At 37.6% G+C, this 576716-nt stretch overlaps 5 protein-coding genes, 1 long non-coding RNA gene and 2 pseudogenes across 9 annotated transcripts; 2 read left to right on the top strand and 6 right to left on the bottom strand.

Moving 5' to 3' along the window:
* The first annotated feature begins 111083 nt into the window (after positions 1-111083).
* MOCS2 (molybdenum cofactor synthesis 2) lies at positions 111084-119250 on the top strand. Of its 2 annotated transcripts, XR_198385.3 has the most exons (7): positions 111084-111205; positions 112484-112628; positions 115204-115331; positions 116089-116239; positions 117102-117225; positions 117875-117971; positions 119125-119250. XR_198385.3 is itself a non-coding variant. In XM_004737899.3 (6 exons), exons 2-6 carry the CDS (start codon positions 112531-112533, stop codon positions 119191-119193), a joined length of 570 nt encoding a protein of 189 aa, XP_004737956.1. In that variant the 5' UTR covers positions 111084-111205; positions 112484-112530; the 3' UTR covers positions 119194-119250. The 2 variants fall into 2 exon arrangements, 1 of the variants encoding a protein (XP_004737956.1); XM_004737899.3 differs by lacking the exon at positions 117875-117971.
* Positions 119251-124199: 4949 nt separating this feature from the next.
* ITGA2 (integrin subunit alpha 2) lies at positions 124200-230733 on the bottom strand. Of its 2 annotated transcripts, XM_004737902.3 has the most exons (30): positions 230418-230733; positions 203659-203776; positions 188947-189056; positions 186235-186326; positions 182935-183049; positions 182645-182772; positions 179630-179778; positions 175192-175342; positions 174740-174905; positions 172692-172768; positions 170100-170238; positions 168163-168308; positions 165802-165945; positions 152118-152321; positions 151272-151408; positions 149588-149727; positions 146211-146362; positions 144357-144467; positions 143703-143785; positions 143139-143280; positions 141731-141823; positions 141057-141133; positions 140886-140969; positions 136913-137015; positions 134714-134824; positions 133688-133792; positions 131733-131846; positions 128631-128720; positions 126024-126140; positions 124200-125503 (listed from the first exon to the last, which is right to left on the bottom strand). In XM_004737902.3, the coding sequence occupies exons 1-30, from the start codon at positions 230473-230475 to the stop codon at positions 125423-125425; spliced, it is 3537 nt and encodes a 1178-aa protein (XP_004737959.1). In that variant the 5' UTR covers positions 230476-230733; the 3' UTR covers positions 124200-125422. The 2 variants fall into 2 exon arrangements, with proteins under 2 accessions (XP_004737959.1, XP_044935482.1); XM_045079547.1 differs by lacking the exons at positions 188947-189056; positions 230418-230733 and having other exon boundaries at positions 203659-203752.
* Positions 230734-232624: 1891 nt separating this feature from the next.
* On the bottom strand, positions 232625-238928 carry LOC123391907 (annotated as a pseudogene).
* Positions 238929-242199: 3271 nt separating this feature from the next.
* LOC123391927 lies at positions 242200-248144 on the top strand. Its single transcript, XR_006606609.1, has 3 exons — positions 242200-242421; positions 243096-243160; positions 245404-248144. It is a non-coding gene; the product is annotated as an uncharacterized LOC123391927 (long non-coding RNA).
* Positions 248145-251640: 3496 nt separating this feature from the next.
* Positions 251641-427256, bottom strand: ITGA1 (integrin subunit alpha 1). Of its 2 annotated transcripts, none has more exons than XM_004737905.3 (29): positions 426516-427256; positions 372401-372521; positions 346672-346784; positions 343747-343835; positions 343528-343639; positions 342572-342699; positions 327068-327216; positions 323595-323745; positions 308885-309050; positions 304450-304523; positions 303623-303767; positions 297540-297682; positions 293914-294057; positions 292186-292443; positions 289855-289985; positions 286564-286730; positions 285049-285185; positions 282965-283075; positions 280777-280986; positions 278941-279021; positions 273714-273790; positions 270998-271087; positions 269501-269603; positions 266152-266265; positions 263797-263901; positions 263530-263634; positions 262260-262352; positions 260031-260147; positions 251641-255561 (listed from the first exon to the last, which is right to left on the bottom strand). In XM_004737905.3, exons 1-29 carry the CDS (start codon positions 426574-426576, stop codon positions 255517-255519), a joined length of 3540 nt encoding a protein of 1179 aa, XP_004737962.1. In that variant the 5' UTR covers positions 426577-427256; the 3' UTR covers positions 251641-255516. The 2 variants fall into 2 exon arrangements, with proteins under 2 accessions (XP_004737962.1, XP_012906775.1); XM_013051321.2 differs by lacking the exon at positions 426516-427256 and adding an exon at positions 417222-417575.
* On the bottom strand, positions 318945-320362 carry LOC101677503 (annotated as a pseudogene).
* Positions 412519-417222, bottom strand: PELO (pelota mRNA surveillance and ribosome rescue factor). Its single transcript, XM_004737903.3, has 2 exons — positions 416314-417222; positions 412519-416024 (listed from the first exon to the last, which is right to left on the bottom strand). The coding sequence occupies exons 1-2, from the start codon at positions 417037-417039 to the stop codon at positions 415593-415595; spliced, it is 1158 nt and encodes a 385-aa protein (XP_004737960.1). The 5' UTR covers positions 417040-417222; the 3' UTR covers positions 412519-415592.
* An 82870-nt stretch (positions 427257-510126) lies between the features above and the next one.
* LOC101678595 (heterogeneous nuclear ribonucleoprotein A1-like) lies at positions 510127-511243 on the bottom strand. Its single transcript, XM_013053449.2, has one exon. The coding sequence runs from the start codon at positions 511226-511228 to the stop codon at positions 510263-510265; it is 966 nt and encodes a 321-aa protein (XP_012908903.2). The 5' UTR covers positions 511229-511243; the 3' UTR covers positions 510127-510262.
* Positions 511244-576716: the final 65473 nt, after the last annotated feature.

Here is a 576716-nt window from a genome sequence, read left to right as displayed (position 1 = left end):
AACATAATTTTAAATGTTTCATAAATTTTAATTTTGCTATGCATGTTTTATTTTAAATGAAAATCAGGAGAGAACTTGATTCATTTATGAACAATTTTCCTTATAGCAAACTTTGTTAGAATGTTTATTAAACTCTTCTAAATGAAAAAAAGAAATGCCAGTTATGAATGCTATGGTTTAAAATTGAATGGCATTTTTGGAGACTGCCAAGAGATTGCTATGAACTCCATTACCATCAAACAAAGGAATCTGATCACGAAAGAAAAAAAGCACAAGAGAAAGAATGTAGATGTTGTCTCTGTTTGAATATTGAATAGGGAAGGGCAAAAATGTCTTGTGCTTATGAGTTTTGGGTAAAAATCTTGGTCAAAGAATACTTTTGTAGGAAGAATGATAGATGCTAGCATAAGTATAAAAAAATATTTTGGGTGGAAAATAGTGATATACAGTGTATGTTGAAAGTGGTTCTCCTGTGGGAGGATTAGGAAATTTTTATCCTGTGTGTGAAGTCTTTCTTTAATAATAGAATTTTGAGAATTCATAACTGTTTCTCTAAATAACAAACCTTAATTTAGGCACAGAGACCTGAATCAGACTATGCACTATGTCAGTTCTGCAAGATATTGAGCAAAGTGTTTTAAAAATCTGTTATAGTTAAGGAAATAGTTAAGTAAAGTGTCAAAGGGAAGTTTTAAGACATAAAGTCCATTTGAGAGAATTCAGAAGTGGTAACTACAGACTTCTAGATAGACAGATAGAAAGGTAGTTACTAGGATTTTGTTTGCGACATGGACATATCATCATGCCCTTTACTCTAATCTCCTTTCCTGATTATTCAAACTCTCTCATAACTATTTTCATACTTAACACTGGTTTTACTACATCTTTGGAATGGAAGGGGAGATGGAGACAGGAAGGAGGAGTATTAACTGAGAGAGAAAGCATTCTTCAAGGCAGGCCATGATCTGCAGAAATATCTCAGAGGTATCTCTCTAAGGCACTTCTGTTCTTAATTTTTGTTGAAACCATGAACACCTCTTTGATGTACTGGGTGTAGTAATACACACCTTCTTCCTTTCCAGTCAGCCATATGAATTTATTTACATCACAAGCTTCTGCCAGAGGCCAGGAAAGAGATCTGTGTAGTAATTCCAAACACAGTAAACAAAGGAAGTGCTCTGTAGTTTTCATAAAAATCAATGACACCTATCAAATGGCATTAGAAATATTTAGGAAGGACTATTCACAATTGCCTCAAACTGACATGATAGTACCTGTCTCAAATAAAATTGCACATCACTGGATGGTCTTGTAAAGATTCATCCAAAGTCGTACAGTCAGCAAGACAGTTTTAGCTGCCCAGAAAAACAGATGTTAACTGGTGATTGTGCTTTGAAATAGAAGTGAAGTCAAGGGTCTTCTACTGCTTTTGAGTATCTAAAAAGAAAAACAATTAAAATGAAAACATTCTTTTATATTGCAGTTTTTTATGCATCACTCACATTGTGTTGTCTGTGTGTACAGTTTTATCAATTTTTATAATTAGGAGAAAACTCTAAAAGCAGTTTCTACATAAGAATTGCTAGTAAAATCAGCTGTAGGCCTCTACTCACCTTACTGTATTAGAAGTAAGCTGTTAATTATAAAAACATCTGTATTCTGGGTAGGCAAGCATTAGATGATCAGCTCCTCAATTTTTAGATTAAACAGCAATAAATGTGCCATAATCCATCATACATTGATATGTATTTTTTAAATTTTTTAAAAACGAAGTTGTCTTTTTTATCTAAAAGGTTTTTGTTTGTTTGTTTCTCAATATAACATTCTCCTTTCTAATTTCATCACTAATTCTTCTGTACTGAATTCAGACATGCTCAATAATACCAGGTAGCATTTATTTTTGCTCAGTTGCATTCTTTTAGCAAGTCTTACGGTATAAACCTTTAAAAAGAAATTTGTTCTCATAATCTATGCCTCTGCAATATTTCAATCCAGCAACTCGGAGAGTCTTCCAGTCATTCTTTCTTGTGTGAATCACCCTCAGGCCTTCCTAAATGAGAACAGAAGGCTCACTCAGCATTCTTTCCCCACTTTCGTGTAACACTGACCTTTCCTCATTGCTTGAGGGCAGCCTAAACTCATGATTAAGATGAGATGCACTAAGATTGTAGGACTGATGTCTTGTTGTTCAAGCACTGGGTACTTAAGGGAATTTGGCCAACTCCTGTGTGTATGTGGACGTTTTATGCATGCATACATATCATATATATGTATTGTATCTTTAGAAGAGCAATATATATTTATATAACACACTGATTTTAAAGGACCAATTAATCTTTAGATAGTAATGAAGATATATCCTTGAGTATACAAATTTCTGAGGTACAATTTAGTGTTGTTTTGGCATACAAAATGCTGACAGCCAAAATTGTGTTTATTAAATCTTAAGCTGCTGTTTCAGTGTTTCAAACAATACTCCATATTTAAAAAAATGTATTAGGACTATATTAATAAGATTTTCTAAAATTTGAAAACAAAAATTTAAAATAATCAGCTGAATATATTTAAATACCCATATTTTTTTGCATTTGCACTATATATTAAAACACCTTGATATTTTTGTAGAGAACTCTTATCCTAATGTTTGAAGTCCAGTAGGTATGATCTATGTCAACTATGAAAATAAGCATTCGTCCCCAAATTGTCTTGACTTTGACCAAAACTTTGTCCAGCATATGCTTAAAGGAATTAGGCAGTGCAATTAATGAAAATCAGGTGTTATGCCTTAAACACATAAAGTAGATTCTTCAGGGATTTTATGTTTGAAAGAGACAAAAACTACTATTGTTACCAATAGATACTATTATTTTCTTGGTCTAAGTTCCATTAAGTGGTAAATATATGATGACTTGTCTTTTTTCCTTTTTTTAACAACTCACTCTTTTTTTTTTTTTTTAAGATTTTATTTATTTATTTGTCAGAGAGAGAGAGAGAGAGAGCGAGCACAGGCAGACAGAGTGGCAGGCAGAGTCAGAGGGAGAAGCAGGCTCCCTGCGGAGCAAGGAGCCTGATGCAGGACTTGATCCCAGGATGCTGGGATCATGACCTGAGCCGAAGGCAGCTGCTCAACCAACTGAGCCACCTAGGCGTCCCAAAACTCACTCTTTTTATTACACTTGCCTTCCTCCCTTTGTATCTCCCCTTAATCAAGTTTCATTGGATATATCTGCTTTTTTCTATCATCCAGACTTAGAGAAACAATCATGATTTATTTTCTCAGGTTCCAAATCTAGGCTCTTAAAGAACCTAAACTGGTACATACAGATGGATAACAGACACATGAAAAGATGCTCAGCATCACTTATCATCAGGGAAATACAAATTAAAACTATGAGATATCACTTCACACCAGTCAAAATGGCTAAAATGAACAACAGGAAAACACAAATGGTGGCAAGGATGCAGAGAAAGAGGAACCCTCTTACACTGTTTTTGGGATTGCAAACTGGTGAAGAAACTCTAGGAAACAGTATGGAGGTTCCTCAAAAAATTAAAAATAGAGCTACAATCCAGCAATTATACTACTAGATACCTATCCAAAGGATACAAAAATACTGATTCAGAGGGTTACATACACACCAGTGTTTATAGAAGCATTATCAACAATAACCAAATTATGGAAAGGGCCCAAATGTTCACTGATTGATTAATGGATAAGGAAGAGGTGGTATATATACAGTGGAATATTACTCAGCCATCAAAAAGAATGAAATCTTTCCATTTGCAATATGAATGGAACTATAGAGTTATTATGCTAAGTGAAATAAGTCAGAGTAAGACAAATACCCCATGATTTCATTCATAATAGAATTTCAGAAATTTAACAGATGAACATAGGGGGAAAAAAAGAGAGGCAAACCATAAAACAGACTCTTAACCATGGAGAATGAACTGAGGGTTGTTGGAGAGGAGGCTGGTGGGGGAATGGATTAAATGAGTGATGGGTATTAAGGAGGGCCCTTGTGATGTGCACTGGGTGTTGTATGTAAGTGATGAATCACTCAGTTCTACACCTGAGACTAATACTACACTGTATGTTAACTAACTGTAATTTAAATAAAAACTTGGGGGGGGAGAACTTAAGTTGATTACCCACATTAATCAACATGAGTATATTGGTATGATACCCTTTCCAGTTAAGCTCTTTGCAAAATTTTATTTTTAAAGATTTTATTTATTTGTCAGAGAGAGAGAGTGCACAAGCAGGGGGAGAGAGAGAGAGTGCACAAGCAGGCAGAGGAAGAAGCAGGCTCCCCACTGAGCAAGGAGCCTGATGTGGGACTTGATCCCAGGATCCTGGGGTTGTGACCTGAGCCGAAGGCAGGCATTTAACAGATTGAGCCATCCGGGCGTCCCAGCTCTTTGCAAAATTTTAGTAGAGAGGATCATCATTTCCAGACTGGTTATGTAATAGAACTGAAAGGAATATAGTATTTGTAGTGAAAATATTTAGGTCAAATATTTCTCTACTTTAGGCAGTGAACCTTCCAGAACTTTCATTTTTCATCTATAAAATAGAAACATGAAGAAAATCTTGCAATATGTCACAACATGGATGAGCCTGGAGGGCATTATGTTAGGTGAAATTAACCAGTAACAGGACAAATACCAAATGGTTCCACTTATATGAGGTACCTAAAATATTCAGACTCATAGAGTGGAGGGTGGAGTGGTAGTTGCCAGAGGCTAAGAGAGAGTGAAATGGGAGGTTGCTAAAAACAGGTATAATGTTTCACTTATGCAAAATGAATAAGTTCTAGAGATCTGTTTTACCACATAGTGCCTGTAGATAACAATACTGTATAGTACGCTTAAAACCCTGTTAAGAGAATAGATGTCATGGTAAGTGTTCCTAGCACAATAAAATAAAAATTGAATTTTGAAAAAGCCAGTACACCTCTACTTGCCTCAGACATAATGGATACATTTGGGGGTTATCTGTTTAACTTATTGCAAACCAGTTGCTCTGAAATTTCCTATTGCCCACAGGCAGGCCATGGCAGCCATGTTTACAGTACCTGGCCCCAATCTACTGACCAAAGAATATTGGACCAAGAAAGGATATCTTTTAAACTAGACTGATTAGAGCTATACTCTCCTGGGAACTTGGAATTGATACTGAGTAATTATAATTCAGCTGGGCTGGTCATTTGATTAGAGGAGGAATAAACTGGGAGTCTTGATGGTCAGGTTGGATATAATGTACAGAGAGAAACAGAGCCAGAGATGTAGACTGCAACTCTCAGGTTCTCCTGGCCTTCCCAGGCCCCAGTTCCAGCCATTTGTGAGGCTGGTTGCATGATAATGATGATGATGATGAAGGTGGTGATTTTTTTCCTTAATGTTTGACATTGTTTTTTTTTTATTTGCTACAAAAAGGCTTGACTAAGCCATCATAGATGTGCTATAAGGACCAAATCATAATATTTGGGAGACTTTGTAAAACCATGTTGATCTATATAAATATATTTTTAAAATATTATTTATTTCTTTAGAGAGCAATCAGGGGGAGGGGCATAGTCAAAGGGAGAGAGAGAGTCTCAAGCAGATTCCATGCTGAGCACAGATCCTAATTCAGGGCTCCATTTCATGACCCTAAGATCACGACCTGAGCCAAAATCAAGAGTTGGTGGCTCAACCAGCTGAGCCACCCAGGTGCCCTGAACTACATAAATATTATCTATGATTATTATTAGAAAATATCCTAATATTTGGGGTAGTGAATATTAGGACAGTGTGGGAGGTACTCACAGGGAGACAGTATCCTTAGTTAGAACCTTTTCAACGTGTAGATAGCTATTACTCTACTACTTCCAGTCAATTTTGTTTTTAGTCTAGTGATAAAGTGAGATGTAAGAACAAATCTGGGCTAGAATTGGAGAAAAGTAGCCCTGAAAAATTTTGGAATTGCCTAATTTAACATATTTTAAAGATTTTATTTATTTATTTAAGAGAGAGAGAGAGCGTAAGCAAGGGGAGGGACAGAGGGAAAAGTAGACTGCCTGCTGAACAGGGAGCCTTACTGGGGGCTCAGTCCCAGAATTCCAGTCCCAGAATTCCATGACCTGAGCTGAAGGCAGAGCTTAACTGTCTGAGCCACTCAGGCACCTCAATTTAAACTTTTCAAGCCAAATAATTTTTGTCATCTAAATATTTTTGAAAGTTATTGGGAAAACTTTAGTAATATAATAATCTGAGAAAATTATTGGAGATTCCAAATTTTCATAGATAAAAATAGATCAGCCAATGGAACGGAAATTAGTGATTGAGAAATGGAAGCATAATAGCAGTTGTTAACAAATATACTTTTTTCTTATGCTTTTCCTTATTTTTGTTTGTGACTTACAAATATAAATTTTGTGTTCGTTGTTTCCAACCTGAGGGCCAAGGATGCCTGGCCTGAAGACATGGGAGTTCAGAGTAGATTTAGAGAAAATGACCTTTGAATTCTTATATCCAACAGGCATTATCCATAAATGTGATAAATACTTTACTTTGTATTAAAAATGGCTAACATTTATTAAATGATTACCTAATGGATTATATAATTTAATTCTCACAACAACCTAGATTTTAGCCCCATCTTATAAATGAGGTATATGAGACCTAAGGTGATTTGGTAGTGTCAAACAGTTAGTGGGTAGAACTGATTTGCACCCAGTCAGCATGACTACTCTTAACTACCATAATCCATTACTTTCAGTATAAACATTATTAGGTTGAACCATATTAAATTGACATTTGTATAGGCTGAGAACATGCAAATATTAGCAATTTCATGATTCAGCATTATTATTTTCTACTGGCTTATGTAAAGCACTAATTCATTTGGAAACATCATTGAATCTAATGCAGTTTAGCAACATATATTTTCCCATAATGCAGAAATTGAAAACACAGCTAATGTCTTATGAACATTGATGTCTTTGGTTTAACTGGGAGGTGACATCTTAGAATAACAAGAGTAAGGGGAAAAGGAGAAGTGAAGCAGGGAAGAAAGGGAAGCAAATACTAGATTGTAATTCTGAGCTGGCTACAGTTTATTAACACATGCACAGATTCATGTGCATGCACAGGCATGTATGCAGAGCTAGTTACTCAGGTACATGGGGCTTCTTTTTGTGCACACTGTACCCAGAACAGTTTGTGAGGGACATGAAGACATAGGTGTTCATCTGCTGGTCACTTCTTATTTCCCAGCTCTTGCTGAGGTACGTAAAACTCAAAGTTCAGCCTTTCCAGGTTAAGTTATCTGGTCTGTTTGGGCAGATCTTTTTCTCATCTCAATCTGGAAATTGTGAAAAGCCAGAACCCATCAAGGGTTTGGTCTGACAGCCCTGTATCTGCTATTGGTTCTGACACAGTAGGTTGACTGAAGGTGGTACTGACACCTAGTTCTCCTTTGGGGGAACCCTGAGACAGCATTAGACTATAAGGCCAGGTCAGCAGCTGCTGAGGCACTCCATTCAGTAAGCACTTGAGGCCCAGAGGACTGGGGTGAGCCAGGCAATTCTGGGCAAGCTCATAAACTAGATCTAGTATAAGAGAACCTCAATTTTATTTGAAGCTTTGAAGAATTCCTGGTAATCTAAAGGGCTGAAAATCACAGAAAAATATAGCATTTTTCCTCTGTTAATAGGCTGATTGTTTTCTATTTTTTCCCCTTGGATATCCCTATAATCAGTTATTCCTAATAAAACCACAAAGTTTTAATATCATGCTTTTAGAAATAATAAAAGGTGACCCCTCACCCCCCAAAATGATATCAAACAAACAAATAAACTAGTGTGCAATCTAGGATAGATTAAGACCACTTATCTGGTACAAAAAAAGAATTACATCATTCGTAAATATTCAGCTCTCATCTCTATTTGAGAAAAGATGTTTGCAATTAAAGCCCTCCAGTGACCATGACTTTGCCTTTTTTTTTCCAGTGACTACAAAATAAGTTTTATTGGAATTTAGTCATGCTTATTTGCTTACATGCCATTTTAGCTTTTGTGCCACAAAGAAGAATTAAGTACTTTCAACAGAAACCATATAACCTACAAGGTCTAAAATATTTCCTATCTGTCTCTTTACAAGAAAAGTTCACCGACTTGTGCTTTAGGTTGCTATCTGTATTCTGAGATTCCCCAAGGATTCCTCTGGACACAATTTTATATAAATACGACTTGCTGTCAGTTGCCCAAAATAATTTTAGAGTTTAGCTAAGATGCAAGAACATTACTAATTACCTGTTCTTAAAACTAGACATATTTGACTTTCTGAAAAGGAACTGGGATATGCAGACAAAATGCACACATGTATTCTTCTATCTGAAACAACTTAAAACTAGTTGAAGAATTTGGACATGTGTTTCTTCCCACAGATAATTTAGAGCAGTTCAGAGTGAATCCTCTCAATTGGACATGAAGTCCTGAACACCTTCAGAATAAAGACAGTGTGTACTATTGGCCAGTTGAGAAGAGTTGTTTTTTTTTGTTTTTTTTTTTTGCCCTGACAAGTTGTCCCACCTCTGGCTTCAAAGGCGTGTCTGAGTCCGCCACCTTTTCTCTAATTTCTTTTCCTAGACTATTCCTGCCCCTCAAGACCAAACCTGTTTCTCAGATAATTTCACAAGCTCAGCAACAGTCACTGTGCATAAGGGTGGGAAGGAAAGCAAGCACTTAAAACATGACTTTGCCTTTTATTCTCATTGGAAAGACAGCACCCTTCATGACACAGTGCCCCCAAACACTGCTATATTGAAATGGATCCTGAGAAGTATTTAATTCCTCCAGACAGTACTTGATCACATTTCTATTGTTGTTGGATAAGTCCCATTTCAGTATTGGCCAGAACTGACCTTTCATACAACTATCCATTCTGAACAGCCCTTAGCTTGAGGTGTTAAGATGTCAGCCAAATTGAAAGAAATATAATCCGAGAATAAAGTATATTGATATTTTTTTCTCTTTGGATAGGTTTTCAAGAAGAACCTAGGGAGGGGAAAGCTAAGAGGGGAGGAAGAGACAAGAGAAGAGAGTAAAAGGCATTTTCCATAATCCTGTGTTATGAATGTTGCCATTATAGTAGCAGTCATATGATGGCTGTCACTAGCTTTGTCCCTACTGCCCTGCCCAATGATATTACAGCAATCCTTTCTGGTGAACAAATGACAAGATGATGTGCTTGCCTGCCTGAGTATGGAGCCTTCATGTGAACACAATAGAGTTTCTCACTTTTACAAAAATCTTGGTTGTTCTTTTCTTTCATGAACAAAAATGTTTTCCCTACCTAAGACCTGCCACAGAGGACAGATATGATAGAAAATGTTCCCACATGGGGGACTTTGGGTATCTGGAAACCTCATTTACTTGGCATATACTTTTCAAAACTACCATGTTTTCTAGTTTTAAGACTATTTATTAACTTTAATTACAATTCATTGTGAAGCTGGCTAAAATAGCTAAAAGGGCTAAAATTCAATAACTGAAAGGTCAAAATACAATTACATAAGGAGTGGGCAAACTAGACCAGTTTGGAATTGGCTTAGGTTTTCATCTTATCCTTTCATGGTCTCAGATTTGAGTATTTCTTAAAGTTTAGAGCAGAAAATTTAAAAACTATATACATAGGAGGAAAACAAGATTAGTTCCCAGTATTGTGTGGTGAGATGACAAGTGACAGCATGATTTTTAAAAATTCAAAAAATTCATAGTAAGAACTTGAGCAATATATTATTTCATATGCAATTTTCCCCCTCCCCCAGAATTGCACTATTTTTTGAAGCTATTTTGGTTCCTCTATATCAATTCATTTTTGAAATATTAGGATATGAAAATAGTCACACGGGAAATAATGGAGGCAGGTTGAAAGAAAAGACTGAAATGTGAACATCTGGCTATGGTTTATTGATTAGCCTATGACACAAATTAAGTCCTCGAAATAGCTTGGATCAGAGTACTGGGGGTTTAAAATAAAATGCCAAATGCTTGGCATCAGCTAACTCAATTCAACACGATTTTCATTTTTTTAAACACTTAATGCCTGGCCAGTGATTGAAGAGAAGGTATCCAACTCTGTCATTGCCCTTGAATAAAGTAAGACACAGGAGATAATTAAGGACACTTACAAGGCAAAATGGGATGTTGTACATTTCCAAAGCAGTTCATACTTTTCCAAGACTCTCATTTCATGACAAGTAAGATATAGATGGGTCATGTGTTATTTTTAAAATTTTACAGATAAGAAAACTAAAATTCCAAGGGAATATTTGATTTGCCCAAGATTATGCAAGAATAAATGGTGTATTGTGAGTTAAATAAGGTAACATTTTTCATTGTGGGATTTCAGTGGTAATGGACACAAATATTATGAGTCAAAGGGCAGGACATGACCACTTAGACAAAGCTACGCATTAAAAAAAGAGGTTAAAGGCAGCTGTCTATGAATTCTCTTCAGTGAGTTGTTCCCTCTCCTGAAGCTAGAACTCTCAGCTGGTGCTCCAAAGTTCTGTCATGTCCACTGCTAAAAAGAAGCATGAAAATAGGAACAGATAATTCATGTATTTTGTGTGTGTGTGTGTATACACGTGTGTGTGTATGTATATATGTGTGTATATATATGTATATAAATATATGTACATATTCAATAAACCCATACATAGATTTTTGTACCTTATTAATGATCTACTTTGTGCCAGTCATTGTTCTTGGTGCCAGGAGTATAGCACTAAACAGTAACACAATAATAATAATAATAATAACAAACAATAAAATACATATTAAATTCATAATAGGATACAATTATTTTTTGTTTCTGATTGGCAAAAGAAGTTTGAGGTTATAATTTTTCAAAGATTTATTTATTTATTTGTCGGAGAGAGAGGTAGAAAGAGAGAGAGTGAGAGCACATGCAGGGAGAGTAGCAGGCATAGGGAGAAGCAGGCTTTCCACTGAGCAGGGAGTCCAATGTGGGACTCAATCCCAGGACCCAGGATTGTGACCTGAGCTGAAGACAGATGTTTAACTGACTGAGCCACCCAGACATCCCCATATTATTTACAAAATCATAATAAACACTCATATACCATTCATGAAAATAAAGTATCAATTTTTAGAAAGAATTTTGATAGTATATCTCTAAAGCATTCAAATGATAGCTTTAGAATGGGCAGTTCAATTTCTAGGAATCCATCCTAAGTACATAAGGATGTACCCAAATACTGTATATTTGGAAGTCGTTTAGGTGAATAGATTTTAAAAGTTATTTTCACAAGAAAAAAAAATCGGTAACTGTCTGTAGTTTATTAACTAACTTATTGTGTTGGTCATTTCACAATATATATACATATATCAAATCATTATGTTGTACACCTGAAATAATACAATTATATCTCAGTAAAATTTAAAAAATGTCTGTGGACCAGATCAAGAATTGCATATTGGTAGCCTCAGGGATACTTGAAGCCCACAGATGTGTTTTGTTTAGACTGCATGTTTGTTTTGGTTTAGTTTTTTGGGGCACTGGGTTGTCTTAAATTTGAATTTCTTTAAGGTGGCCAGTTTAGACACTGGCCCCGTGACTCCTTATTGTCTTAAACAAGTCTGAATCGCAAAATTATGTACTTGTTTAGTCCCTTGTAGGCTTTTGAGATTGCAAATTGGGGATTACGTTGTCTCTGAGACCAAAGTCAATTGTGTTTATTTTTTCCTGGAATCTCTGAGGGAAAAAAAAAGTGCTCACCACTTAACTTCTTGGAAGTTTATTATAACATTGGTTTACAAGAGAGGTACACTGGGGCGCCTGGGTGGCTCAGTGGGTTAAGCCTCTGCCTTCAGCTTGGGTCATGATCTCAGGGTTCTGGGATCAAGACCTGCATCGGGCTCTCTTCAGCGGGGAGTCTGCTTTCCCCTCTTTCTTTGCCTGCCTCTCTGCCTACTTGTGATCTCTCTCTCTCTCTTTCTCAAATAAATAAATAAAATCTTAAAAAAAAAAGAGAGGAACACTATAAATGTGTATGTCTAACGATAATAGTAATAACAAGGGTAATGATAATGAGAATTACCATATCATACTTATGTGTTAACACTGTTTTAAGTACTTTAAATATGTTAATGCACTTAATTCTTACTATTCCAACACCCTCAAATAAAACAATAAAAAGAGGAAAATTTGGGTGCATCCTGAGGGAATTTGAGCAGAGCTGATTTGAGCTATATGCTACTTCCTGTACCTAACCATCTGTAAGACTAGATCCTATACCAGACAGCTCAAAGCATGGGCATGCCACTCTCCAGTGGTGACATAGAGTGTTACTCTCTATATCACCACTGGAGAGTGACAATCTTCTATTGTTCTTGAAAGCCAAACAGCCAAGTATGACCTTTCCCTGAACTTCTGTATTTGTTATATGCCCAAACTATTTTTTGGAAGATCACAGCAATGGTCAGTGTGTCAATGCAGAGTTTGATGATTCCCAAGGCAATTGGTGCTTGCAGGAGAACCACTTACTGAGTTTGACAGCTTTGGTTTTGCTTGCACTGGGTTCTTCTGTGCTTAAGCAGAAATATCCTGAAAAGTTTCACTTGGTTTACTGGAATACCAAATATATGGGAATTTTGGCAAAGCTGTAAAACATCTTGATACACTGGCTATTGTTGATAATTTGAGAAGGCTCTATATAAAACCAAACCTTCAGAAAATTAGTATTGCTCTGGAGTCTGTTAGACAAATGGCAAGTTCCCCGAATTTACTAATTTGGAGGGTCATGACCTTTTTTTCTGAAATCTTTGGGTGTTGGATATACTCAGGCCCATTTTTCCAGAAACATGTGACCTATATTGTGTACAATGAACCCATTGGTGTTAGCAGCAAATGGATGTCCAAAACCAACTTCAGTAAGGAAGATGAACTGAAGGGACTAACAGAAAGCAATTATTATCCCTCTTAGTTACTGAAAACCACACAAATTAAAGTGACCGTTAAATAAGATCATCTCAAAGCTGGTGTGCATATATTAATACCCCAGGGGAGTTCTGTTCTAGCTAAGTACAAATCAGCCTTGGAAATCTGGCACTGGCAGTGTTTCATCTTACTTTCTATTTCCTTTATCTCTAAACCTGAGATAGTTACTAGTGAAGTGTGAAAGGCTCTAGACAAAGTTCAGTGTTCTTACATAGAGGGTACATTGTAATCTATGTGTCACGCTTGATAAAATTGTGATGATGGGTGCTTTGACTATGGTAGTAATTTTCTTGTAGCAGATATTATAATCAAAAGATAAAGGAATATGAGTAGTGGCATTTCCTTCTTAGGATGTATACCTTTAGTTATTCACTTAAATGCTATTTTTAAAACAGAAAAGCAGAATGGTTAAGAACAAATTACATTAGTTAGGTAAATTGCATTATGCAAGGAGAATTAGGTAAAATGATTAGTCCCAAGATGAGGGAAACTGAAGTATCAACTTGAAATTTAAAAAAAAAAAATTAATTAAACCTAAGAATTTTGCTATAATTCATTCACTTTTGAATTTCAGAGTTATAAATGAAGTATTTGCTATAAAGAGTACTGCAATTGGATACAGGAAATATTTACTTTTAGATAATATATCACAATAATAACAATCTAAGTGTTCACTGAATGAATGAATCCAATGAATCCATCCATTCACTGAATGATGAATGGATAAGAAATGTATAATATGTAAATATATAGACAGTGAAATATTATTCAGTCATAAAAAGAATAAAAATACTGCCTCTGTGACAATGCGGATGAACCTTGAAAGACTTATGCTAATTGAACTAAATCAGAGAAAAACAAATACTGTAATACCTCATTTATATGTGGAATCTAAAAAAAGCCAAACTCATATAAATAGTAGAATGGTGGTTGTCAGGGACTGGAGAGGGTGGGAGAATGGAGAGATATTGGTCAAAGGTCAAAGGTCAACATCTAGTTATAAGATAAATAAGTTCTGGGGATCTAATGTACAACATGATAACTATTGTTAACCATACTGTATTAAATAGTTGAAAGTTACTAGAATAATAGATCTTAAATGTTCTTACCACAAAAAAGAAAGGTAATCATGTGAGGTGACTGAGGTATTAATTAACCTTATTGTGGTAGTTATTTTATGATATATACTTGTATCAGACCATCACATTATACACCTAAACTTACACAGTTATATGTCAACTATATATTAATAAAGCCAGAGAAACAATAACAAATATTGTATTTTAGACAGTTAATAAGAAAGCAAGCATTAAAACGGAGAGAATTATATCCAAAAGAGGCAGAACTTGATAAATCACATATAAAGTTTTTATATTGAGAAATATATATTAAAAATTGGAAATTAAAATGTGTGCTTTTGGATAAACTGACTCAGTTACTTTGAAATGCTCAAAAGTTAGCAAAGCAGAAAATGATACATAAAATGCAAACATTTTATAGACTTTGGGAACTACTGTAATGGCAACAAGTATTTTTTAAACTATGAATTTGGCATAAACATTTATAACTGACATGATCTGAGTCACAAACTCGGGTACCATTAGGTGGTACAATAGTTATTTGTCCTTTGAGCAGGAAGCCCAGTCTTTCCTGCTTCCAAATGCCAGGTGAATTAAGTTTATGCCTGCCATTACTGCTTAACTCCATGTGCTGCCACTGTTTCTTCAAAGATTGCCAGAGGCTTGTTATCTTACAGTGATGTCTCAAGCATAAAGCACCTTACAACTAGAAGTGTCTCAGCCTAGTGGGAGCATCACTGCAATATTACAAGTTTTTTTTTTTTCCCTGCTGTCCTGGTGAATTGTTAATAGTACTCCTTTTCCATTTAAAAGCATCATGGTTTAAAAAGGAATCACACGGCCTCTTTAGTTTTAAGGTTAGGGTACTATCTGTTACACGGTACCTATTTCTCCTCAAATTATACTCAATTAACTAGAGTTGTTCTTTTCAGAGAGCTTCCAGCATTAACTACATTACTTCTGAAACTTAGACATTTGCTTGATCCTGTATCACAAGCTTAGACTTTTCCCTTCCTAAGGATAATATTATTTCAGAGATCTCCTTGCTCCTTTTGTCTCTACTGGCCCGGAGGTCTTGATCTACCCCAGTTGGTCTCTTGAGCTTTAAAACCAGGTTTGGAGCCTCTACCTTAAAAACCTCTGGACTCACTATGGAAATGGATCTATCACAACCTCTGCAGCTAACTTCTAACACCAGCTCTCCTACATGATGTCACAGGTTTGACAAAGCCCCAAAAAATTTTGTAATAGCTAATCCTGGAGCAGTAAATCTCTTGTTCTTAAGAACAATAAGCAAGAGGGCCATCCACTCATGTGACCCTTCATGGGACAATAAAATACCAGCTTTTTTCATTTAAAATAATACACTACTTAACAATGAAAAGATAAATAACCCAATTTAAAAATTGGCAAAGGATTTGAGTAAACATTTCTCCAAAGATGTATGAATGGCCAATAAGCATTATGAAAAGATGCTCGACATCATTAGTCATTATGTACATAAAAATCAAAACCACAGCAAAATGCTACTCATACCCATTAGGATGGCAATAATAATAATAATAACAATATCCAGACAAATGTTGTAAGGATGTGAGGAAAATTGGAACCCTTATACATTAATGGTGGGATGTAAAATGGTGTAGCCAGTTTGGAGAAAATTTGACAGTTTCCCAAAAAGTTCAACTTAGAATTACTATATGGCCTAGTAACACCCAAGAAAAATATCAGTTCATGCCCACACAAAAACATGTATACAAATGTTCATAGAAGATTATTAGTAATAGCCAAATGTAGAAATAACCCAAATAGCCATCATCTTATGAGTGGATAAATAAAATGTAGAATACCTATACAATGGAATATTATCCAGTTATAAATAAGAATGATGTACTGATCAGGACACTTGGGTGGCTCAGTTGGTTAAGCTACTGCCTTCGGCTTGGGCCATGATCCCAGGGTCCTGGGATCGAGTCCCACATCGGGCTCCTTGCCCTGCAGGGAGCCTGCTTCTCTCTCTGCCTCTGCCTACCACTCTGCCTGCTTATGTGTGCTCTCTCTCTCTCTGACAAATAAAAAAAAATCTTTAAAAAAATGATGTACTGATATATGCTACAACATGGATGAACATTGAAAACATTGTGCTAAGTGAAAGAAGCCAGACAGGAATGGACAAATATTGTTATGATTTCACTTATGTGAAATGTGCATAATAAGCAAATATATAGAGATGGAAAGTAATTTAGTTATTTCCAGGGGCTGGGAGGAGAGGAAATGGGGAGTGACTGCTAATAAGCATATTTTTTTTGGGAAGTGATGAAATTTTCTGGAATTAGATAGTGGTGATGGTTGCACAACTTTACGAATATACAAAAACCACTGAACTGTACACTTTTACAGGGTGAATTTTATGATATGTGAATGATATCTCAATTTTAAAAATATGTTGCTTTGAGTCATTGGATAATTTGGATTTTGTTCAAGACTGATGAGTTATTATTAATGAGTTCTTAGAGATGACGTTAAACCTAAAACTAGAGAGTGAGAGAAATGTTCTGTATAAGGCAAACTTCTTTTGCTAAATATTCCTTTTCTCCCCTCCATACACCTATGCAGATTTTGTATGGTATTTCCATTACATGTAATGTAATTCTTTTCAGATTGGTCTATCCAACTAATCCCATTATAACATAAATACTTTTTCTTTGAAAAAAAAGATTATTAAAATAGGTAAACCTTTATGATTACTTATCGTTTTTTATTTTTCACAGGGTTCCCATTAAATAGTGAGAGTCTTATAATTTAACATATGATATTCAAAAAAATTGACTTGATATACCTTAAGAGATATATGAGAAAAAGGTCATCACTATATTAAAATCAGTCTTCTGAAAGGAGTTGCAAACTGGCAGCTCCAGATCAACATCTGGCCTGCAAAGATGTCATAGATTTATTTCAACTCCCTGATTCTATAGGCATTTGAGTTTATTTATTTATTTATTATTGACATATAATAATGTATTATTGGTTTCGGGGTACAGGTCTATGATTCATCAGTCTTACACAATTCACTGAACTCACATGAGTTCTTTTGAAAATTTGAGTTTATCAGAATCATTGGTACTGCCTTTTTTTCCCCTTCCATTTGTCTTTCATTCCTTTATTCCCTCCTTTCCATTCTTCACTTTTTCTTTCCTTTCATTTCCTTTGTGCTCGCAGACTTGTGTCTGTCACATAATTAGCTCAAATTCAGAGAGTGGATTAAGGATCATTAATCCCTTATTTTTAGGGTCAGTGTAGCCCAACTTGGGTAAGTTCATACATACAGAAATTCCCAGTATAGCTTTCCATACAGATCATGGAGATTCATTCCTTTCTGTATTATATCAAAATACTTAAAACTCTTATTATGGTGGTAGTGACAGAGGTATCTCCATTTCCTCTTCCACTTTAAGTCGATTACGGTAATGACTTTTTCTGTTATATTACTCAAGCAGAAGCACAAAATAGAGGCACTGGGAGCTTGGAGTGGCTGATGAGTTTAAGAATATTACAATTTTCATAGATAAGATGGTCGATCCTTAAGAGGTACATTTTTCACATTCTCTGGTTGAGTTATACAAAGGGCACTTAAATGTGAATCTAACATGGTCACACATTGTTTTTCTGGAAGGAGACTCTGAGACTGAGTTTAGTGTGTGTCATATTTACTGAGGTGTGACCTGAGGGATGAACACTTGGGGAAGTCAAACTGTGATACACGCCTAAGGACAGCCATGGCTGACTGCACAGGAGTTCTGCAATGAGAATGGTCCTTCAGAGTTGTCGCCCATTAGGCCAAGATGGCCAATCCTTTATAGTCCCACATCAATGAATTATTAGATGTCAGTTGTCCCAGTTAACCTTGGGTAAGGAGATTTTCTGTAGCTGAGACAGTCCCTGAAGAGACTGACAGCTATAGGCATCTGCTGATGGAAATCCCAGCAGCAGCAGCCATAGGTCCTTCATTGAAAGACTATCTGGATGGTACATTACAGTCACCATCACAAATCACATGTAGATTATTGCTAACAGTGTCAGGCAATTAATGAATCAATTAGTAGCTGGTTTATGCACAAAATAGATATTTAAAGAAATGAACTTCATTTTGTTTTCAGTCTCTTGATGATTAAATTTTTTTTTAATTTTTTATTTTTTATAAACATATATTTTTATCCCCAGGGGTACAGGTCTGTGAATTACCAGGTTTACACACTTCACAGCACTCACCAAAGCACATACCCTCCCCAATGTCCATAATCCCACCCCGTTCTCCCAAACCCCCTCCCCCCAGCAACCCTCAGTTTGTTTTGTGAGATTAAGAGTCACTTATGGTTTGTCTCCCTCCCAATCCCATCTTGTTTCATTGATTCTTCTCCTACCCACTTAAGCCCCCATGTTGCATCACCACTTCCTCATATCAGGGAGATCATATGATAGTTGTCTTTCTCTGCTTGACTTATTTCACTAAGCATGATACACTCTAGTTCCATCCATGTTGTCGCAAATGGCAAGATTTCATTTCTTTTGATGGCTGCATAGTATTCCATTGTGTATATATACCACATCTTCTTGATCCATTCATCTGTTGATGGACATCTAGGTTCTTTCCACAGTTTGGATATTGTGGACATTGCTGCTATAAACATTCGGGTGCATGTGTCCCTTTGGATCACTACATTTGTATCTTTAGGGTAAATACCCAATAGTGCAATTGCTGGGTCATAGGGCAGTTCTATTTTCAACATTTTGAGGAACCTCCATGTTGTTTTCCAGAGTGGCTGCACCAGCTTGCATTCCCACCAACAGTGTAGGAGGGTTCCCCTTTCTCCACATCCTCGCCAGCATCTGTCATTTCCTGACTTGTTGATTTTAGCCATTCTGATTGGTGTGAGGTGATATCTCATTGTGGTTTTGATTTGTATTTCCCTGATGCCGAGTGATATGGAGCACTTTTTCATGTGTCTGTTGGCCATCTGGATGTCTTCTTTGCAGAAATGTCTGTTCATGTCCTCTGCCCATTTCTTGATTGGATTATTTGTTCTTTGGGTGTTGAGTTTGCTAAGTTCTTTATAGATTCTGGACACTAGTCCTTTATCTGATATGTCGTTTGCAAATATCTTCTCCCATTCTGTCAGTTGTCTTTTGATTTTGTTAACTGTTTCCTTTGCTGTGCAAAAGCTTTTGATCTTGATGAAATCCCAATAGTTCATTTTTTCCCTTGCTTCCCTTGCCTTTTGCGTTGTTCCTAGGAAGATGTTGCTGCGGCAGAGGTCGAAGAGGTTGCTGCCCGTGTTCTCCTCAAGGATTTTGATGGATTCCTTTCGCACATTGAGGTCCTTCATCCATTTTGAGTCTATTTTTGTGTGTGGGTGTAAGGAAATGGTCCAATTTCATTTTTCTGCATGTGGCTGTCCAATTTTCCCAGCACCATTTATTGAAGAGGCTGTCTTTTTTCCATTGGACATTCTTTCCTGCTTTGTCGAAGATTAGTTGACCATAGATTTGAGGGTCTATTTCTGGGCTCTCTATTCTGTTCCATTGATCTATGTGTCTGTTTTTGTGCCAGTACCATGCTGTCTTGATGATGACAGCTTTGTAATAGAGCTTGAAGTCCGGAATTGTGATGCCACCAACGTTGGCTTTCTTTTTCAATATCCCTTTGGCTATTCGAGGTCTTTTCTGGTTCCATATAAATTTTAGCATTATTTGTTCCATTTCTTTGAAAAAGATGGATGGTACTTTGATAGGAATTGCATTAAATGTGTAGATTGCTTTAGGTAGCATAGACATTTTCACAATATTTGTTCTTCCAATCCAGGAGCATGGAACATTGTTCCATTTCTTTGTGTCTTCCTCAATTTCTTTCATGAGTACTTTATAGTTTTCTGAGTATAGATTCTGTGTCTCTTTGGTTAGGTTTATTACTAGGTATCTTATGGTTTTGGATGCAATTGTAAATGGGATTGACTCCTTAATATCTCTTTCTTCTGTCTTGCTGTTGGTGTAGAGAAATGCAACTGATTTCTGTGCATTGATTTTATATCCTGACACTTTACTGAATTCCTGTATATTCCTGTTTCAATCTCCTTACTGGTTATGGGTCTGTTCAGGCTTTCTATTTCTTCCTGGTTCAGTTGTGGTAGTTTATATGTTTCTAGGAATGCATCCATTTCTTCCAGATTGTCAAATTTATTGCTGTAGAGTTGCTCATAGTATGTTCTTATAATAGTTTGTATTTCTTTGGTGTTAGTTGTGATCTCTCCTCTTTCATTCATGATTTTATTTATTTGGGTCCTTTCTTTTTTCTTTTTGATAAGTCGGGCCAGGGGTTTATCAATTTTATTAATTCTTTCAAAGAACCAGCTCCTAGTTTCGTTGATTTGTTCTATTGTTTTTTTGGTTTCTATTTCATTGATTTCTGCTCTGATCTTTATGATTTCTCTTCTCCTGCTGGGCTTAGGGTTTCTTTCTTGTTCTTTCTCCAGCTCCTTTAGGTGTAGGGTTAGGTTGTGTACCTGAGACCTTTCTTGTTTCTTGAGAAAGGCTTGTACCGCTATATATTTTCCTCTCAGGACTGCCTTTGTTGTGTCCCACAGATTTTGAACCATTGTATTTTCATTACCATTTGTTTCCATGATTTTTTTCAATTCTTCTTTAATTTCCCGGTTGACCCATTCATTCTTTAGAAGGATACTGTTTAGTCTCCATGTATTTGGGTTCTTTCCAAACTTCCTTTTGTGGTTGAGTTCTAGCTTTAGAGCATTGTGGTCTGAAAATATGCAGGGAATGATCCCAATCTTTTGATACCGGTTGAGTCCTGATTTAGGACCGAGGATGTGATCTATTCTGGAGAATGTTCCATGTGCACTAGAGAAGAATGTGTATTCTGTTGCTTTGGGATGAAATATTCTGAATATATCTGTGATGTCCATCTGGTCCAGTGTGTCGTTTAAGGCCTTTATTTCCTTGCTGATCTTTTGCTTGGATGACCTGTCCATTTCAGTGAGGGGAGTTTTAAAGTCCCCTACTATTATTGTATTATTGTTGATGTGTTTCTTTGATTTTGTTATTAATTGGTTTATATAGTTGGCTGCTCCCACGTTGGGGGCATAGATATTTAAAATTGTTAGATCTTCTTGTTGGACAGACCCTTTGAGTATGATATAGTGTCCTTCCTCATCTCTTATTATAGTCTTTGGCTTAAAATCTAATTGATCTGATATAAGGATTGCCACTCCTGCTTTCTTCTGATGTCCATTAGCATGGTAAATTCTTTTCCACCCCCTCACTTTAAATCTGGAGGTGTCTTCGGGCTTAAAATGAGTTTCTTGGAGGCAACATATAGATGGGTTTTGTTTTTTTATCCATTCTGATACCCTGTGTCTTTTGACAGGGGCATTTAGCCCATTCACATTCAGGGTAACTATTGAGAGATATGAATTTAGTGCCACTGTATTGCCTGTAAGGTGACTGTTACTGTATATAGTCTCTGTTCCTTTCTGATTTACCACTTGTAGGCTCTCTCTTTGCTTAGAGGACCCCTTTCAATATTTCCTGTAGAGCTGGTTTGGTATTTGCAAATTCTTTCAGTTGTTGTTTGTCCTGGAAGCTTTTAATCTCTCCTTCTATTTTCAATGATAGCCTAGCTGGATATAGTATTCTTGGCTGCATGTTTTTCTCGTTTAGTGCTCTGAAAATATCATGCCAGCTCTTTCTGGCCTGCCAGGTCTCTGTGGATAAGTCAGCTGCCAATCTAATATTTTTACCATTGTATGTTACAGACTTCTTTTCCCGGGCTGCTTTCAGGATTTTCTCTTTGTCACTGAGACTTGTAAATTTTACTATTAGGTGACGGGGTGTGGGCCTATTCTTATTGATTTTGAGGGGCGTTCTCTGAACCTCCTGAATTTTGATGCTCATTCCCTTTGCCATATTGGGGAAATTCTCCCCAATAATTCTTTCCAGTATACCTTCTGCTCCCCTCTCTCTTTCTTCTTCTTCTGGAATCCCAATTATTCTAATGTTGTTTCGTCTTATGGTGTCACTTATCTCTCGAATTCTCCCCTCGTGGTCCAGTAGCTGTTTGTCCCTCTTTTGCTCAGCTTCTTTATTCTCTGTCATTTGGTCTTCTATATCACTAATTCTTTCTTCTGCCTCATTTATCCTAGCAGTGAGAGCCTCCATTTTTGATTGCACCTCATTAATAGCTTTTTTGATTTCAACTTGGTTAGATTTTAGTTCTTTTATTTCTCCAGAAAGGGCTTTTATATTTCTCGAGAGGGTTTCTCTAATATCTTCCATGCCTTTTTCGAGCCCGGCTAGAACCTTGAGAATTGTCATTCTGAACTCTAGATCTGACATATTACCAATGTCTGTATTGATTAGGTCCCTAGCCTTTGGTACTGCCTCTTGTTCTTTTTTTTTGTGTTGAATTTTTACGTCTTGTCACTTTGTCCAGATAAGAGTAAATGAAGGGGCAAGTAAAATACTAAAAGGGTGGCAACAACCCCAGGAAAATATGCTTTAACCAAATTAGAAGAGATCCAAAATCGTGAGTGGGGAGAAAGGGGATAAAAAGAGGTTCAAAAAGGAAGAAAGAAAAAAGAAAAGAAAAAAGAAAAAAAAAGAAAAGAAAAGAATTTTTTAAAAAAGAAAACACCTAAGAAAAATGTAAAAAAGAAAAAATATATATATTAGATAAACTAGTAAAAAATCGTTAAAAAAGAAAAAGGTAACAGTTAAAAAAAAATTTTACCCGAAGGCGAGAATAAAAAAAAAAAAAAATGAAAAAGAAAAAATTAAGTTAACTGCAAGACTAAAAAAAAATCACAGTAAAAAAGCCATGAGTTCCATGCTTGGCTTTCTCCTCCTCTGGAATTCTGCTGCTCTCCTTGGTATTGAAACCGCACTCCTTGGTAGGTGAACATGGTCTTGGCTGGATTTCTTGTTGATCTTCTGGTGGAGGGGCCTGTTGTAGTGATTCTCAAGTGTCTTTGCCCCAGGCGGAATTACACCGCCCTCACCCGGGGCCGGGGTGAGTAATCTGCTCGGGTTTGCTTTCAGGAGCTTTTGTTCCCTGAGCGCTTTCCGTAGAGTTCCGGAGGACGGGAATACAAATGGCGGCCTCCTGGTCTCCGGCCTGGAGGAGCCGAGAGCCCAGGGCCCCACTCCTCAGTGCGCCCTCAGAGAACAGCGCCCAGTTACTCCCGTCTGCCTGACCTCCGGCCGCGCTCCGAGCTCACCGAGCCTGCGACCGGTTCAAGGTAACACTGAGCTGTGAGCTTACTGTCGGCTCTGTCTCTGCAGCCGGCTTTCCCGTTCCAATACCCGCAAGCTCTGCTTCACTCAGACACCCCCGATCCTTCTGTGACCCTGCGGGACCTGAGGCCATGCTGACCCCACGTGGGCTTCACCCCGGTTTAGCCTCTGGAGCGATGTCCCTCAGCAAAACAGACTTTTAAAAGTCCTGATTTTGTGCGCGGTTGCTCCGCCGCTTGCCGGGAGCCGGCCCCTCCCCCCGGGGTCTATCTTCCCGTCGCTTTGGATTCCCTTCTCCGCCGGTACTACCTTTCAGAAAGTGGTTGTTTTTCTGTTTCCAGAATTGCTGTTCTTCTTCTCTTCGATCTGCCGATGGATTTTCAGGTGTTTGCAATCTTTAGATAAGCTATCTAGCTGATCTCCGGCTAGCTGAAGCAGTCTCAGCTTGCTACTTCTCCGCCATCTTGACTCCTCCCCCCTTTGATGATTGAATTTTAAGTCTTTTTCCCTCTCTACTTTTTGTTTTTAAGCTGGGAAATCAGTGTGGACTGCAATGCTGATAACATACACTTCAACTCTTTAGAAATCGTAATTATCTTGTCCAGGAATCCTCTCACCTAAATATCAATATCCTTTTTAGGAAGGAAAGCAAAATGAAGCCAATAAGAGCTGTTCTGGGAATATTCCTGATCCCAGGAAGTATGAGCTCTTCAGGATGTGTCTCAGTCATGATATATCTGCTTGAGGTGTTCAGTAACTGAGCCCTTCTGAATTTGAGTGAAACTGTGACAGGCAACAACTCTTCTGGGTCTGGCCTAGATTCACTGATACACAAAAGGGTTGATGAGTTGGCTGGGAGAGGAACACTTTTTTGCTCTTTTTGTCTTTTTCTCCCTCTTCTCATTTTCTTCAGCCTTCCCAACAGTATGTTGTATTTGAAAAACTAAAACAATAACTCACAAATTCTGATTTGTGTCGTCTCCACAGTACCTTAAAAAAAAAAAATCCTTGGGCAATGCCAAACTAAATACATTTTTTCCCCTTCTGTGCTTCATTTGAAATAATTTATGCAGAGTCTCCTTCAATAGTAATCTTTATGTTTCAAAGACTGAAATACTTGCTTTGGTTTTGAAATAGTCTCACAATGTTTGTCTTCAGAACTATACTTAATGTCTTTGCAAATGTCAAATCTTTTATATGACTTTCCCTTCTTTTATTAAATATGTATGCATGAGTAAAAATTTCATACTACACTTTGAAGTTCTTAGGCTTCCTAAAATTTATTTTAAACATATTCTGGGGGTGTCTGGGTGGCTCATTGGGTTAAACCTCTGCCTTTGGCTTAGGTCATGATCTCTGGATCATGGGACTGAGCCCTGCATCAGGATCTCTGCTCAGCGGGAAGCCTGCCTCCCCCATTTGTCTGTCTTTGTATTTCTATTACCTCTGCAATCCAGGCTACTTATAAACTTTTATCAACCAGCAGTCCTAAATTAATATTAAGTTAAAATATTCCAAAAGTTAGAAATAATGAATCAGTTTGGAGTATATATTCCTCTCTCTGCTTGGGTTGACAAAGTATACTTAACGATAGTTTATCCTCTATAAACTTAGTTCTGTTCATCTAGTTACAATACATATAGTTGTTATAATCATTAATCCTTATCAAGACAAAGAGAATGAAATGTTATATTGATTAAATACAGAACAAAGCTATAGATTAAATGCCAAATCAAAAATCAAAATTTTGGGATGCCTGGGTGGCTCAGTCGGTTAAGCATCTGCCTTTAGGGACACCTGGGTGGCTGAGTGGCTTAAGCCTCTGCCTTCAGCTCAGGTCATGGTCTCAGGGTCCTGGGATCAAGCCCCACATCAGGCTCTCTGCTCAGTAGGGAGTCTGTCTCCCCCCTCTCTCTGCCTGCCTCTCTGCCTATTTATGATTTCCCTCTGTCTGTCAAATAAATATATAAATAAAATCTTAAAAAAAAAAAAAGCATCTGCTTTCAGCTAAGGTCATGATTCCAGAGTTCTGAGATCAAGCCCCACAACAGGCTCCTTGCTCAGCAGGGAGCCTGCTTCTTCCTCTGCTCACTGCTCCCCCCACTTGTCTTCTCTCTCTCTCCCTCATCCTGACAAATAAATAATAAAAATCAAAAGCTTACATGCCATAAGGCATCGGGAGATGACATTTGTTTAAGTATTTGACTTAATACTTAAAGTACTTGACACAAGTATTTAAGTATTTGTCATTAATTTGAATTGTAATGGGACTATAGCGGGGCAGGGAAACATTGTTAGAGAATAGTTTCAGAATAGAGAAAATGAATGACAAATAGAAATCACTTGCCTATGAAGTTTTATCAGTTGCAAGGGCAACATTTAAAATTATATAACTTTTTTACATCTGCTAAGTTAGAATAATTTATTTCTTTACGGGAGGTTGCGGTACCATATCTGTGTCATTACCCACTCTCCCACCTTTTTTTTTTTTGCATGCAGGGAAATGCCAGATAAGTTGGAAGAAGTGAGCCTCCTAACTTCCATAATCAGTATCTGTTGGGGGAAAGAGGAAAAAAAAGGTTTACTGATGAGCATAATTTCACTACCAAATCACTGAGAAAATATTTCATTTCCAAGAACACTAGCATAAAAAGAGAGCAAACTCATATATTGTGGATGATTCAGTGTTGGCAAGGAAGACTACAAAGGCTTTTTCTAATAATGAATCATGGTAATATCGTATCAGGTGGCAATAACTTAATTACTCTTAATAATTTACAATTCTAGTGGTCAGCTTTTATGTTGCAGATGTGAGATACATTAAAAACACATTTCATATTATCGCACAGCATTTTGATTTGCTTTTTCCATAAAACCTGAATACGTTTCTTTGTCTTCTGTGCATTGGAGTTGAGTAAAAATGTCCACTACTTCTCTAATACTCTGTCTTCAATCCCTGTCTTAGTCTGCTTGTGCTGCTACAGCAAAAATACCACAAACTGGAGGGGCTTAACCAACAAACATTTATTTCTCATAGTTCTGGAGGCTGGGAAGTCCGAGATCAGGGTGTAGACAGATTTCATGTCTGATGAGTCCTCTTCCTGGTGGTTCTCTTCTTGCTGTGTCCTCATAAGGGAGTTCTCTAGGGTCTCTTTTATAAGGTCACTAATCCTACTCATGAGAGCTTCAACCTAATCACCTCCCAATGGCCTTATCTTCAAATAACATTGCGTTGGGGATTAGGTTTCAACATGTGAACTTGGAGGAACACAAATATTTAGTCAATAGCAGTTTCTTTTCTTATGTCCACTTTTTCTTCACTCTTTACCAGAGAATATTTCAAACAACAAATTAAGATTGTTATTTTTTGAGGCACTCTCTGTAGATTTGTGTTTGCAAATCTGTTAGACACTAAGAAAATATGGTAGAATTAAAACACATGTTTCCTATTGGGTTTGCCTGTAGCTTATAAAGATTCTTTGTGCAAATTTGAAAAAGATGCCCTTTCCCCTGGCAGCAACAGCACTGCACCAGGACCCAAGGCTGGAGGGCAGAACATAGGACAGATTGCAGCCCCTGCTCTGCCTTCAGCTGGGTGCCTGTTTGGCATGACCTGAACAGCGATATACAGGGCCTTGTTTCTACTTCCTTTCAGGAGTGTTCAGTGAAGTTGGGGAGAGTGATAGGTGGACAATAGGTAGAACACTATGTTACTCTGCACATTTAGTAAGTATGGGTTAATGTGGGGTTTGTATGAACTTGGGGTAGGAATCCAGAGAAGATGAAAAACACAGTAGAGGGGAAGACTGAGTTAGTACTCTAAGTAAGAACCTTTGACTTTATTTCAAAACATGTAAGTCCACTTGGGTCTTGCTAAGCAGAGTTCAAGATAACCCTGCCTACCATTTGTTGAGAAGCAGAGGTTTCTTTTTTTTTTTTTAATTTATTTATTTTCAGCATAACAGTATTCATTATTTTTTCACCATACCCAGTGCTCCATGCAATCCATGCCCTCTATAATACCCACCACCTGGTGCCCCAACCTCCCACCCCCACCCCCCGCTTCTTTCTAAAGTCTATGAGCTCCTGAGTTTCATCTCCAAGAGAGAAGGAGGGGACTTTCCAAATGACTGTTATCAGACTTTCCAACACATGTTGGCAGATGGAGGTTAAGCCAGTTCTAATTAAGTCTGAGAAAATCAAGAAATGCCAGACATTATGCTAAGAATTGCTCAAACGATCCTCAAAACACCCTGTGAGGGGGGCGCCTGGGTGGCTTATTAGTTATTAAGCGTCTGCCTTTGGCTCAGGTTATGATCCCAGGGTTTTGGGATCTCCTGGGATCGAGCCCTACATTGGGCTCTCTGCTCAGCAGGAAGCCTGCTTCTCCCTCTCCCACTCCACCTGTTGTGTTCCCTCTTACTGTCTCTCTCTCTGTCAAACAAATAAATAAATAACCTTAAAAACACACACACACACACACACACACACATACCCTGTGAGGAAATTGCTTTTCATGTTATCCTCATTTTACAGATGGTGAAATTGAAATTTGAAAGAGCAGTAATATACTCAAGGTACAGCTGGTAAATCGTATAGCCTAAATTTAAGCTGAGGCAGTGATCATAGGTATCACCACCTGGCTACATTGCCTGAATTTATCAGGTCTGATACCACGAGTCTTAGACTTTATAGTATGCATACAGGCTTGGCAAGCAACTCCATGACCCAGCAGTTCTAGCACAGATCAGAAGGACTTACATTAAAATACTGGTATTATGAACAGAGTAAAAATAGCAATATGTCAATATCAATCATGTGCTTGTTATTTCTTGAAGTGGACAGATACTAAACCGGGTTTATTTATGGTATACGATGCAAGGTAAGCTATGCATACGTGGCAGATGTGTAGGATATCATCAACACATCTATAAAAAGCAGCTCAAATGTTTTTCAAAGCTCTTAAGGGTTTCCCTGATCCTGTTTGTTAATTGGTGACCTTTTTAGTTAACATGTATTTTATGCCTTTTTCACAGGTACTTGCCATTCATGCCTAATATCCACACCTTCCTTCTTCTCTAAGCAGGAAGAAGGCATGGGTATAGTGGTCTGGGTAAGAATTAGGTATTAAGTTTGAAGCCTAGGCAACCTGCACAAGAGCCAATAGTAGGCGATACTCAGCCTGGTTGAAGGATCTTGCTGGTGTAGGTAGAGAGCCTGAGGTGGGGGCTCTTAGATTTAAACCCATGGAGTTCTAGAAGTGTACAGGCAGGGGAAGGAGGCTTCTCAAATGATTGGTATTGGACTCCACACCAATTTCTGACAGATTTAGTTTCAAGTTGGTTTTAATTATATCAAAGAAGGAAAATGAAGGAATGTGAAATTACCTCTATCTTGAATATCATAGGAAGGGAGACCACAGAATTTATAATCCAAGCTGAGATTCTTTTGAAGATAAAAGGTCATTCTATTACTATCAGCCTGAACTCCATGTGTCCCAAGCAAATTAGGAGTCCCGAGCACATCTGCCATATACATAGTTGTTTATCTTTGTGCAGTATTTGAGAGTTTGGTAGCATATCCATTACCATATATAGAATATAAAACCCGTTTCACTATATGCATTTGTACAACTTATAAAAATAATTCCCTGAACATTAACCATCAAAGGGTCATTTGAACAGCCATCTCCTTCTTGCTGGGTCATCGTTAAAAATATTTCTATTTGAAGATTATCAAGAGTCCCTCAACTTCAGCAACATGTGCTTTGTCTTATGTGTTTTATAAATTGGGTTATCCAAAAATCTGGGTCAGAAAGTTAAAAATTAAAGGAAAAGCTGATCAGTGAAGTCAAGTATAATACAAAGCTCTCCCAAATGAACTCCTTAAATGCACACTACTCAGCTGGGTCTTCAAAGCCCTTGATAATGTATCTATCTAGCCAGTATTCCTCTTGCTTCTCTGTTCTCTTGACTCCTCTTTATTCAAAGTGATTTATTTGAATTAACATTTTACTGTATCATCCTGAAATCACTGAAAACAGTGGCTTACACAGAACCAAATTAGAATATCCAGAAACTTCTCTAAAGCTTTGTCTGGGTCCCTGAACTTTGCGGCAACACTGGTACCATCTCTACCACCATGCTAAGCACATTCTGTCAGTGCTCAGAATGCAATGTGAATCATTAGCAAAATCAAAAAGAAAAATGTGAAGAACATTATAAAGTTCACACAGTAAGGTCTTTGAAATGGTTTTCTTTACACAAGGTTTATAAAAGCAGCAAACACTGAAAAAGTGCCATCAGAAGTTTGTATTATCTATTGTGCGGTGAAGCAGAGCATTTTCCGTGGTGAATGAAGGCTGAAACCAGATTCTTGGCAATGTATATCACTGCATTCTCTGTTACTGGTCCTGCTGGCTGCAAGCCATGCATCTACCAGAGTAAGACAAGTATTTGGAAAACTTATAAATAAATCTAGGCAATAAATCATTATCAATGTAGTTTTAACTATGCCTTTACCACACTTAACCTTAATCTGCCTACTAACCTCCAAAATATCCTATTCACTTCTACATAGACCTTTGATCAGACTAAGAGGTACTAGAATGCCCTTTACTCCAAACCTCATCTGCCTAATACCTGCGTATCAGAACACTATAAGTCCCAGTTCAAATAATCAAATTCTTCTAGTAGGATTATCTTCTTCCCCAGTGCCATGTTTCTATGTTATCCTATACTATTTATCATAGACTGTTTTCTCTCTAGTCTATGAGTACCCATGTAATTTATTATGCAGATCAGGATACTTTTGAAAGTGAAGTTATGTGCTGAAAAAATTAATAGGTGTTAACTGATGGATAATAGGCAAGAAACAAGTGAGATGTCTCGTCAACCAATTGAAGATTTTTAGATGTGTGCCTATCTGCTCCCACTAGAATGTGAACTCCCAAAGGCAAGTATATTGGTCAGGATTGGTCAAATTTATGCTTCAGTAACAAACAACTCCAAAATTTCAGTGGCTTAATTAAAAAAAAATCACACTTTATGTCCAGCATGAGGCAGTGGGAAGAACTAGTTCATATAGTTACTCAGAATTCCAGCTGGTAGAGGCTCTATTATTGTGGCACTATAGCATCTCAGATAGCTTTCTTGATTGTCAAGGAAGGAGAAGAGCAACCAGGAAAGTAATGAGTCAACTCTTCCTGTGCTTTGGCCTTTCTTTTACGCACAGATAATTGGTAGAACAAGCCACGTGGTCTTGTCTAATTCCAAGAGGGCTGAGAAATGCAGGAAAGCAGATCAAATGTTTCATGGGCACCATTACCTCTCTCAAAGAAAAGATCCTAAGGGCTATATTTTATGTATTTATATCCCTACAGTGCCACGCATAGTGCTCTATATGTAGAAAACACCCAGTAAAGTCTGTCATGTTGACTTTGTTGAGTTTTGACTTGACCCATTTTACTTTCCTTTTGTATATTGTTTACCTACTTTAAGAGGAAACCTGAATTTTTGAAAGTGAGGTTTATGTCTGGAAAACTTAGCTCTGTAAGATGAGGAAAGGTTGGGAACTGGTTCTTACCATGAGACACTGCCACTCAGAAGCATAAGGAGGCTCTTCTCTTTGCCAAAACATCTGTTTGCTATTTTGTAGGCATGGCCTCCCCCAATGTGATCTATATTTAAAAGTATGTTATTACATATTGATCTATGGCTAAAGGTCACATGTGGAATCTTGTGAACTTTACTATGGCTTTATCACTGTGAGGTAGAACACAAAATTCATTCAGGTAACTCTCAAGCTGAATTTTGAGATTGTGTGCAAAGAGCCAGAGACAGAAACACATATTTGTTCTACACACATAGGCAGAAGTATTTCATGTGACGTGCAGGACTTTTGGAGCATCTAACTGCGAGAGGACTTTCGCTATGCCCACTCTGTATGGGACTGACATGGGAAGTGGAAGGGAATTAGGGAAGAAATAATCTTTGATACTGTTGATAGCTCTTAACCCCTAGGTCTTTGAATTTATTACTGTTTTTTCTTCTGTGATTCTCCTTCCTGCTTCTCTTCTTACCTCGCTAACTACTTTTCCTCTTTTTTTTTTTTTAAAGATTTTATTTACCTGAGAGAGAGCACAGTGGGGGGGAAGTGAAAAGGGAGAGGGAGAAGCAGATTCCCTGCTAAGCAGGGAGCTGGACATGGGACTTGATCCCAGGACACTGGGACTATAACCAGAGCCAAGGGAAGCTGCTTAATTGACTCAGCCACCCAGGCGCCCCATTTTTCCTCTTTCTTTTCCTAGTTCCTCTTCCTTCAACTTCCCATTTAATATAGTCCCCAAGGGAAGTTATCAGTTTACATGGTTTTATGTGTTGCCTTTCTGCAACAGATCAAATATATATTTACAAGTGATAAGTGAAAAATTTCAGTTTCCTAGTGCTCAGAGCTTAGGAGATGTCAGCATAAATTTCAGAAGGCGTAAGTCTGGTTCTGGTCTTGTAATTATCTCCCAACATGGACTTGGGACAAATTATATATCATCTCCATGTTGTTTCTTTTTATGTAAACTGGAAATAAAAATTTCAGTGCTCACTTTTGCTGAACTGTAGTGCATGTAAAACACAAAAATGGTGATAAAGTACTTTGTTCAATGTACAGAACTATTAAAAACATCACTCTAAATATTAACAAGAAAAATAAATATAAAACTATAAACCTGACTACTCTAGCACCAACTCTGAATTTGCATCTGTTTGCTGAACATTTATCTCCACATGCTTGTCTTCCAGGCACCTCAAATTCAACATTTTCTGAAACAAATTTTTTGTTTTCTTCCCAGGGGATTTTCCTTCTCCTTGTTCTCTGCCTCCTGCATTTCCTATTAGTTCAGGCATCACCATCTTTCCATTTTTCTCAATTGCAAGCCTCAAGGACATCTCTAATTCATCTCTCTCCTGAACCTTCATACTTGCTTCTCCAATCAGTTTATATATCTTGTAGATTCCTCCTCTAAAATGCCTCTTGAATACACTCACCATTTCCTTCAGACTGCTGCCAGTCTTTTGCCCTATTCAGATTCTGATTTTTCCTTCTGCCTTTGTTCAGTCTATCAGCAGTGTTTTACCTCTAGACCAATTACAGCTTGTTATGGGAGAAGACCAGTGCTTCCTTTTGGTAATGCCTGTAGAGACAATCTGTGCAATATAAGATAGACCTGAAATTTCAGTTCTTTCTGATGTACCTCAGAGTCTGCAGTCATGATGTATTTCAGCCAACTGAAATATATTCTCTCAAATAATTACAGAGGTATCCTTGATGCCCTGGTCCAGGGGATCTGATGTATGGTGAATCTTCTGCTGATACATTCCCTTAGTGCAACGAAGGGAAAATCTTACCTGCAACGAGGACAAACAGTTGTGGGATAGCAGAACCCTACTGGTGTCACTTATTTCCAATACTGATGTCCATGAGTTACAAGAGACTTCTGGTTACTTAAGTTCAGGCAATGGTCCCTACATCTTATATATCAAGCTGTGTATCTTTGTACCCTGAAATATGTATTCATGACCAAAAAAAAAAAAAAAAATGCGTGTTTACTTTGTGAGACCAGAAACAGAAGAAGATAAAACAAAACCAGCCTCAAAACTTTTTACTGTTTATTTTTCATCTGTGTGTCTCCTAAAACCCTCATTTTTCACTTAATATATAAAAACTTGTGAATCAATTAAAAACGTCAAGTCTCACATGCAAACAGAAGAGTTGGTCTTTCTTCTCCACGTGTTTCAAATTAGTTCTCTTTGTTCATCGGTGAGAAATAAAACAGTAGACTGAGTTCCTGGCAGATGCTAATCTAGATATATGGAAGTATTGAAAGACTAACACAACATTAAGACTCAGAATACAACATTAAGACCCAGAGTTGGTAAATTTCTTTTCCTGGAATTCATTTGAGATCTTCCACAGTGGTGCATCTTAGTATCTCTGAAATGCTATTTCTTCTACTTTCTGTTCAAGCGAAAGATTATACTGAAGGAAGGCACTGACTTTCCCAGTTTTATATTACTGAGGATATTGAGCTAAGAATTAATCTCAGAGTTAAATTCATAATCTTGAGATTGGTTTTGTTTTCTAGCAAATCACAAAATTATAAAAATTAGTTATAGCTTTAAAACTTAGACCATTTATTCATTTACTTTCAAAAAAGCTTCCCATTTAGAAGAGAATACTTTAGGGGGCACCTGGGTGGCTCAGTGGGTTAAAGCCTCTGCCTTCGGCTCGGGTCATGATCTCGGGGTCCTGGGATTGAGCCCCGCATCGGGCTCTCTGCTCGGCAGGGAGCCTGCTTCTTCCCTCTCCGTCTGCCTCTCTGCCTACTTGTGATCTCTCTCTATCAAATAAATAAATAAAATATTTTTTTAAAAAAGAGAATACTTTAACATAGCTCTGACTCTGTGACAGTCATTGTTCTAAGCCCTTTACGTATGTTAACTCATTTAATAGTCACACCAACTGTATAAAGTAGACATCATTATTTTACCCAATTAGTTATGAGGAAACTGAGGTAGCATAAAGAAACGGAAAAATGAATCCCTATCTTCCATCTCACCTTGTTCCAACACGAAACTCCAAAGACCCTCAGACTTACTGTACTTATTTACTCCTGTGTTAACTTAGGAGTTGTGACATCATTCATTCATCCCACAAATATTTTTAAGCACAGACTGTGAGCCAGATGCCAAATAGACCTGGAGAACAAAGGTGTGAGAAGACAGACAAGGATGACTGCATGAGTGAAACCAGAGTGAAAGTATAATGGGACCCTCAAACCAGGGGTGGGGGTCAGGAAAAACAGTAGAGTGTCCTGTGTCCTTGAGATCAAGTACGGGAGGACATCTGGTCCAAGGAGCAGACTGCACACAGCTTGGAGATGGGAAAAGGCATTTGAGTAGATCTGTGTGGCTGGAGTATAGGGCATGAGAAAAGATCTTGAGCTTTGGAATTCAACTGAACTTAACTCTTCTACCACTTATTTGACAGCTAACTTTGGACACTTATTCTGACCCTCAATTTCCTTATCTATAAAATAGGGATAATTACTATCTCAGAAAGTTATGAGGATTTAAAGAGATAACACATGTATACTTACTTCCTATGGCTGTTGTAAAATGTTACCAAAAATTTAATGGCTTAGAACAACAGGTATTTGTTCCTTCATGGTTCTTGGAGGCCAGTAGTTGGAAATAAGTATCACTGGACTAAAATGTAGGGATCATCAGGTCTGTACTTCTTTCAGAGGCTCTAGAACAGAATCCATTCCTTGTCTCTTCTAGCTCTTGGAACTGCTGACATTTATTGGCCTTTGGCCACATCACTTTAATCTCTACTTCCAAGGCCATATTTTTTCTCATTTTCTGTATTATTTCCCTCTGCCTCTGTCTTATGAGGACACTTATGATTGCATTTAAGGCTCTTCTGGATCATCCAGGATAATCTCCCCATCTCAAGATCATTAATGTAATTTCATCTGAAAACACTCCTATTTAATGTAAGGTAACATTTACATGTTTCAGGTATTAGAGTCTGATATCTTTAGATGGTCATTATTCAGACTACTACAATATGTAAAAGATACTGGCACATCAGAGGCCCTCAATGCATACTAATTCCTACCACCCCTATATTATGCTTTAGCTGGGTCCATGATGAGTCCTAGCCTATTGTACCTGCTGGCCTTTCTATTTATAAGTGATGTTTAGGCAACTTTTATATCCCAGACAAGCCTGTCACTATACAGATAAAAGGAACACAAAGATTAATAGCTTTGTGTTAATGCAGGAAATAATTCTTATTTTGCTAATGCAATCCAAACCATTAAGATTATTATGTTGAGGACCCAGTGGTACATTTCAGAGAGGGCTTTTCTTCCATGTTTCATTTGCCAGGCATGGCAATGGGCTTTGTATATGATTAGAGTAGATATATATTGATCTTTTTTTCTCTAAGCATTACTCATTCTTCTTTGCCCATCAGAGTATGGGAAGAATAATCACTGAAGAGGTCAGTTAGCACTTAGGAACAATTTAAGAGTCAAAGTACTAGGCTATGAACTTTGGGTAATGCTCAACTTTACACAGACTCATCAATTCTTACATTTATTTTGACAAAGACAAATATTTTCATAACTCACCAACTCTAAGTCAAGAGGGTAAACCACAAGGATTTGAGATAAATATTTATTGCCCTGAAAAAGTAGAAGTTTGAATTACTTACAAAATTACTGATAATGGAATAATGAAGCAATTGGGTATCTGAAACAAAAAATGACTAAAAGGATATATATATATAGTGTCAGGGATGTGATCCACTTAAGGTTCCAAAGTTTGGCTGACTTGAAATTCTTTTACTTTGACCACTGGACCTAACTTTCCACATTAGCACTTTAAGAGTCATCTCTTTACTCAAAACTGTGCCCTCAAATAAATTTACTGACTGTTTATTTGTTCCATATTGGTAGTCATCTTCATCAGTCTTTTTTTTTTTTAACTCAGATTATATCAATAAATATGTCTTGGGCAACTTCATGTGTTAGAGACATTAAGCTTGCCTCCAAGGAACTTTTTTTTAGTCTTAACCTGAGTTTCCCCTAAAGAGCAGAAGCTAGGGTAAGGACTTGAGAACAAGTAGTTTATTTGAACAATTGATCCCAAGGAACAGGAGTGTTGTATTGAGAAGTTAGAGTAGGAACTGAGGAAAAGCCAGTCCAAGAATTGTGATCAAGCTAGTTATTGCTGTGGGCAATTGAGGCTGAATTTCCTTGGGACTCACTGAGAATTCATGTAAAATGTGCCTTGGAAATTTTGGCTCAGGAGACGGCAAAAGGGAATATTTATTCATTGGTTCCTTTCCCCATTGGTCAAGGGTTCTTTGTACTTCCATGTTTGTTCATACTTCAGAATGCCTGAGTGACTCTCTGCAGCAGGGATCCCAAGTGATGGTGGTACAAGGGCACTGGGACAAAAAATGAGAGAGTTAGTTCTTTTAGCTGATATGGATGAGGTACTTGCATGTTACACTGGCCATAGGTGATGGCTGCACCAGTGTCTGGACTGAAATGATAGGCCATGAAAATATGAGGCTGGGCATTATGCCCAGTACCTACATAGAAAGTTACGAGTGCGAAGTTTGAACAGTAGTTTATAATAGGTAGGTACACAATATTATAGGCTATACAGAAGTCATTACCAAAGGAGTAATAGAGACAGAAAGTATATTTGGGGTTTATTGTACAGATTTTCAGGACTGGATGTTCAAAGAAGTTTAACCAAAAAGGCTGGGTTTCAATCTAGGACTTGAAGGAAGAATAACATAGTGGACATCATTTGTGTTTTCCACTCAGTGTCCACTTGTCCTTCTTTTGATAACCAAATTAAATTCTCTTTAAAGAATGACTCTTCCTTTTCCCTTAGCCCATGTGCTATGACTTCCTCCAGCCCAGAGGTAGAAAAGACAGGAGGGAGCCTGTGCAAATCAGAGCATGGTGTTCCTTGGCCACTAGGATTGAATATGAGAACAGTTACAATGAAATGAGACTTTCCCTAAAATTTCTGGGCAAAAGATTTGCCCTTATTTGCTGGATTTAAAGCCAAGATGATGCAAGGTGTAGATTTGCTATAATTAACCTATTCCTTTGAGGGTGAAGCTGCCTGAGGAGGAGGATTTGAGAAACAGGGAAACGAAGACCCAGATATGATGTTTGAGCCCCTGCCTCAAGTATTACTTGAAGCCAGAATTTCCTCTGGATTTTTCGTCTGTGAACCAGTAATCTCCTTTTTATGTTTAAGTCAGGTTTAGATGGATTTTCAGTTGCCTCCACCACAAAAACAGCAAAAATCTTATAACTCAGGTAACTATTAGGCACTTTTTTCTTCTCTGTAATTTTTTCAATTTTTTAAACTTTAATTACAGCGAGTCCAGTGTATTCTTCTTCAACCTTTTCACTTGAGAATGAAAAAAGAGAGGAGAATGACTATTTTCAAAACACAAAGAATCAAAATAGGGTAGAAGTAGGTAAAGTGTCACTGGGAATTTTGATTATATAATGTGGCAGATAGATCTGTGTGCATGTCATATTTATAAGATATCTTGTAGTTCTGTCATGTGGAAGAAAAGTACACAAAATTTTAGTATATTTCTCCATATGCCTGCACTGACCCTATAAATTTGTTATTTTGTTATTGGCTTTATAGGAAAACTGTGAAGGTTGCAATATCAATCAAGAGTCTAAACCAGACTGTCTCTGAGTGACCTGCAGTTTCAAGCAGGACACAAGAAAGGTGAAGATGAATTGGCAGAAAAAAAAAATTACCCTAATACCTGAAAAATCTCTCGAAAATGAGGTGGTTACTTACTTATTATATTTATTTTCCCATCACTTACTAGCTTCTAACACAGTTGTGCATTAAAAATCTATCAGGTTGAATGGTCATGTCTGACATTATAACTCAGCCTGTAGTAAACATAAAAAGTAAGCTTGAAATGCAAATAGCATTTAAAATAAAACCAAATAGAAACTCTAGGAAGGAAATTTGCCATGGCCATGCTGATATAGGATGCTCAGTGGAAGGCAGCCCCATCAAGCTCACTATAATTTCAGGTTCTTAATATGAACTGGAAATGCAGCTACCTTTGTATTCAGACATTATTTTTTTTCATTCAGGTTGTCTAAACAGCTAGCAAACCATGACCAGTCTACACAATCCTGGCCTTTGTTCTCTATAATAGACTTTACTCTTAATATATTAGGAATGATTGAAATCTCATGAGTAGCCATTTGTGCTGATCACATTTAAAGCTTTATCTTATGGAAAACCCATTCTGGATGGTCATTATTCTTGCCAGAAGTCGTATTAGAAGCATGACTATTACATTTATATATCTATAGAATTAAAGTTAAATTAGAAGGTTGAAGTTATATTATCTTGGACCCACAGCCTTGCAACAATCTGGTTTAAAGGTCTCCACTGTCCAAATCAATCTCTATCCATCTTTTTTTTTTTTAAACCCCATATTGGGTTTTTTTGTACACACTTAGAACTTAATACACGTATCTGAACTAAATTAATGTTACAAAATGTGAACCTTCTTTCAGTAGCAGAATTTGATATTGTGTCTGGGACTTGAGTAAAACACTTAACATTTAATTTCTGTTATATTTTAAAATTGGATGAAAAAGAAGCTATTTTAGAGATATTATCTTTAAACCTCAAATCTCATATACAGTCATCTAATATATCTCCAGTTATACCAATATGAGCAGGAAATGATTCTGAAACAGAGTAAAATTTTATTTTTAAAAAAGGAATGCTATGCAGTATTTGGCGTAAAAATGGAAGAAATTCATGTAATCAAATAACATGCCTCCCTCTAAGAGAACAAAGAATCATTGCTTTGAACTAATGAGGAGGTGGCTTGGTTAAACAAAAATATTTATTTTGGCTTGGTTTAGTTCTCAGAAATAACATATTAACATAGGGAATCATTTTGAAGATGATTTGGGTATTTTAACATTGCTCACTGAATAACTGGAATCTCTTCTGGTGGGACATTTCACTAATCTGAGATAACACTTGATTTTGTTAAACTCCTGAGTCCCATGTTTGGCCACATTAACCTGAGAGCATGATTAAAGTTAGAAAAGCAACTCTGTAAAAGCTGTCACCTTCCTAGTGAACCATATCTGCAACTCCCCATGTGTCTCTGGATCACATCTGTTTACTGACAGAGGTCCAACTAATGTCCTCATTCACTCACACGGAACATCAGTGAGGGTTGCGTGTATGTTCTGACAATACATGTTGGCCCCAAACACAAGATGTACTACTGTTAGCCCTGAAGTCCATACAAAAGGGACCTGGATTTTATCTACTCAACTCTGTACATTAAAATAACTCCAACCAAGTTCCTACACTTGCAGCTTCATGGTGGTGAAAAGAACCAAAAAACCAAAAAAACAAAACAAAACAAAACAAAAAAAAACCCCAAATACTGTGTTACAATTTGATTTTCAGATCTCAGATAGGGCTGTTTTAAGCTCACTGAAATATTAAAGTTTGTATTTCTAGCAAAGTAAGCTGCTTTGGTAGAGAAGTTAAAATTTACTGGGAAAAATTAAAGTTGCTTTCTCTGATGTGTATAAAGGTGCATTTCTCCGTATTTCTCCCCTACCAACCCTTAAGACCACAAATAGAGTTAATTTTTTTTTCAAAGAGCAGCTTATGGAGTTAAAAAAATAAGTGTGAGAAATTGCCTCAGATAATTTCAGCATATTTTATAGGGAAGGAATATAGAGTGCTTGATGATAAATACAGAATCCTACCCTTATTTTCAAACAAAAAGTTTCATTTAATGTACTTTTCTTTATGATAGCTAAGAATAAGATTATGCCTTTTCCTTTTAAGACTGGCATAGATTTTCTCTGCTTTGGTAGCTTTTTATAGTTTTAAGAAAGAATATCAACACGTAACTATGTAACTTTACTTTTACTTAAAGCATATTCCTGTAGAACAGCAGTGGATACATAATGATCAACATTATGGTGACCTAGTTTGAGCCAAATTCTTTCTGCTTATGAGGAAGAGAGAGGTATGCAAATCACCAGACCCAGGGGGAGCAAATGTAAGTAGAAGTCAAATGACAGCTTGTGATTGCACCCAGGACACTGTCACACACCAGTCTTTGCAAACACATTTATTTATATGGGAAATAAAATAGAAGCATCTATTTTAAACATAGTATTTTTAAGCTAGAAATGATGTGCTACACAACTGGTAAATAAATGGATGAGTAAACTCAAGAATTTTGTTAGATGATGGAGCAATTTTACTTTTCTTTGATTATATACTGGTTTCTCAAAGAAAATATGGACTTCTTAAGGCTACATACCATGTTGACTCATCATCTGGTGTGCAGATTACTATTTAAGAAATTATAACCCATGCATTCATTCAATGTATTTATTGAGAATCTATTATGTACTAGGCAATATGTTAAATGATGGATATAGGGTAGTGAATGAGGGAGATGAAGAAGAAGAGATCCCTACCCTAGGCAATAAGGTTGTAATCCATTTTGTAAATTTAGAAGAAAGAAACAGGCATAGCCAACTGAATGCTTCCTTCTATTTGGAGTCATCCTTCTGACAGAGAGCATGTTTTATGATCAGCCTTTCGCCAGGAGCTAATAGGGCCTTTACCTGTAGAAGGAGGTCTAAAGTTTCCCACCTAATCACTGGATGAGTAAAATTCCTGATTTTGGAATGAAGTATCAGCATGCGTCTTTGATCTTCTGCCCAAGATATTTTTCTCCCAAATATTCTCATCACTCAAAAAGTCAATTCTTTTTCTGCCTGACTTCTATCTCTTTCTAACTGGGTTCTAAATTTGAGTGGATAATAGAAGGGTAGTAATATTGACTTCTTAAAACACCAAGATAGGCATATCTCTGTCACTAAATAGCAGGATGACCCATGTCAAATTACTTAACTTCTGAATTTCTTTATCTGAAAATAAGACTAGGAAGTGATTTCTAAATTCCATGCCTCCACACATATTCTTTGATTCTATGATTATTTAGTAAAAACTGCTTTAAAGTGTAATTGACTGTAACTATTTTTTATTATTGAGAGTTTAGAAGATTTTTAGCTTTAAAACTTGTTATTGGTTGTACAGTGCAAGTACTTAAGACTATGGTCAAATTTTGGAAAATACCTGTCACAGTTCCTTTTACATATGAACTGTTCCATATATACTTTCTTTTTGTTTCATTGCTATAAGTTGTGCCTTATAAACATAGGAATTCTGGGAAATTTTATTTTACATGATTTCTGTCAAAAATTTTTTAAGTATGACACATATATCACTGTATCTGCTCTATTATTTAATGTATTTCTAAAAGAAGAACTTCCCTTTTGTTAAGGCACTCATAAGAACCAAATCCTCTTTTTTATATATACAATGATTAGAAAAAATTTCCACAGGCTATCTTCTTGATCCTTCTCCATTATCCATATATTTCAACTGCTATTGGAAGTATATGAAATTGACCTAGCTGTGAATAGAGGAGGATAAACATGTAAGATGAGAGGCTTAAATTTATTTGTTCAATATAAATATTTTTACCCTAAAAGAATACTCACATGAAAAACTCATATTATCATAGTCTTTGGTGTGGACCTTCCTATTATGACTTCAAGTGGTTGGAATATTTCTGGAAGCCCTTCCTATACTAAGATAAGGAGAAATAATTTAACTACATACAAGTAATTATTTTTTTACAAAATATTTTTATGTACTTTGCTTTTTTAAAAAATTTAAATTTAACTAATTAACACATAGTATATTACTGGTTTCAGAGATAGAGTTCAGTGATTCATCAGTCTTATTTAATAACTAGTACTCATTACTTCATGTGCTTTCCTTAATGTTCATCACCTAGTTAATCTCCCAACCCCCCGTAAGCAACTCTAATAGGCAGTAAACCCTAGTTTGTTTCCTATGATTAAGAGTCTTATGGTTTGTCTCCTTCTCTGATTTTGTCTTGTTTTATTTTTCCCTACTTTCCCTTATGATCCTCTCATACAAGTAATTATTAACTACATAAATAAATACCACTAAACCCAAACTAAGTATATCTTCAAGTTGGGTTCCCCTTAGTTAGATCTCAAGTATGCCCAGAACCACTGCACCTTCATACAACACAAGGACAAGTGTGACAGAAGGTGTCATGGACTGAATTGTGTCTCTTCAAATTTTGTATATTGAAGCCATAACACCCAATGTGATGACTGTACTTGAAAATATAAGGTTTATAAAGAGGTAATTAAGATTAAATAAGGCCATAAGGGTAGGGTCCCAATCCATTAGGACTGATGTCCTTATAAGAAGAGGAAGAGACACTAGGGATACTTGTGTATACATAAAAGAAAGGCCCTGTAGAACATGAGAAAGTGGTCATCAACAAGCCAGGGAGAGAGGAGTTAGGAGGAACCAAACCTGCCAACACCTTGATCTTGGGTTTCCAGGCTCTAGAATTGGAGAAAATAAATTCCTATCATTTAAGCCACCCAGTCAGTAATATTTTGTTACAGCAGCCCTAGCAGACCAAGTCAGAGGGGAAAGTTAAGTGGAAAGAGTCCATGATCTTAATTGATTTTGATTAAAATATCTTAATTCTGAAAGTTTTGCAAAAATATATGACTCAAGTTCTGTTTCCACTCAGGATGTAGCAAGATACAAGAGAACATTGACTCCACCCTAACAATGAGAACAATCTGTACTGTCTATAAACTCACAACTTTTCTTCAGCTTATCAGAGAGTGAGATTGCAAGACAACTAGGTGGATTGAATTCCAAAGGGTGACAAGCCCCCCTGTGAAAGATGGAGATAGGAAATATTTCACCTTTGACAGAACATTGGAGGAAGAGACAGCCACCATAAAAGAGGGTCAGAAGAAAACAGCTGAAAATTCAACAAATTCCCAATGGCAGACTCCAAGTTAACTTGACAGTTTGGAGCAGGGGTCAACAAACCTTAGCCCATGAGCCAAATCCAGCTTTCTGCTTACTTTTTATATTTTAAATCACTGGAAAGCACTCAAAAGAGTAATATTTTGTGACATGTGAAAATTATATGAAATTAAAATTTTAATATTTATAAATAATTTTTGGAAGCACAGCCACCTCATTGTTTACTTATTGTCTACATCTTCTCTTTCTACTACAATGGCAGAGTTCATTAGTTGCAACTGAATGCATGTTCTGCAAGCCTGACCTCAATGTTTTTTAACTCCTGATTTAGAGCCCTGTGAGTCCAGGACACAGAGAAGTTGAACTTACCTGCCAGCTCTTTTCTGTGCCAGATCTCCACCTTGTTCTTATAAGAAAGACTGGGGCAGAGCAGTAGAACAGAAAAATTCCCGGGTGATACATAGACATAAAACTATTTCCTCCTCCCCAGAACTTTCTCTCATATGAGGCAAAAGCTGCAAGTGCCAGAGGAGTGCCAAGAAATCCTTCCACTCTCTAGGCCAGGAAAAGAGTTAGTCCTCTGAGGGAAGAGAAGAAGTAAAAGCTTCTGACACCAGGGGAGTTGTGGGAAACTCTTCTACTCTCCCAGTCTCTGGTCCTCACCGAGGAAGAGGTAGAGGCAAAAAGCCTCTGTTGCTTTGGAGAGTAAGGAAATACTCTCATGCCCTGGATTTTGTGTTTAAACAAAATAGAGATCTAGTACCACTGGGTAAAGACTAATAAATTCCTCTTGCATAATACCTCTCAGATATATAAGATCTGTTATATTGCAATAGGGGAAAGGGGCAGAAATGCTGAGAAAGTCCCTCTTCTAAGATCCAGATGTACAGAGCCTGCCTAGACTGAGGCTGGATTAGAACAATAGAGAACTATGCCTACCTACCATAAGCCTTGTACTAAGTAACCATCAGTAGTGATCTACTAGTTGGGGAAAGACAACTACCTATGAAGAACCACTCTGTGTAATGTAGGTGTACAGGACTTGCTGAAAGGCATTGGTTGATCAGGAACATGGAAAAAGTAAAATCCTCCAACACTGCAGGTCATGAATTAGGTATAATATACAGCTGACCACTAATGGAGAAATCTGAAGTCTGTGGTACATTGAAAATAACTCAATTAGTGGAAAACCCAAACTCAATTCAAGTATTGAGTAAATTGACTTAACTTCCTATACTAATAGTGATGCAGAAGAGATCTGTCCTGTTCCAACTATAAGTGGTACTTATAGTTGAAAACTTTAAGAAAATTAAATGGAAGTCCTATTATTAATTCAAATATTAAAGTTGACTAAGTCCTTTGGCAGGTTTTGTTTGTTTGTTTGTTTGTTTTTACACAAAATATTCAAAGAACTACAGAAAATTATGAGATATATTTAAATAACAAGAAAAAGGAAACTTGACCACTTTTCAAGAAAAAAAGTAGTCATTAGAATCAGATGAACAGATGACTTACATGTTAGAACTACCAAAAACTTTAAAGTAATTGTAATCACTATGTTAAAAGCCTTATGGAAAAGATGAATAAAATGAAATACAACATATAAGAAGTTGTAGCAAAGAGATGAAAACTTTAAGAAAATTAAATGGAAGTCCTATTATTAATTCAAATATTAAAGTTGACTAAGTCCTTTGGCAGGTTAGTTAGCAGACCAGACACAGCAGGAAAAAAAAAAAATCAAGCATAGTCAATAGAAATTATCTGAATTGAAACATAAAGAGAAAAAAAAAAGGTAGAACAGTTCATCAAAGAGCTCTTGCTCACCATCAAATGGGCTAACATGTGTAAATGGAATCCCAGGAGAAGATTTGAGAGAGTGAGGAGAAAGAAATATTAGAAGAGTTAATGGCAAGAATTTCCTCAGATTAATGAAGACAACAAACCACAGATTCATGAAACTCAAAAAAAACCCACAGAGGATACATACAAAGAAAAACACAACCAAGCACATCTTAGTCAAACTGCTGTGAACCAAAAATAAAAGAGAACATCTTAAAGGTAATTCAGTGAATGAAAGAATTCACTGCATGTAGACAACAAGCTAAGAATAATAGTAAACTTCTTATCAGTAATTATGTATATCAGAAGACAGTATTATCTTTTAAGTACTGAAAGGGGGGAATGCTCAAGCTACAGAAGACACAAATTATAAATTATGAGAGAGAAGTCATTGGTATTGATAATATACACATTAAAAGGATAATAAGAAACTAATTTTTATCTTCTCCATTTCTACTTCATGTACATAGGTTTGAAACCTTAGATGAAAAGGACAAATTCCCAAGCCCTTGCAAGAAAAAATATGGATAATTTGAATAGCCCTGTACCTCTTAAATACATTGAATTCATATTTTAAAAACTTGCTTATTGGTGTATTTTGCTAAACATTTAAGGAAGAAATAACACCAACTTTGTAAAAAATCTTTTAGAACATGAAAGAGGGAACCCTTCCTATCACATTTTGTGAGGTCAGCATTACTCTGACACCAAAACTAGAGAGCAATATTCCTTATGCACAAAGAAATAAAAATCTTCAAAATATTAGTAAACCAAATTGTACTGTATATATAATGATGAGATGAGTTTATCCCAGGTTTATAAAGTTGATTCTAATTAAATGATCAATCAGTATAATTTACTGTCTCCATATATTCATAAGAAAAATCATATGTTCATCTCCATAGATGCAGGAAAACATTTGACTAAGTTGAACAACCAGCAGTGATAGAGTCACTGGAATATAAGAAAACTTCCATAGTCTGACAAATGGCATTTATAAGCACCTGCAGATAACATCATATTAAATCATGAAAGAACGAATGCTTTCCCTCTAAGATAGGAAACAAAGCAAGGATTTCCATAAAGGCATACAGGTAGGAAAGAAAGAAAAAGAGTCTTTATATAAATATGACTTCATTAACTGTGTGGAAAATCTAAGGAATTTGTGAAAAAAATAGAACTAATAAGTGACATTAGCAAGGTCAGCATGCAGTTGTGCAAAAGAATGAAGTCTAAGGAACTTTGCTACCTGATTTTAAGATTTAATATAAAGCTATAGTAATAAAAACAGTATGATATTAGAGAAAGAATATAGATCAAATGAACGTAATAGAGAATCCAGATTTACTAAGTCAGAATCTGCATCTTAGTAAGATTCACAGTTAATTCATTTATACATTCAATTTTGAGAAGCATTAGGCTAGAATAAGAGGAATGAATGTTGTTAATCTACAATAGAAATGATCTCTAATTAGTTCGCATCTCTTAAAATGAACTTACACTGACTAGGTCCTCAAATCTCTAACTTAGGTGTTTTCCTTTATTTTTTTTCCTGTTCTTCACCCCTTCCTCCAAAATCATAACCATCTGCATGTTGTGTTGGTTCGTACCTCCTGATCAGGTCTCAATCCATCAAAGTCCCCATTCCATGGCCACCCTATTCCAAGACATCATTTTCTCTCCTATATTACTGTGGCCTCCTGATTTCTTTACTTCGTTTTTCCCCCTACAGAGAAGTTACAAAACAGCCAGAGTGATTTTCATGGAGCTTGTGTTCTAGTGGAGAAGATAAAATAAACACATAAGTAAATAAACTTAAATAATCATTATTAACTGTAATAAATGCAATGAAAGGCATCAGTGCTGTGATATGATAGAGAGGAGGCTACTTGCCTCCTGTAGATGAAGACTATTTAAGTAAACTTGGGTTGTCCTAACAAAATACCATGGACTGGGTGGCATGAGCAACAAAAATTTATTTTCTCACAGTTCTGGAGGCTGAAGTCTAAGATCAGGGTAATCTCAGGGTTAGTTCCTGGTTAAACCTCTCTTCTATCTTATAGAGAAGGAGGTACTTTTTTGCTATATTCTTACCCCACCTTTCTTCTGAGCCCGTACAGGGTGTGAGGGCATGGAGCATACTTTTGTGTCTCTTCTTCTTCTTCTTATAAAGACACTAGACCTATCAGATTAGGTCCCTTATGACCATTTAACCTTAATTACCTTTCTACAGATCCTATCACCAACTGTGATATTGGGGTTAAGGCTTCCAAGCATGAAATTGCTTGGGTTGAAATACAATTCAATCCAAAACAGGGAGTTTGGGAAGGCTCCTCTGAAGATGACATCCGAGGATCTAAGGTTTGAGGTGGAGCCAACCATGTGAAAAAATAAGGAAAAAAGCATAATGGGTAGAGGGAAGCCATGGACATGAGACACCTTCAAGTATTGGAGTTTTGTTATCAAGAGAAAAAGTAAATCCAGCTGTTTCCATCCTGATCAGAGGTGAGACTTTACAATCAGACCTGACATCTTCATATTTCTATTCAAAAGTCACTTGACCAGCATTTGAAAAAGGCATTTGGACGAGGACAGAAAGAATACAAGAAGAAACCTATTACAGACAGGTGGGAATTGCAGCTTTTTTTTTCTTTAATTGTGAGAGCAGTTTAATGCAAAACAAATAATAAGGCATGGCAAATGTAATAAGGGACTGATGGTATTAAAGAACTCAAAAGAAATAGTATTATATGTATAGCAATCTCTCTGCAAACAGATGCCACTTATTTTTGGGTGGTTTTTTAAATGGTAGTGAAGCGTGTACAATTTTAAAAAAATAATTATTTTTATTGCTTTCCCTTTCTGTACTTGCCTTTTTCCTTAGTTCAATTTCCCTTTTATTTTTTAAATTAACATATAATATATTATTTGTCTGTAAGTCATCAGTCTTATACAATTCACAGCACACACCATAGCACATACCCTCACCAGTGTCCATCACCCAGCCATCTCATCCCTCCCACCCCACTCCACTTCAGCAACTCTCCATTTGTTTCCCGAGATCAAGAATCTCTTATGGTTGGTCTCCCTCTCTGGTTTTGTCTTGTTTCATTTTTCCCTCAAGTCTGCTATGATCCTGTCTTGTTTCTCAAATTCCTCATATCAGTGAGATCATATGATGATTGTCTCTCTCTAATTGGCTTATTTCGCTTAGCACAATACCCTATAGTTTCATTCATGTTGTTGCAAATGGCAAGATTTTGGTTTTTAATGGCTGCCTAATATATATATATATACACCACATCTTCTTTATCCATTCATCTGTTGACAGACTTCTGCACTCCTTCTGTAGTTTGGGTATTGTGGGCATTGCTGCTGTAAACATTGGGGTGCACATGCCCCTTCAGATCACTACATTTGTATATTTAAGGTAAATACTCAGTATTGCAATTGCTGGGTTGTAGGGTAGATCTATTTTCAACTCTTTGAGAATTTCATACTGTTTTCCAGAGTGGCTGCACCAGCTTGCATTCCCACCAACAGTATAGGAAGGTTCCCCTTTCTCTGCATCCTTGCCAACACCTATCATTTCCTGACTTGTTAACATTTTAGCCATTCTGACTGGTGTGAGGTGGTATCTCATTGTGGTTTTGATGTGTATTTCCCTGATGCCAAGTGACGTTGAAAACTTTTTCATGCATCTATTGGCCATTTGGATATCTTCTTTATAAAAATGTCTGTTCATGTCTTCTGACCATTTCTTTTTTTTTTTTTAAGATTTTATTTTATTTATTTGACACAGAGAGACACAGCGAGAGAGAGAGACTACAAGCAGGGGGAGTGGAGAGGGAGAAGCAAGCCTCCTGCCCAGCAGGGAGCCCGATGCAGTGCTCAATCCCAGGACCTTGGGATCATGACCTGAGCCAAAGGCAGATACTTAACAACTGAGCCACATAGGTACCCATTCTGCCCATTTCTTGATTGGATTATTTGTTCTTTGGGTGTTGAGTTTGATAAGTTCTTTGTAGATTTTGGATACTAGCCCTTTATCTGATATGTTATTTGCAAATATCTTCTCCCATTCTGTTGTCTTTTGGTTTTGTTGACTCTTTCCTTTGCTGTGCAGAAGCTTTTGATCTTGATGAAGTCCCAATAGTTCATTTTCGCCCTTGCTTCCCTTGCCTTTGGTGATATTTCTAGGAAGAAGCTGCTGTGGCTGAGGTCAAAGAGGTTGCTGCCTGTGTTCTCCTCATGGATTTTGATGGATTCCTGTCTCACATTGAGGTCTTTCATCCATTTTGAGTCTATTTTCATGTGTGGTGTAAGAAAATGGTCCAGTTTCATTCTTCTGCATATGGCTGTCCAATTTTCCTGACACCATTTGTTGAAGAGACTGTCTTTTTTTCCATTGCACGTTCTTTCCTGCTTTGCTGACCATTGATTAGTTGACCATAGAGTTAAGGGTCTATTTCTGGGCTCCATTCTGTTCCATTGATCTATGTGTCTGTTTTTGTACCATACTGTCTTGATGATTACAACTTTGTAATACAGCTTCATTTCTAATCCAGAACTAACACCTCTCTCCCTGAGACTAGCTCACTTAACAGCCATCTCAATAAAGGATGACTTCTTGGGACATCTTATTAAGTATTCAGTGGCTATATGCCTATTCCACTGATCGTGATTTAAAAGCATTACCATGCAAGAAGATTTGTTTGACAGTTCTAAAGTTCTCATTGGCTGATGTACCTGGAAATTCTTAATCTCAGACTAAGTCAACTGAAAAATATTTGATATCACATGTTAGTAAAAACTTCTTACAGGTGCTGCCTGCAGCTCTTCACTTTTACCCAAGCAGCAGCACCCAGAGAACTGTGGTTGAGATGTGCTCCAAGGCAGGAATGGGGAATGTGCAACACTGAAATTTTTCCACATTTCTTCAACCACACCCCATTTTCATTATCCCCATGCAGAGAGGTGAATAGAGAGAACTACTAAATACCACAGTAATCATGTTTTATGCTTGAATCATTCTTTCCCCACTCAGTGTGATCGTCTATAACATTGCACTGATACAAACGGGTATTTTGCTGAGTTCATGCCCAAGGAAGGGTTGCTTTCATGGCAGGTCTTTAAGGGATTGAAGTCTTAACTTACTCAGACTCTCCATATGTTTTCCTAGTGTTATTTTTTAGCAATCATCTGACCAAAAATCATATTTTAAAAAATTATCTTAAACATTATTATAGTGCATAGATCCTAGTGTTTATGAAAAAGAAATATACAAAAACAGTACACACTGTTTGTTCCATTGCCAATGAATAAGTTGTATTCTTTGATAGATTCTATGTTATACTGCTTTGAGATGTAATATCATTGGTTGGTTTTCTAAAGCAATGGTCAGGAAAAATTAAAATTTATCTTTACATTGCATTTGGTGCTGAATCTGCTTGTATAAATGATAAGTAGAATAGGACTATGTTTCTTATCTATTTTTTGGTGGTTTAATTTGTACTTAACTGGACAAAATTGGAAAAGGCTTTTTATTAGGTAAAGTGCTAGTATCCAAAACCTATAAAGAACTTATCAAACTCAACACCCAACAACAAACAAACAAACAAACAAAAATCCAGTCAAGACATGGACAGAAGACCTGAACAGACATTTCTCCAAAGGAGACGTACAAATGGCTAATAGACACATGAAAAAATGCTCAATATCACTCGACATCAGGGAAATACAAATCAAAACCACCTCACACCAATCAGAATGGCTAAAATTAACAGCTCAGGAAACAACAGATGTTGGTGAAAATGCAGGGAAAGGGGAAGGTTCTCACACAGTTGGTGGGAATGCAAACTGGTGCAGCCCCTCTGGAAGATAGTATGAAGTTTCCTCAGAAAGTTGAAAATAGAACTATCCTATAACCCAGCAGTTGTACTACTGGGTATTTATCCAAAAGATACAAAAATAGTGATTTGAAGGGACACTTGCACCTCTTTGTCTATAGCAACAATGTCCACAATAGCTAAAATATGGAAAGAACCCAGATGTCCTTCAACAGATGAATGGATAATGAAGAGTATAGATAAAAAAGACATATATATATATATATATATGAATGAATATTGTTCTGTCACAAAAAGAATGGAATGAAATCTTGCCATTTGCAATGAGGTAGATGGAACTGGAATGATTATTATGCTAAGCAATATAAGGAAAAGAAAAGTACCATATGATTTCACTCATATGTGGAATTTAAGAAACAGAACAGATGACCATAGGGGAAGGGAAGGAAAACTAAAGTAAGGTAAAAACAGAGAGGGAGACAAACCATAGGAGACTCTAAACTATAGGGAACAATTATAGCGTTGTTGGAGGGAGGTGGGTGGGGGTAATGGGGTAATTGGGTGATGAACATTAAGGAGGTCACTTGATATAATGAGCTTTGGGTGATATATGCAACTGATGAATCACTAAATTCTGCCCCTGAAACTAGTAATACACTATATGTTAACTAAATTGAATTTAAATAAAAAATTTAAAAATAAAAATAATGGGAAAAAACCTCTGAAAATCATTTGATAATAACTATTAAAATCAAACAGAATCTTATATTTAAGATTAAGTGATATGTAAAAACATCTTGTTACCCATGAGCCTGGAGTAACCAAACTTCAAACTTTTGAAGTTTGAGTATGTATGTTAAAATAATATACATGTTTATTTCAATTCAGCTGCTTTTTAGTGAATGCAGTTTTTCTGTGTCTATTAAAATCATTAAGAATCATTTAAGCAATTAAATAGTGAAACAGATTACCTTAAAACTAATACTGTGGTTTGGTCAATTTTAGATGACACTTATTTAGTTAAAAAATCCACTTGTTGGGGCACCTGGGTGGCTCAGTGGGTTAAAACCTCTGCCTTCGGCTCAGGTCATGATCCCAGGGTCCTGGGATCGAGCCCCACATTGGGCTCTCTGCTCAGCAGGAAGCCTGCTTCTTTCTCTCTCTCTCTCTCTCTCTGCCTGCCTCTCTGCCTACTTATGATCTCTCTCTGTCAAATAAATAAATAAAATCTTTTTAAAAAATCCACTTGTTATTTCTGTTTTCAACAAAACCTATATATTCTTCTTGGTTTTCTCCAAGGACCAATTTGGGGATCTTTTTCTGTTTGGGGTTTGTACTAATAATCTTTTTTTCTTATAAATAATTTGAAGTTTACTTTATTACAGATGGTTATTTGTCTATAGCCAAAAATACTTTCCAAGATGCACCCTAGCTCAATAGACTAGTTTAAAAAGCATCTTTAGTGAAAACAACCAGTCAAAACAGATGAACAAGAATCAAAACCCCTTAAGAACATTATAACTGGCTATTTGTACCTTACTAATCCTAGTTTTTTAAAAAATTAATCTAGAATACAAATGGGTAAGAAATAGAAAATGAATGGTGTAAACTACATACATGATTTAATGGGAGATGGTAACTTGAAGGGCTGCCACCTGTTAAAAACACGATTTTGCACACCAGTCTAAACACCAGTTAACACTGATCACTGAGTTTAATACAGTCTAGATTACCAAGTATGGAGCAGTTTTGGCTAAAACCTTGGACAGTTTGTTGAATAGGCAGAAATACTAATTTTTCTACCCTCATAACTTTATCTGAGATTTTTGTATTAGCATGAAGCCATTTAAAGAAAATATCCTGAGTGTCCACTACTTATAAGGCACTGAACTAGATATCAGGGAACAAAATACATTTGACATATTATGTGTTACATAAATGTATATTGCATGTATCATGTGATATTTATTATATATTTTTACAAATATTATCACTGATAATATGTATCAGTGAATAAAATACAGATTATCTACAATCATTAATTAAAATATAAAAAACATCTGAAAGGTAGTTTCATTCTGATCTTTATCAATTAAATGGGCAATGAATTGCCTACATGAAAAGATTGGTTTTTTATTTTTTGGATTGTTATTAGAATTTAAGAAAATGAAATAAAAATTCCATTTCAAAAGTAATGTGTTATACTAGCAGTATTAGGCGGTTCTGAACATGTACTGCCACCCAATGGAGATATGCCCCAATGGCACCAGCATGTAGTTTTGGAGACCATATATCCTTTTGTGGAAATAATACAATGTGCAAATCATTCAGTGTAGTAGGCTTTTTGGTTTAGAATGCACTAGATTGCCTTGGGGAGGGAGGAATGGCAAATTTTAGGTAAAAATATTTTCTTCTGTAAACCCAGAGGGGAAAAAACTTTATCCAAAATCTGATCTGAGGTGACTATAGTGAAAGAGTGAAATTGCCTATAAATATTTTCCGTGGTATCAAGTGACAATGACTATCTCATGGAAATATTACCAACATGCTAATAATAACCTTTTCGTGTTATGGAGAAGTTGTATCATGAAGAATTGAGGCTGGGAAAAAATACTGGAATAAACCAGAGGTCTTCCAGGCTGCAGTCTCTAAATTTTCAGCCTGATGCTTTTGTCCTGTTTTTGTTTGTTTGTTCTGTTTTTGTTTTTTCATAGGATCAACTGGTTTTTATGTATCAAGGATAGCTTGTAAAGAGTTCTGACTGCTCAAGAGGAGGAATATGATTAGAATGTCCCTCAGGATCTCTTCCACCTTCATGATTACATTTTTCAAGCCTCTGGCAAAAAGTATCTAAGGAGGGAAAAAAAGTAATTCACCTCCAAAGTTCTTAAAATGACTTACGTTAGGTGCTTTTTAAAAGAGGTTGAATAGGCATTTTCACATTTTTATTGACCCAGAACTTGAGATAACAGCATATTGTCCCATGGCAAGTTTTTAAATAAAAAGGTGCGCTGATGCAGAGCGTTGCTTTGTTTGGGAAATCTGTCATTCAGTAAATGTTAATTTCCAGCTCAATGATAATGTTGCTGTGGAGTCTCTTTATGTTCAAAATGCGACTTCCATTTTTCACATACACCAAAGTAACAGAGGGGTTGGGGTATTGGCTGGGACCCCAGCACACTGGAACCAAAGCTTTTTTTTTTTTTTTTTTTTTAACTTTAGCTGTTAAAAAGGTCTTGAGCTTAGTAGTATCATTTTAGGTATGCTGCAACATTCTCTAAGGCAACAACTGCATTACTGAATTTGTCATTTGATTACCTTAACACCCTAGTTGCCAAAGAGAATAATTACCTAATAATGCATATGATGTGACTATTTAAGTTACAGTATGAAATGTGTTAAGAAAGATTAAATTGGTTAAATGAAAAATGTTATGGTAAATTTCTTGTATAGATTTCCTGAACAAGTGATTGAAGTTATGCTTTGCATAAACTTTGCAGAGTTTTCCTGTTTCTTTAAGTGTCAGAAAGTGACAAATATGGAGGCAAAACTGATGGAAAATTACATCAAATGATCATCAAGTGAATGTACATTGTTGCTATAATTGAAAATTGCTGTTCCATTAAAAAATAACTATTATATTTTTTACAAAAATTAGGCCAAGGATAGCATCTTTTAGCCAGAAGAAAGTTTCCATGATCAAATCAGATTACTTTAATAATGATAAGGTACTCTACTAAAAAAGTTATAAACGTTATATGTATGTAAGATCCGTAGTGATACTTTAATGACTGACCACATGGGAATGCAGTTGCTCTGCTGGATTCTCATTAATAAAATTTGTATCAAAGGAAGTTGCTAAAGGACCACAGGGCGATCTAGTTGTCCAAAATAAGGGGTCTTGTGTCTCACTTGCAATTCACTGGGATTGAGAATCACTGGAGTTGTGCATGTAAATCTTGATCATGCTTTTGACTTGCTCAAGTCACAAAAGGGTCTGTTTCACCCCCTTTTTATCTTAACTCCTGGCCAGATTCTCCAAATGCAGAAATCGCTTCCATTTTAATTCTTATGAGCTCCTGAGGGTGCCAGTTAAAAAATTGGCTTTTACATTAATAGCTCTCAAATGACCTTGGTGTTGAAAACTTTCTAAAATTGCCCCACTGACTCCCAGAGAGTAATTTATGAACAGAAAGTTACTGGTTTTGATTTCTGTGGGGCATACTCTGCAGATCAGAAGGTGAGTGGACTAATAAACATCTTCATAGACTATTCATATTTTGGATGTTCATGGACTGTTCATGTTTACAGAATTAGAGTTAATTCAATTTGCCTGTTTTTTCATATTTATCTCTAACTTTGACTCCATCATTAATAACATCAATTATACATCCACTGTTTGTAGAACCCTCTGTCTTCCTTCTAGATTTCTAACCCCTTTTAAGGGAGATATTTTGTTTTCTTTCAACAAAATTTATATCTGTTCTTCTCCCTTCCAGTGGACTGAGAAAACAAAGTGTTCTATGGAGGAGAAATATTTAATGTGAAAAGATCTCTATTCTGTGACCCCATCTGGACTTTCTAATTTGGACAGTATATAATAAAATTGATTATTTGGGAGGATAGAAAAGAATGCTTGGATTCTTTTAATGAATCAGTCCTTTATGAATGGGCAAAACAACACAACTAGTTAATGAAGGAATAGCAGGTATTTCAAAAATTATGTCGTGTGCTTTGGTGAGTGCTGTGAAGTGTGTAAACCTGGTGATTCACAGACCTGTACCCCTGGGGATAAAAATATATGTTTATAAAAAATAAAAAATTAATTAAAAAAATTATGTCGTACTTTATATTTACTTTTAATAACAAAATGAAAACATTTAGAATATCTTTCTCCAGAGCCACGCTTATCTTCCACTCCCCACAGATGCACTCATAAAAATAACCTTATCTTTCTTTGATTCTGAGACTTTTTTTTCCTGTATCTTTAAGGCCATGTAATGTTTCTTGTTTGTCTGTTCCTTTCCATGGTCATTGCCCAATGACACCAGGTCCAGCCAACTTCCATCCACAAGGATCTGGGTTTGCCCATAGCTTATGTCTTCCAACTGTCCCTGATTTCTGTTCTAAATTCTGTGTTCTGTGTCCTCAGCTGCAGCTTGTCCCTGGAACTATTCCCAGTTTTCTGAACTAGCCAAGAGAAGCTGACCCACAAGAGAAAAAGAAGAGAGATTTCCTCAGGTCTCTCCAATTCTTTGGATCTGTGGCTGTCATGGTAGGTAGTAGGAGCATGTCAAGTTCTAGCAATGCCATTCCACTCTCATTATGGGCATTAGTCCCTTGAATCTTCACAATTCCATAAAGTGGATAATAATTCTTTTATACATAAAGAAAATGAGATTTCAAGAGGTTAAATCTCACACTTACAATGGCATAACTACTAAGAGAGCCAGGATTTGAACCCAGTTGCACCTGACTCCAGGAATTATACTCTTTTTTTTTTTTTTAAAGATTTTATTCATTCACTTGTCCGACAGAGATCACAGGTAGGCAGAGAAGCAGGCAAAGAGAAGAGGAAGCAGAGGAAGCAGGCTCCCTGCTGAGCAGAGAGCCCTATGCAGGGCTTGATCCCCAGACCCTGGGATCATGACCTGAGCTGAAGGCAGAGGCTTTAATCCACTGAGCCACCCAGGTACCCCCAGGCATCATATTCTTAATCACTATAGGTCACTGCATTCTAGACATCCAGCTGTATAAACAGCACCTATGACATTAATTTTTACTAGCTAAGCAAGTGAGATGCAATACAAATGACCTATTCAATTATATTTTGTTTAATGTATTTGGAGTTTATAGCTTCCTGAATTTAATGTATGAATATATAGTAGCTCATAGTTTTGTGTAGTTATTGTGTACTAGGCAAGGTATTTTACATATATTTTCTTCATTTATCTTTCATAACTACCATGTAGAAAGGCAGGTACTATTATTTTTTCCACTGAAAAAAAATGAAAACAAAGGCACAATATGCTTAAGTAATTTGCCCCAAATTGGAGAGCTGGGAAGAACTGAGAGTTGAATTAAGTATTTCTTACTGTGTTTGCCACTTCAGACAGAATTTTATGGCTTCTATTATAAATGCTTCCCTATGAGTAGATATTGTGCAAAATGTTGTTTATGTATTATCCATTGAGTTTTCATATAAACCTAGAGAGGTAGTACTATTATCTACCTTTTATAGCTGAAGAAAACAAGGATAAGAGACTTTAAGTGATGCAATAATAGGAAATAGTAGAACTAGGATTTGAACCTACATCCGATTGATTCAAAATTGATGCTTATGGGAAGTAATCTGGAAAATAAGAGAACAGTGCAAAATGGTGGCATAGACAGACCCTGAATTCACCTCTTCCCATGGACACATCAAATCTATACCTATATATAAAGCAATTCCTCCTGAAGAAGAGCTGAGGGTTGATTAAACAGCTTGTGCACAATAAACAATAAAGGTATCACATAGAAAAGGATAGGAGAGATGGAGACATGGTAACAGTGGGAACCCCACCTGTAAGGGGCACCTGGCTGGCTCAGTGGGTTAAAGCCTCTGCCTTCTGCTCAGGTCGTGATCCCCAGGGTCCTGGGATCACAGCTCTCTGCTCAGCAGGGAGCCTGCCTCCCTCCCTCTCTCTGCCTGCCTTTCTGCCTACTTGTGATCTCTGTCTGTCAAATAAATAAATAAAATCTTTAAAAAAATACTGTAACAAAGGACAATAAAGGGCATTACATAATGATAAGGAAAATCCAACAAAGGGATATAATATTCCCAAATATTTATGCACCCAATATAAGCACCCAAATATATAAAGCAAATAATAAGAGATACAAAAGGAAAAATTGCCAGTAGTCCCATAATAGGAGGGGACTTTAATACACCATTTATATCAATGGATAGATCATCCAGTCAGAAAATCAATAAGAGAATATTGGCCTCAAATGGTACATTAGACCAAATGGACTTAATAGATATATACAGAACATTATATCCAAAAATTGCAGAACACACCTTCTTTTTAAGTGTACATGGAGCATTCTTCAGGATAGGTTACATATTAGGCCACAAAAAAAAATCTCAATAAATTCAAGAAGATTGGAAACATATTAGGCATCCTTTTGACCACAATAGTATAAAAGTAGAAATCAGTTACTAGAAGAAACTAAAAAAACCACAAACACATGGAGACTAAACAACATGATACTAAACAACCAGTGGGTCAAGGAAGGAATTAAAGAAGAAATAAAAAAATAACTTTGAAAAAAAATAACTTTGGACAAATAAAAATGAAAACTCAAAATGTTGAAAATAGAACTGCCCTATGACCCAGCAATTGCACTATTGGGTATTTACCCTAAAGATACAAATGTAGTGATCCAAAGGGACACATGCACCCGAATGTTTATAGCAGCAATGTCCACAATAGCCAAACTATGGAAAGAACCTAGATGTCCATCAACAGATGAATGGATCAAGAAGATGTGGTATATATACACAATGGAATACTATGCAGCCATCAAAAGAAATGAAATCTTGCCATTTGCGACAACATGGATGGAACTAGAGCGTATCATGCTTAGCGAAATAAGTCAAGCAGAGAAAGACAACTATCATATGATCTCCCTGATATGAGGAAGTGGTGATGCAACATGGAGGCTTAAGTGGGTAGAAGAATAAATGAAACAAGATGGGATTGGGAGGGAGACAAACCATAAGTGACTCTTAATCTCACAAAACAAACTGAGGGTTGCCGGGGGGAGGGGGTTTGGGAGAAGGGGGTGGGATTATGGACATTGGGGAGGGTATGTGATTTGGTGAGTGCTGTGAAGTGTGTAAACCTGGTGATTCACAGACCTGTACCCCTGGGGATAAAAATATATGTTTATAAAAAATAAAAAATTAAAAAAAAAAAATGAAAACACAACAGTCTCAAATTTTGGGGATACAGCAAAAGCAGTTCTAAGGGGGAAGTTCATAGCAATACAGGCCTACCCCAAGAAACAAAAATTCCAAATAATTTCTTATTTAATCTCAATCTAATGTTACATCTAAAAGAATTAGAAAAAGAAGAGTAAACAAAGCCCAAGGTGAATAGATGGAAGGCATTAGTAAAGAAAGACCAGAGCAGACATAAATAAAATAGAGGGGGAAAAAGCCATAGAAAAGATTAACAAAACTAAAAGCTGGTTCTTTGAGAAGACAAACAAAATCAATCAACCTGTAGCCAGATCCATGGAGAAAAAAAGTGAAAGCCTCCCCAAATAAAATCAGAAGTGAAAGAAGTTACAATGGACACCACAGAAATACAGAGAGGATCAGAAGAGACCACTACTAACAATTATATGCTAACAAATAGGAAAACCTAGAAGAAAGGGGTAAATTCCTAGAAACATACAACCTAGAAAGACTGCATCATGAAGAAATAGAAAACAGAAAGACTGCATCATGAAGAAATAGAAAATCTGAATGGACCAATTACAAGTATGAAATTGAATCAGTAATTTAAACCCTCCAAAATAAAAGTCCAAGACCAGACAGCTTCCCAGGTAAATTCTCCCCAAATTCGAAGAATTAGTACCTATCTTTCTTGAATTATTCTAAAAATTGAAGAGAAAGGAATGCTTCCAAATGCATTTTCTGAGACAAGCATTACCTTGATACCAAAACCAGGCAGATACTGCAAAATAAGAAAAGTATAGGCTAATACCCCTGATGAACATAGTTGCAAAAATCCTTCACAACATATCAGCAAACTAAACTCAACAATACATTATAAGGATCATACACTATAATCCACTGGGACTTATTCTAGGGATGCAGGTATGGTTCAACATCTGCCAATCAATGCGATATATCACATAACAAAATGAAGGATAAAAATTATGTGATCACTGGGTGTGGTGCATAAACAATGAATTTTGGAGCACTGAAAATGAAATAAAATTCAAAAAAATTATGTGATCACCTGAATAGAAGCAGAAAGAGCATTTGAGAAAATTAACATCTATTTATGACAAAAACTCTCAAAGTACATATAGAAGGAATATACCTCAACATAATAAAGGCCATATGTACCTCAACATAATAAAGGCCATATGGAGACGCCTGGGTGGCTCAGTTGGTTGGACAACTGCCTTCGGCTCAGGTCATGATCTCGGAGTCCCGGGATCGAGTCCCGCATCGGGCTCCCAGCTCCAGGGGGAGTCTGCTTCTCTCTCTGCCCTTCTCCTCGCTCATGCTCTCTCTCCCTGTCTCTCTCTCAAATAAATAAATAAAATCTTTAAAAAAAAATAAAAGCCATATGTGACAAAACTATAGCTAATATTATACTCAATGGCAAAAAAGCTGAGAACTTTTTTCTAAGATCAGAAACAATACAAGGTTGCCCACTCTCACCACTTTTATTTAACACAATTTAGGAAGTCCTTCTTGTCATAGCAATTGGGCAAGAAAAAGAAATAAAAGGGATCTAAATTGGAAAGGAAGAAGTAAAATTGTCACTATTTAGAGATGACATAATATAGAAAATCCTGAAGATTCTACCAAAAAGATTATTAGAACTAAGACATGAATTCAGTAAAGTCTCAGGACACAAAGTTAATGTACAAAAATTAATTGCATTTTATTTTTTTTTAATATAATTTTTTATTTTTTATAAACATATATTTTTATCCCCAGGGGTACAGGTCTGTGAATCGCCAGGTTTACACACTTCACAGCACTCACCAAAACACATACCCTCCCCAATGTCCATAATACCACCCCCTTCTCCCAAAACCCCTCCCCCCAGCAACCCTCAGTTTGTTTTGTGAGATTAAGAGTCACTTATGGTTTGTCTCCCTCCCAATCCCATCTTCTTTCATTGATTCTTCTCCTACCCACTTAAGCCCCCATGTTGCATCACCACTTCCTCATATCAGGGAGATCATATGATAGTTGTCTTTCTCCACTTGACTTATTTCGCTAAGCATGATACGCTCTAGTTCCATCCATGTTGTCGCAAATGGCAAGATTTCATTTCTTTTGATGGCTGCATAGTATTCCATTGTGTATATATACCACATCTTCTTGATCCATTCATCTGTTGATGGACATCTAGGTTCTTTCCATAGTTTGGCTATTGTGGACATTGCTGCTATAAACATTCGAGTACACGTGCCCCTTTGGATCACTACGTTTGTATCTTTAGGGTAAATGCCCAATAGTGCAATTGCTGGGTCATAGGGCAGTTCTATTTTCAACATTTTGAGGAACCTCCATGCTGTTTTCCAGAGAGGTTGCACCAGCTTGCATTCCCACCAACAGTGTAGGAGGGTTCCCCTTTCTCCGCATCCTCGCCAGCATCTGTCATTTCCTGACTTGTTGATTTTAGCCATTCTGACTGGTGTGAGGTGATATCGCATCGTGGTTTTGATTTGTATTTCCCTGATGCCGAGTGATATGGAGCACTTTTTCATATGTCTGTTGGCCATCTGTGGGACACAACAAAGGCAGTCCTGAGAGGAAAATATATAGCGGTACAAGCCTTTCTCAAGAAACAAGAAAGGTCTCAGGTACACAATCTAACCCTACACCTAAAGGAGCTGGAGAAAGAACAAGAAAGAAACCCTAAGCCTAGCAGGAGAAGAGAAATCATAAAGATCAGAGCAGAAATCAATGAAATAGAAACCAAAAAAACAATAGAACAAATCAACGAAAGTAGGAGCTGGTTCTTTGAAAGAATTAATAAAATTGATAAACCCCTGGCCAGACTTATCAAAAAGAAAAGAGAAAGGGCCCAAATAAATAAAATCATGAATGAAAGAGGAGAGATCACAACTAACACCATAGAAATACAAACTATTATAAGAACATACTATGAGCAACTCTACGGCAATAAATTTGACAATCTGGAAGAAATGGATGCATTCCTAGAAACATATAAACTACCACAACTGAACCAGGAAGAAATAGAAAGCCTGAACAGACCCATAACCAGTAAGGAGATTGAAACAGTCATTAAAAATCTCCAAACAAACAAAAGCCCAGGGCCAGACGGCTTCCCGGGGGAATTCTACCAAACATTTAAAGAAGAACTAATTCCTATTCTCCTAAAACTGTTCCAAAAAATAGAAAATGGAAGGAAAACTTCCAAACTCATTTTATGAGGCCAGCATCACCTTGATCCCAAAACCAGACAAGGATCCCACCAAAAAAGAGAGCTATAGACCAATATCCTTGATGAACACAGATGCGAAAATACTCAACAAAATACTAGCCAATAGGATTCAACAGTACATTAAAAAGATTATTCACCACGACCAAGTGGGATTTATTCCAGGGCTGCAAGGTTGGTTCAACATCCGTAAATCAGTCAATGTGATACAACACATCAATAAAAGTAAGAACAAGAACCATATGATACTCTCAATAGATGCTGAAAAAGCATTTGACAAAGTACAGCATCCCTTCCTGATGAAAACTCTTCAAAGTGTAGGGATAGAGGGCACATACCTCAATATCATCAAAGCCATCTATGAAAAAACCACCACAAATATCATTCTCAATGGAGAAAAACTGAAAGCTTTTCCGCTAAGGTCAGGAACACGGCAGGGATGTCCATTATCACCACTGCTATTCAACATAGTACTAGAGGTCCTAGCCTCAGCAATCAGACAACAAAAGGAAATTAAAGGCATCCAAATCGGCAAAGAAGAAGTCAAATTATCACTCTTCGCAGATGATATGATACTATATGTGGAAAACCCAAAAGACTCCACTCCAAAACTGTTAGAACTTATACAGGAATTCAGTAAAGTGTCAGGATATAAAATCAATGCACAGAAATCAGTTGCATTTCTCTACACCAACAGCAAGACAGAAGAAAGGGAAATTAAGGAGTCAATCCCATTTACAATTGCACCCAAAACCATAAGATACCTAGGAATAAACCTAACCAAAGAGGCAAGAATCTATACTCAGAAAACTATAAAGTACTCATGAAAGAAATTGAGGAAGACACAAAGAAATGGAAAAATGTTCCATGCTCCTGGATTGGAAGAATAAATATTGTGAAAATGTCTATGCTACCTAAAGCAATCTACACATTTAATGCAATTCCTATGAAAGTACCATCCATCTTTTTCAAAGAAATGGAACAAATAATTCTAAAATTTATATGGAACCAGAAAAGACCTCGAATAGCTAAAGGGATATTGAAAAAGAAAGCCAACGTTGGTGGCATCACAATTCCGGACTTCAAGCTCTATTACAAAGCTGTCATCATCAAGACAGCATGGTACTGGCACAAAAACAGACCCATAGATCAATGGAACAGAATAGAGAGCCCAGAAATAGACTCTCAACTCTATGGTCAACTAATCTTCGACAAAGCAGGAAAGAATGTCCAATGGAAAAAAGACAGCCTCTTCAACAAATGGTGCTGGGAAAATTGGACAGCCACATGCAGAAAAATGAAATTGGACCATTTCCTTACACCACACACGAAAATTGCATTTTATATAATAATAACAACTTATCAGAAAAAGAAACTAAGAAAACAATCCCACATCTTATTGCATCAAAAAGAATTAAACAGCTAAGAATAAATTTAACCAAGGAGGTGAAATACCTATATACTGAAAACTATAAGATATTGATGAAAGAAATTAAAGATAACACAAATAAATGGAAACATATTTGTGATCATGGATTGGAAAAATTAATATTGTCAAAATGTCCATATTCCCCAAATTAATCTACAAATTTAGTGCAATCTCTGCCAAAATACCAAGAACGTTCTTCACAGAGTTGGGACAAAGAAACCTAAAATCTGTATGGAATCACAAAAGACCCTGAAATGCCACAGGACTCTTGATAAAGAACAAAGCTGGAATTATCTATCACTTTCTCTGATTTCAAACTAAATTATGAAGATGTAGTAAATAAAAAGCAATATGGTACCAGAATGAATACAGACATGTACATCAATGAAACAGACTAGAGAACCCAGAAATAAGATATTTCTTATTTTATCTTGGCCACATATATGGCCAATTAATCTAAGACAATGGAGGTGAAAATATACAATGGGGAAAAGGTCTCTTCAATGAATGATGATGGGAAAACTGGACAGCTACATGGAAAAGAATGAAACTGGACCACTGTGTTACATCATATACAAAAATGATTTCAAAATGGATTAAAGACTTGAATGTAAGACCTGAAACTATAAAAATTCCAGAAGAAAACATAGGCAATAAACTCTTTGACATCAGTCTTGGCCATATATGTGTGTGTGTGTGTGTGTGTGTGTGTGTGTATCTATATATATATAGATATATATATATCTATATATATATAGATACACACACACATATATATATATATGGATATATATATATAAATATATATATATAACCAGTTTCCTCAGGCAAGGGCAACAAAAAATAAAATAAACAAATGGGATTACATCAGTCTATTGAATGTGAAAAGACATTTGCAAATCATACCTCCCATAAAGGATTAAGATCCGAAATTAAAACGGACTTACACAATTTGATATTACAAAAAAACCTCAACAACTCAATTAAAACATGGCCAGAGGGCTTCAGTAGAAATTTTTCTAAAGAAGATATACAGATGGCTGACAGGAACATGAAAGATTCTCAACATCACTAATCATCAGAGAAAAGCACATCAAAACCACAATGAGCTATCACCTCACTCCTGTCAGATTGGCTATCCATACAGCCTTGAAAAGGTGGAGTCTCCCTTGCAAAGCATGAAGGAATGATAGATACACAGAGATAATTGTCTCCCAACACATATAAGCAGTCCTGTTGTTTACAAGGGGGAAAAAAGACAAAAAATAACAAGTGTTTACAAGGGGGAAAAAAAGACAAAAAATAACAAGTGTTGGTGATGTGGAGAAAAGAGAATTGAGCATTGTTAGTAGGAATGTAAATTGGTTCAATGACTTTGGAAAACAGTATGGAGGTTGCTCAAAAAATTAAAAATAGGACCACCACAAAATCCAGCAATTCCACTTATGAGTATATATCTGAAGAAAACAAAAACACAAATTTGAGGAGATGTATGCACCCCTATGTTCATTGTAGCATTATTTACAATAGCCAAGATATGGAAGCTACCTAAGTGTCCATCAAAAGATAAATGAATAGCAAAGATATGGTATATAACATGATGGACTATTTCCCAGCCATAAAAAAGCATAAAATACTGCCATTGGCAACAGCATGTATAGAATTGGAGGGTATTATATTAAGCTAAATAAGTTAGAGAAAGACAAATACCTTGTGATTTTACTTGTATGTAGAATCTAAAAAAACAAAACAAACAAATAAACAAAACTAAGCAGAAACGTCTCATAGATACAAGAAACAAACTATTGGTTACCAGAGAGGAGAGAGTTTAGGGGGTGGGTGAAAGAGGGTGAAGGGAATTAAAAGGCGCAAACTTCCAATTATAAAATGCATAAGTCATGAGGGTGTGATGTAGAGCACAGGGAAAATAGTTAATAACATTGTGATAAATTTGTATGCTGACAGATGGTAGATTTATTGTGGGGATCATTTTGTAATGTATAAAAATATTGAGTCACTCTGATATACACCTGAAACTAATAGATATTGTATGCCAATTATACTTCAATAAAAAGTAATCAGTCAGTCCATCCCCCGAAATAATTCCTGAAGAGGAGATTCCAAAAAGACCTCCTTCATTCTCTGGCAAGTCCATTCATCTTGGTTTTCACTTGAGTTTCACTTGGGTTTCACATAGCTTCTTCTCATGAGCAGTACAATTTGGAATAAGTAGTGTTTGAATCATAAGAAAATATTTATTGGAATGGTTTCTACCTATTGGTCATAGTTTAACAGTCATGGCATTAGCATTTTATTTTTACCTTCTTTTGAGGGTTTATATTCTTCATTTTAATGCTTTGAGTCTTAATTGCACACAGGTTGACTATCACGGACAGACCATTAAAATGTGTGTCACCTTCCACCCTCTTAATCTTCCTAGAGTCCAAAAACCTCTCAGCTGTGAGTGGTGTCTAGTCACCTGAAGCCATTTAATAGATCTGTTAATGCAATTCTTCTGGCTTTTCTGGAAGTTCCACTAGCTCATTCCATGGTGCTATTAGAGTGGCCTTAGGTGATTATTGACCTGATGTGCCTTTCTGTGGTTTCATTACTACCCTCTCAGCTACATACTCTGGCTTTATGATATTTGCAAATAAGTAAAGTTTTAATCTCCACTCTTGGAAGTGACAGATCTTATTTGGGAATGAAAAGCACTGTTGAGGTTTGTTACTTGCTCTTTTTTTTTTTTCTCTCTCTTTAGGCCAGATTTTGGACCCTTTTCCTGTTTCATATTATAATTCCCAGTTGTATTGACATTCATATTCCAAGTTGAATTTCATTTCACAATTTTTTTGCCGTATTTCTAGCCCCTCTTTTTCATGGTGCATTATATTTTCTATAGTTACAATTTTAAATAGCTGCCAACTTAACACATTTATCAGACTAGCAGAGAATATGGTTTACTCCCTGCCCTTAACCAGACCATGAATAAAGATATTAAAATAACTTGGTTCCACACCAATACTATAGAGACCTTACTGGACACCTTCCCCTGTCCAGGGATGGCCATTTATCACTGTTTTTGGATGTGGTATTCTGGCTTGTTTTCAGCCCATCTGACAGGGCTTCCATATGAATATATCTACTGCAAGAGAGACTTTTGTGTTGCAATATATTAGCTGTGATATTGCAGATAGGCTCTATTAGGTCTACTGAATTCTTTCCTTCACACTGATCTTGGTAATTCACTTAAAAGATAGATTAAGTGTGCCTGGCATTATGCACACTGCATTTTGTTTAGTGTTCCATTATTACAGATTTTCAGAATAAGCAGCTATGTGTGTACTTTTGATGAGAAAAGCAAAATACTCCCAGGCACCACATTGTGTGTACATAAATGTCAGAAGTGGTTGCTGACTATAAGTATATATGTATTTATGTACATATTCACATATATGAATTTATATATGTATAATCATATATGTTCCCCGAGACAGCATATGGTGGCATGTGAAGCAGAACTATGAAAGAGGGAAAACATTAACCAGGTTGTCAAGAGATATTTCTTCCACTTTAGGTTCTGACACTATATAGTTATTTGACCCAATTTAACCCACTGAGCCACGTAGGCGCCCATTTGACCCAATTTAAGACAACGATCTTATAAAAAGTCTCACTTTCTTCATATGTGAAATGTCTAGGTGGGTCATAATTATTTCTAATGTCCAATGTGGCATCTAAATATATTGTTGCATATCCTTTTTCTTTTTATCTTCAATTCTAGTACCAGGGCAAATAACCGTCCTTTGAGGTAGCCTGGGCAAACTGATGTGCTACATCTGAGTCTGTGTCTTTCCTCCACACCCCCAGCATTAGGGGATTCAGGATTTCTTGGCATATTAGCAGAAAATATTTGACTCTGGAACTAAACTATAGTGGGAAGAAGTGGGGGGAGTTGCCGGTACCATTAATGGTAGAACAGATGAACTACATTCCATACTCTGGGCTGGAAGATTCATTTTTAAGTTTGCTCCTAAGAGTTCCTGAAAATAAAATGAAAACTTCCTTGCTTTGCAGAGCTTCTGCCTTAGAAACTCACAGAGTTTTAGATCTGGGAGTATATTTGTATACTTATAAGTTGACTTATAAGTATATAAGTCAACTATCTAGGCCTTCATTTTAGGAGACCTAACTTCTTACAACTCCTAGTGTAGGGCTCTTTCCCTCTACATGCAAGAGAAGAAGAATCAAGAGTTTATCGCCAAAGGGTGATCTCACCTTAAAGTTTCACTTGGAGCAGGAGCTGGGGACCTGCCACCTACAGTTGGTAATCAAGAGGCACAGGGAGATGCCTCAGACACTCTCTGAGAGGGAGTAGGGAAGAATGACAGGGTCAAACACCTTTCCCCCTGACCCAAAACCAGAGCAGAGGGCTTTGTCCTTAGATTTTCATGAAAGCTTAATTCACAATTTAAAAACAAGTGGCCATGACTTCTCACCCTGGTATTTCTCTCAGAGTTTACAGTTCAGTGGAAACAAAGGTGAAGCAAACACGGAGGAGGCATGCTTACCCTCCATCTCCAACCAAAGTGCAAGAGTTACAAGGTTATTTACTCATAAAAGCACTAAAACCAAAGGAGAGTCTGTACTTTATTTAATCAAATGAATGTTATTTTGAAAGCCAAGTTTCCCAGAGTAAATTATGTCCATTTCTATTATGAGTGAAATTTCTGTATTCTTTAATTAAGTCATCTGCAACACATGAAGTAATGAGATTCTGAATATTTCAGAAATTATACAAATACTTTGCAATCACTTGATCTTAAAAACAGTTTCATAAACTATCGAATATACTAACTAAAAAAAGAAATAATCACCCTCTTTTATTTAAAAAAATGTATAATTGCATAGGAAGGTTACTGGGAGAATGCTCACCAAAATATAAAGTGTTTATCTCAGATTTTTAAAGTTTTGGATAATTTTTACTTTCTTTTTAAACTTTTCATATATTGTTTAAAGGGCATAAATAAAAATTATTTTTTGACTCTATGAAGACAAAGCTCATATCTTTCATAATTACTAATATAGTATTAGCTTCCAGGTGCCTACAGAATTTTTACCTTGTGGTTCATGATGGATACTTCTATTTCCCATCCACTCAATCTCTTCTTAAACCTCCATTATTTTTTCCTCTTCAACCCAACTCAATGAAACTCTTTTTCGAATGTTACCAATGATTTGCCCTTTTAAAAGACCTGATGTTATTTTTTGTATCTTAATTCCCTGAATTTTCTGTAGTCCAGGAACCAGCTGGCTATATATTCCTTGAACACTTCTTCCCATAATTTTTAATGACACTGAAATTTTCTCCTCCTTCTTCATCCTATGTGAACATCCCTTCTCTATGCTATCACTGAACTGTAGCTGTATTTTCCCTCCTCTCGTCACTCACATCTTTGGTGAGCTCATCAGCCCCAATGGTTCTAACGCCTCAGGATTCTACCACATGGAAATTGATAGCCACTAGATGCCAGACATTGTGCTATGTGATGAGGAGTCCATCACAGATAAGGCACAGTATCCTCAAAGAATTCACAAAAATGGGAGAATATTAGATTATGCAGCTTGCTTATTTTAAAGCTGGTATCAGACAGGGATATCCAAGGAAGGAGTACTTAGCCCAGCCTAGAAAGTGAGGAGAGAAAGCCTTCCTTAAAGAAATGGTCAGTCATTTTAGAAATAGAATGCAGTTTAAGCAAAGAAACAAAGACATGGGATAGCACAATGTACATGCTGAGCTATAAGCAGTCTGGTGTTGATGAGCCTGCAAGGCAGGGATGCCCACAGAGAGCAGACAGTGGAGGCCCTTGTGTGATGTGCTAGTGCTGTGGACTGAATTGTGTTTCCCTAACATTCATATGTTGAAGCCCTTACTCCCAATGTGACTGTATTTGAAAATGGGGCCTTTATGGAAGTAATTTTATTTTAGATGCAGTTATAAGGATAGGGCCCCGATCTGATAGGATTTGTGCCCTTTGAGAAGAAACACCAGAAAAATTGCCGTCTTTTTCTCTGTACCATGTGAGGACACAGTGAGATGGTAGCCATTTGTAAGCCAGAGGAATATACTCACCAAAACCTGAATATGCTGGCACCTTGATCTCAGACTTCCACCTTCCTGAACTGTGAGAAAATAAATTCCTGTTCCTTAAGTTCTCCCACTCTCTGGTATTTTGTTATAGCAGCCTGAGATAAGACAGCTAGGAAGTTTGGACTTCATCCTGCAGAGCAGGAATTCTTCACAAAGAGGTATGGCTTCCAGAGGCATTTTGGAAATTGGAGAGAGAGTGTTATTTTTTTGGTTGTCACAATGATTGCCAAGTGTTACTGGCATTTACTGGGTAGAGGCCAATGTTGCTAGATACATTTTACCTCATGGAGCATTTCCATGCGATGAAGAAATGTCTCGTATCCAAGAAACATTGATGTAGGTGAAAAACCTATTTATCATTATCTGGATCCAGAACCAGTCTTCATTTTACCTAGAAGTCCCAAGTGTTTTTATGTAATTTAACATACACTGAACTTTTCAGGAAAGTCGCTACCCTGTAAATTGAGAAAAACATATATTTTTTTTTTCAAAAGAATTATGTTTATTCTTTTTTTTTTTTCCAAGTAAATCTTCCCTTTATAAACATATATTTTTATCCCCAGGGGTACAGGTCTGTGAATCACCAGGTTTACATATTTTTAAAATGTGCAAACATTATGTACAATTGCAGAAAAACATGTTGCCATAAGAAAGCCATTCTTGGTATTTGTCTTTCCAGTTTGTATACCTATAGAAGCCAGCATTTGTAATTGTCATGTGTGTGGTGTTTCAACATATAGGTGTAAACATATATCTAGTTTATCAGGTCTTTTAGTGGTTTTGTGTCTAAGCATTTATTATTGAAAGATATTTTATTATGTTACTTTTAAAAATTTCTCCTTCATAATACAGCTAGAAAAAAATTCTAGTTTTTTTGCTTCATTTTGTTCTAAATTTACACAGGAAGATTGTACTTTTATGTAAATTATATATGAGGATAATAAAAAGGACATAGAAAATATTTGTTATAAAATGGGAGGATTAAGATCTGTTGCTCTAGGGACGCCTGGGTGGCTCAGTGGGTTAGGCAGCTGCCTTCAGCTCAGGTCATGATCCCAGCGCCCTGGGATCGAGTCCCACATCGGGCTCCTTGCTCAGCAGGGAGCCTGCTTCTCCCTCTGCCTCTGCCTGCCTCTCTGTCTGCCTGTGCTCGCTCTCTCCCCCTCTCTCTCTCTCTGATAAATAAATAAAAAAAAAAATCTTTAAAAAAAAAAAAAAAAAAGATCTGTTGCTCTAGAAGATGGGGTTCTTGTGAAGAATTTTAAGACAAAGATTTATATAAATTTTATAATTATATAAATTATATAAATCTCTTCAGAGCCTTTTACTTTTTCTTCTTTTTCCGAGAAAGAGTTCAGAGGTAGGAAGGACACAAAAGTCCTCTTATTACCTACTTCCCACCCCCTGAGTACTTCTTTATTACCTGCTTCCCACCCCTAAGTACTGTTAGCATTAAGAAATCTTTTCAAGCTCCCAATTTGAAAGTTAGATTGAGGAAAGAAAGGATTGAGCCTTAGGCTTGACTATTAGTGGCATAGACCAAATGTAGGAAGAAGCTGACACTCATTTCAATATTACTTTAGCCAACCTCATCAAAACCCTGCTGCTGGTTACTGTCAATCTCAGGGGATCGTGATAACCCAAAGAACCTTCTGTCCCTTCTCTTGAAGATGCACTTGTTTCAGGATGTACCAAATTCTGCACTCATAGTAACCTTGGTTTTGTGCTCAGCATCTCATAGCACTCTTGATTTTGTGCTCAGCAAGGGCAACAAAGTGATCAGTGTGTCTGAAGCCACACTAAGTCACATGTCAACAGCTCTGTGAGTTGGATATCAATACCATGTATGGGTCTTGAGGAGGTCAACTCACAGTTTTACGCTGCATAATTTAGCTTCTTTGCCCAGGCCTAGTTCTATGACTGCTGCTCTGGAAAAATCTTAGGATAGTTCCATGCAATGAATGCATAACAAAAACTGAAACACTACTTCTACAGGCTGGTGGACTTTGCCTTGATGTCAGATATGAAGCTGGCAGAAGAATCACATTTCACTTGTCATCTCTCCCCATTCCTACCAAGAGGTGGAGTGGGTCTTGATACTGGTGATTCTTGCACACCCTGTCTCTCATTGTTCCTCAATTCTAAAGCTGGAGCCAATTGTGTTGCATGTTAAGGCTCAGATCCCTGCAGGGGGAGTTAGAATTCTAGTGGATTTCCTGAAGGTGGGCATTTGCTCTAGATTGTGACAATAATAGATTCATTGGCATGGGCATGGTTAGTAGACCAGAGTCACTATCTACCCTAAGGCTCTAGCATTTGAGATGTACAAGAATATCTTCACTACTTTTTGGGTTAGTGACCTAGGGGACCAAATTCACTGAGAGAGATATAGGGAAAATCCTGAGATGCTAGGGCCATTGATCATGGGCTCCCCATATCATACTTCAGTCTTTACCTTATGGCTAGAAGCTCCTAACTTGTTTTTCTTGTAAATGAGCTATACCTTCTGCTTTACTTCAGAATTCTCCTGTTAGCATTGTCTATGTTCTCCTACAAAGCCCTATGTAATCCTTGTGCCATAGGTTCCGAAGAAATACATAAGTAAATTTATAAGGAAGGAAGTAACTTATAAGGAAGCATATCTCCCGATTATGGTCTCCTTGCCCTTACTTCCACATAAGTAAAATTTTATGATTGACCTAGGGTCCATCTTCAAGGCAAGAAGATAACACAACATCTTTTAACCAACCTCTTATAAGCTTTTGCAATTTTATTGACAGAAATTTAAGACAGAATTTATGGGTCTACAATTGTGAGAGACAGTATCTTCTATGAAGAAAAAGTTTGTGAAGCTCTTTTCTGGAAATAGACTATGACTTAAACATGATCATACTCTTTTAACTGGTATCAATTTACCTGATTACTAAGCCCTTGGATCAGATCATCAGATGCCCTCCAGAGATTTTTCAACCTTATCTAATTTTAGAAAGATGATAAATGGAAGAAGGTCTTGCAGACATGTCTTGTCTAGTATGAATATGTTCTAACACTGTGTGCAGATTACCCCTCAGGAATGAAGGATTTATTACCCTAGCGGCTGGATGTGCTATCAAATATAGTTTTGGCTGTCAACCTTCCTCAGGTTTTGCCTCAGTGAAGAGAATAGGCTTACTCAATGTCATAACCCCTTTCTGGGGTGGCCAATATTCCATGTGAGGAAGTTATAAAGACTTTGTCCCTTCTCCCCAACTTGGGACCTCTAAAGGATTATCCACCTTCAGAATAACCCAGAGGATTAGCTGAGACTTCAGTTGATGCTGTATCCCAAATTGGCTTTTTCCTTTGACTGATCTTGCTTCTCCCTTTCCTTTCCACAGGTCTTGATCCCAAGAGCACTATTAACATCCTTTATGCCAGTCTTTGTCTCAGAGTCTGCTTTCCAGGGAGTATGAACTTCAGTAGTTGGTTCCAGGAATGCTCTGAGAAAGCAGAAGTTGTGATTTTGGGACTGGGTCACCCACCATTATTCTGAGCTGGGAGAGTATGCATTTGACGGAATGCTGAGGATACTGATCAAGAGAGAAGGAGCATATATTGAAATGAAGAAGTTATAAATTTGGTACCACATTCTTAGGATACAGCACCTAACACTCTGGAGATGGTGCACACTAGTTATTAGGAGGACCCCCAAAAGTGTGAGAAAATCATGGCCCACTCTAAGTGAGGTAGAAGTGCCAAAATGGTATGGCTGGTGGGAAAGAAGAGTTTGGAAGCCTCAGAGAGGTGGGCATGCTGGAGTGGATATACCATAAGGCAGAAAACCCACTAAGACTGTGTTGCACTGGAGTGCTTGGAGGATATACCACTTACTCAAGCAGTAAAGCATGTACTGGTGAGCAGAGTACTACCACCACTCAGAAGCTCCACTGATGGCAGGGGCGGGTGATAAGAGATGCTGTTACAGAACTGAGCTCAAAATATTAATGTACATGATAAGTCTGGGAAAGAATAGAGGCCAGGTGGCACCACTTTACCAAGACACTCCTAAGTGCATGCAATGACTATAATGAGTGATAAGGAGGTAGGGGGGTGGCTAACCCACAGAGAGTTATGGATAGGTTTAAGAGAACATGGTGTCCCTAATGGCAAAAGAAATCAAGGACAGGTTATCAAGAAACTGGACAATTTACCAGCTTTCAGATCTGAAACATTTTTTAGGGGTAGAATCTAGTCCTTCCCAAAGGGACCTGCAGCCATTTACTCAAGTAAATATACTCTGGGGTAAGAGAATTACACATATATTTTGAGGACTTTTGGATACAGGGTCTGAGTTGACACTGGTATCTAGTATCCCAAAGTATCTTCATGGGCCCATGTTAGGTGGAAGAATATAAGGGTTAGGTCATAAATGGAGTCTTCATATGGCTCCCATTGGGTCTACTGGATCCATAGACTATCCGGTTGCCATTCTCTGGTCTCAAATAACCTAATTGGTACTTGTGACAACCTGTATTGGTTGTCATATAGGTGACCTCCTATCTGGAGTAAAAGCAGTCATAGTGGGAAAGGTCAAGTGGAGCCTCTGAAACTATCTCTACTTAAGTCAAGAGAGTAAACCAAAACCAAAATCATATCTGGGGATTAGACCAAAGCCATCTTTAAAGACCCAAAAGGTGCAGGGTTAGTGGTACCCATCATATATCTGATTAATTCAGGAATCAGTTTCCTGCAGAACTCAGATCAAGAGGATAACAATAGATTACTGTGAAATCTACAAGACAGTAGTCCCTGCAAGATTCTTTGTCAGATATTGTACCTTTTGCTGGATCAGATGAACACAAATCCAAGAATGTGGTAATTTGCCATTCACTTGCTTTTTATCCTTATCAGAAAAGAGATTCAAGATCAGTTTGCCTTATTTGGACCAAGACACAATATATACCTTCAGTCTTGCCTCAGAGCTATATCAATTCTCCTGGCTTTTGAAATCATCAGTCTAAAAAGATCTGAGCTTACTAGACATCCTTCAGAATATTGCATCTATGGTATCATATTAATCAGACCACATGAATACATAGTTTAAGTACATTTGAAAGCCTGGTAAGATACAAACACTTCAGAGGGTGAGAGTTAAAACTTATAGAAATTCAGGGTCCCACCACCATTTTAGGTACCTGGTTGTCTAAGGCATGCTGGAATATCCCCTTCAAAGTCAAAGCTGCATTTATTGCTTTTGTATCTCCCACACCAGTAGCAATTCCACTCCTACTAATATCACTCCAGCTAATATGGTGTGTGACACAAACACTGCCAGGTTTGAAAGGGGTCCAGAGCAATAAAAGTCTTGGCATTAGTTCCAACTTGCAGTGCAAACAGATCTACTGCACTGACCATATGATCTGTAAGACACTATGTTATTAGAAGACTAGCTGGTGAGAAAAGACAATGTATGGAGTTTATTGCAAGCTTCAGTGGGGAAAATCATAATGTAGATGTCTTCGGTTCAGCCATGCCATCTGTAGTATGAAATTACACACCTTTCAAAAAATAGCTTCAGAGGGTGCCTGTGTGGCTCAGTGGGTTAAAGCCTCTGCCTCGGCTCAGGTCATGCTCTCAGGGTCCTAGGATCGAGCCCCACATCGGGCTTTCTGCTCAGAAGGGAGCCTCCTTCCTCTCTCTCTGCCTGCCTTTCTCCCTACTTGTGATCTCTGTATGTCAAATAAATAAAATCTTAAAAAGAAAATAGCTTCAGGTGTGCTGTTGGGCCCTGGTGGAGACAGAATACCTCAACATGGGACATCAAGTGACCACAGTGCCAGAACTATTCTCATGAGTATTATCAAACCTACAAAACGCAAAATTCAAGTGGGCCCAGTGTCAATAAATCTTAAGATGGAAGTGGTACCTTCAAGAAGAAGCACAAGTAGGACCAGTAGAGGAGAAGCAGGTGCGTGAGGTGGTAACCCAGACTTCCATGTCATCCACCACTGTTGCACCTGTGCTGTCGTCCTCAGCTTACATCTATGGTGGAACCATTTTTGACCACAGAATGAAGGAAGAAAAAAAAGTCCAAACTTGGTTTGCAGATAGGTCATGTTAGGAATTTGAATGCAAATAAAAAATGGATGGTGATTGTGCTACATCCTCACTCAAGTGTGACTTTAAAAGTTAATGGTAAAGGAAAATCTTCATAATGGACAGAGCTTCAGGCAGCAGACCTGGTTATTTACCTTATCTATAAAGATAAGAAGCCTGTGGTTAGAATATACATAGTATACACAGACTTGAGTGGCAGTGCCAAATGTTTTGGCTCCATCTTCAGAAACTTGGAAATGAGCAAGTTTCAAGCTGTAGTAAGTGGACCTATGGGAGTGGACATAAAGTGTGAATATCTTCATATCTTATGTTATCCACCAAAGAGAACAGAAGAAGCACTAAATATCAGTTAATCAAAATGACTTGACAGTAAATATCAGCTAGACTGTGCCATTGGCTCCCCGATGCTGTCATAATGGACATGTGAATGGAGTAGCAATGTTGGCGATGATGAAGGGTATGTGCAGACCCAACAATATGAGCTTTTGAGGCTGAGCCAACTATTGCTAATAATAAAGACCAGTGCTGAATTGCCAATGGATTGTTAGATATACGTGTCTGGAACCTAGGAAAAAAGGGTAGGATGGTGGTATACATTCGGTACTTTACTAGTATCGGATTAGTATGTTATAGGCTCTGACCAAGGGGAAGATGGTAAAATGTAGGAAATAACAATAGTTCTTTATCGTTATAAATCAGGCAAAAGAAGAAACATTTTAAAGGGAGGCTGAGAAGGAGCTGTTAGAAGAAAAATCAAGAGCGAAGGGAGGAGAGCTTCATATAGAAAGAAGTACAAACAGATTAACTAAGATGTGGATTAGAAATTATCCATTAGTTTTAGCAACAAAGAGAACATAAAAAAATTTGGGCTGGAGCAATTTCAAAGGAAACTACAGAAAATATAGCCACTGGAAATGTAACTGGGAACTGAAGAAAGGAATGTAATGAGTGTTGCTTCAGTTTTCAAAGCAAGGTACTAGTGTGGGAGAAGAGCAAACAGGGTACGTGAAGAGGAAAGTAGTGAAAGTCTGAAATAGCTGCTAGAGAAAAAGGAGCTGGCCAACCATCTACACCAATAAAGATAGTCAAGCAATGCTAAAGCCAAGCCAAAATTCAAGTCCACAAATCTGCATTGGTACCAATCAGTTTGATCTTTGTGCTTTTTCACTGGTGCTTGGCTTCTACAGGTTGGGTCCACAAGGTTGGATTGATTTAGGAATTGGTATAAAGGTAAAAGTTTTGTGCAGTGGGTATTGTGGGGGGGGGAGGGATGGGCCACAATGTTCAGGACTCTGGCAGGTAAATTATAGTATGATTCATCATGTTTGGGTGGGGGGGGGTGGTGAGAAGGGAAACCATAAGGAGGTGATGGTCTAAGAAACATAGAATCCAGATGTCTAAGACCAAGAATTCTGGAAGCTAGGGGGTGAAAGAGATAGAGGAATGAGAGGTTATGGGAAGATGTGATATACTGGGGTTTATGCTTTCATAGGTTATTCTGTTCCAGCTGATGGTAGTGTCTACCTTGAGACAACAATATACCTTGAAGTAGATACTTTGATGGATCACCAGCCCGGGTAGCCAATGGCTAAAGTGCAATGAATTTGAAAACTTTGAAGTAAGGAAGTCAATAGAAGTTGAATATGTCTTCAACATAGATTCTGAGGACATTCAGAATAATGACAGTAATTAACTTTGAACATCCCAACAGCTAAGGCATAATAGAGATCCATTATCTTATTTAGTTCTTATGTTCTTAAAGAAGCTATCATATTGGTCTGAAGAGGTGTTAAATTCTAGAAAGAATTTATTTGGTGAACAATTTTACCAAACTAGGGTTAGGGTTAGGGTTAGGGTTGAGTATGACTCAAATGAATATGATATTCAAATGAAGTATGATATTGTTCCAGGAGCAACAACTGAGTTCTGTTAACAGGCTGGGAGAGTACCACTACTGCTCCTACTACGTCCAGCCACTAGAAATGCTCTATATTCCTTTCTAATTAGTTAAACTGTAAAATTGCTGTTTTATTTCAGTCCCCAAAATATAATACTAGGGATGTGCAGCTAGGATGACAACATGTGGCTAAGGTGTCTTCTAAGACTTTCCCTGCTGCTTACACCACAAATTCCATGGTCTGTGGGAATTCAGAGACTTCCCAAGAGTGTCTTCTGATTCTGCAGGTGGTTTCTGTTTTCTTAGCTTCTCCCAGCTCTTAGATTTATCACTCACCTACATCATTTTGACCCCAAAGTAAAATTCAGTCTTTTCTGCAGTTTTTGCTAGTAAGACAACCACAAAGAATTTTCTCAAGTCAACTGTTTTTTTCTGAGTTAAAACACAATTTACAGCATGCAATAGGTGGAAAACAAAGAGATAGCACATAGAATGCCACCTCAAGAGAGCCAAGCCACAGTCTAAATAAAGTTTTGCTTGTCAACTCTAAAATTTCATGTTTCTTGAATCATGGAACACTACATCCAACCTAATGATATACTGTATAGTGAATAACATATCATAAAAAATAATGAAAAAAGAAAGAAATCTGTGATCAAAAAACAAAATAAAATCTTGTATTTCTAAACTCTAAACTCAGAATTCATCTCAGATGAAGTCACGAAATCTAAAGAAGTTGATTTCAACTTAATGCTGAGGACACCAGCATAATGGTAGCAATTAACGTTGAACATCCCAGCAGCTAAGGCACAATATTTAGTTCTTATCTTCTTAGAGAAAGTATCAAATTGGTCACTTCGTATTTCTTATTTCAAGGCAAATGATTCTTTCAGTTTTATAACAGGAATGATAACCATTATAGCCCCACTAGAGAGTGTTTGCAGAGTGCACGTGTGCTTAGGAATTTTGTACCTATTGCTTGAAGGCATAGATATATATCATTTTGTTACTAACAGAGAAGTTTATAGGTCAGCCTATTTATAGGCCAGACTATTTTCCTATCTAGCCTGAATAAACAGGAGAGGGGCAAACTGAAGATGCTATGTGTTGGCATAATAAAAATTTGCTAGGGGGCAAGAGGAACTGCACTACAGAAAGTAATTATAGCTACAATCCTTTGAGAAACTGGCAGGGAGAAAATGATTCTTCAGTTTTACAACAAGAACAATCTTCTTAGGGACTACCCATTGGAGCCATTCTTGATACTGTTTGCAGAATGCACATGTGCTTAGAGAGTGGTTGTGTTCCCTCATAGGTATTAGGATAGATAAGATGGATGCTGTGATGAAGAGAAAATCCACCTATTAGCCAAATGCACATTGCTTCCAACTTTTGTCCTAATCAGATTCTCCCCAAACTAATCAGTGGTACTTTTATTAACTTACGTAGGTGGATGCTATTTGGTAAATTATGAAACAGTTTGTTATACTTTTTTAAAAGTTAATAAGACAACATCTGATTCCTGTTAACATGTTTCTTTCCTTGAATATTTTCATTACTTTTGACCATGGACTTATAACCAGTTGTTATTTCCATTGACTAACCCAACTTTTCTAGTTTCTGGTTCCATGTAACTGGAGCCCAATAGATTTAATCACATTTAAAGATGACTTAAGTAGCTGAACTTTGCCTTAGCTTGAAGCTGTGAGTTCAACTGTGCCTTGATATGCATTAGCTGCCTAATCAATCACTCTGCTGGCTACACATTGTACTGTAGGAGAGTTTGTCTGTGTGTTCATGTGAAAAATAATGGATCTGGTCCAGAAGAATACCCAACAGACTTTCAAATCATTAATTTTTGGATTAGGGCTTTACTTTGGCAACATGTGTACAAATAAACAAGCATGACTGAAATTAATTTATTGCATTCAAGAGACATCTGTAATTCTGCAGTTACTCGGTGAGAAAGAATTAAACAATTTCAGCTTTGACCATTTCCCTTTTTATTCCAGCAAAACAAACCTTGCTTTCCTAAATTACTCAGATCCTCTCTTCCAGCTGATAGGAAAACAAAGGGCCTCAAAAATGAGCCTTTCTTTGTATTTGTAAATTTTAATACACATGAAAACACAAGGATGACATTAAAGTGTCCTGAAAGACCAATTTAGAGACAAATTAAAGACTAATGCTCTTTGCTTCAAGTGGATCTTGGGCATCTGTGCCAAAGTATTGCAGCACATGCTATGTGAGAGAGCAGGATCTGAGCTCATCCCTTTACAGTTCTAAAATATGAAGGCTGGTATACACATTACCTCTGAATATCTTGTGGATCTTGGAAAGTTATATTCAATAGGACCTTATTTCAGATTTCTCCCCCCATTTTAATTTACTTCCTTTAAAAAAAGGAGGGGGGAAACTTGGAGAAAGGTGAAAGATGCAGTTTGTAAGATTATCATAGTGCCCTCTTATCTTATTAGGAACACCCTCACCGAAACTGCCAGCTGGCTAAGCATTGGGTTGGCCTCTTCTGACCCAGGACAAGTAGCCTAAGGCTAAAGGGTAATTAGAAATACATCGGGATAAATGACAGTCCTATTCCAATCATTGACAACTTAATGCTCCAGGGTATTTGAGATTACTGCCAAGGTTAGGAAAATTTTAATCCCAGGTGGCTAACTGGGAAGATGTCCACAGGTACCAATATGTGTTATTGGAAGGCCTACAGGAAGTAGGGAGAGGAGGGAAAGAAGATAAATCCAGGCGGAAGGATAATGGAAAAGGAGGAGAGGGGAGCCATTTAGTAATAATGGAAGAAAGCCCTCACCCTATGAAGAGGCAGTTTATAGAATGGGAAAAAATATTTGCAAACCCTGTATCTGATATATCCAAAATGTATAAAGAACTCGTACAACTCAATGGCAAAAACATACATAATCTAATTTTAAAATGAGCAAAGTACCTGACTAAACGTTTTTCCAAAGAAGACATACGAATGGCGAACAGATATATGAAAAGGTGCTCAATATCACTAAGCATCAGGGAAATGCAAATAAAAACCACAATGAGATATGACTTCATGCCTGTCAGGCTGACTACTATCACTTATTTACTCTGGTTGGGGTGGGGGGCATTAAGATGGAAAGATAGTTAAAATGCATTTTTTCCCTTATTACATACGAATTTTTGTTGTCATTTCATATTGTTTTGAGAGCTTTGTGGAAGTGCATTGAGTGGAATAAGTTCCACTCGTTGAATATCCACTATGGATTTGCTCTTACAACATCATCATAAGGGGTTTTATCTAGATTTATCTGGGTTTATAAGGAAATTAAACCTCCAAGAAGTTAATGCATTAAGAGATTGGCTGAAGTCAAACATATTGGAAGGAAAGTTGGGCTTGATTGACCCTGGATCTGGTTTCAAAGTCTGAATACCTTATAGTGCCCCCTCTAAAGTGCCAACTTCCCTGACTGCAAATTAAAATCTCTGCATTAGGTATTTAATTGTTCAAGCAGATTATCTTTCTTTAAGTAAGGTATTACTTTCATTATATCAAAATGTCATCTTCTTCTTCTTTTTTTTTTTTTTCAAGGTACGCTCCATGCCTAGTGTAAGAGACCATTACAGGGTTTGAACTCATGACCCTGAGATCAAGACCTGAGCTGAGATCAAGAGTCGGATGCTCAGCTGACAGAGACACCCAGGTGCTCCCCAAAATGTCATCTTCTTCTTAATGTGGGTTCTAGTCTATAGAATATTATTTTGTAGATTCATTTAGGACTTGGGTGACAACAAAAAGTGTTGTGGAAGGCAGACATAGAGCCAGAAAATCCACTTAGCATTGGCTGGATGATTTCATGGTACATAAGTTGTGTTTTTATTTCATTTTAGCTTATAGAGTTAAAAATATGAATGATTATTGATTTACAAAGTTCAAAATAATTGCAACCCACCTTGTTCTAGAAAGGATTTCAGTTGACTTCAATAGTTAGTTAAGTATTTCTTTACTCCTTCGTCTCTCCACTAGGTAGTTTCAGTCTTTGAGGCCAGAGAGTATCGTAGCCATCTTTATTTCTCCAGCAGTACATAGTAGTTCCTTATACGGTAAGGGACCAACATTTGTTGAATTTATTCTTGCTGAGATGGCTTGACAATGGAGTATACAAACAAGAAGGACTTTTGTACAAAAGAACTGTACTGATTGTCTCTCAAAAGAAATAGAATATTTTAGAATCATGGCTAGATGGAATGATTGAAGTTTGATACTCTTTACAGATTAGTAGATGACTCTTTTGAGTCTTCAAAATCAGTAATTCACATTGAATGAAGAACATTTCTATATTTAAATCGATCATTTTATGAATACTTTCCAGGCCAGCAACAATCGTTCTACACTGAAATTGTAATAGATATTGTTATTTCTGCTCTTTTATAAGGGAACAAAAGAGACAGGTGCACTGAGGAGCAAGCATGTAAATTGTATTTATCTCTGGGTTCTGCTTTTATCTATTGACAACTTTATGGATGTTATTGGCTGCCTTCTACTTGTATTCTTTTTGCTTTTTATGTGTTGGCAGATCTTCATTACACTTTGAGGAAATAAAAACGGTACCTGACAGACTTTGGTTTTACTTTATTCTTACATCAATTTTTACTAGCACAATATGAGTGCTATAATTAAAATGGCAATTAAAATTCAATGCTACCATACTATAGACTCTGGGAATCAAACTGAGAGTTTTAGAGGGGAGGGACATCAGGGGATGGGTGACTCTGGTGATGGGGATTAAGGAGGGCATGTATTGCATGGAGCACTGGGTGTTATACACAAACAATGAAACATGGAACACTACATCAAAAACTAATGATATACTGTATGGTGACTAATATAACATGATAAAAATTATTTAAAAAATAAAATTCAATATTACATTATATATATTTAATGCTATGTTACCTGTGACAGTGAAAAATTAATAAGTGATGATAGATTAAGAGTTCACTTGCTGTTAACTTTGGGTGAGTTGTATCTCCCCACCAGATTTCAATTTTAGCATCTGAAAAATGCAGAGATTAAAGCAACTAATGTACAAGGACCATTGAAACCTTAGCATTCTATGAATGACTACACAGTATAGATTAGTTCATTACCTTTGTTTTTACACTAGGAGAGTCCAGTTACTTGTAGGTTTATGGGGTGGATGAGTTGAGAATACAGCTTTACCATTTCTGCTTTTCTTAACCAGAGACCAACTTCAGGGCAAATTATATTAAGGTGTTTTTTGTAGTAACATAAATACTCTTCCTTCAACCACTTAGGGTAGGCCTAGAAAGATTCTTTTTGCCATGTCATTCCACTAGTGTCATTCTACTAATTTCAGAAATATTACTACTTTTACTGATATTCAAGTTACTCTCTTAAAAAAAAACTTTTTTAGCCTCCCAAAACTTCCCAGTAAGGAGAAGAAATAGCCAGAATCAATCTGACTTTAGATGAAATCATACACGAATCCAAATACAAGTTAACTTGGAAGAAATTAAATATCTTCACAGTGAACTTCTAGACAAAGTCTGTGAAAGTAGTTGCTATTTTTTCATAAGGGTATTGGGTGGGGAGGCTACCTAGCTACAAATTGTACTATAAGAGCTAGTGAGTCCATAAATTATTTCTAAAAGATTATTGGTGATACTCTTTTGTTATGCAGAACAAATTTCCAGAAAGAAAATTATCAAGATTGATAGCTGATATCCAAGCCAGTTAAAAACAAAACAAAACAAAATAAAAAAACAGGAAACTTATTACAAGTGCCAATAAAATACTCACAAATTTCCCCTTCTTTAAACGTGATTTCTTTTACTTTTTTCTTTTATGGTCTTCACTTTTCTGATGCTAGCGATATGTGATAAAAAAAATGTAATATGCTCCAAAGATGGAGATGAATTGCAAAAGCCATCCAGGGAATTTATTTTAATACTTTAGACTACCCAGAGGATTAGAAAATATATCTTAGGTTTCTAGGGATTCTGGAATAAATTTGGATTATGCTGCTAGCATTGAGTAACAAATACTTTGTGTACACTACTAATATTTACTGTATTTTAACTGAGATGGAGAAATATCTTTAAGTAGACCCTCATATATGTTTGCTCCAGAACACTCATTTTTCTTTCTTCAATTAACAATAAAAGAGTTCTAATCATTGGCAGAAGGCACTAATCAACTCTGTAAATATGTTCTAAATTCAGTTGAATTTTATATGGGAATCAGTGTTTTGAGTTATGTCCCTTCTATCCCAAATGTGAAAACCCAACTTTGAAATTAATGTTTAAATATATGCTTATGTATTAATATTTTTTAAAAGAAAAATCTACAGATAGTTTAAGTAAAAATGTCTCATGAATGGATAAATGAATTGCTGTTTATATTTTTTTATTTTTTAATATTTTATTTATTTATTTGACAGAGAAAGAGCTCACAAGAAGGGGAAATGGCAGGCAGAGAGAGAGAGGGAGAAGCAGGTTCCCCGCTGAGCAGGGAGCCCAGTGCAGGACTCCATCACAAGCCTCTAGGTTCATTACCTGGGCCAAAGGCAGATAATTAACCAACTGAGCCACCCAGGCACTCCTGTTTATATCTTATTTTAAAAAGTTGTGCCGTAGTCTTATAATATGCTCCAGTATTGTGTGCTACTATTGAAAGAGAACAGTGAGTATTCAGAAATGTCATTGCCTTCCCCAGACAGGCTGACTTTTGGGGATTTTTTGTTCTTGAAGGTTATATATAATTCTGGTACTTCATCCCATGAGAAGGTCATGGCCTTTGCAGCCTCTCAAAAACAAATAAAATAAAGACTGCTTTCTAAACTGTGGTCACAGAAAGATTTGCAACCACTGGAGTCTGAAGGGCAGTTTAAATTAATGTGCCATTGATTAGCAGACTCTTACTACTCTGAGTTTAGCAGATAGCCCATACTGACCTTGACTCAAAGAGCAGAAGGGTGACCAACATTTACAATGTAATTTTGATGTCAGTGGATCATTTTAGTGTGCAAAACATTGGAACTTGGTAGAGAAAATGGAGAAAGATTGGTAGATAGGTAAAGAGACATATAGATGGACAGATATCGCCAGGAATTATTTTTTGTGACATTGATTTAATTCACCACAGTGAGAAATACTTATTTTTAAAAATATCTTCTCCAGCCAATCTGTAGTTTCTGGTTTGGGGTAGAAATATTAGGTGCCTGGGACTTTTCTATGCCCTAATGGATGTCAGATGTTAGGAAAATCTTGCACCTGAGTGAATTTGGCAGGAGATCTACACCAGGAATTCTTGTCTCCACAGAACACTGCCCAGGTTTGGTTGGTACCTGTAGTACTGTCATCAAGTTATACTTGACTTTTAAGTGCTAGTTTGATTGAAGGCATGGCTTCTTCTGTTTGTAGTGATCCTTGTGACTACAGAAAAGTCATGATTGAATGTTATGTTGCATGCATCTGCTTTATATAAATGCTTTATTTCACTTGGAAAAAGTTCAAATTTTTGAGCAACCACAACTTTTGAGTATTATAGACAGACAAATGAGGCTCTGGAACTTCAAGAGATAATAAGGAAATGTTTAGTTTTTCAGGGATAACTGAAAAACGTCCCTTTATTTACATAAGATGTGGTTATCTTAGAGGGCACACATTGTTTGCTTTCTCTCTACTTTGAGCCAACATACACATCACTCTGATTTCCTGGAGTTTCTTCACTCCTCCTTCTGCCAAATTACATCCCAGTCTCCTTTCAAAACTATTTGTAAAACACACATCCTTCAGGGAGCCTTCTGGACTAACCCCACCAAGTTCCAGTCACTCTCATAATATTCCTGTTGAGTTTTATTTTTATTTTTAAAGACTCAATCATTCATTCATTGATTCATGTAACATGTGCACCAAATCTATGCTAGGCATAGTTCTAGGCCCTTGAGGTATATTAGTGGACAAAAAAAGATTTCATTCTTCTAGAAACTTATATTTCACTTAAAGAGAGTGTGGTGGTTAATTTTATCTGTTACTTTGGGTAGGCCACGACACCCAGATATTTGGCTAAACCCAGTCTAGATGTTACTGTGAAGGTATTTTTGTAATGAGATTATTCAGACTTATTCAGAGTAAAGCAAATTAACTTCCCTATTTGGGTGGGACCCATCCAATATTTGTAGGCCTTAAAAAGACTGAGATCTCCTGAAGAAGGAAATCTATCTCCAAACTGCCTTTGGACATCAGCTAAAGCATCAACTCTTCCCTGCATCTCTAAACTGTTGGGCTGCATCAGTGCAAAATTCAAACTTGCCAGTCCCCACAATCAGGTAAGCAAGTTCTTTAAAATAAGTGTGTCTCTCTTTTTACACACACACACACACACACACACACCTCACACACACACACATACATGTGCACTGCACACTCAGTTGGTTTTGCTTCTTTGAAGAGCCTTGAATAATTCAGAGATACATACAACAAATAATTAAGTAAATTACATAATATACATACAACAAATAATTAAGTAAATTACATAATATATTAGAAAATGGTCAATGTGAAAGAAAAACATGGTAAAAAGTAGAGCAAGATAGTAGAGCAAGAGAATTGAATGACACATTGGACCAGATGGGCCTCACAGATATATACAGAACATTCCACCCTAACACAACAGAATACTCATTATTCTCAAGTGCACATGGAACCTTCTCCAGAATAGACCACATACTGGGTCACAAATTGGACTCAACCAATACCGAAAGATTGAGATTATTCCCTTCATATTTTCAGATCACAATGCTTTGAAACTGGAGCTCAATCACAAGGAAAAGTTTGGAAGGAACTCAAACACCTGGAAGCTAAAGACCACCTTGTTTAAGAATGCTTGGATCAACCAGGAGATCAAAGAAGAACTTAAAAAGTTTTTCTTGTCTGCTGTCCTAAGAATAGACATTAGAGGCCAAGAGTAGCAGAAGAGGCATGTGTTAGGAAGCTGTATCCATCAGCTATTGCTTAGTGGAAGCCACCCCATATTTTAATGGCTGAAAAAAAGAACCATTATTTAGCTCACAATTATATGGATTGGCAAACGAGGCTGGGCTGAAGTGGGCAGTTTTACTGGTCTTGCCTGCAGTTGGCTACAGGTCAGTTGGGTGGCTCTGCCTCAGGGAACTGCCTAGCAGTTGGCTTGGCCCATAGGGAACACTGGGCCCCATGCTTATTCACATAATGGCAGCAGGGTTTCAAGAGAATATGCAGGAGTGTGCAAGATCTCTTGAAGCCTAGGATCAAAACAGGCATGTCATCACTTGGGGGTTATATTATATTAGCTGAAGCAAGTCATGGAGGTTTACACAGATTGAAGAATTAGAGGAATAAATTCCACATCTTGATAGAGAAGCTCTGAAGCCAGATTATGAAGGGATATGCTATAGCAAGGGGAATAATTGTGGCTATTTTTTTTTTTTGGCAACAATCTATTTTGGATGTTATGGAGGCTATTTTGGATGTCCAGGTGAAAGATGATGGTTGCTTAGGCTAGGATGATAGCAGTTGAACTAGTGTGAACTAGTCAGAGCCATATCTGTTTTCAACTTTGAGGCAACATGATTTCTTGATGGATGGTAGAGAGGAGGAAAGGAGAAGAGTCAAGGGTGAGTCTGAACTTTTCAGCCTGAATGACTGGAATGATGGAATTGTCTTAAACAGAAATAGAGGAGATTGTATGTGGGACATATTTCTGAGAGAAGATCAGGACTTTTGTTCTGGCCATATTATTTAAAATGTCTATTAGACAGCTAAGTAGAAATGTGAAACAGACAATTTGATAATAAGACTGACACTTGAGAGATAGGATTTAGCTGGTGTCCTCAGCACATAGCTAATATTTAAAACCTTAGGACTGAACAATATAACTTCAGGAATGACTAAAGATAAAAGGAAAGGTCCACGGATTGAGTTCCAGAACTAATACACTAATTCTAGTACAATACTGATGCTAATGCTAATATGGTACTCCTAATAGTTAGGAGTTCAAGAAGAACAGCAAGAACTGATAATGGAGGCTGAGAAGGAACAGACAGTGACATGGAAAAAAACATACTAAAAGAGGGAATTATCCTAGAAATCAAGAGAAGACAGTGAGTGAATTGAGTTTAAAATGATTATGTCAAATGCTGCAGACAGATCACCTGAGATCATTGCCAGCAAGATCATTTGAGGATCTTTGCAAGACCAAGCTTTGGGAATTTTATGTTATATTTCTATAAAAAAAAATATTCTACATAGGCTATTACAAGAGTGGCAGTGGTAGTAGTACCAGTAATACTAGTAATGTAGTACTTGTGGTAGTAGTTAGTTGTGGTAGTAGTTGCTGTAGTAATGTTGTAGTAGTAATGTAATAGTAGTAGCAACAGCAGCAGTAGTAGTGTAATAATAGCAGCAACAGCAGGGCAATGGTTGTATAGTAGCGGTAGTACAAGTAGTAGTAATGGTAGTAGCAGTAGAATAGTGTAGCAGCAGCAGTAGTAGTATAGTATAATATAGCATAGTTGAGTACAGCATAGTGTAAGAGTAGTAGTAATAGCCACAGCGGCAGCAGTGGTATGCTCCAGTCACTGTTCCACATGCCTCATGTGGATTATCATTGAAGCTTCACAATAATCCTTTTCTTTATGGATGAGGAGACTAAGTCACAGAAAGGAAACTCACATTTCCAGAGTCACACAAACAGTATGTGATGACTCCAGAAGTCACATGCAGACATTAGGATTCCAGAGCCTTTCCCCTCACCACTCTGCTATACTGACACTTGGAAAGTAGGAGCAGTGGGCCTCCTTAGGGCTGGGGTTATAACATATTACATTTTAGGCATCAGATTCAATCATCATTTATTATGAAAGCCAGGCTCCTGGGCCTGTAACCATTCTTCTAGCATATCTTGTTCTTATTTATTTACTTATTTCCACTTCAACCTAAAACCAATTTGAAGCAGGTTGTACCAAATTATCTAGCATAACTAAAGAATAACTGATGGGCTAGTGCAGGCATCTTGCTTCCATAGGTCATTCTAATACCTGACATACTTCTGAAAGGGAAATGATAGCTTTTATTGCCTCAAAATTTGCTTGCCAACCAGATAAAGAAGGTAATATGTGAATTTTGTTAAACTCTTCCATAATTGTCAATTTTTTTCATAGAATAAGTGGTAAATGTCCTATATCATTAATTATAAGCATGTTATTTCTTCCACTTGAAATTCTTTTTTTTGTATTCTCCCACCAACTCCTCCCTTCTTTGTCTGTAGTCTTGCTATATAGTTTTAGATGTCTAGCTTACTAGACATCAAAGTAAGCTAGCTTACTTTGCTGTGAAAACCATCATCATCTTTCTGGAGATGATAGCTCCTTTCTTTAAATTCCTATGGAAGTTGACTATATATAACAAAGATCCTATCAAACTCCAGAATATAGTGACGTATGTACATGTCATCTCATCTTCTAAATTATAATCTTTGACTAAAATTTGACCCATATGTCATTATTTCCCCTGGGGTGGGAAGCATTAAAGTTCAGTGTTCATTTTTTTTTTCCTAAATGAGTTGATGGATGAATAAAGGAAATGGATTAAAAGTCTCTAAAATATAAAGTAGTGTGGAGTGACAGAATTCAAAAGTGGTAATGTTGAGAGGACTCCCTAGATAAAGCCAAAGAATAGTCTCTCATTCCAGAGGCCACAAAAAGTTCCATCAATTATGGGACAACCTAAGTGAGGTTTTGGTCAATTGCAAGAAATGAAGCAACTCTGGTCTTAAGTCATATTTTGACTATTGGGTGGTTGTGCTTTTCTGCATCGTTTTTGTTACATTTAATGAGAATTTGGCACATAATTCTATATGTTCTACAAGGGAAACTGGGCCCATAAAATATTCTAATTAAAAATTGTATTCTTTGTGGTTTTCTTCACATGTTTTCTTTGTATTATAACCTAATATACTTGCTTAGGAAAACACATTTCATTGTTTTTGAGTCATTTCTCCATCTTGAGTTTATTAAGCTTGAATTAAAATTATTCTAAAAACAAAGCTCTGTTTTCTACACTGGAACTTGAAAAACTTTTGAAACTAAATAAAGTTAAAATTCAAAACACTAAGCAAATATAAGTCTTAAAAATGCTAAGGCCTTCCTTGCCCATCTCAAGTACAGGCATTTATTACAGTAACATGGGAGTCATTTAGTTCCTTAGTCTTTTCCAGTCGAGGCTGATTAATGTGATGTTAAATCCCTAATATTAGATAATGAATTAAGTTACTCATACTGTGCCTAGTCTTCCCACGCACTTGTAGCAACAAAGGGTGGTTGAAGATAAACAATATGTGAGTGGAAATAAATATACTTACACATATGTACAGACAGACATATCCATGGCCTTGAAGAAAGAAAGAGAAAGAGAAAAGCTTTGAGGGGAAAAATAGTCCTTCAAACATTTTCTTTTTTCTCCCCATCATGTTTCATAAATATGTATAATAGAAGAAATAAAAATGCTTAGCAAATAAGGAAAGCCTGTTAGTACTCCCTAAGGACTGCCGTCACTACTAGATCTTGACTGCCAGCATTCTGAAGAAATATATCTAAATCATGGACTTCTATTTTTTAAGTTAAGAAATCCAGAAAAGTCATAGGCCCTGATTACAGATTCGGTCATGAGCTCAGTAAAAGTTTTTAGACATAGTGTCCTCTCAGTTGTAAACCCACATATGGGTACTTTACTGGCCACTTCAGAACCAGTTTCTTCATGCAGGCCTGGAACTCTGTCTACTCCTTTTGGATCTTCCAACAGTTTTCAAGGAGTCATCTTCCTTCTTTCCAAAAAGAAACCACCCATTCTTTCAACTTCATGTCACTAAAATTATTCATCACAGAGAAGGAATAGACAAGGGTAATCATATATTTTTTTAAATTTTGGAAATAGCCCAAAGTTTCCAAATTTCTTTCAAAATGATCTCAGTAGCTCCCCATTTTGTGATTGTCATTTTTTCAGAGGCTATTGGAAGTTTTTTTTTACTTTGTTCATTCATTCATTCATTCATTCACTTCTTTATTCACCAAATATTTATCAAGCACCTCCTGTACAGTGGGCACTGTTCTGGACTCTGAGAATACATCAGGGGACAAAATCCTAATGGAGATTGCATTCTAATAGGAAGAGATGATCATAAGCAAATAAACAAAAACCCAATATACTAGGCAATGATAAGAAATACAAGAAAAACAAGCAGAGTTATGGACAAAGAGAAAGCTGGGTGGGAGTACTACTATTTGCATTGTGTGGTCAGGAAAGGACGCTCTGGTAATGTGCACCAAGCTGGAAATGATTCAATGCAGATATCTGGGAGAAGAACCCTTCTGGCAGGGCGAACAGGAAGTGCAAAGATCCTGAATGTGGCATTGTGTTCAGGGAATGGCTGGAGGCCAGCATGGCTAGAGCAGACTGGGCAAGATGTGTGGGGTTGGAGAAAATGACATTAGATATGACATAGCAGAGGCTAGATCTAGGCCTCATCATCCATTTTAAGGATTTTGGCATCTACTCCAAGCAAGATAGGAAGTCATGAAAAAATTTTTAGGAGAGGAGTGATAGGATCAGGGTTAAGTCTTAAAAGGATTACTTTGTTGAGAATGGACTGTAGGGATCAAGTTCAGAACCAAGGCGACCAGTTAGAAGACTACTACAATTATTCAAATGCTAGATGAGTTTTTGTCTTAGAAATTTATATATCCAGACTGTCTGCATTAGATTTTTAACCAAGATGCTCACCTCATAGCCAACTTATGGTTGTGGTATTTCTTCAGAATCATTAATAACCTGCTCTGATCTCATTTCTGTACATGGACAAACATCTTTTTAATGTACCTACATTCAAGTCAGCCCTATGATACTATCCTAGGAAAGGAAGACATTCATCTTTTTGACTCTCAAAATTTCTCCCTCTAGGCCTTAAATGTTTTTGAAGGAACCTTGCATTTATATATTTCTCCTCTTTCCAAGTATCTCTGATACCTACAGTTTTGATACCTCTTCCATCCTTTGGTCCATTTTTTAAAAATCCTCTTGGGTCTTACCCATAGCACATTCAACTATATGTTCTAAAGCAGGTTCTGGCTTTAGTCAATTTCAGTCTTTTTACTTGTTCTCAGTGGTGCCTGAAATGAGTCTTTCTGAGCTGATGTGTCCTGTGGCAAGCAACATCATCCTAGGGGCACCAGTGCCTCATTCTTCAGCATTAGCAGAATTTTTCCTGCTTCCTTCACCCCTCAGACTTCCTACAAGGTTCCTGTTTCCAGTCTAAAAGATGCCTCTGGTCCAGAACTCATTTTAGGAGCAACAGTGATTGACAGGCCCCTAGCCTTCATTCCACTTTTCAGTTCCGACCACCTTCTCCCATTACTTATGCCAGAGGTTGCTGGCAACCCACCAGCCATATCAGCTCACAGATGTGTTTCATTTGGCCTCTACAGTGCTGTTTAAAAATTTTGAATAATTGCCAACACAGAAATGATGAGACTTATATAAAAACCTGAATTTTTCATTTCTCTTGAAAATTGGAAGACTTGGCTAAACTAGATATGCACACTCACATAACAACAGTAAACTGGAATTGAGTAGCAGCTGTGTCATTTGACGAGGCATGTACCATGCAGTTCTCCTCCACCCCACCCAACTCATTTCACAGGTTACAATCCCTGCCTCTAGATAAATTTGAGTGCAAAGCTTCTCATTCTCCCATACCCCACTAGCCTTTCAAAAAGTATTTCTAGAGGTCTCCAATGTCCTTGAAGAATTTTTTTTTAAAGATTTTATTTATTTATTTGACAGAGAGAGAGATTGCAAGTAGGCTGAGAGTCAGGGGGAAGCAGGCTCCCTGCTGAGCAGAGAGCCCAATGTGGGGCTCTATCCCAAGACCCTGAGATCATGACCTGAGCCGAAGGCAACAGCTTAATCTACTGAGCCACCCAGGCGCCCCGCCCTTGAAGAATTTTTAAGGATGATAGTAATCATTTAAAATTATACCTTAAGGGGCATCTGGGTGGCTTAGTTGGTTAAGTGTCTGAATCTTGATTTTGGCTCAGGTCATGATCTCAGGGTTACGAGATCGAGACCCACTTTGGGTTCCACAATGGACATGGAGCCTGCTTGAGATTCTCTTTCTCTCCCCCCTCTCTCCCTCTCCCTCTACCCATCTAAATAAATAAGATAAAAAAATAAAATTATACCTTAAAATAAAATTGACAGCACCTCCCACCATATAGAAAAAATAAGAGCTATAATTTCACATAGCAAAGTGACTAGTTTCTTATATCTTCTCAAAATAAGAATCTAAATTGATAACTGGCTTAGTGTTGAGTTTAATGCAACTTGTATAACCACTGGACATGCACCTTGACCTTCCCTTCAGCCCTGCCGTTCTCTGCCCCATTCCAGCAAAGTCTCCTGAAATAGGATTTATAGAAAGATCGACAGTGCAATGCAACTGTGGACAGAGATACTGGTTCTGGGTTTGCTATTGTTACTTCTGGCCTAATGCCAAAGTTTTTATTGCCCCTTGATCCATTTTCAGGTGTCTGTATGGTGAAGGAGGAGTTCTCCAATATCCCACTAGAATTACTGAGCAGTCTCAACTCAATGGGGGGTATAAATATATAAAGGTTTTATTTCTTCCAGTCACTGCCTTCAGACATGCCTCATTCATTTTCCATTTCTTGTCACTGAATACCATCTGGGATAGATCCCATAAATTTCCAGTCACTTTGAGCCATTAAAACTCAGTTATTTTAAAGTATCAATCTCAAATTTGATTTAAATCCCTTCCTTCCTTTGTGAGCTTTCTTGTGTGGTCCATGTATACGTCCTTCGGAGGGCCCTACAGGACCCATCCACTCTGTAGTTCCCTGACCAGGAGAGCCAGCTTGAACTGCACCTCTTCCACCTCCCATCTGGTTGTACCATCACCCTATAGCTTTTTGTTACTGGAGTCCCTTTGTCAGGAGACCACCACTGTGGGCATGGCCAGATGCCTAAACCTGCCACTTTCTATAGCATCCATTTGACCCACAGTCAACTCACTCATCACTCATCTTTGCCACCCAACAATAGTAGAGGAAATGGATCCTTCTCTCCCTTCTGTTCTTTCTCTTTAGACGCTTTCTTCCCAGCCAAATAGGCACAAGGACAAATCAGCCAGTTCGCTGCCTAAGCAGACATGACATCAGGGCATCCATCCATTTGGCCCCAGGTTCTGAGCTGTTTTCTTGGAGACTCCCAGTGACTTACCGTGGTGACAGGAGCACCGTTGTCTTCTCCCTGGTGAAGGAGAAGTGAATCATCTATCATCTAGACCCTAGAGTTTCCCTGAGTGGAAGGAATCCATTGGCTCTCACTCTATACTCTTCCCATCAGACTGGAGGAGGGAGACAGTCACATGTGGGGTGGGTCAGTTCTGCAGACTTTGTAAGCCCAGAGGGAGGTGTCTGGCTGCTCTCTCCAGAATGCAGGGACTTCATGATTTCACATGTGTTGTTCTCTGTTCTGAGACTTGCTGCCAAGTTAGGGAAAGCCTGCTCAATATCCTGCTACACTGTTGTATTTGAGCTGGCTGAATCAGCTAGGATACCTCCAGTTAAGGGTGACCAAGAACTTGACACAAAATGGCCTTGCCAGTAGGAAGTATATTGCCTCATGTAACTAAAAATGTCAAGTAGAAAGACCTGGCTCCAGGCCTTATTGATTCCTGGCCCCACTGCTCTCCCCAGGGTCCCTATCTCTGCTCTGTTTTCTCTGGATAATAAATGGTGGGAGGAAGAGTCTCAGAGTTTTTATGGAGGCCCACTCAAGGCTTATGCCATCACACATCAGCAGAGGAGAGTCCGCTTTCCCAGTCACTCATAAAAATCCTGAAATGTGCCTTGGGTCATGTGCCTATCCCTGATCTAATCACAGTCTTCTGAGATGGTTGATGACACTTTGAGAGTCAGTTAAAATTTGGAAATAATTTTCCTTTATCTCCCCCACTTCCTATGTTATCCATCAAAGGAGACCATGGATTTCTCAGATCCACACTTGTCCAAACATAACTAAATACATTCTAGGACCTGATTCCAAAGTGTAAGCCTGGTAAGATCATGGAGTTATCACTGGATTTCAGAGAGTCATGAAGAGGAGTGGTTAATAGTTTGGGGCCTTGGAATAAGATAGACCTTCATCCAAATCCTTGCCCTCAGAGGGCAAGAAACCTTGGGGAAGTACTTAAGTTCTCTGCAGCTCAGTTTTCTCAACTATAAAATGGGAGTATTGGTAATACCTAAGTTACTGCATGTTAAAAGGAGAAAATAAAATGTGCATGGTACAATTATTATTGTATAATGCCTGGGACAATTAGGTGCTCAATAAATACAATTTTTATTGCTAAACATTTCCTCCTTTGTGCATAGAGACCAACACTATGGAAAAACATGTTAAATTATGAAAGTCTTCTACAGTTCCTAGAAAGGACCAATTTGATACTGTTATCCCAGGGGGTAAACAAAATTTCCACCAATTCTTCTATTATTCTTTGCACATAGCAAGTGGAAGTCTAGTGTGAAAGATGAAGTGTGGAGGAGACCTAAGTATGTAAAATGTCTTAAGTATTGAGAATGTATGTGTGTGTGTGCATATGAATGGGTTGTGTGTGTGTGGGAAGCTCATGCTAGGATTAAACTAGCAGAGATTTACTGATCATTTCCAAAGAGCAACATGGGACACATTGGAGCATCTGCCAAACTTAATCCACCTATGAATTTAGCAACACCCCCAAGACACTGCTGAGGCCTTCTACTCTCAGATTTATCCCCATAAAAAGGGGGGGATTGAGGCATTTTTCTTTTGTCATTTAAAGCAAAGAAATATTGCCAGTTTTATATTTGAAGTAAATATGCAAAACACTGATAGCATGAATTCATTTTTCCGAAATGCATTTTAGTATTTATTTAAAAAAGTTAAACAATACTCGACTTCAATGTGAAAGATTTCTTTTTTCTATGGACTAGGAATGACCTTCGTGAAACTTAAAATGTTATTTTCTTGAGAGATAGTAACAATGAAGGTGATCTTCCCAAGTATACTATGTGAATTATGTTGAAATATTTAGTGTAATTATAGAAGTATAAAATGTAACAACAGCCCATTATTTCAAAGTGGCCTTCCATTTATTGAGAATAAGATATCGGTTGGTGCCCTCTTGTGGAAATGATTATGTTAAGCGTTAGAAAGGAAAATCTATAGAATATTGTGTTATACCTGTCCTAGATGTGTTTTTTTCTCCTCCGGCACTTTCTATGACTTCAAATTAATATGTAGTTTTGTTTACATGTGAAGTTCAGGAGTAGATTTTAACATGTAGCATAATTATGGTCTTCACAGATTTACACTGTAAGACTTTTTTTCTTGAGTAGATCTTGATCTGTCATCTGATTCAACTGTTCTAAGAACTTTAATCAGAGCTCATTTATGTACAGTTACATTTTACCTCAAAAAGTTGAACCAAATAAGGATATTAAAATGCAAATAAATATACTTTTCACAAGTTTTTAACTCTCTTGTGCCTCCATCAGAATTTTTTCCTCTAGCATCTGCCCTGCCAAAGCTTCTCTTGATGGTTTTCCTCCAGGGAGAGCTGGAATAGCTGACCCAGCTCCTGAAAAACTTCTGATCAAGTGGGAAAGCGTCTACCAACTTCATGGCCATGTCCACCTCCATCTCCTTAGTGGCTGGTCATCCTGGCTATGTGTCATGCAAAGAAGAACAGTTAGGCTGGTCCAAAACTGAAAGTGATTCCTGAGCTATAGAATTCTCTGGTATTGAAGGAGTAGCTGGCTAGCTGCTGAGTAGACATATGGCAGAATGCATTCAAGCTTGGTTATTTGGACTCAGTGATCTTCATGGTCTCTTTCAACTCTGAAATTCTAAAGCTCCTTCGAATAAACTAACCACTTTAGTGACTCCTGATCAGCATGAATCCAGGATGGCTACGCAGACTTGAACCTGCTCCTCACAGCATTGGTCTGTACATTCCTTTGGAATTGCTCTATCAGGTAAACCTTCAGAAATTTTAAAGGGCCAATCAGAGTGTATGTTAATCAGGACAGTGGATCATAATAGAGATATGAAGCCCTTTCACCATTATTTTTAAAGTTATAAATAATCAAGCATGTATAAATTATCTCTAGCAGACAATTGTCAGGCATAATTATAGGTGGGATGCTGACTCATCAGGCAACATAGAAAGTGTAGGTATACATACTCTAAGGGGTGAGGTTGATGTGATGCACAAAGGACCCAGATGCAAACCCTAGCTCTGTTACTTATTAGATGAATGATACTAGGTAAATGTCCGAGTTTCATTAATCTGTAAAATAATGAGTATACTTACCTTGAAGGCTTGTGGTAAGAATTAAATAACATAAAAATGCAAAACACAGAGCATGGTATTTATCACTTAGAAGGCTCTTGAAAAATGCTAGCTTTTCTTATTAAGGGGAAGAAATAATATAGAAAGTAAAGTCATGGCCAGAAAGGGTCTGTTAAGGCCTTCATAGGCATGGAGAAATAACACTAAATAAATGTTTATTGTATGTAATTAAATTATGCTCACTGAAGATCTCTAATAGGCTTACCTTGTGAATCAGCAGACTCTCTCTCCATCTTCCCAAATATTTTATCTCTGATTATTGACTGGGGCACATTTGAATCTCTCAGCATTTGAATTCACACAGTGTAGGCACTCTTAGCTGACTCAGAACCATACATCTGTACAAGCAGCACACTGTGATTTGTACCTCACTTGGGTTTTCATTAGTGCATCTCTGAAACCTGACAACAAAACGTTTAGGAAATTCCCTATAGTGAGAGATACATATTTAGAACCTTGATGATGAGTTCTGACTATTCTTTAGTTCAAAATCCAAACTATAAGATTGGTCAGGTCTATAAATTGGTGATTACATTTTAGTCAATAGAAGATAATTTCTCTATACTTAGTAGCCTTCAAAGGATACAGAACTGGAGAAAAATTCTATCAGAGGAGGATATTTGTAATTACTAGCTAAAATAGTGCCATCATGTGGCAAGAGCAAAAATAGCATGCACTCAGCCAATTCTGAAAATAGCAATTCTTGATTGGTTTTTAATTAATTGATTTTGATAATTAGATTAATTGATTTTAACTAATATTAATTTAAAATAATTTATTTCTAGGGTGCCTGGGTGGCTCAGTGGGTTAAGCGTCTGACTCTCGGTGTTGGTTCAGGTCATGATCTCAGGGTGGAGAGATGGGGCCCAATGTCCAGATCCATGCTCAGCACAGCGTCTGCTTCTCTTCCTCTTTCTGCCCCTCCCCCTGCTCATTCTCTCTTTCTCTCTGTCTCTCAAACAAATAGGTAAATCTTTAAAAAATAAAATAAGAATGTATTTCAAATGCTATACAAAATAAAACCTTATTGTTTTGGGGGGATGACTTTAAATACACATAATTCAAATGTGCATAAAATGGAAAAGTCTTTTAATTTAGTTTCTAAACCTAATGTAGACAATGAGTGATAAATTTGACTCGAAGCTAAGTGAAGCATGAATTCTGGACTTGAATAATGTTAAATAAATATACAATTGCTTTGCTTTGCTGAAAACTCTATGAAATAGTTTGATTGATTCCCTGAGCAAAAATTAATATTTGGAATGCTAAGATAATTGACTGGCATTAAAAATATAAAGACCAGGTTTCAGTGTGGTAGGCTGAGTGCTAAAATTGATGAAATTTCAACAGGATATATCCTCAATGAGAAGGAGAGATAGCGAGAGAGAGAATGAATGAGGTATCAGTGAATACCTGGGAGAAAAAGTACAGTTGGAGGACTTGTAACTAATGAGGACAGAGGGAGTTGTAACCATCTACATGTTTAAGGAGAAGGATAACCATCTAGACTGTCTAAGGAGAAGGACACAACTGAGAACTTTTAAATTAGACCTCAGAAACCTGGAGCTGGAGAAAAAGCCCAGTGGTTTGTGGAAATGAGAATACATAGCAAAACCAAGATTTTTAAATTAAAATCTATATTTTGAAAAGTTGACCCCTAAATTCCCTGGCACCACCCTCTCTGTATGTACAGAACTCCAGGAAGCCAGACACTTACACCCCTCAGAAACAGATTAGAATGTATCTTTTTGGCTTCTATTTCAAAATGCTATGGAAAAAGCCTCTTCTGGTTAAGATGAGTGATATGGACAACATTTATCCTCTCAATTGAAACAACTAAAAAAATGGACAAATATATGAAACAAGTTTTTAGGATATTGAGAAAACTTTTAAAAAATGACAGAGGTTGGGGGGAAAGCCACAGTAGGTGTAGGGAAACAAAGATAAAGTAATAGAAGGGAAATAAAAACTATATTATGGAGAAAAAGTTTCAAAGTACCCAAAGAAAAAAACTCAACCTGGAATTATGCAGTTGTTGGATATAGTGTTCTATATGTCAGTGAGATCAAGTTAATTAATTGTTGTATCCAAATCTTCTCTATTCCTACTGACTTTTGTCTGCTTGTTTGTCTTTCAGTTGATAGATGTGTATTGATAAAATCCCCAACTGATTGTGGCTTTATCTACCTTTGCTTTTAGTTCTGTCAATATTAGCTTTATGTATTTAAAAGCATGTTATATGGTATATAATAATTAGGAATGTCATACCTTCCTATTGAATTAGCTTTTTGGGGGGGGAGGGGCAAAGGGAGAGAGAGAGAGAGAGAATCTTAAGCGGACTTCTCACCCAGAGTGGAGTCTGACTTGGGGCTTAATCTCATGATCCTGAGATCATGACCTGAGCTGAAATCGGAGCCACCCAGATGCCCCTTGAATTGACCTTTTAATTATGACGTGATATCCTTCTTTAACTCTCACACTTCGTACTTTAAAATCTATTTTATTCTTTGTGAATATAGTCATACCAGTGTTTTGTTGTTGTTAGTGTTTGCACAGTATATCTTGTCTTCACTCTTTTCTTTACAGTCTCCCTTCTCTCTGCTTGGGGTCTATATCCCTATGCCAAGTTTTAGAAAATACGCTAAAGGAGAAAGCTGGAATAGAGGTGAGTCTTACCACATGTGCTTTCCTTCCCTCAATGCCCCTAGCTCTTGCAATCCACTGTGTATAGACATTTGTTTAATATATCTTTCTAGATTTTAATTTTTTGTGAGAAGGTAAGCTCAATCCAGCTACTCAATCATGATCATAACTGCAAATGTCCCATGTACTATCTAGCTTCCAACACTTTTCTTTTGCTGTCTTTCCTAGTCTCCTCATCCTTGTGGGTTTGTACCTTTTCTCCCCCTCCTTTTACCATACTTTTTTAGAGGGAGAAGAAGTAAATATACATGTTCAAACTGCCAAGTTTCATAAGACACTCTCATCTATGTTACGCTGAAGTTTTGCCTGAAATTGGCTCCCTGCACACTTGCTTGCTTGCTTCCCCATCCTTACTTTCTGCCACTTGCTAACCAATAGTTTCCTAGGATCATTTCCTTAATAAATATATGTGTATTTAAATTCTCATTTCAGCTTGTGCTTCTGGGGAACCAGGCCTAAGGTATCTTATTATATGGTAGTATTTACCTCTTAAAATGTATTTATACTTTTTGACCATAGTTCCCATGATTACTCAGGTTTGATTAAATATTTCCACGATTTAAAGTCTGCCACCAATCTTTTTTCACAATGGCTTTTGTTTTAGTTCTTCTTTGGTCAGATTTTGAGGAAGGTTTATAATATGGCACAATGTGTAATATATTTCTCAAATTCTTTCAATTTTATCTGTTTTCTTTGTGCTTGAATAACAATATGTCTGAATGTGAAACATTCAGTTTCTTTCCTTCACAGTGGTCCATGTCTTTTCAAACTACTAAATGCTAAATGTTATTGGGAAGAAATCAAAAGACAGCTCAATTTTCTTCCACTTCTAAATAACTTAAAAAAAAATCTTCTTGAACAAGAAAATTCTCAAATACACAACCTAACCCTACACCTAAAGGAGCTGGAGAAAGAACAAGAAAGAAAGCCTAAACCCAGCACGTGAAGAGTAATAATAAAGATCAGAGCAGGAATCAATGAAATAGAAACCAAAAAAACAATAGAACAAATCAACAAAACTAGGAGCTGGTTCTTTTAAAGAATTAATAAGACTGATAAACCCCTGGCCAGACTTATCAAAAAGAAAAGAGAAAAGACCCAAATAAATAAAATCATGAATAAAAGAGGAGAGATCACAACCAACACCAAAGAAGTACAAACAATTATAAGAACATACTATGGGCAACTCTACGCCAACAAATTTGACAATCTGGAAGAAATGGATGCATTCCTAGAGATATATAAACTGCCACAACTGAACCAAGAAGAAATAGAAAACCTGAACAGACCCATAACCAGTAAGGAGATTGAAACAGTCATCCAAAATCTCCAAACAAACAAAAGCCCAGGGCCAGATGGCTTCTGAGGGGAATTCTACCAAGCATTTAAAGAACAACTAATTCTTATTCTCCTGAAACTGTTCCAAAAAATAGAAATGGAAGGAAAACCTCCAAACTCATTTTATGAGGCCAGCATCACCTTGATCCCAAAACCAGACAAGGATCCCATCAAAAAAGAGAATTACAGACCAATATCCTTGATGAACACAGATGCGAAAATTCTCACCAAAATACAAGCCAGTAGGATCCAACAGTACATTAAAAGGATTACTCACCACGACCAAGTGGGATTTATTCTAGGGCTGCAAGGTTGGTTCAACATCCGCAAATCAATCAATGTGATACAATACATTAATAAAAGAAAGAAGGAGAACCATATGATACTCTCAGTAGATGCTGAAAAAGCATTTGACAAAGTACAGCATCCCTCTCTGATCAAACTCTTCAAAGTGTAGGGATAGAGGGCACATACCTCAATGTTATCAAAGCCATCTATGAAAAAACCACCACAAATATCATTCTCAATGGAGAAAAACTGAAAGCGTTTCCGCTAAGGTTAGGAACACGGCAGGGATGTCCATTATCACCACTGCTATTCAACATAGTACTAGAAGTCCTAGCCTCAGCAATCAGACAACAAAAAGAAATTAAAGGCATCCAAATTGGCAAAGAAGAAGTCAAACTATCACTCTTGGCAGATGATATGATACTATATGTGGAAAACCCAAAAACTCCACTCCAAAACTGTTAGAACTTGTATAGGAATTCAGTAAAGTGTCAGAATATAAAATCAATGAACAGAAAGCAGTTGCATTTTTTTACACCAACAACAAGACAGAAGAAAGAGAAATTAAGGAGTCAATCCCATTTACAATTGCACCCAAAACCATAAGATACCTAGGAATAAACCTAAGCAAAGAGGCAAAGAATCTATACTCAGAAAACTATAAAGTACTCATGAAAAAAATTGAGGAAGTCACAAAGAAGTGGAAAAATGTTCCATGCTCATGGGTTGGAAGAACAAATATTGTGAAAATGTCTATGCTACCTAAAGCAATCTATACATTTAATGCAATCCCTATTAAAATCCCATCCATTTTTTAAAAGAAATGGAACAAAGAATCCTAAAATTTATATGGAACCAGAAAAGACCTTGAATAGCCAAAGGAATATTGAAAAAGAAAGCCAAAGTTGGTGGCATCACAATTCCGGACTTCAAGCTCTATTACAAAGCTGTCATCATCAAGACAGCATGGTACTGGCACAAAAACAGACACATAGATTAATGGAACAGAATAGAGAGCCCAGAAATAGACCCTCAACTCTATGGTCAACTAATCTTTGACAAAGCAGGAAAGAATGTCCACTGGAAAAAAGACAGCCTCTTCAACAAATGGTGTTGGGAATATTGGACAACCACATGCAGAAAAATGAAATTGGGCCATTTCCTTACACCACACATGAAAATAGACTTAAAATAGATGAAGCACCTCAATGTGAGAAAGGAATCCATCAAAATTCTTAAGGAGTACATAGGCAGCAACCTCTTTGACTTCAGCCACAGCAATTTCTTCCTAGGAACATTGCCAAAGGCAAAGGAAGCAAGGGCAAAAATGAACTATTGGGATTTCATCAAGATCAAAAGCTTTTGCACAGCAAAGGAAACAGTTAACAAAACCAAAAGACAACTGACAGAATGGGAGAAGATATTTGCAAACGACATATCAGATAAAGGGCTAGTATCCAAGATCTATAAAGAGCTTAGCAAACTCAACACCAAAGAACAAGTAATCCAATCAAGAAATGGGCAGAGGACATGAACAGACATTTCTGCAAAGAAGACATCCAGACGGCCAACAGATACATGAAAAAATGCTTCCACATCACTTGGCATCAGGAAAATACAAATCAAAACCACAATGAGATACCACCTCACACCAGTCAGAATGGCTAAAATCAACAAGTCAGGAAATGACAGATGCTGGCGAGGATGCGGAGAAAAGGGAACCCTCCTACACTGTTGGTGGGAATGCAAGCTGGTGCAGCCACTCTGGAAAACAGCATGGAGGTTCCTCAAAATGTTGAAAATAGAGCTACCCTATGACCCAGCAATTGCACTACTGGGTATTTACCCTAAAGATACAAATGTAGCGATCTGAAGGGGCACGTGCCACCCAAATGTTTATAGCAGCAATGTCCACTATAGCCAAACTATGGAAAGAACCTAGATGTCCATCAGCAGATGAGTGGATAAAGAAGAGGTGGTATACACACACACACACACACACACACAACACACACACACTGGAATACTACGCAGCCATCAAAAGAAATGAAATCTTGCCATTTGCGACGATGTGGATGGAACTAGAGGGTATTATGCTTAGCGAAATAAGTCAATTGGAGAAAGACAACTATCATATGATCTCCCTGCTGTGAGGAAGTGGAGATGCAATGTGGGGGGCTTGGGGGGTAGGAAAAGAATAAATGAAACAAGATGGGATCAGGAGGGAGGCAAACCATAAGAGACTCTTAATCTCATAAAACAAACTGAGGGTTCCTGGGGGGAGGGGGGGAGGGAGAGGGTGGTGGGGTTATGGACATTGGGGAGGGTATATGCTATGGTGAGTGCTGTGAAGTGTGTAAACTTGGTGATTCACAGACTTGTACCCCTGGGGCTAATAAAACATTATATTTTATAAAAAATTAAAAAAAATTAATAAAAACATCTTCTTGAATACCTGAAGAAATTTTTTCCTGAAAATTCAATAAAGACTAGGAAATCTTTTATTGTCTACAGTGATGTTTCAGAATTTTATTAAAATGTTATTAATATACACTGTGCCCTCCTGCATTTGGGAAGATTATCTTCTATTATGATTTAAAATTCATGTCATGTTCCATTTGCTTAGACTTTTCATTCAGGACATAGCTTGTCTCTATGTTCTGTGGTCCCTATAACTATTTTATGCTTATTATGTTTGCTGGAACCATTTAATTTCTTTTTTCCTCTGTGTTCATTGTAAAATTCTCCAGAGTTTCCTCTAGACCTATACTTCCATAGATAGCTACTGGCCATATGTGGCCATTGAATCAAAATTAATTAAAAACTTTTAATGTAAACTTTAATTCCTTGATTGTAGTAACTACATTTTAAATGTTCAGTAGTTATTGTGGCTACTCTATTGGCTAGCACAGTTATAGATCATTCCAATTATTGCAGAAAGTTCTACTGAGCAGTGCTACTCTATACTAATAATTGAGTCTCTGCTGCTTATTGTATTTATCTTCTTATATATTTATTCTTTGTTCTGTGCTGGTCAAAGTTAGTCATAGGTTAGTCCATAGTTAGTGATATTTCCATATAACCTTTATTTCTATTTTGTATTTTTAACTTATCCTTGAAGTCTTATACAAATTTGTGTCCTTATAAATTCTTTCATAAAGTATTCTGGGGGAAGGTGCAGGAGGCTTGTTTTCTACTATAAGATATTTTTTCATCTATCATTTGCATACTATATTTTTCATATTAGTTTTTTTTAATTAATTTTTTATTTTTTATAAACATATATTTTTATCCCCAGGGGTACAGGTCTGTGAATCACCACGTTTACACACTTCACAGCACTCACCAAAGCACATACCCTCCCCAATGTCCATAATCCCACCCCCCTTCTATATTAGCTTTAATCAATTTTTGCTGGAATATATTTTCCCTGGTTTTTTATACTTTGTTTTCTGCCTCTCAAGTTACTGATACTTAACACGGAGAAATTTGTCTAAACGTATTTATGCTGATTACAATGTGGCTAAATCCCCTTTCCTCCACTTCCATTCTTTTCCCTCATTTTATGAGTGACACTGCAAAGGTCAGAAAATATGGTGTGTTACTGCAAATTGGCCCATCTCTTAGTTTTGTAAGTAATTATATTGAAACAGAGACATACTTCTTCATGTACTAGTGTCACTGGCTGCTTTCACTGTGCCATAACAGAGCTGGGGAGCTGTGACAGAGATCACGTGACTTGGGATGTTTAAATATTTACTGTCTGGCACGTTACAGAAGAGGTTTGCTGACCCCTGAGGTACCGAGAAGGAAGCATCTATAGCCTGAGGGCATGGGGTGGGCTGAGGAAAGTATTGGAAGAGAATTTTCTCAGTTAGGCCTGTGTGCAGCTTCTGTTGGCCAAAGTAGGCTCTGTTCTCTCTTGCACTTTTATTAAAGGTCTTCATCTGGGTTAACTTCATAATGTCTGGGATATCTCTTTACATCCACGGATAAACTTGGGCTTCAGATCCTCCTCAATTTCTAGTTAGATTTGGGCATCTTGAACTTTTGCCATTTCTAAAGAGAGGCAGTAATACAAGAGGTTTCACCTTGTATTCAGGCATCAGTTGTTTCTACTTTAAAATTGGTGACAGGTATGTGATAGGTGGGGTTCACTCCCTTCTTCAGCACCTTTAGGACAAGGAGAACTTTTCCTGGGCTGTCCCTAAGGATACTGGGCTCAGCTTCAGTCTGCTCCTGCAACTGCCTCAAATGAGTTTTTTATGTCTGAAGGGATGGGTTTCCTATTTTTATAAAGATTTCTGTGTCACCAACTCTCCTTTGGTAATATTTTTCAGGTTTTTGTTTTCCTCAGTTTTCCCTCTGCAAGAGTACTAAGAAAGTCAATAATAGGTGCTTTCTAGAGCCCACAGCATGTTCCTTGAAAGAGCCTTTGTTTTTTCCCTTGGCTAACAACCCCTGTGTGGTGTATTTTTTTTCTTTAACTTATTTGTTGTGCATATATTAGATTATGAAATCTGGTTTTCCTCTGCCATCTAAAACTGGAAGATTGTATATTGGCTTTAGAATGCCATCAGTGAAAAGCTGACCATTTGCAAAAAACTTTTTTGTATTTACTTTCCACTTAACAAGGTGAAGGTCTGCAAGGGGAATAGCTAGGCACAAGGAGGCATATTTCTTTTGACTTTCATTTCTTTGAATAAACTAATGTATATAGTGTATACAGTTTTTATGTTTTCATTGAAAATGACCAATCAATAAAATTACACAAGAAGAATCCGTTTTTTGTTTTTAACTTTTTTGTTAAATAACTTCATTCAATTGCAAAACTACTTCAACAGTAGTTTGTATACTTACTCTGGTAAGCTGTTTATTAGTTGGGTAACCTGTTAAAACAAGTAATTAGAGATGAGTTGATGTTGAACTAGTCTTTCAAAAAATAACTATTGCCTCATCCATTTTTTAAATGAGAAGTTCAAATACCATCAAAAATATATTAAAGATATTAGTCAAGTGTTTACAGATCTCACACCACACAATTGAAATTTCCTCAGAGATATTTTCACTTTTTACAAGTCCAGCTACATTTAATAAGACCCTGCATATGGGCTGTGACTTGAAAATATATTCCTTCTTTTTAAAAAGCCTTTCAGAATCACAGTATTTTATTTTAAAGATTACACTCATTTGAGAGCGAGAGAGTGAGAGAGAGCATGAGCAGAGGTAGGGGCAAGGTGAGAAGTAGATTCCTCACTGCGCAGGGAGCCCCATACAGGACTCAATCCCAGGACCCCAAAATCACTAGATGACTAGACGCTCAACCCACTGAGCCACCCAGGCACCCCTCTTCCTTCTATTTTTTAACTTAGTACATGAGTATACTCTTCAACTTGTCTGAAGTCACTGAAGTAAGTAGCATTTCATGAAGAGTTCCTGATAATGGGGAAAAATATATGACCAGATACCTAGGACTAGATACTATTTAATAGCTGAAAATTATGGCAGAAAATATTTAGGAAAAATAAGGAATTTATTATCTCACATAATTAAAAAAATCCATGGATAAGTCTTCATTGGCTTTCTTTTTAGACTTATTTGTCCTCAGACTCCTCAAAATGGCTCAGAGCTGATACAGAATCATATCTTTAAAAGTGTGTGTGTGTATGTGTGTGTGTGTGTCTTTGTATGTGGCTTTCCACTGAAAGTAAAAAGCCACACTGGCTTTCAGGACCCCCCAGAATCTATACATCAAGTTCCCTTTATTCTCTCCAAAATCATCTCACGAGCCTTGCTCTATTGTGCACACGCTCTCTCTCTCTCTCTCTCTCCTTTTTTTCTTTTTTTGTAGTTGTTGTTTTTACATTTCAGCCACACTGGCCTCTTTTATCCTTCAAACATATGGAGTCTTTCCTACCCAGGTTTGCCTCTTCCCCCAGCACTGCACAAGGGTGGCTTCTCTCTCATCCTTCACATGTCATCTCAGGTCAGGCAATGTTCATTCCCACCCCTCCGCCATCCTAACAAACCTGCATCCTGCTACTTCCCTACTCATTTCCTTCTAAGCATTCATCACTAACTGTCCTTATTTTTAATTTTAAATATATATATTTAAATATATATACATATATATGTATATATACATATATATGTATATATATTTACATATAGTGTCTTCCTAACTAGAATGTAAGCCCTATGAGGCAAGAATCTTACTTTTAAGTTCACAGATGTGTCCCTGGTGCTTAAATAACAATGAGCACTCAATAAATATTTATAGAATAAGAAAATTACTTCCAAAATCAAGCAACACAGAAACTTTCAAAGAAGAAAGGAAAAGTATTTTTTAAACCATCCATAATTCCATTACCCAGATACAGGAACTATCATCCTTTGGTGAATGTTATTCAGTCCCTTTTCTCTGGCCATTAAAATTACATAGATACAATTTTTAAATGCAAGTATACTTTGTACTATTTTTCTTTTTTCGATTTTTATTTTTACTTGAATTTAACAACAAAGTAGGGAATTAAAAATGAGCAGGTTATTATTTATTCACAAGATATAGCTGCCCCTAAAGGAGCTTTCTAAAATTAAGAAACAAGATTATGAAAAATAAGAGTCTTGAATTGTATTTTGTAACTACATGTTCCAATTTGGGGGCAGTTTCTATAACTTTTTAATTATTTCAATGTTATTTACATTTTATTCCATAATCATAACCCTAAATTTATATATTTTATAACATTTTATTTATTTATTTGAGAGAGAACAGAGTGGGGAAGAGAGTGAGGAAATAGGCTCCCTGCTCAGCAAGACTCGGTCCCACGACTCTGGGATCATGACCTGAACCAAAGGCAGATGTTTAACTGACTGAGACATCCAGGTGCTCTGATATCTTAGTTTTATAAAAATTTAAGTGGATTAAAATCATGTTCAATTGCTTTGTTTTGCCATTAACTTCTTTATTACTGTTTTTTAAAATTTATTTGTTTATTTAAATTCTATTAGCCAACTTACAGTACATCATTAGTTTTATTTTTTATAATTAAAAAAATTAACGTATAATGTATTATTAGGCCCAAGGGTACAGCTCTGTGAATCATCAGGCTTACACACTTCCCAGCATTCACCATAGCACATACCCTCCCCAATGTCCATAACCCAACCACCCTCTCCCTACCCCCCTTCCCCCAGCAACCCTCATTTTGTTTTGTGAGATTAAGAGTCTCTTATAGTTTTTCTCCCTCCCAATCTCATCTTGTTTCATTTTTTCCTTCCCTACCCCCCAAATCCCCCACTTTGCCTCTCAAATTCCTCATATCAGGGAGATCATATGATAATTGTCTTTCTCTGATTGACTTATTTCGCTAAATATAATACCCTCTAGTTCCATCCACATCACTGCAAATGGCAAGATTTCATTTCTTTTGATGGCTGCATAGTATTCCATTGTATATATATACACCACATCTTCTTTATCTGTTCCTCTGTTGATGGACATCTAGGTTCTTTCCACAGTTTGGCTATTGTGGACATTGCTGCTTTTATTGGTTTATAATTGCTCTCTTGATTGGATTTTTGTCAGAGGAGAATTTATAAGAAGGGCTCTTGGATATTTTCTTTTTTGAGGTTTTGCAGATTTAGGAGTATTAGGCTATGCCCTTTTGCAACACCCATTCGGCTGTACATTTCATTTTAGGTCATGCTTTTGTTCTTAGCCTCTTTTAGATACTGGCACCATCTTCTGGCATTAGATCTCAGGGAGAAGTCTAAGGTATTGTCATCATTACCCTGTTTTCCTATTTTTGTGAATGTAATTCTTTATCCTTGATGTTTAACAACTCTATAGGCATATATGTTGCTGTTAGTCAGTTCTACCCTCACTCTAACATTGCTGCTACTTATTCTAGCAGACTTAGCTCAAGCCTCTGTGAAGCCTTCCTGTACTCCTCAGGTGACCAGCCCCTTCTCCTTACAACCCCCATGAAGTGTAACATGTACCTCCAGTATTGCATTTGTTACACTGACTTACCATTAATGGTTTATGGCTGTCTTACATCCAGCCCTGTGAATTCCAAGGGGACCAGCGCCTAGCTTACATCAACAAGACTGTGTAAGCAATTCAAAACAGAGTTCTTGGGACGCCTGGGTGGCTCAGTTGGTTGGACGACTGCCTTCGGCTCAGGTCATGATCCTGGAGTCCCAGGATGGAGTCCCGCATCGGACACCCAGCTCCATGGGGAGTCTGCTTCTCTCTCTGACCTTCTCCTCGTTCATGCTCTCTCTCACTGTCTCTCTCTCAAATAAATAAATAAAATCTTTAAAAAAAAAAAACAGAGTTCTTGCTGATGGAAAGTTGGAAATGTTGAATGGATAGATAGCAACTGGACTAATTACTGAGCAGTTACTAAACCGGGAAAGTGTAAATATGACACAATTCGAATACTATGATAAACTGAATGCTCTGCCTTTAACGGACATTAATCATAAGCCGGATGTAGGGGTAATAAGAAATGTCAAAGGCAAGCCTACAAGTGGGAAAGCCGAACTTCGGTGACGCAGGTGAGAACTGTCCAGTAAAGACCGGTGTCTGCTCTCCCACACCTCGGCTTCTCATCTAAGAAGACAGGCATGAACGGCCAGCCCTTCCTGCATTTCGTGATACCTGTAGCTGAAGCTCACCACCGCCACCAGCAGCAAGTGAAAATTGAGCTTTTCACGGAGTCGTCTGCAGCTGGAACTCGGCTGGGCGAGCGGCGGGGCGGAGCGGCGGGGCGGAGCGGCGGGGCGGAGCTAGCTTTGCGCAGGCCCCGTGTGGGCGGAAAGAGCCGTAAGACTGCGCCTGCGCTCTCAGTCGACCTGCTCCGCTTCCTCGGCGGGGACTGGACGGGATGGTGGTGCAATGTCAGGTAAGGGTGGGGCGCCCTCACAGGTGCATCTGACCCCTTTTCTTCCTCCCTCCACCGGTCCGGCCCTGCTCAGCCGGATCCTCATTGTTGCCACCTTAGTGGGACCGAGTCTTACTCCCGGTGCTGCGCCCACTACCACTGGTGTTGCCCCTCCGGGCTGCGGACGCTTTCACTTCTGCTGCCCGAACCAAGGTCAGGTCCTCTCCGCTAACCCCTGGTCTCCGGGGTGACGGCGTCAAAGGTTTCTAAAGGCACCCGCGTCGTCGCCCCTTGCTTCCATGATTATTCGATTTGGCAAAGACAGTTTTCAAGTTCATGCATTTAACTGAGAGTTCTTGTGAAAAAAGGTGCTTCCTATATGCATTTGCAAACCCTCGATTATTTGCAAACCTGTGATTATTTCGTAGAGAATAATTTGCACACTGGGACAGGTGGGTTATTTAATTGGCCAGATTTCTTAGATACCAGGCTGACGGTATAGGTTTGTCCCAGGAAATACCAGTTTAACCTGTGTGTCAAACCCACCAGCCTTTACAAACGTGAGGGTATGTTGCATAACTTAATCCTTGGCAGCTAGGTTCGATGTAATGTGGACTGAATCAAGGGTCATATGATAACCGTGAGAGACGAGTCTCAGTTTTCTAGTTTTTTACTTTATTTGTGTAATTTATCTCTTGACTGAGACATCAGTTTACTGCTTAAGTGTTTATAAAAGGTGCTGTAATTTATGTCAAATGAAGAACGACTTAACCTCATGGTTAACTTGTAATTAACTTGTAATTATACTAACTTTTTGGGGGGTGATTTAATGATCTCTAACTCATAAAATTTGTCTTTGGTTAAAATAATTGGAAAGAAAGCAAGCCCACCGAGACAGAAAAGGACTATTACTGTTACGTTAAAGGCATTTCTTCTCCTTTGCAGGTTGAAGTGTTGTATTTTGCCAAAAGTGCTGAGATAACAGGAATTCGCTCAGAGACCATTTCTGTGCCACAAGAAATAAGAGCGTTGCAGCTGTGGAATGAGATAGAAGGCCGACATCCTGGGTAGTTAAACCTTTGTAGAATACATATGATTAATACTTTTTAACATTGAAAAATATGTAAATAATTAGAGAAAAACACTAATTTTTATCCGTGCTTAATGTCAAAAAAGTCAGGTGTATTTTTTTTTGCAATTACTAATAAATTCTAGTATCTAAAAATGCATGATTTCTTAAAGCTAAAGATATTTTACTAAAAAAAAAAAAGTATAATGAACTGGAATACTGCCAAAGGGCCATGAATATACTTGCTTTTATAATTTATGAAATACTGAAAATGTGGGTTCTGCATTTAATAACATTAAATAGAATTGTTACAAATTCAGTCAAAAACTTGTGTTTTATATTTTTTGTCTTTTCCTTTCTTTAGAGAACTCAAAGTAGAAATTTCTAAGATAAAAAGAAAAGTGAAAGCTCAGAAATCTTAGCTGCTGCTGAATCGAGTTTTCATATTTGATTTTTTTTTCTGGTTCTTGAAAATCTAATTTACTGCTCTTACTCCTACCTCAAGTCCTTTCTGCAACAAAGTATGAATATGGCTTATTTGAAGGAGTTCCAAGCTTGATCTCACGATCCCAAGATCAGGACCTGAGTAGAAATCAAAAGTTGGGTGCTTAACTGGCCAAGCCACCCAGGTGCCCCTTTAAGCCGCTCTTAAAGTGCCAAAGTGCCCTGATAATCAATGAAATGAGGTGGAGCCTCTGTCATGCTTTATCTTTAGCCTTATACCTGTTGGGAGACACTTGGTCTTAAATGTTGTGTAGTCTTCTTCTTTTTTTTTTTTCTTCTATTTTTGAGAAGGGGGAGATGATTGTTTAAATCCCTGAGACAACACTCATTAAAGAGTTGTTAGCAGTTTACTGTGTTCATTGTGGTGAATAAGTATGTTCTTCAAGGGATATGTACTTTCTCCGCAGAATATGAATTGGTTTAATTAGTAACTTTACAGGTGGTGCTTCATGAAGTAATATTTATTTATTTATTTATTTATTTTTAAAGATTTTATTTATTTATTTGACAGACAGAGATCACAAGTAGGCAGAGAGGCAGGCAGAGAGAGAGAGAGAGAGAGAAGCAGGCTTCCTGCTGAGCAGAGAGCCCGATGCGGGGCTCGATCCCAGGACCCTGAGATCATGACCCAAGCCGAAGGCAGCAGCCCAAACCACTGAGCCACCCAGGCGCCCCATGAAGTAATATTTAATGTGGTATTTTTAGTTGCAGCTGAGGAGATTGGAGGTCTACTACAACACTGATACTTCTAATTATACTTTTTTCCCTTCAGATTGGCTGATGTCAGGAATCAGGTGATATTTGCTGTCCGTCAAGAATATGTCGAGCTTGGAGATCAACTCCTCCAGCTTCAATCAGGAGACGAAATTGCCATCATCCCCCCCATTAGTGGAGGGTAGTGCTTGTGAGCCACTTGGGTGTGTGGGACATGTTTTTCTTAACCAGTTTTGTGGAAGAGGATTACATAGATGATAACTTGTATAAGATTTGCTTTAAGTATATACTTATACTTGTAAATCTGTCTGCACCAGTAGAGTTCGTGCTGTAGACGGACTTATATGTGTCTTTGTATCATCTCTACATCTGTTCTCTTGTAAGCAGTTCAATTTTATGTCAGTTTGACATGTTCATTCTCTCCACTTAAAATGGTTTATTGAAATTTTATTATGTGTCAGGCATAGTGCTGGATGCTGGAGTATTAATATTCCTATTGTGCGGGAAGGAAAACTGAAATTCAGAGAAGTTAAAAACTTGTCTATGATCACATAGCTAGTAAGTGGCGGAGCCAACATTTGAATTCAGATTATTGGATTCTCTGTACTTTTTCACAAATTCGTTTATTAATACAGGGTAATAGCTCTCCTTGGTACAGAGGAATGTCAAAAAATTGCATAGTCAGGAAGTAAAAAGATCACTGTGCCTAACAAGAAAGCTTATCATTTTCCAGGTGTAAAGAAACAGCTTTATTACGATAGCTGTGTTGCAGGTGGCCCTAGGACCCAATGCAGCTTCCCAAAAAACACAGTCTTTATCTAAGTAGGATGATGCATAAGAATATCTCTTAGTATAGTCTGGAGAGACAGAATGAGACTTAATTTATTGTCAACTGAAGAGCAAATAGTGTAGAAATGAAAGATCATCCCTAATTAAAAATTTTTCTTATGTTAGGAATGAAGGAAAACTTTCTTACTGTGATATGGGCTTTTCTCCAAAGTCAACAGTAAATACAATACCCAATGGTAAAACCTTGGTTTCATAAAGCAAAGGAACATACTAAGGATGCCAATTTATTTTTTTCACCTATTTTTTTTCTCCACTCTGCTGGAGGGCAGTGCCCCCAAAAGTGAAGAATATATATTGCAAAGCAAATTGCCCATCAAACTAATAAAGACTGGATCTTTCTTAGTTCTACTATTTGGAAATAATAGAATTTTTTGTTAGATATGTGTTAGATATGTGTCTCAGTTTCACTGGGAAACTGGTCACCATAATTTTAGAAAAAATGCCAATTTTTTTGTGTTTGGAATTTATTCAGAAACTAGTGTGCTGCGTTAAGGTGTTTCTGTGTGTGTGTGTGTGAAAGAGAGAGGATTAAAGGTGTTCTTTGGAAAGATTAGGAAGATTACTTAAACAGCATTATGTATCATTTGAAGGTGTTTGGGTTTGTATCATGTGGTTTTAGAAGCCATGTCATTATAGAATCAAGTTGTAGGAATTTGGTATGGTTCCAAGTTCACAGAGCATAGACCATGTTTGGGTTACCTGTAAGTTCTTCTAACAATCTCAGGTGGCATGTACGGAAGGTTGAAACATCTTAGAATCCAGTGGAATGTGATTATTTGTGCTTTTCTTTTCAGTAGCTGGAAGAATAGGGAAAAGAGTGTTGGATTTCGTGAGATTCCCTGATTGGAATCACCTTGAATGAGTCCTTAACTCCTCTGAGCCTTCTTTCCCAATGTAAATAAAATCCCTCGGGATTTATGATTCTATCCAGACAACTCCTCCTGCAAAGTCTGACTTGCATGCCCATTCTCAGTCCCTCTGTTCTTTCCTTTGAACCCTGGATTCCGGCCTCCCCTTAGGTTCTGGAGAACACCCTGGCCTTTCTTGTTCTAGAGGCTTTGCGTTTGCCGTTCCTTCCAGTCTCCGCCTGGGGGTCTGTTCCCTTGTTTCTTTCCAGGACTGCTTGCTTATGTTTCAGGTTTCACTTCTAAATCCTGCCTCTTGAGAAAGAAGAGCATTCCCTGATGCTCTTACACAGCCGCACTTCCCCAGCACCCATGCTCTGTCTCAGAACCCTGTTTATTTTTGTGTTACTCCCATATATAATTTTTCTTTATTGCTTTGTTTCTCTATTCCTGTGTAGGTGCCTCGAGGGCAGGAGCCGGGTTTTTTGTTCCCTGGTCCTTGTCTAATGTACGAGGTTGGTCTCTTAGTGAGTATGTAATAGATGCTTGATGAATGAAATGAGAAGTGAGTGGCAGAGGGCTTTGTACGACATCTGGTGATAGGCACGCAGTTCATTTCCTTATTTCCTCAGTTACTTAACTGGATTATTTCTGGTTATGAAATGAGCCCAGTTCCTGTGGATTCAGCATTGCTTCTGTTCTTCCTGTCTTCTTTTTGGATGAGGAAAAAGCCAGCTTAGGTGTGGTACACGGACATATAGTGGTTAGAGGTAACATATGTGTGGATGGAGGTGTCGATGTCTGACCTATACCATGAAGGAAGATAAGAGCAGCAATTCCAGAATTTGGAATAGAGTGGCATATGAGATAGATTACATTTTAAGTGATCACGTTAATGGTAAATTCCTTTTTATATCCTGCTTGATTGATTAGGGACATTTATAAACATGCTGAGTTTTGCTAAAATTTTACACCGTATTTTTATCATTCTATCACATCTAGCATATGAAAAATATTTGTTGAAAAACTGTAAGTGGGTGTTTTGCCTCTCGTACCCATGTTAAGGTTTATTACTCTCTTCTAGGGAAGATCTGAATGAAGTTGAAGAGAACTCTAAAGATATAATAAAATTCACTTCTGAGAAGCTGTCCATAGATGAAGTCTCACAGTTGGTGATTTCTCCACTCTGTGGTGCAGTATCCCTCTTTGTAGGTGAGTTGTCATTTTCACAGTTTTTGTTAGGCTGCGTAAGATGAGAAATTAGCAAGTGTTTCCCATGTTCAGGGTTAATAGAGGATTTTAAGGTCCTAAGAGCCGTAAGCCAAGATTAGCCATGGTGGTGGGTAGAAATTTTTTTGGTTCTTCTTTTGTTTTAGTAATTTTCAGATTAACCTATGTTAAAGGCATTAAAGGAGTAGGATAAAAGTCATTATTAATAGGGAGAATTCTGTATTTTCCAAATATTGAGGGGGAAAAAATGGTGATGATACTAACTTCATGATAATCCTTGGAACATGTTTCCCATCTTGGTTTGTCCTATAAGTATTTTTAGTCATGCTTGCCTCGTCAGTGTCATTTTATTTATCTTTTTGATAATTCTTTTTTCTTTTTTTTTTCCCCCAAAGATTTTATTTATTTATTTGACAGAGCTCACAAGCAAGGGGAGTGGTAGGCAGAGTGGGGGAGGGAGAAGCAGGCTCACCACTGAGCAGAGAGCCCAATGTGGGGCTCAGTCTCAAGACCCAAGGATCATGATCTGAGCTGAAGGCAGACTTAACATCCAGACGTCTCTATTTTTTGTTTTTCTAACCAAGTCCTTGTTTTTAGAAAATTTGAAAGCATTTTTTAGACAAATTGGTATATGCTGCCTGTCTACTAAAAGATAATCCTCTTTTCTATTAATGTGTTATTTCTCTTGTAAGGAAAAACCTTATTTTAATATTATTCTTTTTTTTCTCTTTTCTTTTAGGGACCACAAGAAATAACTTTGAAGGGAAAAAAGTCATTAGCTTAGAATATGAAGCATATCTCCCAATGGCAGAAAATGAAATCCGAAAGATCTGTAGCGACATTAGGCAGAAATGGCCAGTCAAACACATAGCAGTGTTTCATAGACTTGGGTATGATTTCCTTTAGCAATTTAAAAGTTAATTGCAGTTGTTTTCCATCTTTGTACCAATTCTGATTCTGGAATCTTCCATAGGAATCCTGTGTTACCATGAGAAGAAGGTTTGTGTATGATTCTGGCAGACAGAGTGGAGACACTCTGGGTGTTACATTGTAACATTTGGAGAGTGGCTGATGCCGTAACAAAGTCCAATGTGCCAAAACTGGAAGGCCCAGCACAGATGGCCTGTGCTAATGTGTGCTAAAGTCCTTAAGGCCTTTTAAGAATTGTTTCATAGTTTGCACTCAGTTTGTATGACAAGTCTGTTAATAGATTTTTTTTTTATGTAAATGCCTTTGAAGGTCACTAAATTAGTTTGCCTTTTCATACCACTTAGAAGAGTGGAGTTCCACGCTTTAAATAGAACCTAGCAATAGGGACTCCATTCTGTGATATTCCATTAGTTATTTTATTATTAACAATTATAATTTTATTAATAATTTTGTCCATTCTGTATTTATTTCTGTTTAATATTTTAAACTCTACATTATACTCATGCAGTAAGTTTGTGTCTCTAGGCATTACCTGGCACTGTACCTTATCCAAACCAGAAACAGTGAAAGGTCTTTTTCTCAGTGCCCTTCAGACAGGTTTAATGGATCGATACTAACAAATTAGCCCAGTCTCAGCATCCCCTCTGCTGAATGCAGTTGGGATCAATTACTGTTTTTTTAACTAATGTGGAGGTTTATGAAAAACAGAACTGGATGTTTAGTTGTAAGAATGCTTTACTGGAATTTTTTTTCCATCTGTTTAGTAGCTTCTTTAACTAGATTCAGAAGAAATGGCATTTTTTTTCTTTCATTTTGTCAAAGCTCAGTTCCAGTGTCAGAAGCAAGCATTATCATCGCTGTGTCCTCAGCCCATAGGGCTGAATCCCTCCAAGCTGTGAGCTATGCCATCGATACTTTAAAAGCCAAGGTGCCCATATGGAAAAAGGTAAGAAAATATCTATTTTTGCCATTTGGACATGATTTTTCTTACAGATTTTTAAAAAGCTAATGAGATGTCATAAAGAGCCTCTATTCATGGGTCTTCCCTGGCTCTTTAGAGTCATGCGTTCTTTATCTGTGAACTAGGGTGTTTATGTAGTGTTTCCTTCTGAAGGTTTGTTAAACATGAAAAGGACATGCTCCAAAGAATGCGTGGCTCAGATTAGGCCTCAGTAGATGGTAACAGCTAGAATTCCTAGTTGGGACTGCTCCATTGGTTCGTATATGAATTCATTTTCTTTGGATTAGAATTCCCTTGAATTTCTTTTGGAGAGTGGGAATAATGCATGGCTATTTAGGCAATAGCTAAAATAGATTTCTGAAGGCAAAAGAGCAAAGAACTCTAGAATTTCTTCTTAGGAAAATGAAAGGGTGGGGTATTGCCTCTTTGGAGAAAATGCATAGTGAGTAGATTTTTAAAATAGAGTTAGGAAATTCTAGCTCATTTTATGTCAACATATCAAACCAATCAAGAAGAGTAAACGTCTGGTCAAAAAAGACATTCTGAAGGGATGAAAAGACCCAAGTCCCTAATTTCTTCCCTGGTGTAGTAACAACAGTGGGATTATTCTGAATTCTCAAACTTGTAATTGCAGTTAAGAGTCTAGAAATGCCTGCAGCATTTTGGCTGGTAGCAAAGCTGAGGAATGAATTAACTGCTCAGATCAGAAAGCCAGACCAGAGGACCAGAGGGTGAGTCTTTCCTAGGAGCCTACCATCTCAGATAGTTGTGGAGATGAGCAAATGGGTCTCTGACACAGGGCCTATGAAATTCAGTACCATATTTTCTGAATAAAAACTGAAACCCGTTCTTATAAGGGGATGCTAGTGAAGCTCAGATAGATGGTGGCTTTGCTATGAACAAAGCTGCCACAATTTTGATGGACTACCTGAGCTTGTTTCCTGAATAGAGTGAGGTAGGAAGAGCATTCTACACTGAATTGTGAGCCTGGGTGGCAGAGATAGTTTTCTTTACAAGGGAGAAGGAAGGGACAGCCCGCTGATAGAAGGTAAATGAGAGGGTAGGCCCCCAGAATAAGAGAGTGGGCAGGAGTTGGGGCATCCTGTCCTTTTATACCTTACCTTGAGGACTAACTGAGCTTTCTATTTGCTTTTCTGTCTGTGGAGGGTGAGAAGGGTATACAGGTATTCAGAGGAAAGTCAGATTTGGATTTCTGTCCCTTAGGAATAGAATTTGGCAGGAGAGTGAGAATAGTGATACATTCTTGTTCCACTCCCTTCCAAGAAGTACCTAAATTCTTGTGGGGTTCTAGTCCCACCTGTGCTGTGATGTCATTGGTGATCTAGGCAACAGGTAGGCAGGTAGGTGGGGCACACACTCACAGTCGTCAATAAAGTGCAGCCCAATCTACTTAGAAACTAACGTGGGTGGTCACTTAATTTCACCCCTAATGCAAATACCCCTTTTGCCTACAGAAAAGCATTTAGAAATGTTGAAGTAGTAGATATGTTTGGAAAGAAAAAAAAATGTTTAAAACCAACCATCTTTCATTTTCCCTGCATGATCTGCTCAGGTGGTCTCCTGACGTGGCCCCAAATGGAATTGTTAATTCCATTTTGTGGTTGCACCTTGTCTTGTTAGGTTTTCTTGTGTATTGTTGTGTAAGGACTTGTGTTAGGACACCCACTGGATTGGGAGTCCTTAAATGTAGGGAACATGTTTATTCATTTTTCTACACTTAGTGCCTTATGCAAATGTTTGTTGGATTGTTAGAAGAGTAGCAGATTTAAATAGATGTAATTTTTATTTCCCTGAATTATTCATATGTAGTTTAATTTATTAAGCCACTCTGTTTTGTATATCTGTTGTGGTTCTTTTTTTCAGGAAATGTATGAAGAATCATCATCATCCTGGAAAAAAAACAAAGAATGCTTTTGGGCAACTGGTGATTAAGTCACACATTTTTTTTAAGAGTACTAAAATTAAATTTGGTAAACCTCTGTCTTTAAACACATTTTTATTTTTTTCTCCAGAAGCTAAGACAGTTTAATGAAGTACAGACTCTCATGTCATACCAGTAACATGTGACAAAAGGGAGACAAAAAATAAGTGGGTGTTCAGGATGAGGGCTTAGGAGGAACCAGAGATAGAGGAAAGGTGGGAGAGTCATTGAAAGGTGAGGAAAGATGCCTGTGGTAGACATACTGTTCCATGAAGTAGGAAGTTCAGTTTACTTATGTTTTAGTATTTTTCAATGAGAACTAAAAAGAAAAGGATTTTGTTTTCTTTGGCAGTAATAGTAGATGGTCAGTGAGTGATTTTATGTGATTTTATGGATGGCTTTGTCCTTTGGTTATGATATTAGAGTCACAATATATTTCAGTTTGTTTTGAGAAATAGTGGTCAAGAAGCCAGTACTTTGAGTCTTGATCTTCAATCCCTGAATGAACCTACTGGAGAATTTAAAAAAGAGTTCCTGAATGTCTGACTCCAGCTGTTCCTGTGTTTTCCACTGCTACATCTGTCAACCATGCCAGCTCTCCATTTCTCTTGGACTGCTGCTGTGGCCTGCTGACAGTCCCCTGACAGTCCCCTGCTGCCATTCTTCTGCCTCCCACTGAGTCAGTCCCTCAGAAGCTCCTGAGAGCCAATCCCGTTCTAGAACCCCACAGCCCTCACTGTGGCCTATAGTCTGTGATTGGACACCTGCCTGCCCCTCACTCGCCCCACCCCCGCCCTGCCCCCGCTTTTGCTGTGGCTTATTTTGTCGCAGGGCCCTTACTCGTTCCTTTTTCTAGAATGCTCTTCCTCCAGGTATTCCCACAGTGTGCTTCCTCATTTATTTCAATCCCTGGTTACATGTTACCTCCTCAGAGAACCTTCTCTGACTATCCTATTTCAAACTAGAGTCCTGTTCCTTTACTCTCCCTTCCATCTTATGGCCCTCAGTGCTACCTGATGGACTATATCTCGTGGTTTTCTCCATCACTAGACCCTAGACTTGTTGAGGACAGGGAGTCCTGTCAAATTCCTGAGCCCTCCCATGCACTGAGAAGTGCTGTTGGTGTTAAGTATTATGCCCTAGATTAAACACACTGGACATATGTGTAGCTGTCGCACTTAGAGTTGTGTGAGGGTGTCTGGCTGAATGCATGAGTGGGTTTCCCCTCCTCCCCTGCTCCCATACTGTGACATCCAGCATAGTCCCTTCTCTGCATGGAGGTTGTGAGAGGTCTCTGAAGGTGGGAGTGGTCTGTGATGCAGTTAGTAGCTGACCCGCCAGAGGGCAGTAGAGCCAGGGCTGCAATAAGAGCAGCTTGAGTCCGATGTTTATAGTCTGTTCCTTTTCTTTTGCATAGAACCGCAATTTCAACTTAGCCTTTTAAGTTAGGAGTGGTTCTTAGATGACAGCTTTTAATAGGTACCTGAGTTTAAAATATTGAGGGATTATGATAGGATGAGGATGGAATTTTTTAAAATGCTGTTTATAGTTTTTAAAAAGTGACATAGAGTAAGTAAAAGGAATTACTTTAAAAAAAATGAGTAAATATACAATTTTCCAATTTGGGACAAATTGGTAGCCTTAATATTTAGATCTGTTCTGTGATAAAACTAATGTTCTTTTTCTTCATAGTTCTATTTTAATGTACGATGCATACCCACTCACGGGTGGTGGTTCCCCGGTAAGCGGCCCTGACAGCTTGGCTCACCAGAGCTGAGATGGGCAGAGTTAAGGGGAAGGCGTTTGACAGATCACCCGATCTGGGATGGGAGACATTTGTGCATCGATGTAGATGGAAGCACGTGCCACCCAAGCTTTGCATTCATGTGCCATCTGTGCAGTGAGGGCCAGTTGGTAAGCTTGCTCTGTATCTTTCGTAACACGTCATAACTTCAGCATATTTAATCCTTAAAATAATTAAACCCTCCTGCTTACTCAAACCTAAACAACAACAGCAAACAAAAGAAACCTTCACATGACTCCTTTGGCAAGTTGCAACAGTTTGCCCAACCTTTTTTTCCCTCTCTATTCCAAGCAACATTTTATTTCAAGAGAGAAGTTGTACTTCAGAGCAGGGCTTCTCTCAAACTTTAGTGTGTAATATAATGGGAGTCATCTCGGGATCCTGTTAAACTTCCCACTGGCATTCGGTAGTTCTGGATGGCACCAGAGATACGCATTTTGTAACAGGCTCTGGTGATGCAACGCTGCCTATCTGTGGACACACGTTTAGAGGCAAAGTTTTACACCTAGTCCCTAAACCATGAAGGTACTTTAAAGGTTCTTACAGAACATCCTTTGGTCATTGCTAGTAACTTAAGAGATTAGATAACAGCTTCACTCTTTGCTTACTTTGCTTCAGAACTGATTCAAGACTCCATGGGGGTGTGCAAGATAAATACAGTGGAAATATACAAGCCGCAAAATTAAAAGTCCAAAGTAAGATCACTTTATTTTCAGAACAATTTTAATTATAATTCAGTAATGTGGTATGAAGATTGGTTTACAGTTAAATAACATTTTTCTTGATTCTCATACTTAAAGAGTTTTTCTCATACTAATGTTGATCTTTCAATTTGATTTCTCAGAAATGAATTATATAATTTGAACATGCATACATTTTTATATTTTTGGTGGGGAGAAAAAAGGCAAAACCAGTTAATAAAAAAAAAATTAACTGTACTTATCACATCTTAAAGATTCATACTTTACAGGAAGGAAAATATCAAAGACAACTTCTCTTTAAAAAATACATAATTCTAACGTAGCTGTGCAGTATATACATTTTTATTTTGACTTTATCTGCCAAAATCCAGTACAGATGAAACCATCATTTTATATTTACATATGGCTATATTTTCATTATTTAAGGTTCAAAGATGGAGTTAACATTTTTATTTCAAATTTTACCCTCATGTTTATCTTTTACCTCTGGATGTTTAGTCTTTCAAATTGTTTAAAATGTGTATGGTTAATGTACATGAAGGGCATAATCCTGCAAAGTTATGAAAGGGGATATTTTCTGTGTGCAAACTGAAATAGCAAAGATGGGCCAGGGTGCTCAGTTTGAGGGATCCCCTTTCTGTTTAACGTCTTAATTGATGAGATTTTTTTAATATATTAACTTATAGCTGTATATCAGAATAGATAAATACATTATGAAATTACACTTTTTATAATAGCTTTTAGTATAATCACTTGTGTGATTATGATAAATTGGTTTTAGTTTTCTTTTCACAGTTAATAACTTCTGTTTTATAAGAAGAACTGCACCAGCTAGGAAAAATTTCTTTCCAGTTGAGAGTTCTCCTTTTGCTCCTAAAATGAATGATGTACAATTTCAAGTCTCAAGGCAGCTTCCTCACAAACTACTATTTTATAAATGGCTTGTGGGAGCTGTGCATGAAGCAACTGTTTTTAATCACATTCTATAGATCTTAATCTATATACCATTTATGAAATGGAAACTTTAAGATGGTAACTTATAAGCCCCATATTATACTTTTAAAACAAAAGTAGGGCTGAATAGGAATACATAACTTTTTTTCATGCAATGGGCTTTTTCTTTTTCTTTAATTTCTTGGATAAATACTCGCCTTTGCTTAAAAGTGCTTGAGAAATACGCAGTAGAGCCACCACCTCAAGTTTTGATCTGATAACAGAAGTTGTGTATTTAGGCCACTTGCTCTTGGTGTAGTGGGGTTCTCAGTGGGGGGGATTCTGCTTCCTAGAAGGTGTGATCCAATGTCTGGAGGTATTTTTTGATTGTCACAATGTCTGGTGGATACCAGGGCTGCAGAAGGTCCTACAACACCCAGGACTGTCTCCTGCAAGAATGGATTACCCAGCCCCTCGCATCAGTAGCACCCAGGCTGAGAAACCTTGCCCTAAGGTAATAAATGGTACAGAGACAAGTGGCTAAGTTTTTAGTTTGGAGTAACCCAGCTACTTCATGGAGACAATGCTGACAAGGTAGATTACCTAAGCCATGGCTTGGCCAAAGCTCTCAAACTCGCCATGGGTATGTGACCTCAGGTTAGTGCTTCTGTGAGAAAAGTGGGGCAGAGTGAAATGGAAGGAATGACCTGCTAGAAGTCTTTGTGTAGCACCCTGAAGAACTAGCATGTATGTGTCCAGTAGTTACATGGTTTATTAAATACTCTATCAAGTTAGTGATGTTTCTCCTCTGCTCTTTTAAAGAAGTTTTGGACTCAAAGTCCACACGGCTGTTAATGAGAACTGGGTCCTAGCACATCTGGAGAATACCATGTTTTTGCCATAAACCCCTGACATTTTGTGGCTAATTTTGCCCCCTAGTTTTGCTTTGTCAAATACAAAAATAAATCACTGAAGATAAATCACTGAAGATAGCTTTAGGTAGCTCACCGTGGAGTTGGGCCAGGAGGGAGGTCAGGACCAGGTGCACCAAGGCGTATACCTGTTTTCAAAGTCTGGTTTTTGGAGGATTGTAATTACAAGAAATTGAGGTCATAGACTTTTAAAGCTAAAAGCATTGCTGCTGAATTACAACCTGGGCTTCCCATTTTCTAATGAGGACACTGAAGTATAAAGAGGCAGAGTGACTTGTCTAAAGCTTTAGATTTTTATGTCAGTTTCTGTCATAAAATAGTCTCTCTGCCTCTCTCCCAGTCCCTCCTGGAGAATGTGTGGGCTCAGAAATGGAAAAGGAAGTGCAGAAGGAGAAATGGGTGGTGCATCCCCAAGATAGTTTATTTACATCAGTGACTGGGATGCTTGTTAAAAAAGCAGACTAGTGGCATTTATCCCTGTTGAACCAAATAAATGTCTCAAGGGTTGGGACCTAATCTAGCTAGGGAGCAATCTTGCCTAGGTGGCAGTCATTCTTCTGGAAGTTTAAGTCCTCCAGCAACACACAAACACAGAGGATGAAACCTGCTAATTAGGTGGTTGCCATTATCTCCTTGTAGTTCCTTGCAAATTCTTGAGGTGTTTTTTTTTTTTTTTTTAAACTACCTTCTTTATGCTGCTTGAAATTCCAACAATTAGAAATTTACCCTGGCTTATTTTTCTAACCTGTTTACCAATAAGTGAAAATAGCTTCCTGGAGTTAAGGGGATTATTCATGTAAGTATGTGAGATGATTTTTCTTCCTCATACCTGGTGCAGAGCAGCTGCCCCCAATGAATGGGGTAGCTGGTCAAGGGCCAAGGGAACGTGGTTAGCTCCGGATCACTGGAGAGGAAGGCATGCCTCGGGGGGCTTCTAGAAGATGGGGACACCCGGAGTGGGAAAAGTGGTTTCGTATGGAAAATGGAAGGATACCAAAAGGCAAAGAAATTACTCCTCTCCCCAAAATTCAAGCTAGGTCCCTTCCAGCCAGCCAGGTTAGCCAGCCCGGTATCCTGAAGGAGAAAGAAAACTTCCTACTTCCTGGAGCGTAGGCTGGGCCTCTAGCAGATAGGATTATACCGTAAATGTTGTGATACTACAGATTTTAGACACAGTTTTATGCTTTGGCCTCTATACTACTACCCCTCTCCACACTTAAATGGAAGTTTTTTCTCCAGAAAGCATACTCCCAGCTCCTACCGGGTATCCAGGCATGTTTTGGTAAGTACCTCCTGGCAAACAAGGGACTGAGAAGGCAGCTGCAGGCCAGTAGCGAATTTTACCCTACTTTCTTAAGAAACTTATCACTTAAAATAACCTCTATGGCAGCTTTGGATGAGCAGCAGATGAAAACCTGTGTTGTTTTTCCCCCATCAACATCAGTATCCAAGCTAATTCTGTATCTGTGCCAACCAAGTCCTTCCACTTTGGTCATTACGGTTTAGAAACCATTTTTAATGGTTGGGGTACCTCGCCCCCCCCCAACGGAGAAAGGTTATATTTTTCTTTAAGACGTCTCATGATGGTAAGCATTTCATGTTTCTGACACAACACATGTTACAATGTAAACTCTGGACCAGCCAGTGGAAAGATCACTTTTCCCACGTATAAAATAAGTCTTACCCTTTATACTCCTAGCCACCCCACCCCCCAATTTCTTCTTTCCAAACTGACCTGCAGTTTTCGTAAAATATCAGGCTAGTTTACCTATTACACAAAAAACACTGGGATTTTAAAAAAAGAATCCATTCATGCAAATTGCAAACCCAGGGTGCAACACTGTCCATAGACTGCGGAGTCGGGGGGAGCTCAGCTGTTGAGTTCTGTGGTCTCGTCAATCTCATCCGCATTTTTGGACATTTTTTCATATTTTCTTTTGAAGAAACCAAGCTGTAAGATGATGATAGAAAAATGTTACCACCTATGGGCTATTTTGTTACAGCATCTCCCCCTCCCCCGGTTGGCCCAGAGGTGCCCACCGGAGCACCTCTGGGAATCTCTGGGCTCTGGAGAGAGCTTTTCAGAGAGGAAATCATTCCCAGGTAGTTGAACTGAATTCTGAATCGCATAAAGTTAAAATTTTCCAGGGTCTACTTATTTGCAGCTGAACAAAACATTCAGGGGTCAGGATGTAAGGCAGGCTTAAAAAAAAAGTACATGTATATGTGTATATATACATACATATGTGTGTGTACACACACACAGACACACACATACCCAAGACCGGAGATATAAAATCCTTACTGATTGTTTTCAAGGACAGAAGGGAGAATTTGCAAATGAATTTGCATTTTCTTTTCTCTTAGGATGGAGGAGGTACTATATAAAACTTAAGGCTACTGTTTGATAAGGAAATTCAAGACAGATGTCTTTAGGAGCCCAATGTTTTCAAATATGAAAATTTTCTTACCTTCCATAAGACCGCAACCAGAGCTAATAGCAAAAGGATTCCAGCAATTACACTCCCTACTATAACTCCAGTTGGAACTTCAGCTTTCTCATGGGGTTTCATTATCATGATGGGAATCTGTAAATGTATATATGCAATAGTTAAGTAATTGTAGCACCGAGAAAAAGTGAGATGGTCTAGTCAATTTCTCTAATTCTATAAATGGTGGTTCAGAAAGGTGACATGACTCACGCATGATCACATTCCTCAGCTAAACGTTGTGCAATATAATTTCTAGAGAAAATGCTTCTTCACAGTACAGGCAAGGAATACAAATTTTCTAGTTTCCTCTCTTTTTGTGTCTGTATTTAGTGGGTATGTCACCTCTGACAACCTCAGATGCTTTATTTATGAAATAGGAACTTCGGTTTCTGGCATAGTCTCATCGCCAAGTGACAGCATTTGGAGTCCGTCTTGGAGAGGGGAGTCGAAGACCAAACAAATTAACAACCCCAGATCCCTTGTGACTAAGCAACAGCAGCTTTGTACTAGGATCCTAAGTATTCCTTTCACTTAACTCACTCAAGTTATTTGATATGGATTGTTAAAAAGTGGAAGTAACAGCTCAGGCTGACCTTTTTCAGTGATAAACTGTCCTTGAGGCTACTTATGATTCATGTCTGCTTTCTGGGAATCTTTGTGACTTTGTAATAGAATGGCTGCTCTAAGAGTTCTAATGGTAAAATTGTATCATCCATATATAAATCTCTCTCTCTCTCACACACACATATATAATATATTTTATGTATCTTTTTTTAATTGCAGAAAGAATCACTGCCATTTCCTCCACAATTAAGAATATTAAGAGCTGCATTTTGGGGAAAACAAGTTGACAAAACCCAATTTATTGATTGATTTAACACTGTTACAGTGGCAGATATGCTGCTTCTTGTCACAGAATTTATGAGTTGGCTGAACTTTGTCTTGACTTTTGGTAATTATTTTTCTTTTCATTTATATTTTCGAGAGCTAAAATAAGGTTTTACAATTTAGGAATAAAGTAACTGAATTTGTACTTTACTGCTTAATGGCAGTCATACCTTTACTGTCCATTCCAGAATTTCCCAGGGTGGGGTCCATGGATTCAAAGGGATCCACAAGTATAAAAATTTTTGTTTCAGATTTTTAAATGGACTGGGATTCAAATAAATTTAAGAATCACTCATCCATCTATAGGCATATGCCAGTTTATTATCTGGATTCCAAGTATTATTCAAAAAATTACCCAGATTATTTGGATTCCAAATATATTTTCATAGACAAGTGATAGTTGGTCTTTGGTATTTATCAGTATTGATAAGAGAAAACCAAGAAAAGATCCAAAGTGTTTATTTTAATTGTTAGATAAGTTAACTAAAAATTGAAATTAATAGTATTTTCTAAAAAAAAAATAAAGACCTCAGCAGATGTTCAAGTCTGAACACTACATTTTTCTAAAATGAACTTTTAAAATATCTATAGTACTGCTAAGTTCATAGTATTTTGAATTTGAAGTCCACATTTCCTTTGGCTCCATTTCTAATTTTTCCATGCCCTAGCCTCTGAAGAGAGGGTGCGGCCCTTTCCTCAGGGTGGTGCGCCAGGAGCTGAACAGGATCCTTTCTCTTGGAATCCTTTCTCCTGGGACTGGGGTGGGACACCAGTGCTGAGAGTCCTACTCTCAAGGATTGAGAGAGGTCCAGAGTTCAGAGGCCATTGGCTTTTTAATGGCTACAACAGTGGACTGAGGCCAGCTACCAGGCTGGTCTTGGGGCAGAGTCTTAAACTGGGGCTTCCAACTGTTAACAAAAGCATTGGGAGGAAAATGCTCAGGGCTCTGCCAGCAGATTCGCTGAGCTTGGAAATCCCACTATATCTAAATATGGCCTATTCCAACCAGAGTTTCAGTGCAAAGGAAAGTTGTCCTGTGCCAGCCCTTGGAACAGTGAGCCTTTGTTTTCTCTGAAAGTACATTTCTTTGCAAGACTTTTTTTCTTTTTCTTTTTTTAATCAAGGGGAACATTTATAGTTTTCTAGACTATAAGAACTAATGAATGGACACTTCACACAGTGCCAGTGTCTAGCTATAAGGAATACAAAAAAAAAAAAAAATCCCCAAACCCTCTAATAAATGCTTTATTTATTAGGCATACTTAAGCACTTCTATTCAAACAATAAAATGTGATTCGAATAAGCATGACTTGAATGTCCTGGCCTAAGATGGAGACTGTGCCATGAGAGCAAGAAGAGAGAGGAAGAGCTAGCAGGCTGGTTGAAGCCTGGATTAGGGAGCCACAAACAGTAGGAACCCCCTCTGTTGGGCCTCGCAGTGGACTGTCCCTTCTGATCCAGCTTCACCGGGGCGGGGGGCAGGGGGCGGGCGGGGAGTGTGGAGGGCACATACATCACTGAACTTTTGAGTAGCAAACGACTTTGCCAACTAAGCCTAATGTAATAAACCTCAGGTTTTTAGAGTTTCACTAAGAAACTCCTACAGATACATAGGTGAGAAGAACCACTACTCTTAAAGTTTCCAGAAATAAAGGCCTGTCCGAGACTAGTCCTGCTGGGGTGACAGGATGTGCTTACCATGACTGTATTTTCTTCGATCACGTATATCTGAGGGTTATAGGTGTCAATTTCTGCAGATGCTGTCAGCTGTACCGTCTGGAAAGTTGACTGGAACATACAAATAGATTTTATCCTCACAGAAGTTAACACACGAAACTTTGGCATGTTTATTATTTATTTCCCTTCGGAAAATGACAAGAGCAAAAGGCACCTATGAAGAAGCCCCAAGAATCTGTGTTCCTAAATCGGTGATCTGTGTGGGACTGCACATGGGAAGCAGCTGGGGAACTGAAAACATGTGGATTTGGGGGCCATTAATAGCAGATTAAACCAAATCTTGGGTGGGTGAAGTTAAGGCATCAGCAGATAAAAATCACTCTCCAGGTGATTCTAACTTGAAAATGGCTGAAAAACAGGATTTAGAAATGAAGTTTTTAATTGGAAAAGATCATGGTTCAGATTTTTAAAAACTTTGTGAAGTTTGCATTGTGAGGGAAAATGGCAGGCTTGAGGTCTTATATATTTCCCTGAGTAAGTCAAATAATGGAAGCTAAGATTAAAAACAGTAAAAGTACACTTGACCATGCATGACACCCTGCACCTTCTGTCAAGCTACATAATGAGTAATAATTTCAGGTTTCCTGCTCTAAGTGTTTCTATAAAATACTGGATTTGGGGCCAGCATATAGGAAGGACACATTTTATACTGTTACTGGTAACCATGTAATATGAAATAGCTTTACATGTATTCCTGGATCTAGTTACAGAAAAGGGATTTTTCAGTGGATACATTATTGATGTGTATTTTGTTTTTTTCTGTAATGCAAATGTTGGGACAGATGTTTACTTTGAAATAGCATACAATGGCCAGGTTTGAGAACTGCCTTTCTATGCTCTGGCTACTAGGATTCAGTTTTTCTGGTTACTAAGGCACATGTTTCAACATACTCCATGAGGTAATCTGCTAAATGGTATCTGGGAGGCAGAAAGAGAAGGCATATCCAAAAAGTGAGCAATTTATTTCCTTTCCCCGTGCTCAGTGTGATTAGTTTTAATTTTCTCAAGATGGAAGATTGCATCAGAAGTTAAGCCTGAACCCTTGTGTCTTAAGCACATATTGTTGGGGAAACATTCACAGTATTGATAATGGTTTCCTTTCAAAAGAAAAGTAGCCGTTGAGTGATGCTAGTGTCACAGCCCCAGTAGACTAAAAAGAATTTCTGCACAACACGGATCTATCTGCCCTCTCAAGCCTGCCCGTTCGCACAGCTGTGCACATGGTATCCTGCAGGGTGAACAGTGGTAGTGACCCCACGCGGACCTGGGAGAGTGGAGGAACACACCTGCTCGAACTCTCGAAGCTTTGCCTTCCAAACAACGGCCGACCATGCTGTTCATGTGGAGGCCTGAGCAATCACTTTATGACAAAATTATGGAAATGTTCACTTGCCGGGTGGAAGGCACTATGCTAATGGACTCTAATACAGGAAATGAGATTTGTATTTCAGACGGGATCTCCTGGGTGGCCTAAGAACATCCATTTGACTGTTGAAATAGCTGAAAACAAGGTGGGAATAAACATTTGACCTTTCGTGGAGGAGGAAGATGTGTGGGACTCGACAGGGACTCTCATGGGGGTTTTTCAGCTCATCCATAACCACTGAAAAAGCATAAATATGCTTCTTCAGGAATTTGCTCCTAGAAATGAAAATTTGCTCCTGACAACTTTTGGGAAGGTACTTTTAAAAGTCGTACAGTTAAAATAGTGTAGTTTTAAACTCAAGAAAACCAAATGCTTTTTACAGAGCCAGCATGATTGCATTTTGATTTGCAGCAGTCAGTTTTCCTTCCCAGCTGGCAGAGGTTGCTAGGAAAACATTTGTTCCTCAAATCCAAGGAGACAAGAACCAGTTGGTGAAGTCTGGCACGAAACTACATCAGCTGGGACAGTGGTGTAACTCGCCGCATGCTTCCCATCTAACAGGGTTTAGGGGGGTCCGAAAGGCTTGCAAGCGAGTATACCCAACAGCAAAATAAAAGCAAGCAGGAGGAAAACCCAGTTCCTCTCTGCTACACTCTCCCACTTCTCTCTTCCTCTCCCTGCCTTTCACTGTTCCTCTCTCTATTAGGTCTTTATCCAAGAATATTGCTCATATTTTGGTTCCAGGGACAAGTTTGGAGGGAACTTAGTTCTCTAATCCTAAAATCCCATAGCAGGGAGAATGGGGTTGTTGGAGAGCTCATGAAATGGTTAGAAAATAGGGACTAGAGTATGGTTAGGAAACACCTTGAAGATTCATTATTTAAAAAAATCCACAAGAACTAAGAGGACCCCTGGAGGTTTCAGACTTTTTTTTTTTTTTTTTTTTTTTTGCTGCCTTGATCAGAGCCAGTGTTGAGAAAATGAATAGCTAGCTACTTACGCAGTCAGCTTTAAGGAGCCCTGTCTATCCTATTTTTCTTGCCAGACTGAGATTTTGGCTACTAAAATCTCAGCTAAAGGCAGATATTACTCCTGCAGAGTCACACCTGCCAAATGGAAAAAACACATTGTTTTGACACTTTCTTCAAACTTTTCATGAGATGGCAAGGACTTAAAGATGTATGTACACTGGACCTTCACCAGACAAAGGGTAAGACAGGAGAGCAGAGAGTTCCCATGGCAAGATTCATCTACGTGGTGGGCTGAGACCAGTCAGCCGCAAGCTCAAGGAAGGAGACAGACAGGAGTACTTTAATTTGCACGTGTTAGAAGTGACTAGGAAGGCAGAAATGTCAAGGGCACGAGGACGAAGACAAACTAGATGGCTCACTGTGCCCCAGGACAGCACAGGGGATCCTGACAACATCTCAGACATTCTGATGTAGTAGGGAGGCATAGAGTCTATGAAGCTGATGCTTTACAAGCAGCCCAGGTGATGCCGAGGCACAACCAGGTTGGGCAAGCTTTGGAAAGGGAGCAGAAGCCTCTTGCCTTCCAGAGTAAAATTGCTCTGAGTCATCTGGGCATTGCTGATATCAGCCAGAATACTGCTTTTGTCAAAGGGTATGAACTGACTGAGAATGAAACTTTATGTATCCTTGCTATTGATAAGCCCAACACATAAAGCTTATACTTACTGCTGCAAAAGTCCCGTTCCAAATTCTGGTCGATACGTTGAGGAAGTACTCTCCTTTGACCTGAAGGTCTTTCAGCCAGCAGGTAACATTACTGCACGAAGCCGTTCTGCAGTTCTTTCAGGGTAGAGTCAAAGGTGAAAGGAAAGAGTTAGTACGGGCTTAACAAAGTAAATGCTAAAATTTTACGGCGATAGATAAAACTTAGTGCTGAGAAGGATCTAGGAAAACAGTCTCCTGAACCTTCTAACCCTTCTTCAGGAAGTTGTGACCCTAGGCTCTAAAGGTAAAAAGGGCACACTCTTTGGCCCAGCCATTTTCCGTCTGTATGGCTGTTACCAGAAATGTGTGGACAAGAGTACGTCAAGCCTACTTGTGGCATTACTATTTCTGAGAGTAAAAGCACCCCAGCCCCCCATGAAATTATTTGTGTTTATCCATAAGGTACTAGTTAGGTAAATTACTCAATGTACATGCACAAAACGCAGTGCAATTTAGTCATTAAACATAATTGATAAAGATGTATTTTTTAGATGAAAAAAGAAGTTGACAGTAAATAATTATGGTTGCTAAGGGTTAGGGAGGAGGGAAGGATGAATAGATGGAGTGCAGAGTTGTTTTAAGGCAGTGAAACAATTCTGTATTATACTCTAATTGTGGATACACGTTATACACTTGTGAAAACCCATAGAATGTCTGACCTCCGAGAGTGGACGCTAATGTAAACTATGGGCTTGGGGTGATTATGATGCAACAGCGTAGGTTCATCAGCTGGACCACTCTGATGTGGGAGGTGATTTGGAGAGCGGGAGGCTGTCCACATGGGGGGGCAAAAGGTAGTTGGGAAATTTCTGTACATTCCACTCAGTTGTGCTGTGAATCTAAATCTGCTCTAAAAAATTAAGTCTATTAAAAAAAAAAGTCAATGCTATATTGACATATTTTTTTAATTTTTTATTTTTTTATAAACATATATATATTGACATATTTTTTTAAAAAAAGGTAGCAGGGTTCATTTATGTAACAGGATAGGTTTATCTAGAAGTGGATTAATACTTAGAGGTATAGAGGTTGATGTTCATTGAATACTGAGTGGTCGGTGATTAGATTTCTTAGAGGACTTTAGTTTCTTTGTTGTTTTGTGTTTTATGCTGTTCACAGTGAGCAGCTGCCATCTTTACAAAATCAAAACATTTTCATAAAAATAAGGAAAATGCTCAGAAGTATATTTTGGCATACCCTGACATGAGTTTCTCCTGGGCATTTTTACATACTACTGTTTAGATTTAAGCCCTATTTACACCGTAATTACACTATAAAAAAGAAACGATTTCATTCTATTTTCCCACACCCCTACCCACCTCTGTCATAAAATAAAGCAATTTAAATAAGTAAAAACCAGAGTTTCGATGTCATTCTTAGAGGAGAACTACAGTTTGCTTAAGTATGCTGTTTGCTAAAGGTTTACTATTGGAGTTCTTAATACGTGCCAAGCACCATAACAGATGCTAGACTAGCCTCTTTCTCAAGGAAAGGCACATCGCTCTGGAGCGGGAGATAGTAAAATATTGGAAAACTGAGAAGGATGGCCAGAGAGGCATTCTGGTGGCGAAATAACCCCGGTGATCATGTGGAAGGGAGACGAAAGGAACTTCACCTTCCAAGCACGTGTGCAGTTCCCTCATAGCCCCTCGCAATGCTTCCAGAATGCCTGCTACCATAGTTTCACACAGAACTCTCTTGACTTCATGAAATTTTATATTACTGGCATAAGGAATAATCCCAGTAATCTAGATTTGAGAGTGTATTTTCTAAATCTTGATTCGTACCGACCATCAAAGCCAAAATGAGAAAATTCTGTAACATGGCGTGATAGGAGAAAAGAAGTGCATTGATTTCCAGTTAGAACCAACAGTGAATCACCCAAAGAAATAGTCACCCCATTAACCTGTCCTCACCAGTTCTTTTATGTGCCGGAAATTTTCATTCTTGAAAGACACAGAAGGAGATGTGTGTCCTATTTTCAGTGGATTTATTTCAGCATTACAACTGATGTCGCCAGCCTATAAGGAAGGACCTCAAATCAGTATGAGGAAGCAAAATCATTTCTGATGTTCCTTTTGACATGTTAGGAAAACCCGTGGTCACATGTTGCGGCCAGGGAGGGACTGTGGGCTTCTCTCTCATCACCAGCCCTGCCACACTTCCTGTAATCATTCACGGAAACCTGGAAGTATTCACATCCTCCTAATGCAACTCCATGGGCAGCGCTGGTTCTTACACGGTATGTGTGATAGGTAATAAGACCATTTGCGATAATAGTAGACAGACGGACTGAATCCAGGGCTCTCTGTGGACCATTTTAAGACTTTGATTTCCTGTTGTCACCCGTGCGCACCACAGGAAGAACACCTCTGGAGAGCTAGCTCTGAGTGCCAGACTAAGGCCGAGCCGATGGCCAGGGGATTGGCTCCACAGTGCTGCTCAGCCTGGGCTGTGTGTGAGAACTACCAGGGAGTGGGGCCATTTAAGGAATCTTTGGTGCTAGAGCCTTAGCCCTGAAGATTCTGATTTAATTGGCTGGGGGTGGACCTGAGGTTGGGCAGGAAACCCAGCCGATAAAAACGAGAAGCCAGGTGAAAGTCCAGGCTGGCATCTTAAAGACCAGCTAGTCTCCCACAGTGGCAGGCAACCAACTTCTTACAGATAGGACGCTGACAACGTCAGATCTTCACCTGGCCAAAACAGAGCTTTGGGAATATTTTCTGCCATCTGTAACTGTTTCCTTATAACAATAACCTGCTTCTAATAAGAAACTGAGAAGAGAAATTCCATGCAATTAACTTGCTAGTTAATTGGCACTCAGGATGCATGCAATTTATCTTCTCGGTTTCCATCCATACATCAGGCATGATCACCCTAATCTCAGGGGGTATTTCCGTATCGAAAATTCACGCTTTTATAGGCAGTTCCGTTGCCTTTACCTGATCTGTGTGCACCCCAGTCAGGTACATCAGCGGGTTCTGTCCTTTGGTGTCCCGAGGGATGTGGATGGTTACAGATGCCATGCTCACGGGAACACTCCCCGTCGTCACCTGCACAGAGTGAAGAAAGCATCTGGTTTTGCTACGTCACACACATGCTGCGGAGAAAACGATCAGTGACCTCTGCTTGGGTGGAGGGCAACTATTAAGTGGTACCACTGAGTCCATTGGGAAGTAAACCTTGTTACTTCAGAGTCATGCTCGGGTGTCTGTCTCTCACTTCTTCATGGAGAATCTCAGCCCCTCCAGTGTGAACTGCTAAGTAATTCGAGACTTCGGAGTTGGTTAAAAACATTCCCTGTCACGTTGGGCTCCCAGGGCTGAAGTCTCACTCTGGCCCTGATGAGCAGCGTGGATTGGGCAAGACACCGGACGTCTGTTTGCCTCAGTTTTCCTCATTCATAAAATAAAAAAGAATAAGCAACTTAATGGGTATGTGCAGATACAGGATTTGTTCTTATTAGTGGGAAGTCTGTTCTACTAGGCCAGTTCTCATGTCCTACAGGTTGTTAAATACTTTTTAAGATTTTGTCAGAGATAGTGTGCTCACGAGCACGAGTGAGGAGCAGCAGCAGAGGGAGAAGCAGGCTTCCCCCTGGGCAGGGAACCGCTGTGGAACTCTGTCCCAGGACGCTGGGATCATGACCTGAGCTGAAGGCAGATGCTTCACCTACTGAGCCACCCAGGTGTCCTTATTAAACATTTTGTATAAAAAATTTTTATGTTGACCACCATACAGTGCATCATTATTTTTTGTTTGTTTTTAAAGATTTTTTTTTTTTTTAATTTGGAAGAGAGAGAATGAGAGAGACAACATGAGATGGGGGAGGGTCAGAGGGAGAAGCAGACTTCCTGCTGAGCAGGGAGCCCGATGCGGGACTCGATCCCAGGACCCCAGGATCATGACTGAGCCGAAGGCAGTTTCTTAACCAACTGAGCCACCTAGGTGCCCTGTCATTAGTTTTTGATGCAGTGTTCCATGATTTATTGTTTGCATATAATACTCAGTGCTCCAATACATGCCCTCCTTGAACCCTATTAAACATTTTAAATAACAACCCTGGGGGGTACCTGGCTGGCTCAGGACAGCAAGCAACTCTGGATCTTGGGGTTGTGCGTTTGACTTCCACACTAGGTATAGAAATTACTCAAAAATAAAATCTTAAAATAACCATAGGAATAATAATCCTACCAATCTTATAACTAACCTGGAAATTAAATGGGTCAATATACATAATGTATTTGATACAAAGTGCTGATACTTATTACACCCTATGAATAATGTTACTTTATTGTCACTAATAATTGATTAAATATCCTGTTAAATAATTGCCAAATACTAGTCACATGTTATAAATCCCAGTATTTGGATCATATATCAGGACTTTAAAAGATTTTTTTTTTTTAATTACCAAATCACAGGGTTCTAACCATGTAACTGACTAGTAGGAAATGTAAAACAATAAAATGGTATTCATTTAAGGTAGTGGATGGATTTTTTTTACTTTTCAAATTTTCTATAATTTATTATAAAATTGCAATTTTCCACAAATTTCTCTTTATATAATTGGTAACAACCTTTAGATTATAATTGCTTATAAATGCCAATGTAAACTGACTGAAGATATTTGTATGTAAAGGGTTAACTTCTCAAATAGAAGTGGTCTCCAAGGATAAACTGGCATTTTAATTATATTCCAGAGACTTTTGCCCATAGTAATGCCATTATATTAATTATATTAATACTTAATTAATATTGAACATTTGCTTTCAAAATATATCTATTTTTTACCCATAGCTTTCAAAATATATCTATTTTTTACCCATAGCTATGCACAAAGCCCAGCTGTTTACTTATGCAGAGTCCTAGTTCTCAAAGTTCTCAAAGTACAGCAGTGGGATCAGCAGCAGCAGCAACACCTGGGGACTTGTTAGAAACTCACATTTTTAGGCTCGCCACAGACCTACTGAATCAGAAACTCGGAGGATGGATCCTATGACATGTGTCTTAACTTTTCTCCAGGTGATTCTAACGATGGTCAAGTTTGAGAACCACTGGTCTATTTCCACTTTTTACTTCTCTTCCTGGTCTCATTCCCCCCCCCCTTCCTCCTGATTTAGTATTCTAAGCTTACCCACCTTAATGGAGAAGATGAATTTTGGACCAATATCTTCAAAACTGTGCACGACGGAAGGAACATTCCCATCTGAGGAGACTTCATAAAAATTGATGTTGGTGGATCTGTTGAATAATGTTTGTTAAAGTCAAATTTTTTAGTTTTGTTTTTGTTCTCGCACCTTAATACCTCTTTTATTTAAATATTTTCTAGCTTATATTACAAGTCAAGGTTTATATTTAGGTATCAAGACATAATGAAAACAAATGCTACTTATAGGCTGATGTTTCCAAGGCTAAAACAAATTCCTTTAAAAACCTATCCCTTCATGATCTCTCCATAAGATTCTTTGTGTTCTGTGTCTACCAGTTGTATGGTTTCTAAAAGAAGTACAAATGTATTACTTTAGAACTGCTAGAACTCAAGATTGCTATTGCACTGACTGGGGTGCTAATGCAGTGCACACTTAGTCCTGGTTTATTGGATGGATTGACAAACCCGAGGATTTTCCGCTTGGGTGGCTGAAATGCAATGATAGGGTATTGGGTTTTAGCTCCTGCAATATTTCGTACTGCATGATTGTAAAATAGGGCATACATTTACCTTGTTATTCCTTCTCCCTATCCTCCTCTAGTTCCAAACCAACTCTAATGCTTTTGGTCTGAATTGAGGTTGGTCAGTCTGTTTCCATGACTAGTGTAGAGACCATGTTTATGAAGGCTGACCCGGAGGTTTTATCAGACTAAACTTAGAGTTATCAGATGACCTGATCTCTCTCCTTGGGCGGGGGGTGGGGGTTGTCAAGTAAGGTTTGCAGGTGAAGTGGGGACCAGGTTAGAGGAACCCCCACAGGACACTTAGACGGGAGCATAACTGGATACCCTTCCCTTTCCTCCTCACTCATTTCTGGGTCTAAGGCTGGGTTCCAACTGGGACAACTTTATTGGGAGTTCCAAATTCATTGGGACTGTGTGCGGTGTGGGGGAGAAGGTAACAGACATAGGAGTCTAAAAAGCAGGTTTCTTCCCCCTGGACAATGTATCATAATTCTAGGATGCTAACTATTTCCTTAAAATAAATGAACAGGGGGCACCTGGGTGGCTCAGTGGGTTAAGCCTCTGCCTTTAGCTCAGGTCATGATCTCAGGGTCCTGAGATCGAGCCCCGCATCAGGCTCTCTGCTCGGCCTGCTTCCTCCCCTCTCTCTCTGCCTGCCTCTCTGCCTACTTGTGATCTCTCTCTGTGAAATAAATAAAATCTTAAAAAAAAATGAACAGGACATTTTCTGAGATACTTTTTTGGGCTTCTTACAGAACTCCTATCTTTTTTTAATGCTAAACAAAACAACAACAAAAAAACCAAAAACACAACTTTTCCAAATGCTCAAAAGGAAAATATGCCCTAGGAGACTCAAATAGATGTAGCATTTGTCAAGGTTATGTAGAAGAGAGGAAACAATTATCTGTCAGCCTTACATGGAAAATGGGAATACTGACTAGAATTTGAAACAGAAAGCCTGGTTGTATTTGCATGAATTATTCCCTTTACCTTCTAGAAGTCCTTTGTGTGAGCCCCTAAAAAGAGTTAGTTTCTAAATTAGTATGTTCTGATTTTGCATTTTAAAGTGATCTGACATTTTTTCCATTTGTTACTTAAGTTTTCCTTAAGTTACTTAAGTGTGGATGATCAATTATTTATAAGCAGTTAGTTATGCTTGGGGGGGGCTCCTGCTTAGAAATAATTCTATCATGATTTCCACCCATAATGTTTGCATAATATAACTGCACATTTATCAAAGTGGTTGCTAAGGGATACATTCCATGACTGGAGAGGACTTTTTCAAAAAATTTTCAAGAAAAAAAATTTTTTATAGTACTTGCGATGGTTAAAATAAATCTGCAATATCTTATTAAATATCTTACTAGTTGTGAACTGGTTACATAAATTATGATCTAGTCAGGAATAGGATAAGTTAGTTCTGTATGTCCTGATATAAAAGCTTCTCTAAGATTATATAAAAAGAAAGGTTGGAGAAGGATTTTGTCATTCCATTCAGGTAAGAGTGTGTGTGTGTGTGTGTGTGTCCACGCACATGCACGCACTCACGTGAGCACGTAGTGTGTGTGTGTGTCACACATATATCCTGGTAGACAGACAAATCTCGCATCTGGAAGGTATTCTGAAAAATAGCTGAGTCATCTATGCAATGGCCAGAGGGGGTGGGAGGGATAACTTCACTTTTCATTTATTTTTCTGTAGTGTTTAGAGTTTTGGTTTCTTTAAAAAAAAAAAATCAAGAGGAATTATCTGGGTGGTGAGATTAGGAGCCATTTTAGTGTTTACACATCATAATTCTCCATATCAACTTTTTAAAAAACTTTTTGGTGTATTTTAAAGAATACCCGAGGGTCTTAAAGTCCAGTTTACCATCACAAAAACTACAGAGCTAAGAGGTTACTGAAAGTGAAGTCCCCTTTCAATCTTATATTTATTTCATGTTAAACCATGTGGAAAAATTGGCTGTGGTGCGAGAGTAGAATCCTATTAAGGCTGTGTTAAGAAAAAGCATTTAGGGGGCACCTGGGTGGCTCAGTGGGTTAAAGCCTCTGCTCAGATCATGATCTCGGGGTCCTGGGATCTCTGCTCAGCAGGGAGCCTGCTTCCCTTCTCTCTCTGCCTGCCTCTCTACCTACTCGTGATCTCTGTCTGTCAAATGGATAAATAAAATTAAAAAAAAAAAAAAAAAACGGCATTTAGGGTAAGAATCAATGTAGGTAGAAAGAAAAAAAAATCAGGTAATGTGGTAATAAGAATCTCTCTGGATGCCCTGGTCTTCCATTCTTTTAGTACTGTGGGTCCTTCTGCAATCTGCAGTTGCTGATTAATTTTTCAGGGATGGTAGACTTGGGCTGTACTTTGTTCTGCTTTTGCTGTTTGCAGCTCACTCAGTATAGAAGCATTCTTTCATCTTTGCTCATGTGTCTCATGCTCTAGACATAATGACACATTTTCCTTTTTCTTTTGCTCAGTGACCTACTGCACAGTCTATGTGTTCCATGCTTTTAGGGGTTGGGGCGATGTGGCATGTCAGAGAAAGCCACTGTCCCTAAACACTATTGGGCTCCTTGGCAATACAGTGCAGTGCACTGGTGCATGCTAGGAAGCTGCCCTCGTGCCTCCCCAGGTGGAGAGTCCTGGTTCCCAAGCTGGGAGGTGGGCGTCACCTTCAGCCTGTGTTCCTGCATAGCTGTGGTTCAGTGTGTCAGCACCCATGAACCTGCTCCCTTCTTGGTAGGAGGCAAGGTGATACGACACCCTATTCCTGCTTTGGTGTTCCACATGTTCGCCACTTCTCAAGACACCTGTCCCTCCGAGCAATTCAAGGTAGCTGGTACCAACCAGCATCATTCTGCTTGCTCGGGTCAGGCAAGAAGGGGAATACAGCACTGATTCATAGACAACCTCCTTTGGAAAATGCCTTGTTTCCTCTTGGTTGGAAGAAACCCTTAATATATTACGTCAGGAATTTTCCACCCAGAAACTAATTTTCCATGACAAGATTTCCTATTTGTGGTAGACCTACTATGTGCAAAGTATATGCGTGGGGCTTCAGTGTTTAGGGATGAGGCTACTGCTTGTGAGCTCATAGGGATGATAGGGAGCAGGTGTGGAGAAGGGGGTGGTGGCAGTTGCTCGGGGCCCAGAGAGTTCTGTGACCCCTTGGGAAAGTGTGAAGCTCATCTGAGGGCCCACAGAGGTCTTTCCCTGCAGCACGTGGCAGAGGGGCTGCCCCTCTGGCTTTTTTTTGGTTGGTCCCAGTCCATAAACTCAAAGTTTTCCTAAGGACTGACCTATCCGGGACTTCCATTTTAGTTGACAAGGGGGACATATGTACTTCAAAATTTCCAGTTAAGAATTAACCTCCTTAGTCACGAGCCAAATGTGTTATACACCGAGTGCTATCAGTGGCCAGAGGCTACTCAGCATTTAACCTACCTTGTTATGTGAATATCGGCATCATACCGCAGAGGAATTTTGAAGTTGACCAAATTATCTGCTTTGCTTTCTTCCTGGCTTTCGCTATTGAAACAAACATTAGGAAACTACTTAAAGAGAAATATTATTAAAGCCCATCTACCATCAATTCATGACTTCATTATGTTTTACCTTAAGGCTTGGAAACTGACAGATGCCTGATTCTGAAGGTTTTGAAGATTGAAGTCAAAGTTAATAGTGAAAGTCACCTATGCACAAAATTAAAACTCATTAATCTGGGAGGATTCATACTCAGGGACTAATTAGAAAAAAAGTTCCCCCAAAAAGCAAACTTCCCCCAATTTCATTCTGAATTATATATGCCTTGAGTTTTCAAACTTGTAGGCTATCTGTTCATCTACCTTTCTGTTTTAGCATGCCTTGCTTTCAGAATTAGAGGGCCTATCTTTCGAGTCAAGTGTACAGATCATCACATCACAGGCATATCTCCTTGTCAGAATTTGAAAGCTCTGTGCTGATGTGAAAATCTGCTCACCAGGGGTTAACATGGGATAGCTATGACTCTCTACAGTACTCTGATCGGTGTTGTTCAATGTAGTCAGGGAAAAAAAGAACTCTCCCTCTTCTATATGCTTTTGAAATGAATTGCATGGGGGAAAACCCCACTTTTATTACTAACTTGAAACATTCAGATATTTTCAAAACTCCCTCGCAATATGCAGCTGGTTAGTTTGTGACACCTGTCAAATCACGTTACCTAACAACAACGAAGACGGAATGGTGGCGAGTGACACTAGTGCTGAGGAGGGGCTAGTGTGGACTTGAGGAAGAAGTGCAAGTTGTACCTGTTGCTCCCTCTTTAAAGCTGGGTAGCCAACATCACAGGTAACAGTCTTCTGAGATGAAGCAATCTGGCATGTTACTTCTGTCCCATCAACCTGGAGACCAAAGAAACAACGATCAATTAATATGTAGAGTGCATGTGCACATATGTGCTGAAGGATGTATGAACCACAGGGCATTTTAGCAGTAATGCTAGTTCACAATGAATTTATTGTCCCTGATATTAAAAATCTCATATTGGAGGCACCTGGGTGGCTCAGTGGGGTAAGTCTCTGCCTTCAGCTCAGGTCATGATCTCAGGGTCCAGGGATCTGGTCCCACATCGGGCTCTCTGCTCAGCGGGGAGGCTGTTTCCTCCTCTCTCTCTGCCTGCCTCTCTGCCTACTTGTGATTTTTCTCTCTGTGTGTCAAATAAATAAAAATCTTTAAAAAAAAAACACCAAAACCTCATATTGTCCAGGTAGTTAGTATACTATTTTTACTGCTAAGCAGGACACCCAATAAGCCAAAAGTGAGGTCAAATACTGGAATTTTCCTCCAGAAGTAAATCATAGTTCTTATATTTCAGAAGCAAAAATAACTTTAATCCAGTATTTTAAAATGTTGACTTTAATACATACCTTTCTCTCAATAATAATTGAAATTTGTACTTTCAAGAGAAGAAAACAAATCATACGTTGGTGCTTATATTTTAAATACTTTAAAGGATCTTTTTTCGTTCTTTTTTTTTTTTTTTCTCTTTAAAATAAGAAGTTCCCATTTGGCACAGGAAAGTGAAACATCAAAGTCAGAATAGATTTAGAACACTAAATCTGTTAAGTTCGTGATGACTTTAACTTGGATGAAGCCATTTGTGATCCTTTTATCAAGTAGTGAATTTGGGAAATCTCAGCTTGTCGCTCCTCTCCCTTTCGTTGCTTGGTGGCAGCGGAGGGGCCAGAGGACCCTCATGGCCAAGTGTGTTCCTGGTATAGTGATCAAGTCAACATGATTAACTGACCTCGCTGGAATGCAGCATCTTGGCAGGAGTAAGACTTGTGGTTACAAAGCTTGGCCTGGGCTATAGGACTCTAACTTCTCCGAGCAAGTGCAGCTCAGAGCATCTGTGCAGCGGCACAGCAGCCTCATCCCACAGCTGGCTGGAGAAGAGTCATGGTTGTGTCTGGCCAAGTCTTAGGGCAGAGGAAAAATTGACCAAGCTGTGAAGCAGAACTGGTCTAGATACAGAGCCGGGCTACGCTCACGTGTGGTTTAACTAGTTGGGAGCCCCAAAGTTAGGACTGATCATACTTAGGAGTAAGGCACTTCCTCAGACAGCATATGGGACATGGGGATGTGAGTGTGAGCTAGATGGGTATTAGTATCAGGCAGGAAACACAAGAGTAGGGAGCCCGGAGTGTCATCACCTACCGGCATGGACCAGGAAGCAAAAAACAAGTTTTCTGAAAAATCAACAACAATTCTAGTGTTGTATGCACTTTCCCTTTTGTTTTTCAGTGTTACTGAAAATGTTAACCTTCTGTTTTGGTTGCTGATGATAAAGAGTTGATCTCTGTTAAAAGAAAAAAGGGAAAAAAAAAGGTTAAAAAGGCTGGTATTCAAATACTTCACTCATTTTAAAAATAAGAAGATAAAACTCTTTAGATTTGGAGGACTAAGAAAGTTGTTTAATAAGCCATCTTCATAGTAAAATGACTCAGACGACAAATAAGTCAAGGCTATTACATTTGCTCCTTCATTGATTTTAACTTAAACACTGCAGGGAGAGGAACCATCCAAATACAAATGGTTTGAGATTTCTTACCGTTTTACTCCTTTATGGATGGTAGAAATTGAAATTCAGATTTTAAAGGTCTTTATTAGTTATTGGTTTTTTTTGTGTGCATGTAGGAAAAAAATCTCCATAAACATTCATTTGAATAAAACGTCTAATGTCTTATTTCTACATTTTACCCTGAACTCAAACAGACTTACTGAGCAGCTGACAGTTGTTGGACATCTAGAACTAGATCCGAGATACAAACTCCATCATCCCCACAGTCCTTGTAGAAAGGGATCTACAAAAAAGGAAAAACAATCGCACACATTTGCTCAAGTTAAAAACCAGACTGTGGAAGAGTACATGTAGAATTATTCTATTTATATAAAGCTCAAAACCATAAAAAGCCAAACAACATTTTAGGAATATGTATATGTTTAGTGACATAGGAAGAAAAGCAACAATAAAGACCAAATTCAAGGTGATGATTTGCTTGGGGGAGCGAGATGGACGTGGATGTGATGGAGGAAGAGAGGGACACAGAGAACATAGGTTCTGGTGACATTTTTTTACGTGGGTGGTGAACACAAGGTGTTTGACTTTATGGTTATTTATTTCTTCAACAAATATTTATTGAACACCTATGGTGGGCCAGGCACTGCTCAAAGGGCTGAGAATAGTGCAGTGAAGAAGACAAAAGTCCCTGTCCTTCACGGATCTTGCATGCTGATAAGCTTTGAACATAAAAATATTTCACGTAGAAGACAAGTATTTGGAAAGTTATGTCCTATGGACTTTCGAACATGACTGCAGCAACCATGAAGCTTTCTTAGCCAGTCTGAATTCTAGGAAGGGCAAACCGCACTTACACTGAAGACCTTGGCCTTCTCAGAGTAGGCTTCAAGGGCAGGGCTGGTGCCAGGGTTCTCCAGACTGATGTTCACACACAGATCCAAAGAGCTGACAACGTCAGAGGGCTTCTACACACACAAACAGTGAGGCAGTTTACTAGGGCACAGCAGCTTCAAAACAATTAAGGACACAGTTCTCTCTCTATAATGGAGAATATCCTTGTTTTGGATTTTTCAGACTCTTGCTTCTCTTCTGTCTTAATTCTGCCCTTAGCCTCTCCACTACCAAAACGCTTAGAGACTTGGATTCAGTAAAAATCTGAAGCAGCAATTCTTAGTTAAGCTCACCAGTAATCTTGTTATTCATACATAATCTATAAACATTTAGAGGCTATGCCCAGTTTTAATACTTAGAAGTCATAACAATACACAGCTCTTGGGTTGTCGGCTATGGTCTTTCCAGGCCCTACTGCCAAGACTTAGGAGTCCTTCGGTATCCTGACCAAGTCTCTGGGAGGGCATATGCCTGACATGGGAAGGTGCTCAGGGCTGGCTATCAGGCAGTGACAAGAGAACTCCCTTCCTTAGTCAGAACTTAACTCTGCTCTACAAAACCGGATAAAGGGTCGGGGGCGCTCAGCTGGCTGTAAGCCTAGCCCACAGGATGGGCTTGGGATTGATATCCAGTATGGTGTGTTAACTGAAGCAAAATCTCTTGCACTGACCCAAATCACACACATCATCTTAAAAACTTCACAAGTACACATCAGCATGAACAAGATATATGTGTGAACAACAGCTCAGCTGACTTCATTCCCCCAGAATGGACTACAGGTTTCATTTGATCTATGACTTAGCACAAAAACAGGAGGGAATGAGAGCTGGCTTTTAGCCCTTTAAAGAATGTGTGTAATTGGCTTCTTAACAAAAAAAGGTCCAGGCCTTCATAAACAAGACGCCTTTAACATGAACAAGAAATTAAACAATGCAATTGATTTTAATTCCTCTATTAACAGAATTAATATTTTCAGAGTAATATTTAGTAGTTTTTGATATGTGATCTCTGTATCATTCATCTATATCAAAAATATCTGGGAGTACTCCTTCAATCTGTATATACCTTGGACCTTCAAACCCAAATTTCTGGTGGTGGAAACCCAGAACATGCATCTTATAAGTTCTCTTGGCATTCTTACACATCTTGAACTCTGAGAACCATGTTCTATGAAAGTTCTTAAGCAGCTCTTTTAAAGATGAGCTTTTAAAAATCTTTTTAAAAAGGTTTCCTGAGGAAATCACACTTTGAAACACCATTTCATGGTTCTGGAGGGAAATAGTCATGTAATTGATAAAATCAGTTTTCTGTTGGAAATCCTGAGAAGCATTTTTCCTACTTGTGAGATTTTCAAAATTCATGTCAACTCTCATAACTATGGGATATGATTGGAGCAAATAATTTTTACCTCATCCTTCCCTATATTTAAAACCAATAGTGGAAATCACAATTGGAATTGTCCTTTTCAGCAGCTTAAAAATAAAAATTTTCCCTGATAGGAAAATACTAGAATAAAATTTGCAGTCTACTAAAAGTTTTACCTGTTAAATGTTAAAGAAAACACCATGTTTGATTTCTTTAAGAACCTTATTTTTAGCCTTTCGGTTGCAATCCCAAATAAAATTTCACGCCAGTAACATATTAGTAGAAGGAACCATGTACTAGCATCAAGAATAGGATTTCCTACTCATGCAATTAGACATGAAGAGGATTAATTAGAAGGACGGGCATTTTCTAATTCCTAAGCTCCCTTTTTAGACATTGACCGTTCATTAGTCATTCAGAGGAAAAGATGAGCTCGAGGACGGAGGCCTCACCTGTATGTGGATGGTGTACTCAGTGCAGCTCTGTGCTTGACTCACCAGCATATTCTTCTGCAAGCACCTTTCATTGTTTTCTTTAAATAAGCCCCTGGAGGTTACTCTGGATGAGTACAGGTTTGCATCAATTGTGATGTTGTATACAATAGCTATGACAAAAATCACAAATGTTATTGCAAATAAACCTTTACCAAAAAACCATCCCTACCTTACTGTGTTTTACTGGGTGAAGTCAAGGACTTCAAGAAAATATAAAAATAATCTTTCCATGGATGGACTGTGAGCCATGGACAGCCACGGCATTTACAATTCAGGCTCTGGTGTGAGGTAGGGACTCTGGTTCGAGAGAGAGGCGATTCAAAGAAGCATAGCTTGAAGAGGGGAGAGCAAAATGGACTTGCCCCCAGGAAATCTGAGGGAATTTGGTCAAATTACTTCCTTAAGCATCAATTTCATCATCCCTAATATGGTGAAACGAAAAAGAGGCAGTTACTGAGTGCCTGCCATTGAATATGTTCTCATATTGTACACGTTTTACTATCAGTCAACCTGGAAAGTGGATAGATCTCATATTTCACATAACAAACAGAATAAAAGAGGTAAAATGAACCAGCTCCATTCACACAGTGAGGGCACACTCAGAAATAAAACCGGGGTAATTTTGAAATCAGGGCTCATGTTGTTTTAGCTTCCAGGCAATTGTGAGGATTAAATGTTATTTGAGATAAACTCTGAGGGAACACTCTAAATGCTTATTTGGGGGTGGGGGGGGGAAGGCATGCAACTCCTCAGTAATAAGTTTGGAGTCAGACAGACTTGGTTTGAATTCTAATTCCATTGTTTATGAGCTCTAGGACTGTAGGCAATTTGTGTAACATCTTTCCCAGGTATTTCTGTTTTTCCCTAGTATTTCTGTTTTGTAGATGAGGAAATGGAGGTTGATTCCATTTCCTCATCTACAAAACAGAAATACTACTATTAAACCAGGGAAATGAAAATGAAAAAAAAAAAGCAATAAAAACAGAGGTCAGGGGGATGCCTGGGTGGCTCAGTTGGTTAAGTGGCTGCCTTCAGCTCAGGTCATGATCCCAGGGTCCTGGGATCGAGCCCTGTATTGGGCTCCTCACTCAGCTGGGAGCCTGCTTCTCCCTCTGCCTGCTCTGCCTGCTGTTCCCCTTGCTTGTGCTCGCTCGCTCTCTCTCTGTCAAATAAATAAATAAATAAATACAATCTTTAGGGGGAAAAACAGAGGTCAGTAGCCAATATACAAAGTATCAGAGACTTCAGAGTCCACTGTCCAAAACTGAAAAAGAAGATCTGATGATATTCAAAGCATCAGCTGACTAATCTGGGGTTACTCCATTTTATTCTACTATTTTCAGTATTTTAAAGGTTGAATAGACTTCCAAAATACATTAATTCTACTGGTTACCTTTAAAGTATCTATTAGAGATGTTGGATCATTTTTCTTACTCCACTGACTTAATGAAGTTAACAACGATAGATAAAATGTAAGTGAATCAAATGAACTAAAAACAAGCAGTGAAAATAATACAAAGGAAAAACAATGCCAGGGAGGTGAGTGTAGCCAGGACAGAGTTAGTTCATATGGTAATACTAGCTCATTTTTCTCAAGTAGCCTGGTGAAAAGGATAGCCTCATAGGCAATATATCTTTTTTTTTTTCCTTAGGTTATTAACTTTAAACTGCAGTGAGCACCTGATATAATAGAGACCACATGCTTTAAAAATTTACTTTTCAAAGTTGTGAAGATGGGATTCTGGTCTTACATACAATTATTGCCAGACAGTTAAGTGACAAATGATCATGACTGGCTTGTCTGAGTGGACCTGAAGACATTCAGGAAAAGGTGCCCAATGGGAAGAAAGCCCAGGGAAGGACATTCTCTGAAGGCAGAAAGCTGCTTTCGAGTTACAGCAACAGAAGGGGGGAGAAGCCCCATCAAAAAGAGGAAGATTTAGGAGACAAATCCATGCTTTCAGGCCAGAAAAGCTAACCAGCCAGCCATTTCTGCCAACTAATAGATTTCCCAAATTAATGTTATAGGCAGACTAGCCACTTAATGTCCCCCCCACCCCCAGCTTTGTTGAGATGTAATGGAGATACAATATTGTATCAATTTCAGGTATACAATGTAGTTTTTTTGCATATGTAAATACTGGAAAATGATTACAATAAGATTCATTAACAGATCATCACCTCACACAGTTGCAATTTGGAGTGTGTGTGTGGTGAGAACTTTCAAAATCTCTCTTAGCAACCTCCAAATAGGCAACACAGAGTTACCGGCTCTAGTCACCATGCTGTGCATTGCATCTAGCCACTTAGTGTTTATACAGGGATGGTTTTTGACTCAATGATGCTGGCTACTCACAGGGCAGGCCTGTGAGATGTGCTATTCAGAGTTGGGTCAGTGTTTGAATGCCTGAAAGGCAAAATGCCAGACACAAATGAGAAGCAGGAAAATAAAGAAAGCATGGCAAGGTTTGAATCTAACTTCTGCTTTATGTTTTTAACCTATGTATTTCTTGGTTATGAATCATGACAAAGACTGAAAATAGAGTGGTTTGTTAACCACTTAATAGAACACTTGTAGGAACTACGGGTGGCTGAAGGTTAGAGCCAAAATCTGAAGGAAGGGGGATGAGAACCTGTGAAAAAGCCGCATGAGAAAAAAAGGCAGAGTTTAATCACGTTCAAACTCCATGGCCATGCCCTGTGAGTGCAGGACAGAGGATAGTAAGGGGCAGTGGGTATGAGGGATTCGGCCAGTCCCAGAGAAATGACATTTCCTGTTGACATCTGTCCAGTTATCCTCACTCCCGCTGACAGGACACAGATTTTTATCCACTTCTCCAGATTATTTAGAGCATTTAAAACACTGGGCACAAACTGCATCTTGTTTATATTTTCTCATTATTTCACGCCTACTATTTCCTCAAGAATAGGAATATTTGGTACTTGCGCTGAACATGCTATGTCTAGATCATGTCTCAGCTGAAATATGGCATAAAATATGGGCAGAACATCAGTGTAATCTTCATGTGCCCAAGGTTTAAGGTAAGGAACCCCTGGGTAAAAGACACTTCGATGAAGTTAGGAGAGCCCAGGACGAGGTCACAGAGAGAGTAAATTTCTGTGGCAGAGTGTTACCTTCCGGAGACAAGAGAGGAAGATCTAACCGCATCTTCCATACATAATTAACCATTCTCAGGCACTTCAAATGTGCAGCAATGTAATGTCTGCAGGACCCGTATTGCCTTTGGCCCATAACCACAAAGTGCAGGTTATATTCAGAACTAAAACTCTACAAGCAAACCTATCTCCACACAGATTATTTCAGGTCAACCCACCCACTTGATCATTTTGCTTAGGAGGTCTAAACTTGGCACTGAAACAGAGTGTGAGTTTTATGTCAGCATTCTTGTTGAACAAAGTAATTTTTTCCGGTGTGAATGAAGCATCCACAGACACATCAGCAATACTTTGGGACCTGAAAGACATAAATGGAAACAGGTAGGTTACTGCCAAGTGCACGTTATGACCTTTACCTAGAGAACCCGGGACCAGCATTAGCAAATTATTCTCAGCACAGTCTAAGCACTCGAGCACTATTTCATGTTTGAAAGCTCTAAAATGGTAGGTAAGAACAATATCTTTTGTGTTTGTGACTGACTGTATTGTGAGCCAAATCCACATTAAATATTTTTTGTTTGTTTGTTTGATACATGCATAAGCATGGGATGTGAGTCTGTAAACTCTTTGCAAATGAAGTACAAAGTCATGATCTCTGTTGTGTTTTGTCAGCTACAAACAGTGATGTTTGCTCTTCCCACAAAGGGAGGGGAGAGAGCAGGGACAAGGTGAGAGGTGTGGCCGAGGAGTGTGGCTGTGGCCGAAGAGCGTGCCCATGGCCCTGTTGCCTCCCTCAATGGCTGGCAGCACTTCTTTGATGTGTGGCATAGGACCATAGTGGCGGCAACTAGCCTGGTACTAGAAAATGGCTGGGGAGTCTCTCAGGCAGAGTGCAAAAGACTTCTGACTCTGGCACAGCCCTTTAGATATCTAGAAAGCTTTCCCATACACATGGGCTCATCTGCTCCTTTAAGACTCCTGTGAAATAGAACAAATATTGTCCCCTTTTTATTAATGAGAAAGTCTGAAACAAAAAACATTTAGTAACTTATGAGTTTACTGAGTAATAGTTAGCAAGTGAGGAGCAAGAGCTCATGATCTAGTTTCTCTGCCATTAAAATGCGGCTTAGCCCACTGAGCCACCCAGGTGCCCCTGCATTTCATTTTTTAAAAGCACATGTGAAATATTGTGAATAGTTTAATGAAACTCAGAAACAACACATCAATATGTGATGTTTTCTGCTCTTGAAGTATTTGGACATTTAAAGCAAATGAATGGAATATATTTTTGGGGGGAGGAGACTCTTGATAGAATTCTCAATTTTTTTATGATTCTAATCCCTGACCAGCACAATATATTTATTTTTGTCCTTGTATCACACAGCCGTTGAATCCCATATTGCTGCTCCCTGCTCTTCAACTCCTACTGAGGTCAATGAGAGGTCAGCGAAACCTAAATAATAGCTTCTTGTTTATGACTAATAATTTCAAAAGTTACTTCATAACCACATGAGAAGTTATACTTAATTTGTGTGGTCTGAGTGTTCAGTATTTTTAGAGCATTCTCATGAGGCTTCCTTTCTGTGAGCTGAGGTAAGGTTGTTTATAAGATAATATACAGCAATATCCTGAATACCATTTTAAAGGCTCTGTCTATTCTGTGTCCTTTGTCTGCTCAACATATAGAGAAGAGGAACTTGATGGCTATGTTAAGCAAATATTTTTCTTCTCCCATTAAGGAAAAACACATTTCTTCCATTGACACATAAACTATGACACATAATTGTCCTGGAGTCTTCTAGAATGCATGTGGCATTTCTACAATTTCAGCACAGCTATCTGTTCTACTTAGCAGGTTATTTTTTAGTTAGCTAGTTTGTGTCTGATTCTCAGCTGACTCACCAGAGCTGAACCACTTGCCCAAAGGCTCCAATGGACACGTCGGTGATGGAATCGCCATTTAAATCACCATAACCATCCAGAGATCTCCCAAAATACTGGAGCTGGCTCCTAAAGGCTCCATCAGATCCCAAGATTTTCTGAAAGAGCAAGTATGACATGAAATTACAATGTGGAACAACTGAAATAGAAAAAAAGGGAGCTTCTGCACTGCACTGTTAGATTTTTCTAAATAGCCACTTCTCAGGTTGTTTTATTTGCCACAAAATTCCATTGATTTTTTTCAATCACAGTGTTTCTCATCTGTTTATCATGCTTGCAGCCACAGAGAAACAGAATGAATCTTTTCACATAAAAATCACAAAGAAAAAAGAAAAAGTAGCAGATCTGGGACTGAGCAGGATTTGAAACAAGCTGAAATGTGATTGTCTCCTAGTCCACATCTTTTAGGACTTCCCTGGAAAGTTGCCTGATCAATGAAGCCCCTTTGGGCACCCTTTAAGTTACCTAATAACTCCCACTCTTGAACATTTAAAAAAGTTTTTTAATGTCTTATCATTTATTATGATCTGGAACACTTTATCTCACTTACCTTATTTTCCCTCTGTCTCCTCCACAAAAAATGCAAGAGCTGCAAAGAGCAGAGTTTTATCTGTCCTGTTCTTTACAGTATCTCCAGCACCCAGGACGGTGCCTGACACATAGTAGGAGATACACTAAATGTTTGCTTAATGAACAAATAAAATTCTAAAAATAAGTGGGATGGATCAGATTATCTGCACGGCACTTGGCAGCTCTAACATAAGGATACTCACATGTAAATACATCACCATGGAACTCACGGATTACCTGGGAATACCTTGTGCGAATGGTGCCCTCATGACCGTTGTAGATGTACACAGCTCCAGAGTTCTGATTTTCCAAAGGGGAACCAACTATGACATCATTGAAGCCATCCATGTTGATATCTGAAAGAGCTGCAATCGCTGAACCAAACCGAGCATTTTCAACACCCTTGGGGCCTTCAAGAAACTGGTGCCAATTCAAAACACCCTGGCAGAAAGGAAAAGAGGGATGAATAAAGCAAACCTTCCAACGTTTATCATTAAAATTCACAGCAAACGATGTCCGAGCCAATTTGTAAACTGTTAAAAGTAGACAGGATTTTGAAAACTAGATTTCAAAATTTTCTACGAAGACAATTATAAAATGAGAATTTTAGCAAGTCAGCTCATAGGATATGTGCTCATAAACCGAGGTGAAAGGAGTGAATTCTCTTTACTGTGTCTGCACAACCTGTATTAACACTACCCATGTCTTTCCCTCCTTTTCCCCCATAATACTAAAATCTTTACCTGTTTCCAAAACTTTCCATTTAAGATTTGCTGATGAAAATCTACTAACATCTTGAATAAAATTAAGATGGAGACACACAAAAAACAATGCTTTATTTTAGACCTTTTCTTAAAAATTATAATGGTACAGGTAGTAGAAAACGAGACCGTTAGTTTCCAGTTCAAGAAAGCAACCCTGAACTCACCCCTTCCCTGGAACCCATCAAATTATACCTATTAATAGGACAATTCTTCTTGGGGAAAAAACTAAACCGAGGGCTGACTAAACAGCTACTGGACAACTGAAGATAGACAAAATGGTAAGAGAACACAAAGAGATGGAGACACAGTATTAAAGGGAAACTGAAGCAGTGGGGATGCAGAGTACTGAGAGGGCAGGAACAGATTTCTCTGATCGTGGGCACAGAAAAGAAGTCACAGTTTAAAAGGGCAATTAAGGGGTGCCTGACTGGCTCAATTGATTGGACAACTGCCTTCAGCTCAGGTCATGATCCTGGAGTCCCAGGATCGACTCCCACATCAGGCTCCCAGCTCCATGGGGAGTCTGCTTCTCTCTCTGACCTTCTCCTTGCTCATGCTCTCTCTCACTGTCTCTCTCTCAAATAAATGAATAAGATCTTTAAAAAAAATAAAATAAAAGGGCAATTGACATCAAAAAGAGACAACACTAGAACTCTACCACATGGTGGAGGAGTTGCAGGCTAAGCTCTCAAGTCAGAGGGACTGGAAAATGATGGTTTACATTATTACCATTCCACCTTAAAACCTCAGTCAGAGCATGGTCTGCCCAGCAGATGGGCAGTTCTGGTGGTCTCCGAGCTCTCGACCTCACCAACCTCAATAAGTCTAAGGTTCTCAAGCCCACACCAGTCTCAGTCTTTTTCTGCTGGGACAGAAAAAAAAGCTACAGTTTAAAAGGGCCAAGGAGTGGTGGGAACACTCCCCCTCCACATTTAAAACCCAGACTGGAGCAGGGTCCAAATACAATAACCAGTGGGTTTAAGTGACAGAAAATGCAGGTCCCAACCCTGTAAATGGCAGGGTTCAGTCATCAGAGAGGGCTCACAACATCAGTAAGCCCAGAGTCTGTAAGCCCATAGCAGCCCCTGTGAAGCCAGGGCATGGAAAATAAGCTGAATTTTAATTTTTAAAAAAAATTTTGTTTAAAAATTTTTAATCAAAACAGGTTTTTATTTTTAAATTTAAAGATATATCTTTTGTTTTACTTCCTCCTGATTTTTTCTTTCAAATTTTATTATTTTCTTCTTTCTGCAAAAATCCAAAGTTTAAACAAGTAACTAACAATACAGCCACAGCTCCAGCCACCAGAAGAGTCACCAAGAACACACGGTTTGCAAAGGGACACCATCCTTCAAGTTTAGGAGCAGTAGCTGTTCTGCCTAATCCACAGAAACAAACACAGGAAGTCAAGCAAAATGTAGAGATAGAGGAATATACTCCAAAAGAAAGGGAAAAAAAACACCTCACAGAAAGAACTAAATGAAATAGAGATAAGCAACATGCCTGAGACAGAATTTAACAATTGTGGGTGGTGGGAGGAGCAAGATGGCGGAGGAGTAGGAGACCTAAATATCGTCAGGTCCCAAAAGTTCACCTAGATAGCTATCAAACCATTCTGAACACCTACAGACTCAACAGGAGATCGAAGAGAAGAAAAGCAGCAATTCTAGGAACAGATAAAGGACCACTTTCCAGAAGGTAGGATGTGCAGAGAAGTGAATCCGAGGGGATAAATGGGAAAACAGACCTTGAGGAGAGGGGCCGGCTCCGAGCAAGTGACACAGCAGCAGAGCACAAAACTGAAACATTTAGAAGTTTGGTGCACTCCAAAGGCGAAGTGTGTGTGTGGGGGGTGGAGCCTTCACAGGGACAGTGGGCTCTCAGGACCCACAGGGTCATACAAAGAAAAGGGGTATCTGAGGATGGCAGAGCTCCCAGATATTGATCGGAGCATGGGAGCTGGCTGCAGGGACAGAGCCAAGGGGTGGGCTCTCAGCTTGGGGTTACCTTAGACCATGATCCATGGCACAGTTGGCCCACTGTACATTGAGCAGGGACACCACATGTGGCAGATCTGTGGAGACCCTCCTACTCTGGGAGGAATGGCATGGAAGCATGCTGCAGGAATCATCTGGAGACTCCAAATGGGGCTATAAGCCAAAGACAGAAATGCTTTGTCACAGGCTGCGTGAGCAAGGAGTGTGGCCGGAGACCAGGGAGACAGAAGGGATTGACTGTTTTTCTCTGGGGGCACACTGAGGAGTGGGGCTCAAGCTCTCAGCTCCTAAGGGGCCAGAGATTGGGAAGTCACCATTTTCACTCTCATCCTCCAAAGCTACACAGAAAGCATTCAGGAAACAAAAGCTATGAGAGCCAACCCAAGCAGATGGCTCAGCCTGGCCCCTGGCAAGAGTGGTGCAACTCCACCTTGGGCAAAGACATTTGAGAATCACTGCAACAGGCCCCTCCCCCAGAAGATCAGCAAGAACATCGAGCCAAGACCAAGTTTACCGATCAATGAGAACTGCAAAACTTCAGAGCTATGGGAATACAGCACATAGAATTCATGGCTTTTTCACCAAGATTCTTTAGTCTTTCAAAGAGAAATTTTCTAGATTTTTTTCTTACTCTATTTTTTAAAAATATCTCAATGTTTTAAAGTTTTTTTAAAAACTATTTTCTGTTATCAATACCTTTTTAGAAATCTTTAATTTTCATTGTTATAGCCCTATTCCATCCCTTTATTGTATTTAACCTTATTTTTATGTATACATATAGGTGTTTCTTACTTTAAAATTTCAGTATATAATTTCTTCAAACAGATCAAAAATGCCCTAAATCTAGCACATGTCTTTTTTCTGGTCTTCAGCCTGATCACATTCTTTCCTCTTTTTTTGTTTCTTTTTTCAACCAACTTCTTATCAATTCCTTTTTTAGAATCTTTTTAAATTTTCATCTTTGCACTCATATTCCATCCCTTCATTATCTTTACCTGTGTGTGTGTGTGTGTGTGTGTATGTGTACACCCAAAATCAAGTGTGCAGCTGGTTCTATTCACCAGTCTAATATATATGTATATGTGTATATACATTTATATTTATAAAAAATAAATATATATAAAAATACATATACATATAAAAATACATATACATATTTTTTTCTTTCTCCTTTATTCTCCCCCCAGTTTTGGGTCTCTTTCGATTTGGTTAGTGTATATTTTTCTGGGGTTGTTGCTACCCTTTTAGTATTTTGTTCTCTCATTCATCTAGTCTTATCTGGATAAAATGACAATGAAGAAAGACTCTCCTAAAAAACAAAACAAAACAAAACAAAAAACCCAAGAGGCAGTAATGATGGCTAGGGTCTAAATCAATATGGACACTAGTAAGATGTCAAAACTAGAGTTCAGAATGACGATTATCAAGGTGCTAGCTGGGGTCAAAAAAAGCATGGAAGATACTAGAGAATCCCTTTCTAAAGAAATAAAATACCTTTCTGGAGAAATAAGAGAACAAAAATCTAACCAAGTTGAAATTAAAAAAGCTGAAATGAAGTGCAATAAAAAAAATGGAGGCTCCTATTGCTAGGATAAATAAGGCAGAAGAGAGAATTAGTGATAGAAAAGGACAAATTATGGAAAAGAAGCTGAGAAAAAGAGAAAGAAACAACTACTGTACCACAAGGGGAGAATTCAAGAGATAAGTGATATCATAAGACAAAACAATATTAGAATAATTGGGATTCCAGAAGAAGAAGGGGGGGCAGAAGGTATTTAGAGAAAATTATAGCAGAGAATTTCCCTAATTTGGCAAAGGGAACAAGCATCAAAATCCAGGAGGCACAGAGAAACCCCATCAAAAACATAAAAATAGGTCTGTACCCTGTCATCTAGTAGTAAAACTTACAAATCTCAGTGACAAAGAGAAAATCAATCCTGAAAGTAGCTTGGGATGAGAGCTCTGTAACATACAGTGGTAGAAATATTAGATTGGCAGAAGACTTGTCCACAGAGAACTGGCAGGCCAGAAAGAACTGGCATGATATATATTCAGAGCAATGAACAAGAAAAACATGCAGCCAAGAATACTATATCCAGCTGAGCTGTCATTGAAAATAGAAGATGAAAGAAAAAGCTTCCAAGACAAACAAAAATTAAAAGAATTTGCAAATACCAAACCAGCCCTAGGGAAAATATTGAAAGGGGTCCTCTAAGCAAAAAGGCAGTCTAAAAGTAATAGACCAAAAAGAAACAGAGACAATATACAATTAACAGTCACCTTGCAGGGAATATAATGACACTAAATTCATACCTTTCAGTAGTTACCCTAAATGTAAATGGGCTAAATGCCCCAATCAAAAGACATAGGGTATCAGAATGGATAAAGAAAATAAGACCCATTGATATGCTGTTTACAAGAAACCCATTTTAGATGTAAAGTCACCTTCAGATTTAAAGTGAGGGGGTGAAAAACAATTTATCAAGCTAATGGACATCAAAAGAGAGCTGGGGTGGCAATCCTTATATCAGACTCATTAGATTTTAAACCAAAGACTACCATAAGAGATGAGGAAGGACACTATAACGTACTTGAAGGGTCTATCCAACAAGAAGATCTAACAATTTTAAATATCTATGCCCCTGACATGGGAGCAGTCAATTATATAAACCAATTCATAACAAAATGAAAGAAACACATCAACAATAATACAATAATAGTAGGGGAATTTAACACCCCCCCTAAATGAAATGGACAGATCATCTAAGCAAAAGATCAACAAGTAAATAAAGGTTTTAAATGACACACTGGACAAAATGGACATCACAGATATCTTCAGAACATTCCATCCCAAAGCAACAGAATACATATTCTTCTCTAGTGCATATGGAACCATCTCCAGAAGAGATTACATCCTGGGTCACAAATCAGGTCTCAACTGATACCAAAAGTTTGGGATCATTCCCTGCATATTTTCAGAACACAATGCTCTGAAACCAGAAATCAACCACAGGAGGAAAGTTGGAAAGAACTCAAATACATGGAGACTAAACAGCATCCTAGTAAAGAATGAATGGGTCAACCAGGAAATTAAAGAAGAATTTAAAAAATTCATGGAAACAAATGAAAACACAACTGTTCAAAATCTTTGGGATAGAGCAAAGGCAGTCCTGAGAGGAAAGGATATAGCAATACAAGCCTTTCTCAAGAAACAAGAAAGTCTCAAGTACACAACCTAACCCTACACCTAAAGGAGCTGGAGAAAGAACAGCAAAGAAAGCCTAAACCCAGCAGGAGAAGAGAAATAATAAAGATCAGAGCACAAATCAATAAAATAGAAACAAACAAACAAACAAAAAAACCAGTAGAACAAATCTACAAAACTAGAAGCTGGTTCTTTGAAAGAATTGGTAAGATTGATAAACCCCTGGCCAGACATATCAAAAACAAAAGAGAAAGGACCCAAATTAATAAAATCATGAATGAAAGAGAAGAGATCACAACCAACACTAAAGAAATACAAACCATTATAAGAACATATTATGAGAAACTATACACCAGCAAATTAGACTATCTGGATGAAATGGATGCATTCCTAGAGATGTATAAACTACCAAACTGAAATAGGAAAAAAGAGAAAACCAGGAAAGACCTATAACCAGCAAGGAAATTGAAACAGTAATCAAAAATCTCCCAAGAAACAAGATCCTAGGACCAGATGAACTCCCAAGGAAATTCTACCAGCCATTTAAAAAAGAATTAAAACCTATTCTCCTGAAACTGTTCCAAAAACTAAAAATGGGAGGAAAACTTTCAAACTCATTTTATGAGGTCAGCATTACCTTGATACCAAACCAAAGATGCCATCAAAAAGGAGAATTACAGAGCAATATATCCCTGATGAACATGAATGCAAAAATTCTCACCAAAATACTAGCCAATAGGATCCAACAGTACCTTAAAAGGATTATTCACCATTACCAAGTGGAATTTATTCCTGGGCTGCAAGGTTGTTTCAACAACTCAAGTCAATCAATGTGAACAATACATCAATAAAAGAAAGAACAATAAACATATGATACTCTCAATAGATGCAGAAAAAGCATTTCAAAAGGTACAGCATCTTTCTTGATCAAAAGTCTTCACAGTGTAGGGATAGAGGGTACATACCTCAATATTATAAAAGCCACCTATGAAAAATCCATAGAAAATATCATTCTCAATGGGAAAAACTGAGAGCTTTTGCCCTAAAGTAAGGAACATGGCAGGGATATCCACTCTTACCACTGCTCATCAACATACTGGAGTCTTAGTCTCAGACAACAAAAATAAATAGAAAGCATCCAAATTGGCAAAGAAGAAGTCAAACTCTCACTCTTTGCTGAAGATATGATATGGAAAACCCAAAAGACTCCACCCCAAAACTCCTAGAACTCACACAGGAATTCAGTAAAGTCTCAGGATATAAAAATCAATGCCTAGAAAGCAGATGCATTTCTAGATACCAACAGCAAGACAGAAGAAAGAGAAATTAAGGAGTCAATCCCATTTACAATTGCACCCAAAACCATAAAATACCTAGGAATAAACCTAAACAAAGAGGTAAAGAATCTGTACTCAGAAAACTATAAAGTACTCATGAAAGAAACTGAGGAAGACACAAAGAAAAGGAAAAATGTTCCATGCTCATGGATTGGAAGAACAAATATTGTGAAAATGTCTATGCTACCTAAAGCAATCCCTATCAAAATACCATCAATTTTTTCAAAGAAATGGAACAAATAATCCTAAAATTTACATGGAACCAGAAAAGACCCCAAGTAGCCAGAAGAATGTTGAAAAAGAAGATCAAAGTTGGCAGCATCACAATTCCAGACTTCAAGCTCTATTACAAAGCTGTAATCATCAAGACAGTATGGTATTGGTGCAAAAACAGACACATAGATCAATCAAGCAGAATAGAGAGCCCAGAAATGGACCCTCAACTCTATGGTCAACTAATCTTTGAAAAAGCAGGAAAGAATGTGCAATGGAAAAAAGACATTCTCTTCAACAAATGGTGTTGGGAAAATTGGACAGCCACATGCGGAAGAATGAAACTGGACCGTTTTCTTACACCACAAACAAAAATGGACTCAAAAATGGATGAAAGACCTCAACATGAGATAGGAATCCATCAAAATCCTTGAGAAGAACAACCTCTTCAACCTCAGCTGCACTGACTTTGTCCTAGAAACATCACCAAAGGCAAGGGAAGCAAGGGGCAAAAATGAACTATTGGGACTTCAGCAAGATCAAAAGCCTTTTCACAGCAAAAGAAATAGTTAACAAAACCAAAAGACAACTGACAGCATGGGTTAAGATATTTGCAAAGGACATATGAGATAAAGTGCTACTATCAAAAATCTATAAAGAACTTATCACACTCAACCCCCAAAGAACAAATAATCCAATCAAGAAATAGGCAGAGGACATGAACAGACATTTCTACAAAGAAGACATCCAAATGACCAACATTTGACACATGAAAAGGTGCTCAACATCACTCGCCATCAGGGAAGTACAAATCAAAACCACAGTGAGATACCACCTCACATCACTCAGAATGGCTAAAATTAACAGGTCAGGAAATGACAGCTGTTGGCAAGGATGTGGAGAAAGGGGAATCCCCCTACACTGTTGGTGGGAATGCAAGCTGGTGCAGCCACTCTGGAAAACAGCATGGAGGTTCCTCCAAAAATTGAAAATAGAGCTACCTTATGACCCAGCAATTGTAGTACTGGGTATTTACCCCAAAGATACAAATGTAGTGGTCCAACAGGACACATGCACCCAAATGTTTATAGCAGCAATATCCACAATAGCCAAACTATGGATAGAACCTGGATGTCCATCAACAGATGAATGGATAAAGACAATGTGGTATATATACAATGGAATAGTATGCAGCCAACAAAAGAAATGAAATATTGCCATTTGCAATGACGTGGATAGAACTAGAGCATATTATGCTGAGTGAAATAAGTCAGAGAAAGACAATTATCATATGGTCTCTCTGATATGAGGAATTTGAAAGGCAAGAGGTTTGGGGGGTAGGGAAGGAACAAAAGGAACAAGAGGGGATCGTGAAGGAGACAAACTATAAGAGACTCTTAACCTCATGAAAAAACGTTGCGTTGCTAGGGGCTTGGGGGAGGAGGGATATGGTGGCTGGGTTAAGGACACTGGGGAGGTATGTGCTATGGTGAGTGCTGTGAATTTTAAGACTGATGATTCACAGACCTGTACCCCTGAAGTAAACAATACATTATATGTTAATTAAAAAAATAATGATTGTGAGGATACTGGGCTGGAGAAAAAAGTGGAAGATTTCACTGAGACTTTCAATAAAGACACAGAAAATATTAAAAAGAACCAATCAGGGTTAAAGAATACAATAACTGAAATAACAAAATCAACAGTAGCTTAGAGGATGGAGAAGAACATACCAGCAACCTGGATGACAGGGTAATGGAGAGCAACACAAGCTGAACAGCAAAGAGAGAAAAGAATTAAAAAAAAAAAAAAGAAGATAGATTAAGAGATCTCATGGACAATATAAACAAATATTTGCATTACAGGAGTCCCAGAAAAAGAGAGAAAAGTGTAGAAAACTTATTTGAAGAAATAATAACTGAAAACTTCCCTAATCTTGGGAAAGAAATAAACATCTAAGTCCAGTAAGCATAGAGAGTTGCAAGCAAGATGAACCCGAGGAGGTCCACAAAATTGCACATAATAATTAAAATGTCAAAGTTTAAAGATAAAGAGAATCCTAAAAGCAGAAAGAAAGGAACAAAAGATTACTTAGAAGGGAAAATCTATAAGGCTATCAGCTAGTTTTTCAGCAGAAACTTTTGAGTATCTCCTGCCACATTCTTCTGGCTTGCAAAGTGCTGAAAGGAAAAAGGCTACAGCCAAAAATACTCTGCCAGACAAGATTATCATTCAGACTTGATGGAGAGATGAAGTGTTTCCCAGACAAATGAAAGATAAAGGAATTCATCACCACTAAACCAGACTTACAAGAAATATTAAAGGGACTTCTTTAAGTGGAAAAGAAATGACCATAACGAGACATAAGAAAATTATGAATCAAAGATGTAAAATATGACAACAAATGTGGAGAAGGGGAGTAAAAAAAGGAAGATAAGGGGGGAAAGACCCCCTTCTTCTGAACTTAAATGACCATCAAATTAATAGGTTGCTATTTACTTGGAATGTTGTATGTGAACTTAGTGATAACCACAAGCCCAAAACATGATAGAAATACAAAGAAAGCAAAAGAAAGCTAAATATAACACTATAGAAATTCACCAATCACAAAGAATGAGAAGATGGGGACACCTGGGTAGCTGAGTGGGTTAAGCCTCTGCCTTAGGCTCAGGTCATGATCTCAGGGTCCTGGGATTGAGCCCCGCATCGGGCTCTCTGTTCAGTGGGGAGTCTCCTTCTGCCCCCCCCACCTGCCTCTATGCCTACTTGTGATCTCTCTCTGTCAAATAAATGAGTAAAATCTTAAAACACACACACACACACACAAAGAATGAGAAAAAAAAAAGGAACAATAAAACAACAAGAAAACAAATTTTTAAAATGGCAAAAAGTATATATCTATCAATAATCACTTTAAATGTAAATGGCCTAAATGCTCCAAGCAAAAAACACAGGGTAACAGAGAAGATAAAAAAATAAGACCTATCTATACACGGCCTACAAGAAGCTCATACCTCAGGCATATACAGACTGAAAGTGAAGGGACTGAGAAACATTCACCATGCAAATGGAAGTGAAAAAAAGCTGGGGTAGTAATACTTTATTATAGACTTTAAAACAAAGACTAATAACAATTATTACATAATGATAAAAGGATCAGTCCTACAAGAGGATATAACCATTATAAATATCTATATACCCAACACTGGGCTACCTAAATACATAAAGCAAACGTTAAGTGGACAGAAAGAGAGAAATCTGCGGTAATACAGTAGTAGTATGGGACTTTACACCCCACTTACAATAACCGATGGATTATCCAGACAAAAAAAAAATCAATAAGGAAATAATGTCTTTGAGCATCTTTGAACCAGATAGACAGAAAATATACATATGGAATACTCCATCTGAAAACAGAATACTCATTCTTTTGTTGTTGTTGTTGTTAAGATTTTATTTATTTATTTGACACAGAGAGACACTGAGAGAGAGAACACAAGCAGGGGGCATGGGAGAGGGAGAAGCAGGCTTCCCACCAAGCAGGGAGTCCAATGTAGGGCTTGATCCCAGGACCCTGGGCTCATGACCCCAGCTGAAGACAGACGCCTAACGACTGAACCACCCACGTGCCCCCAGAATACTCATTCTTTTCAAGTGCACAAGAAACATATATGAATAGATCATATACCAGGCTATGAAACAAGCCTCAATAAATTTAAGAAGACTGAAATCATACCATGCAGCTTTTCTGATCACAACAATATGAAGCTAAAAATCACAAGAAAAAAAGGAAAAAACACAAACACACAGAGACTACACTCCATGATACCAAACAACCAATAGGTCAGTGAAGCCATCAAAGAAAAAATAAAATGCATGGAGATGAATGAAGATGAAAATACAATGGTCCAAAGTCTTTGGGATGCAGCAAAAGCAGTTCTAAGAGAGAAGTATACAGTACAGAGTGATACAGGCCTACCTTAAGAAATAAGAAAAAGCTCAAATAAACAATCCAAACGTATACCTAAAGGAACGAGAGAAATAACAAATGAAACCAAAGGAAACAAAGATCAGAGCAGAAATCAATGACCTAGGAAAGTCCCCAGTGCCCCCCCCCCCCCCCCCCCGCAAAAAGAAAGAATCAGTGAAACTGAGTTGGTCCTTTGAAAGACAAACAGGGGCACACCTGGGTGGCTCAGTGGGTTAAGCCTCTGCCTTCAGTTCACGTCATGATCTCGGGGTCCTGGGATCAAGCCCTGCATTAGGCTCTCTGCTCAGCAGGAAGTCTGCTTCTCCCTTGCCCTCTGTCTGCCTCTCTGTCTACTTGTGATCTCTCTCTCTCTGTTAAATAAATAAAATCTTAAAAAAAAAAAAAAAAGGACAGTGGACCTATACAGACATTTTTCCAAAGAAAACACACAGTCAACACATGAAAAGAAGCTCAATGTCACTCAGAGAAATACAAATCAAACCACAATGAGGTATTATCTGACAGTAGTTAGAATGGCTAAAATCAAAATGACAAGAAATAGCATGTTTTGGCAAGGATGTGGACAAAAAGGAATCCTTGTGCACTGTGGAAAATAGTGTGTAGGTTCCTCCAAAAATTAAAAATAAAAATACCATATGATCCAATAATTTCACTATTGGGTATTTGCCCACAGAAAGAAAAAATACTAATTTGAAAAGATATATGCACCCCTGTGTTTATTGCAGCATTACTTACAATAGCCAAGATATGAGGACAACCTAAGTGGCCATCAATAGACAAATGGAGAAGGAAAATGTGTATACACACACACACACACACACACACACACATTAAAGAGGAGGAGATTGTGCCATTTGAGATAACATGGATGGAACCAGAAGGTATTAGGCAAAGTGAAATAGGTCAGAGAAAAAAAATACTACACAATTCCACTCATAAGATTGTTAGCTACATTTGTAATGAACATAGCCTGATGTATAAATTTGTCAAATCACCTTGTAGTATACCTCGTACACCTTGTTGTAAACTAACATAGTGTGTATCAACTATACTAAAAAAAAAAAAAAAATAAAGGGAGACTGTTAATGTCACATTATAAAAAATAAATAATTCTGTCCAAAGAAAAAACATTTTCTTGTTTCTTTTTTTTTCCTTCCAGATTTTGAAATCAGGAATGGAAATATTTTGTGACTTCACAAGAAAGCGATGCTCCTCAAATATGAAACTAGGTCAGTGTTGATTCTTCTCTATAATAATCTTAAGGAAATCACTTTGTAACTGAGACTGACAAAGTATCAGGAGATCTCATCTTCCACACTTGATGATAATTCAGAATACTTGAGAAGTAACAAACATTTAAGAAATGAGACATTTGTTAAAATTTTTAAACAGGCATTTATGCTCCTCCCTTACTGAACACTCAATTATACACTCTTTATATACTTTAGAATTTTTTAAAGGGGGAGGAAGAGAAAGAAAGTGTGCAAGCATGCTGAGTGGGGGGTGGGGGGGGAGAAGGAGAGAGAGAATCTTAAGTAGGCTCCACACTCAGGAAGGGTCCCAACTCAAGGCTCAATCTAATGACCCTGAGATCATGACTTGAGCCAAAAATCGAGAGAATCATTTAAATAAATAAGGTAGGACAAACTACTACAATAGCATAACATTATAACATGTAACAATATTTACTATATTAATATTTACTATATTAATATCAGCCACCTTTTTTTCCCCTTCTTTTCTCCAGTTTCCTATGTCAACTTGTGCCTTTATTTCTGGTTTTCTTTTCAACTCCAAGTTCCTTATACTATGGACATGGATTTAGACAGCTCAGTCTAGTTACAGTCTGCTAAGTTTTATGTGCAAAGACCAAAATTTCATATACACATATCTAATATATATTTCTATATATTTCATATATACATATCTAACTATTATACTAAGCAACAGATTTCTTAATATAGAAAGCATCCAGGATTAAACAAAAATTTGCAAAATTCCGGGTACAATTTGTCTTTTTCACTGTAAAATGTTAATAAGATAGTTTATTCTGTTATCATGATTTCTTTACAGTGAAGAAGAATAATTGAAGGAATAAGTGCGAACTACACCGATGTTTGCATGCACACACATTTCAAAAATGACAGTACTTTTTGGGATATATATTATATATTCGAAGACCTTTCATGGAAAACAGCAGTGCACTATACATTAAGCTCTTTCTCTAAGGGTTATGCTTTTTAATGTGATTTTTAAAGTTATAAATTAATGGTTACATTCTCAAAATAATGCAATATAAACCAAACTACATATGAAAATCATTCAATAAGTCTTCATTCTGCAAAAATGTAGATTAACTTTGTTTACCAATACTGAAGCAAATTAAACTAGGTCGGTTTAATGCTTTTTCTTACCCTTGTGATGGTAAACAAGTAAACTCTCCCTTCCTCTTTCTTTAGGTCATTCATGTACATTGGTGCACCCACCAAGAGCACGTCTGTAATGGTGTCTTTATTCACATCGACCGAACATAGCACGCTGCCAAAATAGGAGCCTATCTGGAATGAGAAAGCATATTAACCTTAGGATTTGTAGGACACATATACTTTGTTTTTTTTTCAAGATTTTATTTATTTGACAGAAATAGAGATCCCAAGTAGGCAGAGAAGCAGGCAGAAAGAGAGGAGGAAGCAGACTCCCTGCTGAGCAGAGAGCCCAATGCAGGGCTCAATCCCAGGACCCTGAGATGGTGACCTGAGCCAAAGGCAGAGGCTCAACCCAAGGACGCATATACTCCTAATGGTACACTGAACTTTCATTTACTCATTCAATAAACAAAAATCGAGTGTTTACTACCTATAAAGTGCTAGAAACATTAAGATGGACAACCTAGTCCCCTTTCTCAGGTTGTATAGAGCACTTGGTGGCTAAACCTTAGTGTGCACACAAATCACCAAGAACAGGTATTTATTTATTTATTTAAATTTTCAAAAGATTTTATTTATTTATTTGACACAGAGAGTAAGAGCACCAGCAGGAGTAGCAGGCAGAGGGAGAGGGGGAAGCAGGCTCCGCAAGGAGTAGGAAGCCCAACGCGGGAGCCCATCCCAGGACTCCGGGATCATGACCTGAGCCAAAGGCAGTTGCTTAACCAACTGAGCCACCCAGGCGCCCCAAGAACGGGTCTTTAAAATACAGATTCTGGAGACTATTTCCAGAAACTCCGACTGCATGCCATCCCCCAAACAGTATTTTAAATAAGCACTCGAGGTGTCCCGAGGCTGGGGGGAGTCAAAGACCACATTTTAAAGAGAAACACTTGAAGGTCTGTGAGGTGTGCTGTACAGAAAGGCAGGAAGGAAGAGGGAAGTGGGACAAGTGCCCATGCTGTGTGGTGAGGGACGTTCTCCAGAGGCAAGGGCCAGCTGCTGCCTGAGCAGAGTGCGGAGTAGCCAGGAGGGCTCAGAAAGATTAAACATCCTTTAAATGGCATCTTAAAAATCAAGGAGTTTTCTAGGTGGAGAAGAGCAGGCAAGCACGTGTAATGGAACTGTCTGTGACGAGATCTTGGACAGGAGGGAAGTTCTCAGATAGTGGAACACAACACCGGGAGGAGAGCCAGTGAAAGAAGAGAGGCCAGCCACCTGAACGCTTCACGCACGCCTACGTGAATACCTCTGCGGGATTCAGAAACAGGTAAGAGAGGATTCGATCTAGAACACGATCATCTTTTTTCTCAAAATAAAAGCACCCTTCCTTAAAAGAGTAAAGAGGAGAGAAAAATATGTGACCGTAGCTGGCTTGCGGTCAAGGAAGTCAAAGACTCATGTCTTCTTACTCCTGGAAAAGCCATAGAGATGGGAGCCTCGCACTTAATCCCAGAGAAGGGAAATCTAAATGGTTGGTTTCTCGGACTCAAGGAAGGAAAATTTCTGATTGTCAGAGACCGGGGTTGCCCATTTCAAATAGGCACCAAGCCCATGGGTCAAAACTGCTTAGTAAGGAAATCGGAATCTGTCGGCTGGCCTCTGCTCTAGCGGGCCGCGACTGGGAGTCATCAGTGGTTCTGACTACTGAATGGTCATGCTGAGAAGGAAGTGGCAGAAAAGTGAGTTGCTTTAATTTTAGAAACCTCAAAGCCACAGGACCCCTGTGCAGGCCCAGATGTAGCAGCTCAGTCTTAACAATGCTGTACTTCTGCCTTGCATCTGTCTTCCAGATCACCGGCTCCTAGAAGGAGCTCACCAATAAAGCCATGGGCAGGTGCCTATCGTTAGGATTAAATAACACCCATGTTCTATTAAACTGGGGAGTCAAAAACTTGCAGTTGGATATAGCCAAACAGAACAGGCTTTGAGGTTACACAGGACTGGGTTTTTAATGACAACTCAACCCCATGAAATCTATTTGACCTTAGGAAGGTAAACTCTCAGTAGCCTGTTGGAAGAAGACAGCAGATCTCAGTATTGTGAGGATTTAAGGAATATTTTTCAAGTTTTATAGAGGATCAATTAATAAATAGTGTATTATTATTTTCAGAGGTAGAGTTCAGTGGTTCATCAGTTGTATGTAACACCCGGTGCTCATCACATGTCCTCCTTAGTGCCGGTCACCCAGATGATTTAAGGAATATTCAAGTAAATACAGATCACAGAACCAGCCACAGGGTCGGTCGGCACTCAATAAATGCTGGTTCCCGTTTCTACCAACTTCCACTCCTCATCTGCCCCAGTTGTCACTATGATTAATTCCACCTGCTACACAGTGGCATTTACCTGGTCACCTCGGTGAGCCTGAATAACTGTGACATTGCCATTCTCATCAACACTGTAGAGCACTATCTGGCCAGTATAATTTGCCCGAGGAGCACCGGCAACAAAGTGGATGTCTTTTCCAGTAGAAATCGCAGCCACAGAGTAACCTAGGAGAGAAGTTACAGAGCAGGTACTATTGAAGAGCTCAGCCAGAGAAGCTTGCAAAGTTGGCAGAGAGGACCAGAGGTCCCTGTGTGTGTGTGTGTGTGTGTGTGTGTGTGTGTGTGTAGGGGTATTAGAAGGTGTTAGAAGGACGGTCAGTAATGTATCCTCCAGACTGAGCAGGTATTTTAATGCTGAAACCAAAGCAGTCCACTCCCTATTGTTTGCAGAGTTTTTTTCGGGGTAAATTACTGACAAGGGCAATCCGGCAGGCAGGCAGTCACAGACAAGCGAACAGATGATCCAAAACGCTATGCAAGCCCTACTCAGCCCTTCATTTCCAGCCTCCAGCTTTTATGGAGTAATGGGCACAGTGGTGAGGTCACAGGGTAGTCATCTAAAGTGGCGCCCCCTGTGCCAGAGGGTTCTCTGTTGTTTATCTAAAGTGGTGGCATCTGTGCGCCAGAGAGGAGATCTACACAGAAGGCCAATGACGGGGTCAGTGTTGTGAGCTCTCCTTCACGGGGATGCACAGTTCCTCGTGGGCCCGGGCATATCACTGCGGGCACATCTTCCTTTTTCCTAAGATGAACTGCTCCTCCCCTCTGATGGGCAGCACTGCCCTGCAGAGGGGGAAACCTACCTATAAAACATCCCTAGTTTGGGGGTTGGCCCATCCGCCACTCATGAACCTGGCACTGAACAAGTATTTCTTGAAATGAGTAATTACATGAATTTAAAAGGTAATTGTCATGCAGTGACAATTTGAAGTCAGATGGTCCCAAGTTCAAATTGTGGATTTGCCACTAAGCTGTTTACCTTTGGGAAAGTGATTAACCTTGCCGGCTCCCAAAGGTAAAATGGGGATATTACTTTCTTCAAAGGGTTTTAGGAGGATTTTTTTTTTTTCTTAAGCAGGCTCCATGCCCAGTGTGGGGCCCAACATGGGGCTTGAACTCATGACCCTGAGATCAAGACCTGAACTGAGATAGAGTCAGACACTCAGCCAACGGATGAGGCATCCAGGCATCCCTGGAAGGATTAAAAAGTTTATGTAGCTAGAACTGCCAGCTTGGGAACTGTCCCATAGTCAGTGCTCAAAATCAGTGGCTGTTTATTATAGGGACAAAAAGACTAGGAACTCTAAAGTAACATAAATCAAGCAGAGAGAGTCAATTATCATATGGTTTCACTTATTTGTGGAGCATAACAAATACCATGGAGGACAAGGGGTGTTAGAGAGGAGAAGGGAGTTGGGGTAAATTGGAAGGGGAGGTGAATCACGAGAGACTACGGACTCTGAAAAACAATCTGAGGGGTCTGAAGTGGCGGGGGGTGGGAGGTTGGGGTACCAGGTCGGGGGTATTATAGAGGGCACAGATTGCATGGAGCACTGGGTGTGGTGAAAAAATAATGAATACTGTTTTTCAGAAAATAAATAAATTGAAAAAATTAAAAATAAATAAATAAATTATAAGCAAAAAAAAAAAATAAAATAAATAAAGTAATATAAAACTACCACTTACTATATTGGCTTTTAGGAACTATTTCCATTTTAGGGAAGCACAATCACAGTGGCTTGAAGAGCCCGAAGAGACCGACAAGTGAAACACAGTGTGTCATTGAAGAGTTTTAGGATAAGGCCCCATTTGCAAAGAGGCAAGGTAAATGTGTGCAATAATTATAATAATTAGATGACACTTCAGGGCTTTGCTGAACGGATCCTGAAATTCAGCAAGGGGTTTGTTTAAAAAAGGGAACTTAAATTTGCTGAGTCAAATGCTGCTATGTCTTACCTAGATACGAACTGTGATTTTTATCTTGTAGAATTTGGTCAAAGGCTTGGTTAGGAAAGATCAGATGTCCATGAGATGTCTGCTGGACAACAGTCCCACTCCAGGCATAGGCGCCTACCGCACCCAGCATCAGAACATCCTAAAATAATTGAAAAATGAAGATCATGAGAACAAACTACCTTTAAAGCACAAGAATGCAATATGGGCAAAGCACTGAAATAAACGACCTAGATTTAAAGAGAAAATGATGAAGTAAAATGTATATCAACGTATGTTGATATAAGTCCATTATATCATAAATATCCATATATGTCATATATCCAATACATTAATATAAGTTTTAATGTGTTTTGTGCTGGAAAGCAAGCCTTCTCCCAGACCATGTCACTTTGATACATTCTATAGATAAATCTCTACTACACTATAGGAAGAGCAAATGGCCTTCTTTCAATTTCCACTCAAAGTTACACATGTGCAAATGACAAACATTTGTGAGCCTCCGGTCCCACCACCCTCCATGAGAAAAGCTTAGGGTGGGATGTGAGGTATGCTTGAGGAGGAGAGATGGGGCCCCGGGGTGGCAGCGGGGGAGGCCCTCTTCTGACCTCTTCTCAGGCCCTCTTTAATCTATTTTCAATGCTCTTCTTCTTTCCATTTGACTCCTTCTCAAAGGTTCCTCCATCTTCTATAACCTAGTCCATCTATTGGAAGATGGCACACCTACAAAAGGTAACTACAGAGTGACATTCCATCTGCTTGGAGGAAGATAGCCATTGGTCTGCCCCAGGACAGAGTTCTCCGGACTGACTCAAAATCCAACCTGAATCGTCAAAGTTGTAAGTCATGGTAGGAGGCAGGGGTTGTCCGGATGGGATTTATTACTTTTAAGTTTTTGATTTTAGATCTCAGAAAACATCAAAGATATGGATTTTGGATTGGAAAATATAAGCCACTAAAAATAAAGCAAATAGGAAAATGTGTCCCATTTTGAGGACAAGAGACCATGAAATTGTGTGAAAGACTGTCATAAATTTGGGATTCCACAGTTTGGCTAGATGTCCATCAACAGATGAATGGATAAAGAAGATGTGGTAGATATACCCCATGGAATACTATGCAGCCATCAAAAGAAATGAAATCTTGCCATTTGAGACAACATGGATGGAACTAGAGCGTATCACGCTTAGCGAAATAAGTCAAGCAGAGAAAGACAACTATCATATGATCTCCCTGATATGAGGAAGTGGTGATGCAACATGGGGGCTTAAGTGGGTAGAAGAAGAATCAATGAAACAAGATGGGACTGGGAGGGAGACAAACCATAAGTGACTCAATCTCACAAAACAATCTGAGGGTTGCTGGGGGGAGGAGGGTTGGGAGAAGGAGGGTGAGGTTATGGACATTGGGGAGGATATGTGCTATGGTGAGTGCTGTGAAGTGTGTAAACCTGGCGATTCACAGACCTGTACCCCTGGGGATAAAAATATAGGTTTATAAGAAATAAAAAATTAAAAAAAATTGGGGATTCCACATCAGGGGTACAAGGAGGGACTTCAGGAAGAGTACAAAAACTCAGGAAGTTGTGTGCAAAATCCTCTGAGTGTGGTTTCATTTACACTCTTTCTGAGGGAAAAATCCATAATTTTTATAAGCACTCCAAATGATTGGTGATTCAAAGTTAGCTCCTTTACTTCTAGAGAAAAAAAACAAGCCATTCCTGTTCCTTCAATCAAGTCCCTTGAGTTCATACTCTTCCCTAAGCTTTTTCAGTGCCATCTCTGTGTCCTCTGCTACTCCACTGGAACCCTGAGCAGAGTTGGAACCAGAGCCCGGGGAGGTCGATGTTTATGAGAAGGAAGAATGGATTTTCTGAGCTAAGAAATCTTCCCATCTCACATGTTTCCTAACTCCTCACTTTTTTCACCTATCTTCTGTCTCTGCTCTTAGAAAAGAGATACTCTGGCACCTCAGAATTCAACAGTGGCAGTGATGACAAGAGTTTGTGTTTTGTTTTTTGTAGACACTTATTTATTTATTTATTTATTTATTTGAGAGAGAGCGAGAGTGCATGTGCACGTATGTGCACAAGCTGGAGAAGGGGGAGAGGGAGAGAGAGAATCTCAAGCGGACGCCCTGCTTAGCAAGAGGCAGGCTCAACCCCAAGCCCCTGAGATCATGACCTGAGATCATGAATCAAGAGTCAGACCCTTAAACGACTGAAGCACCCAGGTACCCCAAGAGTTTGTGTTTTTAATAAATTTTTCCAGCAGTTAATTGATTTAAAGGAAATTCCTGCAATGATAATCCTTTGAATTAATATAGTGCCTGGGCCTTGAAGCACTCATACACTTTCTTGCATATTAACATTTTTTTTTTCCATAAAATATCCCCGTAAAAAGGGAAGGGAAGGCATTATTATCCTTCATCTTTTGAATGACAAATCAGCAACACAAAGAAACTGAATGACTATGACTAGGAATCAGAACTGTTGATCACTAGATGGCTGTTTTTTGTATTCTATATATAAAGCTACTGTGCCCTGAAGTGTTCAGTCAAATGACAGCATGGCCAGAATTTATCTGATATACACACATTTTGAGGAGAGTAATCAGCACTGAATCCCACTTGTGACATTTCCATCTGGAAGTTGTCTCCTCCTTGAACAGTACCTGGGAGATAGTAATTTCAAGAGTTACATCACTGCCAACTTTTAAATCAAGTTTTCAAGCACATGTGAATTCACTTATACACATGAAAACATGTGCACATGTACATATACAGACATACACACACTCACACACCCATAATGTTCTGATGTTCACTCAAAAATACAGAGCTGGCAAATTCTGGGAGGGAGAAATCACTAAGGAAGTGTTCTAACAACACCCACAAGACTTCCAAGGTAGTGTTTGAAGTTGGGGTTAATCTTGATTACACATTAATGTATTTATTTGTATGCATATAATGTTCCTGATATAAAAACACTGAAGGTGTGGGATGAGGTAAAATAAAAACTGAAGGGATGGCCTTTTTAAAAAATTATTACTAGCTAAGAAACTAACTGAATTTTTGCTTTTAAATATTGGTACTAATAAGTACACACACATCTCAGTGTAGTTGGAAGATGTGCAGTGAAAACCAAACAGAGATATTCGTGTTAGTCTTCAGGATCCGGGACTCAAGACTGAGTAGGAATTTTATCAATTGGGAAGTTTGTCCTATTTCTACATATGTGCTTGCCTCTGACACTGAAATCGTAGAATTCGATTAGTATTCTCTTTCCATACTGTGTGGTCAAAATGGTTACATTTCATTATTTTTCACAAAAAGGAATAAATTCCTGACTACCACTTGGATATAGAGAGTGATACAGATAATGTATACCATAGAACATAGTCACTTTTTAGAAGATATAATAATTTATACAGGATGAGTAGAGATAATTTTTTTAAAGATTTTATTTTTAAGTAATCTCTATATCCAACATGGGGCTCGAACTCAACCCCAAGATCAAGAGTTGCATGCTCTACTGACCAAGCCAGCCAGGTGCCCCAAGATAATTTTTAATAAAGTAGATCAGTGCTTCTCTAAAAGCCAAAATAGCAAATAAAGCACAAAATCATTTTAAATTAGCATTTAGGTTGCATTGTGATTACTCATGTCCATGCCACTACAAGCAAGCATAAGTCATACCATAAAAAGCCAAATAATTTTATATTATCTCAGGGCACATTAGATTTTGATAATGATTTCAACAACTTAGAGGTACCATCAGATGTTTAAAGAAGAAGTAATATTTTTTTTGGGTAGAAGTTGCCAGTAGATAATCAGGAGGTGAAGATAAGACTAAGGTATGAATGCTTAATTTATGCAATGTCCTTGGACCCAGCTTCTGAAAGAGCACCTGACCTATGGTGGGTACTCAATAAATCAGGCTCTTTATTACTGAGAGTTATTTCAGTTAACCACTAGGAACCAAAATTTGGGTTATGTGGGACTTTTTCCTAACTGGAGAGTGTGTTCCATATAGTGAGTTCTTGAACATGTGGTATTTCTACACTTCCAAGACCATTAAAGTAAATTATTGTAGATCTGGTAAATAACATGTTTCCTTGAAATCCAAACTATTAAAATTCCTCACTATGTTTTTTTAATTTTAAAAGTATACATGTTTGTTGTAAATGAATTCAAGAATTTCAGAAATTCTGTAACAGTATAAAAAGGTAAAACTTTTATGATTATAAAAACTATGTGGGGTAAAAATGTAAAACTGTACATCTATAATAGATATTACTAACTTGCCTTCCCCCCAAAACTATATAATTTATAATCTTATCAATAGTGTATAAACTTCTTTGCTTCCCCATAATATCTCCAAGATTATATATTACTAATCTTCACTATCTTTTAGGCACAAATTAACATTAACTTATAATTTAAAATAATTACTGAAATAGGGAATATTTACTTATGTTTATTATTACATGAATGAACAACTCATTCATGTTCTCTATTTTTCTTACTGATTCATAGGAGTTCTTTTCATATAAAGTATATAAGTTAACAAGAATAAGCAATAAAATAAGCAATAAAATAAAAAAATTCTTGAAAAAAGTTTTTGAAAGATGGTGTTCTTTTACCTTCAATGCTAAAAATTTGTTCTCCTAGTGTCCCAGCCTTTTCTAGTAGAGCTGCTTCATCAGACACGTTGAAAAAATATCTTTCTGTTGGAATACTGGCAATTGCTTTGATTTCTTTTATTAAATTTTTAGTATCAAGTGCATTTCTGTTTAAGTACCCAAGAACCTTAAAAATAGAGGAGGAGAGTAAAATAGTCATTACAGCTGCACTCCAATATTCCTACTAGCACTTTCTAATATTTATTTCTGAACACAACGGTACCTCTGGAGAAGTAAACCCAAACCCCTTTAGTCAACAGGACTAAAAATCAGCAAGAAGTGAGACATGGTCAAAATTTTTTCTATAAAGCTGTGAGCACCAAATGAGAAAGAAAGTGCAGTCTTGGGAAGTGATGTTATAAAGGAGCACGTACCCATGAACTGAAAGACAACTAAAAAGAAAAGCTACTTACTGCTATGCCAAATCTCAGTATATTGTCTTTGTTGCATTGATCAATCACAGCTTTCAACATTGAGCCATCATGTGATTCGCCATCAGTTACAACCACCATGACTTTGGTAGCCCCTGGTCGTCCTCCCGCAGTGGCCGCATAAGCAGAATCTCTGTGGCAGATGAGATTAAAGACTCACTATCAAAAGATGAAGCTAATATGTGGGCCTCTGGTTCGAAATATAAATGTGAAGCTAACTTCTTTGAGCATGACCTACTGGGACTTAGAATTTCTCTCTATGTCAGGTCTGTTGACATATTTACCTGCATTCTCTTTGCAGCTTATAGGGAAATATATATAAATTTTGCTTAGCATTAACAATAATTTCCGTAGTTTCTATGGCGTGCGTGTGTGTGTGTTTGTGTATGTGTGTGTGTGTGTGCGTGTGTACTGACATCAAGAATCCTTAGAATTCTCTTCTGATAACAAAATTCAGTTCATTAATACTAATCAACAGAGCAAAGATAGTCCTGTCACCAGCTTTACTGCATTTACTGTCTCAATATGAAACTGTTTTTTTTTTTTTTTTTAAATAGTAAATATATTTGGTCAAAGAATTTCAAAGCATTTGGAAAGGCCAAGGCACTTTGGCCAAGGCCAAAGGTAACTACCTGTATCTGTTTATGTTTCCTTATAGAAAACATTTTATTGAGATGTATATGCATAATCTACTCCTCAAATATTCATGTAAATGGGGCCATAGTCTGTACAGTTGTTTTTCATTTTTTTAAACACTTTATTCAACTGAGAGAGAGAGAGAGAGAGAGAGCATAAGCAGGGGGAGCAGTAGGGGGAGAGGGAGAAGTGGGGCTCCTGCTGAGCAAGGAGCCTGATGCAGGACTGGATTCCAGGACCCTGGGATCAGGACCTGAACCGAAGGCAGACATTTAAATGACAGAGCCACCCTGGTGCCCTTATAGAGTTATTTCTCATTTGATGGAGATCTTTCCACATAGGCATATACAAAGTGCTCTTTCTCTCTCTCTTTAAAGGTTTTTATTTATTTATTTGAGAGAAAGAGCAATAGAGAGTGTACAGAGAGGTGGGAGGGGGCAGAGGGAAAAGGAGAAGCAGACATCCCAGTAAGCAGGGAGCCTGATCCCAGGGTCTTGAGATCCTGACCTGACTGAGCCACCCAGGTGCCCCCAAAGCTCTCCTTTTTAATGGCTGCATAATATTTCATCATATGGGGATAGCCATTGTTTAACCAATTCTCCATTATTGTGCATTTAGGCCATTTTGAATTTTACAAGTAATGCTGTAATAAATGTCCTTGTCCATATATCTTGGCATACTTTTCCAAATGTATCAGTAGGATAAAATCTTAGTAGTGAAATTACTGGGACAAAAATTTACACATTTCAAACTTTGAAAGATATTATAAAATTGGACTCTAAATATTTGTATTTCCATAATGTAAAAGAATGCAAGTTTCTCCATCTTCTTTCCTTAACAATGAGGACTACTAAACTTTTAAATTGGAGACATTCTGATAAGTGAGAATACATAACTATCTTAATATGCATTTTTTTCATTATTAAGAAATAATGAACATTTTATGTTTATTAGCCATTTGTATTTTTCTCTAAGAACTCTTGATTTTTCTTTGTCTTTGCCCATTTTTCTTTGTATTGTTCATTATTTTCTAATTAATAAGAGCTCTTTGTTAATTAAGAAAATGATCTTTTGTCATATATGTCACAAATATTTTCCTCAGTTCATTGATCTTTTAAATTTTAGTGGTATTACCTCTGTATATAAATTGTATATTTTGACATCAATTTTATTAGTTTTTTATGTGTGTCTTTTATCTTTGACATGGTATTTTAAAAGGACTTATCTCTAGACTTGTTTCTTTGATCATCCAAGTTTCTCATACTCCCTTAATAATTCTACTTTCTTAGATTTACATTTTTGGTACAGTTGAAATTTGTTTTGATTCAAGGAGTGAGTCAGGAGTTCAGCTTTATTTTGTTTCTAGATGGGTACCCAGTTGTCCAACAACTTTTTTCCTGTCCATGGGATTCTCCTGTTGCACATTCTTTCTGGGGAATGCCCTCTACTCCTTTGGAATACCTACCACTAATATGATGACACCTTAAAGTCTACATCTATTTCCATTCATCTCTCCCATTTCAAATTTACATATTCAATGCCTGCTGAATATTTTCACCAGAATGTGTAAGGGACAGTTTAATTTCAACATGTTTAAAACTGAGAATATAATTTTATTCCCTAAAACTTTCCTACATAGCAGAATGCAGAAGTGTAGAAAAATATATCGTATTTTTCACCCAGACAAATTAGAATACAATACTTCCATGAAATACTTGTTGAGTGAATTATACTCTTTATGACACATGGTAGAATTCATGTATTTTTATAAGATTTCTGAGGGTAGAAACTGTGTCCCATTTGTTCTGATTACCTTCAGGTCTTAGAATAATGAATCACAACCACAGGCAGTCAATGAAATAAGGTAAATGGAAAATGGCAATATTTACTAAAAGAGTAAATTCTATTTGATATTGTAAAGAAACAGACAAAAAAAAAGAAAAGAAAAAAAAGGTAATTAACTTCTGGAAGGTGTGAGTAAGAAGTTAGGTGATTCTCTTAACAACAGAAAGGCTTCTATTAGCTTGGGAAATAGTGGTAAGAGTGAGATGATGGCACAGGAGAGAAAACCAAAGTTCTGAAAAGATGATAAAACCAAAAAAGTCCCATCATAACAGACAGTGGCTCTTCTTCTTGAGAGGAGATCTTACCAGCCAGGCCCCTGAGCTTCCTCACATCATATCCATACTTCCTGCTGAAAACATAGGTCCTCTACCATTTGTAACTCCTTCCAGGCCATTTTCTATGTCAACCTACTCTTCCTCTGAGTTTAATTTACTAGGCCATAAAGAGCACTTTGCCAGATGGCAACTGACCTATTGACTGGCCACAGCCTGTGAGAGGGTGTGGCCCAAAAAAAATCTCAATAGGGACAATAAAGATTAACTAAACCAATCCACTTGTGGGAAATCCACTTTTGAAACATATAGGAAAAGTCACCAATTGATAGAAACAGCAACTAGAATATACACCCAGATAAGAGGAGGACCAGATACAAAAGGAAATGCAGAAGTAGAAAAAAACAGGATGTGGTGACTGACCAGATGTGTGCTACTAAGGAAGAACAAAAATAATAAAGAAAACCATCAAGTGCTTACTTTGAATGACTGGGGGAAAAAGGAAATAGCATGAATCAAAATGGAAAAGTTGTGAGCTTGGGTAGGGAAAAGACTAAGGCTGTTTTAGGATGTATTGAATTTGATAAGTGAGCCAACACTCCAAATTAAAAATATCCAGCATCAGCTGGATGCCTGTGTGAATTTTGTTTCGAGTTCAGAGATGGCCACATAGTAATGCGGTGACCCACACAGGGCTAATGGAGATGCCATGAGAGTGGAGAAAATGCCCAAGAGTAAAGGGAGATTTAAAAAAAAAAAAAAAATAGAAGGCTCTGTTTAGTGAAGAAAAAATAGGGAAAGGAGCCAATGAACAGGCAAAATTGTTGACAAAAAGTTGGCAGGGATTCCAAAAGTCTGTGATATCATTGCAACCGGGGTTGAAATAGCAGTGTGTGCTCATCAGCAGCAAATGGTTGGGGAAGCTTAAGGGGATGAGGTCTGAGGCAGGACCACTGGGTTGCTGGCTGATGAAGAGGCCCACATTTACTTGGTGGCAAGCCAAGTTCTCAAGGAAATGGAGGGAGGGAGTAAAGAAAAATTTTCAGGGAGTATGGTAGTGGAAGGAAGAAGTGCACACCATGACAAAGAATAGGAGAGTTTTAGCATTTTTTGTAAAAGTGTGTGATTAAAACAGAGTAAAGAGGAATGCAGGAGCACTGAGAAAATAAAGAAACTGAGCTACAAATTAAGAGTGTTATATAGTTGTAACACTCACGTTGCCCATGGTAATACACATAGTGAACCCATTCCACTCAACGCAGACTCCTAGGTCATTAGCATTTAAGATTCTATGACCCTTCTCAATATGCACGAAGTAGTCCATTAGTTCAAGTCATCTGTGGCCTTGGTAAATATTAACAAATAATTGCAGATTGCTTCATTTCCTACTTAACCTAAGGTCTTTTAATGCCATTTCATCTACTTCATACAAAATCTTTTTTAAAAATCATGGAATATCTTATAAAAGTCCTAGAAATCAAAGATTTTAAAATTTCATTTCCTATTGCCTTCTCGAAGTGTTCACGTGAGAGAATGTTTGGACTTTTCTTACTACTTCTGACTTAAGTGTAAGTACCAGGTACATTATTTTTGTCTTTTTTTCTTCTTTCTCACTTACAAGCACTTCTATTTTATCAAAATATTGGGCTCTTAGGATCATTACTTACTTCGCATATTGAATTGCTTTGAATGTATTTGTTAGGTCTCCACCATATTGGTATGTCTGGGATGTTGCTTCAATCATTTCAGCTTTGGTTTTGAAAGTGTTCAGGTTAAATACAACTCTTGGTTCATTGGCATACTGAATTAACCCCACCTTCAAGAAAGCAGAAGTTCATTAAAGGTTTGCCATTAGGTTCTAGGTAATTTCTAATTAACCACTATAATCAAAATCAAAAAGTGCATCTGGATATGGATAGTATAAGGGAATCATTTCCAATTTTGTTCTTAAGAAGAGTTATTTTTCTTCCAATGGAATGACTTCTTTGTTAGAGGCTATCAGTATAGAGCAGTAGTACTTGTTGATAAGCAAGATGATGTCCTATCTGGCATAATTTGGTTCTCAAGAGTAATAATTACAGATTTTCAACTATACATCTATCTATATCTTATAGATTATAGATTATCTAGTAACAGATTTTAAAGCACTGTCTTATATTTTAATGTGGATAATATTCAAGTTCACAAGATTAAAATGATATAACCTTTCTACTTTACAATGGATATAAGCATGTAAACAATTATAAGCAGTCACAGATGGAAGATAACGATCATCAACTGAGAATACTTGCATATCAAACACAGAATTAGACTTGAATACAAAAAAAAAAAAAGAAAAATGAGTGAGCTAATCAACACGGTCAATTTGGATGTATTTATTGTTCTGGATTTCCTCTAATCACAGACTTCAGCAACTTTGGAAACAAATATGGAAGTTTCTGGCCTTCAGAGAAAATGCCATTAGAGAGAATCTTATTTGAGACATCTGACAGACAGAACAACTTCTGAACAAGATGCTGAGGCACATTTCCTAATCCTTTAAATCAAGAAGGCCAAACACTTCTATTAGCATCCTTGTTCTCAGTGCTGAAATCATTCTCTATGCCTAGGAGTTGGGGGCTTTCAGAACAGGAAGTGGCTATAGGAGATCAGTGGTAAAAAGGTCTCTAAAATAGAGGTCAGTACATAAGGAAGGGCAAGGCCTGGATTTCTGAGTTCAATCAGCTACTCTTGTTAGGAAGCAATCAAGTAGGCACTGAGAAAATGTGAAAAATATGACATTGCTGAAGTCCTCTTTTTAGGATAGGATGTAAGACTTGGGAGAGAGGATGGATCAAAAATAATTTTAAGGATTTAAAAGCCTAAAATGAGAAGAAGATGTCAGTAACTGCCATAACAGCCCCAGAAATTCTGTGTGAGAAAGAGGAATGATGACCAGAAGACTTAAAGGAATGTAGTATTTTAGGACTTACAGAAAGGCCAAATTTAGAATAGAAGAAAAAGAGACTTTGTAAAGTGCCTCTAGAGATTAAGACAATGCATTGGGGGAGACAGATGAGAAGAGGAAGACCATAAATTCTGTTCAAGAGACCATTAAATACAGTAAATTTAGATATGGGGGTAATCCATTTAGAGACAGATATTTATGAAAATTTCTCTTCTAATGGGCCTTAACATGATGCTATACAGAAATCAGTGCTATACATAGTCTTTTTTTTTTTTTTAAAGATTTTATTCATTTCCTCACACTCACGCGTGAGAGAGAGACCATGAGCTGGGGGAGGGGCAAAGGGAGAGGGATAAGGAGACTCCCTGCTGAGCATGGAGCTTGCTGTGGGGCTTGATGGGGGGGGGGGCTCGATCCCAGGACCATAAGATCATGACCTGAGCTGAAGTCAGACACTTAACTGAGTCATCCAGATGCCCCCAGACCTAGTCTTTTTTATAGAATTTTCTGGCAAAAGCCCACAGTGAAACTGCCAAAGTTTCAGTGGACATTAGTGTCCTTTTGGTACTGAGAAGCAATGTCAATGGAAAAAATATATAAAGATATTTTGTAATACTGTACAGGAAGTCAGAAAATCAAATTTCAATATATTTAACTGCAAAGCATTGAGGGGAAAATGTTCCAACAATTGTTACTAGATGTTGGACACTAAGGCATCAGATGACAGGAACAACCCAAGAACTTCCACAGGTTACTGTGAACTGGTCCTTGTTGATGTTGGTTCAGTGTGCTTCTACAACCAGAATGAGCCATGAAATGGCAAATCCAATAAAAAAGAAAGAAAAAAAAGACCCAGAACTTTAACAATAAATGCTATTCAGTTTTATTAAAGCAGGAAGCTTCTGTTCCTGTGGATATCTATCTCAAGAAGATAGAAAGGCAAATTAAAGACTTGTTAAAACACAGATAGCTACACAAAACTACTGAAAGACTTGTCCTGCATAAAAAAGGAAGGACAGACTAAAATATGATAAAAGACTAAAAAATAATAAAAGATAGGATTATACTATCTATGGACTTCTTTATAAAAATCCAAGAATTCAAGGACAATTGTCAATTGCTAGCAAACAATACACAAAAGAAATTAATAATTAGTCTAAGTAGCTGTCAAGAAAAAAATACATAACTGGATTTCAAAATCTATTAATAAATTCATGAGTTATAAGAGGGAAAAATAAGCAACTAAAGAGAATTAAAATGCTATATCCCAGGGGCACCTGACTGTCTCAGTCAGTTAAGCATCTGACTCTTGGTTTCAGCTCAGGTCATGATCTCTCAGGGTTGTGAGATCTAGCTCCACGTCAGGCTTTGTGCTGGGTGTGGAGCCTGCTTGAGATTCTCTATCTCCCCCTCTGTTCCTCCCCTCACTACTCTCTCTCTCTCTCTCTCTCACACACACACACACACACGCACACACACACACACTGCTATATCCTGCATCCAAGGCTTACATTAGAAAAAGAAATCTAAAATCTCAAAGACCAGCATGGCACAAAGTCATAGACAGAACAACTCAATGTTTCAACTGAGAACAAGTTTCAATTAACAGTCAAGATGACCATTAAATGCATTTAATATAGGGATCTGACAAATGCAAAAATGAAGACCTCAAATCTAATCATATTTTCTCAGAAAGAAAGCTGTGGGTTAGTGTATGTATTATTCAAATCCATACCTGTGTTTTTTTGGGGCCTATATCCAGGCCTTGGACAAATTTTTCTAAAAAATTCTTTACTGCTTCCCAGGGATAAATACTGTTTGATTCATCACATACAACCACAACATCTATGAGGGAAGGGCAGGCTACAGAGGAAAAGAGGAAAGAAACATTTCCATTGGTAATTCAGTCTTCACACTCATATGCAAATGGAACAAAGTAATCAAGTACTTGAGGGTACTTGATAAATCCCACCTTCCCCCTTCACGTAAGGTATTTCTCAGACCCACTGCACATTCATCACTTACTCTGAACTGCAGGTGCAAAGCTGGTCAAGAGCTGAAAATCGGGACTGACGTCAGAACAAACCCCTGTTGTGTAATATTGACTTCCACACTGCTGTGCCCACAGGGGACCACACGTCTTCAAAGAAATGAGGGCAACGACAAAACATAGGGAAAACATGAGTCCTCTACGTCTCCATCTGTGAAACTCCGAGATCATTTCTATGGCTTTATAGGACACCAGGAATTGTCAACTCTTATAACTAACAGGTCAAACAAAGCCTTTCAGAGAAAGTGTCTCAGAAAGAAAGAACAACCAGAAGTAAGGGAGAAAGAAGGTAGAAGGTGGGCTGGGAGGCAGGTGTTGGGGGTGCAGGGAGAAGACCCTCAGGTCACCTCCAACCCCCAAGCTAGGGAAAGAGCTTTGGTCTCTCATCTTTGGTCTCTCAGTTACCTGGGCCTTGGGAGCTGAATCTGTAAATGAGGATAATCATACCTATTATCTTTTTAGGTTGCTGTAAAGATTAAGTGGGTCTGTAGATATAAAACATGTAGGACAGCATGGGGTAAATAGCAAATGGTCATAATTATGAGCCAGCATCACTGCTATTGTTATTCTTGAACACATATTATACTATTCATCTATACCACTACACTCTCAATATACTACCATTTGTACTATTCTGCAGAAGCCATAAGCCCACAAGCTCCAGGGCCAGGCAGGAACCTAGGAGTGTTGTGGGCTGGTATAGACCCCATGATGCATGAAGAACCCAGGCCTCAGACACAGGGACAGGCCACCATGGTGCCTGCCCATCGCCAGCCTTGCGAGATCTTTCCCATTTTCAAGGAGAGCCCAAGAGGACATATTTTTTGTGAAAATCCAGATTAAAAAAAAAAAAAAACCACTCTATGGTCTAAACAAACACAGTGAGATTCCTGAACTGCCAGTTTTTAACTTTGTTCTGAAGTATTTCTTGGAGGACTTCTGATCCCTCTAATTCTACGACCTAAAACCTTCAGTCATCCAAACTGGCACTTGACTCCCTGCCCACACCAGACATTACCATTCTTCATATTCCCATCAACCCAGCCCCAAATCTCTTTTTCAGCAGCCTTTGCATGCCAAGAACTCCTGCTTCAATTGTGATTAAACCACATGGGAAACATTATATTAAATAATATTAAAATTTCTAGATGTAAAAGGACAAAAATGGGAACGAGAAATCTAGTCAAGATCTTAAAGAGCATCTTTACTTAAAGCTTTAAGTCAAAAGCTTTACTTTTTTACTTTAACTTTACTTAAAGCTGTGGATCAATTATTAAAACTTAACAAAAAAGTGTGAACTTGCAAAAAGCAGTTGAAAGAATAAAAGGGAATTTATTGGACCCAGTTTAATTGTTGGTCGCTCAAAGGAAAAACAGCTGTGGTCATCTTTCATGTTCAAGGAATAAGCCATTGTTGATCCTCCTATAAAACTGTTTCATTTTATCACAGAACACGACATCAAAAACTAATGATGTACTGTATGGTGACTAACATAACATAATAAAAAAATTAAAAACTGATTCATTTTGCCAATCAGTTAGGAGACAATCACAACTGATGCCTGTGGTTAGTTTACCAATTACCAATTACCAATTGGTTAGATACCAATTACTGATTCCTAGATCCCTATCCCCAGTTGTTCTTTTAAAAATCACCTCGAAAAACAATAGCTCATGAAGTATTCAAGATTTTTTTTTTGTTTTAAAAGCAATGGAAAACAGCATTTAGAAGCTGAAATTAGAATATGCCAACTGTTAATGCCAGAACGACATTCCTGCTTTAAGCCCAGAACTTAGGAAGTTTCAAAAAAATGTGATGATTGTAAGTCTTTTCCACATAATTCTTAAGAGTATCTTAAGATTTTGACCTTTTAGGTATGTAAAGGAAGCTTTGGCTTTTATTTTTTTCTTTTTTTCCTCTCTCTCCTTCCCTTGCTCCCTCTTCCATCCTTCTCTGCTTGCTACATAGGTCGTTAATCTCTGAAATTCTCTAGCAATTTTAATTTACTTTATCTGAAGTTACACATTAAAAATTCTGAAGCACATCCTATAATTTTTATATTTTAATGTTTTAATATTTTTAAAATTAAATTTTATTATATTTTAATATTTTCCTCTTCCTGACTTTATTCAACCTTAAAAACAAATAAGCAAACAAAAAAAAAAAAAGAGGAAGACAACCTTATAAACACTCTGGAATATCATAAACCATGAAGATCATTGCAATATTCATTTATGCTTTGAATTACACAAATTATAAGCAATACCTGATGTCTAAATACCAATGTCAGAATACTAGTGTCTATTAATAAAAGTAGAATGAAATTGGTAACAATTGATTATATTTTTAGAATAATTTGGTTATACACATAGGCTTTTAGGTAAGCATGTCAATGACATAGAAATAACTAATGTAAAGTCAAACTATTAAGCATTCTATGGCTATTTTAACAGGGTAATATAACTAGTATCATCTATGAGCTGATGAAAATGCCTAATAAGTTTGGGTTTTTATTTGCCTTCAAAATTTTTCTTGGTATGTGATGGTTTTAATTTTTTAATATAGTCAAATCTTTTCAACAATTTCCTATATTATTTCTTCTGTTAGTTCTAAGATCAGAAACTCCTCCCTCTTTCAGAAAATTTCCATTTTCTTCCAGTTTTTAGTATTAACTCTTTAATTCACTTGTAAGTATATTTGGATATACAAGTTACTAACCAATTAATTGTCCCCAGACCACTTGTTAAAGAAGGTATTTTATCGCACTGATTTGTGATGTCTTTTCACAGCATTCTAGAAAATAAATGAGAGTAAACACTAACATGAAATAGGAAGAAACCCAGTCATGACTTAGATGATATCATATTTGCCAACAGTTATAGCAAAGGATTAAAGGCAGAAATACTCTTCAGGTTTGAAATGTACTCTCTGACTTAGCAGAACCTATCTTGAATGTTCCTATGGGAAGGAGAAATGAAACCTGGAATTCTGCTATTATCAACAAATGCTAAGCATACTCTCCAAGGGCAAAGAATTGGTATTCCTTGTGCTGTTTTTTTCTAAGATGTTTTGTGGCATTGGTTTTGCTGAATATCTGAAGAAGTCTACACATCAAAAGAAGGGCATTTCATGTTGGATATCCACATTGCACGATTTATCCAAAAGCAAACTCGAACATTTAAGTATCGAGATTTGATTTGATAGATGGGATGGCAAGAAGACCCTAACTTCATACTTTCTTGAAATGGATGAGAATTTGAAAGGTAAACACTCACGAGAAATCCTCCGGTTCCCATGTTCCTTGTGAGTGTCAAGCCGAGGCTCATGTTGGTTTTCATTTCAGTAACATTGGGAATGCTTGTGGAAGCTTTCAAAGGGAAAAAGATTTTAAAAAGTGAATAAAACTTCATTTATTTAAACTTGTTAAAAAACAAACAAACAAACCACATGCTGATGTTTATGTGTAGCATGTATGAATTTAGTGTCCCATATCCAGGTACTCACATTATATAATCATAGGCAAAGAAATGAGGGTCCCTCACTCATCTGGCAGCTTGTGCACTTAAATGTGTGAGGTTACAGAATGTCAGATATTAGGGGCTGGTGGGTGGAAAGGGTATGACTTCTAGGCATTTAAATTTAAATTTTTTAAAAACAAAGTGCTGGCCAAACAAAACATATCTGAGGACAGTATTTGGTCTCCAATTTGCTAACATACTCTTTTCAAGGTCACGACTGCTCCATCTAATGTTTTATGATGGATCAGAAAAAAAAAAAAAGTCCTTAAAGTGTCATCAAAAAAAAAAAAAAAGAAAGAAAGAAAGAAAAGAAAATGCCATACAGTAGAATCTAGAGCAAAGCACCAATGAGTGAATTTTAAAAGGAAATAGTGAGATTAACCATGTAAAATAATAAATACACCTCCCCAACCTTCTCTCTCCCACTGAACTAGAGTATCATCCACTGTAGCCATTCTTGAGCTATGGAGCATTGCAATTCTTTTCAATAGTATTATTTACTCAAGTTCTCTAATCTCTGCCAAGCCAACACTGCCACTTTCATTTATCCCCCTTGATCCAGGGTGATTGTTTTATTATCTTTATTTAAAGGTCATTCTTGGAACTTCCTCCTTGTTCTCTCTTTCCCTTGTGTCTTTGAGAAGGGAGAAATCTTTCTAAGAATAATTTTCGCACAGAGCAGTGATGTTAATTCCAACCACTTAATTCAATTCTTGACTAATGGTTACTCCCTTTTATCACTTCCTTCTATTCTTCCTATACACAAGATCATCTCCTTTCCATTAAGAAAATCTTCACTCAACCCTGCTACTCCATGGAAATACTTTCCCAAGTCTTCACTCTGTAACTTCTAGAAATAAAGGTCTACCTTTAGTTGTAGAACTTGCTCATACCTCACAGGCTCCTAAATTCACTGTGACTTATTTCTCCCCTCAACACTACTAGATTGATACTCTAGGCAAGAAAGTTGCAAAGTGTGATCTGCTGGAGTGCAGAAAGAAAATAATGAAACTGCTATGTGTATGTTTTTATTCTTTTAAATTTATTTTTTTAAACCTTATTTATTTGTTTGTTTGTTTCAAGAGTAGAATTTAGTGATTTATTGCTTACATATAACGCCTCATGCTTATTCTTTTTTTAAAAAAAATACTTTATTTATTTATTTGACAGAGATCACAAGAAGGCAGAGAGGCAGGCAGAGAGAGAGAGAGGAAGCTCTCTCCCTGTGGGGCAGAGAGCCCAATGAGGGACTCGATCCCAGAACTCTGGGATCGTGACCTGAGCCAAAGGCAGAGGCTTTAACCCACTGAGCCACCTAGGAGCCCCCCTTGTGCTTATTCTTATAAATTCTTTTATAATATTAAAAAATAGAAAATATATACATTGGGATGTGTTCAAAAGTTAGAGGTGATATGATACATTGGGGTGATATAATAAAATGTTTGAACTATGTAATAAACCTTTGAGCATTCCCCATTAATGTGTATATTTTTATTATTTTTAGAAACATTATGTATTACTTATGTTTTATATAGATGAGTGTTCAAAATGTTTGGAGATCATTGATCTAGCTCACTCATTATCTCCTTGTATAAGCTGACGATTGTACTCAGTCTTCACACCGTTCAACCCCTATAGCATTTGACAGCACTGATATTCCTTCCATCCCATGTTTATTGAGCTCCTATTATATGCCATAAATGATACTAGTAATTAGGTACACATAAATGTGCAAGAAACATGCCCTTACTTCTAAGTAATCACTGTTTTTGAATCTCTACTTTCCCTTGATTCCTTTACACTGTATTTTCCTAATCCAGGCTTTAGTTCTTTAGAACCCTAAGCCTCCTCAGTGCTGTTTTGTTGTTGTTGTTTTGTTTTGTTTTTATATGATGATGATGATTTAATTGAGTAATTTTTTAGATGCACCAGGAAACATTGCATGGAAACATGACTTGTTTAGCTTTTTAGTCTTGCAACTTTAATAACTTTTGCATTAACAGAAATCATCTGAGATATGGATAATTAAAATAGCAGTTCCAAACAATTCCAAAGTATTCCAAATAGTGACCAGAAACAAGTGTTTCTCTGCATCTCCAAATGCAATATTAGTATTGACAGGTCTATACCTAATGAATTGTTTTGAGGTGGGAGAGAGCTATGGAGAGACTTTGATATCTGCAAATAATCAGCAAAATAATCCTAAACATTGATGGAAACTGGTCCATAGTCTGGGGGTAAATGGGGGTAGATGCACATTTCTCATGCATCTTATTAAATCAGGTCTTTAAGCTATGTTGGAAATTTGGATCCAACTAGACCTATATAACTAAAGATATAAAGGCAAAAAAGCTGTCTATATTCTTTAAGACAGACTATGATTGATTTTGTTTGTTTTTTTTTTTTGCTAGAGTTATAACAAATGAGATCTTGTCATCTCTTAAAAAAATATTGCCAATTACCACTTACTTTCTAAATTCAGTTTTTCGCATGTAGCAGTGGACAAATCAACAGGACATTTATACACATCTCCCATTCGGTTCTCAGGAAAGCCACTCCAAGGGGAACCAACCAGTAACCTAGAAACAGGAATTTTTTTTTTTCATTAGATGTAAAATATTAGTATAGTTTCTTAAAGGCTAAAACTGGCCACAAAACAATGGCCACATTTAGCTCCAATTTTTAACAAGAAAGTAGTTTATATTTGTTCAGCTATAATTTGTTCTTTTTCCTTTTCTCTTAGCTGATCAAGTTTCTTAATGAATATCTGCAATACAATATAGAAACATCTTGCAGGCCACAAATGTGACCTGCATACGTAATTTAAGATTTTCTAGTAGTCACACGAATACAATAAAAAGCAAAGGTAACGTTCACTTAAATAACACATTTTATCTAACTTGATATATCCAAACTAGTATGCAATCATTATAAATAAAAATTATTAATGAGATATGTGACATTCTTTTTTCCATACTAAGTTTTTGAAATTTAGTATTTTGTACTCAGAGCACAAAGCAGTCCAGAGAGCACAAATCAATATGGAAAAGGAACATTTCAAGTGCTCAGTAGCCACGCGTGGCTAGTGGCTGCCGTACTGGTCAGCACAACTTAAAAGAATGAAGCAATATTAAAACCAAAAGCAAAAACTAACATTTTTTGAGTGCTTTTCTTGTCCTAAGTATTTTCATATGTTACTTTACTTGGGGAGCGGATGAGTTATCTAAGTGGTTTTCCTATTTCTTGTCTATATAAGAGGATTCTTAGCAAAAACACAGAGCAAACATAAGATGGAGCTTTCCTTAGGTGTAACATGTTTGTAACCAGGACACAGGATGCAGCGGTTGGAGACTGGAGTTCACATCCTCCTTTTGGTTAGTTTAATTTCCTACAGAGCTTCTCCACTAAAGACTAAGTGTTTCCCCATGGAGCCACTCACCTAACATTTCTGTTCACAGAAGAATAGACAGAAAGAGTCCATGTAAACAGTCTGATCTTCAGAATCTATAGTAGGTGAATTACTCAGTAGTATTCAGTTACTAAGGAAGATATTTGATTCAATGTATTTTTTTTCCTTGTCACGGTTGGAATATTAGATGAAACCTAAATTCTTTCATGAGCCTTCTATATAAATATTTAATCATTGTTGATTAAACAACATGTGCCTCACATTGAGGTTACCAAAAGTCTAAGGTGCACACCTGTCTACTAAATCTAGTAAAATTGTTTAAGATGCATGACAAGTAAAACAATAACAATACAAGTGAACAGAAAGATATAAAATAAGTTCATCTCTGGAACAAACATTAAAATGGTCCAAGGATGCAAAAATGGATACTGAAGGATGTAGGAGGCAGTCATCATTCTCAGCAGAAGGAAGAGTGTGAATAATTACGGAAAGAGGAAAATACAGTTTACTTTGAAAGACAGTTAATGATTCACACAGTTAGTGAGAGCTAAGTGTAACTGATTCTGAAGTCCAATCTCTTAACCCTTAACTTATTCTCCTTCCTGTTATCTGCACCAAGGCCTGCCATAGGGCCCAGATTGGGAAAACTATCTGGACTAATGGGCTGGGTTCCAGAACAATCAAGGAGTAGATCTGGAATCTGATGGTCAGGCCACGCCTATTGCGAGGGTGTGGCTGCATGGTGTGTTAGGAGGCTGGGGTCTAGGAGGACACCAGCCAACGTGATCTTGTAGGAGCACATCCACACTGTGGGCCCGGGCTGTACTGTTCATAATGTAGGTAAGGGCAGATTATGTTCAAATAGCACTAAATGTGGCAATTTGGGCAACTTTTATTATACACATATTCCATCCATCCTCACCAGCCCAGGGGCAGGCAAGAATAAAAGTAAAGTGTTTCTCACTAAAATTTAACAATTTGTTCTTCAGAGCCTTCAGCAGCAAAGCACCATCAGCTACCTACTTCTCACTGAGAAAGCTCAAAAGCTCTTGGTGTTTCCTCTTGACTAAGTGTTCCCTGGACACCCCTTCCTGCCTCACTTCCTTCAACCTCACCAAAGGATTTGGGATTTGATAATCTCACATGCAGGAGGGGGTATGACATCTCCACTACTGCTGTGAGAGCTATGGCCTCCTACATGAATCCAATGGGAAGAAGAGAGGAAAAGAAGCACCTGCATAACTCTATGCCTCTTAACTCAAAGGATGTGAAAATACTTGTAAATCTCTCAAAGAATCTCTGACAGTATGATGCCATGTTAACCTCATAACATAACAGATACCAGTGGAAAACCAGATCATTTTGGTGACTGGTAAAGAACCAGGGTGTCCTCATCATATAGGACTCATTCTTTCAGTATAGCGAACCACATTAGTAAGTAGCCTCCAGGTCATACTAGTAACTACGTTACTAGAGAACGTTTCAAAGACCATTGTCAACTCCTTTATTGGCAACATTTCCAGTAGACTTTCGTCATTTCTACCAGCAGGCTTCAGTGAAATCCTGGTTCCTGACGATTCATCCTTCTAAGGAAAGGTTATGACATCACCAGTGGCTACTCCAAGGAAATTGTGACACTCCTGCATTACTCAGACAGGAAGATGAGGGAGGCTGGTATATTTATCTATAAAATCTTATGTAATCAGCCGTAACAGGAAGCAACATGCCAGGAGAAAATGTTACCAAGGTAGAGAATAGGATAGGTGAATGAGTAAACCCTGCTGAAATATGGCAAAACATCTTTGAAGGAATGGATCTAACTTTGAAACCAGACACAAGAGATGTATGAACAGTCATGTGTGCTGATTCTCAAAACAAAACAAAATCCCAAGATATAAACTCTCTTTCCTACAGTGAAACTGGGAATTCTTCCAAGATGACTTAAAATAACACTTACTGTTCAATTATCTTGTGGGGAAATAGTGATTATGTAGAGTTCCAAAACACAGTCAATTTGCCCACCTCCAGTGAAATTCAAAATACTTTGTTTAGTTAGTAAACAGTATTTATGGAGGTGTAGGTAGTTTTAAACCCACAATCCAGGGGCTGTTATAAATATCTTCCTTTGGTCTGTGAGTCTATAAACTCTCCAAGTGTTCCTTTAATACTAGCGATTTTTCTAGAGATTATTGACAGAGGTGTACTTAAAATACTAGGGCAAAACATGTTTTCTTTGATTCAACAAAGATTTTTTTAAAAATCCTGTGGCGCTGAAATTTTGCACAACTCCAAGGTATACCATTTCCATATAAATAGAGTGCTCTGACCTTGTTAAGTATGCAACCTGTGCAGCTATATATGGTGGCCAAACCTACTATGTGCCAGACCTGATTCTAGGCACTGGGGATACATCAGTGAATAAATCAGTCAAGCATTTCTGATCTCATGGAGCTTACATTCTAGTGGGGAAAAACAGACAATAAATTTAATAAGCATATAAAACATATCATGATGGTGATCAGTGGGAAAAAGGAACAAGACGGAAGTGTGGCATGGAGGGTGTGGTATAATCTTTATTAGAATAGTCACAAAAGGCCTCACTGAGAAGGTGCCATTTAAGCAAAGACTTGAAGGAAGTGAAGGAGTAAACCATAAGACTCTGGAAGATTACTAGGCTGTGGGAACAGCAAGTGCAAAAGCCCTGTGGTTGGACCACAGTGTATGAGGAAGAATGTGGGAGGAGATGCGGTCAGATTGGTAATGAGGCCAGGTCCCATAAGATTGGTATGAAATTCTAAGAACATGGCTTTGCCTCTGAGTGACATGAGAAAGCCATTGGAGGGTTTTTAGCACAGTGGTGATGTGATCTGACATTTTTAGAAGGATTGTGAAGGCTGCCTTGTTGAGAATTACTGCACTAGGCAAAGGTGAAGCTGGTGAAACACTTCAGAGGCAAATGCAAAATCCAGACAAGAGGTGATGAGGGTCTCCTACAGGGCTGGTGAGAAGTGATCTTATTTTAGATATATTCTGAAGGTGGGGCTAGCAGAATTTCTCAAGAGATTAGTTTTTAAATACACACACCCACACACACGCACATACACACACAGTCAAGGATGACTCCAAGTTTTCTCTGCTGAGAATCTAGAAGGAACCAAGTGGTCAAGATCAGATAAGGGGGATACCTTAGAGCAAGATTTTGAGATAGGGTGAGCTCAAGAGCTCAGGATGAGGTATTTTTTTTTTTTAAGATTTTATTTATTTATTTGAGAGAGAGACAGTGAGAGAGAGCATGAGCAAGGAGAAGATCAGAGGGAGAAGCAGACTCTGCATGGAGCTGGGAGCCCGATGTGGGACTCGATCCCAGGACTCCGGGATCATGACCTGAGCCGAAGGCAGTCGTCCAACCAACTGAGCCACCCAGGCATCCCAGCATGAGGTATTTTAACTTGAGATACCTACAGACATCCAAGGGGATATTTTACTTAGGATTATAAACCTATTGTATATAGTACATTATTACAAGAAATTTCTAAGTCTATAGTATATTAAGTGTAAATATTATTTCTTACATTGGTTAGTTCCAAGCCACTGATGACACAAGGGGTCTGGTGAGTTCTATACAGCTACGTGCTTCCTGCTTGTAATGTAAAAGGAGTTTATGATGCAAAGAAATCACCTGCAAAGACTTCAAGTCTCCAGGAAGGAGGAAGACAGGTAAAGAGAGTGCATTTTTAGCTCCCGGTTGGGAAATACTGTTGTTATAAATTTAAAAGTTAAACCCTCTGGCATGTGTTGAAAGGCAATTTTAGTTTCTAAACTTCATTATGCTACCTCAGACTCCTTTGGCTGCCAGACTACTTCCTTAAATAGGAGATGGCTAAACCCTCAAAGTCTTTCAGTTCCCTGATGTGGAGTCTACCAACCTCATTATTGCTAAAACATCTTAAGCCTATTGTTCTGTTTCATAAAAAGCCTGGAAATTAGCTTTTGCACTGGAAGCAAATGAATCAAATAAAAGCTGATTCTGTTATGCTGACTCATCTAACATGCGGCTTTTCTAAAGTTAAAATCAAAAGCTGATATATTCAATTTAAAGCCTCATGATGACATAAATCCCACATTCATTGAAGGGCAGGAAGGATTTTTAAGACCACCACATTTTTGTAAATCAAAGCCCATGAGATAGTACTTCCATCAACATACTTTGGCAGATGGTTGTTTTATCAATGATAGAATTTGGAAAAGCAACATTTATATACTGCTTTATAGTTTATAAAGTACTTTTTATGTACAGTTTTCTTTAATCCTTATAAATAAAGATCAGGTGTTTTAATTATTCCTGTTTTCCTATTTTAAAAAAACCAAGTCTAAGTGTCTAATTGGCAACAAAGTCTAGATCTGCACCTGTGTCCTTTCATTTCAAACCCCTGATTCTTTCTATCACAGTTAAGTTCTTCTTAGAACTCTTGTAGAGGACTAGTACTCATTGTTTGCCCATCTTATTGGCCATAAACAAATTAACAAACAGTTTCCACCTGTGCCACTTTGTATTCCCCAAATCCCTCTTTGGATGGAGTTAGACTAATGGAAAAGTTTCATACAACTGGTCACCAGGAAGGTGTGCATGTGTAAGCCCCATTCATTTTTGTAAATGAACTTTGTTCCAGGAACAGACATTCAGGCGTTAACACAGTGGAAAGCTTTAAATTATAAGACAAGCTAGCGAGGCATGGAGAATATTTACAGATCACTGAAGGTCTCCAGACATTAGGGAGTAGAGGATCTATCCCTTATGAAAGTCACAAAAGATATGTGTGTGTGTGTGCGCGTGTGTGTGTGTGTGTGTGTGTGTAGGTATATATACAAATTTGTGTCCAGAGTGGGGGAAGGGAGAAACAAATCAGAGCAAGGATATTTAAAGTGCTTTTCTGCTACAGATTTTTTACTTATGATAAATAACAGAAAACATGGAACCAATTTAGCCATAAAGATTATTTAAACTTGTGGAAAAGAAATGAACAACTATGGTATAATAAATGTAGGTGCATCAACACCAGAGTGGTCCATGGGGTTCTAAAAGGTCCTTGGTTCACTATTCTGCCCCTCCTGCCTGCCTAGAGAAGATCTTTGTTTATAGGAGACATGCCATTTTGCACATCTGTATTAAAAGTGTTGAGTGGTGGTTTAATTATATGGCAATAACATAATAATTATTTATAACATATTAAGTTTTTAAGCTTAAAAGTTTAAGACTATTATAGTCAGACTTCTAATGCCTTTCCAGAATAAAAAATTGGACTAATTTCAAGTTAGTAAAAATAAAATATAATGAAAGAACAAAAAGGAATACATATCTATGTCATGTGTTTAAAATAAAAGCAAACTCTGAGAATAAACAAAGTAAGCACAGTAAATGGTACTGCCAAGACACCCTAATGGCAAGAGAATTTTATCTTTGGAAAAAGACATAAAGGATGATATTGGCTAATATTTAAAGGCCATAGACATGATTATTTTGGAAAAGGGATCAGAATAGCATTCTTGGCCAAGAAGAAGAAGAAATGGACTGAAGCTAATCCAATATGCATGGAAGCTAATCGATGACAGATGAGAAATGGCTGAGAAACATGCAGTGGAGAGAGGTAGGAAGGAACTGATTTTCAAGAAATCCTGATTTTCTTCCTATGTATTTTTACACAATGCTAAGGAGAGCACTTTACATATGCACAGTGACTTAGTTTTTTTTTTAAACAGTGGATATAATTTATTTCTTTTTTTTAAACAGTGATATCGTTTATTTCTGTTTTTTTTTTACGTTTTTATTTTAATTCCAGTTAGTTAACACAATAATGTTAGTGGCAGGTGTACCATCTAGTGATTCAGCACTTCCATATGTACCCCTGTGCTCATCACCAGTGCCCTCCTTCATCCCCAACACAAGTTTCACCCATTCTCCCACCCCCACGTCTCCTCTTGTAACCATCAGTTTGCTCTCCATAATTAAGAGTCTGTTTTTGGACTTTCTCTCTCTCTCTCTTTTTCCTTTTGTTTATTTGTTTTGTTTCTTAAATTCCACATAATTGTGAAATCATAGTATTTGTCTTTCTCCAAGTTATTTCACTTAGCATTATACTCTCTACATCCATCTATGCTATTGCAAATGGTAAGATTTCATTATTTTCTATGGCTGAATAATATTTCCACATTCTATATCCATTCATCAAAAGATGGACACTTGGGCTGCTTCCATACCTTGGCTCTTGTAAATAACACTGCTATAAACACAGAAGTGCATATATCCCTTTGAATTAGTGTTTTTGTATTCTTTGGGTAAATACCGGTAGTGCAAATACTAGATTGTGGGACAGTTCTATTTTTAACTTTTTCCTCAAAAAACTCTAAACTGTTTTCCACAGTGGCTGCACCAGTATGCATTCCCACCAACAGTGCAAGAAGGTTTCCCTTTCTCCACATTCTTGCCAACATCTGTTTTCTTGTGTTTTGATCTTACTTATTTGGACAGGTGTGAAGTGATATATCATAATAGACTTGATTTGCATTTCCCTGATGATAAGTGATTATGAACAGCTTTTCATGTGCTTGCTGGCCATCTGTATGCCTTCTCTGGAGAAACGTCTATTCATGTCTTTTGCCCATTTTAAAAAAAAAATAGGATTTATTTATCTATTTATTTTTTGGTTGTTGAGTTCCACAAGTTCTTTTTTTTTTCTTTTTTTCAGGTCCCATGCCTAGCATGGAGCCCAATGTGGGGTTTGAACTCATAACCCTGAGATCAAGAGCTGAGCTGAAATCGAGTCAGATGCTTAAGTGACTGAGCCACCAGGTGTTACAAGTCCCATAAGTTCTTTATATATTTTGCATACTAACCCTTTATCAGATATGTCATTTGCAAATGTCTTCTCCCATTCAGTAAGTTGCCTTTTGATTTTTTTGATTGTTTCCTTCACTATGCAGAAGTTTTTTATGTTGATGTAGTCCCAACAGTTTTGTTTCCCTTCCCTCAGGAGGCATCTCAAGAAAAAAAATGCTATGGCTGATGTCAAATAGTTCTACTGCCTGTGTTCTCATCTAAAATTTTGATGGTCTCTTGTCTCTTCAGGTCTTTAGGCTTCTTTAAGTCTTTAATGGTTTCTTTAGGTCTTTAAACCCATTTTGAATTTATTTTTGTATATGGTATAAGAAAGTTATTTCCTCTTTCATGTAGCTGTCCAGTTTCTCCAACATCATTTGTTGAAGAGACTGCCTTTTTCCTGCTTTACTGAAGATTAAGTGACTGTAGAGGTGTGGGCTTATTTCTGGTTTTCTCTTCTGTTTCACTATTTTTGTACCAGTACCTTACTGTTTTGATCACTACAGTGTTATAACTAGAAGTCTAGAATTGTAATGCCTCCAGCTTTGCTCTGGCAATTCAGGGCCTTTTGGGGTTCCATACAAATTTTAGGATTGTGTATTCTAGCTCGAAAAATGCTGTAGGTATTTTGATAGGGATTCCACTAAATGTGTAGACTGCTTTGGGTCGTATAGAAATTTTAACAGTATTTGTTCTTCTAATCCATGAGCATGGAATATCTTCCCATTTCTTTGAGTCATCTTCAATTTCTTTCATTAGTGTTTTACAGTTTTCTGAGTATAGAAAACTGTACTCTTTGGTTAGATTTATTCCTAAAGTGGTTTGGTTTTTGAAGTGATTTACTTTCTTCTTCTTCTTCTGTTTTTTTTTTTTTTTTAACTAAGCTACAGATTTTATTTGGATTTCACCAGTGAAGTTCTTTACTTTTATACTCTCACAAGGTGCTCAAAACATTCCAGTTTGGTAGGAATGGCCCTCTCTTTTGTGCTCCAGAGAGGGTGTGTGCCTTTTTCAAAGTCACCCAGCTAGGGGTGGGGAAACTAAGGGTAAAACCCTTGTGCTCTGGCTCCTGACTTACATGACAAACTTCTGTCCACGAGAGAATGAAAAGACAGATGGGAACTGTCATCGCTGTTCAGGCAACGCTGTTTTGTAACAGAAATTTTAATTCAAAATACTGAATGAAGTTGATCTTACTTTATCAAGTTTACATGACAATAGAATTAAATATTTTTTATAAATGCCAATTACCTTTTACCACTCTCTTTTTTGGATACTTAAAAAAATATGTACACTTGGAACATATTATCTCTGTTTTGCATTAATCTACCATCTGCACATTACTTCTTAGCTCTGTAATCTTAGGCAAACTACTTAACATTTCTAAGTTTCAGTCCCCTCATTTGTAAAAGGAGTGATAATAGAGCCATTGTGAGTATTACATGTTCAGCAAAGAAAGAGTACTCAGTACTTTTAAATATTACAAATATCAGTAAATAACAAGTACTGTTATTCCCAACCTACATATGGCATAATCTTTGGTATGTGTTATAAAACTGAGTATTTCTTATTCATCTAAAATTCTCTCCCATATCTCTTATAGACAAGCTGTTATAACACACATAGAGTTTTATTCATATTTTTCTTAGTTAAAAAAGTCAGAACTATAATATAAGCTCATACATAATGGAATTTTTTATTGGCCATCACCCATGGTCATTATATTTCTCTTTTTTTCTTTAGGAACAAGTATGCACCAGTCCTTGCTGACCTAAGAAACTACATCTCTCCCACTGGAAATACCCCTTGTTTCCAGACAGTTTCTGTTACACAAGTGACTGTTCTAAGGTTTTTGAGTCATATAATGAGCTCAGACTGTTCATGCGGCAGGCCTTTGGATTAGACAAACAGAGACAGTACATATCACCACAAGCTTCCAGGAAATGACTTTAAACATATCTCAATCCTTTGTATAATTGCTTCTGATAAGAATTGCCTCATCTACATTTGTATATCCTGTGTATACAATGGGGGCTTCAAAGTGACACAGAAGGGGGAGCAGACCACAGCTTTACTTACAGGCAGAGGGGTGTTCTGTTGCACTGCTTGGGAGGTAATCTTGCATTTAAAATTATGGAGCTTGTTTGAGACTGTTAAAAAAACACTAGCATTCTTAAAGCCAATCCGCATTATTTCTAGAGTAAAAGTCCACAGTGTAATAAAAGTTTAGTAAATAAAACAAGCAAAAGCATCAAGATCATTTTGTGAAAATCTTGTCTATCCCAATGTAAACCACACCTTGTTTCTAAGAAACAAGGGACATATGGCACAGCTGAAGTTGTACTTGGAAAATAAGGAGCGTGGTTTAAGAAAACTCAGGTAGAGGGGCGCCTGGGTGGCTCAGTGGGTTGGGCCTCTGCCTTTGGCTCAGGTCATGATCTCAGGGTCCTGGGATTGAGTCCCGCATTGGGCTCTCTGCTCGGCGGGGAGCCTGCCTCCCCCCGCCCCGCCACCTGCCTCTCTGCCTACTTGTGATCTCTTTCTCTCTGTCAAATAAATTAAATCTTTAAAAAAAGAAAACTCAGGTAGAGCCACAGGCGAGATGTTAGAAGGGAGGAAAGGGCTGAGAGAGAGAGTTGGGGCTCAACAATGCAGACTGTACAGAAAGTCAAAGAGAGCAGCGGAAAAGCTATCCAAACAGCAGCTTCAGGACAAGCAGTAAGAGAGTAAGAAAATAAAAGGGTGTGTATGTGTGTATGTGTGAGTGTGTTATTTAAGTCCAAGAGAAAAAGACTCACAGTTATTAAAGGAATTCACAGTAATCCCGCTTTCTGTGCCCAAAGTTAACTTGATTAGTATCAGGAGGAAAGTTAATGTTTAAACAGCCCTTCCCACATCTGCTACTTCCATAATGTCTGTGCAGTTGTCATAAATTAGGAGTGGAGAAGGGCACGGTGCCAATCGTCAAAACAAATAGGCAATTCTGGATTCCAAGTTTCATATTATTTTCCTTGAGCCTGAGAGCTGTGAGGGCTGCCTGTCCTCGCTGTGGCCCACCCCAGCCCTGCAGTGGGACACGCCATCGCTGGATCCTGCCACAGCCCTGTCCTCTGAGGCAAGGCACCTTGGCAGGGCCAGGCTGACAAGAGAGGGACCAGGAGGAAATCTTGTCCCTCGAGTGTCCCACGCTTTGGGAGGAGAGAATGAGCTCCTAACAGGAAGATAATACAGTTATGACCCTGAAAGAACAGCAACACTAGTCACCACGTGGGGTTGGCTTTTACTCTATCTCTGGTATTTCTTCTCATGGCTGCCGGCTCTGCCTATCCATCTTCCGCTTTGACACTACTCCACACTCCTTAAAAGGTCAGTCGATGTTTTCTATTTTGCACCTCACACAGGGTCCAGCCTGTAGGGGATCATGTCCACGACACAGCCTCTTCTGCTTCTTTGCTTTCAGAAAGCCAGCACAGTGAAAGGACAGACTGGAATGCCACGCCTGCTTTGGCTATCTTTCCTCGCAGCTCTGCACTGCCACAGGACTCAGCCTCTCGGGGAACACACGTACTCTCCCTTCTCCTCAGCTTGTGTGCTGGGGTGTGCTCTTATAAACAGGCTTGAGGGAAGTAAGGCTAACATTATACCTTACCAGAATGCTCTACACTGGAGTTAAAAGCACCAGCCCAGCCAATAATAGAGTGGTGCCTTGTTCCCCACAAGTCACTGTCCTGTGTTTATACATCTTTCTGGAATGTCATGAGAAGGACACGGTAGGACTTAGGAATGTCTACTTTCCTTGATCTGGACATAACCTGATCAGCACCAGAATCTCATCATCAAGTTGCCGATACACTCATCTTTAAAGAATGCTTTGCATCTTCCGAGAGAATCATGGAGACAGAAAGGATATATGGCTGCCTCTCCCATTCCCAGGACTCTGCCTGCTAGATTCCTGTCAACATTTTGTCCCTGTTGGTCTTACTCAACTTCAACCTGCAGCGTGGCCAGTAGTTGAGCTGCCTTCCAATCCTGGGTAGGCTTGCTGTCTCTGACAGCATCTCCTCCTGATGGTGGCTCTTTCTCTCAGAATGACCTTTCCTCAGAAAGAACAACCTTTACCTTGTCACTTGAAAAGAACGACCTCAAGCTTGATGGCAGATTGTCCTCAGCAAGGTCACACTTAGGAAGCAGGCCATCAGAGTCCTTCCAAAGGTCTTGTTCAGGTCACACTTAAGTCAACTACTATAATTCACTTTGTAGAGTACCTGAGGTGATTCATTTGGAAATAGGACTTTCATTCACTCATTCAGTAAATAATCACTGATCCCCTACTTGGTGCCACATAGCACTCTGTTTCTGAGTACACAGCATTGGAAAAAAATAATGTGCCTCTATTCAGAGACAGGGCATAAGATAGACAATGAGCATATAAACAAATGACGGTGACTTTAGATGCTAAGAACTATTATGCAGAAAATAAATCTACACGGAAGGTAGGAGAGTGGCTGGGAGGTGTGTTGCGATCTCATTTTGGCAGACATGAATGCTCTGGAAGGTTTCTATGAAGAGGAGACACGTGAGCTGAGACTGAAAAATGGGAACCTAGCAGCCAAGTGAAGATCCTGGGAAGATTGCTCCTTATAGGAGAAAAGCAGGTGCAGAAGCTTTGACGTAGTAATGAGCTTCGTATGTTCAAGGGACAGACAGAAGACACAATTCATGGAGCACAGGGGCGAGGGGATAAATCATGAGATGGGTCAGGCAGACTGATATCAGATCACAGAAGACCCTTTGTGGAATTTTAATGTATTCTAATAGCAGTAGGAAGCCACAGAGGGTTTTCGTCTAGGCAGTGACATTATTTGAATCATGTATTTAAGAGTTCACAAGATTGGGGGGGCCTGGGTGGCTCAGTGGGTTTAAAGCCTCCTGCTCGGGTCATGATCCTGGGGTCCTGGGATCGAGTCCTGTGTCAGGCTCTCTGCTCTGCAGGAAGCCTGCTTCCTCCTCTCTCTCTGCCTGTTTCTCTGCCTACTTGTGATCTCTGTCTGTCAAATAAATAAATAAAATCTTAAAAAAAAAAAAAAAGAGTTCACAAGATTGCCCTGAGGGGTAAGAAGGGAAACAGGAGATGGACTGAGAAGTGGCTGCAGCAGTACCCCCAAGGGCTCATGCTGGCTTTGAGCAGGGGCTGCACGGAAGACAGGGGAAACCCAGTGACTGTTATCACATGTATTTTGGTGGTGGTGCCAACAGGACTGGCAAGTGGATGAGATATGGGGGAGGTGACAGAAAGAGAGGAGTTGAGAACTTTTGGTCTCATTAGCTAGTGCAGAAAATCAGATATTTGTTTAAGTTTGATATGTTAATCTTTTATGTCTAGTAGGCATTAACATAGTGATGGTTCTTATGGGTATCTACAGTTCAGGAAAGAATTGGGGCTGGACATATAAAATTGTGGGTCATCTGCTAGATTCCAAGGTCAAACTATACCAACCATAACATCCTTCTAGCTTTCTGACTACAGTTTATGGTTATCAAAGCCTAATAAGATAATAGTTAGAGAGGTCCTCTCACATCCCAAATGATGTCAATAATTGCTACTCTTTGGGTTTTCAACCAGATTTTATCCTTCCAGATGACTGGCAAACTCCAGCATCCCTTACTTTCCAAGTCTCCTCATTTTAGTTAATGCTTCTCTCCTGCCTATTCATCTCCTCCCTTTAAGACCCACCTCATGATTCACCTCTTTCAAGATGCCTTCTTAGACCCTTAGACGTACCTCTCGAGTGATAATTTCATTTTGTTTCTTTATCACACGGATAGGCCTCCTCCAAAATGTGAATAATTTGGATTTTAAATGTGTCTATGAAATTAATTCTTTGAGCATCAAACATAAGGTCTCACAGAAAAAAAGAGAATTAATTATAGCTCTTACTTGATAAGCCAACAATAGCTCATTCAATCTTTGGAAGGAGCTCTGAAGGATCCGATTGGAAGCTCCAGAGTGAGTCTGGAACCTTCTGTGGCAATGGGGAGTTAAGTTTCCAATGGCAGGACTCCTGTGACCAGTGCACATCAACACTAACAAGAGAGGAGCTACAGTTCTACCTAAAGACAACTTTCAGAATCATCTGAACTCCCTTGCATTGATTTTCATTATTTTTGTGGGAAATCTAAACCAGCAATGGGAGTATATATTTCCATATCCGGGTGGGTAGTATATATAAATGTAACCATGGTTTAAATGTAACCATTAGACGGCATGAAAAAACTGGGGGCACTTTCATGCAAAAGCAGAGGATGCAAAGGCACTAGGGAAAGGTAACTAAATTCTGCTCAAATGCTTGCGAGTGTCTTATGGGAGGGATGGTTGACTTAGAATAAAGCCAGTGGATAAAGACTTGCTGAAGGAAAAAATTTAGGGAAAAATTCTATCATCTAGAACTGGCATAGCCAGCATGATCTAGCTGACCATTTACAAAGCTCAATGGTGGATACAGTTTACAGAATAAGAAATGAATACCACTGTATGTATGTATGTATGTATGTATGTATATCCATCTGATCCACCCACCTACCTATCCCTTTCTTCCTCCTTCTCTTCCTCTTTCCCTCCCTCCCTGACCATTAATTAAATGGTCAAAACTGCTACTGTGAATTGACTATGGAATATTTCGGGAAAATTTTCTATCTAGGTTTTTAAAAAGTGCCATTATACCGTCTCATTAATTATCAACCTGAAAGTTACCGACTCTCAAGGACAGATCCTTCATTTAAGGGTGTTTGAGGGATATCCATTAACAATACATTCATGTACCAACTTGAACAAGCTATTAGAGTTAAATATTAAATTTATTTAGTATTTTTATTGAAATCATAAAAAGAATATTCTTACCAATTGCCATCTGGATTTACAAACTGCTGCACTGCATAGCCAAACTGTTCGCTTGAAGGACCGGAAAATACCTTTGCTCCTAGGAGACCAACATTGTACGCCATACAATTCAAAATGCCTATTAAGAAAAATGAAAACATGGTCCATATTTACAATTTGTGAATAAGTTTTGTACTATAATTCTCAAAGGCCACTTAAAAGACTTGTTTTATATAATCATTATTCTCCTTTTTAGCGTTTGCCAAGAAATAATAGCTACTGCTTTTTAAGTACTTATTTGCAGCTCGGGTACCAGGGTAAATACTTTATATGCATAATTCATTACCTCGTTCATCCTCATAGCATCTCTAGGAGATGATTGTTAACATTGTATTTGTTTTGCAGATATTTTTCAGGTTCCTGGAGATAAGTTTGTCTCGTAGGTGGGAAGTAATAAGGGTAAGGGCAGGATTTGAACACATGGCTAGCTGAGTCACTAGCTTGGATTCTTTTTCTTTTTTTAAAAAAATTTTATTCATTTATCTGACAGAAATCACAAGTAGGCAGAGAGAGAGGAAGGGAAGCAGGCTCCCCGCTGAGCAGAGAGCCCAATGTGGGGCTCCATCCCAGGACTCTGGGATCATGACCTGAGCTTTAACCCATTGAGCCACCCAGGTGCCCCAATAGCTTGGATTCTTAAGCCACAGATTATCTCTAGGAACTCAATCCTGTTTGCCCTTCTTAACACAGCAAGACTCCAAGCTGCCCAAAGGCAGAAGATAAAGGCTGTCAACTTCTCCCGCTAACTTCCTCTGAAGATTTTAACACGGACTCTCTATGAAGTATCTGTTGGAAAGCACGAGTAACTAGATCAAAGGAGGAAGAAAAATCACAGCTCCTTGAAAACTCTATCATTTTCCTTCAGAAGAGATCACTTTTGAGGATGAAAATCTAGGGGATGGTGTCCCATCACTTTTATTCCACTGAGAACTGTCAAAAGTGGTTTTGGTTTTTGATGCTTCTTTCTGAATGCTCAAGAAATGAAAATCATTTTCAAAAACAACAAAGACTTTGATAAGATAAGGCCCTAATAGACTTATTTGAAAAATCTTATTTGTGTTGGAAAGGGAATAAGGCAAAGAGTAAGGCTGATGGCTGTCAGTCCTTCATTCTGGAGAAAGAAACCTGTGTGGCTATAAGTGCCATCTGTGGGGACGGGCATACACTTGATGCTGAGATCAGTGTTTATTTTTACAGAGACTTAAGACAGAGTGGGTTCTTCTTTTTTTTTTTTTTAACATTTTATTTACTTACTTGAGAGAGAGTGAGAGAGAGTGCATGAGATGGGAGAGGGTCAGAGGGAGAAGCGGACCCCCGCTGAGCATGGAGCCCGATGTGGGACTTGATACCCGGACTCGGGATCATGACCTGAGCCAAGGCAGTGGGTTAACTAACTGAGCCATCCAGGTGCCCCTAGAGTGGGTTCTTTAAAACTGACATCCAAGTTCTATTAATACATGTTTTCATGTTTTCATTCTGGGCAGCAATGAAAGTACAGAGTATTTCGTAAATCTATTGTTTCATGCACAGAAAGGCTGGGTGAGAAGGGCCTGTTCCTCCATGGGGCCTGCGTACGTCTCGGAGCTGATTCCACGCAGTGCACTAAAGGAATTATGAAGTCAGTGATAAAGTTTTGGGGACTAAAAGTAGATAACGTGCTTCTCTACGTGCCAAAGTCCTTCCGCCACGATCTGTTCATTCAAGACAGCTCAGCTCATTATTTCTTAGAAATGTGGTCAGACAGGAAGAGAAGGACAAACAGTAATTTTGAAATACTCTGTGGCAAAATCTACATAGCTTTACATTTGCAAATTTTCTTCTTAACATCTATTTTTCACATGTACCATTTCTCTTTCCTATTTTTCAGGAAATAAAATGCAGAAGAAAGTAACATAGCAAATTAATCATGGAACCAGAACTGACACTCAGAATACTGGTGTTTTCAACCAACAGTTTAACTTCAATGCCATTTAATTATGTTACCAATTATCTAACATACTAGTAAAAGCTTAGGGAGCTGATGTCAAATGCTCCTACTTTTCTAATATCTAATGCTGGAAAGGCCACATAGGACTGTAATGACATCATTTAATTAATTATACCTATTAATTAGACCTCAGCAGATCATGTACTGACACAAAATCAAGTTGGAATTCATTTTACCATCTCCCAATTATATTTCAATTTATATATATTATATACAAATATGTATTTATATATTATATTAATGTATAAATATATATACATATATAATATGTTTGTGTGTATATACATTTTTAAATAAAAATAATAAAATAAATAATCATCTTATTAAATAATTAAATATTTTATTAAATAATAATTTATAATAATAAATATATACAAATATAAATAAATAATAATAAATATAATAGGTAAATAATATTTACAATTGTTAATTTTTAAATTTTTATTTGGTTTTGACTTTTTAAATTTTCAGGTCGAACATTTTATATTGCACTTATTTGTCAAAATAGAATCTCACATGTATATATAAAAATGTGTGTACATATATGTACATGTATATATGTAAATACATATATACAAATACACATATACCACATCTTCTTTATCCATTCTTCTCTTGAAGGACACATGAGTTGCTTTCATATCTTGGCTATTGTAAATAATACTGCAATAAACACTAGGGTACATGTATCTTTTCCAATTTGTGTTTCTGTATTCCTTGGGTAAATACCAGTAGTGGAATTACTGGTAATTCCACTTTATTGAATGGAATGGAATGGAATGGTAACTCTATTTTTAATTTTTTGAGGAATCTCCATACTGTTTTCCACAGTGGCTGCACAAAATTACATTCCCACAACAGTACATGAGGGTTCCTTTTTCTCCACATCCTAGCCAACCCTTGTTGTTTCTAGTGTTTTTTATTTTAGCCATTCTGACAGGTGTGAGGTGGTACCTCACTGTGGTTTTGATTTGCCTTTACTTGATGATGAGTGATGTTGGGCATCTTTTCATGTTTGTTGGCCATCTGTATGTCATCTTTGGAGAAATGCATGTTCATGTCTTCTGTCCATTTTTAATTGGTATTTGTGTGTGTGTGTGTGTGTGTGTGGACATTGGATATATCACTTCCAAATATCTTCTTCTATTCAGTGGGCTGTCTTTGTTGTTGTTGTTTTTGATGGTTTCTTTCATTGTGCAGAAACATTTTATTTTGGTGTAGTCCCAACAGTTTAATTTTGCCTTTTATTTCCTTTCCCAGATGAAACATATCTGGGATGTGATGTCAAACAAATTATTGCCTATTTTTCTTCTAGGAATTTTACTGTTTCAGGTTTCATATTTAGGACTTTAATCCACCTGAAGTTTATTTTTCTGTACTGTGTAAGAAAACGGTCCAGTTTCCTTCTTGTACATGTACTGTGTAGTTTTTCCAACATTATCTGTTGAAGAGATTGTCTTTTTCCTATTATATGTTCTTGCCTCCTTTGTCATAGAAATATCCCAATGTCTATCAGTATACTGAGACAATTTTCTTACCATGGTTTCAAAGATCATTCATGATGTGACCTTGTGTATCTGGTGACTTCACTTTCACCACCCTCCTTCCTCACTATGTTTCAGCCACGCTGGCTTTCCTTCTGTTCTTCGAGCACAAGTAGCTCATTCTGCTTATGGCCTTTGCAGCTGCTTGACCCACTGCCTACAACATTTTCTTCCCAGCTCAGCATCCATGTCTTGGCATCCATTCATTATTTAGGTCTCTACTATCCTCACAGAGACTTCCCCCGATTCCTCTATCTAGCAGCAACACTCTACTCCATCAATACACCACAACACAGCACTAATTATCTGAAATTATCTTATGTATCTGCATTATTTCGTGTCTGTTTCTGCCTACTAAGACCTAAACTCCTTGCGAGCTCAGATTTTATTCCTTTTATTCACTCTTATTTTCTTAGCATCTAGTATAGTTCATTTGTTGAATGAAATGAATTTTTAATTAACATATGTTCTTCAAAGATAATCTGGAATATAGAGAATTTAGGGGAAGAAAGATCACTCATACTCATGTTATTTTAATGCAAGTGCAGTGAATTTAGATATATTTCCCTCCAATATTTTTTCCTCTTATTTAAACCATAAACTTTTATCATACTAATTGAGTATTCATGCCCACCCACCTATCTCAGAATCATTCTGACTCATTCGATCCTCCATGAAACCATGAGAAAAAGCAAAATGTAGCTATTATTACCAGTGTGTATCTAAGGACATTAGATACCATTCTGGTTGTTCAGTGTCACACAATTGGTGGCTAAGCTCTGAGTCTGGGTCTGGCTCATTTCCTCAACCTTACTGTCCAAAGCTTCCTTCATAAATGGTCTGTTCGTTTCCTCACAAAATACGTCATTTTCCCTTGTCATTCCTCATTCCATGGATCCTAAATACCTTCTTGCCTGCTAATTCAATCCTCCCATCAAGACCACGCCTCTTTTGATAACCTGGATAATCTCAGTTCACGACACTTATTTCTCTTCAAATATATATTTCCAACTCACTACGTCATCATTTCACACTTAGCCTATGATAGCCAAATCATTTATGTTAAGTTTATATATATATATATATATATATATATATTTTTTTTTTTTTTAAGATTTTATTCATTCACTGAGAGGGAGGGAGACAGAGGGAGCACAAGCAGGGGAAAAGGCAGAGGGAGAGGGAGACACAGACTCCTCACTGAGCTGGGAATCCGACGTAGGGCTCTATCCCAGGCCCTGGAGATCATGACCTGAGCTGAAGGCAGATGCTTCACCATCTGAGCCACCCAGGTGCCCCTAGCTTATGTAAATTTAATGTAAGTATTCTATCTAATTCACTGTCTATTCTTCGTTACAGTCCCATTGTGTATGAAAATACCTTTCTATATCTGTTCTTATAACTTAACTGGATAGTAAGGATAATAACGGCCATTTTCGGTTCATTGTGTTCCCTTCCACCAGACCCCTATGTCTGTACCCACTAATAAATGGCTCATTGGAAACATATTCATCTAGATTTTTTGTGCCAGACATTTTCTAGTTCCTGGGGATATAGCAATGAATAAAACAGACAAGACCCCTGCTGTCTTCGAGCTTCTTTCTGGTAATTTGAATAAAAAACAAGTAATTATTCATAATGGGATGAGTATTAAATTTCAGAGAACTACATTCTATCTAAGGTTGAAGGCTTCAAGGGAGAGGTGGCGATCATCTGGACCTTGGAGGATGAGCTGAAATTCACGACATAAAGAGGAAGGCAGAGGTCATTCCAGGCGTAAGGAACATCCTGCTCGGCAGTGCAGAGATGTGAAAGAGAAGAGTATCGGATAAAAAAAAAAAAAAAATTGGCACCAAAAGTCATAGGTTGTTTCCTTAATTTAGACATTTCCAGTTCTATGTTAGATACAGTGAGTTTCAAGGTGACTTGACTTTGCCCTGCCAGGGACATATCATTACCCAAAGTGCAAATCTTCCCTCCTTGTCCTTGTGTGAATGCCTATGAATGCAATAATAGTGCAGCAAACTCAAAGTATTTATCAAAGGTGACTTCGTTGTGCCTTTATCAACAGTACTGAAGTCCCAGTATTCCAGCGAATCTCACTAAAACTTACTGCAAATATAAACACTATATCCCTTGAAAATCTAACTTATTTCCTCTATGTTCACAGTCCTCGTTGATTATAACCTGGCTTATTGCCATGTTAACATTCATAGGCAAACCAAATAGAGAAGCACACCTTGACTACTGTAGAATTCATTTTTCTTCTATTCATTTAAAAAAATTTTAAAGAACTACCTGCCCTGAGAATTCCTGCCCATCTCTGAAATAAGTGTTTGGGGGGAGCCTTAGTAATTTGAGAACTAGTTTCAGAAAACATGAAATTCATTCTCCCACTTCATTCTGGAACTCAATTTTAAGTTATAAGATAATTAAAAAGAGAAATTCATGTTTGAGGATTAGATCAGTTAACCCAGTTTTGTTCTCAAAATGCAGTGAAGCTTAGATAAGAAAAAACATCTTTTGAAAACCAGAGCAGAAATAAATGTATAAAGCAAAATAGGCCATTCTATATTCAACAACAAAAGTTTGGCAGAGGAAGTTTATTGACTTCCAAAATATCATTGTAAGAAATTAATGGCACATATTTGTAGTAAGAGACGGCAGAAGGAGGGTCTAACTTGTGCAGTCGGTGCAAAATTTGAACATGTCTACATATATTGAAGGGCTGGTGGGGCAGGCTTTCCATGGAAGGCTTCATTTGAAAAAAGGTGCAGGGAAATATAAGGGAAGAAATTCATGAGGAGAAGAGACTCAAGGCCAAAAGCAAAAGGTAGATTAGGGAAGAGTGTGGTGCTTTTAACTGGGTACTCAGGTTGCACTCTTGCCTGTTCCTGCAGATGTATGCTGGCATTTTACAGGAGACATATCTCTGTTAACTAGTAAACAAAAACAAACTCTTCCAGTGATAAAATAAAGAAGTCCTGGAGATGTTATGTACAGCATGGTGAGTACAGTTAAAAAGACTGTATTGCATATTTGACAGCTACTAAGAAGGTAAATCTTGAAAATTCTTATCATAAGAAAAAACTCTGTAATTATCTGTGGTGATGGATATGAACTAGACTTATTGTGGAGATCATTTCACAATACATATATACAGAACCATATGTTGTACACCTCAAAGTAATATATATGTCAATTCATCTCAATAAAAGATAAAATCTAAATTAATCACATACAGATAGATATAGATCTATAAATTTGTCCTCATCAGAGGCTGCAGAGGGTCGGCAAGAGCAGGGGCAGCGAGCCAGGCACTGCAGGGAAAGCAGGAAGGTCTAGAAGTCACCAAGCCACAGGGGAACACTCTTAAGGGACAGCAATGATAAGAGTCCTAAATTAGGGACAGGTGAGACTCCAAGTGTGGGTCTGTCCTGGGGCAAAATTTCTCTCCATCTGTGGGTCTATGAGCCTTGAAAACAAGTTGTCTGCTTCTAAAATATAGTGGTGTGACAGGTATGTGACAGACATTTCCATTTCAAAAGGGAGAAATGAGAAGGAATGAAGGGTCACAGGTACCAAGAAAGTTTAACCCAGCAGGTCAAATTTCATTAGGTTTCAAGGCCTGAGAATTATACCCTGCTACTCAAGGCTCTGTCGCTTGGGCCCACAACAGCTCTACTGGCCTCTGCTTCTCCGTCCCTTTCAGTCCCAGGTGGCAGCATTTCTGCTGAAACAATATTCCTAAAAGCTTGGAGGTCTCCTGTGTGCATCACAGGGTTCTAATCCATTATACAAGAGAGCTCTCCACAGACCTTTCTTGGCTAACTCCATCTCTATCTCTGGCCTCTGCCAAGATGGTTGAAAGGATCCATGGATCACATGCCTAATCTGTTCTGCAAAACGTTCCAACCACACCCTTGGCCTTTTCTTCAGAGCAACACTTTCTTAACAACGAGTCTCCTAATATTAACTTTTGTTTCTGCAGTCTCATATCATTAAGTATTGTTCTGTTTCGTTGAACAGTTTCTTTCTCAATTTTCTCTCTTTCGTCTTACATTCAGCAAGGAAAAAGTGGGCTGCACCTTCAACATTTTGTGGGAAAACTCCTCAGCCAAGCTTCTGTGTTCACTGCTTGAAAGCTCTGCTTTCCACACAACCTCAGGGCACAATTAGCCCAAATTTTCTGCCATGATATAACAAGGATTACCTTCCCTCCAGTTCCCAATAGCGTGTGCCTCATTTCCTTCTCGAGAACTTCACCAGAAGCAGCTTCAACCTTCATGTTTCTACTAATGGTCTCCACAAGGCAATCTTCAAAGACCCTCTCTCCAAATGAAGTAGTATACACAGATTTTGGGAGCAAGGATGTAGCCATATCTTTTGGGGGGCACTATTCAACATCATAAAATGGGTATGCCAAGAATGTTAAGATCCTGACTGCTGTTTACCTCAGCCATTTCTCGGGGTGATGTTTACAGTGGGCAGCCTTGATGGATGAGGTAAGATCTCCCTCCAGGACCAAGAACAGGCTTGCTGACTTCTTGCTGTAAAACAGCAGGTTCCTATCTTGTAATGCAGCCTAGTGTGTGTGCAGGAGTCCATTTGAAACCCTTTACATAGTCCCCAGGAGACTTCATGGAGAAGCAAAAGGGTTCCTGATATAAACACGCTCGTGTGCATGCTGCTTGTTGTGCGGTTATAAAGTCCTTTGTTTCTGACACAGAAATCTCGTGTCATCCGTCAGCATCAGTGAAACAGTAACACGCTAATGTATTAAATTGTACATAGGACACAATCAAATAGTAGACCTCACACAGAGTGGAGAGTAAAAACTCCACAGTCAGAAGTTGGAGACTGAATGACAATGAAAATGGGTAACTCCTGGGAGTTCAGAGAGCTCTTGGGAGAGCATTGTATTTTCCTATACGGTGGAATAGGAATCTGAAGGAGTCTTATCTCAATTTTAAGAAGCAGAGAGACTCTGGTTGACATCTGGGTAATAACCCCCTGCTTCATGGTTCATGTCTACCTTTAAAGAAAAACCCAATTTATGCATGTATCATTTATTTAACAATTACTCTGTGTTCATATTAAAGAAATGTGTGCATCATTTCCATGGTCAGAGATAAATCCATTAATATATTATTAACATTATTAATATATTATTAACATATTTAATTAATATCAATATGCATTATTAACATATTATTAAGTTAATATTATTGTTAATATATTATTAAGGCTACAGAGGTGTTATGGATAAACTGTATCCCTCCAAATTCCTCTGTTGAAACCCTAAGTCCTAATGGGACTGCATTTAAAGCTATGGCCTTTAAGGAGGTAATTAAGGTAAAAAGAGGCCATAAGGGTAGGACCCTAATCTGATAGGTCTGGTATCCATATAAGAAGAGGAAAAGTACCAGAAAGTTCTCTCCCCATGTGATCACTGAGGTAAGGCCGTGTGAGAACACAGCAAGAAGACAGCAGTCCACAAGAAAGACAGGTCTCACCACAAACCAACCCTGGTGGCCCCTTGGTCTTGGATGATCAATCTCCAAAACTATATATAACAGAAGATAAATTTCTGTTGTTAAAGCCACACAGTCTGTGATATTTTGTTAAGCGTAGCCCTAGCAGATTAAGACAAGGGAAAATCAGGTTATATCAGAAAATTTTAATTTACTATTCTGAGTTTCAAAGATAACTCTGCCAATCCATATATGTGCATATATAAATACAGGGGAGTTATATATAATTCCACTTATGTCATTTAAAGTTCATATTTTGTGTGGAAAAAAGATCCAAGTTTTTTCTTGACAGAGTAACTGCATCAAGTCTTGGGCTGCTGTGACACGTAGTTGGATGATTTTGAGGTTCTTTCACATTTTTTGATCTTACAGGCAATGAACATCTCCAAATTCTCCTTACATTCATGTATGACTTTGTGCCTCCTGATAACTCAATAGATTCTATTTTATTTTGTTTTTTCATAAAGATGCCATCTGGCAGACTCACGGTCTCCTAGTGGCCAAGAGGATTGGGAATACCCACTCATCAATTCCCTTCTTATTTTCACACTTCATTCCTAAATTCCTTCTGCATGAAAGGAGAAATTCTCCTTCTCTCTCTCTCATTCTCTCTCTCACAGAATAGCATTTTTGTGCATTTAGCAAGTCAATGCCTGCTAAATAACTTGCTCAGTAACAAGATATGCCTTATATCCTGTGGCAATGTATGGAAGGAACAGGCATAACTGAAGTGAATATTTCCTCTATTAAATCTCTGTTCACAGGCTGCTTCTCTATAAACTTTGGCTCTGGTCTTCCCCTACCATTAACCTGCATACACCCTTCTTCTAACTCCCCTGATACTCGCCATTCGCATCCCTCACTGTGGCGTACTGACGTGAAATGTTACTCCACTGTTCTTCATGTGAGTTCTTCCTGGAGAGCTATGTATGCCATCACTCCCTCCCCTGCTTGTCTGATCTCACATCCTGCCCTATCCCCTTATCCCACTCAACTGGACTCTGGCTCTTCCTTAAATACCCTCTGACCTCCGGCCTTCTGCATTCGGGCCCTCGAGCATGGAATATTCTTTTCCCAGAAAGTATCACCTTCACTCTTGTTGCCCTTCTGTTTGCATCAAACATCGATTCATCAGGGCTGTCTTTCCTCACTACCTGTGGTGGTCAGAGGGCTCCCAGTGAACCCCATCTCTTGTTATTCTTGCCTTTGTGTGACCCTCTCCCCTGTGACTTCAAACCAATAGACCTGAAGATTCAAAACATAGAATCGAAGTCTACAATAGATCACTTCTGTGATTATCTTACACAAGACTGTCATTTGTCTTGCTAGCAGATGCCCTCTCTCTGTTTGTCTTTGAGGAAGCAATGAGGTCCACAGGGCAAGGAACTCAGGGCAGCCTTCAGTGAGAGCCAGAGAGGAACTAAGGTCCTCTGTCCAACAGCCCTAGAGAAAATCAATCCCGCCAACAATCAAAGTGAGCAGAAGTCAGCGGAAAGAGCTGGGCATTCAGATGAGGCCCCAGCTCTGGCCCATACCTTGAGTGCAGCCTTAAGAGACACCCTGGCATAGAGGACTCTAGTGTAGCCAGGCCCAAATTCCTGACCCACAAAAGTTGTAAGATAATAAGTGTCTATTATTTTAAGTCATTGCCTGTGTGTTAATTTGTGATGTAGTCATAGGTAACTAATACATAAACCCATGTAAGATGACACCTGCCCATTTCCCACCCACTGTCTAGCATTCTCTATCTCCCTTACTCTGCTGTGTTTTGAATAATGCATCACTACCTCACAAGTTATACATCTATCTCTTATCTATCTGCCTCCTTCATTAGAATCTCTACAGGGACATCTAAGTTTTGTTGGAATTGAACCTTCTACAATTTGGGGCAGAGTGACCCTTTAAGGAAAGAAAATTACAAAACTGTGAAATAAAATTCAGGTATTAAATACTTAATTAGGATGAGAAAAGCAATCCTAGCAAATTACATATTTTTAAAAGCTAAAAAATCTGAAAAAACAATATACATATTATTGATCACCTAATACACTTCTGTAATATCCTTTTCCTACAGTTTTTTGCCTCTGTATCTTTTAATCACCTCTTCACTTGACAATTTATAAAATCATATTTTCTAAAAGGTATTCAATATTTTTTGGCATGGTAAGTTGAATCTTAAGAAATGTTTATTATTTATAGTTAAGGGAAGTTCCTTTCATTTTCATAACTCCTATTTGTAATGTCATGTGAATGTTTAGGACTGTTTTCCAATATCATACATGAGCTATAATATTTCAAGTTCCCTCAAGTTTTCTTTACAGGGATTAATCCAAAAAATCTTTCAGTTGGTGACCATTCTCAACCAGTTTGTTGTTAACATCTTTGTTGAATATGTTAGGGTGCAAAAGAGACAGTGACCTCAACTTTTGCATGTCAGGTTGTGCAAACACTTGGGAAGAGGCCTGAAGAGTGAGGGTCCTTGAAACTTAAGCTTCTCATGTTTTATGGTTAATCTGTCTTTGTCCCTAAGGGAATCGGACTATTGTCTTTACTGCTGTCCCCAGCATTCAGAAGAGTGCCCAGCTCATGGTTGTGGATCAATAATAATCAACTGAATTGACAAAGTGCTGATTGTTTCACCTTTCTATCTAACAATAACATGTAAGGGGAAATCAGTATCTAACAATAACATATATTAATGCGAGATCAATAAAGACCGGTTTAGTTAATAAATATGAGCTCTGGACTGGTTCGAAGGAAAATGCTTGACTGCAGACTACTGAGAAGATACAGACAGATGGAGGCAAAGTTAGATTAGTAAACATGGATACGTGCATAGACATATGGATGGACAGACATATGTACAGACAAATATACAGACACATTTTATTTTCTATTTAGAGTTTTAGATAACATTTAACTTCATTTTTTATCTAACTATAGATGAACCCCCAAAAGATGCATTATTTGTGGGGGAAGTATACCAGTGTTAGAAGTCTAAGGATTTTTTTTTTTAACTGAAAAACCTACATACTGGGAAAGACCCACAGTATCTCATGGTGCCTAAGAGCTTAGGGTCTGAATAGCTCTGTGACCTTGGGCAAGCTCCTCATCCTTTGCCACCACTTTTTCACCTGTGAAATAGATATAACACACAAATCTGCCTCATTGTGATCAGACAATGCGTTTTAAATTCCCAACCCAGTGCCTAGCAAATGATGAGCACTTAGTGAAGACACCTGGTTTTGTTGGTTTTGTTTTGTTTTCACTATTAATATCCTTGTACGTTACACAGGTTAGCACGGTTTTTGTGACGTTTACCAAGCATCCCAGTTTTGACCCCACCTTCACCTCTACCATGAAAAGCATATTCTAAATGATTTTCTATTTAAGTTTCTGAGAACTGGTGTGTAATGCGTGGGAGGAAGACACATTGCTGCATTTTGTTGAGGCATACTCTAAGGATACCACGAAAGCCAAGAAAACATTATCAGTTGGTGGATCCTTCAGGAAGTCACACAATCAGGAAGTGGGGTTACTCAGATCCTGACTTTAAACTTTGAACACAGACTTCAAACTCCAAAGTGTAGCTAATCATTACTTAGAATATTTATGACAATGACAAACAGTCATAGGTCACATAAGATCATTTGAACACATACACAACCACAGGAAATCATTTTCAATGGCATTGTCTTCATGCTAAAAGGACGAAAATGCAGAATAATGTAGAAAGCCCTCTCCTGCTCTTAAAAACACACACACACACACACACACACACACACACACAAAGCAAGTAAATTTAGAAATAATAGGCCCTCTAGAAATGACCGTATATTGTATACAGACTTAAGCTCTATGATGATGGCTGACTTATAGCTATAGTGCTTTTAAAACAAAAAAGGTAGTGCAAAATCCAAAAGCATAAGATGACCTTTACAATGGCTTTTGGACTATAGTGGCATAATGTTTTCCTGCCTTCATTAAGAAAAATACGATTTCTCTTTAAATGACTTTGTTTTCAGTGTTTAATTTTATACTCAGTAAGGATCTAGGTGCTACCCTTTTCCTCCAGAGGTGATGTTAAAAATGAAAAGCAGAGCTCCTGAGGGTCTACCCTGAATCTTCCTATTCCCCCAGGGTCTGACACAGCTGCCGTTGGATAGGACTACATAAAGCTTCCTTAAACAGATCTCTTCAATAAATTAATGATGATAAAAATAGATGAAAACCAAGTATATGGATTTTTTATTTTTTAAAAAAATACTTTATTTATTTATTTGACAGAAGGAGAGACACAGCGAGAGAGGGAACACAGGCAGGGGGAGTGGGAGAGAAAGAAGCAGACTCCCTGCTGAGCCGGGAGCCCAATGTGGGGCTCCATTCCTGGATCCCGGGATCATGACCTGAGCTGAAGGCAGAGGCTTAACGACTGAGCCATCCAGGCGCCCCAAGTATATGGATTTTTAAAAAAATAACATCATATATGCTTTTCTAGTTTGCAAAATACTTTGCTATTCATAATCCCCTTTGGTCTTCCCATTGACCCAGAAAGGTAGGGAACAGCTCTCCTGTGACACGCAAAGTCACCTGGAAAAGTGGTATTTCTTTTATTCCCCAGAGCTAGAACTCTTTCCACAAGGCCATGAACAGTACAGGTGCCTAATACTGGCACACTTTGTTGTATTGTACTTCACTTTACTGAACTTTATTTGTCTTTTTTACCAACTGAAGGACTGCGGCAACCCTGTGTCTGGCAAGTCTATTGGTCACATTTTTTTCCAACAGCATTTGCTCACTTCAGGTCTGTGTGTCATATTTTGGTATTTCTTGCCCTATTTCAAACTTTTCCATTATTATTATATTTGTTATGGTGATCTTTGATCAGTGATTATGACTTGCTGAAAGCTCAGAGGATGATGAGGACTTTTTAGCCATAAAGTATTTGAAAATTAAGGCATGTACTGTTGGGGGACATAATGCTTCATACACTTAACAGATGACAGTATAGCCTCAACATAAATTTTTTGTTTAATATTTTATTTATTTGACAGAGAAAAATCACAACTAGGCAGAGAGGCAGGCAGAGAGAGAGGAGGAAGCAGGCTCCCTGCAGAGCAGAGAGCCCGATGCGCGGCTCAATCCCAGGACCCTGGGATCATGACCTGAGCTGAAGGCAGAGGCTTTAACCCACTGAGCCACCCAGGTGCCCCTCAGCATAACTTTTGTACACACTGGGAAACCAGAAATTACTTAACTCACTTTACTGCAATATTTGCTTTATTGTGGTGGTCTAGAACTGAAGTCCCATTATCTCTGAGGTACATCTGTACTTGTTTGTTTAGTGTAACGGTTCTCAGCTGGGAGAATTTTGTTCCTCGGGGGCATTTTGCAATGTCTGGACATATTTTCGGTTGCAGCACTGGGGGTGTGGGGTGGGTATTTACTAGCATTTAGTCAGTGAAGGCCAGTGATGCTCTTCAACATCCTACAGCGAATGCAGAGGACAGCCCCTCCACCCGACCCCACCTGCCCGGCAGGAATTATCTGGCCCTAATGTCAATAATGCCCATCTTGAGCAATTCTGATGTAAACAACGAACTGTCTTGTAAGCACCCTTAAGTTGATTAAATTACTGTGGTGGCTTTAAAAATCTGTCTGGGAATTACTGGACACTCTTCCCATCAAGAGAGTATGTCTCCTCCCTCAGAATCTAGGCAAGACTTTATGACTGCTTTGATGAACAGAGGCAGTTGCATGATTTTTGAGTCTATGTTAGAAACAGCCATGCAGTTTCTACCAGTTTGGGGAGGAGGAAACACACGCCTTTGGATTCCTGAGTCATCCCGCAGGAAGTCAGGCTATCACAGGGTGCCATGATGATCAGGCCCTGTCTTTATGCTAAAAGGCTGAAAATGCAGGAATATTGTGGCCCATAATAGGGCCACACAAAGAGAGCTGCCCACCCTCTGAAAGTAACCACATGGGAAACTTCAGGCTAGAACTGCCCAGTCAAGCTATTCCCAAAGTCCTACTCAAGAAACCATGAGAGATATCAAAGTTCGGTTGTCATTTTAAGCCACTAAGTTTTAGGGTAAGGGCTTACATTGCAAAAGCTAAAAAGAACAATCTCCAGATTCGGTTACTTGAAGTCAAGTGCTCTGGCAGACAGAATGTCCCCTCTCTCCCCCTAAACAGGTCTGACCCGTGGAAGCATAGAAATCTTAACTAGAGGCCTGCCATACCCCAAGTGAAATGGATTTTAATGAGTCTATGGGAAATAGGTCACCAAAGGGGGTTTGTCAAAGAAATTCTGAAGAGCATTTTGAAATGATGGACAGCACACTGAACATTGGAGTTTTGGGCTTTAGTCATTTCAAAAACTGATTATTATAAAACTGAGGCATTTACTAGATGATCTCTTGATGTTTTTCTAGGACTAAATTCCAGAATATCCTAATCTCCACATATCTTCCTAAAGATAGACAGTTTTAAATTATAACTTTAAAAGTACACCCTAATGAATATAAAGAATGAGGATTTAAAATAAATATGAAGGATCACTTTACATCTACCAAACTACAAAAAGATAGAAAAGAAAAACTACAAAAGGTAAACTAAAACCTCATGTGGGTGAAATCTGCAAATTCACACATTATTGAGGCCTACACTGTTCAATACGCAATAAGAGCTACAAAATACACAGAATCTTTGACCCAGTAATGCCTCTGCTGGAGACTGTCCAAAAGGAAAAAGAAAGAAAAATCTTCTTGCACAATGATATTTATAGACACATTATTTACAGTAGGGGAAAAAGCCCACAGGAAACAACCTAAATATCCAACAATGAAACAATAGTTAGCCATGATATGGCAGGATACATTAAGGCAAATCTGCAGAGACGAAGCCCATATGGAAAAGTTTGCACAAAAGATACCAAGTGAAAAAAAAGTATATATATATATTTTTTACCATTTTCATATTTATGGTAAGTATATCTATAAAAAGTTACTTTCACACTTATAAATATCAAAAGAGAAATACAAACACTTTTTCTGTTAAGATGGCTATTTTAGTATGTGCTATTATTTTAGTTATTAGTTATTTAGTTATTATTTTAGTATGTGTATTATTTTTCTATATTAAATATTCTGCTTTAATGTTCTGAAACTATTAATCAAGTTAGTATTTCAAGAGACATATAAGCACCTTAAGTTATCTGAATTCTTGTTTTTTATTAATTATGTAAAGATTTTTATTTATTTATTGGTCAGAGAGAAAGAGAGAGAGCACAAGCACAGGGAGTGACAGGCAGAGGGAGAAGCAGGCTGTTCACTGAGCAAGGAGGCCAACGCGGGACTTGATCGCAGGAGCCCGGGATCATGACCTGAGCTGAAGGCAGACAATCAACTGACTAAGCCACCCAGGAGTCAGCTTCAAGTTTATTTAAAAAAAATTTTTTATCGATCATTTTTTGGAGCACTTACTACATGTGCCAGGGCCTGTGAATACCGTAATAAATAGGATTGAAGATGATTTTAGAGAATGTATTCAGTCGGAGAGAGAGTCCAGCTGAAGCTGAATTATGGGTGCTGCTTTATGAGAACAGAATAGGGATATGGGACAGCACTTTGGGGACAAAAGGATGTCTGCACCAGGCTTGTGCTTTGCTTCATCTTGTTACTTGTTGATAGAGCCTAATTGGACATTTCAAGGCAAAGAAGAGACATTCTAAAAGCTCTGCCAAAGAAGTGAAAAAAAAAATGATGAAAGAAATATTTTAGCCAATTCAGATAAATCTGCACAGAGGTTTTTTTTTGTTTTTGTTTTTCATATTCTAATTGGAAAGAACAATGAAGTTTTTAGCTCAGCCTTCGTTCAGAAGTGGGTTCTCCATGCTACAGGAGCTGACATACATGTCTCCAACTGTCATCACTCAGTCACCAGAATTCAACTGGGCCCCAGTGAAAAGGACATAGGCCCTATCTTCTCAGGGTTTGCAGCTGATGGGGGTGAGAGCTAAGTAAATGGCTTTGTGAAGTAGAAAGTGACAAGGGCAAGGAACATGTGGAGAACACCTAAATTGGATTGGGGTTGAGGAAGTTTCCTGGGGTGCATGAGCCTCAATGAAATTGACACATTAATGACTGCAGAAGATGGACTGCAGGATGGAGAGTATTTCAGGAATAGAGAACATGGACAAAGGTAAGAGTCTGTGGGACTGTACTCTCTCTCTCTCATTTTTTTTTTAAAGATTTTATTTATTTATTTGACAGAGAGAGAGAGAGATCAAAGTAGGCAGAGCAGCAGGTGGTGGTGGGGGTGGCCAGAAACAGGCTCCCTGCTGAGCAGAGAGCCCGATGTGGGGCTCGATCCCAGGACCCTGAGATTATGACCTGGGCCGAGGAGGAGGCTTAACCCACTGAGCCACCCAGGAGCCCGGGACTGTACTCTTAATAGGGGTTAAGTTCATATCTCACTTAGACCATAACAAAAAAGTAATGATAAAATGATGCCCAATAATTTTGGGACAAAAATTAAATACTGTAATAATAAAGGGGTTTCTTCGTTACCACGTGTTATGGTCTGAATGCTTGTGTTCCCCTTCCCCACCCCAACTTCCTATATTGAAATCCTAATGTCCCAAGATGATGGTGATAGGGAGTGGGCTTTTGAGAGGTAGGCTTAGGCTTCACCCTCGTGAATGGGATTGATGCCTTATAAAAGAGGCTGCAGAGAGACTCCAGCTCCTTCCACCAGCTATCAACCAGGAGGAGGCCTCTTGCCAGAACGTGACCATGCTGGCACCTCAATCTTGGATTTCCAGCCTCTAGAATCATGAGCAACAAATCTCTGTTGTTTATAAGTCACCCAGTCTGTGGTATTTCGTTACAGCAATCCAGATGGACTAAGACACTATGACATTTACATAAATTATTTATTTAATCATCTCTCAATTTTTCAGTAAGGCCCTTTTATTCAGGGTATCTATTACATTTTTTAGGCTGAAAAGTAAATAAAGATCACATATAAGTATCCCAGTTTCCAAGGTTAAGTTATTCTTTTTTTCCCCTGAACAATGTTAATAAGTACATAGAAAAACTAGGTCAATTGTTCTGAAAGATCTATTTACATGCCAGCATTTGGAATATGGCTTTGGAAAGGTTATAAAATCCAAAAGATTCAGTGTCCGTATTCTAACAAGCACCCATGAAGCTATTTGGTTAAGGACCTGAAGGTAACTGGTAAACAATCTGGAATAGAGTTATCTGACTGAGCTGACCAGAAGCCAGCTTGCATTCAGTCTGCATTTTTACACAGTATCCATGGGAATGAGATCAGGCGTGCACAAAGACAAACAAAGGCCACCTTCAAATGAATGAGAGGGAATGACAACTGCCAATGTTCAAGGCATCCATGGGCGCTAGAGCTTTGCTCATGCTTTTCAAAACACAATGAAATCATCTCTTGCGCTGACAATACAGTGTCCATCACTGCTTTATTTCCATGGCTCTGTTTAAACATTAACCTCATTTTTATACAGAAAGCCTTTCAGTGATCAGGAGTTATGTATGGCTTCTGTAGTAAAAACTTTCTCTAGTCACTTTCAACTACTAAAAGGAAGAACTGTACTTAATCTTTCAGAATGCAGAATAATAACGCGGGAAACTTCACTGATAAAATTGCACAGTTGCCGTGAACTGTTTGGACAACACAACGGACAACTCTTTCAAAGGAAGAACAATATATTTGAAAACTATTAACAGTCCCAGTACCTGACATTAGCAAAATATGCAGTTCAAGTTTATACTGGTTAGTAAACGTAATTTTATATGTACAAGTGTCAGCAGGAACAGACTAGAAAAAAAATACTTGAATGTAAGCCCTTTGAACTAATTATAACGTTAACAAAATTAAGAAATTGATGTTGATTTCTTTTCTAATTCTTATGATGAAATGAAAATGTTTCAAAGCACTTTGAAAACACCACTGAGTCACACAGAATAAAAGGCTTTAACATTTCACTAATAGAACCTTTCAAAGCCAACTCTAATTCTCTGGGTTCTATGGGACTATGACTTCTGAAAAGATGACTTTGAAAATTTTATTAAACAGGATAGAAATAAAGAACTAAAAGCCTAACTGGAGAAACTTACCTATAGTTCTAAAAAAAAAAACTGTTTTTTAGGAAATCTGACTAAAGCACAGATATTAATTCTGCAACCAGAATTTGAACCCTGTTATATATGACACACCCCCAAAACAATGCAAAGTTTATTAATTACAGCTATTTTAGCGTGGTAAGTCTGTTCTGAAAGAGAAATATTTACAAAGGCTTCCTCATCAATCTAAGCGGCCACACTGGAGGGTGGGGGGTGCCCACTCCCATGGCGGGGCTATCTCCCTCTGTGCTCCTCAAATTCATCAACTTTATCTTTGTCTCTTCAGCTCATGTCTTCTCCATTTCAGACCCCAGAACCCACTCTGCCTTCCTTCCTATGGTCATCTGTAGCTTCAAAGCTGTTGTCAGAGCTGCTACTCTGGCAGTCCCCACCACGTTCTCTACGAGGACCCCTTTGCCATGGACATCAGCACTCCTCCTGTGCTGCCGTCTCTACCCCATTAGGGACTCCTGCCATACATACAGATACCTCAGTGCAGTTCTCAAAAATCACAAGTAGACCATGTAATAACATAAGTAATAGAGGTAAAAAAAAAATCTCATTACAATAATTTTTATGCATGTTTGTAGGTTTGTTTATACAAGTCTCCCCCATCCTGTCCCTCCGCCACGCCCTCTCCTCTTTTACTACCTAACTTCCGGATTCTGCCTGCATTTCCTCACAGTGACTGACTCCTCAGCCCACTCCACTCCGGCTTCTTCTGCTTTTCACCCCGTGGAGAAGGCCCTCGTCAACGCTGTCCGACATGTTTGACTTCCGTGAAGAAGCTGATCCTACTGACCAACTCTTCCCTCTCAAAATATTTGTGTGGCGCCCTACTTCCTGCCATCTTCTCTCTGCTTACTGCTCCCTCTACTCCTGTTACCTGGTGTCTCCCCTTCCTCACCTGAATCTCTCAGGTAATCCCTCCTGTGGCGGCCAAAGCTGTCTTCTGGTCTCTGCCTCACTCTTCAATGGCACGTCTTCAATGACTCTAATTGCCTCTGACTCCTAAATCTCTGTCTCCTGTTGTTCTCTCTCCTACTTCTAATCCCGCTCTGTATATAACTATCTACCTACTAGACATGTGCACCTGGATGGACAAGAAACATAGAACTGATTATCTTTTTCATCTAAGTTGCCTTTTTTCCTTGCCTCCCCGTCTCAGCAGTAGCAGTCAGTAGCTCATTGAGTTGTCTACAGCCAAAACCTAGGCCTCAGTCTTGTCTTCTCCCTCACTTGCTGCCACCGTAGTAAATCCTTCATCAAATCCTGTCCATTCTCCCTAACGACTTTTCAAATCTGCCTTCTGTGATCTTTCTCTGCTGCTACTGTTTTAGCACCATCATCTCCCGATTGTGTGCGAACCTACAACCAAGACTAGAACCAGTTTTCCTAAGTGCTTTTGGAGCCTTCAGTCTGGCCTCCTCCCTGCCTCCAGAGTGATCTACCTAAGAAGCCAATCTGATATGTCACTCCCCTGCTTAAGACCTTTCAAAACCTTCCTGTTGTCCTCAAAAATCCATGCTTACCACAGTTTACAAGGCCATTTAGGGCCAGGTGCCGACTAACTCTCACCTTCTCAACCTTTCACCCTCTATGAAAACCTTGAACAGTGTGTTCTGGATATAACGACCTTCTCCTTCCCGATGCAAGCATCTAAAACATCTGGTCTAGGAATTAGGAGACTTGGGCCCATTCCTGGTTATGTTACTCTTTGTCTTATATTATTATCACCAACAGCCATTTTAAAGGGCAAGAACTGGGGTTCTCTGACCTCTGAGATCCTTCACAGTAGATGTGAATTGTAAAGACTCTTTCCTTTCTCCATAAAGGCTTGTAGGAGGCTTGACACTTAAATGCAGCACAGTGACATTTCTAAACCATCCTCTGAACTCAACCTTAAGTTCTGTACCACCCATTTAGCAATTAATTATATGTAACCAAATGGTATCTATTACATTATAGAAATTTATGTTACATATTTCTGTTACAAGCATAGACAACAAGACAATATGATGAAAACAACATAACCAAGTTTTAAATTATATGGACATTTTTTTAGGCACAACAGGATGGCTCTGAACTTCAATAATTCAGAAACTCAAAGACAGTATCAAGGACCTGCTTTCTGTCTTTCCCCTGGGCCAGTACTGGCTTTACCCTCAAGCTAGCCAATGTCATGGCTGTCAGATGGCTGCAGCTGTCCCAAGCTTCACTAGACCCGACAGTATGTTTCTTAACCAGTGTCTCTCCTAAGAATGAAAAATTCTTTCCCAAATGTCTCCAAGTGTATCTGCCTCCTTATCTCATTGCAGTCACATGGCCATGTCTAAAGCAGACACTGGAGAGAAGCATGAGACCCAGGAATGGCCCAGTGCAATCCCCCTTGAAGTCCCCCGCTCTCCTAGCTGCACTGGGTAGGAGACAGTCTCGTAACCGCACTTCTGTCAGGAGGAAGGATGGCAGGGCCTGAAATGGGTTAGGTCCCTCTCAGGGGCTGAGACAGTGTCCTTCCCTCAGGTTTGGACTTGTTTCCAAATAAACCGTAAACTCTCTGGACCACGTTTCAAGTTTCCTCTGGCTGGTCCGAGCACACTGCCTCCCATGAAACAGTCATGCATAAAAATATGTTCAAATGCTAGTTTTATGGAATTCACCACAGCCAGATGAACAAAGCACCTATGGGTCATCTGAAGGGCATCACAGGAACCATGTTCTCATACAGAATCTCTTGTTATTTCAGGGTTCGTGGTATTAAGAGTCTTCTCTTTGGAGAGACATTCTTCTGTGTGCTCAAGTAAATCATTAGTCACCATCACAAATGAAAACAGCAACAACAAAACAAAACACCTACAAAACCCCTCCTATCTTTGACTTGCCGTTTACAATGACCGCCTTCTGTGGTTCTTTCTCTTTTATGCTGTGCTGAACAGGTCAGTAACATCCCAAGCTAATCAAGGCTGATGGTCCCGACCAAAGCTTTTTTTTTTTTTCCTCTCAAAGATTTTATTTATTTATGTGACAGACAAGAGATCACAAGTAGGTAGAGAAGCAGGCAGAGCGGGGGAAGCAGGCTGCCCACCCAGCAGAGAGTCCGATGTGGAGCTCGATCCCAGGACCCTGGGATCATGACCTGAGCCGAAGGCAGAGGCTTTAACCCACTGAGCACCCAGGTGCCCCCAGACCAAAGCTTTGACCTCAGTGGGAACATTCACATGACATCAGGATGACATTTTTTGGTCCCCAATGTTTTTCCCCATTCTTCCTGAAATACTTTATTTTTGACATACTGCCTTGAATGTGTATCTTTATTTTGCTGAATGTCTAAAATTCCACGATCAGAAGCTCATCTCTTTACACTCACAGGCTTCTCCCTTTTACAAGGCCCACGGCTATTAGCACATTGAGACAGGAACAGTCATCACCCACTGCAGAGGGGAATTCATTTGAACTGACGCGTTCACTGACTCTTGGTGTTGAAACCTACCTGTCTTGGTGGTCGTCTCACAACAAGGTGGTACAGGCAATGCTGGAATTTTAATCTGTTAGGAAAGATGAGGTACAGCCCTAATATTTAAGCAATTACTTTGATATCTGGCTGTACGTCAGAAATGTATGAATAATTATTCTTAAATACTGATCCTGAGCCCCAGTGCATGAATTTAAACCAAACAGAGGCTCACGAGCCAGGGCTTAAGAGAGCAAAGCATAGTTGTAGTTGGGCCGGGATAGCTGGAGAGCCATGGGGTTGGGGAGTTACTCTGTCAGATGGTGATTTGCGGCTATGGGGTGCTAAGGATAAGAAGGTAGAGGCAGTGTAGGGTCAGTGCCAGAAATGAGAGATGACCTTGAACTTCCCTTTTAGTCATAAAAGAAAAACCTTCCCTACTGTATAATTCTGCTTGGGGTTGTCTTGGGACAATGGTGAGTTGCAAAGGGATAAAAGGAAAGCAGAAAAGGCATCTAGGCAGTGAAGGCAAATGCAATAGTCTGGAAAATAACATAAAATATGGTCTAATCATGTGCAGTCAGACACAGGTGTGTATAGGTGTGTCTATAACGCTCTGGGGCATGGGTGTCCTGTCCGTGCCTGTGCGCCGTGTGTACTAGTATTACGTGTGTGCATGAGGAGGGCAGCAGAGAAAAGCTGGAACTGGCAGGCCAGCCTGCAGCCAGAGGGCAGAGGACTTTTTAGGCCAGGCCAAGAAATCTGGACTTTACTCCGACAGGGGAGCTACCACACGTTTGAACCAGGGATTGACTGGATACAAATAAGTGTTTAGAAAGATAACGCTGGTGACCACGAGAAGAATGGGTCAGAGGGATAAGAGATGAAAACAGGAAAACCAGTTTACATTTGTCCAGACACAGTGAAGGAAAGGGCCTGAATTGGGCGGTGGCAGAAGTTGTATAAGGAGGAGAGGGCGGACAGAACTTGGAGATGGGCTTGAGGTTGAATCAAGGGAGAAGATCCCTGGGTTTCCTGCATGTGAATGCTGCTGCCGGTTTACAAGAGTAGACAATACAGGAGAGAAGTCTGGAGGGCAGGTGTTGACTTCGGTTGAGGACCCGTTGAGTCCATGCTTGTTTGACATCCGGGTGGAGATGCGGGCAGATGGAAAGACTGATCCGGAACCAGAACAAGAGTCCGGCTGCAGATCCTGACTCAAGTGGGGAACTGGCCCAGGAAGAACTGGGAGAGCGAAGACAAGGCTCCAGGATGGAAGTCTGAACACCAAGGACTGGGCCAAACAGATGAGCCTGTGACACAGAGGAAGGAAGAGCTTCTGGGAAAACAGGAGAAAAACATGGAGAAGACAAGACAGAGGTAGTGTGGAGGACAGAGTTCCCAAATGACATATTAAAAGAAGAATTTACTTGTTCTGAGAGAAATTAGAATACTTACAGCTTGAGGGGAATGAGGGAGAGGTTCTGAAGGTATTTTGCAAAGAGGGGGTGACTCTGGGGTAGGGTCCCGGAGACAGGGTGAGAAGATAAGGATTATCTGTGGTCTGGCAGCACAATGGAGAAAGTGTCACTATGCACTGTGCACTTTAAAATTACACTTTCCTGGGCACCTGGGTGGCTCAGTGGGTTAAGCCTCAGCTTAACCTTAACCTTAACCTGACCTTTGGCTCAGGTCATGATCTCAAGGTCCTGGGATGGAGCCCCGCACCAGGCTCTCTGCTCAGCAGGGGGCCTGCTTCTCCCTCCCCCTTTGCCTGCCTCTCTGCCTACCTGTGATCTCACTCTCTCTCTCTCTCTGTCAAATAAATACATAAAATCTTAAAAAAATAATTTAAAAAAGTACATTTTCCTTTCCCCTATGGACCTATTATGAATAGGTCCTAGATTATGAATGATCTGGGCCCCTTATGGCCTTCCTCTTCCATCCTTCATCTGCCAGTTACCATTTCAATGACTGCAAGCACTTAAACAAAGGAGTGATCAATGCAAGGTGATAAATAGGAAACTAAACATTGAGCATTGCTTTTCCTTAAATACCCATGAGAAGGTTTACAGAAAGCAAATTTGACTCTAAGTGTTAAAATGAAATTTGTGGGTTTTAAGTTTCTACAGTGGTTGCCATGTTTGCTGGAGAGGATGTGAGATATATAAACACACATACATACACACATGCTTTTTACATTCTCATTGTTGGTATGTATTTACCTTACACAGCTGTACATGTATATAGTTTACAAACATCTATAAAAGCACGTGTATAGTAATGATGAATACTCAGAAGTTTTACATACCTAGGATAATATCAAAAAATGTCAGCTATCACTGACCTAGAGATTTAATTATTCATGTTAATTTGGGATATTCACGGTATCAAAAAAGGATGTTGCTTCCCTAGAAACCTGGATTGATCTCACAGATGATCAAGCCTGCTTATGATCATCTGGAATTAAAAGAAAACCTGTTTCTTGAGTATGCAAATAACTGGAAGAGAAGAAAGGAATAAATGTTAAAAAATCATCTGTACAGATGTCATATTTAATCACCTCTGCCTGCTTTGTCCTTATTAATTACCGCCAGGTTAGAAATCTCTATCCCTGACTTCAAGCCTTGCAGCAACACATTCCACTGAAGTATTTCTCACTGCTCTTTAAAAAACAAGCCTCAAAGATAAGAAAATGATGTTATGTTTCCATAGCTTCTGTTAATAATGGGTAATTAAAGAGAGATGAGGAGCTTGGATTTAAACGTCTGTTAGTTCTTGGGAAGGTTGTGGTGTTCCAGGGACTGCTATTCAGTGTGAATCCAAAGTGACCTGAAACCACTAGATTAGGGTAGATGGTCCCTCAGAACACTCTTTGGGTACCAACACACAATATCCACAAAGCACCCGACAAAGAGTTAGACAGAAAACCTAACGATGCCTGGTTTCTGCTGTGGGTGGGGGATAGTGGTACTCCCCGTCTATTCTCTCTGACTGGAAGAAAATGCTACAGAGTTATCTGGATTAAGTTTTTTCCATAATAAAGAATACCCTGGCTAAATGCCTCAAAGGAGGATAAGAAATATTTGTATGTATTAGGAAATATTCATATTCTTTGTAAAAACACTTGAAAACCAGAGACCATTCTTTTGTTTTGATAGTTTTTCAAACTACAAAATACAAGTGACCTGCTTCCTCCTAGTAAACTACAGTCCTTACAGTAAGCACACAGGAGGCTCTGGAAAGGTCTGGAGACCCTAGATGGATAGGGTCGCTCAGCTTGGTGCAAAAGGCGGTGGGTGGGCTCACTCTCACCGCCCTGCCCTTGGCGCTCCGGATTTAGTTAATTCTCTTGTTGGCAGCCGCTAAGATCAAGAAAGTAAAAAGAACTTTTCCTGGCCTAAGTTTATATTAAGTTGAACAGAAACTTTACAACAATTAGAGGAAGGCAGAAGGGAAGGAAGAATTCCCCTCTGCCAAGTACTTAAGAAGCGCTGGGTTAGAAACAACCGTGCTACAGCCTGAAGACGTGGGAGCATAATTCACACCCTCGGTTTGAAAAACAAGCATTTCGGGCTCCCAGTCTCCTGCAAAGCCACCAGGCATCGCGCCGAGCTAGTGCATGCTGCCTCCCAGAACCGCTTTCCCGGGACCCAAGAACCCTGTGGGGCGCGTCCCCGGCGGCACCTGCTGTTGAAGCCGGTCTGCAGGACTCTCCATCTTCAGGACACCCCTTAGTCTCCACTCCCTCTGTGCATTTGAGTGCGTGCGCGTGTGTCTAAAACCAAAGCGCGCGGGGAGCTGACTTTGAAGGGTGCTTCACAAACAGGGTGAGACATGCCTTATGGGGACATCAGGCGGGGGAGAGAGGGAATGGGGAGTCTCTCTTTATCCAGCTCCGGGTGGAGCCTGGGTCCAAATGGAATCCGAGCAGAGGGGCGCGCTGCCTGCGCCTCCGTCCCGCAAAACTCCTTCCTCTTCCCCGGGGGACCCGGGCAGGTTCCCCCGCGGCCGCTGATGGAGAGCGAACTCCTCGCTTACCTTGACTGAGCACTAAGAGCAGCCGCAACGGCGCGCCCCCTGTCCGTGCTGGCCGCATTCTGACCCTGCCGGGGGACAGTAGCTGCTCTCGGTTTGCAGAGGGACTCCGGAACGCGCACTCCAGAAGCTGTCCCGAGAGCTTCTCTCGCCCTCCGGGCTGAGGGCAGGGAAAAGTTGCCTGGCAGCTTTTGGGACTCCAAGGCCCGCCCCAACCCGCCCCTCCGCTGCGGCGGCGGCGGCTGCAAACACCGGATCTGCCCGGCCCGGCCCCGCCCCACCTAGGCCAGTCCCTGAGGCCCCGCGGGCACCTGCGCTCCACCACACCCCTGCAAACCGCACCTTAACTTCCCCGCGCGGTCCCGCCCTGGCCCGGGGGATCCAGGAGGCCCCCGCGCTCCAGTCCGCGCGCTTGGCCCTTTTCCCAACCCCGCACCGGACTGGCCCCACACATCCGACGGGCGGGAACCGGCCTGCCACTACCCCGCCCCTGACGGCCTGCCACCCGCGCGCAGCCCCCGGCCCCCCGGAGAACCTTGGCCCTTCTGCTGCCCTTTGCGGCTCCAGGCTCCAGGCAGAGGTGGGAAGCAAGGGCGGGGGGCGGGGGCGTCCAAAGCCACGCTTTTATGGGTGGTGCGGTGCGTGGCTTTCTCTGCTTTTCTCAAGTGGGTGGAGAAAGGACAAAAATAAGTGCAGAATGACCAGGTTAGGAACTAACTCAACGGGAAAGAAGATCTGCTCACAAGTTATGATTATCCGAGTTATATTTAAGCAAGACCTGTTGCAAGAGAACTGTGTGTGTGTGTGTGTGTGTGTGTGTGTGTGTGATAAATCCTCATTCATTCCTTTCCTCCAAGATAATAAGCAGCTGATTTGATTACTAAGTTGAAGCGATTTACTTCAAGACACAGAGACGAGTGAGAACCCATATAGGAACTTGTGACTCTTCCTTTGTCTGTAATACACCATGATCATTTTATTCCATTATTTTAGTCTCAGATCTGGAAAAAGGACGTTCTGTAGCCATATCTGTGGTTTTTCTTAGGATATTAACTTTTCTTTAAATCTGATTTTTCCTCCAAAAGCTCACCCACAAATTCCCAGCACATTGTTGAAATGAGAATTCTTCCAGTGACCACTTTTGTGAAATGATCAAATGTCTTAATAAATTAAACTTAAGGAATTATTAGACTAATCATTATTATTATGACCATCCCAAATCCTCATGGAGCAGCTAGTATGACCACTAATGGAGTAATATGGGATACCGCCACTCAGAAGTGAAGTGGTTCAGGGCAGAAGGACTAATTAGTTGGTAAAAATCAAAGGCTCTCCTTTACCATAGCCGGAGCTGGAATCTTAAAGCACTAAATTGGTATTCATCAGGTGTTACTGCTTTTCATCATGGCTATAAACTCCATACCTTTGAATTCAAAATATATCGCTCCTGGTTCTTTCCTGTTTTCTTATCTGTCACTTACTAATTCTACTTACTAATCCTGACAAACACTTGAAGGCATTTTTTTTTTCCTGACCTGTTCATGGTTCTCACTGCTTACTAAGACTCCAGACATTACCTGAGAGCTCTTAGTTGGCTGTTCACTAACTCTGACACCAACCTTGCCTCTCACAGACTTCTTGCAGGAGGAAGTCAGCCAGGTTTCAGGGAGATGAATATCTGTTTCCTTCTGACTCACTGAAATGTGAGTAAGTGTTTGGAACGTACCCTTGTTTGGGAGGCAGTATAGTTCCCTTCATGTGAGACAGGAATCTGTGCTTTGTCTCTGGGTGCTGGAGAGGAAAATGCACCCTTTTTTTGCTTTTGTGCTCCCAACTGGACAAGTGAACATTATGCTGGCATGAGGTATAGAATAAATCAGAGGCTGTATTTTTCCAGAGCAGGCAAAAATTTTAAAGTTCAAGAAAAAGATTCAACTCCTGCCCCACATTAATTTTAAAAGCATAAACGGTTCTCGAAGCAAAATAGTTTTGAGAACTCATTCCTTACTCTTCCTAGGAGTTATTCTGCCTAGGTGCAGCTGGACACCACATTCTGAGGAAATAAGATTAAGGCAGGGCTTTTAAAACTCTTTGGTCTCAAGGGGCCCTTTACACTTAAAATTATTGAGAAGCTCTCAGATGAATGGATAAAAAGAATGGTGAAATACTGTATATATTTTCTAACGTTTCTGAAGCCCTTTATTGGGCCAACAAGGCTGGGAGCTGTCCCAGTGTGCAGTCTCCAGGTCTATGGCGCCTCTGCCTCTGTTCGTGACTGGGGCAGGTGGCCTCCTCCATTGGTTTGCCCCTTCAGGTATCCCCAGCTCTCCTTGGAGTACTCCTGGGTCTTGGAGGGGGCCAATGAGAGAAAAAACATCAGCATAATGATGCCTGAATTCCAGGACTTGTGGATGTGAGAGATAAACTTTGGAGAGACTGGGAGCCAGGGTATCTTCAGGCTGGTCTGCTCACACAAGTACTGGCTGAAGTGGTCCATGGCTGGGGGAGGGGCAGTGGACTATCCCCTCAGACTTCTGAAGGGCATTCTGGCTCTTGTCACTAGGTCCTCGCAGCTCCTGGTCATAACACCAGTTAGATGGTGCCCCTGTCACACTGCCCTTGATGAGGAACTTCCTCAGTGACCATGTTCGGGCACCATGGTCACTCAGCTCTGTGTGCAAGGACCAAGGTGATGGAATATTATTCAGTCATATAAAAGAAGGGAGTCTTGCCATTTGCAATGACATGGATGAACCTGGAGGACATGATGCTAAGTGAAATAAGCCAGGCAGAGACAGACAAATACTGTGTGATCTCACTTACATGTGGGATCTAAAAAAGCCAACTCATAGTACAGACACTAGAATGGTGGCTACCGGGTGCCGAAGGTGAGGAAAATGGGGAGCTGTTGGTCAAAGGGCCCAAACTTTTAGTTATAAGATGAATAAATCCTGGATGTTTAGTGTACAGCATGGTGACTATAGTTAATAATGTTGTGTTGTATATTTGACATTTGCTAAGAGAGGTCTTAAGTGTTCTCACAACAAAAACAAAAAATGATAACTGTATGAAGTGATGGATATGTTAATTATCTTGATTTTGATAATCAGATCACAATGTATATGTATATCAAAATCTAATGATGTATACCTTATATATATACAAATTGTAATTGTCAATTATACCTTATTAAAGCAGGAAAAAATATGGAGGATCCCAAAGAAGTTTTGTTTATGTGGATTATTTCTACCCCTGTTTATCATGTAAGAAACTAAAATAGATACATTTTCTAATATTTATATATTAATTCAACAATAAGGCTTTTAGGAGTTAACATAAATAATGTATTTTACAAAGAATAGCTCTATTTCCCTAAAGAAAGAAAATCATGAGAAGAATGGCATTGTCTTACAATTTTGCCAATCTTTTTAATGTCTAACTTTAAAAAACTTGATTTTTTATATCTGCTCCTGCATCTAATCTGTTGTGATAGGTAGTTTCAGTGAAATATTAATTTGGAATTAATCTGGCATCACACAGATGTAGTTAAAAACAGGACATAATTGTGGATATTCCTGATACTGCCCCCAAACTCAAAAAGTGGTAGTTTCTTCAAGACTAGTTCCAATGTGGAATCTGAAACCACATCAATAAACTTTCCTACCCTAGTGTTGATTTGTAACCTGAGGAGTTCCTGGGGTTGAAATCTGAAAGTGGCCTCCATACATGGAAGGCAAGGAGAGATAAGAGAAAGAGGCAGACCTCTTTCGATTAGGGGGTTGCAGTTTTAGTAAGCAAGGGAACTTACATGCTAGGTTTGTTTGGTGTGGCTACAAGATGAGTGAATTTCAACCCAGCTACCAGACTCTCAAGTTTGTGGAGAGCCCTTAACAGGCAGGGTTCAGTCATACATACAGTTCAGACAGTCTCAGTAACACAGTACTTTCTCAAAGCTCTGTCCCTGAACTGGCTCCGAGTGTGGGAACAGTAGGTAGAGCCTATATTTCGAGGACAGGTGAGGGGATAAGGAGCCTCCAATTATCTGGGTCCAACTTAAGGTCAACCAGCAATCACATCCTCCTGTTGACCTTCTCCAACAAGTTGCGCATTAAAATACTTTGGTCAATTGAGCACTTTGAATAGATATTTTACCCATGCAAAGTTTTGTCCCATCATATATTGGTCATTTGGAAAACATTGGTTCACTGGGTTATGCAGATTTTCTAATTATTGACACATTTCAGTACACAACACCAAAAAAATCATATCGTCAACTCTTTCATCAGAAAAGTCTTTACCGGGGCGCCTGGGTGGCTCAGTGGGTTAAGCCGCTGCCTTCGGTTCAGGTCATGATCTCAGGGTCCTGGGATGGAGCCCCACATCAGGCTCTCTGCTCAGCAGGAAGCCTGCTTCCTCCTCTCTCTCTCTCTGCCTGCCTCTCTGCCTACTTGTGATCTCTCTCTGTTAAATAAATAAATAAAATCTTTAAAAAAAAAAAAAAAAAAAAGAAAAAAAGTCTTTACCTATTGGGGAACTGTCAAACTCATGCTGGCACATACACATTTTCCAAAATTTAATTTTCATTTGAAAGCTTGAATTTTATCATTGGCAGCACATACTATCAGTTGTTCTATGAGAAATGAAAGGCCCACTTCGTTCATTTTTAATAAATGTCTATCCAATACCCAAATCTAAATAATAATAGTTTGTCTATCAGTTGTTCTTTCAAGTAAAACTGGTGTTCCATGAAAAATGTGGCTAGGTCATTTTACAGATCCTTCAGACAACCATCTTATTTCAGTGTGCAACACAAGTGCTCTATGTGTATTACCAGGTTTATGCATGCAAAATAGTTAAAAGACATGTAGTCAAGAGTTGAGATTTAATGAAGGTAGCTAATTTTTACTGTTTTGTCAAGGACATTCTTTCTTCTCCTCCTCCTCCTCTTCCTCCTTCTTTCTTCCTTCTTCTTCTTCTTCTTCTTCTTCTTCTTCTTCTTCTTCTTCTTCTTCTTCTTCTTCTTCTTCTTCTTCTTCTTCTTCTTCTTCAGAGATTTTTACAGAGAGAGAGCAAGTGCATGAAAGCACAAGCGGGAGAGGCTGGGGTCAGGGCAGAGGGAGAAGGAGAGCCAGAATCCCAAGCAGGCTCTGAGCACTCATGGACCCCAATGAGGGGCTCAATCTCACAACCCTGAGATCATGACCATGCTTAACTGACTGAGCCACCCAGGTGCCATGTCAGGGACATTCTTAGGTGAAACTAGCTCTCTCTATCCTTCCTCCCTCCCTCCTTCTCTCTCTCTTTCTTTCCTCCTTCCTGGTTTCTTCTCTCCCTTGCTCCCCCCTCCTCCTCTGTCCTCTTCTCCCGTACTTCCTCTTTCCTTTCTCTCTATTGCTCCCCTTGTCCCCTCCCTTTCATGTTTCCTCTGTGAGTGTCCAGTGTGAAGAATGCAATGATTACTCTTACTGATCATTGTTGTTGCACCATAAGGCAGAGATGAACACAATGAAAAATGCAAATAATGACTCAGTATTAGTATGAACATATTTTTGACCGACCTACCATCAAAAGCGTCTTGAGACACCCACGGGCCACGTTCTGAGAATTGCCAAGGGATGGAGCGAGACCTCTCTACTCTTTTCTTTCCAACTCTAGGCTGGAGTGTTTCAGGGAGGAGGCTCCGATGAATTTTTCCTTGAGTTCTCTCTGACCTCTCTGTAGCTTCCAATTTGGCTCTTTGTTTATCTCATTCCCCCATGGACACCCACCTAAACTAGAGGCCTCTGCTTCCCATCCTCAGGGCTACCACAGGCCTCCCTGCCACCATACTTTATCAATCCTGTCCTTAGCCTTAATGTACTTTCTGTGTGCATTGCTACTCTCTTTAGTTACAAGCTCTTTTGATCTTTCCTCACAATGTCTCCTATGCAATCTCTCTGTGCTTCCTCCTCTCCTGTCTCTGACCCACTCTATACTATCATCACATTTCTCTTTCCAAAATGCAGAATTGATTTGCTGAAAATCTTTGGAAATTTACATAATGAAATTCAAGCACTTCAGTGTTCAAGCTTCCAGTTGCCCTTCAACCTGCCTCTGCGTCTCTCTTACAAAACGCTTTCTTTTGTATGTATCATCAGGATATGGCTTAAATTTAGTGACGTGTGAATACTTCACCTTCTCACTTAAATACTGGATCTCCGAAATCTTACATGTTTACATCACAAGTGTCTAGTCCTGTACCTGGCAAATAGTTCCTAAAAATAATTACTAAATTGAATTTCTGAAGAGTTTTACCTTCTTCACCCTAGACCTGAGAAAGGGTAGGAAATGTGAAATTCTATGTTTCTCCTGGACAATTTGCGGCGCAATAACCAATGACTCCTCAAATGTTACCCAGTAAATCTATGACAAGACTGAGTAAAGCTCAGAATCCATTGCATTTGACTTACCTACGTGTCTCCCGACACCTGTTGAGTCGCATGATGTCTAGACATTTCCGACTTAAAAACAAAACAAGTAAACAAAACTAGAATAATTCAGTGTTCCTCAGGTCCCTGGAACCATCAGTTCATCTATGCATTTTATTCATACTTCTGTTCTAGGTCTACTAGGATTAGCTGTCCTCATTTGTTTTCATGTGTGGCAGATATGCAGAGCAATCAGTTGTTCTTGGAGTTTGCCATGGAGTTGGCTTGGAGCTGACTTCCCTCTGGGGGTCACCCTGCCTCCTAGTATATGGAGAGCCACCTGACCCTAACTGGATTGATTAGATTTTCTCCTCGAGAGCTGTATTCAGGGTACGAAGATTCTAGAAGGTCTTTGATGAGCACATGGACTAGGAATTCATGTTCACTTGGGGCAGCAATTTTTTAATGAGCCTAGAAAAAACCAATTAACAGCTATTCCTAGAAAACAGAAAGGAGAGACCAAGACACTGAGGCATGAATAAATTGGAGAGAGACAGAGAGAGAGAGAGAGAGAGAGAGAGAAGGTAATAGAGAGATTGCTTTAGTTCATTTTCTCTTTCTGTTTTCAGTTTTGAGTCATTTGAGAGATCGGAGTTCCCATTCCATGAAATTCCCTGGTGTCCTCCTAATATTTTCATTTTTCCTGTTGGACATCCTTGAGGACAGTGACCATGTCTCATTTACTTTACTCACAGTCCCCAAAATAGGGCCTGATACATAGCTGGTAGTCAGTAAATGCTTCTTCCATTAATGAATAAACACAATTATTAAACTAACATCTAATTATTAAGATGAGCCAGAGAAAAGGAGAAGTTAGGAAATTTATCTCTTAGAACATGGAAAAGCTCAACAAATGGAAAATATTGTTCGCATGTACTTCAGGATGTTTTTGAACTTTGTCTTTTGTTGCTGTTGCTTTCTTTTTTTTTCCTTTTTTTAAAAGAAATGTGTTATATGATGGATCAAGCCAGGTATTTGTTATTGGTGACTCTGCTGTCTCTGGAAAACTTTGATGTTTCAGTTAGAGATAATAGATAGAAATGACTGTATTTTTCAAGGAGGAAAAAGCAATCCTACACTATTTATTTATTTATTTATTTTAATTGTAAATAGTTTATTTGCTCATATGTCATGAGAAGACCAGAAAAGTAACATGAATTGCTTTTTTATAAAACATTTCTAATATTGCTAAGAAGGCAAGCTCATTAATAAACAGAAAAGAATATGCCAACATTATTGTCTATTTTTTGATTAATAAATAGGCAATTATTTTAATATATGCTTTTTAGTATTAAGCTTTGGAAAGTAGCCACCTGTCATAAAGGGCCGACTACTTGTGTTGTATCATGGTCAAATTGTTTTTTTCATCAAATCAATGTTAACAGACAAAATCTTGGCATGTTCTTTTTAAAGTACACATTTATGAAAATGTGCTAGCAGGTGGCAGTTTTGTAAATAGGTAAGCTAAAGTGAAATGTGAAATGTGATAACTGATCCCTAAACTGTCAAAGAATTGAAAGAATATGAGGAAATTTCAAAGAACCCAAAGGTGTGAATTAATTACAGCGTGGTTTCAGGGATCTAAAGTGGAGACTGGAAAAAGCAAAAGCACAGGGGGGCGCCTGGGTGGCTCAGTGGGTTAGTCCGCTGCCTTCGGCTCGGGTCATGATCTCAGGGCCCTGGGATCGAGTCCCGCATCGGGCTCTCTGCGCAGTAGGGAGCCTGCTTCCCTCTCTCTGCGCAGTAGGGAGCCTGCTTCCCTCTCTCTCTGCGCAGTAGGGAGCCTGCTTCCCTCTCTCTCTCTCTCTCTGCCTGCCTCTCCGACTACTTGTGATTTCTCTCTGTCAAATGAATAAATAAAATCTTAAAAAAAAAAAAAAAAGCAAAAGCACAGACCATTTTATACAACTTAGAGCAAGAGTAGGAGTTGGCTTTGCCTCCCTGCTTATACCTGTTCCATGCTCTACCTGGGGACTTACTTCCTCTTTAACTTCTCATCACTTCCACGGCCTTCTATTTTCAAACAGCAAGTGTCTTTAGTTTCCATGGCACGTCTCTAGTCTTGATTAATGTGAGACTTATTATTTTTTTAAGATTTTATTTATTTATTTGACAGAGAGAGAGAGAGAGAGATTACAAGTACGCAGAGAGGCAGGCAGAGAGAGGGGGAAGCAGGCTCACTGCTGAGCAGAGAGCCTGATGTAGGGCTTGATCCCAGGACCCTGAGATCATGACCTGATCCGAAGGCAGAGGCTTAACCCACTGAGCCACCCAGGCACCCCTATGAGACCTAATTTTAACTCAGTACATGATCTTCAGTTTGACACACTCATAAGACCACTCACAATGACAGGTTTTTTTTTTTCTTAAGTCCTCTGCCAAGAATACACAATCTTTGATTCTGCAGGTAGCGTTTTACTCTTTTCTGAAGCCAAGACCCCTACTTTCTGATCCATTTTGCAATTTAACTTTTAGTGCTTCCTGTGAATCACAGTAATTCTTATTTGAAGTAATTTTGACTGTGCCAGTTAGATTGGAGTCTGTCCTTTTAGATGGAAACACATTTCAAATGTATAAAACCAAAGTCAGACGGAGCCAATTTTGCCATTAGGATTTATTTGACTGGCAGGTCAATGAGCTTTGTTTATACATCAAAAGAATGAAATCAGTGAAGATGGGAGAGCCTCGAAAGATTAGGAACTTAGGTTTTGGCAGGAAGCTCAGTCTTAACCGTTAAATCTGTTCGGTTTCTATGTCCTCTATTACGCTATATGAGAAAGCAAAACTTGTATCCCTGGCTCACAAAATTTGATCCGTCTTACGGTCTTTTATTTGTCTTTAAGTTCTCCATATAATTCTCCTCCAGACTTCTTAACTCTCTTGCCCGCTTACATTTTTATAATTAACATGATCCTTCACTTGAATTAAGAATCTTGCAAAATGATCACTGTTTTCATTTATTCATTTATTTAACACATACCTACCATGTGTAAAGTAATAGCCCTAGCCCTGTGGTGGGAACCAACATGTTACCCGGCTGTCCTCTATGATCTTGAAATCTCATTATCAGATATTATTTACAGAGTCTTGCTATAGATGAAATAGTATGAGCTATGTAAGCAGAGAATATGGAAGTTTGGTCTGGCTTATACCATTTAGTGGAATGAAAGGACATTTAGGCACAGTTTCTTTAGATTTGGTATGAACCTTTTTAAAAGTACAGTTAGGTAGAAAGTGGTTTCTTCTATCAAAAACCTCTAGATCTAAAGGTAAGTGAAGATGTTTCAAGGCTTAAATTCATGGAGGCCTAACATTTTTAAGTCTATAAAATCATACAAATTTCACATGGTATGGTATGGTAACATAGTTCATTTTCGTCTTGGAGTTTTGGCCCATGACATATATACAGAGGTAGTGGCTTTCACACAGTTATAAACTGAAACTCATCAGCCTTGCCAGCCAGTCTCTGAGTGCAGATGAGATCCCATTCAAGCAAATGCCCAAGTGCCCTCCTTTCACTGTTCCCACTTATAAGTAGGGCCCTCAACCCATGAACTATTTCTTATGTCTGTGGGTTATGACTTCCACACATGCACTGGGAGATCAGGGCTAGTTGCTGCTGGCCCCTGCTGCTTGAGGCCTATGCTCTCCCTTACCACTAAATGGGCATCGATCCTTTTCCATTTCAACAACTTATGATGACTTCAGTCTTCATGTTGCCAGGTTTGCTTGGGACTCTGCCTTAAAATGAGGAGGCCGCTACCCCCCCTCCCCTTAGACTACGGTTCTCCTAGAGGGAATTCCCAGAAGGTTTGCTCATGCCCCAGTGCGTTACAAGGTCCTGTCAGATTTACCTGTGGCCATTCTTCCTTCCCCAGTCCTCCCCAGGATGCATAGCTGGGTCCAGAGTAGCGGGGTCACCAAGTGTTCAAACGAGTTACTACATTTATCCAGGAACACTATTTCCCCTTGACCTTTGGCTCTGTTTTTGAGTCTGACTCAGAAATTTTTTCCACCATATTTCCTTGCAATTTGGCTTCTGTTCTTTTCCATTCTCTGCTTTCTCCTTCCCCAGCTACATAATTCCACATGACATATATGACTAAAACTCAGCTCCAGCCCTAGCACAAATTCTTTCAATATGTTTATGTATATATTTTTAAGTATAAGATTGTAATAGTGATTATAATTGTATTTTCTTTAATAGGTGCATTGATGTATGACTGACATACAATAACTGCACATGTTTAAGTTGTTCTGTTGGATAAGTCTTAACATTACATATTTCTATCTTAGTACATTTTAAAAATAATCTTGAAAGATTTAAAAAAAAAACATGCAGTTGTGTAGGGGTGTATGTGTACTTTTGTATGCATGCATATTTGTGTGTCCTTCAACTAGAGGGCACAGAGGAGGCACTCATAGAAGGCAAGGTAACTTGAGAACCCAGACAGAAATTGGAGGGTTAGTCTGGCAGAACCATTTGAGCTACGAGACTTCCAGGGAAGGAACTACCCCTAGGAGAGAGTAAGGCATAAAACATTGATCCAAGAAGCAAGAGGTTTCCAAGGGGCAAGATTATGAGATGTCAGTTCAAAATCCTGGAGTGTGTGTGTGTGTGTGTGTGGGGGGGTGTGGATAGTAAAAGGATTACAAAGCAAAGTGGCACTAATGTTCCAGTGATAGAGTAAAAGATAGTGATGCATTTTTGGCTAGGTTTTAACAAAAACGGAGTGTAAATATTCTCATTTCAATAGAAACATTACTGGATCATGAACCAGAGGAGGGAATGACCATAAGTTAGAAGCCACTGAAAGGGTTCAGAGTGCATCACCCCAATTTGACATAAGGATTATTTTGAGCTGAAGGCATAGAGAATAAGCAGACGCAAGAAAATCTCTCTGCCTTTTCCTTTCTACCAGGAAGGGCAGGATAATACTTAGTCACCAGGGACAACTCTAAACTCTTACCAGCCTGGATAGGGCAACAGAAAAATCTGCCTAAGAACCTTTATGCATGCACAAGCTCTTAACTTTCATGAGTTTCTCCATATATTTATCTTTCCATTATTTGCTAAACCTAAAAGCCTAAACCCTAAAAGCTAAACCACTTTTATTTGCTAAACCCTAAAAGCCTAAACCACTTTTCCATTGCCTCGTCATTTGTCTACAAAATTGTTGTTCTTTATTAAGATGCTATATAATCTCCAAGTTCTAACCACCCCTTTGAGTTACCATCACTGAGTTTCCCATGTATACACTTGATAAACATGCTAATAAACTTGTTTTGTTTTTCTTGTTAATCTGTTCTTTGTCTATCTAATTCACAGGGCCCTAGCAATAGCACCTAGGAGAGTAGAGGGAAAAGTCTTTTTCTTCCCCAAACCACCAAGCACGTACAAGTGAGCAACACCAAGAGCTGGAGAAGATGATAATGACCAGGGCACCATGCCATGCAGTCCAAGTTGAATGTTGGGACCATCATGGTAGTTAGAGGAGCCAAGGAAAAGTATGACAGGAGAACAGTGCTGCTGCTAATTGGTAGGTGTGAGCTATACGTTCTATTAACCCACAGAAGATCAGAAGGAAAGAGTTAGGCCTGAGGTTCCTACACATCTCTAAGCAAGATTTGAGTCAGAGAAATGTTATTGTAATGCTATAGGCTAACCACTGCATGCCTCAGGGTGAGAATCCAAGATATAAACACATCTGCTCAGTACGTTGTATCACTGTGTATAAGTTGCCTTTTATTTTTTATTATAGTCGATTTTCCATCCCACCTCTCAAATCAGGGTTACCTTATATGCTCCTCTTATTGACTCTCTGTACCTGTAGCAAAGCAGCAGAACTTCCTGTATTTATCATCTTTGGGTTGTAGATTACAGAGATGAATAAGTGGATGAAGAAGATAAGTGACAAACATCAAGGCTGATCAGAAAAGATAAGGTCAACCCGTTCCGGAGTCAGTTTCTATGCATTAATATATAACTTAACTTGAAACCAAACAAACTCCAGCTGTTGCTGTTTTACATGGTTAGCATACAGATGTATGTTCTCTCAACTGGGGCACAAAAAAAATGTGCATATGTTTGACTAAAAAACAATCACTTATTGTCATCCACAGGGAGAATTACAACAAAGCATTTAAAATAGTTTAAATATGTTATTTTGAATTTAAAAGAAAAACCTTACATTGTTGCCCTAAATTATTACAGAAATGAAAAAGCCATGTGTACCAAAGTGACTACTCGGGAGAGGGAGCTGAGAGGAGGAGAGTGAGGTAACTCTTTACTGTCTACCAAGTGCTGAGCATGCCACGTGTTTTATTATTCCACTTTTTTTTTTTTTTTTTAAATTCTGGCTTTTCATCACAACTTATGGGCCGGTGTTATGTTCTCTACTGTGTGAGTGAAGAAGCTCATTCTTAGAAAGCCAAGGTTAGGACACTTACCCAAGCAAGTGCAGCTAGTCATGACAGAGTGTGCCTATGGACCCAAGTTTCCCTGATTCCAAAGTTCAATTTTCCTTCCACTATATTAGGTGGCCAAATTATACTTTGGATACAGTATTTTAAAACTGCTTTATAAGGAAAGGAATCACATATATTTATCAGGTTGTTCATGCAGCATGTAAAATCTGAGTACTGTTCAGCTTAGGCAATACAAGGCATGCAATTATGTTGAGTACTAAGCATGGTTGCCTTTCAAGGCCATATTGTCTCATAGGAAAAACAAAAAAAAATAGCCAACTCTAATATAATCACAATCTCCCCCCACCCCGTCACCACCCTATAAGTTTCAAAGACAATAAAAACTAACTAATAAATATATCATAATCATAAAATACATCCATACAATGGAATACTCTTCAGCAGTAAAAAGGAACACACTGATACAGAAGCAACATGGCCACATCACAAACAAGTTATACTGAATGAGAAAAGGCAGATACTAAAGGCAGATCCTTTATAAATCCTCTGATATGACCTTTTGGAAAAAGCAAAACTAAACGGATAGGAATCAGCTCCATTGAGGAGGCTGGGGATGAGGAGAGGAAGTGACTAAAAAGAAGCTTGTGGAAACGTTTAGGGCAACAGAAACCTTATATATCTTGATTATGGTGATGGTTACATGCTTTTGTACATTTTTCGCAACCTGCAGAGCTACTGATTTGAAATGGATAAACTGCTGTGTGTAAATATCAGAATCATCATGATTTAAAACTTTGACAATCCAAAATAAAAACAGAATATGTTTATAGAAAGGGAGATGGGTGGGGTAAAATCTGAGCTACAGAAACACCATACGGGGGAAGAGCTCTGGGGGAAGCAAACTTAGGATATGAGTTAAGAAATAAAATGTGAATGTTTATGCCACAATGTTTAGGAAAGGAAAGAAGAGAGACTAATTCTTCATATTTAATTACATCTTTAAAAGGCATTTTCAGTGTAAGCACATTTGTTTGATTTGACTAAAAATTGATTGAGGAGAATGGATATTTCCTTTCATAGTCAGTAGAAGTAAAGACAGTCTGCACTGTCATATGTTGTCTTGATTTTTAAAATAGTTTATCATATAGTAATGATCTTAATATCCTAATATCCAATTTTTTCAGTTTTTTAAAAAATTTTTTGTTTAAGTTAAAATAGTCATCTGAGAGTCCTGAAAGTTGGTAGAAGGAAAATAATTGACAGACATTAACTTGAGAGCCAATTTTAGATATTAAAATAATATGGAGACAGAAAAATTAAACTCTCATTTTGGACAAGAAGTAGTAAGTTTGTGGGACTTAATATGCTAAGATACCATTAATAGGTTAAGGAAGATTTAGATAAAAGAACTAACACTTTGGTTAATACAGAGTTAATATTAGAATTCGAGATATAAGGGCATGCTTTCAAACAATTACTGCTTCTCGAAAGCAGAGCAAGGTTTTTAGCTGGAGTAGTGAAAACCTCACTCTTGGAAGAGCCTGAAATAGGTTGGGACATACTATCAGGGACATTGTGGAGAAATTTCCATTACTGGATGACTTTTAAATTGCCTTCAAATCTATGAGTCTATGATTAGTGACCATACTATATGTTCATGGTTCTCCTCCCAAAGAGATATAATACCTAGATAAATAAAACATTACTCAGATTATCAATTCTTGCATTCATTCAATAATAAATATTTTCTGAGTACCTACTATGTGCCAACTACTACAAAGATCGATGTGTGTTCTCTTCCATCTCCATGTTTTCATTTCTCTTCCCATGACTTCTGAAATCCTTGCTCTTGGAGGAAATGACCTTGGAACCAGATAGAACTTGGTTTTTATTTTAGCATCACCACTTATGAGCTTTATAACCTTGAAGCAGCCCCTTAATTCCTGTGAGTCTCAGTTACATCACCTGTAAAACAAATATAATAATAGGATCACCACGGTGTTAGTGATGAGATAATATACAAGAAAATTGCCTGGCATGTGGGCTGTAGGCAATAAACGGTGCTTTTCTTCCTCTTTGTTTTCTGCTTCTAGAAAAACAGGAGACTTCACCCGGCCCCATCAGTTCCGTTCAAAACTACCTGCTTCACAAGCGCCAATTCTTACAGCTCTTATAGAATACAAATGACTCTTCATTTAAACATACAATCTACATTCATGAAGATATGGTCCATCTTAGAAGGTGAAAAGCTGCCGTGCTGTCAAATAATACACTAATTGGAATCTTTGCAGAATTCCCCACCTTATAATGATGAGGTATGCAGGGTGGGTAGGAATGAAAAAAAAAAAGCGTTTGAAAAGTGAATGAAAAGGAATAGCAGATGGTACTTGGGTGCTAGTAGAATATAAAAGTCTGAGAGTAAAGGACAGAAGAAAATAGAAAACGAGAGATTCAGCATGTGAAACTAAAGAGCCCTGGGCATTTCATCGAGGACTGTTAAGAGTCTCCAGCATGGCTAATTTCCAGCTCCACTAATTATAGTCTGATGACCAATTCCGGGTACTATTCTTTATTTACCAGGTTGAGGCATTTCCACTCTTACTTTTGGAATGCCATTCGGGATTGTGGTATCTTCTGAATTACTGCCACACGTGCTCGGTTGAAAGATACTACAAAAACAGAAAAATAGCTGAGCAAAGTGGAAGCTAAAGATGGAACCTGCAGATGTTTCAATGCTGCTTTTATTAATTCAAGCCAGTTCTTGCCAGTCAAATACGAACTGGAGCATTGGCACATGACCAACCTGCATTCATGTGTGAAGGGGCTGGCAGCCTGGGTGCCACTGGCAGACAGTGGTGCTTGCCCTATTATTCCCGCCATAGGGAGGAATTGGACCATTGTAACTGGAATTTGCGCAGGTCAAGGACCCTACACACCGATTTAAGACTCAACTCTCGGAGTGGAACGACTCCATGATTCTGCTCTAATCCACCAGAAAGTTTCATTTCAGCCACCAATGAGTCCTGGAAAATCTGTAAGACATCAGATTCAACTCAAGTATAAATCTGGATTTCTGTATCCTGAAGAATTCCAGGGATCTCCTTTCTCACAAGATTATACTCTTTCCACATCTTAATGTTCATTTTGTTTGATATTCATACAGCTGTCTCCAGCTTTCTTATGGTACCTGTTGGCATGACGTATTTTTTTCCCCATCATTTCCCTTTCAACTGATTTGTGCCTTTGAATCTGAAGTCTGTCTCTTCTAGAGGGACCTTATTCTCTTATAAGGCTGACAATCTCTGCTTTTTGGTTTGAGTGTTTAGACCATTCACTTTTAGCATAATTTTTGATATGGTTTGGAGTAACATTTGCTATGTTGCTATGTGTTTTCTATATCCCTCGTGTTTTGTTTGTTCCTCTGTTTCCCCTTCACTGTCTTCATTTGTTTGTAATGATTTTAATGTAATGATGACAGCTCTTGTTTCTGGCAAAAATTCTTTCTTTTTCAAGCATTGTTAATAAAATAACCCAGTTGATTTTGCATAATCAGTGGGGCCACACTTGCTATTATTTTTTTTAAAGTAAATTAATTTTTTTTCAGTGTTCCAAAATTCATTGTTTGTGCACCACACCCAGTGCTCCATGCAATACATACCATCCACAGTACTCGCCACCAGGCTCACCGCACCCCCCACCCCCAGAAAACCCCCCCTCAGTTTGTCTCTAAAGTCCACAGTCTCTCATGGCTTGCTTTTATTCTTAGCGAATTCTTTCTCATCTTTTTGTATCCACTCCTCGCTGTTTGGCCCATCCCACCCCTGCTTGAAGAAGTAGGTAAAAAAAGTCATTATTTGACATCTGGACTATGGAGAATTCTACCATGGCATATATATGTGTGTATAATGATTATTAACTTAGAGGGAAGGTGAGAGGGGATATATATATTTTTTTATTGTCAGCTCCAGAGTGAAGGAAAGAATTTGATGGCTATCACCATTTTAAAACCAAAGAAAAATTGAAAATAGAATGTAACATTTTTAGAAGTCACAGGGTACCATGTTCTCTGTGGTATTAAGCATATCAAAATAGAAATATGTAAAAAAATAAGCATGTATGCCCATAAAAAGGACAATTTGATGTTAGAAATATCTGGTATTATGGCTGTTTTAAAATTATTCCTCTGTTTTTCAGATTTCCTACAATGTGCACATATTCCCTTTTACCTTAATTCTTTACTGATTTAAAAATTGATACTCGTTTGTTTAAAAACAGGTCAAATAGTATAACTATTGTAAAGAAGAAAATAGAACTTACCACCAGTCATTGATCACTTCTGTTGGGTGAACATTATTCCTGACTTCTGCCTGCAGATTATTACATTAATTTTATAAAAGTAAAAAAAGACACCACAAGGATAGGAAAGTGAAGTATGTGCCTATGCTATAAGCCTTACAAATAATAAATTCTGATGTATGCCATTTATTTTATAGTGAATATATCCAGATTTTTTCTTAGTACCTCCACTGTGTATTCTCATCCTAGGCAAAAGGTGAACTGGCAGAAAAACTACTTCTCACAGTGGAGAGAAAAAACAGGGCATTGGAAACGTGCTGGCAAGAATTAGTACAAGATCTTGTAAATAATCTTCTCATAAGTCTGCCTGTTTCTTCTGTAAAAGTACCTCAGTCATCCTACAGTGTGCTTTGAGGATGAAAACATTTGCAAGATGAACATGTGTGATTACTACTAAAACTCCTTCTTATATCTTCTTCTAGCCCTTTCTTAGGCTAGAAGGAAAATTAAAATATAATTAAAAATTATATTTCTTTGAATTATAGGTTAAATAAAGAAATTAACTTTTTTTTCATTTAGGATTTTTTTTTTTGTTTCTTTCCATGTGGTCTAATCTATTGTTACAACAGATTATTTATTTTTAAAACATCCCATTAGAAGAAGATATGTGGTAATACGGATTCTGTGGCTTTTGTGTCAAGTTTGCAAAAGACTAATAACATTGCTATATTGTATACAGGAAACACCACAGACACACTTTATTTGCTTTTGTTTTTTCCTTTTAGGCCATCAAAGTGAAAACCTACCAAGGAGCTAAAAAAAAAGTTGGACCTTTGGAAGAAATACTAATCTTGGATAAAATTTATGTACTTAAATCACAGCAATCCCATTCTTCTTTGAATCATTAGAAAAAAATTCATAGATAAGACAGGATGCTCCTTTACCTTGACGTAAATACACAGCTGATGCACAAGATAAGAAAGAATTATACGCAAAATACCAAACCTCTGACCTCAAATCAGTGTACAGGATATACCATATATTGGGTATTCAAAATATTCTTTTATTCTCTCAGCTATTCCTAACTCTATCACTTTAATGATTGTTGCCTGAAAACAGCTTTTTAAAACATGGGTTTAAGTTAGACATCTAATAAATTAATAGAGTCAACAAAGGTGTTTGCTCTGAAGGAGAGGAAAACACTTTTGTCTAATGAGTTTGTCCAATAAAAGTCTTACAGAAATGCACATCCCCTCAAGTTATTCATTTTAATAGGTTTATTCTGAGGTAAATAAAAAAAATACACAATGCAATATACCTTATGTCAGGCCATGCTGAAAACTTTATTCGAGTGATAGAAGAATTGTTTCAGGGCAGTAGTTATTATATACAATATTTTTCTTTTTAATCAAATGGATACGATTCTTCACACCGTTAACAATTTTACACCCTCACAGTAGTAATACACAATAGACTATTCTCTTCACAGGCCGATGTTTCCTGGTGAAGAAAGCAGAGAGAGAGCGAGCTGTTGCATCCTGCAATAAGGCCAAGAGGTGTCGGAATTAAATGGAAGTATCAGGATGTCCTGTGCGAAATGATTCCAGTATGAAGAAGATCTGTGTGTTGCTGCCTCAAAGGATTGTTTTTACTTGAGACAAAGTGTACTAAACTTTAGCAAATTAGCCCTAGTTAATAAGCAAGTAAGAATATGTTTTTATTTAATCAACAATTTACTCGTGCAAAGTACATGTGTTAATATGGTGTGTGGGTACAATGTGGTCTAAGGAAGCTTGTGGTATTTTGAGGAGGAAGGATGTATATATAAAAGATAAATAGCTTCATTTCCTCTCCCCCACCATTTTTTTTATTTTTCCTGTCTCTCAAGATGCAAGATGCCTGAGGGGGGCATGACAGGAAGACTGCCTGCCATCTGGCACAGGACCTACCATGCTACAGTGTCTCAGAAAGCCATGATCAGTTTCTGTGTGGGGGTGTGTCTTCCCTTCTGCTTGGCTACAACTTTGTGGAGGAACAATGATGTTTAGTTTTCCTCATTCAATCTCTTGCTTTAAAAATGGGGGTGGGAACAAGTAATGGCAACAGGGAATTGTTCAAGAGGACACCTGGCTTTCATTCTGTGTTACTTGGAAGATTTCTCTTTAAAATTTTGTCCTCCATCTATATGCACAGATCATGCTGAAATAAAAGATTTCAGCATTGAGTCTCTGTCTTCTGCAGAAGAGCTTCTAAAATTCCTAGTCTTTTTTTTTTTTTTTTTCCCATAAAGATGTGACTTGAAGTATGGTGAAATCAAATATCATCATAGTTGGGAATGTCACTGGTCCCTAGTGTACTGCCAGGGTTTCCGTGATGTGTCAGATAATTAAAGGATTTCCAAGTCTCAACTCATCAGAAGAAAACATGCAACCATGCAAGGTCCTGCAAGGGGCACGAGGCTTGTAATGGCCTTGCCAAGAAGTTCCAGATCAAAACAAAACATCCCCAGTGTGCACTTGAGAATAGAAGAGACCGACTGGAGGGCAGCAGGCGGAAAGATACTGCAAATGGGCTCTGACTCCTGCCGCCCGTCCTCATAGCATGGATATTCTCCAGCCAGTAGCAGGAGGCAAATGCAAGGAAGTCTTAGGTAAAGTTCTGCACTCATTAGTTATGGGGGAAAGGTTTTGATATATTTAAAAAGGCAAAAAAAAAAAAAAAAAGACGCTGACCTCAAAGCAGAGTACGTCTAAAATGATAACTCACCTTGCATTGTATTTTTCAGTATGGCCAATTTTCAGCAAGAAGTGCTTATGTGTATATCTGATATGAGGTGAGGCCAGGCTGATCTGGGGTACCATGAATTTGGGGGTTAAGCTCAGGCCTTTCATAGAGGCAGAAGTATGTATCCATCCCCATCAGTTACGACCTGGACCTCCAGGTGCCAGATGTCGCAGGGGACAATGCAGTTGGGGCTTAGGAGCTGACACAGGCTTCTTCATATTTCCTCAAGGTAGATGGCTAAAGGCTGCTAGTTGGAATTTTAAAATTCAAGGTTAAATTTTAATATGAGGGTCAAGGGGGATGCCTGAGTGGCTCAGTCAGTTAAGTGTCTGCCTTTGGCTCAGGTCATGATCCCAGGGTCCTGGGATTGAGTCCCGCATCCGGCTCCTTGCTCAGCAGAGAGCCTTGCTCAGCAGAGAGCCTGCTTCTCTCTCTCCCTCTGCCTGCCACTCTGCCTGCTTGTGTTCTCTCTCTCTCCCCCTGTGTCAAAAAAATAAATAAAAATCTTAAAAAAAGAAAATGAGGACCAAGGATATGGACTTGTTCACCAGATCACAATGTTAGGTGTTAGCTCTATTTTTATTGTTTTACATAAGATATTGCACAATAGCGCTTCCATTTGGGAAACAGAAGAATTGAGCCCTTTTGTAATGCACGGCAGAGTTAACATCAGAAGTCCTGTGCAGGAGAGGTTTAGGGACAGCAGTTTGGTATGAAAGGGGTTGCCGAGTGGACTCGTCTTGAAGCTATGTTTGCATTAAAAAAATCTGCTGTTTACAGTTAAATCACGTTAAAAAACAGCTTCAATCTGAAGATTTTAGAGCCCTCCTTTAATTTTTTTGGATTATTGTGTCCATGGGTGAGGATGGAGATTGCGGGGTGCTGATGGCTACATCCTACAAACCCTTCCTTCAACTCTTGGCATAGATGCTGACAGCGTCCCACAAAGGTTAGTAAATTTAAAGATATTCCTTCTCTGAAGTACAAGGCATTTTGTCCCTGTTACATTATGCCTATATCATGTCATGCCTTTATAGTGTCACAGAAGACCTGAGGCCTGAAATTCTGTATAAAGGATCAGTTCACTGAAGCTGGTATTCACAGCAAACAGAGAGGACATGTAAACGGGTTTTTCTCCAATAGTCTTCTGGAAAATCTCCCTTGGTGGTGGGGTGGGGGGAGATGACTAATGTAGAGGTCTTGAGAAGCGCTGAAACTAAATGAAGGATGCAAAGGATATTATTTTGTTTAAAAAAAAAAAAAAAAAAGGAGCTGCCCAAAGCCTCTTTAGTTAACAATAACGTGACCGCACCAAGCACATGAATCATGCTTGGAGCCTGGGTCTTCCCTAGTTTTCTCAGTGTTATGCCAAGGAAGACAGTTAATTTTCATGGAGCAGATTACCACATGTTTGACAAAGACATCTTCTATGAAAGCACACTGCCGGGAGCTGGAGGGGTGGCTGTTCCCCTTATAAGCCCCTTGCAGGGGCTGCCTGGGGAGAATGTGAGCACAGCTTCCCACGACAGCTACAACCCAGCTTTGGTCAAATATTGTGCAACCACATTTGCTTTTGGAGCAGATATTTGTTTTCCAATTGAGTCTAGATATTGGTTTTGTAAAAGGAAAAGAGAATATACGTATCTATAGGTATTTACAGGTATTTGCTTGTGTAGGTACATTTATTATGGTTGAGGAAGCATCAAATTTTGCAAAAACATCTTCCCGTACAAGCCTCATTTCAAGCATACTGATGACATGGAAATATTTAGAGATTAAATTGCCTATGACTTTAAGGCTCAGAGAAAATAACTGAATAAATGGAACCACTGAATTTCAAATTAGATCACAGAAATTATAAATATTTGCAAAGGATGAACCTTCACAGTATTGTTTCAGGACTCTGGATTCCTAGAGAAAGTAAAAATTTCTTTGTGGCTGTCAAAGTTTGATTTTCATGGTGTCACCCTTTATATTTTCTTGCTTTCAACTCCTTGCTTCTCCTGAAAGTTTTTTTTTTTATCATTTTATTAAGATTAAAGGAAGGCTATAATTCTAGAAATTGAAATTGAAGAATGAGGGATAGAATTATGTCTGCTGGGCTTGAGATGAGCATTTAAAGCATAATTTGAAAGATGATTATATTGTGTATAGTTATGCATTATATATACCTAACATGTTATATCTCTATATCATTGTATTTCTGTATCTACCTATCTATCTGTTTATCTATCATCTATTATTGTCATCTAATCTATTTCAATGGTGTGCTGAAGCCAGCTAATACTGGTTCGTGGGAGCTGACAGATCAATTTTTAGGGGTTTTGCAAGCTGGTTAGGGTTATATTGGTAGCTTGAAAATGGCCATGGCAAGACTATTTAAATCATGGAAATTGGCAAATTATACAAATCAGGGATTTTCTTTCCTCCTGGAGAGCTAGTTGTTGAATAATTTACCAATATACCATTCTAAGTTCCGAAAAGGGACTTCATACATATTTTAGTTCACAATGGAAGAAATAATCAATTTTATAAAATACCAATGCAAAAAAAAGTTTTTGGCATAAACCCATAGTCCTAAATAGCACTCACTTCTCTTATTAAGTGCTTTAAAATAAAATGATTAGAGTTTGGTATATTTCTTAATCACTAACTATGTTTTAGAACACTCGTACTGTTGATTTATTATTTTAGTCAAAACTTCCACGTTTACTTCTTTTGTTGCAGAACTGTGCCCTAAAGTTAAATATTAATGAAAATGAATGAATGAATTAATTAAAATGGATGAATCAAACTTTTCTTGTTGGTGTAGCTTTTGTGTTTATTTTTTTGTCATTTTGTCAAACCCGGCCATTTGATATGACCGAGGTATTTTGTATTTGATTTGTGTCCTTTCGTGTGTGTGTGTGTGTGTGCGCACACGTGTACATGTGTATTTACACATTACACATACAGATGCTCACACACATACACACATAAAGCCCAACAAATAATAGCACTAGGGAAAAGGGATATCTGGTTCATTATACGTTGTTTGAAAACTGGGAACGACTTCTGTTAAAAACTGTGCCAGGCTTATATGTAGCTATTTGATCTGTCCCAGTGGTTCCTCCTCTCTTTTCTAACAAGTTCGAAATGCCATTGTTTCCATCTTTCCCTTCCGGGTTACCATCGTATTTGGTTGAAATGTGCACATTCCTGTAACATCGTATTTGGTTGAAATGTGCACATTCACTGAAACAGGATGCTTGACAGTCCTAGAGGCCAAGTGTGAATTTAAGTTTACCTGTTTGATTTATTCTAAGAATGTGCTGACTTTGGTGCTGAGCTGCCAATAGGCTTGCAATGCGGTGGCTCAGAGTAAGAGAGACCTGAGTTCTGTCGGGCAAGGAAAGAACAGGTAGGAAGAATGATTTCCAGACCTGGAGATAGGCTGTGGGAAGGAGATTCCCGAAGTGGACATTTCAGAACAACGACCGGCAAGAGGATATCACATCTCTGGAAGCACTGAGCCTTTCTTCTAGTATTGATGACCAGGGCACTCCCCAGGTGCATGATTTTGGTCATCAGGATCTTAGACGTAGATGCAGACAGGCACGAGGGAGCGGACTCTGAGTCCTTAGAGAATTCCTTGGAAATTAGTTTAAAAAATGATACCTATGGCATTTAATTTCTCCCTTGATTTGATGCTTTGGAGAAAAGTAGAGTCTAGGACTTTCTGTGTAAGGTGCTGGGCAGGTGCTGGTCTTGTGATGGTCAGCCAGGTGGAGAGATGGAGTTGTTGCAGGAATATCAGCAAATTTTACAGCAGTAGTTCACACATGCAGCCGTGATACATTCATCCATTGTTACTTTCCTAAGAAACGGAGCAACCTACGAGCTTGTGCTTCAGTAGAGTCCGATGCACCATAATGATTACTTCAGGAGCAAAGAAGCTCATACAAAGGTGTGATATCTTTCTCTTGGTGCAAGGTTTCAAACCTAAGATTCTTTAAAATACACTTCTGGAGTTCTATTTAAATATTGATATGCCACACTAAAAAAAGTGGCTTATTGGTAAAAATGCAATACTATAATAGAATGCTGCCTTTCATAAAAATAAGAAATGTGTTTGGAAAATTAAATACCTTTAAAAAATTAAAAATAAACATACTCTCACAGCTTGAGGGTTTCAGTGAACCACTTGCCAAGGAGTTGAGAAAACTCCTACTTCTGGTTACATCCTGGACCCATAATGTTCAAAAGCTGCCCAGCAAAGATGAGGTGGGCGTTTCTGTGGCATCTGCTGTCACGTTCCATTCAGAAACCATCTCAGCATATCCCACACACAAGAGGGCTTTTCATTACAAATCACTGTTCTGCCCCACAAAACTGCTGTGAAGTGCTGTTTTCAGCATGAAAGTTTTGAGTTTTAGGGCTCCTGTCAAAATTAAGCATGTTCTGTGAAAGCTTAATCCATTCCGTGAGCTGTCTTTAAACAAGTCTATCTTCATTTTCCATCAGCTCAATTGTTTCCAAACACTTTGGGAGAAAAACAAACAAGCAAACAAACAAACAAAAAGCTTTCCAAGTACAGAACCCAACACAAAGATGTTGAATGTATTCTGTATGACTTAATTCTATTTTCAGTCCATATTTTATATATAGTCTCTCGAGGAAAATTGTCTCATTTGAATAGAGAGAAGTGATCTTTTTCGGTTAATTCCTCTCTTGTCATTTACAAATGTTGACTATCATGCTGAACGTGGATATCCATCAGGAATCAATGGAAAAAGCTCAATTTATCAATGATCATAAAAATCTTTTTATGCATTTCTTAAATACTCTGGATGCTGATTTAATATATAAACATATTTGTACAAGTTATTCTTCATCTTCAAAACACTTTGTAATTTTACTTAAATAACACAAAGAGTAATTATTTAAAAATATTTTTCATCATTTTATAAAATATATCTTTATGGTATTATTTTTGGATCTTCCTTGATTTGTCATTTTCCAAGTGATTAATCCCTGATGGAGTACATAAAGTTATGTGACTATGTCTTAAATTTCTTGTCACATATTTGAGGCAAACCTGAGGATAGATAATCGAATAACTGTATTTTTTTCTCCTGTAAAATACGTCATTTCTCCATTTTCTTCTTTAGTGGTCTTTTGAAGAATCCAATCTGTTGAAAAAAATACCAAGCATAACACAATTAATTATTTGAATTTAGGTAATAAATAGTAATTTCCTTAGATAAAATTTAATACTATGTCAGTGCTTCTGGGCATACAGATAATGAATATAATTGAGATTTTTTTTCACTGACCTCTTAAGTAATACTGAATGTCAAGAAATGATATTTAATTAAATTGCTTCATTTTAAACTTTTTTGTTGGTGAAATATACATGTCTCCTAGTAAAAACTAGTACACGTGGTGAACTAACTTAGAGGTTCTGGGAAAATATTTGGGAAGACATACAAACTAGAGTTAGCTAGCACTGAATGGCACTTTGTCATTACATTTTTCTCAGGGATGTGGCAGAGAAATTCCATCAGTTAAATGATGATCAAAAATTGAGGTCATTGGAGGTGGGGGAATCTGGCACATGCACCATGGATGAGGGGTGGGGGAGACAGGAGTTGTCTGGATTAATTTTAAATGTGTTAGAATATCTGCCTTTATAGGCTTGACAGGAAGTGCCTCTTGACAACATGCTGTATTATTTGGAGATGAAAAGGAACTCACTGATCATAGAAGAAATTTCACATAGGGGTGAATGTGGGTGATTTTTTAATTATACTGTTTAATTTGGATCATTATAAAATTATAAGTGTTATACTTATTTCCTATTATACATTATAATAAAAATAAGTACAGGCACTGAAAGGGACCTTTGTAATAATCTCATCTAAAATGTATTTTAAATAAAAGGAAATTAAGGGTCCTAGAGAAGTGTATTTTTAAAGTCTATATATTTTTTTAAAGTTTCAGAGCAGATTATAATAGTTCAGGCAGTGAGTTAATTCTTTGAAGGTATGGTACCTCCATATCATTTTAATAATGAAGTTATGGTGAATTTCACAAGGGAACGGTATACTTTAAAAAATCATTATTGAATAATTGAGGGCTTATATGGGATAAATGGTCAAAAATGCAGTTTTCAAAAAATTTTTATCATTTTTTATTATGTTATGTTAGTCACATACAGTACGTCATTAGTTTTTGATGTAGTGTTCCAAGATTCGTTGTTAACGTATCATACCCAGTGCTCCATGTAATCTATCCCCTCCTTAACACCCACCACCAGGCCAACCCATCCCCCCATCCCCCTCCCCTCAAAAATGCAGTTTTAAATTAAAGAAGGTAACTTCTTTATGTCTTCCACCATGACACAGCTTTATGTCTTCCAATATGTCAGACTCTAGTTGGCGGTACATGAGGAAAAGGGGAAACAGGTAAATGAACATGAAAAAACACAATAAATGTATCCTCTTCCAATGGCAGTTCTCTGTGTCTCAGGGTTTCTTCCTTTGAGCCAAAAATAAAAGTTCTGGATTCACAAACTATCAGGCCACTTACCTTGCGCCTGCAGGTTCTGAGCCGAAAATAAATCAGACCAGGCTGTCACAGGAACAGGTGGTGGGTATAAGACTTTCCTCTCCTTTGTCCCTCCCTGCTCTCTCGCTGGCTCTCTCTTGTCCTTTCCCTCTCAAGTCTTTTGGCATCTTTTCAACCTTCCTTTGCTTTCATATACTAAATGCTCTATTTTATTTTATTTTTTATTTTTGAGATTTATTTATTTATTTGAGAGAGAGAGAGAGAGAGAGCGCCAGTGGGGGTTGAGAAGAGGGGCAGAGGGTAGGAGAGAGAGAGAATCCCAAGCAGACTCCCTGCTGAGCACAGAGCCCCATGCACCGGCTCCATCTCAAAACCCTGCGATCATGACCCAAGCTGGAATCAAGAGTTGGATGCACAACCGACTGAGCCACTCAGGCACCCCGAAGTGTCCTATTTTAAAACTTAATTGTGGGGGTGCCTGGGTGGCTCAGTGGGTTAGGCCGTTGCCTTCAACTCAGGTCATGATTTCAGGTTCCTGGGATCGAGCCCCACATTGGGCTCTCTGATCGGCTGGGAGCCTGCTTCTCTCTCTCTCTCTCTGCCTGTCTCTCTGCCTACTTGTGATCTCTGCCAAATAAATAAACAAACTCTTTAAAAAAAAAAAAAACTTAATTGTGTTATCTGAACTTTTCCACTCAGCTAATTCTATTAACCTGGGTTGTTAGTGAAGTTGGGTCGTAAGACTGGAGACTAGGTGAATACGGGACATAGCTTCAAACTGGCTAGAGCCAATACTGGACAAAATTAAAAACAAGCTAAGTTTGTTTTCAGTGCCCAGACTTACAACTTTCACTTTCCTTCTCTGTCTTTCCATATTTACTTATCAGTAAAGGCTAGATCTTATTTATGCTTATCCCTGGGTTCAAAACCCTATGGCAAAGGGTCAGATTCAACAGTACCTGGTAGAAATGACGTGCTTACTGACTATAATATGGAATAAATGTTGAGTGAACCAATTGAACTAATATATAAAAAACAGAAAAATGGTGGTACTATTTCCCATCCACAGTTGCCAAGAATATGTATATTGGATAAGGAATACACCTTCAGGGTTAGTAAATAAATCATTAGTGATGAACTTCAGGCATCAGTATGAAATCAAGTTAAGAAGGAAAAAGGTTCTGCTTTCTTAGGGCTTCTCTGTGGGCTGAGTCTCATTTCATTCTGTTGGTCATATTGGCCTGACTGGGCTTCTCCCTCAGTGTGTGGTACTATATTCCAGAAGGTGTTTCTCTATTTAAACCTGTGTCTCCTCAAAGCCTTCTCTCTTCAATATTAACTATAGCAAGCTACCATTAAGATTTTGAAAAACTTTAATTTCTACCATGTGTCCTGCAAGGACAAATTATATAAAGACAGCGCTTTTTGAAATAAAGTCACAGATCCAGGAAGAATCTTTGGCCTGTTCCCTGTATGGAGCCTGGGGGTTTCAATGAACTTCCAGAGTCAGATTTGGAAGAAGGAGGAAGAAGGGATAATCCTAAGGTTTCAGCTCAGGGTCTATTGAGTGTAAAAAGATCCCTGTCAGCTGTGTCCTAAACTACACGGGCAAGTACAGTGCTCAGAATAGAAAAGCACACCGAAAGAAATCAACAGTAAGATGCTCTCTGGAATAGAGGTGCACAGAAGGGAAGAGTGAGTCTTTGTTTCAAGCACAACCTCGACATCACTAAGCCAGGTCTTGGGTACCACGGTGTGGTAAAGCCAGGTATTACAGACGGAACACTGGTAACTCTGGAGTAGGAGGAGAAGCTGGAGGTTTGAGAAAGAAAGGAATTCTGTCTTAATGAGACTTTGCTGGAGAAAAGCTGCAGTTTCTGTTCACTAAACTAAATGCTACTGATCTACACCTTTAACATGGCTTTGTTTATCATCCACCCTGGGTGTAATCCCCCCAAAAGAAGAAGTTAGGCATTGTAAGCCAGTCAAAAAGGGTAGCAACCTTTGGCACTTTGTGGGACAAAAATTTATTATTTAAACTATTTGATCAAAAGAGAATTCTGCTGCTCAGGTATTAGGAAAATGAATATGTAACCACAACCTGTGTTTTTAACAGAGTTTAGTTATTTAATAAAACAATTTGGTAAAATATAGGGTGGTATGATGTTAGAATGAATACCAATTTGATGTTTCATTGGAAAAAACATTAAATTCAACTTTTTGATAGGACTTTACTCTCTACTAAATTTGTGTAAATACTATCATCTTAGTTCTGCTTAATTTGAAAAGGATACAGCTAGGAGTTTGAAAAATCTCACACATCTCAGTATAAGCAAAATATCTACATAAATATATGGATTTACCGAATAGAAATAGTTTTATGAGAGGATTTGAAATAGGAGTCAGTGAAACAGTAAGATTTCTCTTTCATCAACTGACTAATGAACTTACCTTCTCTCACTCAGACACACAGCTATTACATAGAACGTGGCACATTTCTTCATATATTAAAGAAGTCTTAGTTTTTAAGATAGATATATGTATTTGGATAAGGCTCATCTTAACCATTCTATTATTTATATACTCTTAAACTGACATAAGAGCTCATTTTATTCTTTTTTTTTCATAAAAGAGAGTTTTCATTCTTTACTTATAAAAGTAATGCATACTTAATTTACAAATATTTCAGTGTGATAGACATATAAAGGTCTATATATATAGACATATAAAGACATATAAAGAGAGGCAGAGGGCACAGGGAGAGGGAGAATTTTTTAAATTAATTAATTAATTACTTAGACAGACAGAGATCACAAGTAGGCAGAGAGGCAGGCAGAGAGAGAGAGGAAGGGAAGCAGGCTCCCTGCTGAGCAGAGAGCTGGATGCGGGGCTCCATCCTAGGATGCTGGGACCATGACCAGAACCAAAGGCAGAGACTTCAACCCATTTTTTTTCTTTTGTCTTGGTTATCATCTCAATATTTTTAATGGCTGTGTAATACCATATTACACAGCATGGATAAATGATCATTTATTTCACCAATTTGCTGTTGATAGTTGAAATAGAAAGTCAAAGGAACTCTGGTGCTTACCTTCCACAGGGCTAATATGAGCAGCATTAATAGCAATAGTCCAGCAAAAGCACTCAACAGGATGACCCATAACGGCACTCTGCCCGGCAGTCCATCTTTGGATATTTGAATACCGAACTGAAATTTATTTAAAAAGAGTGTTAACATTGATAAACATCTACTATATGTCCTGGTACATTGAGTTCTTGCAGGCTATAATTTTCTACCAAACAATGTACTTAATCTGATTACTACCTACAGAGAAAACCTTGAGTTTACATTTATAAACGCCCTTCATCTATTCAAAATCTCTAAGCATGTCAAATTTGTTATTACCCCAAATATGTATAATCATATGCTTTAGAAATGCATACATAAAGAGCAAACTGTCTATGAATCAGAGTGCTTGGGAGTAGAGGTGCACTTAACTCACTGAGAACCCAAAGTATTATATATTTTGAAGATTTATTGATGGACTTTAGTACATTATCATGACCGTAAAGGTTTAGGCTGGAGTGTTACCCACAGTTTGCTGACATAAAAAAAAACCTGAGCAGGTCTTCTTCTAATTCTAGTTTTCATGTGCTTTATTTTTTGTCTACAAATTTATATAAAAATTTCCTACAGTAAAATGTACAAATCTCAAGTGTACAGGTAACATAAATTTTTGCACATATATGCAGCCCTATGTGCTTTTTATTAGAAGGCATTGTCTCTGCCAGTCAACTGATCTTCAATTTATACATTAGGTCTTAACTGAAGGAGAACTTTGAGGTAAAAAGCTCGTAGTTAGGTTAAAGCAGCTGCTCCATGTGTCCCCCAAATCATGGTGAGATTTGTCTGCCCTGGGTCTCATCCCTAGGTTTCTAAGAAAAAAGACTAATTCAGGGTAGATCTCACGATGAACAACAGTTCAAGTTTCTATGTTGGCTTGTCACAGGGACCTTCTCAATTCCTAACGCTAGAGGGAAGACTGGAGGTAAAAAAGGGAATGGGGAGATATTTACATATATTGGATACTGATACAAGCTATTCAGATGGCTCCGTGTGGGTCACTGCTGATGCTTTGGGAATGCAGAGCTGGCACGCATGTATATATACAAAAAATAAGATCTTTTAGGACAGGTTTTAAATACGTCTAAAACAATTCCCTGAACTGACAGATGCAGAAGCTGAAGTCTGATGGGATCAGGGACTTCTCTAAGATCACACAATGACAAAATGATCACTTTTAGTAATTTTAACAATGTAGGTATAATTTTCTTTTAGGATAAAATGTTGAATGATAGTTCCAAGGGGAGTTTTAAACTAACATTTAGGGGAAATAGAGCTAATTATAAAATTTCAATGAAACATATCTAGGAATCAAAAGTACTCTTTTACAATATTATTCATACTCATTTTGGGGGTGGTGTTTACTGGTAAAATTTTGGCTTCTCTGCATGTGGAACAACTTTGCATTTATCAGTATTCTTTATAATGTAAGTAAATATATGCTTATATTCTTTTACCAGGGGTCATTGACATTGGAACTACTTGAGATAAGTATTAATTTGAAATAAGAAAATTTTTAAACAATATCTGAATGTCAGATAGCTTCCAAATAAAATTAAATGACTCATACTATCCACATGGGATATTTAAACTCCCCCATGAAAAGAGGAGAAATGTTTACATATCCACATCAGTAACAAGTATTCTGGCCTTATTTTATAATGAAGCAGGAGGGAGAAAACCTCAAACCATTTTGTTTTTCCCAAGGACTGAAGTGTGAATTTGTACGAGGGAATAACATTTCATTTTTGCTTCTGACTTCCCAATGACTACATGAAGAAAACCTTTCAAAATTTACATTTATTTCTGAAGTGTAGAGTCACTTTCTATAAAGTGTTTTACAAGTCTGCTCTTCAGATATCAACTGCATTTTATAATGTCAGTTTTTAAGGAGGAAAATTACGAATGCATCTTTTGTTATCAAGGTGAAAGTAAAAACACCAATTTATTGTGATAGTTACAAGCAGTAAAGTCAAACATGGCATGTTAATTGTAAATATCATGGTTTTTCCCAGTTTCTTACAAAGAAGACTGAAATCACACTTGAAGTTAATTAAGTACAATTTGAAGCAAAAATGTCTGTTACTTAGTGACTAGCTAGTCACAGCTTTAGGTTCTATAAGCAATTATAAAACATTATGTCACAAAATTCAGAGTGAAATGTATAATGTTTTCAAGACTTAGAGTTCCTCTTACCTCTCTTTTTTGATTCCCAGTACTTAAAATCAGTGATGTATTTTCACTCTGAAGGTCTGCCCTTACAGTAAGATTTAAGCTAGAAAAACGTGTCTGAAAAGCAAATAGAATTTATATTCAATATATTATGCTAATCATAGTAAGAGCTAGTCATGTTTGAGCAGTGCAATTTTTAAAATGGAGATTTTCCTGAGAGGTTTAAAAACACTGGTTTTATTAACATCCAAATGAACAGGTTGTTTCAAACGACGACCCGTCCCTCTTCTCTCCACTCAAATTGTCACTTAGGTCCTTGTTATAGAATGCAACAATTTTCGAAATCATTTTCTTCAGATTTATCCTTAGTAAAAACAAACCCCAAACCCTGCCCCCTTTCATACAGCTAGATATGAAATAGCTACACTCTGGTAATGAAGTTTATATAGGAGCTTGTGTAGGATAAAACACAAAATTGCCAATATCCAACAGTTTGTGACTTACAAAAATTGCAACTTAATATTTTTAACTTATGAAAATTGCAACTTAGGTTATGATCAAATCCTAAAAATGGGAATTTCATATAATTAACCAAACACTTCTATGAGAGAAAGAAACCATACAAAATACAAATGGATTAAGTTTTAAAGTAGCTTGTTGTCAGACAGATATGACTATTAGAAGTTAAAAAATATCCTTCTATTTTATATATATATATAGTATATGTAGTATATATAAATGTGTGTGCATATATCTTATACATAAATTATGTATTATATAGTATATATAAATGTGTGTATATATAGTATAAATTGTGTATATATATAGTATACATAAATGTGTGTACATATATATGTATATATATGTAAAGTCTGATCTAATACAATAAATCCACAATATGTGTTAGCTCTATTTGTTGTTAATGGTGTCAAGGAGTCAAGCGCTGTCTCTCTATAATTCTTTGTCCCTTAACTGGGTTCTATTATGTTAAGATAAATGCAAACTTTGATACAGTATAGGTGTTTATTTCTAGAGGTACAAAAAAAATTGTAAAAGAGACTGAAAACAAAAGTATATATCTGGAAGGGCACTTTGGAGATAACTTAGTTACGAATAAACAAGGAAAATGAGACCCATTTGATTGGTTAAGTAGAGCCAGGTTTGAACCACATATTTTTACACTTCCAGTTCTTTCTACAGAAGCACTATACTTGGTATATACTAAGTAATGAACAAACACTGGTTAACATAATTTGATAATTAAATAATTGCAGAGAACGATGCAATCACTTACTTTTATAAAAGTTGGTTTCCATACGATAAGTGAAACATTCACTTGGGTCATGTCAGAAGGAATCAAATTACATGTAATGGTAGCAAATTTACACGTACTGCAGTCCTGTTTAAACAATCAGAGGTACATATTAGTACCTTTGTCATTTGACAAAAAGATACCATATGAAGACATGCTACAAGGTAGCTATTTTTAGGCTGATATTGAATTTATTCACTTAAAAGGCATGAGATAAAACTAGTACTTGTCTTGGTTATCGGTATTTACCGGAATTGTGCCTCTTTTGAGAACTTCAGGTTTGGATATAATTGTTTTCTTCCCAGAGTTGACGCCAAGAGGGTCCTGAAGGCTACTGGGTCTGCAGTTCGCATTCTAAGAAGTGAAAATATTTCTTTTATCAGACAATGCCAGATGTCAGAGGGAAAAGTGACCTGGTATAATAACGTGAAGCATCTGAGAGACAGCCATTGTCACAGATGAAAGATCCATCTTCAGGAGTGTGCAATATGGAAGAAGCTATTCTGTAGTAGCCATATTCACCGACTCCCAGGTAATAATGACTGTTAGCGTGCTACATTTGAATTGTAATAGATATCAGGGAGATTGTTATCAAAAAGGAAGGGTGCTAGTGGAACTTACTACTGTGTAACATGCTCATTAATTTATTGTTTTCATCACATTTTAGTTGTAAATTCCCATAATACAGAGAGAGAAAAGAAATTAAAACTATGGTGGGAAACAAAAGGGTTGGCATTTGTTATTCAATATGATGGCTCATACGATGGTTTGTGAAACAAACAAAAAAAGAGATGAGCTTTCATCTGTATTTGTGTATTCATCCAATAATATTTCAGGAGTCTCTAAACACCAAGGGTAAGATACTTGGTCTATGTGGGAAGAAAATGTACGTCAGCAGCCCTATAAATGTTGAGATGCCATGTTTATAGGACAGCTAGTTCTTAGATTGTTTTTCTAGACTTAACTCTAATAAACATTTTGTTCATCAAAACTCTCCACAGCCTTGATAAAAGATAATAAGGTTAAAGTTCATAAGTAATAGGAAAAGTACAATTTTAGTCTTTCTACATCCTCACTAACTTGCTTTTTTGGATTAGAGAGAAATGGTAGAGATTTTTAAAAATTTTTATTTATTTATTTGTCAGAGAGAGAGAGAGAGCGCGCAAGTGCACAAAAAGGCAGAGTGGCAGGCAGAGGTGGAGAGAGAAGCAGGCTCCCTGTTGAGCAAGGGACCCGATGCAGGGCTGGATCCCAGGACCCTGGGATCATGACCTGAGCCTAAGGCAGCGGCTTAACCGACTGAGCCACCCAGGCATCCCAGAAATGGTAGAGATTTAATTTTTCCTTGTTTTTAGGGAAACATTTGAAGATCATAATCCAACTATCACTGTTTTTACTTCTTGATTTCTGAGAGTATTTTAAGTAAAAAAAAAAGTCTCTGAAGTGAAGACAGATTGTCAAATGCTGATAATATGCATGCATTGCTTCAACATTCATTGTGATTTTTTATGTCTTAGAGACTGAACCAACACAATTTACCACATTGACTTATTCAAAGCTATAGGTACAAAATGGGTGCGATACCACTATTACTTGGGATAAGTGAGTAAAAAAGTGCTTTACTGTTTTACGTGCAGCTCTTAAATTGCTTAGGAGCATTTAGGAAGTCTCTTTTTTGAGATGTTTGATGACCTCAAAAATATTAAAGCTTTAACAAACATGTTAAGGCACAAGTAAACAAGTAGTTACCTAAAATCCACTCCAGTGGATTGAGTAGTATTCCAAAAAGACATGCCCAAGTCCTAGCACCTGGAATCTGGGAACATGACCTTATTTGGAAAAAGGGTCATTTGGAGGCACCTGGGTGACTCAGTTGGCTAAGCTTCTGCCTTCAGCTTAGGTCATGATCTCCAGGTCCTGGGATCGAGCCCAGCTTAGGGCTCCCTGCCTACAGGTAGTCTGGTTCTCCCTCTGACCCTGTGCCTGCTCCTGTGCTCATTCTCTCCCTCCCTCTCAGATAAATAAACAAAATCTTAAAAAAAGAAAGAAAGAAAGAAAGAAACAGGTTTATTGCAGTTGTAATTAAGGATCTCCAGATGAGGTCTTTCCATTTAGGATGGGCTCTAAATTCACTGATGACTGTGCTGTAAGAGACCGAAGAGGCAAAGACACAGAAACTCAAGGAAGATGGGCACGTGAAGACAGAGGCAGAGACTGCAATTACGCTCCCACAAGCTCAGGCATGCAAGGGGTGACAGCAGCCCCCAGAAGCTAGGAGAGAGGCATCCCTGTGAGCCTCCAGGGGGACCAAACATTGTTGGCAACTTGATCGCAGACTCTGGCCTCCAGCACCGAGTAAGAATAAATTTCTGTTGTTTCTAGCTACCCACTTGGGTTAACTTGTTACCACAGCAGTTGTAGGAAACTAATGCATCTACTAAGTATCCAGTGGAAGTTATTATTATTATTTAAAATTTTCTAAATTATTTTCCAGGTCACTTTGGTAAAGTTCTTTATCACAAGTGGCATGCAGAACAAAAGGCTTTAAATACAAATTGAAGAAGATAATAATTACGATGTCATTCCAAGGCACATATGACTTACATTAGAAGACGACCATCCACTTGGGTATAGCATAGGATAACCATCTGATGTCAAGTTGGGAAATGAAATCGACAGCTTAAGTTCTGGCATTGGAAAATGTCCACTCTTTCTAATCTACGGGAAAAAAAAATAAAAATTAATCCTCTCTTCCTCTTCCAACAGCACCCTTTCTGCCTTAGGTAGGATATTTGTCCTTAACTGATTTAAGTTGTATAATATTTTGAATCTGAAAGTGAATGCAGGCAGCTTATTGCACTGGACAGAGAGCTGGCATGATTAAACAAGAATAAAATAGGGATGCTTCATAGTGCCATATGTATCAGCGATAATGTATATTGGTCCTTCATCTTCCCAGTCCCAAAATAGGACTGGGATTAAGAAAAGTCAGAATTAAATTTCTTTATGCTCATCGTCTTTTTGGATCCACTAGTCTTTTGGAGGTGGGAAGGAAGGAGAACATTTACTCGACCCACTCAGCACAGGTGAGCCTATTTTGTTTGCCTCAACCAGTCTGCTGTAACCCCTGAGGCCCACAAATCATTTCTCAGCCCAGCCACATGGCATCTGCCACCACTGCACAGGCAAACCAGATAGCCATCTGCTTCCTTTCACTATCCTATCTCCAGCTAGGGCTACTGTGTCAATAACGACTGATAATCCAGTTGGATGAGAGTCACATTGATTCTTTTCTCACTGCCTATATGTTTTTATCTACTAAACTACAATTCCCACTGAATATCACATCATGCCACCAGTGGTGAGTGTAGCACATAGGGAAGGAAAGCCAGGCAGGATGAAATTCATCAGGAAGTTGAATTTACTATTCAAAAGTCCTCACAGGTTGAATTGGAGCAACCAGGTGCTATGGGTCTCCCTTCTTCCACTCAGGCATAATTTTCAGGACCTCCACCTTCTTTACACCTTCCCTAGGCTGAATTCCTAGGTGAGTAGGGAGCTCCTTAATCTAGATGCCAGAAAATCCAAAGGATCTATCTAACTGAGCCTTCTGGACTGGGAGTTACACAGATCTGAAACAATTCCCTGTGGTTGCATCCCTTAATCTTGGAATTCTAGGAATTCCTGACCAGCTGTGCGGGGCCTCTTAAGCATGCTCCTTGACTTTTGTCCCTTCTTATTGTAATACGCCTTAAACTTGCCTGCCATGGTCTCCCACTCTAATTCCATCTGCTTTCTGGTAAGTAATAAAAAAAAATCATGTAATCTGCAATTAACTCTTATTTTCTTCTGATTAAAAACAATGTTATTTACAGAAACAATGAAAATATTGAAAATAAATGGGAAGTTTTCTACAATTCTCCTACACTGGTAACACTTTAGTGTACAATTTACCTATCATTTGCATATATGTATACATTATAAAATTTGTATCATATAAAATACAAGATTTGGCACCCCATTTATAAAATGTATTTCATGGTCTTTTCTAATAAACTTAGAGATTCTTTGAGAATATGACTTTTATTAGCTGCTTAATATTAACCATGATATCAATATTTTTTTGTTTTCTTTTTGATATCAATATTTGTTTATGTTCAATATTCACTTATATTCCAGACACTATGCTAATTCTCTTATTTGCATTAGTGCCTTTAACCCTGTTAACAACGGTATGGGGTAGATTCTCTTAATATCCCTATTTTACCTATAAGAAGACAAGGTTAAATTGGGAACAAAGAACTTTCAAGGTCACAGAGCTAGTAAATAGCGAATTAAGTTTTTTTTTTAATCTAAAATATGTCCTCTTTAGCTGTCTCTCCCTTGAATAACTATCTGATAATTTACTTAAGCAATTTTATGTGGTTAAACTTTTATATTGTTCCCAGGTTTCAATTTTTAAACTGCTATAAATGACACTGGTAACAGTATTTTCCAGGGGTGCCTGGCTGGTTCAGTCGGGAAAGATGTGACTCTTGATCTTGGGGTTGTGTGTATGAGCCCCATGTTGGGTGTTGAGATTACTTACAAATAAGTAAACAAAGAAACAAACAAATAAATAAACCAATAAAATTAAAAAAAGAGTATCTCTGAGAATAAATCTTTGTATCACCAATCATTTTCTGTGGTACATTTCTAGTAGTAAATTCATTCACGGCTCTCACCTAAGAAAATGTTCCCATATATTCTTTTTTCAATTCCATTACTCCAGCTTTAAGTTTTATCCCAGCAAAATAATGAGATAAAAAAAATTATGGTCAGGGATATCCTTAACAATGTTATTTATATCAGCATTATTTATAATAGCTGAAGAGTACCTGTTTCCAGTTTGGACCCTAGTAAACCATACGAAGATCTATAATATTCAAAATTCATTCCTCCCTCCCTCCCTTCCTCCCTTTGTTCCTTCCTTGTGTTTTTGTTGAATTCTTTAATCTAGGAAAAGCAAATAGGGCTAGAAGAACTTGGCAGCCGAAATTTCAAAAAATAATCTCAGTAATAAGGTGATTGTCATTCATGCTAATTTCCGCCAAAATCTTGTCATAGAAATTTTAACAAAGAGCCCAGATAAAAACAATAGAATGAATCTTGAGAGGATACATTTATTTTACGTGTAAGAGAACTTCCTTTTCCACTGTGGGCAATTCCCAAAGAAATTGAGACCATTTTCACAGATAATAATGTTGTATTATGTCATACTTCTGAATACATATTTAAATCCATCATTTGAATTGGACCCTCTTTTACTTGAGTAAGATTAACTCTAGTCTGTCTGTAAGTAGGCATTACCTAAAATGAAAGTCTGGTTCAGGTCCATAATTGCTTGCTATAATGGTTAGGAAAAATTCATTATGAGGAATTCAAAGATAAAAATAATTGTTGTAATAGAAAACATCACTTAAGGATTTGGTAGGAGGAACATAAATTATGTATGATACCTATGGAAGGCAGCAATGAGGAGAAAGAGATATGTATTTATTTGTTGAGTAAAGTAAAATATTACCAAGATATCTGAAATAATCAATTTCTGAAATAGTCATAATTATTTTTTATAAGTGCATTTCTCACTCATACTGAAAAAATAATGTAAATAAACTCTATAGGTTTATAGATAGTGTCTCTTTGGTTTTATAAATTTATTTTTTCTAGGAAGTCAACTAAAGCATGTGTTAAGAGGAAATCTGTGCCTTAGTTTTTAAAATTGCTTCAAAATATAATTATGAATAATTCTTTGAGTAAAAGTACTTCAAAATAGTAAAATTATAAAAAAATTCTGGAATACAGAGTTTAACTTTTGAATCAACATGTTTCTATGTGTCTGTTAATACTTTCATTTAATTTATAAGCTTATAAATTACTCCTTGACAATACTAATTTAGAGGTAGATTCTTACCAAGTAGAAGATATTAATTTCATCTCCAATGTCCTCAGTAGAATTAATAACTTCAGGAACAGTCTCATTGGCCGCAATTGAAATATGGTATTCACTTGCAGAGCTTAGAATTAATTGGAAGAAGAAAAACAAAACACAATGAAGCTTAACTTTTATGACCTCACTCTTTTTCTTTCTTTATACCACGTAATCCCACAGAAAGTACTCGTAGAGATTACAAGTAAGAGGTAAATTCTTTTACCCTGAAACCTACAATTACTTCTTTGAGGAGGGTGAGAATGAGAAAGACTATATAATTTAGTTCAGTAAGTCACTGAAGCCAATTTGGCCTTAAAATGTGAAAATATATACAACTTTAAAATAAAAGTTTCATTGTTACCAAGTGAAAGTTTCTATTAATTCACTAACATCATTTATATTTTGTGAATAATGAGGCTAAAACTTAATATTTTTAGTAGTGCTGAATTTTAAATAGATTTAAAAAAATGTTAAGCTTTTCATATTAAAGGCCTATATTTACTGCTAAATTTAAAAATTCATTCTTTTCCATACAAGTTCTCCATGTTCTTTGGATGAACTTGGTGGAATGAAGTATAATAAAAATATTATAGGTGTTTGCCAAAATTTTAATAAAATGAAAAATTCTTGGAAAAAATCATTGTACCAAGAGAAGTGGATAACAGCAGATAGAAAACAGCAAATAGAATTCAGAGGCTAAATAATATATACAAAATCTATTTTTATATAAACCCTATGATCCTCTCATTTTTGTTGTTATCAAAAAAAGGCAAAGTACCATAGAAAATAAAGTAATAAAATAAGACTTTTAGACTAAACTTGCCTCTTATACTTTTTATATACTTTTTATATACTTTTTATATACATTGCACATATATATATATATATATTTTTTTTTTAGCAAAAGCTTGGAGTCTTGCTTAAGCAAGGGAATAAGTAGTGGGAAACATTGCCAATATGATTTGTGTTTGGATAGATTGAAAGTTCTTAGGGGAAAGGACAATTTATGAATTATGCAAGAAGTAAACAGCCCTCATCAATAAGAAAGATTTAATCTAGTGTGTCCAGAATGGCCAGGCTGATCAGATCCCTCACAACGAGAAATTAGGGCTAAGAAATATGCTGGTGACCTCCAAGAACACTAGCATTTGTAAATTACGTCTTCTAGGTCTTCAGAGTTTAGACTGGACTGGTAATGAGTTTAGAGTGGACTGCTAATGCCATCCAGGATCATTAGCACCTCACATATAAGATTATTTAGCATGCTGGGACTTTAGAGGACATGAAAATTTTCCAGAGGGCTTGTTTAACACAGATTTCTGGGCCCCAGAGTACTGAATCAGATTCAGTAGATTGGGGGTGGGGCCAAGAATTTGCCTAAGTTCCCAGGTGTTCCTGATGCCCTTGGCCAAGGACCACACTTTGAGAACCACTGGGTTTGTAGAAAAGCATCAACGTAAAAATGCAGTTTCCTCCTACCTGTAAAACTGAAGTCCAACTTCATATTTTACCGGGATAGAAATGTTTACTTCATTATCAGAAAGGGCTTCAGGAGGTTCTTCGCTGTCACTAGGAAATACATAGCATGTTCAGACGAATCATGAAACTACGGACTATTTAGAGACATTTCTGAGCATTTGAAAGGCAAGCTTATCTTGGCAACTAAACAAAAGCATAAGAGTAGAATTCTTGTTTTTGCGTTTTTGTTTTGTTGTTGTTCAGTCAGGGTGGGGAGGGAGGTCAAAAATGGGTATTATTAAATTTCCCAAGTTGATTCTGAATTGTAGCTAGGGTTGAAAGCCAGAATGATTTCTCAAACTTCTATGAAGATTATGGATAAGTAACTCTGGCTCAGTCATTAAATACACAGATTACTAGGCTTTGCTCCTTGAAATACAGATTTAGTAGGTAGGTTTGAGGTGGGACCTAGGAATTTGTGTTTTTAACAAAGATCACAAAGTGATTCTTTTTTTTTTTTTAGATTTTTTATAAACATATATTTTTATCCCCAGGGGTACAGGTCTGTGAATCGCCAGGTTTACACACTCCACAGCACTCACCAAAGCACATACCCTCCCCAATGTCCATAACCCCACCCCCCTTCTGCCCACCCCCCTCCCCCCAGCAACCCTCAGTTTGTTTTGTGAGATTAAGAGTCACTTATGGTTTGTCTCCCTCCCAATCCCATCTTGTTTCATTTATTCTTCTCACAAAGTGATTCTTATTTATTCCTCACCGATGAGGACCTCACAAAGAGACATGACTAGGTTTACATGGTGGAAAGTCAATATAAAATCTTTCATCTTCTTGTTTTAATAGTCCTTCCATGCTTATTATTTGATGCTTATGTTATTTGTTCAAGATTTATTCCCTTAAGTTGTCATTTCAATTATACATTAGGTAAAGGCATGCATATTTACACATGCATATGCATATCTCATACTCCCATGCATTTAAAAAAAAGCACAGTGAGGGGTATAACAGTTACCAACACTGGCTCTGGGGCCAGCATGCATGGTATTGTTATTTAATTTCTCTTTGCCTTGGTTTCTTCATCTATAAAATGGGGATTTATCATAAGTGATAAATAAATGATGATTATAGTACATGTAAAGTGCTCAACATTGTGCCTAGATGTAGGAAATAAAAAATACTAGCTTTCATTATTTTTATCACACATACCCTCTCCACCAAGTGACCAAGCACCTAGCATTTGGTCTCGCAGAATGGACAATGAGGACCTCTCAATGGCTTTGCCATACCTAAGTGTGCTAAGTGGCTTGGTGTGAGCTAGAGTAGAGCAAAAGCAGAACCCTACTTTGGGTTATAGATATTTGTGGGACAGGGCTTTTGCTATGACTGGTCCCATCTTCTCCTACCTGTTCCCTACTGTGGCCAAATTAGTCTTCCTAAGAACCAGCTAGCTCTGTATATAAACTTCACCCCTCAAGAACTTTTCTGGCTCCTTATGGTTTGCTTAGTTAAGTAAACATGCCCTATTCTTACATTCAATACTCACCATAACATGGTGGGATGCACACTCCCTGTTTATCTTCTGTTACTTCTTTTTGTATTCTCTATATTTGAGCTAAAATGGATTACCTGATATTCCCTCAGTAGGTCTAGTGGTTCACTATTGAGTTTTTGCTCAAGCTGTATACTTTTCCTAAAATGCTCTACTTAATTCCATTTACTAACCTATGCATTGCTCCCCAACCTTTAAGGTCCTTCTCCTTGATAAAGGTTTCTTGGGGTCTCATTGTCAAGTGGATATAACTTAACCTCTATTATGTCTCTGATACACAGTTTTTATTTCTCTAATGAATTTTCCTTGTTGTACCCTATATTATAATAATTTATATATTAGTCTTTGCCTCCTATTTAATGTTTACTCCATGAAGTTTAAACCCTTATTAATTTTTATATTCCCTATAGTGACAAATTCAATATCTTGTCTGTAGTAGATGTCAAATAAATATTTCTTGAGCTGGATTAAATTGAGCATACAGAATTCATTTACCCATTAATTTATTTTCTCATTTATTCATTCATTCTATATTTACTCAGCAATTATTGGATGTGAGGCACCATGCTAGATACCGGGGAATAAAGCAACAAAAGATAGAATTTTATTTCAAGGAGTTTTTGGTCCCGTGGGTGATTATACTTAGAAGAAAGCTAAGACACTATTTTAGTTTCCTTATTAGCCTTTTGTTATTTGTTACTTGTTATATGGGTATTGGGTGATATCTTTCAGAAGATCTGACTGATTTGGATAAAATGTATTAAACTACAAAAGGGCATCATAAAACTTTAAATCCATTTAATGATCCAGTTGAACTTGATGGGCTGCCAGTACAAGTTAAAATAGCAATCCTGTAAAAATTTTTAAATAAATTTAAATGCAATTTGATAGATATAAGTAATATGTGATTACAACGTGTTTTACAGCTCATAGAATCAATGGTTTAATATTGGTAGGTGCATTAATATTGGCATTAATTCTAAATTTCTTATTTAAGTTAATCATATGGATGTTTTTGTGAAGTAAGGGGGTTCACACCTTTTACTTTTACTGGTCTCTCATAAAAGCTGTAAGAAGTTCTAGTGAGTCTATAAAGCAAAATATTCTAAATAATGAAATTACATACTTATACATTTACATACATACACTCATGCACACATATCAACCAACCTTGTTGCACTTAAGTGAATGATCACATTTTCCATGAGATAAGATGTGTTAAACTGAAATAATACTTTAAAAGTAACCTATGAAATAAAAATATTTTTAGTCTAGTAACAGATAAAGTAGTAAAATATTTACATCGATCAAAATATTTAATTACAGTAATGATATTTCCTAGACTGAAACTGCAAAGTTATTTAAGAAATATTACCTAAGAAAATAAAACCTAATCACATCTCAAAAACAGAACAAGATATACATATACTTTTGGATGTAAGTATGAAATATGCTTTGTATATTAATATGAATTTAAACACTTTATTCAAATCACATTAATAAATATATATATATATATATATATATATATATATATATATATAAACTATTACCATGAAGGTACATTCTATGTATTACATTACCATTTTCTACCAGATCACAACCATAAGCAATGTAATTATGAAATAGTCATAGTTAAACTTTAATATGTAAACTTCTACCATCTATATATGTTCATTATAAAATAGGGGAAAACTATGTGGGTCCATTAATTTGAATAGTACAAAAAGTTTTGGGCTTTTAAGGAATAAAAATAAAATGAAAAAATAAAAGACTTATTTATAATAAACTATAATAATAACAATAATGTAGTAAGTTTTGCTTACAAATTGGATAGTTAAAATAATACCTAAGAAAAACTAACACCTAATACCTAAGAAAAACTAACACCTAATACCTAAGAAAAACTAATACCTAAAAAATAATACCTAAGGAAAACATTTTTGTTATACCAACATTCTGGTACAGGTTAACTTATTTTTAAAAACGATGCCTGAGCATAGAAACTATATAATTAGGACTCTTCATAAACACTGACAGACAGGCCAGAAACTGGATTACTTATTTGAAGACACAGGTTCTCAGCAAAGTTCTAGTCCAAGACCCCTCATGATAATCTTCATTAAGCTATTTTCTATTCTGAAAACTAATCTTGGTTTGCGCTAACTAGAGTGTTTTGGAATTTGGCCAGCCAAAAAGATGGCTCAAAGTGCATAATTAATAGAGACTTTTAAAATTTTACTTTTGTGATTAAGTGCCAGACAGGGCAGAGTTTGGTATTGAAAGCTCTCTTAATCAATTTAGGCCCATTCACAGGATTAGAATTCATGTGTCATGAGATTTGCATGGTTGTACTGTATTATGTGTGGAGTTTTCTTTTGTATTTTCTTTCCACATATATTTTGGGTTACACTAAAAAAAAATCTTTTCTTAAGAATCTGCAGATCTGCAGTATGCTTCTTGCATTGAAATAATAATCATAATTCTAATAGGAGATTACTGGGTGGGTTTGAACTATAATACTTCACAAAGGGTCCAATTGCCAAATTGCCTCTCAGTGAGCTCCTTTTTTCCTGCCTTCATTAGACCCCTGACTGGCCTGAACATTTAAGTCTTGGCATTTCTGATGAGTCTTCAGACTTTGGGAAGATACTAGCAGAGAAGTAGGGTTGAAGAAGGTGCCTATTCTCTATTGACATGATCCTGAAATGTTTAAACCATAAATTTAGATCTTGAAGTCAAAGTATATCCTAAGTGTAAAGCCCATGCAAAAATCCCTTGCAAATTATTTTCCCATCTCTATATTGATGGCATGAGATGCTTTGATTTAAGCTTTTGCTCTAAGCAGCAAGGAATTGTTAAAGAAAGAAAAAGTGATTGAAAAGTAATTAAGATTGCAATTAATATCTCTAAATGCTGAAATGTAATACAGGCTCTATTATTATTCTTAAAGAAATGGAGATAGTTCCATGGTTAATTATAGTGGTCAGAGGAAGAAGTAGAAATGAGTTGAAATTCACTATTTCTATGTCAAAATAGAGGAATCATGGGTATATTTTTTCAAATAGGATATATGTTTTATAGATTTTTAGGGAAGAAACGTAATTTCACAATAAATTTCATTTGAGATAGTCAAGAAATGGGCTCGATAATGAGGTTCCTAAATTAAAGTGGTACACCTAGTTATTTTCATAGCTAAAATGGTTTATTGAATTCAGTGATAATTACTGTCATTAGTAGTTTTTTCAGTCCTTAGTAGCTATGCCGTATGTGTGAAGGGAAAAGACCTTTCTGAATTCTCATTTGCAAAAAGAGGAGCTAAAAGACTTCATTATAGATATGACTCTGTCATTTCCAGATGTCTAACTCAGTGTTTGTCATCTTTTTAGGATATGTGATAAAGGTGACAATGATCTATTTTGAAGTTTTATATTAAAAAATGTTATAATGTGAAGAAGTTGAAATTGGGATGGTATTTCTATCTTTTTTTTTAAAGACTTAAGTCAAGTAAGTAAAATATCTTCTTATCTCATCACTTTGATTCAATATTTCCCTCATTAACTCAATATGAATGGAGGAGCAAATATACTGAAAAGTAACCTTCAATGAAAATATATGCAAATATGTTGTTTATCATTCAAGACGATAACTATTCTGTTTTTCATGGAAACAAATATTGTTTTCAAAAAGACATGAAAGCACTCTCTCACTTCTGTTCAACTACTACTGTAGGTTTTAGCCAGGGTATGTAGGCAAGAAAAAGAAATAAAAGGTACTGGCTTGGGAAGGATGCCTCTATTTGCAGATGACATGATCTTATATATAGAATATCCTAAGGAATCCTCTAAAGAACTATTAGAACTAATAATTTCAGCAAGGTTTCAAGACAAAAGATCAATATTAAAAAATCATTTGTATTTCTATACATGAGGAATAAACAATCTGAAAATAAATTTAAGAAAAGAATTTCATCTAAAATAGCATTAAAGGGGGTGCCTAGGTGGCTCAGTGGTTTAAGCATCTGCCTCTTGATTTCAGCTCAGATTATGATCTCAGGGCCATGAGATCAAGCACCATGCTGGGCTCTGTGCTGAGTGTGGAGTCTGTCTAAGATTCTCTCCCTCCCATCTGCCCATCTCTACCACTTTCTCTCTCTTTAAAAAAAAAGAAAAAAGAAAGAAACAAAAATAAAATAGCATTAAAAGAGAATAAATGCTTAGGAATACATTTAACAAAGGATGTGTAAAACTTGTATTCTGAAGAATATAAAACATTTTTGAAAGTAATTAAAATAGAAGATCTAAATAAATAGGAAGACATCCCATAGTCACAGACCAAAGACTTAATATCTTGAAGATGGTAATACTCCCCAAACTAATCTGCAGATTCAGTGTACTCCCTATCAAACTTCCAGCTGGCCTTTTTCGCAGAAAATGATGAGCTGACCCTAAAGTGAAGATGAAAATACAAGGGACCTGGAAGAGCTAAACAACTTTGAAAAGGGAAACATAGCTGAAAGACTTACATTTTCAGATTGCAAAGATTGCAAAAGAGTTCAGTAATTAAAACAGTGTACTGACATAAAGACAGACATCTAGATCAATGGAATACAATTAAGAATCAAGAAATAAACCCATATGTTTATGGTCAAGTCACTTTCAATAAAAGAGCCACAACAATTCAATGGAAGAATGAATGACATTTTCAACCGATGGTGTGGGGCAACTGGATATCCACATGCCAAGAATGAAGTTGGACCCTCTCCTTCTTACACAATATACAAAAGTTCATCAAAATGAGTAGAGACCCAAATGTAACAGCTAAAACTATACAGCTCTTGGAAGGAAACATAGGAGTAGATCTTTGTGATCTTGGGTTAGCAAAGCATGAGGGACAAAAGGATAAATAGATTAGTTAGACTTCATCAAAGTAAACATCTTTGTGTTTCAAAGGGCATCATCAAGAAAGTGAAAAGACAAGGGCGTCTGGGTGGCCAGTTGGTTAAGCATCTGCCTTCGGCTCAGGTCATGATCCCAGGGTCTCAGGATAGAGCCCCACATTGGGCTCTTTGCTCAGAAGGGAGCTTGCTTCTCTCCCCACCTCTGCCTGCTGCTCCCCCTGCTTGTGCTCTCTCTCTGTGTCAAATAAATAAATAACATCTTTGAAAAAAAGAAAGTGAAAAGACAATGGGAGAAAATATTTACAAATCATTTATCTGATAAGTGACTTGAAAGCAGAATATATGAAGAACTCTCACAACTCAATAATAAAAAAAAAAGACATTCCAATTAAAAAATAGTAAAGGATCTGAATAGACATTTCTCCAAAGAAGATATACACATGGTCAGTAAGCACAGGAAAGGATGTCCAACATCATTAGCTATTAAGGAAACACAAATCAAAATCACAGGCAGTAACAATGTGAAGAAAGACATATATTGATGGTAGGAATGGAAGATGGGGCAGTCACTTTGGAAAACAGTTTTTCAGTTTCCTAAAATGTTGCACATAGTTATCACCTAACCAAGGAATTCCACCCTCAGAGAATGGACAACATCCCCATATTAAAACCTGTACACAGATACTCGGATATTCGTAGTATTACGCATAGTAGCCAAAAAGCAAAAACAATACAAATGATAGATGAATAAATAAAATCCGTTACATCCACAAAATGGAATTGTATTTGGAAATAAAAAGGAACTGCTGATACATGGATGGACCTTGAAAACATTATGGTAAATGAAAAAAGTCAGCTATAAAAGATCACAGATTGTATGATTCCATTTATATGATATGTCTGGAATAGGTAGACCCATAAAGAAAGAAAGTAGATTAGTGGTTGCCTGAGGTTGGGGGAGGGACTGGAGGAGAAAAAAGAGAAGTAACTGGTAATGTGTACAGAGTTTCTTTTGGGGATACAAAAATGTTCTAAGATTGATTGTGGTGATGGCTGCAGAATTCACCATTTGGTGAATATACAAAAGCTCACTTAACTGTACAGTTTAAATAAGTGAATTTTATGGTATGTGAATTATATATCAATGAGGATATTATTTAAAAGAGAGAGAGAAATGAAAAAAAGAGTTTCTATACTAAAGAGTTTCTATTCTAAAGTTCTAAAAGATTCTAAAAAATTGAAAGATTTGTTTTGTCTACAGGCCAGAAAAGCCCACTACTATTGGATAAAATATCAAGTATAATTTTAAATTTTGTCTTAGCGCTTGAGTTTGACTCATGCACTAATTGGTTCTTGATTCCAATGTCTCAAAATCTTGAACTCAACCTTCTTCATCTGCATCATCCTAGAATACCATTAGAGGGATTTATACATTTAACTTTGAGCACGGCATTTTTCATATCCGGTTGCCATATGTATGTTTTATAATCTGCTTACCTCTTCTCCTCTTCTCAGGAAAGGATAGCCAACCTTACATGTGAGATTATGATTGGATTCACAACTGTCTTTTTGGATAGCCTTGGAAGAAAAAGTAAGCAGAATTAGAACAGACACACAGGTGAAATGCTTGGGTTTGGTTTTTCCAGATTTTTCCCAGCTGTGCCTTGGACTCTGCCTTACTAAGATTTGTCTCTCAGTTTAGTTGGGAAAGTCACAGCATTATGGGATCACCTGTCTCACCAACCATGGGAAATCTGAAAACATTACTTGAGGGAGACTGTAAGGCAAAGCACATCACATATCTTGTCTAGGTGTCCCACTGCACAATGGACGTATTAACAGCATGTGCCACATAGGATAGATGAAATAATCCACACATATCAGACTGCCACGTGGAAGCCCACAGTGAGTGGCTGGCTGTCGTGAGAAGAGTTTCACTCAGTGGTAAGAGCACAGGTTCGGACCTGAGACCACCAGGAGTTCAATTCTGACTCCATCACTATTAGCTTTCTCCTTGTCAAGGAGAAAGGCTCACTTCTCTGAGCCTGATTTTCTGTTAAGTGAGGTCAGTCATACTCAATTTTATCTAACTGTAAATGCCACTGAATAGTAGGAGACTTGCCAGTATTTTGTGTACGAATAAGAGGAGGGGAAATGCTGCCAGGTAAGTAAATATATCAACTGTAAAATGCGGTTACAGTAAAGTTAAAATGTAACCGAAAGGGTTTATCTTAGAATCTCTGTAGTACAAAAATACCTAACTACTTAATGAGAATTGAGTAAATGGAATGCTTAGAACAGTGCCTGGAACATAATATGACTCAGGAAAAGGCTGTCATTATTATTACTGTTTTTATTGTTAATAGAAGTAGGGGAGACACGTTGTTTATTTTTATAGTCCTCCCTCTCTTCCAAAGCCATGAAGTTAGTTGAAGAGGATACTGGCAATGATTTTTAATATAGTCCACATTCCAGAGAAAAATTCAGTGGTAACATTTTTCTAGCATCACTTTGCACAGTTGGATTTACAATTAACATTCTTTACTGAATCTAAAATATGAGGTAGTAATGGAGGTCATTTTTTAAGCCTCTGTTAGTCATCATGTCCTTAAGTGGTATCCTAATAAATAGAGAGTAATATCAGTGAAAGTCTGAATTTACAGAAACTGGACAATAGAGTTCTAATATTGTATTAATCATACATATTACTAATTCATATACATATAGACAGAATTGTAAATAAGGGGAATTCATTCAGAGATCAGAATTAAAAGCAAAATTCAAATGTGAAAGTACTAATTATTGCTGATATAGCATCTTATGCAGCTGTCTGTTATTGCCAAGATGAAAAAGAATTGTTATGACAATGACATGTTATATAATATCTCTCTTTCCAATGTAAGGATTTTACATAGAAAATGAGAAGTGGTACCTTTATTTTTCTTCATGTAAATATTTTTTTATTCCATACGTACATTCCTTTCTCTGTACCTCTGTTTAACTGTCTTGACTCTGTTATGTGTATATTTTTCTTTGGGTTTGTCTCAATTTCAGCTATGTAATGCCTCTATAAAATGTATGATTTTGATACATCAGTGATCCTATCCTCATACTGAACCTAAGAAAAGTCATAGATCTCTAAAGACATTCATCAAAAAAAAAAAACAACTTTAAAAAAAAGTTTCATACTTTCACCATTAGTGAGTACTAATAATTTGTCCAAAATGCTCTCTATTCTTCTAAACCCAATAAAAACAATTAGTTCAGTAGCAGGAAAAGTCGGCTCAATAAATGATTATTACAAGAATAAACAAATATAAACTAAAACTTTACCTCAATTCCTGAAAAAATTAGATTTGGAGAATAGTGCATTATGGTTCTGGTGTTATAGGCACTGTCCTTTTTATTTTTGACTGTGAGACTAACATTGAACTTATCATTATGAGACCTGACAATAAGCAGGTCCTTTTCTGCAGTGGATACTTTCAGGGCGAGGTCCGAGATACATTTATCCTTGTTTCCACAGTCTTTGGCGAAAGGAATCTGAAAATGGTCACAGGAAAGTGTTTTTCAACATTTAGTTAAGCATGATTGAAAATTACTTATTAACCTGCTTGGTGAAGTGACACATTGCCAAACTAAGTTAAGCAACTTATAAAGAGAACAGACTCCGCTGCAGAAGTCATGAGGAATTTTAAGTTTATTCCTATAATTTATAGGGAAAAAGAATAAACTTCTGAATATAAATTCTTTCAGTCCCTTAGAGACCGCACAGTTTTCACACATGTTTTTTGCTGGCTTTAGTCTGCCAGAGTAGAATAGTTTCAAAAAAATCAAGTCAAGGGGCACCAGGGTCGCTCAGTGGGTTAGAGCCTCTGCCTTCGGCTCGGGTCATGATCTTGGGGTCCTGGGATTGAGCTCTGCGTCAGGCTCTCTCCTTGGCAGGGAGCCTGCTTCCCCCTCTCTCTCTGCCTACTTGTGATCTCTCTTTCTGTCAAATAAATAAATAAATAAATAAATAAATAAAATCTTTAAAAAAATCAAGTCAAGTACTCTAAGATCTAAATCTATGAGAGAACACTTCAACACTCAACTCCCGTTATGAGATTTTCTATGGAAAAGAATAAAAACCTTAGAAATGCAATAGGGCTCAGAGGTAACAAATGGTCAAACCACGTAGCTAGAGTTTCCTTGACTGGTCTTCCCATTAAGCCCCACCCTCTTGTCTAAACCTTCACTAAGAGCCCTCCATTCTACCTCTCTTCTAAGCATCTCCCAACTCTCATTGCCACCATCACCTCTAGCCTAGCCATCCTTATTTTTCCCCGAACGAATGCAACCGATGCCTAAGTGGTCTCCCGCACCCACTCTTGCTCCAACCACGGTTCCTCCAATCACTCTCCACGCTGCAGGTGGAGTAATCCTTAAAAAGATATAAATCCAGTGCTATCACTGAAACAATTAAAACTACCAACAGCATCCCATTGCTTCAAGATAATCTGTGCAGTAGCATGAAGCCCAGAACAACCTGGTTCCTTCCTATGCCTCCCTCCCTATCCCACGTCACCTTCCCACCTCGCTCTTCAGCTTCAGCCACATTAGAGAGTTTAGTGCAGTTCCTTTATGCCTCAGACCTTTTACACACGTTTCTGTGAATAAAACACTGCTCCCTCCACTCCTATGAAGAGGATGGAAAATCCTCCTAGGCTTCAGGTCTCCACTTAAGTGTCACAACTTCTGTCTGCTGAGGCGGAAGTTCCCATCAAACAATTAAATTCTCCTCCAGACCACGTGCTTTAATCCAATAAAACCTGTTTCCTAGGTTAGATTGTAAACTCTGAAGCTTGGTACATATAAGACACCCAATCACTATTCTTGAAAGGAAGAAAGTGAAAGTGAAAGATACGGGTGTAGAGAAAACGAATTCCCCACCCCGAATGTTTCCTCCACCGGTGCCACCCCATCTTCTACTTGCTCGCTCACTCTTTCTCAGGGGCAAGACAATGGACTCTGTGGATTTGGAAGCAGGAGCGGGGGGAGTACAGCTCTTCCCACCTCTTCTGCTCTTGTGCCCATGGGAGCCATACATTCTTGCTCTCTATTTCCATTCTGCAAGTTTTATGAGGTGGGCCCCCTTGAAAGAGGCCTGAGATTGAGGAGCACTGCTGATGAATGCACTTGGTTATCTGTGGTCTATGCCTTGTTCAGCAGGAGGACATCCAATATGCCTAAGCCATACCCGAACCCGGTGTTTATTAGTAATAAAGGGAATTCCTGTAGGCTAATCCATGTCCTTCTTTCAATTGGTCCTAAATTTAGGGGAGATAAAAATAGGTGCTATTTGTAAGTTCCTCCAACAATAGGAAGCCGAAGAGTTGAGAAAAGTCTAGAAGAGTCTCATTCCTTTTTTAAAAAAAATGAGTTAGGGTTGTATGTGTGTGTCTATGTGTTTTAGGGTTTTTTTTCCCCCCAATATGTTCACATGCAGGCATTCTGAATTTAAAACAAAAATCCGACTTACATATTCATGTACTGAATTTGGTAGGGAATCATCAAGAACAGGCCCATTTTCTGGATCAGTGAGATTAAAATCCAAAGTTATCCTTACAGAGTCCCGAAAGTCATGCTTGTCCTACAGATCGAAACAGAACATATTTTATCATTGGTATCATATTTGCTGCATGTTCTGACCTTGTTATGTGATTCCTTCTTCTGCCCCTGTAGGTCAGGGCTACTGGAACATTTTTGTGCACCTGATCTGACACGACGCCATCAGGTTTTTGCTTCATTGGAGAGAAGCTGCCTTCTACCATGATAAGGGACACTGCTGAATGCAAAGGCTTCAGGATGACCAGTTGAGTCACCCGGCTTCTCAGCAGTCCTGCTGTAGTAATAGGATGTGCCATCCTTCGCCATGGCAGCATATAGCACCCGGGCTCCTTGCATAGGAATATCTTTTCTCTTGAGATCTTGAGCTAAAAACTGCCATGTAATACTTCCAACTTCAAATGAGCAAAGTTGCTTTAAATTGAGTTGGATTTCATTAGTATAATATATGCCTTGAGTTGCAAGAATTTTATAATGTCAAATGATATGTAAGTAATATGAATGCAATCAATGTTGTTTTATAATATCATGAGTAACAGCCATCATTTATGGCGTGTCTGGGATTATGAGCTTTACACACATTATTGAGAAGTATTTCAACAGAGCTCCGAGATGAATAACTATTATAGTCATTATTTTACAAATGAAAACAACTTGGTCAAAATCACTTGGAATGTGGGGAAGCTTTAAGACAAATTCCATCCTGGCTGACTGACTCCAGAACAAATGTCCGTGTATCTATTAAAATCTAAAAGAATTTTAGAAATTTTGAAACTAGATCATTCCTTTTCCTACCAAGTGCCTACACATAGCTAGATTCTTCATTTTAGACAAATATACACTAAGTGATTTCTAGCAGGTTGAAGGCAGGGGCACGTCTGGTTTCACACCCTTTCAAATTTTATACCAGTTCTAATTCCTAAATGCTCAGTTCTGATGAAATAAATAGGAGGATAACTCCAGTTTTTTTTCTTTCTGATTATAGATTGATCTTAGTGTTGACAGATAGGTTAATTTTGATATATATTATGGGGAAAATTGACTTGAAAATCACTGAAGAAAAATACAGAACACTAATAGGTATGTTTCCTATCACTTTCCTCCCCTGACTATACATATGAATACATCAAGAATATAGAAATAAATCAGATGTGGGGGGAAATCGGCCTGTTTTCCTGTAAAGTTCCAGGATCATGTATAAATCTCAAGTCTGTCTCAGTCACTAAAATCAGTATTTTGTCATTACATCCACTCTTCCCTCTTTTTTTTTTAAGTATCATGTGCATTATAAGAAAGTGTTAAAAAAACTCCTGCCCTTATTGGGAACATTCTCTCTCTCTATATAATGACTCAATAAAATGTATTTAAATGGTTCAAACTGGCTTCCTAGCCATCTTTGGGGATTAATAATTTGCTTCCCAAGCCTCCCTTATTAGTGTAATGGAAAGAAACTTAGGTAGCACAAAGTCTATGGATGATAGAAAATAGCAGATTTTTTTTTTCTCTTCGATTTAAAGTCAAAGAGTGAAACATATAGTTCAGTGGACAAGAAAGGACCCCCAAAAGAATATGGCCCAACAGTTTCTCCTCAGGGCATGTAAGCACTTATATCAAATGTGATACACATTTGACAGATGAGGCCCACAAAAGTTAAATGATGTTTTCAATTTGAAAGAATAAGTGAATGAATGCAAAAAATGAATGAATGAATGAATGAATGAATGCAGGTTTCTTATCAACTAGTCCCGTGTGCCTTCTACTATTCCATAATATACGGATAACTGATAACACACGCAGGGAAGATGAAAGATGGTTTTATGAAATGCATCTGGAAATTAGAAGATCAGGCCTGTGATTTTCTGATAAAGTGACCAAATAAATGAAGTTTACTTCATCATGTGCACTTTGAAATAAAAATCATAAGATTGGCTTGAAACAAGACATTTATGCTTTATTCTTGATTTGGAATAAAGCAGTTATAACATATGATTTACTTGCCAACATGTAGAAGGAGAGCTTAGTGCATTCTGTTTCTTCAACTGTGATGTTTCTTTGAATCTTTCTTTCTTGAGTTCCAGAGAAAAAACTTCGTGATATTTGTCTTAGTGAATCTAGTGTGACGCGGTACTGCATATCTGGAAACAAAATGGCAGAAATATTTGCCTGGGGTGATTTTCATATGGTTCAGTTCATTAAATTAGCTTTATAGCAAAATCTCTTGAGCAAACAGTCAACAGAAAGTTTCTATTACTCAGCTTGTCTACACTACTGTAGTACAATGGTAGTTCCAGTGATGACGATAACCTTCAGAACTACTTTCTGTGTGTGTGTGTGTGCATGTGTACATATGCATACCCACATACTCATACAACATGTACACCAACAAAGAAACTAAATTTCTGATTATGCATGTGTTTATTGGGTTTTCACTTAATTTTTTTTTTTAGTTTAGCAATGTTGAAGCCTTGTTTAGAATATTGATTTTATTTCAATAGACGGAAAAATATGCACTAATGAATTCTTATCTGTTTTATGAAAAAGTCACTTCAGACTCTTCAAAGCATGTAATAAAAGAAGCTTACCAAATACATTTCATAAAATAGGAGTACCAAAATAAAAAACAAGTTAAACCTATACTTTCTAAAAAGGCAATCATTCTACTTATTTGATCGCTGATTTTATAAAAATAAATGAGACTGAAATAGTGCTGTATGTAGAAATGTAAATCATATTATATGTTTCTATACCTAAAACTAGTCAGAGGGCTATTGGCGAGCATAATTATACACATGAAGAGCAAACTAAGAAAAACAGACCTTAAGGATTAATGATTTTTCATATTCTATTTACATTTGGTTTATAGAGTAAATTACTATTTTGCAGCCAATGACCTCCACAGTTTTGACTCCAACATATTTCAGTATCATTATAAAAACACGCCAGGAAGTGTATGTGTAGGGAGGAGGACATTCCTAGACTGTGCCTGAGAACACACACACACACAATATGTCTGACGCTCAAAAACCAGGATCACGTTCTGAGTGGAGCAAAGAGATCTCAGAGAGTGGGCTGGCAAAGCATTCATGCCCTTTGCAATAGCAGTCCTAGTAAAGAGAGGGCAGGAGAAGGAAGACAGGGTTTGTGCAAACCCACAGGAAGGACAACTGGGCTCCTGGAGTGCCCAACGTCCAAACTCTACTTCTGAGCTGGTATTATTCTTATTGTTTTTAGCACATTGTAGTTTGTGGTAAATGGGAGAGCCAGAGGGGAACCATGGACTGTGGAGACCATTGCATATAAGCATATAGTTTCTGCTCCAGATTTTATTGGTTCTGTAACATATTCTCTCTTCAGTAGATTTTTTTTTTCAAGATTCAACATGTTCACAGAGCAAATCTGATATGCAGATCCCTATCATCAGGGAAAAATACAATATCTTACTGGAAGTCCTCAGGTGGGAGCAAATGTATTGTTCTCTTGCCCCAAAGTACTTGGTACACATAAGACACTTACCAGCTACAAAAATTGTGTCTTCTTTGGACTTTAATTTCACATCGAAACACACGGTAGCATTTATGCATACTGTTTCCTTTCCTTCCACACGGCAGTTTTTCTTTTGGATATTCACTTTATTGGGTTCAAAATTCATGGTCACTTTAACTACAGCCACATCTCGGGACCTACAAACAGAAACAATGACGATTACTCCCCAATCTTCATATTTCATCAACGCCATCATTATGGGAGTGCAGTGCGAATGCACTGATGGGGATTCTTTTTTGTGTATAGTTGGGCTCGCAGGATTCACGTTCTTTGGTGATTTTTAAAAAAGATTTATTGTTTTAATTATTTTTAACAATTTTATTTATTTATTTGAGAGAGCGAGTGAGAGTGCGAGAAAACATGTGCATGAGCAGAGCGCAGTGTTTTCTCTCCCCAGGGAGGCCTACATACCTTCTTCCCTTCCTCTAGTAAGACGGTATTTAAGTCCGAATTCTAAGCCACCTCAAAGAATTACTCATTTTTCTCTGGCTATCTCCCATGTATACATGGGGTGTGCATGTTAATAAACTTGTTTGTTTTTCTCTTGTTAATCTGTCTTTTGTTATGGGTTGTCAGCCAAGAGCTCAAAAGGCTAGAAGGAAAATTATTTTTCATTCCTTACAGTTCATAAGCCAAAAATCTGTTTTGCCTTTGATGGAAGGAAGATGGAACCACGTGCTCAGGTGCAACCTCAGAATCAAAACGGTATTTTGGGAATCTTTGAGTTTGTTCCCAATCTGGAAAGAGTCCCAAGGCCTGTGGACAACTCTTGTGCACTGTAATACCTGTACAGGCAAGTACAGGTACTAGGGATACGTATCTCGTGAATACATAAGTCTTTGATTTGCTTTTGCATTAATTAAAAATTTTTAATTATTTTTATTTTAAACATTTTAGCCATAGAAGACAGGGAAACATAAAAAAAGGAAACAAGAAAAACAGAAATCATTTGTAATTCTACCACTCAGCAATAATCACCATTAATATTTGATGTGCTTCTTTTTCTCTGCAGAATGTATCTCTATATGTATAGATGTGTGTGTGTGCACACGCGTGTGTATAGAGAGATACACACATCCATATACATCCATACATACTTTTAAAGCATCATAATATAATGAACAGATTTCCAATATCTGTATTTTTCTGGGAACATTAGTTTTAATGGCAAGATACTATTCCAACATATGCACGTGTTGTAATCTATTTATTCGGTCCTTCCTTAATTTATTTAAAAAAATATAGTTCCTACCACAGTGCTGTGATGACTCTAAAGATTATATATCTTCGATGTAGATTAAATCTTTAAAAATTTTTAGGAAGCAAATTCCTTGTTAAAAAGTATGAATAATCTAAGGCTCTTTAACACTTGTTGGCAAATAAGTGAATAGAATAGAAATACCTTCTAATGCATTTTAACCAGTTTGCTCTTTCACCAGCAATGAACTAGCATATCTACTTCCCTGCTCATAGTTTGGATCCTTCAGGAATGAGGCTGCCTTGACCACTTTCCACCGCACGTTCCTCTGCCCCAACAAAGTCTTTAAAGGGGTTATGGTGCAATTTATTCCACAAAATGGGGCTCTCCATATCTGCTCCTGAAAGTCCTCAATTGGGGTGGGCTTCTGTTTATTGCCTGCCACCTATATTCACTCTCAATCCCTCCTTTGGCATTGTAAATCTTGGTCTTCGTGTCTGTTGGTCTGGTCCCTTCTGCTGGGTAATGACAGGGTACAACTCTGTCATTTTGGCCCATCAGTGATAAAGCACTGGCTGGGGATAAAAGAAGATAAGTCTTCAGAGCTTTTTAAGAAATCTTTGAAACAAAACTGGAGAGTAAAAATTGCCCTTATAATGTATGTGTGTGTGTGTGTGTATGTGTGTGTGTAGTGTATATATATATATATACATATTTTTAAAAGATTTTTTAAATGTATTTGACAGACAGAGATCACAAGTAGGCAGAGAGGCAGGCAGAGAGGGGGGGGGAGGCAGACTCCCTGCTGAGCAGAGAGCCTGATGTGGGCCTCGATCCCAGGACCCTGGGATCATGACCTGAGCCGAAGGCAGAGGCTTAACCCACTGAGCCACCCAGGCTCATGATGTATATATTTTTAATAGGAGAGTGACTACACTAAATATTTTTTGAGTTAAGGTTATCATAATACATTAAGCCAGGATTAACAGTTTAAACTGTATCCTTTGTTGCTGACACTGGTGACTTCTGGTTTGGAGCCCTGCTTCTGGGTGAGCCCTCCCCAAAGTCATAGCTACTTGCTGCCCAGCACTCTCCTTTCTTAGGCACCACATTACAGTTTTCTTTTCCCCCTACTGTACAGTTAAGACATTTTTAACATAATGGTTATTATCTGTGTATAGTTTAGTGTACCATTTTTATTTGACCATAAGTTTTTAAACATTATCTCTATTTTTAGTTAGAATTTTTTTTTTCAAATTTTAAAGTTGAACTAGAGTATATAATATTATATTAGTTTCAGGTTTGTAACATAGTGATTCAATAATTATATTCATTATGCTATGTTCACCACAATAAGTGCAGTTACCATCTATGAATGGTATGGTAAAAATATTATATATATATAAAATATATATTGCACATGTTATATATATACACATTTATAATAAAAACACAGACAATGATGCACAATTATCTAATTATACATATTAGGTAAATGAGTGAAGAGTCAATTACCCTAAAAAGTTTGTGAACTACTCTGGGTCGCCTGGGTGGCTCAGTGGGTTAAAGCCTCTGCCTTTGGCTCAGGTCATGATCCCAGGGTCTTGGGTCCTGGGATCAAGCCCTGCATGGGAATCTCTGTTCAGTGGGGAGCCTGTTTCTCTCTCTCTGTGTGTGCCTTTCTGCCTACTTGTGATCTCTGTCAAATAAATAAATAAAATCTTTTAAAAAGTTTGTGAACTGCTCAAAGTTAGGCATGTTTTCTTGTTTATTTAATTCTCTATGAAGCCCTCTTCTTTCCTAAAACAGAATATCTACCTTAGCGCCAAGCACATAATAAATACCCCAAATTAAGAGGTGGTTCTACTTATTCCTTTCATATGGTTTCTCCATTTTAAGATCTGATGACTCCTTCAGCTTCTTTAACTACATAACTTTTATCTAAATAATGGGGTACAAAAGAAAACAGGTATTTGGTATGACAGGAAATCCAATCATATTCTGAGCTATGAAGCTATTTGTGAAGTATTACCTGATGAATTGGCTGTTATTAAAATACATACCAGAAGAGGGCAGCACCACCAAGGCCTCCAATAGTCACATCAGTCAGACCATCTCCATTTAAATCCATTTCTCCATGGATAGACTGGCCAAAAAATTTTAGTGTCTTGCCGTCTCCACCTGATGGAATACGCTGTGAAAGTCCCAACAGAGAGTTTTTATGCCAGAAGTGTCTCTTCAAAAACAGTTTCAAATAAATCTGAGAACTTGGATTGGGCAACAAAAAACAAAAATTAAAGATCTTTTGGAAACCCGCCTAAGAAGCCCCTCATGTGGTGACAAGCTGAATTACTCAGTTGTTACCAAAGGTTATTCTTTTTATAGTGCAGACAAAATAATCCAGGGTTACTGACACCAGAGAGAGGGGAAAAAAATTTTATAACGTCATCTTGTCTAATGCTCAAGGAAAACATTGTGAGTCATTGGCTCTCCTTTCTAGTTCCCACTCAGTTCCATAGCGCAGAGATATTTAAAGATACTGGAACCTTGAAAACACATCACACATGCAAGAGAGGGAGCAGAAGTTTGTCACAGGGGTCATTTTGGGGTTTACTGAATTTGGGGGGGTAGCTATAAATAGCACATGCCATCAAAAACATTTCCCAGTATATGATCTTCTTTGCTAAAAGTCAAGGGCGCTATAAGCTTAATAGGTACAAATGAATATGGAGTTCTTGATGTATGATTTGTCACATACCCGTACAGAATGTGTTTAATATTCGTACTTCCTGACTTAGCTTTGGTTCAAACTGATAATACTTTAATAGAACCTGATGGCAAGGAGACAGGACTGACAGACCCTCCCTAAACTTGAGGTCTTCTTGAAAACCATAAATTAAGAAGCCAAATAAGGCAAACCAAATGGACACATTTTTCATGCTGAAAGGTTTGCGGCTCATTGGGAAGTATTTCCTTATTTTCAGCAAACGAACCAGAAACATCTGCCTCATTGGTCTTGGAGGAGCTCATTCAGTTTGATTCTGGATTATCGCATACACAAACAGCACCTCTGGTTACTATGGAAACAAGCGAGCACATCCTCACCTATCCTTGGGAAAGCATTTTGCCAATAATTAAGCAAACTCAGCTGTAATATTCTTTTTTGTTGTTATTTAAAGCTGCACTTCGAGTAGCCACCATTTTACAAAATAATTTTTTTACGACAATCTATCCTCTTATTAATGATTTAAACATCTTCTTTTTTTCTACTGCAAACACCATTTCAGTAAGTTTTCAGGATTAATAGTGAAGGAATAAAGTGGCCGAACACAAGAAAGAAATGCCTCCCTGCAGTTCCTCCTTCCGTCATGTTCCCGTGGTTAACCTTGCCTGTTTTCAGTTAAGTAATGAAGACTTTTGAATTTTTTGAGAACAGATAATTTACTAAGTGGATGAAAGTTTGTTACTGAAATATGCCCTTTAGTTTATTGTCTCACTAATGTCATTATGACTTTCTGAAAAATAAAGTACAACTTCACTTGAATGGATTTTGAGAATTCTGTTGACGATAGTACAAAAAGAACAACTATAAAAAAGAAATAATTGATGTTCTGATTTTCTTTTCATGTTATATAAGTAGTTCAATGCCTAATTACTTATGGTTACTTAAAAACAGACAATTACATTAGAAGAATTCCTTTAAACTCTCCTACTTTTATAGTGCATTAAATGCTTCTGCAAATTGGTATTTTTCTTATGCAGGAAAAAATTGCATTTATGGATTAGAACCATTAACTGATAATAAATTTAAAACCAGAACAACAAAAATCCCCTGCAAGTTAAGCTTATTCAGATTTTTTCCCAAGAGGGATTATTTGTGAGGAAATTATAAACCTTCAGGAATCCAAATTCAGTTCATAAAAACATACCAATTTAATTCATAAACATAAATGTTGTGCAATTTTGTTAAAACACAGATATTGAATATAAAAACAATAACCTCATCTTCTTTATTCGCTAAATCATATCATTATTATTCTCTTATTTAGAAAGTGGTATCCTCTTTTTAGGATCGGGCACACTGCAACTGTTAAATCATATCGTTAACAAGTGTTCATTTTTTTGGTTCGTGTTTGACTATTCTGAGAGTTCAGATCATGGAGATGCGGCAAATAACAACAGAAAAAAAAGACCACAAAAACCAAAACGAGATAAAAGGATAAAATACATAATAATGCTCCTGTAAAGGAACCTTAAAAGAGAATTAAATCTAGTTTCCCAATAAAGTCAGAAGAAAAAATAATCAAATAACTCATGAAGCAAGACAAGAAGCAAGCCTAGCATTGAACGCACTTATCGTTTAAGGGTGGGAATGTGTAGGTTTAACTTCTTACTTGTGCGTACTCCTTCCTGATAGTTTTGCCACTCCCATGATAAATGTACACGGCTCCCCCATGATCATCTTCCAGGGGTGCTCCTATCACAATGTCATCAAACCCATCAAGATTGAGGTCTCTCACTGCAACGATCGCTGTTCCGAAACGAGCCCCGCATGGCTCATTTTTGTTTTCTTTTGTGCATGAATTGTGCTTCAGAGATGAGCAGCAAGTCTGCTTAATGGGCTCCAGGCTCATTTGATATTCAAACCTTGTCTGGAAGAAACATAAACAGGATACTTATGGATTTCTATCATTACTACAGCACAGTGAAATTTTTAAGTACGTGCTAAATCACCACTGTTAAAAACCATTTGTACATCAACAGGAAAGTTTGTAAAATTTCTTAAAAAGGGTGCTTATCTAAGAGTCAAGTTAAATATTTTAAAGAACAGACTGTAGAAGTGGGGAAGAAGGCATATTGAGGATTATAATGGATTCTCTTTTTAATGGAACTGGGTGAGTAGAGGACTCCCAGAATGTTTTTAAAGCCAAAGAACTGAATGTTTAAAATCCTTAGTTCAGATCTTTATTCTTCCTTCATCCCAAATCTGCTTCTTTGAAAAGTCTCTATATAGTCTCCTTTATAGGGCAAAAAGGAAATTACTCTATCCAAAAACCAAATTTTTCTCAAAGCTATCGAGAGCAAAAAAACAAAAACAAAAACAAAAAAAACCCACAAAGAAACCCCCAAAAGCCCAACAAACTCAGTAAAGACAGGGCTAGTAATGATGGACAGGAACACAGGTTCTAGGAAAAAAGGAAAAAAACAGCATAGGACCAAAAAAATTGATAAGAGGAAGCAAACAACATGATAGGATGAAAGATATAATTTATGAATTAAAAAATTAGTTGGAGAGACTCTAAGAATTTAAAAAGCTAAATAGATGAATACTGACTTTGCTATAGACAACGAAACAAAACAAAAAATGCTTCTAATGAAGAAATCAAGAATTATTTCACCTAACATGTGATGTCCAAAGTCAGGAGCGGCAAACAAAATCTCACTCCAGCCCACCGAAGTATTCCAAAGACTATAGAAGTTTGCTGAAACTGGTGTCACAGCCTTAAAACACACAACTCCATAGTCTCCTTACCTCCCCTACTTTAACTGTTTTGACAGCTCATGCAGTTTTTTTTTATTTTTAATTTTTTATTAACATATAATATATTATTTGCTCCATGGGTACAGGTCTGTGAATCGTCAGGCTTACACTCTTCACAGCACTAACCATAGCACATACCCTCCCCAATGTCCATAACCCCACCACCCTCTCCCTACCCAACTCCCTCCAGCAACCCTCAGTTTGTGAGATTAAGAGTCTCTCATGTACCTAATGCAGTCTTAACTGTTAATGTTCCCAACAGCTCCAGGCCAGAGCGATAAATGGCTGCCCTGTGAGTTTATTTAGCAGTTTAATGAAACTTATCTTTATTTTATATTTTCTGCTAAAAAAGAATAGCTCACATCTCCAAGCGGAAAATACCTAACGGTTTAAACTACCTTACTAGAATTCTAAAATGTTCATTAAAAAACTGAGGAGTTGGTGCGGGTAAAGGAGCCCTGAAAAATTCTTGGCTCCTTTTTCCAAAGTGAGCACAAAATTGGAACTGCGTTACTTATTTGAAATGGGAAGAAAGGGAGAGCTATTCCTGAAATCCGACCACACTCAGAGCTACCATTACCTGATTCAGAGCGTACACGTACACTTTCCCTTGTTCCTCTTTCTCTGTTCCCATGTACATGGGAGCTCCAACCAGAAGAATGTCCGTATTAGAATCTTTATCAATGTCAACCGTCGTTAACACACTGCCGAAGTAGGAACCAATCTAGGGTACAAAACAAAACAAAATAGTCTGATGAACACTGGAAATTCTCAAGATAGCTAAAAGCCTGCACTTCTTTTACTTATCCTAATCTAGGAGAGTATTTGAGATTCAGACAGACATAGAAATAAAAATAAAATATAGAAATGGACTCTACCTGAGAGCTCTTTATTAGCTCTTGTGGCGGGGAGTGGGGGGGGGCGGTAGGGGGTGGGGGGTGGGGGAGGGGCTAGTAAACAGGCAGACCCACCCTTGAGGGTAAACAGCTGTCATAGATTGTGCAGCCTCAGTGTAAGAAAAACGGCTTCCTTTAGATTTCATCCTAGCATTTCTTTTTTTCCCAAAAAGTAGAAAAGATAAGTAATGCCACCATGATTTTTTTTAAGGAAATAAAATGAGAGTAAGCAATAAAAGGTATTCTAGGATGGCTTCAGTATAATGTTTATATGTATAATACATGTATTTATATGTATTTATGAAATAGATACATATATGTATATATGTATGAAAAATAGGAAATAAAATACAATAGGAAGAACTGATTTGTCTTGGGATACTAGTGCAAGGAATTTCACCTTGTCGACTTCGAAGATTGTTTACTCATGCACCTGATAAATTATTGAACACTGCATCTGAAACTAATGATGTGCTATAAATTGGCTTATTGAATCTAAATTAAAAAAAAAAAAGACTGGAGCACTTGCGTGGCTCAGTCGGTGAAGCCTCTGCCTTCAGCTCAGGTCACAATCTCAGGGTCCTGGGATCGAGCCTCCCATTGGGCTCCCTGCTCCGCTCAGTGGAGAGCCAGCTTCCCTCCTCTCACTCTCCTCTTCTGCCACAATACTCTCTCTTGCTCTCTCTCTCTCAAATAAATACATATTTTTAAAGCATTGTTTACTCAACAGATGGCTAAGTCTTGTCCTAGCACTTGTGGAAGATAGAAAAATATAAAAGGGGACCATCCCCTTGCAGCAACGTTTTGTTTTTTAAAGATATGGATGTATTTTGGGGAAATGCGGGAGACTTACACTTCATTATCTAAATGCAATAACCTTTCCAAATTTTGATCTGTGTTTAATATTTGATGCTCTTGATAACTGTCTTATTGAAACTTCCTGTTTTGGCTTCCATGGTTTTAATTTTGCTCTCTTGATTCTGCCATAATATCACAAGCCACCCTTTGTTTTCATCTTTGCTGGTTCCTTTTCCTCCTCCCGTGCCCCAGGTTTTGGTGTCCCCTAAGCTAAGATCTGCACTTCCCCCCATTCTCTTTTCTAGAAGGCCAATCCTTCCAAACATTTCTATTACTGAAAATTGCAAATTTCATTCTATTTTCCTCTCAAGGCTCCAGGTCTTCATTCTTAGACATTGCTAGACACTCAGACAACTGCTAGAGCTTGGCTTTTGAATGTCCTCTCCTCATAGGATATAAAGGATTTAAAAGGTTTTTTTTTTTTTTTAATTTTCCCATAAAGTTGAATTAATTACAAACATAAATAAAATACTGTAAGATGTAGCAACCTCAGGGCTTCATTCCCCCCTGACAATAGCCATCTGGAGCCGAGTGGGAGCCAAATGTTTAGATGGCTCATGAGTTGTCCAGACCATGGTTCCCACCACTTCCTGCCGTCTTCTGTGTAGTAGCTTTATTTATTTACTTTACATTCCTGACACCCATAACGATTTGAATTTGAGCTCACTGTTACAGGAAATTGTAAAACCAAATACCATTTAAAAAACGTATCTACACTGCTTGAGTTGCTGACATTCTAATAATGGTGCCACCTTTCTCTCCGATTCCCAGGCTTGAAACTTAAATCATTTATAATTTAAATCATTAACTTTCATGAGCAATTTTTCACAAAATTTTCACTTCCTGTCTTGTGGACAATTAACAGAGTGATATCAGACCCAAAATGTCATACAAAATGCTTCGTTTTACAACCCTGTCAGTTCCTCATTTATGTCTACTACACTCCTTCCTTTTCCGTTTTTATTGGTGATACATCATTTTAGGCTCTCCTCACCTTAGCCTTTTTTAGATGGTTGATGCACTTTCTGATTATGAATGTGGGCAAAGGGCTAACAAAACCCTTTCACCAAGTTTTATTATTTTATACATATGAGAATCTTTATATATGAGACTCTTACTTTTGGTTCACTTTAACTCTGTTCTCCTGGACATCTGTGGCAGAAAGGAGTTCAATTATATTACGAAGCAATATTGAGAGGGGTAAAAATAATCTCTGGTTGGGACATTGCATTTAAGGCTGTGGGGATTTACAGATACCTGATGGAGCTAACATAGGTTGGGCTTCCCAGGGTAACTCTGAAAACCGCACGCCCTTAGCAGAAGCCCTGGCAGCTATGTCTTTGGTGTCATTATGAAAGATACTGGCTCCTGTGGGGCATTATAGAGAGGACAGCTCTGTCCTTGCCTGATGTGCCTGTCTCCTCTCACCGAAGCGGTTCTGCGCTGGGCAGCTGTGGGTACACCTGCAGGGGAGGAAGGCTGCTGCTGCCCTGCCTCGTGGAGTAGGTGGTGATGGGAGGAGGGTATAGGGCTAGTCTGGTGAGCTGGGATATTTAGTGAAGCCCAAATGACTGCAATGCAATACTAACCAACATCATAGATGTTTCAGTTAAAAAATATTTACATATATTTATGTTTGCATATTGGATGCATTTCTCAAACTACTTTTATTATTCAATATCACCTAATGAGAATTTTTAAAGTTTACATAACTTCCCATTACTTCCAGGAGAAAATCCAAATTCTTTAGTTTGCCAGCCATTCAAAATCTTACACAGCTGGGGTCTGAGTTATCTTTTTAACTGGCTCTTCTGCTCTTTCTACCTATCTACAGTCTAGTAGAAATCTTCTAGACTAGTAGAAATCCTATCTCGTATTAAGATTTTGGCACCAATCCTAGCTTGAAACAATCTTTCCACCTTCTGCATTTACTGTCTATGCCATTGGCATTTTCCTGCTTCTTAATGTTTTAGATCTTTTTCTTTATATGTATATATTTGTACATCTGTATCTAAATCATCATCCATCCATCTTACCTCCATATCCATGCAACTGATTAGGTCCTGAGGCCAAAGATGTAGGTATATTAGTCTCTGCAAGGAAGTTAACACTGGGCCCTGTTTAAGGTTGATGTTGACTACGAAAGTATTTTTTCTTTTTTAAAGATTTTATTTATTCATTTGATAGAGAGAGAGAGAGAGAGAGAGCACAACCAGGGGGAGCAGCAGAGGGAGAGGGAGAAGCAGACTCCCCGCTGAGCAGGGAGCCCGGTGTTGGCCTGGATCCTAGGACTCTGGGACCATGACCTGACCCGAAGATGGGTGCTCAACTGACTGAGCCATCCAGGTGTCCCAGTACTTTCTCTTTTTTAAAATTTAGGACAATTGAGGGTTAATTTAAATTTACATAGAGTATACACGGATTAAATTAAAACAATAATTTTCAAGTTTACCTGTTCTCCACTGAGTGTCTGGAGAATCTTGATGTCTCCATTTTCCATCCTGTAGATGACAACCTGGCCCGTATGATTATACCTTGGCTGTCCAGCAATGTACAGCACATCTCCAGAAACAGTTGCAGAGTTCACTGTGTAACCTGACGAAAGAGAAATGCCAGATATCAGATATACTGTTTGACCCCTTAACATCTGCACAGAATAAATTAAGATCCACTTTAAATGGCTGGGAGAATCATTTTTATATGTTTATATAGATTTCTCTTTTTTGGAAATACTTATTTTTTATTGAAGGGAAGTTTGTCTCTGTAGAAGCTTTTAGCATGCTCTCTGATTATCTACTGTGACTGCTTTGTCCACCCCCCAACCTTGGTTTTTCATTGTTTAAAGGCACAAATGATGTAACAATGATGACAGAAGAAAAAAAAAACCCCACCAAAAATCCCTCATAATCCCAATTCACCACTTTGTAATAAATCAGTTGTACTTTACCTGGACATATTTTATAGAACCTAATAATTATAATAATTATTAATTTTATTTTATTATTTTATGTATTATTTATTTTATAAAATTAGTAATTTTATGCATTTGGCATCATAGCAAATGTAAGCCTTTTCTGTGTTGCTGCTGTAAATTTTTATTTCTTTTTATTTATTTTGTTTTTTAAAGAGAGTGTGTGTATGCACGAGCACACGAGGGAGGTGGAAAAGAAGCAGAGGGAGAGGGAGAGAATCTTAAGTGGGCTCCATGGCCATTGCAGAACCTTAGGCAAGGTTCTATCTCAGGACTCTGAGATCATGACCTGAGCTGAAATCAAGAATGATGTATTTTACCAACTGAGCCACCCATGTACCCCTGCTGTGGTAGATTTTTAAGTAGTAATTTTAAGTAGTTGATGTTTATTTCTCTGAGTTAAGGTATCAAGGGATTACCTTTCTACCACAAGACCACTCCTACCTAGTAGGAAATGGTAGAATTTTTAGGTGGTTTTTAATTTTTTGATATTATGCTTCAGGATACAAAGCATCCTTAACATTTAATTTTTTTCTTTTGGATTTTTTGGTGATAAATTTCAAGGAATAGATTACTGGATCAAATTTTCAATTCTTTCAATGTCTGGCAAATTTTTTTCCAGAACATTTGCACTAATTTATTCCATGAACAGCCAAAGTACAGACTAGTTTTATCAACTCCCCCCCAAACCTTAGGTCTCAATACTATTATTTAAATTTGTGAATGTTCTAATAGATGTTGAACATAATCTAACAATAATACTTTGTTGTGATTTCAATTTGCATTTCTTTGATTAAAAGGAGGTGTATGGGGGGATGGTTGAAATAGGTGATGGGGATTAAGGCATGCACCTGCTGTGAGGAGCACAGGGTGATGTATGGAAATGCTCAATCACTATATTGTACACCTGAAACTAATATTACACCGTTAACTAACTGGAATTTAAATTTAAAAAGTGAGATTTGACATTTTTCTTTTTAACTGGGCTTTCATTTTTTGTGTGTCTTTGAGGCAGATTATTAATTTCTGAGTGAAGAATTAAATTTATTCTTTGTGTCTATAGAGAACAGAGCTAAATCAATAATAAAAATTACTCTGTGCACATTTCAACTCTACAGAAGAAAGAAATGTTCTAATAACCAAATCTGCCCATCAGCAGAGGAGCAGAGGGCAGATTATTTTTCCAAATTCCACAGAATAGCATTTCTTACTAAGAAAAGGGTTATATGGAAAATTTATTTTCCAAGTGTTTTACTATAGGATAATAGTTTCACTTTCTTATGACATTTTTGTAAAGGAACAGAGGTTTTTTTATATTAAAACATGTTTAATCTCACAAGTACTAAAGGAACACATTCCTCAGGCATTTTTCCTTCATGAATATTTTTCTTACATTCTCATTTCTTTATCTTTCTTTGAGCTCCTAAAAAAATTATACATAATAAATTGTAAACCATTCTTTTTTAAAGAAATGTTACTAAACAAGTACTTACATTACTAACCACAATATTGCTTAAAAATAAAAACTTTAAGGTCATGTTTATACATAAATAAAATAGAAAAGAAGAATGTGCAAAACAGAAGCTGTTTTATTTCATGTCACTTTACTAAGAAATATTAAGAAAGGATTGGCCTAAGGGTGTTAGTATACTTTGATTTTTTTTTTTCATTTACAGAGCTATAAATGCCAACTGATAAATGAACCTTTAAGAAAAAGTTAAAAATTCTGTTTGAGGCTTGGGGTTGTGTGACTATTTGGTTAATTAAGTTTGACAATTTGCACTTGATAGGTACATCTATTAACTGAAGTCTGCACAAGGACAGTATCTACTGGTTAGGTGGCTACTGATGGACGCTCAGGTGTCTAAAGACAAGGAGGGAGAGTGAAGTTTAATTTTCTTGAAAGGAAAATAATTATAAACATCTAAGTTTAATGTTGCTTTATGAAGAAGAAAAAAGTACAAAATTGAAGAGAAAAGAAAATTCATAGCACAGCCTGCTGCATGGATCTATAAAGAAATAGATCCTGTCAGCTCTCATAATTCACTCCTTGGGCAAAGTGCTCGGAGCTGTTGAGGTAATGGGAAACAGGTATAGTTCTGCTTTGACTTCATGCATTTGCCTCATATCTTTACTTTTTCTCTTGAATTTGTCTGGCATGATTAGAAAGGGGCAGACCGTGAGTGGGTGGAGGAGGCAGGGAATGAGATTTCCGTGGTGTCCTCACCATCAAAATCACTTGCTAATTGCATATTGTCCTAAGGCAGTTCCTGGGTGGTTAAGTGAGTGATTATACCCTGAGAGGTTCAACAATTTCTGTTCCTACTTTTTTCTGGTCATTATTGATTAGTTTGAGGGTTTTTTGTTTTGTTTTGTTCTTTTTTTTTTGGTAATAGAGCATTTACCCATCACTTTGTTTCCTCCGTAAGATTTTCCACAGCCTAACAACTTGCAATCCACACAGATTTCAAACTAACACATTCAGACTCTTCTTAATTTGTAACCCACACAAGCAGACATTTTGAAAACTCCATTTCAGAATGAGAATAATATTTGGGGTACAAAGCTATTTTTCTTCCCTGTCCCCTTTCTGGGTGCTTTTCTATTTTAAAAGAAATCTTATTATCTTAAATTTTATGTTGGTAAAATATCTTAATGTGTTAACTTGTGATTAAGCTAATGAAATAGTTTCTAAAATATAGAAGCACATTGTGGACAACATACCCCCAAATTTCCTTTTTTGGGCAGAAAGGAATCATATGTCATAAATACTGTGGTTGCAAATGAAGGTTCTCTTAGTTTTTTTCTTGCTCACAGTGATATCTGTAAGTCTTGAATTCTCTAAGCTTGCTTTAAGCAAACTTGAATCTAAGCTTTCAGGGAATAACAGATTTAGGATTTTTTTTTTTTAATGTTTTTATTTATTTGACAGAGAGAGATCACAAGTAGGCAGAGGCAGGCAGAGAGAGAGGAAGTGAAGCAGGCTCCCCACCAAGGAAAGAGCCCGATGTGGGACTCGATCCCAGGACTCTGGGATCATGACCCGAGCTGAAAGCAGAGGCTTTAAACCACTGAGCCACCCAGGCGCCCCCAGATTTAGGATTCTTAAGACTCTTTGGTTTTAAGGAATTTTATCACATAACAATAATTCAGAATATCAAAAAAACTATAGTATTATTAAAATGTGTGAGCTTTTTTATTTTTTTTTTTTAAGATTTTATTTATTTATTTGACAGAGAGAGACAGAGATCACAAGTTGCAGAGAGGCAGAGAGAGGGAGGGGAAAGCAGACTCCCTGCTGAGCAAAGAGCCCGATGTGGGGCTCGGGGCTGGATTCCAGGACTCTGGGATCATGACCGGAGCCTAAGGCAGGCGCTTAACCGACTGAGCCACCCAGGCACCTCAAAATGGGTGAGCTTTTTAAAAAGAGTTTATTTATTTTAGAGAGAGCCGGGAGGGGCAAGAGGGGAATGGGAGGGAAAATCTGAAGCAGACTTTCCAGAACTGTGAGATCATGATCTGAGTTGAAACCAAGAGTCAGATGCTTAACCAATGGAGCCACCCAGTCGCCCCAAAACGTATGAACTTCTTCTTCTTCTTTCTCTTCCTTTTTTTTTTTTTTAAGATTTTATTTATTTATTTGACACAGAGAGAAGGAACACAAGCACGGGAGAGCTGGAGAGAGAGAAGCAGGTTCTCTGCTGAGCAGGGAGCCCAGTGTGCGGCTCAGAGGAAGGCAGACGCTTTAATGACTGAACCACCCAGGTGCCCCAATGTGTGAACGTTTTAAGATGTCACACACATCTCTGTGGACTTCATATCATATCTTTAATTTTGTAAATGTTTTAAATTTGAAATGAGCACTGAAATGAGAATCAAGGGACCTAGATTCTAGTTCAGATCTGTCATAGGGAGCTGCGACCTCATTCTTCTATTTTCTTAATATCTTAATTTGGAAAGTTGGATGTTTACCACATGCTAAGATTTCTTTTAATGTATATGAATATTGAGTCTAACCTCTGTGTGTTATAGCAAAATCAAACACTGTTATAGCAGTGTTTCTAACCATCAACTTCTTCAAATTATGTAGGGGGTGGGGAAGGACAGAAAGGAATTGTCTCTAGGTCAGTATCCTTTAGATAATCTTTTATCAGCACAACCTAGTTTGGTATTTTCTTTTGTAATGTGTAATGTCTGACCAGGGCAGAGTGGAATAGGACTTCTATGAGAAATAAACTAGACTTTCATGAATGCAGTTCAACATGTGTTAAGGGGTTTGAGCACTCACATTATATTTGCTGCTTACTGCCATTTTTTAACTATCTTAAACCCTCAGGCCTTTCATTTTTTCTTAAGTCTTGTTGTCTCTACAGTTTTTTTTTAAAGATTTTATTTATTTATTTGACAGACAGAGAACACAAGTAGGCAGAGAGGCAGGCAGAGAGGCAGGTGCAGAGAGAGAGAGAGAGGAGCAGGCTCCCCACTGAGCAGAGAGCCCGATGCAGGGCTCCATCCCAGGACCCTGGGATCATGACCTGAGCCAAAGGCAGAGGCTTTAACCCACTGAGCCACCCGGGCGCCCCTGCCTCTACAGTTTTAAGATGTCTCCTTGAATAAGGAGATGTATGAACTTACCAGTAAAGGCCCCATCCTTGTAAAATAGAAAGAAACTGGAATAGAGAGAGAAAAAGAGTTGCCTCCAGGACAGAAAGATCCCAGAGAGGAATGCTAACATAGTAAAATATGAACAGTGAATTGTATTTGTTTTCTTTACCACTGAACCCCCAGCACTGAGAACAATGCCTGGGGCAAAATAGGTATACTGGTCAAATATTTGTTGAATGAGTAATGAGTTGGGAAATCATACCCTGAGGATTTTTTTCATCCTAGTCCCTCCTAATGGTTTACTGAGATCATTTAGTGATAGACTAGTTCCCTGGTATCTCCTAGACAGCTCGGTACAGATCTAGAACAAGGTGATACCAGACATATGCCTCTTTATTCCAGACAAGTCTTTGAAAAACAAGATGGTATTACATCTCAACATTTGTCTGACTTAATAGAATATTAAAGAAGAAGCTATATATCAAGACAAATTAACATTTTTTCCCCCAAAATGAGTACCCTTAGAAAGAAACCAATGATATAGGATATATCAGAGAAAACAGGAATCTGATCTTCAGGCTATTAGCTGAATCAAGGTTTCTCTTTTTTAATCGTAATTTCTTATCCACCAAGTGCAAAGCTCTTCTTGACATTAATGAGAATACCAGACACACAGGGAGACCTCAAAAAGAACACATATCAGCCTAAATCATTTCTGTACTAGAGAGACTTTCTTAGAGAGATGACCTCCATGTTCTATTATTCTGACCACTGCTCAGAAACTAAGGCTGCTTTGGAACTTTCATGAGTCCTATAAAATGTCTAAATCTTGAAGTGATATGTCTTATGCGATTATAAGTAAGCCTATATAAATATAAGCAAATAATGCTAAAAATAAAATAAAAACAAAACAAAAAATAAAACATAATAATTTTCTATTGATTACATCCAAACTTTACCTAAATAAGAAGCAAGAGGCTCATTCTTTTTGGTAGACTCAACGTTAAAGGTCGTATTTTGAGGGATTATGATTTGATTAGCTTTCTGCATGACGACTGTACCATTCCAGTCATAGGCTCCTACTGCTCCAAGCATGACCCAGTCCTTATATCCAAATAGAGAAGACAAATGATATTTAACAAAATAGTAAGAACACAGCATTAACAATGAGATAGGTTCCAGTCAAAGTGCTTTACATAATTAACTCATAATTTTCATAATAACACAATAGTAACTTAACAGAGTAAGTAACTTGCCCTAAGTTATACAGTACAATTTGCCCACCGAAATGTCAATATTCCTTTGCATGGACTCTGATGCATTTTTCTTTCATCAACCACAAATGATATATTTCCTAATCTTGCCTGTCTGCTTAATTCTAGGTGCCAAGAACCCTAGGTCTTGATCATGGAATTTTAGTAAGATCTTTGAATACACTGAAACTGAGAAAAAGATATATTTCATATCATTAGCAACTATTTTTTTAGCCAGATGGATAATTACATAAGGCAGACGTCAAAATGTTTTATTCAAAATTATTAGTACAGTGTAATGAACTGTGTGAAATAACTTGTTTTCCTAGTAAGTTTGTGAAATGTCATTTTCCCATTTGGATTAGGAACATCATCACGGTAGGAATAACTGTTCAAGCCATGAACTACTAGTTGCACTTATAACGCTGATGCCTGGGCACTGCTTTTGGAAGTGGAAACCTTAAAAAACAAACAAACAAACAAACAAACAAACAAACAAACAAACTTTGTTTTCTACCAAGTGGTCAATGTACCTGTGAATAATGAGCACTGAAGCCAGTCTGAGACATTTCCATTTCAAATGAAGCTGCTGACTGGTCAGCTGTAGCTATAACAGAAAGATAAACACCTGTTAGTACAGTGTTGATTTGAAGAAGACAGAGGTCAATTACAATCTGGGCTCTTTACCAACCAGAACTTCCAACATCTTCTGGGTATGTTCAGCCACACATTTCTCAACCCAAAATTCCTAGGTAGGGCTGGGTGGAGGACAGAGAAGGTTAGCAGAAGGGCCATGTCTAAATTCTTGACTGATGGCTTCCCCACCCTTGCTGGAGAAGTTGAGAAAAATCCATTCATGCTTCTGTTCTTACACTGTAGATGCCTGGGGATGATAAGGCACTTTGGACTCAGGGGGTTAAAGGTGAAAGCACTGAAGTTGAAAACCTCTGTCTGTCCCTGACACTATGAGGATTCTGCTCGGACATTAGGCTAAACTCATCTGCTGTGTTACAGGGCTGAAATAATTTTATTCACATATCTAAAGAGGTCTCTTGACTCTACCATCCCCACCTGTATTTCCAGCAACAAATCCTCTTAGAATTCCATTATTTGATAAAGGGTGAAGAGTTCTGGGTTTGTATTTGCTCTAAATTCTGGTGGTAGATATCACTCACAAATTGGGAGGAACTTTTTGATGAGCTCTAGGCTGCATGATGTACAATCACGTATTTTTTTTAAGAGTCTGTACCTATTTTATTTTATTTTATTTTTTTAGTCAATGGTCTGTATGAGGTTCAGTAGCAAGCATTAGATCTTTTTAGCTTTCTAAGAGCTCCCTGAATCTGAAAAGTTTTTAATGAGGATTTCTATGGGCAAGATTCTATACCCATTTTTAGGCTCTTTATTGAGATACAGAGATAATCAGAGCATTCCATGGAAAATGTGCTACTCTCAAAATATTCACCAACCCAAAGCCACAACCTCCTAAGGGGATTGCGGGAATGTTGATTCATTTACTTTTAGTAGGGAGTTACTGATTTATCTGGCTTTGCAAATAAGTTAAAAATAGTGCATAATTGTAACAGCCAGTCTGCCTTTTCATTGAGGCATGAGAATAATTAAATTTGTGAAATAAAACTTATTTACTTGCTATCTGCTATCATAAATCTGTTAACAAATACATCAGTGATTGCCTTTTTTAAGGACTAGGTTAAATGGGGATATCAATCTAGAATTCAAATGTATCGTTTTAATTTCATGTATGAATTATCCTCTAATTTAAATGACTGAAGGGCATTTTAAGTTTTTAAGTCCATAATGCTTTATGGTGTCTTTTTTTTTTTTTTTAGATTTTATTTGTTTATTTGTTTATTTGACAGAGATCACAAGTAGACAGAGAGGTAGGGAGAGAGAGAGAGAGAGAGAGAGGGAAGCAGGCTCCTCGCTGAGCAGAGAGCCCGATGCGGAACTTGATCCCAGGACCCTGAGACCATGACCTGAGCCGAAGGCAGCGGCTTAACTCACTGAGCCACCCAGGTGCCCTTTATGGTGTCTTTTTATTTATCTTGCAAGGCCAACTGCAAGAGAGCAGCAGCAAACACCTACATATTTCCAGTACCTCCTCCTGATGCTGTTCTGCTTACAGCTGAGAACAGAGAGAGGGGAGCTGTGTGACGTTTTGCCTGCTGCACTGTCCTCATGGTAATAGCATCTCGCACATCTCTAAACTTCTTGCTGTCAACTCCTCCAAGGATTGTTCATGAGTACTGAGATAACCACTCGCCCCACTGCTCAGCATGTGCTTAGGAATTTCAGCAATTTCCCCAACTTTTGCTGGGAAAGGGAGACAGACCATTTTCTGGTTTTGATTGGTCAGGTTGGTGGCCTGTTCTCATCACTAGGTGGCGCTGTCTGTGGCAAGCAGGAATTTCATAATCCCTGCTATTTACCACCTAAAGATAAATGTTGATAGGAAGTGGACACTTCTCAAGTAACAAGGAACTGAAATCCTTTCTGCTGTCCTTATGAAGAAAATCCGAAACAGGCTAGTCAAAACACTGCATTTGGTTAGGCCTGAAAGTGCAGCAGTAAAGATGTGGGAGACATTTTAATCTGAGGGCATTTAAAAAATAATTTTGCTTCTAAATATACAGACTTCTTACAGTTTCCGGGCATTCCAACATGTAATCTTTAACTCATGGTGTGGTTAGTTTAGAAGCAACACAAAAATGTAATTTAAGGAGAATTGGGCTCCTCTTCCCACAACTGCTGATGTAGGCTTCATCTCTACAAGTTCTATAAGGTTATATTTATTTGCTTACTTAAGATGAGGTTTAAAATGGAAACTGTATTATGTTTAACTATCTAATGTAACAATCATTTTCATTTAAATAGTCTTTATGGACTGTTTCTTTCCTATCATGTATCACATTATTGACTTATCAGATCGCACTATTAAAAATAAAAAAGTACACAATGATTTGGAAAACTTTGTATATGTCCCTGAGACCATCAAAGCTTATGGTCTGGCCTATTAGTAAATGACACTGGGATAGCTACTGTGAGACCAAAGCCACTTAAAAGTGACTTGTGCAAAGAATGCAGGACAGCCAAGTAATTTAAAAGCAGCTGCGACTTCAGATGGATAAGTAATTCAAGTGCTCTGTTTCCAAGGGTACAGGAGAAAAGCAGACAGGGCAAAAGGGAAGCAGAGAAATGAAATCTGCATGGGCTGTAGCTGCTCATCAAATCTAAACCAAATCTGTCACTTATGGGTCATGTTCCAGTCATGAAATCAGCAGGGCGAGTCATCACCAGCATTTTTTTAATTGAAAGAGAAGAGAGAATGAAAATGAGAAACTATCAGAGTGCTTTGTACATAATAAGAGTGGTTTTGTGAAATTCTGTTTTATTCTTCTACTTATATGTATGTGCACTAGATCATGCAGAAGTGGAAAAATTTTCCCTTCCTCCATTACAGGTTTCTTGGCCGGTTTAATAATTAACTTGACCTAAAACAGACTAGGCGAACAAAAATAAATTTATTTTCATATGGGACCCCCCAAAATATGAGATGGAAGGGCAAGTGGGGTCAATTGACTCTTATATGCCCTCCTGACCTAAGGCCTGGGATAGGTACCAGGGGACCTCAAAGGGAGGAGGGCAGTTGACAGGACATAAGAAGCACAGATGTTTAGTAATTAGAAGTTTGCCCTGCCACGCAGGCAGGTCTTTCCAAGCAAAAAGTTGTCCTTGGTTATAGCTCTTTTTCTGAGCCAGGGCACTTATGTAAATTATTTTAGGTAGTTAAGGAAGAGGTTAAAGTTTTTCCCCAGTCCGCTGGGTCTTGATTACCTTCAGCTCAAAATAATCTACGTGTTAAAGTGACATAGTTTGGGGTGGCCTACTTTACTCCCCTTTAGTGACCCATGATAATAAATACACTACGCCTTGTGACTCTTTCCTTTCCATACATTTTAATATGCTGTCATTGGTCAGTTTTTTGCATTTTCCTGGTCATTTGATGCTCAATCAAAGTGGTCTACCTTGTTTTACTTAATGCCTTTCTCATTTTATCTTTCTGTTCCCCATTATCAGGTCATATCAGGATGACTGACAATGTGGTTTTGAATTTCTGTGTTGAAGATGAAAGCAACAGTAGTTCCATCTGTCCTCACAAGGACAGGGTCCACTGAATTCGGATGAGGCATAAGAGTAGAATTCTCTGGAAAAAGGGAAAGAAGCATGTTCTTTTAGTCTCCACTTATCAGAGAATATGAAAAAGAGGCTTTTTTTTTTTCCAGTTTTCCCGGCATAACAATTCCAGACTTATTTTTTTTTGTCAGGCAAGGGCTAGTTTCAAAGTAATTTGTTACTTGACATCTACCAAAGGCAGAGGAAGGAATGCCATGACTCATTATCCTCAGTAGCCAATCGTCATTGCAAAAATCAAAGAAAAAAATCTATAAAAAAGAATTATGACTTAGACAAATATAGTGAAGCAATGTTTTGCTGTTGTGGGAGTTGAGACAGAGTTCCATAAAGACCTTTAAAATAGGGAAGAAGCAAAACAGGAGAAAATAAATGAACAACGAAGTTACTGCAAACAAGAAACAGTTCCACAGAAGCCCAGAATAACACAAACATATGAAAAAAGAAAACTTGAGCTAGTGCCCCCATTTTCTAAACCTGTGTCCCAGAAAAGGACTAACACATGCAGGCACATTTTTGTTCTGGTGAATCTACACTGACCATTGCCTCCCTTCAGCCGGCTTACAAAGAGAGCTGCCGACAGACACGGTGCTGTGTGAGATAGCCATCTCAGGGAAGGATTTACATAAAAGGCACTATTCCATGCTGGCTGGAATAGTGCATGAGCCATATAGTAGTAGGAATAAATACTAAAACCCCATTACACTGAGTTTACACTGTAGAGAGAACATGTAGAATTATAAGAACTAGTCATACCTTCCAAGGCAAATATTCTTTCTCCCAGAGCTTCCACAATGGTAACTAGAGCCAGTTCATCAGAGACGTTGAAGAAATGCTTCTCGGTGGGTTCACTTGCAATTGATTTGATTTCTTCCACAAATTTTTCAGTGCTTAAATTTCCTCTGTTATAGCTCCCAAGAATCTAAGACACGACAAAATGGCAAGAATGTATTTTAAATTCTATGTGTTAAATAAGGATCCCAAGCATTTCGTCAATAAACAAGAGAGTGTGTAGTACCTTAATGTAATGCGGTCTTTATGTACTTCCACATTCCTGGAAGAACAATCTTCAGGATATGTAGATTCCTTAATATTAATTGTTATATACTATGATTCATGTAGGAAAATATAAAGGGCAATCTTGTATGTTTGTGGAAGTTTCTTCTCTTGCATTTCTGTGTCCCTGTTTAGGAAAAGCTCTATCTTTTTTTTTTTTTAATTTAATTTAAAAAATATTTTTATAAACATATAATGTATTATTATCCCCAGGGGTACAGGTCTGTGAATCGCTAGGTTTACACACTTCACAGCACTCACCATAGCACACACCTTCCCCAATGTCCATAACCCTACCACCCTCTCCCGACCCCCCTCCCCCCAGCAACTCTCAGTTTGTCTTGTGAGATTGAAGAGTCTTTTATGGTTTGTCTCCCTCCCGATCCCATCTTGTTTCATTTATTCTTTTCCTACACCTCAAAACCCCCACGTTGCATCTCCACTTCCTCATATCAGGGAGATCATATAAGTCAATCAGAGAAAGACAACCATCATTGATTGATTGACTTTCTCTGATTGACTTATTTCACTAAGCATGATACCCTCTAGGAACAGCTCTATCTTTAAAGTCTGACAATTCAAAAGTAAGTTACGGTTTCTGAATGTCTCTGGTATTATTCCAGCCCATGCCTCCGCCATTTGCTGGCAAAATCAATTAGCAAGTGAGTTACTTGATCTTGAAGAGGCAGTTCTTCCCGATAATCTTACCGAGAGGCAGTCCCACACATATATTTTTTAAACAGATGATAAAATAGATAGTAATCTAACTTGGCAATCTAGAAAATAAACAATCAGGAGATTCCTGTTTGAAACCAAATGCTCAAGACAGGGACACCCCTCCACACCCCCCACCCTTTTTTATAGAGAAGAAAGGCAGGAGTTATCTGTTATAGTTCACTGTAATTATTTAGATGTCTCAGCAGGTTTTCTCAAACACCTATTTTATTTTTTAAGTAAGGTTTACTGAAATATATACAGTAAAACTCACCCTTTTTAGTTATACAATTCTGAGTTTTGACAAACCCACACAGTTGTGTTACTACCACTTCAAGAGGTAAAACATTTTTCTTTTTTTTTTTTAAAAAGATTTTATTTATTTGACAGAGAGAGAGATCACAAGTAGGTAGAGAGGCAGGCAGAGAGAGAGGAGGAAGCAGGCTCCCCGCTATGCAGAAAGCCTGATGCGGGGCTCGACCCCAGGACCCTGAGACCCTGACCTGAACTGAAGGCAAAGGCTTTAACCCACTGAGTCACCCAGGCACCCCAAGATGTAGAACATTTCTATCAGTGTCCCCTCTTGCCCCTTTGCAGTCAATCTCTTCCAACCCCTAACTCTTACAAACCTCAATATATTTTCTGTCCCTAAGACTTTGCTTTTTCCAGAATGTTATATTTATGGATTCATATAGCATGTAGTCTTTTGTGCCTGACTCCTTTTATTTGCAGAATGCTTCTGAGAATCATTCATGTTGTCCCATGTATAAGAAGTTCAGGATTTTTTTATTGCTAGTAGGGTTCCATTGGGTAGATGCACCCAAATTGGAAACAAACCAAATGTCCATATAAAGTATGGGACAAATTGTGGTAGATTAATACAATGTATATTAAAAAAATGAATGACTGATGCACAATATATCATGGGCAATCATTATGTTGGGTGAAAAGTTAAACACAAAAGAGTATATACTATATGATTTCATTTACATAAAATAGAATAGGCTACTTAAGCTGTGGCGGTCTAAGTCACACCAGTGGTTACTACAGAAGTGAGTATTGAAAATATGGAAGTATAGGGAACTTTCTGGGGGGTGATGGAAATGTTCTGTATCTTGATTGAGGTATCAGTCACATGGGTGTATGCAATTATCTAAACTCATTAATTTGTTTACTTTGTACATAATTTTCACATTGAAATTCTGCATTTCATTGTATGTGTTAATTAAAAAAACAAATGAACTTTGATGGCTTATAATAATATGGATGAATCTTAGCAATATTAAATTTTAAATGTCTTAAAATACTATATGCAATATGACACACTTTTTATAAAGTTAAAAAAAGGAAGACTTGGAATTTTTTTTTAACTATGTATAGATACCAAGAGATTAGAAAAGCAAAACAAGAGATGAGTACAGTATTTGGGCTGATGGTTATCAGGTAGAGGATGCCAGGTGGTGAATGTAGTCAGGCCCATAGACAGTTATTATACTGGATACTTAAAATATGTATGCAGGTATAATAATAAACATGGAAACCTATGAAGTGGGCCATGCTTTCACAAATGATGAGGTCTCCTAAACCAAGGATCATGATTAATTCAATTCTGTGCTCCTGGAATCCAAAAAACAAAGATAAGATCTTCAACTTTGTACTATTGCTTATTTTTAGAATAATCTACTCCTTGGGGACAAGAAAAGTCATGACCTCCAGCGACCATGAAGCTACTGGAAATTTCTAGCTTCACTTTCCATTTTTAAATCATGACATAGATTTGTCTAGCATCGTTAAACTGAGACTCTAGGGTGCCTTCAAAGTCCCACTGCAACACAGACCTGCAGTAGTCCCCAAACACAGTTCAGCATTATGGACTGGGTGGATCCTGGACACAAGGCGGGGCTGGCACAGGTGGAGGCAGCAGTCAGTCCTGGTCCTCACTGGGTCCCCCTCCCACCGACACCTGCCTCTCTCCTCTGAGAACCCTTTTCCCCCCCGACCTGCCACTGTCCTTAAGCTGCTTGTTCTAGGCATCTGCATGGATAAATGTCAGATTCAAAGTGGTAGATTTTAAAACTGGTATTTTTACTTAGAAGAACTGGTATTTTTATTTAGAAGGATACAACTTTTCACTTATAGTTAGAAAAAAGCTAAAATTACTGTTTTAGGTGTTGCAATTTATGATCTACCACATACTTGTTTTTTTGAATCATAAAATGTATGAGGATTTAGATTCATAACTGAATCATTAAAATGTACCCTAAATGTTAAAATGTGAGCACAAGAGTTGTGTGCCAGGTAGTAAGGCCGGAATTCAGAGAGTAGCTCTGGATTTGTCCTTAGTGAGAAAGTGCTGGGGGATTTATTCTTGGCTTCTCCCCCTGGCTTGACTCACACCCTCACCCCATTCCCACGGAATACTCGAGAGGAGTCTCGAGCAATACCGCCTATCAGCACACACAGGTTTTCACTGAGGCCCTTGTCTGTTCTTTAGTTCCACATCTACCTGTAAAATGCGTTCATGAGGCACAATGTGAAGAACTTTGTGCTACTTTGAAAAAGTGGGCAATTTAGGAAAACTGGAGCTGGCTCTAAGGAAATCAGTACACTATTTGGGTAACTTTTGATTTTGAACCTAACTCTATACTCCTTGTCCAGGTTTAGGTAGAAAGGTCAAGGTCAGGAGTCTGAAAAATGGCACCAAAACACAAAAACTCAGACCCTGTCTACTTGGCTAGAAAGCAAATGACAACCATCAGAAATGGTTATATTTGAACGGAGACCACTGGTGCTTTTCCCATGTTAGCTACTTGGGAGAGAGTTAATGGAAATGAATGTAGAGAATTGTCCAGATTAGGGAGGGAAAACTCAAGGTCCACTTGCTCTTATTACATTGAACAAATTCTCTCTTATACTTAAAAACAATTAAGATGGTTGCCTTATAGTTGAGGATTTCCCCACATCTAGATGGACATGCCCCAGGGAAAGCACGGAAAAGGCAGGAAACAGTCTCCAGCCTCCAGAGCCTCCATCACACCTATGTGTCCATTTCAGGATCACTGGGTTCTTGCCCAACACCTCACTCAACACCCTGTATTCTCACATACTGTTAGGTTCCTCTTTTGTCAGCAGCTTTGCTATGCATGGATTTCTTTTAGATTCATACAAATTCAACCTCATGTGAAGCTCTCTGGGTACCCATTGTTTCACTTAATTTATCTTAGAAGTTTTTGACATCCTGGGCTGGAAAGTCACCATCTTTCCCCCTTAGTCCCTGTTGAACATATTCTAGATTCACTGTCACATTGACAAGTAAACTTCCATTTCACTTATGAAGTGACGCATTTGAAAATACACATAAAAATTGTAAAGATGTTTGGTCCATGCATGGTTGAGATTCTTAATTGTGATGTAAATGTTATCAGACACTTAGTGCTCTATGTGAACTTGGATAAAGTTCAATGGGAAAAATGCCCAAGTGACATTCTTAAATAATAAAACATAAATGGAGCATGAGAGTATGTATTTTGAAGGAGATATAAGAGGAAAATGTTCCTAGGAAGTGCTGTGACTTGCATCCAGTTTGAACTATTTTGTATTACAGAATAAGAAACGAAAACGGAAATGTATTTTGATCCTTCACCCAAGGATCCAGTGTTTGCAGAAACATTATTTTCTGTGAATGAGAAGAATACAAAATAATACTTACAAATCACTTCTGTTTCACTTTGTACAAATATGTCAAGCCCCGGCATTTGGTATTCTGTTAATATTTACCTCAGGTAGACATTCAGAATTGAAGTTCCCTTGAGGCAGATGTGTCAAATGTAAAGTGTGTAATACATTTACATGTACTACTGTGTCTTTTGTGTGCAAATGAATGCAATGCTAAAATACTTTCTAACTTCTCTTATTTTCATGTGAATGCTGTAAATGATCACATTTCAGAGTCATTATAATCCCAGCCATTATCATCTAAGAATAGAATATGAATGTAAAACAGTTTCCTGCTGGCAATGTCTAGTATCCTCAGGTAACAGAATACAGACCATGTAGAATACATACCAGTTTAGGACCCTCACCAAATCTGAGAGTTTAATGGGTCATGTTTGCAGTCTTATCATAGAGTGCTTAAATTTTCAACAGTCAATTATTTTGGGGTATTGTCTCCCCAAAACACACCTTTGTGGTGTTCAGGATCAAATGGTAAGTTAAAAAAAAATTGAGTAGGAAGAACAGCCCAGGTGATAATAGGAGCAGACCCCCAGGTATATTTGATCCACGTGAAGCATGAACGTAGCTTCAGAAATGCCTAAAACCTTTCTGTGTGAATGCACAAGGAGAGAAAATAAAATAACTGTCTTATTTCCTAGTTTGACACAAACTAAAAAATACAAGTTTCACCAGGGAAAAGAAACATGAATTGGGAAAATAACAGTTCTTGCTGAAGTGAAATTTTCCTATACATTATTTATAAAATATTAAAGAGCAATGTAACAATAATTCATTGATTAAAACAGGAAAAGAAGCCAGGATATTATGATTCTCTAGGAAAATCAATGCAATTATGAGAATGCTTTTTGGCCAGATGGGAGGCAAAGTATGAATTATCAACTAGGGATCCAACCAAGGGAACACAGTGACTTAAGGACAAAAAATACTGTATATGTAGCCAGACACCCTGTAAAAGTGATATAAGTTTCACTTAAAATTAAGTCATTCATTGATAGGTACAGTATCTGCTTTCCAGTGAATTTTTTTTTTAATGTTGTCAATGCTGCTGATGGTTTATTCAAATCATTGCCTGCTACAGTGGTACCTGGAAAGCCAGACTATATTCTTTGGGAGGAAGCTGAACAAATGATAGAACTTCTGATATCCAGTTGTCTGGGATAAACTGGGCATACACTTTTGCACACTGAAAAGACTAGCCATAGACTCTCTGGCCAGTATCACTGAGTGAAGCCTGGACCTATGGAATTATCTCAATCACAGAAGAGATCAAAATAGTTATAGCAATTATTATAGTAAGGAGAGGTACTAATGGATCGATAGTAATTGGCAAAAGATAATTTATAGTAACAACAAGGGGAAAAAGAAACAATTAAGTATTTTAATTTTTCACATCTGTATCCCAAATAAAAAAGAACATTGTTGGAAATTTGGGCTCGCTCCATAGTTTGGCTACGGTTGATAATGTTGCTATAAACATCAGGGTACAGGTACCACTTGGCACCTGTATTTTTGTATCCTTTGGGTAAATACCCAGTAGTGCATGCTGGATTATAGAGAAGTTCCATTTTTAACTTTTTGAGGAACCTCCATACTGTTCTCCAGAGTGGCTGTACCAGTTTGCATTCCCACCAAGAGTGAGGGGGGTTCCTCTTTCTCCACATCCTCACCAACACATGATGTTTCTTGTGTTGTTCATTTTAGCCATTCTGACTGGTGTGAGGTGGTATCTCACTATGGTTTTGATTTGTATTTCCCTGATGATGAGTGATGTTGAGCGTCGTTTCAACATTGATGTCTTCTTTGGAGAAGTGTCTATTTGTGTCTTCTACCCATTTCTTAACTAGATTATTTGTGTTTTGGTGTTGATTTTGATAAGTTCTTTATAGATTTTAGATATAACACTATCAAAATGGATAAAGAAGATGAGATACACACACATATATATATACGCACACATATATAGACACACAATGGAATATTACTCAGCCATCAGAAGATGAAATCTTGGGGCACCTGGGTGGCTCCGTGGGTTAAAACCTCTGCCTTTGGCTCAGGTCATGATCCCAGGGTCCTGGGATTGAGCCCCATATTGGGCTCTCTGCTCAGCAGGGAGCCTGCTCCTCCCCTCCCCCACTCTCTGCCTGCCTCTCTGCCTGCCTGTGATCTCTGCCTGTCAAATAAATAAATAGAATCTTAAAAAAAAAAAAGAAAAGAAAATGAAATCTTGCCATTTGCAACAACATGGATGAGGCTAGAGTGTATTATGCTGAGTTAAATAAGTCAGATAGGGAAAGACAAACATGATTTCCCTCATATGTGGAATTTTAGAAACAAAACAGAGGAACGTATGGGAAGGGGGAAAAGAGGAAAACAAATCACAAGAGACTTTTAAAGATAAAGAACAATTGGAGGGTGATACAGAGAGATGGGAGGAGAATGGGTTAATGGGTAATGGGGATTAAGGAGGGCACTTTGGGATGAACACTGGTTGTTATATGTAAGTGATAAATCACTGAATTCTACTCCTAAAACCAATATTGCATTTGTACATTAACTAACTAGAATTTAAATAAAAAATTGAAAAGAAAAAAAAAAGAATATTTTTGCAATCAGAAGTTGCCTTATTTATAATCAAGTCATCTTGGTTATAAAATAAATACAGTCACCTTGTCCCTGGGAGTCAGTGAGTCAATTTTGTGTTCTGGGAGTTTGTCAGGGATGAATCACTCTTCTTCTTCCCTTCCTACAGTGGGGCAGGATGTCTTTCACTGATCATACTTTTGAAAGGAAAGGAGGAAATCTCACTGATGAAATGCTGGAAAACCATAATGTGTAATAGCTGATTCTTACAGTAAATACAAAAGATTTTGTTGAAAAACAACTTCGGTTAAACTCTTATAGTTCTGAAATTTTTTTCTTCCTGGGCTATTTAAAAAATCAATTTATATTAAGAAGACCCTCTCCTCCTAGGCTGAGGGCATGTGCTATGGAACTGAGAGCAAAAGGAAGGTTGTACACAGTTGTTAGTGAAGCTGAGATAAGGTTTGGGAGTCCATGGGGGAATCTCTGAAGGTTTCTGTGCAAGGGCACGACACAGTTTATCTCTAGCACCATGATTTTATTATTTCATGGTTGTAAACTCCTCTAGTTGAAGATCGTTAAGAAAAACAATATTTATTGGTTGCATAGCTTGCCATTGTGCTAGATGTTTTCAGTCATTATCTCACTGATTCTTTATCTGAGAGAGAGAAGAACAATACTTACCATTTATCTTTACAGATAAAGAAGATGAAGTTTGGAGTATTAAGTGACTTATCCACTGTCACAAAGGCAAAAAGGGAGCAAAGTTCTTTCTAGCTCCTAAATATACTCTTCTCTACTCTCCCCGCCTTCTTCTTATTTTAGAAAATGTCCATGGGTCTGTTGTTGTTTAAGGTTATAACACTATGGGGCAGGCTTAGTGTCTCTATGTTAGGTCTTATTGCTCACGTACAAGGGCTGGAGAAGACTGAGGTGCTCTTTGGTAGTCTGGAGAAGTGAGTAAAAACAGTTAGGACAGTCCTGCCCCTTCCAGATATCTGCGGCGGCAAGAAAGAGAGATTGGGGGCTGGGGAAGAATAGCCCAGGGCAGTGGTACATGTGGTAAGTCAAGGGGCATCTAGAGTCTTGGTCATGTAGCCTACAGCCACGAAACCTAATGTCCCTTGGTTTTCTCATTCATAAAATGGGAAAAGGAAAGTTTCCCTGCTCTCTTTGGGGTGCCATGAAGGATGAAGAAATGTATCTAGGACACAGAAAAAAAAAACCCAAAAACTATTCTAGGTTACATATGCATGATAATTTATTTTCCATATTTCCTTTTGAAAGGTAGAATTCTTACTTCTCTTTTTCTAAATGTCCCTCTTCATGGGGTGGCAACATGAAATTGAGCCATCTCAGTTCATGGAACTACTAAAAGTTGATTTAGAAAAAAAATCACTATTAAGAGGTAAAAAGCACTTTATCGCCTTTTTATTTTTTCCATCTTTGTGACACTAATATTAATAATAATAGATTGTTTTTATATTGATACAGAGCTGCTCACAAAGAGCTACAGTACTTGTATGTAATATCTTCTACATTATCAATTGCAGGCTAGGCTTTTCCTTGGAATTAAATGAAATTTGTTCTCTGATCCTTTCCCCCTTCTTGTCCAGCTTAAACGAAATTACAGAGAACATTTTAGAGCTGCTGGCTCCTTCACTTTGGCTGCACAGTTAGGGACTATGAAGTAGGGAGGAAATGGAAAGTTCGGCTTTGTAATGCCACCTGCTTTGGTTTTCTTTTTGACATTCCTCTGGCTATTTGGAGTCTTTTCTGGTTCCGTACAAGTTTTAGGATTATTTGTTCCAGCTCTGTGAAAAATGTCAATGGCATTTTGGTAGGGATTGCACTGAATGTGTACATTCCTCTGGGTAGCATAGACATTTTAGTAGTATTTATTCTTCCAATCCATGAGCATGGAATGGAATGTTTTTCCATTTCTTTGTGTCTTCTTCAATTTCTTTCATGAGTATTCTGCAGTTTTCTGAGTAAGGTCCTTTGTCTCTTTGGTTAGATTTATTCCTAGGTATCTTATGTTTTTCGATGCAATTGTAAAAGGGATCAACTCCTTCATTTCTCTTTCTTCTTTCTCATTGTTAGTGTATAGAAATGCAACCGATTTCTATGCATTGATTTTACATCCTGCCACTTTGCTGAATTCCTGTATGTGTTCTAGAGTTTTGGGGTGGAGTCCTTTGGGTTTTCCACATAGAGTATGATGTCATCTGTGAAGAGTGAGAGTTTGACTTCTTTGCAGATTTGGAAGACTTTTATTTCTTTTTGTTGTCTGATTGCTGGGGCTAGGATTTCTAGTACAATGTTGAACAACAGTGATAATAGTAGACATCCCTGCCAAGTTTTTGACCTTAGGGAAAGTTCTCAGTTTTTCCCCATTGAGAATAACATTTGCTGTGGTTTTTTAGTATATGTATTTTATGATACTGAGGCATGTTCCCACTATCCCTACACTGTGAAAAGTTTTAATCAAGAAAGGATATATACTTTGTCAAATGCTCTTTCTGCATCTATTGAGAAGATCATATGGCTCTTGTCCTTTTGTAATGTAGTGTATCATGTTGATTGATTTGCAGATGTTGAACCACCCTTATGGCCCAGGAATAAATCCCACTTGGTCATGGTGTATAATCCTTTTAATGTACTGTTGAACCCTATTGGCTAGTATCCAGGTTAGAGTTTTGGCATCTATGTCCCTCGGGGATATTGGTCTGTAATCCCCCCCCTTTTTTTTTCAGAGCTTTTATATTTGAGTTTATTCTTCATTTAACTTTCAAAACACTACTATAGTTGAATATTAAAACAAAAACAATAGTAAGTAGTGAGCTATGATTATAGTCCTTCACTCATTCACTACTGCACATAAAATGCCAGCAGTGTTATTCACTGGCCCCATTAAGAGGTCTGACACTGAACACCACCCCTGGGATGATGTTCATCATCCTCATATGCTTCCCCATTGTAATGGCACCGTCTTTCCTGATTTGGATCAAAGTCCACCAGTTCTACCTGGTCCATTTCATCAGTCTCTTCTACTTCCTTCCTCTCAGGTAGGAGTTTTTCCAGCAAAGAGAGTTTATCAGGAGACAGAAAGCCATTCTCAGGAAAATTTACCTTAAACTTGATGATGAGGCGACCCTTCTCATATGGCCTATGGTAAATTGGCATGCCTTCATTTAGCACACACTTGATATCTCCATGCTTGACAATTTGACCTGGATGAGAGGTGATGACAATGGTTCGGTTGTCAAGAGTAGATATTGGCTTTTGAAAACCGCACAGTGCTTCAACCAGCTGTATGTCCATACACATGAAAAGGTCTTCTCCTCGTCGAGTAAAACCAGCATGGTCCTTCTGATCTAAAACAATGATAATATCTCCTGGTTCCAGTCTTGGTTCTTGGTCTCCCTCACCATGGAATGTTATCTTCTGGCCATCTTTCATGCCTTTGTCAATATGAACTAGAATCTTCTTCTCTCGAACTATCTTCCTTCCATTGCAGCTTTTACATCTATCTTTAGGACTAATCCGTTCCCCATGGCCCTGGCACTCCATGCACACAGACTGAATTTGCTGAACCATTCCAGGTCCTATCTGATGAATTCTTATTTGCATTTCAGTACCTCGGCAATTGGGACAACACTCAACTGCTCCTTTCTTACCACCTCAGCCTTCACATTTATCGCAAATCACATTCTTTTGCAGAGCTAGTTTTCTTGTTGCACCATTATATAAATCTTCTAAGGTTACTGAGAGCTGATGCACAACATTTTTACCTCTCCTTTCTCTCTGCATTTTTCCTCCTCCTCCAAAAAACATATCAAAGATGTCCATGGGGGAGCCAAAACCACCACCAGTTCCACCTTCTTTAATTGCCTGTTCACTTCCTTTGTCATATAATTCCCTTTTCTTTGCATCAGAGAGTACTTCATAAGCTTGAGAAATCTGTTTAAATTTCTCTCCTTCATTTGGATTCTTATCAGGGTGGTACTTCAAAGCCAGTTTCCTGTAGGCCTTTTTCAGTTCTTCTTGGGTGGCATTGGGTTTGACCCCCAAAACATCATAATAAGTGGTTTCTTTCACCATTTTCTACAGCCAGTGAGAGGGCCGAGGCCAATGTGGGGGAGCGGGAAGGAGCACGTTGCTGGGCGCAGCTCGGGTAGCCACCGCTCCTCCGCGTCTCACCGAGCGTTCTGGAAAGTTCCGCTGTAATTCCCTTTTTTGATGGGGTCTTTGTCTGGTTTGGGGATAAAGGTAATCCTGGTCTCATAGAAAGAGTTTGGAAGTTTCTCCTCCATTTCTATTTTTTGAAACAGCTTCAGAACAGGTATTAATTCTTTAAACGTTTGGTAGAATTCCCCTGGGAAGCCATCCGGCCCTGGGCTCTTGTTTATTGGGAGATTTTTGATTACTGCTTTAACTTTCTTCCTGGTTATGGGTCTGTTCAGGTTTTCTCTTTCTTCCTGTTTCAGTTTTAGTAGTTTATATGTCTGTAGGAATGTACCTATTTCTTCCAGATTGCCTAAATTGTTGGCATATAATTTCTCATAATATGTTCTTGTGATTTTTTGTATTTCTTCAGTGTTGGTTGTGATCTCTTCTCTTTCATTCATGCTTTTATTTATTTGGGTCCTCTTTTTTTTTCTTTTTGATAAGCCTGGCCAGAGGTTTATCAATCTTACTAATTCTTTTAAAGAACCAGCTCCTAATTTTGTTGATGTGATCTGTTCTGCTGTTCTTTTGGTTTCTATTTCATTGACTTCTGCTCTAATCTTTAATAAGTCTCTTCTCTTCCTGTTTTTAAGCTTCATTTGTTGTTCTTTTTCTAGCTCCCTTAGGTGTAAGGTTAGGTTATATATTCAAGACCTTTCTTGTTTCTTGAGAAAGGCTTGCATTGTTATACACTTCCCTCTTAGGACTGCCTTTGCTGCAACCCAAAGGTTTTGAACAGTTGTGTTTTCATTTTCCTTTGTTTCCATTTTTAAAAAATTCTTGTTAATTTCCCAGTTGACCCATTCATTCTTTAGTAGGATGCTCTCTAACCTCCTTGTATTTGAGTTATTTCCAAATTTCCTCTGTGATTGAGTTCTGGTTTCAGAGCATTGCAGTCTGAGAATATGCAGAGAATGATCCCAATCTTTTGGTAACAGTTGAGACCTGATTTATGACTCAGTATAGGATCTATTCAGGAGAATGTTCCATGTGCATTCAAAAGCAATGTCTATTCTGTCGCTTTAGGATGGAAAGCTCAGAATACATCAGTAAAGTTCATCTGGTCTGGTGTGTCATTCAAAGCCCTTGTTTCCTTTTCTGCTGAGATGATCTGTCTATTGCAGTGAGTGGGGTGTTAAAGTCCCCTACTATTATTGTATTATTATTGATGTGCTTCTTTAATTTTCTTATTAATTGGTTTATATAGATGGCTGCTCCCATGTTAGGGGCATAAGTATTTACAACTGTTAGATCTTCTTGTTGCATAGGCACTTTAATTATGATATAGTATCCTTTCTCATCTTTTATTACAGTCTTTGGTTTAAAATCTAATTTGTCTGATATAAAGATTATCACCCAGCTTTCTTTTAATGTCCATTAGCATGCTAAATCCCTCACTTTCCATTCCCTCACTTTCAGTCTGGAGGAGTCTTTGGGTCTAAAATGGGTCTCTTACAGATAGCATATAGATAGGTCTTGTTTTTTTTTAATCCAATCAGATACCCTGTGTCCTTTGATTGGGGCATTTAGCTTATTTACTTTCAGAGTAACTATTGAAAGATATGAATTTAGTGCCACTGTATTACCTGTAAAGTCCTTGTTTCTGAAGATTGTCTCTGTTTCTATAGATTGTTGCTGTTTCCTTTCTGTCTGTTACTTTTGGGCTCTCTCTCTTTGCTTAAAGGATCCCCTTTACTATCACTTGCAGGGTTGGTTTGGTGACCACAAATCCCTTTATTTTCTGTTTGTCCCGGAAGCTTTTTATCTTTCCTATTTTGAATGATAGCCTAGCTGGATACAGTATTCTTGGCTGCATATTTTTTTCATTTAGCAACTTGAATATATCATGCTAGTCCCCTCTGGTGTGCCAGGTCTTTGTGGATAGGTATGCTACCAACAAAATGTTTCTACCTTTGTTGGTTATGACATTTTTGTCCCTGAGCTGCTTTCAGGATTTTCTCTCTGTCTCTGAGATTTGCAAGTTTCACTATTACGTATCATGGTGTTGACCTATTTTTATTGATTTTTAAATGGGGTTCTCTATACCTCTTGGACTTGAATGCCTGTTTCCTTCCCCAGATTAGGGAAATTTTCTGCTATAATTTGTGTAAATATACCTTCTGTCCCCCCCTCCACTCTCTTTCCTCTTCTTCTGGGATCCCAATTATTCACGTGTCGTTTCATTTTATGATATCACTTATCTCTCAGATTCTCCCCTTGTGATATAGTAATTGTTTATCTCTCTTTTTCTCAGCTTTTTTATTCTCCATCATTTTGTCTTCTATATCACTAATTCTCTCTTCAGCTCATTTATCCTAGCAGTTAGAGCCTCCATTTTTTATTGCATCTCATTAATAAACTTTTTGATTCTGACTTGATTATAGTTCTTTTATTTCTCCAGAAAGGGATTCTCTAGGGTCTTGTATGCTTTTTTTCAAGCTCAACTAATATCTTTATAGTCATTATTCTGAACTCTAGTTCTTGACATCTTATTTATATCCATACTGATTAAGTACCTGGTAGTCAATACTGCCTCTTGTTCTCTTTTTTGAGGTGATTTTTTCATCTTGTATTTCCTCCAGAAAGTGGTCACTTTTCTATTTGTAGAGTTGCAGCTATTTTTTTCTTAGATATCTGGTTGAGTTTGTTTGTGTTCAGAATGACTTAATAGCTATCTAGCTGATTCTTGGGACCAGATGAAACTAAGGTCTCCTATACCTCCACCATCTTTGATTATTCTGCAGACAATGTATTTATTACATTGTCTGCAGAATTCTCAATTTCCTCCTTTCTTTCCTCCCTTCCTTTTTCTTCCTCCCTTCCACTTTCTCCTTTCCTTCCTCCCTCTTTTCTGCCCTTCCTCCATTCCTCCCTCCATCCTTCCAGTATTCTTTCCCATGATGAGGGTCCTTTTCTCCTTTCCTGCACTTCTTTTTCCTTTCCTATTTCTGTCTCTTTCTTCCTCTTGTCCTTCCTTCCCTAGGACACAAAGGGAGCAAGACCCAATCCTGCCCCCACAGAGTGTACCTTCAAATGGAGAAGATTCTCCTTTACAACCTTGTTTGTGTAACTTTCATAAAATAATCATGATATGTACACACCTCTTATCTTCACACCAGAGTTTGAAAGCCATCTCTAGCCATATACTTACAGCTATGGAAAACCGCTGAATGTTTTCATCCTCACAGTCTTGGATGACCTTATTTAGTTGATGGTTGTCATGGGACTCCCCATCGGTCACAATTACCATGACTTTTTTAACTCCCCTTCTGGCACCCCGAGCTTCAGTGAAAGCCTCCTTCCTGAAGTGAACACAGAGGAAAGAGAAGCAAATAAAACACCATCCCAAGGTTAGGCAAATGGTAAATGAAAGAAAAACACTGACAACTCTAGTTAGAACAGTGCTGTCCCTCCAAGATCAACATTCACAACCATTATTCAAGCTGGGAGGCATGATGATTGTTATTTGTAATAGTTTTAGATTTCTCCCAGATGATGAAGAGGTCACCATTTTACTAATCATCACATATCCCATATACAAAGGGCAGCAGTATTTCATTCTTTGGAAACTTCTCAGGGAAGGTATGACTAGAGTACACATCAGATCTGGAGAAGTTCAGATCTTAAATACTTGCTCAGCCACTCTTTTCTCTATAAACACTCATCTTTTATTCTGCTTTTGGCAGAAGTTTTTGCTTTGTCTTCACTTCCACCACATCTACTCTGATGTTTATAGAACAATATGGAAATCCTCTGTGCTGAGTTGACAAGATGGGAGAAAAAAGAATTTTGTATGGCTGTGAATGCTTGAGAGTTTTCTTGGATATGGAGGAAAATTGGACATAGCAATGAAAGACTGCTGATGGCTGTGGTATGAGTCAGTGATAGAGGAGGGCTGTGGGGCACAAGAGTGGATGGAGTACCTATGAAAGTTGTGGTCTGAACTAGGTTTTAGGACACTGGTTGCTGGGTGTGGGGTGGAAGAAAGTGGAACAAAAAGAAAATGAAAATGCTATAACCTAACTGCAAAAACAGAATTTTTTATTTAATTCAAAAAGCATTTATGGAAAGAGATGGAAGAGAAGTGAAATTAACAATTTTTGTTGTCTTGTGCTTCTACACACACACACACACGGGCATATTTTTTTCTATTTTCTTTTACTCACTCACATTCCTTTCTGGAGTCAAGTATATTTTACTTAGGAATGAAATAATGAAAAGATTTCATATAATATTTTTTAGATCTTTGTATAAAATGCAGCAATCATTATGCTGAATGATCCCTTTCAATATTTTTCCTTGGTCATGAGGACAAACAGCTGCAGTTTTTGATATGCCCCAAAAACACTTCTCTTAAACTAACCTTCCAAAGGGTTTGCACAATATACATTAGTTTTACTGTAGATACACAGTAAATATACACAACAGTAGGTAATTTGTGAGCAGGCTAAAAGATCTTGGTGATGTGGGCAAAGGGATTTTATCTCTGGTTATTTTCCTTTGAAAGGCTTGAATGTAAATGTGAGAAGTTGTTAACAATTGTTGATTTGTTTGGTCAATACATAGGATTTTGTTATACTATTTTTTACATTTTTAAATTTTTGTTATAATTTTCAAAATAAAGAAGCTATTTTTAAAAAAGTAGGCCATTAGGGAAATACATATCTCTGCCCTCTACACTATAAAGATAGATTTTCTGACCTCTTTATATGTACAAACAAAGGTGAAAACAGATGTTAAAGTCCAGTCTTTAAATGAAATCCAGATATGGATATCATATAAGATTCAATCCTTTTTGCAGTCCTAACTCCTTAGAGGATCATCAAAACTTCCTAATTCTCTTAAAGATCCAGGCCATTACTGAAGGAACCTCAACCAGTGGAGATAATTAAAAGACATTTCTTAAAGAAAACCTGGTAGATCTAAACAAGGGTTGGTTTTATATAACGTAAGAGTAGCCACTGGCAGAACTCCTGCGTACACTCTCTCTGTTTCAAATATCTTCAGCAAATTGCCATTTACCCCCCAATACTAACACCCAATGAAAATAGAAGTTAAGCATTCTAACAAATTAAAAATACTGTTTGTAACTGGCCCTGCCAAAAGAACAATTAAAAATATGCTTCAATGTGAAAAACTAATATACAAGAAAGATACTTAGTAATACCATTATAGAGTTTTATTTATATAGAAAACTCAATAAACTATGTGTCCTACAGCTAGACCCTTTGTGAAACATGTAGGCAAAAACCATATAGGGTCATGGTATTTAGAGTGTATTTATGCAGAAGCAAAGCAGCCAGAATATTTCTTCAGTTAGTTTTCAAAGATGAATATTCATTCTTAAGTGGTTGCCTCTGGAAAATACACAGCTCCCTACAGGCTCAGAGCTTTTAAAGAACACTTTGATTTACTTTGAATGTGCAGTCACATTTAGTCAATTATTTAAGAGGGTGCATTTAGTACACCTCAACATGTGCACTCTTCGTGCATGCAAACTGGTGATCCTACAGGCAGGTAAATGTAAAATTACCCCATCTGTTTGTGGTTATTTTCTCTTGAGCTCCATGTAAGTAGAACCACATGCTTCTTTAACACTTACCAGTTCAATGCTGCATGTAAAATTTTAAATTTTTGAATATCCAACTCATTCTTTAGAATATCCATATTAACTATTTTAACCCCCTTAAAATACTGATCTTAGCAGGCAGGTGAAATGAAAGTGTGGCTAATTAGCTCTTTAAAACCAGAAGAGAGTCCAAAAGTTGAAGACACTTAACAGAAGGATCCTTAATATTAGTCAAACTTTATTAGATTTCCTGTGATTTTGGTATTGTTTAGTTTTTGTTCAGAACCTTACTAGCTTTAAAGGCAAATCAGGAAAAAAAATAGCAAGAGATGAAAGAGTTGAATGCAGTTGGCAAAAATACAGAAAAAAATGTTTTACATTGTAATCGAAGTAGAGTTCTGTAGCTTCTCATAGAATGAAGTTCAACCAGAGTGGACATGTGCTTTCCACGGACGGTAGGAGGAAGAAAGGGATGTAAAGTAGAGGGGATTTGGAGAAAGGAAGAAAGTGTGCATGAATGATGAAGTTCTTACAACTCCTTTTAATCTTTGCACTGAAAATATTGTCAATTACAGGAATATTGAACTTGACCTCTTAAAAACTGTTACTTGAGAGTTCAATAGCCCTACACCAGGTACTGTAAAATTATGGACATATTAGGACATAAATACTGTGGAGTAGAAGTGGATGAATATTATCCTTTTTTTAAAAAAAATGAGATTCCTAGAAACTGTAAACAAAGAACGAAGGGAAAAGATATTCACTAATATTATGTCTTAGTACCCAAGAACATGATGCAGCAGACTATAGCAATTTTTGTGACTGAATTTTCCATCATTCAACCTTCAGAATAAGAGGAAAGATATGAAGGGTGGGGAGACTATATCATAGAAAAACTTGGTCCTAAACCTGTTAGCTAATCAATGGGATCTAGTTTTTAAAAAGATGGCTTTAGATCTTGTCAAGGTAAATACTCAATCAACACTTCAAAGGGGTTGATTGTGAGTAGTTATTTTTGCAGTCTTTTACTTTGATTTATTTTTTAGTCCACATACCTGGCTGTGTCTATTCCAAGGGCTGTCATAGTCTGGCGGCCACCTCTCTGGATTATTTTATTTGCTGCAACAAGTACCTCTTCCGTTGAGGAGTACTTATTGAGGTTGAACTCATGGGTTACATTTTCTCCATACTGTACAATTCCAACCTGAAATACCAAGCCCACTGTGAGTTAGCCACCTAGCAATGTTCCATTATCAATTTTCTTTCTTTATTTAAAGATGTGGATCAAATATACATTTTTGTCTTTCAGTTTAAAAATTCATCAGTTTCATGAGTTTAAAATCATGAAAATGATTTTATCGTTTATCATAAAATCAGTTTAAAATTCATCAATTCATGAGTTTAAAAATTCATCAGTACACAAATCCTTCTCTTTTGACAGCAATAACCATTGCTACATGTGGATAGTTACAGCCCAGAGAACAAGAATGATAGTGCTGTTATTAAACTTCTCAAACAATTGGTTTATTTCTTCAGTAGTTTCTACTGAGTGGGTCTGGCAGGCCTTGGGGGTGGGTGTAGAAGGTGCTGTATGCTGACCTGCTCTCTGCCTTCATGGAGCTTCTAAACTAGACAGAGACATAGAGTTTCAACCCATGATCATTCCAATGCATGTTCAACTGTGGAGAGGGCTGTATTGGAAAAGCTGCTTAGCAAGGAGAACCTAAGGTCCTACTTCAGAAGAGGCTCAGGGAAAGCCTCTTAGAAGTGATATTCAAGTTAAGACTGAAAGGTACAAGGAGGGTGGAAACCTACTCTGGATGGAGGCTGAGTGGGAGGATGGGGTCCACACAAGGGGAATCTGTAGGTCCAGAAGAGGAGATGAGCAAAAAGCAGGGATGTCCTGAGAACCAAAAGGAAGTCAATAAGCCTGGACCAGGCTGTGAGGGGAAGTGAAACAAGATGAGTCTGGATGAGTAATAAGTGGGGCATGTATCTGGGGAGGGCTCATACGTGCTTCAGGCTTTATCTAGCTCAGATGTAGTTTCATTTCTCTCCTGCCATCCCTTCTCACCACCATCCCGTTTCATGTTCTCTGTCTTCCCTTTCTTTGTCTTGCCTCCCTCCTTTCACTCTGTCTTTTGCATAGACTGGATAATGTGGGCAGCTAACTGCAGAGCCACCGTAGAGTAAAATGATACAGAGGGTAAAGTGTCCTGATTTGATTTCTCTTGCTCCTTATTCTTCTCCTCTCCCCTAGAGATGCCCATTTTTCTTATTCATTTTTAATACCTTTCTTTAAATGTTGATGTGAACCAATAGACGAATCTACATCAAGAATTGTGACTGAAGATAACTTTTTATTTAATTTTCTTTCCCCAAAATTCAAGATTCAGAGGATTCTACACCCAAAGGAGTGTCTTTTTTTTTTTTTTTTAAAAGATTTTATTTATTTATTTGACTGACAGAGATCATGAGTAGGCAGAGAGACGGGCAGAGAGAGAGGGGGAAGGAGGCTCCCTGCTGAGCAGAGAGCCCGATGCGGGGCTCGATCCCAGGACCCTGGGATCATGACCTGAGCTGAAGGCAGAGGCTTCACTGAGCCACCCAGGTGCCCCCCAAAGGAATGTCTTAATGAAGAAATTCTGGGCACTACATTTCTTGGGTTGGGGAAGCTATTTGAGACAGGCTATTTTCTTTCCCAGGCAATTGTGTAGTTTGTTCATTGATAAAGTTGCCTCTTGCTTGCTTCAAACCCATCCTATTTCCAAGTCTGATCCTATTTCCAAGTGTCAGGGGGATCGACATCTACTTTCCAGCTTCCTTTGCAGATGTCACTGTTGTCAGAAATTTTCAGGCTTAATTACATGTTTGATTAAAAGGTACATTTCCACTACTGTGTCTTCTTGTAAGCCAGATGTATACTCTGGCATTTTCAGAAACCAATAAGAGAACCTTCCAATTTAAAATAATTTTTATTATCTTTGAGCTACCTTCTAGAGTACATTAGACATCTTGGAGCAATTAAGGCCACCATACTTAAATAAGAGTAGTATCCTATATTTTTAATGCTTTTAAAAACCTTTTTCCTAATTTATTCAGATTATAGTAACAGAAATTAGTACCATATTTTATAAATGAGGAATTTAGGTTTAGAATGCTCTTCATGGCAGAGAAGGGTTTAGTCTAAGATGAGAATTCCTTATCCCTGGGCTTTTTCTATCACTCAACCTCCTCTCTACCAACACACACCTCCCTAAAGCCCTCACATTCTCTGTCACCTCAACCTGCTAGTTTCCACTAAAAGCTGCTACCTCCATCTGTAGTACCTCCAGGTGTACTAAATACTAAGTACTAAATACTGCAGCACCTCCATCTCAATTTCAAGTGTTCTTCTGTCTGGCCATTAACTTAAACTCATTTACATAGTATATCTAATTCATCAATTCCTTCACCACATCAAGACTTCTAATTAATTCAGAGATCCTACTTTTTTTTTAAACTTAGCCTAGATTCCATGGTCCATCACCATAATCATTTACTTGCAGACTTTAACTCCTTTAACCTTTTTCCCCTCCATTAATTCACTTGGCTAACTTCCAACTCTGGTTAAGTCCAAATATCTCCTTTTCTTTGCATGCTTCTGTGACACTAAATGTTTCAACACAGAAATCACACAACTTGTCGACTGGTCTCACTTTAAAGTTATGGCCATGGATCTCTAATGTGGTTGCACATAACACCGCCCAACAGTCCGACTCCTTTGTACTAATGAATGCACTTTGCTCCATTTATTGAGTTCCATCAAATTCTAGTCCTAAGATTTAACTGTTCAGGAAAAAGAGAGTATCACACTGATACATGGGGAGGAGGTCACATGAAAAGAGGCAAACAGGTTGTTTTATGCCATAATATTTGACATTTGGAACACATTTTACATATCCTATAAAACTTTCTATGAACAATTGGATTACTGGACACCAGGAATAGCAGAAAAATTTTAGCTCCTTGGTAAATCAGAAATCAGTGCTTTATATCTCCTCTCTCTCTTTCTCTACCTACTTAACATATATCTCAGTTTTGTAAGTTTATTCTTTAGAGACTTTTTAACTGCCAGTTGCCTCACCCTTTCTTTCACTTTGTTTCTAACAACTCTACCTGACAGTCTCTTCAAATGACTGACTGCCCTTGGACTGCTAGAGTTGCTTTGCTCCAGAGGCTCAAAGAACCAGAAGTGCCTGGAAATTTTCTCCCTCCTCTCCACAGGCAATGTCTGAACCCAGGCAGCAAAAGACCGGTCCCTTGACTCAACTTGGAGCTTCCCTTCCAGATCAGCTTGAGGTCTTGATTTCACCTGAAATCACACCCTTGATGGTCCTCAGTTGCTACTGTTTTGCTCTGCCAAATATCTTACCATTTTCTTTTAAAAGCCCCTTAGTAAATCACTGTCACTTGGCTCATTTTCTTAGAGTTTGTGTCTGGGAAACCAGACCTAAAGGAGGGAGAGAGGAGATATAAAACACCGATTTCTGACTTAACAAAAGACTAAAATTTTTCTGTTATTCTTGGTGTCCAGATAATCCAATAGTTCATAGAAGGTTTTATAAGATATGTAAAGTATGTTGCAAATGTCAAATATTATGCCACAAACAGCCTTGTTTAATTTCCGTATAGTCTACCTCTTTTCATGTGATCCATTATCTCTGTTTCTGAATTTCTTCATCGGCCCAGGCTAGACCTCACTGCCTTGAACTTAGATTGTGTCAATATTTGGTCTCTCCACTCTCGCTTTCCCTCCAATTCCATTCTCCTCAGCTCCTTCTACATATTCATGGAAGACTAAATGTCTTGAAATTCTGCTTTTATCACATAACTTCCTTGTTCAAAAATCTCTAATAATTCTCCATGGCCTACTACACCAATACACTTGAAAGATACACTTTGAAATACACTTTGAAGGAGGATTTTTATTCTGCGTACAATAGAAAACAGATAAAACTTCAAGGTGCTCCTTGAAATACTAGACCTGTAGGATAAAATTCAGTTTTCTTTCCCTGACCTGCAGTCACTCAACAGCTTGACCGCACCTTCTTTGTTCTCCCTCAACTTTAGGATTCCCCAGACCCAGGGGCTGTCCCTATCCTTTCTCATCCCTCTAACAAAACTAAATTTTTGCTACCCATTCTGGAAGATCCAATTCAAGCTTCACCTTCTCTGCAAAACTTTCCCCACCTAGTCACCAATCTAGTTCATACTGTTGTGGCTCTTCTCTAAGCCCTGAGGCAAACTTATCTGTTTTGCTCCCGTGAATACAGCATTCTTCTCAACTGCTTTGTATGCGTGCTTTATCTCCCAAACTACATTGTATGTTCTAGAGGGGCAAAGAGGGGCAAAGAGCATGGACTATGTCATAGCTTTTGGTATCTCTTATCCCACACCACTGCTTTGCTTTGCTTACAGTTGACCCGCATAAATTCTTACTAGATGACTGTAACATTTCACATAAGCAAGTAGAAAATTGAGATAGCAGGGAAATAATGATAAGCAGAAAAAGGGAGACAAAAATAAGTGTGGGAAATGAGAAGACTGAACAGTGGAAACTCAAATCTCGGAAATGACATAGTGTGGGACCCTGGCTGATACTGGGCTGCATATTTCCTTAGAAAACAGGCCGAATAAGGCCTGCTCTGTCTTCCCCATAAAAAGGGTGCCATTTATTGATTTTCATCACATGAAAATGGTAAAATCACACACAAAAATATAAGTAATGCTTGCTGAGTATTGATGAGACTCAGTGAATAAAAACGGTTTCAGTTCCAGCTTAGTGTATAATTTAAGGCAGGTAAAAACAGATTCATACTAGCACACTGTGTATAGGCACATATGCAACAGAATCAAATAAAGGTGATGTAAATAGCAAGATAAAAAGTGAGCCAAGTGAGGAATACACATTGTAAGGAGACTGGAGGAGAGAAGTACAAGCATAGTTACTGTCTCACATTGAAAGGCTTCATGGAGGGAAGACAACGTAGCCTCCTGAGTGACATACCCAGGTAAAGAACACACAGTAGGTTATGAATGTAGAATGGGAGAAAGCAAAGCTGTCTGGAGCTTGGAAAATATGTAAAAAATGATGAGGAATTGAAATCATTCTAGGAATTGAGAAAAATAAAAACAGCCAATAATCATCATATTCAACTTGAAGCAGCCGGTTGCTTCAGTTGTTGGAATGATACAAAAACCAGAGGGTAGAAGCTAAGTAGAACACTGTTGAGTATTGGAGATAGAAAGATTCTAGGCATGTTTGCTGAATGGAAATAAGTAAGCAGGGATGGCAGCTAAAAGAAGCAAGAGGTTCGATGTAGAGAAAGTGGAAAAACAGTAGCTTATGACATCAGTAAGAGTACGGGAAGATAGTAAAAACACTGATAAGGAGTGGGTGAATCACAAGTAGCACAGTTCCTTTTCAGAGACACCTGGAAGGGAGGCCTTTACTTCCTAGGGAGATACAGTTTGATCTTCCTGATTAAGTAAACAAAAGATACAAGTATATAATTATAGTCTAAGTCCAAAGAGAACTAAGATTCAGGCTAGAGCATAACTCAGACACACAACTGGCTGAGGATTCTGTTACAGGAACCAGAGGTTTCTAACACTGACTCAAACCTTCCATTTAAACGTGAGATTTAATCCTTCTTCTGCTAAGCCACAGACTAATATTCCCTTACTCCTTTCCTAGGGAGTATTAGCATCCTTTTGTATGTTACTAGGTATGATTTTTAAGGAGTGCCATGGCCAAGAAATCTTGGAAAACAATGGGTAACACAAAGTTAATATGTATCTTTACAGCAAGACCCCCTTCTACAACCTCTCTGTCTCTCCTCCTTTAGCTCTTTTGTCTGCCTTTCTTTCTCCTTCTGCTATTTATATTGACTTAAGTTAAAAAAAAAGCCACAAATTTCAAATGCAAAAGACCAAGGCTTTCCTCTTACTCCTGTCCCCAGTTGCTCTACTCTGACTCATAAGCAAATTCTTTTGAAAGTGCTCTGGGGGGGGGGGGCTGTGCGTCCCAGACTCTTGGTTTCAAGCGGGGTCCTGATCTCGAGATTGTGAGATTGAGTCCTGCATTGGGCTACATGCTTAGTGGAAGTCTGCTTGTGATTTTCTCCCTCTGGCCCTCCCCTCCTCTCTAAAATAATAAATAAATATTTAGAAAAAATGAAAGTGCTCTTAGAATCTTTAATATGAAAACATGAATCGTGAATCATGAATTGGAAGACTTGATACAATTTATTGTTATTTAACAGAACATTCTTTGCGAGGAACATATTCAACACCTTAAGCAACACAGTTTGGAAAACATTTTTTTAATTAAAACATTAATTGATCTTGCAAAGATCAATTAATTGTTCTGCCTCACTTACCTTTGTTATAGTCATGATATAATATCATGTACTGTAGTTGCCCAAATATAAGATTTTATCTCATTTCTAAGTTGGAAGTGTTTTGGGTTCAGGGACAGAGTTCATTCATTCATTCATTTTTCAAACTGCCCATGGCATCTAGCATAATATTCAATCAGTAAGATACTTCATATATATCTGCTGAATTACAATGAATTAATTATCTAAGAGGCTTTGTTTCTTTTGGGGGGGTCGAGAAGAAAGAGGAGGAAAGTGAATGTGAGAAATATAAAAGAAATCACTGAAAGGAGGGCCTTCTCATTTTTCTCTCATGAAGCTTCAAGTCACAGCAGAATGACAAAGAAGTTTAAGAAAGAGAAGTGTACAAAATAGCTATTAAGTGTATTAAGTCGAAGAGCTATGAAGGAATGGAATTATTTCTCATTTAGAGTTATATTATTACTTTGTATTGTTAAGTCGCTGTTATAACAGCAGTGCCCAAATTTTTATTTCTAGCACAAACTAAGTTTCTGGGCTTTCATTCAACAATTAACATTACCAACTCAATGGCTTCTTTAGGGAAATAATGATAGGGTAAAAATAATGAAGTTTTCTCTGTAAGATGCACAATTGTTTAACATGAAAAGAGCTCAGCCTTTGTGTCTGACCAATTTTCTCTTTCCTTTTACCAAACTATGGTACAAAAGCCCTGCCCTGTAATATGCTTCTAATGTAATTAAGTCAGAGTATGATGTGGTAATAATACAGACGGCAGTCCAAGTGAACCATCAGCACAGGCCATTCTGAGGCTACATTAGCTGAAACCATGCTTAACCTCTTGTCACTATGGAGAGGGACATAAATGGGACTGGTTTCCAAGGAGATGAAATGAGTCCTCAGAAACATAAAATTGATAGATGATAGATATAAGTCCTAGGAAAAGGGTGTCTTTAGCTGTCCTCTTGGATGCTGCCACAATGAAACGCATTCAAATTCAAAAACGCAAAGAGAGAGTAAAAGTAAGGTTCTGAGGAGACAGGAGACTGTGGCAGAAATCAGAATGAGAGGTGAATGGGGCTAGGGATGGAACATCTGCAGAGAAAAACCTGAGATCTAATGTAAAGGGGTGTTGGTGGGGACAGTCTCCACAAACAAGTACTTCTAGCTCAATGACTTCATGAAATAGAATGAGAGAAGGAGGTCATTACAACAATGATTTTTAACACAAAGAGAAAAATCCCAGCAATGAAATTTTCCCAACCCAAATGATTTACCTCCTATGTGTTGGGCAACACCTAACACTCTATTGTATGTCATAAATAAAAGAATTAAGGCCCCATGCTGTCAAAGCGGAATTCATAGTCTGCCAGGAGAGACAGACACATGAAGCAAAGAGTAGTGCTACCAACTGATGAGAACAATAAATGAAGGGTGAGCATAGGATACAGGAACATGGGAGGAGAAAGAATTGTTCATGGGAAGCAGGGGTAGAAAGTGACAGAGCAAGTGACATAGGAAATGAGTCTATGAAGTTTACCTGGTACCTAGGGCCTGGGGTAGAGAAAGTCTCTCTGGACAGAGGGACTCATGTGGACCCGGATGACGTGTTCAGGGAGGGCCAGAGAGGGGTGGCTGCAGAGCAAGAAGGGAGGCCACAAGGCACCAGGGAGGCAGGGGGCAGTGGCAATGATTGGTGCCAGGTAACAGACGCCGTATAATCCAGGGGAGAGCTTGGATATTATTCAGCAGGTAGAGATACATTTTTTTATCTAGGGAAATGTTATGATCTGAACTTTACCTTGGAAAGACAACGCAGGTGACTTATGCATGGAAGTAGGGGAAAATGGAGACTGGGTGGTTAGTGATCAAGAAGATTCTCCTCATTCATAGCACCACTGTCAGAAACTATAGCCTGATTGACAAGGATACGATTGCAAGGCGCAGTCAGGGTTCTTTTCAGACTTCAAAACAATGAATCAGACCTCATATTTAAGGCTTCTAGGGAAATGGCCATAAAATGTGCAGTAAAAAGAAAGATAAATAATATTCCTAAAATTTAATTAATTTCTCTCTTTCATTTTGCCTGGTTTAATGTTATGCTACACTCTTGATAGCAACAATCTAGACATTGTTCCATTAGTATATTTCACTTTTATATCAAGCCTCACAATTTACTGGGTTTATTTAGGGTAATGCACTCGTATTTGGCATATTTATATCATTCTCATTTATTATTAAAAGCAATGTTATGTTTAGGTATTGAGGATCAATAAGGCCTCCATAATGTTTACACCATCATATCTTTTATGGCAAGCTCAGAGTGTTTCAGGTTTGTTTTTATAGGTGGTTTTTTTTTTAAAAGGCAATTTTATAGCCTTTACTCTGTCTTGGGTAAAAAACTGGTTTACAAAATTTCCTTCAGTATCTTTCAAAACTCTTAATGGGGCCACACCGAAACATGGAAGAAATTTTGAGTAACTCTTTGGAGTTGATCTTTTTGTCATCATGTTGCAATTTCCTAATATATACTAATTGTCATATGGACATTTTATTTTTTTAAGTTTTTTAAATTTTAATTCCACTTAGTTAATATGCAGTGTTATATTAGTTTTGGGTGTACAATATGGTGTGATTCAACATTTCCACACATTATTCTGTGCTCATCACAACAAGTGCACTCCTTAATGTAAGCTTTTTTATTTGTTTTCCATCCTTCTCCCTTTTTTCCTTTTTTTGTTTTTTTTCATTGTGTTGACAACTACTTTCACATCTTTGCAACTACCTTTCAGGACATGCAGTTACTAAGTGACAAATCTATGACTGCAGAGAATAGGTTATTATATTTCATCTTTACATGTTGTACTGAGTGCATGACTATATCAATATAATAAACAAGGACTCATGAGGTATAGTCAGAATGTAAAATTTAAAATATATGTTTAAAAAAATAAAAACCTATATAATTTGACCCTTAAGGAACACAGGTTTGAACAGTGTGGGTCCACGGATACATGACTTTTTTTTTTTTTTTGTAAATACAGTATAGTACTGTAAATGTGTTTTCTCTTCCTTATGATTTTTTAATAACATTTTCTTTTCTCTACCTTATTTTATTGTAAGAATATAGTATATAATATGTATAACATATACAATATGTTCATCCATTACTTCTGTTATTGGTTAGGGCTTCCAATATTATGAACTAATAATATAGATTCCAATAATATGGACTATTAATAAGTTCTCAGGCAATCAAAGGCTATATGCAGATTTTTAACAATGCAGAGAGTCAGTGCCCCTAATCTTCACATTGTTCTAGGTCAACTGTATTTTAATTTAGTTGTACCACATGAAATTGCTATATTTCTAGGTTAAAAAAAAAGATCAAATAACAATAATTTCATATAGTTCAACCTAAATTAAAACAAACTCAAGAAGATAAAATATCAAAGTTGATTTGTAGTTAATTTTTCTCTGCTCCCTTTACTTACTTACTTACTTAGAGTGGGTGAGAAGCATGTAGTTGGCAAAGGGGCACAACTGGCTGTTTCTTTGTTTCTTTACTCACCTTCCCTTAGATCGTTAGCTGTAGTTTCTGACCTCTCCAGGAACAAGGGTGGGGGAGATGAATAAAGGATACAGGAATTCTTACTTGACTGGTGCTATCAAGACATTTGCAAATGACAGTACAGACAAAAGGTTGATATCCAGAATCTATAATGAACTCCTCAAACTCAACACACACAAAACAATCATATCAAAAAATGCGCAGAAGATATGGACAGACACTTCTCCAATGAAGACATACAAATGGCTATCAGACACATGAAAAAATGTTCATCATCACTAGCCATCAGGGAGATTCAAATTAAAACTACATTGAGATATCACCTTACACCAGTTAGAATGGCCAAAATTAGCAAGACAGGAAACAACATGTGTTGGAGGGGATGTAGAGAAAGGGGAACCTTCTTCCACTGTTGGTGGGAATGCAAGTTGGTACAGCCTCTTTGGAGAACAGTGTGGAGATTCGTCAAGAAATTAAAAATAGAACTTCCCTATGACCCTGCCATTGCACTCCTGAGTATTTACCCCAAAGATACAGATGTAGTGAAAAGAAGGGCCATCTGTACCCCAATGTTTATAGCAGCAATGGCCATGATCGCCATACTGTGGAAAGAACATAGATGCCCTTCAACGGATGAATGGATAAGGAAGATGTGGTCCATATACACTATGGAGTATTATGCCTCCATCAGAAAGGACGAATACCCAACTTTTGTAGCAACATGGATGGGACTGGAAGAGATTATGCTGAGTGAAAAAAGTCAAGCAGAGAGAGTCAATTATCATATGGTTTCACTTATTTGTGGAGCATCACAAAAAGCATGGAGGACATGGGGAGTTAGAGAGAAGGGGGTTGGGGTAAATTGGAAGGGGAGGTGAATCATGAGAGACTATGGACTCTGAAAAACAATCTGAGGGGTTTGAAGTGGCAGGGGGGTGGGAGGTCGGGGTACTAGGTGGTGGGTTTATAGAGGGCACGGATGGCATGGAGTACTGGTGTGGTGAAAAAATAATGATACTGTTATGCTGAAAATAAATAAATGAAAAAAAAGAGACATGGATCAGATGCTATAAGGTATTAGCAGCCTTCATGTGGGTTCTCTGCAGATTTCCCTTTATTTACATCCTTGTCTGAGTGAATATATTTCACTACTGCAGTCCCTAGACATCAGGGATGTCCTCTGCTTTTGTTTGCAGAAGGCTCTGCTCACCTCCGGAAGAGTCTATGAACAGGACCTAGCCTGATTCCACAATGATTCATAAACACACACTTCTTTGTACTCATGGATCCTGCACCTGCAGGCCAATTCAACCGCAGCTACCTCTCATCTGATTGCCTGTCAGGAGCTGGTCGGCTGCTGTCTCACCCCTTAGGTATTTCAGGCAGGGATCAGGCACTAGTCAACTGTGTGTCCCAACTTTAGTGGACACATTGGGCTCACTGCTTGATCCCACTGAAGCCTTTCTCACCAGGCTCTTTTTAGAGAGAAATCTTCACAAATCCCCTCAACTCTCTTTTAATTCCTTTATACCCTTGAGGTGGGTGAGGAGTCTAAGAATTCACCATGCAGCTCTTAGCTTTCTATCTATCTGTAGCCTCTCTCACAATTTATTTTTATATCTTCCCCTTTCAGGAATGAAGGCAGGGAGGATAAGTAATTGGTCTCTGCCGTTTCCAACCTGGGCAGGTTCATTCCTCCTTAGGCAACCTGGTGGTCCCCCTGCTCCTGGGAGGTCGCCTTATTGATGATGAACTTAGTGCGCACACCCGACTGGCATAGCACGCTACAGTCCAGAACTCCTAGGCCCAAGCAATCCTCCTGCCTCAGCCCGTCGAGTAGCTGGGACTACAGGTGCACGCCATCACGCCCTGCAGTGGTGTACTTGGGAGGAAAAATTCCAGAAGCAAATTCTGCTGATCTTAAAGCAGAACTGGGTTCTTTAATTGAAACAAAAACAAAAACAAAAGACAAAACAACCCAAACTTAATTAAATTATGTTATAATGAGTCAGGGGAAAAAATGGTTGTTTAAAATAAATTATGTTTTTGGAGAGAATTACTATAAGACTACATGAAAGATATCCACACTTTTTAGTACACGTTTCTTTGAAAAGGAAGTATTTTTCCAAAATTTCTACAAACAAGTAGAAAAACTTGTTTCTACAAACAAGTAGAAAAACTTGTTTCTACAAACAAGTTTCTACTCTGAAGAAGAAACATTCCCTCTGAAGGAAGGTCAAACCTTAAAGGGAGTTTAAATGTGTTATACTTAAAACCCTATTAAATACAGATTAGCAAATCGATGGCTTAGTAAATATATTCTTTTCAATCTGTTTCATTTAGATAATTACTTACAAATCATAAATACAACTGAAGCCAAAACAGAAAAAGATTAGAAAATACTGAAGTATAAACATTAAAGCCTGAAGTATAAAGTAATATCCTTAAAATAATATTATAATGCCAGTTACAGAAAGAGTGTCTCATTAAATGTCCACCTATCAGAGAAAAATTTTTAAAAGCATTAATTATGATATATACATTTATTCAACAGAGTCTCATTAAGGGCCCACTATATCACAGCAAAGCACTGGCTGGTCACTAAAAAGGATTAAAAGATGATATAAAGTCTGTATCTAGAGAGGCACCAGATGCACATACACATCAATATGTAACAATGCATTCGTCTTGTATTTTTCAAACTTTACCATGTTTAAGAATCACGTAGCTTGCTTACTTAAAACGCAGGCTCCATAGCCCCACTCTGAGAGACTCTGATTCTAAAAATGTGGGGGATAGCCCAAGCACCTCAAGGATTTGAAAAAAGAAATTCTACAAGCCACTTTTGGAGAAACACCACATTGTACAGAAGCCCTATGAGGGCGGTGGCGGTGTCTGTCTTATTTTCCATGATTATCCAAGCTCTAGTACAGAGCCTGGTACACTGTAAATCCTCAGGAAAAACATTCAAGTAAATGAATGAAGGAGTATGGCTAAACTCCACAATGAATTATATAAGCAAAATGTGACATAAAAATTCAGCCATTTAAGAAGCTCCTTTCGCCTTGGGAAGAAGGTTTCCTTGGTGACATTGGCAGATATCACAAATGACTCAGTGTACAGGATTGCATTCTGAAATACCCCCTCTGTGGAATGGGGTCCCAGAACTGAGTAAATGTGACCAGAGTCTTCTGTCTTGGAGTACGTTCATTTTCCTCCCATTCGCTGTAGCATCTGAACCCTTAAGGGCTGGCCCCTATGCCTCTGAATAGAGTGATTGTTCCGCCTTACAAAGACATAGGACTCTATAAAGCCCACACCAGCAGGCTAGAATTCCACTGGTAGCTGGCAGAACAGCTCCTCTATTAGGACTTTCACTATAGAAATATAAAATTAATTACAGTCTTAGTGGAACAGAAACATCAAAATTGCAGCAGAATGGCTTGGCATGTAAGCAATTGATTGTTACCTATTTCTTTACAAAACTGAGTCATTGGCACAGATACCCACTGAGGCAGTGATTATTTTTCTAAGAGAGCCTTGTAGATTTCCTTCTTGAAGTTGTGGAGCAACTTCAAACATGTCACTGCTGCACTAATGTCCACAAATAGCTACAGATAAATAATTTTTTACGGTGAAAGAGATAGATGGATTTAAAAGAAAATAAAATTTCCGGATGACTAAAATTTACTAGAAATTAAAAACTATTCCAAGACGACTCTTCAATTTGGAAAGAAAGGACTGGATAAGGAAGCAAATGGGGTGGGCAAAACAGGTGGAAGGGAAGAAAGTACATCATGGGGAAGGTAGTGAGAGAGGACAGAGCTGTGGTGCAGCCACCTCCTGGCGGGTGTGTCCTGCCAGGGAAGACCGTGCCATGGGGCTGGCTGTGGAAGGACAGGGACAGTCATGATGAAATGAAAAGAACTAGAGACCTAATATTTAGGACAACTCTGAAACTTCTCCAGAAGCAGAGGTCTCAGCGAGGACAGAGAGCTTGACTGCAGTTGGGAAGCTATGGTTTCTGATCTGTCATCAATAAGCAGGAAACCATAAACAAGTTACTCAGCCTCTCCCGCCCCCTCCATAAATTGAGATTTGGGACTAAATGACCTCTACAATTCTGCCATGCTTTAATTTTATGGCTCTATGAAATCTTATTGACCAAGGATAGAAAGGATAAGGGAAGAGAAGAAAGAGGGGAGAGAGAGGTCCTCAGAAGGGGGGCGGGGAATGGACCAGATGGAGGAGCAAGTCTCAATTCTGGAGTGGTCTTTTAAAGGACACGGGCTGCCTTTTGCCCTGAAGCAAGAGGAGATACAATATCCTCTCCAAACCTCTGGTAATTCACTTGGGAAGATTAATTGTAAATGAGAAACTTGCATCCAGGAAAATTACATTTTGTGATGCATAAAGGTACATTTTTAAAAATTAATTTTATACTGATTTCAAGATGTTCTTTATTGTAGTAGGTTATACAAAGTCTTGCCCCTCACCTAGCTCTTACTTCACCAGCCTTGAATTTCACTTTGAGGTCTGCATCAAATTTGCAATCTTCAACTACCTCCTTTTGGGAAAATTCATTTTATATATATGTGTATATATATATTTATATTTATAAGTATACATATACAGAAACATATACAAGCATATCATATATATATACACACACATACACACATATCTGTGTATCTGTCCTGCACTATGTGTGGATGTGGCAAACATTAAAGCAATCAGACCACTTTTTCAGTGCCTCAGAATTTCTCCAAAAGTAGAGCTCTAAGAGACCAAAGGAAAGACATTGGTCTGCATGTGCAGTGCTAAAGTGTCCTGTGCTCTCCTGCAGTCTCCAAACCATGCAACAACCATTTTGACTCTGACTCCTGTGCTAATTTCTGCTCTCAAGGCACTGACTTCACTCTGACATTTAATTTGCCTGTTATCCACTGTCATCTCCATATTTTCAGGCCATAAATGTTTAATTAACATTAGATTAGTTAAACCCAAACTCAGTGTCTAAAGTGGAAGAGTCACACAAGAACTTTCATTTCATTTAATGGCAATAAAAGGAATGTGTTTAGAAATAGATATTCATGAGGAGAAAAAAAAGGCAAACCAACTATTTAACTGAACTGTGCCTAAAACATGGAGCATGTGTTTTTTGCTTAAGAAAAGACATTATTAAATATGAGAAAAAATGGACCTTAAGTGATATCTTGTGGTCACTTATGAACTTACTTATATAATATGAAAAAGGAGATTGTAATATAATGTGTTCATTGGGATGTTAAATTAGTTTCCACATATTCTGAAACCTTTTTGTGATACTACCAAAGGTGGTTACATTATATAATTAAGATTTTACAGATATTTATAGGGAATATTTTCCAAGAGCATTAAAATAGCAGCTTTCATAATATTTTCTGTTTAGAAAATAGCAGGGTCTTCCAGTTCAGAGATATAGAATATAAAATTCATCCTGAATATTAGCTTTATTGATTAATTTATTTTCAGAGTATTTTGTATTATTAAAAATCTGTGCATTTTTATCTTTAGAACAATAGAAGTCAAAATGCATAGTCACATACCTGTGTCTGTTTAGGACCAATATCCATTCTTTCAAGAAGGTCATTTAAAAAAGCTGTAACACTCTCCCAGGGGTAAATACTGTTGGAGCCATCCAGGACTATGACTATGTCTAGTTGGGTGCTGCATTCTGTAACAAAAGGAGTCAACTGTGTAAATTTGGAGTTTGTCTTTTTAGATAGTATGAAGGTGTATGGAGTGTTTTCACAGCTGAAATAAGCTCATTTAAAAAAATAAGCCGATAGGGTGCCTGGGTGACTCAGTGGGTTAAGCCGCTGCCTTCGGCTCAGGTCATGATCTCAGGGTCCTGGGATCGAGTCCTGCATCGGGCTCTCTGCTCAGCAGGGAGCCTGCTTCCATCTCTCTCTCTCTCTCTCTGCCTGCCTCTCCATCTACTTGTGATCTCTGTCTATCAAATAAATAAATAAAATCTTTAAAAAAAAGCAAGCCGATAGTCTACATAGTGGACGCATTGCTTTTATAATCAGAAAAATTAGTTTTAGGAAAATAAAGCTGGGAAATACTACTGCACTCAATAGCAATTGGTTTGTGATTCCTACCAAGTAAAACTCATCTCTACTTAATTTTAATCAACACTGTATAAGTTATCTTTGGAAATTTTCTCAATATGAATTTTATATAACTGCTCTCATTCTGAGTGTATTTCAAATGAGATTACTTTCTTCAAAGAGACTCACTCTTTAAATAAAAACAATGTGACAGCTTTAGCTATGATGTTTAAACAAGACTCTGTTAAAGGTTATTTACACTAATAATCGGCTCCAAAAATAGCAGTGGGGTTTGGTTATATATTGGCAAAGCAAAACATTTACCTAAATTGGTAATGCTGGTAGCTGAGAAAATACTTCAGGCTGTTTGGTATGCTCCTCTGTATACACATGTCTCATTCACTGCTTAGACTTTTCAAACATGTAAGAACATTGCATAAAATGCGTACCTCGTACGGGAGCAATGGAGTTCATGACTTGAAATGTGGGGCTGACGTCGGAACAGATTCCAGTTGTGTAATGCAAATGTCCACATCTATAGGCATATAAAGGGCCACATGCCTTTTAAAAATTAAAAACCATAAGATTAAAAATTATATAACAGGTTTTTATAAAGACTTAACAATGACAGCATTCCTGGTTCATTAACTAACTCTTTGCTTTCTTACCAGAAACCCTCCGTTTGGGTTGGTGACTAAAGTTGATCCAAATGTCATGTTCTCCTTGACTTCCGTGACATTGGGAATTGATGTATTAACTAAAAATAGAATAACATTTTATGAGGGTGGAAAATAGTATAATTAAGTGTCTTTTCATTAAGACATCCTATTTGTTTTGCTCATATCATAGCACATTCTTGTTCTGATTCAACTAAATAGTCTTCAAAGTATTATTAAGGAATATAATGAAAAAGCTAAGGCTAAAAACCTGGCTTATATCCCAGAAACTTTGTCTGGATAACTGTCTCAAATAGTTTTGTTGAACTGGAAAAGAATGCAGAACGATTGGGGTAATGAGAGAATGTGGGATAGCCTTTCACACATTTTTGCTAATTAAAACAAATAAAATACTTAATCTCATAATATTATAGGTATAATGTAAACTTACATACCTCTCTTGCATCTTATGTCTATATGTTTATAAATAACTAATGATAAAACGTGATTTCTGACGAGGGAAAGTGAGTAGTAGAGGAGGAAAAAACCCTTCAAATATAAGTTTATGACCATTAATTTCACCATCATAGAGACATCATGAGGGTAACAAAGAAAACTGGAGCAAGAATGGACAGTGGTCAGGACATCTGGACAGAAGAAAGACAATGAAGGGACCCCATTTGACATTCAAGATAAGAACACTGGATCTTGAAGCATGCCAACCTGGGGCGCCTGGGTGTCTCAGTGGGTTAGGCCGCTGCCTTCGGCTCAGGTCATGATCTCAGGGTCCTGGGATCGAGTCCTGCGTCGGGCTCTCTGCTCAGCAGGGAGCCTGCTTCCCTATCTCTCTCTCTCTGCCTGCCTCTCCATCTCCTTGTGATTTCTCTCTGTCAAATTAATAAATAAAACCTTTAAAAAAATTAAAAATAAAAAAAGAAGCATGCCAACCTGGCAAAATTGGCAAGAATTTCCAGTTATTCATATTGAAAAAAGAAAAAAAAAAAAAAACTTTGGACGGGACACCTGGGTGGCTCAGTTGGTTAAAGGGCTGCCTTAGGCTCGGGTCATGATCCCAGCGTCCTGGGATAGAGTCCCACATCGGGTTGCTCAGCAGAGAGCCTGCTTCTGCCTCTGCCTCTGCCTGCCACTCTGTCTGCCTGTGCTCACTCTCTCTGACAAAACAAAACAAAACAAAACAAAACAAAACAACAACTTTGGACAGGAAAATCAAAATCTTCTAAATCCTGCTTAGCAGAATGTTGAAATATTTGAAAGTGGTAAAACTCAGGTTCAAGAAAGATTTATTTCACTGGTCATGCCGAGAAGTCTTTCCTACCTAAAACTATATATAATTTCAAGTGGGGAATGGAAGCAGAGATTCTCGAATGGTCACATTGTCTTCCTACTCTGACAATGGTCTTTGTCCCAGAGTTTAGTCTGGTTTGCCTTGAAAGCACCTGGAACTGGCCAATTGTCTCCACTGGTCTTAAATAATCTGGATTAGAGTTTTTTATACTAGAGTAGACCCAGGATGAAGATTCTTGGGACGATAGGGACTATAGCAGGAACTTCTCCACTGTTGTTGGTGTAGTTAAAATCTCCATGCTAATGTTAAAACTCTATTACAGTTTCCAGTAATGAAAGTGTAGCTCCTATCAGAACAAGTCTTTTGCAAATAACAACTATAACTCTAGGAAAAGGAGAAAAAAAGTAAAACCATCTGAAGGCATTGGAAAGCAACCAAAAGCAGACAGAAACTGGAGGCAAGTATGTACTTGTAAGAAAAGATTAGCACTGGGTGAGTTTCCTGTTTATATTTTTGTTTTCCCCGAAGAGAAGACCCTCATCAGTGGCTAAACCACAAATAAAATTCAATGTCTTAATGTTTTGAAGAAACAGAGGACAGAAATTAGAGTAATGATAGCAACTGCCAAGTGAGGGGGATTTATGTTGGAAAGTAGAACCACAAAAAGAGAACTCCAACATATACATGTATGTTCTGTCCAAATATGTGAAGGACTTGAACTGTGCATGTTCAGGGTAAACTTCAGACAGCTCTGCTACAGTTAGAAGACTTGAATAGAGATTTTGACTGCTTCTCACTACAGTTTGGAAATTGGGTTCAGCCAAGTAAACTGTCTGCTAAACCAAAAAGTTAAGAGTATTCAAAGACACTTAAAAGATCTAAAATCTCCACACTTCTAACTCAAAAGTATAATCCAGGATACAATTCAAAATTATTAAACACAAGACAAAACAGGAAAATATGACTCAGCCTCAAGAGAAAGGTAAAAAATGGAAAGTGATATTGAGACATTCCAAATGTTATAATTACCAGGCAAGGATATTAAAACAGTTATTATAACTATGTTCATGAATATAAAGGAAAAATATTCATAATAAACAAATAGGAAATTGAAAAAAAGAAAACCAAAAAATGCAATATTTGAAATTAAACTTGTACAATATATATTAATTTAATGGTTTTAACACTGTATAGAACACTGATGGGATTCTAATTCTTGGATAGTTCTAGAAGGAATTTTTTAGTCATGTTCTAATTATAGTGATATTTCTATCCAATATATCTATTTCTATGTAAATTTGCTTTGTGTTATTCTCTTTAAAAGAATTTATATATTACAATTCCTGTTCTATTTTCTTTAAAAAAAGAAGCAATTCAGTTTTTTGGAGGCAATGTAATGGGTGGGGTTATTTGGAAAGTTCTCTTATTTCTAAATCTATGGATATTTTATCATGAATTCTAAAGCAAATGAAGGGCAGACAGAATCAAAATGTCATTTTATGTGAATCTGAAAGATAAGAAATGAAGAATGTTTACAGATTCTTGCAATCTTTTCTTGAGTTAAATTTTATTTTTAATGAGAATACTGGGTATAATTTAGGATCAGACTTTAGCGTTTTAACTTTACATACCTGGTAGATCCAACTTTATGCAAGGTAAGGGTTTGCCTCTCCCAACTGGACACTTGTAGACATCACCAGTTCTGTTCTTGGGTTGACCAACTAAAGGAGAACCAATAAGCACCCTGGAAGTTAAATAACTCAATTAACATTTTCAAATAAAAGGAAACATTTTATTTTATTTTATGATGAGTTCTATGACAATGACAGTAATTCTCATAGACATAATCAGATTTTTACCCTCTGTTATTAATGTAATGTTATTAAAAATAAGCTGAGTATCTTCAAATTGCAGGTTGATTTGTATTAAAAAACCTTAAGAGGAGTGCCTGGGTGGCTCAGTGGGTTAAAGCCTCTGCCTTCGGCTCAGATCATGATCCCAGGGTCCTGGGATCGAGCCCCACATCGGGCTCTCTGCTTTGCAGGGAGCCTGCTTCCTCCTCTCTCTCTGCCTGCCTCTCTGCCTACTTGTGATCTCTGTCTGTCAAACAAATAAATAAAATCTTTAAAAAAAATGTTTAAAAAACCTTAAGATATATAGAGGAGAGATTTCAGTATGTTTTATTTATTGTATTATATATTACTTTATTATATATTTTAATTGGGGGCTAAAATAGTAATTACTTTTAAGCCTGCTGCTGTGTTAGTTTAGAAAACATACATGGAAGTATAAATGACTTTTCCTATGAACTGATAATTCATAGAGAAATTAGCAAATATAAACATTTGATTACCATAAGATTTAATATCAGTATATACTAGTTTGTAAGCACTTAGAAAATAAGGATAGTTGTGGGCCCAGGTTAAAATCATTTACTGTCTTTTTGGACAGAATTATAGAGTCATTTTAATAATAATTAATGAAGAAATATAGTCATGATTTATTTCAGTACAAGGAAGCGATTTAACAAAGTTTCCTGTGATATCTTCAGGAATAGGGTAGATGAATGTGGTTGAGTGTTAAGGCACTAGGGTCGATTCACAGCTGCTGATTGACTGCTGGCTCAGAAGCTATATACAAATGCTGATTACTATCAACCAAAGGACTTTAATTATGTGCCATAAGAATGTACTTGAGATTGTCTTAGCCTGTATCTTTGTTTATGACTTTTGTGACGATACGGAAGGCATAAGGTTATGCATCAAGTAAATCAATATATCTATTTGGGCAGTCAGAAGTTTCTCAACATTCTGGAATAAGAAACTTAATAAACTAGTTAAAACTTAATATGAAACTATGTAAATAACTTCACTTAGCTGCGTACTATTATCTACATGAATACAGGATATGGGCAACCTGATTTAATAGGAGTTCATGTAAAAAAGACATGGGGGACTTGTCCATAACAAGTAAACATGAGCCAACAGTGTATTTTAGTATCAAAAATGCTAATGTGACCTCAGACTGCATTGCTGGAAATAAGATGCCCTGGTCAAGGAAAGTGATCACCCCTCTATGCTTTGCACTGTCAGACCATGTCTGTAATCTCCAAATTAAGGGGGATATAGGCACAATGGGATGTATTTAGAAGTTATGACTCAGATGGCTAAGTGTCTGGTAATTTTGTCAGACCAGAGATACTTGAGGGAAAGTTGGGGATGCTTAGCATAAATATATATGTATATAATCTGAAGGAAAGTTGAGAGGTTCCACAGGAGTGTAGGTGTTGAAGGCATGTATTTAAAAAGAAGTCTAGGGGCACCTGGGTGGCTCAGTGGGTTAAGTCTCTGCCTTTGGCTCAGGTCATGATCTCAGGGTCCTGGGATGGAGGCCTGCATAGGACTCTCTGCTCAGCAGGGAGCCTGCTTCCCCTCTCTCTCTGCCTGCCTCTTTGCCTACTTGTGATCTCTCTCTCTGTCAAATAAATGAATAAAATCTTTAAAAAAAAAAAAAAAGAAACCTAAATATTTGAAAGTCTCTTATGATGAAAAGAAATGGGATTTTTTGGTGCAAATTCTTTGGGTAAAGGAAGTAGTAATGAAAATGTTTTATAACATGCAAATATTGAATTGTTGAACAGGATCCTTAAAATATAGCTATGATATAATGCTTTTGTAAAGCCATTTTGATATCATAAATAACCATAAAAATGCTTAAATCTTTTAATGCATAATTCTTACTTCTGGAAATCTATCCTAAAAAAGTGGCCTAAATTAAGAGAAAAAGCTTAATGTATAAAAATAATGCTCATAGTGTTATATATAATATAAAAAATAAAAAATATATAATCAACAGCAAGAACTAAGTATCACAGGGCTATTCTATAGAGTACTGCAATCATTAAAAATAATAGTTAATGAGATTGTGTGGTGATATTAAAATCATTTATGATCTAATTCAAAGTAAAAGTCTGCCTCATTTAGTGAAAACCTGTGACAATTCGAAGAGAATGATACCAAATTACATTGAATGTACTCCTCACAATAGCAATGACAACAACAGCTAGCACTTAATTAAATCTATACCTTCTCCCATATACTGTATAAGTGCTTTCCATATAAGTAATTTAATCCTCTCCATTAAACACAGCATGACCTTTGGTGCCAGACTTCATGCATTCAAATCATGGCTTTGTCACTTACTCAGCTATATGATTTAGGACAAGTCACTTACCCTCTGTGCCTTAGTTTCTTCATCTGTAAGATGGAACTACTATATCTATGTAAAACATAGATTAAGAGGGAGTTCATAAAAAAATTATATTAAGGAAATTATGGTTAGTGTTCTTTCCCCAATATTTTCAAAGCTTTTTATAATGTGATTGATTAAATTAAATTAATAGTTAAGAGAGTTTAGAGAAAAGTAGTGAGCCCACTATTATGAAAAATATTTAAGTTGAGGCTAGTCAGATTGAAAAATGTTTATTAAGAACATTTTGCAGGCCCAGCATGTACACTAGGTCCTAGGGATACGAATTAATAGAATTTTCCTAGGTTGCTTAAAACCTAGGGGGGAAGCAGAACTATAAATGGACTATTACAATACTGGATAGGTAAAAACTTGGTGCAACATCTGCAAGATCTTAGGAGCAGGAAGAAACAGCTCCTTTGGTGAGTTCAAGTAGCTCAGCATAGCTGGAGTAGAAGTAGAGCCTGTCAAGCCAAACAGTGTCCAGATCATGAACATTCCTAGAGTCTGGTTTGAGAACTTTGGGTTTATCACATGGAGGGGAGAGTTGGGAATCATGCATGCTTTTAATGATCAAAAGCTGTGTGGAGTTTATCAGCTTGCAGTGCTATGAATCAACAGGGAAAGGGGCAAACTAGACTCAGAGCGTGAAGGTGAGAGTTTCTAGATCTAGACAAGAAAACAGGACCTGAATTTAGGAAGTGGAGAAGAAGGGAGAACCAATTCTATAAGTAGAATATAAGCTGTCTTACTTTGAGTACTCTCAAAAGCAAAGACTTCAGTGTAGGTAGATTTTGGGGAGGCAATTCTAAGCCCACACAAAGGTGAGGGTGGGGAAAAAGGTAGAGAGAAGAGAAGCCAGTAGAGTGCATTGATAATAGGTTCTTTCTTTCTTTCTTTCTTTCTTTCTTTCTTTCTTTCTTTCCTTCTTTTTTACTATACCTAGTCTTTATTTTTTTATTTTTAAAATTTATTTTTATTTTTTTTATAAACATATAATGTATTATTAGCTCCAGGCGTACAGGTCTGTGAAAGGCCAGGTTTACACACTTCACAACATTCACCATAGCACATACCTTCCCCAATGTCCATAACCTCACCACCCTCTTCCGATCCCCCTCCCCCAGCAACCCTCAGTTTGTTTTGTGAGATTAAGAGTCTTTTATGGTTCGTCTCCTTCCCAATCCCATTTTGTTTCATTTATTCTTTTCCTATCCCCCCAAACCCCCCACGTTGCATCTCCACTTCCTCATATCAGGGAGATCATATGATAGTTGTCTTTCTCTGATTGACTTATTTCCCTAAGCATAATATCCTCTAGTTCCATCCATGTCATCGCAAATGGCAAGATTTCATTTCTTTTGATGGCTGCATAGTATTCCATTGTATATATATACCACCTCTTCTTTATCCATTCATCTGTTGATGGACATCTAGGTTCTACCCATAGTTTGGCTATTGTGGACATTGCTGCTATAAACATTCGGGTGCACATGCCCCTTTGGATCACTCCATTTGTATCTGTAGGGTAAATACCCAGTAGTGCAATTGCTGGATCATAGGGTAGCTCTATTTTCAACTTTTTGAGGAACCTCCATGCTGTTTTCCAGAGTGGCTGCACCAGCTTGCATTCCCACCAACAGTGTATGAGGGTCCCCCTTTCTCCACATCCTCGCCAGCATCTGTCATTTCCTGACTTGCTAATTTTAGCCAGATAATATGCTATTTCTACCGGCCTCTGGGCTCAGTCTTGCTGGTGGCCATCTCAGAAAGCACGTGGAACATATCTGAGCATGGTTGAGGCCCCAAGCATAAATAATACCACCTTCGGAGAGTACACAGTAAAAACAGAGTTATAGGGGAAAAAAAAAAAAAACACAAGATTTTAATGAGCAAAGGAAGAAAATTGATAGGAGTGTCCAGAGAAGGAGAGAGAGAATCAGGAAACAGTGGTATCACAAAAGCCAAAGCAGAAAGAATATAAAAAATGGGAGCCATGAGTAAAGGGCAGACATTTTCAAGACGTTTGGCTAAAAATGAGGGAGATGGGCCATGTCAACATTTGTGGGCTTTTTTTCCCCCGCAGGCAAACCATCAAGTGTTTGAAGTGAGTTTAATGTTATTATAGAAGGCATGCATACATTGAAAAATGATGTTGAGAAAGAACTAGTAATATAAGAAAGGCTATTACAGAAGAGAGGGCAGAGCCCCTGAGCTGGTAGAAGGGGTGAATCCAGAAGGAAAAATTTGTCTTAGACACGAGGAAAGGTCACTGATTCCCTAGGCAGGGATCTGGGTGCCTCAATATTCAGAGGTTTGAAACCAGTGTAGATGACTTGGAAATTTTTCATATTCTTTATAATATGACATTGTCCTTCACTGTCCTTCCCTAAGACAGAATCTGTATTTCCTACTGTCAAACAGGGACTTACTTGATAAATAGAAGGCAGCAGAAATGGCGATGTGACTCCTGAGGCTTGAGTAATGTATAGAATTGTCAAATCAATACATTGTACACCTGAAGTTAATGTAACATTGTATGTCAACTCTACTTCAATAATTTAAAAAAAATGCATTACAGATTCCACTTCACTCTTTTGGAAATCTGAGAGTATATGCTGTGAAGAAACCCAGTCTAGACTAACGAAGGATGAGAGGCCACATGGGGAGAAGCAGTGCTTGTGTCAACAGCATGAAATGCCAGGCATGTGAGTTAAACCATCTTAGACCCTCCAGTCCCAACTGAGGTACCAGATGAGCATTCATGCAGTTCCCCAGTTAACAGGGGAACACCTAGGCAATCCTCAAATTCTTGAGAAATAATAAGCAGTATTGTTTGAGCTCACTAAGTTCTGAGATGATTTGTTATATACCAAGAGCTACCTGAAACAGGAAGGGATGATAAAGTTTTAATCTAGGGCCCCTCCCCCCCTTCTTTCCTTAACTTCCTTCCTTCCTTCTCTGAAAATAGTAGCAATTGCCATCTCATGAGATTTAGGGAGAGAGGGAGTCAGCTGGTGGGCTTGGGGAGATTTAATTTAGATTTAAACTGACAGGGCCTATGTGAACCAATCAGACAGCCCCTCGGGCAAAATGGAGGTCAGGGATGTTTTGAAAGTTGTTTCCACTGCAGATGCAACATAGGCCTCCAAAGACCCTTCATCCAAATAGACAAGTTATAAGTGTGTGGAAGAGTACTGATTTGTTTAGAGCACATTAACGAGGGAAAAACTCAGATAATTGATGGAAAACGAGTTCTGGGTGGCATGTTATTGGTAAAGTTGTTGTGAATTGTGAACAGGAGAGGAGAGAGATCGTGGGCAGCCCAGGCAAAGTGGAAAGTAGGAGAGCAAGTGCTGAAAACAAGGGTGAAGAGAAGGCCCGGGTGGTGGGAACACAGTGTAGATCTTCTGTATACACTGGAGCAAGAAGTTTGAGAGTGGCACGCAGCTGACTTTAAAGGAAAGGCTCTGTAGTTTATATTCGATTTCTAGGGCAACAGAAAGCCCCTATAGTATGGCTCTCACTGGAAAGAACCTGAAATAGAAACTGGAGTCATGGCCCATTGTGTAGTCTGGATAAGCAAGCACTGAGGTGTGAGAGCTCAGAATATGGTAGGGGAGTAGGCCAGGCTCGAGACAGGGAGCACAAGAGCTGGAATGAGTGGTAAAAAATGGGTTTTCGGGAATAGGATCTAAAATGATTTTATGTGTTTTCCTAGGAGCAATTTTTCTGACATCAAGCTTGCAGCTCTGAAAAGTACATATATTTACTACTTAATCTGAAGTAAGTCTCACTTTTCCCCAGATTCATAAAAATAATAAGATCTTAGAAGAGTATCAGCATAGTCTTTATGGAATTTCAGGAATCTTCAGAATTCTATCAATCCCTTTTTTTTTCTCATATCCTTATCACATTCTGACTAATGATATAACCTACCTGTTTATTGCATTTATTATTCATGTTTTTGTTCCCTTCTTCCCCAGTAGAATATAACCTTCACAATAGCCGGAATTTTTATCTATTTTGTTCGCTCATATACCCTTAAGGCCTATAACAGTGCCCGAAACAAAAGAGGTATTCAGTAAGCATTTACTAAGTGAATGAATTAATGATTATATCAAATGCCCTAAGAATCTGAATAAGAACTGGGAATTTATGACTCCTGTGACCAACTAAGAGGTCCTAATTGTGAAGTTTTCTTTTCCATTTTAGAGGTGGAATGTTTTGCTTTAGAAGAACGCCATATATGCCTTTGGTATGAAACAGGTGGCATTTCCACAGGTCATGGTACCAGAGAGTCCTTGTTGTTACAGGACAGAATTGGCTGAAAGTCAGAAGGCTGGTGTTCCATGTCCTGGCCCTGACACATACTTGCTATATTGAACTCTTGGCAGTTCATTCTCTGAGTCCCAGTTTCCGGTCTAGAAAATGAGGATGGTAACAATGATATCTGCTCAAACCCATATGGTCACTGTGAAGACCCAAGACACATTGTGGTCATGATTTATTTCAGTCCAAGGAAGCCATTTAACAAAGTTTCCTGTGATATTCAGGAATAGGGTAGATGAATGTGGTTGAGTGTTAAGGCACTAGGGTCGATTCACAGCTGCTGATTGACTGCTGGCTCAAAAGCTATATACAAATGCTGATTACTATCAACCAAAGGACTTTAATTATGTGCCATAAGAATGTACTTGAGATTGTCTTAGCCTGTATCTTTGTTTATGACTTTTGTGACGATACGGAAGGCATAAGGTTATGCATCAAGTAAATCAATATATCTATTTGGGCAGTCAGAAGTTTCTCAACATTCTGGAATAAGAAACTTAATAAACTAGTTAAAACTTAATATGAAACTATGTAAATAACTTCACTTAGCTGCGTACTATTATCTACATGAATACAGGATGTGGGCAACCTGATTTAATAGGAGTTCATGTAAAAAAAAGACATGGGGGACTTGTCCATAACAAGTAAACATGAGCCAACAGTGTATTTTAGTATCAAAAATGCTAATGTGACCTCAGACTGCATTGCTGGAAATAGATGCCCTTGTCAGGAAAGTGATCACCCCTCTGTGCTTTGCACTGTCAGACCATGTCTGTAATCTCCAAATTAAGGGGGACATAGGCACAATGGGATGTATTTAGAAGTTATGACTCAGATGGCTAAGTGTCTGGTAATTTTGTCAGACCAGAGATACTTGAGGGAAAGTTGGGGATGCTTAGCATAAATATATATGTATATAATCTGAAGGAAAGTTGAGAGGTTCCACAGGAGTGTAGGTGTTGAAGGCATGTATTTAAAAAGAAGTCTAGGGGCACCTGGGTGGCTCAGTGGGTTAAGTCTCTGCCTTTGGCTCAGGTCATGATCTCAGGGTCCTGGGATGGAGGCCTGCATAGGACTCTCTGCTCAGCGGGGAGCCTGCTTCCCCTCTCTCTCTGCCTGCCTCTCTGCCTACTGTAATCTCTCTCTCTGTCAAATAAATGAATAAAATCTTAAAAAAAAGAAATCTAAATATTTGAAAGTCTCTTATAATGAAAAGAAATGGGATTTTTTGGTGCAAATTCTTTGGGTAAAGGAAGTAGTAATGAAAATGTTTTATAACATGCAAATATTGAATTGTTGAACAGGATCCTTAAAATATAGCTATGATATAATGCTTTTGTAAAGCCATCTTTGATATGCATAAATAACCATAAAAATGTTTAAACCTTTTAATGCATAATTCTTACTTCTGGAAATCTATCCTAAAAAAGTGGCCTAAATTAAGAGAAAAAGCTTAATGTATAAAAATAATGCTCATAGTGTTATATATAATATAAAAAATAAAAAATATATAATCAACAGCAAGACTAAGTATCACAGGGCTATTCTATAGAGTATTGCAATCATTAAAAATAATAGTTAATGAGATTGTGTGGTGATATTAAAATCATTTATGATCTAATTCAAAGTAAAAGTCTGCCTCATTTAGTGAAAACCTGTGACAATTCGAAGAGAATGATACCAAATTACATTGAAGGTACTCCTCACAATAGCAATGACAACAACAGCTAGCACTTAATTAAATCTATACCTTCTCCCATATACTGTTCTAAGCGCTTTCCATATAAGTAATTTAATCCTCTCCATTAAACACAGCATGACCTTTGGTGCCAGACTTCATGCATTCAAATCATGGCTTTGTCACTTACTCAGCTATATGATTTAGGACAAGTCACTTACCCTCTGTGCCTTAGTTTCTTCATCTGTAAGATGGAACTACTATATCTATGTAAAACATAGATTAAGAGGGAGTTCATAAAAGAATTATATTAAGGAAATTATGGTTAGTGTTCTTTCCCCAATATTTTCAAAGCTTTTTATAATGTGATTGATTAAATTAATAGTTAAGAGAGTTTAGAGAAAAGTAGTGAGCCCACTATTATGAAAAATATTTAAATTGAGGCTAGTCAGATTGCAAAATGTTTATTAAGAACATTTTGCAGGCCCAGCATGTACACTAGGTCCTAGGGATACGAATTAAAAGAATTTTTCTAGGTAACTTAAAACCTAGGGGGGGAAGCAGAACTATAAATGGACCATTACAATACTGGATAGGTCAAAACTTGGTGCAATATCTGCAAGATCTTAGGAGCAGGAAGAAACAGCTCCTTTGGTGAGTTCAAGTAGCTCAGCATAGCTGGAGTAGAAGTAGAGCCTGTCAAGCCAAACAGTGTCCAGATCATGAACATTCCTAGAGTCTGGTTTGAGAACTTTGGGTTTATCATATGGAGGGGAGCCTTGGGAATCACGCATGCTTTTAATGATCAAAACCTTTGTGGAGCTTATCTGCTTGCTGTGCTGTGAATAAACTGGGAAAGGGGCAAACTAGACTCAGAGAGTGAAGGTGAGAGTTTCTAGACCCAGACAAGAAAACAGGACCTGAATTTAGGAAGTGGAGAAGGGAGAACCAATTCTATAAGTAGAATATAAGCTGTCTTACTTTGAGTTCTCTCAAAAGCAGACTTCGGTGTAGGTAGATTTTGGGGAGGCAATTCTAAGCCCACAGAAAGGTGGGGGTGGGGAAAATGATAGAGAGAAGAGAAGCCAGTAGAGTGCATTGATAATAGATTCTTTCTTTCTTTCTTTCTTTCTTTCTTTCTTTCTTTCTTTCTTTCTTTCTTCCTTTCTTTCTTTATTTCTTTCCTTCTTTTTTACTATATCTAGTCTTTATTTTTTTATTTTTAAAATTTATTTTTATTTTTTTATAAACATATAATGTATTATTAGCCCCAGGGGTACAGGTCTGTGAATCGCCAGGTTTACAGACTTCACAGCACTCACCATAACACATACCTTCCCCAATGTCCATAACCTCACCACCCTCTTCCGATCCCCCTCCCGCAGCAACCCTCAGTTTGTTTTGTGAGATTAAGAGTCTTTTATGGTTCGTCTCCTTCCCAATCCCATTTTGTTTCATTTATTCTTTTCCTATCCCCCCAAACCCCCCACGTTGCATCTCCACTTCCTCATATCAGGGAGATCATATGATAGTTGTCTTTCTCTGATTGACTTATTTCCCTAAGCATAATATCCTCTAGTTCCATCCATGTCATCGCAAATGGCAAGATTTCATTTCTTTTGATGGCTGCATAGTATTCCATTGTATATATATACCACCTCTTCTTTATCCATTCATCTGTTGATGGACATCTAGGTTCTTCCCATAGTTTGGCTATTGTGGACATTGCTGCTATAAACATTCGGGCGCACTTGCTCCTTTGGATCACTCCATTTGTATCTGTAGGGTAAATACCCAGTAGTGCAATTGCTGGATCATAGGGTAGCTCTGTTTTCAACTTTCTGAGGAAACTCCATGCTGTTTTCCAGAGTGGTTGCATCAGTTTGCATTCCCACCAACAGTGTATGAGGGCCCCCCTTTCTCCGCATCCTCCTCGCCAGCATCTGTCATTTCCTGACTTGTTGATTTTAGCCAGATAATATGTTATTTCTACCGGCCTCTGGGCTCAGTCTTGCTGGTGGCCATCTCAGAAAGCACGTGGAACATATTTGAGTATGGTTGAGGCCCCAAGCATAAGTACTACCGCCTTAGGAGAGTACACAGTAAAAAGAGTTTTAGGAAAAAAAAACACACAAGATTTTAATGAGCAAAAAAAGAAAAACTGATAGGAGTGTCCAGAGAAGGAGAGAGAGAATCAGGAGGAAACAGTGGTATCACAAAAGCCAAAGCAGAAAAAATATAAAAAATGGGACCCATGAGTAAAGGGCAGACTTTATTTCAAGATGTTTGGCTAAAAATGAGGGAGATGGGCCATGTCAATATGTGTGGGCTTTTTTCCCCCCCAGGCAAACCATCAAGTGTTTGAAGTGAGTTTAATGTTATTATAGAAGGCATGCATACATTGAAAAATGATGTTGAGAAAGAACTAGTAATATAAGAAAGGCTATTACAGAAGAGAGGGCAGAGCCCCTGAGCTGGTAGAAGGGGTGAATCCAGAAGGAAAAATTTGTCTTAGACACGAGGAAAGGTCACTGATTCCCTAGGCAGGGATCTGGGTGCCTCAATATTCAGAGGTTTGAAACCAGTGTAGATGACTTGGAAATTTTTCATATTCTTTATAATATGACATTGTCCTTCACTGTCCTTCCCTAAGACAGAATCTGTATTTCCTACTGTCAAACAGGGACTTACTTGATAAATAGAAGGCAGCAGAAATGGCGATGTGACTCCTGAGGCTTGAGTAATGTATAGAATTGTCAAATCAATACATTGTACACCTGAAGTTAATGTAACATTGTATGTCAACTCTACTTCAATAATTTAAAAAAATGCATTACAGATTCCACTTCACTCTTTTGGAAATCTGAGAGTATATGCTGTGAAGAAACCCAGTCTAGACTAACGAAGGATGAGAGGCCACATGGGGAGAAGCAGTGCTTGTGTCAACAGCATGAAATGCCAGGCATGTGAGTTAAACCATCTTAGACCCTCCAGTCCCAACTGAGGTACCAGATGAGCATTCATGCAGTTCCCCAGTTAACAGGGGAACACCTAGGCAATCCTCAAATTCTTGAGAAATAATAAGCAGTATTGTTTGAGCTCACTAAGTTCTGAGATGATTTGTTATATACCAAGAGCTACCTGAAACAGGAAGGGATGATAAAGTTTTAATCTAGGGCCCCTCCCCCCCTTCTTTCCTTAACTTCCTTCCTTCCTTCTCTGAAAATAGTAGCAATTGCCATCTCATGAGATTTAGGGAGAGAGGGAGTCAGCTGGTGGGCTTGGGGAGATTTAATTTAGATTTAAACTGACAGGGCCTATGTGAACCAATCAGACAGCCCCTCGGGCAAAATGGAGGTCAGGGATGTTTTGAAAGTTGTTTCCACTGCAGATGCAACATAGGCCTCCAAAGACCCTTCATCCAAATAGACAAGTTATAAGTGTGTGGAAGAGTACTGATTTGTTTAGAGCACATTAACGAGGGAAAAAAACTCAGATAATTGATGGAAAACGAGTTCTGGGTGGCATGTTATTGGTAAAGTTGTTGTGAATTGTGAACAGGAGAGGAGAGAGATCGTGGGCAGCCCAGGCAAAGTGGAAAGTAGGAGAGCAAGTGCTGAAAACAAGGGTGAAGAGAAGGCCCGGGTGGTGGGAACACAGTGTAGATCTTCTGTATACACTGGAGCAAGAAGTTTTTGAGAGTGGCACGCAGCTGACTTTAAAGGAAAGGCTCTGTAGTTTATATTCGATTTCTAGGGCAACAGAAAGCCCCTATAGTATGGCTCTCACTGGAAAGAACCTGAAATAGAAACTGGAGTCATGGCCCATTGTGTAGTCTGGATAAGCAAGCACTGAGGTGTGAGAGCTCAGAATATGGTAGGGGAGTAGGCCAGGCTCGAGACAGGGAGCACAAGAGCTGGAATGAGTGGTAAAAAATGGGTTTTCGGGGATAGGATCTAAAATGATTTTATGTGTTTTCCTAGGAGCAATTTTTCTGACATCAAGCTTGCAGCTCTGAAAAGTACATATATTTACTACTTAATCTGAAGTAAGTCTCACTTTTCCCCAGATTCATAAAAATAATAAGATCTTAGAAGAGTATCAGCATAGTCTTTATGGAATTTCAGGAATCTTCAGAATTCTATCAATCCCTTTTTTTTTCTCATATCCTTATCACATTCTGACTAATGATATAACCTACCTGTTTATTGCATTTATTATTCATGTTTTTGTTCCCTTCTTCCCCAGTAGAATATAACCTTCACAATAGCCGGAATTTTTATCTATTTTGTTCGCTCATATACCCTTAAGGCCTATAACAGTGCCCGAAACAAAAGAGGTATTCAGTAAGCATTTACTAAGTGAATGAATTAATGATTATATCAAATGCCCTAAGAATCTGAATAAGAACTGGGAATTTATGACTCCTGTGACCAACTAAGAGGTCCTAATTGTGAAGTTTTCTTTTCCATTTTAGAGGTGGAATGTTTTGCTTTAGAAGAACGCCATATATGCCTTTGGTATGAAACAGGTGGCATTTCCACAGGTCATGGTACCAGAGAGTCCTTGTTGTTACAGGACAGAATTGGCTGAAAGTCAGAAGGCTGGTGTTCCATGTCCTGGCCCTGACACATACTTGCTATATTGAACTCTTGGCAGTTCATTCTCTGAGTCCCAGTTTCCGGTCTAGAAAATGAGGATGGTAACAATGATATCTGCTCAAACCCATATGGTCACTGTGAAGACCCAAGACACATTGTGGTCATGATTTATTTCAGTCCAAGGAAGCCATTTAACAAAGTTTCCTGTGATATTCAGGAATAGGGTAGATGAATGTGGTTGAGTGTTAAGGCACTAGGGTCGATTCACAGCTGCTGATTGACTGCTGGCTCAAAAGCTATATACAAATGCTGATTACTATCAACCAAAGGACTTTAATTATGTGCCATAAGAATGTACTTGAGATTGTCTTAGCCTGTATCTTTGTTTATGACTTTTGTGACGATACGGAAGGCATAAGGTTATGCATCAAGTAAATCAATATATCTATTTGGGCAGTCAGAAGTTTCTCAACATTCTGGAATAAGAAACTTAATAAACTAGTTAAAACTTAATATGAAACTATGTAAATAACTTCACTTAGCTGCGTACTATTATCTACATGAATACAGGATGTGGGCAACCTGATTTAATAGGAGTTCATGTAAAAAAGACATGGGGGACTTGTCCATAACAAGTAAACATGAGCCAACAGTGTATTTTAGTATCAAAAATGCTAATGTGACCTCAGACTGCATTGCTGGAAATAGATGCCCTTGTCAGGAAAGTGATCACCCCTCTGTGCTTTGCACTGTCAGACCATGTCTGTAATCTCCAAATTAAGGGGGACATAGGCACAATGGGATGTATTTAGAAGTTATGACTCAGATGGCTAAGTGTCTGGTAATTTTGTCAGACCAGAGATACTTGAGGGAAAGTTGGGGATGCTTAGCATAAATATATATGTATATAATCTGAAGGAAAGTTGAGAGGTTCCACAGGAGTGTAGGTGTTGAAGGCATGTATTTAAAAAGAAGTCTAGGGGCACCTGGGTGGCTCAGTGGGTTAAGTCTCTGCCTTTGGCTCAGGTCATGATCTCAGGGTCCTGGGATGGAGGCCTGCATAGGACTCTCTGCTCAGCGGGGAGCCTGCTTCCCCTCTCTCTCTCTGCCTGCCTCTCTGCCTACTGTAATCTCTCTCTCTGTCAAATAAATGAATAAAATCTTAAAAAAAAGAAATCTAAATATTTGAAAGTCTCTTATAATGAAAAGAAATGGGATTTTTTGGTGCAAATTCTTTGGGTAAAGGAAGTAGTAATGAAAATGTTTTATAACATGCAAATATTGAATTGTTGAACAGGATCCTTAAAATATAGCTATGATATAATGCTTTTGTAAAGCCATCTTTGATATGCATAAATAACCATAAAAATGTTTAAACCTTTTAATGCATAATTCTTACTTCTGGAAATCTATCCTAAAAAAGTGGCCTAAATTAAGAGAAAAAGCTTAATGTATAAAAATAATGCTCATAGTGTTATATATAATATAAAAAATAAAAAATATATAATCAACAGCAAGACTAAGTATCACAGGGCTATTCTATAGAGTATTGCAATCATTAAAAATAATAGTTAATGAGATTGTGTGGTGATATTAAAATCATTTATGATCTAATTCAAAGTAAAAGTCTGCCTCATTTAGTGAAAACCTGTGACAATTCGAAGAGAATGATACCAAATTACATTGAAGGTACTCCTCACAATAGCAATGACAACAACAGCTAGCACTTAATTAAATCTATACCTTCTCCCATATACTGTTCTAAGCGCTTTCCATATAAGTAATTTAATCCTCTCCATTAAACACAGCATGACCTTTGGTGCCAGACTTCATGCATTCAAATCATGGCTTTGTCACTTACTCAGCTATATGATTTAGGACAAGTCACTTACCCTCTGTGCCTTAGTTTCTTCATCTGTAAGATGGAACTACTATATCTATGTAAAACATAGATTAAGAGGGAGTTCATAAAAGAATTATATTAAGGAAATTATGGTTAGTGTTCTTTCCCCAATATTTTCAAAGCTTTTTATAATGTGATTGATTAAATTAATAGTTAAGAGAGTTTAGAGAAAAGTAGTGAGCCCACTATTATGAAAAATATTTAAATTGAGGCTAGTCAGATTGCAAAATGTTTATTAAGAACATTTTGCAGGCCCAGCATGTACACTAGGTCCTAGGGATACGAATTAAAAGAATTTTTCTAGGTAACTTAAAACCTAGGGGGGGAAGCAGAACTATAAATGGACCATTACAATACTGGATAGGTCAAAACTTGGTGCAATATCTGCAAGATCTTAGGAGCAGGAAGAAACAGCTCCTTTGGTGAGTTCAAGTAGCTCAGCATAGCTGGAGTAGAAGTAGAGCCTGTCAAGCCAAACAGTGTCCAGATCATGAACATTCCTAGAGTCTGGTTTGAGAACTTTGGGTTTATCATATGGAGGGGAGCCTTGGGAATCACGCATGCTTTTAATGATCAAAACCTTTGTGGAGCTTATCTGCTTGCTGTGCTGTGAATAAACTGGGAAAGGGGCAAACTAGACTCAGAGAGTGAAGGTGAGAGTTTCTAGACCCAGACAAGAAAACAGGACCTGAATTTAGGAAGTGGAGAAGGGAGAACCAATTCTATAAGTAGAATATAAGCTGTCTTACTTTGAGTTCTCTCAAAAGCAGACTTCGGTGTAGGTAGATTTTGGGGAGGCAATTCTAAGCCCACAGAAAGGTGGGGGTGGGGAAAATGATAGAGAGAAGAGAAGCCAGTAGAGTGCATTGATAATAGATTCTTTTTCTTTCTTTCTTTCTTTCTTTCTTTCTTTCTTCTTTCTTTCTTTCTTCTTTTCTTTCTTTATTTTCTTTCCTTCTTTTTTTACTATATCTAGTCTTTATTTTTTTATTTTTAAAATTTATTTTTATTTTTTTATAAACATATAATGTATTATTAGCCCCAGGGGTACAGGTCTGTGAATCGCCAGGTTTACAGACTTCACAGCACTCACCATAACACATACCTTCCCCAATGTCCATAACCTCACCACCCTCTTCCGATCCCCCTCCCGCAGCAACCCTCAGTTTGTTTTGTGAGATTAAGAGTCTTTTATGGTTCGTCTCCTTCCCAATCCCATTTTGTTTCATTTATTCTTTTCCTATCCCCCCAAACCCCCCACGTTGCATCTCCACTTCCTCATATCAGGGAGATCATATGATAGTTGTCTTTCTCTGATTGACTTATTTCCCTAAGCATAATATCCTCTAGTTCCATCCATGTCATCGCAAATGGCAAGATTTCATTTCTTTTGATGGCTGCATAGTATTCCATTGTATATATATACCACCTCTTCTTTATCCATTCATCTGTTGATGGACATCTAGGTTCTTCCCATAGTTTGGCTATTGTGGACATTGCTGCTATAAACATTCGGGCGCACTTGCTCCTTTGGATCACTCCATTTGTATCTGTAGGGTAAATACCCAGTAGTGCAATTGCTGGATCATAGGGTAGCTCTGTTTTCAACTTTCTGAGGAAACTCCATGCTGTTTTCCAGAGTGGTTGCATCAGTTTGCATTCCCACCAACAGTGTATGAGGGCCCCCCTTTCTCCGCATCCTCGCCAGCATCTGTCATTTCCTGACTTGTTGATTTTAGCCAGATAATATGTTATTTCTACCGGCCTCTGGGCTCAGTCTTGCTGGTGGCCATCTCAGAAAGCACGTGGAACATATTTGAGTATGGTTGAGGCCCCAAGCATAAGTACTACCGCCTTAGGAGAGTACACAGTAAAAAGAGTTTTAGGAAAAAAAACACACAAGATTTTAATGAGCAAAAAAAGAAAACTGATAGGAGTGTCCAGAGAAGGAGAGAGAGAATCAGGAAACAGTGGTATCACAAAAGCCAAAGCAGAAAAAATATAAAAAATGGGACCCATGAGTAAAGGGCAGACTTTATTTCAAGATGTTTGGCTAAAAATGAGGGAGATGGGCCATGTCAATATGTGTGGGCTTTTTTCCCCCCCAGGCAAACCATCAAGTGTTTGAAGTGAGTTTAATGTTATTATAGAAGGCATGCATACATTGAAAAATGATGTTGAGAAAGAACTAGTAATATAAGAAAGGCTATTACAGAAGAGAGGGCAGAGCCCCTGAGCTGGTAGAAGGGGTGAATCCAGAAGGAAAAATTTGTCTTAGACACGAGGAAAGGTCACTGATTCCCTAGGCAGGGATCTGGGTGCCTCAATATTCAGAGGTTTGAAACCAGTGTAGATGACTTGGAAATTTTTCATATTCTTTGTAATACGACATTGTCCTGCACTGTCCTTCCCTAAGACAGAATCTGTATTTCCTACTGTCAAACAGGGACTTACTTGATAAATAGAAGGCAGCAGAAATGGCGCTGTGACTCCTGAGGCTTGAGTAATGTATAGAATTGTCAAATCAATACATTGTACACCTGAAGTTAATGTAACATTGTATGTCAACTCTACTTCAATAATTTAAAAAAATGCATTACAGATTCCACTTCACTCTTTCGGAAATCTGAGAGTATATGCTGTGAAGAAACCCAGTCTAGACTAACGAAGGATGAGAGGCCACATGGGGAGAAGCAGTGCTTGTGTCAACAGCATGAAATGCCAGGCATGTGAGTTAAACCATCTTAGACCCTCCAGTCCCAACTGAGGGTACCAGATGAGCATTCATGCAGTTCCCCAGTTAACAGGGGAACACCTAGGCAATCCTCAAATTCTTGAGAAATAATAAGCAGTATTGTTTGAGCTCACTAAGTTCTGAGATGATTTGTTATATACCAAGAGCTACCTGAAACAGGAAGGGATGATAAAGTTTTAATCTAGGGCCCCTCCCCCCCTTCTTTCCTTAACTTCCTTCCTTCCTTCTCTGAAAATAGTAGCAATTGCCATCTCATGAGATTTAGGGAGAGAGGGAGTCAGCTGGTGGGCTTGGGGAGATTTAATTTAGATTTAAACTGACAGGGCCTATGTGAACCAATCAGACAGCCCCTCAGGCAAAATGGAGGTCAGGGATGTTTTGAAAGTTGTTTCCACTGCAGATGCAACATAGGCCTCCAAAGACCCTTCATCCAAATAGACAAGTTATAAGTGTGTGGAAGAGTACTGATTTGTTTAGAGCACATTAACGAGGGAAAAACTCAGATAATTGATGGAAAACGAGTTCTGGGTGGCATGTTATTGGTAAAGTTGTTGTGAATTGTGAACAGGAGAGGAGAGAGATCGTGGGCAGCCCAGGCAAAGTGGAAAGTAGGAGAGCAAGTGCTGAAAACAAGGGTGAAGAGAAGGCCCGGGTGGTGGGAACACAGTGTAGATCTTCTGTATACACTGGAGCAAGAAGTTTGAGAGTGGCACGCAGCTGACTTTAAAGGAAAGGCTCTGTAGTTTATATTCGATTTCTAGGGCAACAGAAAGCCCCTATAGTATGGCGCTCACTGGAAAGAACCTGAAATAGAAACTGGAGTCATGGCCTATTGTGTATTCTGGATAAACAAGTACTGGGGTGTGAGAGCTTAGAATATGGTAGGGGAGTAGGCCAGGCTCGAGACAGGGAGCACGAGAGCTGGAATGAGTGGTAAAAAATGGGTTTTTGGGAATAGGATCTAAAATGATTTTATGTGTTTTCCTAGGAGCTATTTTTCTGACATCAAGCTTGCAGCTCTGAAAAGTACATATATTTACTACTTAATCTGAAGTAAGTCTCACTTTTCCCCAGATTCATAAAAATAATAAGATCTTAGAAGAGTATCAGCATAGTCTTTATGGAATTTCAGGAATCTTCAGAATTCTATCAATCCCTTTTTTTTTCTCATATCCTTATCACATTCTGACTAATGATATAACCTACCTGTTTATTGCATTTATTATTCATGTTTTTGTTCCCTTCTTCCCCAGTAGAATATAACCTTCACAATAGCCGGAATTTTTATCTATTTTGTTCGCTCATATACCCTTAAGGCCTATAACAGTGCCCGAAACAAAAGAGGTATTCAGTAAGCATTTACTAAGTGAATGAATTAATGATTATATCAAATGCCCTAAGAATCTGAATAAGAACTGGGAATTTATGACTCCTGTGACCAACTAAGTGGTCCTAATTGTGAAGTTTTCTTTTCCATTTTAGAGGTTGAATGTTTTGCTTTAGAAGAATGCCATATATGCCTTTGGTATGAAACAGGTGGCATTTCCACAGGTCATGGTACCAGAGAGTCCTTGTTACAGGACAGAATTGGCTGAAAGTCAGAAGGCTGGTGTTCCATGTCCTGGCCCTGACACATACTTGCTATATTGAACTCTTGGCAGTTCATTCTCTGAGTCCCAGTTTCCGGTCTAGAAAATGAGGATGGTAACAATGATATCTGCTCAAACCCATATGGTCACTGTGAAGTCCCAAGACACTTTGTGTCATGAAATATGGAAAACTATTATTTCAAATTTTAGTGCAAGTTTGCTTTAGCTCATTGCATTTTATCTCTATTCAATTTTTGCTTTTTCTATGGCACTATTGCAATGATCTGTGTGCAGAGTATGAGGATTAAAGAATGTTCTGGATTTCATTATTGATCTCTAGAGAAACACCTGATTAACTCAAAGATCATTAAAGTGAGAGAAATAATTTTTACTACACCCATTCTAAAGTGACTAATTCTGATTCTTATTCACTTATTTTAAAAGTTCATGCTATACTCTGTTCTCATGAAAAAACTCTAGTTATAATAGAATTTAGTAACCTGAGAAAAGTTTGCCGTTCATAATAGTCATTCTTGTCATCATAACCATTATTTTACTTATTTGAGGAAAATATTCTTATGTTTTTTTCCTCTGAAAAATGTAGTTTTCTAGAGATTATTGTCTCATATTTATACTATTTCACGAACACTCTTTTCACCTAACTCTTTTTTTCATGTCCACGCCAAAATCACTATCAGAGCGCCAAACACCCCTGCTAGCCAGCCTTTTTTTTTTTTTTTTTTTTTTTTCCTTAATGAATGGAGTGTTTGGTCATTTTGGAGAATGAGGTTACATAGTGGCCTCATTAGTTGTATTACTTTCAGTCGTGAAAGGTTTAGGGGTGAAAATGAGGTGCACCAAAGAAAGGACAAGTGTAGCAAGAATGAAATTTCAACTTCAAAAGATATTATAAACAATGGAAAATAAATATTATATTAAAATTATAAGAGAAAATGTGATAGAACATTTGAAAATCTTTTTACCCCAAGCTTGAATAGGCCTTACTTAAAACACGCATACATTGGAAAGTGATCATCAGTCACATTAGTTCACTGATAAACCTTACTTGGCATAAAGCAGGGTCCTCTAGGGGAAAGGCCAGGAAGCCAACATATTTTGAAATATATTGGGCAGAGGATTGACTAGGAAGGTATCTGCATCATGAAAACCTACCTTGAGAGGCAGGCCCACTGAAGTCACTGAATGAATGGCTGCTGGAACAGCAGTTAAAAGGGTTGATGCACATATTAAAGGAGTGAAGCAAAGGAGCCACAGAGTGGAAAGCTCCGAGACAACAACGCGTATTTTCCCACTTGGTGGACAGTTTGCCGTACTGGTGATTACCACTAGATCTGGAAAGCTTGTGCAATGCTGAGCACATTTAAGTTTCTTCTCTTCAAAGCAAAATTATTAAACTAATTGTGTTCTTTGTGAATTTTTCTGAACCACATTGCAGTTACTTGGATGTTTCAGTTCATGCTAGTCATAACGAACAACGGCTGATCTTAATCAGAGGTATAATGTGTTCTGATACTGAGAAAACATGTGGTTTCTGAGCCAAGTATATAAAGTAAATTACACTTCCTAGTAAACTTTTGAAAGGTAAAGGGGACAAAAGGCTGACTTTTTTGGTTAACTTTTAATTATTTCCAAAGAATTAAAGTAATGTTTTTCAAATGCACAGACTACACTTGTAACGGACCAAGTGTAGTCTTGCCTCCTTCTTGAGGCAAACTTCAGCCAAGATGTAATATGGGTCAGGTTGATTTTTTTTTTTTAAAAATCTGAGGTTGATGAGCTTCCAAAACCTGAGCAGTAAATATGATTTATAAAGGTACCCACCTCTGGAGAAAAACTGAGTAACAAAATCCATGTTCTCTCAAGTATGTCAATTATTCCATAGTCCATTTCTTAAAGTAAGTCTGCATCCTATCTGATTTTATAAACACTTACAGAATATCCAAACATGTTTCTAAAGTTTATTTTGCATCACCAGTGGCTGGATCTCTTTAGAACAATATGCTGCTACCAAACCATCCTTAAGCATTTGGACATTTAGATTTTTGTGGTTTGTTTACTTTTAAATTCACTTTTGTTGTTCTGATTTTTCACACTTATTATATAAAATCATTTTAAATATGGAATGCCAGAATGGAATTAAATTATCTGACCTCCTTATACATTCAAATGTTCACAAATTCTCACATGTATATTAACATGAAAAGTATAAAACTGCAAAGAGTAATTATTGGCATTTACTTCTTAATATAGTTCTAATTAAAAAAAAAAAAAAAAAAAAAGCACCAGACTGGGAGTGGAGAGACATGAGATCTAGTTTCAGCTCTGGCCCTAAGTAGTTACAGTTCCCTGTGGAAGTCACTATAAAAAAGCAAAAGCAAAAGCAAAACCAAATACTTTATTGAAATATGATTGACATATTAAGAGTTGTACATACTTAATGTATACAGTTTGATGAGTTTGGAGACAAGTATACCACAGTCTATGTTAAAGCATCACCACAGTCTATGCCATAAACATATATATTGCTTCCACAGGTTTCCTCCAACCCTCTTTAGTTATTATTATTATTTCAGGATAAGAACACTTAACATAAGACCTACCTTCTTTTTTAAAATACTTCTGATTTTAGTTAATTATAATAGGATACAAATTAAGATGAGTTCCCCAAAAGAGACCCTAGTATAAGGTCTGGGAGGATCCTGAATGTGAAATTTCTGTGTCCTCGGGACACAACATTCTTCCAGATCACCAGTGTGGAGGAAGTTCACTCAAGCCTCAGTGTCTGGAGTTTTTAGTAAGGCTTTATTAGATAGGCATAATTACTTGAATAAGATCTACCTTATTAGTAAATTTTCAAGTATACAATATAGTATTGTTAACTACAGGCAGTATGCTGTATAGTAAATCTCTAGTACTTGCATAACTAAAACTTTATCCTATTGACTAATACTTTCTTATTTTCCCTCCTCCCAGCTCCTGGTAGCTACCATTCTGCACGCTGCTTCTATGAGTTTGACTATTTTAGACTCCTTATATAAGTGAGATCATATAGTATTTCTCCTGTGTCTGGCTAATCTCACTTAGCAAAATGTACTCCAGGTTCTTCCATGTTGTCTCAGAAGGCAAGATTTCCTTCTTTTCTTCAGGCTCCATAATATTCAACTGGATGAATATGACACATTTTTAAAATCTAGTCATCAGTCAATGGACATTTAGATTCCTCTCAAATCCTGGTTGTTGCAAATAATGTTGTAGTCAATATGGGGGTGCAGGTACCTTTTCAAGATCCTGATTCCAATTATTTTGAATATTAACCAGACATGGGATGCTGGATCATATGGTGGTTCTATTTTTAATTTTCTGAGGAACCTCTAGACTTTTTCCATAGTGACTGCACCAATTTTCATTCCCACCAACAGTGCACAAACGTTTCCTTTTTTCCACATTCTCGCCAACACTTATCTTTTGTGTTTTTGATAACAGTCATAGGAGAGCCATTTTTAAAATTACTTGTGTGTGTGTGATTGTTTTTTCAATAATGATAACAGGGAGTTAAATTAGATTCACTTATGTTCAGCCAACAAATAATCACTGAACATGTATTATGTTTAAGGCCCGGTGTTAAATGTTGGACAATGCACAGGATTGCAAGTGGGAACCAAAACCAGTCTTTGCCCTCTAAATATCTCCACTAATATATTAACTTCTCCCTCTTAGCTGTATTCCATTTAGGGTTTCCAACTATCCAGACATTACTCAAGCTGTTTAAAGCCATATTTACCAACTTCGTGAAAAAACTTATTTTTCTTTCCTATGTATTTCTCTCTGAATGGCTACCTATTTTCCAATGATCCAGTGTAAAAATTCTGGACTATGTTTGACTCCTCCTACATCTCCATTTGACATTTCCAAACTTCCACCAAGCCTTAATGACTCATCTAAATTTATCTTGGATGCACTTTTCTTTTATTCCAGTTCTCTCTAATCTAGCCTGGGATCTCATCTCTTAAGCAACAGATTACTAGTTTTGCTTTCCTTTAGATTCCCCAGATTTCAGGCACTTTTTTCTCCAATCCCATCTCTATGTAATTTCCACACCTACAGTGGTTCTCAATGCCCTCTACTTAGGTCCAAGTTCCTTTGTCTGGCTTCTCAGGTCTGCCATTACCCTTTGTCCTCTATCTTCCCTATGTCAGTCTTGTTTGCTTACCAACACACTCACTTCTCAAATCTATGCCCTTGCTTATGTGGCTTCCCAGATTGGAGCAGCATTACTTTTTTTCTTATTAAAAATTAAGTCATCTTTCAAGACTCAGTTCAAGCATCGAGTCAATTCCTCCTTCTTTTAATTCCTATTAAATTTATAGTCTATGTTATACTGATTAGCACTTTTTGTAATATTTCAAGTTCTAATTTAAATTTAATTAGTTAACATATAGCATAATGTTAGTTTCAGGGGCAGAATTGAGTTATTCATCACTTATATATAACACCTAGAGCTCATCAAATCGTTCTCCTTAATGCCTACCACACATTTAGCCCATTCCTTGCCCACTTCCCCTTCAGCAACCCTCAGTTTGTTTGCTATAGTTAAGAGGCTCTTATGGTTTGCCCACTTCCCTCTTTTTTTTTTTTTAATTTCACTTATGTTCATCTGTTTTGTTTCTTAAATTCCATATATGAGTGAAATCATATGGTATTTGTCTTTCTCTGACTTATTTCACTTAACATAATATACTCTAGATCTCTCCGTTGTTGCAAATGGCAAGATTTCATTCTTTTTCATTCTTTTGATGGCTGAGTAATATTCTATTGTGTGTTTGTGTGTGCGTGTGTGTGTACATATACACCCCCCCATCTTCTTTATCCATTCATCAGTCAATGATGAGGGAAGAGGGGGGGGAGGAGCAAATCCCTAGCAGAGAGAATCCTTAGCAGGTTCCAGGCCCGTCGCAGAGCCCAACTCAGAGTTCCACATGGGGCTTGATCCCACAGCCCTGAGCCGGAATCAATAGTTGACTGCTTAACTGACTGAGCTACCCAGGTGACCAACTAAGTTTCAGTTTATTACATACAGCTTATACTTGGTCCACTCACATTAGTCTCTGAGAGGCAGAGCTCCCTGAATTGCAGGCATAATGCCTAAAAGAATAAAACTGGTATCTAGAGTAATGACTTCACGTGTTTAACCTTAAATGGGGTCAGGCGGGGTAGTAAGTGAGAGTATAGATTGGTAGGACAAAGAATACAGAACTCATTTGCTATTATTAGATTATTAGGATCATCTAAAATATTTGTAAAGAGACAGTGAAACACCTCCACAAAATCTAGTTTGTACAGGATATAATATGTTTACACAGAAAATGTGAGAACTCAAATTTTTACTATTGATCATTTTGGGGGGATTATGATCAAATTAAGTCTAAAAGATAGAGTGAAAAGTCAAAAAATCCATATTTTTTCATTTGTGCAATATAGTAGAGTGATGGATTATTGTTGTCCTAGGAGGCATAGATCCCTTTTTATTTATTCTTTTAGTTGCAAGAATAGTTTAGTTTAAGTTATTAAACTGAAGCAAATTTTAACAAATTCTTGTTCCTTTTTTTCCTAATAAAAAAGGTCACTAAAATTATGTTAAATATAAAGTAAAAGAGCTTTAATATTAATTTTGTGTAACTTTCAACAAGTCAAATATTTTTAAAAAATCATGCCTGAAGTGAAGTGAATCATTACTAATGGGCTTGTAAGTGTATAAAAGAAATTCAGTAAGGTTCATTATAAACAGTAAACCAAACTCAGTAGGTCAGTAAATCACCAAAAATATAAGCCCAATAATATCTTATGGAAGTGATATTAACCCTTTCAAGATAGCATCTCATTTGCCTCCCAATTCTTCCAGCTGACATTCAACTACTCTGGAGTGAGAACAATTAAAGAACTCTTGCCAGAATAACAATTGCAGAGCAATGACTATTTTGGACAAGGACCTTCTTGAGGTCAACAGGGGCTTCAACAGAAATCACTAACCACTTCCTTGAGTACTGCCAAGGAATTTTCCTTTTTTTTTTTTTTTTTAACACTGTCAGTTTCCATTACCAAATGATTAGACTGCATTTTCTACCATGCATGATTCATTCTGTTGAAGTCTCATTCATAAAACAAACTGTAACCAAATAATATTTTCCATTACCTTGTAAAAAAACTACACAACACAACAAAATCAACTGGCTTACCATTTTCCTTCTTCATTTTCATACTGTTGAACAGTATATCCAAACATGTCCTCCACCGGGCCGCTGAAAGTCATTGAATTTTTCACATCCACATTGAATGATACGCAGAAGCCTAGAACCACTTTAAGAGGGAAAACAAAGTCCAGTTACACAGAGTTAACTAAGATTCCATCATGTTTTGAATTCTGGAAGGCATGCCTAAAAATTGTGCTCTTGTTATAAAAAGCAGTAATACTCAAAAAATGAGAACTGCAAGAAAGATTTATGGTATTAATTATATTATTGACTGCAAATGACAACTGAAGAATACAAATACTAATATTCAAACAAAACCCTATAGAAATTTAGTAGCTGTACAATTCCCAGAGCTAATGACTTCAGAATCTGAGAGAGAGAGACCTGGCAGAAACTCGTGCTTGGATATGCCTAATGTGGTTACAGATAGCTTTCCAATAATGAGCCCTACAGTGAATCATGGCCACTAATGCAATGTAAACAACTTCATTTTCCTGTTTTGACTATGAAGGATGCAAGAATCACCATTTAAATCCTCAGGAGGGGAGGCTTTCTCCTTACTGCTTCCAAAGGGAATGGAAGCAGATTGCCTTCACCCAGAAATGGCTTCTGAAGCAGGCCTGAGATTTGTTCGACTTCTCTTTCCATCAAGCAGTGGACAGAAAGCTTATCCTAGTATGCTAGAACCTCCATATAGTGTTGGTGGTAATACACTCACAGGCTGCTGTCCATGATATATCTAGATCAAATGACATATCTAAAGACTCTACTCAGTGCTTGACACACACTAGATATTCAATGAGGGTTAATTCTCTTCAATTTCCTTAAAGTTCAGGTAATGAAAACCCTTTACAAGAGAGACTCTCTCCTAAAAGGGTTCTGGATGGTGCCAAATTCTGTCAAATGGATGGTGCCAAATTCCAAGGTTGATACTAGTTTTTGAAGTAGAGTTGTGAAGTTACAAAGCATTCCTCTCCTAGATGCAACTAAATAACATGCATTATAAGGTACATTCAGAGGTAATTGAATTCACCTTTCTTTATTAAAACCATGATACAGCTATCCGCATCCTGAAAAATTATCTTTCCTTACTCATTATAAACTCTTCCATAAATATAGTTTAAATCCAGACTCAAATTCATTCTATGCTCTAAGTCATAACCTTCAATTTTAACATTGGGTTTTTTGCTGCACAGAATTATACCTAATCTAGAGAAAATTTTTTTCTTTAAAAAAATTTATGTATACCTATTCATGAAAAAAGATACTTATGTATACCTATTTATAAAGTCTTCCTTGATCTTTCCAACTGGAAATAATCTTTCTAACTACTAAATCCTCCTCTTTCATTTTTTGAATATCTCTCATAGAGATAATAATAATACTAATAATTTATTTATTTATTTGACAGACAGAGATCACAAGTAGGCAGAGAGGCAGGTAGAGAGAGAGAGGGAAACGAACTTTCTGCTCAGCAGAAAGCCAGATGTGGGGCTTGATCCCACTCACCCACTGAGCCACCCAGGCGCCCCTCATAGAAATAATTATTAAATATTATTTTATTTACATTGTAATTATCTGTGTGATTTCTCCCCCCCTCCTCCAGTTTGGAAAATTCTTAAAAGCGGGGACTCTCTTCTCTTTCTTATCTTTTCTCAAAATCTAGCACCTTGTACACAGATGGGCAATAACATATTTGTAGAATAAACACTGAAGGAGAAAGTGTACCAGTTGAAGTTAGAGGTAAAATGACAAGTATTTCATTTTAGTTAAGAAAGACTTAATGGAGATGGAAATTTTCAAGTTAGATTTTTAAAGGGAAGGAGAGATTCAACTTGGCAGTGAGAAGAAAATATATCCCAATAATTTGGGAGGGTCTTTACAAGTGATAAGACATAGAATGGGGCAAATATGGCTGTAAAATCATAGAGAGACTTGCCTGGCTCGTGTGGAAGATGTAGTAAAAGAACGGATGGGTAGCGTAGGCCCATTTATGTACATTTCCTGCTCTTACTTCAAGTGTGATGGAGAACAGCTGGTTACCATCTTCTGCATAATTTCCTTTTACATATTTGAAGACAGCTTTAAACACTGTTCACTCTACTCCAAACTAAATAGTACGTGCTCCTACCCTTCTCTCACAGTTTTATTTTTTTGAAAACTTGTAACAGATTATTTTTTGATACGAGAGATACACAAGGTAGTAGGTCTACAACAGGATTTCTCAACTTTAGTGTTATTAATATTTTGAGTCAGAAGATTATTTGTTATGAAAGTCTATACTGTGTATTGTAGCAGCATCTGTGGTCCCTGCCCACATAATGCCAGTAGTACTCCCTAAGTTATGAAGATCAAAAATGTCTCCAGACACAGACAAATTCCCCTGGGACCAAAACTGCCCAAGCTGAATATGACTATTCTATAGAGAAGGACCAGAACACCACCACCAATGATTTTGTTGAAGATGATGGGAAAACAACAGGCATGCAGACCAGCAGCATCTGCATCATCCAGAGCTTGCGAGGGATCCAGAATCTCAGGTTCCACTCAAATCTCCTGAATCTGTGTCTCCATCCCAACAAGATCCCCAGGGAATTCGATTCCTGTTATGGTTTGAGAGGTGTAAGCCTATAATATGGTAACCCTCTTTCATAATGTTGATGTAGGTAACATAATTTACCCTAGATTAAAAGTACTCACCATCTTTTAGACCAAAGGGGAAAGGAGTTATTATTAATCAGGTTCAAGTTCACTGCTCTTGAAGTTTTTTTCTAGCACTTTATTGTGTTTAGTATATGTTCTCCCAAAAGACATTCATGATACTCCTCATTATAAGACCAAGACATTTTGGTTTCCTTTTTAGGCTTGTTTATTCCACATGTTGTGTTGAATGCTCAAGGGAGGGGGAGGGGTGTGCTGCACCTTTTTTTTTTTTTTTTTTCATTTCCTGTCTTCAGAATTCTACGGGCAATTTGCCCAAAGTGATTGTAAATCAGTCTCTTTCATGTTTGCTAAGGCACCAAGGAGACTGAAGCACAGGAGATGACATAAAAAAAATAGTTTACATCTTGTTCTTTTGATTTAAAGGAGTGCACAAACAGTAAAGGCAGTTTCTTGAAACTCTGAGTTTGATGCTCATTTTGTTATACCAAGTTGTCTTGGAACTTTATGTACCAGAGGTACAGCAAAAATCGCACTTATTCTCTGTCAAAGTCAAAAAACAAAAAGAAAAACAAAGCTGAGGTGGCTTAAGGGGCCATACAGGGTGAAAATGATGGGAAATAAAACATAGACAATAGGCAGACGTCAAAATTAAGCTCTAATTTCACACGTGCCAGCAGAAGAGGAATTTTTTTCCTTAAGAATAACAACACATTACTATTTGTTATGCTTCACATGCTCCTTCTCATATAATTTGCCCACAACCCTACAATTAGTGTTGTTATCACTGCTGTGCAAATGAACAGAAGGAGACTCAGGACAGTAGAGAAGTTTGCCCATAGTTCCCCAGGATTCCCAAACATTCACACGAATTCAATTTTTACATCTTATCCCTAAAACTGAAAAGGGTTAGTAGACGGCAACATTACTCTTAGTCCAAGTAATTATGACTTCTGAGAAGCAAAACTGGGAAGAGGCCTTCTACAGTGGCCATGGCTAAGAAAATGGGGCTGAGGGGGATCACTGGAGTGAGGAGAGAAGTCATACTTGCAGAGATCTAGATAAAGCATCATGAGAGTTTCAGGCAAAATATTCACGTTCAGGTAGAAAAGAAATGGAAAGGCTTGCTCTCTTTCAAATATGATTATATGTGTCATATATTTAAGGGCTCAAAACTGAGGAGGAAGATGAGATTGTTGGTGTTGAAGGGTATCTCTTGTGAAAGAGATCATTGTGCACAGTTTCTTTGTCCCAGTATGGAAGTGGAGGTGTAAGACAACTAAATGAGAGAAAGAGAAAAAGAGAGGGAGAAGTACCTACAATTGTATGGTATTTTCTGCATATAAATATTTTGCCATGGGGCATCTGGGAAGCTCAGTCAGTTAAGCAGCTGACTCTTGATTTTGGCTTAGGTCGTGATCTCAGGGGCCTGGGGTCGAGCCACACTGCGGCTGGTGGGCTCTGTGCTCAGCTGGCAATCTGCTTCCAGATTTTTCTCTCTCCCTCTCCTTCTGCCCCTCCCCCTGCTTTCTTTTGCTCTCTCTCTCTCTCTCTCTCTCTCTCTCAAATAAATAAATAAATCACAAAAAAATCCTTTTGCCACTTACAAACATTTTCATATAAAAAGGATATTGAACTAGACAATGAACTGGTTGGTGGTTGGGCAGAACAGCAGCCACTATTCTCTTCTTGTATGTTAGGAAACTGGACCTTAGAAGGGTTAAGTGATTGGTCTAATGTCAGCTGTGTTAGTGGCAGAGAAGGAATTAAACACTGGGTTTCTCAGGTCAAATCATAGACTTTCTGTGACAAGAGTGCCATTGAAGTTGTGAGATTAATAATAATAAAAATAATAACAATAACGCAGGTCAACAGAACCTCAAAAGACCCATGAGAGCTCTTAATCATCTTGTAACTTGAGTAGTTGAGGGTAGGACTGACAGGAAAAGTTGAATGAAGGGGGAAAAGTCTGAGCTTCTCCCGAGGGCACTGACTCTCTGGTCAAAGAAGGCCTTCCTCCTCCACACATCCTCTGAGTTCCAAGAAAAGTCACTGCAGCCTGTTTGATATTTTGCTTTTTAATGAAGAAAGTCTGTGTTTCACAGGGTGGTCCAGAAATTCTGATCTAGCACTATCCAGATTGAAGTATTTAATAGCCAATGGAATTCTGAATATTTAAAAGCCCAAGTAAAAAGGGTATCAAATGAATGGTGGCTAGGGATTGATATTAAAATGCTATTGCTTTCTTTCACCAACTTCTTACACATTTATCCAATCTGGACATAGGAGAAATCATGGAATTAATATTATATTTATTATTTTTAAAGAGTGAAATGGCACAATATTAAGATAGGAAATAATAACTGTTTTATTATAGTTAATGGTTTTTATTTTTATTTATTTATTTTTAAAGATTGTATGTATTTATTTGAGTGAGAGAGAGTGAGAAAGAGAGTGTGTGTGAGCAGGGAGGGTCAGAGGGGGAGGGAGAAAGAATCTGAAGCACACTCTGCACTTAGTAAGGAGGCCGACACAGGGCTCAATGGAAGCCTCCGTCCTACAACACTGAGATCAAAACCAAAACCAAGAGTCAGATGCTCAACTGACTGAGCCACCCAGGCGCCCCTTTAGTTAATGGTTTTTAGAGCAAATTCCTTCATTGTATAGAAATATGGTAATCTTTAGAGATATATGAACCTAGGCTTACAGAGCCCTTTCACTTATATTATTATTTATGTAATTATTCACATTTATTCAACTACTACACAAATATTCATCAAGGTTTTACTTGGGGTTGAATATATGCTAGGTCCTGGAGATATAGTCATAATAAGATGGCACTTCTACTTTTAAGATCTTATAGCCTAGCTGGGAAAAAATACAGTAAGTGATTTAACTTCCATTAGTCTCAGCTTATCACATTTAAAATGAGGTTACAAATGCTTTATAGGCATTGGTTGCTGTGACAAATACAACTTATACATGTAGCAATAAAGAATATTCAATAAATGAGTAAATTGTGTTCATAAGTAGAATTCAAAGAATCCGTTTACCATATGGCAGTTGAATTTTCTTTTGGAAGAGGATCCCCTGCTCCCATCCTGATGACCATTTATATCTTGAAAAATGATACAGATGTGTTGTATCAGTGTGGCAGGACAGTGGGTTCATTGACTCACTTCCATAGAAAGTTTCCCGTTTCTAAACCTGGCTGCAATGACATGTGTAAAGAAAATCTAGATGAGGGAATCAGCCTTCCAGGTGAAACAACTGGCCAAGGAAGAGGAGTGCAAGGGTTTCTGTCCTTCCGGTTAGACCTCTTGGATTCTCATCTCAGTTCCTCAAAATGTGGTGAATATTTATGATACCACCCAGGTTCTCAGCCAATAGCAAGTTAAGGATTTTCTTACTTCACTGACAATCTACTCTCCTCTAACCTATTTCAAAGATTATAAATCTATTCCAGGGATAGGATAAGCCTGAAGTGACATAAGGCATATGAATTGAGTGACAGTCTTGAGCCATCTGAGAATCAGAGAAAGTACCTAGGCAGTACAACCTCTGTAATGCAGAGCTGCAGAGTCCCCATAGCATCCCCCACCCCTGCAGTGTGAATGCTGGTACATCCTGGGCACCTTTTATATCTCTTGCTGTGCCAAAGCTTATTGGTGGAAAGAGTTCATCTACCCCTACTCAGATGGATATAAACTCCTCAAATTATATATGCTCACTATAACTAATGATGTGACACATTAGGTATTTTATATCACTTCAATTCAAATAAAATATATTCAACTTTGAGACAGTTCAAGGGGTAGGAAGAAAAACATTTTAATGATAAGAGTTGAGGATGGAAACTGAAAGCCCCTTTCCTCACTTGCAATGTATAATCAAACATCTTTATAATATCAGTGTTATAAATCTGAAATTTTAATTAGTTCGGTTATTCTTGGTGGCTAAGTGAGTTGGATCTCAATTTTGGTATACATGATTACCCTAAAAGATAAGATCTGAGAGGCGTTTGTGTGGCTCAGTTGATCGAGGGCCCAACTCTCGGTTTTGGTTCACGTCATGATCTCAGGGTCGTGGGACTGAGCCCCACATCAGGCTCTGAGCTCAGTGGGGAGCCTGCTTCTCTCCCTCTTCTTCTCCTTCTGCCCCTCCCCCTGCTTGTGTCTGCCTTCTCTTTCTCTCTCTCTAAAGTAAATAAAGATATTTTTAGACAAGATTAAGTTTGATAAATAGTGTAACTGGATCTATCCACAAATATAGTGCGACATAATTCTACTTGATTTGAAATCTGAAGTGATTATTTTTACAGCATTGTAATCTTGAGAAGGATGAGACAAAGAACTCCAGTGGTAAAGACAACAGAAAATAAAAATAGAATAAAAGAAACATCAGAGCCTTGAGCCTTGATGTAGCATCAACACAAGTGTTTAGAAATGGTATCATAGTCTCAAATACAGGAATCTATATCTTCAGAAAAAGATACCATATCCAACTTGCTGTCTCCAAGCAATTGAAACTTCCCTATACAATTATGTAAGAGGAAAGTCTGGCTCAATGAATCCCACCATTAAGGGTTCTTTCATCAGAAGTGATGTAATATGTCAGCATGATATCTACCTCTATCAGCAAGTCCAGAAAAGCCAATCCAAATAAACACCTCGATGTTCAAACATTTTCCAAGCTTCATCATGGGAGGCTGCTTTTTAACTTTAGCTTGCTGTAGTGAGTGAATTGTTTTGACTTTAGTGCTAACGTCCTGTAGGCTTCCAGTTAATACAAATGGTATTTGAACTTCAAAGTGAGTGTGTGTTTATGTGTGTATCTGTATATGGCTGATGGGAAGGAGGCAAAGAGGCCTAATTCTTGGCACATAGTAGGTGTTTAATACAAGTTTGTTAAGTGAAACAGGATGGAATAAACAGAGAAATGAAGATTTCTCATATAAAGGTCATTCTGGCTGTAAGAACTTGTACCCTTTTGTAAATGCTGCCCAGAATATTAAGCTCCAATGGAGTGTTTCCCAAACATCCTTTGTTAAAAATCCCCCTTTTAATTTTTTCTACATAAGTTTGTTCTCCCACAGTGTTTATTTTCCTTTGTAGTATCTACAGACATCTGCTCTTTTCCCATATCCTCCCACCACAAATAAGTGCCTACTCTGCCAGCTCTTCTCAGTCTGTCCCTTCTCTTGAAATTCTTAAACAGTCTCAGTTTCCCAACGCCTCCACCCTATCACCATCATCTTCTGGCTCTGGGGTTTACAGGATAAAAAAGCTGCAGAACCTCAGGGGTCCCTGGACCCCACTGTGGGAAACACGACTCGTGTGTTTTTGCAAGCAATGTGAGCACAGAACTCTGTTCTCCAGCTGCCCTGGCATCCTGGGAGCTGAACTCATTTATTTCTGTGACTACACAGCACGGAGCGCTGCATGGGGAAAGGCGTCTTACACTTCAGAACAGAGCAGGTTGCATCCTATTCAAGTATTCATACAGAAATGTGAGATACAAAGTGTTTGGAGATGTAAAAGTATGAATGAAGGTTGTCTTTTTGTTAATGAAACTTTTCAGTAAATTTTATTGATTTACATTTAATATCTTCTCAGTGAGACAGTAAAACATTGTCAGTTTTAGGTTATTTTTGTTAGCATGCGTAACAGGTACTTTTGAGGGACAGGAAGGCAAAAGGTAGTTCACACTGTAAAATAAATGATTCTAGGCACTAACAGGTTGTATTACTGATTCTCCTACAGATTCGATAGCGCAATTTTTCTGGAAGGCTTGGGTATTGGCTTTTGAAGTCCATGCACATGTTTGAGTGTGTGAGACATGTTCACTATTTCAGATACTTCTATTGTTTCACTGCAGAGAGTGAATTATACCTTTTTGTTTGTTTGTTTGAATAACTCAAATAGAAACTAGGAAATTTAAAATAATTTGTATCACTGCGTATACTACCTCTTTGCTTTCCTTATGCAGTAAACTACCTCTTGTGCACATTAGCAAAAATGATGGGACTGGCAATGTGTTACTGGCTCATATATATCATGGAGAAGAAATTATAAGTAAAGTAATATAAATCACTGAAAAAAATCTGCAAATAAAGGTAGAACGTTTTATTCAGGTTTTTCTTCTCAGGCATTGATGGACACAATGCATATGATACCTAGGTAAGATGTGACTCTGAGATTGAAACAAAAGCATCTCAAAAACATGCAAGTTATCCAATGTACGAATGGTATAAAAAAGAACCAAAAGTGGGGCACCTCCGTGGTGCAGTCAGTTAAGCATATGACTCTTGGTTTTGGCTCAGGTTGTGATCTCAGGTCTTGAGATGGAGCCCCACATGGGACTTCGTGGGGAGTCTGCTTAAGACTCTTTCTCCCTCTCCTTCTGCCTCTCCCTCTCTCTAAAATAAATAAATAAATCTTAAAAAAAAAAAAAGAACCAAAGCCATTCTCTCTTAATTGTACAATTTGTAGTTAGGAACTAAAATTGTTTAAGTGAAAACACACTCATGTGTAACACAAAATAGAAACGAATGGAAAAATTCCAACATGTGAAAAAATCAATTGAATTAAATTGTGATTATTTATACTGGAAAATAATTACTGGCACTTTGAATCAACTAGAGTATTTTTTTAAGGATTGAGTATGCCTGGACTTTTAAAAATGTCTTGATTTTTTCCCAAGGTTTTAACCTTGGGAAACACATAAAATTATTTGCCACGGGGCACAAAGGGGCATTAGCCTTAACTTGCCTTAGCATTTCATATTTTTTATTTTCCATACTGCTCAGAATTAGGAGGCAAAGTATACAGATTTATAACATTATTTTTTTGGTGGAATAAGGTTATCTAAATACTTTCTGGTTTAACACACAAGTGGTCAATCATTAACATTAATAAATTAAGGGCTTCATGAAACTAACTAAAAAAATAAAATACTATGCAAACCTCGACAGTTTATCAGAAACCAAAAACAAGGTCTATAAGAAAACAATTGCTCATTCTAGAGTTACCCAGTAGTTTTAATTGGCAATTTCAAATTGCATGGATGTAGAGATGTCTTATTGATTCTCAAATACCACATAATAGGCTGATTTTTCTAGATGTCCCTAATAACATACCAGCACTTAGACGAAAATGATTCTTCACAATATTTCTTTCCCTTCCTAGCTAATTACTATAGCTAGTTTTCATTTTATCATTCACTACCTAATATTCTCTTCATTCAAAAGTCTTTTGGTACCTCTGCCCAATTTAAAACTTGTTCAGTTTATCAAGAGAAAATAATGGAAGTCAAATACATATAACTTGTGGTTCATCTGAAAAAAAAAATTGGAAAATAAACCAGAAAGTATTTTAAAGGACATGGGTTTGTTTACAAGAGATGAAGAAAAATCTCAGTAGCCTGGAATGTTGAAATATTTCAGAAGGCAAGGGTCAATAGAATGCTTATTTTCTTTTCAGAAGAAAGAGATAACTTAATGATGCTTTCTTTTCTGTTTTAAGATAGTTCCAATTTTGTTTTCTTAGCTATAACTGTTGTTGCTAAGACCATGATGATCTTTCAGCAAATAGAACATTTGTTGAGAAGTAACATCCTTGGATTCAAACTTTATTCCTATCTAGCTGCATCATCTTTTACATTCTTTCCATTTGTCTCCTAGAGTATCTGGTAATTGAAATAAATTCAGATGTTATATCAAAATCCCCAAGAACTGGCAGCCAATATTTTCCTTAAATGGAAGCATACTGGTACTCACAATCGTAATTCTAGCGACCAAGTAGTTGTTATATACAAAGAAATTCGAGTAGAGGTTACCTGTGGACTGGGGGCAAGAGAAGGAAGAGAATAGGATCCAAAAGGAAATAAAAATGTTGTTTTTTTATGTTTTTTAGAAGATAATGCTCACTTCCCATCCTCATGGAAGGGAGCTCTGTGAGCTGTAACACTCCCTGTCTGTATCTATGCCTGTGCCTGTCTCCTTTCACACTTGACTGACTGATGAGTTTGGAAAGAGAAGCTGTAGGGGCATCCCAGTCTTCTCCTACTTGTTTTCTCTTAGAAGTGAGCCTACCTACAGAAAAACAAAAATGAAAACAAAATAATGCTGTGTTCTATTTCCTCAATATCAGACTCTGAGTTGAAGGTAGAGGGTAAATCCGCTTTGTGGGAATTTCATTTCATCAGCCATGCTCCATTCTGATTCCGGGTTGTTTCCCAATCAGTTTTAGCCTCAATGACGAAGAGGATTGCTCATTATTGGACTTTATTAAAAAATCATAATAGTGTTTTACTTCTCATGAAAAATAAACAATTATGGGACAATGTTTAGATTTTGCAAATCTGGGCACATTTAGGTTTATGTTATAATTATTTTTCTTATGTTTATGTTATAATTTTCTTATGTTTATGTTATAATTAATTTTCTTATGTTTATTGTTATTCCTTTAATTTTCTCACTAAAGTACTTCATGAGAAAAAAGAACTAAACATTTTCTGTATTATTATCATGTTTGAAGATGTGTTGACATATCTTTTCTAATTCTTTTTAATTTTATTAATTTTAAAAATTTTATATCTCTTAATCAGAATTAGAACAAATACAAGACTATTCTTGTTTTTAGGAGCTGCAAGGAGGCACACAAAATAAAATAATTTGAATGTATCATCTTTAGTTATTTATTAATTATCTTTACCCATTTCCTATTTTCTACAGTTCCTTCACAAGGGGTAGATTTCAGAGGCAGGCAAGGTGAAAAAGGGCATGTGGAGACCTGACCATGGTTTGCTCGACTGCTTCTGAGCAATATGGGAAATAAAAAATACGAAAGGTTAAGGCAAGTTAAAGGTAATACCACTTTGTGGCCCATGGCAAAATAAAATGTAGGTAGACTTGACCTGTTTGAGGGTTTGTTACACTAGCTGCATCTTACACTCTGGTGGACATTGCTAGGGGCAAAAAAAATCAGGATTTTAGAAATGAGCTTAATACTAAGTTCCCAATTTGCTTAACAAATACACTGGCGGCCTGAAAAGGAACTGACATGCTAGAATTTTCATTATTTCCTTTCCAGTACTTGTCCACAGTCTAGTTTATTGGACTGTACTACTTACATGGCTATGTCTCCCTCTTTGGAGAACTGCAGATGATCCAAATCACAGAACTTAGAGTTACATCAAGAAAGAGACCCGTGTGCTGCTCCGGGAACTCATAATTCCTTACTCTGGGAGATGTTTAACTAAAATAAATGGAAGCAAGTCAAGTAAAACCTACTGATTTTCTACTGGCCATCCTTATTTCACAAACACTAGGCTCTCAGGGAAAATATAAGAGAAAACAGGTCATCACTCAATTTAGAACTGCCCAGCATGCCAGAGGTGTACTGAACATTACTTCTGAGAATGTAAACATATAAAGATGGAAGGGAACATGCCAAGGAGTGGTACACTTATCAGCAAGGTTAAACAGGGTAGAGCAGAATTATAGCAAATGAATAAGCATGTGTATTTGACAATTTTCCTTAAGTATTGCAACTTTAGAAAGCTTGCTGACTTCATTGTTTCTCACCATTCCATGTATTCTAGTAACTCTCTAATCTTATATTATTATTTGGACCTTTAAAGGAGCAGAAATTGGTGCAACCAAATCAATAGCAACAATGAAGACCATACCCGTTGACATCAACGGAATCGAGGACCACATTTCCTCAGAAGGGAGCTCATGATATCTTACAGAATGTTACATCAGATTTTTAAGACCTTAGAGTTAAAGAAAATTTGTATCTTATAAAAATGCAAAGATAATTAAATGGCTTTAGATTGGATATACTTTTTTTAATAAGGGAATAGTCAGGATCCTGAGGGTTCTACATGGTACTTATCCTTGTGAAAGGCCATTTTACTGTCTTTTCAAAGATTTTGAAAAGACATCTAGTGATACTTTTTCCATCTAGTGATACTATATCTTTTCCATCTAGTGATACAACACAAAGGTAACACTCCAATTTTAAAGTTTTTGATGGCTTACAAAAAGCTCAAAAGAAAAAAAAAACAAGAAGATTGAGAAAAACAACAAAAAACAACCAAACAAAACTTAACTCTTTGAGCAATGAGATCAGGGATGAAAATTTATATGATTTATATATATATATATATATATGATTTAGATATTTCTGTTAGAATAAAAAGGGTCTTCTCAATATCTAGAATATTTACCACTATTTAAATATGCTTCCAGATTTCTAGTGATAGTGTTCATCTCTATTCTAACATAGTGTAGGTAGTAAGTGGTTCTATGTGCAAGAAAAATCTGTTCAACTGATCTATCAAACTGTAGAGTTTAGGGGAAACTGCAGCAGAATTAAATATGACTTCCTAATATTTGACTGCTATAGTGTTAAATCATAAAATATTATAGTCAGTAGTTATAAGACACCTTACCTATTATTTAAATTAGCCCTTCCATTTCACCAGAAGCCAGCAACTACCTTGTTAGGGCAACCATCTCACTCCAAACCAGGGTTTCAGATGGTGCTGCTATGTTTTTAAGTTTTATGTTTTAAGTGACACTGACTTCCAGGCTGAATGGTCCAAGAATGAGCATCAGATTTAAAATGAACCATCTGGTGTCTCACTCTCCTGGCCACAGCTGATTAACTCTAAGGCAGCCAATCCAAGTACTCCACTCTCTGACAACAGGTTGGCCTCATTGGTAGGCTCTTGTCTTGGTGTTGAAGATCATGCAACAGGACAGTCAGGAACAGACACAGGCTTCATTCTTGCCAAGAAGAATGGTGTGAAAGTGAAATCCAGAGGAGGGAAAGAGAGAATTCTCTAGATATTGTCTAATATCTGTAGATACTGTCTAGTCCAGTTAGTGGTCCCCCTTCAGTTTCCTTGGTCCACTGTGGCTGAAGGAAGGATGGGAAAAAAATAGCAAGGCAGTGTAGCTAAGAAAAACAGATGGCTCTCTTGACCTGACTCAATGCTTCCTTCTTATGTTCCCCCTAAAAGCCATTAAAAACTTTAAAAAGATGGAATAAGAGAAAAAGTGACTGGCCTGCCCTGTATATAGATTGGAAGTATGTAAATAAATGTATGTGACAAAATTCTGCATTGTCATATTCATTCAGCACACACTAATAAGAACCTATCATGTGCAAGGTAGTGTGGAAGAACTATGAGTGATTAAGAGGCAAAATAAACATTAGCCATGCCCTCAGAAAGCTTTAATTACTTGTGAGACATAAGGCATAATCAAATAATTAACCTTATGAGGTTAAAAAAGAAAAAAAAAAAAATCCCACGGGCCAGAAGTGATTGCTGATTTCTATAATGTGACTCCTGTAATTTGGATACCAATTTTTACAAATCTTAACAATCCTAGTTTTGTTTTTTCTTTCTTTCCTATTTAATCATTGAAAAGCTTTGTGCTGTCTAAGATTTTATTTATTGATTTATTTGAGGGTGGGGGATGGAGGAGCAGAGGGAGAGGCACAAGCAGGTTCTGTGCTGAGTACAGAGCCTGACACAGGCCTCCATCTCATGACCTTGAGATCATGACCTGAACCAAAATCAAGAGTCGGACACTTAACTGACTGAGCCACCCAGGCACCACAGGTCTGTGCTATCTAAAAGAGAATAGGAAATAGATGCCTTTGGGACTTAATTTGGGTAGTCCTTTACGTACTATGAAAAAGCATGATACCTTTTTAGTTGACTAAGCAGGTAATACGCAACGTTTCCCTGGGAAGACTACATTTCACATTAGGAAATGCTTTCAGTACTTTACGACTGTGCTCCAGGCATCACCAGAAGTTAAAAATAAAGCCCGATGGAAACATGACACAGAACTCACACTGACTTTCATTGCCGGTCAGATTTAAAGTCGAAATCTTCCATTATGCAACATAAGAATAATTCATTTAAATACAGGCAAAAGGGCAGGACAGTGGTGATGTCACTACAGAATAATTGCAGCTTTGTGTCAGGCCAATCTTATGAGGAGAGCAGAGCTGAATGAGGAACCAGCTTGCCCCTCCATGGGCTGACACCCTGCCTGGCGCCTACAGTGAAAAACTGCGAGGGTGAGTGATTCTGTTGTGTGTCAGTTATTTCCCAGCCAAACCCTGAAGCGGATTTTTCCTTCATGTCTTGAGTGCAAGTACTATTCCATAAGATGATGAAAGACCAGTAATATAATTTGTGTGGACACTTCATAAAATACTTGGCCTTTTACTACTTTAAAAGTACAAAAAGAACTTTGTGAAAAATTTCAAAAAATTGGATTTCCTTAATTTTAACTTTTTACCAACAAGTCATGATTTTCTGGATGAACTCCAATCAACTTAAAAATGCTGTTAAGTTTTTTTTTTTTTTAATGCCTGTCAAAGAAAGCACAGAAAAAAATTGTTTTTGTTTTTTTAAAGATATGCTCCCTGGTGAATTCTTAGGACTTACTCAAAACATTCATACAGTTGGGCACATAAGAGCTCCCAAAATTTATCTTTGAAGACATATAATGGGAACAATTTGAGAAGGTGATGAATCAAAGCTTTGTCATCTATTTTTTAACAGATTGAACTGAGAAAAAAAAAAGATAGCAGAATAGCATTAGGGTCCAGAAAATTGGCTTCTAAGAAGCTTTTAGTTTTCTGAATGAGGCTATTGTCTAAATTCTTAAATTTGTATGTTCTCATACTAAAACAGCTTTTCACAGAACTACTAAAATTATCAGCTTTTTTTTTTTAATATTTGGGGACTCAAATAACTTTTCATATATTGGATCAAATGTCATTCTTAAAAAGAAAGAATTACTTCTACTACATATTTATTTAACTGATGTATGAAATGAAACCCCAACAAAGTTGGTCATAAGTTACATGTCACACTAAAGTACAAAGCTGCTGGGGCTAAGTGTTAGGATAATATGCCTTTATGACCTGAATCCTCAGCCACTTGCAAACTCTACCAAAGTTGAGGATCACAGTGGTCAAAGGTCCAAGTCTCAATAATAACAATGATTTAATTATTCACAATTGACAAAAGCAAAAACAAACAAAAACAACAACTACCAAAAAAACCCCAAACAACAATAAGAGTGTATCATGTGTAAGAGCTGTGAAACACACACACACACACACACACACAGATATGCTTTCTGGACATTTTAATGGAGTCCTACACTTGGCAATTCCAAAAAACCCCTGAATCCTTTAATATCTTAAAAAGTATTTTCTCTCTATATGAATATGATACTGTTCTCATTAGCTTCCTCTCAAATTAAAAACAACAACCCACATAAATCGTTTGAAAGCCTTATTTGAAAAGTCCTGGTGGTGGGTATTGTGGAGGGCACATACTGCATGGAGCACTGGGTGTGGTGCCTAAACAATGAATCTTGGAACACTGAAAAAATAAAATTAAATTTAAAAGAACTCAAAAAAAAGAGAAAGTTCTTTTCAGAATCACAATCATTGAAGACACTTTTCAAAATTGATTAAGAATTTCTCCTTTACAGGGTGGCAAATTTATAGGATTTTCTTTCTCTCCCTAACCTATAGGACTTTTGTCACAAAAACTCAGATTACCACATTTTTAAAAAAATTGCCATTTTTTTCCTTAAAGACTTTTAGTTTAGTTTTTTTTTTTTTTTTAAACTGAATCATGACATATATTCAGTATAGGGGGATGAATTGTGTTCCTTCAAAAATATGTCCAAAGTCCCAACATCTGGTGTCTGTGAATGTGACCTTATTTGGAAGGAGGATCTTTGCAGATGTAGTTAAGTTAAGGGCCTTGAGATGAGATCATCTTGCATTCAGAGTGTGCCTAAAATTCATTGATTGCTATTGTCATAAAAAAAGGGAGAGGGAGATTTGGGATACCTAGAACCAGAAACACAGAGGAGAAGACATGTGAAGACAGGTAGAGACTAAAGAAATGTGTTTACAAGCCATGAAATGACAAGAAATTTTTAGCAGCTACCACAAACTAGAGAAGGCAAGGAAAGACTCTTCTTTAAATCCTTCAGAGGGAGTATAGCTTGATTTTGGACTTCCGGCCTCTAGCTGTGAGAGAATAAATTTCTGGGTTTTTGTTTTTGTTTTTACTTTTTTTTCCTTTCCAGTTTCTATATAGAGAGAGGAAAAAATGTTTCTGCTGTGATAAGAACTCATGGGATTTGATTTACTCTCTTAACAACTTCAATACATACCATAGAGCAAGGCGAGCTGTAGACATCATGTTGTACATTACATCCCCAGTACTTATTTATCTTATCAGTGGAAGTTTGTATTTTTTTACCATCTTCATCTAATTCTCTCTCGTCCTACTCTCCACCTCTAGTAACCACAAATTTGATCCCTTTTTCTGTGAATTAGGTTTTGTTTGTTAATTTTGTTTTTTTTGATATTCCACATGTGAGAGCCTACAGCATTTGTCTTCCTCAGTCTGACTTATTTCACTTCGTATAATGTCTTCAAGGTTCATACATTTTGTCACAAATGGTAGAATTTTCTTCTTTTATTATAGCTGAATAATATTTCGTGTGTGTGTTTGTGTGTGTGTGTGTGCATGTGTGTGTGTGACGTCTTTATCCATCCCTCTGTCAATGGACACTTAGGTTGTTTCCACATCTTGGCTATTATAAATGATGCTGCTTTGAACATGGAGGTGCTGATACCTCTTTGACACAGTGTTTTCACTTTCTCTGGCTATATTCCCAGATGTAGAATTGCTGGATCGTAGGGTAGTTCTCTTTTTAACTTGTTAAGGAACCTCCATTTTGTTTTCCATATTGACTGCCCCATTTACATTCCCACCAGGACTTCCCAAGGGTTCTCTTTTCTCCACTTCTCTCCAGCATTTATTATCTTGTCTTTTTGATGCTAGCCAAATTTCTATTCCTTTAAGGCTCTGTGTTGGTGGTAATTTGTTGCACTAGCCCTAGGAAATAAATACGTTCAGAAAAGGTCACAAATCCTCATTTTTTACACATGTACATTAGAGCACAAATTAACACACTCATGTAACTGCCACCCAAATCTGGAAAAGGAACATTTTCAGCACAACTGAAGCCTTTTTGGAGTCCAGTTCCTTTAAAACTAAGAAGCAAATCAATAGCGAAGAGGCAACCCAATTAAAAATGGGTGAAGTAATTAGTAGCAATTATTTGTAGTAATTAGAACCTTGATATATTGCTGATGGAGATGTAACACCATGTAGCTGTTGTGGAAAACAGTTTGGCGGTTCCTTGAAAAATTAAACATAGAGCTACCATATGACCCCAAAATTCCACCTCCAAGTATAATACCCCAAAGATAGGTCCACATAAAAACTTGTACATTATTATTCATAGTATTACTATTCATGATAGCCAAAGAATGGAAACAACCCAGATGTCTATCAATTGATGAATGGATAAGCAAAATATGATATGACTATATAGTATTATTCAGCTATAAAAAGGAATGAAGTATTGATACACACTACAGCATGAATCAACCAGATTTGTCATTTTCAGGGCCTCAGACGAGGGGGAAATGGGAGTAATTACTTCATTTGGAGTGGTAAGAAAGCTCTGGGAATGGATAGATAGTGGTAATAGCTGCACAACATTATAAATGTACTTATTGCCACTAAATTATAACTTTGAAATGCGTAAATAGTAGGGGCACTGGGTGCCTCAGTCAGTTAAGCATCTGACTTTGGCTCAGGTCATGATCTCAGGGTCCTAGGATGGAGCTTGCATCAGTCTCTGTATTCAAGGTGGGGGGGTCTGCTCTCCGGCTCCCTCTGCCCCTACTTGTGTTCTCTCTCATATAAATTTATATTAATATTAAATATTATATTTATATATATTATTTATATTTATATATAATGTATAGTACATATAAATTATGTATAATTTATATGGTTATACGTAATTTATATGTACTATACATTATATATAATATTATATTTATATTAAAAAATATAAAATGGGTAAGTGTTAAAATTTATTTTGCATATACTTTACCACAAGAAACAAAATACAAAGCATCTCAATTACTCACCCTAAACATACAACAGTATGCTTTTTTTTCATAATTTTTAATTTAATTTCTTTTTAGTGTAACAGGATTCATTGTTTATGCACCATACCCAGTGCTCCATGCAATACGTGCCCTCCTTAATACCCACCACCAGGCTCCCCCAACCTCCCACCCCTTCAAAATTCTCAGATTGTTTTTCAGAGTCCATAGTCTCTCATGGTTTATCTCCCCTTCCAATATCCCTCAACTCCCTTCTCCTCTCCAACTCCCCATGTCCTTCATGTTATTTGTTATGCTCCACAAATAAGTGAAACCATATGATAATTGACTCTCTCTGCTTGACTTATTTCACTCAGCATAATCTCTTCCAGTCCCATCCATGTTGCTACAAAAGTTGGGTATTCATCCTTTCTGATGGAGGCATAATACTCCATAGTATATATGGACCACATTTTCCTTATCCATTCGTCCATTGAAGGGCATCTTGGTTCTTTCCACAGTTTGGCGACTGTGGCCATTGCTGCTATAAACATTGGGGTACAGATGGCCCTTCTTTTCACTACGTCTGTATCTTTGGGGTAAATACCCAGTAGTGCAATTGCAGGATCATAGGTAAGCTCTATTTTTAATTTCTTAAGTAATCTCCACACTGTTCTCCAAATTGGCTGCACCAACTTGCATTCCCACCAATAGTGTAAGAGGGTCCCCCTTTCTCCACATCCAATTTTGGCCATTCTAACTGGTGTAAGGTGGTATCTCAATGTGGTTTTGATTTGAATTTCCCTGATGGCTAATAATGATGAACATTTTTTCATATATCTGTTAACCATTTGTATGTCTCCCTTGGAGAAGTGTCTGTTCATGTCTCCTGCCAATTTTTTGATTGGATTAGTTGGTTTTTGGCTGTTGAGTTTGAGAATTCTTTATAGATCTTGGATATCACTCCTATATCTGTACTGTCATTTGCAAATATCTTCTCCCACTCTGTGGATTGCCTCTTTGTTTTGTTGACTGCTTCCTTTTCTGTGCAGAAGTTTTTTTAATCTTGATTAAGTCCCAAACGTTCATTTTTGCTTTTGTTTCCCTTGTCTTTGGAGATGTGTCTTGAAAGAAGTTGCTGTGGCCGATGTCTAAGAGGTTACTGCCTATGTTCTTTAGGATTGTGATGGATTCCTGTCTTTATGTGGAAAACCCAAAGGACTGCACCCCCAAATTACTAGAACTCATACAGCAATTCAGTAATGTGGCAGGATACAAAACCAATGCACAGAAATCAGTTGCTTTCTTACACACTAACAATGTAACTGTAGAAAGAGAAATAAGGGAATCAATTCCACTTACAAAAGCACCAAAAATCACAAGATAACTTGGAATAAAACTAACCAAAGACAGGAAGGATCTATATTCTAGAAACTACAGAACACTTATGAAAGAAATTGAAGAAGACACAAAAAGATGGAAAACATCCCATGCTCATGGATTAGAAGAATAAGCATTGTTAAAATGTCTATGCTGCCTAGAGTAATCTGTACTTTCAGAGAAATACCAATTGTATTTTTCAAAGTGCTGGAACAAGCAATTTTAAAATTTTATGGAAAAGATCCTGAGTCACCAAGGAAATGTTGAAAAAGAAAAACAAAGCTGGGGACATCACATTGCCTAATTTCAAGCTATATTACAAAGCTGTGATCACCAAGACAGCATGGTATTGGCACAAAAACAAGACACATACATCAGTGGAACAGAATAGAGGGTCCAGATCTGGACCTTCAACTCTATGGTCAACTAATCTTTGACAAATCAGAAGAATATATCCAATGGAAAAAAGAGTCTCTTCAATAAATGGTGCTGGGCAAATTGGACAGCTATGTACAGAAGAATGATACCCATCCAATTCTCTTATATCATACACAAAAATAAACTCTAAATGGATGAAAGCCCTCAATGTGTGAGACTCAGTTTGCTTTTTAAAGAATCTTCCATCCTTTTTTTTTCTATTTAAAACAATAAAATATAAATACTTTTCTTTGGTGACTAATACAGGATTGTGTAATTGGACATTCTGCAAATTGGTCTTCCTGCCATTGCATTAGGTAAAAGTACAGTATGTTTTACTTGGTTACTAATCAGCCCATTAAGAGAGAACAACTTCCCCAGCTGTTTTATCTTCAATGGAAGACAAAAGGAAACACAAATTAGGATAGATATTAAAATTTGGATGCTTCAGGTACATATTTAAATGTATTTTGATACGTGAGTTATAATTGTGTGTGCATGCGAATATATGCATATATACTTTTTAACCCATAGAACAAAGCATGGTCAGGGCTGAAAGAAATTAGGTCACAGACCATTGAGTATGAAAATATAAAACAAACACAGCACTTAAGGCCGGGTACATTTTCTTCAAGCTATAACTCTGCAAACATCTGACATACCATCTATCTGGAAAGCATAGAACATATTAATGATATTTTGTATATTTGTGGAATAAATAGACAAGTGCTCATATGTTTAATTTCTTTGTAAAGCTACTACAGGCATACAAATATGTATTCTATTTTCTAAGCATTCAATAGAAACAAAAAAGAAACGGTAAAAGCACTCTTCATTCTTTCTGCTTCCTTTTCCCATGTTTTCTCCTGGTTTCCAATTATTTTTCTTCCTTTGTCTTATTTCACCATGCTGTATTGCTTTCTCAGTCCCCATTAGGATATAAATGCTCAACCACAGGCTAAACATTGACCAAGTAAATAAACATTTAACTGGTTGTGGGTTCTGCCTAAGCAGTATCATGGGATCAAAACTACAAATAGAAGAGATCTCTGGAGATACGTGAGCTCTGTTTTCCTACAGCAGGAAAAGCCTGGGGTTAGAGAGAATAGCCTTTAGTGTCACTATAAAGGCATACAGTTAAAAGTTTGTGATTAGATATTTTTAATGCAGTAATGAAATTGATAGTATTTTGAATATTACATACAGGACTTTCATTAATTTTGAAAATGATTATCTTCTCTAATATTTTATTGATCAAAAATAATTTAACCTGGTCTCAAAAATATTTATTTTCTTTATTAATATCACTGTATTTTATTTTTCTATTTTTTTAAAGGTACTGCCTTTTTTTTTTTTTTTTAGATTTTATTTATTTGTTTGACAGATAGAGATGACAAGTATGCAGAGAGGCAGGCAGAGACAGAAAGGAGGAAGCAGGCTCCCTGCTGAACAGAGAGCCCGATGTGGGGCTTGATCCCAGGACCCTGAGATCATGACCTGAGCCAAAGGCAGAGGCTTAACCCACTGAGCCACACAGGCGCCCCCTGCCTTTTTTTTTTTTTTTTAAGATTTCATTTATTTATTTGAGAGCAAGAGTGAGCAAGAGAGAGAGCAGAAGTGGGGGGAGAAGCAGATGGACAGAAAGAAGTAGACTTCTTGCTGAACAGGGAGCCCAATCTGGGTTGATCCCAGGACCTCGGGATCATGATCTGAGCTTAAGGCAGGTGCTTAACTGACTGAGCCACCAAGGGGCCCAATGTCTGTGTATTTTAAATGACTCTGTACTTTCTACAATAGTTTTTAAAAAAATTTTTTCAATTTATGATAATTTAAAATGCTTAAATAAAAATATCAAAATATTATGTTATACATCTGAAACTAATATAACATTATATGCCAATTATACCTCAATAAAAATAATATAATAAAATGCTTAAAAACTCCATGCAAATCAGGTGCTTTCATTTTCATCATTCTGTCTGTATGTAGCTGTAAGGCATGTCTAAGATTCAGAAGGATCTCAGGAAAGCACAACTAAGAGACCTCTCTTACCATAAAGCTCTTTGGACCTGGCTCCTTGGAACCCCACTTTGAGCATACGCTGAATAAATCCAAGTATGCCCTTGAGAATCTCAGAAGGCCACAGCTGGAAAAAAGCCTTATTTAGATCACTTAAGCAGGACAGTGTCCTTAAATGATGAGAGAACACTGAGGCCCAAGCAGTTGAAAAATCTTGCCTAAGACATCATGTCTAGTTTACTGAGGGAACCCAGAGATGACAATTTGTTGCTCTTCATTGAGTTATCAGTCTGTATCCCACTCTATGGAGCACATGACGCAATGGTTTATTATTGCTTCACTGTGCATCCTGGGATGTAATTACAGCTCACAAAAGGCAGAAAGATGAGAGGAAACAGGCCTTCTTCAGTCTGCAGCTTTGTTTCCATGGGTAAAACAATGTCGTGATTAGAGGCTAGAACAGGGGAGGGACTGGAGAGGGAGCAGAGTCAAGTGACAGATTTCCAGTTGTCCACAGGCTGAGGCCTATTGATCAGGAGCCTCTCTAAAGTGTCCCTCAGTCTGTCTACAGCAGCCAGGGTACTGAGCTGTCAGCTCTTCAAGGAAACTAGCAAGTCTGTTGCCTCTCTGAGAGGGGGCAAATGACCGGGTCCCACCCAGCCCAAGCTGAAGAGTCCCTACATCAATGGAAGGAAGAGGGGGAAAGCTACTGGAGGTGGGCTAGGTTTCATCTTACTTATCTCTGTATCTCCAGTGCCTTGCATAAAATAGGTACTTAAAATATGTTTATTTGAATAGAATAACTAATTAGACTCAGAATTTTGAGACCAGTCTACCTTAGGCAAAACATTTCTCTCTCTCTGAACCTCAGTTTCAAGTTTGTCAAGTAGAAATGCTAATAATGATCTTTGTGGTATTGTTCTGGGATTGAAATGAGATTCTGTATGTGAACACCATTTGGGAACTCTGAAGCACTCTAAAATATAAAGGATAAAAGACCAGAAAACTGCCTCCATGTGGGAACTTTGCAAATAGGCCCAGAACAAACTTGTTATTGGCATTCTTGTATTCCACAAACTATATGCGATCGAAGTTGTAAGAATACAGGCATGTCTACTATAATGTGATATAACCGTTCCTAAAAGCAACCTCACGTTTTCTACAGTCTCATGTCAAAATAATACAGATTGTGATAAAAATAGATTTGGAGCAGCCTACTCAAATCCTTTACAACTTTTTAACCAAATACAAACAAAACCATTAACAATCCAAATAAAAATACTAGCATGATTTTAAAGACATATTACATTCCTAACAAATAAATGCTATGCTAAATACAAGGGCTTCAATGGAGGGAAGGAAGAAAATGTTGAGGTTGTAGAGTTACGGGGACAAAAGTAAAATGAACTGAGTGTGAGGCTGACCATTAATAAGCCCTTCCAAGAAACCACACATGTGGCAAAAGTAAGCCAAAAAGAAGAATGGAAGGAGAATGGACATTGCACACAGACTGTATTAGTCCATGCTTGCGGTGTCCAACTCTTAGTGTACTTGGCATTCAGATGCTGGTACTTGGTGGGAAAACTGCATTATAGTGACACCATTGCCCTATGTATACCAACTGTGTATGAGCTAATTTGATTACAGCAACAAGTACGTACCTGAACAGAATAACTTTATTTTTCTTTTAAGAGATTCAATAGGGCCATTTTCACTCAGAAGGGGGGAGTGGTAGAGCAGAAGGTAGCCTAAACACATGGTTTTTTAATATAGGCTCCTGGATCCCATGACAGATTTCCCACTTTGATCTACTGGATATACTCTGAAGAGCCAAACTAAATCTAGACTAAAATCCCTAACTAAACTAAAATCCCTAAGCAGTGTAGAACTGCAAAGTAAAGGCAGTCACTTGTAGTCTTCATGCTACTGAATGCTACCAAGTTTAATGAACCTGAGTTCAGTAAATTCACCATTGTATAGCAGTACATATAAATAGAGTTTATCTATTTATCTATTTATCAACCAACACTTACTTATTCAGTACACACTGATATAAGATTATTTTCCTGTCGTGACTGTAATTAGAGTAACAACAATAACACACTTACATGTGCACGAGCACACACACACACACAAAGTACGCAATCAATACAAAGGGTATATTTCATGGTATAGATATTAAGGATTATATAGTGAGAAGAGAGTTTCATTTGTCCATTAAGTTAAAGGTCAGAGAATTTTAAATACAACTACCCTAGACAAGGGAAACAAGAAGAATGTAGCAATACCCTATCAACATATGTTCTTGTCACAATCAAGCAAATGAAAACTGAGATAATATTATAGGTTTGTTATTAGTTCTTATCTGATTGATTTTTTTGGACTCAGCTCAAAACCCAATGCTTTAAATGTTTTTCTGTGGCAGGGCTCACCAATTGTCACCAAACATCCATGTGCACCTCCATATTTACCAGTCTTCCTTGCACGTAGGTGGGAGACTCATGGGCCATTTCTGGTGAATGAATGCTGAGAAATGATATTGTGTCCCCTCCGCCAAGGCAGTGCTATTTCCTACCTATACCTTTCTCTTCCCTTCTGCTGTGATTTTAGAGGTATGTATTCCTGATGGCATAGTACAAGATGGAGTGGGACCATCCAATGCACACTGGACTGAGATATATGGAAGAAATACAGTCAGTAGTAAGCCAATGATATCTGGATTCTTTTGACAGTTAATTGTGTTTACCCTGTTATTACTCTTGCATAAAGCTTCTGATTGTAGATATTCTCACCATACAACAGAATTAGAATTTATAAAATTAAAATTAGAATCTCTAAATGGTGAGAGATTAGATGCCCTTCTAATGTACATGTAAATGCTGGATGCTTTGGTAAGGCACCGAGGATTGAGTTGGTTTCTTATATTATTATGGCAAAAAGAGATGCCTTCTCTAATTCTCAAAATTCTCTAATGGTCTAGGCATTTCATTACTTTCAATTTCTTCCTGGAGGAAGAAATCACACAAAAACATTCTTAAAAGACATTGTTTCAGGTGATTGTGGGAATCAGTTATAAAACACCAAGGCCTAAACCAAAGGGATTTAATCCCTGCAGGAAATTCCTTAGAACACAATGGCTCAGATGCTGTCAGGTAAGTCATGCTCTTCCAGGAAATTCACTTCCCAGGAAATTCACAAAATATTCTTGTGCAGCAGAAGGAAATCCTGTCCTGAACATTCATGTAATGATGGATTTGAGTCCAATTTTGAAGCTTGCCTAACACAGAAAAACAATAAAGCATGTACACATGGATCCGGATTAGAACTTCAGAAAGTACAGGGAAATGCAAGATGATTATACTGTGATTTACCTACTAGCAAAGCAACTGAATATACTTGGAAAACCACACTATTTTTTTAAACTTAGCAAGTTATGATGCTCAAAGAATAAGTGCATATACTTAAGGTTATTTTTATATAATTACTGATTAATAATGTATGGATGTATTCATAAATTTTGTCCATCAGTAAGTTTATCTTAATTATGCCTAATTAGAAAATATACTCTATATCATGTTCTAGGCTAGGGGTCAGCAAACTGTCCTGTGAGCCAAACACCACACGTTATTGGTTTTTCTAAATAAAGTTTTACTGGAACACAGCCATGCCCTTTAGTTTACTATTATCTATGGCTGCTTTTGCACTACAATGGCATTAAGTAATCACTAAAGACGGGACGCCTGGGTGGCTCAGTGGGTTAAGTAATCACTAAAGAGACCCTGTTTCCGGAAAAGCTGAAAAAATTTACTATCTTGACCCCTTACAGAAAAAAAAGGCTGCTGCCCTCTGCTACAAATAAAGCTGAAACAATCTTTTATAATATGCACACTGTAATTTGCATATGCAAAATACATCTTTACAAGTATTTTAAGCATTCATGCTTGTACCAATTTAACCTCAGGTAGTTAAACAAATCAAAAGCAAGAAACAGGGCAAAATTCTGGCAGATGAAATAAATGTTATTCTGATTGCATTACTTTTAATCTTTGGGGCATTAAAGCACAATTGCATATTTTTGCAGATTTCTATTATTAACCTAGAATGATATCTGCTTTTTCAAATAATAAACTTAAGAAACTTTTAATTTCTTTGAGAGAAAGATAGTATCTATTTGGTAAGGACATAAAAACTTTAACACTCATTTTTTAAAAATATTTTATTTATTTATTTAACAGAGATCACAAGTAGGCAGAGAGGCAGGCACAGAGAGAGAGGAGGAAGCAGGCTCCCTGCCCAGCAGAGAGTCCTAATGTGGGACTTGATCCCAGAACCCTGGGATCATGACCTGAGCTGAAGGCAGAGGCTTTAACCCACTGAGCAACCCAGGCACTCCAAACACTCATTTTTTATTTAATTAAATCAAAGCTCTAACAAACCTTGCAACTCAATTCCCTTATAATAGGCCATGGATTTAACATTTATCAAACACCTATGTGAGCTGAGTGCTTACATAAAGTTTCCATAATTTAATAGTACCCACATTTCCAAGCAGTATTACCCTCACTCTATAGGTGAGGCTCACAATAGCTTAGTGATGCCCAAGGTCACAAAACCACTTAGTTGCAGAATTCAGGTTTGGACCTAGTTCTCCTGAAATTAAGCCCACAGCAATTGTAACCTCCCGCCACATTCAGCAATTCTCGTGTATTAAACTCTGACTTTTACAAGAAGTAAGAAAGCCAAATAAGGGGAAAAAAAGTTTTGCAAAGATTAGCATCTTGCTAGGTTTGAATCAGACTAAATGTTTTATGGAAAAAATTCTACAGACATGATTTGTTAGTGGGTAATATCGAAAGCTCTAGAATGTGTTAGGTTTAAGAGAAATTTTAAACTGTCTAAATTGATTCTAAATTGACACAAGTTTATCACCCCAAGAACTTGTTTTCCTTTTGTGATTTTATTTTAATTAATTAACTAATTAATTAAGAGTGAGAAAGAGCTCGTGAGCTGAGTATAGGGGCAGAGGGAGAGGGAGAAAGAGAATCTCAAGCAGATTCTGCATTGAGCACGGAACCCCACGCAGGGGCATGACCCTGAGACCATGGCCTGAGCCAAAATCAAGAGTTAGACACCTAACCCACTGAGCCACCTAGATGTCCCTCACCTCAAGTATTTCTAATCTCTTTTTGCTTTTAGGGTGCTAATTCCATCCAGAGAAAGGAATCTAGCTACCAGGTGACACTACTTGAAAACATTACTTTGAAGAAAATCCCCATCTGCTCTAGCCAATGATAACACAGATTATTATTACTATTATTACTTTTTTACTGTGGTTCAGAATAAGAGCTACTGCTGAAAGCCTTCAATCAGTGTTTTCCAAACACAGAAGAAATCAGTTCTTCTCCATTCTTCCAGCAAAGGCTCAAATTAGAGCCAAACCCAGTCCTGGACAGGAATACACTTACCAGTGCTTCTCCTAACATCCGCCCAAACAAAGAACTCTCCTACCCAAGACAGTCAACATCAGCAGTGTGAAAGAGAGTTTAGGGTTATTGGACACCAAGTTAAGTTTGAATTTTGGACAAAGGATGAATAACTTCAGGTTACGTATGTACCATTCACTGTTCTGCCTATCATTGAAATCTGGAAACCTTAGAAAGGTGAAAGACAAGCCGTTGTTGCATGCTTTATATGTTTAATTTTGGCTTACCTCCAGGTTTAGATTTAACTGTATGAGAGTAAAAAACCTGATGGGACTTGTTGTTTTAAACTTTTGTGGCCTACTCTCCTTAGCTTTTGATGCCCAACATGAAATCTGGATGTATTTGCTACCTCTTCTTCTTTCATGCTTGAATTTTAATAGCTGGGTTGAAAAATGATATTTAGGCTAAGGCCAGTGTGTGTTGTGAATGAGGAGGTAAAACATCACCTTTCTTTTCCCTGACTTTCATTTCCTGCCAGAACTGAGTTTTAGCCAAGGAAAAAGAAAGACGTGTCAGTGGCCTGAGGCAACCTCAAGAAGACCTGAGACTATAGAAGCCAAGCATTCTCTGAGTCCCTTGCACTTATGATGCATACCTCAGGACTAATGCTGAATCTTGTTGACAATTTCCCAGGCTGAAAATTTAGGGACATTTCATTTTGAGTATTTAAATGATTCATCATTTTAAATCTATCATTAAGGCTGGTTCTTAAGTGTTTGCTGGTGAATCAGACATCCATTCCAATATCAGGACCCCAGTAGAAAACTGAAGTCAAGAGCCACAACATTAAGGGTAATTTTTCTTAGAATCTTTTTTTTAGGAAAAAAAAAATAGGTAAAAGGGGGAAAAAAAAAGGTGTCAAGTGTACAATTAATTTATATGATTAGGTAATTTTTTTCCAAGCAGATACGAAGCCTGAAAAGGATGCTAAGATTTCTCCAATCAAATTGGCATCTTTGCTCTGATGAGGAACATAAGTGTTAAGAATTGTCCGGCTAGACTGAGTGAAGTAGTGTTGGGGCTTCAGGCCCTGAAATCAGACTGACATGGTTCCAGCATGGGCTCAGCACCAGCTACTGGCTGCTTCTTCCAGCAAGTCGTTGAGCTAGGATTTGAACAATGCCAGTCTGGCTGCAGGGCCTGTATCTGGACTGCCAGTACAGTAGCTGCCTTGGTAAAGGATTTAGTAATGATCGTTCTCTTACTTCCACTGTTTTGCAATGGTTAGTTGCCATTTTGTCATCCTCTTGTGTCTCCACACACTCTTCCTAGTTGAGGAGAGGTGGAATTCCAGAGTATGGAGGAGATGGAGATGCAAATGTACAATGGCCCTTTATCCTGCTTTCTGGTCCATGGTTTGTGGACATGTAACCTCTGGACAACCCATCTGTTACTCCTGTCCATTAGAGATTGTTCTCAGAAGCTCTGGTTGAGTTTTAAGTCCAGAGGATTGGATGGCTGTCTGAGGGTAGTGATTTCATCAGCTGCATTATCATACACAGATCATTTCTGTAGCATGGGTTTGACAGTGGCTTCCTCTCTCCTATCTGAGTCTCCGCATTGTCCATAACATTCCATTATTACTTATATTATCAAAACTACATTCTATTGTTCGCAAGTGACTTAGAAATAATAAGAGAACTGTGATTTGTTTATAAGTTATGCAGGGATGGAAGCCCCAGATAAAGAAAGCTGAGCAGTTGAGGAATAATACTCAAATAATTAATAGGTACCATAGGAATTAAGATGAAAATTAAGGAGGAAAAGACAACACATTGTTTCACCTAAGAACTAACATAAATTTAACTTGATTGAGAGTTTAATGACAGGTCACGCCTGATATAGAACCAGCCTCAGCATCATGGGGCTGTGTGAGTATCTACTGTTCTTGCAGATCGAGCCAGGACTACCTAGTTAGGTGGCTAGTGTTCTCTGTGTGTGCACAGTGGTCACCTTGAGGAGTTACTATTCCTGGCATGAACTTCAAAAGTGAAATGTGCTCTTCTGTGTTCCTCTTCTTTATTGGATTATTACAGTTATAAGGGTGAGGTTTTCACCTCCATTCTTTATGCAATGAGGCAGGACATGAATATGTATCTGAATATGAATAAATGAAAATGTTACAAATGCTGAGCATGATCTGGCTAACCCATTTCTTGCTGAGTGTAACTCTGGAGGGAGTGGTTCCACTTTTTCTGGTTTTTCACACCATCTTTGGCAGATGCTAGGAATTTATGATAGAAAGGACATGAAGTACTTCTTTCGCATCATACCTCCACAGCTGATCTGGTATTCAGGTGGTACATACAGGAAAAAAACAAAACAAAACAAAACAAAAGAAACAAAACAAAAAACAAAAGGAGGAATTAAACTAAGTTAAATACAGCTCTTACTCATTTTCAGGTATTTTTCTCAAATCATATCATTAATGCCTTCCAACTCTATAGGGCAAGTTTAATCATTTTTCCCATTTTTCAGGTTGAAACTCATAAATCTAAATTTGAGGATCACAAAGATAACATGACTTCCCCATGGTCATGGAGCTCATCTGTGGTAGAGTTAAGATTTTCTAGTTCAGGGTCAGTGTTCTTACCACTGCTGCCTGCCATCTGAGTAAAAGAAGACATTCAGAAGGTGGCCCACACTCTGGCTCAGTCAGGTAAGGGTCTGATTTGATTTCATCTCAGATGGTGATCTCAGGATCCTGGGATTGAGAGACCCACATCAGGCTCCCCACTCGGGGGGGGGGGGCGGGCTCTGCTTGTCTTCCCTACCACCTCCCACTACTCATCCTCTCTCTCTCTCTCAAATAAATAATCATAAAAAAGAAAGGCGGCTCATAGTTAAATACCATCTTCCCAAGCGAGTGTAGCCAATTGTGATATCTTCCTCTTATCAACAATTTTAGCTATTACTTTCTGTACATTACATGATTTTGCTGTCCTGGTCCTGTCTTACGTAATTCTTGCAGCCTAAGATTTATATGTTCCATCCTTCAAGAACTGAGATTCAGTTTCTCTACTTTTTCGTACCCTTCCTCACTGTACCTAGTAACATATACACATGTAAAAGGCATCAATATTCACAAATTGGTCAATATTAGTCCTAACTGTGGACTTATTATAGCAAGTCAACACACAAAGGTATAGACAAATCCCATACTGATGTACTAAAGCTAAAGAAATAAATTCCACTCATCAACTTTTTGAAGTTGCCTTTTCAGTAGTGGAGATAATTAATCTACAATTTCACATTTTTTTCTATGCTCCATCTCTTTTTCTTAGCCAGACAGCTGACTGGCATTGTGGTCACAGGACATATTAAAGCCACCTGGCTTTCTTGGTGATGACCTGCCATGGTTTAACCTGGCTGAAGATAAGAAACACCTGGGGAGATTTTTAAATGTACACAAACCTGGGCTTTTCTCCCAAGGATTCTGACTTGTCTTGGTAATGGAACCCAGTCAGCAATGTGGATTGATTTTAATGTGCAGCCTGGTTTGAGAACCACTGGCCAAACTGAAAGAACATTCTAGAAGAAATAAAGACCTGTGTTTTCTCATATCCAGTTCTTCGGGACAGCAAGCAGTTGATAGGGAAGGAAAATAACAAGGAGGAAGGTGGCAGGACTATGCAACTTGGCATGCCATTGGAATGTTGCAAATGATTCAAAAATATTTATAAACTTCAAAAGTTTTGTGCACCTATTGAAAAAGTGCAACTGTTTCTCCCCTAATGCTCAGGTTTAAAGGCCCCAACAACTTTGAAAATATGGGAGTATTTGGCAAAGCATTCCAAATAAATGAGCCTCAGCTCTGGAATTTGCTCCTCACAGGCTGTTCTCATTAACAATCAGCCAATCCCCAAATCTGGCAGCTTTTGGAAAGCTTTTTGGCGCAAAACAGATTCTTTTTAAACCTGAGAATCATAGAAGATTTATTTTGCTGGAAAGATACAACTTTTAAAAATAACAAGCAGTTATTGCAACTGTACCGAGTAGAATCAGAGACCTCAGGAGCAACTACGAAATCAAGGGTCACCTGCCTTTCCTCATTCTACTGACGAAAAAAGAGGCTCAAAAGAATGACGCGATTTCCTCAGTCACACAACCTAACTGTAAGGCCTGGGTACATCCTGATCTCCTGACTCACAGGCCAGTTCTCATGTTTGTCCTGCCACAGCCACAGAGTCCTCTGAAAATGGCCAAATGATTTTTTCTGCTGTGATGCATTTTGGTTGTTCACAAATGCAATGTTTTTGCAAATGCTTATATATGATCTCCAGTAACTGTAGCAAATTGCGTTCAAATTTACATTGTGATTTTTGGTACGTAACATCCTTTCCACAGTCTCAAGTACCATACTCTTGATTCTGACAGTTTCTCATTCATCCAGAAGAATATATGTGAACCCACGCATCAAATGCAAATCTAAGAGTAAATCCATAACAAACCATTATCAAAAGGGCTTGTCTTTCTCTGTATTTCCTGTCTACTCACCCCATTTCCCACTATATTTTACCGTGACTTAGAGCAAGTTTAGGAGTCAGATAAGGGTGAGGATAATTTCTAGAAAGATAAGAAAAATTCTAACACTTATTAAAGCTCTCTTAAGTTCTAGGCAAGGAGTTAGGCCCAGAGTGAAAAATTTAGTATCTGAGTTTCAGTGAGAACAGACTACTTTTTTAAAAAAAATATATGGCTACATTTAATGAGGCAGATAGTTTTGCCTCAGCTCTGCATACTTCCCCACATTCCACATGTTACTCCATTTCCTTTGATTCAGTTAAGGATACCACTGAGACACAAAGGGTCAGAGGACTGTTCCCACAGTCATTCTTTTTATGTTCTTTTCTCTCTTCTGTAGAACATTTTCTTTCTTTCCACTACACCCCATCCACACTGGTCATTTAGTGATACATACTACTTAAGGGAGAAGTTGTTACTACTTATTGAAGGTGCTTCCCTGAATTTTACACTGTGGATAAAATGTTGAATAAAGAAAGAAGAAAGACTCTAGCAGGTCTTCCTACTGTCCAGCCTCTGGGCCTTTCCCCAGGGCTCCTCCCCAGACCTAAACGAGTGCCCAGTCACTTCCTTCTGGACAGCTAGCCAGCAGTCTGCTTTCCTTTCCCTGAGGTAGCTGCCGTCACCTCTCTTTTGGACATCCTCTCTTCCAAGAACGGCTGTGGAGTAGGATGCGACGTCCCATGCTCTCCCTCTCACCATCCCTTTCTTCGCTGTCCTTTCTGGATTAACTGTTTTGCTGTTAGTCATGACAGAAACAGGAGATAACAAAAACATGGAAAATATAAAGGCTCCAGAATCTCAAAGTCGTTTCAGTCATGGTCCCTGATCCGTATTTCTCATTCTACTTGTGCCTTTTCCCCTCAGTTTGGAGGGTAGGAGATGAGGTCATCTCCTTTCGCCATGTTTCTTCTTCTTAGGTTTGTTGACTCTTTACTGTAAATATTTAACATCTGGAGAGCTTAGAGATTTCAGTGACCACTACGTAGGAGAAAAAGGTACCAAATCAATCCGAGGGCCTTTAAAGGTAAACGTCCTCAGTCCCCTTTGCCTCATCTCTCTGGCAAATAACAGAAGATCAATGTGGGCTTCTGGAATTTATCAGTTTAAGCTCTGGTAGCACTCCTCAGTGAAGCCAGTCTGAATTAGGAGCACCCTCTGAGTTCCTATGTTCTACCACATTTCTTGTTCCTGCACAAACTGCAGTGCTATGATAGCTTGTTTCCTGTCTGTTCCCCATCCTAGACTGGCTCTCCCTGGAAGAAAAGGACTGCAATCTTTTCTATTCATTTATATTGCTGGGGGCTGGCGGAGTGCCTGGGACACAGTAGGTACTTAGCAAATGGCTGTCAGAAGAATGAAATGAATCTCAGAAGAAGAAAGGTAGGAGGCAGGGTCTTTTTCTAGCAGAAGATGAATAGTCCTCCAAGGAATGAACAACTGAACTTCAAAGCTACGTCTGGGTCTCAGTGATGCTCCTGAAAGAGAAATTGCTTTGCTCCAAGATGAATTAGTTGATAAAAAAGGAGGGTTTAAAGCATTCTAAGATCCTAATTCATTCCTTCTCAACCCTCACCACCTCCTAGTATGCACTGGTGACAAGAAAATGGGTAAAAAACTGGAATAGAATGGATCAAACAGAAAGGTGAGCCCTATGAAAAATTCCTGCTCATGTGACTTGGAACAAGTTACCAACCCTCTCTGGGCCTTAAGTTTACATCTATATCATGAAGTGAGTAGGCCAGATAAGATAAGGCTCCTTATAGCATTAGCCTTTCATGATTCTAAATGATTCAGAGGCATGTACTACAATGTACTTTCAATCTTCTTCTCCTCTACCTAAAGCACTTCCCTCTAAAAAAAAAATGACTCTTACCATTGTCAACAGTACACTTGCAGAAAAAGAAAAAACTACAAATTATGGTCACAAGATCAATGAGGTGAAATACAAAATTAAAATGTTTTATATTCACAGAGCAATTTTTCATAACCGTGTCAAACAAAAAGTTCTACTCAATGTTTACACTAGGACTTGATGAAAAATTCCAGACATAAAACTTCTGGAACTTAGACTTGAACTCACAGGACCTCCCATCTCTATCTGATAAATTTTACAACTAAAATCTATTGGGAGTCTTTTCCTTAACAAGAATTTATCTTTCAACAATTATTTCAGTTTTATTATTGAGATTCTCATGGTTTAGTAAAACTCCAGCCATCTGGAACTATCATTCTAGCTAAAGATTTCTTTAAGTACCACTACCTTTTAATAGCCTTAGAAAAAAATACTTTTGAAAGACATTATATTTCCTTGATTTTTTAATAGAATACACAGAATGTAATTCATTCTTTTTCTCAATATGAACATCAGTTTCTATAACACAGTAATGTCCTCACACTCCAGCAAAATAGTCTAAGCCCTAGACTTTCTTCTTTTGATAATGCTTCAGATTCTACCTAAGCTGTCAACTCTCATTTCTCACCCTGGTGACCTCCATCAGCTTGGTGAGGATCATCTCTCCCTGATACACAATGTGCTGATAAAAGGCAGGGAAAAAAATTCTTATTTTTGCATATCCAAGAGTAGCATCATTCCTGCTACTTAAGACATTTTAGTATGTATTTTAATATGTGTTTGTTGAAATAATGTATGAATTAACATAGCAGGTTTAATTTTAGGTTTAGGTTTAACATTGTAGATTTAATTAACAGAGTAGGTTTAATTTTTTTTTTTTTAAACAAGCTTGCTAAAACTGGGAATGAAATAATAATAGAGGCTAACTAAAGGCTTGAGGGGCTTAGTTTATTACACAGTCTTATAATAGTTTCCATACACTTTCTAATTCTTATATTCTAGATAGAGTGCCATAGGTTTGAGCTCCTGAGACTCATAAAGAGCTGAAAAATAATAGTGGTAGGTAAATAAAAAACATAAAATGATTGCTTAAACTTTGGTTGATTATATAAAATTGTTTTATCAAAGAATTCTTCCATTTCTAGGCACATGTGATCTACTCCAAATATAAAACTAAGGAATGAACTGGCATTCCTATATTTTTTAGGTTATACCTTGAGTAGGTACCTCATCACACCCCCTAGCTATGTGATTTGGGGCAAATGATTTAACCTCTTCTAATTTCAGTTTTCTTACCTGAAAATAGTAATGACAAAATCTTTCTCATAGGCATCTTCAGAGAGTTAAATAATTCATTCTAAAGTATTTTACCATAGACCTGGCCCTCAATAAGTTTGTAATTACTTTTATTGTCATATGTTGTCCATTCCTGGATTTGGGACAGTGGAGCCAAACCTGTGCATGACCAGGCACTGTGTCTGCAAAGACATTTTTCTCTTGGGCTTGCAGCCTGCCAGATACAGCTCTGCCTTGGTCTTGGGTGCTCTGAACCAAATGTGGCACCCTAAACTGAAATAAGCTCTAAGTCCTTTAACTTCCTTTCAATATGGAAAGCAAGCACAGTTCCATTACACTAACATTCTAAATGATGGGATTTTAAGGTGGGGTATGTTAAGGGCTGAAGAAAGGGGACTTAAAAGAAGGCAGTACTCCCAAGTCCCCACAATTTATCATAAATGTCAGAAACTTTACTGACTGGAACCTGGAAATGTAAGACCTTTCCCATATTGATGCTGCTTATTACAGAATTAAAATATTCACTGTCAAGGGGCACCTGGGTAGCTCAGTGGGTTAAGTCTCTGCCTTTGGCTCAGGTCATGATCTCAGGGTCCTGGGATTGAGCCCCGCATCGGGCTCTCTGCTCAGCAGGGAGACTGCTTCGCCCCCTCTTTCTGCTTGCCTCTCCGCCTACTTGTGATCTTTCTCTCTGTGCCAAATAAATAAATAAAATCTTAAAAAAATATATTCACTGTTGAGAGCAAAAATGATAGCCTCAAATTTGTTTGCAACCGAAGTATTGAACACAAGAGTGCATCTTCCTTGAGTAAATGCATTGGTTTCACCTCAATTTAAATGAACAAATTCACAATGTCCCAGTTTCTTTCTGAGAGTTATTATTCACAACAGAACATACTGACATGTTTCTTAAAATACAGAAATTAAATACTGCAATATAAATGGGTTATCTTACAAATTATTACACTCAGAAATCTATAAAGAACACTACAATATGGATGAGAATACAGATGGTGATACTAAATCAAACACTCCTAGAAAGGTAGAATTCTTCTATATAAAGAAAAATGACAAATAAGATTTTATCATTTCCACTGCAGCTTAACAATGACCTTTTATCAATGCTTTTTATAGCTTTCCTACACTAGCTCCCTACTGAATTTGGCCAATTTATTTTTCATTTTTAGTGAACTTTACCTGACCTGAGGACTACATTAAGTAACTCCTCAGATTGTTCTTGCTAAATTCCAAAACCATTACTATGGATCTTACTGCCCAAAACCATTACTACGGATCTTACTGCCCAACACCTTAAGCAGCTGTATTGTTGACTTCTGAATCTTTTCTAAATAAGGCATTATTAATAAACACTAGTATTATACTCGCATCTCAAACTCCCATTAGCAATCACTAGGACTTTTCAGTAACACTTTTGCACTAAACTTCCAAACTACCAGTTGATCAGCAGTGTGCACAATGCATTAAGAAACAAACCATGAGACTTAATCTCAGGAAACAAACTGAGGGTTGCTGGAGGGGAAGGGGTGGGTGAGATGGGGTGGCTGGTGATGGACATTGGGGAGGGTAAGACTGATGAATCACAGACCTATACCCCTGAAGCAGGTAATACATGATATGTTAATAAATTTAAAAAAAAATCTTGATTAGCACTTGTCTAAAATACTACATCTCCTAGAATACATAAACTGAACCTCTGCATAAACCTTAAAGATGCTGACACATCACTATGAAGACAACCATTTTACTTAGGGTTTTAAGAACTTTATTTGAAGTTTTGATTCTTTTTTTACTTGGTCTTCAAGTCCTCACTAAAATTGCTACTTGGAAACTCATTTACTGAAAAATATGTATAAACAAAATTATGGGCTGACCAAAATCAATTTTTAAAATAAATATAAACAAAACATTGCAAAATTCATGCCACAATTGTGACACTTGTGGTTCTGCAGGGAGTAGAAGTGTGCTGAGGAAAATCAACGATGTCATGGACAGGGAGCCCAGGAGTTAAGGATCCAATAGCAGTTAATATTGCTATGCTATAAACCTGGCCCGAGACAGAATTTGCTAATAATTCCTGTGCTATGGATATCCTGAAAAAGTCCCTTAAATTGAGTTATCACCCCCTACTCTATCCTTTTTTTAAATTGGAACTTTCGCATACTAAATTTGTAAATAGAAAATTATAAATTTATAAATACTAAATTTGTAAACATCTATGCATATTAAGACTCACTTAATATCCACATACAAAAGTAATTTGGCTTTTGCCCCCAAATTTAGAAACTTATCTTAGGAAATTTCAAAACCCAGTTTCTATGTAATCAACATTTTGGCTCTTCTACTTGTATTATCTCTAGGACATTAAAGAGCTCTGCAGGGGGAAAAATAATTATCTGACCATATTAATTATTCAAATATTTGAATATTCAAATATTCAAATCCATCTCTACTCTGATGGATTTTAACAGACAATAGAGTCAAGGAACATTTAAAGAAGTTATCTGTTTCCCTATGCTTCTGTGCCTGGCCTTTTTCCCTAGCTTTACTAATTCTTGGGAGGCCATTTTTTTCTCTCTCTCTGATTTCAAGTTTACTTACATGCTGACAACCGGTATATCATTAACGCTGACAACTGGTATATCATTAACCTCAGCCAACTGCTTTTTCTTGAACTTCAGGCCTGTGTGCACAATGAACAAAAGGACCTTCTTTTTTTTTTTAAGATTTTATTTATTTGATAGAGAGAGATCACAAGTAGGCAGAGAGCCAGGCAGAGAGAGGGGGAAGCAGGCTCCTCACTGAGCAGAGCCTGATGTGTGACTTGATCCCAGGACTCTGGGATCATGACCTGAGCCGAAGGCAGAAGCTTTATTTAAGCCACTGAGCCACCCAGGACCCTTCTAAGGGAACTTCTTAGCTAAGAGACTGAATGCATTCATTCTGTCATTCACTTACCACCCCCTGCCCCAGCCAATATTTTTGAGCATCTACTGCGTGCTAATGTTCTTAGCATTAGGGATATAGCAATGAACCTAACAAACAATAGTCCTTGCCCTCATGGAGTTTCCATGCTAGACAGATGATAAGCAAAACAACTACATTATAGAGAAAAGTAAGACAAAGGGCTTAGAAAGAAATCCTGGAGAAGTTATCTTTTTTTTAAAGACTGGCTTGGAAGACCTCACAGAGGTGAACTTTTAACAAAAACCTTAAGAGAATGAGTGAGTGAGCATACAGAAATCTGGTGGAAGAGCATTTCAGATGTTCTGCAGGCACCCTCAATTTGTTTTTGAGAGACAGAGTTGGGAGGGGGGCAGGGAAGAGCAGAGGAAGAGAAAGAATCTTAAGCAGTCTCTATGCCCAGCATGGAGCTAGACTTGGGGCTCAATCTCACAACCCTCAGATCATGACTGAGCCAAAATCAAGAGTCGAATGCTTATCTGACTGAGTCACCCAGATGCCCCTAAAGACCCAGAACTGAATTTAATGTTTTTTCCTTGCAAGTCAGCTTCTCTTCCTGTATTTCCTGGTTTGATTTTGTTTTGCTTTTTAAATTGTGCCATCATCTCTACCACATTAAAAAAAAAAAAATCCGAGACTTAGCCCTCCCTACAGTCTACTCTTTAACTCTGAACAACTATCAGTAGCCCATGTCCTTTTGATCCTATCTCTTCATATTACCTAGTGATTTTTCATTCCTGTTGCAAGGATTATTGTTACTGTCCTTGTTCAGGCCAAAATTGCTTTTCCCCTGGGTTTTTCTAATTTGCATTCTTTTAACAAGTGCTCTTGCCTCCTCCAATTCATCCTTGATACTGCTGAACAGTTATATTTGTGAAATGCAAACATGCCATTCTCCTGCTTAAACTTTTCAGTGATTTCTCATTATTGTCAAACCCACTCTTTATTGCTGCATGGAGAGGGGTCGAATGTGATTGGTATACTTACTCTGCCCCTCTCCTCTTTCCAATAACATCTCTGGGGTTCTTCTCACCATTTAGGAGATTTACTGGCTCCAGCTCTATAAAGTTCCTCCTACAAGTGACCCTTCCAACACTGTGCTCTCTTACACTTTGTACAAGTTGCTCTTGTAATAGTGATTTGTTTTCATGCTTGTCTTTCTTAAACCCAGCATCAAAGCAGGAACTAAAATCCAAATGGATAAATGTAACACCCTTAATAATTGGTATAATACAAACACAGATGCCCCATTTCCAGGATCTGGACACAGGCAAATGGTTTCTTTCTCCTCACTCAGAATCACTTTAGAAATACCTATTCTACATGCAATTCAACATGGTCTGATACTGAAAACAAACATCCAATCTCATTTGTTTGGAAAACTATCTGATTTAAAAGCACAATACTCCTTTCCCCAGTAACAGCTATTACTTAGGGAAATTCACATATACACCATTTATCTGTGTACTTTTATTTTTTAGCAATGAAGGAAATTTCAGTTCCAGAATACATGAATCACTTCTGTTAAAGATAATTTGAGGTTAAGAGAACTGCTCACAGGGCTAAAAAAAGGAAAATGAAGTTAACAACAGAAAATAGGTAGAGATAAGGGAGAATTAGTTTTACAAAGCCACTGCAGTGCCGTCTGGGTGGAAAAAGAGCCAACTCATATGTAAGAGAAAAATGAAAATGAAATCCAGAATCAACAATCCAGACATAAAAACTAGTAAAATAAATATAACATATAAATGAGGGACTAAGAATAGCAAAATAAACTTGATGTATTTTATACCTAGAGTAAAATGAAACAATCTGCCAGCTTCTCATTTACTGTGCTGGTGGGGGGGGGCGGGGGCAGGGAACAAATCTTTGTTTACAAGTACCTGATGTTAAATGGAAATTTACAGTACAACATTGCCTTGAAAGGTGTTTCCATTTGTAGCCAAGTTGTTCCTTATTAATAAATAGCAGTTGAATTAGACATTCATAATAATGGATTAGACTACTGAATATGACTTATTCAAGTCATATTCATTCATATGTCATATTCAATATGACATTCATAAAATAATGAAAATGACTTCCAAAGACTTATGGTTCATTTTGCTTTTTAGAGAATAGTAAAAAAGAAAAAAGATCGTAATTTTTAAATTTCATATGCTATCATTATTTTGATATTTCACGCTATACATGTATGAGGATTTATACTCTTGACAATGGTACAGAACGTAACTTTTTTTTTTTTTTTTTGGAAGGGTATTAGGGGGAGGAGGACAGAGAAAATCTTAAGCAGGCTCCATGCCCAGTGAAGGTCTCCATCTCACAACCAGAGCTGAAATCAAGAGATGGACACTTAACCAGCTGTCACCCAGGTGCCTCCAGAATGTAACTTTTTAAAAACAGGAATTCTTGAAGGTATTTTAAGTACTCTATAGACAAAAAAATACACTATTATTTTGAGTTTTACAGATAGTTAAGCTGAATACTAGCCAATTAACTCTACTGAAATCAACCTTGAGACCCAAATGTTTTTCCTCTATGGCTGGTAATCCCAGCCAGAGATTTTTATTAGTACAGGGAGAATAAGTTCCTGCCTATGTTTATCAGATTTTATCAGGCAAAGTAATCAACTGAAGATGTTAAAATATAGACTGAAACCCAGAAGGCCCAGGATTGATGCTGGTTTCCAGTTTCTGACAAGCTCTTAGGGTCTTGGTCCATAGTCTGCTAGTGATCCGTGGACCACACTTCTGAATTGCAAGGCCTGAATCAGTGGTTCTAAGTCCTGATACTTAACGGAATCACCTGGGGAGCTATAAGAAACCATTTCTAAGGCTGAAAGGTTACTGAGCCTGGGATCCAGTCTGGGTACTGAGTTTCAAAAGCTCCCAAGTTCAGGCTAACAAGCAACTAACTTTGAGAATCTATGACCGAAAATGGTCAGATTTATGGGTAGGTTTTATTTCTCCTTGTTTCTAATACAGTAGGTAACAGAACTGGGAATAACCGGTACTGCATAGATTATGAGAGTAATATACGCCCCAAGTCTCCAAACTTCTACTGGTAATATGAGTCATTATCAATCAGGTTCTAATATTAAGAATCTTAGCAGTTTCATTTCTATACTCCTACCAAATTATTTAATAACATACTCTTCATAGTATTTTAAATATCTATCATCTATTCCTAATTACAGATTAAAGTAAACTCAGATTAGTCAGAAGTTTATATCTATATCTATATCTATATCTAAATCTATATCTATATTCCCCAGACCTTGCACTTGTCCCAGGAGAAAAAGCCCAGACACAGAAAAGGACAAGCAAAAGTTTACTTAATTTCTATATTTCATGTGGGTACCAATGTATTAAAAATTGAATTACCACTCTTTCTTCATAATGCTTTTCCTAATTATTTTGCTAAACTGAGTTTTGTAAAAGGTCAGGATGCAATTCCATTCCAAGGATCCCTCCCTAACTCTTAAAATAATGAAAATATTGTAAACTCTCAGGTATTAGCAGAACTCCCTCATTACAGTAGAGTACTGGAGTTCAAGTCAACTATCATATACTACAAATGATGCGACTTAAACTTTCTGAACAGGCCTTCTCACCTCCTAAAATAGGATGTAGAGAGAGTGCAATAAGAATGTGCAAGCACAGACTAATGCCACATATAAATTTAAGACAACAATACATATTTCTAGATAAGCCAAATAAATACATATAGTGTGATAGTGCAAAGAAATGGAGCCCGGAGCAGGAACTACCTTCCGCTTTAGCACTAATTAGCCACATAACAAGCAAATGACACACCTTAATTGCATTTTAAAAATAAAGACACCTCAAATAGCTTATCTTGAGAATCCCTAGCAGAATGAAACTCTATGACCTAAAAGTAATGAATTATATGGTCCTCCAAAGCAAGTATGAGTAACTGTAAAACGAAACAAAACAAAAAACCCACCAAGAGTTTACTTGTAACATGCCTGATTTAACAAGTCTCTTAAGAAAAATACCATTTTAAATTTGTCTTCTAGAAAAGTCTACAAATTATTTGGCCATCACTTAGAAAAAAAAAGTGTACAGGAAATGGAGGAAAGGGATCATTAAACACCATACAAGGACACTATGCAGAATTAAAATAAGCAGTTGAAACTGAGTATGATGAAATACTGAACGGCTTTTCCTTAGAAAAAACTTATTTCAAAGTATGACATTTGGGATTTTATGATCTATCCCAAAGAATATAAGGCATTCTTATATATACAAAATGTTTTTAAGTACTGCAAATAACTCATAATATCTATATAAATTATTCTAATTAATAAAAATGGTAGTACATGGAGATTATTTCCTTTTAATTTATTGTTTAGTTTGAACACGTCTTGCCAATTACAAAATACCTAGTGTGACCAAATAAATGAAAAATCCATGTAAGAATCACGAAGTGCCTTGCAGCGTTCTGTCAGGATGCCACGATATGTTAACAATGGGGACAGAGCTTGTCTCAATTATAAGGTCCGATCACTAATCTTCTTCAGAACTGGAATCATCCTCTTGGTCAGAGAGTTCAGGAACAGGGAAGCGGAGAATGGCAGCTACTCCAGTCAGCTGACTGAGCTGTTCCCCTGATACATGAAGACTTGAGAATATCCTAACTGTGCCCGCATTCTCTTTCACACTGTCCACAAGCTTCACATACCGGCTTCGTGTGGCGACATCCTGGTGCCTGAACAGCTCATCGCTGATGAGCAATGTGTCAATGGCCATAGCCTCATTTGCCTTCTCCACCTGCTTGAGTCCGTAAAAAGCTCGGTCAGGTTCATGTTGTAGCATTTTATAGAAGTCATCCAAGGCTTTTACTTCCCCAGCAGCTTTAGTGTCTGAAAGGCGGCTAGCTACAGAAGGGTCACAAAGGGCCTCTTTCAGGGAGTACTTGTGTCCAGAGGAGGCATGTACCTAGAATCATAATTATCAAAGTCAGACAGAAGAATGTCTTCGAGTACCCATTAATCAGCCTGCAATGACCTAAAGCCAAAAGCACAAAGAAGGCTTTCTATGTTTGAGGACTTAAGCCAAGTTTACTACGTAAACAGGCTGTTTTAACAACTTTCACTTCATTACCTCACTTACAATTGCAGTCCAGTGAACACTTTCTCCTCCTGCACTTTTCCCAGGTCTAAAATTTAAGAGTAGTTTATACAAATCCCTCTGCCCACTCTGAATTATCCTTGGATAAGATTTTTACCTGAAGAAACTTGGACCGATTTTCCAGGAGCACTTTGTTGTCGGTCTTCACTGCTTGTTGAAACATGTAGTCGCAGAACTGCTCCCTCACAAATCCCGGGCTGGCCACCAGGATGCACTTCACAACGTCGAAGTTGATGTGGCGCTGGATAGCCTGGACCACCTGTTCATAGAACCGCTCCAAGGCCCGGTCATGTTGGGAACAGTTGCCTTTCCGTTTTCTGGGGATGTTCACCTCCACCTTGGCCCGAGTGAGGGTCATGCTGGGAGTGACTAAGCAGATATGGGCGAGGCCTTCCTGCATCACCACGGCGGCCACATCTGCACTCCAGGCTGGGTCACAGGCCTGCTCGATGCGCTCCAGAACCACACTGTCCCACTGTTTCTTGGCCAGGGTGAACTGGCGGTTGGGCTCCAGCTCGATGGTGTGGTAAGCCCCCATCTTCACATACTCATTCTCTTGGATGTTGGTTCCCTTAACCCGCAGCTGGCAGGCCTGAGAGTCAAAATCGATGGCCTCCACGCAGAGAGTGAGAGTAGTGCGGACCCGGTTGCTTCCTACGCTGCCCGTGGAGGACTCCGTCTGTACCTTACGGATGGTGGAGGCTCGCAAGCTGTCGCCCACCTGCACTAGATTGTAGGTGTGCCACATATCCTCAGGTTCTTCGGGGACTAGGGTCACCTGGCCCGCATTATCTTTCTCAATGTCCTTCCTCACAAGCTTCATGACCTCCGCGGGGGTTCAGAGGCAGAACAAGAGGAAAGGAGAAGGTCCTCGGTGGGAAAGGGACAGGGAGGGAAAGGGGGAGTCTAGGTCGGGAAGGGGGCGGGGTCCGGTTCCTACAGGCACTTGCCTGGCGGGAAGGAAATACCCTAGCTCCGACTCAAGCGGCCAAGGGGAACACTTACTCTAGCCCTTCTTTTCCTAGTCTTCCGACAGAGCGCCAGACGCGAGCAAGAGACACAGCAGCAAAACACAGCCTTCCCCGGCGTTCCAGCACCCAGCACGGACCCGGCGGCTGATGCAATGACGGCGCATGCTCAGCCCGCGTTCCACCTCTCGGCGCACGTTTTACGTCCCCAACGAGGAGGCGGGGTTGCAGTTTGCGGGGGGCGCAGGCGCACTAAGGGCGAAGTGCGTCCGAAGACTGAACTGAGAGCAAAGGGCTTAGAATCTTTGGTGGCGAGTTACTTATTTTAATGCTGAACTTGGACTTCCTAAGTTTTCTCTTCCAAACCTGTTTGTGCAGAATCTGGGAAGTATGTGAGTGCAACCCCCCCCCCCCCCGCCCAGCTGCATGAAGTTACTACTGTACACCCTCTCTGCCCCGGATAAATCCAAAACTTAACTAAAAGGATTTCTCAAAATCTCAGGCTTGGCCCCAAAGTTCTAAACTGGGCTTGCCTTATCAGCACTCAGATGCTACACTCCTGTTGGAGTTGGCATTTCCAGAAACGGTTTCTAAGAACCACTGGTCACGGTGGGTCTGGGCTCAGAGCAACGTGCCCAGCTGTTTTCTGTGCTTGTTACCCTGTCTGCACGATCTGACTACCCAGATGTTAAAGCACTGACCCCAGAGAGAAAAGAAACCATCTGTGGAATTCACCCCTGGGTGGACAGCTCAGTTGCTTGGCCTGATGTCCTGGGAATCCCAGAATCCAAAATTGGCAGTCTCTACTTTATGCAGCTCAGCAGCCTGTGAAATGTTTAGGTTGGGGGTTGGGTCGCAAAAATTTAGAGCCCGAACTTCACTGCCTAAATTGAGTTGAAGATATGGGAAGTGGAAAAAGTCTGATGTACTTGGACCAACCCGACTGAATGGCTACAAAGTTGATTTTAAAGAAAATCCTTAAATCACTTAGCATTTTTATGGTGATAACAAGATCAGTGAGTAGAAATAGAAAAAGCCCACCAAAATTTCCTCCAGAGTTAAAATGAGATGGGGAGGGGCGCATGGGTATCTCAGTGGGTTAAGCATCTGACTTCAGCTCAGGTCACAATCTCTAGCGTCCTGGGATTGAGCCCCAGCAGGTTCCACGTGCTCAGTGGGGAGTCCGCTTCTACCTCTTCCTCTGCCCCTCCCCCTCCGCTCCTGCTCCTGAGCTGGATCTCTTGCTTTCTCTCAAATAAATAAAATCTTAAAACAAACAAAACAACAACAACAAAAACCAGCGGAGGTGAACAGAGTAGTCCTACCCACATATCTTCTCATTCTCTTTCTTACTTGCATATGGCACTGAAAGGGAATCTTAACCACCCAGAACTGGTGAGACCAGGGTGAAAGGAAGGAATCTGACTTTGCCACAAGTCTTGACAGTCTTAACTCTGATGCCTCAATTATCTTCCTCAGAGATTCCAAGGAGACACAAAAATCCCTTTTCAAGCGCTAATACAAATTAGAGCCATTGTTTGTTTTGTGACTTCTCTCCCTCCCTCTCTCTTTACCTCCTTTTCCTATTCCTTCCACACCTTCCTGTCATACTGAATGCCTTCCTAAAGTTTCTAACTCTGACGGCTTTCTTCCACTTCCCAGAAGACCCAGCAACTTTGAGTAAGGAACCGAATGCCCTAAGATGTGAAGATGGTTTGTCTCTCCAAAGGACATTCCCTAACCAGGAGAGAGAAATACTTTGAGTTGCTCCTTGATCACCTAAGTAGAATTCTCTTCAAAGTCTGATAAAGATTAAAAACCACATAATCACAGTGGCAGGCATACAGTAAGATCTTAGTAAGTGTTAAGTTTTTCTTGAAGAGCTATCATTTATGGAATATTCACCAGGTCCTTTCCTATACTCTTCTAATCCTCTTCTCTAAATATTTGTTATCCTCATTTTGTAGTAAGAAAATGAATTACAGAAAAATAAATGTATTCAAGAGTTTAATTCTTCCTAAGGTCCATTACAGTGGTAAAAGATCAATACGAAGTTTAATACTTGCACAGCAATAGTCAGCAGACATGAGTCATGATCTTTCCAGCAGATTATAGCATCTTTAGTTAGGTCCCCTAACAGCTACAAACCTGAAGCCTTCATTCTAAATTGTAAGTCAGGTTTTTGGTGCTGCCTCTCTCATTTGATAACCCTTATAAGGTTCTAATGAGATTACGATACTTTGTAAACTGTAGAGTTCTACAAACACGTGAGATACTGTGGTATATCTCTAAGAATGCCTGACCTGAAGCTAGAAATCTGAATCAGACATAGCAGGGGGCAAGGGCTCACACTGACATGATCATAATTATTCGGTCTTAGAAAAATAACTGGTTCGGTAAGGTTGACTGATGGATAATCTGTGGGTATTATTAATTTATACTAGTATCTCTTCTCCAGGGAAAACTTAGGTGAGCCCTAGTACATGAATTCATGTATCTTGTTGGTGAATTAGATTACAGTTCTTGTTGCTATTATAGTGGTATGTTAGAAATGGTTTGTATCACAGCAGCAGGAATTATAAGCTCCTGAACAATGGAAATCTTGTTTGAATACCCTAGGCTTAGTGCAGTAAGGGCTGTATAAATGTTCTTGTTCCTAGTATTTTTTTTTTTCAAGACTTAACTTTCCTGCAACACTTACTAATCTTTTCCTTCTTCTGCTTAGAGCACCTTGGAGGCTCCTCCCATCATTGCTTCTTTGCTTGTCTATCCCGTTTTCAGACTGTGAGCCTACTTTTATTTGTCTATGTTCCTGAAACCCAGCACAGCAATTGTTATATAAACAGTCATCATATGAAAGAATGCATATTTTTTAGTTCTCCTTTAATGCAGAACTTTTAACTTATCTATCACTGGTATCTTAAAATTAAGAAAACATTTTGTTTTATAATGTTACTAGAATTTTAAAGAGAAAATTACTCTTAAGGTTAGTTTCTAAAAACCTGTTTCAATTTTTGAGATACCTATGCTTGGGTAAGAAAATGATTATTTCAAACACATCTTACTGAGGAAAAGAGCTGAAAATGTTGTAAATAATGTATAATGACAGTTTTATTATGCCTGTTTAGGAAATGATCTTTGCAGAATAAGTCAGAGCTCTGATTATGAATATCTAATAATAAATGCAATCATTTATGAAAAGGGAATGTGCTAACCTCAGGTTGTTCAAAGATGCCCATGTGACCACCACAAGCAAAGCTAAGTATACAGTTGGGAGAAATATTCAGCTAATTCAGGCAAAAGGGGGAAAGGGACAATTTTTGGTTTTTGTTTCTTAAAGAGATCTACTATTTGGATAAAAAAATATTAATGTTTTTGCACATAAAGTGAATTCTTAATACCAACCAGTGCATATATTTTAATCTCCTTTAAGACTTAGTTGATTTTTTAAACTTCCTTTTAAATTATAGAAGACTTTAGATAAAAATTAGGTACCTTCATATGTGTATAGCTCTAGCACTAATCACCATTTGACAGAAATTTAGCATTTGCCAAAACCAGTCATTGATCCTATGCAACTAGAACACTTTTAATGACTTTATTGCAACATTTCTGCTGAGGCAGAGTGTTCAGATGAAGCTCATTTCTGGGATTTGGTGAGGCTGCTGATGATAGAGGAGCAATTATCCCCTGTAGCAGATAGAAAAAAAACTAAGAAGAGGGACAAGGTTCATGTCATTGTTTCCAGGAACAGTGTCATTTGTATCCAGGAGTGTTTGAAATTATATGATGCAGTTTTTAAAAATACAAAGAAATTTAATAGAAAATTACTTTGTAGATTTACTGTATGTTATATCTGTAATTTTCAGATGCATATTTTCCCACGTTTCAACATCTCTGAGACTGGGAGTTATTTAACAGTCTAATAATTATAATTGGATTGGCAGCACTCTTTTTCCTTAGTAGTGAATAAAATAATGATGCATTTTTTCAATTGATGGTGTCTTTTTTTTTAAAGATTTTATTTATTTATTTGACACACAGAGAGAGGCAGGCAGAGAGAGAGGGGGAAGGAGACTCCCCGCTGAGCAGAGAGCCAGATGCGGGGCTCCATTCCAGGACCCTGAGATCATGACCTGAGCCAAAGGCGGAGGCTTAATCCACTGAGCCACCCAGGCACCCCTTGATCGTGTCTTTCATTCAATTAGATATAAATATGAGGATATATATATATATATGTGTGTGTGTGTGTGTGTGTGTGTGTGTGTGTATAGATATATATATACATGTATATACACACATATATACATGTATATACATACTTCATTTTGAATAAAAAATCTTAACTGAAAAAATTTACAAAGGAAGACACCTTGCTTTTAGGCTTACTAAATTGTTAGCAAGGAGAGACATATAACTTAACTGGGGTCATCACACACACACACATACACACACACACACACACACACACACACAATCTAGGTAAGGATACTGTTAGAAGAGACAGTCCAATCTCTTAAGTATTTATGAGTTTGTCTTTATCTTTTGAGATTCATTCAGTAACAACTGATTTGGTGAGTGCAAGTGACTGGTTACTCTTAAAAATACTAAGGAAAATAAAAAATAAAAAAAAAAAAAAATTAAAAAAAAAATACCCTCACAGAGTTTGTGTCTTTATAGCAAGCTGGGAAGACAGTTTTCAGATGTTATTTAATTAACCATATAGCATGGGAAGACAGTTAGATATTTAATTAACCATATCATGTGCTGTGGTATAGAAGCAAAGACACTAGGGGCTTACATGTTTCTGGGGCAGGAGGACCAATTTATCCTAGTGACTTTCTTGGAGCTAATGTTCATGTGGGGACTTGAGGGTAAGCAAGCAGTGGGAGCAATTGCTTATGCAAAGGCCTGGAGACTTCAGAGGAGCTGGCACAACAGAAGAGGGAAAAGAAACTCAGTAAACTTGACAGGAATATATTTAGCTCATTTACATATCTTGATACTCTTCTGTACTTGCTTTAACAGTGAATACAATTCTCTAGTCACAGACCACTTTGGATAGGCAATGTATTTTGATTTTAGCATTGTGGCATCGATTCCAAGTATCTTTCATCTCAATTTTTTTTAACATGAATTCAAATACACTATTTTGTGTTTCATACAACAGAAGGATTGTGTAAGTAAAGAACAGCATTTTGATCCCTAATTTTCTGAATATGTTTTAAACATGAGCTGATTTACAAAATATTTTAAAGGGCAAGTTCTAAACCTAGTGGGAAGTTTCTTGGTTTGGAGGTTTCAGAAGAACATAGGCAGAGGAACATCCATCTAAGGGAGTAAAATCAACAGTTATAAGCTGTGCCAAGACTTTATGCATTAAAACAGCATCACAACAGCAGGGATGAGAAATAGGCAAATTAGTTAAAGATATATATTTCATTGCTACTCTCCATGCCTATTTACTCTACCTTTACAGACATCATAATGACTGAAGAGTTTCACCTTCTTCAGTAATTCCTTACAGTCCATTGTGTGCCATTGGAGGTAATTTCTTTGCTATGGGTAAGTATCTGAGTTCCATATTCAGCCATCACCTCACTGGACTTCATTTTGAATAGAAAATCTTAACTGAAAAAATTTACAAAGGAAGACACCTTGCTTTTAGGCTAACTAAAATGTTTCTATCAAGAAGAGACATATTACTCAATTGGGGTCATTCTACATATTCTTAATATTCAGAGATAGTTATTTAAGTTACAATTAATATAGGGTGGGACATCTAATTTCATGATATACCTAAAAGTCCTGAAAATATCAGATTCACAATATTAATTAGGTCCTTTTTAAAGTCTCATAGACAGTTAAGCTTGGCTTTAACATTCTGAGAGTTGAGCAAGAAGGAAATGGACTTGCATTTTGATAGCCTGTATGGCATATTATTTCACAGCATGAGATTTGAGATCAGAGAGCTGAGCACAGGCTTTGCCATTTATGAGTCGTGGGACTTTGGACAAATTAATCTCTTAGCATTTTCGTTTCTTCATATCTAATATATGGATAATTGTTCTAAAATTTTCTTTTTTTGAGATTCAAGTGAAATAATATATGCAAAGTTTTTGACATAAGGCCTCACCCATAATATGTTCCCAATAAATATGTGCCATTCAGCACTGTGTTAGTTTTTCTCTGTTATGGTGTGTCCTGACCCTATTCACCCAGGATGTTTGATTTTGCCATTTGGACTTGGCCAATGAGAGGGTTGGGCAAGACTTTTTAGAGGGTGGGAGGAAAAGAAGCAGGTATTTATTTCTTCTGCTCCCTTCTGGCTGGGCTTCGATTGTGGCTCTAGCTGCATTCCTCTTCCTATGCCCCAGCTCCCAACCAACAGCCCCTCTCCCATAGCTAGAGTTCACAGCCAATGTAACACTACTTCCTCCTCAGGCCTAAGAGTGATAATGGCTTCTCTTCCCAGTGTTGCTTCATATGCTTTCCTTTCACTATTGTTTGCCCTTAGGTGCTCTACCATCTTTTGTCAGTTCTTTAAATGCCTCTGCAAACAGTCCTTTATTAAACTTTCTTTAGTTAAATGCTTTATATGTGTCACTAGTTTTTTGCTGGGACTTTGATATATGTAAAATAATAATCTTTGGTGGCAGATCATTTTATAATACTGTTAAAAGCTAATACAAGGCAGTTTTTAATCCAATGGGAAGTTTATTAGCATGGCGATTTGTTGTCATGATATAAACCTAGGTTTGAAGTCTGGAGAGAGTTCATTTAGATGGCAGGGGGTGTGGGAAGGAAGCGTGAAGTTCTTTTCTAGATATATAAAACAACAAGACCATAGCCACAGTGGCAAAATGAGCATGAAGATTATGTAGAAAATAAGGAAATGTGACTGGCTCTCATGTGAAGTTTACATTTCAGGGTTTTGGTAGGCAGAAAAATGGTCTCCCAAAGATGTTCATGTCCTAATCCCTAGAACCTGTGAATATGTTAACTTATATGGCAAAAGGAACTTGGCACATATGATTAAATTAAGGCTCTTAAGACTAGGAGCTTATCCTGGTTTATCCAAATGGGCCCATGTAATTAGAAGGATCCTTTTTAGAAAGAGGCAATGGGTCAGAGTCAAAGAAGGAACTGGATGATGAAGCAGAGTCAGAGGGAAGGATGTGAAAATGCTATCCTACTGGCTTTGAAGATGGAGGATGGAGCCACAAGCTAAGGTATGCAGGTGGCTTCTAGAAGCTGAAAAAGGCAAGGCAGTGGATTGTCCCTGATACAGGCTTCAGAAGACACATAGCTCTGTCCACACCTTGATTTTAGCCCAGTGATACTTCTAACTTACATAACTGTCACATAACATATTTGTCTTGTTTTAAGCCAATAAATCTATAGCAATTTGGTACAACAAAAATAGGAAATGGATATAGGTACAGTGAGAGAGAGAGGGTGCTGGATTAGGACAAACAGAGTGGTCAGTAGAGAATTCTGGATTTCATCTGAAGACAATAAAGAACCATGAAAGTGTTTTTGTTTGTTTGTTTTACTAAAAAGGCTAATATATAATGAAAATTAGTTATTAAGAAGATAAATTAGAAGTTGGGTACAGATTTGCAACAAGAAGAGCTCTCTCGTACTGTGCATGGACAGATGATACCGCAGATTAGGTGTAGATTTTATGAATTGAGGAGTTTCCAAGAAAGCTGACAATATGATAACTGACTGGAAAACTCGCAAAGGAGAGGAAGAAGTCAAATTTCAGATCCTTATGTTGTGAAATGGGCATAAATATAGCACGTATGAGGAACCTATTGATTCTTATGCAATAAATTCTAAGTTTTAGTATGATTGAATAATACACACACACATATACACACACAAAAGGGAATTAAATTTTTTAAAGTTTCATTCTTGCCCTTTTTAGAGGATGTGCAAACTGCCTTTGATCCTTTCTGCATAGTGACTGCTTATTTGGTAAAATGCAAAAGGTACAACTTGAATAATTAGAAAACTTCAGATTTTGTACAACGACAACAAAATGCAAACGCCCTCCAAAAGGTTGGAGCAGAAGAGGCATCATAGGTCAAATAAGTATAAAGGGCAGGGACAGCAGCTGGTAAGTTAAACCATTCACTGGCTGCAAAGCTGTTCAGAAGTTACTACTGTTTGGATTACCGGACACTTCCTGAGTAGTGGAAAATGTCTGGATGAAAAGTCAATAGCTCATAATTAACTCTGTTAATACCACCTCGCTGTGAAAAAAATGTTTTACTTGCAAATAATCCATTTCTCAGGGATCCTCATAAAACTTAACAATGCTTGGGCATCTAAATCAGGATCACCCCTGTCTTTAGTGGAAAAATGCCAAATTAACTAATACCAATAAGCATGCCAAGCAGTAAAGACACTGAATATTGAATATTGATGATATGCTAAACCCAATCATTAACCTAACCATTAATCACGTTACTTTCACACAAAGCTTCACCAATCTGCCTTTTTCTTTCACCATGGGCTAATCATTTGGAAAATCTTAGAAAATGTTATGATTCAACCTTTTTCTAAATTGGATATAACTTTGCATTTCCAGTGTTTTTTTTTTTAAAGTCCCTCCTTAAAAATGCCTTTTATACACAAGTAACAATACTGTATTTTGCATTAAAAAATAATCTGCTCTATGACTATCCCTTTCTCAATTTCAAAGTGTTCCTCCTCCTTATACAGAAACGTCATTTCAGGACAAGAAGCAATTTTGCCTTGCCTTCCTTTCTTTCCTCATTCTGTCGTAGAAAAGATCTTGAATACACAGCAGCAAGAAAAATGCAATAATGCCCACTCTTGAGTAACCTAAAGGTAGGAACTTTGCATATAAATCCGGCGCCCCCTATTACCTTCCTCCAAAAAATAAAAAAAAATTAAAAAAAAAAAAAGAGAGAGAGAGAGAAAGAGAAAGAAAGAAAGGTAGAAAAGGAGGTAGGTGGGGGTAATGCCATTCAGCAAAGTCCTAAAATACAATGTAAACTGTCAAAACAACTTTAGTTGTAAACTCACTTCTACCTTGTCAAGTTTCCAGCACGATCTCCCTCCTTCTATTGAGGGGGAAGGTTTTGAAATACATCAAAACTAGTATCCGAAACAAAACGCAGACTCCTTTCTGTCCTCGGACCTGCCCGGACTACCTGGAGGGTCCCTAAGTGAGCCGGCGCTTCCTCCGCCTTTCGGCGCGGAGCCCTCGCTATCTCCCGACCCACACGCAGCCCAGAGCCCCGCACGCAGCCCAGAGCCCCGCACGCAGACGCTCAGAGAAAACAGGGTCGCTCACCGGTGAGGAGCCAGCAGCAGGCGACAGCGACCCCTGGGCTGGCTTGGCGTCGGGGGGCCATGACCCGGGAGCCCGCAGAGCCCGGAGGACGCGCTGGATCGGAGGGCAGCACGGGGCAGGACGCAGCACGGAGCCGCGCGTTCTGGGCTACTCTGCCGCCTTAGGTCTCCGTCTCCGGCCCCGGTCAGTCGCGGCGCCCAGAAGCCGAAGAGTGAATTTCCTGTGTTTTCGACGACTGCCTCTAGGTCCTCTCCACGCTTTTCATATCCCAGACTTACTGCCCCATCTCCCGCCCCTTCGCGCGCTCGTTCTCTGAAATCCTCCTGGCAGCCTCCCAGGCTGTGTCCGAGACATGGACAAATAAAGCCAGCTTCGCGGGCTCGTGTTTAGGCTAAAGTCCACGGGCTGCAAATCAAACCTTAAAGGGACAACTGCCTTCCATTGAGAGGGCGATCGCGCTCCCTAAGGTGGCAGGAAGGCCGACGACGGCTGGACCTTCGGGAGGGTGTCGCCCGTCCGGTGGCCCCGCCTTCACACCCCTTCCCTCTCCCTCAGTCAGGGCAGGGAGGGCGCTTTCAAGTGCCGGGACTCCGTGGCCCTTAAGGGGAGGCTGCTTTCCTGGGGTTCAATTGCGCAGAAGGAATTAGATTGTCTCTGAAAGTGAGCACTTTGGTATCCCCACCTCCCTCTCCTGCGGACACTTGAACTTCGCGTGCTGTTGTTGTCTGGCACTAAGAGTGAGTGAGTGTGCGTGCGTGCGTGCGTGCGTGTGTGTGTGTGTGTGTGTGTGTAGAGGGAGCGTCCATTCAGACACGCCCCGACAGAGGGTTTTGCTTTAGCTTATGCAGAGTTTGCTTCGCTTATGGTGATGTGTGGTTAAACGGGGGTTGCAGCTAAACTTTTCTTTGGGAAGACCCTAAGAAAACCAGAAAAAGGAGAAAAACCAGAATGGGAGAAAAGAAAAAAAAAGAAAGGGAGAAAAATAAATGCGAGAAGGAAGAGGGAGGTTAATGAAGGGAGGAAAACAGTCTTTCGAAATGGTTATGTGTGTGGGCTATTTTGTTGAAGTTGAATTAGGATGTTTGTACATTGGGAATTGAATCTAATAAAGAACGCAGGGCACTGTTTTATTTCTTCTTGTAGACTTTTATAAGTAAGAGTGCATTAAATCATGTTCATGTTACTCCTACCTCTTCCACTCCCACTCTCTAGGGAACTGAAAATTGGGAAGTTAAGTTGACAGGTCAAAATGTTGGAGATTGTTACCCCACCCCAAGAGACTCAGGCCAGAAAAGGCGCTTAAGACTTTGCAATGCTTCCCTTCCTTGTTGAATGAGTTGTCCAACCTCCCTGAGTCAAGAGCCACATGCACATGTTCGCTTCACTTTCTGTTTTTGTTTAAAGCAGCTGTATCTTGATGGTTTTGAGAATTTCTAAGAAAGGGAAGGACTGGTTGAGTGGATTTGTGTTTACAGGTGGTGGAGGGAATAAAATGTATTCAATTCAGTTCAATTCAAAGCAACAACTAATCATCTCTAGCTAGCAGGACTAGGGCTAGGCAGGACAAGACTGCCACCCAAAGGAGGACTCTGCCTAGAACACAATACAGGTGACGTACAGGATAGGTAACCCAAGATAAGGGAAGGGAGAAGCCCACAGGGATGATTGAATAGATTGCCACCAAATAGAAGATGCCAGGATTCCAGATGCTAAGGCTAGAAAAGACAAAAGGTAATGAAATGTAATGAAAATCAAAAACAGGATGGGCATCCCTGAGAGGTTCAAGGCCATCAAATCCCAGTAATGTAACCCATCAGAGCTAAGGAATTCCTCTTCTAATTTATGTACGAAATGATTACCTAATAAATATATTTGAAACACTTTCCCCCCATTTCCAGCTTTCATATTTTCCTTTCTTAGTCCTATTTTCAAAACTGCACAAATAAATCTCTAGAAAAATTTCATGTTGGATCACAGTTCAAACTCATCTGACATTACTTAAACTCCTTTGCCTGCAATCAGTGGTCTCATATCCCAGTTTGGCTTTCCAACCCCTCTTCATTAATCTGTATCATCGCCTTGCCTCCTGCTGTTCCTTTCCTGGGAAAGCCTTGACAAGCAATCTGTACATCTCATATCTCCGTCTATAGTCTCAGTTATGTCTTATGCCTCTCAGTATGACCCATGGGGCTTTGCACAATAATCAAATACTGATTAACTGGTTAATGGTTAGACATTAAAAAACCATGATAAATACTTTCTCTGAAATATCTCTTCAAATTGCTCAGTATTTTCATAAACATAGAATAGTGTGCATATATATGTAAACATATGTGTATATGTGTGTATATATGTGTGTGTATATATATACACGCATATGCATCTGCAGAGCTCTAGAAAGTTATAACATTATTGAATTAGAAAGAAATGAAAAGAGAAATTATAAAATTATATCTTATTGATATAATTTTATATCAATAGTAGGGTTAAAACAAACTTATGATGTAAATGACTCTTAATCACACAAAACAAACTGAGAGTTGCTGGAGGGAGGGGGTGTGGGGGGTGTGGGGTTATGGACATTGGGGAGGTATGTGTTATGGTGAGTATTGTGAAGCGTATAAACCCGGCGAATCACAGACCTGTACTCCTGGGGATAAAAATACATTATATGTTTATAAAAAATAAAAATTTAAAAATTTAGAAAAACCATACTAATGATGAAGGTTATAATTATTGGGAACTCTAGCTTTCTTTTTGGGGGTTAATAAATACTTTGAATTTAAAGTTTTGAAAATCTTCTCTAGGACTTGCAAACTAATGGTGATAACCAGCACTACTAGTGCTGTGGTTAAAGTTAACTTTTATATGTGTTATGAATCTTATGACAATATTTAATAATTTTCCCATTTCACATCAATGCAAATACAGAGATTGAGAAAATAGCTATTGCTGGAGAATTAAATTTAGGATCAGTGCTCATTTTCTGAACTTCAGTAAATCTAAACATAAACCAATGTCAGGCAAGATATTCTCTTAACCAACTTTATCCTGGCAGGAAGATGTGTTATTGTGTAAACTGAGGCTTGGAAAGGTTAAAAACTAGGGTGACAAACTAGTCATTACATGGGGTCACCTGACAGCAAATGTTAAGCTCTAGACTTTGTACAATGTACTCTTCTATTTTAAATGAGATCTAATCTGATCAGATCTTTTTGACAGTTTGGAAATATGGGTGAAAATTACAAGTACCTTGAGAGGCTAGGGACTGAATTGATTAAGAACTTAATCCATAAAATAAAGCAAAACTACTCTGTGGTTTATAGGAATCTTTGAGTTTTTGACCTGTTTTGATAGTGTGGGAAGTCTAATACTCTCAAACCATTTGGAGCTTGCCACCCACGTGAACATCCAGGCCCAAGGTGATACCCAACCCTCCCCAGATTGCTCTAATGGATCTCCACCTTCCCCAGCCAGGTAGGATGGCATTTGGGGATTACTGGTTACTATCTCAAAAATAAAAACATATATTTTATACTAAAGTATTCCCCTTAGAGGTAATCCAATATATCGTGAGTATAATTATTGGAGTATGTAGGTTCTTGAGTTAAACTTCTTGTACTCATGCCCAGGAACCACCACATGTTAGCTGTGTAATCTAGGAAAAGTTACAGAGCTCTGTGAGGCTCAGTTTTCTCAAACATAAAATGGGGATAAAAATACTGCCTCTCTCTGAAGATTATTGTGAGAATTGAATGAGACAAACTTATGAAGCATTTAGCAAAATGTCTCGATTAAAGTAAATAGAAATGAATTATTCTTCTTCCCTGTTGCAGGAGAATTAAAATTAAACAGTGGGAATATAGGGCAGGGTCTGTGTGTGGTGGGGCATAGGAAGTGATGCCATTTGATAGGCATCAAAAGAGAATGTTAGTGTCTGGCCAAAACCATCTCTATCGACTCTTGTTATTATTTCTGGAATCCTCACTTGGAATCCTTACTTTGTATTAGGGAATTATCTTGAAAAAAACCCCAATAAAATGGGTATAAAATGGGACACCTGGGTGGCTCAGTTGGTTAAGTGGCTGCCTTCAGCTCAAGTCATGATCCCAGCGTCCTGGAATCGAGTCCCACATCAGGCTCCTTGCTCAGTGGGGAGCCTGCTTCTCCCTCTGCCTCTGCCTGCCACTCTGTCTGCCTGTGCTCGCTTGCTCTCTCTCTCTAACAAATAAACAAATAAAATCTTTTTAAAAAAATAAAATGGGTATAAATTAAGACATTAGAACCCATTATGAAATTAACAAGGACTTCCTTTTCAAATTAGCTAGATGTAAAAGGGATTTTTTTTTTTTTTTAACAAGAACAGAACATTTCACTAAGGGGTTGGGAATAGGAGAGGGTCTAGAGTTCTGCTAGTGGTGAAGGCCATGGATCTTTGGTAGTTAGATCATGGGTTCTCAAAACTGCAGGATAAACAAGGTACTCCCACCTTTGTAGAAAGGTGGTATAGTTTTAGTCAATCATGAATACTTTTTAAAACTTTTTATGTTAAAATAACAGATATTTATAGGAAAAATGTAAAACAATGTTTTAAAAAAGTTAACTATGAGGCTTAAAATGCATCTTATTTTTTTTTTTTAAAGATTTTTATTTATTTATTTGACAGAGAGAGATCACAAGTAGGCAGAGAGGCAGGCAGAGAGAGAGGAGGAAACTGGCTCCCTGCTGAGCAGAGAGCCCGATGCAGGACTCGATCCCAGGACCCTGGAATCATGACCTGAGCCGAAGGCAGCGGCTTAACCCACTGAGCCACCCAGGCGCCCCTTAAAATGCATTTTAGTATAGCATTGAATTGTGCTTTCTTCCACCCTCCTCAACTCTGAGGTGTTAAGGATAGGTGGTCTTATCTAGAGCTGCTTCTGTTAAGGTTGCATAAAGATTCTGATTTTTCAGTTTTACTCTGTATATACTCAGGGAGTTGCTCTCCAAGACAGTGATGCGAACTCATAAAGCTAACTCCTGTGAGCAACTTAGTTTAGGTGAACAATTTTTGTATATTTATTTATTGTTTTTATTTATTTATTTTAAAGACTTTATTTATTCTTTTGAGAGGGTGAGAAAGTGTGAATAGGAGGAGGAGTAGAGAGAGAGGGGGAACATCAAGCAGACTCCTGCTTAGCATGAAGCCCGACATGGGCCTCCATCTCATGACCCTGAGATCATGACCTCAGCCAAAATCAAGAATCGGAGGCTTAACCAATTGAGCCACCCAGGTGCCAGAGTTGAATAATTTTTAAGTTCCTGCTGTGTACTGGACTCTAGGGCGATGTTCTGCAGAGGTAAAAATGGGTAGAACACTTGCTTTTCTACTGAAAATCTGCTGTCCATTAGTTTTTTTCTCTTGGAATGAGAGAGAGAAAACAAGTAGTTTTGTTCTCAATTATAACATTGACATGTTTCATTTTAAGCCTGTTAAATTCAGCAGTCTAGTGGAATTACCATATTAATGTTGTTACTTCAACTTGAGAACCCATGATTGCTTCTTCTATGACCAAAACAAAGTCACAATGATGTGGAACTTAAACTTCACCACCAACCAAACTTTTTTTTTTTTTTTTTGTTATTGCATAATGTTCTCGTGTGAATGTTTTTTCACTTAAAATATAAAATAGGTGTTCCTCCCTCCCTATTTCCTGAACAAGTCTATGCCAGAAACTTGGTCCAAAGACATTTGGGCAACTGGTACTTAGGAAAAAATTTGAATTTAGAATCCTGGGAAGGACAGCTCTAAACACTGTAGGAAACTCCTAAAACTTATTAGTAGACTTCAACATGAGTGACACACTAGTGTTGCACGGGGGGAGGGAATACCAGGGTGGTGCCCTGGCAAGAATATTTAAGTCACGGCACTCTTGACTCACAATAACCATCACTGATGAGCAGTAACATTTCAGCTGCAATGCCGGATTCCTTAATTTGCAATGTGAGTTAACTGTTTTCTAAATTATTAGTCAATGTTGGGATTATTTGAGCAGTTTGATTTAATTAATTTAATCATTTTCCTTTTCCCAGTTTATAAAGAGTTAAAGCAAGTAGGTGGGCTCTAAAATCTCAGGACTGAAACAAATTATTAGTTAGTAATTAAACCAAGAAGATTGATATTTCTTGTAATAGGACTGGGTCACTGTAGATGTGGGGGAAATAGTCTTGTAGTTAATAAAAAAAAATACATCAAGGGAAAGGGAGTCTATTATTTGGCTCTGAAATAATAACACTTAGATAGCTTGTTTTACAAATTATGTGGCTATTTTTCTTCTGTTCTACTAGACCATAATCTACACCAAAACAGTCAATAACTCATTTTTATTGCCTGTGGCATCTGTCCCCATGTAATTCATTCATTCAAACATTCAAACATTTATGGTGTTACCTCTGTGTAGCAGGAAGTCTTCTGGCTCCCAGGATTCAGAAATGTTGAAATGTTTGGCACTATCCTCAAAAACATTCACAAAATACTTAGAGATATGCATAGAATGTATCCTCTTAATTGTGTCTGATGAGCCCTGGAACAGAGCATAAAGTCAAAAGGAAGAAAAAGACAGGGTTTTATAAAGATGATGGCACTGAAATGTGGTCTTGCAGGAAATGGGGAGAGGGTTTCACAGATGGAGGAAAAGGATAATGGGCCTTCTAGGTAAAGGCAGCATGAAATGGATAAATAGAATGGAATAAAATTGCAAATGCAAGTGAATTCTGACCAGATTTGAATAGATCTTAAAAGGATGCCAAGGAATTCTGACTTCTTATAAGAATAGAATATTTTCATTGTTCTGAGTGACATATGCAAACATGTTTTTTACTCTGTATTAATTTTTTCCTCTCATAACGTTTGCTGAAGTGGTGTGATTTACTCTAATTTTTGAAGTAGAGGAAATGAAATATATTAAATCCATGAGGCACACTGTGAACCTTCTGTCCTGAATTTCTTCCCTGAATTTTGATGCAATGCCTTCTTTAAGGAAATTTATTATTGTTTATTATCAATAAATACAATTATATGCACTAACAAAATAAAGGTGGAAGGCTGGACATTTATCTCACCAAAGAGAACAAATAATATAGAAGAATAATCTTTGGTGATTCTTTTGAAATTTGAAGAAGATGAAAATAAAACCACTATCATGATGCCCAAAGAACTTTTAGATATACCAGTTGGACACCATAGAGTAGATAGGTAATGTAAACATTAAAGATATACTGCCAGTGTTGGACATTTTAAGCATTTTGCTCCCAAAGCTAGGGTGAAGGGGGCCATGAACTTGTAAATATCCAAGTCTTTGTTCTGTGGGGTGAGGTCTGATTTGAAAGGCCCTGCAATGAAAGAGGAAATCCTGGGGCTTTTCATGAAAGAGCCATAATTAGGTGATCTGTCTCCAGAAAAGGAAAGTGTTGCAGCCAAGAAGATAGAGCCAGAGACTGGGAGTCAAAAGCCCACTAAAACTGCCAGGGTAAAGCAAAAATGAAAAGGTAAGTTTGGGTAGGCAATGAAGATGGAAGCATTATGGAACAAATTTGAACTGGCTGGGAAAATTCAAAACTAAGGCCCTAAATACAAGGATCTGCCCGAGTTTTTCTTTCATGTAGGCTCAGATGTGTTACAAGGGAACAAGAGGAGTTTAAAATACCTACTACGGAGCTATTAATTTGAGACACCAAAAGTAATAGGACCAGTAATTCTAATATTAGTGTATTAGTAACACTAATAAAAGTGGTAATATTATTTAGGCAATTATATATTTATATTGCAGAGAATAATTTTAGCCACAAAAATAAGAAGTATAAAAGAAACTATTTTTATGATACTGCATTTGTCTCTTGAGCTCTCGATATACAAAGAAATAATTCAGTGTTTCCCTCCCCTCTCTCCCTCCACCCCCAGAACTGTCTTTAAAAAAAAATAATAATTCCTGCTTAGAAGAAAAGAAAAATGTAGGAATATATGACCAAATGAATGAGTTTTAATTTTCACAGAAGCTATAGAAATCTGTTGAATTCCTTGGATCAAAAAGAGTCATAAAGTATATAAGAATGGAGAGAAACTGGTGAAGCCTGAGATGGAGAAACTGGACCTAAAGCTACCACAGAGGCAAAGGTAGAAAGCATTCAGACATGGCCCAATTCAAATTTAAAGCACAGCTTGATTTGCTGCACCTAGCATTTGCACCATTCAGTGCCTCCTTATCATTCATGGACCTACCAGTTGCTATTGAGTAAGCAGAATATATCATTCATACTAGGATCATTAACCATAGCCAGCTGTTGTGTTGGCTTAGGGATGGCCTGAGTCAATCCACATATGACTACCCATGAATACAACACAGTTGCCAATAGGAAGGACATTTTTGGAATTATGGGGTAAGTAATGCACCTCCAAATATCTACTCCTCCATAAAAGTCATGACAACATTGGCAAAAATTATCAAAATCAACTTTTTCCAAACTCTGAAATTAAACAAAGAGTTGCAATTTTTTTAAAGAAAGTCAGCCAAATTTTGAAAATATAGCTAATTCTTTGAGAAAAGTCAATAGAGATTCAGAGATCTGTGGGACACTATCAAATGTACCAACGTATGCATGATGGAAGTCCCAGAGAAGAGGCAGCAGAGGGGGCAAAAAGCATATTTGCAGAAATACTGTCTGAAACCTTTCCAAGTTTGGTGAAAACTATTAACATTCATATCCAAAAGGCTTCATAACTCAAACTAAGATAAATCCAAGGAGTTTCATACCTTGATTCATCATAGTCAAACTTTCAGAAGCCAAAAAGAAAGAATAATGAGAGCAGTAAGAGAAAAGTACTCATGATGTATGAGGAGTTCTCAATAATACTTACTGTTGACTTCTCTTCAGAAATCATGAAGACCAGAATAGAGTAGGAGGATGTATTGTAACTGCTAACCATACCCAATAAGACTAGTCTCCAAAAAAGAAATTTAGATATTCACACATACAGAAATACTGAGACAAGTCATTGTTAGCAGAACTACTCTAAGTGATATATTAAAGCAGTCTTTCATTCTTGAACTGAAAAGATACTAGATTGTAACTCAAATGTACATGAAGAAATAACACCAGTAAAGATAATTAAGTATGTTATTGTAGGAGAAAATATAAACATATTTTTTTCTTTTCTTTTATCATACTTAAAAGACAACTATGTGAGAGCAATAATTATAATACCATGTTGATGGGCTTGTATTTAATAAGATAGAATTTGAATAACCATAGTAGCACAAAAGAAGGGGGAGGTGGGACTACATCAGGGCAAAGTTTTTGTGTACTATTGAAATTAATTTTAACTAGATTGTTTTGAGATGCTAATCGTAATCACCAGGGAAACTGTGAAGAAAATAAATTTAAAAATGTAAAAGAAAACACAAGGGAACTATCATAGTATAAAATATCTGTTTAACACAACAACAAAGGTAGAAATGATGGAATTAAGGAAGTTTCCTTACACCATCCAGAAATTAACTTAAAAGAGATCAGAAACCTAAATGTAAGAGCTAAAACTATAAAACATACAGTAGAAATATAGAAGTAAATGTTCAAGACCTTGAGTTAGGCAAAGGTTTCATAGATATAACACCAATAGTACAAGTAATAAAAGAAAAAAATAGGTAGATTAAGGCTTATTCAATTTTAAATCTTTTCTTTTGTTTTAAAACTTCTCAAGAATATAAAAAGGCAACTTACATGATGGGAGAAAATATTTACCAATCATAAATCTGATAAAGACCTAGTCCCCAGAAAATATAAAGAACTCAAAAATAAAAAAAGATAAGAAATAACCCAATTAAAAACAAAGTTTATAAATACACATTTATTTAAAGAAGATATGACCAATTTATAACCAATAAGCACCTGAAAAGATGTTAAACATCAGTTACTGGAAAAATCAAAACCACAATGAGATATTACATTCAATGCAATCCCTATTAAAATATCATTGCCATTTTTCACAGAGCTGGAACAAATAATCTTAAAATTTATATGGAACCAGAAAAGACCCCAAATTGCCAGGGGAATGCTGAAAAAGAAAACCAAAGCTGGGCACATCACAATGCCTGACTTCAAGCTATATTACAAAGGTATGATCATCAAGGCACCATGGTACTGGCACAAAAACAGACACATTTGTCAATGGACTAGAATAGACACCCCAGGAATGGACCCTCAACTCTATGGTCAGCTAATCTTTGACAAAGCAGGAAAGAACATTCAATGGAAAAAAGACAGTCTCTTCAATAAATGGTACTGGGGAAAATTGGACAGGCAAATGCAGAAGAATAAAGCTAGACCATTCTCTTATACCATACACAAAGATAAACTGAAAATGGATGAAAGATCTAAATGTGAGACAGGAATCCATTTAAATCCTAGAGGAGAACACAAACAGCAACTTCTTCGACATTGGACAGAGCAACTTCTTACAAGATATGTGTTTAAAGGCTAGGAAAATAAAAGCAAAAATAAACTTTTGGGATTTCATCATGATAAAAACCTTCTGCACAGTAAAGGAAACAATCAACAAAACTGAAAGCTATGGAATGGGAGAAGATATTTGCAAATGACATTACAGATAAAGGGCTGGTATCCAAGATCCATAAAGAACTTCTCAAACTCAACACCCAAAAAACAAATAATGCAGTCAAAAAATTGGCACAAGACATGAACAGACACTTCTCCAACCAAGACGTGCAAATGGCCAATAGACACATAAAAAAATGCTCCACATCACTTGCCATCAGGGAAATACAAATCAAAACCACAATTAGTTACCACCCTATACCAGTCATAATGGCTAAAATTAGCAACACAGGGAACAACAAATGTTGGCAAAGATGTGGAGAAAGGGGAACCCTCTTACACTGTTGGTGGGAAGCATGCTGGTACAGCCACTCTGGAAAACAGTATGGAGGTTCCTCAGAACATTAAAATAGAGCTACCCTATGACCCAGCAATTGCACTACTGGGTATCCTCCCCAAAGATACAGATGGAGTGAAAAGAAGGAGCACATGCACCCCAATATTCATGACAGCAATGTCCACAATAACCAAACTATGGAAGGAGTCGAGATGTCCTTCAACAGATGAATGGATAAAGAAGATATGGTTCATATATACAATGGAATATTACTCAGCCATCAGAAAGTATGAATATCTACCACTTACAACAACATGGATTGAACTGGGAGGTATTATAATAAGTGAAATAAGTCAGTCAGAGAAACAATTATCATATGGTTTCACTCATATGTGGAACATAAGGAATAGGCCAGAGGACGATATGGGTAGTGGGGGAAACTGAATGGAAGAAATCAGAGAGGGAGACAAACCATACAAGACTCTTGACTCCAGGAAACAAACTGAGGGTTGTGGAAAGGGAGGTGGGTGGGGGATGGGATAACTGGGTGATGGGCATTAAGAAAGGCAGATGATGTGATAAGCATTGGCTGTTATACTGAACTGATGAGTCACTAAATGTTATATCAAAAACTAATGATGTACTATAACTTGGCTAATGGAATTTAAATAAAATAATATCTGTTGGAATTAATCAATGCCAATAAAGTGACATGCTAAAGTGACATGTTACATAATTGAAAAAAAAGATATTACTTCACACTCATTAGGATGATTATGACAGTCACAAATGTTAGCAAGGATGTGGAAAAATGAACATTCTTATAGATCGTAAAATGGTGAAGCCAGTTTAGAAAATAGGTACTTCTTCAAAAAAGTGAAACATAGGTACTTCTTCAAAAAAGTTAAACATAGAGTTTAACTCAGCAATGCCACTTCTTGGTGTGTATGTGTGTACTCAAGAAAACTGAAAACATATATCCACATAAAAACTTGTACACAAATGTTCACAGTAGCACTATTCAGAATAATCAAACAGTAGAAACAACTCAAATGTCCACTAATTGATAAATAGATAAATAAAATGTACTATATCCATATAAGGGGATATTATTTAGACATAAAATGGAATAAACTACTAACACATGATTCAACATGAGTAAATCCTGAGAACACTCTAATTGAAAAAATTTTGAAACAAAAGGCCAAATATTACGTGATTCCATTTGTATTGAGATGTCTAGAATAGGCAAATATATAAAGAAGGAAAAGTAGATTAGTAGTTGCCAGGGCCTGGAGGGATAGGAGAATCAGAAGTGACTGCTAATATGAAATGGGATTTTTTTCTTTTTTTCTTTAGGATGAGAAAATATTCTAAAATTAGATAGTGGTTATGGTTTTACAACTCTGAATATATTAGAAACCACTGGAATTCTATACTTTAAAAAGGTGAATTTTATGTTATCATAATAAAGGTATTATTCAAAAAATATTACTGTGCTAACTAACAACAGATGGGTTGAGGTCAAGAAGTCTAATCTAGATGCACAGTAGCAGAATTAACGAAGAATAGTGTCTTCTTTAACTTTTGGTAAAAGCAATTAATCTATGCATCTACATTGGAGTATAAAGAATAATCAGTGACTCACAATCACTGCTTGTTATGATTTCCAATATGTGTAGAGATTTTAAGGCAGAATATCTTGATTGTAAATTGTAGTCTAAGGTATTCTGCAGCAATCTGGCTACAATTCATGTAGACGCAAGGGAAATGAAAAATAATACGTTCTTTCTTAATTCTCAACTTATTGCATGTAAAAGCTCTAGGGAGCAACATGAATTACTCTGTTGACAATGATTACACACAGAAAAAAGCTACCAGCCTTCTCCAAAATAAATACAGTTTGTTTAAGTGTTAGTAGTTGGTTTACTATTTGGTTGAGGTATGGATTCAATAATACCTACTAATTAGAACTATGTATTAAGCAACATAAAATTGACCCAAATTATCACTGTTGATCACAAAATTTTAAGGTACTTGCATGAAGTAGACAAGAAAACAAACAGTACAAAGTATATTCAGTGAGAAAGATCTCTAGATATGAACACAAGATCATGGGCAAAATGAACATTACAGAAAAATGCTGTCTCCATTGCTCTCAGTCCTGTCATTGAATATGTGTTCCCAAGTATCTTAATAAAGTTAGATGTCCTAAAATTGAGAAAGGGAAGAAATACTGGCAATAAAATCCCAACAAGTAAGCAACTCCTAGTGATCCCTAATTAACTCCTGTTGCTTATTTTAATAATTATTTCAAGTCTTACTTATAAAACATTAGATGGAATTCAAAGTTGACAAAATGAAATAGACTTGAACTGACTCTGTATTCTATAAGGGATTTTCTTATAATGGTTTAAAAAAAAGGAATCTTGACTGTTCTTCATTCAAAAACAAATGAAGTCAGTAAATGAAGCAAGTCAAGTTGTATCCTAATGTTCAAAACACATGTGCAACTATGAATGTACATGTAAGCACACACAAGTAGACATACACACATTTTAGCAAATCATTCACAATATGACACTGGTCTATGAAGAAACACACTGAGGTTAAGAATGCTCACCTACTTAAGTTATATGTGGCTCTTTGCAATATTTTATCCTTTTGCTTCCTTTACTGACTTGACATTATAGCTTCATAGCATCTAAGCAATATTATCTTTCACCATTGTTTGCAAAGCATTAGTCTCAGGTCATGATCACAGGGTCATGATCACAGATTTCATGTTCAGCAGGAAGTCTGCCCGAGATTCTCTCTTTCGCTCTCCCTCTGTACCTCCCCGCCACTCTGTTGCACTTCCTCTCTCAAATAAATAAATCTTTTAAAAAAGATTTTTATTTATTTATTTGTCAGAGAGAGAGAAAGAGAGAGCACAAGCAGAGAAAGTGGCCAGCAGAGGGAGAAGCAGGCTCCTTGCTGAGCAACAAGCCCGATGCAGAAGTAGATCCCAGGACCCTGGGATCATGACCTGAGCTGAAGGCAGATGTGTAGCCAACTTAGCCATGCAGGTATCCTTCAAATAAACAAATCTTTAAAAAAATTTAATGAGTTATGACCTATCATAAACATTCACCAAGAAAAAAAAAGATCTCAAGTGTCATTTATATGACATTTTATAATTACTGAGAATTGTTCCATTTATTTATTATTTTTGATTTTCATAATTTACCCATTAGGAAGGCTGAGTAGGTATCTTTAATTTACTTTTGTTTTCAAGAAATTCAGAGCCATACAATAAATGGAATTGCCAAAAGTGATACCTTACCCTGGAGGTTTATTTTAAAAAAATTTTTTTTAATTTTTAAATTCTGTATATCCACAATCTGGGAACATTTTTAAGAGAATTTTTAGAGAATTTACTTTATGTTAAGTTGATATTTTAATTCTTGTCTGTTTGTAGTAAATACACACAAAATATTCAAATAAATCTCTGGAACACATCTGTTTCCTGTTCATTGTGCACATCATATTATACGCTTTTGGAATGAAAAGTAGCATTTAAAAACCTCAAGAAATGACAATAGCAGCAGTGATGATGTTTTTCAGCTCTTACTGATAATGTGGGAACTGATTATTTATCTCAAAAGCTTTTTATAAAATTATGCACACTTTGGAACATATTCAGTTAGAAAATAAACCTTGAAATGATGAACCTTGAAACCAAGAGCGATAAAGAAGTGTTTCAAGAAAGAACTCAGTGATTTTTAAACATGCTAACATTTCCTAAATGCTTGCTCAGTTTCTTTTTTTAATTCTATGATGCTGTCACAAGTTGATTCCTGTATGCAATATATATTGTTCTATCATTTAGGTAACACAGGTGGTTGAAGCACCAGAACTCATTTTTACCTAAAGTGTTACACAAATTTTAAATAGTTATATTTGGGGAAAGCTACTAACTTTTGATTTGGAAAAAAATATAGTTTGCCTTGGTTCTTAATTTGCTAAATTAATAAATCTTAGTTTAAACCTTAAAAATATAAGTGATTTGAAAATTAGAATTTTTTGACAAGAAAAATGTCTAACTTTACTTTATTTGAAATAGAATCTATTTATTATTTAAACATACATCAGACATCAAGAACCAAAACCAAAACCAAAAACCAAAAAACTGTAGTAAGACACAAAAAACTGGCTCTTTCTCCTTTTCTCTACCTTACTTCCATTTCTTACCTCCTTCAAGGGAAGTTTCTGTAGTCTGGTTATTTTCTGTAGAAATCAAGTATCCCTCATTAGGAATGAGGCCTTTCTGGTCACATATATAAATATATGTACGTATGTATGTATGTATATGCATGTATTTATCTCCCAATCTGCCCCAATTTCCCAATATGACCAGCAGATAATAGAAGTTACAGCCAGCTGGGAGTTCATATGCGATTCATGAGAGGGGCTGTTTTCAAAGATATAGTTATGGCTGGGGGAACCAGGAAGGCAGTGGAACCATGAACTATTCCCACTCCTAGGCCTCCAGGTACAAAGGAAGGAGACGGCATTTTCAAGAGTCTTGGAAGGGAATGGGTGTCCAGTAGAAGCTGTCTTTATAGAAGGAGGCAGCCAGTAGTGTGGAGTGGGGGTGAGGACAGAGCCGAGGGTGAGAGACAGCCAGGAAGGGCAGCAGGAAATATTTACTTTCTCCTTTTTTGTGCTCTCTCTGACATCCTGCCTGAGGCTCCTATTGGCCTAACCCTCTAGAGGGCAAGGGGACATGGGTAGTGCCATTGATAGGATTCAGTCTACCCTGGGACACACAGAAAAGTGGAAAAGGGCAAAGAATGGATCTGGGGATGGGTAGCAAATGGAGAATAACCAACCACCATCTCCAGGGTTCCATTTTATTAGTCTGTCTGCCTAACTTCCTAGGTGAGTTGACTTCTCACAACTTTGTGCTCTGACTTAAGTAAGCATTTCTTCCTCAAAGGCTGGTACAATGATTTATCTGTGGGGCCACCTGACTATAGTTGGCAAGGCCTCCCTTTGTCCTTGCTTTCAAGCCTTGGCTCCAAATTATTGTTGGTGGTGCTGTGGGGTGTGAATTTTCCCATAAGTGCCTCTAATTTTAGTCTTTCCATGACTCAGAGTTAATTTATGAGGATGAATTAAAGTCAAGGCCATAATCTTGAAGCAGAGTTCTGGGGGGTTCTTATACAGAGTTTGATTTGCTCTGATGGGCTACAGCCCTCTTAGCTAATTTCAATTAGATACAGACTTTGATTATCATAGTGGCCTGTACCTCAAGACTGATAACAGTTCCTCAGAGGTTCCCGGGGACTTTGGTTGTGCTCAAAGCACCAATAGGCATATTCCAGTTAGATGAAAATATAGAGACTAGAGGGCCCTTGTCCCAAACTCTGAAATATTGTTTCTGTAAAATAAAAATATTTGAAACCAAATTCAGTGTTCAATCTTGTTTAATACTGGAAGTTCAGACAATATACACTCCTCAATTTTGTGAAAAAGTGTACTTGAAATAAACTTTCCTGTGTTACATTTATGTGCAGCCCTGATTCTAATTTTATGAAAGAAAACTGCTTAGCTAAAGGCACTGGAATCACCCCTAAAAATGCATCTGATTGATATCATATCATGGAAACATGAACTAATATGAAAATAATTAAATATTATTAATGAATCTTATTTTTCCATGTTTTAAAGGTTGTTTAAATTCACTTCTCTAGGAAGTCAGGGAGAACACTGTGGCCAACACATGGAATTAACTGATACATTCTACTGAATGACACCATTAATCCAATGAGACTCTAGAAGAATGAAATAGTTTCAAAATATGAAGATGATTATGACCAATACTATGATTGCTATTACTGGAAAAATGTACTTCTGTAGTCTTTCCCTTATGTCAAAAATACAGTGATAAAGTTGAAGAGGAAAATACAAGAAGAGAATGCTTTAAAAGAAACTTTGAAATGTACAAATAAAGGGAATAAGGATATTAGATTGTTCTGCTATTGAATGAGCCACTCTTGAGATCCTACTGCTCAAAAATGATGTGGTCTATCAAGATTTACATAAGGAAAGATTACAAAATCTCAGCTGAAACCCTCTTGTTTTTAAATTCAGATTTTTATTGGCTCATTTCTCAACACGAACTCTGAGGACTTCTTTTAAGTGCTGGAGTAGGGAAAGGGTTGGGGATATAGAGAGTAAGGGTGGGGACCTGTTAGGGGGAGATCTGGTTACTTCGCAGGCAAATCAAAGGAAGTGGAGAGAGATCAGGGCTACCTAATGGCCCCACAACCTGCTGTCTCATAGCACAAAATACTGGAGAAAACAGTGAGTATGTTTTCTAAGCAGCTGAACGAGTGTGGTCATGAAATGTTCACATGCAGGAATAGGAATCTGGGGCTACCTTTCCAATTGTGAAAAATCTGGAGGTGGGCAAAGAGAATAAAAATCTGTGCTTTTGTTTTATTTTGCGGATGCTGATTAAAAGCTAAATTACTAACAGAAGGACACAGCAGATTAGAGGGTTGGGGCAGAAATCTGGTGTCAGAGAGAGGCTGGTGGTAGAAGGCTTTCTTTGTTTAAATTTAGTTAAAACTGGTTATATATCTCAATAAACCCTTTAAACCTATTTATCAGTAGGACCTGTCACATTTGTTAAAAATTCAGGAACTTACAAGAGGTTTCAGAATTTAGCAGAGTATATGAGAAGCTTGGGCTTTAATTTCTGGATTCAGTGGTTTAGTAAATACTTACGAAGCACCTACTACATGAAAAGCATTATAAACCACTATAAAAATATTTGTCATTTAATATAAATTTTTCTCTGTTCCAGAACCTTTAATTGAATAAGAGTTTTTCATGCTGTGTGTGTGTCTATGCTTTAGATGTTTTGTTATATAAAAACGGAATGACTTATCAATGTGTTTTGTAAAGATAACTTTTCTAGAAAAAAACCATGACCTGCTGAAAAACTTTTGGACAGCTACACAGTAACACAAAAAGTCAGCCTTGTAAACAGGATTTCTGGAAGTTTGATTTATAAGGTCCTCCACCCATTTTCCTGTCACACAGGATATAGTGGATTTTGTTGAAATGCAATGTGACACTAAGTAACTGGCAGTCACTGAATGTGTTGCTTATTATTTGGATCACTCTATAGAGCTACATTTACAGGAAATCAAATAGCCTTTAATATATATACTGTATTGATATCAAATAATCAATATAGTCAAACTTTTGTTATTAAATTATTCAAGCATAGAGACTAATATTTCATGCATGTCAAGGATGGCTTTGTTTTTTAAAAATTCTGTACTCATAGGGTAGTACATGGTTAATCACTTCCTATGAATCAGAATTAAGACCTAAGGTCCTGTTTTATTTAATCATTGCCTCTTAACATAAGTTCTGCTGTGAGCTGTCATTTAACAGTGGACCTTCTTCAGGGTTGTCGATGACTTAGTGGGAGTGCAACAATATATTTTTAAAATTTATTTGTTTAATTATTTGACAGAGAGAGAGAGGTCACAAGTAGGCAGAGAGGCATGTAGAGAGAGAGGAGGAAGCAGGCTTCCTGCTGAGCAGAGAGCCCAATGCAGGGCTCGATCCCAGGACCCTGAGATCATGACCTGAGCTGAAGGCAGTGGATTTAACCCACTGAGCACCCAGGTGCTCCCCTTTTTAAAAAATTTTTATTTATTTATTTGACAGAGAGAGAGATCACAAGTAGGCAGAGAGAGAGGGCAACAATACATTTTAACCTAATAGCTTCTCCAAGTCACATTTGGTTGTTATTTTATAGAATTTTGTATTCAGAACCAAGATTTTACATGTAGTTGGCTAATATATCTACTGTATTCTGTATTATGATGGAGTTTTGTTCTTTTGACCATTAAGTTACTAAAAATTATTAATCATATCTCTTCTCTTTTGTTTTTGACTGAGTCCACAATTGTAGGGCAGGTTTGGGTACAGATTTAAGATTATTTGGCTTTATGTGCTATATTCATTAAACATTATTCTATTAGCTAAGTGACTGCTACTCTCAGGTAGGAAGGTTTGCATAGATATCCATCCATTCATTCATTTAATCTTCAGAATTTATTGAGCACCTGTTATATCCCAACTCATTTTTAGGTAGTAAATAAGAGAGATACAGTCTCTGCCATCATGAACCTTATCATTTGTTGGAAGGAAATAAACAATAAACAATACACGGATGTATAAGAAAACATGTCACATAGTAATAAATTTTACACAGATAATTATAATAGACTGGCTACTTTCATTTAGATAGTTAGAAAAGACCTGTCTGAGAAAATGACATTTAATGTATTTTTTGAATGAAGACAGCCTTGCGAAGTTCACTTAGGTATCACCTGTTTATATGAAAAGCAGAATCAAAAGTAAACTTAAAGCAAATAAAATCTTTTTGTGCCACAAATTTTTCCTTATCCATTCCTGCATGAATATACACATCTCTGGCCAAGAAGACTGGTGAGTGTGTGCAGATATGGAACAAAAATGATTATCAGAAAAAAAAAATACATCCAGAAGTAAGTTGTATTAAAGGTGAGTTATTTGCAGAGGTGGATATAAAGTAAGAATGAGCCATAGCATGAAAACATGGAGGTTGCAGAAAGAGGGAGAACAAGAAAATTAAACAGCAATTTCCTTTTATTTTCCATCTCTCTACCCATTGGGCCTAGAGCTGCAAAGCATCAGTAAAAGGATGCCCTGAGTACCATTAGCTATCTGTGTAGGGAGAGAGAGGAACTGCTAAGAGATTTAGGCATAATAATAATAATAATAATAATAATAATAATGATAATCATTTGCATCCATGGTTAGTAGCATCATTTTATTCAGAATCTAATACTATATGTTATATTATTAAACTGTAACTTAGGGGTGCCTGGGTGGCTCAGTGGGTTAAGGCCTCTACCTTCGGCTAGGGTCATGGTCTCGGGGTCCTGGGATCGAGCCCCGCATCAGGCTCTTTGCTCGGCAGGGAGCCTGCTTCCTCCCTTTCTCTCTGCCTGTCTCTCTGCCTACTTGTTATTTCTGTCTGTCAAATAAATTAAAAAAAAACCAAAACTGTAACTTTAAAAAAATCAAATTATGTGTATCTAAGAGTTAATTTTTAAACCACAAGAAAAGCAACAATCCAGTTATAGCCCGACTCTCTCCCTTCACAATAGATTTTTCTTTTTTTTTTTGGTGGGAGAAAAGTATTAGTGCATATATGAAAATACCAGTTTGTTTTTTAAACTGTGGCTTCTCTATCTTTTGTATTAGTCTAAATGTGAAGTTCTCAAGCCTTGTTAAGATGCATTTTTTTTTTATCTCAGATTTGTACTTAATGGTTCTTTGTAATTGGACAAAATAAAATTGTGTGAACAAATTTGATTATTACATGAAATGCCTAAGACTCAGTTAGGAAAATCTATGAACAAACTTGTTTCTAATTTCTTGTCTGTGGTACATAAACTGAAGCTGCAGAAAAATTAACCAGGTAAAGTTGGGTCATGCTCAGAGTTCAGCATCATGCCAGACAGAATTCAAAACAATAATGTGAAGTGTTCACAGACACAAAAATATGTCCAGCATATGAAGTCCCAGACCAAGCTTGAAGCCCCAGGCAGGTCGGGAGCACCAGCCCCCCAGTACTGACCTGAACCTGCTTGTCTGGCCTCAGGGCTCTGGAGAGGCAGGAAGTCCTGGCTGGGGACACCACTCCCCAGGAGATCTGGGGACACCACTCCCCAGGAGACCGCCAAACTTGGGCCCCACTGGATCGCACTTTGAACCCATAGGGGTGGAGAGCTGGCAGTTTGGAAAGACAGGATTTGAGGATTCTGCCATAGGGGTGTAGAAATCATCACATGCCCCTCAGGTGGGAAGGGCTTCCCCCAGGATTAGGTGTGATCAGTGGGAAAGGAAGTGCCTATAATCCGCCAGCTTCCCAGGGGTGGTTGGGCTTGATTCCCACAGCCTTCTTCTGATTCTCAGTTAGGGCCCCACATGCCCCTCCTCACCTGGAAGTGCCAATGCATTGCCTTGGGGACTAAAGAGGAGAGGGTGACTGACCTGTGAACTTGGGAGTGGAGAGCGCTGACTCAAAGAGGGAGCCTGAAGGGGGCATAGTGGCCCAGTGACAAAATAATTGGACCCTGATGTCCCCAACCTTGCTGCTGTCTCCCCTCACTTTTCCTTTCTAAGTGTCCTTTCCCCATCTGCTGCCTTCATATCAAAGGTTTTTGTGTTTTATTTTGGTCTTATTTCCACCCCCCCCCCCATTTTTTGTTGTTGTTTCTTGTTTTGTTTTTCTTTGCGGGGAGGGCGGGGGGGGGGGTGGTGTTGGTGGTGGAAACCAGAGACAGACACTGGTGCCTGGAGAGTCTCTTAAATTATACTTACAACAACTTTTTTTTTTTTTGTATAAATAAAGGAAAATGGGAAAAATATGTTTGGTCTTTAGAAATGGGAGTGTGGAATTCATTAATGTTTTGAGAATGTGTGGGTTCAATTTAAAAGGTCTGTTTATGAGGATTACCTTTAATCTAGCCTTCCCTAGAAAAAAGGGGGGCAGGAAAGACATTGCATTATCTTGAACAGAAAAAAACAAATCTTGTGATACTGCATTTTAAGACTGTGTTACACGGAGAGGATAGGTAGCAGAGCATCTTGGTGTGCTTCTGTTGAACGTCTTCATGTTTCATTGTTGAAATTATCAATCTGCTTTCAGGAAATATTTACTTTAATAACCTTTATTATGCCCCTTATGGAAAAATAAATCTATGCAAATTAGACAATAAATAAATATTATAAAAATTAGAAAATAAGTAAAGTACACAAATTAGACAGTAAATAAAACAATGGTCTTGCCATTAAGTGAATGTTTAGAGCCTTTAAAATGGTTTTTGATGCCTATGTGTATATAGGGATATTCGTAAAACTGTGACCATGCTATGCATACCATGTTCTTGTAATCTGTTTTTTCTTATGTAATTTAGCTATGTAATCTCTTTTTTATGAACATATTTTGACACCATTGAATATACTGAAATCATCATTTTTAATTGCTACATTATAGGGGTGCATGGGTGGCTCTGTGGGATAGCTCAGGTCACGGTCTCCGGTCATGAGATCCAGTCCAGTGTCAGGCTCCTCGCTCAGCGGAGTCTACTTGATTCTCTTCCTCTCCCTCTGCCCGTCCCCCTGCTCTCTCTCTCAAATAAATAAGTAAAGTCTTTAAAAGTTACTAAATTTTATTGCCTGAAATGAAATACACATCTAATCACTGAAGTCATTTTCAATTTTTATTAAAAATAATGCTTTAATGGACCTAATCAGGGGTAAGCAGTGCAATAAAAGTACACATGATGGAAACTCAATGCAGTCCAGAACGTCAGTGAAAACATCTCAGAAGCTTAAACTTCTAAGCTGACATATGAAAGCTGAGAACTGAGAAAACCATCTGTAAATGATGAAGAAAGATCCAGCCTAGGTTAGACATCCTTTCTCTTTATTCTTAATGTTCTTTAATCATTAAATTAGTAGAATATTCTTTAAATGTTTTCTTGTTCTCCTTGTCCTTCTGAATTCAGAAATAAGTTATTTTACTCTTTTTCCTCTCTGCCATATTAATAACAATGTGGTTATTTTTATAGGCACAATAAAAATGGTCTTCCTTTTCTTAGGATATAACTAAACAAACTAATTATACAACCGAATTGCTTGCATTTTTGTGAGTCCCATATATGGGAACAGTTTCATTTACTAAGGTACAGCAAGTTCATTCTTAATGAATAAGGAGTATATTTCATTTGTGGAATCAGTGCCTATAAAGCCTTACCAGAAAACTGGTCAGATGTCTGTTCTATGGCTGACAAAGTTAGCCATAGAGGTGATAAATGAGATCACTTCCTATCAGCCTAAGAACACTGCAGATTTGGGGTATCTTGAAAACAGAAGTCAATTGACATCTACCTCATATTTTCTCTTCAGAATCTTAAAGTCCATTCCCAAGTCTTCTCCACAGAACCTCAAGAAGTGACTGTGGATTATAGGAATTATAAACTATGCCCCTTGAGCTAGGCACAGTAGTTAGGAGAACCCAAGCAATATCAAAGACCAAAAGATAAAATAGTAAAGAAACTCACAAGATGAAAATTAAGCATTTTGATTTAAGCTAGGGACAGGAAAAATAGTAAAGATTAAGTAAGGATCCAACATAAAAGATAAATTTCATAACATCATAACATCATAACACAGTTAAACATCATAACACAGATAAACATCATAACACAGTTGTGAAAAGGGCCATGTCATGAGCCAGAGAAGATACAGAGAAATCAGAATTCCTAGATCACACATAGCAACATACCAGTTAAGTTGGTTTTAAAATAGTGTTTCTTCTGTCACTTTAGTCATGAATCAAGTTGGGATTGTGGGCAAAGTTGTATTAATATTTGTTTATTTTAGTTTGCGTAGGATTTTGTCAACTGGTTTTGTGTAGGTTATAGGAAATTGCCAGCATATGAGGTATCTCTTTTGTCTGTTGCTTCTATTTTGGGTGAGGTTAGGTAAGTGACATTTTACTGTGGCAAATAAGAATTGCAGCATGCAAGAAACAGGTCCACAAAAGCTAGTGGGAAATAAGAGGAGCTAGAGGTTGGAAAGAAATATTCTAAGGCAGATCAATTGTGGCCACCTGACTCCCGTGCAGAATGAAAAATTTAGCAGTATTTTAAGAACAGGATGATGAAATATTTGCCAGCAAAAAGCTGACAGCTTTGATAAAAAAGATGATGATGAAAAGAGATTATGGAAATATGTGACAAAAGAGACCAAAGAAGCATTCATAGGGTTATTCACGCCCAAAGGCATGTTAGTATGCCTAGTATCCACATTCATCAGGCAAGTATTAATATGAGTTTTCCAAGCTGGGTTCAAGTAATGACATGACAAAGGAAATTACCAATGTCATAGTTTTTATAGTCCTGACCATAGCTTTACAGTGTATGGAGAAATTACAAGAAAAATATGGACAATTTGCTTATTTTATTTTTGCATAGTGGGTTGGATAGGAGGTGGAAATGTGTTGAACAGAATTTAAAGTATATGTTGATATCATGGAATTTTTGGAGTTAAGGAGATTTGTTGTAAATTAAGGTCCATTACCAGAGGAAGTTCTTAAGATACAATAATATGAAACACACTTAAAGTTTTGGCAGAAATCCTTGGAAGATAAACCTCAAAGTCTTTCTAGATAATCACAAATCTGGTGTACCTACATGCCTCAATGTCCAAAGTAACTGATGAAACTGTAAGTTACCTTCTCTCAACAAGTTGACACACGAAACCTAGAATTCTGGAGATGTGTATATGAATCTTATAATTAGCAAAATTTAAAATAAAATAAAACTATTGAAATATTTAGCTCTGTGACCAAACTGGGCAGACACAGCATAAACTATTTTAATACACCTGAACATCACCATGAATGATGTTAACCTAGATTTAGAATTGGGAAAAAAGTTCTTCAACCGTTCTTTAAATGCCAATACTATGTTCTCACTACTTGATGAAAACTGATCAGTTAGTAGTACTAGGTCAATTAAGAAAAATACCTTCTGAATTTGAAGAATTGATTAAACCATTTTTGGGTTACTTTGGCCTGTTTCGCTCATTTATTGAGTTATATTTTAACACTATTATCGTTAAAGGGCTCGTGAAGCCCACTCTTGTGAATTTTCTGGTCATAGGACCTGCTATAGAAAACCAGGTGGAACAAGGGACCATTGAGTAAATGAGGCTCTATTGATTATAACAACGTAATCTAATTTGGCATAATACTTTTATTCAGAAAGAAAACAATCACCAGGCCAGAAGGGGCAGGTTTAGGGAATATTAATACCGTTTCTTAAGGGCCCACATCGTCTCATCTTACCTCTCTGCTTCTCTCTGGCTGTCTCTTCAATTCTTATTATCTGGTCAATCTCATAAAAATTTAGAAATTGAAATTTTACAAATATAAAATTAAAAATCTTTTAAAAACCGAACATCTAAAAGAGAGCATGCCTGGTTGTTTTAGTGAAAAGCCAGACTACTTCATGGCTCAGAGGCTAATCTATGTTGCAGTGCTCTTGGGCTAAGTACCCAGGAATGTCCCCAAGAATGACTACTTCTCTGTAAATGAGAACTTAGAGCTATTTTATTGAACATGTAGTTTATGGATGTTTGTGTGTGTTTATGAGATGGGTTAGTGGTGACCAAGGAAGTTTCTGAGACATTAGGCATGACACATATGTCTACTATGGGTTAGCAGCCTTACTAATAAATATTCTTCAGAAGAAAAAACAAACAGGAAGCTAGTGGGTTTCAGTTACTCTCTATGAAGTGAGTTAGTAATCATGACTACAAAACAGAAATCACAAACTCAAAGAAGGCCATGGACTGGAGTATGGAAGAAATCCATCTTGGTTGTTTTCCCACCAGGTACACATCATGTGCATATTAAAACATGTAGGGATACTCTTCATTTCTTCCAAATAAATATGATTCTTCCGATTTTCTTCCTTGAATTCATTACATCTCATTTTTGCTCTCATTTTTGATGGTGACATGGGGACAGAACTATTTTGCTATAGTTAAATAAAAATGCAGATCGAATTAGATGATAAATGAAAGTTGACATGTGTTAGTGAAAGGGTGGAGAGAATTGGGGTGAACAGGAAACTCTAGTATGTGTAAAGGGATTCATGCTGTATAGATTTCATAATTATTACTCAAGAATATGGGCTTAGTGTAGCAATGTCTTCCAGTGTTTTAAAAGAAGTTACAAATTCAGAATATTTTAAGATTAGAAATGATCTAATTTTTATATGTTGGCTTCCTCCTCTTCCCCTTTCAATTCTTCAAGGAAAACCTATTTGGGGGCTGGGAACCACCCTTAGGTCTCCAGCTTGTTACCATCCCTGGAAGAAGACAAGGTAAAAATTTCCCTTTCCTTTTATTTTTAAGTAGTTTAGTAACTCTCTCTCTTCTCTCTCTCTCTCTTAAATAGTGATTAGAAAAATGGGCTTGTTTGGGGATGGAAAGGGAGTTGGGTGCCAGGGAACCTCCACTCTACTCAACAGATTTTTGGGTAGATATTCTCCACATAATAAAGTAAATTTTGAGAACTAAAAAAAAGGGGGGGGGTTGAATCCTTGAGAGTCTGAGTTAAGAAAAAAGAGATAAGCAGAAAAGAGTTACGAAATATCTATTTTTGTTACTAACTACGTGACTTTGGGCAAGTCATTTCTCTTGTGTGTAAATTGTTTGAAACTGTGGAATTTAAGTGCTAGGCTAGAACACAAGTTCTCAAACTTGCTTGACATTAGAAAGTCAGCAGTTAAAATTCTGGTTGATTTTTATTATCTTTAAGGAGAGATTGTACTAGTGGGAAATCTGGTTAGATAGAAGCAAAATATAATCACAACCATTTGCATGTGGCCATAATAAATAAAGCTGTTGCAATAACTATTTCTGGGTTTTTATATTTTTATCTATTTGCTTCTTGTTTATTCATTTATGACATCTGTTGGTACTTGTTAGTTGGTAAATGACTGTGGAGCCAATATCTTAAGAGAAATCATAAGAAATAGTTTAATTGAGAATATTATCTCTATCAACTTCCTGTTTCTGCAAATTAGGAAAAAAATATTGCATTATTCAATTTTGTGGTGGGAAATCTTGGTCAAGTCATTGTGGGAACATACTTTTGGACACTAGAGTAGGTTCCCTAAGGCCTCTTCCAGCTGTAATATTCCATGCATCTACATTTTTCAAATATGGCTAAGTGGGATCTTAGTTGGAGAGAAATTTTTTAAAAATGAAATATAGCTGTGGGCTACTTTCTGCTAATTGAAATTGAGAAAACAGACATGGGAAGACAAGTGAAATAGTTTAAATGCATGCAAACTGTATTCCAACAATAAACTTTTAGGGGTTTGTCAAATTTGTCTGTAACCAAATCTTTATCTGAAAAGCTTCATTATTCATTTTATTAATTTATTTCTGGACCTAGGGGCCACTAAGACATTTTCTACATGCTGGAGATATAACAATGAACAAAACTGAAGAAAATCCCTTTCTTAAGGAAGTTACATTAATGGAAAGAAATATGAAATACATAAATGCTAAAAAATAGTGTCATGAGACAGTGATACATTTTATGGAGAAAAATGAAGCATAAATAGAGAAAAAAGTGCATAGTAGGGGCTGTAGTGAGGAGAGAGAACTTAACATGAGGTAATCAGGAAAGGCTTCACTGTGAAGATGACTTTTGAGCAAAGACGGGAAGAAGGTCCGTGTGGGAATCCATGGTAAGAAAGTCAGAGCACAAGGGCCGTGAGCAGTAGCATTCCCATGATGTTTAGAAATCCTGTCTGTTTAGAGTAGACTGACTGAGGCTGAGAGCACTAAAAGATGAAATCAAGTAATGTAAGGACTTACAGGCCATTTAGAAAATTTGGCTTTTATTTAGAGATGAAAGCCAGTGGAGGATTTTGAGTACAGTGGCATCGTCTGACTTATTTTTAAAAATACACGTTTTTCTGAGATGAGAGTAAAACAAGGGCAAGAGCGGAAGGGAAATGAGTGGTGACATTAGGCAACGGCAATAATCTGGCTGTGAGAGGACGGTGGCTCTGACCAATATGGATGTGATGAAAGGTGGTTAAATTCTGGATATGTTTTAAAGATAGAGCCAGTAGCATTTGCTGAAGAAATCAGATGTGTGGTGTGAGAGAAAGAGAGGAGTCAAGTATGACTCCAAAGTCAGCAAAGACAAGCTCTTCCTTACTTGCAAACATTCCTATCTTAAACCCAACAGCTTGTGGATCAAAATACAGTACATTTCTTAAAGTTTATTGTCAATTGCTCATTTTCTTCCCTCCTTTCGGAGGATGCCGAGATTATTAAAGTTGGGACTGGGACGCATATCAAGATCATATACAACCCATTGTCTTGCAAGAGGGCTTTTGACTCTTAAAGCCCACTACCCTCATTTGGTCCATAATATTCTCTCTGCTTTGTATTATCCTTACATAGGATTTTCCATCTGGTCCACTGAACTCATCCATCAGTACTTCTACCAACTAGTATATTTTATGCTCCTGGGTCCAATGCTTGCCATTCTATTTGTCACTAAGTCATTGCTTCTAGTTATTAGGACAGCAACTTATTGAGAGCAGGTCTACCAACACCCAGGGCATGGGTGATGGTGGGAATGGGCTCAGTGAAGAATGAGAAGATAAGGCCCTAGGTGCTTAACAATATTAGGTATTTATTGTTATTGTTACTAATTGCTATTATTACTACAGACATTTGTTCAAGTAGAAAATTCCTGTTCTGTAGACCTCACTGCTCATTGTGGTAGCCACTGTTCATTTACATGTAGCTATATAAATTTAAAGTTAATTAAAATTATTATTTTTTTATTTTATTTTTTTTAAAATTTTTTTAAAAGATTTTTTATTTATTCATTTGACAGAGAGAGATGACAAGCAGGCAGAGAGGCAGGCAGAGAGAGGGGAGGAAGCAGGCTCCCTGCTGAACAGAGAGCCCGATGCGGAGCTCGATTCCAGGACCCTGGGATCATGACCTGAGCTGAAGGCAGCGGTTTAACCCACTGAGCCACCCAGGCGCCCCAAGTTAATTAAAATTAAATAAAATTAAAAATTTAGTTCCTCAGTCCCAGTCATATTTAAATTATTCCTTGTATGGAATAATTTGTATGGCTATTGTACTGGACAATGCAGAATGGGGAAATTTACATTATTGTAGACAATTCTATTGGAGAGTACAATTTAAGAGAATGCTTCCTATTTTACTACTGATTACAGAGGAGAGGAAGTGGGTAGGATGTCACTATACCATCCAGATGAGTGTTGCCATAGGTGATTTGTCCTTCCCAACCTGCTTGGAAATATTTGGGGATTGTTTATACCGATGAGTATGTCCTAGGCCTCTAAGGGCTTTCAGCTTATCTTTGTTCCTTGAGACATCTTTGGAGGCATTGAGTACAGTTATAAAATTATTTGCATATATTTACCCTGGAAATCAAGAACCTCTTACCACAACCCTTTGAGATATTTGTACATGAAGTACAAATTTTTGGCTTGGTGCAACTCTTAGAATTTTTTGAATGACCTTTGCTTGAACTTAAAAAGTTAATGTACATTTTAAAGGAAACGGATCCCACATGTTTTTGTTTATTTATGCTTGTTTTTCCAGCTTCTGGTTTGAAGAGGCCTTGTGTCTGAAAAATCTTTGGGGATTTTCAAATAAGGATTAATATTAATTTTTCCCCTCCAAAGTAGGAAATTAGGTTTGATCATGGGTAAATGATCACAAAATCTCAAATATTTTAATTTGCTTTTAAAGCTCAGATTTATCAGTTCAGAATGGGTGTCAAATTTGGCAAGAGATATTCTTTCATTCATGGGACTTACTCTATTAATGAGTTCTTTTCAAAAGAATCAGTCAGGGTTGGATGATTTACATTAAAAGCATCTAATCGTGAATTATAATGCAACCTGGAAACCATACACACTGTTGAGACTTCACAAAGGAGTTAGTGGAACTGGGTAAACCTGCTGCCAGTTGTCTTTTTGGAGATGTACTGAACTGATGAAACTGCAAGCCAGTGTCAACCCACTTTAGGATAACATCTGAAACCCTCCAGAATTTTGTTAAGTAGTCCAGTTAGATAGTCATTGCTGGCACAGTGCATCTCATTACTCTTACTCTGGCCACAGTCGATAGGCCTAAAAGTTGGCTAATAATCTGTGAGCTATCTGGGCATATAGCATAGACCCCTTTACTAGGTGATATTGGGCCAAGAATACCAGATCCAAATATAGTAATAAAAATATTGGGAAGGGTATGTGCTATGGTGAGCACTGTGAATTGTTAAGACTGCTGAATCACAGACCTGTACCCCTGAAACAAATAATATATGTTAATAAAAATAAAGTAAAAAAAAATATTGTATTTGGAAAAAAAATAAATGATACTATACATTGTGATTAGACTTATACCAAGTACTATGCCAAAGGTTTAACAAGGTTATACCTAATGTGTACAACAACTCTTCATGATAAAGATTAATATACCATATTTAGCTGAGTAAACTGAAGCTCAGTTTGCTGGAAATAATGCATAGAAGCAGGATCACATAGAATTTTCTGACTCCAATGCCAGAAATTCTTTTAATAGATTATACTGTTTTCTCCTTTCTCTTTGAGTTTGAATTTAAAACCTATACAAAGTGTTATTTAGATAATAGCAAAGGAGACAGAAACAGAAACAAGGTAGACCTGAGTCATCATAACAGGAGAGCAAACAGTCTGTTGCAGAGATGAAGAAGCTAACAGGGTAGCTGGGAGAGTTTTAGTCACCATAAGGCGTGGTTGTAGATATATAGCAGTATCCTGGTTTTGTCCTCCAGTGTATCTGGCCATAGACCGTTGAAAGCATCCCCTTTTGATAAATCCATTCCCTGGGGGAACAGCACTGCTGGGTCTTTAAAATTGAAATCTCCTACCTGTTTAAAAATCACCCTTCCTTGTACTATTGTGAGTTCCAACTTAAATGCTCAAAGCAAAATTGTCTATAACACTGATCCGTAGTAAGTAACTTCTAAACAGAGTTTAGGGTGTTAGCACTCTTCTATTGCCTTCTTTGTATTTATTTGCACTTAAAAATAAGTTGGAGTTTTTTAATGTTTATCCTATTCCAACACACTGTTGTTAGTTTTTTTCCCTAATGATAAATTCTGTTTCATAACAATTGCAAATTCCAGGGAGTGCATTTCAGGGAAGTTATTGTAGGTCATTTGAGGATAAAATCATTGACATTTGACCTCCTGTTGCCATTGTAGCTTGCTACAACTTCTTAGAAATACATTGCCTTGTCAAGTCTTCTTACTTAAATCTTCCTGCAAATTTTTTGAAGGCAAAGTAAGTAAAAAGGAGCTATTGATGTGGTAATAATTATTTCATGTTCATTTGAGTCTTGGACATGAATACAGAAATAATCAACATCCTGTGATAATGCAAAATAAGAACAATGAATTTGATGAAGAAGTATCTTCTTTTTCTTTTTATAACCAACCTTTGGCTTTGCATGCCATCTCCTATCACTGGGGGTCAAGGAGGAACAGACTGTCCCTGCCAACCTGAGACCTGATCTTGGAAGCATTCAGCCTAACCAGAACTGGGAACTTGGATTGAATTCATTCCTAAATATTATTCTGATAGCACTGTCTCCATTGCAGAGTACTACCCTTAGACTTGGGGAGAGGGAGCCCTGGGCCCCAGAGAGCCCCTGCTTTAGAATGCTTCCTTCAAAATGTTCAGACTTTCCCTCTATTGTCTGGGATGAGATGAGGCCAGCAGTGCCATCCGGGAGGGGCTCCCTGTGCCTGGATGGAGAACAGCTTGTGCTTTTCTTCCCTCTGTAGCACAGCATAGACAAGGATATAGAATGTCACCCTGGGACCACTGAGGATAGGCCTTAATCAGAGAAATGTTAGGTCAGCTGATATGAGAGTCCTGGGGTGAGAAAGGTGTAGACATTTTGCCTGATTTACTAAGGAAATTCTAGGACAATGGGAGGGAACCTTAGTCAATGACAGATGGTCTAGTTCTGACCTAGGATTCTAAGGGCTGACCTGTGCTCTGATAGCTAGCTTTGAAAGAGGACCCAAGAGCTGGGAACCTTGGTCCTAGAGGGGAATTCCCATTTCTTGAGGGAAACTATGAAAGATTCCACACTAGCATCTGCAGTGATAGTCCTTGCAAAGAATCCAGTGTCCATTACAGCAGTCAAGGGCCAACCTCCAAAGATATATATATTCATTGGTGAAGACAGAAATTCACTCTCTTGAAGTGTATTATTATCTTCTGCCAAAACCAGTTTTCACTCTAAGGGTGTTTCATTAAGAATGTTTCAGCCACTACTTTGTCCTTGAGAAACCTCATTTCCATCTAGAAAAAGCTTGATCAGTGATAACAGTCCATTTCGGCCAAATCTCTTCCTGGCTCATGACTGAAATTATCTTACACTTATAATTACTTTACACTTACAATTTTAGGATGTATATTTAATTATAAAACAATCTAAAAAAGTTTGTTACTCTTCAATATTTCTATCCTCTCTGTCATAAGGGGTCCTTAATTATTCATTAAATATCCCTTCACCCCATCATCTCTTACTGTTATTTGGAATTTTAACTTTGTGCTTTAAAAAAAAGTTTTAAAATTGTTTTGATAGTCAACAATTAATGAATTTGACTAACATATTTGATCAATTTTTCCTATTTTTTGCCCTTCTTCTAGATTCACTCATTGCCAGCTAAAACATATCTTGAATAAAAACTGTATGTTATATAAATATGTTTATAAGCGTATGTGAGGGTATATATGAGTGTGACTCTATGTGCCTGGGTTATGTGAGTTTAGTGTGTATGTGGGTAGACTTTATATATGTGAAAATATCTTTATTTGGCATGTCTGTCTATTTATCTCTGAGATCACGACCTGAGTCAAAATGAAGAGTCAGATGCTTAACAGACTGAGCCAGCCAGGAACCCCACAATAAGTGTACCCTAGTCCCCTTTATCTCACCCCTCTCCTCATCACCTCCCTTTGGCAACTGTTCTTTATATTTAAGAATCTTGTTTCTTTTTTATTTTTTTATTTTATTTATTTTATTATTTATTTTTTTATTTTATTTATTTTTTATTTTATTTATTTTATTTATTTCTCTCTCTCTCTTTTTTGCTTTGTTTCTTAAGTTCCACATATGAGTGAAATCATATGGTATTTGTCTTTCTTTGACTGACTCATTTCACTTAGCATTATAACATCTAGGTCCATCCATTTGTTACAAATATCAAGATTTCATTTTTTTTTTCATGATTGAGTAATAGTCCATTGTGTATATATACCACTTCTTTATCTATTAATGGATACTTGAATTACTTCCATATCTTGGCTATTATAGATACTGTTGCAATAAGGGTACACTTATCTTTTCAAATTAATGTTTTCATTTTCTTTGGGTAAATACCCAGTATTGGAACTACTGGATCATATGATAATTCTATTTTTAATTTTTTGAGGAACCTCAATACTGTTTTCCATGGTGGGCTGTACCAATAAAAATTTTCTCTTCTATTTAAATGAAAATTATTTTAGCTATCTCTTTCAGATCTCATCATTTTTAATAGTCTTTGTCAGACTTTTTATAAAATAAATATTATACAGAAAAATTCCACTAAACTGATTGTTGATTTTGTTGATCATGTTGGCACTAGATTTTTTTCATATCTTTTATAATTTATATGTTGGTTTGCTTTGAGTAAGATTTGTTTCCCTCCCCCTCTCTCAATCTCTCTCTCTGTTTGTCTTATATACACACATACACACACACACCTCATTGACATACATGCACCTCCACCCCCCACCTGCACACACACATTGCTCATCTCTCTTGGTCTATGAGCTTTGTAGTTGCCTCTGAACACTTTGAATCTCCAGTTTAAGGCTAGATTTTACAATCAGAGTTTAAAGTTACTGCCTCCATGGGCTGGTTGGAAGTATGATGAATCTAGACCGAAGGCCGCTTGACTCTGTTTTAGAGAATGAAACTGTCTGAAAACCACAATTTCTATGTATCTTTAGCTCTATTCAGCAAGTCACTAGATCTTATATTCCCCCATTTCTTTTTGCATTTGGGGAGGTTCACGAAATACATAGCTCTAAGCAGTAAGTAAAACTTAAGTCCTCCCTTACAATCAGAGGACTATTTTTAATGACCTTTGGCTCAGCAGTGCTGAATAATTTGCTGCAATTATAAAACCCAGAAACCTGTGAGTTAAGCCTTCACTCACCATTTCTTGTTTCTGTTCTGTTTTTCAACCACATAAATATCTATCTCAAACTTGAGTACAGTTGTGGTATATGTATGTGTATATATGTATGTGTAAGCATCTGTGTGTGTGTATCAATATATGTATAACATTTTACCCCTCTTTGCTACATAGTAGGAAGAAGGTGTTTTTTGAAGCATAAATTCTCGGAATCATGTTGGCCTGGAAGCCTCCTCCTTTTTTTGAGCCACTTAAAAAAGTAGCCCATTTTCAGTATTTCCACTTCTTCCTCACCACTTGGGTCCTTTACTCATAATCAGGTGTCTGTTTCCACAACATCAGTGGAATAGCTCTTACCAAAGTCATGGAAGGCCACCAGTATTTCTCCACATTATCTGTTTAACTGGTGACAGAAAGTTCTTTTACTTTCATTCTTATTTTTATAATGCACTCTCTTGTGTAAGCCCAGTAAAGTTCTGTTCTTTGCATCCTAAAAATCCTAATGAATAATGAAACTGCACAAAACTGGTCTTTCTAACATTTAAAGGATAGTCCAGTCATGTTTCTTATTTACCTAAAATGGTTTAGAGACTCCTCATATCATATCTCTGAGATAAAAGCTGCAATTGCTTAGCATGACATTTGTCGTGTTATATGCACTCCTCTTTTTGCCCTCTTTCACATGTTCCTCTAAACCACATCTCGGATTTTGCACCTCAGCACAAGCACGCATGCCTTCACCTCTTTGCACGTACTGCTGTACCTTTGCAGTACCAATGTTCTCTTTTTGCCTAGTTCTCCTGTAAAACTTGTAATTTTCTTCCAACGATCAAGTGAGGTATCCTAATGTATTCCTTTAGCAATCCTTTTTCTATGTATACTCAACAATATATAAGAGATAGTAATTGATCGCCTTTTGTACATAGTATCCTGGATGTTGAGAATTTAATAGTGGGTAAGAACAGATATGCTCTATGCCCAAAGGGAACTTACATATCAATGAAGGAGACAGGCATTAATCAAATGATCATTGAATAAGTGGAAATTTGCATTTTTGCTAAACCTGCTATGAAAGGTAGACTCATGGTACCACATGAACCGGTCATTAAGAAATTTGATGTTGTGGAGACTTCCTTCACATTTCTACAGAATTAAACACTCCCTTCTCCATATTGTGTGCATGGTTCCATTGTTACAGTGATTAAAATGAATTTAAATATATTTGTTTATATATCTATTTTTACCACTAAGCTGTGAGGTGCTTACTAAGTTCTGAAATATTGAGCAGATTATCTAGAAAATAGTAGGAATATATTAAATATGAAAAATGATAAACTAGTTTCTGATTGAGTTAAAGTGTAACTTTAGTCATGGATTAGAGGAAAATTTATATTTATATAGGATCATTTTTTATTACTATTTTTTTATTTTCTCTAGAACAAGACACTCAGTGTCTAGTTGTTTTTCAGAAAACAGTACCATTCTCTAATAATTATAAGCTTTCTATCATTCCTTCTTATAGGTCATGGACTATTCTAGAACTTACTTGCTAGCTTTGAGGTTGGAAAATGAGGGAACAGCATTCACTAGTTCAATTATGAATTATTTCAAAGGTCAGAGCACAAGAGCACAAACTACACTAGTGCCTTTCAGAGAATGGAAAGTGATGCACATCTATTTGTTGAAATAAATATCTCCTCATTGCAATGAGGAGAGTAAAAATAGCCAAACAACCATAGCAAATATTTTGGAACAAATCAGAGAATGATAAGGCAATGTTAAATGTCTTCTATGATTTCCTGATCTTGTATATTTTAAAGTATATATGTAGTTAATGACTCATTGAACACTACACCAAAAACTAATGATGTACTATATGGTGGGTAACTGAATATAATAAAAAGATAAGATAAAAGATTATAACACTAAAATGATGAGAGAATGGATTCTACATAGACAATAGTTCATTTCTTGAAATTAAGTACACTGAGTGCAGTCCATACAGAGGCAAAATTATTTCCATACATTCCAACTCCACCCTCTTCCTTTTCTAAAATGAGGTTTAAAGATATAAGCTGCAGTTTGTATTTTGCCTCATGATCTTTTCCTAGAGATCATCTGTCAAGTGTTTCTCTAAGCAGCTGCTTCACTGGGGGCACAACCCAAGCTGGGAACTACAGCAGGCACAGACAGGCTAACAGAATTGATGGTTTACACTTTTATGTCTAGTCACAAAGTCCTGGTTTTGGAATGCCCTAAGGGTTCTTTGTAAAACTAATGATGAAACAGAGATCCTTTGATTCTTTATTTATTACCTTCTGAATCTGTTTTTATCTGGACACCTAAAGGTCTTGATAAACTCCCCAAAAGATTCATTGTTCCTATTATCTGTTTTGATTATCTTTTTTTGGAGTAATGGCTATTTAAATCTTTGGCCCATTTTAAAATTGAGTTATCTTTTTTACTGTTGTGCTGTAAGAATCCTTTATATATTTTGGATACTAGTCTCATATCACAGATATGATTTACACTTATTTTCTCCCATTCAATGAGTTGACTTGGATATTAAGAGACCATGAGTATTTTGACAAGGATAGTATTATGGTTATCACTGTGTCCCAAAGACCTGAGAATGCCTACAAATAAGATTGCATGTAGGATTTCTAAGTTCACATATAATTTTGGAAGGCAGTAGGGAATGGTATGAGAAGAAACCTCCAGTAATAACTAATAATAATTTTCACATCCACCCATACAGTAGGTTTTCCAAGTTCAAATTAATTAAATTTAAAGAACATCAAGTCATGAGACATTTCTGGGATATCTGAGTACTTCATAGAATAAGATTTACCCCGGAATACTTTTTTCCCCTGCCACTTCCTCTATATTTATATTCCTAACCGACATATCAATTTTATGTAGGTTTATTGACTCCCTCTTCAGCTTCCTAATATAGTTTTACCACACACTTTAGTAACCTAAAGTGGCATGTTAACATTATTGTGATTATATAAATAATAGTCATTGCTATTCTAAGTTCCTTTCTCAGACAACTTTTGGCTTTTCCTATAATTGGTAATTGCTTATTTGAAAGATCCCTCTGTTTAGTGTGTAGACTTTGAATAATCCCCTTGTTTTCTGCCTGGTGTCCATCCAAGGGCCTTGCCTTCCCTGATGTCTAGTGGCCCTACCCCCTGAACCCTCAAGCATTCTGAAGAGTGGCCTGACTCACTTTCTTTGAGCCTTCACCCTTTCAGATACTTAGTTTGTCATATCCTCTGCTCTATTCAGTCAGTAACCAGGCTTATACTTACCTGCTAGCATCAATACTGCTTCTTCCACGTTTTTAAAAGATTCATTCATTTTAGAGAGAAAGAGAGTGAGTGCGGGGAGAGACAGCGGGAGAAGACATCCAATAGACTCCCTGCTGAGAGTGGAACCCAGCATACTGGCTTGATCTCACAATATGTGAGATCAGGGGTCTGAAAACTTAATGAGTCTGACACTTAATGGACTAAGCTGCACAGGTGCCCCTACATTATAATTTTTTAAAAGACTTGGGAAAGAAAAGAAAATTAAAATGCTTATTTAGGAGTCCAAAATTTCTCTCTCTCTTTTTTAAAAGATTTATTTATTTGACACACACAGAGGGAGATCAGAAGTAGGTAGAGCAGAAGGCAGAGAGAGAGGGGGAAGCAGGCTCCCTGCTGAGCAGAGAGCCTGATGCCTGGCTCGATCCCAGGACCTGAGATCATGACCTGAGCTGAAGGCAGAGGCTTAACCCACTGAGCTACCCAGGTACTCCCCCACCCCAAATTTCTCTATAAATACATTATATGTTTCTCTCTTGTGGACTCAAGACTAACAGGCATCTTTCCCCAAGCTGTCCCAAAGTAAGGCTCATTCGCTCTCATCTCAAGCATCTGATATAATAGTCCACTATTTTCTTTCTTCATCTTCTCTGAAACTCTCCTTCTCCTACTCTCTTTCATTTTACCAGTGGCCCTCTGATTGAAAGGAAAATGTCAAATGGTATAATGTGTTCAATGGGTAAATATTCTTACACATATGAATTGCATTTATTTCAACAAAAAATTAGAGTCAATCATCTACATGGTAATAACTTTCTTCACCTCAATACATCTATGACAACTAAAATATGTTCTGAATTGATAAAGCAGAAGAAATTATACCAGGGAGAGAAAGGGCTTTCAGAGTTCAGAATGTTGAGGGATTAATTTATCATCTCACTTCATTCTCACCTATCAGTATAGATAGGTGATATCTATATATAGATATCAATATATATTTTTAAAATATTTTATTTATTTATTTGACACACAGAGAGATCACAAGTAGGCAGAGAGGGGAAAGCAGGCTCCCTGCTGAGCAGAGAGCCCGATGTGGGGCTCGATCCCAGGACCCTGAGACCCTGACCTGAGCTGAAGGCAGAGGCTAAACCCATTGAGCCACCCAGGTGCCCCTACATATCAATATATTTGAATAATTAAATGAAATTCCTACCTTAGTCCACGTGCTATAAGACTAGATGGAGCCTAAACTGGGAATTTTTAGCAAAATTTAAACTTATTGGTAGAAATGGCAGATTTCTGTAGTTGATATTCCTAGACTACTTCATTTGTAATTGATTTCACTGATTGCTTGGCATGTATATCCCATACCAGTGTTCTATTAAGTATTTATTTCACATACAGGAAAATAATCTCATGATAAAATAGTGCTGGTTAATAATTTTCTTATTAATGAAAAAAGAAATGCCATCAAGACCACCAGAATTAATGCTCTGGGTATTTTGGTACATGCTGGCTTTCTAAGGACAAGGATGATATCTTTCTTATTTCTAACATGGGGCTTGAGAGATAGTATTCCAAAGATTCCTCAAAGTATTCCGCCATTGGCATTGCCTGATCTAGCCCAGCAGGCGGCAGACTCGAATGGTTGCCTTCTGGAGGACTCTGATTCCACCTTCTAAAAGAGCAAGATTTCGTCATTTAGAAGTTGCCCTGTCTCATATACTTGCAGGGAATGAAAGGTCCATGACATCTCCACAAGGAATTTCTGTTCTAAATAAATCTTTTCTGAGAGAAAAAACATGTTCTCATGTTAGGATGTAATGTTGAGCAAGGCAGACATACAAGCTTGTATGAGATATTTGTTGAGTGCCCATTCTTTGCTAGATATTTGGGATACTGTGGCAAACTAGGTATCCCAAATGTCTAGCACAGAATGGACACTCAACAAGTATCTCATAATTGGCAACGTGTCTTTGTTATAATAGAATTTACAGTCCAGTTCAGAAAAGAAAGCATATAACAAGAAATTATAATGTAATATTATTAGTACAGAGGAAAATGGGGGCTTTATGGGTGGCACTTAACCCAAATTTGGGGAATCAGTGAGGAGCTCTTAAGAAAATGATGTCAGAGTGAAAACTGAGAAGTGGGACGCAGCCAGCCATTGGTGGCTATGTGGGTCATAGAGAGACTATGGGGAAGGAATCATTGAAGTAGGGACTGTTCCAGCAAGAGGGAATACTATAAGCCAAGGCTTGGAGAAAAGCTAGAATTTGGAAAGAAGTTGACTATGACTGGATGGTAGAACGAGTGCAGTGACTAAAACTAAAGAAGAGGCAATAAGGAAGAGCACAAAATCTGCATTTAAGGTTTGCGTTTTATTCTAAATGCCATGGGCAACTCCGAAAGGGTTCTAAGCCAGGGGGTGACAGAACGTAGCATGTCAGCTGGCATTATGTTCTCACAGAGATTTGGATTCTGGAATTCAGTGAAAAGGCCAAGGGGCAAATATTATTCCCTTCACTTGGTCCTATTCCAAGGTACATTTTAGAATACTGGCAAACTGAAATTCACAACTCCTACCGAAACTGAAATAATTCCTTGGATCTAATCCTGGCTATTTTTAATTACTTTCCAGATTCCGTGTAAAACAGACAACTGGCATTTATTAAGGTGGAATCCATTTCTCAAGACTCGTGCCAGTAAGGGCATATCAAAGAAGTTGCTCAAGCCCAAAATGTCATTTCTTTCCAGCTGTCCCCAACAACTTGTGGCTAACATTTCCTAATCTTGCAGGGTTTGAAATTTGTCACAAAAGTCTATGCTGGATTTAATACCCAAATTAGGGTATATAATTTCAATAAGGCAGTATCATATCCCAAATTGATATTTATTCTTTTTCAGGATCACCAGAGGAATTTTGTGGCAAGATATTCTGTTCATCCCATCAAGTGGGTAAAGTAGGCCACTGAACTCCTCTCTGATAAAACTGAACCTGGTGATTGTATCATGAGAGTTTATTGTAGTATTTTTCCATTCTTGCCCATCAACCACGTGTTCATTAGAGCGGGCACAGCATTACCTATCATTCTCCTAACAGTGAAAACCCATCGTGCAGCGGTGCCAGGTTGGCTCTTATGGTGTTTCTGTCTTGAGCACTCTGTGTGATGACTCTGACTTTCTTTGGCTCTCTGTTTCCTCTTTACTATTCCTGGACCCTGGCCATAGAATACAGTGATGGGAGAAGCACAGAAAAATCTTGGTAATCAGATGGACCTGGGTTTTTAGATCTTGATTTTATTATCTATTACCAGGGGTATAATACCTATTTTCTCAGCTTCATTTTCTTCTTGTAAAACAATACCCAGTATATAGGACTGCTATAAGGATGAAATGAGATGATATGAATCAAGTACCTAGCCCAATGGCTGGTACATTTAATGCTAATAAATGGCAAATGCTACTACATTCAGGAGGAAAATGTAAACCTTTGGCATTTATCATTATGAAAATCAAATCTGGACTTTAAAATTAGCCAGCACTTCAGCTTAGAGGAACATACACAAATCACATGCAGATGTAGCCCTTACCCTGGGGAAAATCCCAAAAGGCAGCTGTTTCTTGTCATCAACAAGAAAATGTCACAGGGACTGAGGAAGGAATGGTCACTGTAAGATTTGAGATATTGTTTCAGATTATTGATATTTAGTTTCCTCATCTGTAAAATTCATATTTTAGATTAAATGACTTCCAAGTAGTTTCAATTCCATATTTCTAAAGTACCAGGGGTATGTATGTTTTAACTATATTATAATTTTACTAAGGGTTAAGGCCATTAAACATCTATATACAGTTAAGAACACGGTTGTACATGGTTGTGTGTGTTTTGGGGGGGGAGAGGTATCCACAGAGCATATAAAAAGATCCATAAAATTCAAAAGCATTTATTTTTGGTTCTTTATGTTGTCTAAAAATTTCAAAATATCCAATTGCCACAGGGATTTTGATAAAAGTTTACTCCTAACTCCACCAATGTTTATGATGGCTTGACCTTCCCTTCTTCTTCAGTAGTCTTGCATAAATCTGCCACTTTTTATGTGTGTAACTCATCTAAGTGGTTGGTATAATTCATGCATGTGTGTGTGTGTGTGTATACATGTGTGTGCTAGAGACTGACCTTTTGATTTCAAGAGTTAGCCTTGATTTTAGGAAAATGATGAAAATCTCTGCTTATTCCAAATTTATCTCTCACTAATTCAACATGGATTTTTTAAGTGTCTTATAGTGAGTGTCTCTTAGAAATATTACCTAATCCCAGGACTTCAACCCCCACCTATGTATGAGTAACTCCTCAAACAGTATTTCTAGCCCTCCAGAGAAAACCCTATTCCAAAAATATATATTTCGAAGGAAATCAGTATATTTATTAGATTATTAGTATCTTTCCATACTAATGGAAAGGTTGATTGATTTTTTATTCATTTATTCTGAGTGTAATTTGCTTTCTCTTTGATATGAGTGGTTTATGCCATTGGTAACAGCATCTTCTCTTCTATAGTCACTTCTTGTTTCAGCAGACGGCTAGTAGAAAACCATGGGAGTATGTGAAATAATGGCAGGTGGCGGTAGTCTTTTATTTGCATGAAATGCAGGTCAGGCTAGATATTGTTAGGAAATGAAAGAGCAATAAAGTAAGGAGAATATGCACATAGGAATATATTTATAATAAGAAATGTTGAAAAGTACCTGGATTATTCCTGGCTGATAATTTTGTCTAACACTTAATAGTTAAAGAACACACCTATATTAGACTCTTGGTTATGCTATATGTATTTTTGAGGCAGAAACATACATACAAACAAATTTGACTCTTCTAATCAAATTGCCTGCAAGAAATTGATTTAAAAACCCCCACAAGTCAGTTAAATAACTAACTTTACTGTCTTTTTACTAACTTGATATTTCTTTTTCCTAAAGAATAAATCAATTAAACTGGTTTATGTAAAGAAAAAAGAAACCTTCAATTTATTCATGTATGTAGCTCCAGTTTTTGAAACTAAACTTTAATTTTTCTCAAAGTTCACTGTCAACATTCATGCCAGGTTTACATATATTCTCTTAGAAGAATCATATCTTAGTGGGTCTCTACTTCTGTTACTAGTAGTTTCAATGGTCAGGGGAATATTGGGAAAGTGGCAGGGGAGAAAAAAACCCCCAAGTTTAGAGTTGCACATATAAGGAAAGGAATGGATATTGTAAGCTGAAAAGAGAGGCATGAGAAAATCTGGGTGAAGGTCAGGGTAGAGGAGAATTTGAAAGCAGGTGGCGGGGCTGTGTTATATATAAGGATGCTGTAGGTATTTAAGGAACATAAAGATAAAATAATGGGGTTAGATGCAACTAATGATCAAAAACAGGAGATTGTAGCTGAGTAAGAGGAACAAGAGAATAGGTGAAAACCAGATGTCAAGACCAGGTCACAGAAAAAATTACCCAGAGAACAACAGCAGACACATACCCAAGAGATAAGAAAGCTTTGAAACAAAGGGATAATCTATTCAGCAGGAAATCTCTTTCCTTGCTGAAGCAGGAAACAGATGATATAATTTATAGAGTAAGAGCATCCCAAGGCCTTGAGGGCTAAAACCAATCCTAACAGATCAGGCTCCTGCTCAGCATCCTAACAGATCGCAAGAGTGGGAGAGGGGGTAGGTGGGGCAGAAGTTCCCTTTGAGATGCTCAAATTAAATCAGTCATTTTTAAAGCACGTAAAGACTTTATAATTATATTTTCCAAAGAAAAATTGGTCATTGGCGGCTTGGCATTACGATATAGATTCTGACAACCGTAATATTAAGACTATCTCAGAGTATTCAGGCCAAACAGTTGCTATAGTTACTCTGAATTGGAAGAGAGAGAGAGATAGACAGAAGGGTGATTTTACATAGCATGAAGAATTATAAATATAATTATAAATATAAGCTTCAGTTTGTGACAAAAGTAATTAATATGAGTCAGGCTCTAAGAACAACAGAAAAATGCAACACACCTTATACCAAGACTGAAATTTTGGGTAGGCCATTGTGGCCATAAAAAATAGACTTTAGTAGTCCAATAATACTTTTTTAAAAGATTTTATTTACTTATTTGAAAGAGAAAGAGAGAACACGAGTGAGGGGGAGGGGCAGAGGGAGGAGGAGAAGCAGATTCCCTGCTAAGTAGGGAGCCTGATGCAGGACTCAATCGCAGGACCTCAGGACCATGACCTGAGCTGAAAGCAGATGCTTAACCAACTGAGCCGCCCAGGTGCCCCAGTCTGGTAATACTTCATATTTTATTTTATAGAGAATATCTATCTCTGAGTACTCAACAGTAAAATAAAAAAGAAAATTAAGATTCACAATTAAACATACATGGGAGAGTGATTATAATAAAGTCACTTCCCCAAATATGTAGATTTGTCTGAGGCAAATTAATACATTTTAAGTCTGCTGGAGGAGCAAAGTAAATCATGAGGCCCATTTTGAAAGGGACAATCTATTCCAAGAAGTAAAGCAAGATGGTGTTCTGGGGGGGGGGGTTGATTTGCAGTCAATAGCGTACGGAGATTCTCACAAATACGAATGCATGTGAGCAGGTTGTTGTGCCTCAGGGGAGTTTTACAAGCCAACTCTGAGGTTGTAGAGCAGTAAGAAATTTTAAAAAGATGAGAGCTATCAGAAATGATATATAGGATATTCCTTGTGTGTGTGTGTGTGTGTGTGAGAGAGAGAGATCTTAATTATTTGAAGATAACTTTAAAAATAACTTTAAAAATCCTATTTTTAAAAATTTCCAAGTACAATTTCCAAATGTATTTAAAATCTAATCTGGTAATTTTTTTTCCCTCTAAAACATGTACTTACTAAAAATGTATTCTTTTTTTTTTATTAAATATTTTTCATTCATTTATTTGACAGAGAGACACAGCAAGAGAGAGAACTCAGCAGAGAGAGTGGGAGAGGGAGAACAGGCTTCCAGCTGACCAGGGAGCCCGATGCGGGGTTGGATCCCAGGACCCCAGGATCATGACCTGAGCCAAAGGCAGAAGATTAACCGCTTGAGCCACCCAGGTACCCCTAAAAATGTATTCTTACACAGATTGTTTTTTTCTAGAATCTTAAGAATAATCTGAAGATGGGTTTCAAAGTACGGTATTTCTTTGGATCTTCGAAGGCAATAGTCTGATGAATTTAGCAAAATTGCAGGCTTTAACAAGGAGAAGGCTTGCTGGTAGCTGCACAAATTGCTGGAAACACCTTGAATTTTATCCTTTTTCCAAGCACAAGCAATAAGACTTGTGCCTGTCCCTTTTTTAGTGGGGAGGGGCAACCAAGATGCTTCACATTCACCATGACAACCTTCACAGACAGCATATGACCAGAGGAGTTCCAATAGCAATTTCTGATGCAGTGCTTCTCAAGGTGAGATTTAGGGCCACATCCTTTGGAGTCACCCTAGATGCTCATTAAAAATGGGGATCCCTGGGCCTCATTCTCAGGTAATGAAATGGTGTCCCTAGTGGAGGATCATGGGAATCAAAATTCCCCAGCTCCCCAGATGATTCTAATGCACTCTAAATTGGAAAGCTTCTGTTAGTGGCTCTTTTGCTCACTCTTTTGACAAATACTTTGCTTACCTTGATTATCATGGATCTGGGGGAAAGAAGCAAATTTTTCCTGTTAAGACCTTAAGGAAAGCTGAACCCGGAAACAACTGCAGCCAACCAGTGAAGACGTCATTCCAGTATCATCTGAGACGCTCTCTATGGTGGAGTTACGCAATTTCAAATTGAAGATTATGTATGCCCTTTCATTGTTTTGAGACTTTATAGTTTTCCTCTTTATAGTCCCGCCCCTCCCCCCCACCCCAATCTGGCTGTGAAACAAAGACTTAAAGTTTCTTTCTGCTTTTGTTTTTGTATTTCTGTGTTTTCTTTTCCCTTTTATTCAGTACCTCTTTGTAATTTCACATTTTATTAGTTCAGTTGAATAAATATATTTTACCCATGTGGTTGCTGCTTATGTTTTAATACCTTTTCTTTTCCTTCTTGCTTTCTACGCTACTTTTGCGACTTTTCTTTTTTAATGTTACCTGTAAGTAAGAGTACTGATCAGTAACCTTTCTCTCAATGTAATATCTTTTAAAATAATCTTCCTTCAGGGTAATTGTGCCTTTTTTCCTTTATATCGGGTTTTCTGGCTACTAATTAGGAAAGGGCCCTGGTCTTTATTTCTGGTTCCTTTCACATTGGAGATAAGTTAATGAGGAGGGACATCAGTCAGATGGGTTCTTGCCCTGGAATTGTTGGGTTTTTCACACTCTTTCCCTTCTCACACAACACCTCAGACAAGCAGAACTCCATGATTTTCGTGGTTTTCTTCAAAGAAGAAAAGAAATCTCTCTCCCGCTCTTCTCTTCCTTCTTCTCTTCTTTATTTTTTCGAAGTTGTTATGCTCAAAAAGAAAATAATTAACTTTATTATGTTTCTCCAGAATTTTCAGAGGAGATCAGAGAGAAGTAGTATGAGTTAGAAGGAATCCTGGACCACCTGTTTTCTAAACCTTTTAACACAGGCCCCATAAAAGAAGTAAATAATTTGACCATCTGAGCCCTACTTTTTACTATGAAAGACATTTCCTTGGAGAAATATAGTAATAAATTCTGAACATAGTACTTGGATTTACCTTTACGAACTATAGACAACTACTTCAATGATAAAAGGGAATAAACACAGAATAATTCAGATTAACAAAAAAAATACTCAAATTTTTATCATAGTCAATAATTTCAAGTTTCTCCTTACTGTTTTTCTTATAAGTATAGTTCACAAGTAGATCTGATTTTCATTTCTTTTTTCCCCCTGATCATTTCCTTCTCTCTAAAAGTTCCCTGAGAATGGGTGCTTAAGTCTAAATGGTGGTAATATCATTTTCAGTAACAGCTACCTTGAAGAGTTATGTGAACTGTTGATAAAATCCATTTTCTAGAAAACAGATTCAGGTTTGCTTCCCCATGACTAATGAAAGGTGAGCATCTCTAGAGAGTTAAAGAACTGCAAAGTTTGGTAATTCTGGGTTAGATGAGTCAAACTCTTTGGTTTTGTTTTCCTTTAAGCACCTTTTCAAAAGTGGTAGTTTCACTATTACAAGTTCAACTGAGGAATCAATGTACGTAATTTTAATTTTTTGCCTGCTTTTTTTGCTTTTGCTTTATATCCCCTCTCTTTCACACACACACACACACACACACACACCCCATCAGGGAATTTGAATTGCTTTAGGATACAGATATTCATTTCTTTCATCCAATTCTATCGTTATTTGGACACCTCCAACTAGCAATGAGTAAGCCAAATATTTTAAAAATGCAACTAGTAAAGTAAGACAAAAAACTCTTTTACTTATTTTTTTCCCACTTTGGACTTCCTAACAAATACAGCGGACAGCAGTTTAGCAAATACATGCTGAACGTCATAATAATTATATCACATTATTTCTGTTCCCCCTGCATTTGACAGACATTGCCATACACTGGACTTCTCTGAGTTTTCACCCATTCCACAGGAAGTTTTTCTAGTTTTTTTTTTTTTTTTTTTTAATGAGAGAAGTGTGAAGAAGAGAGAGAGCATGAGCGGGTTGAGGGGTAGAGGTAGAAGCAGCCTCCCAGCTGAGTGGGGAGCCCAACACAGAGCCTGATCCTCTGGGATCATGACCTGAGCCCAAGGCAGACACTTAACAGATTGAACCACTCAGGGGCCCCAATCCATCTTAATAGAAACATTCTTTTAGAGAAGAAAAAGAGGTAGCTTAGTTGGAGACTGGTAGAAGTCTCATTGAAATATCACTCATTAAATCTTTACAGTTAAGAAGAGGTAGGAGTGGCCTTAGCCCATAACAGAACCTCTATATACTGTTGTTCTGTTCTTCTCAAAAATCCAAATAAATTACATTTGCCATTGTATGTAATAGTTAAGACTGAATTTGGCAACATATGCATAGCATATTTCAGCAATACTGCGACAGTAGTTAAGCTGCATCAGGTTAACTCCTAAAAGTGTATTCTATTTGTTTCAGTGATTTTTTTTTTTTTTTTTTTTGTGTGATTTGGAATAGTTTTTTACTTGAAAGTGTAGAATACATGGCCTTTTGTAAATTAAGTAATTGGAAAAAAAATCCCATAATTATGGTGGTATAGGGGATCCCCTGAATTGGGTGTGGTGCAAAAATAATGAATACTGTTATGCTGAAAATAAATAAAAGAAAAAAAATTTTTTTTCAAAGTTACCTTTTTATTTTTTAATCTAAATGTTCATCTTAATATTTTTCACATGGATATGTTTCCGTGATTTTTAAAAGAAATTTTAATACTTAGAGTCTTCAACAGTAGGGTATTTCTAGAGGCTTTTAAAAATTCATCCTGCACAATGCTTGAATAGTGGACACTAAATTGTAAAGGATACTTGTAATGCTGAATAAATGCTAGCTGGAATGTTCTATGTCAAATACAGAAGTTGCACAATGAAATAGCTATTTTACACTTTAACCAACCCAAAGATAATACTTGAGGAGTATTTTTAAAAGCATTGCTTCTAGTTGAAAACAATTTTTTCTCATTTTAACAATTATTTCAGAAGTCTGGCTTACTTATAATAAGTCCAGTCTTAGCCTGTTTAGTTGCTACCTTTTATTAAACATTAAACATTAAGAAAACATTTGAAACTATATCAGTGCTGATAAGTTTCAAATAATGTAAGTTAAGGAGAAACTAAAAATTAAGGAATAAAATTATTGTACGTAAAACAGATATGGGTTCCGTTTGCATTCATAGTCAGGTTAGAAGAAGCAGGAAATGCTACACATTTATCTTCTTGCCTGGGCTTCCTGGTGTGGTAAATGCAAGGTGAGTAATAGCTGTCACAGGCAAACAGGATTAGAGCTAAAACAGCACCAGATATCAAAGCACATACACAGAGCCACCAGGGGAGTGAGTAAAACTATAAAGTAATGTTAGGTCGAAGCTCATGAAATTGCCATTTTTACTGGTCAGAAGCAACAGAGTATTGGCAGTTTCATGTAATTCAACGTTAGATCTTTCAGAACCAAAAAAGCCATTGAAAATAATTCAATCCGATGTTCTGAGTCTGAAGTTAATATGGGTTGACTTCAAGGAGACCAGGAACCCTCATCTATTTATATACTTAATTGATAGTTTGGGGGAGCCTATGATGTGCCGAGTACTGTTATACAAACTGGCTATGCAGACATGAAGAAGACTAGTCCCTTGCCCTTATGGATATTACATTTCAGTGGGAAAGTCTGATACATATAATATGACGTCACTACTGAACTGAATGCAGAGCCTGTTGTCTTATGTTCATATGTACATTTTATCTGAAAGAGAGCTCATGCACTGAATGCATGAAAGTGGTTTATGACCATCAAGAGATTAAGAACCAGTAACCTATTATACCCTGCTCATTTGATCGCTGAAGAAGCCCGCAGACACTGAGTGATTTGCTATGAAGTGTATTCATTAGTGGCTGACTTAGGATCAGCACCCAGGCATCCTGGTGTCACTCAGCCACACTACTTCACACTGTAGGGGAGATAATCTATGATTTTTCATTTATTTTCTTTATTTATTCTCTTTTTCATCGTACCTGTATACCACTTTTTAAAATATTTTATTTATTTGAGAGAAAGAAAGGATATGAGAGGGGAGAGGTCAGAAAGAGAAGCAGACTCCCTGCTGACAACCCCAATGTGGGACTCGATTCTGGGATTCCAGGATCATGACCTGAGCGGAAGGCAGTTGCTTAACCAACTCAGCCACCCAGGTACCCTGCTACAAACCATTTTGACTCAACAAATTCATTTCAAGAGTTGAGTATCTGGTCAGAGAGCTCCCAATCCTAATTTCAGCATTAGAATATATTAGCTTCGTGATTTCAAAAGTTGCCTAAGCCTTCAGAGCCCCAGCTGCCACATCTATAGAATGATGAGAACAAGTCATAACTGACAGATTGTTGTGAGGATTAATGAGATCACACACATAACCCCTCTGTCTCCCATTACTTCCTATAATGCTTTCCAGCTGATAGGTCCATCAGCTATTATTATTATTATTCTGTTTAAGATTTTATAAAGCGTGACCTTTGGTGCCAGTTCCCCAGGCTCTAAAAAATCATTCCCTCTTTCTTCACCAGACTATTATTTAAATGGCAGCTATCGGGATTTCACTTAACTCAGGGGAGATGGAAAAGGTGGAAGTGACTAACTACTACAGAGTCTAGAGACCACTTACTATGTATATGATCTTGGGCCATATACACAAATTTTCTCTGTCTCAGTTTCCTGCTACGTAGAATGGTGTCAATCAAGTAGCTACTTCATAGATCTGTTAGGAGGATTAAATGACTTAACGCGTTACCACAATATTTAGGTGGAGATTATTACGCTTGTTTTGAAAAATAAGCTAAGACTTTTTTTTTTTTTTAAGATTTTATTTATTTGACAGAAAGAGACACAGTGAGAGAGGGAACACAAGCAGAGTGAGTGGGAGAGGGAGAAGCAGGCTTCCTGCCAAGCAGGGAGCCCAATGTGGGGCTTGATCCTAGGACCCTGGGATCATGACTGGAGGTGAGGGCAGAGGCTTAATGACTGAGCCACCCACGTGCCCCAAGCTAAGACATTTTCAGAGGGTTGAGAGACTTTGCATTGCTATGAGTGGCAGAGCTATTAACTGAATTCAGAGTCAGTACTTCTTCACTGTCATTTAAAAAAAAAAAAAAAAAAAAGGTAGGGCACAGCCGTCTACAAATCTTTGTCCTTCTGGAGACGAGTAAGAGAAATTGCCCAGAGTGCCCCCTCTTCATTGGCATTCAGCTGAACCTCTCTGGATCCAACAAACATCCTGAGTGCTGAAATACATCAATGATCTCCACGGCCATCCTATTTGAGACTGCCTCAAATGCCAGGTTTCTACAAGGTTATAAATTCCCTGAGAGCAACCTATGTGTCTTTGTTAGTATATTATATAATATCAGGCACACAGTAGATCCTCAAAAAATTACATACCTAATTCACATGATTTTCTTATACTTTCTTCTTTGTGCTTTTAGATGATGTCTGAATTTTGTATAACAAGCATGTGGTAGTGTTTAAGCTACTCCCCTATAAAAAACAAAATGCAGATTGATTTGTTGGTGACTTGCCATATCCGTCCCTTTGAAATCCATCCTTTGTCTTTGTCAAGGTAGGGTTTGTGGCTGTCCCAGCCCAAAGGGCTTGTGGTTGATCTCTGGTGGCAACAGAGCTCAGCCCCCTCCTTCCTGCAGGGATAAAGGCGTGGCTTGGAAGAGCAGTCAGATCTGGAAGGCCCTGGAGGCCAGCTCTTTTTCCCACAGTCTTTTCCTCAGTCTCTGACTCAAAGTGAAGCTGGCTCTGGTCTCTGGAATCCTCTTTGCTTTCTACACCTACTGTTCCAGAACTGTTTTCCAAACAAAGAACAGGACATGTAAAGTCTGTGACCTAAGCTTCATTTATATGGAAGAGACAAGTGAAAGAGAACCCAGACCTTCTGTGGCATTTGTGAGCAAATTATTTTTCAGAGAAAGCTAGATCTCATTTGAGAAGACAGATAGTGAGAAAGGGGGCCAAAGTCCTTGTGATATTTTTCATATTCTCCTCCTTCTGGAAACTATCTCTACCTGCAGGAAGTGACATGGTTGATGGTGAAAAGACCTCCCAGGATTTCAGAATATATAGTTGGACACCACCTTAGAATGCAAGTTACCTATACTGTTGAAGAAAATGGTATGTGTATTTTCTACTACACAGGTCATTTTGTTTTCAAGAAGAGATACTTTTAGATTTCCTTAGATCTATTCACCCCAAATGTCTCCACTGAAGAGTCCCTGAATGGGAGAGGAGAAAGAATGAGTATCTTTAGTTTGTAAGGAAGCTGACTTTGGGAGTATATCCTCAAGCAGCATATAGGAAATTTGAGAATTATTTTGTGTTCTGTTATTTTAGACAATCATATAAATTTTTACTTCAATCTTCAAACAGATGTTCCAGGAAAATGCATCAGGTTTATTATTTGGCTTGGATCACCCTTTATTTCTTAACATGTTATCTATGTGCATTTCTGTTTATTACTGTTTAAGAAGCATGGTCTTACAAGGTGGATGGTTTTTTGTTCACTTGCTTTCCAGGATAAACAGGCCCCCCCCCCAAAAAAAAAATGGAAAAAAAAAACCCGCACAGAACCTATCTGTGGAGTTGTTCTAGAGTCTAGGTCTCCAGGTTGTAGGGTCCTAAGTAAGTTATTTGATAATGACATTTTTTAAAAGAATAAATTGCTTTTAGTCACTCGCTCAGGAGGGGCTACATGCATTATAAATATTTACGGTATTTTTACGTACTGGATGTCTAACTACTAGTATTTAACAAATAATATTTGCATCATTTTGTGAAATATCTGACAAATAATTAGAACTTGCAAAATACTCCTTTTTGAGTAATCTTTTAAATTCATACAAATTATCAGAATATGAACTGATACATGAAAGAAAAAAACAAAGTGATAAGTTTAGTAATTAAAAGGAACCGACATCCCCATAAGAACAGACTCTAAGACCAGGAAAAGAAAAAGCAGAAGAACCTTGTTACTTTATCACATTAAGAAGGATTAAGAAGGCCTAGGAAGAACTATAAGGCACATCATGGAGAAAATCCCCACCAATTTTAAGGGGCCGAGTTACATGTGCTTATGCTTGATTTTTAGGAATATATTAAAAATAAAAATTTTAGGCATATATTAAAAGTACAATTTATAGCAGAAAAGTCATGGAATTATTTAGCTAGAATAGACTTCAAGCAAAATGATGTTTTTGTTTACTTGTTTTTTAGCAACCATGATATTTTATCATCATATACATCATCTCCATATCATAGTTGGACAACTGAGGTAAAGAGAGTTGCCCAAGTTGATGTAACCGACAAGTGGTAAAACAGAGATTATCACACAGGTTTCCTGAATCTTCGTGCATAATTCTTCCAGTTTATACTCTGTTGCCTTCCCATGAGTCACATAATTTTAGTGTGATTAGTGTCTTCTGGGTGGTTATTCAAGCATTTTGTTTTTAAAAAACATGCAACTTTAGGTATTACAAGCATTTTAAGTAATAGAGACAGGATTGTTACAAACAATATAATTATTAACACTTATTAAATATCTTAGGTTTCAATGTGGAGCCCAGTACCTTAATTAATGTATCATCCTGGTCCCAACTTAGGGAATATTCTTATATGGAATTGTTGTAATAGTCTAATTCTAAACAGCTGGAACTCATTTGTTAAGCTGTAGTCTATTCCAGTTTTTGAAAAGAATGATAAGTGGTTTTTTCCCACACAGAGGCAGAACTTTCCGGAAAGCTGCATACATCCTCCTACTTGAAATTCCAGGATAGCTGGGCAGCTTCGGCCTTTTGTCCTCCACCTGTGTGCAGCTATCAGCATTACGTGGTGGTAAGTACTTTTTTCAAGACTGAGGGCCTGGCTGCCTTCCAGGACCCCATTGTTTATGACCTTCCTTTTATTTAATGTTCTATTTCTATAATTACAGATGTTGCTGAATCTAATCAAGAATCCAGGTGTGCTACCTTTGCAGCCCCATGTGATCTTAAAGGTCCAAGATCTACAGGCTAGTTGGAACAGAGGAGTAGAGGAAGAAGGAAAGAATATTTATTGTCTTGAATCCAAAATGTGGTGAGAGAACTTGGCAAAATACAGAAGGTTTAAAAGATTGCCACAACTCCTTGACAGTTTCATTGTGGGTTGTTTTTTTTTTCTTAAAGATTTTATTTATTTATTTGACAGAGATCACAAGTAGACAGAGAGGCAGGCAGAGAGAGAGGAGGAAGCAGGCTCCCCGCTGAGCAGAGAGCCCGATGCAGGGCTCGATCCCAGGACTCTGGGACCATGACCCGAGCCGAAGGCAGAGGCCTCAACCCACTGAGCCACCCAGGCGCCCCTTTTTTTTGCATGCTACATGCAGATGGGTTCCTATTTATGAGAAACGAGAAGCAGAGCATGGCTCCTCCTGACTCCTCACCTTGCTCTTATCAGACTTCATCTGGCAAATGAAACAACAGGAAGTTTTGCTGGAAGCTGCTGATGGCTGGGGTTAAACTGAGTGGTCTAGAAATGCTATAATGCTAAGCATTGACCTTGTTTCCACCACAGTGTTGTAGGTTCCAGGATAAAAATAGGATATCAAAAGCAAACCTTCTGGCTTTGGGGTTTTTCTCTTATTACATTCCTGGCAAAGTGTCCCTTGTCTGATGGTACATTGTATTCTGGCTCATACTATTCAGGTGTACAACTAAACCTTTCTGCAGAGAGAGGGAATAATGGAGTACAATGTAGTCATGGTTTAATACAAGCAAGGAGTCACTAATAAATTGCTAGGCACAGTTTAAAGTACAAATGAATTTTTGTCAGGTACTTTCTGATGTTCATTTACTTTAAGACTTTAACTCTTAGGGCTTAGGTTTATCTGGATAGGACCACCAGTTCTGAATCATTCATTCATTCATCTGTGCAACAAGTTTTTGCAGAATACTGTGCACTGTGTCAGGTACTCAGGACTGGGAGAATTTGATAGTCCTGACTCCTGATGATATGGCTCCTATTGAAAAGTTATTACTTTTAATCTTAATCTACTCTCTAAAGCAGTCTTTCTCAACCAGTTCCATAACAGAATTAAACTGTACAATAATTCGAGTGACAATTTTTGTTAATTCTTTCAAGAACGGTAGTAGTTGGTACCATTCCTGATGTGTAGGAGATAACTTAATTCATCACATACAATGGATGCCTTGGGCCATTAGGGCTTAATTGAACTTGGTTGATGAGGATTTTTCAAAAAGAATAAGGTCTTATCTTCTAAGAATCCCCATTACAACCTTGATCTAAACTAGTAGGAGAAGACAACATTACTAATGATTAGAAGATTCACAACATTCTCTATCCTTCCTACATGATTAGATTTGAGGAGATAAAGGACACACACATAAAAAGTCAATAGGTTCTCTCAAGAAAAATAACTCCTGGTGTTGAGCAAATTGGATGAATATTTTATGGGGGAAGATTCTGGTCAGAGGTGATTGGTGATTGGGTAGTCGAATCTGCCTGGGAAGGAAGAATGTAAAGCAACTGAGAGTTTCTGAGGATTAAATAAAGGTGAGGACCAGACATTTAATAGAAACTGGTGTGAGTACAGAGAATCGACTGCACTGTGCTCTAAAATTCTTTAAATGTTTTTGAGAGATGCAAGTAAAGATGGAAGGAAATGGAATTCCATTTCACTCATGCTTTTTTGAAGACAACATCTTCCTTGGCCTGCATCACATGGATTTGGGTTTTGGTAGGGTTATATTCTTTTTTTTTTTTTTAAAGATTTTATTTATTTATTTGAGAGAGAGACAGTGAGAGAGAGCATGAGCGAGGAGAAGGTCAGAGGGAGAAGCAGACTCCCCATGGAGCTGGGAGCCCGATGCGGGACTTGATCACGGGACTCCGGGATCATGACCTGAGCCGAAGGCAGTCGTCCAACCAACTGAGCCACCCAGGCGTCCCTGGTAGGGTTATATTCTTATAAGCTCAGCTGCACCTACTCAACAGTTTGCTCAAGTGCCTGTGATCTGACTCTTTATTTTAACAGGTTCCCTACCCCTTGTATTTCAGACTCTCTATCCTGGATCACCTGTTTTTTCCTTCCCGTTCTTTCAGACCCTAGTCAGGGTCTTCCATAGAGACAGAGCCAATAGGATATATATAGTTAGACATTTAATGCATTTTGCACTCATGTAAATTAAATGTGTAATTTACATACACATATATAACAATTAGATATGCATATAAACATATATGAGAAGTTCTATCTCTATATATTTATATGTGTGTATATGGATATAGAGAGATACATAGATTTATTGTAAAGAATTTGAGGTTTATGTAATGATGGAGGCTGAAAAGTCCAGGTGATACACAGGAGAGCTAATGGTATAGCTCCGGTCTCAGTTCAAAGCCCTGAGAAGCAGAAGAGCCAATGGCAGAATTTCTAGTCTGAGTCTGAGTCCAAGGGGAGAAGACCAAATTCTTGGCTCAAAAACAGTGAGTCAGAGAGTAAATGCTCCCTTCCTCCTTCTGTCCTGTTCAGGTCTCCCAACAGACTGCACGATGCCCACCCACACTGGGGAAGGCTCTCGGCTTTACTCAGTCTACCAACTCAAGTTTTAATCTCATCTGTAAAAACCCTCACAGACACACCCAGAATAACGTTTAACCAAATATCTGGCAAATGTGGACCAGTCAAATGGACAAAATTAATCATTTCATTCAGTCAATTCTTTAAGTGGCTTTGTTGTTTATACATCTACTTTTTTTTCAGCCTTCCCACTCCATTTCCTGCTGATAAAATACCCCTCAACATACATGTATAGAAGACAGATACTTTCCTCACATTTCAATCCTGAAGAAGCACGGAGTTGAAAAGTTCTATTTGTCTTTTTGTAATATTTGTGGCCAGGTATTCATATTATGCAGTTGATGATGAGCTCCACTAACTTTTAACATTAAAACTTGAAAATATTTCAGGTTGCATATTTATATTGTAACATAGACTTCATTCTATCCCTTTTTCTTTCACTCTTGCATATTACCAGCCTCTCTCCTAGTTTAACTCCTCAATTTATAATGATTTTGGTCAGGGGCAAAGACTTACCCATACAGGAGTTGCAGCACATGCCTGTATGGACTGATGTACAGGATTAAAATGTTTGGCTTTTTCAGTCTGCTGTATCTTGCCTCCACCTGTGTGTTGCTGTGTCTGGGACCCGTAGAATCCTGACTTGTTCTGTGAATGAAAAAGAAAATATTTAAATTCTGTTTTAACTTCCCATCTTAAAAAAAAAGAACTAGTAGCTTAATTTTCCTTTACCTTCGGGGCACCTGGGTGGCTCAGTGGGTTAAGCCACTGCCTTCGGCTCAGGTCATGATGTCGGGGTCCTGGGATCAAGTCCCACATCGGGCTCTCTGCTCAGCAGGGAGCCTGCTTCCCTCTCTCTCTCTCTCTCTCTCTCTCTCTGCGCTGCCTCTCTGCCTACTTGTGATCTCTCTCTGTCAAATAAATAAATAAAATCTTTAAAAAATTTTTTTTCCTTTACCTTCATCTCTAAATTTCACTGAGCTCATCTGCCTAATCTTGATGGATCTGTTTGCAAGAGAAAATGTGGGAAAAGAAGAAACATCAGTCATTTCTAAATAAGTTCTCAAACATTTATTAATTGTCCAATGTGACCAGGGTCTTACCATAGAGTGTAGAAAATGTAGGATGAAGGGCTGCCTGGGTGGCTCAGTGGGTTAAAGCCTCTGCCTTCAGCTCAGGTCATGATCCCAGAGTCCTGGGATCGAGCCCTGCATTGGGCTCCCTGTTCAGTGGGGAGCCTGCTTCCCCCTTTCTCTCTGCCCGTCTCTCTGCCTACTTGTGATCTCTGTCTGTCAAATAAATAAATAAAATCTCTAAAAAAGTGTAGGATGAAGTGGAAAGTTTATAACCAGAGGGGCTGAAATTATTACTGTTTATTTAAAAAAATCCCACTTTGTTCTTATATCTCATTAAAAGAAAGAAAAGAAGATCAGTCATTTATTGGAAGTGGTCACCATACATCAAAACTCTTGAAGAACCCTGCTTGACTAAGTACTGAATGTAAATGCTTTAATATATTCGGTAGAGGAACTTTATGGCAGGAAATGCTTAAAAAAGATGAACCTCTAACATCTCAGATACCTTGATTCCTGTGTTAGATTAAGACACATTTTTGTTGTTTAGAATAAATGAAACAAATGCTTGAGACATTTAGCTGTGTGGTGTGTGCTTGTGTGTGCATGCATATATGTATTTTAACTGAACATAGGCATAAACACATTCATTAGGAAATTAAGCACTCTACCTGAAAGTATTTAGATAAATTTACTCAAAAGTAGATCCTTTGACTTGGTCAATTTCAATCAAATTGCCATCATTCAATTGGGGGTTATTTAAATCTAGTTATGGTCATTTGCTCCATACAGCTGCCCTTAACTCCTTGCTTCTTCTCTTCCAACAATATCTCATCTCCAGTGCATAGGATCCTCTACTGCACTCTTTTTTTCCCATTAAGAATGGTCATCAGTGTGTTAAGCATACATATGTCTGAGATATTCAGGTTACTTAGACTTCTGATAAAATTATATTATCTATAATTATGCATGCACGAGCACAAAACTCCAGATTTCGATTCAACTTGGAGACATTATAAAGGGAAAGAGGCCTTATATTGACTTGCGTGGGCATCAGAAAACTTGTACGTAGTGCTTTTCTAGTAGTAACCAGGTGGGTGACTCTTTAAAGTTAGTTTCCTCAGAAAGGAGATTTAGTAAGGAGTGGAGTCAGAATCAGCAGAAATAAATGAAGTAGTGTAGGAAAGAGGAAGAAATTGGACTGTAGTGAAGTTTCAGCAAAGGCCTCAGCCAGTCCACTGGGGCACATAACCAGGGATGATTCTGCAGCACAGTTCTGTCTTGGGTAAGGGGCAACCAGGTCTTTATACTCCACGGCAAACCTCCTGTTGAATGTGTGCTGCTTTTGAGGAGGCGGAATAAGAGTGAGCAAGTTTGGTCTAGTCTCTTAAGGGAAATCTCTGGAGAAGATCTGACTTGCAGTGTCAGAAGTTGGAGAAACAGGTGCTTCAGTCCTGAAGAATGATCAAGGTATTTCACCACAGTCCATTCCTTGAACTATTCAGATACACCTGGTTCAAGTGAATTTTGAGAATACCTCCTTTAAGATTCAGATTGATGTCTCTGCCATTGCAGTGGATCCAGCTGCTATCTTTCCCCTCTCTATTATTCATTACGGGTTCCTCTTATCCTTGGCTTGCTTCTCTGCTGGTCTCAGTGGATTAGCTGGTAGGGTGACCCAGACTCTGCTCCCTGAAAGGTCTGAACCCCAGGTCACCATGTTCCTTTCAGGCTATTGCTGATAACACTTGTCCATTTATCATCATAATTGCACAGAAGAATACTAAGAGATGACCTGGATGGCTGGATGACAAACACATTCTTTCCTGCCCTCATTGTGTAACAGCAGCTCTTGCTGATTAGGTTAAAATATCCCCACAGGATGATGACTTATTTCCTTGCCTGGTGTGTCCTGAAATCTGGAGTATGAGTGACCAGGGGCAGCCATAGTTTAAATTTTGATGAAACTTTTTCTATAGAGCCCAGATTAAGGGGACAAGAAGCACAAATTCTCCAAACAAATGATTGGGAGTGATAGTTAAGTAAGAGAGACACTCCTATTTAGGACTTTAAGTCAATTCTACTCTAACTGCAATTGCTTGGCATTTCAACTGCCACATCTGTAAAAACCGAAGCCCTTGGTTTGAATGATCAATCTGTAACATTCTTTCCATTGCTGATAATCTGTGATTCTTCATATGATCTAAGATCATTCATATTTGAGAAACTTTGAACATATGTGCAAGTCAACATCAAAAGGACTAAAAGAACTTTTTGTGGTAAACATCCCTTTGAAAATGAAACCCATTTTTGAGGACTTGGATAATTCTGACCTCACTAAAATAATAATAGACTAAGATAAGATAAGTGTCAATGATATTATTTCCATCTATAGCTTGTTTCAGGTATACCCTGAAAGACAAAAGCTATCATTGTTAGAATTATTATACGTCTGGGCTTCTACCTGGTTTTCCATTTTGTTGTTGATATTAGTTTTTATTGTAACCTTTGTAAATTTGGTGATATTATAACTTAGTATTATGAAGTCCAACATGTCTTAAGTTACCAGGAAAGACTATTACTGGTGGTTACGCCTTTTCGAAAAGCGTAAGGTTATAAGGTTATAAAGTTTATAATGGAACTTGATACATTATTTAAAAACTGAAACCAGCATGAAAATAAAACTAAAAAATGTAAAACTCACCCTCTTGTTGAATAGCATTTGTTAAATTAGCAAACTGTAAATACAAGAGGATTGTTATTCACTCCTCCCCAGTAGAGAAGGCACCCGCCCTTAACTTAGAACAATGTGGCATCTATTTTCATAGTTCCTAGCCCTGTCTGCCATATACATAAATGAAACAAAGCTGATTATTTTTATACTCTTTTGGTATGAATTCCTTTGATCTTTTGAAGTACAGTTTTTACTTTGAAGTTTGCAATGTCCAAGCCATCAGATGCAAAGCACAAAGAAGGCTATTACATGACATCTATGAGAAGACATTATTTCCTACCCTGTGTCAGTTGCCATATATTTAGCTATGTCTGTGGTCAAATAGCAATGCCTAAGATTCTTTTCAATGATACATGAATATAAATATAAAATAATATAACAGAGCAATATGTTGACATGTAAAATGCTATGTCCTAAATATACATATTAATTTACATGCATATATATATAAATACAAATACACATACATATTTTTTTCTTCTATTTACTGATGATTTCCTGAAATTGCATGTGGCAATGAAGGGAGATTCAGAAGGGATCTGAAAAACCTTGATTATAGTTCAGACTCTACTACCTATTAGTTTTGTGACCTTGGACAATTTTCTTAACACTTCCAGGGCTCAAATATGCCCTTTCTAAAATAAAGCGGGGTGGTGCGCCTGGGTGGCTCAGTGGGTTATGCCTCTGCCTTCGACTAGGGTTGTGATCTCGGGGTCCTGGAATCAAGCCCCACATCGGGCTCTCTGCTTGGCAGGGAGCCTGCTTCCTCCTCTCTCTCTCTCTCTCTCTCTGCCTGCCTCTCTGCCTATTGTGATCATCTGTCGAATAAATAAATAAATAACTCTTTTAGGGGCGCCTGGGTGGCTCAGTGGTTAAGCCGCTGCCTTCGGCTCAGGTCATGATCTCAGAGTCCTGGGATCGAGTCCCGCATCGGGCTCTCTGCTCGGCGGGGAGCCTGCTTCCTCCTCTCTCTCTCTCTCTGCCTGCCTCTCTGCCTACTTGTGATTTCTCTCTGTCAAATAAATAAATAAAATCTTTAATAAAAAAAAAAAAAATAAATAAATAACTCTTTTAAAAATCCTTTAAAATAAAGGGGGTTGATAGTGGTTCTTAATCTCTTTTTGGTTTTGGGCCCCTTTTTATGAGTATGATGAAATCTATGGATACTCTCCCTAGAAATGTCAGTAACACATATTTGCACTAAAATTTTTATGCCTTTGGAAAAGGCCACTGGCTTCCTGAAGTACATTCATGGGCTTGAGGGTAAGAACAACCAACCAGACATAACAGGTTTTGAATTTCTTACTTCCAAATTATAGAATTTGTAAGATCACTGTAGGATCATGAATAATTCTTAATCAGTTCTTTGTATTAACTTAGACCTTTCCTTTAGTTCCTTCAGATGTACTTCAGGTTTGTCTCTTCCTGACACCAAACCTACAGCTTGGGCTTCTAATAAGCAATCCTGTGACTGGAGCTTAGGATACAGTTTGTCAGAAGAAAATCAAGTTTGAGTCTAGCACATCTCTGGACCAGCAGAAGGACACAGGGTACTGACCCATTTATAAAGAAGTTAGAAACCTAATAGCAGCTCACACAAAACAGCTTTGGGGATTTTACTTGATGACAACCTTGCTCTGAGACAAGAGTGTGATATAGTTTCTAAAACTGTATAAGCCCATATACCCTTTAGAAAAGTTGATTTTTCATATCCTGGTTGGTCAAATTCCAGGGCACAGTACAGGTCATGCCACATTTACAGTTTGAGGGGCATGCCATGGGGATCATTATTAGAGTGAAAAAAAAAATTGAAGTGGGCAAGAGGAAGAAGAACCTGGAAACTTGGCCACATGAAGAATGGTCACAAGGACCATGGATGTTTCTTCAGGGAAGAGAAATCTAGGTTTTCCTCAAATATGAGTATGACATGTTAAGTGAAGCCATCTTACTCTGGTAATCCTGGAGGTCAGAACTAAGCCAGTGGCTAGATTTAATCAGTGTGAGCAAGAGCTTCTAACAACACAATCCGGCATATATGAAATGCACTCTTTTGTAAAGAGCTGGAGGGCAGCTCAAGAGACGAAGCAGAAGTTGCATGACCACCTTCCCAGAGGGATTTTGGAAGGGACCCAGTCTGGGGGTGGGAGTGGAAAGAGCAGTAGTTGATGAGAGAGAGACTCAATGAACCTAAAAGGAATTTGTCTATGAGATTCTATAACTCTAGTTTCCCCCTGATCCTGGGGATGGGGGCGTTGGGAGAGGCGGTTACTAGAAATAAAGTATAGTCTTTTCTGACTCTATAAAGGACATCATGAAAGAGGCCTCCTGTTTGAGCACTGATCCCAAAGTGTAGGTTAGTATAGCAGTGGAGGTCAACCCGAGGAATAAGAGGCTGTCACTCCCTGTGAGGATTCACAGATTACCTAGTAACATGCTTGCCCTACAGATTGAAAGAAGCTATTGTACATACATCCTGGCCACATACTGAGACTGCATTAAGTAGAAATAAGCAGATATGGCAGCAATACTGTCATACATACAACGTGTACAGCTGACCCTTGAACAACATCAGTTTGAACTACGAGGGTCCAATTATATACAATTTTTGTTTAAGAGTTGACAGCAAAAGCATTAAAACATTTATTTACAACTGTTCACCCCAGTCTCCACTGGACTGAATTGAGGGTGACTGGAATAGAGGTCATGCAGCTGCTGTCTTGAGTACTTGGGGTGGTCCACCTGGGGGCCCTGGAATAGGTCAGAGCTGCAGGTTACCCCCTGTGCCCCTTGGGTCTATCACCTAGGACTGGTGTGCCGAAGACTGGGATGAAGTGGAAAAATGAGCCCAAGGGCAAGAATGGTGCTGTGCAAGGAGCCGTGTGGTCCCTGCACACAGACACCATACTCTGCCCTCAGTCATCTGTGGGGCTGGGTGTACCAGGTCAATACCCCTCCCTGTGGCTATGCCCTGGCCCCTAGGCTGCACTCATCTGCAGCTGCCAATCGCCATTGTTTGGTGGTACACCTCCAGCTGCGTTATGCCTCCAAGCCTCTGTTGCCACCTGTGGGCCATCGGCTACCTCTGAGAAGTCAAGGCCAACAGGCTACAGAACATCACTATCCTGGGGCCATGCCTGGCCTAGCTTGCCCTGCCTATAAGCAGATTTTTTTTTTCCAGTAAGTAAAGTACAGTACAGTAAATGTATTTTCTTTTCCTATGATTTTCTTAATAACATGATCTTTTCTCTAACTTCCTTTATTGAAAGAATACAGTAAATAATACATATATCATACAAAATAGTCATTAATCTACTATGTATGTTATCCATGAGGCTTCTAGTCAATAGTAGGCTATTAGTAATTAAATTTTAGGGGAGTCAAAATTCTGTGTGGATTTTTTGACTGCATGGGGGTCTGTACCCCAAACACCCATGTTGTTCAAAAGTCAACTGGACTTCATTTAATCTTTACAACAGGGGAAGCCCTAATACCATCTTCATCATCATTTCATAGAAAGAAAACAGAAGTTTAGATAGGGTAACATAGCAGGTAGTTATACAAATGGAACTTGAACTCAACAGTCTGTTAAGTCATGTGGTTAACAAATACACCATACCACTGTCTCCAACAAATGTGTTCTTGAAAGAGGTCCACAGTGTTATTTACTCTTTTTCAGATTCATGAACCATGTTATACATCCACAGTGGTTTTCAGTATAAGAGTATGGATAAGAATCCTTGAACAAATATTCATTGAGCACTCTTATGGGCAGGTCCTGGTCTAAGTGCTGAGGATATAGCAAGACATAAAACAGACACAGACATCCATGCCCCACTTACATTCTCGTGGAGAGAAATAGTTGATAACAAAAAGGACATATAACCTGCTAGAAAACAATAAATATTATAAAGGAAAATAAAATAGAGCAAAAAGGGAATAGGAAATGCTTGGGGAACAGCTTTCAGCTGGGAGGCAGGAAAAGTTCCACCGAAAGGCAATATTTGAAAGGTGGCAGGTCCTTCTTTGATCCAGGTAAATTAGAATTTTCCACCAGCTTTGCATGGTAATGTTTGAGGTACCTTGGAGAAACCCCTGAGAACAGTACAAGTTGCTATTTTACCCCACAGTATGTACTTCAATGGGCCTGAAGGTAATGGATTAAGTAAAATGTGCAAATAAAAATGAGAAGGGCAGTGTTCAGTCCTGGAATTGTTCATCAGTCCTGAAGGCCAAGGTCCTTGGCTGCTGCATCCTCCCAGGTGAACTGTGTGGGAAGAATAGGCCATCTGCTTCTGGCTCATGTAGCAGGAGGAAATGAATATCTCAGACCAGTCAATCAGTGACTCCCAGGGAAATACCACACATCTCTTGAATAAATAGTATGCATTCCTGTGAGTTTTGTAGTGAACTCGGCCAATAAGAAAGATCTGATGGGATGTCTAGTGTTTTGCTAACTACCTCTATTAAGTCATTCTTGCTGCTGTGTCAAACAGTACGAATTTTGTGGGAAACTTCTAAAGCTTTGAAGGATCCAATGCTTTTTTGGTTCCCTTTCTTTACATATATGTAACTTTAGGCCAGAAAATTTCTCATCCTTAGGTATAATCTTTTGCTCCAGGCTGCTGAAGAAAAGGCATAGGAAACACGGGACATGCCTAGATGGACAAACCCTGAGCTTCTGGAGCCCAAGATTTATGCCTTATTCATATTTGTATCCAAACCAGAAGCTGTAACCATAACCATTTCTTGAATCTTGTAAGTAGGTAATAAATATCTGTTACAAGTTAAGTAACTGTGATTCTTCTACTTAGCTATTTTAGGAACAATGAATACAAAAAATATATCAAGCCTCTTAGTCCAAACAAGTATAAAATTCAACAACTACAACTTGTTTTTAAAAATAAGCAGGCAGGGGAGACTGGCTGGCTCAGCCAGGGGAGCGTGTGATTCTTGATATCAGGATTGTGAGTTCAAGCCCCACCTTGGGCATGGAGCCTACGTTGAAAAAAAGAAAGAAAGAAAGAAAAGGAAAAAAAAAGGCATGCAAATATAATAGCTAGGTTACCTTTCATTTAATTTGAGAGAAGAATGAAAATAAATAACCACATAGCAGGAAATATAGTTTGCTTCTTCAGAAAAAAGCTCATAGATACAGGAAGTAAACTGCTGGTTTCCAGAGTGGAGAGAGTTTAGCGGAGTGGTTGAATAAAAGAGGTAAAGGAGATTAAGAGGCACAAACTTCCAGTTATAAGAAGAATGAGTCATGGTGATATATTTTATAGCATAGGAAATATAGGCAATAATATTGTAATAACTTTATACAGTGACAGATGGTAACTAGACTTATTGTGGTGATCATTTTGTAATGTACAGAAATATCAAATAATTATGATATACACCTGAAACTAACAGGATATTGTATGTCAATTACACTTCAATTTAAAAAAAGTTTACTTCTTGGTGTTTTGATTCTTAATATTCATTTTCTTTTTTGAAAAGAACTCTTTTACAGAATATGTAAGAAGATTAGTAGAAATGATGTTTAGGAAGGAAATGAACACTAACAAACCCAAACCACAAAATGTACTATGGTCTTTTTAGGTAAGTGATTTTGTTCAGCTGTCTTTGCAAGCCATTTGTCTTCACATCTTGCAGTTTTTCTTTTCTAAATGTGCAAAGATGATAAATGTTTGGGTGGGTGCAAAGTTTCACTTACGTCTTGCTTTTTAGTAGGGGAATTTGAGAAAGGAAAATAAAATAAATGACAGAGAATCATCATGTTGTCTGCCCCGATCCCTCTGAAACTTCCTGTAATTTTTGTTTTTCCAAGCACTGAATGAAGACTTAAGTCTGACACTCAGAGAAGAATGTTACTTGGATAGGAGTGACACTGAAATACCCAGCTAACAATTCTCTGGGTGTTCTTGGCATTTTAAGTAGAATCTGGCAGTAATTCACCAATATCTGCGTCAAAAATGTCGTTGTAAGAAAAAGTGACTTTTCTTAAATGTCATGTTTCCTTTTGCCCATGAAAGGCTGAGTATCTTCACCATTACTGCTAATAAAATTAGTTTGTGACATTTCCCCCTGATATAAGTAGCCACTTTCACCTACTCTTGACTAGACCTAAATGTCTTTGGATTCATTACAAAATAAAGTTTCTGATGGAAAATCTCTGGAAGAAAGGAAGCAAGCAAACAAGCAAACAAGCAGGAAAGAAAGAAAAGGGAGAGAGAGAGAAAGAGAGAAAAAGAGAAAGAAAGGAAGGAAGAAGGAAGGAAGGAAGAAGGAAAAGCTGTGCTGCTAATCACCATGCGCTACTGTCTCTCCCATTGTCTTAATTAGCAATAATTGTGCCTCGGATAAACCTCTTTGACTATGATACTGCCCCTGCACAAAGCTCTCTCCCGTTGTCTTAAATAGGAAATTTATTAGTCTGGAAAACAGAAGTCGCTCTGTGAACTGCAAGAATTAAAGAATTCAAAATAGAAATCAAGTGCTTTATAAGGGCAGGAGGAGATGTTACCTCAGTTTTGCTGCTTTTAGTATGTCAGGAAATTGAAGAAATTGCAGGAACTTGCTGACAATGATCACAGCTGTCTCTAGCACCAAAAAGGGTGGTTTTCAGGTAATAAGTAGAGACTGCTATAATCTCATGTCTGTTGAAGTCCATGGACTTTATACTCCAGCCTTGGGAGGACCAAAAATATGGCTTCTGCTTCCTTTTTTTCCCTCCTCAATTCCACATGAGAGTCTCCTGTCTAAGATGGACACTGCTGGCAGGGATTCTGGGAAATACAGTTCCCAGGTTTCTGGGTCTTCTGATTAAGGTATTATGCTAAGCAAAATAAGTCAACCAGAGAAAGACAATTATCATATGATTTCACTCAGATGTGGAATTTAAGAAACAAAACAAAAGCTCATAGCGGAAGGCAGGGAAAAACAAAGTAAGACAAAATCAGAGAGGGAGACAAACCATAAGAGACTCTTACAATAGGAAACAAACTGAGGGTTGCTGGAGGAGAAGGGGGTGGGGGCATGGGTTAACTGAGTGATGGACATTAAGGAGAGCACTTGATATAATGAGTACTGGTTTTTATATACAACTGATGAATCACTAAACTCTGCCTCTGAAATTAATAATACATTATATGTTAATTAATTGAATTTAAACTTAAAAAAAATGTTGAGAATATACAAGGGAGAAAATGACTCTGAGTTACTAGTAATCTGTCACTGGGTGGGGGGGGTGGGTGCAGAAACACTTAGTTAGATGTGAGAAAATAACAAGACAGTCCAAGACAAAATCCTAGCTAGACCGCTAAACCAAAGCTTTGAATATACTCCAAAAGCAAAATGTTAATTATCACAAGGCCCCATAGTTTCAGCAGAAACCAAATCATGCTAAATAAACCTCGTTTCCCTTTTTGGATAGAGCACTGTTACTGGACATTAAGAGAATGGCACTGTCATTGTAGCTCTTGTTTTGGAGAAAGGATTTTAAGAAAATGTCATGCTATCCTTATGCCTAACTATGAGCTGTTATTATTTTTAGGGAATTCGTAACTGGTCAAGCATCTTTCTTCTTTCCTTTCCTCCCCTTCCCTCCCTTCCTTTGAGAGAAAGAGCGTGTGGTTGGGGTGGGTGGGGTGGGGGGGTGGGGGGGATGGAATCTTAGACTCCAAGCTGAGGGCAGAAGCTCACAGGGCTCCATCTCACAACCCCTGAGATCACAATCTGAGCTGAAATCAAGAGTCTGATGTTTAACTGCCTGAGCCAGCCAGGCGCCCCATCTACCTTTCTTTAAAAAGTCATGAGTGGATCAGTATGAATCGGTATAGAGGTATTTCTGAAGTAGTGAGCTATAAGTCCCAGAATTTACCTCTGTCTTGGGCAAAACGTCCTGAAACATAATTCTGGGAACTTTCTAAAATTATATGTGCTGAAATAGCATTCTGGAACCAGCCGCTGGAATGTCACGCGGTATGCCCTGTATAATTAAATATCATGTACAAATGTAATCAATAAGACCTAGTCACATAATTTTTTTCTCCCTGAATAATAAAAGAGCTCCTGTGACAACAGATGGTTTTCTTGAGCTAGTTTTATAGCTCTTCCTCATTTCTTCTGGTTTTATGTAGCTTCATCCTACTTCTGGGCTAGGCATGAGGCAAAGACTGAATAGGATGCATTTGTAGTTGTGTAAATTAGCTCGCTCTCTTTTTCTATCACTCATCTATGCCAAGTAGTGAAATACTAATGGAGAGGGATCAATTTGGACGTGGATGTGGACTGGGGGGAGAGAGCAGGGGTGACAAGACGCATATATTCAATCAACCTCCCAAACAGCCATCTTACAGTGACTTCAGAATATGCCCACTTGTGGTCTTGTGCAACTGTTTACTCGCTTGCTTATGCAAGAGAAGTGACATTATCTTTGAATTCTGCCCTCACTATATCTATGGCAATCATCACATCTTATCTATTTTACCTCCTAAACACCCCCCCAAGTCTAGTGATCTCTTCCCTCTTATCACTTTACTCTAGGTCACAATCTTTGTTCAACTGCTTTAATGCAACTGTTTGTATTTAGACTTACACACTTGACCTTTATCTACAGTGTCCATTGCTTCTTTTTTCCCTTTTATTATTTTTCAGAGTGACCTTGCCAGGGTGCACACCAAATAAGGTCTCTCTTGTTAACACCTGTTAATAGCTCTAAATGTCCTTGGAATAAAGCTCAAATATAAACATGTGATACAAATTTTGTTGTGACATGACCCCGCTTACCTGTCAGGCTCACCTCTTTTTTTTTTTTTAAGACTTTATTTATTTGACAGAGATCACAAGTAGGTAGAGAGGCAGGCAGAGAGAGAGAGAGGAAGGAAAACAGGCTCCCCGCTGAGCAGAGAGCTCAATCCCAAGACCCTGAGATCATGACCTGAGCCGAGGACAGAGGCTTTAACCCACTGAGCCACCCAGGCGCCCCGAGGCTCACCGCTTAATGCTTCAAGCACACCGTGTTAGCCGAGACACTCCCATCTTGCCTGATTCTCCACTTTTCTTGACCATCCAATCTGTATGCATTCTTCAGTTCTTACTTAGAGGTGACATCTTCTGGGCAACCTCACTCCATTCTCCAAGATTAAGATTAATTTCTTGTGCCACTAAAGCATCTTGTAATATTTATCATGTCATGGAAGTTATTGATAAGCTCCATAGAGAATGTACCTTCTACATTTTCCCTAGCAGCATTCTGTCCACTATCGAGGACATGGTGAGTCCAAAACAAAGACACACTGAGTAAAGAATGAAAACTAGAAGTGTAACTATAACTCTAGTCACTGAATTTATAAATAATGTCGCCTGCTATGTAGCATAAGCTCTATGAATGCATAATAGAATAGAATGCAAAATAGAACCATGTCTATTTTATCCCTGGTATTTATCACACTACCTAATACATAGAAACAAGTCAGTAAAGAGAGATTTAATGAGTTAATTGACTATTCTTATATCAGTGCTTTAAGATCAAGAGTAAGAACGGTTATTTTAAATTTAATCAAACCACCTCGAGTCCATTCAAGAGGACTGCCCAGGTGTTACAGACTTGTCGTTTTGCTATGAGTTTTCTGCTTCTGTTTCTGACTTTTTATGTGACTTTAGTTAGATCAGGTTTTCTCAACCTTGACACTAATGACATTTATGACTGGATAATTCTTTGGTGTGTGTGTGTGTGTGTGTGGAGAGCAGTCGGTGGGGGGGTGCTGTAGGATGTTTAGCAGCATCCCTAGCCTCTACCAAATAGATGCCAATAACATCTCCCACCCACCCAGTTGTGACAACCAAAATTATCTCCAGACTTTGCCAAATGTCCCCTGGGGGCTGGGGGTAGGTGTAGGGAAAAACCCATTTGAGAACCACAGAGAGATATTTGTTTGTGTAGGAGGATTTGTGGAGCAATTCCTATTTGTATCAAAAGGTGGTTTTGGTTTAGGGTGGTAGTTTTTGTTTTAAGATAAAAAAAAATCTCTATATACCCTTCCATCATAAAACAACTGTGTCTTTGTAGTATTTGTCTACTGTCTTCTACTTTACAGTGGCACCAGTAATGAACACATGATCTGTGCTATTAAAACTTCACAAACACTCTTAAATGGGTGGTTTGGGATACTCTTTCTTGGTACCGTGTTGTTCAGGATGCCTTATAACAATAAAAGTCACAGGGGTGAGTCTTTAGACTCAGGAAGAACAAAAAAGGCATGTAAGCATCATGTCAAATCTCTCCAATAACAGCTGACAGATGCAATGGTTCACTAAGTTAGAGAATATATTATTTTATGACCAGAATGCACAAGGAAAAGATTCAAAGCAACTCATAGCATACTATGCTCTTAGCTTACCTTTGGGTTGGACTACTGCTGTTTATGTTTAGAGGAAAAATAATGCTTAACATACTCAGGCTATCAAGATCATTTGGTTTCAGGAACATCCCTTCCCTCACATATTTTATTCAAGCAATACTGAGCTTGACAAGAATGCTACAGAAAAATTTGGAGACACAGTTTTTCATATACTTCATATCTAATATCAGTACAGCATAAGAGGAATAAACGTGTTACAGAGCTAGGTTTAGCAAATGATAGGCTGCAGTCCAAATTAAGCCCAGAGCCTATTTATGTTAATAAAACTTGATGCAGCAACATTCATGTACATAATCTATATGCCTACTTTCACACTGCAACAATCAAACTGAGTTCATCTGCTTTGAAGAAGGACCTCTAAACTATGCTGAACTCTAAAAACATGGAACATGATGCCAAAAATAACACAACAGAGGGAATCCTCATGAGGTTTCTGATACTTCCTGCCCCGGTCAGACCATAAATAACATGAAAGCGTCATGCCTTTGGTATTTGAGCATGTCTATGTTCAGTCCTAAAGATAAGTCAAAGTTCAGTGGTGTGAGAAAAATGTAGGATTTCCATGATGAGCATGGTCTAGAGTTATTATCTGAGATTTGTGTAAAGTTTGGAATTTGCCATTAATACTCAAATTTTACATGTGGCACCACTGATGACTTCTCTTCTAGATTTAGTTGCTCAGTCATCTGAATAAATGGAATTTAAATACTTTAATACAAATTAATATATTCATGTGCACAGAGACTTAAGGTTTCTCCAGGGCATGTCCACCTCAAAAATATACGGCACTATTGGTAATTTTTATAAGAATATTTAAGAAGTGATACAGTAGCAAAAGGATGCTATCAGTAGTTTCCTCAAGAAATACTCAGCTAGATACACCTGTACATCCCTAATGAAGCAAAACCAAATCCCAAAGCTATTGCAGGTCTAAGAAAATGAAGGGCAAAAAAGGGGGAAAATGTTCAATTTTATTGGTTGGTTAATTTAATACATGAGTCTAAGTTGACAGATTTCTGGCTCTGACAAAATTTTCACACTAGTCCCAGTTTCTGAGACTGAGAAAGAGTAACAGGTGTTTGTACCTTAGTAAGTGTTGTGCCTAAAGCTGGATTCTAATGTGAGTCCATAATTAGAGGCAGATGCGGTCCCACAGAGACGATCTTTGTGAAGAAGTATCTCTTGAATTGATGTAAAAAATGTTTGCGTGTGTGTGTGTGTGTGTGTGTGCATGTGTGTGTGGTATTTCTGAACTTGTCCAAAATATACTGATATTTTTGCAAAGCAAATGATAAAGTAAATCTCTTCCACCCATAGGGCCCCAATCCTTTTCCTTACTCAGGACTCTCTCCTTTCTCCTAAGCTTTTAAGTTGAAAGTCCTACTCAACTCATTACTTCTTATAATTCTGCCCAAAGCATCTGCTGATAAAACTTTATGTTGCTAGTATTTGGGACACAACTATAGAAAGCCTTTCTGTGGAGAGCGAAGTGGTGAGTTTGGTATTTTGAACCAGAAAACAAAGGGGCGGGGGAACTGCCTGGTCCCCTATTAATCAGATTACATAGGTCCTCTTGAGGTGGGCCTTGTTCCTGGGGACTGCTTTTAAGTCAAAGAGTTAAATATTTGCATGCCTTCCCAAATTGCTTCTGTGGATTTTGATATGTCCCCCCTAATATTTTACAAAAGAAAATTAGTCAAAATATTCTTAAAAATACCACTGGACTCTTTGCCTATGTAAGTTATAGTAGGTGGTATTCGAGTGGCAAAGAGAGACTCTATTCCCAGCCTGCAGCTATAATTACAGAGAGGAACTAATTTCTAAGGTCCGGATGAAAGCAAACACCCATTCAGGAGAGAAAATCAGAAAATTATTCATATCTTACAGCATGTATGGCCCTCAGTTCTGAGATATCTTTTTATTTTTTTAAGTTTATTTATTTATTTATTTTTTTTTTTAAGTGAAGGAAACCTTTTAGTGGTAGGATGCTTCAGAATAGTTTCCAGAAATTATTTGTTTGTTTGTTTGTTTTTCCTGACTCACTTAATTTCATTCTGTACCTTGTTATCACTCAAAATATATTCTGGTCTATTATTTATCATTATTAACCTTGCTTTTCCAGAAGTAAGCTATCCTGTATGATGCATCACGTACATCTGTGAATGCCTTGAATGATAGTTGCCAAGGCCTTTTGAAATAGAGTATTAACCTATAATTACATAAGATCAAACAGTTTAGATGGAAACAGGCCTCCTAAGATGTTCAAAATTATCCTTGATGCAGTCTTTTGATGATCAGTAGTTAAAAAAAAAAAAACTACAGCCCATTCCAAATGTCAAGTAATAATTATGGCAGAATACAAGCACCTGAATTCTGGTCACAAAAGGGAGAAATAGTATTGCCGATAACATTCAAAACGGCTTTCGGCTGTCGACCCTGTAGTGTGTAGTCACAGTGCATGCTCAGGTTTTGAAGCAACTGCAACTTCCCTGAAAAATGTGGCTTTCAAACAGTCATCAAGATGAAGGCATTACAAGTAAAAATGAAAATGAGAATATAAATTACATTTATTTATAAGGGTACAATTTTGTCTGTGACTAAATTCACATAGAAGGTTTTTGTTTTGTTTTTAACTCTCTTCCTAAATTTACTTGGCAAACATGACCTATTAATTTTAAATGTCTGGCCAATTTAGCTTCTTACTTCACAGTCAGGCAGGTTGTTGGCCAATCCTGGACCCACCCTTTCAGACTTTTATCCTGATACGCTCCTGGAGAAGCTTTGTAATTCAGAGGCCAGGAGCAAGATAGGAGTTTCCTGCTACCTTTAATTATTTGGCGCATTGATCACTACAGTGCCATATATCCTTCATATTAGTAATCAGGAACATAATACAATGACAATTTAGAATAAAATAAATTACTCCCATTTGACTCTCTTCTTTGGACTAAGATGATAAGAAGGCATTGCTGAAATACACACACACACACACACACACACACACACAACCCATCAACAGATTTTAACCCAATATGAAGAAGGTTTAGACAGTTTTCCGATTGTTATCCTAAAAACAGAAAAGAGGATGTACTGAGACTTGAAAAAAAATCAAATTTTGTCATGGAATAGGAAAAGGGAGGGAGAAAAAATAATCACATCATTGAGAGAGGCTTTTTGTGTTTTTTTTCTGAGAGAGATCTGGAGGTCCTCACAAAACTGAAGAGTTGGGAGAGGAGAGGAAGGCTGAATTCAGTTTGCCTAACTATGGGATGTTTTTATAGAGCTAGCAGAGCCTAAAGACAAGAAATTGTCTCTGTGTTGTTAGCAGCTCTAGGACCCTGGGGTCACGACCTGAGCCAAGGGCAGATGCCCAACCGACTGAGCCCCTACATCTATTATAAATTAGAATTTATAAAGTAGTCTCAAAATATTCTAAATTGAGTCTAGCAGTGACTCTAGAAAGTGCTATTATACCCCTCATTGTGGGAAAAAATAGGGAATAAAGAAAGTTTAACCATTTGTTCAAGTTTTTATAGCTAATGAAAATAGGACTTCTTAATCTAAAATGTTTTCACTAATTTAATAAAGTTAAATTTAGATAATTGATAAATAAAACTAGTAGAAAAGAATAAAAAAAGTTTCATTATGAAAAGAAAATTACTATTAACATGTTAGTTGCTTCCTTTTGGTCCTTTAAAAAAATTTTTTTATAACGAAGCTAGGTTTGTATTTTGTGTACATTTTTGGTGTTGCAGTTCCATGTATTATTAAAACTTGTTATTTCCCCCATGTAACTACAAATTCTTTGTGTATGTGAATTTTTTATTTTGATCCTCTCCTAGTCATCCCAGGTAAAGGAGAGAGTCCACCCCAGGGCTACAGGGATGGCTGAACACGTGATACTCGACACTGGAGAGATGAAATTTATAATGCTTCTTAGTCACTTAAACTCAGCCTGATGGAAGGGGATACTGCATCACACAAGGCCATATGAGGGTTTCACTCAAGAACAGGATGAACAAACAGGAGCTATGAGAGACAGCTCTGTAGCATTAAAAGGGCAAGTGCCTTCTGGCTTCTGCAGAAGGAAGGATGTGGCTGATTTGTTTGAATAATTCTGTGGGCTTGAAGGGAACTGAAACCCACTACTTAGGGCTAAGCAGGAACTGGCCTTGGTTCCCTGGATGAAGAGGGTTGTTTGGCCAGGATGCCTCAGCTGTGAGACCAGAATGGTAAGGGGAACTTGTTGTTAGGCCATTTGAGATCCTCCTGGTTTCACCAGATGTCAAGGCAGTACATAATATTGGACCTTAATTTTAGGCCTTATATCACATTTTGCCATATCAGTTGAATTTTTGCAGATGTTTATAATGTAAATAATATGCCAATGACTATCCTTGTGCAAAGACTTTAGTTTTAATATTACTTAGTATTTTAATATTTAAAAAATAGGGCCCTAAAAGAAAAACAGTAAGTCAAAGGATATGAATAGTTTAGTTACTTGATACTCCCAAATTTCTCTGAAATAAAACATCTGACTCTAAGTTTAGGACTTTCTATACCACATTGCTTTTGCCAATGATTGTGACAATGAGAGAATCTAAAAGAACTATTTTATTGTTAAATCATGGTCCATGAAACTTATCTAACAGTTTCTTTGTCATCTTCCTGGAACGTAGGTGTCCTGACCTACCAGGTTTGGGTTTGTAGAGTGAAAAATAAGGCCAAAGTCTGTTCAATAAGAGTAACATTTTAGTGAAGAACTAGTATAACTCTCAACAGAAATTGAAGTTATAGTCAAATCCCAATATAGACTATTAGCCAAATCTCTTTAAAAAAAGTTCTTACTTATCTGAACTAATCTTTTCATTAATATTAATGACCAATAGTTTTTATTTTAATTTGTGTTCTCTTGGAAATTTACCTATTGAATTTTAAAAAAGAACAAATGGTCTCCAATTCCCAAAGTACAAAGGCATACTATATTTTAATATGGTCTTGAGTGTTACTTAAGAAACAAATATTGTATATGCAAAATACAATTTAGGGTTTAGCTTCACCAATAGTAGTAAAAATCTATCAAAATAACTTTAAAAATTATTAGTAAAATCATGAGTCAGCTTAGAAGAAATGAAATAAAGACTGAAAATGTATACAATGCCATTATTGTAATGAGAAAGCTTAGTCAAATTTTTGTTACTGTACAAAAAACATTTGCTTTTATTTAGTGAAATTATTTAAATATGTAGAGTCTTTGAGAAAAGGAAGTACATACATTAAAAATAGCACTTAGACTAATCCCAATGGGATGGAGGAATATTTACATGATTATATTACAATAGTAATCATTACCGTCATATAATGTGTCCCATTCATTTCTTTAATGCTATTAATCCAAATGTATACTTATAAATACAGTACATTTGATGAAAAGCCTGAAATGTGGAATATTTGAATTAAATGCAGCTTTATTACCTTAAAATAGTGAATCTACACATCACTGGACTTCTAGTTATTTTGATCCTTGAGATAAACACAAATGCACAAATCCACACAAGCACACATAAGTTAATAAGGGACATACAGGGACAAACTTTAAAGTTACATAGTTCACACTCTTCTCAGGAATGAAACTTCAAGTTGTTTAGTCCATATTCGATTGGTTCAGAAATGAATGCTAAGAAGAAATTTTGTAATTTGATATACTAGATAACCAATTAAAAACAGAGTAAAGCAGTGCAATAGAAGATCTGTTATCTGGAGTATCTGGAATTGTGTTTTTCTGGGTTTGTTTTCCTTTTAGTATGAAGATGTTAAATCTAGGGTCCCTTAATAATACAGGAAATAGTTCTGCACACTTTATATTCTCCACTAATAGTAAAACTTGGTCTTCCAAATGATGGCCTTGCATTGTAAAGAAAAAAATTTTTAAAATTATTTTAAAAATATGCTGTCTATAAGAGGGAGATTTGTGAACATGCTCTAGAAAATCTGTAAAATACATATGCATTAAATAATTTATTCCCACATGATGTTTGAAAAATAGCTTTCCTCCTATACTGCACAATTTTTAAATAGAGATGTAATATGGATGTCAGTATAATTATGTAATAATTAAGATATTTTATAATACACACTATAAATATCAAAGGCCCATGTTATAGCATTCATTCCAAGTTTTATATTAGACAAGAATCATGCATGTTATGGTCTGAATTGTGTTTCTCCCAAATTCTTATGTTGAACTCCTAATGTCCAATGTGACCATATTTGGTTATAGGGCCTTTATGGAAGTGATTAAGACTAAATGACTTCATAAGGACGGGGCCCTTACCCAATAGAATTACTCTCCCTATAAGAAGAGAGACACCAAAGAGTGCCCTCTCCTGCTTTCTCCCCCTCTCTCTCTGCCATGAGAGGACATAAGAAGCAGTGTCTGCAAAGCCAAGAAGAGAGATCTCACCTAAACCTTATCATGCTGGCATACTACTGATCTTCAAATTCCAGCCTCCAGAACTGTGAAAAAATACATTTTTGTTATTTAAACCACCCAGTCAATGGTATTGATTTTTTAGCATCCGTGAACTAAGAAAATGCATAGTGATTAGAAGTTCTGAATTCAATGGGGTTCAGATTAATTAGATTACTCTTTTAATCATTATGAATGATACACAAGAGTTTTCATTGCCTTTTAAATGTAGTTTGTCCCACTGAAGTATTCCTGAATCTTTGTGATATTTCCCTCCCAAGACAGATCCATTTTATAGAAATTTATTTGTTGGCTGACTACTATCACTGGCTGAATTATAACTATATGGTAATAGTCATTATAGAATATATCTGAAAATATCACTCAAACTTATTGAAGCTTGCATAAATTTTAATATAGCTGAATGGTTCCATAACAAGTGTTTATATAATCCTATCCTTGACATCATACCTATAGTCATAGGTTCCCATATATATGAAACCACAGAGTTCTCAGCTAAAAGCTGCTGTACAGCCTATCTGTTGATGCGTCAAAGATGTAAGTGCAAGAGTACAGAATGGACAGGGCACACACAGATACAATGATGGGGCTTGTCTACTTTTCTTGGAATGCACATTTCACAATTTTGAGCAGCATCTCAAGATGCCCCACTACTGCCACCTTTGTAGTCAAAATATGATTTTTATTTTATTTTTTAAAGATTATTTATTTATTTATTTATTTACTTGTCAGAGAGAGAGAGAGAGAGAGAGAGAGCGCACACGCAGGCAGAATGGCAGGCAGAGAAAGAAGCAGGCTCCCCGCTGAGCAAGGAGCCTGATGTAGGACTTGATCCCAGGACCCTGGGATCATGACCTGATCAAAGGCAGTGGCTTAACCACTGAGCCACCCAGGTGTCCTAAAGTATGATTTCTAAAATGGACCCCTTTTAAGAGAGAAGACATTATGATGTGCTATAGAGCCCCCTAGGCCAGAAGTTAAGAGACTACAGTTCTTATTTATGCTGTATTACTAGAGAGCTCTGCATCCTTGGGTAAGGTATACTGTGCCCTTTTAGGCTTAGCGTCCTTACTTAAAAATAAGCATATTGGACTAAACCAGAAATTTTCAAACAAGTCTGCACAGCGATAGGTAGGATGGGGTGACTTAGAGAGTGGGTCTCTCACCTGTTCTTCAGTCTGGAAGCTTTGTTTTTATCTTCTAGGAATTCTTTAAAAGCAAGGGCTCTCCTGTTTTGTTGATCAAAGTTTTTAATGACTGAGCTTAATGACCTCAAATGTACTTATTTTTAACTTGTAAATAATTGTATGATTCTGTATTAAGATCACAGCTTAACTGATTAGACACCCATTTTGCCATAAATACCCATTTTGCCTGGAATATCATTGTTGACATTTAACAAGTTATTGGTTATTTTTGCACATTCTCTTGTAGATCTGGCTCTGTACTTGATAACACAGTATTTGGGAAATAAAAAATAAAAACTATGTAAACATTATGATTTCCTAACTGGAATTTTTTCCTTTAACACCTTGGGATTTCCTGTTCAGAGACCTCTTGTTGCGCTTCTCTATTGCCCACAGTTTCGGTGACACACAGATAGAAAAAATATATTTAGCAACAGCTTTGTCTTAAGAATAGTGCCTTTTATAAAAACCTCTGGGGAGGACTAGTAAGCTTGGGAAATTAATTTCCGGATCTTAGACATTATACTTTATTGATATTATCCAGAGTTTTCTAAGTAATTTAAATTGCCAACTAGTGAAGAAAAACATTTAAGAATTTAAAGAACATTGACAGAACTACTACCTATTGGGAAGGCTCACAGCAACCAATGGCAACAAGCATGATCTTAAAGATAGTCGGCTTTTAGGTTCCATCAGTCCCTGCTCCCTCATATGTATTTGTGTCTGTGTATTATAGGGCAGTAGGTAGATAGATAGATAGATATAAAGATGTACATGTTTCAATCGTCCAATGGAAGAGAAAAAGAACAAAAAGCATGGAGTGAAAATCATAAGATTTTTGAATTTTTAAGTTATAGGATGGATAAGAGAGAAAGATTCCTTTAAAAATATCATCTACAAGATACTAACTCAAAGGGACACCTGGGTGGCTCAGTGGGTTAAAGTCTCTGCCTTTGGCTCAGGTCATGATTCCAGGGTCCTGGGGTCGAGCCCTGCATCGGGGCTCTCTGCTCAGCAGGGAGCCTGCTTCCTCCTCTCTCTCTGCCTGCCTCTCTGCCTACTTGTGATCTCTATCTGTCAAATAAATAAACAAAATATTAAAAAAAAAAGATGCTAACTCACAGATTATGATGAAAAGCTAATTTAGCAGAAACACCAGTAGATAAGAGGCATTGATATAAACAGAGAAAGGTTACAAATTACATTAAAACATTGAGAAAATAGAAAAAGATGGTTAAATTAGAAACGGGAAGATGGATGAGCCAGTTAGCATTAGATAGGCTGAGTGGCTTTCTTCAAGAGAGGGAATATGAGCTCATTGCTATCTGTCACCCATGACACCTCACAAATCCACATTTGGCATCTCCTTAGTGAATGGCTGAGTTGGTGAAAAGAGGAAGGCAACAGGACTAAGTCAAAGTTCCCAAACAGAGCTCAGGTCTATGCACTGAAAGGAGGCCATGTGTAATCGGGATTTTCCAGCGATTCTTAGGCTAAAATGGTAAGGAAAAGAAGAATTGAAAAGAAGTAGATCTGGTGCATAAAATGGGGCCACGGCTGTGATATTTAGAAACCTCTAAGAGGGACAATGAATCACCATTTTCAGTGTATTCCACAATCGATAAAAATGAAAGGCAAGTCCTTAGAATCGAAAAAAAGAAATATTCATGTATTTTAAAAAAGGAAGGCAGCAGAGGTTAGGTGCAAAGAACGATACTAACCAGCACTGAGAAAAGAGATTAAGAAAAGTGAGATAAAAAGGGAACTTGCAAATCTTCTAGAACATTCTGACTCACCAAGCAGTCATAAATTTGGGTCTCTTAATATGTTCTGTCTAGTTTCTTTATTGAGTTTATTTTATTACAGCTTTTTTGCTGGTTATTACATCTACCTCAGCAAATAAAGGATGAGAAGTGTTCTACATGAAATATTCATTGGGTTTATAGCCTTAATCTTAAAAGTAAAAGCTGAAGTAAAAAGCTGGAATAAAGAGTTTTAGTGTCCATATTATGTATTTGAAAGCATGGTGAGAGGATAAAGTGAGATGCAGCATAGGGAAGAGAAAACTAACAGGAAGGAAGTATCCGGAAAGAGCCTGAGAGCAAAGACCACTTTTAAAGTGAAGTCTGAGAATGTGGGGGGAGGGAGAGAGAGACAGACAGACAGACAAAAGAATCTGAAGAATTGAAAACTGTTAGTAGGAAGCCAAGATGTGACTTCAGCGAGCCAGTGTGGGAAATTGCTGCTAAAGGAAATGGAGAGAGAGCTTCAAAGATGTTTGTATGAATGGGGGAGAATAGCCCCTGGGCTTCATCACACAGCAGCAGTTAGAAGAAGAACCTAGTGAAGAAGGCCTCAAGATGGGTCAGAATTTATTCTAATTAGCGAGATAATTACGGTAGAGTAGAAGATGCCCTTCATGGTGTACCTACTCTGCACCAGGCACTTTACATATGTATACAGCTCTGCTCTCACAAATAGGCAACATTTTTCCAATTTTACAAAAAGGGAAAGCAAGACTACAAGAGTTAAGTGATTCCCCTAAGGTCTAATATGGAGCAGAAGAACTCCAGTATAAGATGAGATGTATCCTTTTAGAGCCCAGGCATTTTCACAATATTTCACTGCTTCCCATTGAATCAGAGTCCAAACTATAAAGCACATATTAGTGACCACCCCCACACCACTCCCTCTGCTGCCTATTTTTAGTTATAAGAAAAGAAATGCTCCAGATAAAGACACTATTAATGGGTTAAATAAAATACAAGAAGGAAACTACAGACTATTATCTATGTGTTCAGAAAAGAAAAAGAAGAAGAAAAAGGAAAAGGAAATGCAAAGGCAAGAGAGACTCTGTTACTAAGGGCAATTAGGCTCTGATGCTGTAGATAAATTCAAGTAGTGGTTCTTAGCATTCTCAACCTTGGGTTTACACTGGAATCACTGGGAGCATTAAAAAATCTTCAAGTCTGGATCCCCCCTGAGAGATTCTGATTTTACTGGTTCGAGTCATTGGAGTTTGCATATATGTGAAATACTTAGAACAGTGCCTGGTATGTGGAAAGCACCAAATAATTTTATACTACTATTACAGAAAGAATAATTTATTAAAATAAGTTTATAATGTTGTCTGTAAGCTTCTATCAATACTTTAGAAGAGGAAGACTTTTAATAGATGTTCATCTAACTGGTCTAATTTATAGGACCATGCTAAAGAGGAATTTCATATGTTGCTCAGAGCAGGTGTGGGATGGTGGTGGGGATGGTTTGGTTCTACTAAACCATCTCTTTACCTTGTCAATTTTGCTTGTGACCAACTTCACTGGACGTGATATATGGTCAGCGTCCATATGAATAAAATGCATAATCAGTTATTATGAGGCTGGTAGTAATATGAAGGCTGGACACATGCAACTTTTGATCCCTCATTTTGTCTGTTGTCTTTTTGCTTCCAAACAGGAACAAGGCAACGAGGGCAGTTGACAACAGCTTTGGAAGAGAAGTTGGTTGATTGCGCAATGATTTTGAAGAAGCCTACATACACCTCATTAACTCTTCATCAAGCATGAGGATGAGAGTTGGAGTGGAACCTTTTTAAGTAGGGGGAAAAAAGTAAACTGACACATATATATGCTGGGTGTGTAAAGGAGTGAAATCTATATTTCAGGCAGGCATCCACATTATACTTCATAAGATCTATGTGATATAATGAAGAAGATGATAAAATTTAGGTTGATGAAAAGAGGATGTATATGGATAGAAATCATTTATATTAAATAGTTGTAAGTGATACTAAACTTTAAAGGTGTACAATAATCTTAGTCCAAACAGCAAGTTATCTCTAACTGGGATTCTCTGGTGCAAATCAGAATGCCACCTCCTGTAAAGTTAATGTCCTTCTTTAGCTGTAGTCTCAAGGAGATCATGGAGATCAACTGACAGAATCTGGGGATTAAAGATGGTTTATTTTGGGTTTCCAGCTGTGATATTTCTAGATTTCAAAACGACTGCCTTTATATTTATTTTTTCTCCTGGGAAAGAAGGGAAAAAACCCTCTACTGCATTCCCACTGTCTAGTATATTAGCTGTTACAATTCCTATTGGCTGACCTCATGAAAGAGGACATTACATTTGACCAGTTCAGCTTTTCTTTCCCCTTTCTCACTATAGATGTTACTGTACAACACAGACTGAATATTGGATTAGCCTTTGAGAAGCATTGTAACATGATCTGCACAAAGAGACAAGTAACTCTACACCATTTCCTTCCAAGCTCCAACTGGCACAGATAAAATTCCATTATAAAATTATAGTTACAGTTTGTGACTTTCTGGAAAATGCCTCATTTAGGTTTGGCTTAAAAATTAACCTGCTGTTTTGCCAAAAAAAGTAGAGATGTTTTAACATTCTATTTTTCAAGAGTTACTAATCTATTGGTTAGTTTGCAAGACCCCTCAAAATCTAAGTTCTGCCATCAGTTTTTTATTCAGGAGTGACAAACTCATACTTAGGATTGCTTAGAAGATGATTAAAGGTACACAGCAGAAAACCAAAGGTTTTTCTTTGTTTAAAGAACAGACAATTCTCGACACATCTAACTACATCTAACTGATTTAGAATCACCAATTGTTTTTCTTTTTTTGTTTTTGTGGACCACAGGCGTGATTCAGCTGGATTTTTGTAGACGTGGGGAAAAAAAAAGAAAGCTTGCAACAACCGGACACAAAATATTCATACTTTAGGTTATTGCCCTGTGTCTCAATTCCCTAAATCAGAATCACAGAGAGGCTGCATAGGTTTGGGACCGTTTGAAATATACTGACTAGGGCACTAATGTGGAATTAATGAGTCTCAAAAAGGAGATTGATAGTTTCCATGTGCTCTCTCTTTAAATACTTGTGCTTGGAACCCTGAGCTATCATGTGAGAAGGCCAACTACCCTGGCACTTAGTGAGTAGGTGCCAGGGATGCTAGAATTCTTGCAACAATGGCATAGTCATGCCAAACAGAAAATGGTTACACATGTTTTTCAAATGTCCTTTAAGGCATTCATGCGTGTGAAAAAGCATATTTAAAATTTTCTAAGTTATCTTTGGAGTTGGCCTCCAGACCAAGAGCCCCAGTATCATCTGAGATCTTGTTTTAAATGTGTGTTTTTGGGCTCCACTCTAGACTACTGATAAAACTTTCAGAGGTGGGAACAAGAAATCTGTGTCTTATTAAGACTTCTGTTACATATTTGTAACAGAATTTGAGAATTGCTGATCTAAGTTTATAACTTAAAGTTTATAGTATACATGCAATTTCCCAAGAATGTCAATGCTGTATACATTGAGAGAAGATTGTCTAATGCCTTGTTTAGGCCTTTACCAAGAGATGTTAATCATTTTAAAATATCACACTACATATGTTATTAGATGGTATTATGTAACCTCTACAGTTATGTTGGTGTGCATGTATGTCTATCTATTTTAGAGCTTAATTGGTTTAAGTACCTGAATACTTCCTTACCTCTTCAAGTATAATAGTGCCTGACCATTTACATATTTTAAAATGTATTGTTTTATTTTAAATTATTTCTATTTATTCTTCAGTTTATAGTTAGGGCTTTACATCAATTCAAAACTCTGCACGAAGGCAAGCTTTATTTTTTAACAATTTTATTTTAGGATAGCATATACTCAATTATTTGTTTAAAAGATGGTGGGATGCTGGTTCTAGTAGAATTGAGAACCACTGTTGTAGGTGACTGATGAGACCTCTAAAGTTAGTTTAGGGAATATTGGAGATAACTAAGATCAACATATTATCTCAGAATATACCTGGTTTTCAGATTTCTGATAATATTTCCTTGTCAGAAAAGCTGATGAAGAAGTATTTGAATTCTAGACAGGAAAGTTAATACCTTACAAACTGAGTTAGCACCCATAATGTAAAAGAGAAACAACAACAAAAAAAGGGGATTGTCCTATTTATCCCAGATTTTTTTTTTTAAAGACACATTTATTCAGCGTCATGATCAGACTATTATTTAGCAATCAACAGCATGGGTGCAAAAAAAAAAAATAATCTACATTAAAACCCTTTGTTGGAATGCTTTACACTTTCCACAGAACAGAAACTAAAATAACCAGTTATACAATTAGTCACAAATACAGTCCTTGAGTTTTTCTGCCCATATACACGAATATTGTCTAAAACATGTCTTCTTTGTAGCAGCTAGGCCCTGCCACCACTGTGCTTGGCTGAGTTCACATATCTGTTGTAACCTGTAGCTTCCCTGTCACTTCTCTGGCTCTTCTCTCCTGCTAAGTTTTGTTTCCTGGCAGGAATTAAAACCTTCTGCCATTGCCGTAGCTGCTGCTGCTGCTGCTGGAACCACCATAGCCACCTTGGTTTCGTGGTTTGGTGAAGTATTGGCCTCCACCACCATAAGGGCCAGAGCTTCTGCCTCCAAAATTGTCTCCTTTCATGGGTCCAAAATTTGAGAATTGATTGTTGTTTTTGCCAAAATCATTATAGCTTCCGCCACCTCCAAAGTTGCTTCCATCATTACCAAATCCGTTATAGCCATCCCCACTGCCACCATATCCACCACCACCTCGACTGCCACCAAAGCCACCTCGACCACTGAAGTTTCCTCCGCGACCAAAGTTGTCATTCCCACCAAAACCACCTCCACGACCACCACCCAAGTTTCCAGAACCACTTCGACCTCTTTGGCTGGATGAAGCACTAGCCATCTCTTGCTTAGAGAGCGCTTTCCTTACTTCACAGTTGTGGCCATTCACAGTATGGTATTTTTGAATGACAATCTTGTCTATAGAATCATGGTCATCAAATATTACAAAACCAAAACCCCTCTTTTTGCCAGTGCCTCGGTCAGTCATGATCTCAATCACTTCGATTTTCCCATTCTGTTCAAAATAATCTCTTAGATGATGTTCTTCAGTATCTTCTTTAATGCCACCAACAAAAATCTTTTTCACAGTTAAGTGGGCACCAGGTCTTTGAGAATCTTCTCTTGAGACAGCCCTCTTTGGTTCCACAACTCTTCCATCCACCTTGTGTGGCCTTGCATTCATGGCTGCATCCACCTCCTCCACAGTGGCATATGTGGCAAACCCAAAGCCTCTGGAGCGCTTGGTGTTTGGATCTCTCATTACCACACAGTCCATAAGTGTTCCCCACTGCTCAAAATGGCTCCTCAGACTCTCATCGGTTGTTTCAAAGCTCAGACCTCCGATGAAGAGCTTCCACAGCTGTTCAGGCTCTTTGGGAGACTCTGACTTAGACATGACGGCGGTGGGAGGGGAGATTTTAACGATGCTTACTTGGCGGCGTCCACGGGCAGAAAGCTTGTCCCAGATTTTTAAAACAAAAGAAACAGATCACTAAAAATAAGTGGAAGCTTTTTCCTACTCTGATATTTCTTTTTTTTTTTCTCTCTCTCCTTCTTTCTCCAGGGATGGTATTATCATGAATCAGGTGTGTAGTCAGTCTATATGGTTATACTTTTATTGCACATATATGGATTGATAAACAATAGTTTGATTTTTCTATATTTACCTAATACCACGTCATAGGTAATATTTAGCAATTTGCTCTTTTCATTATGTTATGTTATGAAGATCTACTCATGATACTTACAGATCTAATCCATTTATTCAGTTTTCTGTGTATTATTCCTTCTTATTAATATACCACAATTTACAAGCTTATTCTTTTAAAGGATAAAGAACCTTACTCCATATAAACACACATAAGAATATATTTGTGTGTATACGTGTGTATGTCCCATTTCTGAATTAGTCTTTTACATATTTTTGTGGTTTATTATTAGTCTTTTCTAAGCAACCTGGATCATGTAAACTCACTCATTAACATCATATACCTGGATTTTATTTGTAATCAAATCTGATACTCTATTTTTAGAATGGATGTAATTAATTCTTTGTAATTATTGCCTTTTTGGATATTTATTTGGATATTTCTTTATTTGGATATTTTCTTTCATTTTTTTCTTTTTCTTTTTCTCATATTCAACTGCCAACCCATTGGGAAGTTTCTTTTGTTTAGTTTTGTTTTTTTTTTAATTTTTTTTTAATTTTGTTTAGTTAGCCAGCATATCGTAGTACATCATTAGTTTTTAATGTAGCATTCAATGATTCATTAGTTGCATATAACACTCCAGTGCTCATCAAAATATGTGCCCTCTTTAATACCCATCACTTGGTTACCCCATTACCCCACCCCCCTCCCTTCTGTAGCCCTCAGTTTGTTACCCGGAGTCCAGAGTCTCTCATGGTTTGTCTCCTTCTCTGATTTCTTCCCAATTTTCCCTCCCTTCCCCTTCCCTGTGGTTCTCTACACTATTACTTTTGTTCCACGTATGAGCGAAACCATATAATTGACTTTCTCTGCTTGACTTATTTCACTTAGCATAACCCCCTCCAGTTCTATCCAAGTCAATGAAAATGGTGGGTGTTCATCTTTTCTGATGGCTGAGTAATATTCCATTGATATACGTACCACATCTTATTTACATTTGGATATTTTCAATATAATTTATTGAACTGTATAATTATATAACACTTCTTCCCCTCTTTTTTTTCCCCTTAGTTTACTCCTTTTTTGTTTTCTTTTTGACAGAATTTCTCTCTTTTCCTGTTGTCTACTGGTTTATAGGCTATCCATTTCATTTAAATTTTAAAATAATGGCTTATTGTAAATTTTAACTTGTGTATTTAACTGAATTCTTACCCCTCTCCCCTCTGATATAATATCTGTATAATACAAGGATCTCAGAACTATTTACTGTGATTTACCCCACATTATTGTTATCTGGTATTTTAATTCCAACATGTTTTAATATTGCCTCACGTTTCATTATTAACATATTATATAACCAATATTTGCATATTTAACAAACAAAAAAGTTTAATTCCCTGCATTCTATCCTTCTGATTTCAATTTCTTTCTTGTTAAATCACCTATTTTAGTATTTCTTTTAATAAAGGCCTACCAAACATAAGCTCTATGTATGATTGAAAATGTCTGGATTTATTTTATAAAGTAAGCATTACTGTTTTTTACTTTTATTTTTTTTTTTTTTTTTTTTTTTTTAAGGTTTTATTTATTTATTTGACAGAGAGAAATCACAAGTAGATGGAGAGGCAGGCAGAGAGAGAGAGAGAGAGAGAGAGAGAAGCAGGCTCCCTGCCAAGCAGAGAGCCCGATGCGGGACTCGATCCCAGGACCCTGAGATCATGACCTGAGCCGAAGGCAGCGGCTTAACCCACTGAGCCACCCAGGCGCCCTACTTTTATTTTTTAAGCGAGTAATCTGAGTCACTGATTGGATAAATATATTACTTAGACTGGGAAATTCTTAAAAGCTACCAATAATGAATGCCAGAGGCAATGGAAAACATAATTTGAAGATAAAATAATCGCTTCTCTAAAAATCTATCCTTAGCTGACATCCACTGATGAAAAATACGTTGTCTAATTATTTTTATTTCTTGGGTAATGAATCTCTCTCTCTCTCTTTTCTTTCTTTCTTTCTTTCTTTTTTTTTTTTTTTTTTGTTAAATTTAAAGATTTTTATTTGATAGCCTGTAGGTGCATTTAGATGGCTAGATGGCTCTGGGTATGGATTTGATTTTCTTATCCAGCTGGTGACGTGAGGGCTGCTTCAAGATTCCACATTGTTCTAAAGATTTTTTTACTTATTTATTTGAGACAGACAGAGAGAGAGCAGAAGTGGGCAGAGGGGCAGAAGGAAATGGAGAAACAGATCCCTACAGAGTATGGAGCCCAACATGGGGCTTGATCCCAGATCCCTGGGATGATGACCTGAGCTGAAGGCAGTTGCTTAACTGACTGAACCACCCAGGTGTCCTGATATTACACAGTTTTTGAATGAAAGCCTTTAATTTTATTTCTTCCTCCTGTAACACTTCCTAGCGGGCCACTGGACCTTCTCATTCTATCTTTTGTGTCCTTACGTTAACTTTGTACTAAATTCTGAGCGATTTCCTTGAATAAGTTTTTCAATGTATTCATTTCTATTTTCTTTGTGTCTGTTCTTGTGTTCAACTCACTCATTGATATATTTAAATTTTATAAATGTGGGCGGGAAATGGTTAACTCTTCAGTGAGAGTTGCTCAAACACTCCATATTTCCAAGAATGGCCTGTTTTTCAGAATTGGTCTTTGAATAGGTCCTAAAAGTTGAGCTCTGAGTCCCTGGACTATTCTTCCTGACAAGCATTTTTTTGTATGCTTGGGGTGTTAGGCCACACACTACCAATGTGATCAGTTTATGCTAACAAATGTGATTCATGGTGAACCCCTGTGTTTGCTCTGTGGGGCTTAGGTCGATCTCCAGTTGATTACGTAGTGCTGGTACCCAGGGCTGTACATATATTTTTAAAAGATAAATTTAAATTTATCTACATTAGAGCCCCAGGAGTTTTCTGATTATGGGCCAGTTTGTATAGTAAAATTTAAGCCTGATCTAAATTAAATTTTAAATCCACATAGAAAATAGGAATAGAGTTCTGATACTGGGTTTCAGCAGACATTTTGACTACTTTCTAGGTTAATGGGTGGCATCTACTACTTTTTCTAATCTGTGCTCCACAGTTTTAAGAAAATTGGGAAAGAGTATGTAAGATGTTTTTCGCCTTCTTCCATGCTTAAACAGAGTGTTTTAATGTTTAATGTACTGAGATAACTCTGCTTCAAAGCCATTTTATTCTGGGTTCACCTGTCTTAAGCCATAAAAACATTTATTTACAACAGGAGTCCAGTATACTTTTAAAATCAATTCTTTTGGTTTGCTTTGATTTCTCCTGTATTATCTGAATGGCATCTTGTTTTAGTGTCAATTCCTCCCCTTTCCTTATTTGTTGAAAGTTTAATGTTATACATACATAGGTGCAATGCCTTTGTTTGTAGGATCAGGAGAGCCAAAATTATTAAGAAAATATCAATTATTTATTATTATTATTATTATTGAGTTCATTCTTTGAATATCATTTTGTCTATCTTGGTTTCTTCCAAACTGAGAGCCAAATCTTGTTTTTATAAGAATTCTTTATTCATAGTTCAATTAGGAATATAAAGGGAGCACTATGTACTAGCTTTCAAAAAATTTGTATGCCTAATCCCTCAAGAATGTGAATAGCTAGTTGTAAATATCGTTGGAAATCAGAAGTAGAATTGATAGAGCTATTTTTTTAAAAAAAAGGAAGGAAATTTAAGGAAAAAATGCAGAAATTGATCAAATGTTAATAAATGCTTCATATCAGTTACCATGGAAGATGGCATATGGGCAGAAAGTGAACAGATTTCCCAGGAAGGGATATCAAAGCTGTTATACAGCAAGTATGCATGATTGAAAAAGAAGTCAGGATATCTAAACATTACCAAAATTCTAGGGAATGGCATGGATTCAAGATTTTATATGCCCAAAAATATAGGCAAAACTTTAGAGATAAATCTATAGCTTTATAAAGAAGAAAAATATTGAAAAAAAGAGCAAATTTTTTTTTTTTTTTGCTACGATTTAAAAGGTATCACTACTATTCACATTCAATGTAGTATGGGGAAACAGGTATATTTTGGAGTGTTTTCCTGTAAACATACCCTTTTTCCAATTCTTGTAGTCTTTTTATGGATTATTACCTCTCAAGCACATGAAAATAAAGAGACATATATAAGACTTAATAATCAGAACAGTATGGTACTGGCACAAAAATGGATGCATAGATAAATAGAACAGTATAGAAAAATCTAAAAATAAAGACAAAATTATATGGCCAATTAATCCTTGACAACACAGGAAGAAGGAATATCCAATGGGAAAAAGATAGTCTTGGGGCATCTGGGTGGCTCAGTGACTTAAGCCTCTGCCTTCGGCTCAGGTCATGATTTCAGGGTCCTGGGATCGAGCCCTGCATCTGGCTCTCTGCTCAGCAGGGAGACTGCTTCCTCCTCTCTCTCTACCTGCCTCTCTGCCTACTTGTGATCTCTGTCTGCCAAACAAATAAATAAAATCTTAAAAAAACAAAAAGATAGTCTTTTCAGACAATTGCATTGAGAAAAACTGGGCAGCATCCAAAATATATAAAGAAGATAAAACAACATCCAAAAATCAAATAATCCAATTAAAAATGGGCAGAAGACATGAATAGACATTTCTCCAAAGAAGACCTACTGACTGCTAACAGACACATGAAAAGGTGTTCATCATCACTTATCATCAAAGAAAAGTAAATCAAAATTACAGTAAGATATCTGTAAAATTAAGTAAAATAAACAACACAAGAAACAAGAGTTGGTGAGGATGTGGAGAAAAGGAACAATCATGTACTGTTGGGTATGCAAACTGGTACAGCCACTGTGGAAAACTGCATGAAGTTTCCTCAAAAAGTTAACAATAGAACTACCTTATGATCCAGCAATTGCACTACAAGGTATTTATTCAAAACCTACAAAAACACTAATTCAAAGGGATGCATGCAACCCTCTGTTTATAACAGCATTATTTATAATAGCCAAGGAGCCCAAAAGCCCACCAGCTAACGAATGAGTAAAGATGATGTGGTATATATTATTCACATAAAAATGGAGTATTATTTGGTAATAAAAAAGAATGAAATCTTGCCATTTGCAATGATGTAGATGGAGCTAGAGATCGTAATACTAAGGGAAGTAAGTCAGAGAAAGACAAATACCATATAATTTCACTCATATGTGGAGTTTAAGAAACAAAACAAACAAGCAAAGGGAAAATAATGAGAGAGAATGAGTGAGAGAGAGAGAGAGAGAGGGAGAGAGAAACAGATTCATAATTACAAAAAACAAACTGATGGTTACCAAAGGGGAGTGCTGAATTGGTATACTGTACACCTGAAACTAGTAACACTCACTGTATGTTAACTGACTGGAATTAAAATAAAAACCTAAAAAAAGACATCAGTAATTTTAGGACATTGACCTGACATGTTTATTTTTCTACGTGTAAAAGTTGATGTCAGTTCCAAATTTGTGCATGCATGTGCACACATGTTTATGAAAAATAACTTCAAAAAAAGATAGAATTCATACCTTGCATTGTTATGAAATGTTATGCATAGTTTTTTTTTAAAGATTTTATTTATTTATTTGACAGAGATCACAAGTAGGTAGAGAGACCGACAGAGAGAGGGGGCGAAGCAGGGTCCCTTCTGAGTAGAGTGCCTGATGCGGGGCTTAATCCCAGGACCCTGAGATCATGACCCAAGCTGAAGGCAGAGGCTTAACCCACTGAGCCACCCAGGTGTCCCATTATGTATAGTTATTTTAATATGCTCACTAGTTTTGCTGAGCAGTTCTTTAATAATGAATGTGGTGTGAAATTAATAGGGACTATTAGGATAAGGAACATGATAGCCTTGGAAAACAGAAACAAGAACGAATGTATGTTTCTTCATTGTCCTACAATCCTTCCCTTTACATCTTTCCAGGTTGATTAACATCTGGACATGTTCCTAGCTCACCTTTTTCATATTAGATTTTTGTGCCTATTCTCTTTTGTAATCTGCCATTTACTTGATTCCTTCAGGTCATCCTTACTGGCTTCTTATTTAGGAATGTAATTCCAGGCACAGAACTTTCTGGTTGTTTGCATTTCCCTCAACTAATACTGTGTAGATAGTCTAGCCTAGTTTTTTCTTGCATGTTTACTCATATATCTAGATCTGGTAGTTGATTCCTTGATTTCAGTCATTTCCCTTCCATTTAAGGCCCACTTCTTCTACTCTCTGGCAGAAATTCCTTTGAAATAAAATAAAAGTGAATTTAAAAATAATAAAAGATATCTAAGCAGATACATATATTTATATATGTGATCAAACTGCATAGAACTAAATACACATAAAAATAAGTGCATATTTTTGTCAGCGCATATATTTTTAAGGCTGATGGGTTGTATTAGTGTAACTTCCTTTGTTGTAATTTTGTACTGTAGTTTTGCAAGATGTAAGCACTGGAGGACACTGGGTAAAGGGTCCACAGAATTTCCATGTATTATCTTACAACTGCTTGTAGTCTAAAATTATTTCAAAATGAAAAGGTTTTTTTTGTTTTGTTTTGTTTTTAATTTTTTATTTTTTATAAACATATATTTTTATCCTCAGGGGTACAGGTCTGTGAATCACCAGGTTTACACACTTCACAGCTCTCACCAAAGCACATACCCTCCCCAATGTCCATAATCCCACCCCCTTCTCCCAAACCCCCTCCCCCCAGCAACCCTCAGTTTGTTTTGTGAGATTAAGAGTCACTTATGGTTTGTCTCCCTCCCAATCCCATCTTGTTTCATTTATTCTTCTTCTACCCACTTAAGCCCCCATGTTGCATCACCACTTCCTCATATCAGGGAGATCATATGATAGTTGTCTTTCTCTGCTTGACTTTATAGCAGCAATGTCCACAATAGCCAAACTATGGAAAGAACCTAGATGTCCATCAACAGATGAATGGATAAAGAAGATGTGGTGTATATATACACAATGGAATACTATGCAGCCATCAAAAGAAATGAAATCTTGCCATTTGCAACAACATGGATGGAACTAGAGCGTTTCATGCTTAGCGAAATAAGTCAATCAAAATGAAAAGTTTTTAAAAAGGCATAGAAGTAGAATCATAATTGAGTGCTTTGAGTTTTACTTTGTATCTTCTACTGAGTTAGTAAACTTGGATACTACAATACTACAAATCATCATCTAGCACCTCCACTGCACCTACCTCCTCTCTTTGAGTACAACAAATTAAATGTTATATGCATTTTGATCTTTCAGATGAATCCATTTATAAATCCCAAGTTATTTTTCAGTCATTCATCTATTCACTCTGTTGGTTAATAAATCTTTACTGACCACCTATGAGCCAGGCACCCTAGAATTATAAGCAATTTTTTTTTTCTGGTTTTAATTATGTTTATTTTCCTGAATGAAAAGCATTTCTGGTGTACAAAGATCTGTTGAGTTTGTAGTCTAGTTTGTATATATTCGCAGGTTGCTTCATTGGTACTGTGTTAATTTATGCTATGATGTATCCAAGTACATTCCTTCAAACGGAATCATTGTTTTCAGATAAAGAACTCTCAAGATTAAAAATAAGCATCAAAACCCACAAAATCTCAGAAATTGAAGGAACATGGAGATCTATCTTGTGATGGAGACAGAATATTAACCAACCAAGAAGAGTGTTTAATTTGAAAAGGCCTGTTTTTGATAAACAAAATGACTCACCTCATCAAATAGAGATCTTCAGGCAAAGATTCTTGGATAAACCACAACTGATAAGAGATGGAATTTCACTAAATTTTGAAGAGATTACAGACTGTTTTTAGCCTCAAATATGCTCATTATTTCATCCCTGAATATACCCAACCATACTTTAAACTTAAATTGGATTACAGGAGATAGCTTTAATTCTATTTTTATTTTGGAGTGTCCATGGGGAAATAAAAAGGAAGAGAACTATGGAAATAGCCTCTCTCTAATTGAACACATTTACTTATATTTCCATGTTTATGGATATATACCACTGAGTGAGAAACTAAAACTTCAAAATTTGTAGTATGGCTCCAGTTGTGACCATGGCTATCTCTGCTCTTTGGTATTCGTATTTTCCCAGTTCAACACAGGGCGCTTCCTATGGGATTTGTTTTCTAGGTGTTTTTCAGCCTCTGTTTTTGTAGAGCATTTTCCCTGTGATAAGGAAAACTGATCTGTAAAAACTGATAACATTACTAGCCTTGCAAACAATGGCCCAACAAAATGTGAAAACTAATATGGTCAAGAAATGACATTTCACAGAATCTTCATGTGCTTCATTCACTGGAATTTCCTTCTTTGATTACTGTTAAGGACTGTAGGTATGAGACTTGATGTGGCTTCTCAACTTTCATATTCTCTCTCTCTCTTTCTACCACAGAAAGACTCTGTAGACTAGTGGTTTGTGCTTAATTTGGCTCATAGTAAAAGGATCTGAGCTACTTTGCACAGCCACTGTTCTTGGACCTCAAGACTCTTACCACTTTCACTCCATTTGACTCCATTTACAAACCTCCTATAGGCCTACTTTCTTTGTTTTCTATATTCGATTACATGGTCAGTCAGTCAGTTGTTTGCTGGTTTGTTTTTTCACCAATTCCATCCTAACTCTGACCTTAAACCTAACGCTTTCCCTGTGTCTTTCAACAAAACTCTTCCTATAGACCAACAACACTGTGTCAATCATTTAATCTGGTGGAGAAAAACATATAAACAATTAAATCAGTGGCACCAAGAACTCAGTTTTCAGTCTCAGTGGTTTCTTTAACACCAGTATCTTTCATTTTGCTTGTTTACTATTTAAAATTATGCAATTCTCTCCCAATCTTCCTAATGGGATCTGATCATCATTGTAATTCTCTATTGTTGTCATATGACTATGGGACATTCCCACATTTTGCTAGGGTGAATCTTGTGAGCTGCTTTGGAAAACAAGTATGGTAGGAAATAGTTCAGCTGTGTTTTCAAAAAAGCCACTTTGTAACCTGTGGTTATTCTATCCTATCACCTAACTCCTGACCGAATTTATAATTGGGCTTTGAAGATCCAGCTGGTAAAAGTGATATGTCAGGGGCGCCTGGGTGGCTCAGTGGGTTAAGCCTCTACCTTCAGCTCAGGTCATGATCTCAGGGTCCTGGGATCGAGTCCCGCATCGGGCTCTCTGGCTTGGCGGGGAGCCTGCTTCTCTCTCTCTCTCTGCCTGCCTCTCCATCTACTTGTGATTTCTCTCTGTCAAATAAATAAATAAAATCTTTTAAAAAAATAATAAAAGTGATATGTCAACAGTTGAAAATGATGAATGAGAGACTCACTGGAGTGCCAGTTGAAACATAGTTGCTTATCAACAATGTTAGGTTGGCACTGGGCATGGCAAAAAGTGGTGACTGCTGGTAAAAAAAAAATGTGTGTGTGTGTGTATATATATATATATATATTTTATCTGTATATATATGTGTGTGTGTGTGTGTATAGGGAGAGACTATATATAATATGTATATACACACATTTATATATATAATAGTTACAATTATGCTTACTTCCTGGAATTCTATTTGAAGTTCTCTTATTATTATAACATGTGGATTTTTTTTTTTTAATTTTGAGGAACACTACTAACAATAAATCAGAACTAACATTTGTTGAGTGTCAATTATATGCCAAGTCCAGTGCTAGGCCAGGGAGTATTAGCTATGAAATGTCTAGCTCATTAGCTATGAAATGCCACTTATGGCAAATTGTAATCTTCTTTCTATACTATTGTATTATCTTTAGATATAACAGACATTCTGGATTTTAAAATGTATCTATAATGTTTCTAGTGTGGTTTATGCTTACTCAAATGGAATATTTTTCAGCTTGTTCCTTTCCAAGTGCTACTTATACACCTGTCATTCATGGCTCTTTCTATTCTGATTTTGATTTATTCAATTTTCCAGTGTTCCCTGGTTACTAGTCCATGTAATGGTCTGTTCATTTGTACATAAACATTTATACAAGATGGAAAAGTTGAAGTAATTTAAATTTAGACCATTTTTTCCCAGTGTGAATTGTGTGTCACTACAGACCTTCAATGAAAGGTTATTCATTGGCTTACTTTCTGCTTTTTTATAGCTTCCAGGCATGTTTAATATCTGTGATTGACTGAATTTTTCAGGTTAACATCTGCATTTAATCACAAGTTATTACCCATTTCCTAGACTGGTCAGCGTAACATTTCAATCACTCCTTCCTTCTTTCTCCACCCATGTAGTAAAAGATTCAAAGTCGGTTATATTTTCTCTCTTTCACAGCCAAGGAACTGCACTTAAATAATATTTAAGAAAGTTATATTTCTTTTGAAGTGGTCACAGGAAGCATATGCCTAGTGTATATAAACAGAGAGAGAGTTGAGGCACTGATTTGGAAGGCTTCGTTGATTTACAGAGCTCTTGCATCTACATAGAAACATTTGCTTCAGCAAGATATGAAAGGCTCTGTTGGGCTCCAGTAGCCTCACAGCCCCTGTACAACACACTGAGATCTGAAGAGCAAGGCTTCTTTCAACTTCACACTGCCCTGATTTTTTGGAATGCCTCAGTGAACTTCTGAGAGGTCTCTGTTTTAGCTTTAGGAGTTTTTAAGCACTCCTTGTTTCACTTCCCAAACTCTTTAATTTTTCAGTCATTTGATCATGGAGAATAAAACCAGAAGGATTAGCCATACTTCAGGTAAAAGGAGAAAAGGTCTCATTCTAGTTCTTTTTTCTACTGAACAGGATCATTCAAACAGATTCTCCCATTTTTCTCTGAGTTCCCCATAAACCTGTCATAAATGATTCAATTTAAGGAGGAAAAATATTAAAGCCAAACAGCTAAATATGTGGTAACGTCTGGCCACTATATTTTTGGCAAAACTTGACCTAATCCAGGAATTTGCTTCTCTTCCAAAACTGAGTATTTTTGTTGGGAAGGGAAAGAAGGGTATAGAACATGAACAACTATGCCGGGATTTCAGCTGACTGAGAAGTATGGCATGAACCAATATTCTCCTTTCTTTTTCCAAGTATGGAGGATACTAGATTATGATTAAAAAATATTAAGGGAATCTGCAAAATTCATACATTGATCTAATCAAATACATTTACAACTAAGTTAACTGGACATATTTAATAATGAGCATAATCACTGTTGTTCTAGGAAGTGTTTTTTTTTTAGATTTTATTTATTTATTTGATGGAGAGAGATGCAGCGAGAGGGGGAACACAAGCAGGGGAAATGAGAGAGGGGAAGCAGGCTTCCCTCTCAGCAGGGAGCCCAATGTGGGGCTAGATCCCAGGACCCTGGGATCATGACCTGAGCCCAAGGCAGACGCTTAACAACTGAGCCACCCAGGTACTCCCTAGGCAGTTTTTAGGTATAATATACATAAAAGAATGCATAATGACTGAAATTAACATCCTTTTATATAGTCAAAACCCTCATTATTTTTCTCAGTTCATATAGAAACAAATGTTGGAGAGGATGTGGAGAAAGGGGAACCCTCTTACACTGTTGGTGGGAATGCAAGTTGCTGTCACCACTTTGGAAAACAGTGTAGAGATTTCTCAAAAAAATAAAAAATAGAGCTACCCTATGACCCTGCAGATTGCACTACTTGGTTTTTACCCCAAAGATACAGATGTAGTGAAAAGAAGGGCCATATATACCCCAATGTTCATAGCAGCAATGTCTACAATTGCCAAACTGTGGAAAGAGCCAATGCCCTTCAACAGGTGAATGAATAAAGATGTGGTCCATATATACAATGGAATATTGCTCAGTCATCAGAAAGGATGAATACCCAACTTTTGTATCAACATGGAGGGGACTGGAGATTATGCTGAGTGAAATAAGTCAAGCAGAGAGAGTCTATTATCATATGGCTTCACTTACTTGTGGAGCATTAGGAATAACACGGAGGATACTGGGAGAAGGAGAGGAGAGGGAAATGGGAGGGGGAGATGAACCATGGAGACTGTGGACTCTGAGAAACAGACTGAGGGTTTTAGAGGGGAAAGGGTGAGAGGTTGGGTGAGCCTGGTGGTGAATATTAAGGAGGGCACGTACTGCATGGAGCACTGGGTGTGGTACATAAAAAATGAATCTTGGAACACTGAAAAAATAAAATTAAATAAAAAAAAAAGAAACTAAAGAAATCATTGTGTACCTACTATGTGCAAGACCTTAATTGCCTTAAAGTTAGGAATGACATTTTCTTCATCATTTTATCACCAATGTCAAATACATTGGCGGATGATTGGTAGATACTCCAAGTTCATACAGCTTTCATTGAATTTCTCCTACTTATTGCTATCAAATTATCATTTTGAAGCCTTGCTCTGAACATTCATTTTCATGCTTATAAAATTTTGAGGATCCTGATTCATTCCAATTAAAGCTGGTGAACTTCAGCCTGGATTTTGGCCTCATGACTCTCTTAATTCCCACATCCATTTTCTCTTCCCTATGAAATCTTTCTAGTTTTGTTTTTTAGAAAAAACAAAACAAAACAAAAAAACAAAAAAACCCCCAAAATACAAAAAACCTTTCCTTGATTTCTATAGTAATATTGCTTCATATCTTGCTATATTTTTACTTACATGCATATCTTGAGACTTCCATTAGATCCTTAAGTGTAGCATAATGTAGATATGTCAATACGCAATATCTAGAATGATGACCTAAAAATCATAACATTTATATACTTTATTTCAGTTCTGAAGTACTTTCAAATTTAATTTGTAATGCTTCTTTCCTACGAATCACCTTCCAAAGCTTTGTGAATACAAGGGGGAAAAAACCATGTTTCTCTGTTATAAGAATTTCAGAGTCTAATAGAGAAGACTTTCTAAAAATTATTTTAAAATAAACTGTTATGCATACAGTATTGGAATTCTTTTCTAGATACAGTCTGATACAAAGAAGAGAGCAATCAAATCTAAGTGGGTGACTTTAGGAAAATTTAGTAGAGCAAGAAATATTGAGAGATCTAGATGTTAAAGTATTTGAAGGAAGTGTTTACCCAGAAGTTTGAAGATGGTGTTATACCCAAAGAGCATGAAGAGTTTGAGCAGTGACCTATATAGACTTATTGAAACTTAGTGGAAAACTACATGCATTTCTGAATGTCTAGAACACAAGGTAATTAATACATAAAGAAGGTAAGGGAGTGGAAAGAGAAGAGCTTAGACATGAAGACTTGAAGAATATATGAAAGAATTTGTATATCATTCTAAGAAGCTTTGGCTTTCTCCTGAAGGGGAAGTATTAAGAGTTTTAAATAGAAATAGTAACTTCTTTGGATTTATTTTTCAGAAAATTCTTCGGTAGAAAAATGAAAGGATTCAATATTGGAGGCAGCAAGGTAATTTGAAAAGTTGTTGTAGTATCATATGTAAGAGAGATAAAGTCCAAAATTAAGGCAATGGAAGAGAGGATGAAGAGAAGGAATCCAATACATGATTGGTCAATGGATGGTAACGGAATTAATGAAGAAAGGTATCCTGAAGAGGAGATGCTTTGGCAAGAACACATATAAATTCATTCGCTCCTTAAAGTTTTGTAGCCTCTAGACTATCCAGACTGAGGTGTCCATGAAGCAAGTGAACAAAGAAATACAGGTGTCAGGAGAGCAGTCTGGCATGGCGATAAAATTTGAGGTTCACTGGCTTTTAGGTGAAAATATAATATGGCTTTTGGATAGGATGCAAGGATAAACAGGCCTAACATTTTTTTTTTTTCAGTGATTTGTCATCTTTTTTTATGTTGTGATTAAAAGGTTTATGCTTAAGGGAAACTAATTTCATCTCTCGTGCTCTAGGCTATACCGGAAAGGAAGGAAGAGTTATGAAGGAAGACAGTTGTTGTATCTATTAGAGTAATCATGATATCTGTTAATCTTTCCTAATTATGAGCTGCAAATTGAAGGCAACTTTTAATGTATTAAAAAATGTAATGCTAAAAACAGAGTGAGATGAGATCTCCTGGTGCCTTACTCCCTCCTATGGTTCTCTGACTCTTCTTTTTTTATTTTTGGAAAATCAATTATTTTCAGAGAAAGAAATAAAAATGAAGATGAGTATAGTCATTCCAACATGTATTTACTGAATTCCTACTTTGCTTCTAAAAAACATGTTGAGATTTATTCATCCTCACAAAAAATTTTCAAAAATTCTTCGACTAAGAAAATATTTTGCATCATTTCCGAACAGACTGTGCCTTTTAAATACTTATGTCTCCAGCTATGGTATTAAGTATTCATTCTTACAGGCATAGTTTGTTTAGTGTCTCTCTTTCATTAGCATTGACCAAGTCTAATTGTTTGATTTGATACTCATTTTACTTCATTCCATAATTATATCATATAGCACCAATACCCCTTATGTAGTACTTAACTTCTGCTAACGAATGTGTCCTGGAAGTGGTTTGCCTTCTTCCCCATATCGATCTTCTCAATTTCTTTTTCCTCTACTGATCTTGGTGGGGACACTCAGTAATTTACTGAGAGGCAACATATCCAATGATGCATGAATTACAGCCTCACTTCAAGTTCTGGGTAAAAGGAAGCAGAAGATTTTTTGAGAAGGGCCCTTGGCTCTGAAACTCTTCCCCTGACTATTCCCAGTGCTGGGACTGCTGGCCTCAGGGCCATAGAGAAAGACCCATCTGTTTTCTCAGGCTCTGCTCTTGGAGAGATGTGAAGGAAGCTCTGTGAATCTCCAGGGACTGGCTAGGATTCTTGAGACATGTTTGTAGTGCAGCTCTGTGAAGAATCATCCATGACGATTATGATGAGACATTTTATTCTATTTAAATATTCTTAGAGAATATTTTTTTGCTGAAGTAGTTAAGGAAAAAAAAACCCTTAACACAATATTCTCTTCCTTTTGTTGTCGTTGTTATTCATTCTATAATTAAACTACAAATTTTAGAGACATTCAGAATAATAAGGGCTGGGAATCATTTAGAAACATATAGATTTATATGTATACCTGCATCATTTTCATCTCTAATGACTTGAAAGTGGGGTTCTAATATTAATGACCATTATTATATTAAGAAGTATTTGCTTTGTGCAATTTATATAGTGTTATATAATATTCCTTTTTGGCTGACTATTAGAAATAATGTACTTATGCATTCAATTCTTAAAATTATTTTTAAAATAGTTAAGTTTATTTTAATTTTATATTGTCCTATACCACATCATAATAATTTTCTTCACTTTTCCTGATTTGCCTTAATCAGCTAGGAATCTATTACCTAACCAGATGGAGCTCAAATTAAGCTATTCTGCTATCTTGTGGTTGCTATTTGAAATAGCAAAACTATATTCAAGAGTAACACTTCAAGCTTAGCTTTTGAGATAAGAAAAAAAAAATTAGATCACTTAATCACTGAGACAGGGCTAAGTACCCTGAAAGAACACTTGATCTTAATAAAAAAAAAAATTCAGTAGTTATCAAATTACTTTCCCTCCCTATCCAGCCAGATTCTGGAAAGAAGTCAGTCACACTACAAAGCCACTAGGGATGGATCCAGAACAAGACAGCATCTGGGCAGTAATGGTTTAAATTTCCTTTAGTAGTCCTAAAGAATTAAAGCTCCTACTAATTTTCTCCCAGAAACTTGGACTCTGAGGACTCAGACTGAATGATTTTCTAATGAAGAAACTAATTCACTGCAGGTATACTAGATTTTCTTCTCCTTTTCATACTCAAAACAGGGTTAGTGTTGGACTCTGCAGGTTCAGGCTTATGATGATGCAAGAACCCCAGTTTTAGGGTGTTTTCCACCCCAAAATGCTTTATTTTGAGTCGAACAGTCATTTCTGATAGGAACAGAGAGGTAAGAATAGAAAAAAGTACAATTTTCAGTGTTTCCAGAGGTCCTCAGTTTTGCTGATTCCCTTATCCACATTTAAAAGGACTGTGAGACAGGATAGTTTATTAGTTCTGAGGAATTTCAGGGGCTTGTCCCCATGCTGCTGCTTTTGGAGTCTAAGCTTGTGAAAGTACCTACCAAAGGTCATTCCATGTCTTCATATAAATTCTTCAGGTAGCTTACTTCCCATCTTGTGAATGAAGGACTGACTTCTGTTTGTAGAGTTCATTTCCCCCCCTTAATCCAAAAATCTGAAAACTATCTACAAGAAGTCTCATTTTATAGAGATTCTGGAGGTTGTCCCAAAGGTTAAGAGACAACTTTTAACTACAGCATTAATTGCACAGTGGGTACTAGAATCAAGTATCTGAGTTGACTTGAATCTATCTCTTTAGTTTCTTAGATAAATTGTGTTTGATATATGTTGTTTATGCCTGAGTTTTAATTATTAAACCTTTATTCACTAGATTTCACTGTAGTATAATCCGTGAATAGACACACATCTGCTTAGTCCTACCACCACCTTTAAAAAACATCTTGTCCCTTACAAAGCCCTCTATTTCCTCTGGCAGATGCTGAAAGTATTAATGGTGTCCAAGAGGCTTCTGTCCCTTAACGAGTAGCAGGTGTGGTCAGAATGCCTTATTATTTATCATTTCCTCACCCAGGATATTGTTTTGTGCTTTTAAGACATTTACACAGGACTCCTTCAATGGTCCTTTTATTTCATATGGAATATCTCTGTGATTAAAAATGAATATTGCTCTTCTCACTAAACCTTGACATTTGCTACCTCAGACACTATCTTTACCTACTGGAGACAGAGGGGGTGGGGGGTTCAGCTGGAGAAGCTCTACTAATGTTCCCCAGATTGGGGGATTATTTGAGGTCATGGAGTAAAGTAGTGGGTGGAAGGGAGGGGTACAGAGGAAGGAGGCTTCCTTCCTCTTATGATATGACTATATTTTTTGATACAGCTTTCCTTTCTGGTCTTCACTGTGTTACTGAAACCTTTCCCATGGTTTGATCACTCCAGATGGATGGGAATTAGTCCATTTGAGATTGCTGTGTTTGATGTTCTGCTGTGATATTAATGGGAAAAACACCTTTTTGTATGCATGATAGTTTCTCATCTTAAGGCTGAATCCCAATAACTGTAGGTTTTGGAATTCATTAAATTGGTATAGAATGAATTATTTGATTGAGAATAAAGAGATTTTAGATGTTCGTACTGACCTTTCTGGAATCCTTCCTCACTGTGCTCAGAGCTTCTTAGACTCATGCTCGAGTTTTTCTCATTTGTTCAGATTTTCTTGACCTGTTTTTTTCTGTCGAGATTGATAGAAATGTTTGAAATTCCCACAGGCATAATTTTCTGGTTTAGTTTTAAAAAGCATCTTGGTGCAGGAGTTGAATGAACGCAATTTTACGGTTTAAAAGAAAGGTAAAAGTCTGGTGGCAGCCTTCTTCCTTAGACCTACTTGGCTTATTGGTCCGTAACAATGTCCGATTTCATTTGTTTTCCTTTTTATAGAACACTTGTCCATGGAGACCTAACAGGACTAGGTATATAAGTGTTAGGTCTTGGCTTTTCTCTCAGAAACCACCTATTAGCTGTGAGTCATTTAAAGAGTGAATTGAACTAAGGAGCAGAAGATCGAAGGGTTAATTAAAAGTTTTAACATATTTTGAGCATAGAGTTAACTGTTATCAAACTTCATATGAAATCACTCCCATATAAAGCATATATGTATATATAATTGTAATTTAAATCTTTATTTTGAATCTATATATGCATTTTTAATCATTAAAGTCATTTTGAACTTTAAGAAGTCTCATTTGATTGCTTTCTGGCTTTCAGGAATCTTTGAGAATGAAGTCCAGGACTTGCTCACTATGTTTTTCTGGGACTGGTCCACTAAACATTCTCTGTTGGAGGTAAGCCAAGTTTTTATAGCCGACATGGTTTTATGGGAAGGAAGTGGTATTCAGTTGTAGTTTTGATTTCATGAACATTTCAAGAGAGCTTTCAAATAAGTAAGAGTCCATTGGACTGGTCTCCTATATTTTGTTCTGACCATTTTAGTTCAACTTTTTAATTATTACATATATATCTAACTTGTATTTAAGAAGGAAGATGTCTGTAGCAACTATTTGATGTGTAGGTGGTCATAAGCCTCCTTAAGCCTTCCTTTCCTAAAAGCAGGAAGATACCTTTTGCCAAATGTAAACAGAAATGAGCACCAAAGCCTGGAGCATTGCTTCTGTAAGGAGGAACACATAACTTCAAATGTAGCAAATTTAGCATCACACAGCTAGGGTGAAAATAATTGGATAAATACTTTTTACACTAATTGAATAAGTATTTATCAGTTCACTCTAATGTTGAATATCTGTTTCTTATTTTCTGGTTTATCTTGTGGAAAGAATCTACCAAACATTGGACTTTGAAGTGTGCAGCATTTTTTCTGTAATCTGAACAGTCTCTTATTAAAAATGTTACAGAAATTTAACACACTGTATACAATGTACATCTATGGCCTTATTGTGTACTATGTGTATTTATAGCCTTTATTCTTAACCTAAAGAATATAGTCCAAGGATTCATTGCAACTGAAAGGAACAGAAAAAACTGGTTCAGTCTGTTGAAAACAGAGTAGAACTACTTTAATCTATAGTGGAAAAGAAAGAAATGCTTTACAAATTTTAATATATATATATTTTTTCTTACTTGTGTCAGATGAAGGAAGTTGGTATGTTAAAATCAATTTAGTAGTTTTATGAGAAGAGAGAGACATGACTTCCAACAGTAAGATAGCAAAGGTGCTAACAGCTACAGAAGTTTATACTCCAATCAATGAAAGCACTTTTCTTTCTCATATTAAAAGTACTGACTTGGGGCGCCTGGGTAGCTCAGTGGGTTAAAGCCTCTGCCTTTGGCTCAGGTCATGATCCCAGAGTCCTGGAATAGAGCCCACACCGGGCTCTGATTAGGACTGGTAGGTTATCTCCTTGAAACTGGATGAATGTCAGGTGTTTCCGAGAGGGTACAACTTTAAGAACAGTGAAACTGTGTTGTCACTGGGAGCTAAGGCAAATCTAGAACCTGAGCCTTGGAGACAGAATCTATAGTGATGTCTTAGCTTCGTTCAAGTGTATCTTTCCAGTTGGTATTTTTCTCTTACTTCAACTGATCCCTTCCCATTATAAAAGACAGAGAAGTGGACCAGAATGCAGACATCAGGGCTATGTCTTGTGACGTATTAATCATAGAGAACAGAGATTTACCAACGAGTGAAAATATAAATATTTAAGAAATATTTCTTAATAAAACGGAGGCAGAATTGTATAGTAGGAATCAAGAGATCCAGATCTGTCAGTAACTTCTCCCTTGTTTTTTGATGCATGTCCTTTTTGTAATAAAACATCTGTGTTAGGTGCTACTCCTGAGAACAAGGTTAGTAGAAATCTCAGTGACAGGAGATCAGTACATAGGTTTTCCCAAATGCAAAACAGATCCTGTGCCTGTGAATTAGGAAGGATGTGATATATTTCTCACAGCCTTTGTGTTTATTTTGAGAGGCACAGATCCTAGCTATTTATTCCTGAAGAAGTCATGAAAAGCAGATATTTTGAATTAGAGCAGGGTGTTTATCAACCCTTAGAAAAATTAAATTCTAGACAAAGTGTGTTTTTATGAAACTTATGCTTTCTCCACTTGCCATCTCTTTCCTGGTAGGTTACCACCAACTATCTATCTTCTCCTTCAACTTCTTTTCAGCGAAGGATCAACTAACCCTTACTTAAGTATTAACTGTGGAGGGGTTTTACCTTGCATGAGGATATCCGCCTTTTAATAAGGACTCCTGCAGGTCAAGAAGTATGGGCTTTTAATTAAAGGAATGAATCTAATAAGGTTTTTTTTTTGTTTGTTTGTTTTTGTTTTTTTTTTAAGATTTTATTTATTTATTTATTTGACAGAGAGAGATCACAGGTAGGTAGAGAGACTGGAAGAGAGAGAGAGAGAGAGAGAAGCAGGCTCCCTGCTGAGCAGAGAGCCCGATGTGGGACTCGATTCCAGGACCCCGAGATCATGACCAGAGCTGAAGGCAGCAGCCTAACCCACTGAGCCACCCAGGCGCCCCAAAGGAATGAATCTAGAACTCTGGCCATTCAGTGCCTTCAAAGAGAAAGCCTGGTACTTCTGAGGACCCTTTGGTGCTCTGCAAATCAGACTGTGTGTGCAGCCACATAGTCTATTGTGGCTACTTTTTGCCCTATATATGCTGTGGTGTCTCTTCCTCCTTTGCTTGCAGTCTGTACCAAGCACTGTCAGGATTACAGGGGCTGGGTGTGTGGGGTTTGTATTAAACTGGAAAGAGGAATGTTCTTCTCTAGAGGAAGGTCCCCGAGGGATGCCTTAAGAGAGCTATTACACCTTCTCTCCCTCTCATCCTTCTTCCAAAATGTAGGAAAAAAATGGGGATTAAGGGGCATTCTCTTTCTCCACTGAGGGTGAGCAGAAATCCACAGGTTTTATTAATGGATACATCCTCCATAAGGCTAATTCTGACTACCCTCCACATACTGCTTCAAACTATTCAATAGGTATCCTATTATTTTAGAAAACTTTATCTAGACATCACTTGCTGATTTGATACCATCTGCTTATGTTTCCATTTTATTCGATTGCTATTCTTAGTGGAAGGAGTTAATGACATAATTCAGGAGAAAGAAAGCCTTGCAGAATTTGACAGTAGCAGGAAGCAGTGGTGCGCTAATTTGGTCATTGTACATATCCCAGCTTGGTATCTCAATTTTAACAGTAGCTCAAGTGCTAAATCATGCATACAGATGTTGAAGATATGACCTCAGGGGCTCCTTCAGGCTGTGAAGACTATTATACCTAGTGTACTTTGTTACTGAGACGCTCCTCCCTCCAGTGGGCAGCTAATTTATACAGAACACATGATCTTCTGCTTATTGGCTAAGAGTGACAGAATACACAAAATTTCTAAGGCAAGCTTTCAACTTGCAGTGCTAGTCTCCTGATATAACTTGTCTCAGAACTCGTCAGTGGTAATTTTGGGGGGCTGTAACACAGAAGACTATATTATGGTCTATATATGTAACATGTATATAACATGTATATAACCTAGTGTCTGAATAGTTATTGATTCTGTTACACATTTAAAATATGGAAGAATAAAAGATCACTTTAAACACTGGACTTCTTTTTAAAATATAAAGATGAGTTAATAATTTATTTTGGTATGGGATGTAATATCACATTAGATTTGAAGGATGAAACCATATTTTGCTGAGAAACTCTGTCCTGATGTTTAAAATGTTTTTTATTCCCGTCCCACCACTCTGAAAGTGTTTTTAATATAAAAAGATTAAACTGTATTTAGGTAAATTTTTTATAACTAAAAACATTTAAGGTATATATTTTTTTAAACACTAAATTAGCTTAGGGGCACCTGAGTGGCTCAGTGGGTTAAGCCTCTGCCTTCGGCTCAGGTCACGATCTCAAGGTCCTGGGATCGAGCCCCACATCCGGCTTTCTGGTTCCCCTCTCTATCTCTGCCTGCCTCTCTGCCTACTTGTGATCTCTGTCTGTCAAATAACCAAATAAAATCTTAAAAATATAATAAATTAACTTAAAATCCAAACCTTATCACATAAGACTTAGTATGTGACATTAGTATAATTCTTTCCCTTTTTTTAGTCAGAAAATGAGATCTTATCAGTTTCCTAATTAATTTAAATATTTATTTTACCTTATTCGAATTAGTTAAAATAAGAAAAGGTATGTATTTTCCACTAATATAAAAGTAGAGCAGAGAGCTCCATCCTTCCTACCCGGGTCAGCTTACATAATAAAGTTCTTTTCAGTTTCCATAGATCTGATAATTGGTATTAGAAGACTGTGGGGATGGTGCACGGGGTGAGGGAGAGCAACTGTTTCTCACTGCTTACACAAAATAAAATCTGCACATTGTTAATAGGCAGAAAATAACCAAACAATAGTGATTATAATAGATGACTTTACCTGACCTATCTTATCTTTCCCAAGCTTAAGAAAGCTTTTAAAAATGAAAATTCTTATTCAAGCTTGCCCAATGCCATAATCTAAGACAGAGACCTCCAAACCAGTAACCAATAAGTAAGGTCTCTAAAATGGATAACTCCTAAGTTGTTTCCAGTCCCCTGCATCAATTGGGAAACCTGTATTAAATCTAACAAATATTCATTAAGGAACGGTTTAAGAAAATGTTACTTTCTTTTTCAAAGACGTGGATATAATGGGTATCTCTCTGTCTCTCTCCATTTTTCTTTGTCTCTCTGCTCTCTCTGTCTCTGTCTCTTCCTGTCTTTCATTGGTTTTGCTAGAATTAGATGATACAGTAAAATGGGTTCCATGTCATGGAGGTTTGATAATCCCCCTTTTATTTTACCTTTTTTTTTTAAAGATTTTATTTATTTATTTGACAGAGAGAGAGAGAGAGACAGAGAGAGATCATAAGCAGGCAGAGAGGCAGGCAGCGAGAGAGGAGGAAGCAGGCTCACTGCTGAGCAGAGATCTCTATGTGGGGCTCGATCCCAGGAACCTGGGATCATGACCTGAGCGGAAGGCAGAGGCTTTAACCCACTGAGCTACACAGGTGCCCCAATAATCCCCCTTTTATAAAATTAGCTTGTTAATAAGCTATAAAATTTTTAGTCATATAGTTTCATGCTATGTTCTCACTTAAGGCATTTGTCTGAAGACCAACTGTACTGGAAATTCTTCAGTGGCCTTTGACCAACCATAAGTAGTATTTTCACCTGATCCAGGATTAGGTCATCAAAAGTAACATCCTTTTCCCCCATAAGAGATCAATTTTAACTCTATATCTATGAGGAAAAAAAAGAGATTCATACTCTTTGTTTTGATTAAAAAAAAACTTGAAGATTATGATAACTATGGTTTTAAGTTAGAGGTCTGTCTGCATTTTCCATTCACCTTTGACTGAGAATAACATAATGCAAGAAGGAATGGGGTATTTTAGTACACCACTGTGAACCAAGAGGTCCAAGCTCTGTTAGGATAAATGACTAATCAATGGAATGAATTGTTCTTATCAGCGAAATAAAAAAGTAAAATTGTAGAAGCACTAAATAACTTTCATATTACAAAGCTTTATGATTTATTGCAAAATGTAGATGGAATATTCAATTTTATGTTGTTGTGAATATTAGTTAAAGTAGTTTACATAGAGTACCTAATATGTGCCTGGTACTTAGGAAGGATCAATAAATACCAGTGATGTTTTTCATTTCTAAAATGAAATGCCCTCCAGTAACCAATGTTCAATTAAAACATGTTATTTCAACAGCAGCCACAAGATGGGAGTATTTACCTTTGTAGTTAACTCCCCCCCCACCTTTCTTTTTCCCTTTCCTAATTACACTGCTGAAGGAACTGTTTTGCTTTAGCTATTTCCTTGCAGAATAAATGAAGTGATTTTTTTCACTTAAAATGAGCAGTTTTGCCACATATCTGTTTAACACAAAAAGTTTTTAATGCTGGTAAAGGTCACATATCTTGGTAAATTTATCACCTAACTGCAATTTTTTTTTTTCCTGAAAATTTCTGAATCTGTTTTGATTCCTTTCCATGTGGACATGATGCTTCTCTAGGTAACAGATTTGCCTTCAGCCTTCATATTTACGAGAATAAAAGTGAGAAATAATATTTTAAAATTTGTGCTTCAGAAGGTGAAATACTAGGCATAAACTGAATAGCATATTGCAGTCTAAAACTTGGGTTGATTTTTTAAATAAGAATTTTATTTTTTTATGAAATGATCGCTAACTAGATAGAAAATATAATGAGTTTTGAAAGGGAAAATCTCTTTCAAAGCCATGTGAAATCTATAAATGTGCATTGAATGGGAAAAAGTGTGCTTTCTTACGATTGTGCATAATGGAAATACTTGATTCAAATAGGATTAACATGGGAATGTCAGCTATTACTAAAAAGAATTAGAATTGCTGAATTATTTAAATAGACTCTTTGTCTATGGCAGATTCTATTGTATTTGAAGGATCCACTTTGGTTCAGAGGGACACATTTGCCAATGAAATATGTGGGAGTCACATGCATACATTGCATTATTGGCTAGCCTATATCAATGTTAATGAAAAGTAAGCTCAACTTTTGTTTCCTGTGAAAGGCTTTATGTACAAATTGATCTGTGTGGCACTAAAATAATGCAGGTGTTTTACAATTAAGTTTATTCATAGACAACACTGAAGAAATGATTCTCATTAAAATAAAGGTATAGACACGAAGGAACTCTGGATTGACATTTCCCCCTATTGAGACTTAGAAACTTTATTTTGGTAGCTTTCCTCATATCCATAAAATTCCACAGACTGTATATACAACTAAGGAATGAAAAATATATATGTATTTGGTGTATTGTGCATATGGGTAGGAATATTACACATTTTCTCTACAGTTCCTCACTGCTCTCCTTTGATGAAGGTGTATTATGTATATTAATTACTCTAAACTGGTGAAGATACATTAATTTTGGAGAAGAAAAATTGTTACAAATTCTGATGTAGGTATACTGATGGAAACATCTTTATTTCATAACAGAGTGATAAGCTTTAATTTGAAGAAATTCTATACCTTAAAATACTTGAGAATCACTAATCTGTTCTAGATCTTCCGTTCTCTTCATTTTATAGAAGAAGAACAAAGATTCAAAGAGGTTAAGAGATGGACTGAAGTCACACCATGTAAACAATAGAATTCCAACCAGAACTCCAACCAAAACCCAGATCTTCGCCTCCAGGTTGTGGCGCTGTGCCTCCCCTACTGTGCATGTCTCCAGTGGAATAGAACTGATACTTCCCTGCATTTCAGGAATGGGTCGCCCACTTCTTTAAGGTATTCTTCAGCCTAACAAAAAATACCTTGTTTTCTTTCATGGCATTATGAGAAAATAGAAACTAAATCTTCTGTACTGAGTAATGAATAGTTTCAAGAAGTTTCTGTTAATAATCGTTGTTATATTGTTATAGAGAATGGTTCAAGATAGTTTGTTTCAAAACCCAAATTGCTGTTTTCAGCAAATGTCACCTAATATTTAATAGCTGGTGACCACCAAATTCTATTCAGCAGATCAAATATCATATAGCACATTTTGCAAACTAGAACTAGAATACAGTGGGGAGATATATTGCTCAAATAAGACTTCTATTGGTGTTATTTTATTCCATGCTCTATGGCATGGAATTCTTGGGTCTTGATTGCATATTTTCAGATTGTTGGAGGAAACCCAGAACTGTGTTTTGAGGAATTCTTTGTCCTGTCAATAGGATTTTCTTGATCCACCTATATTTGTAGGTAGGGAAGCCATCTATTCAGCAACAAGTCTTCATTGGGCTATTTAATTGCCATAGGAACCTGCTCAGCTGATTGTTAAAGAACATAGGTTTGCCTTTAATCAGCAGGACACAATATCTACACCCTAAGTTCTACCTAAGGAATATAATTTTGAACTCTTTGCTGTTAAATCCCTATCAAAATCTTGGTTTTGAGAAATTATAATCAAGAGAATTGACTGAAAGCTATGCAAACCATCAAATGCTGTATATGGTTAAAAAAATTGTATTAAGTCATTAGAATGTTACATATTTTTACCATGCAGTGTTAGTCTCTTCTAAAAATGTTTTCAATCAATGACGTTGGATATATGCTATTCACTTGCAGGGAAGAAAGGAAACTTACATAAATTTCTTAAAGAGACATTGCAGAGGAAGTGGTTCACTACATCCTAAAGTATCCTTCTAATGAAAATTCATGAGAGTTCTTTTTCTGACTTAGGAACAAGAAAGTCATCTGTTCCTGAAGGTTTGTTGTTGTTGTTGTCTTAATTCTTATGGATATCATAAATTTTTGCACTGTTTTATTTCATTTTTTGATTTCTAGGAAGCACTGAATCAAATTTGCAGCCCAAATAGTACATATAAATGCTTTTTTAAAAAAAAAAAAAACATACTAATCAAACTTTTTCCCTTCTTCTATAGTTCCCTTCTACATATTTTATCTTGTTATTTGTTTTTTAAGAAGTTGTCATGGAATTTTTTTTTCAAAATAATAGATATATGTAAGTAAATAATCAGATCTTAAGACTGTATCCTGCTACTCAAGCTTATACAATAGTATTTTATGTAAAAAAAATTAATAATTAGCAATGGGAAGAAAATAGAAAATTTTCCAATAAGGAAACCTATTTGGAAAGAAAAGTCAAGAGCAGAAGAATTTTAGGTGGATATTTATGATAATTATTTTTAAGAGAGTCTAAAAGAATAGGACCTGCATGTTTCTCTGGGTCTCTGGGTTATCTCTTGTCCCAGTCATTGCCAAGACATATTAACTCTAATTTCCTGTTCATTTCCCTCATTCTTCTGCCTCTACTTCCACTGGCACTAGAACTACAATTAGAGAGAAATGCCTCTGTCCTCTTGTGTAGGGCAGAACATGTATTAGCAGATTTAAAGACATCATGTTGAAGATATATAAGATAAAGGGAAAGATGGTTAAATTGACTCCTCAGAAAAAGGGAAAGGGTAAAAAACAGGAAAGGGGGAAATGGGAGGGAGATGATTTGGAAAATGTGAGACTGCGGGAAGAGGTAAGAAGGAAACTCCTGAAACATTTCTATTAGAAGAAAGATACACATTTCACAGATCAAATTAGTTTTCTGGGCAATGAGTGCTGCACATCTCTACTCGGTTTTCCACTTGTAGTGCCTAATAAAGAATATCAATGCTAATCGTAGGGGTGTATTTTTTTTTTTTTTTTTTTGGAATTTGAATGGATGAGCTTTCTGCTCAGGGCCATGAGGACAGCCTAGAGAGAGAATGCCAGATTATGGGAGCCCAGAAATTTGGGTTAACATAAGATGCTGGAATTTGTCAAAGTCTCAGGGAGCAATTTGGATTTCAAGTCCAGGACTATGAAGGAAGGGAGAGGCTTCTAGTCAAATTTACTGAAATCTCTGACTAACAAAAGATCCCACTGATATTTTGTTTGAATAAGTTTCTATACACGGTACCGTTTGGAGGATGGAAAGGAATGCCATTATTAAACATGCTATGTAATAGCAGGTGTATATCAGTGCTGTTTCAGGCCAACTGGGACAACTGAGTGCCCCAGATAAGATCCCTAAGAGTTTTTGATTATTTGAATAAAGATTTTAAAATGCACTTTCAGGAAACACTTACTTATATTAACTAGTTACAAAGTCTTGAATATACATGCGTTGAGTATTCAAGTTGAGTTCGTGCTCATTATGATGTATTTTTCAGTCTCCCTGATTTTTTGCATCTCTTCCTCTCTTTGATCCTAGACCTGGCCATTCTCAATTGGCTTCTTTTTCTGTGACCCTAAAGACCGAGCCCACATCTCAATAATCAATTACAAACCTAGACTGCATCTTACAGTGGTTTGGTCACCCTCTTCACTAAACTTTATTACCTATGGTTTACATTCCCATTGCATATCACAATATGTGGCACAAAAATCTATTTAGTAATTGTCTATTAGATAACTGAGTAAGTTGAAAATAGCTTTTTCAGTTGGTGTCACATACTTTTTAGCCCATAATCTCTTGTGTCAACATGCCTTGAGGCAGCAGGCTGAGTCCTATACACTTGTATCCTAAACCCTTTAGGCCCTTAGGTTGGATTGCCAGTTTGTAAGACAGGAAAAAGGCTGAGCAGTGTTAATAGATAGAAACTGTTGTAAGTCAATTTCTGAGGGCCCCTAAGCCTAAGGGTTGATTGGTGAGATGCCAACATCTCTCTAAGGGAAAGCACTGCAGTTTCCTGATTCAGAGAATTACTGACTTTTGTTGGATTTTTCTGATCTTATTTATTATGTTTTCTTCTAATGCACTGCCAACAAACCATAGATCTCTAGACATTCTGAGGTCTGTTATTTTTCATATTTTGAATAGCTGTGCAGTGACAAAGCTATGCTATGGGAGGTTCGAGAACTGACATAATAGACTCTAACAGCTCACTCAAAGTAGCACTAAAGCCTGCCTCCTACAATAAATTCATATTCCATTTAGGTCTGAATGTTTTTTCCCCTCATGCTTCAAAGACTAAGAATGGCTACATTATGTATTACCATCTGCTTTTTTACAAGATTTACTGCTATATTAATGTTTGAAATGCTTTCTGAAGATAGTGTCTTTCTTAAAATTTTTGTAACTTTTAATAAGTGTTCTTCCAAAATCAACTTCAGTAATGATGAGGAAAATGGCATTACATATTTCTCATAGGTATATGCAACCCAGGAAATGAAAGTTAGGATACTTTTCCTGAGGTTATAGTTGTTGATGTTTGAGGTAGTATGAATGAACTCTTTCTGGATCCTGTTCTGTTTTACAGACCTTCCAATTTCTGGATCTTATGTTTCATCCTGTTATTACTACTTTTCATCTCCTGCCCATCTTCCCTCTTCTAAAACATCATTCACAGCAGATATAACAGGCATTTGTGGTATTGTTGATATTATTATTGCCTGGCTTCCAACCCCCCTTTTAGGTAACAACAGCCCAATTTTGATTCAGGATACTGTCTCCTAGTAACAGCCGTCTGTTTTGAGTAGCACCCACCCTCTGCTCCAAGTTACACTTTTGGGTCTAAGTGACTGAAGTCTCAACAAATTTCATTCTTCTGGCCAGTTTAAAGGCTGGCAACCACCCAATCAGAGTTCATGAGATAAGAGGAAATATTTACTGATGTTCTGGAACATAGATGTTTTCCCTCTTCCCATGAGCAAGGATGCATGGTTTTCCCTTTTTCCCATGATGCAAGGATGCATTACTATGTATGTCACCTGCTATCACCAGAGCAGAGCCCCAAACTACTGTGAGGACTCTTTGGAGAGTCTGAGGATGAAGTGAATACCATAGATAGCAGAGCAAAGAAGAAGAGAAGAACTGAGTTTTTGTCATCTTCTTGGAGCTGTTGATCAAGCCTCTTGTGGACTGAGAACTACCTTTGGATTTTCAGTTACATGAGCCAATTATTACCTACTACAGTTCTAAGCTAGTTTGGGAATTTCTATACCTTGGAACTAAAAACAAAAATCTTACAGGTAAAGATTTCTGAAGGTGTCAAAAATGCTTTGATTTCTTATAATTTTCTGATTTGGAAAATGATGGTTGAGATGGAGTGGATATTGGGTTAGGGAGTTAGAATGTTTGGCCTCGGAGGGAGAGCTGACTACACCACCATTTTGGGGAATGGGTAGGAGTTAACCACCTTTTTTTCTTTTTTTCTTTTTTAAGACTGTATTTATTTGATAGAGAGAGATACAGTGAGAGAGGAAAAACAAGCAGGGAGAGTGGAAGAGGGAGAAACAGGCTTCCCACTGAGTAGGGAGCCTGATGTGGGGCTCTACCCCAAGACCCTGGGACCAGGACCCCAACCCCAACAGAGCCAAAGGCAGATGCCTAACAACGGAGCCACCCAGGTGGCGTGGCAATTTTTTTTTGCAGTATCTCATTCATGTGTTTACCTCCCTAATCCTCCTCATTGAGAGTTAATTTTCTTAGACTACAGTTTTTCTCCTTCCCTTTTCTTTTTATCCTGTTTATTTTAATTAACCAGACAATAGTGCCTATGGGTGGCTGGCACAGGTGTTACCTAGTATTACTATTAGTAAGGGGCAAGAAATTTCATTGTATATTAATTCCATGGTAATTTCTTTTTTATTTACAAGAAACATGTTTTTGGTGGTTTGTGTTCTCATATCTATGTGCCATATGCACATAGACTTAGACTTATTTTTCATAAATGATTCAAGTAGATTTAAAAGTCATAGAGCTCATTGACACTGATATAAATATGAATTTTATTTTTTAAGTAAGCAATTGATAAGAGCTCTAGAACATAATTTTTTCCAGGGAATCAACTCAAATGCAAAAAAAAATAATAATCACTAAGGAATATGAAATTAGAGTAAGAACAGTCAATTTTCTGACTATCCCATACAAATTTCTGTAGATTTTTTTTTCACATGATAAGACACATTTTTGTCATCTTTAGGCAAACTGCCACAAAATAGAAATTGGCTAAGTAACAGTTACATTATATTTAACTCTTTTCCCAGAGTTGAGTTTCACCTGCATTTTTGACTTAATATCTGGACATTATAAGTGTCCTTTTTATTTGCATGATAGTATTTTTTCAAAGTAATTTCAACATTTTTTTATTTGATCCTAATAACTGTTGTAGTACTAAGGTGTTAAGGTAAGGTAGTAAGATAACTGAAACAGAGAACGCAAATAATGTGTGAAACAACAATTACTATTCTTTCTTCTTTTTCTTTATTCTGTGTACTTCTGTTCAGCAAGCTTTTTAACCCTCCTGTGGCTCAGGATCACTAACTGTAAAATCTTGATTATAACTTTACCTACTTCACTAATGTATTTTCTATAATACTCATTTGATCATTTACAACTGAAAATTTGAAACCATGTAAACGGCCAAAATAGAGGAATATGTAAACAAATTTTGGTACATATATGTGATGCAGTAGACAACCTTTAAAATCATTTAAAAAAATTGATTGAGATAATATAAGATTAAGTGTAATACAAAATAAGAAACACAATGAAATATATGGCATTAGCCAAATTATATAATATTTTATACACTTGGGAAAATTATTCAAAATAAGTATATATTACAAAATAGTATCAGAGATTTTTTTTTATGATTTCTTTTAAAGATTTTATTATTTGACAGAGAGATCACAAGTAGGCAGAGAGGCAGGCAGAGAGAGAGGATAAAGCAGGCTCCCTGCTGAGCAGAGAACCTGATGCGGGGCTCGATCCCAGGACCCTGGGACCATGACCTGAGCTGAAGGCAGAGGCTTAACCCACTGAGCCACCCAGGCACCAGGAGTGATTCATTTTTTAATTGAGGCTGCTAAAACTAAAATACCATACACTAAGTGACCTAAACAACAGAAATTTGTTCCTCACAGTTCTAGAGACTGGAAATGTCCATCCATTTGGTTCCTGGCAAAAGCTCTCTTCCTGGTTTGCAGAAGAACGCTTTCTCAGTGTATCCTCATATGTTGGAGAGAAAGAGAGAGAACTCTAGCTTCTTTCTTTCTTTCTTTTCTTTTCTTTCTTTTATTTATTTTTTTTTTTTTTTACTAACATACAATGTATTATTAGCTCCAGGAATACAGGTCTGTCAATTGCCAGGTTTACATACTTCACAGCACTCACCATAGCTCATACCTTCTCCAATGTCCATAACCTCACCACTCTCTCCCTATCCCTCTCCCCCCAGCCACCCTCAGTTTGTTTTGTGAGATTAAGAGTCTCTTGTAGTTTGCCTCCCTCCCGATCCCATCTTGTTTCATTTATTCTTTTCCTACCCCTCAAACCCCCCACGGTTGCCTCTCAGCTTCCCCAAATCAGGGAGAACATATGATAATTGTCTTTCTCTGATTGACTTATTTCACTAAGCATAATACCCTCTAGTTCCATCCATGTCATTGCAAATGGCAATATTTCATTTCTTTTGATGGCTGCATAGTATTCCATTGTGTGTGTATATACACACACACACACACACACACACACACACACACATATGTATATATATGACCTCTTCTTTATCCATTCATCTGTTGATGGACATCTAGGTTCTTTCCATAGTACGTGCCCCTTTGGATCACTATGTTTGTATCTTTAGGGTAAATATCCAGTAGTGCAATTGCTGGGTCTATTTTCAACTTTTTGAGGAACCTCCATGCTGTTTTCCAGAGTGGCTGCACCATTTTGCATTCCCACCAACAATGTAGGAGGGTTCCCCTTTCTCCGCATCCTCACCAGCATCTGTCATTTCCTGACTTGTTAATTTTAGCCATTCTGACTGGTGTGAGGTGGTATCTCATTGTGGTTTTGATTTGTATTTCCCTGATGCTGAGTGATGAGGAGCACTTTCTCATGTGTTGGTTGGCCATATGGATGTCTTCTTTGTAGAAATGTCTGTTCATGTCCTCTGCCCATTTCTCGATTGGATTCTTTGTTCTTTGGGGGTTGCGTTTGATAAGTTCTTTAGAGATTTTGGATACTAACCCTTTATCTGATACATCATTTGCAAATATCTTCTTCCATTCTGTCAGTTGTCTTTTGGTTTTGTTAATTGTTGCCTTGGCTGTGCAAAAGCTTTTGATCTTGATCTTGACGAAGTCCCAATAGTCCATTTTTGCCTTTGCTTCCCTTGCCTTTGGTGATGTTCCTAGGAAGAAGTTGCTGTGGCTGAGGTCGAAGAGGTTGCTGCCTGTGTTCTCCTCAAGGATTTTGATGGATTCCTTTCTCACATTGAGGTCCTTCATCCATTTTGAGTCTATTTTCATGTGTGGTGTAAGGAAATAGTCCAGATTCATTTTTCTGCATGTGGCTGTCCAATTTTCCCAGCACCATTTGTTGAAGAGACTGTCTTTTTTCCATTGGACATTCTTTCCTGCTTTGTCGAACATTAGTTGACCATAGAGTTGAGGGTTGATTTCTGGGCTCTCCATTCGGTTCCATTGATCTATGTGTTTGTTTTTGTGCCAGTACCATACTGTCTTGATGACTATAGCTTTGTAATAGAGCTTGAAGTCTGGAATTGTGATGCCACCAACTTTGGCTTTCTTTTTCAATATTCCTTTGGCTATCTGAGGTCTTTTCTGGTTCCATATAAATTTTAGGATTATTTGTTCCATTCCTTTGAAAAAAATGGATGGGATTTTGATAGGGATTACACTAAACATGTAGATTGCTTTAGGTAGCAGAGACATTTTCACAATATTTGTTCTTCTAATCCATGAGCATGGGACATTTTTCCATTTCTTTGTGTCTTCCTCAATTTCTTTCACGAGTACTTTACAATTTTCTGAGTATAAATTCTTTGCCTCTTTGGTTAGGTTTATTCCTAGGTATCTTATGGTTTGGGGTGCAATGGTAAATGGGATTGACTCCTTAATTTCTCTTTCTTCTGTCCTGTTGTTGGTGTAAAGAAATGCAACTGATTTCTGTGCATTGATTTTATATCCTTACACTTTATTGAATTTTTGTATGAGTTCTAGCAGATTTGGAGTGGAGTCTTTTGGGTTTTCCACATATTGTATCATGTTATCTGCAAAGAGTGATAGTTTGACTTCTTCTTTGCTGATCTGGATGCCTTTAATTTCTTTTTGTTGTCTAATTGTTGAGGCTAGGACTTCTAGTACTACGTTGAACAGCATGGTGATAATGGACATCCCTGCCGTGATCCAGACCTTAGCAGAAAAGCTCTCAGTTTTTCTCCATCGATAATGATATTCCTGGTGGTTTTTCATAGATGGCTTTGATGATATTGAGGTATGAACCCTCTCTCCCTACACTTCAAAACGTTTTGATCAAGAAAGGATCCTGTATTTTGTCAAATGCTTTTTCAGCATCTGTTGAGAGTACCATATGCTTCTTGTTCTTTCTTTTATTAATGTATTGTATCACATTGATTGATTTGCAGATGTTGAACCAATCTTGTAGTCCTGGGATAAATCCGACTTGGTTGTGGTGAATAATCCTTTTAATGTACTGTTGAATCTTACTGGCATATTTTGGTGAGAATTTTTGCATCTGTGTTCATCAAAGATACTGGTCTATAATTCTCTTTTTTGATGGGATCTTTGGGTTTAGGGATCAAGGTGATGCTGGCCTCATAAAATGAGTTTGGAAATTTTCTTTCCATGTCTATTTTTTGGAACAGTTTCAGGAGAATAGGAATTAATTCTTCTTTAAATATTTGGTAGAATTACCCTAGGAAGCTGTCTGGCCCTGGACTCTTGTATTTGGGAGATTTTTGATGACTGCTTCAATCTTCTTACTGGTTATGTGTCTATTCAGGTTTTCTATTTCTTCCTCGTTCAGTTGTGGTAGTTTATATGTCTCTAGGAGTGCATCCATTTCTTCCAGATTGTCAAATTTGCTGGCATATAGTTGGTCATAATATGTTCTTACAATCATTTGAATTTCTTTGGTGTTGATTGTGATCTCTCCTCTTTCATTCATGGTTTTATTTATTTGGGCCCTTTCTCTTTTCTTTTTGATAAGTTTGGCCGGGGGTTTATCAATCTTATTAATTCTTTCAAAGAACCAGCTCCTAGTTTCATTGATCTGTTCTATTGTTTTTTTAGTTTTTATTTCATTGATTTCTGCTCTGATCTTTATTATTTATCTTCTGCTGGGTGTAGCCTTTCTTTGTTGTTCTTTCTCCAGCTCCTTTAGGTGTAGGGTTAGGTTGTGTATTTGAAACCTTTCTTGTTTCCTGAGAAAGGCTTGTATTACTATATATTTTCCTCTCAGGACTGCCTTTGCTGTGTGCCACAGATTTTGAACTGTTGCGTTTTCATTATCATTTGTTTCCATGAATTTTTTTCAGTTCTTCTTTAATCTCCTGGTTGACCCATTCATTCTTTTTAAAGATGCTCTTTAGTCTCCATGTATTTGGGTTCTTTCCAAATTTCTGCTTGTGATTGAGTTCTAGCTTCAGAGCACTGTGGTCTGAAAACATGCAGGGAATGATCCCAATATTTTGCTACAGGTTGAGACCTGATTTATGACCCAGGATGTGATCTATTCTGGAGAATGTTCCATGTGCTCTAGAGAAGAATATGTATTCTGTTGCTTTGGGATGGAATGTTCTTAATATATCTGTGATGTCCATCTGGTCCAGTGTGTCATTTAAGGCTTTTATTTCCTTGTTGATCTTTTGCTTGGATGATCTGTCCCTTTCAGTGAGGGGAGTGTTAAAGTCCCCTACTATTATTGTATTACTGTCGATGTGTTTCTTTGATTTTGTTATTAATTGGTTTATAGAGTTGGCTGCTCCCATGTTAGGGGCATAGATATTTAAAATTGTTAGATCTTCTTGTTGGATAGATCCTTTGAGTATGATATAGTGTCCTTCCTCATCTCTTATCATAGTCTTTGGCTTAAAATCCAATTGATCTGATACAAGGATTGCCACCCCAGCTTTCTTTTGATGTCCATTAGCCTGGTAAATTGATTTCCACCACTTCACTTTAAATCTGGAGGGGTCTTTGGGTCTCAAATGAGTTTCTTGTAGACAGCATATTGATGGGTTTTGTTTTTTATCCATTCTGATACCCTGTGTCTTTTAATTGGGGCACTTAGCCCATTTACATTCAGGGTAACTATTGAGAGATATGAATTTAATGCCATTGTATGCCTGTAAGGTGACTATTATTGTATATTGTCTCTGTTCCCTTCTGGCTTACTACTTTTAGGCTCTCTCTTTGCTTAGAGGACCCCTTTCAATATTTCCTGTAGAGCTGGTTTGGTGTTCAAAAATTCTTTTAGTTTTTGTTTGTCCTGGAAGCTTTTGTTTTAAACAGATTTTATTTATTTATTTGACACACACACAGAGAAATCACAAGTAGGCAGAGAGGCAGGCAGAGAGAGAGGGGGAAGCAGGCTCTCCACTGAGCAGAGAGCCCAATGCGGGACTCAATCCCAGGACCCTAAGATTACGACATGAGCCGAAGGCAGAGGCTTAACCCACTGAGCCACCCAGGTGCCCCTGGAAGCTTTCTATCTCTCCTTCTATTTTTGGTGATAGCCTAGCTGGATATAGTATTCTTGGCTGCATGTTTTTCTCATTTAGTGCTCTGAATGTATCATGCCAGTTCTTTCTGGCCTGCCAGGTTTCTGTGGATAAGTCTGTTGCCAATCTAATATTTTTACCATTGTATGTTACAGACTTCTTGTCCTGGGCTGCTTTTAGGATTTTGTCTTTGTCACTAAGACTTTTAAGTTTTACTATTAGATGATGGCATGTGGACCTATTCTTATTGATTTTGAGGGGGATTCTCTGCGCCTCCTGGATTTTGATGCTTGTTCCCTTTGCCGTATCAGGGAAATTCTCTAAAATAATTCTCCAAAATACCTTCTGCTCCCCTCTTTCTTCTTCTTCTGGAATCCCAATTGTTCTAATGTTGCTTTGTCTTATGGTATCACTAATCTCTTGAATTCTCCCCTTGTGGTCCAATAGTTGTTTGTCTCTCTTTTGCTCAGCTTCTTTAATATCTGTCATTTGGTCTTCTATGTCACTGATTCTCTCTTCTGTCTCATTTATCCTAGCAGTAAGAGCCTCCATTTTTTATTGCACCTCATTAATAGCTTTTTTGCATTCAGCTTGGTTAGATTTTAGTTCTTTTATTTCTCCAGAAAGGGCTTTTATTTCTCCAGACAGGGTTTCTCTAATATCTTCCATGCCTTTTTTGAGCCCAGTAGCACCTTGTGAATCATCATTCCGAACTCTAAATCTGACAAATTACCAATGTCCATACTGATTAGGTCCCTAGCCTTTGGTACTGCCACTTGTTCTTTTTGTTTGTGGTGAGTTTTTCCGCCTTGTCATTTTATTCAGATAAGAATACATGAAGGAGGGAATAAAATACTAAAAGGGTGGCAAAGACCCCAGGAAAATGTGCTTTAACCAAATCAGAAGAGACCCCAAATCACGGGGGGAAGAATGGAGGTAAAAAGAGGTTCAGAGAAAAAAATTTAAAAAAAGAAAAAAATTTTAAAAAGAAAAAAATATATAAAAAGAAAGTATATATATATATATATATATATATATATATATATGGCTGGTGAATAGAGCAGAGTCACCCACTTAATTTTGGAAGTATTTTGGTCTCAGAAGAAACTACCTCCCAAAATTTTAAAGAATGAAAAACATTATACACACACACAATAAGGGTAAACGTGATGAAGGGATGGAATATGATTATAAAGATGAAAAATTTAAAAAAAAATTTCTATAAAAGGAGTTGATAAGACAAGTTGGTTGGGAGAATAAAGAAAAATAAAGTGGAGAGAGAATTTGCTCAGCCTGGAGACTAGAACAAAACCCTGTGCTAGATTTAGGGTATATTTTGATCTATTAGAAGAAGTTGTATCCCAAATATTTTTAGAAGAAAAAACCCTATGTGTATACAAAAAATAAAGTTAGATACAATGAAGGATAAAATATGACTATAATTACGAAGGTTCAAAAAGATTTTTTTGAATGAAAGGTATTGTTAAGAGAAATTTTCAGAAAGTGGTCGATTTTCTGTTTCTAGAATTGTTGCTCTTCTTCTCTTGGATCTCCTGTTGTATTTGTAAGTGTTCGGAATGGTTTGATAAACCATCTGATCTCCTGCTACCTAATGCCATCTCAGCCTATTATTCCTCCACCATCTTAACTTCTCCTAGCTTCTTTTCTTTCTTATAAGGACACCAATACCATCACAGGAGGCTCTACCTTCATGACTTCATCGAAACTTATTTAGTTCCCAAAGGCCCCATCTGCTAACACTATCTCATCTGGTTTCAACATATGAATTTCTGGGGGAATGCAACTATGCAAACCACTACAGTTACTTTCGGGGCATATTTTTATACACACTTCACACTTTTTTCTGTATTAGGTCCAGCTACCTTCATAGAAAATGTATTGCAGTCGTGTTTTCAATAGCAAAATAACAGAAAGAGCCTAAATCTCCTTCAACAAAAGGGAAATAGCTAACTGTAGTATGGAACAATCTTATCAGAAAATACTAGTCTATTTAGGAAGAATGGAAATATGTCCAAGACCATGTATGGAAGTGTTGAATCACTATATTGTACACCTGAAACTAACATAACATTGTATGTTAACTAATTGGAATTAAAATTAAAAACTTTAAAAAAAAGGTAGAAAAATATGTCCAAGATTTACTTGGTTTAAAAAACAAGTACCATGTGATCCCAAGGTAGGGCAGTCCATAAGGGCTGGTCTCAATTCTGAATTTGTGGATTTACTCACTTAAAATTACTCTCACTTTTACTACCCAAGCAACAGCTGAGCACTATGGAGGGTGCTCCAGAGATTGAATGAATCTGCTCTTAATTTTCTAATAGATGCTTAAACAAACCTTGGAGATCCCCAAAATTTATGGGAAATGGGAAATCTCATAGGATAGGAAAAAAATGATGAAGATGGTGGGTGGGAGCATAAGCCCCAAAGACCTACCCACTTACTCTAGAAGCAACCTTTGCTGAGCCTCCATCCTCTTTCTTATTTTATTACAGGGCTTAATATAGTTTTAGTGGATCAGATCTAGGAACAATTTACCCAATATAATTTATTTAGGAGAAAAGTTGTATACAAATGCAAAGAAAGATACATACTCAACTGTCTACAGTAATTACCTGCGGGAGGGAAACCCGACTGAGAGGCTGTAGGGGGGATTTGATCTTTTTCTATATATACTTCTAAATTTGATTTTTTTTTTCAAAATTCATCTCCTGGTTGGGTAATAAAGAGAACAGTAATAATTATTAGACACTGGTTATGTGGGTCTTATCTGTTTTACTATAAAAGTGAATAAATTTTAGTGTATAACTTTTAAGATATATATACTAGAATAATATTGAGTCAAAAAAACTTTGACGAATGAATTTGTCAGTATGGTCTCCAATAGCTTAAAATGACAAGTAACCAGTAGTATAGCCAATTCAAGGAGTGTTATATACCACTTGAATAGATTCCATATCTACCTGTCCTTAATCTGTTTTCCGGTGAATGAGTCTTTGTCCATGACCCTAAATAAAATATGTTTTAGCCAAGTTATCAGTAGAGTGTATTGGACAAGATGTGGACTAAATGTGACATTTATTTATCATTTTCTAAGTATCTGATGTATGTTAGTCATCAGGAAATATAGGGATGTGTAATAAGCAACCTTTGCTCTCAGGGAGCTTTTTGTCCAATAGGTAAGGCAGGCCATTGCACAGAGTATTTGTACAGGATTCAAGGGCTAGGCTCTGGAGTCAAACCTGGGCTAGCAGCTGCTGTGTGATCTAAGGGTAATGATATAATCTCATCTCTGCTCAGTTTCCTCATCTATCACATAGGACAGTCATGGTGTCTCCTTCTTTAGGTTACTATATGGATCAACTGAGATAACACATATAAAGGTTAACTTATTACAATTATTATTTATGTAGATAATTTTAATATATTGTGATAAGCAATAGCAGTCAACAAAAGTGATATTTTGGTAGCTATGATGATGTACTCCAGTGAAAATTCTCATGTACCATCAGTAAGTATCTCCTATACCCTTGTTTCATAATATGAGTACATAGATCCTGAAGTAGGATGCTGGCACTGTCTTTATTGGTTTGAGAAGTTTCATTAGTAGGGTCTCTGCCTTTTAGGAGAGGTCTGGCAGACTGTGCTTGGTGTTCAGAATAGTCCATTCACTGTGGGTGTCAGTCTCCTACACTCACAGAAGAACACTATTTCATGACCCACTAAGAGAACACAGTCTGTTGCTCTGATATCAACTGGGCAGTGTGTGGGAGATGTGAATCACTTCACACTGTATACTTCCATGAAAGGGCACAGGGCTTGTGAACAGGGGGCTGGATCTGGTTCCAGTATGTCCAAGTGTGTGGACTAGCCCACTGCACAAAGCTGATGCTTTTGTTCTTGCTCTGTCTTCAATGTTCGTTTCTCAGAATTGGCTGCAGGATTTTCTTCTGGACAGAGTACTAGAATCCGTTAATACACTATAGCTGGAGGCTGTTACAAAGGAAGTGGGAGGTGGCCAAGCAGATTCCATTTCCCTGTCATACAGATGGGAGAAACATGCACTGAGGTGTTTCAAAGGGATTAGGAGTTAGAATAAAGGTGGTCCTCTTGACCCTTGCAAGCTGTTTAAGAAGTGGTGAAATTGTTTTTCTGAGAAGTTAATTGTTATGACTCTTGCAGTTAAAAAAAAAATGCTTTTAATGAAGCATCAAGGCACTAAATGATTTAAGGGTAGATTTTATGCAAAACCACTTTTTCTGCTCAACTAACTCATAGGTTCTAAATGGTTCATGAGTATCCTTTTAAATCCCTATTATGATAAATGAGACCAAATGGCATGTTTTGCTATACTGTCTAAATTGGTCACATTTTTCTACATATTGCCTGACTCCTCTAATATTGTAAAATAGGTTAAGAGATGAATTATATAAACCAGAACTCATGCTCTAGAATTCAGCCTCTTGGTTGATAGCACACCTGTCTCTTAAAGAAAGAGGAAACTCGGGATGCAGTTAGTAGGATTTGTGACAAACTTTCCTGCCTGCACTATAATCTTTTTACTTCTCTTCACTTTTTGATCTTTATGTCTATCATAGACAGAAATCTTCTGGGTCTCTAAATATCTTAAGGCCACAGGTGAAGGGGGAGCCTGGAAAGTCAGTGCCTGCCATAAGCCCATGTTGCTTAACTAAATTGATCTTGGTGTTAAAAATAGATATCATTGGTTCCTAGGTATCTCTATGGAATGTCATCAGAGCTTAGACTCCACATGTTGAAAGAGGGAGGATGTTGGTGGCGGGGGGAAGCCTGTATTTGTTTATATGACTCATCACTCTACACTGTAAATATGCAGAGTGTGAAAGCAGGGCAATCAAATTCTGTGAGCCTCAATTTTCTTCTCTGTACAATAGGTCAAACCTGTTATACCAATTTGTTTGACTTTCATGTAATATATCAATTGTAGGCTTATTTAATTAGGTCAAAGTGTTTTACCTAAGATAGGTTCATACAGGAAGAGGAAACTCATTAATAACCCTCTGTCGTAGGTGGAACACTCTCCCCTGACAAAGACATCCAAACACTAATCCCTGGAAATGTGAATATGTGCAGACATAAAAATAAGGAGATTATCCTGGAGTATCCAAGTGGGTTCAATTTCATCACATGAACCTTTAAAGGCAGAGAACTTTCCCTGACTAGAAAAATAAGAAAGTGGAAAGATGCAGCAGAAGGCTAAGAGATGTGAAGCCAGAGAGAAACTCACACTGTTGTTGCTGAAGGGAGGTCACATAGAATACATGAGTAGGAACAGGGGGAGCTTGTAGAAGCAAAGACCTGTTCCTGGTGACAGCCAGCAAGGAAATGAGATCCTCAGTCTTAAAACGACAAGGAGCTAAATTTGTTCAATGACCTGAAAGGGCTTAGAAGTAAATTTTTCTCTAGAGTCTCCAGAAAGAAACCTTGATGTAGTCCTTGTAAGACTCTAAGCAGAACCACCCACTGAACCACACTGTGCCAAGACTTCTGATCTATATAACTGTGAGATAATTAATGGGTATTGTTTTCAACCACTACGTTTGGGGTAATCTGTCACAGCAGTGATAGGAAATTTGTATAAATTCGATTGCTGGGGGAAAACAAAATTGAAGGAGGTAACAAAGCATACGGCTCTGATACCTATCTTCCTCACCCTCCCAAGTCCTCAGAGGTTGAAGACTGTAAGAGGGGACATGTGCTGGAAAAGGGAGGGCCCTTGGAAGGAAGTCTCTGCAAAGGGTAATCTACCAACTGGGGTCTCAGTGAATTACCTCTTGGTAAAGGCAACTTAATAGTGCCATTTGCTTAGGAAGGAGGAGTCCCTGAAGTTGAATTTTGTTGGGCAGTGGTTGGTTCCTATGCTCATAGTTGAAACCAAGTATTTCAAGTTCTACTGCAGGGTTTGTGGGGCAGCTGAAAACCAACATGGGGCTCCCTGGCACAGGAACCTTTTTGGAGTTCTGAACAAAGAGAGCAGAGACAATGAACTATCATAGTTGTGGAATTCAGATGTAAATGCAAATAAAGCAGGTAGCATTGCTTTGGAGCCCAGAGGGACAGAGTGCCAGAGGGCAGTGCTCAGAGTAGATTACCTTCCTTATTCTTTCTTCTGTGAGGTGGTAGGAAACACACATTTCCTTCTCTTTGGCACATACATTCAGAATAATTTTGTAGAGGAGCCAGAGAGATGGAGAAAATACTTGAGAAATCGGAGTCAAGCCTTTTTTTTTTTTTTTTTTTTTTGAATCATTTAAATCATCAAATCACAATGAAGTAAAAACCTGACAGAAGTTGTTTCCATTCTGCTACCAATAACTGGGGGCTCAGAAGGGAGAACAAATTAATTAAAAACAAAGTAATTTTACTTTCTCATTATGATGATTAATTTTTATGTGTTAATGTGATTGATTTAAAGGATGCCTAATATCTGGTAAATTGTTGTTTCTGGGTATGTCCATGAAGATGTCCCTGGAAGAGACTAGCATTTGAATCAGCAGACTGAAGGAAGATCATCCTAAACAATGCAGGTGGGCATTATCCAATCGTTGAATACCTGAGTAGAACAAAAAGGTGGAGGAAGGGAGAATTTACTCTCTGAAGTGGGGCATCCATCTCTTCATGTTTTTGGATATCAGTTATCCTGGTTCTCAGATGTTGGATTCAAGTCAGACTTAACACCAATAGCCTCTTGGTTCTCAGGCATTTGGACTTAGACTGAATTACACAGCTGGCTTTCCTAGTTCTTTAGTTTGCATACAACAGATTATGGGACTTCTTGGGCTCCATTATCTCATGAGCTAATTCCTACAATAAATCTCCTCATACAAATCTATCTATCTGTCCACCTACCTATCTATCATCTATCTATCTGCTATTGGTTCTCTCTGGAGAACCCTAGCTCATATACTCATGTTGTGCTAATTTTATTTTTGATCATACTACTGTACAAATCTTCATACCCATAAAAGTGTCAGGGCTCAGAAGTCAGGGCCCAGCATCTTCTACCTCTTATATCCTTCACTGTTCTTGTTTTTCAGAACAATAGTAGGGAGGATTTAATGCAGATAATTGGCCTGTTCCTGCCAGTTTAAAATGCCAGCATTTGTTCAGATTGGTCAGTTCCCATACTACTTCAGTGGTTAAATATTTTAATATCATGTCAATAAAATCTTTTATTATGATAATTTTTAAATATATGTTTATATTTACATGTTTAAAGAATGTTTAAAAATAGTATATTGTACCTCTATATACCTACTAACTAGATTCTGTAATTAACATTGCATATCACACATGTATCCATCATCCCTCCAGCCATCCATCAATCCATCTTATTTTTTGATATTCTTAGAAGCTTCAGACCCTCAAGTACTTGTGCACATACACCATTAACTAGAGCTTAATATATGTTTACTGTTTTTTATTTTTTTAAGATGGGGGTGGGGGGGATGAACCATGAGAGGCTGTGGACTCTGAGAAACAAACTGAGGGTTTTGGAGGGGAGGGGCTAAGGAGTGGGGAGGGCCTGGTGGTGGGTATTAAGGAGGGCATGTACTGCATGGAGCACTGGGTGTGGTGCATAAACGATGAATCTTGGAACACTGAAAAAATAAAATAAAATAAAATGAAAGATGGGGCTGAACAAACATTTTGTATTTGTGACACACAGAGTAATTAAAATTAACACAATGGTAACTTGACTAATGGAACACTACTGTGAATAGCTGATATTTGAGTCGGGAATTTTTAGACCAAGTTGAATTTTTTATGACAATAGCAAATACAGATTCTCTTTATTATCTTTCTTATCAGCAAAATTTATTTCAAAGAGAGAAAGTCAGGTACATTCTAGAAGTCTAAAGTCTCAAGGTGAAGGCTGATTGTAATGGAAACTCTCTAGATTGTGATGAATCATGTAGCTTTCCCAGCAAAGGTTAAAGGAATATTGATGAAGTCAAATACCCTTTCAGTGGTTTTAAAAAACTCAGTTTTTTGACCTACGCTGCTATCAAGTTATGAGACTTGATATATTAATTTTCTTTACCAGTTGAAGAACAAGCTATACAAATCATTAAAATAGTACATTTAGACAACTATCTTATTTCATCGTAAACTTTGTGCTAAGTCTTTTGTTCTAACTATTGTTACCATCTGGAAAACTTTGTAATTTACGTGATGTGTACACCATTTTAAGTACAATCCAATGTTCACACAAAAGGAGGGGAAACATTGTTCCTTTTGTTGTTGTTTTAAAGATTTTATTTATTTATTTGACAGACGGAGATCACAGAGAAGCAGGCAGAGAGAGGAGGAAGCAGGCTCTCTGCTGAGCAGAGAGCCCGAAGTGGGGCTCGATCCCAGGACTTTGGGATCATGCCCCGAGCTGAAGGCAGAGGCTTTAACCCACTGAGCCACTCAGGTGCCCCGAAACATTGTTCCTTTGATGACAACTTGGTAAGTTCTTGAAAAACTAATTATATCGCATCCAGTTATGCCAACATGCTGCATTTTCACTGCCCTCCTTCTATCTCTCCCAACCTCTTTTCTCATGTTGGGGAGGGAATGGCTTTCATTTTGAATTATTTGATTATTATTGCTTATGGAATTGTTTTTACTTTTTTTTCTGCTTTGGTATGCAAAAATCTCAAAAGTAACTGAGGGAGCTGAAAGCATATGAAAATCTGCTATTAGCAAGATTAGCTAAGGAACAGGCAAAAATTGATTTGATTTGGTTTTCATCTATGAAATTTTATCCCTGGTGAGCCTGAGGTTTTGCATTACAAACAGATCAATCCACATTCATCTTTCAAAGTCTGCAAAGGCCCAAATGGGCTTTCATATAGAATCTGTCCAAAGGACATGGATTTTATCTTCTACAATATAGAAGTTTTCAAATTAAGATAAAGGTAAGTATATACTGCAAGGTGTATTTTCCAAAGCATTTTAGAGACCTTTCTACCCTTGTGGCAATATTCATCAAAAGATGGGGGGGCGCCTGGGTGGCTCAGTGGGTTAAAGCCTCTGCCTTCGGCTCGGGTCATGATCCCAGGGTCCTGGGATCGAGCCCCGCATTGGGCTGTCTGCTCTGCGGAGAGCCTGCTTCCTCCTCTCTCTCTCTCTCTCTGCCTACTTGTGATCTCTGTTAAAATAAATAAATAAAATCTTAAAAAAAAAAGATGGGGAGAGAGGCTCAGGTTGATGAGGAAACTGTAAGAGGAAGGTAAGACTAAATTCTTTTCTTTTCTTTTTTTTAAAGATTTTATTTACTTATTTGACAGAGAGAGATCACAAGTAGGCAGAGAGGCAGGCAGAGAGAGAGGAGGAAACAGGCTCCCTGCCAAGCAGAGAGCCTGGTGCGGGACTCGATCCCAGGATCCTGAGATCATGACCTGAGCTGAAGGCAGCGGCTTAACCCACTGAGCCACCCAGGTGCCCCGGTAAGACTAAATTCTTATTGTGACCCAGTCCCACACTGTCATTTCTAGAGCACTATCAAAGTCTTCATGGATAGATTTTGTTGACACAGATATTCTAGAGTCATATAATTCCTGGCACATAAGAAGTAATTCATATGTGGGCCTGGTGTTTGCTGACTGAAATTGCAAAATTTAGTAGCTAGAGCAGTGAGCAGAGGCTCACAAAGTCCCTGCTCATGCTAGAAGTCTAGGTTCTAAAGAATCCTTCCACAGAAAAATGTCTGACAACCGATACAGATATACCTTCACCTAGGGATATGTTATACCAGAGATTGCAAATTTCAAATTTTTAGGGGACAGGTTTGTGCTTAAAAGCCTGGAACAGGTTTAGTGTGGGGAAAAATAGCACAAGTATAGCAATGATTCTCAGTCCCAGCCTCAGGGAGACAAGAGGGAGTGGTGGCAACTGTGGCAGACTAGAAATCCATGCCTGGTCTAAACTGGGCAGCTCCATTCAGCTTCAGTTGTTTAATAAACATATGAGAGTTTGTTATTTTCCTGTTTATTTTATTTTATTTTTTCATTTTCCCAGGTATGGAGTAACTAAGCTATTACCATAACTCACAATATGGAGTAACTTCAGTTTCATTTTAGGTTACAGTGTAACAGACATCAAGATACCAAAGTGTTGTCAGGCATGAGCCCCTGCTACCCACCACCCACATAAGCAGAGTTTACAAAAGGAATGGAGAGAGATTCTGATCCATAACTCTCAGACTCTTAGCAAGATCAAAAGTTTTTCAAAGGGAGGCCAGACAGAGGATTTGTGAAAAGGGAGACTAGTAAGTAAGTATATATGTATGTGTGTGTGTGTGTGTATAAATTTTTTTTTTAATGAGCAGTTGTGGCATTGTGAGACTCCTGATCCACCTTTGGGAATGGGTAGGGTGTAGTTATACTAACTCTGACCTTAGAGATAAGGGCTTTAAGGGGCTTCCGGAAAACTGGGAGACATGGAGGATGATATCTTCCTGGGAAATCCAAAAGCAAGGGAAGGGTTGACTTAGCTGTTTTGTTGGAAAGAACCAAGACAGTCAGTTGGTGCAGCATTGAGAACAGTCTAAGAGTTTGTCGAATCAAAGAATGCATGAGTGTTCCTCATGCAGATGTGGGCCATACTACAGACAACCAGAAAGAAATCAACTTGAACTCTCTTCCATAAAGTCTGCAAGAGGCACGAAAGTCTCAGCAGAAGGAGGCTGGATTTCTTGGATACCCAGGATCTAAGGAAGCATCCATCTTAGTCAAAGGGAATATGAAAGAGTTTTAACAGGGAACCTCCAAGAAGACTTGAAAGCTTACCATCAAATTAGCTTAACTCTAAATACGTTCCGAACTGGAAAAAAAGACCTCCTCAAGCTCAGTATGACCTGTGCTATCCTTATCTCTCCAAAATTTCCCACTTTTCATTCTAGAGGAAGTACAAAAGTATTGGGAGGAGGGGTATGATAGCACGCAGGGAAATGAGAAAAGAAGGCAACCAGGAATCCCTTTCACACTTCAGAAGAGAAAGATCAAATTGAGATTAGGTGTTTTTGTTTTTGTTTTTGCAGAGGGATGAAAAATCTAATTTCTTTTTTTTTTTAAGATTTTATTTATTTATTTGACAAAGAGAAATCACAAGCAGATGGAGAGGCAGGCAGAGAGAGAGAGAGGGAAGCAGCCTCCCCACTGAGCAGAGAGCCTGAGGCAGGGCTCGATCCCAGGACCCTGAGATCATGACCTGAGCCGAAGGCAGTGGCCTAACCCACTGAGCCACCCAGGCACCCCGAAAAATCTAATTTCTGAATGGAATCCATTTGCAATCAAAATCAATTGTAGGATTATCTATTACCTAAGAGAGAGTAGAAAATTTACCGATCTTGAAGAGTTTTCTTACAGGGACAGAGGAAAGTTTAAAGAAATGATTAGAGAAAGAATTTGAAGCATTTTGATGGCAGTTCCACAGCATACTTATTTAACATATTGATTACACTCATTATTGAAATACCTTCAACAGGTAGAATTCTGGGATTTGAATTACAATTCCGTCATGGAACATTCAATTAAAGTTGTGTGAGAGATAATCAGATCATAACTAAAAATGCAGTAATTACATAACTTGACATGATGCATTTTAGTATTCTGACAATATATATTTTTAAATGAGTCATAAAATATATGTTAAAATGTACGTATTCATACTCAAGTTCTTTCTGTTCTATGTTATTTATGAGGCCAGAAGAATCACTGTCAAAGAGGAATTGCAGGTTAATGAGGAGGTCCACCATGTCTTTTTGTTTACAGAAGCACTATCCTGCTTTTGCAAATATCATCCATACACATTTAGGAAGGAGGTGGTTCTCTCATTTAGGACATCCCAATTATTTTCATTTGCTGATTTATTCGTAAATCTTTAATTTTTATTAATGCATGGGTTCCCGAGTCTGTGGGAGTTATCATTTCTCCTTTTAAAAAATAAGTTATTCCCATCAAAGTATTTTCCCCTTTGCTTTAGTACAGTGAACTCATGGCAAAGTTCAGATCATGAAAAGCAAAATATTGTATTCAAATTCAAGTACTTTTAAGTATTGGTCTACTCCATGAGAATGAACTTAGCAGTACATGACATCCCTTGCCCATCTGAGCAGCACTGATGACCCACACTCATTTCCTTTCACTACCTTGGTGACCAACATGGTAAAGGAATCAGACTTTTGTGCTTCAAATGTAGCATAAAATCTAGGACTGATCATACTACATACAATAATTTTTCCCCTCTTTTTAGTTTTTCTAGTCCATTTTTTTGGCAGAACTGAATATAGAAGTTTAATATCAGATATAAGAATTATCTGTAAGGTAAATGAGCTATGTAGAAGTATGCAATTCTACTTTTTTAAAAATAAAAGCACTACTTTTTATTAACATCTTTAATTCACCACTAAACTTGAGTTGTAGAGAGTGAGGTGCTGCGTTAGCTCCTTATCTGCAGAAAATATCAATTCCAAGCTAATTACAGAAGTTGTTAATTTAGGTCCTGTGAATACATTTATAAATTATGTAATATTTATTGGATGAATATAATTTGATATGATAATTCAGAGAGAACTATTTGAAAAGAAACTATTGTAGTAATTTCTGTGGAGCTTATTTTAATAAAAGCTGTTTAGAAAGTTAATTTATCCTGGGGCACCTGGGTGGCTCAGTGGGTTAAGCCTCTGCCTTCGGCTCAGGTCATGATCCCAGGGTCCTGGGATCGAGCCCCACATCGGGCTCTCTGCGCTGCAGGAAGCCTGCTTCCTCCTCTCTCTCTGCCTGCCTCTCTGCCTACTTGTGATCTCTGTCAGATAAATAAAGAAAAAATCTTTAAAAAAAAAAAAAGAAAGTTAATTTATCCTGATTTCATGAGAAGGTAATTCCTGTTTTTTTTTTTTCATTTTAATTAATGTAATTAATGTAAAAATTTTCTCAAGTTTTTGCACATTTAGAAAAGATTGTTAAGAATAAGACAAAATTATTTGTTTTTATTGTAGTTGGAGGGAAAATTTGGTGTATGCTTCTGGAATAATTTTGCAGATATAGCTTACTTCAAAATCATGAATTCAGTACATACATTTTGAAAACTAGGATTCATTATTGTCCTAGGATTCATCATATAAACTATATAAATTCATGTAGCAAGCTTTTAAAAATAAAACATACAAAAAATGCTTTAAAATTCTTCTCTCTGGCTTTAAGTATGTTATGATGTCTGCCTGAAGATTTTATTCTTAGTGCCCTAAAATCATTCTTTTCATATATTTTTGTCTCTTACATTATGGGTTTTATTTTTAGAATTTTTAGTTAAAATACTTAATCTTTTATTTTTTATGATCTGGAGATTTGTTATTAAATTTGATTATTTAGAAGATTTTAATGAAGGTGTAACATACACTCTTGGAAACAATAGTTTAGTGAAAATGGCATGGCTACTTTTCTTGGTATGTGGTAGTAACTGCATCAAAACTGTAGATGGGTCTTAATTAAACTATAAAATTAAATATAATCTATGGGCTTTAAATGATTTCTCTCTTATTTACATTATATTTCAATATCTACTTGTTTCATTTTTGTTTCTTCACTGAATTTATATACTGCAATTCTCCAAGGTATCCAAATGCAAAATTGTGATAATTTTGTCTAACTGTGCTTCCTCATTTCCACACCAGCTAAGGTATTCATAGCCTTATCTTGAGCTTTGTGGAGGCTGCATCTATTGCTATTCATCTTCGCTTTTTCTGCTGCATTTAGCAACACATTTTGTGTACAGCAGTTTCTCAATAAGTATAACTGAATGAGGGGAACTTAAATGCTTGTTTAATTTCACACATTAGGTTTTTGAGCTGGGAGTATTCAGATCTTAATTGTTGGTTTTATTAGTAACTATGTTAGGGTGTTGCCTAGCATATAATATTCTTTCTTTCATCCATTCAACCAAAAAATATTTAGTGGGTACTTCCTTATGAGTTGGGAACTGTCCTAGATTCTGATAATAGAATGATAAGAAAAAAGGAAAAAGGCACAGTCATTGCTATAAGAAAAACCTAGTAATCTAATGGGAAAAGATAGATATCATAAGTTGTAATCACAGGAGAAGATAACTTTTGAGAGGTTGTTTTGTGCCAGACACTGTATTAAGTACTCTATGTATATTACTTCATTTTACTCTTAGACATATTAGTCCCATCCATTTATTTAACAAATAACTTTTGGTAATACATTTTACGCTTGGCACTCTTTTCTATAGTGTTATAGGAGAAAATGAAGCATAAAAGGGGACAATGGTAAGGAAAAGTGGTTTTGTTTTTGTTTTTAATAGAAGAACTAGGGAAAGTGTCTCTGAAGATGTTTTATATTAGTAGAAGAAAAAATGCTTGAGTAGATTTGGAGGTAGAACATTCCAGAAAAGGAAAAGGAAGTGCTACCATACTGAGGTGAAAATGAGCTTGCTTAAGAAACTGAGAAACACATCTGAATCTCCAGTGGAATCATTGGGGAGCAAGGTTTTGGATTATGGAATGGAGAGAGTGAAGAAGTAGAAGGTTGACGTTATTAACAAGGATTAGATAATGTAGAACTGATTAGATGATAATAAGTTTGGATTTTATTCTAAATATGATAGGAAGCCCTTAGAGAATTTTGATCTAGAGAGTATTGTGATCTCACCTATATTTTCTAAAGTTTTTTCTGGCTATCCTGAGGTTACTCTCCTTTCCAGTATATTACACGTGTCTTAGTTTTTCAGACTTCATTTCTTCACCTCATTATTATTTTTCTTTCTTTTCCTTATTTATGTTAAATTAAAGAGATACGTGAACATATTTTTAAACTGAAAAAGATTCACTAATTTCATGTGGTATTCACTTAAGCCAATTCAGAAGAAAATTTTTCATTTAGTTTTGAAAAGTCTCCAGATATGAAATGAAACAATTACCTGCCACTCTGATGCCAAAAATAGATTTTGTTTTTCTATCTTAAGAGACTGTGTCAAAGATCCCTGATTCCAAATGGTATTAGTGTCATTGTTCATAAAAATCAATTGGAAGCTCATTTTTTGCTTGCCTACAGAGACCAAGCTCTTCTCTTTTAAGTCACCCTGAGTTTTCAGATTTCCTCCAGCCATGTGGCAGGGACAGTGAGTCAGAAGCAGAATTCTAAAGCCAGACATTTTTCCAGTAGTGGTCACAGGAGTTAGAATCTTACTTTGAAAAGAACTAAAGAGAAAGTAGAAAATTAAAAATAATGACAAAGCGTTCAGAGGAAGTGAAGCAACTGTCAATTAGGGGGAAGCCAGAAGGGGGAAGAGGGCATAGCCCAAGAAGAAAGCAAAATAAGACAGGAAGCTAAATGCTGATAGCAAATATTGAAAAACCATTGTGTAGCTCAAAGAGGATTTTCTTTTCTTGAAAAGATGAAAATCAAAGCCATGGAACATTTAGTAGTTGGAAATAGAAACACTAAGGTCATGAACAAAAAAGGAAGTTTACAGACAAAAGATTTCATTATAAACTTCAAGAAACTGGGGCACCTGGGTGGCTCAGTAGGTTAAAGCCTCTGCCTTCAGCTCAGGTCATGATCTCAGGGTCCTGGGATCGAACCCCGCATTGAGCTCTCTGCTCAGCAGGACCCTGTTTCCCTTTCTCTCTCTCTCTGCCGATTCTCTGTCTACTTGTGATCTCTGTCTGTCAAATAAATAAATAAAATCTTAAAAAAAAATTCAAGAAGCTAAGTGATCAACAGGTTAATCCATAAGGAAATCATAAGAACACTGGCCAGAATATTTTCAGAGGAGCAGTTGAGATTTTGAGCAGGGTTTTATTCATAAATGGAGACAGTTTCCAGTAATTACACTTCAATTTTGATACTTCATCTGCTTTGAGTATTTGTTTCACCCTGTATTCTTCAAAGGTGAATTTTATAACCACTTTTGCAATATAAAATACCCTCATTTGTTTAATGTGTTCTTATCTCTTTGAATCCTATAAGCTCTGATTCAATTAGGTAGATGGTAACTCCTGGGTTGCCTTCAGATTTATGGAGACATATTTATCATTTTTAAAACAAATCAGATAAGGAAAGGTCTGCTCAATGAAATAAAATAATTTATCATTTTTAGGAGAGGAAAATTTGTTTGCTATTTTATCACTGCTATGAATCCAAATTATCTTACAGGTGTTTTAGAGATCTGTCTAGATCTGATAAGTTCCTCCTATTTAGAAAAAAACTGGTTGTATCCTCTTACGAGAGGATAACAGGACCATATGCCCTGACTGTTCACAGAAACCAGTAAGCCCTGGGAATATGAACATGAAATACAATGGGCTATTGAATTTAGAGAAAATAGAAGTGTCCTCAGAAGCAGAGAGTTTTCTCACAAGCAGCTGATCATTAGTTATTATTTTAGACCTTTGAGCTAACCATAAAGGAAGCTATTAGCAGGTAATGGATTAAATAAGGTAGCTCATATTTGTAAAAATTTCTTTGATATGAAAAAAGAAAAATAGTCCATAGACCAACTTTTGTCAAATCTTTATATTACACATGGAATGCTCTTAAAAGGGTCTGAAGGCCATAAACTTTCTTTTGATTAAATTTGAAAGACTCAGGATTGCTTTTCTCTTCATTGAAAGCACACTTTCGGATCTAAAAATAAAAAAAATTAAAGCTGAAAAGATGTGGCTGATGAAGAAACTAAAGCTCCGGAGGGATAAATGGCTCACCCGAAGTTTAGTTGGTGTAACTCCGGAATGAAAACTTGGGTCTTCTGAAACATGATCTATAATTCTGTGGGCTGATCCTTGATCATCTTTTTCTCTTTTTGTTCTTACCTTAGCATACTAAACCTAGTGTCATCATTGTCTCCTTGCCATGACAATATTAAAACACGCTTTAAGTGTTACATGAAAAGAACAATAGCAAGTGTCAGGGAAGAGATGTATAAAGAAATCAGAGAGCTCTGCAGATTGGTTGATGCCATTAAAATATTAAAAAAAAATGAAAGTGTGATAGATATCTAGCAAAAAAATAAGTTTGTTCCTTTCAAACAGAAAAATATCTCCTTTCCCCTCAGATATTTGCAATTAAAAAATAACTGATAGGTAATTATTGGCAATGTTAATAACTGAATATTTAAGAATCTTTTTTGTATTCATTTGTCAGGGTTCTAAATAACCATGACTAGTAATTCACTCTTAAGTCAGTCCTGTTCCCTATTGATGTGAACATTTATTTTTAGATAGTAACATTACAGTTGTCTGCTTGTACTTCCCAGATATAACTGTGTCATTGAAGGCTCCCTTCCAAAGGCTAAACTAAGCCAAACCCTCATAGTCCTTCTGGGGAGGGTAAGAAAGAGGACAATGCTACAACACCCCAAAATTGCTGAAAGAAGCCAGAACAGTAGCAGCTTGAGGGGTTTTGCCCAGAGCATAGCATGTGCTCTGTGTTTAGTTTCACAGCTCATTATTGGACAGACACCCCCTGACTGTGAGCAAGTTTTGTTCCTTGAGGCCTGCTGATACTGGCTATGGTTCCATCATTGATTTGAACATAATCTGCGTGCTGCATCTTTATTGGATTGCCATGATTCATTTAAAAGGAAATGTTTTTGATCCTTGCTGACTGGCTTTCATGGTAGGTGAGGTGGGTAGGGGGTTGGTGAGCTGCCTCGAAAAGAAAGCGCTTTCAGTGTTGCTCTTGGGTTTATGGCTGAAAGGGAGGACAGCTAAAACACATTAGTCCTTTTGCTATTCAGATGTTTGACTGCTTTAGCTAGGGGGCCCAGATTCATGATCCATTTTCTGTTTCCTGTCCAGCATCTATTTGATGCAATATGCTCCATGTCTCTTTTCATTAACTGAGATCTATATGATGTCAATTGAGAAAAACAGTAGCTGATGTTATGACAAAGATCTGTTATAAAGGCCTTTTACTTGGTTCTATTGTATATTTTACTATTGTGTTTTATGCCTGCAGCTTCGTTGTATTGAAAGAAAATATTTCAGCAGGGCCCTGCTGGGTTTTTTTAACTTGCCTTTGAAATGCTAGATAAGTGAGCTCTAGCTATGGCAAACTCCTGACATTAACAAATGTAGGACAAGTAACCCCACCAAGGCATATAACGGAGATGCAAACACCCAAGACCAAACCTAAAACAGAGGCATAATCTGCCCTAAGGTCAATGAGATTTGGATTAACTTTAGTGTCACAGATAAAGCATCCTTTTGACTGTAAATTATATCCTGCAAAGAAGTGTGAGGCGCCATCCTTTCAGAGGACCCCCAGTACATTTGGTTCTGAAAAGAGAGTGGTAACATGCGTTTAAGAGGAGGAATATGAAACTTTACTGCTAAGTCAAGATGTATATGGAGTTCAAAGAATCAGGAAACCAGTACTCCTTCTCCTTGCTAGTGTACCTTAAGACTAGATAATGCCTTATCTCATAGTTCCTTGAACAGTTTGAGATGAATTAGTGCTCTACTGCTATATCACATGAACAGAAAAGACAGTATGAAAACCTCACATTTTGCTGTGATCTCAACAATGTGAAGCAATGCCAACAGAACAAAATTAGAAACTGGCAAATAGTTTAAAGGAAACTATAGATATGAAAAATGATCCTAGCTTTAATGACACACACTAATTGATGGATCTCTGATTTGTATTGCTCTTCATGATTGTATTTTAGTTACTAAATTAAAAAGTACTATAAATGGGTTGTGAATGCGTTATCCATGTACAACCATAGCATGCATAAAAAGATAACTATTAAAAGAGTTTCACACCATTAAGTTTGTATTACAAATACATAAAGTTCTAAGATAGCATACAAAGCAAGTACTTATCAAAGATCAACAATTGGTGTCACTACTTAATAATAAGAATGCATTTTAAAGCTATGTAATTAATATTATTAATTTAATCATATTGCATATCTTTCTCTAATTTTTGGAGGGGTATAGAAAGTCTTTCTAAATACCAATTTTTTAAAGGAAAATCTGGATTTTTCCTTAACATCGATAAAAATAAGTAAGCTCCTGACAAACGGAAGCCAATGTGCACTAACAAGTCAGTTTAGTGACTGCTCAACAGCTGCCTCCATATTATGCAATTCATTCAAGTCCCTTCAGGGGAAGTTCACTTAATCCCTTCTTAGTGTTTGATGTATAGATCACAATATTTAAATATGCAGGTCTACTATTATTGAAAACTACATGAAAAACTTTAAACATCATTTGAAGGGTTAAGTTTATTGGCATCTGTTTCAAGCAATATGTCTTTAGTAAGCAGCCATTCCAAACTCTACATTATTTGTAAAACTAGTTCATGAATGAAGATTTTAAAACCGTTAGTTGTCTTGTTTCTATGGAAACCAGCAGTAATTGACACTGATTGCTGAACTCAGGGAAAGTAGAATCAGAAGGTACCATTATGAAGAAGGCACCTCTATAAACTATAAAGGTAAATTAGCTGCCAGAAATAACTATTTTACGTGAGGTTTATTATCCATGTAAAGTAACTTTCTGTACATAAAGCCGGGTTTATGTGCAATAAGGTACTAAAAGGCTACTTTCCCTTTCCCCAGAAAATGCATCTATTAAGGTGTGAGTATGTGTGTCTATTTGTATGAGAAAAATAATGCCAAACTGACAGTTTTTAAAAATTGTAGATACCAATAATGGTTTACTACATCACTGGATCCATGGGTACAGCATCAATGTGGCTATTCTGTGATACCTTTGAAACTGACTTGAGGTTGGGTATAAACTGGGATACTCTTCTGAGTTCACTGGTAGCAACAAGTTCAAATGTAGAAAACCTTTATTTAATTTCCTTATCTGTGAGTATGGTGGGAAAAAACAAAAAACAAAATAAACCTGAAATCACCAGAAAATAAGTACCCAGTCAGTTCATTTAAGATCATGCCCATGAAAATTTAAATAATCTTTATAAATAATTTATTTTAGTTTTCCTAACAGTGAAGACATTAAAGGGACAGAACTGAGGATTTTTATAAATGTCATCTGTAAACTTGGTTATAGAAACATCATTATTATTATTTAAATGATTTTCCTTTTAATTATTTATGACATTGAATGTGGCACACATGATTCCTGAAATATAAGATTCTAATCTTATATTTGAAAAGAAGCACTTATATTTTAAAGGCTCTCAGAGTTTTTTAATAGAAAATTCTACACGGGCAACTGATAAAACCCATGGCTGTTAAGTAGGGTTCATTAATTATATCTAGTTGTCCATGGGTGGCTTCATGATTGTCCATGAATCCCTAAAACCATATGCAAAGTCTTTGTATACATACTTTTGTCTAGAATGAGGATGAACAAATTTCAGTAATTCCTCAAGACTCCTGTAGGTAAAAACACACAGCAGCAGTTTTTCAAGGCTTGTTCATGAAACCTTAGGGGTCCTTAAGATTCCTGGGGTGGGGGAGGGTCCAAAGTTCAAAAATATCTATATAATAATACCAACACATTATTTGTCTTCCACTATGGCATGACACAAAATTGACAGTGGGTAAATGGTCCTTTAGTACAAAATCAAAGCATTTACATAAAACTCTACTATGGTCAGTATAGTTTTCACTGCAGTACATTCAAAATTAAAGAAAAAAAGTTTTAACTTGTAAATAATGAAGCATAAAAATTAACTATATTGAATTTTAACCACTAGCTATTTGTCTTTTTAATATTCCACATGCTAAAGTGGGAAGTACGTGTAAAACAGTTGTGCTGCATTTAGAAACATGATGGTTATCTCAAGGAAAACACTTCTGCAGTTACTGGTGAAGAGGTCTTAACTAGATGCTTTTTTCCCCTCCCCAAAACATCATTTTTATTCTAAAAAATGAATGAGGGGCACCTAGGTGGCTCAGATGTGATCTCAGGGTCTTGGGATTGAGCCCCACAAAGGGCTCCCTGCTCAGTGGAGAGTCTGCTTCTCCCTTTTCCTCTGATGCTCCCATTGCTTTTGGTCTCTCTCTCTGTCTGTCAAATTAAAAAATAAATAAATAAATAAATACAATCTTAAAAAAAAAAAAAAAGAATGGTTATTTGGATTTAGGTATCTGACCACAGTTTCCTGTAAGTGAATTAAATGATCCTGTTACAGGAAAGCAATTGATGGTATATGTTGCCAATGATAATATATGAGAATTTAAAAGAAACCTAGAATCTTTAGGGCCTTGCATTTGCCACAATGAACTTGACAATATGTAAAAATTTTTCTGATGAGACTGGTAGTGATATTATTGAATATAAATTTTTGATATGACATTATGAAATGTGTCAACAGTTGGAAGATAAGATCTGTATGACTCTGGGAACCAATAGCTTCTAAATTACAAATTCATGATGTAAAAAAACATGGATGCACCTCATCAAAGAAGATATAGAGATGGTAAGTATACGAAAAGATGCTTATGTCATATGCCATTACAGAATCGCAAATTAAGCTAATGAGATACTTCTACACACATATTATGTTGATGAAAATCTAAAGCACTGATACCATCAAATGCTCACAAGGATGGGGAGCAGCAGGAACTCTCATTCATATCTGTGGAATGTAAAATGGCACAGCCACTTTGGAAGACAGTTTGGCAGTTCCTTACAAAACTGAACAATGTTTAGTTATGCTTTATTTTTTGAGGTTCATTTGCTTCTCTTTTTCTTTTTAAAGACTTATTTATCTTAGAGAGAGAGCTTTCACAGGGGAGGGGCAGAAGGAGAGAGAGTCTTAAACAGACACCATGCTGAGTGAGGAGCCCCATGCAGGGTTCTATCTCACGACCCTGAGATTGCTACCTGAGCCAAAATCAAGAGTAGGTCACTTATCTGACTGTGCCACACAGGTGGCCCTGTTCAGTTACACTTTGAACTAGCAATTGCTCTCCTTGGTATTTATCCGAAAAAGTTGAAAATTTATGTTTACACAAAAGGCTGCATTTGGGTATTCACAGCAGCTTTATTCCTAATTGCCAAAACTTAGAGGCAACTAAGATGTCCTTCAGTAGATGAATGGATAAATAAACTGTGGTCCATCTTAGGCAATGGAATACTAACTAGTGCTAAAAAGAAATGAGCTATCAGGGCATGTAAAGATATGGAGAAACTTAAATGAATATTACTAAGTGAAAGAAATTAATCTGAAAAGGCTACAAATCACATTATTCCAACTTCATAGCATTCTGGAAAAGGCAAAACTATGAGGTCAGTAAAAAGATCAGTGGCTGTCAGAGGTTATGGGGGATGGAGGGAGGGATAAATAGGCATAGCACAAGGGACAATTGTCCTAAAGGACAATAAAACTACTTTGTATGATACTAAATGTCACTGTACATTTGTCAAAATATACAATGTACAAGGCCAAGAATAAACCTTAATGTTTAAATGATGGACTTTGTGTGATAATGGTGTGACGAAAGTCGTACATCAATTATAATACATACCATTTTGATGCAGGATGTTGGTAGTTGGGGACACTATGCTTATTTAGGGTAGGAGGTACAGTTGATTTGGACAATGTATGGGTTAGGGGTGTTGAAGCCCTGAGCACTTGAAAATCTGTGTATAACTTTTGACTCCTACAAAACATAACTACTCTTACTAATAACTGAACGCCTTATTGGTAACATAAACACTCAACTGACACATATTTTGTAGGTTATATGCATTATATGATGTATTCTTACAACAAAGTAAGCTAGAGAAAAGACAGTGTCATTAAGAAAATCACAAGAGAAAATACCTTTATAGTACTATACCGTATTTATTGAAAAAATCCATGTTTAAGTGGACCCAGACAGCTCAAACCCATGTTATTCAAGGGTGAACTTAAATGGGAACTCAGTACTTTCTGCTTAATTCTGCTATAAACCTAAAACTTCTCTAAAAGATAAAGTCTAATAAAAATCATTTATGGGTAAAAATCTCATATAAAATCCTATACCTAATAAAAAATTCTACACAGATAATAAAGAATTTTAATGGAACAGTGTACAAAAAAGTTCACTGATGTGGTTACAGAGTCCACATAACAAAGAAACTTTAGTTAACTACCAGTTACTGAGTTTTGCTATAGAATTAAGGAAGAATATCCACAATTATGTGAAAATCTATTAAAATACTTCTTCATCTACAAGTCACTGTGAGGTCTGATTTTCTTCATTTATCTCAACCAAAATGACATACTCAACAGATTAAATGTAAATGCATATGTGAGATTCCAGCTTTCCTCAGTTAAGATACGTTAAATTAAAAAAAAAAAAAAGTAAAACGATGCCATTCTTTTTTTTTAAACAATGCCATTCTTTTTTTTTATTTTTTAAGATTTTACTTATTTGATAGAGATCACAAGTAGGCAGAGGGGCAGGCAGAGAGAGAGGGGAGCAGGCTCCCCGCCAAGCAGAGAGCCCGATCCCAGGACCCTGGGACCATGACCTGAGCCGAAAGCAGAGGCTTTAACCCACTGAGCCACCCAGGTGCCACAAACAATGCCATTCTTTTCATTATTTTTTGAAGTTTTTTTTTTTTTCTTACAACTATTACTAGCTTTACATGTAAAATGCTATCATCACTTAAAATTAATGCATAAAAATTTAAAATGTCTTAATTTTAGATTTTAATGTGGTAAATATCAATTGATTAGAACCCACATAAACCAAAGCTCTCTGGAGTCCTCAATAATAATTCAAGAGTATGAAAATGTCCCGAGACCAAAACATTTGGGAAACCTTGAACTGCAGTAATGTCTCTTGTGTTAGTCAAAAATGTGTATATTATTCACTGAACATCATATATTTAGATTCCTTGCTCCTCATTCCCTTCAAAGACTGAACTTCTAGAAATTTAACAATTAGTATGAGTTCACCTAATGTAGTTATGCTGATTAATGTTTTATACACTTGTTTTCCAAGCTGCCTGAAACAAGATCTGACCAATTGTATGGCTCTTTATCCTGTTAATTTGTTTTGTCAAGAAGATACATGTTTTTCTTTTTTAAATATGAAATTCAAGGGTTAATGCTTTTGAAAAAATAAATTAACATTTATTTCTCTGGGAGGATAATGTATTTTCCACTTAGCATATAGGGACTCTATGAATATTATAAAGATAAATAAGCATTAATGTAAATTCAGTTGACCTGTTTATATTGTGGAGCAAAATATATAAGGAGACAAAATTCTCCAGTTTATACAAATCGACATGAAATCCAAATACGTGACTAAGATGTCAGTCGACAGTCAGTATTAATATGTGCCTTGGTCAGAAGTAAGAACAATTTCTAGACAAAATACATCATACACTCTAAATCACAACAAAAGATGTTTGTTTTTTCTAGCCATTTTCATTTAATCATTTCATATTTAAAGGGAACATAAGTATAATGTAAAAACTATCCATTTAAGATTTTCAATGATTCTCTGAACCTTGTCATTGTTGATGAACCACAAAAGCACCTGAGTCCCAGGTGAAAGTCTGAGTTCTTTTTCCTTCCTCAGAGAACCTGTATGTCTTATGCCATTTTTTTTCTTGAATGATTGTGACACCACATGAGATGTGCCTATTGGGTCATATTCTTAATGAAACTAATTTTAGTTCAAAAGGCATTGAACTTTATCTAGAAATCAAATCACTCCATGTGGTCATTTAAGGTTAGTGCAGTATCTTTCCTATTCATGGCTTTTCTGATATCATTTTAGCTTTAGGAAAAGCTACTTTAGTATATTATATTTCTTTTTTGGTGAACTTTCCTCCAACATATCCAGAAATAAGTTTTTGATTAATATTCAAAAAAGCATAATAGACTGTGATATAATGGACCTTAAATTTGTTCTAACACCCATATTTTGTTGATAATGAAACTGATGGCACACTATTTACTCAGTGCCACAGAAATAATATATAGAATAGAAAGATAAGAACCCCGCCTAAAATCTGTTTACCATTTTATTATAGATACTTATTATTAGCTTAGTTGTAGAAAATAGTCAACATTCATTGAAAACATTACGGGTAAACGGAAATTTTAGCTTTAAGTAATTAACAAGTCAAGGACACAAACCAAGCTTATCAAACTAGGAGAGCCACTGTGCATGACTTGTCTTCAAGTGCAGACAGAAAAGGCATATTGCGCTCTGCAAATGATGAATTAAAATGGTGCCTGGCAATTATAAGAAGCATTTTAAGTGAGACTCCAAGCAGCAGTAGCTGCTTCACACTAAAAGCGGTTTAAACCCAAGAGGCCTATTTAGGAAGGACCATAGCAGATATGAGAAGCTGAATGCTCCAGAACGAAGGCAGCCTTTAGGAGCAGAGATGCAGAGAGAGTACATTGCTCTGTGACACAGCGCTGCATGGGAAGAACTACCATCTTAACATATCAGAGAGTAGCTGACTCTTCCTAGAAGGCAAGCCTTAGTACTAAGTGAACTATGCTTCAGTCAAGTGCATGAGCTATACTTAATAATAAGAGTCTGAAGCAAAAAGCAGGCATCCTTACATAGCCAGGCCTGGTGGAACAATATTAGTATTGGAATTACAGAAGAAGATTCAAGAGGGGCTACTCCAGAGAACACTGCCTGAGCCATGCTTGTTAAGGATTTCATCACCACTCCTTTAGAGAAGAAGAAATGGAACTCTAAAAAGAATCTACTGTGTTTTGTCATATTCACCATACATAGATACCTCAACGTATATAATTCTCATTGTGAAAGTGGGTTGAGATATTATCAACTGATCCTTCTGTTGTTTTTATAACAAACTTCTCATCTTCGAGATAGATACATAGGTATTTGATTGGATCAGTGCACTGAGTATTTGAATCAGGATTCTGATACTCAGAATGTGCAAGGACAGACAGCACCCCATCCTGCCTATTCTGATTCACTGTCCCAAGTTTTCTTCACATGGACCTCTCCTGAGAGAACCCGATTTGTTCAGTGTTACCTCTGTGAAGCTCTGCTATACTGTTAATTATCTCAGAGTTCATTGTTTTGATAATTTCACGCTTCAGCAGAATACCATGCATTGCAAACATGCAGAAAAGCTTTTCAATTTGTAAAGAAACCCCTCAATGAGATCTTAGCAGAAGCTATTTGCAATAGTCCAAGAAGAAATTCCTTTTACATAACAAAGCATTATTTCCAAGATTTAATTTTGCTTTTCGTTTTCTGTAAAGACTGCCTGATACAAAAGGTCAAGGTATCAGCAAAACATAGACAGATTTTTGCTGAATGACACAAACCTGTCAGAATGCTGAGCTTTGATGTTCCATTAAGTGATCGATGTAGATTACTGACTTTTGGCTAAATGCTACTCAACCAGATAAGGTCAATACCTGTTAGTTCATTGGTGGAATAATTAATCAATCAATACAGGATGCTTGAAGTCAGGGAGAATTATTGCTAGGCTTGTATCTCCGGCTTTGGTCACAGAAATTATTTAAAAACATCCTTGCAGCATTAACCCTCTGTGCGCAGGGTTTATTGTAACATTATGCATCCAGGGGAAGAAAAGAAAAAAATTCCAGTGAGCAGCACTTCTTGTAACCTTGAGTTCCCCAGAAGGAAAAGCCTCTAACAAGCTGAGTGCATCATCATTAGTTCTTCCTTTCACATCATCGCGCTCTGCTTGTAAAATAATTACATGCAATTTTTCTATTTTATAGTTGGACCACATGACTCCCTGTTCTTTTTGCACAGTGACTCACCCCTCCCCCAGACTGCCTGGCTGAAGGCTGGAACTGCTCACCTTTAAACATCTCAGCCGGAGGCTTTTATGGTGGCTGGCTACAGTATTTCCTAAGAGCTAAAAAATAATCCATCTGGTTCACAGAAAAATTCCCTCTCCTTACTATTTCCTATTTCCAATGCAACCAAAATTTTCCTTCTGAGAAATGCACATGTTAGGATCCTTTGTATTTTTCAGAGTTGTACAGTTGTAATTTCTTTGAATTTGTGAGTTTGAGACAATTGATAATACTTCTTGCTGAAGTTAATTACTTACTGGTTCTAATTACCTGCTGGTTTTTATCCTGTGAGATCAAAGCATCTTTTCTGTATAATTTTTATAAGCTACTATTTTTTTTTGCAGAACTAATAACAATGTATTTATTTATTTCAACAAATAGTTATTGCATATTTATTATGACCCAGGCATAGTACCGATATTTGCTCTCAAACAATTTAGGCATTTAAGGTGCACTGTGGTTTTCACATCACTTCCACTTATCTTACTCCATTTCATCTTTTCACACCCCAGTGAGATAGGTAGTAGAAGGATTAGGAGAAATGTACTAGAAGAAACTGAATCATGAGCCCTGCCTAGACAAGCTTTGAACCGCCCGTACTTTCATCCACTTCCCCACACCCCAGATCACCCACATCATAGTAATCGCAAGCAGAGACAAATGGCAACATCAAAATGAGATGACAACGTCAGGTGTACAGTTGAGGTAGGAGAGAGAATTGAGTTTCTCAATGTCACCGGTTGGCTAGTGAGAGAAATGGCCTTAGGACATGCCTGGGCAAGGTCCTGGCATGCTAACGGGTACAACATCAGGAAACGCGTGTGCATTCTCTTCTCAAGAGGGTTGGTGTGGGATTAGAAAGAAGTGGGATCTCTCCCACTGAGCAGGACTCCTCTGGGAAGCGTATAATTTCCATCTGCATGCTTGTTTGCCCATGTGCTTTCAAATAGGATTGTATATGACTATTATGTGAACTGTGAACACTGAGACATGGTACTTTTACAGTAACTAAACACCCATGTTTTAGGTTGTGTTGCCTTAGAAGTTGGTCTTAAATTTTTGTTACCCCTCTCATTTCTAGATGGCATCCATGGCTGCTCCCTTGAATCAGGGATTTCTGTGTCAACTCAATATTGCAGACGTAACTCTGTGTAAGTTTCTGAGCCCAGATATTAAGTCAGAGATTAGCAGCTTCTACTAGCTGAATCTCAGAGCACTTCCTTGGGAGCTCTACAATGTTAGGTAAGAAGCCTGAATAACCTGAGACCATCACGTTGGAGAGATCAAAAATTAGCATTTTAGTTGACAGCCCCAGCAACGTCCAGCCTTTCAGTCATCCCTGCCTATTCATTAAGCATGTGGAATGATCTCAGATACCACAGACCAGCCAATCTACCAGCTGACTACTGACTGGGTGCAACAAAACAGAAGAATCATCCAAGTGGGTCCTGTTTAAAGTTTTGATCTACAAAATTGTGAGCAAAATGAAGTGGTGATGATTTTAAGTCACTGCGTTTTGAGGTAATATGTTACATGATGATGGGTAACTCAAACAGGTGGTGATGATCAAAGGAAATACTGGTGGGGGCATAGGGAAGTGGGACAGGGGAAGGAAGGAAGTCAATATATAGAATCCATCAATGAACAGGTTCTGTGGGTAACCGAATGTGAGTACCCTAAGTGGAATTCAGCTCAGGGTTTAGGGCTCTTGGCGGGGTGGAGTTGGCATTCCTGCTCATTCTACTTGTAGGCCTAGTGTGTTCCTAAGCTCAGAGAAAGTCTTCAGACAGAGTCCTGTATGTATAGTTAAGAAACTGACGGTATGCACATAAAGGTGAGTTTCAAGGGGGAAAAATGGGAGGGACAGAATATGCTAAAACATGTAAGGTCTGAAAGCAGTTTTAGGGAAAATATCCTATTGTTGCTTCTTGAGAATGATTTTTCTGCCAAACATACAAGTGACTGCAGAGACAGAGACTGCCTTTATTCCCTATTCCCAGGGACTTAATTACTTAAGGCCCAACTCAAATAGCATCTATCATCTATCCCTTGATGCCCTCTTTCACCTACTCTAAGTAAAATTAGTCTTTCCTACATTTGACACTCCATGACATACTTCTAAAATTCAGGTCCATAGCACTGAGTGTCTTATCACATTTTGTCATAATTTAGTGTCAGTCCTTCCATTTCCTGACCCCTTTTACTGCATCTACATTCCAGTAGGGAAACAGACTGATGGGCCAAATCTTATGGATTTTTTTTGTTTATCATACTAGGACCTAATGGGAGTCTTGAGAGGTGACACACAGAAGATACTCAAGACTTGTTTATTGTATTACAAAGCAAATGTTTCACTTGTCTTACGCTTTTTCAGAAGTACTTATATCTTATTAAAAAGAAGGCAGAAAATGTCCTATATATTTTAATTTAAATATATTTCCAACAAAAATCCACTGCACTGAGTGGACCATATTTATGTGACCGATATATTTTGGGGAGCTAGACACACAATAACAACAGTAAAAACAAATATTCTCCAAGATTCTTGGTGGTTTGCCAGTTCTCATGAGGTCTTTGGTGAAATAATAGTGACCAAGGTATTGTAAGGCCAGGGAAAATGTGCTCAAGGCTTGTCTCTACTTAGTAGTTATTTCTGGCATATCTCTAAATAATTCTGAATTATTCTGAATTATTACCCAGGTAATAAGTGTTATCTAAAAGACCATTAGTATATTCACCAAGAGTTTTCAAA

The sequence above is a fragment of the Mustela putorius genome, unplaced genomic scaffold (genome assembly GCF_011764305.1).
Source record: "Mustela putorius furo isolate JIRA1106 unplaced genomic scaffold, ASM1176430v1.1 tig00000407_pilon_pilon_pilon, whole genome shotgun sequence".
Classification (NCBI taxonomy): Eukaryota; Metazoa; Chordata; class Mammalia; order Carnivora; family Mustelidae; genus Mustela; species Mustela putorius.
The sequence above is the reverse complement of the archived record's forward strand: the minus strand, read 5'-3'. Positions and strand labels throughout refer to the sequence as shown.

What these genes read in the sequence shown, in the direction of transcription:
- MOCS2 (XM_004737899.3), top strand. Translation starts at nt 112,531, where the DNA reads ATGTCGAGCTTGGAGATCAACTCCTCCAGCTTCAATCAGGAGACGAAA. An exon ending in TGCAGTATCCCTCTTTGTAG is followed by an intron (nt 115,332 to 116,088) that starts GTGAGTTGTCAT and finishes CTTTTCTTTTAG; the next exon opens with GGACCACAAGAAATAACTTT. An exon ending in GCAGTGTTTCATAGACTTGG is followed by an intron (nt 116,240 to 117,101) that starts GTATGATTTCCT and finishes ATTTTGTCAAAG; the next exon opens with CTCAGTTCCAGTGTCAGAAG.
- ITGA2 (XM_004737902.3), bottom strand. Translation starts at nt 230,475, where the DNA reads ATGCGGCCAGCACGGACAGGGGGCGCGCCGTTGCGGCTGCTCTTAGTG. An exon ending in GTCAGTTTCCAAGCCTTAAG is followed by an intron (nt 140,970 to 141,056) that starts GTAAAACATAAT and finishes TTGTTTCAATAG; the next exon opens with CGAAAGCCAGGAAGAAAGCA. An exon ending in GGAACGGGACTTTTGCAGCA is followed by an intron (nt 128,721 to 131,732) that starts GTAAGTATAAGC and finishes TGTATGTTCCAG; the next exon opens with TCAACTTTCCAGACGGTACA.
- PELO (XM_004737903.3), bottom strand. Translation starts at nt 417,039, where the DNA reads ATGAAGCTTGTGAGGAAGGACATTGAGAAAGATAATGCGGGCCAGGTG. An exon ending in ATCGGTCCAAGTTTCTTCAG is followed by an intron (nt 416,025 to 416,313) that starts GTAAAAATCTTA and finishes TTATGATTCTAG; the next exon opens with GTACATGCCTCCTCTGGACA.
- ITGA1 (XM_004737905.3), bottom strand. Translation starts at nt 426,576, where the DNA reads ATGGCCCCCCGACGCCAAGCCAGCCCAGGGGTCGCTGTCGCCTGCTGC. An exon ending in TCAGGAAGGAGTACGCACAA is followed by an intron (nt 289,986 to 292,185) that starts GTAAGAAGTTAA and finishes GGACTTTCACAG; the next exon opens with CGTATTCCATCAGGTGGAGA. An exon ending in TCCTGAGAAGAGGAGAAGAG is followed by an intron (nt 273,791 to 278,940) that starts GTAAGCAGATTA and finishes TTTATTTCATAG; the next exon opens with GTTACTTTTAAAGTATTATT.
- LOC101678595 (XM_013053449.2), bottom strand. Translation starts at nt 511,228, where the DNA reads ATGTCTAAGTCAGAGTCTCCCAAAGAGCCTGAACAGCTGTGGAAGCTC.